Raw genomic sequence first — 557,101 nt, 5'->3', positions numbered from 1 at the left:
AAGTCGATTGCATATGTATTGGTGTGGTGAAAATCTCCATTCCGAGAAATCGGAGCCGAAGGCGGACCTGAGCCGGAGCAGCGAAAACCTACCAGAAAGAGGAATAAGAAAGGGATGACATTTCGCATTTGCGACCAAAAAAAGAACAAGATTTATTTTTTTTTTCACTGAAACTGTTTTATTTTTTATTTTATTTTGGCAAACGAAATTTTCACAATAAATACAATATAAAATACAAAACAATTTTTTTCATTTTATTTCATTTGATGCTGCTGCTGTTGTTGGTGTTTTTTTAGATACCCAATCGCATGTTTCACCTTCTAGATTTTTGTTCATCATTAGAGATTACATCTACAACACAAGAAGAAACAACATTTTAACCCAAACACTTTGAGCGATATATAAAACATACCTTTTTTGTTTTCCATATTGTTTATAATTTAATAAAATTGTTTATAATTAATAAACTAACATTATAAAAACAACGACACGAGACACGACGCGACCAAACACTTCAACAAAAAATAACAAAATGACGCTTTGGCTCTTGTTGGCCTTGCAAGGCAAGACATGTCTTTCTTTTCCTTTTCTCATTTTTCACCACGATTCTCGTTCGACTTTGTGTTCATACACAAAAAGTTGCAAGTGTGTGAGTGCCAGCCCGATTTTCGCGGTCTGAGGTCGGAGTTTATTTGTTGAACTCAGTTTTCTTGCTTGAAGGGAACAGTCATTTAAACGTCAGTTGTCAAAATAAAAAAAAAAAACAAATTGTAAATTATATGAATTTTTTGCTTATCGGTTCTCGTTAGTTTTATCTATTTTTTTGAGTTTTTACTGCGGAAAATATAATTAAAAATTGTTTTTAGTTATAAAAACTACGAGCACCCGAGAAATATTCGCACAATAAAATCAAAACAAAAAAAAAATGACAGCTTTGCTTTTGACACTTCTCACGCATCTGTTCTAACCTGATCTGACTCAAAAGCAAGAACAGAAAATCCTGTCAATGAACAGGAAACTAGAACAGCAAAAAGCTGTACTTTTCTGCCTAGAACAGTCCAGCACAGCGTCAGTGAACAGACTTAATATAAGATACAATACATTTTTTTCATTTTATTTTATTTGTTGTTGCTGCTGCTGTTGTTGGTGTTTCTTTAGATGCCCAATCGCATGTTTTAACTTCTGCCTTTTCCTTCATCATTAGAGATTACATCTACAACACAAGCAGAAACACATCATTTTAATCCAAATATTTTGAGCGATATATACAACATACCTTTTTTTGTTTCCATATTGTTTATAATTTGATATAATTATTTATAATTATACTAATATGTATTATGCTAACAACGACACGACGCGACTATACTCTTCAACAAAAAATAACAAAATGACGCTTTTGCTCTTGTTGGCTATGTCTGTCTTTATTTTTTTTTTCTTTCTCACTTTTCACCACGATTCTCGTTCGACTTTGTGTTCATACACAAAAAGTTGAAAGTGTGTGAGTGCAACCCCGATTTTCACGTTCTGAGGTCGGAGTGTCTTTGTTGAACTCAGTTTTCTTGCTTGAAGGGTATGCTGAATTTTTTGTTTTTTTTTTGTTTTTTGGTTTGTTTTTGCTGGTTTGTTTTGGTTTTCGCCGAGTTTAAAACGTGAAAATGGTAACTGTAAAAAGAAAGAGAAGACAAGGACAAATGTTCGAACTTCCCTATCACTCCTTCTTCGTTTAGTTTTGGAATTTGTTTACGACGAATTAATTGGGAAGTTCGATCATTTGTCCTTGTCTTCTCTCTCATTTTACAGTTACCATTTTGACGTTTTATACTCAGCGAAAACCAAAACAACCCTTCAAGCAAACAAGTCCGACCTCGGTCCGAATCCGCTCCGCCTCAGGTGGAGCTGAGTCCGACTTCGGCTCAGAAACGAGTCCAAAGGCGGCTCAAATTAGTATGGAAATTATAATCACCGCGTAGCCGATTTTATATGTATTGGTTTTTTCACCACGATTTCTCCTTCGACTTTGTGTTCATACACAAAAAGTTGCAAGTGTGTGAGTGCAACCCCGTTTTTCTCGGTCGGAGGTCGGAGTGTCTTTTCTGAACTCCGTTTTCTTGCTTGAAGGGAATCCACATTTGTTAATCACAGCACAGTACACATAAATATTGACTACCTACATTTTGTTTCTCTCTTGCACTATTGCAATATTAGCCGTTGATCCATTTAGATCATTAATTAAAATGTATTACAACAACTACATGAGATCTTGCAAGATCACGATTCATGATCCTGATGAAAAGCAAGATCACGATTCGTGATCCTGATGAAAAGCAAGATCTCATGTAGTTGTTGTAATACATTTTAATTAATGATCGATATGGATCGAGTGATAATAAAAACGGCTATTGCTCAACTATCTAGTTGAAAGAGCGTGCTCTTACCCTAAACTATGTTTCCACCTTCCCTAAATCCGAGATTTAGGTAAGTAGATTTAAAATAAATCTCGAGATTTAGAATAAATCTACTTCGATAAATCATTGATTTGGGTTCACCCACCAAATCCAGGATTTCTACTCAAGATTTATTCTAGATTTAGAATAAATCTCGAGATTTATTCTAAATCTACTTGGCTAAATCTCGGATTTAGGGTAGGTTTAAACGTAGTATTAGAGGATATAATAGTTGTGTTCACTGACGCTGTGCTGGAAAAAATTATATGCCCTAACTGTGACTTGAACTTGGTACCCTCCACTCGCTGACCGACTGCTCTACCTTCGGACTGCCAAGCCTTGAGATATTTATTGTAAAACTATGTCTATATGACTTTTGATGGCCAAAGGTACAAATATTTTCCCTTTTTTTGACAGTTTCCAATAATTCCAATGGAATACAAAATTTCTAGGGTTGCTGCTCACATCGAGATACAGACACAGGTTATTTTTCCAAATAGAGAAACGTATGGAATTTTTGTTTTAAAATTTTTCGATGCGAGAAGTTCTCGACTAAGTTACAGAACGTAGGCACTGGCTGCGAATAAGAAATTGACATTTTTTCAAGTATCGATACTCGATCGGATAATCGGATAAATCAAGAGTCTCGAAGAGGCTATGTTCGCAGAGTGCAATATGCAATCCACTAAGTGCGTTCTTTTATTTTAGTTTGTTTTGAATAAATATTGCAACGCACACATAAAATTATTTCTACATTTCATTTATATATATATTTACCGTTGATTGAAACTTAACATACTCTACTCTTTAATTGCTTTTAAGTGAAATATGTAAAAGTAATTTATTTTATTCTTTCTAGTGCCTTTTATTTTTGAAAAAAAAAAATACAAAAATTGTTTTTGGCATCAAGAAATAAGTTGTCTGCATCATTGCTTTTAATTTTGGGGTGCAAAAACTGTCACAAATTTTCACTTTTTTCGAATTTGTGAATCTGACAGCTAAAAGAGGTGGTAAAGTGAGGAAAAAGTGGAAAATTTCATGATCTATTTGAGACTTGAGATTCAAAAATATGGATTCGAGATTCAAAATCTGAACCTCGATTTTTATCAAGATTCACACATAGGTACAAGCACTTCAAACACACTTCTCTGTTTAACATTTGCTGAACATTTGTTATTGTTTTATTTTAAAAAGTTAAGTTTATATGAACACATTTCGAAAACAATTACAAAACTAGATTTCATCTTCTATTTACTAGGAAAACTCTGGGAGTTTTACAAAAAAATAATTAGAAAACGACATAAGTTAATTATTTTTTAAGTTTTTCTGGTCACAAAATTAAAAGCTTATTTCTTGATGTCAAAAACAATTTTTGTAGTTTTTTTTTCAAATATAAATGGTGCTAGAAAAAACAAAAATTTGTGTACATACCTAAATTTCCCACTTTTTGCCAAAAGTGGCCGTTGTAGTTAAGTCAAAGTTATTTTCACATTTCACATACAAATTTCAACCTTCGATCTTTCGACTCTGCATATAAACGGGACATCAATAAAAACTTCCCAAATCTACGAACATATCCCAATATGCCAAAAACTTATCCGAAAGCAAAACCAAAATAAAAAATCAAACTTTGAACAAATGTAGATGGATGTACAAATTGAAAATCAGGAATAACTATTTTTAGCAATTTAATTTATTTTGTGTAGTGGAGTAACTAAAGCTCAAAAATTGGCAATATTAGGGAACCCGGCCGAACAGCTTAGATTTTGATGATCTTTTTTTTCAAACGTCGGTAATTAAAAATACTTTAAAGTCTATAGATTAAAAATTGCCGGTGTTGCCGTTTTGATTTTTTAAATTTAATTGAAGATTTTTGTGAACAAAAACAAATTTTTTTCAAAAATTTTTCTTAAATTTCATAAATTAATTGATGCCAAAAGATTGTCTAAGAAATTCAAGGAAAAAAAATATATGGGAGTGAGGGACAATCTTCCATAGTTCAAGAGATAGATGCAATTTTCTTATTAATTGACTTCAAACACAAAAAAAAAATATTTGAACACAACGGCAACACCTACAATATTCAAAAATACATTTTTTAAAAGCTAGAAGCTTAGTCATATGTGTAAAATTAAAATTAAGTTAATTGAATAAACGGCTTTTGAAAGAATGGTAATTGAACTTAGATTTTTGAAAAAAAAATTATTGAAAAAATTTTAACATGTCGTTTTTTAAACTTGGTCGTAATATAAAATGCATTTATTTTCAAATTGTTTTGGCCGCATTTATTATGATTTCATATTATAAAAGGAAATGTCAATATGTATTACGGTTTATGAAAAAAATTAAAAAGTATTTCATTTTCGAAGAACTTTTTTTAATAAAAGTTTTGAAAAAAAATGTAACTTATTTTTTTTTTAAAGTTCAACATCTAAACATAAAATAATTTTTTATTCATTTAATAACCCTTACTGTTGAAAGTTAAATAGCAAAAAATTAAAGTTCCTATTTACCACAGTCTTTGAGAAAATTAATTATTTCAATGCAAAAATTCAGTTTTAATAAAAAAAACCATTGAAATTGAAGTAATTTTTCATTTTTTTTTTCAAAAGTGTGATATATTTTACCTTTTTTGCTTCGAAATTCAACTGATAATATTTATGGCCAAAAATTTTTTTTAAATAAATTCATATTTTATTAGAAAAAGTTTGGAAAAAAGTCATTTTAAATTGTTCTAATAACATTTTTTTTTTTTAATTCTGAGTTTGAGGACCATTTTTTCAAAAAGTCTTGATTAAATTTAGTGGATTTAAATTTAAGAGATAAGAATGAGTTTTGGCTTTTTAAAAATGTATTTTAAAATATTGTAGGTGTTGCCGTTGTTTTCAAAATATTTTTTTTGTGTTTGAAGTCAGAATGTTAGAAAATTGCATTTATCGCTTAAACGATGGAAGATTGTCCCTTACTGCCTTTTATATATTTTCCTTAAATTACCTAGAGAATCTTTTGCTATCATTTGTTGTATGAAATTTAAGCAAAAAAAATGGTTTTGTTAATAAAAAATTTAATTTTAATTTTAAAAAACAATACGGCAACACCGGCAATTTTTAATCTATAGACTTTAAAGTATTTTTAATTACCTACGTTAAAAAAAAAAATCGTCAAAATCAGAGCTGTTCGGCCGGGTTCCCTAATAATTTGCTTTAGTTACTCTACTAGTGTTATTTCTAATGTTTCAAAAAATAAATTAATTATGCGTAAAACTACTCAAAAATAATCTTGAACAAAATATGTGTTTTATTGTTGTTGTTTTATTATCTGAAAGCTAGACAGCTGCGGATGGGCAACTGCGCATACGTTTTTTTGGGAAATCGAATTTGGCTGCAGATAGCGATGCCAAAAAACACGCGTATAGTCTACTTCTACACGAAGACGCAAGGCGCAGAAATTATCTTCGAATTTCCTTTTGATTTTCTCTTCGGTGCATCGCTCGCTTCTACACGTTGTATTTTTTGACAGACGCAAATTTCACAGCTATTTTTTTTTGTTTTATTTTGTTCTCGTTTTCGTATGTATTTTTATTCCAAAAAAAAGTACCAAAATATACAAAAAACAACTCTGGCGGGCTCTATGTGCAACGGAAGTATTTGAGTATATTAAAAAAAGATACAATACACGCAAATAATATACAACCGACGAAGCGAACTCTGCGAACGACGAAATCAAATAAAGCAAAACAGCAAAAAAAAGAACAAGATCAAAGAGAAACGTCAAAGTGAATCTCAAAATTTTTGACGACGACTCTCTGGGTAAAAAATCTTCCATCCCTTTTTTTCGAACTTTCTTTCTCCCTTACTCTTCATTGAATCTTGAACTTTGCGTCTTCGTGTAGAAGCAGACATACGATTCAGTACGACAAAAACTAAAAATCTGATTTGGCTCAACCCTTTAGTTTGTGATAAAACACAAATCGTTTAGTTGATCAAACCGACAACCAAATATTTTCTGCATGTGCGCGGGGCCGTGAGGTCCCATACAAGACCGGTGGCCCCCCTTCAAGCAAACAAGTCCGACTTCGGTCCGAATCCACTCCACCTCAGGCGGAGCTGAGTACGACTTCAGCCCAGAAACGGTTCCGAAGGCGGCTCAAATTAGTATGGAAATTATAATCACCGCGGAGCCGATTTTATATATATTGGTTTTTTCACCACGATTTCTCCTTCGACTTTGTGTTCATAAACAAAAAGTTGCAAGTGTGTGAGTGCAACCCCGTTTTTCTCGGTCAGAGGTCGGAGTATCTTTTCTGAACTCCGTTTTCTTGCTTGAAGGGCCGTTCTTTTATTAATGTTAACTTTGGTTGTTGTGTCAAAAAAAAAAATAATCGTTGTATTTGTTTTTTGTTAGATTTTGTTAGAAAATTTCAACTTTGATTTAGGAACGACTAAAGCATGGAATAAACGGTACAATTATCGTACCGATTATCGTACAAATTTTGAATCGCATTCGATAATTGTATTGTGTGTGTGCACCAAAGTATCCGCTGTACCCATATCGCACGGTCGAATGCTGATGATGGAAAACAAGAGGTAGTATGCGATTGATTAGATGAGGGTTGTACCGTGTGTTGGCTTTTAATTCACCTCTGATTCAGTTTTTGAGATTATATAACATCCAAATAATGGATAAATAGAGAAAATTTGTTTGACAGATAATGAAATCGAAAGTGAACCGCATGGTGTATGTGCTTTCTTTCGATATTATTAAAGATATCGGTACAACTCAAATCGCGTACGATGATTAGGGGTATTCACGATCCAATGCAACTGGTCTTGTATCATTGCAAAAGTGCAAAAGTGTGAAATCTTACAACACTACAACAACCACCACTCTACCCACTCGGCCATCCTAGTATATTCATTAATGAAATCAAAAATTTAATCGGTTGAAAAGCAAACAAATGTCTGAGCTAAATTATTGAATGTCAAAACCAAAAAGTGTCCGAGCTAGATTATTTAATATGAAAACCAAAAATCAAATAGAAAACTTGGTAATTTCTGTAAAGCTTCTATAAATTCATTAACCAGGTTTATCCGAAAAAAAAGCTTCCTTCGTTTAAGTTTCTTTAACAGTATTAAAACAACTTATTAGAAGTTTTTAAACAAGTCCAAACTTCTATAAGCAGTTAAATTCTGAAGCAAGCTCAATACAAGCTGTATAAAAAGTATATAATGTGAGATTTCAATTTACAGAAGCTGTTGTGCTAGTTGGGTAGACCTATTGCAAAATAAAAATACAATAGAGTAAAATATTTTTGACAGATGGCAGCTCAACTATTTGACACTTCAACATTATATCCCTTCAAGCAAACGACTGCGACTCTGCAGATAATTAAAAAAAACTCCTTTTTGTGTGATGCAAACTTGAAACATAAGTGTGTTTGTAACCTTCGATGTTTTTCAAGTAAATAATGCTGAAAATTTCTTCGTGACCCTATTTTCGGCCCTTTGCACTTGCTTGCTTTTTGCGTTGAACTTGTTTAATTGATAGAAAAGCATTATTCATCAATGATAATGCCTCATTAAGGCTTAACTACATACACCACTTTTTGAAAAAGTACAAAAGTGAAAAAAATTTTTATCTTGCCAGCGCAGTATTTTTGTGAAAAAAATTATACAAATTGTTTCTTAGACCAAAATATAAGCTTTCTGCATCATTTGTTTTAATTTTCCAGCCCGAAAAAATATACAAAAAAGCGTTTGAAAATTTTCACTTTTGTACTTTTCACTTTTTGAGCCAATCATGCCTATTACCGAAAAAGCAGATGCACTGCGGCGGGAGTGAGAGTCACTTTCACAATATTTCGTATTACCAAAGCCGCCGGTGCGGAAGTGATAGAATGACATTTGACTAAGTAAGTGTCAACAATGACATACGTCGGTAAGCAGTTTAGTGTGTTTTCAAGGATCGATAATACAGTGCGTCCCGGGGAGTTCACAGTTTGAAATTTGATTCGGTTGGGGATCGAGTAGATTCCCGGGGACTGAGTTTCTGCGTCTTCTGTAATAGGCATGAATGTAGTTAAGGCTTTAGTTGAAAATTCTTGTTGTAGGTAACTTTCCGATGAAAGTTCCTACTGATGATATTTAGAAATAGCTAAACAACATTTTTTTTTAATTAAATCATTAAAATAATGGTTCAAATTTTGTTATCAAAAAATAAGTATTTTATAGGAGATTATAGTCCGGTCAATTTAGACATTCGAGGTTACATTAATTCCCAGCAAGCTGAAAATTGGTAGGATTGTTGTAAACACCATCATAAATTAAATCTAAAAAGTCTTCATCGATCCGAGGTCTGGAAAAAAATTTACGGGGGGTCAAAGGTCACAAAAACTGGTTCAGCAAAACTGTAAGTCTTATCAAAAATTTTTCAACGCAAGAATTGTAGACCAGATTATTATATATAAAAAGTGTCATGACACTTTTTTTCCTAAGACCCACCGTTTCTTAGGTATAACGATTCAAAAAGTTGAAGTTGGTTTGTAATCGTCATAATCAGGCCTATTCTAAAAAAAACTCCTAACTGAAAAGTTCCTGAAATTTCATTATTTTTTGAGCTTGATTTTTTTTCTTCAATGGTTAAGAATAAGGGGAAAGCAAAAAAAAATGGAAATTTTCGCCATTTTTTCCGATTGGGGCCCTTCTCCCGAAACCATTTCCCTAGGAATTTTTGTTTAGGTTAGCTGCGTTCCTTTGGAAATATTTATCTACTTTTTAGTACTTAAAGCTGCTTTGAACTACTTTTTCAGTATAGCAAAGTAGATCAAAGTAGTTTTAAGTACTAAAAAGTAGATAAATATTTCTAACGGAACGCAGCTATTATGTCTGAATATATACAGGGTGTGCAATAGAAAATGGACAACCCTAAAACGGCTGATAGCTACACTTATGACTGTTCTAAAAACAGATAGAAAAAAGTTCTATCGCAACCAGTTCATAAAATATTGGCTTTTTTTCGTTCAGTGTATTTTAAATTTTATCATCTTATGTTTTCGTTCACTACAACCACGAATGTATGAATTTTATTTATTTCTTTTTTTTATCATTTTCTACAATAATTGTATGAGTACATAAAAGCTTTAAAAACTGCAAAGCTATTGCACATTTTTGTAAAAAAAATTTGAAATCTGTTTTTTGATGCAAAATGTAAAAAACTTTCAACTTTCTTAAAAATATTCTCGTCTAAGTGGAATATTTTTAAGAAAGTTGGCCACTTAGGTTTCTATAGATTTATTTTACACCACAGGTGTTTAAAATTTTTCATAAAATACTTTTTTTACATTTTGCATCAAAAACAGATTTCAAACATTTTTTTACAAAAATGTGCAATAGCTTTGCAGTTTTTAAAGCTTTTATGTACTCATACAATTATTGTAGAAATTGATAAAAAAAAAGAAATAAGTAAAATTCATACATTCGTGGTTGTAGTGAACGAAAACATAAGATGATAACATTTAAGATACACTGAACGAAAAAAAGCCAATATTTTATGAACTGGTTGCGATAGAACTTTTTTCTATCTCTTTTTAGAACAGTCATAAGTGTAGCTATCAGCCGTTTTAGGGTTGTCCATTCTCTATTGCACACCCTGTATATATTCAGACATATTCTAAACAAAAATTCCCAGGAAAATGGTTTCGGGAAAAGGGCCCCAATCGGAAAAATGGCCAAAATTTCCATTTTTTTTTGCTTTCCCATATTCTTAACCATTGAAGAACGAAATTCAAGCTAAAAAAATAATAAAATTTCAGGAACTTTTCAGTTAGGAGTTTTTTTTAGAATAGGCCTGATTATGACGATTACAAATCAACTTCAACTTTTTGAATCGTTATACCTAAGAAACGGTGGGTCTTAGGAAAAAAAGTGTCATGACACTTTTTATATATAATAATCTGGTCTACAATTCTTGCGTTGAAAAATTTTTGATAAGACTTACCGTTTTGCTGAAAATCGTGAAAAACCAGTTTTTGTGACCTTTGACCCCCCGTAAATTTTTTTCCAGACCTCGGATCGATGAGGACTTTTTAGATTTAATTTATGATGGTGTTTCCAACAATCCTACCAATTTTCAGCTTGCTGGGAATTAATGTAACCTGACCCCCTTATTTTAGTCTAATTTGACCGGACTATTAAACAAATAAAATCTATAAACATTTAAATTTATATTAATCAATGCCGATATTTTGAAATAAAGGAATTAAATTGAAAAATTTCACTGTACCAAATCGGAAGGTTTAGTCCTTCGCAAACGTCGTACTAAGTTTGTCTCGTCGAGAATTTCTAGTATTGTTTTATTAGTATGTTCGACTAACCGTTTTCTATGCTTTTTGGCAAAAGTTTTTATTTCTTCGCGAACCGTGGGGATTCCAAGATCCCTGTGAAAATCTTCGTTTCTTATAAAGCACAGCGCATTTACAAATGATCTTAATAATTTATTTTCAAAAGTTTGTAATCTATTTAAATTTGTATCGCGGGTACAACCCCAGAGTTGAATACCATATGTCCAGACTTGTTCTGGAGTTGTGATGCTCACAAGTCACAATTTTTTGTGAGGTTATTTTTGTGAGGTTTCTTATGAGCTTGTCATAATTTCGTATTCTGCGAAAAATCTCATAAGAAACCTCGCAGAAAATTCACCACAGGAAGTGGTGAGTTTTTATTTTGACAGCCAACAGCCAGCTGATTTGTCAAACAATTCAAATAAAAAAAAAAATTAAGAAATTTTTAATGGGCAGGTTCAGAAACGTTAGGCACTAAATATTTAGGTAATTTCTCGGTCTCCGATTGGTCAGCTGTCAAAAAAAATCTTTCCAATTTAGGTAATTTTATTAGAAAGCTAACTGGAAAGTTAGGCAAAAAAATTTTCCCTACAAATTTAGGAAAGTTTTTTTTGTCAACCTGACAGCAGATTGTTTTGAATTAAAGAATTAATTTAGCAAAATTAAATTTATTTGTGTGAAAAACGAGTTAAAAGTGCATTATCGGTTATAATTAATATTATTTATTCATTAAAGTTAAGTGAAATTTGGTGTCTTCCCCATGCGATCGGTAAAATACTTAAGTAAATTTAAAAATTTGGTTTGTACCTACAAATTGATGAATTCATTCAATAAACTTACCCTGTTTTGTTTTTTTATTTTTTGCAGATGTTTAAAGAACAATAGAAGCGATTGGGATCAAACCAGAGCAAGAAAATCCGTCACCGAATGGAGGAGAATGCCTGGCACTGTGAATTAGTAACTCCTGGCTGGGTTGTGGTTCCCAGGTTTTCAAAATAAAAATCCCCTTTTTTTAACACCAAAACGTTTATTTTTCCCCTTTTTCGTAAAAAAATCCCCTTTTTTCCAGAAAAAAATGCAAGTATTTATTTTTAAATTTTTTTTTTATTTAAATCTTTTTTTAAATAATTAATTTTGTATTTAATTTATTCATAAAAATAAAAACTTTATAATGGACATAAGTAAATAAAAAAAAATTAACAAAAGTGAAGCTCAAAATACATATTTCATTTTCAAACTAAAAACTGTCAAAATAAAATTTATGAAGTATGGGACTACTTCATAAATTTTATTTTGAGGGTAAATCTAAAATATCAGTGCTAATTGAATAAAAAATGGATGTTATTTTCTATATTTAGTGTATTTTTGTAAATCATAGAGTATTTATGCCGATGTATAAGTATTTTTTTTATTTTTATTTTTTTTACTGCCGCGGCTGCTGGCTGAAAATTTCGTTTGATATGCCTACCCAAAAAAGTACAGATTCCCTTAATGAAATATTTTGAGGAGTGAATTAAAAAATGGAAGCACCCTAGTTTTTAGTAGAGCTGTCAAATTAAAAAATCCACTTAGCGTAGAATACTATAGTTTATTTCAAAATTAAGTTTTATTTAAATTGATTCCATTGTTCAAAGATTGTGTCTAACGTTTTTGTAAGTTTAAATTTTTCCCCTTTTAGATATTTTTTCCCCTTTTTTATCCCCGTCCCCTATTTTATCCCTTTCGTCTAAGAAAATCGGCAAAAATGGTGATTTTCCCCTCAACCTGGGAACCCTGGCGCTGTACTTGTACATATCATCATGCAAAAAGAGTTCATATTCTCAATAAGTGTACGAGATGCTTCTCATAATGGATTGGAATTCCGCTTTCCCATTTTAAACATTCCCTGAAAAGCCATTGGCACACGATATGTAGGTATATGCTCAGTTCGCCGCACACAACACGCAAGCTGCACGACTTGACAAGCGGTATTTGAACAATGCTCGTAAGCTTGAAAGACAACATCAATCATTACATCGTAGACCAAATCGTGGAACACTTTCAATTTGCGTTAGAGAGGAAATTTACCAGAAGAACAAAGATGCATTAACATTTTTAAATAAAGCTTCTTGTTCGAACAAAAAAGAATATTTTTAATGGTGTGTTATGTTTTATTCTTTATCTTATCTTTTCCGATCTTTTTATCTTTTGTTTTGTATAAAATCCTTTTAAAAATTGTGGAAGGCTTCATTTTTTAAGGAGACAACAGTGAAATTTTTTTCAAACCCGTATTCTAACAATGAAAACATTAATTACTTTGTAAATGTTTATTTTAATATTGTATATATTGAAAAGTTTGTAATAAAATAAATATAAGTTGTTTTTTTTAATAAATCGTCTTGTTCGAACAAAAAAAAATATTTTTAATGGTGTGTTATGTTTTATTTATCTTTTCCGATGCATTTGGATCTTTTTATCTTTTGTTTTGTATGAAATCCTTTTAAAAATTGTGGAATAACAAACTTAAAGATCAGTTTTGTATTCGTTCCTTATGTGCTTGAAAGTTTGCATATACAGTAAAACCCGGATACCTCACCTTAAATGCCCCGTTTTGTTAGGCACTAAAGCGGGTAAGTTACTTACAAGAACCCGCTTAAGTGCTCATTGGCACTTATCTCTATATTTACTTAAAAATAAAAAAAAAAATTTGGTTTATTAAAAACAGAATCTTCACAAATAAAATAACTTTGAAAGTTTAAAATAACTAACTACTTAGTTTCTACTTTTAGTAGAATTTTTGAATCTTAAAGCGCTTTAGCAAATGAAGTTTTTCTTACTGCTGAAACTTGTTTCAAATGTGTACTTAAAAGAATTTTCTGCAAGTAAATTCAATTATAAGTATTTAAAATAGAAGGTAGTTAAGCGGGAAAGGCAGTTAAGCGAAAGGTACTTAAAAGATGAGTTTATATGAAAAAATCCTTAAAATTTTGGTTCTACAAAACAAAGGCACTTATGCGGGTTAGGCACTTAAGCGAGAGGCACTTATCCGGGTTTTACCAGTAAAACCCGGATAAGTACTTCACCTTAAATGCACTATTTTAGCAGGCACTAAAGCGGGTAAGGTACTTACAAGAACCCGGTTAAGTGCTCATAGGCACTTATCTCTATATTTATTAAATAAAAAAAAAAAATATGTTTGATTACTAAAAACATAATCTTCACAAAACAAAATTACTTTGAAAGTTCAAAATAGCTAACTAGTTAATTTCTACCTTTAGTAGAATTTTTGAATTTAAAGCGGTTTAGGAAACGAAGTTTTTCTTACAGTTCAAACTTGTTTCAAATGTGTACTTAAAAGAATTTTTTGCAAGTAAATTCAACTATAAGTATTTGAAAAGCCAGGAAATTAAGCGGGGAAGGCAGTTAAGCGAAAAGTACTTAAAAGATGAATTTTATATGAAAAAATCCTTAAATTTTTGGTTCTAAAAAAACAAAGGTACTTATGTGGGTTAGGCACTTAAGCGAGAGGCACTTATCCGGGTTTTACTGTAGTCTATTTATTTTCTTATACGTAAAGTCCACGTGGACTTACTTAAATTCGTTAAGCGCTATTCGCCATGTTTGTGTCCATTCATTGACATTATTAAGAGCATTTTGCAATTTACTTGCCGATTCGTTAATTGTTTTGCCTACTGCAAGTATTGCGGTATCGTCAGCAAAAGTTGCTACAATTGTGTTTTCAGTTTGAGGTATATCGCGTGTGAATAGAATAACACTCCAAAAAATAATGAATAAGTAGTTTTAGACCGTAAAAATGCGGAAAAATAAACTTTAACTCTATTTGAAAAACTGCAATAATTATTTTTTTAATTATCAAACCTTCTGACAGAACTTTTTTTTTTCAATAGTTGCAATGGTGATAATTCAATATTAATTGAGATTCTTAACCTTCAAATATAGAGTAATAATAATAAAAAAAAAAATTCGACATCAAAAGCTACGTAGCATTTTTAATCGTCAACCGAACTCATACGAAAATTAAAATACGATTTCATTTTCTATCAACTGTTGAAAAGAACGAACTTTCAAGCCTAATTTTCACGAATCTGAGATAAAGACACAAAAACAACACATGTTTTATTATTACCCATTGTATTGAGAAGCTAAGTCCGGTATTACAGGGCGCGTGTTTAGCCCTTAGAGGATATAATATATGGAGTGCTTGTTCCTATACCTAATACATTGTAACGCCATATGCATGGATAGGGGTCGCTGCCTTCGTTTTTCAATGAGAGTCGGGTTCCGCAGTTGTAAATAAACACGCTTGTTGATGACAGCCATCAAATGAAAATAAAGTGGAGGCATGCACTCATCGAAAAACTTAAAGAAACTAGTGCCCTCTATAAAAGCTTCAAGGAACTAACAGCACAAGCACTCCATATATTATATCCTCTAATGTTTAGCCTCGCGTGAATTAAGTGCAAAAGAGAAAGAAAGAACAAAAGAATGGGACAGAAATAAATCTATCAGAACACGCACGAGTAGAAATTTTCTTGCGTGTTTTTGACGTTTCTCTTTTTACTATTTTTTTATTGTTTGGATTTGCATTATTTCATTTTCGGTGTTGATGAATAAACACTAATTAAAATGGCAAGGGAATTCAAATAGAGCAAAAATTTAACATCTGCGATCATTTTGAATTATGAAATGTACCCTTTCAATCCATTGCTTCCATTTTTACTATCAAAATAAATTTCTTGAGGCTTAACTACGTTGGCTCAAAAAGTGAAAAAGTACAAAAGTGAAAATTTTCAAACGCATTTTTTAATAGTTTTTCAGGCTGGAAAATTAAAACAAATGATGCAGAAAGCTTATTTTTTTGGTCTTAAAAACAATTTGTATACTCTTTTTCACAAAAAAATTGCGCTAGCCAGAAAAAAAATATTTTCACTTTTGTAATTTTTCAAAAAGTGGTGCATGTAGTTAAGCCTTAAGACTATCGAAAAAAGGACAAAATGAAAAATAAAATGTCAAATTAACGCGCTGTACTGAAATGAGAAAAAGGCTTCATGTAATAACGAGCGCGTCACGGAATGAATGTTCAAAAGAAAATAATCAAGAGTTGCGCGTTAAACTCACGCGCCGTGTAATACCGGACTAAACTCATAATTTCAAATCAAAGGGCTAAACTTTTTTTTAAATTTTGTCCAGTTAGATTGGCGATTTACCACACTGTGCGCCGTGGGATCCGTTTCGTAGTCGAGGTCGGACTCAGTCGGAGCGGATTCGGACCGTGGTCGGACTCGTTTGCCTAAAGTGATTTAGGAACGATGTTGTGACGTCACGATGTTACATCCCTTCAAGCTAACGACTCCGACCTCAGTCCGAATCCACTCCACTTGAGTCCGACCTCGACTACGAAACGGGTCCCATGGCGGCTCAAATTAGTATGGAAATTATAATCACCGCGGAGCCGATTCTATACCCTGCAAACCAAACCACAGTAGTTTAGGGGAAAATACAACCACCAACAAGGTGTACTTTTAGGATGTATTTGTTTGCTTATTTGCCAAAATCTCTCCCCTCAAAAAATAGTTGTTTTGTTTGTTTGTTTCTTTGGTTAAAGTGAGGAAAAGAGCGCGATGTATGCAATGCACAAAGTTTTGTCTCTTTTGTAATGGCGGCTCGCGTTTGATTTGACTTTTCCTGCATTTTATATTTTCTACTAGTGAAACCAGTTAAACCTTGATAGCAATAGCAACATATTAGTTAAGCAAAAAAAAAAATGTTTGTGCTCCATTTGGAGAATAAAAATGAAATATAAAACAATTTAATTAAAAAAAATAATAAATAATCATCCCAGTGTTATTTGTGAAAACTATTTTCTCTAATCAATCTACCACACAAATTCTTCGGCACGCCACAAAAATTGATTTCCACCATCAAAATGCGTTGTTATTTATTTTGCTGTTTTCTTGGAAAAGGTTGACACCAATTCACAGCTTCAGCCTTGTGCATGTAGAAAAAAAAAATCAAAAAAAGATATAAAAACCACCACCAAAGTGCAGAGTATTTTTTTCTTTTTCACTCTTCTCAACTGGCCAGGCCACAGACATTATTTATATATTTTGTTTTCAACAAAAAAATTATTTTCCGTTTTTCCAATAAATAAATAAAGTAGATAATTAATCACTATTACTATTACTATATACAATGTACAACGCACATAAATGTACGAAGTACAGACATTTAACAGCACGGGCAACTGAGACCATTTGGCTGAGACAACACAAGACAATGACACAAGAAAGAGACAGATAGACACTAAGAAAGAACATATAACATAGAACTACGTGGCACAGAGGAGGAGACATAGTTGAAAATTGTCTCATATTATCGCACAGGTGGCTTCAGTTAAGCTGGCGATTTAGAAAAAACTTCTGAGCCGACCGTTGGGATTGAACCCACGATGTCTGGCTCTGAAGTCATCTACCTATTCCTCTGTGCCAAGGCCACCTGCAGATAATTAATCATTTTCAGATGAAATGAATACATGGATTTTAGCAGTACGGATATAAACCGGTGAAATAGAACTGCATGTAAGTACTTTTAACGAACAAGTTTCAGTGAACTGACATTGGTCGCCAAATTGTCAAAACATGACAATTTTGCGACCAATGTCAGCTGCCGTAATTCTTAATTGTTTTAAGTTATCGACGAAAAACGCACAAAAACCGAAAAACCACGCACACCACTAATTTTTTAAAGATTATTGAACATTTTCCGCGATGAAACACGAAGAAAATTTGTTATTTTTAATTTATAATTTTTTCAAATGACATTTTATAAATTAAAACAAAAACAAATTTCCTGTTTACTGCGATTGAATATAAAAATTAAAGGCCGACCTGACAGATTGGTACCCATTTTTGACAAACAAATTTTGACAACGTTCGGAAGATATTACCTTATTATGTGTACTTTGCCTACTGGTAAATATACATCAGAAGCAGTTCCAGATGTGCTTCGCTGATGTACTTTTAAAACACAGCAAAATAACAAATTTTCTTCGTGTTTCATGGCGGAAAATGGTAAATAATTGTTTAAAAATTAGTGGTGTGCGTGGTTTATCGGTTTTTGTGCGTTTTTCGTCGGTATTTTAAACAATTAAGAATGCGGTAGCTGACATTGGTCGCCAAAGTGTCATGTTTTGACAATCTGGCGACCAATGTCAGTTCGGAATATATTACCTTTTTATGTGTACTGTGCTTTTAAAATACATTTGTCTGTACTTTTAATGGAGGGGAAATTTATTTCATCTTGCATACAAGAAAGAGATAGCTGCTTCACGTATTCTTATATACAGAAAGTATATACCTAACTGAGTTTTTTCCCGAGTTCCTATCTTTTTTCACGTACATTTCACTTCTTTTACGTACATATTTCACCGGTTTTTTCTGTAGTTCTACGTTTGTTGGGTATGTACTGGTGTTTTCACCACGATTTCTCCTTCGACTTTGTTCATACACAAAAAGTTGCAAGTGTTTGACTGTAATCCCCGTTTTTCTCGTTTTGAGGTCGGAGTGTCTTTTCTGAACTCAGTTTTCTTGCTTGAAGGGATTTCGTAACTTTTTTCTCTTTTAGGAACGATGAGAGTTAACTATTGTTAACAATAGTTAACATCGGCGAATAAAAGACGCACTTCGGGTATTACATTTTTTCAACATCAGTTGAATGTACGCGACTAGCCTATTGTCGTTTTCCAAAATTATGGGAGTGATTCACTCCTTTTTTGTGCAATTTTGGAATTTGTTCACAATGAAATTGACAAGTGCAGTGATTTGATGTTTGCTTTGCATGTGTTTGTAATACTTAATAATAAATAAAATAATAACACAATCTTTTAAATTCACTTTTATTGATTTTTTTCAATATTTTATTGATTATTTTTATAAATAAATATAATTTTCTTCAAAAAAAAAATTAAAACAACCACCCAAGAATTTGACAAATAGTTGATGAAGCAAAGTGTAGAAGAATTGGTAATCATACGGTCACTCCTTAAAAATTTTGGGAGTGAAGAATTCACACCAAAAATTCACTCTCTTTTCAATTTTGGAATTTGAAATTACTCCTTTTGGGAGTGATTATATAGCTAGCAGTGATACTTTTTGAAAACGACATTTATTAATAATAGCCATTTTTTATTATCCCACTTGATCCATATAGATCATTAACTAACACGTAATACAACAACTAAATGAGATCTTGCTTTTCATTAGGATTACAAATCGTGATCTTGTTTTTCATCAGGATCACGAATCGTGATCCTGATGAAGAGCAAGATCTCATGAAGTTGTTGTAATAGGTGTTTATTTAAGGTATAACTACAACGGGCACTTTTTGCAAAAAGTCAAAAAGTAAAAATTTTCAAACTCATGTTGACAGTTTTTCCGACCACAAAATTAAAAATAATGATGCAAAAAGCTCATTTTTTGGTTTAAAAAACAATTTTTGTAGTTTTTTCCAAAAACAAACCCAAGTAACAATTTAGCTTTCATAAGGGTCAATGCAAGCTATTTTTTGGCTTACATAACAAGGACAGGTCTTATGCAAATCATTTTGGCGCATTTTACCGGAATTGCATAGGATTTTCCTTCACAGGTAATTCACAAGCTAATAGCTTGTGACAAACAGCTTAAAAAGGCCTTACGGAGGTCTTCCTGCAGAGGGTTTATCTAATACACAAACCGGATTACTTGCGTAGATGTTATAATAAGGCCTTATAGAAGTTGCTGTAGATGTAGATGTTGTAGAAAATGCATAAAAAAAAAGAATTAATTGAATTTTATTTCATTTTATTTTATTTTCTTCTGATTTTTTCTGTTTTGTATTTTCTTTTCCTTTTTTGGAAATTCCACTGCTTTTTCTGCTGTTCTGAAAGTGCCTGTGATTTTTCAATCGCCTAAGCAGTGAGTTTGTAGGCAAGAGGGATGAAGAGTGAAGGGGGAAGGTGCTCATGAAGGGAACTGAATTTTCTGAGGACAGTACAGTTCCATTTCTCAGTTTTTCCTCTTTTTGACATTTGTTCCTAGAAAATGTAAAAGTGGAACGTGATTGGGCACAACAGTGTGTAGCCACCGCATGTGATTTTTCAATCGATTGAAAAATCACTGTGTAGCCAGGCACAAATGATGAGAATATTATTTTTATTGAAAAAGAACACATTTTTTTATTTTCATCACATGGCCCGGCCAGGAATCGATTCCACGTACCTCTGCATACCAAGCCAGCACGTTACCAGTAGACCAGTCTCGAATATTAAAGATGAGTGGAAAAAAAGTAGCTAATTGAAACCTCACATAAAAATGCATTTTTTTTTCTAATGCGTTACAAACATTGTGTATCTGCAGGATGAAAGCTTTGCATACCTACTGGTGAAAACATTGCATACTTACGAGATGAAAACATTGCATACTTACAAGAAACTCTTAAACAGGTCTTATGACAGCCTTCTGTCACTTGAAAATACAAGGCTTCTTTGGAACGGTTCAAACAGGTCTTATAAAGGTCTTCTTTAACTTATATTTACAAGGCTTCTTCTAAACACTTCCAGATAGCCTTAAGGAGACCTCCTTTTTTTCCAAAATGGATGATTTGCGTAAGTATGCCTTAAACTAAACGTATACAAACTATACTGCCCATAATCTCGTAATGGCCCTAACTACATTTTTCTTAATTCTGAATTATAGAGGGAAATAGTAAATCTAATACCGCAATTTGCATATAAAAATGAAAAAAATCAAAGGTACATTTTGAATTTTCTGACGTATTTGAAGACCTAGTCTAAAAAAATAAATGAGGATAAGTCAGAGACATTGCCCCAACTCCAAATATAGCCTGGTACGCTGCTCGCGCTAAATTTTAGCTCCCATACAAATTATCGAAAAATTTTATCTGAGCTAAAATCGATCCCATACAAATTCTGTGGCCTCAATCAATAACCGCTTAAGTCGAAAAAAAAACAAAATTTAGTTTTACAATAATGCTCCGCATTTTTTAATTTGCCTCAGAAACAACTCAATCTTTTCTTAACTCGATCTAGATAGTTTTAATCTATCGTTTTTAATAGTTAAAAAATTAAAAAGATGTAGATTTAGCATTGGGTAGCATCATAAGACCTCTCAAAAAATTTTATCTTAACTCACTTAAGCGGTTATTGGTTGTGGCCACAGAATTATCGATAACTTGTATGGGAATTTTATCTCGGCTAAAATTTAGCGCGAGCAGCGTACCAGGCTTATGCAAAAAAATCAAAATCGAAAATTTTGTAGGTAGGGCCTTTATGGGCAGTATAGCTTGCCGAATCAAAGAAAATGGAGATTATGCAAGTAAAATTGTTACTTGGGAATAGCGCTAGAAATAAATTAAAAAATTTTACTTTTGTACATTTCCCACTTTTTCACTTTTTGGGTCATTTGTAGATAAGCCCCAATGATATGAGTGTCAACTTAGCGAAACAACATTCACCGATCCAAACGGGACTAGGTGCATAATTTGCCGTTATTTAGTCGTTAATTAGTTGTGGTAATTTTGATTTTGTCGTTCATTGTTTTCACATATATTTTTGATGTTTCGCTAACTTGATATCAACTTAGCGAAACAACAACTCTTAATAAAGGTCTTTTTTAACATTTGAGTATGTCATAATTTGCTATTAATTAGTCGTTAATTAGTTGTGATAATTTCGATTTTACAGCTCCATAATTTCATAAGGAAATGTGTTGTTTCGCTAACTTGATATCAACTTAGCGAAACACCATCTCTAAAAAAGGTTTTTTTTTTGAAAAACTGAGTATGAGGGAATTTGCCGCTAATTTGTCGTTAATTAGTTGTACCAATTTAAATTTTGTCACTCACTGTTTTCATTCAAATTTTTGACATTTTCCAAATTTGACACAAATTTATCAATTTGCCTAAAAAGTGACTTAGACTTAACGTACCAAAGCGTGGCTTATACCAAAATTTGTTGTTCGGGACCCTCGAATTAGTTGTGCCATTTTCAATTTTGTCGCTAACTGTTTTCCTTCAAATTTTCGACATTTTCCAAATTTGACAAAAATTTACCAATTTTCGCTTAAAAAGTGGCTTAAACCTAACGCATCAAAGCGTGGCTTATACCAAAATTTGTTGTTCGAGACCCTCGAATTAGTTGTGCTATTTTCAATTTTGTCGCTCACTGTTTTCAATCAAATTGAGTGTTGTTCCGCTAACTTGACACGAATTTACCAAGTTTCGCTTAAAAGGTGGCTTAGACTTAATGCATCAAAGCCTGACTTACACCTGAATTTAACGTTCGGGACCCTCGATTTAATTGTACCAATTTCAATTTTGTCGCTCACTGTTTTCATTAAAAAGTGTGATGTTTCGCTAACTTGACGTGTCAACTTAGCGAGGCACCCTCCAAAAAGTGGCTTAAACTTAACGCATCAAAGCGTGGCTTATACCTGAATTTGCCGTTCGGGACCCTCGAATTAGATGTGCCATTTTCAATTTTGTCGCTAACTGTTTTCCTTCAAATTTTCGACATTTTCCAAATTTGACAAAAATTTACCAATTTTCGCTTAAAAAGTGGCTTAAACCCAACGCATCAAAGCGTGGCTTATACCAAAATTTGCCGTTTGAGACCCTCGAATTAGTTGTGGCATTTTCAATTTTTTCGCTCACTGTTTTCCTTCAAATTTTTGACGTTTTCCAAATTTGAAGGAAAACAGTGAGCGACAAAATTGAAAATGCCACAACTAATTCGAGGGTCTCAAACGGCAAATTTTGGTATAAGCCACGCTTTGATGCGTTAGGTTTAAGCCACTTTTTAAGCGAAAATTTGTAACTTTTTGTCAAATTTGGAAAATGTCGAAAATTTGAAGGAAAACAGTGAGCGACAAAATTGAAAATGCCACAACTAATTCGAGGGTCGCAAACGGCAAATTTTGGTATAAGCCACGCTTTGATGCGTTAGGTTTAAGCCACTTTTTAAGCGAAAATTTGTAAATTTTTGTCAAATTTGGAAAATGTCGAAAATTTGAAGGAAAACAGTGAGCGACAAAATTGAAAATGCCACAACTAATTCGAGGGTCTCAAACGGCAAATTTTGGTATAAGCCACGCTTTGATGCGTTAGGTTTAAGCCACTTTTTCAGCGAAAATTTGTAAATTTTTGTCAAATTTGGAAAATGTCGAAAATTTGAAGGAAAACAGTGAGCGACAAAATTGAAAATGCCACAACTAATTCGAGGGTCTCAAACGGCAAATTTTGGTATAAGCCACGCTTTGATGCGTTAGGTTTAAGCCACTTTTTAAGCGAAAATTTGTAAATTTTTGTCAAATTTGGAAAATGTCGAAAATTTGAAGGAAAACAGTGAGCGACAAAATTGAAAATGCCACAACTAATTCGAGGGTCTCAAACGGCAAATTTTGGTATAAGCCACGCTTTGATGCGTTAGGTTTAAGCCACTTTTTAAGCGAAAATTGGTAAATTTTTGTCAAATTTGGAAAATGTCGAAAATTTGAAGGAAAACAGTTAGCGACAAAATTGAAAATGGCACAACTAATTCGAGGGTCCCGAACGGCAAATTCAGGTGTAAGTCAGGCTTTGATGCATTAAGTCTAAGCCACCTTTTAAGCGAAACTTGGTAAATTCGTGTCAAGTTAGCGGAACAACACTCAATTTGATTGAAAACAGTGAGCGACAAAATTGAAAATAGCACAACTAATTCGAGGGTCTCGAACAACAAATTTTGGTATAAGCCACGCTTTGATGCGTTAGGTTTAAGCCACTTTTTAAGCGAAAATTGGTAAATTTTTGTCAAATTTGGAAAATGTCGAAAATTTGAAGGAAAACAGTTAGCGACAAAATTGAAAATGGCACAACTAATTCGAGGGTCCCGAACGGCAAATTCAGGTATAAGCCACGCTTTGATGCGTTAAGTTTAAGCCACTTTTTGGAGGGTGCCTCGCTAAGTTGACACGTCAAGTTAGCGAAACATCACACTTTTTAATGAAAACAGTGAGCGACAAAATTGAAATTGGTACAATTAAATCGAGGGTCCCGAACGGCAAATTCAGGTGTAAGCCACGCTTTGATGCATTAAGTCTAAGCCACCTTTTAAGCGAAACTTGGTAAATTCGTGTCAAGTTAGCGGAACAACACTCAATTTGATTGAAAACAGTGAGCGACAAAATTGAAAATGGCACAACTAATTCGAGGGTCTCGAACAACAAATTTTGGTATAAGCCACGCTTTGATGCGTTAAGTTTAAGCCACTTTTTAAGCGAAAATTGATTAATTCTTGTCAAATTTGGAAAATGTCGAAAATTTGAAGGAAAACAGTTAGCGACAAAATTGAAAATGGCACAACTAATTCGAGGGTCCCGAACAACAAATTTTGGTATAAGCCACGCTTTGGTACGTTAAGTCTAAGTCACTTTTTAGGCAAATTGATAAATTTGTGTCAAATTTGGAAAATGTCAAAAATTTGAATGAAAACAGTGAGTGACAAAATTTAAATTGGTACAACTAATTAACGACAAATTAGCGGCAAATTCCCTCATACTCAGTTTTTCAAAAAAAACCTTTTTTAGAGATGGTGTTTCGCTAAGTTGATATCAAGTTAGCGAAACAACACATTTCCTTATGAAATTATGGAGCTGTAAAATCGAAATTATCACAACTAATTAACGACTAATTAATAGCAAATTATGACATACTCAAATGTTCAAAAAGACCTTTATTAAGAGTTGTTGTTTCGCTAAGTTGATATCAAGTTAGCGAAACATCAAAAATATATGTGAAAACAATGAACGACAAAATCAAAATTACCACAACTAATTAACGACTAAATAACGGCAAATTATGCACCTAGTCCCGTTTGGATCGGTGAATGTTGTTTCGCTAAGTTGACACTCATCCCAATGATCTATATGGATCAAGTGGAGTCCGACCTCGTTCCGAATCTGCTCCGCCTAAGTCCGTCCTCGACTACGATACGGGTCCTAAGGCGGCTCAAATTAGTATGGAAATTATAATCACCGCGGAGCCTATTGCATATTTATTGGTATTTTCACCACGTTTTCTCCTTCGACTTTGTGTTCATACACAAAAAGTGGCAAGTGCAACATCGTTTTTCGCGTTTTGAGGTCGTGGTGTCTTTTCTGAGCTTGGTTTTCTTGCTTGAAGGGATGGGTTGTTTTGGTTTTCGCCGAGTTCAAAACGTCCAAATAGTAACTGTAAAAAGAAAGAGAAGACAAGGACAAATGTTCGAACTTCAAAATGTGCGAAATTCGATATTTCGATTTCTTTAAATTTGGTCATATAAACGTAGTGAGAATGAAATGAAAAAAACAAAAAAGTATGTCTGCTTCTACACGAAGACGCAAGGCGCAGAAATTATCTTCGAATTTCCATTTGATTTTCCCTTCGGTGCATCGCGGGCTTCTACACTTAGTATTTGTTATAAGGTGCAAATTTGACAGCTATTTTTTTTGCTTTATTTTGTTCTCGTTTTCGTATTTTTTTTTTATTCAAAAAAAGAGCACCAAAATATATAAAAAAGAACAAGATCAAAGAGAAACGTCAAAATGAGTCTCAAAATTTTCGACCGGAGACCATTGAATTAGAAGTACAGGAAGGGGTGTATATAGGGGGGTTCACATTGACTAACTTACCGGACAGACCAGCCGCCATTTGGTCTGATCTGATGCTGTTTTGATAATGTGAACACCCATCCGACAGCCTGTCCGGTTTGCCGGATGGTTTTCAAAAAATTTTGATTTTCTTGGTGGTCGGACGGACATGTTAGTCAATTAAACGACATGTCTGTCCGCAGACAGTGATAATCCATTCTCTCTTATTTGAGAGCAGAATAGGGTAAAGATACATTAAAAATAAGCTGAAAAATGGGTTTTGATGAAAATTGTCTGATGAGTGTGAACGAAAAATATAATTCGGCCATCAGGCCAAATGACAATCGGTCTGTCCGGTAAGTTGGTCAATGTGAACCCCCCTTATCACACCTATAGAGTTGGCGAGTGAAGCCACAAAAAAATTTAAAAAAAAATAAATTTTATATAAACTGTCAAAAATTTTATATAATCTGTCAAATTTCGAGCTCGTTTTCCATGGGCGAACTTACTCTTATTGGTGATGACAAGGCGATACAATCATTGACCGCCAATGTTTCAGCTAATCTTGATGATTTTAAAACAATTTTCAGTCTGTTTTTAGTTGAGAAAAGAAACAGTTTAAAATTCGTATATAATTATGATAAAAAATAGCACTTATACGAAAGTCTCTCACGAGACTAGTTACATTTCCGTTGGCGCCCCTTGAGTGAACAATATATCTGCACTCCGACCCTTTACCAATACATGTGCATCTGTACAACTCACACTAATAAAAAGCGGCTTCACTTATTTGGATAAACACCCCTTCCTGCACTTTTTATTCAATGCCGTAGACTCACAGGGTAAAAAATCTGTCATCCCTTTTTTCGAACTTTCTTTCTCCCTTACTCTTCATTGAATCTTGAACTTTGCCTCTTCGTGTAGTAGCAGACCATGTATTTATTTATCAATAAAAACAGCTAAAATATGGTTCGCAAATTAAAATACCACGAACAAAAACTTCTGAAAAAAGTTGATTTTATAACTTGGAAAGTCGATAATGGTGGAAAGGAAAATGTGATTTTGCGAAGGTACAACATTCGAAAAAGGGAAGACTATACAAAGTATGTTTTTACTTCGTAAATTATGCAGTATTATAAAATAATTCTTTTAGGTACAACAAACTATCGCGCAATGTTCGGGAACTAGCTGACAAAATAGCAAAACTGGAAAGAAACGACCCGTTCAAAGCAGAAGCAACAGAAATATTGCTAGAAAAATTGAATGCCCTTGGCCTGGCGGCAAATAAATTAGATTTGGAAATGGCAAGTCGAATCTCAGCAAGCAGTTTTTGTCGCCGAAGATTGCCTGTAATCATGGTTAAACGTAAGTTGATAATAGCCATGGTTCCTTTGGAAACATTTATGGGTCAAAATCATGGACGTGGAGGTGGAAAATTTGATATCCAGGCAATTTTTTTAAATCAATATAAGATTTTATTAAAGTTTTTTTCGCATTTACCAATTAAAATAGTAGGCATCTAGGAATATATGTTTCGCTTAGAAAATCGAAAAGTTTCCATTTATTTTGTATTGCATCTAATATACTCGAAAACAGCGTTCCCGGACATGTCCATAACTCAAAAACTGATATTCAAATGACTTAAATACACATTAAAGTAAAAAAAAAAATATATGTTATAAGCTCGTTTTAGTTTTATTTTAAGTAGCGCACATCAATTATCCGTCACTCCGCTTGTTTTGGGGTAAAGGAGAATGGGCATTTTGGACGTTGAGCGGCCATTAATAAAATTGGTATCAAATAAAACGACTATAACATAGGAAAAACTTTTATTAGGGACGTTTCGAAGTATTTCGTTAAAAATGTAAGAAAATGCAGTATTAGTATCGTTAATGCATTATTCAATATATGAACGACAAATTGGTTTATATTTTTATTTGGAACATAAAATATGATGCTCCGTCATTTTCCCTGAGTATGAAGTCATTACTCTTGAAAATCCGACCAATAGAACTCATAATATAAGATTTTTAAGACAACCACTTCAAGATTTTGTTCGAAAGTTTTCAAACAATTCAAACTAACAAAAAATTGAATAACGAAACTCTCAAAATAGTCTTGAAACTGTTGTTTTAAAATGCTTACAGTTTGGGCTCTAGTAGTTGGATATTCAAGATAAAGGTCTTCAGATTTACGGAAAAAGGGGAGAGTATCGTATTTTGCACCTAAAATACACACATAAGATACAACTTTGAGAAAATCTGCATAAAGTGTTATATGCAAAAATGGATTTTATCCGTTTTTGGAGTACGTCACAAGGATAAAACTTCTCCACAATATATGTAAACCTTAATTGCATCAAAAAATAACAAATTCATTAATGGCCGCGCAACGTCCACATTCCATACAAACTTGCCCATTCTCCTTTACACTAAAATTTATTTTTTTTGGCGATACTATGATCAAAAATTGAGGTCAATAATATATAATAGAAATAAATTAAGGTCAAAACGTCATTTCCGGGAACGCTCTCAGAATGTGAATAAATAATGTGGTCTTACACTCATCATTTTTTTTTTTTGGGTATGGCTGCAATATTCACTCTTATCAAAATAGTTACCAAAAAACAAGAAAAAATTTGGTATTGCCTAAGTAGTTCGGGCGTAGAAATTGGTCTGAACCAAGGAATAAAGTTATATTTGATTTATTTAAGATAATACTTCTAGACCTCTTAAGTCGTTTTGAAGAGATCACCATCATTTCGGGGAACGTTTTTCTAGTACTAATTTTTGGGGTTTCGCGGTAAATTGAAAAATATACATTTTTGTGCTCTGCCTGTTCATGACCCGACAGCTAAAGCGATTATTTGAGCATGAAATTTTTATCATAAAATAAAGTTGAATTTCCCACCTCCATGATTTTGACCCTTATCTACTGCTTAGTACTTAAAGCAGCTTTGAACTACCTTTTTAATATAGCAAAAGTATTTCAAAGTAGTTATAAGTACTAAGCAGTAGATAAATGTTTCCAAAGGAACGCAACTAATAAGTTATCGAAAAATGACACTAACTTTTATTATATTTTTGGTAGAAAAACTTTCAGAAAACATAAAAAGTGCTACAGATCTAATAGAACAGGGCCATGTTCGGGTTGGCCCAGAAATGATAAAAGATCCAGCTTTTATTGTGTCAAGAAACTTGGAAGACTTTGTTACTTGGGTTGATGGATCGAAAATTAAAAAGCATATATTGGAATACAATAACATGCGGGATGATTTTGATTTTTAAACTTGTTTTATGAAGACAATAAAAAACACATTTTGGAATTGTTTTTATTAAAATAAATTTAAAGCTGCTGGTTTGCATGTATATATGTAGGTACTTTTGCACCATGCCCCCTATTACCCATCTCACTTTTATACGCCTAGAACTTTATTCCTATACCATAATTTTAGGTTCTCCCGAATGAAGTGCCTGTGAAGTAAAATATAAAAAAAACGCTGTGAAAATTAAAATGATACCATTTTTATCACTTCACAGATCGGGAATTGACCCCCAGGAGTTCTATTTTTTACGAATCCTAAACTTGCCCTATAGTTGCTGCCCCCTGCAAATCCTTTGCTTTCATCCCTATTACGATTGCCAACTATCAATTGAAAGTTAATAAAAATTCCAAAATTTGGTGTTTTAAAATCTAATTTGGGGGAAAACTGGTAATTTGTTAATGGGATTTTTCAATTACATTTCAAATAATAGCGGTTGGCTTCATTCTTTGTTTTCAATTTTTTTTGCAAATTAGATAATAAGAGATCGAAATTTATTTTTTATCAACTATCAATTAATAGTTGACAATAGTAATATACAGCCATGGACAGAGAAATAGCACACTATTGAAAAAAATCATGCGAATCGAATTTTAGATGTTAGGAATACTTTTTTAAATTTGTTTTCTTTTGGTATATTGTCGAAATAAAGTGATGGAGACAAAAATATCTACCGTTATTTTCTATATTTATTTGCACTAGCAATATAATGCTTTTCCTGTCTCTTTCGCTAGTGAACAAAGAAAAAGCACACATTTGTTTTACCGTTAAATTTGTATTCCTCGTTCAAAAGTTGTAAACGAAAATGCATTTATTTTATTGCTAATATTTAATTAACAAGTATTTTTGAAAAAAAAATAGGCAGAAAAAATAATTAAACTGCGAAAAAATAGAGAATTACTTTCGATCTTCATAGTCAAGGGAAAAATCCTTCTCAATTAGCTTAAACTCTAAATTTTTCGAATAAATGATGGACAAAGCCATTTATTTAGAAAGAGCAAATATAATTTTAAACTCAGAAATTAAATTGCGTTAACTTCATCCCCGCAAAACTTTATACGAGGCCTTTTAAGACGTCTCGCACGATTTTGCTCGAAGTAAATATAGAATTCGGTGAAAAAAGTGTGAAGCAGACTTTTAAGAAGGATAATTAATGATGGTGAGTTGTATAGACGGGAAAGCAAGAAAAATCCAATGATATAAAAAGACACATCAAAGATCGCCTAACATTAGCTAAAAAACATCTGAATAAAATCATGCAGTTTTGAATGAGAGTCTTTTGGAGTGATGAAATAAAGGTTAACCGCATTGAAACCGATGACAAAAAATTTGTCCATCGCCCAAATTTTAAAAGGACAAGCCAGAGTATTATTTCAAGTCGATGAAACTAGGAGGATAGGATTTGATGTTCTGGGGCATGGTTCTGGGTTCAACTGGCATGGTAAGGACCCATTGGTTAGGTGGATGGCAGAATTGATAAATTCTTTTATCTTAATATTACATTAGAATACCAAAGAACCATTTTTCTCGCCAGCTAGCTAGATAATCATACATGACAATGACCAAAACATGCATCAAAAATAGTACAAGATAGGTTTTCGGACGAAAAAATCGATGTTTGCACCTAGCCATCTCAAATTTACGATCTTAACCCCATAGAAAATTTATAAATTGATGTCAAGGTTAAGCTTGGGGAAAACAAAATTCGAGAATCCAAAACGATCTTTGGGCCAGAATCAAGGAAGCGTTGTACCGTACTCCACAAAGTGGATACCAGACGTTAGTTGCAAGTTTACCAAAGAGGTACCAAGGAACTTTGAAAAACCGTGGTCTACTTACAAGTTACTAACTTAGTAGTATTAGTCTAAGAGCCCACAGCAAATTTTGGGAGTGGAGGTATAACAAAAATGTGAGTATGCAGTTTTATAGCCTTATGCATTCTAATAACGAATCCAAAAGTCTGGCAGCTTTAAATCGCGGCTTTATATGATTTCCGAGGGGTTAAATATCGCGAGCTTTCCAATTAATGTGAGTTGGCTAAATTAACACAAAATCACATTCTGATTATAAGGACTGATACTCTGTCATGTTCCCTAACCCTGAAGACATCAATCTTGGCGATATGCGATTAATAGAACTCAAGATATGAGCTTTTTTTAAACCTGGAAAATTAGGACTTGCGGACATGAGATTTTTTATAGAATATCCAAACAAAGATAGAAACAAAAAAATTAGCCTATTAGCACTAATTCCAAGATTGTACCAGGATGTTTTTAGTGCGTATCCCAAAACTTCCCCTTTTTCAAAAAATACCAATTTTTCATAGATATGAATGTTTTTTTCATTGCATTTTTTTGATTCTTAATAATAATGCTTATGAAAACCTTCATGCAAAATTTGGTTCCTTTACCATAACTTTTAGGGGTTTTTCGGTTGTAAGTTTGCAACTGTTATAATAATATAGATTGACAGATGAAAAATTGGTATAACTTTTTTCAGAGACGTCAGATTGTCTTGATTTTAGATTTTTTGGCATAAGCATTAAAAAATACCTCGAAGACATGTATCATATGTGTATATAATACCATTGCCTATTATTGCTAATTTTGAAAATCTCCTTTCGCGCTTTGACCTTGAAAATCGCGACTTGCGGACATTAGATTTTTCTAGACTTTTGAGGTATGTTATAGAATGCCAAAACGAAGATATTGAGCAAAAAAATTTCTATTAGCATTCATTCCGAGGTGAAACCCTTATTTGACTGGATTATGTAAAAAATACCTATAACACAATAAATAAACCCAGCAAACGCAGAACTACAGAAAAAACCGGTGAAATATGTACGTAAAAGAAGTACTTCTTTTCCACTGAAAAAAGATAGGAGCTCGGGAAAAAACTCAGTTATATACTTTCTGTATATAAGAATACGTGAAGCAGCTATCTCTTTCTTGCATGCAGAATGAAATAAATTTCCCCTCCATTAATAGTACAGGCAAATGTACTTCAAAGGTGCATCAGCGAAGCACTTCTGGAAGTGGTTCTGATGTACATTTTCCAGTACTTTTTTACCTACAGAAAAAGCAAAGAAACTTGTCTTTTTAAAGTACTTATTTGGACCACTTTCATGGGTTTATATCCGTACTGCTAAAATCCATATTTTAATTTCATCTGAAAATAAAAAAATCTTAAAAAAAAACTAAAAATTCTTTTAAACAACTATTATTTAATATTTTATTGGAAAAACACAAAATAGTTTTTTTTTTGAAACAAAATACATAAAAAAAAGATCCTTGGGCACGCGACTGTGGCCTGGTCAGTTGAGAAAAATGAAAAAGAAAAAAATACTCTGCAGTCTGCACTTTGGTGGTAGTTTTTGTATCTTGTTAGGCTCAAGCTGCTGTAAACTCAGTCAATGATGTCTGGAATTGATCGCCACTAAAAGATAGAAAAATCAACAACTTTATAATTTATAAATTTTATAATCAGCATACCTTTATTTTCCAAATCAATTGGTGGTTGTTTTTTATCATTTTTGTATTACTTTTTTTTCTAAATGCACAAGGCTGAGGCTGTGCATTTTGATGGCGGAAATAAATTTTTGTGGCGTGCCGAAGAATTTGTGTGGTAGATATTTTTTAGAGAAAATAGTTTTTGTTAATTTTATAGAATGAATTGTAAATAAACTCTAATAATTCACTTTGTTCAAAAACACTCTGCTTTTATAAATCACATCTTCATTGTAAATTTGAATTTTATTGAAATTAAAACGTACAGATTTTTCTATCACTTTTCTGTTCGAATATATCGAAGTACACGTGTTTCCTTTTAAATAAGTATTTTCCTTTCGAAAGATTTTCTCTAAGCTTTTCATCAGGTTATGGGCCTAGGTCTCGCAGATTTTGTTTAAACGTTTTAATTGAATTAATTTATATAAAAAAAAACTAGAATATGGCTTCAAATGTTGTATCGTTAGAAAAGCTGAAGGGGCGAGAAAATTACGATGTATGGAAGATTGCGGCCAAATCCTATTTGGTAACTAAAGGACTTTGGAGTTGCTTCGAGGCAAATTTGGAAGCCACAGCAACTGAGGCACAAAAAGCCACCGATCTGAAGGCGAAGTCTGAATTAATTTTGTTGCTTGAATCGCAAAATTATTCATACATAGCGGACTCTTCTACGGCTAAAAGTGCATGGGATAGCCTTACGAATGCATTTGAAGATACTGGTCTCTGTAGGAAGGTGGATTTGCTGAAGCAACTGGTTCAATTAAGACTGAACGAGTGTGAATCCATGGAAGACTACGTGAACAAGATGGTGATGACTTCAATAAAGGTTAGGAAGGCAGGTTTGAATATAGACGATAAGATTGTGGCGTCGTTGATGTTGGCGGGGTTGCCAGAAGATTTCAAGCCACTAGTGATGGCTGTTGAAAATTCAACCAAGTTGTTAACTAGCGATGCTGTGAAGACTCTTCTTCTACAGCAAGTCAAATACGATGCCAAGTCATCTGGAAATGCAATGTACGTCAAACCAAAGTTCAATTTCAAGAAAAACAAGTTACAATCAAAATTCAGGTGTCACAACTGTGGTGAAATCGGTCACTTCGCAAGGCAGTGTCAGAATAAGAAGAAATTTGGCAACACGTCAAACGATATTGCTATGTTTTCATCGTTTTTAGCAAAAAAAGAAGTCTCAGGAGATGCCTGGTACATAGATTCAGGGGCATCGGCACACATGACGAAATCGAAGTCATTGTTGAAGAATTTAAGACCATCAGAGCATAGAGAGATTGTTGTTGCAAATAATGCAAAATTGCCAGTGAACTGTGTGGGTGATGTTAGTTTGACTCTTGTGGATGGTATGAAAAAATCAAGTGCCACGATATATGATGTCCAATACGTTCCAAATTTATGCGCAAATCTGATTTCTGTTAGCCAATTAGTCAAAAATGGGAAAACAGTTCGATTTGAAAAGCAATGCTGTAAAATTTTCAATGAACATAATGAAATGATAGCATCGGCGTCGTTGGTTAACTGTATGTACCGATTAAATTGTATTGTACCTAAACCACTTTTAAATTATTCCATCGCATTGAGTGCTCAGAACGAAACTCAATTATGGCATCGTCGAATGGGGCATATCTGTGAAGACAATTTAATAAAATTGAAGACAGCGGTTCATGGTGTATCGTTTGATGCAAAGATGGATGAAAAGTGTGTTGTATGCATTAAAGGAAAGCAAACAAGAGAACCATTTAAGTCGATTGGTACCCGTGCGAATGCTCCTTTAGAGCTGGTCCATTCAGATGTTTGCGGACCGTTGCCAGTGAAATCCTGTTCTGGGAACAGATACTTTGTAACATTTGTGGATGACTTCTCCCGAAAACTATTTCTTTATCCACTGAAGCAAAAATCTGATGTTTTCGACACGTTTTTAACATTCAAAGCTCTGGTAGAAAACCAATGTGGCAGAAAAATTAAAGTTTTTCGGAGTGATAACGGCACGGAGTACTGCAATTCAAAGTTTGAACGATATTTGTCTGGATGTGGCATTCAACATCAAAAATCGGTCCCGTATACACCGCAACAGAATGGGGTTGCAGAGCGGATAAACCGAACCATTATAGAACGAGTGCGTTGCATGTTGTTTGATGCCAATCTTGATAAACGTTTTTGGGCTGAAGCGGCATCGACAGCAGCATATATATTGAATCGAGTTCCCTGCAGAGGTGAAAAAGAAAAGACTCCCGAAGAATTATGGTCGAACATAAAACCAGATTTGAAAATGTTGCGAGTGTTTGGATGTAAAGCGATGGTGCACATTCCAGGTGAAAAACGGAAGAAGCTTGATTCAAAATCAGCTGAATGTGTATTTTTTGGCTACAGTACCGAATCAAAAGCTTATCGTTTGTACAATATGAAAACACAAAAGATTATTGTGAGTCGTGATGTTGTCTTCTTTGAGAATTGCCGAAATGAAAAATCAACTGATGAAAACCAAAATGTGAACAGCCCTTTTGTTTCGATTTTTGAAGAACATACTGAACATGATTCGAATTCTGAGACTGTTTCCCTGTCTGAACATCAAGAAGTAGAAACGGAGAGTAGTTCTTTTGAAACTGAAGCTCAAATTGTTGAAACCGAGAGTAGTTCTTACGAAACAGACGAAGGCGACGCCAATTCCATAAGCCCAGAGTCAACTAGCATTGAAGATGAAATACAAGCTGAATTGAATCCGGCCGAAAAAGATGAGGTTGTTTTGCGAAGATCCAATCGTGTGCGGAAGCCGAATCCAAGATATGAAACAGGTTTAAGTGCTATATTTGAAAATACTGATCCAGAGACTGTGGAAGATGCTTTGGCACGTCCTGACAGAGCTATGTGGCAAGAAGCAATGAATGTTGAATTTGAAGCTCTTCAGTCTAATAAAACATGGGATTTGATGGATCAGCCGAAAACGAAGCACCCCATTAAATGCAAGTGGATATTCAAAACAAAACGAGGAGTGGATGGTGAAATTTTAAGCTACAAGGCCCGTTTGGTAGTAAAAGGCTGTTCTCAAAAACAAGGCATTGACTATCAAGAAACTTTTTCGCCTGTAGCTAAATATTCATCGATTCGTTTTTTAATTGCTCTCGCATCGAAGTTCGATCTCGACATTCGTCAGATGGATGCTGTAACGGCATTTTTGAATGGGGACCTAAAAGAAGATATTTTCATGGAGCAGCCGACAAATTTCAGTGACGGGTCAAAAAAGGTATGTAAACTGAATAAATCTTTATATGGCTTAAAGCAATCGAGCCGCGTCTGGAACGAGAAGTTGAACGATGTTTTACTGAAGGCTGGTCTTAAGCGTTCCGAGGCTGATCAATGTATTTATTATTCCGTTTTTAACAATAATATGACTTTTGTTGCAGTCTATGTAGATGACGTTTTAATATTTTCTAACGATAAGATTCAAGAACAACTTTTAAGGGAAAGTTTAATGAAGAATTTCAAAATGAAGGACTTGGGCGAAGCTTCATCAGTGTTGGGAATTCGCATAGTTCGAAATAGGCAAGCTGGAACTATTTCAATTGATCAGTCCCAATATATATGCGAAATATTAAAACGATTTAGAATGTTTGATTGCAACCCAGTAAGTGCCGGTTTAAGCACTACCGGCGCCCCTGGGCAAGATTGCAAGTGGCGCCTCTAAAAAAAAATTCATCTAAAAACAATTTTTTAAAATCACGAAAAAAAGCAATAGCAGATTATGTCTTACCTCTCATATACTTGTTAATGCATTTATTAAAAATGTGCAGTGTATTAACTTAAAAAGGTTAACTTAAAAAAAAAATTAATTATTCATGTCATTTAGGCTCATTTGACAAGATTACCTTTATCTCTGACTTTTTTGTTTAAACACATTTAAAGATTAGGTACAGTTGGTCTTATTTGAACAATATTTTTTCAAAAACTTTTTCAACTAGGTACTGAGGTGTTCGATGTAAAATGAAAACCCGAGAAACTCTGATTTTTTCACAGTTAATTGAAATGAGTGCCCTGGAGGGGGGAACAACGAACAGACCTATTTTTTTATTCTCACACACAAACGTAGTTTTTATGAGAAATGGAGAAGCTGTGAATTTTGGCATTTCTGGATTTTGGGTTTTCGGGATTTTGGGATTGTGGGTTTTCGGGATTTTGTGTTTTTGGGTTTTCGGAATTTAGGGTTTTCTGGATTTTGGGCTTTCTGGATTTTTAATTTCGGGATTCTGTCCGTCTCCCTTCTCTTTCCTTATTCATTATTATAGGGGCACCTTTGCAGAAATTAAATTGGTAGGAGGAATATTAGGATTGCTTTAGTCTCTCAAAAGAAATTGGGGCGCCTTGTTCTTCAAAGATGAACCAAGATTTTGGACACCATTGTCCTTCCGGAAGCCAAATAAATTAACCCAAAATTGGGGAGCGCCTTCATTCTTCAAAAAGTTTAGGACAAACAATACGAAAGCCGTTGAAAATGTAAAATAGAAAAAAATTGGGGCGCCTTTGTGAATGTAAAAAAAAATAAAACATCGATTGGAAAGACTTCGTTATTTATATAACTTTTGTAAAAGTTCGGGGCGCCTGCGGCGCCCCTCAATTCTTGCACCTCTGGGCGACGGCCCAGGCTGCCCCCCCCCTAAAACCGGCTCTGGGGACGGATTCAGCAATACACCAAGAAACAAGGGAATAAAACTTTCTTGTGGCTAAATCAATGTTAAGTTCCATCGAAATGAAATCAAAATCAATTTGGCTTAAAAGATCGTTTAGTTTGACAAAATTTGGTTTCCGGAAGTTGTAATAGGACCCTATTGCTTCTTCATAGGTGTTAATATTTTCATAAGAAAAACAAACAGTTATTGGAGGATGAAGCGATCTAAGGTTGAGAGAAGGTGGGAGCTTTCAGAAACAACACAATTATTGGCATCAGAAGAATAAATAAGATCAACAAATCTTCCCATGTAATTTGGAACTCCATTTATTTGGAAAAGACCACAATCAAACAAGCAGTCTGATCGTCCGTCGCCTCAATAAAATAATGTCGTATGTTACATTCGGAAAATGCAATTAAAGTTCAAATTTTTTTTCTCGAAAACTGTATGGTGAAGTTTTTAAAAAATATCATGACATATACAGAAAATATTTGTCTATTGAATTATGTTAAAATTATTTCAATATCCCAATGCAGAAACAAATAATAGTCAATTTTCTCCAATATGCCGATGTCGTATCTAACATTTTCGCAGAAACTATTTGTTAGCCAAACACATACGACAATATTGATGACACATACGACAAAAATAACCAAAGTTTAATTCGACACTTGTTAACGACATACGACAAATAGATGTCAAATTCAATGCGAAAAAACACATAGAGAGGAAGGTTTTTTCTTTTAACACAAATAACGTTAATTTTTTAACGTTTTAAAATCACATTGGCTCTTAGTAATAACCCGAGTTTAGCAAAACTCGATGGTAATAAAACATACATCTTACTTCTTAACTTAGAATTGGTTTAGAAGCATTCACCTATAGGGGAGAGGTGCGGACAGTGAGACACCCTTTTTTTAAATTGGTATATCTTAGAATGTTTTCAAGATAATTTAACGAAACTTTGAAGTCAGTTTAAGACATATTTTATCTTAATGTTGCAAAAAAACTTGTAGTTAAAGAATGAATGAGAGCATCACATTGGACTAAAATGTAGAAAAAGTCAAAACGTCTCACTGTTTGCAAAGGGTGCGATCAGTGAGACATTCTTAGGTGAAAAAAAAATTAACCAAAATGTCAAAAAATTAGGTAATTGACAAGTATATAATTAATTAATTTATGCTACTTTAACCCATTTTTTTCAAAAAATGTAACAAAAAGCCCAAAAAAAACGAAAGAAAAAACACTACGAAATCATATTGAAGTCATGCTAAAATAATAGATTTTTTTTAAAATCTTATGTCTCACTGTTTGCTTTTTTAAAAATCTATGTCTCACTGTTTACTTTTTGTCATTTTTCAGAAAAATATAAAATTACAAAAACCGAGAATTAATTCTAATTACATGATATTTTTTTATGAAAGAACATATAAATATTGTAACGATGAATTACTGAACTACTTTTAAGATAAAAGTCTGAACACACTACCTACTACTGCAAAGGTAGAAATGTGAACGGACCTTTAGTAATTAAGAAAATATTCCACTGAACACATCTCAAAATATCCCATTGAACACATCATCCAATGTAAGCTTGACGCGATCGAGAACAAGTTCGTTGCTATTGATGCTTCCATCAAATGCGTTGAAAAGCAATCTCAAGAAAAGTTCGAGAAAGTTGAAGAAAAACTCGAGAAAGTAGAAGGAAAGTTCGAGAAAGTGGATGACAAATTTGAAAAAATGGAAGTTAAAATGCAAAGTATTACTGAGGAACTTGACAAGGTTCGGTAAATTAAGATCCGAGAAAGTTCTGGTGAGTACCCAAAGAAAAAGGAAATGCATCCACCAACATTTGATGGACAAAGTTCTTGGTCGATCTACAAGAAACAGTTTGAGGCAGCTGCAACAACAAATGGCTGGGATGACGAAGACAAATGTATAGCGCTGACTCTTGCTCTTAGAGGTCCTGCTGCTGAGTTGTTACAAACTTTACCACCAGAAAAGAATGGTAACTTTGACGCTCTTGTCCAGGTCATTGAAAAACGCTTTGGAGATGGCCATATGCAGGAAGTCTTCCGCGTCCAACTCAATACAACTCCAAGCAGATATTGAAAGGTTAGCTCATCTGGCATATCCGACAGCAGGAGACGACATTATCAATCAGTTTGCGACAGAAGCCTTTGTACGTGCTGTATCTGATATAAATCTTCAGCGAGCAATTCGAACAGCTGGAAAACGTTCCCTTCCTGAAGCATTAGCGTTTGCACTGACTATGGAAGCAGCAGAACAGGCTTCTCAAGGCGTTCATCGGGTAAGAGAAGTTGCAGTGGAAGAATGCTCTTGTCAAAAACTCGCATTCCAAAGAAACCAGAGGGACGGAGCTGCTGGAACTGTAACAAGACCGGACATCTCCAGCGGCAGTGCAGATTGCCACCAAGAAGAACTGCTTGCCAACACTGTGGAAACAGGAATATTGCCCAACAACAGGTAAGCGATACAACCGACGCTCATCCTCAACTTGATTCCCATTCGGGAAACGAGTAAGAACCAACTTCGAGGGGCAGAAGCTGGTTTCTGGTATCGATGGCCCCAGAACCACAATTCAAGTCTCACAGACTAAACGAGACAACAAAAGTCTGACAGTGGAGGCGACCATAAACAACAAACAACACGTGGCTACAATTGACACCGGTGCCACCGCCTCCATTGTACGAAGAGACTTGGTGAAGATGACATGGCTACATAACACCAACAGCTACCGTCTGAAGACCGCCACAGGAGAAGCAGCAAGAGTGTACGGAGAAGTTCGTCTTACGATCCGTGTAGCTGAACTAGAGTTTTCACATGTGTTTTTGGTGGCAGATATATGTGACGAGTGCATCATTGGAATCGACTTCATGAAGGAGCATGGAATCATTTTGGATATAGGTAATCAAGTCCTGAAATACAGAAATGTAGAGATTCCAATGGTCTATGGCAACGAAAACTCGACAACAATAATTAGAACTGTCATCAAAGAAGACATGTGCCTGCCTCCTTCTTCAGAAGTTTTTGTGTGGACCAAGTTAAAGGGGAACTTTGGAAGCCATCGATACCTCATGGTTGAACCAGAAGTTGAGCAAAGTTCCGAAAACATCATCATCGGGAAGACTCTTGTGGCACCAAAGAACAACATGGTACCTGTACGGATACTTAACATCAAACCGTACCCAATCAAGCTTAAGAAAGGAGAAGTTGTTGGGCAATGTGAATCTGTGGCCGCAATAACTAAGATCAACGAGGTGGATACACAGATGACTATGAACTCGGAGAAACTAAAGAAACAAATTCTCAATTCAGACAACCTGAGTCAACATCAGCTTAATGTTGCGGGAAGGCTTCTTCATGAATATGCTGATATCTTCTCTTCACCCAGCGGGCAATACGGCCGAACACAACTGGTGCAGCATCGAATAGATACAGGAGATGCTAGGCCGATTCGTCAACCAGCAAGACGTCTCCCCTTGGCCAAACAAGGTGAAGTTGAAGAAATGATAACAACAATGAAGAAAGACGTGCTAATCGAAAATTCCAAAAGCCCTTGGGCATCACCGGTAGTTCTCGTCAAAAAGAAGGATGGAAGCACTCGATTTTGTGTCGACTATCGCAGGCTAAATGATGTGACGAAGAAAGACAGCTACCCACTGCCAAGAATCAGTGATACTCTAGATGCAATGGAAGGAGCACAATGGTTTTCGACTTTGGATTTGAAGAGTGGCTACTGGCAGGTGGAAATCCATCCAGAAGATCGGGAAAAGACGGCTTTCTCCACAGGAAATGGTCTGTGGCAGTTTAATGTCATGCCGTTTGGGCTATGTAATGCCCCAGCTACTTTTGAGCGTTTGATGGAGTGCGTTTTGAATGGATTAACCTGGAAATCTTGCCTAGTCTATTTGGATGATGTCATCGTTTTCGGAAAAACATTTGATGACCATTGTGAAAACCTAAAGGCTGTATTCCAGAGGCTACGAGAAGCACATCTTAAGTTGAATCCAAAGAAATGTGCACTTTTCAAGACCGAGGTTAAATATTTGGGGCATATCATCTCATCCCAAGGAGTGAAGACTGATCCTGAAAAAGTTGACACTGTGAAGAACTGGCCAACCCCTCAGGAGAAGCATCAACTTCGGAGTTTCCTGGGTCTGGCAACGTACTATCGACGATTTGTGAAGGATTTTGCGAGAATCGCCAAAAGCTTGCACCAACTTACGGAGAAGGGTTAACCCTTTAAATGGTCAGGTGAGTGTGAGAAAAGCTTTCAGGAACTAAAGCTGCGGTTATGGGAAGCTCCTGTGCTGGCCTATCCGACTCCAGGCAAACAATTCATCATTGACGCAGATGCAAGTAATGTTGGAGTTGGTGCTGTTTTATCGCAAGTTCATGACGGAGAATAAAAGGTCGTTGCCTATTTCAGCAAGGTACTCTCGAAACAAGAAAGAAATTATTGCGTGACCAGAAGGGAACTTCTAGCTCTAGTATTGGCAACAAAGCACTTCCATAAGTACATCTATGGACAGAAGTTCCTTCTTCGCACAGATCATGGTGCGCTAAATTGGCTTTTGAACTTCAAAAATCCTGAGGGTCAAGTAGCAAGATGGATCGAGATACTTCAGACGTATCAATGTCAGATTCAACATCGAAGAGGAAAGCTGCATTCAAATGCAGACGCATTATCTCGGCGCCCGTGCAAGCAAGACTGCAAGCATTGCATGGAAGGAACATCAAGAGAAACCAGAATGGGCCGACATCTCCGACCGAAGCCCCACTCTAAAAGCATATTGGGCACAATGGGACTCACTTCATGTGCAAGAAGGGCTACTCAGGCGTAAGTGGGAATCCGCAGATGGTAAATCCTATGTAATGCAGCTAGTCGTACCTCAGTCAAAGGTAAATGATGTTCTCCGAGAGATGCACGGTGGAATTTCTGGAGGCCATTTAGGCATCAACAAGACGCTGGAAAAGCTACGACAGCAATTCTACTGTCGTTGAAAAGTGGTGCCGGAAATGTGATACTTGTGCCGCTAGCAAAGGACCAGCTAGAAAAATACAAAGCAAGATGCAGCAGTACAATGTGGGTGCACCTTTTGAGAGAATTGCAATGGACGTAGCAGGTCCTTTTCCCGAAACCAACAACGGAAATCGATACATCCTTGTAGTGATGGATTACTTCAGCAAATGGCCTGAGGCATTTGCCATTCCAAACCAGGAAACCAAAACAGTTGTGGATAAGATTGTCTTTCATTGGGTGAGCAGGTTCGGAGTACCCATGGAACTTCATTCCGACCAAGGAAGGAACTTCGAATCTAAGATTTTTCAAGAGGTTTGCTCACTCCTTGGCATCAAGAAGACGCGAACAACACCGCTTCATCCACAATCTGATGGGATGGTTGAGCGATTTAACAGGACACTTAAGGAACACCTGTCAAAAGTAGTCAATGATAATAATCAACGAGACTGGGACCGACATATTCCATTATTCTTGATGGCCTATAGAAGTGCAACACATAGTTCTACTGGACATACACCATCGGAAGTCCTATTTGGCTCAACAATACGCCTGCCAAATGAAATAAAATTTGGAAGTGTTCCAAACGAGCCACATGAAATGGATGAGTACGTAGATAACCTGAAAGGAACACTGGCTGACATTTACCAACGGACAAGGACATTTATAAAAGCGTCTAGTGACAGGATGAAAACAAGATATGACGCACGAGCGACAGCAACAGGGTTTCAAGAAGGAGAACTTGTGTGGTTTTACAATCCCCACCGACAAAAGGGACTATCACCGAAGCTACAACAAAACTGGGAAGGCCCTTACACAGTAATAACCAGAATTAACGACGTAGTTTACCGTATACAAAGAGGGGTAAGAGGCAAACTAAAGGTAGTTCATTGTGACCGTTTACATCGTTATAATGGGGAAAGAAGCAATGGAGATGTTCGGGGCGAACAATCCTAAGAGGGGGACAATGTAACGATGAATTACTGAACTACTTTTAAGATAAAAGTCTGAACACACTACCTACTACTGCAAAGGTAGAAATGTGAACGGACCTTTAGTAATTAAGAAAATATTCCACTGAACACATCTCAAAATATCCCACTGAACACATCTAAAAATATCCCACTGAACACATCTAAAAATATCCCACTGAACACATCTAAAAATATCCCACTAGACTGGAAGTATGAAGTGCCCCTTCCTGGAAAGGAAGTTTCGAGAGGCAGGGACGAGAGCCTTCGAGGACGTTCTCGAGTCTCGAGATTCCGGTATAAAAGGCAGCGTAGACACCGACCGGGGACAGTTTAATCTTGAAAGTGAAAGAGTACAGTACAAAGTGAAATAAAGTGTTGCGAATTGTTAGTAGTAAATAAAGTGATTTAAAAGTGTGTTTGTTTGAGCGAATAATAAAAGTAAATTGAGTTGAAATAAAAAGTGTTCTTATTTGAACGGAAATATAAGTGGAAATTAAATAAGTTTTATTGTGAACCCGGAATAAAACATTACAATATAATACATTATGTAAAAAAAGTTCTGTCCACTAACCAGATTTTTTTGTGTTATACACTCTTTTTAAAACACTCCAAAAACTACTTTCAGCTGATTTTGTGTGATATTTTACGGTGTAGGAAAATGGACAGCTTTATTTCAGTCGGGACAAAATTAAAAGACGCAGACGGGGCAATAAACGTTTTGACCCAAACTAGCGTTACTGTGCTTATTTTCAGGAAAGAGAAAAATGGATTGTCTCACTGTTTGCACTGTCTCACTGTTCGCACCTTTCCCCTACTATAAAATGATAGCACTTTTTTGATTTCGAATTAAGATGTATTTTTTTTGTTAAATTCGGGTATATTACTATGGGTTATTGGCTTCACAGCAAAATTCTTTCTTAAAGAGAAACTCACATAAATAGAAAAAAAAATAATAGCTACATTATTTTTAAAGCAATTTTAGAATTAAGGAATTTGCACATGAGCTACGAACTACGAACTGCGAACTGTGGATGGTCGCATATTTTGACATATCTTTCACATGAGTTAATATTTCAATTCGCAGACAGCGACGAATTGTCAATTGGGTTCAAGAGTAATTTTGAGGTTAAGTCGGTACAAGTTGGTACAAGAGTAATTTTGAGGTTAAGTCGCGCGCGAACAATTTATTCGTTGTAGTGTGGATGGTATGTGGAACGCGAATAGAGTTTGACAATTCGTAGCAACCAAACTGCAATTCGTAACTACCAAATTGTTTTTACAAATTTTTCTTATTTTAGCAAACAAAATGCAAATTTTAGTATTCTAACATTAGTATCAATTGGTTTCTTATAATTTGAATCATTTTTTGTTTGAAATTGAGTCGTAGAAATGTGTTAAATCTCGTTTGCTCGTCCATTCGTTCATTCGTTGGTCGCTCTCATGTGCAAAGTCCTTTAATGAAATCACAGTTTACTAAAATTAAGTTACTGTTCAAATTGAATTAAAATTAATACAGTTTCATAAGAATTTTGTAGGGCCAAGTTTTCACTAGCCCTGTTCCTTTGGGAGGTGGTAGTCTACAAATAGTAGATGTTTTGGTTAATCTAGTACTATCATCTACTCATGCTCCTATTCCCGAGTAGATACGATTTGTATTGAATTCGTTGAAAGTGCGTTCCATTGAAAATCGCTAGTAAACTACTAGTAGTACTTTGCCACCTCCCAAAGGAACAGGGCTATTGTCACTGGATTCGGAAGATTGGGGAAGAACCTAAAGGATCGGCATCAAGGAATTCATCTTCCAATATTTCGTTATGTAAATAATAAAATCATAAAACAACTATTTTATGCATTTTGTATTCATAAAATAGAGCATAAAGCTCCTCGGATAAACCTGGCGCAGGTAGACGCGTCGGACCTGCTCGACATCTTGATTGCAACTGAAATTACACTCGTCAATGTATTTCCTTATAGGACATACGACAAACGTTTACTGAAATTTCAGTAAAATATTGTTGTATGTGTAGCAAAAACAGCACATAAGACAATATATTTCCCGAACGAAGAAAAACACAGATTTTGTATGAAAAAATTGTAGTACTGCATTCAAATCTCAAAACCTCAATTTTGCACATACGACAATATTTTATTGAGGCGACGCGATAACAGTTCTTCAATGTCTGAGGATACATTTTGGGGCACGAAGTATAACTCATCTTCCGATGTAGTCCAGGTTAAGTTTGGAAGATTAAAATCACCCAAAACTAATATTAAATCATTAGGAAGGGAAGACATTCTCTCTCTGTGTGTTGAGAAGTGCTATCTTGTACTTTTTTTTTTCATTAATAGTTAAACTTACAACAAAAAAGTAACTTTACAAATAATTTTGTATCTCAACTTCATACTTTTGTAATTAATCCGCTGATAAAAATGAAGTGTGTGTTGTGCGATTTAATTATTGATCGAGCTGATGTAAAAATACGATGCAAAATGTGTAATAAATATTCGCATGCTAGATGTGCCAACCTAGAGAAACCTGATGTTGAATACATATTAAAAAAATAAATTAGCCCACAAGTGCGAAATTTGTCTAAAACAAAGGCGGGCTTCCCTATCGGCAGATCCATTGCCATTAAAAAGTCCCCTCTCCGCACAGCCCATTCAAAATGAGCGTCATCTCATGACACCCTGGTTTTAAACTCTCCAACTACTGTTGCTGCTGCCTCTGATTCTTCTGCTGATTCTGCTACCTCTGATCCCTCCACCTGAACGTTTGCTGCTGCTGCTACCGATATAGCTTCTACTACCTCTCCTGCTGCTACCGCTCTTTACGCTGTCAACAAAGATGATAACGATGCATTCATAATACAGCAGTCGTCTGCATTGGACGGTAATACTCTGAAAGAACATATCACTCTCGAGTCTCGACATGCTTTTTCATGAGATTATAAAACTGCAACATCTTAACAATGCTGCTCATGATGACATCAAAAAACTTCAACTTCTAAATAGCGAAGCGATTGCTAAGATTAGCAATTTGGAAGATAGTAATGTTGAACTTACGTCAAAGCTTAGCATCTTACAGTCTAAGCTCAATGTTCTGGAACAGAGAGAAAAACAATTGGCAGTTGACATTGTTGGTGTGCCTAATATGTATAATTCTAATGCCAGAGATAAGGTCATCCACCTCTTCAACAACGGAGTGGGAGCTCATATACAGCAAAACGACGTCGAAACCTGTTTTGTAAAGCATTTAAAGGTAAATCAAAATGATTCATGTATCTCTCTTGCTGCTGCTCATTCTTCGTCTAACATTGTTTGTGTGAAATTTACTTCTCTCAATTGCAAAAATATGTTGATGCAAAATCTGAGAGAAAACAAAATCAAATTACATGCAAATATATTTGGTGACAGTAAAAACAAAGCACGCATATATATTAGGGTGTCCCTTATTTTGCAAATGGCTGAATTTAAATACGCATACGGGCTCAAAAGTTTCGCAATAAATAAAAAAAAATATTCCCAAAGTTTCAAGTCCCTATCTCAATGCTAAGTGGACGCGACTTAATTTTTAATATTTCCATACAAAATATCGATAAATTACAGGTAGTTTTGAAGTGGTTTACTCAAAAATTCGGTAAAACTGTAAAAGTTGATAGAAAATTTTGAAAATTTGCAAATATCTTCAGCACTATAAGGAGTTTACAAAAAAATTGCTGAACCAGTAAAAAGTAGGTAACCGTTAATATCACTGTTCTTATGATATTTGCGGTTATGTTTTACTTACTAAGCATTGTTTACAAAAGAAAAATATTTTTAAATATTTTTTTCGTACACTCCTTATAGTGCTGAAGATATTTGCAAATTTTCAAAATTTTCTATAAACTTTTACAGTTTTACCGAATTTATGAGTAAACCACTTCAAAACTACCTGTAATTTATCGATATTTTGTATGGAAATATTAAAAATTAAGTCGCGTCCACTTAGCATTGAGATAGGGACTTGAAACTTTGGGAATATTTTTTTTTATTTATTGCGAAACTTTTGAGCCCGTATGCGTATTTAAATTCAGCCATTTGCAATATAAGGGACACCCTAATATATATGTCAAGGATTGTCTTACTACGTTCACCAAGACAAGGAAAATGCAAATACGTATGGGTACGGAATTCAACTATACTTATCAAAAATAATGGGATTTTCAAGTGTAATAGCTCTTAAAAGTTGCATTGCTTATCAAAATTAAATCCTGCGTTTACATTTTAATTAATATCTTTGGCTCGCTCAAAATATAGGAAGAAATCTGCACCGATTGGATACAAATCTGCACCGTTTGGATACAAAAAATATATATTTAATATTTTTAGGCTTTCACGTGAAAGATAATTCAAAGAAAAAACTTTTAAGCTTATATTTGTTGGAATTGAACACTTAGTAAAGAAGCTACAAAATAATAAGTCAAGAAAAAAATCATTCTTTCATATAAAATCGTTTTTTTCCTAACAACTTCAACCGATTTGAGCGAGCCAAAGACAAACGATATTATAATTTTTTTTACATACCTATTATAAAATTTCAGACCCTAATACAACTTTTGACCACTATTACATTTGAAAATTAGGGTACTTTTATTTTTCCATACAAAAGTGACATATCCTATTGATCATCCTTTTATGGAATTGAATTCAGATTTATCAGTAGTGCACCAAAATATTCGAAGCTTACGTAAAAACTTTGACACCTTTTTTACTTAACATGCAAGTACTTCTTCTTCCCGATTTTATATTCGTTTCCGAAATTTGGATCTATGAAAATGAAATTTTGCTGCTAATTGCAATGAATCTTACGCAGCAGGTGGTGTGGCGATAGAAACGATATTATGTGTGAAGTTGCAAAACCGAATCTTCAGAGTGCTGATTTGATTTGCCTAAATGTTACTATATCTAAAGTTCATTATTTCTTTGTCGGAGTATACAGATTATATTCTTATGCAATCAAAGCTTTTGTAGATGAATTCTCTGGGTTTTTGAATGCTCACAACGATAAAAATATGCTTCTTGTAGGCGATTTTAATATGGATATTTTGACCAACAATTCTGATGTTGATTATTTTCTTGCTGTTAATTCCTCATTTGGCTTTATCTCTTTATTAGAAAAACCTACAAGAGGCTCATCTTGTTTGGATCATATTTTTTGAAGGCTTCATAAAAATAATGATGTGCGTTAAAAATCGGGAGTTTTTGAATTAGACATAACTGATCACAGCTTAACAAGCATCCAATTTAATTGCAGTCAAAAAAGATTAAAACAAACACATGAAAGTACTTCTATCAAAACAAATTTTCCTTCCCTTAAAATAGCTTTGACTTATGAGTTTTGGGATGAAGTTTATACTGCTAGTGACCCATCTTATGCTTTTGATTTGTTTCTCAAAAAACTTCAACATTTAATTTCTACAGATAGCCAAGTGGTAAATAATAGAAAAAAGTTAAACTGTCTTAAACAATGGATGAATAGTAGTCTTCTCAAAAAAATAAACAAAAAGAATAAACTCTTTGTTTAAGTTAAAAAACATCCAAATAACATAAGACTCAAAAAATATTTTAATTGCCTCTGTAAAGAACTAAACACTGAGATTCCCCCCTGTAGAGATAACTATTTTAAAAATAAACTTCTCGAAAATGTTGGGAACTCTAAAAAGGAATGGGAAGTTGTAAATGAAATTTTAAATAATAATAAAAAACCAAAAGTTGATATTTCTTTAATAAATGGTGACTCTAAAGTAAGCGATTCCATGTTCATTGTTCAATGAATTTTTTTGTAATGTTGCTCAGAACACTGTTTCTTCCACTAATTCTAATAATTGTGAATGTACTGGCCCTACTGTTCAAGAAAATATTTGTTCAGGAACTTTTTTCTTTGAAAATTTTTCAGCTATAGAAGCTCATAAAATTATCATGTCTCTAAAAATGTCTAATTCAACACCGGGTGATTTGGTTTCTGCAAAGCTTTTAAAAAACATTTCTTATTATGTATCAGAGTTATATTTTCAACCAAAGTAGAATCACTGAAATTGGCAACTGTTATTCCGCTGCACAAGAAAGGTCAGAAAACTAATCTAAACAACTACAGACCTATATCGCTCTTGTCGGTGTTTTCAAAAGTGTTTGAAAAAGGTATAAAATCAAGAATGTTGGCATTTCTGGACAAATACAATTTTTTTTGTATTTCGCAATTTTGATTCAGAAAAGGAAAGTCAACTGAAGATGCCATTTTGAAGCTTTGTGATGAAATATATAATACGTTGAATGAATCTGAGACTTCAGCTTCGCTCTTCATTGACATAACAAAAACTTTTGATATGGTAGACCATGCATTATTACTCGACAAACTCTATAAAGTAGGATTTCGGGGTTTTGTCTATGACTGGTTTGTATCTTACCCCAATAACCGGAAACAAAAAGTAAAAATTAAAGATACTTTCAGTGTAGAAAGTACTTTAAATGTAGGTGTCTCACAAGGTTCTATATTGGGCCCAATATTGTTTTTAATTTTTGTTAATTCCCTTTTCGTCCAAAATTTTAAGGGAAATATTACGGCCTTCGCGGACGATACGGCATTAACGTACTCTACAAAAAACAGTTTGAACATGTTTATTAATATTAATAATGATTTGGAAATACTTCGTCATTGGTTTCATTTCCATAAGCTTTCTATAAGCCAAAAAACGAAATATATGATATACAAGCTTTCAGGTCCAATCTGTGATGATTTTACCCTAAGATACCATTCTCCCTGTTGTTCGAAATATATTTTACAAACCTCTTGTCAACACAATCTTCACCCAAATACATTCATTTCCAGCGGAAGTTGTTGTAAGGATTGTTTTGATATTGAACGTGTTGACAATTTTAAGTGCCTTGGTTGGAATGATCACATTAAAAATCTATCTCAATATTTTAATATGGTATTGAGGAATATTTTTCACCTCAGCCTCTATTGTAGTCAATCTCTTTTAAAACTTGTTTATAATAGTCTATTTAAATCAAAACTACAATATGGATTAAACTGTTGGGGTGGTACTCACTGCAGTAAAATTGATCTTTTGCTTATTAAACAAAAACACGCCATTCGTATTTTATGTAGAGTAAATCGTAGAACTCCAAGCTTTATTTTGTTTAAAAGCCTAGGGATTTTACCTATAAAGCATTTATACTTTTATAAAGTCTAAAAACATTTTTCGAAAAGTCTGGATATTCTGTTTCCAGGCAATACAAGCTTTATAATTTACGTGTGAACAACCGTAATGTAGTACCTATACCTAATATCAAAAAAACGCACTTTTCTCTATAAAGTCACTGCAGCTGCGGGCGGAGACCTATCAGGTTTTGTAGAGCTAGTCGCACTGAATACGAAACGGTATTTGAAAATCCTCTAACACCCCCAAAATCTAGAGTTACGGGCAAAAAACGGTTTTTTGGACCTTCACCCATTGAAAAAATTCTAGCTTCGACAATTTTTCACCCATTTTCGATTTTTTTACAGTTTCTGATAGAAGATAAATATACCTTTTCAACAATAGCTGCGTTCCTTTGGAAATATTTATCTACTTCTTAGTACTTAAAGCTGCTTTGAACTACTTTTTCAGTATAGCAAAGTAGATCAAAGTAGTTTTAAGTACTAAAAAGTAGATAAATATTTCCAAAGGAACGCAGCTAATGTATGTACCTCGGTTAAACCACTTAGAATTTATAAGCTGTCAAAGTTCAAAAATTCCATTTTTTTCGTCATTTGCCCAACTTCGGCATCAATTTAAAGTATATGTTTTCAAAACAACATGATATTTAAAAAAATCTATTCTAAAACTATATCTATTTCTCAATCAATCGAGGTATTTTTTATGAAAATCACTTCAAAATTGGCTTAGAAAAAAAAAATGTTCGATTTCAACCCAGATATAGAAATTCGAACTTTTAGGTATAGAACAAAAATGTTGTTTCGGCACGTAGTAGGACAACTTGGGCGCCAGGGTTTGATAACGGGTTTTTGTAAAGCAGCTCAATACAAACATTTTTTTCTTTGGGAGGGGGGGTCTATCTCCACCCGTTTAGGTGGGAGGGGCATTTTTCTAAAAAAAAAATATCAAAATAAAAAAAAATTATTAAAAAACAACGGCAACACTTACAGTAATAAATGATACCATTTCCGAGCGGCAAAATTGTACATTTGATTCTAGCTTTTAAATCAATATAATATAACCAATAGTTTTTGAAATAATCGATTTCAAAGTTAAAAATAGGCAAAAAAAAAATTTTTAAACTCATTTTATACTATTTTTGTCCAGGCTGTGAATTTTAGTAAAAAAATTACTCACACAGAAAACTGCTTCAATTGATTCCTTAAAGAACAGTGAAAACTATATGTTTTTATGTCTTCTAGTTTTATATATACATGAAAAGGTATATTTATCTTCTATCAGAAACTGTAAAAAAATCGAAAATGGGTAAAAAATTGTCGAAGCTAGAATTTTTTCAATGGGTGAAGATCCAAAAAACCGTTTTTTGCCCGTAACTCCAGATTTTGGGGGTGTTAGGGGATTTTCAAATACCGTTTCGTATTCAGTGCGACTAGCTCTACAAAACCTGATAGGTCTCCGTCCGCGTATATTTTGAAACCTCATTTTTGTAACACCGTGTAATTGATCCCCATCAATTTATCATAAAATAATCTAATTTGATGGTGCATTCAACTCTTGTCGTTCGACAACTGAATGTTCCGAACTATTTCATATAAATAAATTTACGCTATTTTTCATATTGTTATTATTTTTATCTGTTAATCAATGTTAGCATTAAGTTTTTTTTATTAAATAAAGAACATATGAAATGAAAAAAAAAATGAAGATTCAAATAGAAAATCGATGGCACTAACTGCAAGTTCGTAGGAGGGTATTTTTTGAGCGGGCCGAATATAACAACAGAGGATGAAAACATTTTTCTTGGATAGGTTGATCTTAATACTACGTTTCCACCTAGCCTAAATCCGAGATTTAGCTAAGTAGATGTAGAACAAATCTGGAGATTTATATAAGTGATTAGGAGATTTATTTATAAGTGATTAGGAGAATCCAATGAAATTTCTAAAATTTAATTTGAAGTTAGTTTGAACGGTTAATTTGAAGGAAAAGTGTCAAAATGCACTTTTTTAGCATTTTAGTCGTATTTTTTAATAAGAATTTAATAAAGTTGTTCATGCAGCCAGTTTGCCAAAAAAAAATGTTTTTTTTATTTACACATTAAAAATTTGATTTTAATAAACCAATATTTGCATTCTGTTTTTTGAGGAAGGGGCAGTCAAAGCATCCACAATTTATTTTTATTATTTTTTTTTTCATTATATTTCAAATCAGTTTCAGAAAAAAAAAAATATATAATTTTGCTCACAGTATTTTTAATATAAATTGTTGAAAAAGTGTCTATTTTAGCTTTTTTACTTTGAAAATTCGCACACATACAAATTTAGTTCAAAAGAATACCACTGCGTAAGCTGGCGCTGATGAATGCTTTCTTTCTGTTCTTTTCTATTTCTTGAAAAAAAAATTTGCTCTTGCGCTCTCATTTTTTCGTTATATTTTCTTTTTTTTTGTGTTTACACAATACTTTTTTTTTTGTTTCCTATTTTCTCACTCCACTCAGACAGGCAGAAATCATTCATGAAATTATGAAGATGCTGCAGAGAGTAGGTAGATAGCTAGTAGATATTTTTTGCAAGATCATTATCTTTGGTTTTCAAAAAGGGTTGTTTTGTTCTTGTTGACTCTTGGAATTTTCCTAACAATTCATTTCGTGTTTATAATATCGCACTCGCGCGTGCGATTTCACATTTTTGTGTTTTTTGTGTCAGCGAAATTCTTTGCATTGTGTAATATTCACAACGCTCGTGCGGGGATATAGGTAAAGGATTAGATATGTGGACACACTTGTTTGTGTGTGAAAATGTGTATTGACATTTGACATGTACACAATGATTGATTTGCATATTTAGGTTGATTTCTGGGTTGTATTGTTTATAATACTACACTCGCGCGTGCGTGCGGGGTTATATAATATAAATATGTCCTTTTGTTTTTCATTGACTTTGTTTATATGTTGCGGATTCGGTTTTGTAGGGTACCACAGAGAATTTTTGCCATTTTAGGTAGGTATAATAGTTATATTTTCGCGGAGGAATGGGTAAAGAGTTATATAAGTGTATTTGTGGTTAGAATGCACTTGATGGTATTTATAGAAATAGTTTTGCAATGGATTTTCAATTCAGTGTCTTCTTTTTTTTTGAATAAAGAAGAAGCTTTTTATGTTTTGATCTAGTTTTCTGAAGTAAAAACTCCAATTGAAAGGAAAAAAGTAGTATGAAGATGCCTATCTGAATTCATAAATAAAATATCAGTTTGAAAAAAACAGATCATTTTTTTCCAAAGTGTTGAGCTCGAAAATTATTTTTGAAAACTTCCCTAAACTTTGATTTTATAATTGCAAAAATTTATTTCAAGGTTTAATAATGTAGGTATATACTATATATATATATATATATATTAGGGCGTTCGTTACTTAGGTTTTTTTCGAGAATCAAGTTCCTAAGTGGAAAAACTGTTTCTAAATAATAAAAAAAAAATCCTCTAATCTTTTCAGATTTTTATTTTGACACTAGATGGCGCCCCAATAGGGTTAAAGTTTTTAACATTTGAAATAGGTATGGTATAGGTATTTTTTTAGATATAGACTCCAATCAAAATCTTTTGATGAGGTCCTTGTTTACGTTAAACAACGTTTTCAAAAAAGTATAGATCATTTTTCTAAGACCAGGGGTTTAGTCAGGGCATGCATGGCTTTGTTGGATTTTATTTTATTTTTCATGCTACTCATATGCTTGTTTAAATAAAACATAAAACATACAAAAAAGCCATGCATGCCCTGACTAAACCCCTGGTCCTAGAAAAATGATCTATACCATTTTGAAAACGTTGTTTAATGTAGACAAGGACCTCATCAAAAAATTTTGATTGGAGTCTATATCTAAAAAAATACCTATACTATACCTATTTCAAATGTTAAAAACTTTAACCCTCTTGGGGCACCATCTAGTGTCAAAATAAAAATCTGAAAAAATTAGAGGATTTTTTTTTTATTATTTAGAAACAGTTTTTCTACTTAGGAACTTGATTCAAAAATAACGAACGCCCTAATATATATATACTATATATATACTATATAGGTAAATAAAAAACAAAATCGATTCAGTTACGAACTGAGTTTATTGCATTGGTTGCTCTAAAAAATCATTATTAAAAAGGTGTTGAGAGTAAATTGGATTGTTATACCTACATATTTGCATAAAAATAATTAGGCTACCTATATTTATTCAAGGCCAATTTTATACACAGTCATAACTATCAAAATTTATTCTCGGCTAAATATTTAGTCTAATCCGCATGCGGCCTAAGTTTCAAAAAATAAGTTCAGGAGACACTTTTTGCGGCATTCTCCATGACCATAATGTCATACAAGATTTATCTCTAGTCCATCCTCAAACAACATACACATAAGAACCTAAATACATGTATGTAAATACATTTTCATGTCAGCCGGCACGCGAGTTAAGTATTGGTCATAAACCATACTTAATTATAAGAAGGTCAGAGCAACGGAAAAGCTCTGCTGAGTTCACATATTTGATTGACTTACTATTTGTTGCTTTCGTCACTTTTATATTGACCTATAAAAGTTACGAAAGTATAAGAAGTAAACAAAGAGTGAAGTAAGTAGAATATGTGGTGGATTCAGCATTGTTGTGCAATACACACTTATTGACATTTCAATAGTGTAGTTATTGCAATTTTCCGGTTGGCTCTGAAATTCATTTTAAAAAAAAGAAACGTTAGTTAGTTAAAACCAACCAACCAACCAAGAAACAAATAATAGTTTAATAAAGTAAAAAATTAAATAAAAATTGTTTCTAAGTGTTATTATTTATTTGGCGCAGTCGATTTAAACGAACCTTTTTGTTTTGTTTCTGTGAAAGTAAAAAAATAAAAAAAAAAATAATAACAAATGGCTCATAATGTAAATGAAGTGCCGGAAGTCTCCAACAGAGACCTGTTGAATAGCATAATGGCTATAGTGTCGAGAATTCCGCCGGCAAGCATCGGTGGGAATGTATTGAGGGAAATCCAATATATACCCGAGTTTGAAGGCGATTCTAAGAAGCTGAATAACTTCGTAATGATGGTAGAAAACCATCTGGATAGTGCAGCAATGAACCAAGAAGCAACATGGACCATTATCCAACAAACAAAAGTTAAAGGAAGGGCAATGGATCTACTATTGGTCAACAACGCTACCACATGGACAGAGGCAAAGGAACTATTCAAACAACATTACCGGCCAATTATCAGCAGCACCGACTTAACAAAGGAAATCCATTCTATGAGAGTAAGTTCTATTTATGAACTAGTAAATAAGCTAGAGTACCTTTTAAGTAAAATTAATACTTATGTGATTTTCGCTACAAATAGAGAAAAAGAAAAAACACTTCTTTATAATATCATCATTAATAAAGTAAGAGAAATAACATTAGGTAACTTAGCTAGAGAAATAAGAGACATATATGATGTGTCGGAAATTAAAAGAATTCTCTTTTCATATATAGGGTATGATAGTGGCAACATAAAAACAATTGAAACAAGTAGGTTCAACCACTATAGTCACAATCACTCTCATGCCAACAATTCCAATCAAGCTAGGAACAATAGAACGAACGACAGACAGATAGTTAGAAATACGGACCGACCGAATGACGTCAGACAAAATAATTATCCAAGGCCACTACCAATGAATAACAATAATATTACAACCGATCAAGAACCCATTAGCCAAGAACTTAATACAGTAGAACCTCCGGTTTTTCTGAACTGAGCCTCGGATCTATAATAATGGTACCAGTTGAAATAGAAAATCAAAGACATTATATATTAATCGATACTGGTAGTACCATGAAAATTATTAACATAAATAAACTTGATATGACGAAATATAATATTGTAATGTTTTATTCCGGGTTCACAATAAAACTTATTTAATTTCCACTTATATTTCCGTTCAAATAAGAACACACTTTATTTCAACTTAATTTACTTTTATTATTCGCTCAAACAAACACACTTTTAAATCACTTTATTTACTACTAACAATTCGCAACACTTTATTTCACTTTGTACTGTACTCTTTCACTTTCAAGATTAAACTGTCCCCGGTCGGTGTCTACGTTGCCCTTTTATACCGGAATCTCGAGACTCGAGAACGTCCTCGAAGGCTCTCGTCCCTGCCTCTCGAAACTTCCTTTCCAGGAAGGGGCACTTCATACTTCAGTCTAGTGGGATATTTTTAGATGTGTTCAGTGAGATATTTTTAGATGTGTTCAGTGGGATATTTTTAGATGTGTTCAGTGAGATATTTTTCTTAATTACTAAAGGTCCGTTCACATTTCTACCTTTGCAGTAGTAGGTAGTGTGTTCAGACTTTTATCTTAAAAGTAGTTCAGTAATTCATCGTTACAATATACTAGATACGAAATTGACTAAAATACAAACTATAAATAGCAGTTCAACGCAGACTACAAATATATACCAGATTCCTCTACCAAAAGAATTTGGCTATACAAATAACACATTTATCAAAGCATATGGTCATAAATTAGAAAATAAAAATTATACCATGTTATTTGGTATGGATGTTTTAAAAAATATTGTTTAAACCATTGATATAGAACAAGGAATCATAACTCTCAGAAATGAAACAATTCTTAAAATTGAAAAACCTCTAGAACACTCTTGTAATTACTTAGAAGAGGACAGTCCTGACTTTGGCAGACTTAATCGCAAAGAACAAACAGCACTGACCTCCCTACTAGAAGAATTCAAAAATATTCAATACAAAGAAGGTGACGTATTAACTCATACTTCAGGAGTAAAACATGAGATTTGTCTCCGAGAAGATAAACCACTTCATGCTAAATTGTATAGATTACCGAAAAAACACGAAGAAGAGGTGGCTCAACAAATTAAAGAAATGGAAAGACAGGGTATAATTAGAAGAAGTATGAGTAGATATGCTTCCCCCATAGTTGTGGCTGCCAAGAAACCCGATAGTGATGGACAAGTAAAATATCGAATTTGTGTTGACTATAGAGCTTTAAACGAGATAACTGAAGATGACAGATTCCTGATACCAAATATTGACTCATTGTTTGATAAACTAGGAAAAGCGGTATATTTTTCGACCCTCGATTTAGCCAAAGGTTACCATCAAATTATGATGCATCCTAACGACATCGCGAAAACAGCATTCATAACTCCACAAGGACTTTACGAATATGTTCGTATGCCTTTTGGACTTAAAAATGCACCTGCAACTTTTCAACGGTTAATGAACCACATTCTAAAGGCTTAACTACATACACCACTTTTTGAAAAAGTACAAAAGTGAAAATATTTTTTTTCTGGCTAGCGCAATTGTTTTGTGAAAAAAAGTTTACAAATTGTTTTTTAGACCATAAAATAAGCTCTTTGCATCATTTGTTTAAATTTTCCAGCCCGAAAAACTCTACAAAAATGCGTTTGAAAATTTTCACTTTTGTACTTTTTCACTTTTTGAGCCAATGTAGTTAAGGCTTAAGAGATTACATAAACAAAACTTGCGTTGTATATTTGGATGACATTTTAATATTTTCTGCTTCTCTGGAAGAACATATGCAAAATTTAAGACAAATTTTCAAAATATTAAAGAACAATAATTTGAAACTACAAGTAGGTAAATGTTCATTCCTTAAAAAAGAAACCGAGTTTCTTGGTCATATCGTGACAGAAGAAGGATTAAAACCTAACCCCAATAAAGTGAGTGCGATAAAAAACCTTCCACTCCCCCATACAGAAAAACAACTTAAAAGTTTTTTAGGCGCTTCAGGATACTATAGGAAATTTATACAAAATTATGCTAAAATCGCATACCCTATGACAAGGTACCTTAAAAAAGATACAAAAATAAATATAAATGACCCCGAATACATTAATGCTTTTGAGACACTCAAACTTAATTTGATAACATACCCAATTTTAAAGTTTCCAGAATTCGAAAAACCTTTTCATATCTATACAGACGCTAGTAACTTCGCAATAGGAGCTGTGCTTACACAAGATAAACAACCAGTTTGTTATATTTCAAGAACTCTTAATGAGCACGAGAGAAACTATTCTGTCACAGATAAGGAATTTTTAGCAATAGTTTGGAGTGTTTCTAAATTAAGACCCTATTTGTGGGGAAAGAGATTCAAAATTACAACCGATCATCTTCCTATAAAATATTTGAACAAGAAATATAAAGGTTCAGAATTTTCTCAACGTAACCAACGATGGTTACTCAAACTACAAGAATTCAAATATGACATTAGGGGTATTCACGATCCGATGCAACTGGTCTAGTATCATTGCAAAAGTGCAAAAGTGTAAAATCTTACAACACTACAACAACAAAATATATGGCTTGAAATTTTACAATGGTCTTGCACTTTTGCTATACCCTAACCCTATTGCAAAATAAAAATACAATGGTGTAAAATTTTTTTGACAGATGGCAGCTTGCCGTCGCTTGTCGCCCATGATGAACAGTTTATCTTTTTTATTCTTATTCTTTTTTATTTTGTTTCTTTTGATGCAATTTGTGAAAATAAATTAACCCGAACAAAACAAAGAATGAAATTATAAAAAAAGAAGAAGCATCGGTGGAAAGACAACTCCGTAAAAAAAAAGAGTGAAGCTGATATAAATCATATCATGGATTCCATTCAATATTTACTATAGATAAGAAGAGGTGCGTTCACGATCTATTGTAAAAAAATAAAATTTTACACTTTTACTACGCCTGTTGCACCAGATCGTGAATACCCTTATTGAATACCTAAAAGGACAAGAAAATAAAGTAGCTGATTTTCTTAGTAGAATTGAAAACCAACACACAGAAATAAACCAAATTTCAGACAGGAACCCAGGAACTGAGGATCAATTAGATCACATACCAGTCAAGGAAGGTATTGTTAATATATACAAACAACAAATTATTCTTAGTTATGATAAAGAACCAAAAATAGAAATACTTCATAAAAAGAAAATTATGTACATTAGAGCATCTGATCCTATTCAGTCGATTACAGAACAGTTGAAAGAAATTGATCAAGGAATAGTCGGAATATATTCTGAAGTAAGAGAGGTAGACTTTAATAAAATTCAACAGATAATAGTAAATTTGCATTCAGGAAATAGAAAAATTAAGTTTGTCAAAATAGCACGAAGAGTAAGAGACTTAAGGACGGAGGACGAAGCTAGAAAACAGATTTCCATGTATCACATTAAAGAGAGCCAACATTCTGGTATAGTTGAAACTTATAACACTTTAAAACAACAAATTTACTTTCCCAAACTTACACGAATCATTACACAAATTATAAATAATTGTGACACATGTCAAACAGCAAAGTATGAACGAAAACCCATTAACGAAAAATTTAAAATAACAGAGATACCAATTTTGAAATCATTAATATTGTAACGATGAATTACTGAACTACTTTTAAGATAAAAGTCTGAACACACTACCTACTACTGCAAAGGTAGAAATGTGAACGGACCTTTAGTAATTAAGAAAAATATCTCACTGAACACATCTAAAAATATCCCACTGAACACATCTAAAAATATCTCACTGAACACATCTAAAAATATCTCACATCTAAAAATATCCCACTAGACTGGAAGTATGAAGTGCCCCTTCCTGGAAAGGAAGTTTCGAGAGACAGGGACGAGAGCCTTCGAGGACGTTCTCGAGTCTCGAGATTCCGGTATAAAAGGCAGCGTAGACACCGACCGGATACAGTTGAATCTTGAAAGTGAAAGAGTACAGTACAAAGTGAAATAAAGTGTTGCGAATTGTTAGTAGTAAATAAAGTGATTTAAAAGTGTGTTTGTTTGAGCGAATAATAAAAGTAAATTGAGTTGAAATAAAGTGTGTTCTTATTTGAACGGAAATATAAGTGGAAATTAAATAAGTTTTATTGTGAACCCGGAATAAAACATTGGTGTCAGAAAAGTGGAATAAAACTTATTTATTTGTGCGAATCAGATAATTTCGCGAATAAAATAAAAAGTGCGCGTGTGTTTTAACAATAAACAAAGTGTAAAACATTTTGAAATAAGTAAAAGTGCTCGCGTTTTGAAAAGTTAAAATGGGTAAAACACTAAATCAGTTAAGTTTGACTGAGTTGAAGGCGGAATTAACTAAGCGAGGTCTTCCTACTGCTGGATCGAAAAATGACCTCATTATTCGCCTGCAGGATTATTTAACCCAGAAGAACGAAAATTTGGATACATTTCAATTCGAAATTGAAATGACAGAAGAACAAGTAAGTAATACTTCCGATATGTCGTCCATGATGGCTGTTCTCCTTGCCAAATTGGAAGAACAACGTAATGAACAGAAGGATGAACAGAAAAATCTTCTCGAAAAATTAGATGAACAGAAAAACATCATCCAAGGTAAGCTTGACGCGATTGAGAACAAGTTCGTTGCTCTTGATGCTTCCATCAAATGCGTTGAAAAGCAATCTCAAGAAAAGTTCGAGAAAGTTGAAGAAAAACTCGAAAAAGTAGAAGGAAAGTTCGAGAAAGTGGATGACAAATTTGAAAAAATGGAAGTTAAAATGCAAAGTATTACTGAAGAACTTGACAAGGTTCGGAAAATTAAGATCCGAGAAAGTTCTGGTGAGTATCCAAAGAAAAAGGAAATGCATCCACCAACCTTTGATGGACAAAGTTCTTGGTCAATCTACAAGAAACAGTTTGAAGCAGCTGCCACAACTAATGGCTGGGATGAAGAAGACAAATGTATAGCGCTGACTCTTGCTCTTAGAGGTCCTGCTGCTGAGTTGTTGCAAACTTTACCACCAGAAAAGAATGGTAACTTTAAAGCTCTTGTCCAGGTCATTGAAAAACGTTTTGGAGATGGGCACATGCAGGAGGTCTTCCGCGTCCAACTCAATACAAGAGTCCAGAAAAGAGGAGAAACTCTGCAACAACTCCAAGCTGATATTGAAAGGTTAGCTCATCTGGCATATCCGACAGCAGGAGACGACATTATAAATCAGTTTGCGACAGAAGCCTTTGTTCGTGCTGTATCTGACATAAATCTTCAGCGAGCGATACGAACAGCTGGAAAACGTTCCCTTCCTGAAGCATTAGCATTTGCACTAACTATGGAAGCAGCAGAACAGGCTTCTCAAGGCGTTCATCGGGTAAGAGAAGTTTCAGTGGAGGAATGCTCTTGTCAAAAACTCGCATTCCAAAGAAACCAGCGAGACGGAGCTGCTCGATGCTGGAACTGTAACAAGACCGGACATCTCCAGCGGCAGTGCAGATTGCCACCAAGAAGAACTGCTTGCCAACACTGTGGAAACAGGAATATTGCCCAACAACAGGTAAGCGATACAACTAACACTCATGCTCATCTTGATTCCCATTCGGGAAAACGAGTAAGAACCAACTTCGAGGGGCAGAAGCTGGTTTCTGGTATCGATGGCCCCAGAACCACAATTCAAGTCTCACAGACTAAACGAGACAACAAAAGTCTGACAGTGGAGGCAACCATAAACAACAAACAACACGTGGCTACAATTGACACCGGTGCCACCGCCTCCATTGTACGAAGAGACTTGGTGAAGATGACATGGCTACATAACACCAACAGCTACCGTCTGAAGACCGCCACAGGAGAAGCAGCAAGAGTGTACGGAGAAGTTCGTCTTACGATCCGTATAGCTGAACTAGAGTTTTCACATGTGTTTTTGGTGGCAGATATATGTGACGAGTGCATCATTGGAATCGACTTCATGAAGGAGCATGGAATCATTTTGGATATAGGTAATCAAGTCCTGAAATACAGAAATGTAGAGATTCCAATGGTCTATGGCAACGAAAACTCGACAACAATTAGAACTGTCATCAAAGAAGACATGTGCCTGCCTCCTTCTTCAGAAGTTTTTGTGTGGACCAAGTTAAAGGGGAACTTTGGAAGCCATCGATACCTCATGGTTGAACCAGAAGTTGAGCAAAGTTCCGAAAACATCATCATCGGGAAGACTCTTGTGGCACCAAAGAACAACATGGTACCTGTACGGATACTTAACATCAAACCGTACCCAATCAAGCTTAAGAAAGGAGAAGTTGTTGGGCAATGTGAATCTGTGGCCGCAATAACTAAGATCAACGAGGTGGATACACAGATGACTATGAACTCGGAGAAACTAAAGAAACAAATTCTCAATTCAGACAACCTGAGTCAACATCAGCTTAATGTTGCGGGAAGGCTTCTTCATGAATATGCTGATATCTTCTCTTCACCCAGCGGGCAATACGGCCGAACACAACTGGTGCAGCATCGAATCGATACAGGAGATGCTAGGCCGATTCGTCAACCAGCAAGACGTCTCCCCTTGGCCAAACAAGGTGAAGTTGAAGAAATGATAACAACAATGAAGAAAGACGGGCTAATCGAAAATTCCAAAAGCCCTTGGGCATCACCGGTAGTTCTCGTCAAAAAGAAGGATGGAAGCACTCGATTTTGTGTCGACTATCGCAGGCTAAATGATGTGACGAAGAAAGACAGCTACCCACTGCCAAGAATCAGTGATACTCTAGATGCAATGGAAGGAGCACAATGGTTTTCGACTTTGGATTTGAAGAGTGGCTACTGGCAGGTGGAAATCCATCCAGAAGATCGGGAAAAGACGGCTTTCTCCACAGGAAATGGTCTGTGGCAGTTTAATGTCATGCCGTTTGGGCTATGTAATGCCCCAGCTACTTTTGAGCGTTTGATGGAGTGCGTTTTGAATGGACTAACCTGGAAATCTTGCCTAGTCTATTTGGATGATGTCATCGTTTACGGAAAAACATTTGATGACCATTGTGAAAACCTAAAGGCTGTATTCCAGAGGCTACGAGAAGCACATCTTAAGTTGAATCCAAAGAAATGTGCACTTTTCAAGACCGAGGTTAAATATTTGGGGCATATCATCTCATCCCAAGGAGTGAAGACTGATCCTGAAAAGGTTGACACTGTGAAGAACTGGCCAACCCCTCAGGACAAGCATCAACTTCGGAGTTTCCTCGGACTGGCAACGTACTATCGACGATTTGTGAAGGATTTTGCGAGAATCGCCAAAAGCTTGCACCAACTTACGGAGAAGGGTAAACCCTTTAAATGGTCAGGTGAGTGTGAGAAAAGCTTTCAGGAACTGAAGCTGCGGTTATGTGAAGCTCCTGTGCTGGCCTATCCGACTCCAGGCAAACAATTCATCATTGACGCAGATGCAAGTAATGTTGGAGTTGGTGCTGTTTTATCGCAAGTTCATGACGGAGAAGAAAAGGTCGTTGCCTATTTCAGCAAGGTACTCTCGAAACAAGAAAGAAATTATTGCGTGACCAGAAGGGAACTTCTAGCTCTAGTATTGGCAACAAAGCACTTCCATAAGTACATCTATGGACAGAAGTTCCTTCTTCGCACAGATCATGGTGCGCTAAATTGGCTTTTGAACTTCAAAAATCCAGAGGGTCAAGTAGCAAGATGGATCGAGATACTTCAGACGTATCAATGTCAGATTCAACATCGAAGAGGAAAGCTGCATTCAAATGCAGACGCATTATCTCGGCGCCCGTGCAAGCAAGACTGCAAGCATTGCACACGACTAGAAGAAAAGGAAGTTGTCGCTGTTAGAAGAACGAGAGCTGATCCCATTTGCGGCTGGAGTAATGAAGAACTCAAGAACATCAAGAGAACATCAAGAGAAACCAGAATGGGCCGACATCTCCGACCGAAGCCCCACTCTAAAAGCATATTGGGCACAATGGGACTCACTTCATGTGCAAGAAGGGCTACTCAGGCGTAAGTGGGAATCCGCAGATGGTAAATCCTATGTAATGCAGCTAGTCGTACCTCAGTCAAAGGTAAATGATGTTCTCCGAGAGATGCACGGTGGAATTTCTGGAGGCCATTTAGGCATCAACAAGACGCTGGAAAAGCTACGACAGCAATTCTACTGGTTACGTATGAGAGAAGACGTTGAAAAGTGGTGCCGGAAATGTGATACTTGTGCCGCTAGCAAAGGACCAGCTAGAAAAATACAAAGCAAGATGCAACAGTACAATGTGGGTGCACCTTTTGAGAGAATTGCAATAGACGTAGCAGGTCCTTTTCCCGAAACCAACAACGGAAATCGATACATCCTTGTAGTGATGGACTACTTCAGCAAATGGCCTGAGGCATTTGCCATTCCAAACCAGGAAACCAAAACAGTTGCGGATAAGATTGTCTTTCATTGGGTGAGCAGGTTCGGAGTACCCATGGAACTTCATTCCGACCAAGGAAGGAACTTCGAATCTAAGATCTTTCAAGAGGTTTGCTCACTCCTTGGCATCAAGAAGACGCGAACAACACCGCTTCATCCACAATCTGATGGGATGGTTGAGCGATTTAACAGGACACTTAAGGAACACCTGTCAAAAGTAGTCAATGATAATCAACGAGACTGGGACCGACATATTCCATTATTCTTGATGGCCTATAGAAGTGCAACACATAGTTCTACTGGACATACACCATCGGAAGTCCTATTTGGCTCAACAATACGCCTGCCAAGTGAAATAAAATTTGGAAGTGTTCCAAACGAGCCACATGAAATGGATGAGTACGTAGAAAACCTGAAAGGAACACTGGCTGACATTCACCAACGGACAAGGACATGTATAAAAGCGTCTAGTGACAGGATGAAAACAAGATATGACGCACGAGCGACAGCAACAGGGTTTCAAGAAGGAGAACTTGTGTGGTTTTACAATCCCCACCGACAAAAGGGACTATCACCGAAGCTACAACAAAACTGGGAAGGCCCTTACACAGTAATAACCAGAATTAACGACGTGGTTTACCGTATACAAAGAGGGGTAAGAGGCAAACTAAAGGTAGTTCATTGTGACCGTTTACATCGTTATAATGGTGATAGAAGCAATGGAGTTGTTCGGGACGAACAATCCTAAGAGGGGGGCAGTGTAACGATGAATTACTGAACTACTTTTAAGATAAAAGTCTGAACACACTACCTACTACTGCAAAGGTAGAAATGTGAACGGACCTTTAGTAATTAAGAAAAATATCTCACTGAACACATCTAAAAATATCCCACTGAACACATCTAAAAATATCTCACTGAACACATCTAAAAATATCTCACATCTAAAAATATCCCACTAGACTGGAAGTATGAAGTGCCCCTTCCTGGAAAGGAAGTTTCGAGAGACAGGGACGAGAGCCTTCGAGGACGTTCTCGAGTCTCGAGATTCCGGTATAAAAGGCAGCGTAGACACCGACCGGATACAGTTGAATCTTGAAAGTGAAAGAGTACAGTACAAAGTGAAATAAAGTGTTGCGAATTGTTAGTAGTAAATAAAGTGATTTAAAAATGTGTTTGTTTGAGCGAATAATAAAAGTAAATTGAGTTGAAATAAAGTGTGTTCTTATTTGAACGGAAATATAAGTGGAAATTAAATAAGTTTTATTGTGAACCCGGAATAAAACATTACAATATTAATCAGAGAACGTTCATTGTAAAAAATTCTGACAAAACAAATGTACAAAATAATTGTGATGCCAGAGAATTAACTCTCACAGGAAATTATATTGTGAATATCCAAAATTGTAATATAAAAATAAATGAGTCAACTTTGAAAAATAAAGAAACAAATTATACTTTTCAATTATATTATGAAGAAATAATAAAACAAAATGTAACAATGAATACTGTTTTCAGTAAAATAGAAAAATGGCAAGAAATAGAAAATAGACACAATATTGAAGTATTAAAATACAATAAAATAAAAACCTATGTTATGTCTGGCACATCCATATTTATAATAATAATTGTAATAACTTGTATAGTATTCGTAATTTGTAGGACTGTCAGAAAAACAGACAAAATCAAAATTAAAATTGATAACTATCCAATTGTAAAAAAAGAAAAAAACAACATTGATGAAAATATTAATTTTAAGGATAAAATTGTAGCTAAGGAAGGAGGAGTTAAGTATTGGTCATAAACCATACTTAATTATAAGAAGGTCAGAGCAACGGAAAAGCTCTGCTGAGTTCACATATTTGATTGACTTACTATTTGTTGCTTTCGTTACTTTTATATTGACCTATAAAAGTTACGAAAGTATAAGAAGTAAACAAAGAGTGAAGTAAGTAGAATATGTGGTGGATTCAGCATTGTTGTGCAATACACACTTATTGACATTTCAATAGTGTAGTTATTGCAATTTTCCGGTTGGCTCTGAAATTCATTTTTAAAAAAAGAAACGTTAGTTAGTTAAAACCAACCAACCAACCAAGAAACAAATAATAGTTTAATAAAGTAAAAAATTAAATAAAAATTGTTTCTAAGTGTTATTATTTATTTCGCGCGAGTGCTAGACAAAAAATTTCTCAACGAAGAGCAACTCAAAAGTGAGCAAGAACCTGAAAATCAATCTTTCTGCGCATCTACTCATATTTTTATACACACTACACACAGGATACTGTCAAGTATATTGCCTGGCTACACCGTGATTTTTCAATCGATTGAAAAATCACATGCGGTGGCTACACATTGTTGTGCTCAATCAGGATCCACTTTTACATTTTCTTGGAACAAACGTCAAAAAGAGGAACAATTTAGAAATGGAAGTGTACTACCCTCAGAAAATTCAGTTCGCTTTGTGAGCATCTTCCCCCTTCCATCCTCATCCCTCTTACCTACAAACTCACTGCTTAGGCGACTGAAAAATCACCGTGTAGCCAGGCACTATCAAAGCACCCACATAAATAACACATCCTCCACCTGCTTCTCCGCTGAACAACTATAATTATTATTATAATGCAAAAAAATTTTCTGGTATACACAAAAACTCAAATGCCATCCACAACAGCCATGGTATAAAAAGAGAAGGTATGATCATCATTGTATATATATTTCTATAGTACTATCATGAAGTAAAACGATCTTAGGAACTCTAGTGGTGACTTGAAAAAGCAGAATTTGTATGAAAAAAACACACTGAGCGCCACCTCAAAAAAGTGGCGACATCAACTAATACTAAATTCGACTTCATGATAGTACTATAGAAATATATATACAATGATGATCATTAGAAAAAAGTCAGTATCGAGAACTGTCAAAACTTATGGCTACTTAAGGTTTTGACAGCCCAGCCCAGTGGCGTAGATAGGGGGGGGGATCAGGGGGATATATCCCCCCCCATTGATTGGGATCGATAATTGTACAACATAACCAGTCATGAACAAATAAGTTAAAGAAACACACTCTGAAAAAAAAAACGCTATGGATTTCGAGTTTTTGATTAGCTTAAAGGTTATAAATATGGTTTACCAACTCTCGTTGCCATGAAGTCGGAGTTTCAAAGAGTGAATTTAGACTTGGTCCAAGCTTTGGATCTCGCCAAAGATTTAAGAGATCAACTAAAAATTAAACGGGCAGAAGGCGACTCATTTTCGAAAGTGTTTGTAGGTTCCAAAAAAAAAATAACTGAAGTCCTTGACATAGGCTTCAAACATAAGAGAATAGTGAAGTGACAAAAGAATCGTTCGAACCCTTCGGTTCAAAGTACAGAAAAGAATATTTTCGTGTTAATGTTTTCAACCTTTTCTCGATTTCTAAATAATGAGCCTTGAAGAAAAATTTAGAAACCATGAAAACATAATAGAAAGGATTTTGGTTCTTTCCAAGAATTCTTCGTCTGAAATAGACAAAGCAGCTAAAGAATTTAATGAAACTGTTGAGTTTTACCAAACATTTGGCTGCAGGACAATCTTCTATTCTTCCACCTAGAAAACAAGACCACGTAAAATAGAACAAAAACAATAAGATTTCCTTATGGTTTTCATCCAAGAAGGAAATATTATTTTAACAATCGGGTTTTCCTTATTGCAAAATTTGAAATAATAAAATTTTTACTAAATTTCAAAAAGATTTTCTCCATGAAAATAATATTTAATAAATTGCTTCATAAAACAGTTCAATAAGAAAATCTGTTAGTTTTTAGGTGGTCCTGGTCATATTTTTCTCTGTGTGAAGAATTAAAAACTCAGAAAAGATATTTTATCAGAAGGAATAATACTTCCTCTATGAACTCATTAAAAGCCCTCGATAGCAGCCCCGAAGAAAGTTTTCCTAGTACCCATATATATTTTATTAAAGATATAAGTTACACTGCTGGTTTCAACGTCAACCACCGAAAGAACTTTCTCCAATTTAAAGAAAATAAAAACAATACGAAGAAACATTATTAAAACTTTAAAAAATATTTGCGAACTAAATCTATCCCCCCCCCTTAGCGAAAAGCTATCTACGCCACTGGCCCAGCCCATTGAAATTGTTGTTGTAAACAAATTTGTCTTGGAAATTGTTGCTTTTGACTTTGCCAAATGCCAAACGCCAAAACCTTATTACCCCATTTTGTAAGATGGCGGCTCTAATGATCATACCTTGTCTTTTTATACCATGCACAACAGCAACATGGAAACAAGTTTCTTTTTCATTTCAAAAATAAATACGTATACACTCCAGAAATTTTTCATGAAAATATTGAATTTCAAACCAGTTTTCGTCCACAAACACCATTTCCATAAAGATCTATGTATGTACATGTACACCTACATCCATTTGCATGTCACCCCGCACGCGTGAGTGCGATGGCAATTTCACAAAGAGACAATGATTAAAAACCATAACCAACATCCTGAGAGTAAAAAACCAGAGAATTCGATGGCGAGAGACCGAAACACATTCACTAATACACACAAATGCTTTTACATGAGATCTGGGGTCGAATTACCGCATTCGATCGTTAACGAATGGTTGCTATGTGTCCCTATCGTTTTCTAATGGCGTTTTTAATTGGCAATCCGGAATTGTACTTCGATTTGGAATCCCAATTGAACAGTTTTTTTTTATTCCGAATTAATAATGGGATAAAGGAGATGAGATATACATTTCTGTTTGAAATTTGACATATTTTTTAGTTCGTTCGCTAGCTTACTATTTTGGTGGCGGTGTTTTTTTTCATGATAGTACTATAGATTTTATATACAAAGTACATGTTGCCGATGCAATGGTGCTTTGCATTGCCTAGCTGTCACAGAACAGACAGTGGGGCAGGTGTTTGCCTAGGGTGACAACGACCATGGACAAAATGTTGGACCCGCTGTTCCGCTTAGTACGTTCCAAGGTTTGAGAGGACGCATATATCAACTAATGCTCCTCAAAAGCATTCAAAAATGTCAGTAAGTGTTATGTCGGTCATGGTGGCAATAATGACATCATGTTCAGGTGATTTCCGCGTCAAGTTTAACTGGATACGCCCACTTTCACATCTTTGTTGGGAGAGGCAGCAGTCAAGAGTTTGGTTAAACTAATAAAATTGAGTGTCGCTGGAAGAACCGAACGGTAATCATGGCAGACCATTGCAGATACTTAAATAGCTTAAGGATCGAAATCATCTGTTATCGAAGAAATGCTTCTTGAAACATGAATAACTAAACTAAAAAGACCTTTGCTTTTCAATACAATGTTTAAGTAAAATTCCGAAACCGGTGATCCAGGAGAGCAGTTATTCATATGAAGACGATTCGTGATCCTGATGAAAACCAAGATCCAAGGGATAGTAAGAAACGGCTAATGTAACGGCTTTCGGTAACGTCAAAATTTCTGGTGCGGAGGTTCGTCGCCTTGAATTTGATTCAAAGAGCCTTACGGAAGAACGCAACGATCCACTTGGTATTATGGACGGATCATGTTGGCTATGTCATATTATACTTTGAACGAACTTTATTCCTATTCAAATTGGAAATGTTGCCTGATTCACAATACTGACGAGACGAGAGCGTTGCGAGAGTAAAATTGATGTCTAGTTTTCAATATTGTGACAAATAATTTCCTACTTTTTACACACATTCCAAAAAATCTCGTCTCGCTCTCGTCTCGTCGTCTCACAATATTGTAAATCAGGCATGTATCTAAATTTCTTATCTTTTACAAATATAGTTGAAACTCGATTAACCGGGATGGTCGGGACCGAGCCCATTACGGATAATCAAAAATCCCGAATAATAGAACTTTTTTTCTAAAAGAAAGATGTATGTGCATTTAAGTTTTTATTAAAAAAATTAAAAAAAAAAAACTAAAACAAACATGAGATTCTCGTTAAAAAAAAACAAACAACAATACATATCCCGTAACTTCTTTTTGCATGGTGCTGAATTGAAGTGAAGGAATATGTTCGGTCTTGTTCTCATTTTACGGATAGTAGAGTTTATAACGGGTAATAGAGTTTAAATAAATACATTGTCTTTGTTGTCGAGAAAAAATGTCAAATATTTTTATCACGGATAATAGAGCGTTCCGGTTAATCGAATCCCGGATAATCGAGTTTCAACTGTAAATAAAAACAAAAAGTTATCTTATTTCCATTTAAAAATAAATACTTTATTTTCAAGAACTTTATATCAAAGCTGTGGAAGAAACTAAAGAATGCTGTCTAAATCGGGGGTCGATCCCATGCCTCAAGGTTTGCAGTCAAGCACTGCATCCACTGCACCATTGGCACCCCTCTTTAAGGCATTCTGTTTTTAGTTTAGCCTCTTCTCTTTAGTTCACTCAACCGCTCTTCCATCTTTATTTTTGAGTTATGCTCCTCAATTTTAATCTTTCGGCAGAGCTCATGTTCCTCACCAAGGAACTTTTCCTGTAACTCGTTCAAAGCATCTTTACCTCCTGCCCAATTTGATAAGTTTTCTTGCAGATTTTTTCTTTTCCGGTTTATGTTTGTGTTTTCTATAAAACACGAGAACCAATTTAAAGTTTTTTTTTATAAGAAAAGATTAAATATATTTAATCGAACCTGTTGCATGCTGAAGTGGCGTTGAAATTTTGGTGCGCAGTAGTGGAGCTGTTTGTCCACCCGAGAAACAGGTGGGATAATTTTCTGTTGTGTTTACGAGGCATGAAATATCATCAATGAAATTAAAAAAAAAAGTACACATGTATACAAACTATCGTTGTAGGTATCATCAAACACTATATAGAAATAAGACAACGTATATTTGTTAAATAAAAAAATAATGTCTATAAAAGATAAATAATTTTATTTTCTCTATCGACAATTTTGACATAATTACAAGAAATTTATTTCTTTAATTTAAACAACCTTTCATCTGAACTGTCAAACAATATCAGATTAAAGTGAGAAAGCAACATTTTTCGCACTAAAAATCACCTGATCCATGGCTGAACCACAGCTAACCCCCCAAAATCGGTGGGTAACTTCTGATCGAGGTTCAGCAGTGGGTTAAGACCTGAACCTCGATTGTACAACACTGCAAATGAGTTGAACCGAGTTCAAACGTTGATCCGAGGATGAACCACGTTTGTACAACTGACCCTTATAGGTTGTAAGAAGGTTGTAAAATTTTGTTTTTATATCCTCCGCGTAAAAGGAAAACTTTCGTCAAAGGTTTTAATGCTTCTCAGAACAAAATGCTCTTCTTTTTTTTTCTTCGGCAAATTCTTTTTCTGTTTCCAGCCTCTTTTCCAACATAAGTAGGATATATTTGTGCTCCCAAATAATTTTATCTTCCATTCTATTAGATAAGAACTATTTTTCAAACATTTCTCTAATGTTTACAAATATTTTACATTATTTACCTATAGACTCCAAGAAATTCGCGAGTGTTTTTGTTATTTTGACTTGAACTTTGAATTTTCAATCAAAACCATAGAGGAAGGAATACCCAGAGACGCGACTTCGGTTGGTTTTTCTCTTCCACCCTACAAGCTGCAATGAGAGGAAAAACTCCACAGTGCTTATATGTGGTAGTTTTCCCGTGCATTTTAAATGGCACCAACACATTCAACTGTGGAGTTGTGCTCAAAACAATTAAAAACAATTTAAGTGCTCAGTAGAGGAATTAATTCATAAAAAAATAATATAATAAATTCAAAACATGAACCTTTTTTTTATTTCTGTACATATTTATTGAAAGGTGGGTGTCTGGAGTGAGCTATTTGAGCTATTCAACATTGTATATATATTCTTATATATATACAATGTATTCAAGTTCATGTACAAACCAAAATCATGTTTAAATTCAAAGTTTGTGAGGACATCTACTGGTGAAAGGAAGGTATTACCTTTCACACGTATTCACAGATAGGAAAACAAGAGAAAAATAAGAGAGATGTATACCAATTATCTGAAATTAAATTTGCGGGTGTTTTAGGCAAGGGGGCATAGAGGAAGGAATACCTAGAGACGCGACTTCGGTTGGTTTTTCTCTTCCACCCTACAAGCTGCAATGAGAGGAAAAACTCCACAGTGCTTATATGTGGTAGTTTTCCCGTGCATTTTAAATGGCACCAACACATTCAACTGTGGAGTTGAGCTCAAAACACTTAAAAACAATTTAAGTGCTCAGTAGGAAATAAATTCATAAAAAAATAATATAATAAATTCAAAACACGAACCTTTTTTTTAATTTCTGTACATATTTATGTGTCTGGAGTGAGCTATTTGAGCTATTCAAGTTCATGTACAAACCAAAATCATGTTTAAATTCAAAATTTGTGAGGACATCTACTGGTGAAAGGAAGGTATTAAACGAATTGTACCTTTCACACGTATTCACAGATACGAAAAAAAGAGAAAAATAAGAGAGATTATCTGAAATTAAATTTGCGGGTGTTTTAGGCAAGGGGGGTACGAGTCGGCTCTCTAGGTATTCCTTCCTCTATGCAAGGGGGTACGAGCAGCGTTAACACTTGCAGAAAAAAAGTCGAAGTAGATTTGAAGAAAAAATGGAAGTAGATTGAGAAAAATCGAAGGAGATATTTTTTAATAAAAATCTATGCTAAAAAAAAAATTATTCTATTAAATTTGTTTAAGTTAAAGAATTTATAATTAGTAAAAACAACCAAACAAAAAATTTTAATTCATTCAAACTCCATATTTTCGGCCAAATTTTAAGCCAAATATTTGGCTTTCTGAAAAAAGAAGTAGATTTGGCTTAAATTCTGGTAATTTGAAGTAGATTGGAACAGAGATTTTAAAATGAAGTAGATTTCGATATTTTTGTGATGGTGCGAAGTAGGAAGTTGATTTTAATTTTTTTTGAAAAAAAGAAGTAGATCTACTTCAATTGAAGTAAAGTGGTACCACTGGGTACGAGTCCCCTTCAAGCAAACAGGTCCGACCTCGGTCCGAATCCGCTCCGCCTGAGGCGGAGCTGAGTCCGACTTCGGATCAGAAACTGGTCCGAAGGCGACTCAAATTAGTATGGAAATTATAATCACCGTGAAGTCGATTGTATATGTATTGGTGTGGTGAAAATCTCCATTCCGAGAAAACGGAGCCGAAGGCGGACCTGAGTCGGAGCAGCGAAAACCTACCAGAAAGAGGAATAAAAAAGGGATGACGTATCGCATTTGCGACCAAAAAAAGAACAAGATTTATTTTTTTTTTCACTGAAACTGTTTTATTTTTTATTTTATTTTGGCAAACGAAATTTTCACAATAAATAAAGTATAAGATACAATACATTTTTTCATTTTATTTTATTTGTTGCTGTTGTTGGTGTTTCTTTAGATGCACAATCGCATGTTTCACCTCCTGCCTTTTTCTTCATCATTAGAGACTACATCTACAACACAAGCAGAAACACATCACTTTAATCCAAACACTTTGAGCGATATATACAACATACCTTGTTTTGTTTCCATATTGTTAATAGTTTGATATAATTGTTTATAATTATACTTATATTTTATTAACAACGACACGAGACACGACGCGACTAAACACTTCAACAAAAATTAACAAAATGACGCTTTTGCTCTTGTTGGCTATGTCTGTCTACTTTTTTTTTTCCTTTTCTCAGTTTTCACCACGATTCTCTTAGACTTTGTGTTTATACACAAAAAGTTGCAAGTGTGTGAGTGAAACCCCGCTTTTCTCGGTCGGAGGTCGGACTGTCTTTTCTGGACTCCGTTTTCTTGCTTGAAGGGTCGGCTCTCTAGGTATTCCTTCCTCTATGATCAAAACTTTGATAGATATGAGAAATAACCTTTCAAGCAAACAGGTCCGAACTCGGTCCGAATCCGCTCCGCCTGAGGAGGAGCTGAGTCCGACTTCGGATCAGAAACTGGTCCGAAGGCGGCTCAAATTAGTATGGAAATTATAATCACCGCGAAGTCGATTGCATATGTATTGGTGTGGTGAAAATATCCATTCCGAGAAAACGGAGCCGAAGGCGGACCTCAGTCGGAGCAGCGAAAACCTACCAGAAAGAGGAATAAAAAAGGGATGACGTTTCGCATTTGCGACCAAAAAAAGAACTAGATTTTTTTTTTCACTGAAACTGTTTTTTTTTTACTTAATTTTGGCAAACGAAATTTTCACAATATATACAATATAAAATAGAATACATTTTTTTCATTTTATTTTATTTGTTGTTGCTGCTGTTGTTGGTGTTTCTTTAGATGCCCAATCGCATGTTTCACCTTCTGCCTTTTTCTTCATCATTAGAGATTACATCTACAACACAAACAGAAACACATCACTTTAATCCAAACACTTTGAGCGATATATACAACATACCTTTTTTTGTTTCCATATTGTTAGTAGTTTGATATAATTGTTTATAATTATACTTATATTTTATTAACAACGACACGAGACACGACGCGACTAAACACTTCAACAAAAAATAACAAAATGACGCTCTTGCTCTTGTTGGCTATGTCTGTCAATTTTTTTTTCCTTTTCTCAGTTTTCACCACGATTCTCTTAGACTTTGTGTTCATACACAAAAAGTTGCAAGTGTGTGAGTGCAACCCCGTTTTTCTCGGTCGGAGGTCGGACTGTCTTTTCTGGACTCCGTTTTCTTGCTTGAAGGGAAAGCAAAGCTGTATCATCTTTCACATCACGTTCTCTCTCTCTTTAAGTTTAATGTCGTTTTCTTTCACTCCAATGAGAGTACCCTTTTAGTACTAATTTTTGCACTTTTGAAGATTTTGTGTTCTTTGACGCCACAAAAGTGTAAAAAAAAATTACTCCGGAGTAATTTTAGTACTACGGAGTACCCCGGATTTACTCCACATTTTTATGTCGTTTTCTTTCACTCTATTAAGGAGTACTCTAAATTTTTACTCTTTTTTCTGGAGTGATAGAACATAATGAGAGTAATTTTTTTTTTTTTTAATTGTGTGTGACAAGGCAAAAATGGATAACTTCATTGAAAAAAATAGTGATAACAGGCCTAGGGACAAATTTTATGAATTTAAAAAAAAAAAAAAAATTAATATTAATAATATATGATGCATGATAAGCGTTCGTTGATAAGTCTGCTTCTACACGAAGACGCAAGGCGCAGAAATTATCTTTGAATTTCCTTTTGAATTCCTTTCGGTGCGTCGCGCGCTTCTACACGTAGTATTTTTTGAAGACGCAAATTTGACAGCTATTTTCTTTGGTTTTATTTTGTTCTTGTTTTCGTATGACGACTTCTACAGGAAGACGTAGAAGCACAAGATGCACATCAGAACAAGGGAGAGAGAAAGATCGATTTCTCCTTTGCTCTGTGCGTCTCGCGCTTTGCGTCTTCGTGTAGAAGCAGACTTAGTTTTACTTTTGGTATATTTTTCATTATACTTTTGATCGGTTTTTTCAGCCTAATTGACACACACCGTTAGTTTGATAGTTGTAAAAGGAAAATATCCCATCATCGCAGAAAAAAAAATTTTTTTTTTTATCTGGCACAGGATTTTTTTTATTGATGAAGAGCACTGGCTGAGAAATTTTTTGATTCGGTTTTCAATTTCATTTTGGAAAAAGTGAAGAATTAACGAAAAAATGGAAGAAATATATCTGGCGGAATATAATACAGTAAAAAATGTATTCATAATGGTTGTTTTTGTTAATAACAAAAGAGTTTGAAAGAAAAACTTTTCGCATTTTTCACTTTTCAAACAAAATTTTAAAATGTCAACTTCAAATTCATAAGTGTGTGTGCATATCGGTGTAAATCTGACTAAAAATGTGGAGTAAATCCGGGGTACTCCGTAGTACTAAAATTACTCCGGAGTAATTTTTTTTTTACACTTTTGTGGCGTCACCTTCAAAAGTGCAAAAATAAGTACTAAAAGGGTACTCTCATTGGAGTGAAAGAAAACGACATTAGTCAGATTTACACCGATTTGCACACACACTTATGAATTTGAAGTTTGACATTTTAAAACTTTGTTTGAAAAGAGAAAAATGCGAAAAGTGTTTCATTAAAATTCTTTTGTTATTAACAAAAACAACCATTATGAATATATTTCCTATTATATTATATTCCGCCATATATAATTCTTCCATTATTTTCGTTAATTCTTCACTTTTTCCTTAATGAAATTGAAAATCGAATAAAAGAGTTTTTCAGCCAGTGTCCTTCATCAATAAAAAAAAATCCTGTTCCATATAAAAAAAATACCATTTTTTTTCTGCGATGATGGGATATTTTTATTTTACAATTATCAAAAATTTGGTTCGTCGAATATGGGCGTTGCTGGCCTTTCTAGCTTGTTTGAACTTATTTCTGTTTTCCTCAGTGGGGTTGGCTTTGAAATATCGAAAGCTTACCTCTTTAACTCTGATAACCTCTCTACAGCTCGAATCAAACCATGTATTCTCTTTCGGTAAGATAGTTTTAACCCTGTTCGGGATAAAATTTCTCATTCCGGAGAGAATTAAATTTGTGATCATATCTGTACAGTGTACACGTACAGGAATCAACGTCACTATAGAGGAAGCATAGCTAACAGTTAAAGTTTTTAAAGAAATCGTTGAGACCCTCCCAGTTGGCTTTCTCGTATTGCCAGACTGTTCTCTTTGGTGCTTTTTCTTTAACTGGGTTTATTTGGTACGAGAAATTTGCGGATATGACACAATGGTCTGATGTGCCTAGAGGCCTAGGGTCAGAAGTAAGAAACAAGTCTAAAGTGTTTTCAGCTTGAGCATTAACGTCCGATATTCGAGTCGGCTCGTCGACAAGCTGAGTGAAATGGTTTAACTCAGCAAAGATCTCGGCATACCTTCCTTCGGGTGGTATCTGGCCAGAAAACGAAGCCACGAAGAATTGTGTACATTGATAAAGGGAAACAATCCTTTGAATGGAGTCGGACAGAGCATTAAGTTCGTTAGAAGTTGAATTACTGTCCAGATTGGGGCTTCTATAAATAAAACACGTATGAATGATGCGCTTATTTACCGTGAATTTAAACCACATGAAATTAAAATTTGTGTTTATAGATGGACCGTATTGTGGTTGAAGTTGGTATGCGACATCGTTTCAATATAAACGAATAATGGCACCAAGTTATACTCAAAAAGGTTAAATTCAGAAAAATCCGTATTTTCACCTATTTGTATTTCGCTCAGTGCCAAAACAGCTGGCCTTTTTTTGTACAGTATAAATGTACACGTCATAGAAATTGGATATTAGCCCACGAACGTTGGCATAATCGACCCTGAATTCATAAACCAATTCAAAACTCAAAAACTATCTAAAACCTATTCGGACAATTAACTATAATGGGTGCATTCATAAATGCATGGTTGCGCAAGTCTGACGAATGCAAAGCTTTCATTAATGCAAATGACAAATGTCAGGTGTTCATAAATGTAAAACGCAAATATTTGCAGCGCAAATGTGCAAATGAAAAAATTCCCATGCGCAATGAATTTAAACTTGAAGAAAGAAGGAAAATGACTTAAAAAATGATACAGCTTTCCTTTATTTCTCAATTCTATCAAAATTTTGAATGGAAATTCAAAATTCAAGTCAAAATAACAAAAATAGCCGAGAATTTCTTGCATATAATAAATTTGTAAACATTTGAAGAAATGTTTAAAAAAAAGATTTTTTTCTTAAAGGATAGAATTGGTTTATTTTGAAGAAGAGGCTGAATTGAAACTTCAAACTTTTGACAAAAGACCCAAATCAGAGAAAGTGTTCATAAATTCAAAGTAAAATACATGCGCAAATAGTTTTTCTGACATTAGTCTGATCGCAAATGACCGCATGTAAACAAAGCAACCATGCAATTATGAAAGCACCCAATGATTTCCCTTTCTAAATCCCAATTGGAACTTCACTAAACAAATTGTCACTAGTGTTATGCATCTTTAACTGATACACCCCTGTATGGCAATTATATATCCGAGTAAGATTTATAACAACTCAGGCAAACTAATTGTGAAAGAAGAAGGGGAGGGAAACAGAAAGGATTACTCACTCATTGCTCATTGCCATTTAACACATCGCGACACAAATGATTTCTTTTTTTTTTTTGTCATGATCACTGGTGGTGGTGGATGATGATGTTTTTGCTGCTTAATTCACGTGCAAAATCTGTTTGTTTTTCGTGTGTATATTAGGGTGTCCGTTATTTCCCAAAGGGATGTTTTCGGGGGAGACACCCCCTAGATCGAAAGCTTAGGGCCTACATAAGGGGAATTTAGCAAAAAAACATTTTTTGGAGGTGCCTCTAGGGTCATACTTTTCCCATACAAATTTGTATGGGAAATTTTTAACTCATACATAAATTTTTTTTTCTCTCGAGTTAAATCATATCTTTTTTTAATGTTTGATAATTCTGGTTGGAAAACAGTTACTTTAAAAGATCATATTAAAAATTTCCCGTTAAAGATTTTTTTTATATTTTATTTCGGTTTTTGAAATTATAAGCTGTTTTCGTAGTTTTTGCTCTCACCTATCACACAATTTTAAATGCAGTTTTATTGGTTTTTAATTCTTTTCAAATATTGCATTCAAAAATTTGTGAATAAATCAAACATTTCAATTTTTGAAATTTTTTTTTGAAATTTTTGCCGTTTTTATACGTTTAAATTTATTTTTCTCGAACTACAAAAGATATGTTTACAATATTTTTATTGAATTTTGTTTAAAAATTATTCACCTAAAAAATTACATCAAAAAAGTTGCAAACAAGAAAGGGTAAAGTATTTAATAATATTTATTTATTATAAAAACGGCAAAAATTTCAAAAAAAAAAAATTTCAAAAAATTCAAATTTTTGATTTATTCACAAAGTTTTGAATGCAATATTTGAAAAGAATTAAAAACCAATAAAACTGCATTTAAAATTGTGTGATAGGTGAAAGCAAAAACTACGAAAACAGCTAATAATTTAAAAAAACCGAAATAAAATATAAAAAAAAATTTTAACGGGAAATTTTGAATGTGATCTTTTAAAGTAACTGTTTTCCAACCAGAATTATCAAACATTAAAAAAAAATATGATTTAACTCGAGAGAAAAAAAATTTTATGTATGAGTGAAAAATTTCCCATACAAATTTGTATGGGGAAAGTATGACCCTAGAGGCACGAATTAATGACCTCCAAAAAATTTTTCTTTGCTAAATTCCCCTTATTTAGGCCCTAAGCTTTCGATCTAGGGGGTGTCTCCCCCGAAAACATCACTTTGGGAAGTAACGGACACCCTAGTGTATATATTTGAAAATACATGTCAGATTCACTTATGCGCCGAGCGACTGAGATCGCTTTTGCTTATGTTTGCTTAAAGGCCCAACATAGGCATATGGGCTTATTCAAAATCGAACGAACTGCTTCGTCCTGTTTCTGAAAACATGAGGAGTAGCCATAATGAACATACGCGCGCATAGCCTTCTGTCACAATTTACATTTTTGTTTTCCATATTTTTTGTAAAAAAAACGCGTTGAATTAGTCAAAAATATTTTTAAAACTAGTTTTATTCAATTCACAATTTGTTTTATCACATTTTTATTGAGTGAAAATTAATTTAATTTTTCCATCCCCCATCCATATTGTTTACATTTTATTCTGAGAAATTTACTCATGCCGTGCGCTTCAGAGCGCACGGCATATGCTTAACGAAAGGTAACGAAGCGCGCATATGCGCATTATGGTTATCCCCATAAGAATTGTGTATGTTCGACAGCTCACTCATGCCATTTTGACATAAGCCCATGCGCGCAGAAGCCTATAATTATAGTTGGGCCTTAACAATGGCGCAAAATTTTAAACGATTGAGTAAATTGTTAAATTCATTTTAGCAAGTTACTAAGTTAAAAAGAATTCTTCTTAATTTTTAACGATTTTAACAACTTACTATATTTTATTAAAGTTAAAATCAGAAAATAGCTGCTTTAACTTTTAGTAACTTGCTAAAATCATATGAAATTTGTCATTTTCCTCGAAAAAAAAATAATTTCCATTTTATTTGAGAGAATTAAGTTGTGTTTTTTAATATTTCGTCTTGAAATAATATATACATAATACATAAATTTTAGATTTGAAAAAAAAATTCATCCTCTTAACCACTCGGCCATCACATCATTCTTTCGCTCGCTGGCAGTTTGTCTTGTTATATATTCTGGTCATTTTTCTGTCAAAATTGATAATTTGGGCCTTAGTAATTTACTAGTTAGTAAAACGATGAAAAAGGATTAAAATGTTCGGCCAGCTAGTAAATTACTAAATATTTAAAAAATTGTTAACTAGTAATATGCTTAACTCTTAACATTAGCTTGTTTAAAATTTTGTGCCTTTGCCTTTATAATTTTAATCTTTTTTTTTCTGAAATCCAAAATTATTAATAATTGTGAGTTTTAACATTGCGTTATTGCAAGTGCAATTTTATAATTTGGAAGTATTTATCAACTACTATCACTTGATCGTTGTAAATCGCAGTTATTTTATGCTCAGGTGAAAAGGTTTGAATATTATTTTCTTTCTAAGATACGTAAATCAGCTGAAAATTCACGATGCTAGATTTTTGCAATGGCAGAAGTTCGAAAATACTTTATTTGAGAATATTACTTGCAACAAGCGTTTCAAACATCCGAAGAAAAGTACATTTTGAAAGTTGTTTTTTTTTTTCACAGTGCTATTGCCTTTCTAGTTTTTGCCTTATCAAAACTTTCTTCAGCATTATTCTGTAAATACAAAAGATAACTTACTGAAATTAAAGAAATATTTTTGATTTATGTAAGCATTGCACCAAATGTATATTCGATAATTTGTTTAACAATTATAATTAATGCATATTTATTATTGTATCAATTTTTTTATGTAACCACCCTTCTCCTTTATCTCAACATCACTCAATAAATTTACCCTATCGAGTTATAATATTCTTTTTTTTTCTGGTTTTAACTATTTTCTTAATCTTTTTCTTTTCATTAATTTTGTATATATATTTTATTAAGATTGAAATATTTGAAATATATATTTTTTTTAAAGTATTTTAGTTAAATTAAATAACTAATACTAGCGTTTGTTTATGTATAATATTTAGTGATTAAAATTATAATTCAAAATAAAACCAATAACTTTTCACATTTATATCCATATAGTTTTCTACGTTTATATGATTTCTAAATATATGTATATATATATATATTTTTTTTCAAATATATCATGAAATAATTATTTTATTGTTGTTTGTTTTAATACATCTACACTTATATACTGTTTTTTTATTTGGTTTACTTTCTTCAAAATAAATTGGGAATTCATATTAGTACATAGTAAAGTAATATTAAAAATTAAAGAAAAAAATCAGCTCTGAGGAAAATACAATCTACAAAAATGTATAAATTAATTTGATAATATAAAAAATCCATAAATAAGTAAATATATCACTGATAAAAATAACAAGCATATTAATAAAAAATAAATAAATAAACATTTTGTTTTATAACTTGTATATATACTATGTACAATATAATTTAAAAATATATTTTGAACTTATTTTTGTTTTAACTATTTATTTAAATGGGAAATGATATAGCTCTATAATTGTTTGAGATTTCAAAGTTAAAAAAGAAAATAAATAGTATGTATGTGTATTGAATATTAATATATAATGTAATGTTTATAAATAATGATTTTTATATCATGTGTATTTTTGATGGAACCCATGAGTGTTTTTATTAGTTTATCCTTTTTATCAATTGATGTTATAGACATTTCTTGAATTTATTTATTCAGATAAGACAGTTAACTGAATGTAATTTTTTCAGTACTTAAGTTTAGTAAACTAATACGGATTCCATCGTTATTGTATCTCATTTGTTCGAATTTTGAGTTACTTGTGTCTGGGATATAGTTTCTAGTGTTCGGCGTGCCAGTCTTGACCTTTAAATGAAACGACATAATTAAAAAAAAATATTTTTTTTATCATAGTAAAATACCTTATTTGTCCAGCTAATAGAGGATTAATAGCATACAACCAATCATGTACCTCTTTGTCACCAAGTGTTTGCAGAAGGTACCCACGATGCTTTGTGACAACACTAAAAAATACAGAAAGATAAATTTATATGTTATGTTATGAAGCCGATTTAATGGCGAGTTAAAAAAATGTATTCTATTCACATCAAAATCAATATTTATGCTTGATAAAATTATGAGCGCACAAATGCTTTGATAGGTTGTAGAATATAATGTTTACGAAGGAAAAATCTTAACAGCTTTACAAAAAACTTACTTCTGTTTGCAGCCTGTATTTTAATACATTTATAATAAAATAAAGGAATAAAGGGAAACAAATGTTCGTTTACCTAAATGTATTTGGAATTTTAACCATAGCTGCTTGGTCTTCACTACATTCTACTTGTGCTGTAGCCAAATTGAGTATTGCTCTCTCAACTGGGTCCTTTTCTGATTTGTAAATAAAAACATAAGGACGACGGACGGTCTGCAAAACAAAATGTCAAATAACTAGCAAAATTATAATGTTTCGAAAGTTCTTACCACCCAGCGTTTCTTCCAGCCAGACCCACCATGCTCTAAGACATTAAGAACACCCTTACGTGCAACAACTGGACTCACTCGAATTTCTTCTAATTCGGGTACATAAAGCCTTAGCGGAAGGGCAGGCTGAGTTGCTGGGGCTGGTGCCTCCCAACCATTTGGGGCGTCTGTTCGTTCTGGAGAGCAAAGTCTGAAAGAAGATTTTAAGTAGTCTATCAAAATTAAATAAGGTTTTCTTACTCAAGAGAGTTTCCTGAAATACAACTAGCAGTCATGTCAGCACATCCTTCATCGCCTGGCGATGCATCAGATGCTGATTGCAAGTTCTCTGTCGATTCAGATTTGTTATTGTAACATCCTTAAGACAAAATAAATTATAATAATTCAATCATTACATTTTCTGTAATATTCTACTACCTTGAATCAGTTTTAAACATTTGAGCATTAATTCTTGTTCTCTTTGGTTATATTCGCGATCTGGTATTATTTGTTGGGGATCTCTAACAGGGGTTTGTGGTGATGGCGGAATCACCATATGAACGGGTGAAGTTCCAGCTCTAGCAGCAAGATTGCACACATCTTTTTCCGTTTTTGTAGTAGGATTTGGATTCGTATCCATGCCCAGACGTTCTCTTAACAACAAATAATGTTTTACGCGGCCTACTTCTTCGAGTCGTGTCAATTTTTCCAGCTCCCATTGATGATCAAATATCAAGGAGTCACCACGTGGTCTCCAACCATGCAGGTTTTCTTCGCCTCTAACATATGTTGAACTTGTATCAAGAACCCTTCGCTGTCGTCGTTGTACACCTTTTTTTGTGTAAAAGATTCAAACATTTATACATTTTAGATCGTTTTAAGTTATTTATTTTGAATAGAATTCAAACAAAGCCAACAAAGCAACAAATTTTTTGTAAATAGACAACTACGCTAGAAATTTCTACCTGGACTACCTGCTTCAGATGCTCTCCGAAGAGAAAGTTCATAAACTCCAGATAATCGGTTGGCTTCCGGATTTCGGTATTGCCCAGAGAAAAGATGTTTCAAGGAACGTGGTCCCGTTCTAGCATCCCGCCCATAAATAACCATACTCAAATCTTTAGTAATTATTGCTGGGCGAGCGCAATTCTCCAACTAAAGCAAACTTAAAATATTACGAATTCTAAATTAAGGTTAAGCTTTCAGTTACCTCTAAGTAAGCACTAAGTGTTATGTAAATAGTTTCACCAGCTTGTGTAACACGGTTCAAAAGAGTAGAATTATGTAAACTAGAATCCCATGCCGCTTCGAATCTATAGAATGATCTGTCGTCTCCAGGTAAGTCTAATAGTTCTCCAGGGAACAAACCGAGAGATAAGACGCACGAATCATCGTCAATATCATCTGAAGATTCGGGAGTGCTTCGAATACGACCAACAACTAGTTCGTTAATTTCCTTCCATTTTACTTCAGCAGTTGGTTCGTGGACAATCGTTATCCGAATACGTCTTTGTATGCCTTGATGCAATAAAAATAAACCTCGACAAGGAAGATCATCACTGTGTTCGACCACCTTATGAAAGTAAAAACAATTTTATGTTATTATTGTACCGTATTTTATGTATTTTATTGTATTATTGCCAAAACCATGTAGACCATTAAGACTCTAAGAGATTGAATGCACGTTAATATTTCTCATTCAACTTCCAAATTACATATTTTCTAGGTATTTATATTTATTATTTCAATTGTGTTAAAATTAAACTTACTGATGGTACATATTCTCCATTTGGTGCCAATTCGCATATCTCAAACCATACAAGGACATCATGTTTTGCCAAAACCGTAGAAGATGGAGGACATGGTAGCGGTCCAAATTTAGGACTCCTAACTGGCTGACTGATGGGAATACTGGGTGGAAGCATCCTTCTTGGTGGGGGTCTTGAAACGAATTCCTGTTTTGCGTCTTTATGCAATGGATGATTTTGATAGTGCCCGAAAATCTTAAACATGATAGGTTGTGTTTTCATGTACTCTATAAAAGATTTGGTAACTGGAACAGTAATCTGCAAAAAATAAGTGTGATTTACTAACAACGAAAAAACAACAACCGAAATTCATACGTTTTGAACATGATAAAATCCAAGTGGTGCACCAGAAGCTGAGTTTTTGACAGGCTCTGTTGAAAAAGCCTCTTCATGACGATGTAGAAAACTGAAAAACATACAATTTACTCTACATCAGTATTAAATTTTAAAAAGATAATTTGTTTAAATTACTTGAATTGACAGAATATGTCTGCATATTCAGAGCTTATTCCAGTTGCTTGCAATACCGTTACGCGGAATGTGAACTCTTTACCTACTTGAAGATGTGCCGCAAGTTCGTCAGTTATCTCCTGACACTCGGATGCCACACTTGAGTCCCCACGCCCGGAATCTGCATCTTCGAGTTCTAATTCTTAATATGATATTTTTTTGGGTCGAAAAGTAATCCAAATTCGATGCAAACTTAGAGATTTTGCATTAACTCACCTTCGATTTTGGTATCCAAACTTGAGTCAATAATGCGTTCGTCTTTCTCAGTCATTGAGCGGTATTTGGGCTTAGCGTTCTCTTCGAAGAGCAGCCGAGCAGACTGCTTTACACCGTTATTAAAGTCTATGCTTTCTTCATCCTTTATTATGAAACTATTTTTGTACTGAAATAGAACAATAATACATATACTTACCAAAACTGGTTGAACTGCAATTCGCAAATAACCACGAACGTCACCTCTTTCGTTGACAATAGCCACTTTATGAACCAATGGAACCGGGTACAAGAGATTACTCAAATACACAAATGATCGGCCAACCATTCGGAACCAAGGAAAACGGTCATAAAACGGATCACCACCAGTGAGGCTTTCAACATTGTAATCTGGAGAAGTTGGGCTAAGTTCGGCTTCATTGTGATACATCTCTCGCATGAGTTCAAGACGTTGCCTGTAAGTATAGGATTTTAGCAATATTAATTTATACAATATTTACATATATATAAAATAAAGTGAAAGTAAAATGATAAACAGACCATGCAAACATATTCAAACATAGTTTGAGAATTGCGATAGCAAGACGAGCAAGACAGCAAAAGCATACAAAAAATATAAGTAATAGTTCAGTCACTTGGTAGTTTTAAATGGAAAGTTTTCCGGGAGTTTTCAAAATTGTTTACTTCAAGATTTAGATGTGCTCTTTCCAAATTTTAAACTTTGCCACCATGTATCTTGTCAGGCCCGTAGCCAGCGGTGGACATTGAGGGGCAATGCCCTACCTTATAATAAAAATGCCCTACCTTAAAATTCCCCAGTTTTAAAAGATGCCCTACCTCCAAAAAGGACCTTATTTGAAAAAATGTCCTATTTTGATAATAAATTATATTTAAATTTATTTTGAAATAAGGTTACTTTTTTAAATTGCGTGAAAAGCCAAAGTTATTGAAGGTAGGGAGGTTTGAAGGTATATTGCATTTTTGAAGGTTAATACGTTTTTGGAGCAACGGCTTTAAGCTAGTTTACTCTTTGAGCGTTAATGCTTTAACTTTAAAATGTCTTACCTTAATGTCCTATCTTCAAAAATGCCCTACTTACTTTCAAAAATATAATTTGATTCATAAAACTAGCAGTAGTTATAAGTAGCTATATTCTGTTTTTATTTCATTTAACTTACTTCCAAAAAGGAGGAGGTTATCAATTCGTTTTTTTTTTTGTAACCTCATACCTTTGGACTGAGTGAACCACTTTTTATAACACAGCCACACAAAAAAATATAAAAGTTCAGACCTGGGGTTGCGACTAGGTTTTTCATATAGTTTTTGGGTCGCTGAAACCGAATCCGAAGTCCGTTTTGCCCCATCACGTCAGGTTTTCGAGATAACCTTAAAAAATGTCACGAAAACAAAAAATTTTTTTCTCTGATCTCGATGTGCGAATATGTTAATCATATAGTTTTTGGATCGCTGAATCCAGATTCGGAGTAAATTTCGCCCTATCATGTCAGGTTTCTGAGATATCCTCAAAAAAATGTCAAAACCAAAAAAAAAGGTTTTATCTGGAGTTGCTACTAAATTTTTCATATAGTTTTTGGGTCTCTAAAACCGAATCCGAAGTTTATTTTGCCGTATCACGTCAGGTTTTTGAAATATCCTCAAAAAATTTCTAAACTCAAAAAATCTGACTTTTTTTGAGGATATCTCAAAAACCTGACGTGATGGGGCGAAAAAGACTTCGGATTCGATTTTAGCAACCCAAAAACTATATGAAAAATCTAGTCGCAACCCCAGAAAAGAAATTTTGTTTTTTTGGTTTTGCCATTTTTTTGAGGATATCTAAGAAACCTGACGTGATAGGGCAAAATTGGCTTCGAATCTGGATTCAGCGACTCAAAAACTCGCACATCCAGATCAGAGAAAAAAAAAAAAATTTTTTTCGTGACATTTTTGGAAGTTATCTCGAAAACTTGACGTGATGGGGCAAGGATTCGGTTTCAGCGATCCAAAAACTATATGAAAAATCTAGTCGCAACCCCAGGTCAGAACTTTTATTTTTTTGTGTGTGGCTGTGTAATTATTTTTGTAGCTGGTGCATGCAGTGCAATTCCATTTGAATTTTGTGCAGTTCTGACTATAGAACCCATGAGAAAACCACAAATCGATAGATCCATAGAAGACGGTTTTATTTGTTTGATAAATATGATTATTGTTGAATAAGGTTCTTCGTGCCGTGGTATATTTACTTTAGCCATGTTTTTCCCTATTTATTTTAATGGAGTTCGCACCGTATGCGAACCATAAAAAATACGTGGGGATAGTACGATAACTAAGGCGGTAAAAATTAGTAAAAGATTCTTGCAGAGGAGTTAAAAGAAATATTTTTTACTATGGGTGGAGGGGGACTGTCTTCCTCCGTTTAGGAGGAAGGGGCAATTTTCTAAAAAAAACGACTCAAAATAAAAAAAATATTTAAAAACGACGGCAACAGCTTCAGTTTTCAAAAGCCAGAATATTACACTTTATTTAAGTTTTTAAATCAAGTTATTTTAATCAATAGTTTTTGAAATAATCGATTTTAAAATAAAATTTGGGAAAAAAAAGTTTTAAAAAATTACATTTAATACAATTTTTTAAGGACTGTGGATTTCAATACAAAATGTTCTAATAAAATAAACTGCCTTAATTAATTTCTAGTTAAATGTTGAAAATCATAGGAAGCAGTCTAGTTTTTGAGAAAATTGAAAAATAAGAAAACTACTTTTTTTTAAGAAGAAATTTTATTGCACGTGTTTTATGATGTTATTGTTAATGGGGGGTTTAGTTTCTTTTCTGGCGAAGGGGACCCAAAAAGTAAAGTTAAAATCCTGAGAATCAGCGAAGCGGGCCAGGCAAAGTACTTTATAAATAATAACAGCTATTGACATTGGCGCCTGTCTGGCGAGGTATCTAGTGTTTTTTTTTGGAGGTACACAAAGCTCTCAACTTACTCTATGTATAAAATATCAAAGACATTTTTAATGGTGGCAATGAAATGCCAAATTTGTTGAAAACAGTTCAAAAAATTAAAATTTGATAAAAAAGTAGTTTTCTTGTTTTTTAATTTTCTCAAAAACTATAAGGCATAAAAACATATGAGGGGTATTCACGATCCTATGGTCTAGTATCATTGCAAAAGTGCAAAAGTGTAAAATCTTACAACACTACAACAACAAAATATATGGATTAAAATTTTACAACAGTCTTGCACTTTTGCTATACCCTAACCCTATTGCAAAATAAAAATACAATGGAGTAAAATTATTTTTGACAGATGGCAGCTCACTGTCGCGTCGCCCATGATAAACAGTTTGTCTTTTTTATTCTGTTTATAATGGTTGTCGCTACTCATGTCCCGTAATTTAGTTTCTTTTGATGTAAAATAATTTGTGAAAATTAATTAACCCGAACAAAACAAAGAATTAAATTTAAAAAAAATGGAAAAAAGAAGAAATAACGGTGGAGCAACAACCCCGTTAAAAAAACATCATGGATTTCATTCATGCTTCAATATTTACTATAGATTAGAAGAGGGGCGTTCACGATCTATTGTAAAAAAATAAAATTTTACATTTTTACTAGGCCTGTTGAACCTGATCGTGAATACCCCTATGGTTTGATCAGGAAATAATTGAGGCAGTTTACTTCATCAATCACTTTTGTTTTGGAGCCACAGTCTTAAGAAAAATAATATTAAGTGCGTTTTTTAAGCTTTTTTTTAACAATTTTTGGCTTTGAGTTCGATTATTTTAAAAACTGTTGACTAAAAAAACTTGGTTTGAAATTTAAAATTAAGTGTAGAATTCTGGTTTTTGAAAAAGGTATCTTTTATAGTTCGCTGGCGTAGAATTATAAGGTTGTATGTTTTATGGAATCCCTTGCAAACATACAACCCTATAATTCTCAGCCAGCGAGTTGTAGGTGTTGCCATTGTTTTTAAATATTTTTTTTTTATTATTTTTATTTTTTTTTAGAAAAATGCCCCTCCCTCCTAAACGAGGGGAGATAGACACACCCCCCCTCCCATGGTAAAAAAATGCTTGTATTTGACTGTTCTACGAAATGCCGTTATTATTTTTCACCGCCTTAGTTATCGTACTCTTGCCCAAAATTGAAATTTCTAGAAATAATACGATTTTGCTTAATAGGAAGTCCTACTTTTCCAATATTAGCAGATATTGTAATGAGAGCTTTACTAGACAATGTTTTTGATAAAATTCCCAATCAACCAAAAATAGTTACAAAATATGTTTATAACATTTTTATTATTTTTAAATTTATTCATGTTGATTCAACTCTAACTGCTTTAAATTAATTTCATCCGAAAATTCAGTTCACAGTTGGAGTTTGAAAATAATGGAAAACTTCCAGATCTTGATGTACTAGAAGTGATAAGAAGAAATAATCGATTAATATTTGATTGGTATAAGAAACCAACATCTTCTTTTTAATTACAATTCTAAATAGCCAGAACAAGTTGTCATCAATACAGCAAAACATTTTGTTAATAGAGTATTGAATATCAGTGACATTGTCTTTCGCGAAAAAAACATTAATAACGGATACGTTACTTTCCAATTCTTTTCCTTTGAATATAATACGAACATTACTGAATCAATTTTTCAATCGTTTGGTTCAAACTAATTTAGTTACAAATGTCACACAATTTACTTACAGAAGGATTCAATAAATTCATCCTCTTTCTAATAGAATTTTAAACGCTCCTATAAGAAATAATGTAAAGCGGCGCTGCACAGAAGGACCAGAGCTGCCAATGAGCTCTACAAGCGGAAAAGAACAGAGGAACATCGGCTTATCAGAAGAAAAAAGAGGAAGAAGCGATCCTGGAAATAGAGGGATGCTATAACAGGAATGAAGTTTGTAAGTTTTACCAGAAAGTAAAAAGAAGACCAACAGGGAAAAATCGTAGTAGAGACCCAAACGATGCTGAGAATATGGAAAGATCACTTCTGCAATCTCTACAATGGCGATGACGAAGCCAACCCCGCCCAAAGACAGATTGCACCATTCAATATCGACGATGAAGGCCAACATTTCCGTCCCCCCGACCTGGAAGAAGTGAAGGCAGTCATATCCAAGCTCAAGTCAAACAAAGCCGCTGGAGCTGACGGCCTTGCTGCCGAGCTATTTAAAGCAGAAGGAGATGACCTGGTTAGGAGTATGCACCAACTCATCTGCAGAATTTGGTCGGAGAAAGGCATGCCCACAGAATGGAATCTCAGCATCGTATGCCCGATCCTTAAGACGGTCTAACCTGCGCCAACTACAGAGGAATTAGCCTCCTTAACATCGCTTATAAGATCCTCTACTATGTGAACGTCTGAAGCCGTTCGTCAACAATCTGATAGGTCCTTATCAGTGTGGCTTTAGACCAGGAAAGTCCACCATCGATCAAATATTCACATTACGGCAGATCTTGAAAAAAACCCAGGAACAACAAATCGATACTCACCACGTTTTCATCGATTTTAAAGCCGCGTATGACAGTATCTATAGAGATGAACTGTATAGAGCTATGTCTAGTTTTGGCATCCCTGCCAAGCTCGTCCGGCTGTGCAGGATGACGATGGAGAATGCACGCTGCTCCGTCAGAGTCGGTAAAGACCTAACCGAAGCATTTGATGTCGAAAAAGGTTTAAGACAACGCGACGCACTGTCATTCGACTTCTTTAACATAGTTCTTGAAAGAATTATACAGAACTCAAACGTCAACACCAGAGGCACCATCTTTCAAAAGCCATCACCAGGGGCGCAAGAATTGAGGGGCGCCGCAGGCGCCCCGAACTTTTACAAGAGCTATATAAATAACGAAGTCTTTCCAATCGATGTTTTATTTATTTTTACTTTCACAAAGGCGCCCAATTTTTTTCTATTTTACATTTTCAACGGCGCTCGTATTGTTTGTCCTAAACTTTTTGATAAATGAAGGCGCCCCCCAATTTTGGTTTAGTTTGTTTGGCTTCCGGAAGGACAATGGTGTCCAAAATCTTCGTTCATCTTTGAAGAACAAGGCGCCCCAATTTCTTTTGAAAGACTAAAGCAATCCTAATATTCCTCCTACCAATTTAATTTTTGCAATGGCGCCACTATATATAAATCACTAAATCATAGCTGGTAATATCCCGAAAAAAAATCCCGAAAACCCAAAATCCAGAAAGGCCAAAAATTGACAGCTTCTCCATTTCTCATAAAAACTACGTTTTTGTGTGAGAATAAAAAAATAGGTCTGTTCGTTGTTCCCCCCTCCAGTGCACTCTAAGTCATGTCAATTAACTGTCAAAAAAATCAAAGTTTCTCGAGTTTTCATTTTACATCGAACACCTCAGAGCTTTTGTTTCATCAGCGAACATCGAACACAGATAGTCCGGTCAATTTAGACATCCGAGGTTACATTAATTCCCAGCAAGCTGAAAATTGGTAGGATTGTTGGAAACACCATCATAAATTGAATCTAAAAAGTCCTCATCGAACCGAGGCCTGGAAAAAAATTTACGGGGGGTCAAAGCTCAAAGGTCAAAAAAACGATTTTCAGCAAAACGGTAGGTCTTATCAAAAAATTTTCAATTGTAGACCAGATTATTATATATAAAAAGTGTTATGACACTTTTTTTCCTAAGACCCACCGTTTCTGAGGTATAACGATTCAAAAAGTTGAAGTTGAGTTGTAATCGTCATAATCAGGCCTATTCTAAAAAAAAAACTCCTCACTGAAAAGTTCCTGAAATTTCATTTTTTTTTAGCTTGAATTTCGTTCCTTAATGGTTAAGAATATGGGGAAAGCAAAACAAAAATGGAAATTTTCGCCATTTTTCCGATTGGGGTCCTTCTCCCGAAACCATTTCCCTGGTATTTTTTGTTTAGAATATGTCCGAATATAATACAGGGTGTCCGATAGAGAATGGACAACCCTAGAACGGCTGATAGCTACACTTATGTTTGTTCTAAAAACAGATAGAAAAAAGTTCTATCGCAACCAGTTCATAAAATATTGGCTTTTTTTCGTTTAGTGTATTTTAAATTTTATCATATGTTTTCGTTCACTATAACCACGAATGAAAACTGCAAAGCTTTAAAAACTGCAAAGCTATTGCACATTTTCGTAAAAAAAATTTTGAAATCTGTTTTTTGATGCAAAATGTAAAAAACTTTCAACTTTCTTAAAAATATTCTCGTCTAAGTGGAATATTTTAAAGACAGTTGGCCACCTAGGTTTCAATAGATTTATTTTATACCACAGATGTTTAAAGATTTTCATAAAATACTTTTTTTACATTTTGCATCAAAAAACAGATTTCAAAATTTTTTTTACGAAAATGTGCAATAGCTTTGCAGTTTTTAAAGCGCTTATGTATTCATACAATTATTGTAGAAAATGATAAAAAAAGAGGATCGATGAGGACTTTTTAGATTGAATTTATGATGGTGTTTCCAACAATCCTACCAATTTTCAGCTTGCTGGGATTTAATGTAACCTCACCCCCTTATTTTAGTCTAATTTAAACGGACTAAGAGGAAATAACTCTGGTTGAAAAAGGAGCTACAAAAAACGCTTGTCAAAGCGACAGCGAATTCTTTTAATACATTAAATTTGCTATATGGATATGTATTCTGTATTTTTATATAATTAAATGCCTCTTCACAAAAAATCCACAAAAAAGAAGGTTCTGGGTGTCATGCCCCCCCCCCCTCCCCAAAATCTCAGGTGAAAAACAGAAAATTATAAGGCAAAAAGGTGGAAACGAAATTTTTAACCATAAGAAGGGTTTTTTTTATTGTTATGACTATTGTTTAGGAAATGATTCATGGGCATATTTAGCAAGAAGTCGTTTTTAGTTGTAAGTATAATGAGGCCATGAAAAAATTTTTTGTTCTCTTGCAAATTTTTTTAATGAAAACTTTTAAAACCTGAAGAATCATATAATTATCCATGATATAATAACTATTACATGATAACATGTATCTCGATCCACGAACGCCCTATCATAACTACATAATCGCTATAACTTAATTTGATATTTTGGTTTAAGAAGATATACGCTTTTGTAACAAACCTGTTTGGAGGAGATTTATTTCATCCTAAACAAACCTATGTATTTTTTAATTTGTACATTTTTTTTTCTTTTTAAAGATAACTTTTGCTTTCAGAGATCACATTTCTTAAAATGCGTATTAAACATATAATTATACTATTTTTACTCGGTACTTTTTTATAGAAAAAAATATTTATGGTTTGATGTTTTCGCAAAAAAATAATGATGCTGAAAATATCGCTCTTGGAAACATCGATGTAATCGAAACTTCAAAGTTTTTTTTTTAAGTGAAAAACATTTCTGAATTATTTTCGTACTTTTAAGAGAGGCCCACCCCTATGAAATATGGAAGATTTAACAAAAATGAACAAAACCATAGCGGCGATATACGCTAAACGGTCGGTAGAAGTCACGGCTGCCGGCTTCGGCTTTGCCTCACGGTCTCAATATCGTGAGGAGAAGTCGCCAGTGACAAAATTTTCTCATATATACTTTCTATTTATTATTTTCCTGCTTATGTATCTAAATCCTTTTCTTTATTCTTTTTCTTTTTTCCTTTTTTGTTTTGTTTTCTTTTTATTTTTTCCAAGATACATCCAAAATAAGCAGCACGAAGAAATTAAAATGAACAAATCAAGCAAACACGAGCTAACCGAAGAGGAAGAGTATAATCTCCTCCAGCCTTTTGCGAAACTCGACATGGAAGATGGAGCAGAATCTCCAACTGCAAAAGGACGATCCATAGGCTGGGCAAACTGGACTGGGGTCAGATGTCCGATAAAGAAAGGATCAGGCTACACAACGCTCGTGCCTTTATGGACATGGAGGGCTTGGGGAAAGCTAGTCTTGCTTCCCCTTCTTCTAAAGGTCCGAGTAAGAAGTCCGAGTAAGAAGTCCTCCAACTCCCCATGTTTCAAAACAAGGGAAGGGGAAAATCCCATCGACGTCGAGTGCTAAGGATTCGGTATTGGCAGACGAGCTATCGTCCAAAGCGGGTCTCATAGTGTGGACACACGTCGTCATGGAATCCAAACCCGAGGACCGCACATTCAGCACTAAGGTTAAGGATAAAGAGGGGTGCGAGGACAACTTGGTAGGCCACTGCCCACAGGTTATCCAAAACACCTCCACTGAATCTGAACCCGTAGACCTAACGAACACCACGGTTAATAGCCTAGCTACAGTCATCAACAAAAGAACCAGACAGCGAAAGGCTAGAGCGATCGACGAAATGGAGTTACGTTGCCGTCAGAATCGCAACGCTGAAAAGATTGTCCGTCGCTTTGCCAAAAGGACTCCAGAGTCCTTTACGGCAAAAGAGTGAGTTACACTGGACAAATCCCAACAGCGATTGCGTGCAGCGGCAGAGCAAGGAATCAAAGACACACCTAGCTCCTCCAAAAGAGCTAGGAATGAGACTAACAAGACGAAGAAGAAATTCAAGACCTCCCGGGCTAGCGCAAAAGGCCACCAAGTCGCTATAGCTGATTATGGTAAGCCCACACGCAAGCTGACTGAGGATGAATGGCATCTCCTTGAACTAAGAATCCTGGAAGAAGTCAATGAGGCTATCGTCAAGAGCTGGACAGTTCCACTCTTCGGAAACCTTAAGACTGTCCATGCTTTCAAGGTGATGGACTGTGAGAACGACGTGACTCTCGAATGGCTCTGGGAGTTCATACAGAAAACGTCAGCTCCATGGCAAGGCGCCGAATTGCGTCTCATTGACGTAAAGGAGATAACAGATACATCCTATCTCTGAATAGTGATCTCCTGAGCAAAGAGTGGGAAGTGGTCAAGAATGAAAGAACGAATGATGGCACCGAAGTGGTAGTGAGATTGAGTCACAAATCTTTACCACTCCTGAGGAAGGCTGACTTCAAGGTACGCGTTGGTATCACTAGGTGCAAACTTAGGTTGATTCGCAACGATAGAAAACAGGTTACTAAAGCGATGAACTTTATTATATAAATGGAATTGAAAATCTTACAAATCAATCTTCATCATAGTAAAGCCGCAACCGCTAACCTTGTCTACCTCATGGAGAGTAGACAATACGACGTAGCCCTGATACAGGAACCCTGGGTTGTAAGAGGGTCTACACTCTAAAGAACTACTGCTGTACAAGTCAAATCTTGACAGTTAAAATAGTAACCCTAGAACATGCATAGTAGCTAAGAAACAGTTTAATCTTTTTCTTCTAACTACTTACAGCAACATTGACCAGACTACGGTAAAATTGGAGCACGATAGGCTCCCAATGCTCATCCTCTCGTCCACTTACATGCCGTATGACAGTACAGAAGGACCACCAGCAGATATCACTGAAACGTTGGTATCTTTTGCAAGTAAGAATAAATTTGATATTATTTTAGGTTGTGATTCTAAATCACACCATGTGCAATGGGGAAGCACTGATACTTATACCAGGGGCGAGTCCCTTTTTGAATTTATTATCGAGAAAAACTTGCTCGTAGCTAATAGAGGCAACACCCCTACTTTTGTTACAAAAACACGGGAAGAAGTTCTTGATATTACTTTGACGAGTAATTCAGATACTTGCCAATTAGAACAATGGAAGGTTTTAGATGAAATCTCTTTTTTCGACCGTCGCCTAATAGAATTCTATGTCTCTGATGCCGCCCTGCACAATAAGCCTTTTACGAATAATAGGCGTACCGATTGGCATGTCTTCAATAGGGAAATAGTAAAAAACATTAGTCACTTAAACATTGACAATAACCTAAACACAAATGGTCTTGATAAACTGACAGAGGAATTCACAGGAATTCTACGCGATGCATTGGACAAAAGCTGTCGTCTCATTACCGCGGCGAAGAAAAACAACAAACCACCCTGGTGGACTGTTGAGCTCACTAACATAAGGAAAGAAACAACAACCTTGCTAAACGCACTAGAGCAGAAAGTGACTGGGAATCTTACAAAACCAGTCAGAGAAAGTTCAAGACAGAAACTCAACGAGCCAAACGTAGCTCTTGGAGAAACTTACGTAGTACTATGGAATGTACTAACCATTCGGCGAGACTAAGGAGAATACTCTCCAAGACGAATACTTCTATAGGGTCCCTAGAAGGGCCTGATAATAATCGATGGACAGAATCCTGTCAAGACAGTCTAAAACTCCTGGTGGAAGCCCACTTCCCAGGTTGTAACTCTGAATTGGAAAATGATTCTACAAACTCTTTGCACTCAATATGTGAAATTCCTAGAGAAATTATTACGAAAGAAAAGTTGATCTGGGCCATCAACTCCTTCTCTCCTTATAAATCTCCAGGCATAGACAGCGTCTTCCCCTTGATGCTGCAAAAAAGTAGTGAATTCATTATTCCATACCTGATCACAATATTCCAAAATAGCCTACAATTGGGATATGTCCCTAAAACATGGCGTGAAGTCAAAGTTGTCATTATACCAAAAGCTGGTAAATCCAGTTACACAGAACCCAAAGATTTCAGACCTATCAGTCTAACTTCTTTTACACTCAAAACACTTGAAAGGTTAATCGATATACATATCCGCAGTTATTTAAGACCGGAGACTATATCACCCTTTCAGCATGCATACACAAAAGGTAGAAGTGTAGAGACAGCTTTACACTGTGCAGTCAGAACAATAGAAAAGTCACTTGTGGTTAAAGAATATACCCTCGCAGCATTTCTAGACATAGAAGGAGCATTCAATAATGTTCATAATAGTGCAATTGAAAAAGCACTCACTGATAGGGCTGTAAAAGTAACGACAAAATGAGTACCCGCATGTATACGTTACTTTTGATACTAGTACCCGCATCAATAATATCGTTACTCGTTACTTTCGTATGCTTCGTATTTTTCGTATATTTCGTATGTTGCGTGTGTTTCGTATGTTTCGCATGTTTCGTATGTTTCGTTACTTTCGTTACTTTCGCATGCTTCGTACGTTTCGTACTTTTTGATATTTCATGTATTTGATACGTTTCGTATGTTTGGTATTTTAAGTATGTTTCGTACGTTGGTATAAGGGTGTAAATTTTTTTTTTTTTTTTTTAAACTTAAAAAAATTGGTATAATCTAAGCTACATTTTAAAGCGATAAACATTAATTTAAGTTGCGGCGTTCTCATGTTATAAGAGTTTGAAGGTAGCTATACTGATTTTTTTTTCGTTTTTTTTTAATCAAACGTGGAAACTTTTTTTATTTTTTTCTATTTTTTCGACAAAACTTTGGTAATTTTTTGTTTATTACCGTTCAGTAATCTTATCACAATTCTTTAGAGACCTTTATTTCAAAAGTACATCGCGCAGATCTCAGAATATTAACACTTTAATACAACCATGTCGAACAATTTTTATTTTTTTTTCTATTGACAGTGATTTTCAAACCTCGTTTTCTCGGCTTTTTTTTTAGTTGAAAATTTTGCACAGAAAATTAACAAACTTTTTCAAAAACCAAAACACTTTTGTACATTCTTAAGCTACATTTCAAGACCATTAACAAAAAGGTCATGAACACATTGGTTGCGGCATGGGTATACATATTTCGGCCACATAGAGAAAATACTAAAACATCTCTTTTGATATTTCTGTATAAATTATTATCGATAACTCAACTATACCTTGGCACTACTGTTTTTATCGAGACAAAAGTAAAATCCAGATAATTATCTGGAGTATACGAGATGCTAAATGCGACAAATTGAGTGTATCACTTCGTTTCGTATCTCATATATCGGATGATTTAGTATTGAAATTGGAATGGGGTCGTTACTCATATGTTTCGTATCTCGTATGTTTCGTTACTTCAGTACCCAGTAACGAAACATACGAGTAACGATACTGTTTAGAAAGTAACGTTTCGTTACTCGTTACTGAAGCAAATACCCGCATTTTAGTAACGAATACATACGATTTGCTACAGCTCTACTCACTGATCTTAAAATAGAAGACACGGTCATAAAATGGATCGTGTGCATGTTGAAAAACAGACAAATAAATATAGTGAATTAGGTGGGGCACATATAAAAATGTACGCAGAGGAACCCGACAAGGCGGTATTCTATCACCTCTTCTATGGATTTTGGTGATGAATGCGATTCTCATCAAATTGGGCACATATAAAAATGTACGCATCTGAGGAACCCGACAAGGCGGTATTCTATCACCTCTTCTTTGGATTTTGGTGATGAATGAGATTCTCATCAAACTGAATAACAGCGGTGTCAAGGTTAAAGCCTATGCAGACGATCTAGCTTTTCTAGCGACAGGTAAATACCTAACCACTGTAAGCGATCAATTAGAAAGCGCATTATCCAAGGTCAATAGATGGACCAGGAGATGCGGTCTTAAAGTAAACCCCTTAAAACAGAACTGGTACTTTTCACAAACAGAAGGAAAATTCCTCCTTTTGCAGTGCCAAAAATTGATGGCACCCCACTTAAGATTTCGGATAAAGCGAAATATCTTGGAGTGATTTTGGATAAGAAACTTAACTGGGGTCCAAACATTCAAGAAAGATATAAGAAAGCCACGTTTGCACTTTACTCATGTAATAGAATTCTTGGCAGAAACTGGGGACCAAATCCTAAAATAATCATGTGGATGAATACCGCCATTGTCAGACCCATTCTGACTTATGGCAGCTTAGTCTGGTGGCAAGCTCTGGAGAAATCCACGAACATGAAGACCCTAACCAAAGCATGCATTAGCACTACGGGGGTGATGAGGTCCACTCCAACTGCAGGTCTGGAAGCAATCCTTAATCTCACTCCCTTAGATCTATTTGTACAAGAATTAGCAGCAAACAGCGCCCTACGACTCAGCAAACCAACATTTGGAATACTAGTCAAAACGGCCATACTACGATCCTTTCTAACTACGTTGGCAACAACGTAAGTACAGATTACATGACCTCTTACTTAGACTTCAACAAGTCTTTTAATGTCAGTTTCCCTAACAGACAAGATTGGGAAAACAGTGTACCTTTCTCAAATGACTCGACTATCGCCATCTTTACTGATGGTTCGAAAATGAACACTGGGGTTGGTGCAGGTTTTTACTCAGAAAACCTCAACCTTGCCAGTTCTTTCAGGCTCCCCGATCACAGCAGTGTCTTCCAAGCTGAGATATTGGCAGTGAAAAATGCAGCTAAACAAATATCCATGATGGCGATATCACCTGCTGACATCACCTTTTTCATTGATAGCCAAGCGGCAATAAAAGCGATTTCTGCCACCTTAATCAAGTCAAAGCTTGTTTCTTGCTGTCGCGAAGAGCTTAGGGTTCTTGGTATGCAGCATAATGTAAAATTCTGCTGGGTTCCCGGCCACAGTGATGTGTTCGGCAGCGAAAAAGCGGATGAGCTTGCAAGGGAGGGTTCAGTTCTTGATCCCTCTCTCATAGACCATAACATCAGAATCCCACAATGTGAAATAAAGCGAAATATCGTCAACAATATTTCATAAAAAAACAATGAAAGATGGAACCTCCTAGAAACCTGCGGTCACACCAGGAAACTATGGCCGAACTTCTACGAGAAAAAATCAAATAAGATCATACTACTTAGTAAACCTTCCTTAAGATCCCTAATAGGCGTCTTAACAGGACAAAAGATAATAGGATACCACAAAAAGAAAATGGGGCTTAGTACGGATGATCTATGCAGAGGCTGCGGCAATGAGGACGAACAGGAAAACACTGTTCACTTCCTCTGTCACTGCCCAGCACTCTGTCGCACTAGGAAAAAATTCTTAGGAAACTACTTCTTTAATGAATTAGAAGAACTATCGGAACTCTCAGGCAATAGCCTACTGAACTTTGTCAAGTCCTCCAAATGGCTCGAACAACCATAGCATTCATAGGTTAACACTTTTTAATGAAGTTACAATACTTCAGGGTATCACAAGGGATCTACATTGATCTAAGTGTGACGGAAACAAAATCAACTGTCAGCCCATATAACCTAACCTAACCTAACCTACAGGTCGTATTTTGATTTTACTTTTTCTTTTCTGTCGACGTCACATTTTTAAATTTTTTTTTGATATTTTATCATCATTTTTTCATATCAATTTCTCATTCCAAATTATTGAAAAATTTTAAATAAAAAATTCTTAATGTGTACTAATTTAAAGGCGCTTTGTGTTTTTTTTTCGAAGTAAAATGTATGATTTACTGAGAAAATTTGATCGGCAATAAGATCTTACTTCACATAGTTTGGGAGAAAATAACAAAACAATTATATCACCTATAATTACGGTGGCCATATTTCTGGAAGCGAAACCCGGGACAGATAAAAAATTGGTTGGATCGTTTTGAAAATATTGATTTTTCAATAAAAAATTTAATTTTTTTAAATGAGTTTTCATAATTTTTTAATTATTTTGATATCAAGATTTCCTAAACGATTTTATGGGAGCGTTTTTGTTGAAATTATTTAAGTCGAAATCAGAAATAAAAAAAAATGGTTTTATGATAATGTCTGTTAATAACTTCTAAGAAAATATTATTTTAATCAAAATCGGGAGAGGTTTTTTTAACATTTTAATTTTATTTTAAATGATTTTGAAATTGTATGATTTTTAACACAACTTTTAACATTTCCTTAAAAGTTTTGAAACTAATCTGGGTTCTTTGCTCTTCCATATGTTGTTGTTTATTCGAAAACATTTAACCTGGTGTAGCAACCTGACAAACAGACGCTGGAACTAAATAATTGACGAACATTAAAAAAAAAACTAATACCTAGTCTAGAGGCGAAACGAAAATTTTCGTACAAAACCAGCACAACAAAATCGCAAACGAAAATTTTGCTGTTCGTTGCACAATACGCAGCTTAGGTAACGAAATTCTTACCTGTGCTGGAATATATGGAGATTTTTCAATCGTTTGTCACTCCCATTTATTTGTCCAGGCAATTTTTCTTGAAGAAAAAGTTTTTTTGACTTTGGAGACTTTAGAAAAATGTTCGTTTTGCTTCAGCAGCGTATTTAATTTTATTTTCCAGCCACTGTTTTCTTTTTTTTTTCCGTACAAAGTATTTAAAATATTGAATACAAAAATCAGAGAATGTTCAAATACGGGACAATCACGGGACAAATTACAAAATACGGGACACTTATACGTCCCGGGTTTCTTAAATAAAAACCCGGGTCAAGCTGTAGAAATACGGGACAGTCCCGGGTAAACCGGTCACCGTACCTATAATAGAAAAAATAATATCACCACTATTTTGTAAAGAATATTCACTTTCAGTTATGTTTTGAAAAAGAAAGAAAATATGTACTTAAAATAATAAAATAATAAAAAAGAAAAAGAAAGAAATAGGTTTCATTATAATACACTAAAACGTAGAATCTAGTCAACATTGATATTTTAATTGTCAAAGTGAAATTATCACTATCCACTTAAACTTAAAAAAAAATGCCAAAGTGATATTTTAACTGTCAAAGTGAAATTTTCACAACCCACCTAAAATTAAAAAATGTCGAAATGATATGATAAAATATCAAAATTAATATTTTAATTTTTGGACGAGTTTTGTCCCTCAAAAATGTTAATTTGATAGCTGTTATCATAATTTTTTTTTTCGGTGTAGTTGTGGCTTGACTTCTTACAGTTTGTTTTCGCTGTTGTTTAAATATTTTAAAATTCAATAAAAAATGTCATTGAAATTTCAAAATATAAAAACTTTTTTATTTGATAAGAAATTCAAAAAATTTAATTTAATTTAACTTTAAGAATTTAAATTGACTTTAAAATTCAACTTAGAAATTCCTTCTAACAAATTTAAGTTCAATTCAATTAAGTTTATTGAACTTGTTATTTACAATTGATTGATACAAAATTTTGTTGGCACAGTGGGGGCCTAATCTTATACAATGACTAAGTTATAAAATATAAATAAATATTATACATGGATAAACTTAATTTAAAAAGTCTGCTGGCTGGGTTGTCCTCGGGGTGTTCAGACCCGGATGTCCAGTTGTGGGGTTGGTTGAGTTGGGTTGGTTTGGTTGGCGTTTAGCCACGATAGTATGCCGACTGGGTATCAGCGTAAAAGTTAACTGCTTCTTCGTTGTCCATTGAAATTATGTGCTCATCCAGTATATCCAAAGCGCAAAATTACCTAGGTTCCGGATGTCGTTGTTGGGCTGTCATTCTTCTCATCATCTGATTTTGGTTGGCGATATTTCCTACAAGTATCACCGCCGATTGCAGTAGATACTTGTCCAGTGGTAGTGTAGTATTTTTGTCGCTGTCAATCGAAGTAAAGTCCGGTGCACATGCTCGGTTTTTCAATTTTTGCATGGATGTACCTACATAAACTGATGGGCAATTGTTTGTTCCATCACCTAAACATTTTATTTTATATACCATATTTGATTTATCATTTTTAGAAAATTCACCTTTTAAATTTGAAAAAAGTGAATTTCTTAAAACATTAACTGATTTAAAAGCTAAACGAACATTATCTTTGTTTCTAATAAGAGCATCTTGAAGTCGATTCGAAAGATTAGGAATATACAAACAACTTCTGTACGAAAACTGTGTTGTATTTGCAACTAAATTTGGTTCAACCAATGGATTAAAATATTGGTTCAATAATGTTTTTATTATTTTATTGGAAAAGAATTTGAAGGCAGAGTATCCATGATTTGTTAATGTTATTCTGACGAAATGCAATATCACTGATATCCAATACTCTGGTAATAAAAGTAAAATCAAAATACGACCTGTAGCCAACGAAGAAGATAACATTCATTAAGAAAAATATATACCTACATATATTTTTTTAATATCATGTACATACTTTTCAAGTCCTAGTTTTAGGCCGTGTGTGAATTAGGTTAAATTTTTAGCCAAGGATAAGTTTTTGACATTTGTATCTATGTCTGTTTAATAAAGAATTTATCTTGGGCTTTATTTAGCTGTGAGAATCGGGATACATTTTTGAATTAGCTAAATACTTTCTTAGTTGCAAAACAAAAGAATTAATGGTGTATAAAACATTTATAAATATTAACAATTTACAAACTTCCACCAAGCGTTGACCTGTGAATTTTATTTTTGCGTTTACATTCACTTAAAATTTTATCATCATCAATAAAAGCTGTGTTTTATTTTTCTCGTGAACCAGATCAGATCATTGTATTTATTTTCGAAACACTTACTAAACAAAATCCTGATTTTATTGTAAGCTATCGTGCGACTAAAATCGACTCGTGAAAAGCCGACATTACTTTCCCAATTTTCTTTCTTTATTTTCAGGTTTTGATTATAAATTAAAAAAATACATTAATCCTTCTGCAAACAATTTATACTCTGCAGATAAAAGTTTAACCGGCTCCCAGAGCAGGGTAAATGTTTGACAGCTGAAAATGTTTTTCTAAAAAAATGTATTGTCAAAAATTTAGCTTCATTTAGCTCCGAAACAAAATCCTCTCGAAAATACATTTGATCTAAGAATTTGGATAGAATTTTGTATGTTAGCTACAATTTAGCATAAATTTTGAGCACTTGACCATTTTTTTGATTATTTTGGAAGTAAGTTTTTTTAATCCTGTGAATTTTCGAGAGAATTTTGTTTCGGAGCTAAATGAAGCTAAATTTTTGACAACACATTTTTTTAGAAAAACATTTTCACCTGTCAAACATTTACCCTGCTCTGGGAGCCGGTTAAACTTTTATCTGCAGAGTATAAATTGTTTGCAGAAGGATTAATGTATTTTTTTAATTTATAATCTTACTAAGTACCTTTTATTAAATTTAAAAAAGAAGAGTTTAAACACACTATAAACGTCGGATTAGAAAATTAAAGCTAAGTAGATAGACCTCAAGCCCACATAGGATTTAATTTTTTTTTTTATTCAATTTGATTATTTGATATTTTTCTCATTTTATATATTTAATACATTGAAATTCATTTGCATTTATTTACTTTGATTTTTTTTTATTTAAATTTAAGTTTCAAGTTTTATAATATTGATTTTGTAATTATTTTTCTTTTTCGATTTCTATTTTTTTACTTCTATTATAGACCGAGAGCCGGCAGCATATTTTGGCAGTTTTGATCTAGATATGTGCACACTCGAATTTCGTGTTTTAATCATATAATTTTCCAAAACTTTTAAATCCTTCCCTCACATTAGCGGGAGACTCTAGTAGTAAATACCTTATTTACCTTATTTATGTATTCCCTGTTCTTCTTGGTTCTCGTGTAGTTGTTGTAATTTTATATTGCGATGATGGTGGGTGAACTACATATATCCTAATGCAACATTTTCCAATAGCGAGCATAACGCCAATGTTACAAAGGTCATTTTTAATGTTTTAAATTCTCAAAATCGAGGTTTTAAAGTTTACCATTTAAATGCACAGAAATTGTTTGGTAAAATTGATGAGTTCCGGGATTTGTTTGAGGGTTCGGAGGTGGATGCTATACTGTTTCAGAAATATAAAATAATGTAAATGATAAAACGCATGCAATGAGAGGATATACATTATATAGAGCGGATAGATTCGATCGAATTGGTAGTGGTGTAGCTCTATATGTTAAGAAGTCAAGAGCAAGGTTAGATCACAGATAATAAATTATACAGATGTCTTATTCATATGGAGAGAAATGATATATGAATCTGAAATTGACAAAAAAAAAAGCTTTTCCAAAAGCTTTAAAAGCTGAAACACAATCACGCTTTAGGGCGTCACTTCGTTGCGTTACGTTGAGAAATCCTCAAAGCGCGCTTCTGTCACTTTGACTTTGAACAGCTGATTGCAACATAAAATCTGCTGTCAAATAAAAAAAACACAGTCACTCACAAAATTATTGGGCCAAGTCTTTATCTTGATTTGATTGTGGAAAAATGAAAAAGGATATTAATGTGTTTAAAAAATGCATAGAAATTTGTTTATTCTTTAATCCTATAGTTATAAAAACAAAACCAATCAAAATAATATATTATATTGTTTTTAACAATAAAACTCAATCTAAAACATCATTAAATTTTTTTTGTGTTTAATACGTAAATTATTTTGATTCAAAATATCTCGATGTCGTTTTTTTGTGCAAAATTTATATAGAGAAATTAAAAAACACACATAGTTTTGCAATAATTTATTTTTTTTTTATTCACATTTGGCGCAATAATAATGTGGGTGACTGTAACTATGTCTGTTAAATGTCAGAAAGCGAGCAAAAGTTCAGTCTAGTTAAACTTTTGCTCGCTTTCTTACGTTTCCTTACGTTTGTCAAAAAAAGCGTACGTAAAAAGCGTCATTGTGTGAGGATACACAGATTTCCTATAGTTGAACTTTTCGCAGTTGTCAAAATCGACTGCAAAGCGTGATTGTGTTTCAGCTTTAACATATTCAGTAAATACACACAAAATCATCTCGCTCATCTTCTTTCTTGAAAAACCTCTTGTTTCCTATGAAAGAAAAGACAAAGAATGAACTAAAGTTTTTTTTTTATTTTCTCTTTCTCTCTCAATACCTACACCACACACTCACACAATGCGCACATGATCATTTTTTAATAAGATACCTATGTCTTTTTATTTTAATAGATAGGTAAATGATTAACATGTTATATCTTTTGATCTAAAGCCTGGTACGCTGCTCGAGCTAAATTTTAGCCAAGATAAGATTCCCATACAAGTTATCGATAATTTGTATGGGACTCATTTTTGGGAAATTTTTCAATAATTTGTATGGGAGCTAATTTAGCGCGAGCAGCGTACCAGGCAATAAAAAGGTAACAATCTAGATTTTTGAAAGTTGCTTCATAGGGATATTGCTTGGACAAACAACATGATATAAAACCTGCTTAAAATTGCCACAGACACTGTGAATCATGAACACACATGCAGATTTAGCAAAATCATCAGACCTTTGGATATTTCCATAATCCACAAAACCTTCAATTTCATCTTTGAATTTATTGTAGGTCAGATTTTTTTGTAAACTCATTTCGTTAAAAATTACAATGACTTCTCCATCTTATGCTGATAGTTTTGATGTTACGTTCCTTATTTCGCTCAAAACATTAATATGAGCCTCAGGAGAAAGGCTTTTTATGTTTATCAATCTATGCAAGGAAGATGGATGTGGCAAGTGCAAACCAAGTTGATCCCGAAGAAAGTTGTAGCCACAGGAAGAACGAAAAAAAAATGCATTGCGAAATCCACTTTTTCTCATTGGAATATTCTCTTGAGGTCTGAGATAAAATCAGCTTAGGCAAAAGTCTTGGTATTTTGATTTAAGCCCGTGTGTGAATTGCGTTAAATAGTTAAATTCGTGTACAATTTTTGACACTATTGAGGTGAATAAAAAATTTTCAGCTGTTAAAAATTTATTGGGCTCCGGGACCTGGTTAAATTTGAGTTAAATTTTGTTTGCAGATGGTTTTGTTTTGTTTTTTTTTTTTATTTAAAAGGAGTATCATGGCAGAAAAAAGGCAGACAAAGTTTTAAACAATAAATTCTTTTTTTGAAATTATTTTGTTCACCTCAATAGTGTCAAAAATTTAACACGGATTTAACTATTTAACGCAATTCACACACGGCCTAAACCTTGCATTAAATCGATTTCCTTTTCAATAGAATTCTTTTCATGCCTTTTTTTATTCAGTCGACTAATTTTTTGAAGCATGTTAATTTTTGATTTTCGGTTCGTTTGTATTTTCATTTTCAAGACACTACTATATGCTTTCTTTAGCTTTTCCATACTTTTTATATAAAAAGACTGCCTTTTTAAATGAGCTTCACCAGGGCCGTCTTTAACTATCCTGGGGCCCTTGGGCACACAAGAATTTGGGCCCCTTTTGGAAAGTAAAATAAGTACAACGGTTGGCTTAAAAGCAATGGTTGGTGAAAAAGGGGTGCCAATATATCGTTCCATATTAGAGCTCTTGATACCCGGATACCCGAGTACTCGCCCGAGTACCCGGGTACCCGAGTATTCACCATAGGTATAAGATTGAAGGCAAAAATTAATTCAAAGCAGTTCTCCAGTCAAAGCAAAGAATCGTCGTCAAAAAGAATTTTAACTTGGTTTCCTACAAAAAATTAAAAGATGCAACATCCGCATCGTCTCCATTCCTCTGGGTGGCCGAAGTATGCCCACCGGAGAAGGGTCCTTGCCGTGTGCAAAGATACCTTTCATTTTGTTTATTCAGATTTTTATAGATTTCCATAAAAAATTTCCAAAATATTAAGTAAAAAAAAGCGGAGAAAATGAGATTTGAAAAAAGCTAGTGTCTTTATTATTGGCAGGGGCGCCAATAATACATGCATTGTGACATCAATCGTTGCCACTGCCAATAATAATCCTGTATCCGTTTTAAGTTTCAGTTCGAAGAATTGGAAAAAAGAGCTCAAAACGGATTGATAGATTTGTTAAAAACTTTGTAGAGACGATTTGTACGGATTTAACGGATCTCCAATATAAAGTTTTCGAGGTATTGCAATCTTCTCAAAAACGGATAACAATTTTGCTTTAAAAAAACATGTAATGCTGCAAATAAGCCGCACTTTTGAAATGAGAAAAATGTTTGTTTGTACGGTACCTACTTGCCATAGAACCGATTTTTTAATGTAAACGACACAATCGATTTTAATGAAAATTTTGACATTAAAATGTTTATACTGATATTAAAATTAAGAAAACTTAAAAAAAAAAAATTATTTTTGGATATAACAAAAAATTATTTTTTTTTTAAAAACAATTTTTTTAAAGTTATTTAATGAATTTTATGTGTCAATCTGTCAATCTTTAAATACGAGAGCAATTCGCAATTCAAATTAAAAAATGTTTGGGGGTGCCAACCATTGTACCATGGCGTTTTCCATTGAACCAAAACATTGATGTACCGTCGACGAGCTGGCAATAATTTTTTCTTAAACGTTTTCCAACGGAAAAAGTATTGATGTTTTTTTGCCGACGAATTGATTCTTTTTTCGTCTTTTAATACGAATCTTCACATATTTTTACACAAGCACTAAAAATTTGACAGTTTTATAAACTTTAAATGAAATTATTATTTAAGGAAAAAGATAATGGAAGAGAATTCGTTGTTTTTATTAATAAATAATCTTACCTACCTACAGTGGAAAAAAAAAGGTATTTTTCTTGTATTTTTTGAAAATATTATTGTCTTATTTTTTGGAAAATTGAATTTGGGTTTGGTCGTTTGAATTTAAAATTTTGTCCGCATAAAACGCCACATAATTTGTTTTCATTTTGAAAACATACATATATTTTCCGTATAGGTGTAGAAAAAACTTTATTTGGTTGTTTGGTTGCCATATAAAAACTATAACTTTTTTGGTAGATGGTCTACCCGACAAAAATGTTTTAAGAATAAATGTGTGAGAGAAATTTTCGTTCCTTGGGGGCCCCCCTGAGAATGGGGGCCCTGGGCACGGGCCCCGTGTGCCCTTATGGTAAAGACGGCATTGAGCTTCACAGTTTGAGCAGGTGAGGCATGAATCATGCGGCATGATTCAATTCTTCAACATTAATTTCATTAATTTTTGTCAAAAAAAAAAAAAATACGAAATTGTAGGTCTGAACAGGGTCTACAAATTTGATTTTAATATTTTTTTGGATATTCATCACCAATCGTAAATTTTTGACTTTTTTTTTGTAAGATTTTCGTATCTCGAAGGATAGCCGAGTTATTGTCAAAAAAGTTATTGCGGAAAAAGCTCATAGGAAATCTTGGTCGAAAACTTCAAGTTAAGCTTTTTTAAGCATCCCCTACAACATATCCAAAATTTAGCTTTCTCAGTCATTTTGCATTTCCAAATGTATATGTGCCCATGATTACGAAAGTGGACTAAGTCACTTTTTGCATTATTTAAAGAAAAACTTACATAATAATTTTCTTATAACGATTTAATTATATTTTTTTTATGAAATCACTAGAGGAGCAATAAAGAAGTTTATTTACTGCAATTTCGCTTTCAAATAAACTTTACCCCTTTAATAATAATTATTTTTAGGCTAGATTTGATGCCTTAGTCCACTTTAATAATTAAGGGCACATACATATAATGACTGGACTAATCTCAATATCGCGACTTTAAGAATTTGAATATGAATCCTATTGAGTCTGACATCGGATCTATAAGTTTGCACAATGTATATTGTGTCTCCATGCGAACAAATAAATTGATCTCCATGTTCCTGTAAAGACAAAGACTGTTAAATATACCTACAATCCCTGGTTCACTATCGAAATTCGAAATTGTATAAACCAAAAAAATTAACTTGTTTTTCTGTGTAGGCTATAGGTCGTTTTTGATAACTAATTATTTTTCGTCGACGTTTCAAGTGTGAATACACTCTTCTTCACGACTAAAAAATAAAATTATTCTAAAAAATTATAATATATTTATAAAAGATACTTATCTTAAACTTTTCTTTTCTTAAATTCTTTGTTATGGTTCTCAATAAGTTGCTTTTAGATTTCTTAAATCGCTCAAATATTTTAAAAATTCAATAAAAATGTCTTGAAAAAGACGTTTGTAGCATTTTTAAAATATTTGAGCGATTTAAGAAATCTAAAAGCAACTTATTGAGAACCATAACAAAGAATTTAAGAAAAGAAAAGTTTAAGATAAGTATCTATTATAAATATATTATAATTTTTTAGAATAATTTTATTTTTTAGTCCTGAAGAAGAGTGTATTCACACTTGAAACGTCGACGAAAAATAACACTGTGATAGTACGATTTTGCAACAGACCGGAGGCACATCGATTCTAGTTAATTCGAGTGTGCTGAATTCAGTGGTGGCAAACGTTTTAAAAACTTGGCTCAGGTTTTCGAGATATTTTGAAAATAAAATCTTAGGTCGGGACTATTAAAATACTGATAATTTCGAATAATTAAGTTTTTTTAAGCAGTTTTTAGCTTAGAGAAAAGCTATTTATGTATATAGCTAGCTATATGTTGAACACTATTCCAACCTAGATTGTTATGTTTCGGTCGCTTACAAAGCATTTTTTAAACAAAAACTTCACTTTTTCATTTTTGACTTTCAAAGCCTTTAATATGGATGCAATCTGAGTTTAATATTGATTCGGGATATTTTATATTATTGGCATAGCATATAGTTCCAATAATATACTGCAAATTTCAAAAAGTTCAGTAGTGAAAATCATTCACTAAGCTACGGAAATGTATCAAAACTTGAACTTAAGATTAAGTTAAGATAGTTTTTGGATTTTTAGCTTAAGCTTAAGATATATCAGATAATAAATGAATTAAACAGTTTTTGGAAGAACAAAAAACGTTCTTTTATACGTACATCATGTAGGGATAAAAGCAGTCAAAATAACGTTTTTTTACTTTAATAGCTGTAATATTTAAAAAAGGAAGCCAAATAAATATTTATGGCTTCGGATTCGAGTTCAGCACCCCTTTCACCTTCAGAAAAGTATATTTTGGTTCTTGTGGCAGAAAAAAAAAACAAGTTTAATTTTGCTTACCAGTGTTATTTAATACATTTCCGTAGCTTAATAGACCGATTTTCAGCAGTGAACTTTTTCAGGTTTGCAGTATTTTATTCATTTTTGGAGTTATATGCTATGTAAATAATATATATGTAAATAAAATTAAAAAAATAACATGAAAAAGTGAAGTTTTTGTTTAAAAAATGCTTTGTAAGCGACCGAAACATAACAACCTAGGTTGGAATAGTGTTCAGCATATATCTATATACATAAATAGCTTTTCTCTAAGCTAAAAACTGCTTAAAAAAACTTAATTATTCGAAATCATCAGTATTTTAATAGTCCCGACCTAAGATTTTATTTTCAAAATATCTCGAAAACCTGAGCCAAGTTTTTGAAACTTGAATTCAGCACACTCAAATTAACTAGAATCGATGTGTCTTCGCTCCAATGCCGTCTTTACCATAAGGGCACACGGGGCCCGTGCCCAGGGCCCCCATTCTCAGGGGGGGCCCCGAAGCAACGAAAATTTCTCTCACACATTTATTCTAAAAACATTTTTGTCGGGCAGACCATCTACCAAAAAATTTTAGTTGTTTCTACACCTATACGAAAAATATATGTTTTCGAACTGAAAACAAATTATGTGGCGCTGTATGCATACAAAATTTTAAATCCAAACGACCAAACCCAAATTCAATTTTCCAAAAAATAAGACATTATAATTATTTATTATTTATTAATAAAAAATAACGAATTCTCTTCCATTATCTTTTTCCTTACCTAAATAATAATTTCGTTTGAAGTTTGCAAAACTGTAAAATTTGTAGTGCGTGCTAAAATCAGTGTAAGAATATGTGTAGATTCGTATTAAAAAACAAAAAAAGAATCAATTCGTCGGAAAAAAACATCAATACTTTTTCCGTTGGAAAACGTTTAAGAAAAAACTGTTGTCGGCTCGTCGAAGGTACATATATCAATGTTTTGGTTCAATGGAAAACGCCATGGTACAATGGTTGGCACCCCCAAACATTTTTTTTAATTGCGAATTGCTCTTGTATTTAAATATTGACACATAAAATTCATTCAATAACTTTAAACAAAAAAAAAATAATTTTTTTTAAATCCAAAAGTAATTTTTTTTAAATTTTTTTTAATTTTAATATATAATCCTTTTTATGTCAAAATTTTCATTAAAATCGGTTTTGTCGATTACATTAAGAAATCGGTTCTATGGCAAGTACCGTTAATAACGGTCCAAAATATATTTTTCTTATTACAAAAGTGCGGCCTTATTTGCAGCATTACATGTTTTTTTTTTTTTTTCAAATCAAAATCGTTATCCGTTTTTGAGAAAAATGCAATATCTCAAAAACTTTATATTGGAGATATCCATTAAAAAGGAGACATTAAAATAAATAAAAAAAAACGGCTCTTGGAAATCACGTACAAATCGTCTGTACCGAGTTTTTAGCAAATCTATCAATCCGTTCAACCTCTTTTTTTCCAATTCTTCAAATTGAAACTTATATCTAACGGATACAGGGTATAATTATTGGCAGTAAAAAAGTACAATTATTGGCTGTGGCAACGATTGATGTCTCAATGCACGTATTATTGGCACCCCCTGCCAATTATAAAGACACTAGGTACTTTATATGGAACGAGATATTGGCACCCCTTTTTAACCAACCATTGTACTTACATATTTTACTTTCCAAAAGGGCCCCAAATTCTTGTGTGCCCAAGGGCCCCTGTATAGTTAAAGACGGCCCTGCTTCGCTCTGTTGCAAAAAAAAAGTTCTGAAAACTACCACAGTGTAATTAGTTATCAAAAACGACCTATAGCCTACACAGAAAAACAAGTTAAGTTATTTAACAAAGGTCACGAAAAAAGGAATAATAGTTTAAACCGAAAAATTGCGTTTACGAAAAATGGAAACTTTTTGGACTGTGGAGGATCGCCAACAATACCGTCAGCTGCGTAACCAATGTGTTAAACTCATAAATCTGGCAAAAATTAAGTGGTATTCAAATCATATCAAACTTTCACAAAATGGCGAGGTTGGAATTGGCAAACAGAGATCATTGGTTCTAAAGGTTGATTGTAATGAATTGAACAAACTATTTATATCATCCGTTCCTCTACCCACATCTTCGCATGGACCATGTGTCCTGTTAAAGTCCTCTTGCTAGTTTTAACTTCGTAAGTGTTTCTCTTGAGGACGTTGTAGAAAGTTTAATTTCAATCAAAACTAACTCTATTGGGTTTGATCGTCTCCATCCCACATTTGTGAAAGCAGTAATGCCATTGATTCAACCATTTTTTACTTTTGCTATCAATACTATCTTTACCAAGAGCACTTTTCCTTATCAATGAAAATTTTCCAAAATTATCCCAGTACCTAAAAATCGAAGTGGAATATCGAAGTCCAATATCGATTCTACCATTTTTATCAAAAATGGCTGAGAGATTAATACATAACCAAATAAACCGACAGTTTGTTGTCATCTAAGCAATCTGGATTTCATGCCCAGCGGTTAAGGAGGGCCTTGGATGATGATAAAGGCTCTTCTTGATTACTCTTCTAAGGCATTTGATACGATCGACCGTAACATCTTGTGTCAAAAATTATATTCTCGTTTTGGAGTTAGTCATGAAGCAGTTAATCTCATATCATAAAAACACTTACACAAACGCAATTTCAGTCTTTCCATTTGCAGGAAAAGCTGCCCAAACCATTACGCTACCACCACCGAAGTTGCGACTCATTCTCACTTCAGTTTGAAGACGTTTGTCATGCCAATACGACTGAAATCCATCCGGACCATCCAAATTGAACTTTTTTTCGTCACTAAACACATTTGTTCCACTCTTCGGTCCAGCTTATGTGACTTTCAGCGAAATGCAGCCTCGCTGACTTATGGGCTGCATCTAAAGGTGAACCCAGGCGTTGGTGCCTGGAAGGATAAACTCAGAAATGTATGCTGAGTTGTTAGAAGAAGTTATGGTTGAGAGAACTGAAGAGTTTTGCGGATCTGACTTTATATTCCAGCAGGATAACGCTCCTATCCACGCCTCTCGAAGAATCAGAGACTGGTTTGAGGATAAACAAATAACATTTCTCGACTGGCCGTCTCGAAGTCCCGACTTAAATCCCATAGAGAATCTCTGGGGAATACTAGCCAGGCGTGTTTATGACAACGGGCGCCAATTTAACAACGTTCAAGAGCTTCGAGACGCAATCATTGAACAATGGGCAGCAATTACAACCGCGGAACTAGAAAGGCTTGTGAAATCCATGCAAAGGCGAATGATATCGATTGTAAGAGCAAGTGGTGGCTCTACAAAATATTGATTTTATCAAAAACATTTTTCTTATCACCAATTAACCGTTATTTTTTAATAAAAATGTAAGTGTTTTTATGGGAATTTCCTCCTTTTTTTTTGATTAATTTTTGTTTTTTGTTAATAATTTTTATTTAATTTAGTTAAAAGTGAATAAATTTATATTTTTCTTAACAACTTTGAGTACATTTTCATATTTCATAAAAATGAATGGCTAACTTGCACTAAGCAAACAAAAAATGCCTTAAAACCATGTGTTTTTATGGGAATTTCCTCTACTGTAGTTCCAATCTTGACTTATCGATGTGAAGTTTAGTGCAGTTTAGACTCCGTGTAAGTAAGTAAGCTGAACGCTGTGTTTAACAATATTGTTCGTTACGTCTTTGGACTGCAACTACAGTAAAAGCTTGTATGGCATGAATGTCACCGATCTTTTGAAATTTAAAACACTGACCATTTTGTTTAAAATCATTCATTACAAGCAACCTCTTGGGCTCTTTAACAATATTCAGTTTTTGTCAGCAAATAGAACCAACCTTATCTCTGTTTCTCGATTTACCTGTCTTACATCTGAGCCAGAGATACCCAAAGGAGATGGGAAACTTTCGTACGTTTTACCCCCCAAAACCCATTTGTTTATTTCGTGTTGTTGTAATCTCTTTTGTATTCGTGAATAAATGTGAAAAACACGCATAGTGTAGCCACGGTGTTTTTACGCATACCTAAGCAAAAATGTACGATTTTTCACGCATACTTAGCCAAAAATGTATACAGTACGTTCTCGATTAACGCAACTCTCGATTCACGCAACTCCTCGATTTTCGCAACACCCCAATTTTTATCATTGTTGACGCAGTAATCGCAACTCTTGTACAAAAATTGACTCGATAAGTGCAACTTTCAATACAAAAATACAATGAACTGACCAAAATTTTACCCTTATTGAAAAAATGTTGATTGTTCAATTTTTAAAATCTAACAAACTAAAAAATCCAAACAAAAATATCCCATTTTTTCGAAATAAAATAATTAAATTTGGATAAAGAACTAAACATTCATAATTACGTACTTATCGTAATGAATTAACTTCCATTTGTTTCGTTTCATATCAATTATATTTTATTGGACAGAAATTTGTTGCATTAAATATATTTGTTAGTGTTGCGTTTCTGATATTTTCGCTTTTCATCTCATATTGAACCTAAAAATTATTTACTCGGTCATTGCAACAACCTCGGTCATTGCAACCACCCTTGTTTTAATTAGTTGCGTTAATCGAGAATGTACTCTATTTTTTCACGCATACTTATCCAAAAATGTCTAAAGCAGCTTGTAGGCAAACCCGTATGACGTCAGAAGTTTCTCATCTCTTTTGGGTATCTCTGATCTGAGCGACAGTTCTTTATTGGCGCGAACAATTCATTATTGGTTCCGAACTATTTAATGCTCAATCTAGCTTAGCTTTGGTACTTGCGCGGATAATATTTTTGCGATTTTTTTTTAACTTAAAAGTGATTTTGGGACATTCAAGGTATTTATGGTATTCTAAAAAAAAATTTAATTGTATATGCGCAACTCTACTTTTTCATACGGAGGGGTTGAAGAACACACCTAAAAAATTTGCACTTTTTTCGTAGTTTTTTTTTAATTAGTGTTTTTAAAATAGCACAACACGCCGCAACATGGTGTTGCATTTCAAGAGTTTGCCCCCTGCCCTCCAAAAAAAAACCCTTGAAAAAAAACTCCTCAAAACCGACCCTTACTAATAGATTTTTATATTATTCCATTGAATTGAGAACATTTTCCCAGAGATACAGAAATAGTGTACAAATTTCAAAAAAATCAGTGCAGTAGTTCTGAAGTTATGAGGCTTTGAAAACGTTAGTTGTGGGAAGAACGAATTCAAATTTTGAACTCTGGAATAAAACGTTAGTAAGTGAAGTATTAAAATACTCATAACATGGTCAATTTGTCTCCAATCGCCCTAAAATGTTGACACAATATTCTTCAGATGTATGTATTCAGTATACAAAATCTTAATGCAAATAAAAAAAAACAGGGGGGTCATTCCGTAACTTTGGAAATGATCATCGAATAGACGGTAATCGTTTTACAGTTTGAGAATCTTAAAAGCTATTTTAAGGGGTTATATCTAGTTGTAAGTGCAAAAAAAAAACCTTTTTTGTGGATTTTTTGTGAAAAGGCATTTAATTATATAAACATAAAGAATACATGTAGGTACATATAGCAGATTTGATGTATTAAAAGAATTCGCTGTGTATTTAAAAAAATATTGGGTTCCGTTATTCTTGTAGTAGATCTCCTAGACGACCTCCAAAAAAAAGTTGTCTGGCGGTGAGCTAAATTTCTCCGAAACGGCAGAAGTAATCGGCTTAAAATTTTTACACAATTTACTTAGATACTTTTGTCAGGTAATGAACGAAGGAAAAAGGTTTTTGACAATATCCATATCGATTTTTTGAGCCACTTTAAAGTGTAAGTTTTCGTGAAAAACAACGATTTTTTTCTTTGGGAAGCCGCCATTTTGTCAAACATAAAAAATTTTGACTATTCCTTCGTTCATTATCTGCAATCGTCTATCATGAAAATGAATCTTTTGGTTTTTTTAATTTTAAGTGACTTGGATCAGAGATATCTTGCTCACCGCCAGACACCTCTTTTTTGGAGGTCGTTTAGGAGATCTACTTCAAAAATAACGGAACCCAATATTTTTTTAAATACACAGTGAATTATTTTAATACATTAAATCTGCTATATGGGTATGTATTCCTTATGTTTATATAATTAAATGCCTCTACACAAAAAATCCACAAAAAAGAAGGTTTTTTTGCAATTACAACTAGATATAGCCCCTTAAATCATGCCTGATTAGTACAAGCAAAATAAGCATTAAAAAAAATTGTTACACTCATGAAACTTGGCAAAAAGTTTGCTTTTGGGATAAGAACCAAGGACAAAAAAGTCTAAAAAAAGTTGGGTGGACAGGTGTTTTTTCGCGGGCAAGAGGGAGGTGGTGAAGGTCAAAAATACACAGAAGGTATTTTTTGATGCTGAATCTAATGACATAAAAATAAAGTCAATACGATTGCTCTAAGGAAAGTTATTGCCGATTAAAAACAAGGGTGCTTGTTTGTTGGCTTTACCAGGTAAAATATAACCGAAACCCATGTGAAACATGCTACACTGACAAAATTCGGGATAAAGGTTTAAGATAAAGCAGGGGCAAAGGATTGATAAAGTTTTTAAAAATATTTTTGGTGAAAGGGTGGTTTGGTGGGTTGAGTTGTGTGTAAGGAAGGTGTCATAACAGCTGACTTATATTTTATTAATTTTTAAACCTTGGTGAAAAAGTTTTGTTTGGTAAAAGAATTAAGAATCTATAAAGTGTACAAAATTATCTTGAGTGAAATTGTGTTTTTTTTAAAGATAGGTATCATCATAGCCGTAGCTAGGATTTCATTTCGGGGGGGGGTTAGCTCAGACCAAACAAAATTTTTTTTAGAAATCACATCGATTCGAATCGAATCGATTCTAAATCCCGCTCAATCAAATAGTCATTTGAACTGTGTAGAAGCGAAAAATCTGCCAATATCCTTTTTAAGTATTTTTAGGAGAGGAATTCGTAGTTAAAAGTTTAAAAAAGCCCTGCTTACGGTAAACGTAATTTAAAAATGGCCGAATATTCAGCGGCATCTCTAGTTTTGTTGGTACAAAGAGTGACAAGTTGATTGATATAAATTGCGAGCGTTAGCGAGCAAGAAATTTTTTTTTAAGAAACAAATTTTAACCAATCTAAGGCTTTATAAAAAAAATTATTTTGTACAATTTAATATATAAAACATTGAAAAATGTACTTTTTCTTGCACTGAAATTTTGTAGCAGAAAATTGACAGGTACATTCTATCTATTGAGTTCTAAATGAAATTAGCAATACTTAAAAACCAAAATTTTAAATAATCCAAGTTGTTTGACATGAGCTTATTACACTGGTCAACAAGGTTTTTGTTACAGAAACCAGGGTATACTTTTCTATAGGCTGAGCTCGAATCCGAAGTCAGAAAAATTCTATCACATCACGTTTTGGAGATATTCCCGTTAGAAAATTGAAAATGCCGATTTTTACCAGTTTTCAAAGTTATTTTTTAGCGTTTACCTATTTTTTTTTAAAATAAATTTGTAACAGTTTCTAAAAGAATTGTGTCAAAGTTTGAAAGCGATTGGTACAGAACTTTTCGATATTTGCTATTAAAAGCAAATAAATATGAGATGCCCCAAGCACTTTGATTTCCAGTTATGATTTCTCGAGGAAGAAAATAGATATTTAAAAGATTTAAACGGATTTAGAGAGACAAAACTTAATTCTTTTAGAAACTGTTATTCAATTTAAAAAAAAATAAGTAAACGCTAAAAAATAACCCTGAAAACTGGTAAAAAGCGGCGTTTTCGATTTTCTAACGGGAATATCTCAAAAACTTGATGTGATCGAATTTTTCTGACTTCGGTTTCGAGCTCAGCACACAAAAAACTTATAGAAGAGTATACCCTGGTTTCTGTAACAAAAAAGAAGTTTAATTTTGTTGACCAGTGTTATACTTCACTTTGAAATTTAACAATAAACTGAAATTGTTTAATATATATAATTTGAAAAAAAATAATAACGAAATGTTGTAAATACAGTGCTTTGCAAAAGTATAATCGCACCATATAAAAATGCTATTTATATAAAACCGAGTATTGCAGCGACACCCTACTATTATTTTTATTAAAGGGGATCAAAAAACAAGAATATTGAGAAGAACAAAATGTCCCGTTACTTTCTCTTATAATTTTTAGAAATAAAAACAAGTTTTTCTTCCATTGCAAAAGTATAATTGCATTTTTTTTATGTTGAGTATGGCCAACAAGGTTTTTGTTACAGAAACCAAGATATACTTTTCTAAAGGTTTTTTATGTGCTGAGCTCGAATCCGAACTCAGAAAAATTCTATCACATCGCGTTTTTGAGATAGTCCCGTTAGAAAATCGAAAATCCCGCTTTTTACCAGTTTTCGAGGTTATTTCCTGGCGTTGGTAGGTACTACAGTCTCTGAAAAAATCGATACATTTATTCTCGCTTACATACTGGATTTAAGGTTAACATAGAACAAAAGTGGGTAATAAGCAACTGAAGATATCTCGGACAGTTGAAAAGATGTCTCAAAGATTTAAATAGATTTAAGGGTAATATTTCAAAAACGAGATGTGATCGAATAAGTCCGTCTTTGGATTCGAGTTCGGCCACCGAAACCCTTTGAAAAAGCATAGTTTAGTCTCGGCACCAAAAACCCTGCATAAGTACTTGTGGTATTTAAAGGGTTCTTAAAAGAGCATTTTAAGGTGTTAACATAGTGCTTAAGAAAATGGTCAAAGAGATAAAAACTCTTTGTAATGGACCAAACAATTTTTGTTTTCCTTTATACAAACTTCATCGATAGCTTCTGCAACGATGCAAAATTGGTAGTGATTTTAAGGGAGATTTTCATATAGGTAATCAAATCACTAAAATACAAAAACAAATCATTTAGTGCTGCACATATTAGACTTGTATATGTTTATAATACACTCACCGAAATAATTATAAAGGCAGTCGATTTTATTCGTTTTTAAACCATATAAAGGATATTTAATTTTTACTCCTTGCACGAATAAGATGACAAGTATATACTGGATTGTTTGCCACCCTTTATTTTTATTCAATTCGTTAAACTTAATTTTAAAAATTATTTTTTGAATTTCTGGTGCGAAATAATTATAAAGGCACAGCTGATTTTCACATTAAAAGTGTGGTTTAGCGAGATCAAATGTAACCAAAAGTAAGCAAAACAGTTGGAAAATGAATTTAAACCATTATGAACATTTTATAAGTAAAATTGTTCGGTTATTTTTAAATAAGGCGTGAAAAACCCTTGACGCAGGCAAAAATGGGCAAAATTAAGGCTTACCATGAAAATTGATTGTCCGACCGCGAAAAATCTGGAGGAGTAGAAAGGTCCGATTGTGTAATTGATAATTTAATTTACAAAGATGACAAGTATGGTTACCTAAAACGATCAGGAAGGAAGCCTTTGGTCGAAGAAAGAGCCAAAAGTGACAAAAAATGAAGTAATTTTCCTGAGAATTTGACAGCAAGAGAAGTTTTCGAGAAAATAAACTTGGTAGTGGAAGTACGACAAGTGCTGCAAATAATTAAGGTGGAATTAAGTCATTCCTACGAAAGAAAATGTGGAAATCGGCGCTCTTGTCAAGGCATAAACTTGCCCGCCTTCACCTCCGTGAAAATCATAGATTGTGGGATGAAGGCGGGCAAGTTTATGCCTTGACAAGAGCGCCGGTTTTCCACATTTTCTTTCGTAGGAATGACTTAATTCCACCTTAATTATTTGCAGCACTTGTCGTACTTCCACTACCAAGTTTATTTTCTCGAAAACTTCTCTTGCTGTCAAATTCTCAGGAAAATTACTTCATTTTTTGTCACTTTTGGCTCTTTCTTCGACCAAAGGCTTCCTTCCTGATCGTTTTAGGTAACCATACTTGTCATCTTTGTAAATTAAATTATCAATTACACAATCGGACCTTTCTACTCCTCCAGATTTTTCGCGGTCGGACAATCAATTTTCATGGTAAGCCTTAATTTTGCCCATTTTTGCCTGCGTCAAGGGTTTTTCACGCCTTATTTAAAAATAACCGAACAATTTTACTTATAAAATGTTCATAATGGTTTAAATTCATTTTCCAACTGTTTTGCTTACTTTTGGTTACATTTGATCTCGCTAAACCACACTTTTAATGTGAAAATCAGCTGTGCCTTTATAATTATTTCGCACCAGAAATTCAAAAAATAATTTTTAAAATTAAGTTTAACGAATTGAATAAAAATAAAGGGTGGCAAACAATCCAGTATATACTTGTCATCTTATTCGTGCAAGGAGTAAAAATTAAATATCCTTTATATGGTTTAAAAACGAATAAAATCGACTGCCTTTATAATTATTTCGGTGAGTGTATAGGTATCTTTTGATTTTATGAAAAAAAATTTCGGGGGGGGGTTAAACACCCAAACCCCCCCCCCCCCCTAAATACGGCTATGGGTATCATAAATTCGGAATTAGTACCACAAAAACTGGGAAAAAATTGTTACACCAATGAAAATCGGTACAAATGTTTGATTTATATAAGAAACCAAGAATCTAAGTAGTAAGTAAAAATGTTTTAGGCGAAAGGGAGTTTTTTTTGGGAAATAAGGGAAATCCTTATGAAAAGTTGAATTTGGGATAGAAAGCAAGTATAAAGAGTTATCATAAAAAAAAATTTAGGAGAAAGGGTGTTTTTTCGAAGAGACAGTAAAATCTGTAATTGGTCCCAAAAAGCCAATACTAGGTAGGCGAACATTTTGAACAAATCTGTGAGAATTATAATATAATTTTTAATATTATTCATAAACGTTAATATGAGATCAAAATGTTCATGTGCACTTACATAGCTATGTATGCGCTGGAAGAGACAAAGCATTTGATTTCTCTTAGTTGCCTTCTTATGCGTATCTTAAGTAATTTTTGAAAATTTTCATTTTCCAAAATTAGTGCGTCGAAACATTTTGCTATAGCTAAACTGATACGAATTTTTTTAAAGACTCAAAAGTCAAAACTTACTTATGTATACTGGTAGTTAAACATTTTTAAAAATGTCAATTAAAAAGTTCAAGTGACCTCAACTCCATGTGAAACGAATAGCTTTTCACTTGTTCACTCATTTGATTCTCGTTCTGTGAAAAAATGAAAGCAAATATCAAAAATATTCATATGAATATATTTCTTTCACTAAATTATTCATGATACCATAGGACGAGAATGGTTTTTTGTTTCAAATGAATCGAAAAAGTGAAAAGAATGTTTGAAAGCGAAAATGAAAAAGTTTGTTTTTCGATTCACAATTTCACAGAACCAGAATTGGCTCCCTGGTATGACAGTGGGCCCACTTTAATAAAACCCAATATTGCACCCAAAAACAAATAATTCTCCGAAAACGAGAATAAACTATCGTTTATTTATTGACGATTATTGACTTACGAAAAAAAAAACGATTTCATTTTCCGGAGCCGAACCTCGGCCACCCGATTAAGAACAGACAAAACGACTTCTTAGGATATGAAAACTTTTATTTATGTAAACTGTTTTGGAAATATTGAATAAGGCATGATATAAAATAGCTTTGAAGATTCTCAGACTGTGAAACGATTATCTTCTGTTCGATTATAATCGAATAAATATCAAAGTTCCTTAGAAATAAAAAAAAAACTTTTATTTCTAAGGAACTTTGATATTTGTTAGTATAAAGTTTTATTTGACTAAAAACTACCAGGTCATTAAATAACGATAAAAAAGGTCCATAATATTGCAATTTTTTTTTTTAATATCTCAAAAACTACTTAATGAAACAACTTGAGTCAGAAAACAAAATAAAGAATAAATTACTAGCTTTATAATCCAGTCAAATAAGGGTTTAACCTCGGAATGAATGTTAGTAGAAATTTTTTTTGCTCAATATCTTCCTTTTGCCATTCTATAACATATCTCAAAAGTCTAGAAAAATCTCATGTCCGCTTGTCGCGATTTCAAGGTCAAATCGCGAAATGGAGATTTTCAAAATTAGCAAAAATAGGCTATGATATTATATACACATATGATACATGATTTCAAGGTATTTTTTAATGCTTATTCCAAAAAATCTAAAATTAAGACAATCTGACGTCTCTGAAAAAAGTTATACCTGTTTTTCATCTTTCAACTCATATTATTATAACAGTTGCAAACTTACTGCCGAAAAACTCTTAAAAGTTATGGTAGATGAGCCGAATTTTGCATGAAGATTTTAAAATCCATCATTATTAAAAATCAAAACAATCCATTACAAAAAATATATATACCTACGAAATAATGGTATTTTTTGATGGATGGGCAAATTTTAGGATATGCACTAAAGAAGATTCTTGTTCATCTTAGGAATAAAGTGCTAATAGGCTAATTTTTTCATTTTAATCTTTGTTTGGATATTCTTTAACTACCCTCAAAAATCTTAAAAAAATCTCATGTCCGCAAGTCCTAATTTTCTTGGTTTGAAGATAAGGTACAGATTTGAAAAAATTGAAAAACTACTCTTCAGATATTTGTGTCAGATCAACATGAATAAGGTACATTACTTTTCAGGGATGATCATATTGATTTGTTTGCGGATTTTGTTGGAATCAGCGTTAAAAAATACCTTGAAATGATATGGGTTATGTTGGTATACATATAAGAATCTAAAGTTTTCTTATTATTTTTTTTAAATCTGCACCTAACTTAGTTTAACCTCCAAAATTAGAACTTGCGGACATGAGATTTTTTTAGATTTTTGACATAAGTTATAGAATATCCAAACAAAGATAGAAACAAAAAAATTAGCCTACTAGCACTAATTCCAAGATTGTACCAGGATGTTTTTTAGTGCACATCCCAAAATTTCCCCTTTTCTCAAAAAATACCATTTTGTCATAGATATAAATGTTTTTTTGCATTGCATTGTTTTGATTCTTAATGATAATGGATATGAAAACCCTCATGCAAAATATGATTCCGCTACCATTACTTTTAAGGGTTTTTCGGTAGTAAGTTAGCAACTATTATAATAATATGGGTTGAAAGATGAAAAACAGGTATAACTTATTTCAGAGACGTCAGATTGTCTTGATTTTAGATTTTTTGGAATAAGCATTAAAAAATACCTTAAAATCATGTATCATATGTGTATATAATACCATAGCCTATTTTTGCTAATTTTGAAAATCTCCATTTCGCGATTTGACCTTGAAATCGCGACAAGCGGACATGAGATTTTTCTAGACTTTTGAGATATGTTATAGAATGGCAAAAGGAAGATATTGAGCAAAAAAAATTTCTACTAACATTCATTCCGAGATTTACCCCTTTTTTCTCCTTATTTGACTGTATTATTAATAAAAGTTATAGTACAGCAGTGTTTTTCAAACGTTTTGAGTTCGTGACCCTCTTGAGACGAAAAATATTTTGGCGACCCCCTCACACTTTAATGTGTTAGTAGGTAATTTTAAATAGCTGCATACAATGTACCCCTTCAAAACTCTCTCTAGTTACTTGCAGTTCATTTTTTTAATTCAGGTCTTGAAGAAATTTCCATTTCCTGAATTCTTAAATGCAAGTCACAATTAAGGAGTGTTTTTCAAACGATTTAATAATAATTAAAGTATCTCAACATTAATTAAAAAACATACAAACACATTTGTCGCACTCAGAAATTTTCTGTTTTCTATTTTTATTTAGCATTATTTATTTTTTTGTATCAATATTTGGCTTGCCGCCGCGACCCCCTAAGGAAACCCACACTTGAAAAACACTGTAGTAGAGGACTGTACGTGAATTTTTTTAAAATTATTTCACGGCTAATCGGGAGGTAAGCACTTAAGTGGGTTTTACTGTACCAAGAAAATGAAAAATTTTCCTTCCAAATAATTTTTTAGTCATTTGGTATCAATAGGTACTACCTATTTGATGTGAAAAATGTGCCCAAATATTTTTGCCAGGTTTAAGACCAAAATACCGCACTGTGCGTTGGGTTAAATCGCTTCCTTATTCCCGAGATCTTATAAATTTATAATTTTGTTTTTAGGTACATTCCATATTTAGAACAGAAAATATAAATTATAACCTTCAGGCTGGTACGCAGATCGAGATAAATTTTAGCATATTTCAAATTTTAATTGGTCAAAACAAACTCATAATAAGATGTATTTTAGGTCTCATACAAACTGTGGAAAAAATGTAGCTGAGCTTAAATTTATCTGAGCATCTTATCGATAATTTGTATGGAACCTAAAATTTAGCACGGATCTGTGTACAAGGCCTTAAGCTAAAAATTATCAAAAATGCCGAGGGCTGAAACGTTTTTCTGATTAATTTTATTCAAAAGCATAAAGGACCCCGCCCATTTTGTATGGGAAGTGGCCCTCGGTAAAATTGTCTGAAATATGGTCGATATGGGCAATAAGTCGAAAAAATGGACACTTTTTAATATAACGGATTTTTTGCGATGACTATCTCAAACCTTTCATTACACATTAAAATAGAACAAAAACAATAAGATTTCTCTATGGTTTTCATCCAAGAAGGAAACCTTATTAAAACAATCGGGGTTTCCTTATTGTTTTAAAATCTGCACTTGTAGGGTTTTGAAAAGAAAAGAAAAAAAAAACGACGACCAAGTCGGGAATCGAACTGGAGACTTCAAATCATTAGTCGCCCACCTTACCACCTGAACCAACCCGCTATGATCGCGAATTTTGTTCTAGCGCCAAGTTGCAAAAAAAATGAGCTTTTCACTCAAATTTTAATAAGATTTTCTCTATAAAAATAATAAGAAATCCTTATAAAAAAACCTTATTAATCGTTGCTTTTAATAAGATTTCCTCATAAAACATATGGGCAGTAAAACAATATGGCAATCTGTTAGTCAGGTGGTCATATTTTTCTCTGTGTAGGGATAGTAAGTGTCTATATTGTGTTTTGCGCTATTTTTTAGTGGAATCCATATGTTTTTAGTGTCCATTTTGCCCCATCACCTCAGGTTTTCAAGATAACCTCAAACCTCTTCCCATACAAAATAAGCGGGGTCCTTTACAATGATTAACTATTATATGTACTTGGAACTACAAGAGCAAGAACGTTGCAGTCAAGTCGTGCTTTTTTTAAATCTGAGATCAAATTTTCCAAATCTCGATTTTTAGCAAGATTTAATCCTAAGGAAAACAAGTTGCGCCTAAAGGAAGGTCGAGTTGAATGATTGCGAACAATAATAAAATTAAGTAAAAATGTCCAGCTCTAATTCTGTAAAATTAATTTTATGCATATTAGTATTTCGTAAAAAAAAAATCATGCTATCAGCTCCTCAAAGGCACCAAAATATTAAAAGTGAAACTTAAGGAAAGAACTTGTCTAACCATTTATTTGCTAATACAATGCAGGAATATTCGTTTAGTACATATTAAAGCTTATTGCTAGATGCAGCAAACGAAAAGTGTAAAAAAAAAACAAAATTCAAACACAATCACAGAAAAAATGAAACGTGAAGAGTATGATAACTTAGGCCGCCCGCCGTAGTAATGGATTTTATTATTGTAGAAGAACCAAATACATACATTTTGTACTAAGAGGCAGGTAACTTCATCAGTTAATTTCGTGTGGAAATTCGCATTCTCGGAAAAAAAAAATATAATTTTTTAAACTTTTTTCTTCTAAATTAGAATAACTTGATTTCTTCTTCCTTTTATTCAACGCTGTTATGATCTCGATGTCGATGGGATCAGAACTCTTTCAAGTTACTGCTTCACATAAGTTATCAGCTAGTCGCCTTGCCGCCTCAGAGATCGGGGCCGATTTTTTATTGTTCCATTGTTGTACCGGAAGTTCTTAGGTCTACCTTTATTTTTACTCCGCGGTCGTATCCTTATTCTGTATTTGTATATTGCCTTTTTGACGGGTTTATCAGGGTCCATTAATGCCAAATGTACAAACGTGGATCAGCCGTGGTTCAGGAATTTAACTCGACGACTTCGGCAGATTAGCTGCGGGTCAACTTCGCTTCAAGTATGGATGTGGCTATTTAAACATAATATGAACCTTCAACGAATGATAAACCTCAGCTTTACTACCGATTTCAGAAGATAAAAGTCGCTGATCCACGGATTAAATATTTGTACAAATGGCCCTTCCTTATTGGAACATTGCACTACCAGCTAACTCGGTCTTGTTGTATTTCTTGGGAGATGGTATTTTTAACGTGTAGGCTTCCTAGAATCTTCGTATTTCTAATTACCTACTCCTACTGTAATAGGAAGCATCTTTAGCTGCCGTTTATGAACTCTTATACTTTCTGAACAATGTTCAACATTGTTAACCGTATGTGAGTGCTGGACGCACTTGATTTAGAAATTTAAAAATAAGGTAAAATTTTGACACTATTGAGGTGAATAAAAATTTTTCAGCTGTTAAAAATTTAATGGGACCTGGTTAAATTTAGGTTAAATTTTTTTTGCAGCTGGTTTTGTTTTTTTTTCTTTTTATTAAAAAGGAGTATCATGGCAGTAAAGAGACAGAGAAAAATATGAAGCAATAAGCCATACAGCTGAATTTTTTTTATTCACCTCAATAGCGTCAAAAATTTTACACTTCTCCCTCCTAAACGGTGGAGAGATAGATTCCCCTCTTCCAAAGTAAAAAAGACTAGTATTTGGATCCTCTACTGTTTCTCGCAGTCGAAGTTACCATTCTATTCCCAGAGACACAAAACAAAATAACAGAAATAAAAGAACCATATCATTCAAAAATACATCTCAATATCTCTCATACAATATTATATATTTTTAGTACTATAAAATGAATTAAAAAGTTGCAGTTATAAAATAAATGTAGCGTTTGGAATGAGAAAGTGAATTTCTGTTTGTATTCAAATACATCCAACATTAACTAAGCGAGTACACAAATGTTTTATAATCAAATGTATAATTTCCATCTTTTTCTATAACTGACTTGGCAAAATTATTAAATTTTAGTTTTCTTTTAAATAGGCAAACGAAATTCCAACAAATTTCACTTAACTCTCTTCTCATTCTAAACGCTTCAATTTAAAATCCAATTAAAATAAGCACAATAGTAAGAGACAAATGCTAACCTAGATGGCAGCAAATTTACAAGTGATAATCTGTTGGCTGTTGATCCATTAGGACACGGAGGAATGCACTGCAACAAATCATTTTGTTGATAACGCCTACAATCGTTTTTGTTTTCATAGCCACTTGACAAAATGTTGACATCATAAGACATAATATTATCAAACTCTGATTTTGGTAATAAAAATGCTGGTTGGTCATTTTGTTCAGATAGATTGTATAAGGATAATACGGATGGTGTTGGCTCTGCCAATGGCGATAAATCGAAAATCATTGACGATGGCGGACTCTCAACATTATAAATCTGTCGCATCATTTCGAGGCGATAACTGATAAATTTTAATGGATAATTTTTTTTGTATACGAATGATGCCCAAATAAAATAAGAAAATAAGTGTAAGTGAAATGTAATGTATTGGGATTTAAGTGAAATAGAAGGACGCAATGGTGGTGAAACTTGTGAAAATACCACTGACTGATTATTAGAAAATTTTTGTTAAAGCAAATTATATCTCTAAGATTTTGAAAATGTTGATGTACATGTTTTTCTTCAAACAATTGATTAAAAAACAACGCAAACCACCATGCACGTCCAAAGCTTTCAATGCCTTTGAGGAAATAATAAACTTTTTTTTTAATATGTACAATACCAAAAACAAACTGATACATGTTGAAATTTTCTTCATTATTACCTCAATCTACCTTCACAGTATATCAAAACAAATTAAAAAAAAGTGCTGTTTCGCTAGTTAACAACTTACCGTAATTTTTCCAAAGACCAGTAATGAGTTGCACCGTTTTTGGTATCAGTTACTTCGACGGCAACAATTGTTTTTGAAATGGGTGGTGCACCGAATTCGTCTTCACCTTGGATGGGGGTTAGAGCATTTGGTATTAATTCCGGTGGAAGGGGTGAGTAGAGAGTATCCGTGAGAAGTGTAAACTGGAATTGAACCTGAAAGAATATACAGTAAGTGTCGAATATTGGTGAAATGATTCGCGAAAAAAGTGAGGAAGACGTTTTTTTCACACCAAAATTAATTGGTCTACATTTTTTTTAAATACAAAAGTGAAGTGCGAAAGGAAGTGAAACCAGTTTAAGTTTAAAAACAACTATGAATATTACCCATAGAGTTCTCTGCAAGTATTTCGCTTAAGTATTTAGTGGCAGTCAGATATGAAGTATTGTAATATAACGGGGTGAGTACGGTAGTGAACTCACTTAACATATTTTTATATTTGACGCGGCTTAAGCCTATTACGCTACTGATGCGAAACGAAATTTTCGGTCGGTCGCCACCAGGATATCAAAATATTTATTAGAGCACACAAATTGCTAAGGGCTCAATTATAGCTATCAGTAAAAATTCTGTTCTGCTATTCTAATTTATGCTAAATATTGATGAAATAAATTAAAAACACATTTTCACTAACTTTTTAAAAAAGAGAAGCAATACATTTGGTGTTATATTTTAGTCATTTTACTGAACAGTAAAATTAATAAAATGGATTTGTGATTAAAATTTAACACCAAATGCATTGCTTCTTTTTGAAAAAAAATAGTTAAAATAAGCTCCCAACTTATTTCATCAATATTTCGCTCAAAATAAAAGTTTAAAGTATTCAAAATAGCTAAACAAAATTTTTACTGATGGATTTAACTGATAGCTATAACGGAGCTCTAGTTAAAAATAATGATATAAATCCAAACACAAATCTCAGAATAACATGCAATGACAAAATGAATCCCAAATTAAAGAAAAAATACACAATAATTGTCATTTTCCCGCACCCAATAAATTAATTTCCTCGAAAATTGTTTGTGTGTAGAGGTGTAGACACTTCTCCAGATAATCTTGTAACAGTTTTCAATTTCGCTGGTCCAACAGCTTACTGCAGAACGAAAATCATACTGATTTTTTTCAATTACGTTGTGCTACTTTTGTATGGGATTTTTCGTTTGGCATCAGCAGAGTACTAGGCTTTATCCGAAAATTTCAAGTGGTGTAAATATTTTTTTTGTCAGTAATTTAGTTAATTTTATCAAACTGATAATATATTCTTATATTTTGCTTTGGATTAATATGACCCAAATTTGAAAGAAACAAAATTAATTTACAATTATCTGTTGAATTTGACCAATTTTTTAGTGTTAATATTCCACTGTTATTAGGCTGTTTTGGTCTACATTTTACATTTTAGTTAATCGCCATATTTGTTAGACCATTTTTAATTTCGTTAAAAAAACTCAATCAAAAACAGCTCGTTTGATTGGAATGCTATTTGTACAACAGACGTGTTTTATTGGTAACTCAGTACTTAGCTCAGTAAAATTTTGCACGGAAAACAACAACAAATGATTGCTAAGGATAAACCAAAGTTTTTAATTTGTTGGTTTACAGAGAAAATCTTTTTCTAAACTTATACATTTTTGTCTCTTCAACACTAAAGGATTATTAATAATAAATAAAAGTAGTCGTTTGTTGTTGTTTACAGCATTAAATGTTTACTCAGTAAAATACTGAGTACCAATAAAACACAGCTAACATAAAAATGTGCTCGATCGAAGGATTTGGTTTTTGTATTATAACTTCCGTTTTTTATAAATAGTAACTGTTGGATTTTTCCTTAAAAATTCAGATATTAACTGTCAGAGTTTGTTTATTTTTCAAGAAACACAAAATGCTTCGATCAATGACAAGATTAAAGGCCCAACTATAACACTGGTCCAAAATGGAATTCAATCCCATTTTTTTCGCAAATAACTGGAAAAAAAAATACGATGAATACGTTTTCAAGATATAATTTTTCAAAGTTGTTTGTCGTTGTTTTTCCCAGCATAAATAGTTTTCGGGCTATATCTTGAGTTATAAACGATTAATCTGAACAGAAAAACCGTCAGCTGAAACTTGAATAAATAAGCAAGAAACACTGGAATGTTTTTTTCTGTGTCACTCTAGATGTTTAAGTGTATCAAAACATTAAAAAAAATGTATTTTTTAATGGAAATTTTTGCCAAAACCAATTTCTTACTGAAAGAAAAAAATCAAAATCTTTCGAGTCCTCATAGTTTTAAATTTTGCATATGTAGTACACTTTCTGGTTTTTACTAAATAGTCTATCTTTATCCCTTGAGCGCTTATAGATATTGAACATGTAAGGGAGCAAAGAAGATACTTTATTTTTCAACATAATGGTCACAAAATTTTCCAAAAATCTCTTCATTCAATTTACGACGTTTGGGAAGGACTAAACCTTCCGATTTGGTACAGTGACATTTTTCAATTTAATTCCTTTATTTCAAAATATCGGCATTGATTAATATAAATTTAAATGTTTATAGATTTTATTTGTTTAATCTTATATATAAAAAAGAGTTCGTTAACTGTGTGTGGCCGATAAACTCGCGTTTGGCTGGTCCGATTTTGGTAATTTTTTTTTTGTTTGAAAGTTTTAATGTGTAGATGGTTTGTATAAAAAAAAATTAATACCTTTTCTCCCATCTTTACATAGCTGTCAATTTGTACGAGTGATGAAACACTCTCGCTTTTTAAAAAAATTAACTTAGCTTAATTTGTAAACAAATTAATTCAGACAGGATTTCAAAATTATTATAATTATTATCGTTTAAAGCTATTATTAATAAAAATAATATATTATTTATAATAAAAATTTAACCTGTGTGAAAATATTTTAAAACCGAAAAGTGAATTTATATTTAATGGTGCCGTGAAATAACGCCGAGCGAAATAACGCCGAATTCCAAAATTCGGTGTTATTTCACTTTCAAAAGCGAAATAAGGCCGAATTTCAACATTCGGGCTTATTTCACAATGACAAAGTGAAATAACGCCGATTCGGCATTATTTCACTTTTTCGGTGAGGCAAATCCTGCTAAGTGGAGCTTAGGAAAAATTGCAATGCAACCACCTGTAGTCAGTTTGGTATTGAAATGCCATATTCTTGGCAAAGGGACATAAGGCCCATGGACATAACAGCCACTTTATATTTGTGGACTTAAGTCCCAATTGAGTGAGACATAAGTTCCAAATTAATTGTCAAACTCAGGTTGGACATAAGACCCACAAATAAAAGATGGACGTTATGTCTCACTAACGAAGAATTCACAAATTATAAAATTATTTCCCAACTGGATTTGGGATAGTTACAAAATTCGATTTTGCACTTATGTCCCACCCTATTGGCACATACGCCTATCCAATAGTGTATCCAAAGCAGGACAGCATGTCCCCAGCCTACAAACATACTTCACTATTTATACGCCTAAGTCCTGTTTGTGTTATAACTTAGCAAACGCGAAGCGGAAAAAAATTTGCTTACATGAGAATATATTTGATTTTCGGAACCCAAACGCGAAGCGGAAAAAAATTTTGCCCACGGGAGAATCAGTTTTGAGGTGTGAAAATAAAAATTCGCGCGAATTTTTATTTTCACACCTCAAAATTGATTCTCCCGTGGGCAAAATTTTTTTCCGCTTCGCGTTTGGGTTCCGAAAATCAAATATATTCTCATGTAAGCAAATTTTTTTCCGCTTTGCCTTCCACCAATTAAAACAGGTGGGATTTATTCGTTTCTTATCTTTGTATTGTAATGACCGCCCTATTTGCGAGATAATTTTCAAAATGACCCGCGCTTATCATGCGAGGTTGGTTGTATTCAAAGTTTCTTTTTCATTTAAAGAATCTGAAACAAAACGCGAATAAAATAGAACAAAAGTTATTCGACATTATTATTTTATATTTCGAAAAGTGTGGGGCTTATGTCCCAGTTAAATAAAAAATATGTTGGGCTAATGTCTCACTCAAGTGGGATATAATTCTTAAATTAAATGTCGTCCCACTCAAGTGGAACATAACTCCCAAAAATAAAGAGTGGGCGTTATGTCCTTGGGTATTATGTCCCTGCGCCACATTTTTATCACATCTTGAAACTTATCTAGGTTAATGAATAATTAAGAGGCATATAAGAGCCAAAACTTTTTTGGAACCTATACCTCGATGGGATGGACATAAGTCCCAAATTGGTATGGGAGCCATTGTGCTCAAATAAATTTGGGACTTATATGCCTTTGAAAATAAGAAAAAGGGTAACATACCGGTTAACTTGCGTCTGCTCTTATGCTGACTTTTCTAACATTCGGCCTTATTTCTCAGTTGGGACTCGGCGTTATTTCACTTTGACAAAGTGCAATAAGGCCGAATGTTGAAATTCGGCGTTATTTCGCTTTTGTAAAGTGAAATAACGCCGAATGTTGGAATTCGGCGTTATTTCGCTCGGCGTTATTTCACGGCACCATATTTAATGCAGTGAACATATCTCAATTTATTCTAATGTTTTTTGGTTAGATCAATACCTCATATTTTCAACAATGGGCTTTGCGCTTTATTTATGGTTAAAGCGAACGTAAGATGAACACAAAATCAAAAAAGCAAGTCTGACAGAATCATTTAAATTCGATGAAGCAAAACATCTTTGTCTTTGAATTTTCCACAAAAAATGGTAGGTTCAATCACAGCTGCCATTAAATTCCTTACGGGAAAACTGGTATTATTACAAAGTTTTAGGTAGGTTGATATTTCGGAGCAATATAATTGGTGCTCCTATTGCGGAGTTCCTGGTTAATCGAAGGAATTCAATAACTCCGTCGGGTAATTAACTACATCGTTTTCACTTCTAATTGTGTCAACTGATTTGTGAAGGCTGATATATAGGTAGATCAAGGGGCACGGTAGTGCCCAGCCAAGTTCTCTAGCAACTTTGGCACTACACCCTTATTTACAGGAAACAACTCAGGCCATTTTCGACCCCCCTCTAACTTCCACACCAAAGATGCCAGAAATTTCAAACTCGCTACAACCGAAATTTCTAAAGTTTGGGTTCAAATTCGTATCAATAAAATTTTGATTGTTTAATGTTTACTTGGCAAATTTTTGAAATAACTTTAAAAATCGGTATTTAAAAGAAAAATTGTCAAGTAAACAATCAAAATTTTATTGATACGAATTTGAACCCAAACTTTAGAACTTGGTACACTTTTATATCTCAATACTTTTTGTGCCAGCATAATTTCAACATAGGAGAACTTGGCTCTTTTTTTAACAGTAATGTTTTTGTTGTAATACATTATACCAGAAGAAGCACGATCCAGTGCTTTTTATTTTTAAGATGTTTTCCCAGTGCCAAAAGTTAAGAATTAAAGAAGGTATGGTCATTCAGTGTTTAGGTTTGTGTTTTTCATATGCACCTGGTTTCTGATGGTACGGGGAAAAGGTCTTAAAAATAAAAAGCACTGGATCTGGCTTCTTCTGGTATAAAGTATCTATATATCAGCGGCAGAATTTTCTAAGTAGGGTTATTGGACAACACAATAGTGCCACTTGATTCTGAAGGCCAAACTACAATACGAACGAATTTTTTTTGAAATGCAAGTTCGAGAAATGATTTGATTCAAACTGAGTGTCCAAACATTAAAATTACAAAAATCACGGTTCGTTAAATGAATAAGCAATAAAAGCAAAAAGTTTCTAAAAATCATAGTAAACTTTAGCACGATGCGATAGCCCAGTAATTTTAGGCATTTTTAACCCCAATCTGCGGAAAAATTCCTACTGGGCTGAATTTGGGTATACACCTTCGTTACGACGTTGTAATGAAGATGTGAAAAATCGACATTGATATCGTGCCGGCGTTAGAAGTTATAGAGGTCAAAAGGTCACGAAAATCAGTTTTTCGCATATATCTCGCGACGTGTTGCTCAAAGGTCAATAGGGGTCTGTAGTAAAATTATTTGTCATAAAATTATCTACAAATATTGCCTTATGCATTTTTCTGTAAAATCAACCGTTTTCGAAATAGACGCTACCATTTTTTGTGGAAAATTCAAAGACAAAGATGTTAAATGATTCCGTCAGACTTGCTTTTTTGATTTTGTGTTCATCTTATGTTCGCTTAAACCATAAATAAAGCGCAAAGTCCATTGTTGAAAATATGAGGTATTGATGATCTAACCAAAAAACATTAGAATAAATTGAGAAATGTTCACTGCAATGAATATAAATTCACTTTTCGGTTTGAATATATTTTCACACAGGTTAAATTTTTTTTATAAATGAATCATTATTTTCAAAAAATGATAAGTCCATGATTTTAAATTTTGCAGGAGAAGAAAAAAACGTTCTATTTTCTTTTGATGTGTGTAGCAAAATTTATAAAAAATATATTTTGTAGAGCTTTTGCCTAGGTACAAAATACCGTTTCGTTTTTAATTTTTGGAGCGATAGTTCAAAAGATAAAAAATAAAAACGCTTTTGGACTTATCATACTTTGAAAATATACGGATGTGAAATTACTTTTAAAATGGGTACACAATTTTGCTTTCATCTCCAGTCTATCACAAAATTGTATTTGAGATTAAAATATAATGTATATATAATATCCGGAGTGCTTCTTTAACTTTAAAGAAGCTTTAAACTTAAGATTTTCAGCCAGTAGCTTAATATAGCATTAACACATAAAAAAGCTGTTGTTTATTTTCAAAAGATGATAAGTCCGGGACTTATCCTGTTTTTGATACTAAAAAAATATTTCGCTTAGCTGTAAAATCGGATATAGATGGAGTAGATACTACATTATTTTGAAGATAGACGTGGTTATCTGATTATCCCTAGAGTAACAATTTAGTCAAAAAAACGAATTTTGAAAAAGAGTGGACTTATCATGTTTTGAAAATAAATGATTCAAATGCACTCAGCGAAGCGGGTGGGGTTAGCTAGTTTCCTATAAAATACTTTTTTTTGATAACAAAATTTGAACCATTATTTTAATGATTTAATTTTAAAAAAATGTTATTTAGGTATATTTCTAAATATCACCAGTAGGAACTTTCACCGGAAAGTTACCTACAACACGTAACTTAACTTCGAGAAAGATAAATTGCTAGATAAGTTCCATCTGAACTTAGTTGCATATCTATGAGCACGCGTTTTCCGGTCCTCATAGAATCTTTTGCAGATCTCAACACCTACCCACGGACAAAAAAAAAATTTACGAATGAAGAGCTTTTGAAAAACTGTTTAATGATCCATTTTTTGAACAAAAACTATTTAATTGAAATAAATAGCACGACTGGGGTCGCACGTACTTGCTCTTATGTTTAAAGTAACTATAATGTTAAAGCTTTTTATTCAAGAAATTTAAAATTTGATATTTTGAAGAAATTTCATAAGTAGTATAAAAAAATTAAATCTGTTTTTATAATTAATTAAACTCCGTTATAAATTATCTTAAAAAAAAAATTAAATATGCCATTTTATTTCTTGTATAAAAAGGTATTTTTAGAAAAAAAATTTCGAAAATTGTAGGAGCCGTTTTTTAAAAAAATAATTTTTTATATATTAAAATTTTTTAACATTTTTCAAAAAAAAAGTTGGTATGCCATTTTGAAGAAATAATTAATTTACACATAAAACTAAATTTCAAAATTTTTCATTGATCCGTTTTCAAAAAATTGATTTTTCAAAAAAAAATTTTGAAATATTTTTTAAAAAACCAAAAATGCGTTTTTTGAAAATTTTCTAAAATTTTAATATTATCTTTACTTACACACTTTTGTATAAAAATTTTCATTTAGATGGGGTTAATGTTGTACGAGATATTCAGAAACGAAAAAACCGTTCTATGACAGGTACCGTTAATAACGGTACAAAAAATATTTTTTTTATTTCAAAAGTTGGCTCTTATGTGTAGTACTACACACAAAAATTTTAATCAAAATCGTTAGAGCCGTTTTTGAAAAAAATTAACTTTTCTATTTTCGTTATATGGCAGGTACCGTTAGTTTTGGTCATAAAAAAAAATTTCAATTTCCCCTCTAGGGAATCACCAAAAACTGCTAACTACCAAGTTTGAAGAAAATCACTTCACTCGTTTAGGCTGCAGCTCCAGATAGAGACAGACAGACAGACAGACAGACAGACAGAATTGCCGGACCCACTTTTTTGGCATTCTCCATCATCGTAATGTCATGTAAAATTGTTATCTCGAGTTCGATTTTTTTTACGAATCCTAAACTTGCCCTATAGTACCTATATCGTAAGTAAAAATTTGCAAGTTCGTTCCAAACACAATTGCTGTCAATCTAAGAACTTTGCAAATTACACACCTGACAAATTACATAGTTTAGGCTGTTTATATGGTCGAATAATGCATACAAATATTTTTGTTATATTTTTGGAACCCTCCATTTTTTTTCAAAATGTTTAAACAAATAAAGTTTATACCATAAATCTCAAAAAAAGTGATTTTTTCTTCAATTTTTTCAACTTTACCCATTTGCTATCGGACAAATTCATACTTACCTATTTCATAGTTGTGTAGTAAATTAGTTGTAAACTTCAACTTACTTAAGAAAAAATACTCAAGTAAATAAATAAAAAACTAGTTAATTATAAAACTATGAATTTTTTGGCATTAAACGTGTAAAAAGCGATTTTTTGAAAAAAGTCTCAAAAAATGATTTTTTTTTACCAAGTTAAATCTCCAAAATTATAACAATTAAAAATCTGAAAAATGTTCACATGATAGCTTCTTCTATAAAGTTTGAGTCCGCAAAGTTTTAAATTTTTTGAACGAATGGTTTGGCTGGAATTTAAAATTGATCGAACAAGGTCCAAAAAACCCCATGTTATTCCCATTAGAAACTTCAACCGCTTGGAGGCGCGGCACATAGGAGTATTTGCAGTAAAAACCTGGTCATAAGTCGATTTTCTGAAAATCAAAATTGACACCAAAAAGTTTGGCAAAGTGGGTGCAAAATAAACCTGTGTCAATATGCTGCACTCATTTTTTTGTTTTTTTTATCGTGTCTTGTTAAAAAATGAGTTCAAAGATAACTGTTACTTCTACCTCATTTTTATTTGAATTCGAAGTATTTTGGTAAGTGTTATTCTATATGCGATATCGAAGTGTTGTGATAGAAATCTAAAAAAATTTAAATGGAGAATTCTTTTTCGGTTATTTATTAACGATATCAATAAAGTTTTGAAAATGTTAGATGGTTTTTTCTATTTCAATTCAGGCTTAGAACTAGTATCTAAAAACTTGATATTTTTGGGAAGTTATTATTTGAACTTTAATGATTTTGTTTTAGTATACCCCGTTATTCTGCGATGAATTGAAACTTATGAGTTAGTTTATATATTCTTTAACACAATGCAACAAAAATTGGGTGCTCTTATGTGCTCTTTAGAGAATCGAGGGTCAATTAGTTTTTCACTTTCTGATAGAAAATACTCCTTACTTTATGCAACGTTTTTTATTTGTAAATTAAATTTACTGATGTTATTAGTGTATTTTATTTTGGGTGATCTTAATTAAGGTTGGGGAAGAGAGAAAAGAAACTGAGAATTGCGTATTAAGGATGAGGAAAAAATTTTGAGGAAAATAATGTCGACAGGCGGAGTACAGGCCATTAATCAATTTTTTTAGTTTCTGGTTAAAAAAATAAAAATAACAAAAACTAGGTTTATATTGTATTTTTTTGTAGGAATACTCATTTTAAACAGAAATAATAACAAAAACCACGAAAAATAATTATGGCCAGGTTTTTGATGACAATACTCCTATGTGCGCGGGTTAGAATTATGTTAGAGACTTGAAATTTGGGGAATATATTTTTTAATTTATTTCAAACCATATTAGGTCTTAGGAGCATACAAATTTAAATTATTTAAAAATAACGAGCACCTTATTGTGCACCTTGCAAAACACATTACACATCATGATATGCCATATTTTCTAGTTACGAAAAAGTAGCATAGATTCCGCAGTCTTGGTCAAATTCAATAAAACAATACACCAATTTGAGCGTAAAAAAATATTCTTTCAGAATATTACATAATAGGGTGGGTCAAAAAAATCGAAAATTTTTTTTTTGATTTGGTACTCCGAAAAATCGATTGCTAGACCCCTCTAGAATATACACACCAAATATGAGCTCTTTATATTAATGGGAAGGTCCTCCGCTTTGCAATTTTCCATTTTTACATCAAGCTTCTACTAAAAAAAATAATTTTTTTATTAATTGACTTTTTAGCAAATTTCTTTTCATATTCTTGTAGGAAATTGAACGCTCTACAAAAAAGGCCTTATACACTTTTTTCGTTTATCTAACCGTTGAATAGATGAGGTCCAAAAATCGAGAAAATCTTTAAAAATACGTTTTTTGTTCTTCATTTTGTAACAAATTGAAAAATTATAATGATCTTGTTGAAAATTGATTGCTCCACAAAAAAGGTCTTATTAACTTTTTTCATTAATCTAACCATTCTAAAGATATTCGAGGTCAAAGTAAAAAAAAAATATAAAAACATTTTATATTTTTAAAAAATTTCTAATTTACTGAAACTTCATTATTTTCAAATTAGCAAGATATATTCTTGTAGGGGCTTAAACGTTCTACAAAAAATTCCTTGGAATGAAATTGATTGCTTTAACCGTTTAGAAGATATTTGTATCCAAACCAATGCTCACTGATTTCAATAGTTTTCTTATGACCCGTATGCATTTATTTTTTTCTTTGTTTTATTATGCAATAAAAAGTGGGTAAAGCTGAAAAAATCACTTTTTCAAGATTTATGGGATAAAAACCTGCACATTAGACTTATATACATCATTCACTTCACATCAAAAGGCCTGAGAACGCTTTTTCCAAAAACATGTTATAATATTGAGAATTGTTAAAAAAATGACTGAGATATTCATAGATTACCTCGCAAAGTCTGTAAAAATGTTTTTTTGTAAATAAAAAAAAATGGAGGGTTTCAAAAATATAACAAAAAAATTTGTATGCATTATTCGACCATATTAACAGCCTACATTATATTACTTGTCGGGCGAATTTATTTTTTTTTATTTTGTAGCAGTGTTATTTATGATAAATTTGAATCAAAACCACAACGCATCTATTATCTGTTAGTTGTCAGGCAGCTAAAAAAGCGCCATGACATCATCCAAATTAGTTCAGCAGTGCATTGAGACACTCTCAATGCTGAGCCTCACAATCACTCTTATTTCCATCCCAGGTGACAGTGGTTTTGAAGGCAACGCAAAGGCGGATGAACTTGCTAGCAAGGATGGGCCCTTCATGATGCGCTAGCGGAAGTAGTTAACATTCCCATAGCACTTGTTTTTTAGAACCACATTAATTTTTTTTCTTGAGTTTTGTATTAAAACGGGGCATTCTGCGAGAATTGGGTCAACAAGCTAGGTTGCTTACGACCGCCATCTCTACATACCTACCTACCTGAAAAAACTTAAACATGTATTTAAAAAATTTTTTTTTAATAAAATATAAATTTATTTTTCAAAATTTTTACCCATAATTATTGTTAGTTGAATTCAGAAGAGAAAAAGGTAATATGTTTTAGAGTTTTGAAAAAAAAAATTAAAAACGACTTCAATTTTATTGAATTCTCTTAAAACAAACTGATTTTTTATACATTTTTAAATATTTGATTTTCTTCTATGAAAAATTAGACCTTCAAACCTTTTCTTTTTAACCTTCAAAAATAAAGGGTATCGAATGAAGAACAAATATTTGTATATTTAAATGTTGAACTTTTTTTGGAAAATGAAATATGTGCTTTAATTTTTTTTTAAATTTAATACATATTGCTATTTCCTTTTCTGAATTCAAATAAAAATATGGCCAACAAAATTTGAAAAACAAAATCATATTTTATTATGAAATTTTTTGAAAAAAAGACTTATTAACATTTCTTCATTAAATTTTTGTTTTCAAAGTTCTGAGTTTGAGGTCAAGTTTTTCCAATATAATGTACGTATGTATATATTTTAATATTGTAGGTGTTGCCGTTCTGATCAAATATTATTTTATGTTTGAAGTCAATTTGTGAGAAATTGCATCTACCGCTTAAACGATGAAAGATTTTTTTTTTCTTAAATAACTTATTTAATTTTTGATATCATTTAAATTATGAAATTTAAACAAAATTTTTGAAACAAAAACTTTCATTTAAATGAAAATAAAACAATACTTTAACACATAGAGGTTAAAATATTTTTAATAAAGTTTATTTAATAAAAGAAGCAAAATTCGTATGAAATCGGAGAATTTTCCGCTCCGACGGATACCTCGCTAGGCATGGTATAAAAAGACAAGGAATGATCATTAGAGCCGCCATCTTACAAAATGGGGTGTTAAGGTTTTGACGTTTAATATTTGTTTACAACAACAATTTCAATGGGCAGCTGTCAAAACCTTAAGTAGCCATTTTTAAGTTTTGACAGTTCTCGATACAGAGTTTTTTCTAATGATCATACCTTCTCTTTTTATACCACGCTCGCTAGGGCCGATTAGCTGTATTTTATTAGCATTGCTATCCGTATCCGCAATTGGAATTAACATGCATTTCAAACATGCACAACACGCAGCTGCCGATACGAATAGAAGCTAAATCCATCTGCGGATAGATTTTTTACAAAGTTCATTAGTTTATTTTATCCTACATCTTGGTGCTTGGATATTGTTCAATATTTTTATGTGGGGTAATTCCATGAAAAAGTGAACACGAATTTTGAACAAATTATGCAGACTTATTCACTTTTTTAAATAGCAAATTACTAAGTGTATTCACGCAACGAGATAATTTTCTACTTTGCAGAAAAATAGAAAATTCCGCAAAAGGTTTAAATGAACGCCCCAGCAGAAAATAATTGCGTAAACAAGGGAAACAAAAAGCTGTTTGTTAAACTATTTACAAGCTGCAACTCTTTATGCAAGTTCAAGAATAGATTCTTTGTCCCCTTATGACTAGAAATTATGTTCAAGGAGTATAAATAATCTAGAAGCATTTTTAAAGCATAAGCTTGCCAAGTGTAGAAGATTTTCAAATAAACGTGGCGGAATAAAAAGCCAACAGAAAACAAGATGAATCCAATAATGACGATGATAATATCCCCTGATTGATTGAAGTGATTGCTAAAATAAATAACCATTAAGCAAGCTTCGTTACACAATATCCGATTTTAGAATTATTTTAATCAAAATAAATTTATTCTTCGCATGTAACATTAGTTACCAATTTAATGTAACGTGAGTTACCTAAATATTTTAAAAATTTTCATCGAAATATTGTCACTAATTCCAAAATTGATTTTGTATGTATAGAACCTTCATTAAAAACAAATAAAGATTCTAAATTTCACAGAAAAACTTCATACTGTCGGACTCTTAAAACTCTTGTCCGATTTTTGTAAGGTGAGTTACCAAGAGACTTTTATTTTTCACAAGCATTTTTCACTTAATTATGAAAGTAATAGTTATGCTAAATTCATGGACAGTATTTTCGTATCAATTTATCACGGCTGTTCTAATATTCGTTCGAATTTGAAAACGGAAACGAAAATTGAATCCGTACGGATTGAAAACGGTTGTTCTGATTTCCATTCGACATTTTTGTTGGGGAATATTGTTTCCGGAAGCTAATTGTTACCCGTATTGAAAACGGTAAAAAATTGTCGGATTGTAGGTCCGTTCGTTTTTCGAAACACCTATGAATTCGCAAAATAAGTCCGAATACGAAATTCGGAACAGCTAAAATTTGAAAACGGGAGAAAACAGAATTCGATGGGTAATCAGAACAGCCGTGTATATTAAAACTGACGAAAAAAATCTATTTATGTATTGGAAATTTTTGTGAATGTAACGTTAGTTACAATGGAACTGCCCTATGAGAAATTCTACTACGGATAGCACAAAACAAAACACAGCTATTATCGTGAACATGACTCCAACCATAGGAAGCGTTTTCATAAATCATCGCTTAGTAAAATCAACTTTGGAGATAGAGCCTAACAGTAGAACAATTTTTTCTTAGAATATACTCAAGAATCACCCCCTAAATTATCCTTAAATACTTAAAACCTGTATCTTTAATTTATATTTTTTACCAATTTGGGTCAAAACAATGTATTAATTTACGTCTGTTAGTTTGATAAAATATATTTAATTAATATAAAAAAGTACCTTAAAAACCTACTTTTTTTCAAATATAATTCATGCTAGGAGAACTCAATACTTAATTTTTTTATTGGGGATGGACGTGATAATTTTTGTGGAAAGAATACAAAAATGTAAGTAAAGGACAGGACTGATAACTGTCCGGACAAAAATTTCAAAGAAAATGCCCTTGGGAGCTTCATAAGCGAAAAGGTTGCAGAAAACCCTATAACAACCAATATTGAACTGGTAAAATAGGTGGATTCTGAGTGGCAGTATATTAGCATTTATCAAAACTATCAATTGGCCATAATTTAAAAAAAATGCCAAGTAAAACATACAAAATATAAAAAAAATGGTTCATCTTACTGCATGTTCTTTTCTATTAAAACTTATATATGTAGCTTCATATAATTAATCCGGATTCAAATGATCAGTTTAAGCAAATGAAAAAAATATTAATTACATTAATAAAAAAAAGGAAAATTTATACTTTATACACAAAAAAGTTGTAATTGTTCGCCTTGGTCTAACAATATGTACATACATAAGTAAATTTTATGGCATATAATGTTTTATATTATAGTAATGAATAAGTTAATTGGTATGTTTGTTATAAGCAAGCAATTATATAGAAGGAAAACCTTAAGCCTAAGGAACGTGCGTTTATAGTTTAGAAATTTCTTTGAAATGCGAATATTAAAACTAGTAAAAAATTATGTTGGATTTATACTTATTTATACATAGAACTAAAAAAGTGACTTGCCTTTTTCTTCAACTCCACAGAAATTGCATTCGCTTCTTTTAAAAATATAGCGTTTCCCCATAAATCATCACGTAAAGAAGTAAATTGGTGATAACGCCACTTACGGAATGCCCATGCAGCTAGACCTGCCTCTCTTGCATTCCAACAAGAATCGTATAGTGGATTTTCTAAAAAAAAAATTGTAAAAAATGTGACAAGATAAAAAACATAAAAAGTAGACTTTTTTCATTAACTAAAGCTCATCTGAATCATTCCTCAATATATTCTGGGATAGAACCGAACGAAGGCATCATTGATCTTTAATATTATTTTGTTTACTTTTACAAATACGCTTCCATTTTAAGCCTTTGAAGAATGAAGGCGCCCATAATGTTTGCTTTATTTTGTTATCATTAAAGGCACCCCAATTTTTATCCATACTTTTTCTGAAGTACGAAATCAACTCCAATCTTTGTTCACTTAAAAATGGCGTCCCTATTTTGATTTTGATTTTGATTTTTTTTAATGAAATAGCCCCATTTAAGTTTGTCGGATTCAAGTGTTTTCCATAAGAAAGCACAGCACATCTTTGCTTTAGAGTTAAAAGAGCATTACATTACTGAAGATAATATGTTGATGGTGATGACCTTTTTGTTGATAATTATATGTTTTTAAACTGGGCTTTAGGTCAATTGACCTAAAGCCCGGTTAAAAACATATAATTACTGAAGATAGGAATCTACACCTCCTTATTTTCCCACAATTAAATTCACTGACTATAGCAAAGGGTAGCTTTAATATAGGTCACAACAAGTCAGAAGTCAAAATTTATAAAAATTCTGTTTGAGAAACATACAAACGGATGTAGCATGTACACAAAACTGAGAGGTAGAAGTTACATTATTTACATTACGCGTTTTAGGACTTTCGTTGAATTAAATGCATTGGCTACCATTGTAGGGGAGCAACCTAACAAACCTTGAATTTCCAAGTAGGTTTCCCTTCTTCACGAAGCTTTCGTATGATTTCCCGTTTTTCCGCACTCCTGTGTTTGGGTTTCCCACTTTAAATTGATTTAAGCCGAACAAATGGTTTTTTTTTGAAAAATTGTTAAAATTATATGAATACTTACTTTTAAACCAAAAATAAATATTCTAAGTTTGGAACCGCTTTTGAATTCTTCAAAAATAACTTAAACTACTATTATTTTGAACAGGTCTAATTAGAAAGAACAACCAAAGGACAATGACAAATTATTTGGCACATTCCTTTTCTTTTTAAGACTATGAAAGCTGAAACACAATCACGCTTTGCCGTCGATTTTGACAACTGCGAAAAGTTCAACTATAGGAAATCTGTGTATCCTCACACAATGACGCTTTTCTTACGTACGTTTTTTTTGACAAACGTAAGGAAACGTAAGAAAGCGAGCAAAAGTTCAACCAGACTGAACTGTTGCTCGATTTCTGACATTTAACAGACATAAGCTGTGTTTTATTGGTACTAAGTATTTTACTGAGTAAACATTTAATGCTGTAAACAACAACAAAAGACTACTTTTATTTATTATTAATAATCCTTTAGTGTTGAAGAGACAAAAATGTTTAAGTTTAGAAAAAGATTTTCTCTGTAAACCAACAAATTAAAAACTTTTGTTTATCCTTAGCAATCATTTGTTGTTGTTTTCCGTGCAAAATTTTACTGAGCTAAATACTGAGTTACCAATAAAACACGTCTATAGTTACAGTCACCCATATTATTATTATGCCAAATGTAAATAAAAAAAAAAAAATTATTGCAAAACTATGTGTGTTTTTTAATTTCTCTATACAGATTTTGCACAAAAAAACGACATCGAGATATTTTAAATCAAAACAATTTACGTATTAAAAACAAAAAAAATGTAATGATGTTTTAGACTGAGTTTTATTGTTAAAAACAATATATTTTTTTTTTATTGGTTTTGTTTTTATAACTATAGGATTAAAGAATAAACAAATTTCTATGGATTTTTTAAACACAATTAATATCCTTTTTCATTTTTCCACAATTAAATCAAGATAAAGACTTGGCCCAATAATTTTGACAGCAGATTTTATGTTGCAATCAGCTGTTCAAAGTCAAAGTGACAGAAGCGCGCTTTGAGGATTTCTCAACGTAACGCAACGAAGCGACGCCCTAAAGCGTGATTGTGTTTCAGCTTTGATACATTTATTTATTTATGACTTTGACATCAAAGAAATTAAATTTTTAACCGTAGAAGCACCGTAAATATAACAAATGTTATTTTCTTGCAGGCACTACTATTATTTTGAACACAGCTGTATATTTACATGAGAGGCTAACACCTACCAAAAATTAATTAATGAAACAAAATACATTTTGAACTTTTCTAAGATACAGTTAGCGTAAAATGAAAGATTGTGGTTTAATTTTTCTATTCCTATAAGAAAAAAACTATGGGAGTTAAAAGTTGCAGTCAAAAGCAAAAATAGAAGAGAAGCACTTACAAAAAATATTATAAACTGATTAAATTTTACCAAGTAATATAAGCTTAAAATCGTTCGTGCTCTGCAAGTAAAAAAGACGGACTATCACACGTTTTCGTCGATGGTCTACGAGCTCGAAAGAAAAGGATTTTTTTGCGTGATATCCACAAATTCTTTAGATATAGGAAACAATTCCAGGCAGTGGGGTCCAGCAAACTTTGAATACATTTGTTAATTTTTTCTTGATAAAAATATGTGTTTTCCTACTAGAAAACAGCAGATTTAAGCTTATAAACCATAAGCTAATGGTATAACATCTAAAAACAGAGCGTGAATGCATTCGATACGTATAGGTACTGTGTCTTTTTACGTTATTTTGACTGTACCTTTATCCTTCTATAGTATTTTTGTATTCAGTTACATGAAAAATGAGCCCTTATGTAACGGACTATTTTGAACTATGCAAAAAAGTTTGGTTTTTGAAACCTACATATATATTTTCTCATTAAACAACAAAAACGATTCGTGTACTTTTTTCTTCGAACGATTTAGAATAGGCTTATTAAACAAAGCTTAAATCAAACCCAACAAAAAAGGCTAATATAACATTATTTTTACCAAATATGTTGTCTTGTTGGTAGTCTTCAGGACTGCAACTGCTATATATCGACATTGTCATGCTCTGTTCCATTACTTGTTTCTGAAGGGCATCGATGCGGGCCTCGTAAGTCTTGAAAATAAATTTTATTTTGTTAAAAATATATTAAACAATTAAGCACCTTAATACAACTTACTTTTCTTTGTTCTTCAAATTCTTGATCAGCTTGCATTTTTTCTTTCTTATATTGTTCTTCTAATGTATCTAATCGCTTTTTCATTTCTGCTTTCAAGTCAATGCCTTGTTTCTCCAATAGTTCACATTGGGCGAAGTTCCAATCAACTTGTTGATTGGTTTCCTCAGTAACTGCCTTTTCAGTTTCTGCTTCGTTTGTAGATAATATCTTTTCCCTGATTTCTCTGGCTTGTTCAGGATGAGTATATCTGAAAACGTGATTTTTTCCTAATATAACCCGCGAGCCAGTTACCAGAACCTCAGGTTCGACCAGTTTTCGACCATTCAAATACACTAAAGCATCTTTGTGTGGAATTAGAGTAACATTGTCATTCCGGTTTTCAAAAGTACAATGTTCTTTGAGAATGTGTGAACCAGATAGTTGTATATCTTGTGGAACATTTGCTTCATGAGTTCCAAGCCTTGTAATGCCTTAAGATTAAAAGTCATTATGAGCATAGTAAAATAGGTATATTAATAAGTTTCAAAAGCGAAAAAATATAATATCTGTTAATCAAGACCCATAATGTGTTTCTTTGTGCCCTTTTTGAACAAGGTTGTATTGCATTGTATTGTATTGTATTAGGGGTATTCACGATCTGGTGCAACAGGCCTAGTAAAAGTGTAAAATTTTATTTTTTTACAATAGATCGTGAACGCACCTCTTCTTATCTATAGTAAATATTGAATGGAATCCATGATATGATTTATATCAGCTTCACTCTTTTTTTTACGGAGTTGTCTTTCCACTGATGCTTCTTCTTTTTTTTCAATTTTTTTATAATTTCATTCTTTGTTGTGTTCGGGTTAATTTATTTTCACAAATTACATCAAAAGAAACAAAATAAAAAAGAATAAGAATAAAAAAGACAAACTGTTTATCATGGGCGACGCGACACGGTGAGCTGCCATCTGTCAAAAATAATTTTACTCCATTGTATTTTTATTTTGCAATAGGGTTAGGGTATAGCAAAAGTGCAAGACCCATGGTATAAAAAGACAAGGTATGATCATTAGAGCCGCCATCTTACAAAATGGGGTAATAGTGTTTTGACGTTTGGCATTTGGCAAAGTCAAAAGCAACAACAATTTCCAAGACAAATTTGTTTACAACAACAATTTCAATGGGCTGGGCTGTCAAAACCTTAAGTAGCCATCTTTTTTTCTTTCATTTGACAGTTCTCGATACTGAGTTTTTTCTAATGATCATACCTTCTCTTCTTATACCATGTGCAAGACCATTGTATTGTATTGTATTGTATTGTATTGTATTGTATTGTATTGTTTTGTATTGTATTGTATTGTATTGTATTGTATTGTATTGTATTGTATTGTATTGTATTGTATTGTATTGTATTGTATTGTATTGTATTGTATTGTATTGTATTGTATTGTATTGTATTGTATTGTATTGTATTGTATTGTATTGTATTGTATTGTATTGTATTGTATTGTATTGTATTGTATTGTATTGTATTGTATTGTATTGTATTGTATTGTATTGTATTGTATTGTATTGTATTGTATTGTATTGTATTGTATTGTATTGTATTGTATTGTATTGTATTGTATTGTATTGTATTGTATTGTATTGTATTGTATTGTATTGTATTGTATTGTATTGTATTGTATTGTATTGTATTGTATTGTATTGTATTGTATTGTATTGTATTGTATTGTATTGTATTGTATTGTATTGTATTGTATTGTATTGTATTGTATTGTATTGTATTGTATTGTATTGTATTGTATTGTATTGTATTGTATTGTATTGTATTGTATTGTATTGTATTGTATTGTATTGTATTGTATTGTATTGTATTGTATTGTATTGTATTGTATTGTATTGTATGGTATGGTATTGTATTGTATTGTATTGTATTGTATTGTATTGTATTGTATTGTATTGTATTGTATTGTATTGTATTGTATTGTATTGTATTGTATTGTATTGTATTAGTGATAGTATCTATTAAATGTTAATTTTCAGTTAAAAGGCGCGTCCCACCAATAAGAGATCTCTGATCTCACACAACTGCAACTTTTCTTCAAATATTAAATTTTAATAAAAAAATTATTTCAAAATACCCATAAACAAAAAATACCAAGGCTGGAAACTTTCGTACTTCTTTCCCCCCAAAACCCTTTTGTGTACAGTGTTGTCTGTGAATATATGTGAAAGCCACCACGTTGGTAAATGACGTTAACACGCACACATTTATAGATTCACGACATTCACCACACATGGGACACGAACACAACGATAGGTTCACGACATTCACCACACCTCGCAGCTTGTAGGCAAACGTCAGTTGACCGCCGAGTTTCCAGTCTTGGTATTTTTTTTTTAAGAAAATACCTAAGTTATTTCGTGAAGCAAGCTCAAAATAATAACATTTTCTTCAAAATTTCATTAAATTTTTCATGTTTTGAGCATTTTTATAACTGCACACAAAAAAAAATCAAAACAATAACAAAAAAAAAAAAAAAAAACTAAAGAAAAAGAAAGAAAACTGAGAAATTGAATCCAAAAAATTTTCGTCTTAGAAATCTCAGAAAAAAAAGTTAGCACTCAGCTGAGATTTTTTGTCTTTCTTAAAAAATCTCTGAGATCTCCCTTGGTGGGAATGTCTGATTTGTTTTTTTTTTTTCACGGCATTCAAGGTAACGAGAGCTTATTTTTACGTTATGAATACACGAACTTATCTCTGTTACAGGCCGCCTCCACAGGATATATTTTTCTTTAACTCATTGTCTAACATCTACAACATAACAATTTTCATTTTCTTGGCTGAGCAAATTATGTTCGGAGATTTCATTTCATATGCCTCGTTCGCCAGAGGATGATGTATGATTTTTTGCGGACAAAATTTATTTTATATGCCATCAATTTACTATGAATATTTCTTTTCGTAAATTGTTTTCACTTTATAAATGTACCTATTGCTTGCTTTGTTTTTTTTCCTTCTAAGAAATAAACAAGTTTTTTTTTTACAAAATCAATTATAATAACTGTTAAATAAATTCAAAATAAATAAATAAATTCAAAAAGTATAATATATATACTATTATATACTATTTGATAGAACAAGATAAAGGCTATTTAAATAAAACCATTTTTGTTCATAAAAGATTTATTTAATTTTTGAGTAGATAAATTAAACATATAAGCAATTATAATGTTGACTTCTTTTCTGTTTTGATCAACGAAGAAGATCTAATTAAGCCACTTCCAATGAAACAAAAACTATTAGTCAATGTTTTCATGCTACCAAATAAACAAATATCTTAAAAGTTTGAATACATGACCAAAAGCGTCTACAATATGATGACTCTTTAGTTTTTGTCACAAAAAATTAAGAATAGTATGTAAAAAAAATTGGCGGATTTTTTTAAATTATTTCCAATTTTCAAACAAGGCTTAGACCTTAGAGGAACAAACCCTCAAAATTTCATCGAAATTCTTAAAGCAGTTACCGTCTTATTTTTCGAAACAAATTGTTTACCTTTAGAGAAAATAAAATAAACAAGGATCACAGTTTACTCTAAAAGTATAAGCAATTCAAATAACTCTTCTTACAATTTCAAAAATTTCCACCGTTTTTAACATGGGTGCTTCCAAATTGTTAAACAACCTAATCTTGGGTTTTATATTATGCCTCATTTACACGACTGGCAAAATGCCATTTTATCTGTCAAATTAATGCCTTTTTTCCTTTCATCGTATAAACGCTTTCAATACTGGCAATATTTTTGCCAAAAAAAATGGCATAAAATGTTGCCATTAATATGGCTATGTGTAAACACTGTCAAACACGTCAAATCTAAACGAAACAACTGCAATATTTATCTTGTCTGTGGACTGAATTTGTGTACTTAAAAAATTAAATGATGGCAATATAATGCCAACATTAAAATCTGCCATAAATTGAACTCGTGTAAATGCATGAACATAAAAAATTATTTCTTCTATTATGTTGCCATTTTGTTTGCCGAAATACTGGCAATCGTGCCAGTCGTGTAAATCCGCCATTTTTTTTTAATATACCCCTGTCAGTAAATTTAAGTATTTAGGCCGTGTGTGAATTGCGTTAAATAGTTAAATCCGCGTGTTAAATTTTTGACACTATTGAGGTGAATAAAAAATTTTCAGCTGTTAAAAATTTATTGGGCTCTGGGACCTGGTTAAATTTGAGTTAATTTTTTTTTGCAGGTGGTTTTCTTTTTTTTTATTAAAAAGAAGTATCATGGCAGAAAAAAATTTAAACAATAATCCATACAGCGAAAATTTAACACGGATATTTAACGCAATTCACAATCGGCATTAGAAATATTAATCAGTGGATGCTTTATTTACCTACATTTTTTAATCTCTTAGACCTTTGAGGACCAACCCCTCAAAATTTTATTGAAATCGGCGAATCCGCTTCTGCCGAAAAAATACTTCCAAAATTTTGTATTAGCCTAGCCTGAAAGAAAAAAAAACCCTCAAAATGTCATCGAAATCCTTAAAGCCCTTACCGAAAAAGCTAATTTATAAAAAAGTGGGCGTCGCAGTTGGCGTATTTTTCTAAAAATAATTCCAAAATATTTAATTCCCCTAGAGAAACAAACTTCGAAAATTTCATCGAAATCTTTACCTATATTCTTACCGAATAAAAAACTAGTAAATGACAAAAGTGGTCGTGGCAGTGGGCGGATTATTAGCTGCGTTCCTTTGGAAAACTACTTTTTAGTATTTAAAGCTGCTTTGAACTACTTTTTCAGTATAGCAAAAGTAGTTCAAAGTATTTAAGTACTAAAAAGTAGATAAATATTTCCAAAGGAACGCAGCAATTCTTAAAGTACTTTCAAAACATTTAACTTGCCTATAGAGAAACAAATCCGTTTAAAGTTATAAGATAAGATGGATAGATAGATTAGATTAGAATCGAAAGTTAAAACGAACAACAAAATAAAAAACAAAGGTTGTCTGTGAAATCGGTTTACTGACGATTATTTTACGTGATAACGTCATAAGAAAACAGGTTGTGTAAACAAAAAAAGTAAACAAAAAGTATTGAGCGGTCTTAGGCCGTGTGTGAATTGCGTTATTCACCTCAATAGTGTCAAAAATTTTACACGGTATTAACTATTTAACGCATTTCACACACGGCCTTAGAATTCGAACCCCAGAACTCTGGTGCAAAGACAAATCATTCAACCGTTTTACAATCTGCACATGTACAATATGTATGGGGCTGTCTTAAGTTGGATTTGGCTTCATGTTACTTGGCCTTTAAAATGAAATTGTAATCTATAGCACACTTTTAACTGGTATTGGAACGGGAGAATGGTTCATATTTTTCGTGTATGCAGCCGGAGTTGAACGATTTATAAGACGGTATTATGTCACAAAAAACACCAAAATCAATTTTGATTGCGCACTTCATCAGTTTTATTAAAAAGTAAATATACACAACACATTGTTAAAATTTTTAAAGGTCCGTATTTTTAAAGTGCCGCGGCATGCCTTAAATAGCCAAAAAGTATCGAAATTTAGTAGCGATTGCAAGTTATTGAAAGGAGTTCGACGTATGATTTTGTTTTTAAAAACAATTTTTATAGTATTTGCAGAAATAACTTGTGCCAACTTTTGCATTTTTCGCAAACAATGGCGTACATACTAGAGTTGGGCACTTTAGTTCACTTGAGTGATTGTTCAATTTAGATCAAACCACGCTACTGAACTAGTTCATTTTAGTACAATTTACTAAACTAAACTAGTTTGTGCTCAAAAGTAAGAGCAGAAGTGCTTGAAGATGAAATGCTGGTACTGACACAAACGATTTTGGCACTTTTGCATCTAAATCTTGAGGTAGAGCAGAAGAACCGTTTTTGCTCCTCAAAAACTTGGAGTTTCATATGCACTTTGGTTTCTGAACGCTCTATTCTTAAAACGTGGGTCTTGGATGATGCTTTTATATATATATATACTATACAAAATATATATATTATACAAAATTCTTCTCCAAATCCAGATATATGCAGAAAACTCAAACTCTATCGGCCATATTATTCACTAATTTAAAAAATACATCTGGATGTAAAGAAATTGAAATATCAAAAATAAATCCAAATCCATAATATTCACTATCACACAGAGAAAAAAATAGTAATTTTTTACTATTTTTTAACTATTTTCATAGTCAAAATCGGGATAGGGTCAATGTGGGTAAATATAAACAGGGGTAAATGAAAACATGGCTCATAACAAGCTTCATAGTTAAACCTCTTTGACGCATACTTAAGTACAAATCGCGGACGCATGTATCTTTTTAACTTATACCGCAAACAGTTTTAATGTTTGGTGTGGTAAAAATGGCCTTTCACTTAACCCAGCTAAATGCCAAACAATTACATTCTCGAGAAAACGAGTCATTAATATTTTTGATTACTACATCTTGCAACATAAGCTATGTCGAGTATTTAGCTTCAAAGACTTGGGTGTCCAATTTAGTTCAAATTTAGGATTAACTGAACACATCAATTTTATAGTAAATAAAGCGAGCTCAATGCTTGGTTTTATTAAACGTTGGGCAAAGGAATTTGATGATCCATTTGTTACTCTATCTTTGTACAAATGCTACGTTCGACCCCATCTTGAGTACGCTTCCCAAGTATGGAGTCCTTTTTATGAAGTTCATAAAAACCGAATCGAATCTATTCAACACAATTTTGTACGCTTCGCTCTAAAAGGTCTTCCTTGGACCGACCCTTTCAACTTGCCACCTTATGAACATCGCATTCAACTTCTTCAGATACACACTTTAGCACAGAGACGTGTAAATAATGATTTAATCTTTCTTCATCAGCTTATTAATTCCCAAATTGACGCCCCTGATCTATTAGCTTGTATTGGTATAAATTATCCGGGTGGATCTCACCTCCTACGAAGATTTGAACCTATCGACTTTCATAGAACAAACTATGGTATTAATGAGCCTCTTAGTCGCATGAGTAAATTTTTTAACTTGAACCATTCATCCTTAGACTTTAATTTGACGAAAATGGGTTTAAAAACATTGTTTCGAACCAGTGCTCCACAATCGTGACTGTTAATCAATGTTTTAAATAAATTATACATGTTGGATTGTGGGAGGTTGTATTTTTTGTCTACTAACCACTAACATGCACTTATGATGAGCCTCTGATTGTAGTTAAAAGCTTGTTCTAAGCTTACTACATCAAAGAATCTGAAGTGAAAAAAAAATAAAATGCACGACTGGGTCGCACGTACTTGCTCTTGTAGTTCAAAGTATTGTTATCTTAAATATCTATTGGAAATTTAAGATATTGTTAAGTGTCGAGAAAAAATACAAAAAAAAAATGAAAGTTAAAAAAATTACATTTAAATTTATTTTTTTCAAAAACCTTTTAAAACATTTTTTTCAAAAAGTTCTTTTTAATTTTTTTTTACATTCGCCAGCTCAAAATTATGTCTATAAATTTTGAATAAAATTGACTTATGCTTTGATGAAATATATGAACTTTAAAAATATGTCAATTTTTGAAAAACGGCAACGCCATATTTCCGTTCTCCGCATTTTTTGAGAAAAATTAAAAACGCAGTTTTGTTAGAATCAATAGGAGTAATACTTATGTCAAATTTAATCGAAATCGTTAGAGCCGTTTTCGAGAAAATTGCAATACCTCGAAAACGTTATATGGGAGCTATGCGTTAAAACGCAGATATTAAAAAAATAAAAAAAATGGACCTAGGGAATTACGTAAAAGTCATCTGTACCAAGTTTCAAGCAAATCCATCCATCCGTTTAGGCCCTAGCTCGATGTACAGATGGACGTACAGACGCACAGACGCACAGACAGACGGACGGCATGACGAAAACCACTTTTTTGATCTTCTCCATTATCGTAATGTTGGTTTTGATTAAAACCTTAATTTTTTTTTTCTACACGAAACCAATACTTGCCCTATAGAGCAAGTAAAAAAAACTCATTGCTGTCAAGAGAGAATTCATTCGACGAGCGTATTTTCCGTGAAAGATAATTTTTTAAAGTGCCAAACAAGTCGTTAGTCTTTCAGAAAAATTAAATATTTTTGCAGAATCAATTAAGTCAGTATAATTTGCAAATACTCTTTCGTTTTGAATTTTGTAGATTCTATGTGAAACAAAAATATTTTAAAATACAGGGCATTTATGTCGAATTGCATGAGTTAACATTTACCCCAGAATACTCATATTCAGTGTATGATGTCTTTGACGTAAAAAAATGTATGACGTTCAGATCTGCTGAGGGAGGTCATTCCGTAATTTTGAAAATGATAATCGAATAGACGATAATCGTTTCACAGTTTAAGAATCCCTAAAGCTATTTGAAATCATGCCTGATTCAATATCAGTTTATATAAATAAAAGTTTTAATAGCCTTAGAAGTCGTATTAGTCTAGGCGAGCTAGTAGTTGCCTCTTAACCGGGTGGTCGAGGTTCTCCTCCCGAAAATGAATTTTTTTTTTTTTCTGTAAGTCAATAATCGTCAGTAAATAAACGATAGCTAAATAGGTCTGTTTAGAAAATGTTGAATCAGGCATGATTTCTAATACATAGCTTTAAAGATTCTCAAACTGTGAAACGATTATCGTCTATTCGATTATCATTTTCAAAATTACGGAATGACCCCCTGAGCAGCTCTGAACGTCATAAAAAATAAAAAAGCTCATAAAAAGTAAAGGAAAAATAATATTTGGTTGCTCAAAGTTTTAATTTTTTTTTTCATAAAAAATTGTTTAATATAAAACTACACTTAGGAGCAAAAAACGGAATCAAATAAATTATTTTTATTAAAAATCAAAAATGCAATGGATAAAATAATGTTTCTTCAAGTTTCATGGTTTCATCTAAAAGCTTGAATTTTTTACTTTTGAATTGTTGGTAAAACATAAAAATGCGTACGATAGTATCATCGCTATCTGTCAATCAATTGCACTTAATTTTTGTCTAAATGTTGAATTTTCATGATACTCTCTACTTCAAATTCAGTTTTTTTTTCATTACGTTACTATTGACGTTATCTGTCAATAAATTGCACTTCATTTTTTTAAAATGGTAAATTTTTCAGATACTCTCTGTTTCAATTTCAGTTTATTTTTCCTTACATGCTTCATTTATGTTGATTGGATCTTTATAAAGTGAACGGTTTTTTTAATTCCTAGCATTGATTTAAAGCTTTTGTTTTAAGCTTTTTAATGGTGCAATTAACATTCATGTGTGTCAATTGCATCCTCACCAATTTATCGTTCTTACAGAACTCATTTTTTGATTCCATTTTTTTGCTCCTAAGTGTATATGAAAAAAATTTAAAATTTGTTCTTCAACAATAAACAACATCTTTAGTGAATTTTACCACCACAAAAGAATGATGCAAAAAAATAATTTTTTGTTTTGTGGACAGTTTGAAATAAATTCAATTTGATTGGTTTTTACTTCAAAATAATGAGTTTCGCTTAGGAACAACAGTTGGCCTCATCAGTCAGATGATGTGGTACACTTTTATAATACGCAAAATTTTAGTTAACACTCCACGAATAAAAACAAATTTTTTTTACAATACTGTAATTTTCAATTAATACCGAAAACCAAGATTTCAAAAGAAAGCAAATGCATAGTATAAATTTCAGATAACGTAAATTATATGTATGTATTTCCAATCCAAAAATTTCAAATCTTCTTAGAAAGCTCACTTTAACGTACATAAAGAGAAAAACCTAGTATGAGAGTTTTTTCTCAAAGTATTAGCAATTCAAAAAACTATCTTAATATTTCAGAAATTCCCGTTTTTAACTGGAAGCCTCCAAACTTTGTCACAAAGTAATTCGAAATATGTAAGATATCCAGTCAAAATTTTGCAATTTATCTCTCCTAAGAATAAGGTAAAGCATATAATATCCTAAGTTTTCAAGTGCATAAATTTAATTTTATTTAAACTAAAAAGAAACAAATATAGGAATGAAGAGAATAGTATGTTTTTATTACTACGTTATTTCTAAGCCGCCGATAGACTTTTTTTTGCAACAAGTTTATTACTGAGTCGATACAATTTAAATTTGAAGAATTTAATATTACGAAATACCTTGTCTCCCTCAATATTAAATGGATATAAATATTTTGATTGAGACTCTGTATGAAATAAATTAGCAATTGAATTTGCCCAAAGTACCTAACCCCATGAATTTGCGGCTTTCTAAAAATAAGCTCATAAAAAGTAAAGGAAAAATATTTTTTGGATCCCTGCTTAATATAAACTATTTTGAATTTTGTCATTTTATATTAATTCTGTTCCCAAAGAAATGATTGGAAAAGCATCCCAGCACAATTCCACATTTAAAGAAATTCCATGTTTAAGTAAAATTATTGTTAAAATGGAATTAAAGGTAAAAAAAACAGGGCTGGTACAAAACCACATTTGAGTCACAAAATCATACCGTTTTATGGTTATTATCTTCTATCTTATACATATATCTTATATATATAATTCTCCTGTGCGTTTGTTTGTGACCCTACTCCTTCTAAACGACTTGATAGATTTTTCTGAAATTTGGTGGGTGTGATAAGTCTTATATATATAATTCTCCTGTGCGTTTATTTGTGACCCTACTCCTTCTAAACGACTTGATAGATTTTTCTGAAATTTGGTGGGTTTGATAAGGTCCATCCGATACAGGTTTTGTTTTATAATTGGACCCGGTAGGTGGCGCTGTTGTCAATTTATATGCAAATTCCGTATTTTGGGTCGAATGAGTGAACAGATTTTTGTGAAATTTTGTGTGTGCGATAAGGTCCATCCGAGACAGATATTGTGTTATAATTGGACCCGGTAGGTGGCGCTGTTGTCAAGTTTAATTCAAAATCCTTATTTGGGGTCGAATGACTGGATATTTTTTGTGAAATTTTGTGTGTGTGATAAGGTTTGCCCCAGACAGGTTTTGTGTTATAATTGGACCCAGTAGATTGCGCTGTTGTTAAGTTATAGGAAAATTGCATATTTTGAACGATCGACTTGTGAAATTGTGTGTGTGTGATAAGGTTCATTGGACACATGTTTTGTTTCATAATTGGACCCTGTAGGCTGCGCTGTTGTCAAATCTTAAGAAAATTGCATATTTTCAACGAACGACTTGACAGATTTTTTTTAAATTTTATGTGTGTGATATGGACCCGGTAAGTATCGCTGTTGTCAAGTTATATTGAAATTCCATATTTGGAGTTTGAAAGACTGTATAGATTTTTGTGAATTTTTGTGTGTGTGATAAGGTTCATTCGAAACAATTTTTTTTTATAAATGGACCCGAAAGGTGACGCTGATGTCAAGATATAAGCGGGTTTTCAAGATACCGGGCTTCAAGAGAACAACATACTAAAATTTCAGACAATTTCACCGAGGGCCACTTCCCATACAAAATGTGCGGGGTCCTTTGTAAAGAGTCGTATTTTTTAAGTGTATGGAGTCGTTTAATTAAATAAAAAGATTCGAACTTTCATTTCAAAATAATCCAACGAGGCGTAGATGATTATGAAGAAAAACGATTTGGGGTTTAGCCTTCTATTTATACATTTTACATTTTGATAGATAAAGGAAATAAAAGAAATTAGAAGAAATAAATGAAATTTGAAAAAATGTGTGACGTAACGTAATGTCAAACAAATTGAAAATTCAGAAAATTCGTATTTTCTAAAAGCCCAATTATTGAAGTGCCGAATTTTTCGAAGGCCATTTTGAAATATTTATGGAAAAAAGTTTGAAGGAGTTGAAAACTAAATGTGCTCCTTTTTGCGGTGCACTACCGAAGTGAGCATTTTACAATCTTACTTACATAAGTTCTAAAGTGAAAGTAAACTTATTTTTCTAACTAAAATACCACTGAAAACTTACAAAAATGTGTTAAGAACCTTATTTCGAATTCCAAACAACCAAAAATTCAATCTGCAGTCGAATCAATCTGCATTGAAAAAAATTTGCTATTTTTCTGGAAGATTCCGGAAGACTCGATCTGAAACTCTTTTTGAGACGGATTCACATACATTTCCACACACACTACAATATACAATTGCAAAACGTCAAACCAAACTATAATTTGGGACAAAACAAAATTTAATAAACCAGAGCCTTTAAGCCTAAACTACATAGAAACACAAAGTGGAAAAAGTACAAAAAAGTTTCTAATTTTTCAAATAATTTCAATTTTTAAATGTCACATCAATAAAATGGTTTTTGTTATTTTGTACTTTAATTTACTTTTTATAATTATTTTTTATACTTTGTTTGACTTTGTGTTTCGATGCAGTTCTAGCTTTATTGGATAAAAATAAAGAAATTTATTTTCAAAATAGTAAAAAATATTTTGTTTGATCTGTCATTTCCTAAATAGCCAAAATATTTGTGCTCTACATATCAACCGAACCGAGTGAACCGGAAAAAGTTTTACACATAACAGGGCTAAAATTTGAAAACAAATAGGTACTTGGAAAGGCGGAACGAAGTCAGCCGGGTCAACTAGTTCCCTATAAATTTAAAACTATCAAAAATAATCTTAATTTTATTTTGGAAATAAGTTAGCTAGAGGGGGACCCCCCTTTTTTGCAGCCCCCGGGCCACCACAGCTTTAAATCCGGCCCTGGTGGTAGGAATTGAAAGCTTTTTACAAAGAAGCAATTGATAAAATTACAATGGTTCGTTGTTAAGTGTAATTCAGTGAAAACAACAACTCTTTTTGTTGGTGAAATGACATTAGAAGAAATTCCCAATACATTAGATACAAAAAAAACTTCTTCTTCACTAATCGCGAACTAAATTGTTCAACAGAATGAACTAGTTCATAGAACTAGTTCGTTCGCGAACGACACAAGTCAAGTACATACATATCGACTGGGAAAGCAAAATTGTTTTAACGCTTGTTCCCGGAGTAACTTTTTTTTTTATTTTTTTAAAGAAAAAATTACAAAAATCTTGAGAAAAAGCTTTGATATTTTCTAATTACACACCAAAACGAAAAAGTAATGATTGAACAGGTAATAACATTGCATGAGGAATTTTTTGAATGTTTGAGAGTACAAAAGTTGAAGCCCATTTTTTTAGTAAATAACTTAAGGATAAAAATGCTCTTAGAAACCAATGTGTTTTGCCAAAAAGACTTATAAAACTAGTATTTAGATTGGAAAAGCAAATTTTCTGATTAAAAACATGTTTACGTATTCCATAGATTGGAGAATCATTATAATCATTCTCTTTCAGTATTACCATTATTTAATTTTGTAGCTCAGAGCTTAGGGATACTTACAAAATTGAGAAAGCCCTCACAAATACTGCATTTCTTTAACTAAATATTAACTTTTATACAGATATAAAATTTTGTATGGGTTTTGGTATAGCCCGTTACTGTAAGTGTAACCGTGGATTTTTAATAATTTTATTTCCAAAATAAGTCAATTTTGTTTTAAATTGCCCCTCCCCGCTAAATGAGGGGGAATAGCCCCCCCCCCCCCCTCCCATACGATGTTTTTCTTGTCTCGACCCAACCTACACGCTCTTGCTTTTTGGCACATTACTCCTGAGTCCTGAATCACCCTGTATATGTATTAAGTTTTCAGAGCTAAGAAAAAATAATAGCTTTTTTCTGCAAACAGTTTTGTATCTATAAAAATGAAAGTAGATGCACTTTAATGTATGTATTTATTTTCAAAATTGGATAAAAGTTTTTTAGATACGTTATGGTTTATCTTGATTGTAGATATTGAAACAATTGTCAATAAAACGAAATTCAAAACTTACCGTCTTTTATGTAATATAAGAGACATTCAGACAAATTAGGGTCTTCATTAAGGTTCACTAAATGCGGTGTCTTCTTTGGTGAAAAAACTCCAACCGTTATACCATCTTCTTTTACAGCAACTCCCATTTCAGCAAAGACAGCTTCTCGCTGGATACGTATAGCCTCTGTTCGTTTTAATTTTTCCTCCCAAGTTTCGTTTAGCTCTACAAATAAAAATTTTAAATAAAACATTTCAATAAAATTAAAAAAAAAATATTTAAAGAGACTATATTGATTATAACCCTTGTATATAGCTGCGTTCCTTTGGAAATATTTATCTACTTTTTAGTATTTAAAACTACTTTGAACTACTTTTGCTATACTGAAAAAGTAGTTCAAAGCAGCTTTAAGTACTAAAAAGTAGATAAATATTTACAAAGGAACGCAGCTTATATAAACTATAGTACTATCATGAACGTGAATTTATTAGGTCCGCTTCCCTTAACTAGGGTGCGCTGCGGTATAATAAAATACGTGTGTAAGAGGGAGAAAAATACTTTCATCTTTTTAAAACGATAAAGAGAAAAAACCGAAATCATATGTTTGAATTTCGACTGCCTGGAAATAGGGAAGCAGAAATGTAAACAAAATATTTTTTGTTTACAACGCTTTGTTTATTTCTTGTTTCCTAGGTGATAGTAATTTGAGTATTTTAGACTCAAAGAATTTATTTTTGCGAATTTGAATAGATTTTTGTTTTGGGACTTTTATTTGATATAAATTCTAAGGCAATTTTGCAACATTTAACTTATCTTGTATTGCTTATTATTTATTACATTAGGTATAGTTTTAGGAAGGTTATTAGTTTTTGACATAACAAAATGTTAAATGTTTTCTAAAGTTTTATGATTTTTGTCAAGTCTTAAACCTTTTGTATTAATTATTAATAAAAAGCTCAAACATTGAACAAAAATCTTAAAATAAAAAAATGTCAAAACTACGTTTTATGTGTTAATGTATCCACATGTACATACCTACATATTTTTAACTAAAACAATCCACTTTTCTAGAATAACCAGTTGTAGAGCGCCCTGTATTAAGAAAGCAAAAGCTTTTGTTTTTAAGTTTTAAAGTACATAATATAATAATATAGCATTATTTCATTATTAAAATAAATTAGAGTCAAGTAAATGTTGCAACATTGCGTAAGAAAATATCAAACAAAAATTCCAAAACAAAAATGAATTCAAGTTTTCAAAACAAAATAAATATTCTATTCGACAGCAATCACCTAGGAAACAAGAAAAAAAATATTTAAAAAAGAAGATTACAAAAAAAAAAATATATTTCCAAAGAAGAATACAATTTTAAATTTTATTTCAAACGTGATTGCCACATTTATCAAATTTAACTAAAATATCTAAGCAGATTATTATAAACCCGAAATACATACACTTAAATACAATCATCTTATGCCACATTCACTGCAAGTATTGACGAAATGTTTCGAGACCATGTTTGAAATTGAATGTTTCATTATTTTCTAAGAAGTAAAAATGCTTCTCACTTATTAAGGAGAGAAGCAGAAATTCAAAAATATTAAAAGCAGAAACACAATCACGCTTTGCCGTCGATTTTGACAACTGCCAAAAGTTCAACCATACGAAATCTGTGTAACCTCCCACAATGACGCTTTTCCTACGCTTTTTTTGACAAACGTATGGAAACGTAAGAAAGCGAGCAAAAGTTCAACCAGAGTGAACTTTTGCTCGCTTTCTGACATTTAACAGACATAGTTACAGTCACCCACATAATTATTGCTCCAAATGTGAATAAAAAAAATAAATTATTGCAAAACTAGGTGTGTTTTTTAATTTCTCTTTATAGATGTTGCACATAAAGACGACATCGAGATATTTTAAATAAAAACAATTTACTTATTAAAAACAAAAATAATTTAATGATGTTGTAGAATGAGTTTTACTGGTAAAAAACAATTTATTTTGATTGCTTTTGTTTTTATAATTATAGGATTAAAGAATAAACAAATTTCTATGCATTTTTTAAACACATTAATATCCTTTTTCATTTTGCCACAATTAAATCAAGATAAAGACTTAGCCCAATAATTTTGTGAGTGACTGTGTTTCTTTTTATTTGACAGCAGATTTTATGTTTCAATCAGCTGTTCGAAGTCAAAGTGACAAAGCGCGCTTTGAGGATTTCTCAACGTCGATTGAATTCATGATAGTACTATAGTTTATATATATCTACAAGGCTATAGCAAAAAATTGAATGAAGTTGAAATAAAGGCTAGCTGGAAAATTAAACATTAAAGAGAAAAATAATTTATATTATTAGCTGTTATTGCAGCTTCTTTTCATATTTTAATTGGCCTAATGAGTTTCTTGACGGTGTCTTGGAAGATGCCTTCCCTTTTTTTAGCACACGCATTTTAAGTTCATACACAGGCGATGGAGTTGCATCTTGGGCTCTTACCCTTCGCTTAAGCTAATCCTATAAATGCCCGATGGGGTTTAAGTCTAGGTAGTAGCAATATCAATTTTCCTAAGAAATTCCCCACGTAGCGTAGTGTGGAGAGTTATCGTATGTATATCGAATTTTTGTCCGGCACACCGTGAACGTCCAGTTTTTGCCTTCGAATACACTCTTCAGTTTTCCTGCACAATCAATTATGGCTTAAATTGGAGCCGCAGGGTCACTGCACTGCACATTCGTTTATTCCTTTATCCAAAAATATGACAACTTCAGCTGCTTACTGGCGTGGTATCCATTTCTTTATGATAAGTAGACCTGGGGTCGAATCACGACATACGTTCGTTAACGTATGATTGCTATGTGTCCCTACTGATTAGAAAGAGACAGCAATAGTCAAAATGACAACGTATGATCGTAATCGTGGCCGTGATTCGACCCCTGACTACGATTGCCACTCTCCGAAAAAAAATTCTACCATGAAATTTTCCAAAATCTACCAACTCAAAGAAAAACCTATCACATTTCAGTTTTCTAAAACATCACATTTATTAAACACAGAAAAATGTATTTTCAATTTTTGCAGTGAACTCAAATATTAAGTGAAAAATTTATTTGGGCTCAATATTCAATACAAATTAATGCAATTAGACAATTGAAAATTGGATAGACTTAATCCCAATTTTCAATTTTCAACTGCACTTATTTATAATGAACATTGATCCCAAATAATTTTCTACAAAAAAAAGCTCAAATTGTGTTTTAGAAAATCTATTGTATTTCAATTGCTTTTGGATCACATTCAATTAAACGTGGAAAAGCAGGCACCAACATCAAGGATTGCAACTTCAACACTGGATAAAACTTTTTGTGGTGTAACTAAAGACAATTTTTTAGACTAATATTAATATCATCTTAATAAAATTTTGACAGAATTTGCTTTACTAATTCAATATACAAATTTGCATCAGAAGCCATGTTACATATTATTCATTGTTTTTTTTTAAGCAAAAATGGAATGATTCCACACCGTAAATGTAAATTAGATGAAATACATCAAATCCAACTAAACTTATACAGGGTGTCCCACAGTCACCGCCCCAAACAAAAACCATGGATTCCTGAGGTCATTTTACGTCGAAAAACTTAAGAGGTAATTTTCTCGTTTTCGCCCCGTTTTCGAGTTACCACGGTTTTTATGATTTTTGTTCTCTTTTCCCTTATCTGGCTTTATCTTTGCCAAATTACGTTTGATTTGAAACATTTTTTTACAACCAATCTAGAATTTAGTACAGTTTTAGTTTGTCACAAAACTTTTTTGCGGACAACCGTTTCTCCACAATTTTGCATCAAACACAATTTTCTTTGTTTTTTAAGTTGTTTTTTACACTTTCATATCATTTAAGTAAAAAAAACACGTTTATGAGTATTAATTTTTTGTGCTTTTTATTAAAGCCCAGTTTATTTTCATAAAAAATAAGTTTTATTTCATAGTAAAGGCTACTGAAAGTAATTAAAAAAAATAAATTCACTCAGTTTGTTTATGTTTTTTAATTACTTTTAGTAGCCTTTTTTAAGAAATAAAACTTATTTTTTTTATGAAAATAAACTGGGCTTTAATAAAAAGCACAAAAAATTAATACTCATTAACGTGTTTTTTTGACTTAAATGATATGAAAGTGTAAAAAACAACTTAAAAAACGAAGAAAATTGTGTTTGATGCAAAATTGTGGAAAAACGGTTGTCCGTAGAAAAAAAAGTTTTGATACAAACTAAAACTGTAATAAATTCTTGATTGGTTGTAAAAAAATTATTTCGAATAAAACGTAATTTGGCACAGATAAGGCCAGTTAAAAGACAAGAGAGCAAAAATGATAAAAACCGTGGTAACTCGAAAACGGGACGAAAACGAGAAAATTACCTCTTAAGTTTTTCGACTTAAAATGACATCAGGAATCCATGGTTTTCATTTGGGGCGGTGACTGTGGGACACCCTGTATATTACAAGTGGTGTCCTTAATAACAAAAAAAAAACATACCTGCGATCAATTTTTCACTAGCTTGGAGCTGATCAACAGCCATGTCTGTTGTTGAACCATTTCGATTACGTCCTTTAATGGGAGACTTGTTTTCCGATGTCGGGTTTCCATTTTTATTGAATTCGTCTTCTATAATAATTAAATGAAAGTGAAATTAGAAAAAAAGTATTTTTATTAGACTAATTATATAAAATCTGACGTGCCATATACAATTTTAAGCTTATAATAGAATCTATAGGGGAAAATAAAATTACAATGGAACATTTTAGACTACATTTACTTCATTGAACATGTATAACATTTTAGCTCATATGCGAAAATAATTTGGAGTTACACAATTGCGTATTTTTTAAGGATTAAAATCAAATTCTTTCGGGATCAATGTTATTTCTTATAAAATTTTGTTTCAAAATTCTGTTTATCAATATTTTGTTTTCCGAATTCTGCAAATATTATAAAAGTATTGTTCAATATTTTCCTAAACTTTTACAGGAAATTTACAGAAAACATTCCTTCCGAGTGTGAATGTGGCTAAAAACTTTTAGGCATTTATATGAGATGGTGGATTTATATCATCTCATCTGATTCTCATTTCTCAATTCACTGTACCAACAAAAAACTTTCTTATCTTTCTATTTCTTCTAACTGGTGCCCTGCAATTTGCATTTAAAAAACCTCATATACTTAAAATTATTTAAAAAAAAGGCAAAAGGAGTTGGCGATTTCACTGTGTTGGCTATAGGGGGCTGGTTATAGCGATCAGGGAAACTTATCAGAACAAAATTTTAATCCATAGTTTAAAGGATATCACTAAAAGTGGACATTGTTTTTATCAAAGAAAAACTCTTTTTATTTAATAAACTAAATGCTAAAATTATAAATGACATAAATACTAACAATAGAAATTATTAAACTTAAACTTATTATATTACAATAAAAATAATTACATTAAAATCAAAATATGTGCTAATAAAAATCTTAATTGAATAACTTTTCTCACTTAAAAGTATATGATTTTTTTTTGAATCTTGGTGGGTCTTAAGGGCTCATGATAAAGTTTTGACAAATTTAAATATTTAAACAAATGTTATAGGTACAAACAATTCAAATAAAGTAAAAAAGCTAATAGGTACACTTCATAAAGGTAATTGTTAGTAGTTTCCATTAATAATCAAATTATGTAATTTTTTACCATATAATCCTTTTTATCAGTTTTGAAATTACAAGTAAATTCCTCATGTTTTATGATTTGATTTACTTCATGGACTTGTATTTAAAATTTTTCAAATTTTAGAGTTTTTAAATCATCAAAGTTGAAAGAATGTCCATTTTGTTTGACATGTTCAGCTAATGCGGCAAAATTCTTTTATTTGATCCTTCGATTACTTTCTTAAGCGGCCCATACACACCACACTTGTGTGCACACCCGAGCGACAAAATCAAAACTTTTTGATTTTTTTGTGTCGGTGTCATGATCGGTCTGCCATCTGTGGTGCGGTGTACACACAAATGTGCGCACAAGTGTGAACACAAGTGTCTTGTCTAGTGACCACTTTACATTCTTTTTGTGTTGTTCATTTTTGTGTTGTCCATGAAGTAAATCAAATCAAAAAACATGTATGTATTGTATGAAATATATATTTGATAAAATTAAAAATACACTAAACAAAAAAAGATAATGTTTTATAAACTGTTTCGGATACAATTTTAATATTTTTTGTAACGGTCATAAGTTTTATTATTAAAACAATTAAAAAGGGGCAAGTATTGGTTTCGTGTCAAAAAAAAATTTCGAGGTTTTAATCAAAACTAACATTACGATAATCGAGAAGTCCAAAAAAGTGGGTTTCGTCATGACGTCCGTCGGTCTGTGCGTCGGTGCGTCCATCTGTACAAGCAGCTGCAGCCTAAACGGCTCGGCAGATTTTCATGTAATTTCCAAGGTTGGTTTTTTTTTGTTTTTTAATATCTCGCCTAGAACGTACCTATACCTCCCATACAAACTTTTCGAGGTATTGCAATTGTATCGAAAACAGCTTTAACGATTTTGATTAAATTTGATACAAGTAATGCTGTACGTATATCTAATATAACTGCGTTTTTAGTTCTCAAAAAATACGTATAGTGGAAATATGACAATTTATTTTTTTTATCGCTAATGTCGGCTCTTTCTCTCAATTTTGTCGGCTCTTTCAATTTTCTCGAAAACTACTCTAACGATTTCGATTAAATTTGGTGTTCGTTATAGTCTTTATGATTCTAACAAAACAGCGTTTTTAGTTTCTCAGAAAAATTTCGGAGATCGGTATGGCGCACATAGGAGTATTCTGGTCGAAAAGCTGGACAAAAGTCGATTTTCTAAAAATCAAAATTTTCAATTAAATTTTTTACAAAGTGGATGGTAAATATAAGGGGGCTCATATGATGTACTTCTATTTTTTGTGGTAAATTGTGTGGAGTGACAAAACAAGTTCAAAGTCAGTTGTTTATTTTCTGGATTTTTGTGTAATTCATGGTTATTTGGTGAGTATTGTTAGGAGATTGATTGTGAGCGAGTGTGCTTTTGAACATAAAATTTTCAAATGAAAAATACAATTGCAGGTATTGAATTATAATTAAAAAATAGTTATGGAAATATTAAATATTTTTTGTTCAATTAAATGACAGTGGGAAAAGAGTCTGCCACATATAGATATTTGTATTGCTTTTTTTTTTTAAGTCTAATTGCTTTCTAATAGTATACCCTACTATTCTGCTTCGATACATAGATTTATGATAACTTTGACTTTTCTTTTAATTTAATATCAAAAGTTTGGGTGCGAATTTTTGCGATTAACAAAATAATTTGCGAATGAAATTTTCACTTTTAGTAAAAATCACTCATACGCCCTACGTGTTTTTCTCCTGGTTGTTAACATTTTTCAGAAATTTTTTTATTTGAATTAATGCATTTGGATTCACTAAGCCTAAGAATCACAATGGTTCCTTTCTATATTATAATTTTTCACATTTTGGGTGTATGAAATTTCATACTATTTTTTGTAGTTTTTCTTATCACAGGCGTTTTCTAAGTTTTTCAACTTATTTACATAAAACCGCCTTTCATTGCATAAATAATAGTTTCTAGCAACAACAAATTGTTTTACTTAAAAAAATTGTTTCTAGCAATAATAAATTGTTTTACTTAAAAAAATAATTTTGTTCAGGTTTTTGATCGAAATACTACTATGTGTGGCGTTGCCGTTTTCTGCCAAATTGATGTATTTTTTAGATAATGTCGTATATTTCATCAAAGGATAAGCCAATTTTATTCAATATTTTGAGGGAGATATTTCTTGTCATTTTGAAGTGTAAAATGTAAAAAAAATCAAATAAGTTTTTGAAAAAAAAAAATTAAATGGATTTTTTTTTATTTAACGAAAATCTTTAATTTCCAATAGTTATTTAAGATATAGATACTTTGAACTACAAGAGCAAGTACGTGCGGCCCCAGTCGTGCATTAATTTTTTTTGGTAAATGCCATAGCTTACTAGAGTAAAATATAAACGTTTTGGGTGATGTCGTTTTATAGAATTACATATACGCCGTTTTTTTAAGTGGTATAATCTCATTTTTGGACTTATAACACTTTACTTATAATTTTTTTAAACCTACATTAGAAATACATTTGTCATTGAATTCATTTTATTCACAAACCTAAGCACGCGATACCCATTTTATTTTTATTTTACTTACTGAATCGAAATACATTTCAATTGTAATTATATTTTAACTGTAACTAATTGTTAAATTATATCATATTTCTTTTTTGTGTTATTATTTATGTTTATTTGCCCATTTTATGTTATTTATTACTTGTTATTTATTTAAACATATCTTATAATATATATACTTCTTTATTTGTTATTTATTAATTCATATCTATTTATTTATTTACTAGTTTATTTGTTTACTTATTTATTTATTTATTTGTTATTTATTTATTCATACCTATTTGTTAATTATTTATTTAATACAGAGTTATTTATTATTTATTAATCATTTATTTATTTTCTTACTAACAAGTACTAACGACCCTTATTATATATATTTATTTAATATTCTTCACTAACAAAACTCTACTAATCTAACTGCTTCAAATCATTATCTTACGTTTTGAAGCAAATTTTTAGTTCTAGTCACAATGTACCTGCTCTTTCATTTCAAATTGAAGGTTTTTGTTGTATTTTCCTTCAAATATTTATTTAAAAACAAATCCTTAAATCAGAAATATTTAAATACTGATTCAGTAGAAAGATAAAATGTAAACATTATCAAATCTCTGTATGTAAACTGTGCGGTAGCTTACCAAATGTAAATCAAATAACTAAAATAAAGATCTATCTATCTACCTATCTATCATTTCAAGTTTTATGTTTTATTTGGGCTTTGATGATCTTTATTTTTGGATGCAATTAATGGAACAATAATTCATCTTTTTGTGACCCTACGTTTAGCCGGTGCACATAGGGGTATTTAGTCAATTTAGGCGGACAATACACGAAATTTTAAACTGATTGAAATGTAAAAAATCAACATCCTATTGAAAGTATATAACTTGCTTAGAATTTTAAAATTGATTATCACTCCAGGTGACTAACAGCAGCGGTCTAGAGTTCAAAGTTTTCAGCCCAAAAATAAAACTATTTTTTTTTTTATAACTAAGCGACAGTGCCTAAGTGAGTACTTTTTTTTTTAAGTGGTTATAGAAAAAAAATGTTATGGCATATTGATAAAGAGATACGAAACTGTCTACTAGATGCTGTATCTAAATGTTATATTACTTTATAAATAAAAAATGATAAGTTGAATCTTAATATAAATTAAACGTAAAAAAAATTGTTTTTGTGTTGGTAAGGAGATACGTTATACAATTTCACATTATTGTGCTATAAAATCAAATGTTTTCTAAAGGTTAAACTCTTATCTAATTTAATCTGTAAAAAAAATTGCAACTAAGTGCAACTTCGACACATTTGCCCCTTTTAAACTTTTTAGGTTTTGAAAAATGATTACCTTGTTTTCATGCATCCATATTTTAAGTTTTTTAAACTTACAACTTCATTAATTACAAAACCAGATTCATTATAATTTTTCCTAAATTTAAAGACCTTTATCTTGGTGATACCAATAATAAAACTCCATTTACAAGATTTTAACAAACCATTTGGGTCCATTCTTGACACTTTTTTGTTTGATAAAAAATTGGTTTTGGAAGAAAAATGTGGAAGAAAAATTTAATTAAGTACTAAATACAAGCTTTTGCCTTGTCGATGAAGATAAACCGGAAAAATAATTTTGTCCGCGTAAAACTTGCAAATACTCCTATGTGCGGTGTGATAATAAATTGTGATAATAGCTTTAAGTTTTTGCTGTAGTGTTTTGTTTAGTTTTTCATGTTAATTTCTTAAATTCTTTATTTAAAATTTTAAATTCAACTAACAACAATAAAAATGTACTAAAATTTAATTTTCACCAATTAAATCAAATAAAAATCCCCTGAGGAAGCTGGAAAGAAACTGGCGAAACGTAGAGTAGCAAAAACATGAATTAGTGTTCAGTGGCGTATTGAGGGGGGGGCTCAGGGGGCTCAAGCCCCCCCCAGCCTCCAAAATAATGTTACTATTTAGCTGATTTCATCATAATCTACATGATTAACTGAAACTTCTTCGTAAATCGTAGAGATTTAGAGGCAGCTCAAATGATCGAGCCCCCCCCAAATTATAAAATGGTTGTTTGTGTTGTAAGTGCCTTAGTTGACGTTGAGGTTTGGGATTTTCAGGATTTTAGTCCAATTCAGAATTCTTCAAATAATTTGTTTGTTGTTTTGACGTCGAATTACATCACCGTTAAATTTAGCAAAGCTTCTTATGCCATCACGTTGTATTTTATTGTCTTGAGTATATTACTTTTTTTCAAAAATAATATTTTTCTCAAAGATATTGGAAATACAAATTGTTTATATCTCAATATCTTAGTGGTCAACAAACTAATAGTTTATTTAAGCAAATTCCAGTTTGTGCTTCTGATTTATATTAAAAAAGGAACATATTATTAAAAAATATATCGCATTAAACATCAAACGAATTTAATTGAAAATTAGTTTTTGAGACTTTTACGTTCTGCATTTCCTTTTTGAGCATTCACTTGCGTTGCCGATAGTGAAATTAGGAGTTCTACATTTTTTCGCTCATTTCGATTTTCTGATCGAATTCAATTCGCTTTGTTTCTGCTTGTGAACTTGGTATCTTTTTCAATGAATCTCCAATTTTTGGACAAAATATTATCAAAACTTATATTTTTATTGTTTTGTAATGTTTATTTGTTGTTAATTTAATACAAAATACATAAAACACATAAGGCATGAATATCATGCCTCTGTGTTGGCAACCTCATTCGCTTTACACTTTATCTAATTCATTTTTCTTTGAAAATTTGCAATAATATCGCCCATGTTCTGCATTTCACTTACCTACAAGTCTCGCAAAATGTGACTTCTTATTTTTTCTTTTAAATTCTGCTTTTTTTCAGTAAAGTTGCCAATAAAATTGTATCCATTTTCAAAGTAGCAGTAATTTAACTTTAGAAACAAAATAAAAATGGATGATCCTTCAGTTTTGACAGTTCGAAGCATTTTCGAAGTTTTCGAAATCGATCGAAGATCAATTTCACGTGAAATTGAAAAGTGATGCCAGTTCACTTTCGGTCGAATTGCGGAAATATGGGCATTTATACCGAAAAAAGTGATGAGTATTAAGGTGAAGCGATTTTATTTTAATTTTTTATTTTCGAATTGGCATAGTAATAAAAAGTTGCGCCATTTATAAACGAACAAAACTGTATACTTAAAATTTTTAAATAATTTCATTTTGAGGTGCCCCAAGTCCTCTGAATGCTTAAAAAGGGGACTTTTTGACCTTTAATAATAAAGTTCAATTTATTTTCTTTTTAATTCATGTTTCACTGAGTGTGAAACTTGAAAAAAATAAGTTACTTGACTTTTTTAATATATTTTTTAGAAAAAAGTCTTACGAAAAGTATGAACAAATGAACATCGAAATTTAAGAATTCTAGATTTTCAACTAACCGCACCTTTGTTAAGATTTTTGATTGAAATCTCAATTAAAAGTGAAGTAAAACATATTTTTTAGATGATTCAAACTCAGTTAAATACGAATTTAAAAGAAAATCTATACTGAACTTTATTTTTTCCCATTTAATTTAAAGGTCAAAAAGTTGCCTTTTTAAGCATTCAGAGGGCTTGGGGCACCTCAAAATGAAATTATTTAAAAATTTTAAATATACAGTTTTGTTCGTTTATAAATGGCGCAACTTTTTATCACTATGCCGAATCGAAAATAAAAAAAAAAAATAAAATCACTCCACCTTAATGAGTATAGCTCAAAAACTAGACGTGATAGGAGTAAATCTATAAACAGTTTTGAATTCAGCACATGAAACAGTTCGAACGAAAAAGTGTTTTTTTTTTTTTTTAAAGATTACACCTTGCTGTTTGTGTAAAATGTTTGGGATACAAAAACTTGGAAAAATAGCTACTTTGAATGTGAAAGGAGACAATAGTACGAAGTTGTCGGGAGCAGTAAAATGCTACTATACGACTTTCAGTACCGCAGCACAGCGCTTTTCTCTCGATCAAAGATGAATAAAAAAAGAGACAAATTTGTAGTACATTTACCTTATCAAAAATTTTTGAAAAATTTTTCAGCCCCCCCCAAATTTTTTTCTGGATACGCCACTGTTAGTGTTTCAATAATTGCATCCAAAAATGAAGATCATTAAAGCCCAAATGATACATTTCACAACAAATCGTTCCAACAAAACTTTAAAAACGCTTGTAATAATAAAATCTGAAAAAAATAATATGAAATTGGCCCAAAAATGTGAAAAATTAAAATATCTAAAAAATAGAGCTCATCAACCAGTGTGATTTTTAGGCTTATTGAACCCAAATGCATTAGTTTCGATAAGAAAATTTCTGGAAAATGATAACAAACAGTTAAAATAAGCATAACTTTAAAATAAGAACGAAATTACCCCCAAAATGTGGAAAACTAAAATATTTCAAAAAATAGAGCTCCTTGAAAAAAATGAATGTTATTTTTAGGCTAACTGACCTCAAATACATTGAGTTTAATATAATTTTTTCGGGAAAATTTTAATAAACGCTCAAAATAAGAAAAACTCAAAAATTAGTATGAATATATGAAAAATTAAATATTTCAAAAACTAGAGCTGCTAGAAAAAAAAAAACTATAATATTTGATAATATAAATTTAAAATTTGATATACCTAAATCTTTCTGGAAAATTTAAAAAAGTTGAAAATTGTTGGCCAGTGTAATTTAGAAAATTGAACAAAAAATCAAATTATTAAACAAAATACAAAATTTAACAAATATTTAACAGCACTATAGCTACCCCAACAATATAACAAATTAATATAACTTTGTTTATAGAACTAGAAAGACTAGAAATAGACCCAAAAATGTTCCACCATTTTATACAAATGTACTATAAGTAAGTAAATCAATTATACATATTCAAATTAATGTAGTTAAAACTATTGCATTTTTCTACACAAACTAATCTTGTGCATTTTCTTAATTGCGTACAAAAAAAGCTAAGCTTTCGAATTCATCAGAGTCTTGTTAAACAAGGAATCCAAAAATGAGAAATATTTTGTTTTTAACTTATTCAAGGATACTCGCACACACATACATATGTGAACGTTTGGAGTTTTTCCCTTAACAATTCTAAGCAATACATTTGAAGGGTTCAGATGAAAAACGGTACATGTCCACTTTTTGTCAAAATTAAATTAATGATGAGTATTTACTGAGCACTATCTGATGGCATCCTTACTTTTAGAAAAAAAATTTAAGCCTTGCTAAGAAAATAAATAAGTGACGTACCTTTAGTAGGTACTAGCTTGTATGAAGAACAAAATTTTAAAATGCGTTCTTCTCGGAATGAGTTTTGCCTCTGGACCCTTACTATACAGGTCTTTCACATAACAGAATAAAAAATGTATTATGTACTTTTCTTGCAGCTTTACTAACAATTATGTGGAACAGTGAATCGGTGGATGCGAAAGATTCAGTCGCAGCACGTGCGTCGCTTGTTTGTAAGACTGCCCCTAAGAATGAGAAGTACTTCTTATTCTTACCCATACTATAGACAATTTACATGTATGAATCACGTATATTTAAAATTTTCGTTAAAATTTCGCTAAACAAAATGCGTTGCTTGTCGCGTCGTTCAGTGACAAAACTAACAAAAATAACGCTACAGGTTATCAAATTGAATATACAAAATTTTGCTTCCTATGTATGGAGTCACCGCCGCGCCGCCCATGGATTCTTGCTGTAAGAGCTTTAAGTCAATAAAACCGCAATTTTTATAAAAAAAAAAAATGAACAGCAATTAAGAATGTACATTGCAAAGATAAATCAATGACAAGAAGAGGCAAGTACGAAGGAAAAGAATTCAAATGGTACCTACCTAGGGAAAAATAATTCTTTGGAAAACTTTAAAAATCAAAGAAAATGATTTAAAATGTCCTTTATTTATTATAAACTGCTTGCAAAAATATTATTTTATTGTTTTTTATTCAAATTAAATAATATTGTTGCCTATAGGCCCTTTCACCTAGAATCCTTGTGCGGCGGGCACTCCATACATCGGAAGAAAAATTCTCAGGTAAGACAATAAATAGGTACTGTGTCACTTTGTTGTATCCTCATGTAAGTCTGAATGTTCAAAAAGTAATAGACGAATGTTTAATGTTTTATAAATTAATTTATCAACAAGTCCAGCCACGTTAAAACAAAAAATAAAGAGGTTTCTTAGAAAAAAGGAGTTTTAGTTTTTTCTTGATTTCTCGAAAATAACAAGATATTTTGGATCCACTTTTCTATTTTTGTTTCAAAGCAAATAAGAGCATCGAATTTTAAAAACTAAATTAGTACTTAAATTACATACAATTTTGAAAAAAAATTAGTTTGAACATTTTTTTTTCAATATTTTTTTCAAAAATTTGATTTTGAAAATTAATTTTTTTTTTAAAAACTATTCTACAAAATGGCTTACTTCAAATTTTTTGTAAGAGACGAGGTTTTTGGCTTTACAAAAAAGTATATCACGTTATTGTAGGTGTAACCGTTGATTTTTAATAATTTATTTGCCAAATTAAGTCAATTTTTTTTAAATTGCCCCTCCCCGCTAAACGAGGGGGACTTGACCCCCCCTCCTGTACGATATTTTTCTTGTCTCGACCCAACCTTCACTCTCCAGCTTTGAATCACCCTGTATACACTCTTTTGATCCTAGTTTTTTATTCCAAAAGCAAACTTTTTGCCAAGTTACATGAGGGTAGGTAACAGTCTATTTTTCCTTTAGATACTATCTTTAAATTTGCAACCTTCACTGAAATACCGTAGGTTAGGTACCTACCAAGAGTTTGAAACGTTAATTGATGTAGGTACAAACAGGCGGAAACCACTTTTTTAGATATCTTACCAAATTATTGTGAGTGTGTGTATAGATAAAACCTAAATTTTAGAATAATTTCACAACTCATGTTTCTAGCTCAAATGAACAGGCTTGTATAGATATACCTTTGTCATAATATTTTTGACTCGAGAGAACGCACATCATACTTACCTACGAAGAGGTCTGAAACCGACTGAAAAAAAGAAACATATAAAACCTAGTACATACTCTTGTGAAGCAAGTCGTGAAGTGAATTCATACAATTTTTGTTTGTTTTCAATTTTCAAATATGTTTGTTTTTTTATTTGGTATAGATACATACATTTTTATTTTGTTTGTTTAAAAAAAAAGTAAGTAGCGACCTGATGGGATGAAGAGCGTTGAGGTTTTTAGAAATGGAAGTGTGGTAGTTAACGAAATTAAATGAATGTGAAATGTATCTCTCCAAAACTAAGGCTATATAGAGACAGACTGTGATGTTTAAATTACCCGAAACAACTTCAAAATGTTAGGATATCAATACACTATACACAATTTGTACAAGTTCTTAAAGGTTCTTATAGGCTAGGAGATTGAAGAAATTGTAACCATAATAGCCGTGTTCCTTTGGGAGGTGGCAAAGTACTGCTAGTAGTTTACTAGCGGTTTTCAATGGAACGCACCTTCAACGAATTTAATAATCGTATCTACTCGGGAAGAAGAGCATGAGTAGATGATAGTACTAGATTAACCAAAACATCTACTATTAACTATTAGGAGACTATCACCTCCAATGGAAAAGGGCTAATGCTTGTTGTTATATGTTATCATATTCCTATGTTTTAAAAAACTGAGTGCTTGATTTTTAAAATTCAATTTCAATTTTGAAAACGTTCGCCAATATAAGGGGGGTCAAATGTGGGATTGAGGCCTTTACACTTAGGAGAATAAAGTTGTTGCATAAGTAGGTACCTACCAACTTGTGCGAAATTTTGAGTTTTATCTTATCTACACTTTCTTGAATGAAGTGAAATAGGTTATCAAAAATGTTATTAAGGCTTGTTAAGGTAAAAAGATACGATGAGATATCTACTTGAAAGGTAGTTTTTTGAAGAGCATCAATCTGAGTTTCGAACTATAATTAAATAACATAAATTAGATATCAAATTTCCATTGAAGTTATAAAGTAACAGTATCAATATCTGTATAGGCAGGTACTCAGATTTTGAAATTTATGTTGTGGAGGTGATATATTTTTGTTAGTTAGGTACGTAGTGGAAAAATTTAGTATAAAATGAGCACCAAATTCCTGCATTCTCAGATATTGCAATCTAATTTGTTTTTGTTGAAGTGCTTACTTTTTTTTTTCGAAGTGAAGTCATCAAAGACTAGTTTTTAGCCTTTTAAGACCGGAATGGATTGCGATTTAAAGTTTTTATGTACCTTTTTGCAGAGTGTCACATCATATTTATTATTTGGCATTTTTAGTTTTTTTGAAAAAGATTATACCTAGCTCCAACCTGCATCTGTTGCAGCTAATTTTATGGTCAAATCATGGAGCAACAAATTTAAGATTAGAGCAACTTATTAACAACAAATTACTGCATACTCAGACTTTGGAAATTTTGGGGGTGTGGGTGCTATCGTGACGGACCTGATTGATTCACAGTTGCTGACATTTAAAAAAAAATTAAATTGGTGCTTATTTTAAAAATTTTAACAACTTTGATTCAAGTAAATTATCGTCTTTCTACTTTGATTTTCAAATGTCCTTCTTCAACGCAAAATTATTACTAAAAATAGTTTAATTAAAGTGGTTATCGTTGATTTTAAGTTTTTTTTCCTCAATGTACATAGGTACTTCTAACTTTAAATTTCATTACAAAAAAAAAATTAAAAATAATTTAAACCAAAGAACAACTCTCTGTTTAAGTTATTTCGGGAGTAAAAATAAAACCTTGAAACCCTAATTATATCATGGTGAAATTTTTTGTAGGTACAACAATTTAAACAGTTGAATTACAAAAATTAAAATTTTTTCGTTTTTCATTTTGAATCGAACAGTTCCGAAAAGATCTAAGATTTTCCAAACAATAACGGTATTTGATTTGTTTGATTTAGTTTAGCGTTTATCTTTAAGTCTTAACTTGACCAATTAAGACCTTCCTATTCTAAAAAAATGTACTGTGCTTCGATTGGATAATTTGCCTAAGAGCAACTATATGTATTTTTTCCCGCTAACCCAAAGTAATTTTAAAAGTTACAACAAAAATTAAATCTTATTTTATTTAATAACAGTGGTAACTTTTGAATTAAAAGTCTTCTTAACCTCAGGCAAACGAATCACATTTGAAAAAAGTTTTTTTTTTAATTTTGTTTTAAAATTGAATGAAAAAATTTAGTTTGGAGTTTGATACAGTAAATCAAGTTTCTTCTTTGTTTTATACATTTTGTTTTATGACACTCGATTTCGTTTCTACACGAAGCTATTACCCCTTAAAGATAATTTTTGATTTAATTATCTCTGTCAAAATAGTACAGACAAAACTAAAAATTAAAAATATTTTTGGCTAGCTGAAACATAAAAAAAAATATGCTTGTTTTAGACATTCACTGTCTAATTTTTTTTTAAATAACATTGGTCAACAAGGTTTTTGTTACAGAAACCAGGGTATACTTTTCTATGGGTTTTTTGTGTGCTAAGCTCGAATCCGAAGTCAGAAAAGTTCTATCACATCACGTTTTTGAGATATTACCGTTAGAAAAACGAAAATGCCGGTTTTTACCAGTTTTCGAGGTATCTGTTACGGTTTCTAAAAGAACTAAGTTTTGTCTTTCTAAATCCGTTTCAGCGTTACCGCTGTGCCACTTTAGTGGCACAATGCCACATTTTTTCAGCCTGTGCTACCGAGCCACTACCTATTAGTCTGTGCCACTTTTTTAGAATTCCATCCAATTAACCCATTTACTACCACTGTACTCGCTTGGGTACAAAAAATGCATGGAATATATCGCTTTACTCCCTGAATACAATGGTGTAGCTGCGGCTGTATGCTTGTAGCGCAAGTTGAAGAATTCTCAACTTTTTGCTCAGCTGCCGACAACTTTTGTTGTTGTTTCCCTCAGTAAAATTTTGACAGTACTACAAGCTGCAGCCACAGCTACACCATTGTATTCCGCCAGTTACCGTTGACCCATATGCCATATCTCATTTGTTTTGATCAAATATTATTTTTATTGGTCTCTGGACATGTTGACAACATGTTGCAGTTCAGTTTATTAGAATAAAATGTAAAATGTATTTTTTTTTTATTACCCGGCGTGAGGTACGATTTGCGTTTTGGGACATTCTGCAAATTGTTTTTATTTTTAGAACGAATTTCAAATCAATATCGAAAGCCTCATTTTATGTCTGTTCTTCTAAATGTTAGCGAAGAAAATATCCAAAATGCCGTCCTTGACCTTGCAGCATATTACAGTAGAGTAAAGACTATGACGATGTTAATATGTAGGTAGATGTAGGTTAAAAATTTGAACAATGATTCGTTCGCCAGCGACTTCTCAGGTAACAATGAACTAGTTTTTACAGATGTTGCTTACGAGATCGATGTTGATTTGTGAGTGATCAAAGTCTCAATCTTCAGATAATATCAACCAAGCCCGTGTATAAATGTGAGTGATTTGACAATAAATGCTCGCAATAACTTTGAAGTAAGCAATGTAAATATGAGAACCAAATGAGACGATCGAAGAAAAAATGGCTAAAATTAGACCTTTTTGACCATTTCATACCAAAAACATAGAGGGTATGCAGACAAAAATTTACAATTGATCAAAAAATTGTCATCAATACTCAAAACAGTTCATATGAGGAAAGCCTTACAAACCTGATTCCAGGACTGAATGTTGACTACTATACCTAAGTTAATAAGGAGAAATATTTCAAAAAGAGTAAAGGTTACATTTCAACGAAAGCATAGAATTATATGCAAAAGCGGATAATAAGGGTATGGAGTGTAGAACTACACCACCAGTTTGTCAATCCGCTTTTTACGTCAGTGATTATTTTTACAATGGCAAACGATTGGAGCTATTAAAAAGTCGCAGCCAAATTCCAAAAAGATTTTAGTGCAATGTTGTTCCACATATCTTAAGATACACAAAATTGAACCCTCAAACGTAGGTCCTTACATTTCAGAATGTGTTTCTTTTCTTTAAATCTACAGGGTGGCTGATGAATATCGCTACATTAAAAAATTCAAATAACTTTTTTTTCAGTGTATGGAATTTATTTTTCTCTTTTTCATGTTAAAGTGCATTCAATTTTATTAAATATAGCTTAATTAGTTTTAAAGATAATGGATTTTAAATGCCTTCTCTGGTCGTTAATGCATGTGAGGTGCCTTAAAAAAAAGTTGTTTTTTGAAGATTTGAGACAGGAATAACCGCAAATATTTCGCGAATGGATTGTTTTATTTTATTCAAATTTGTTGGTTTTGCTTTGCGGCCTTCCTGTTTACAATAAACTCGAAAAAAAAAGTCGGATGCAGTAAGTGCAAGCGATTTGGGGTTTCAACGGAATGGTAAAATCATGCATATGAGCTTATCGGAAAATTTTCGTAGGAATTCTGCGAAAACATTATCCATTTTCTATTATGCATTTTTGTTAAATCTAAAAACCAATCTGTAAAATAAAAAAAAATTAACCAGATTCACTAAGTAGAAAAAAAGTTATTAAAGTTTTTTTTGGTAGCGGCTTTAATCAGCCACCCTGTACTAAGATTTAAACTTCTAGCATTCAAAAAGTTTGCTTTAAAACAATTTCATACAAAAAATTAGAACCCGCATCCTCCCATTGTACCTGCTTGGGTACAGCTTAATAAACATATAAGTTACTTTTTTAAAAATATTAAAAATATCTTTTTGTATTGCTATGATCATATTTAATAAAGTTATGTTACCAAAAATTTGAGTTTTTAGTTTAAAACGACTTTGGGAATAAATGGGTTAAAACAAAAACATAAAATTCACTATGATACAAATTCGTAACTTTTGTACCTTGTAATTAAGTATAGAGAACTTGGCTGGGCACTACCGTGCCCCTTGATTATTTATTTATTTATTTTATGGTATTGCCATTGTCAATTTCCTCCTTTGAAACATCTATTGGATACCTGGTACCTATTATTTTTTATTTATATATGTAAGTGAACACGATCTCCTAGGTCGTCACCGGACGCGACGATCGCACATGTCGTCGGTCGTCGTCATCACGTCGTAAATATCATCGTCGACACATAACATGATATGCTGACACGACGACTTCTATAAACGAAGTCGTTCACACCGTCGTCAGCTACAAGCAACAGGTAGGCAATGAAATATCTTGCACACGCTGCAAAATATTATCATTGCAATAGCAGGGTAGAATAGCATTAAGTTAGAATGTAAGTCTTCAGTCTTTAAAGAGATTCGAATAAAATATCATATACCAAATACAAACGTATTATTATTACTGGCGCCCAACTTATAAAGAAGCTGAACCCACCAAGAAGCTGAACCAAGATTATTTGGAAATAATTAAATATTTTATTGAAGCTGCATCATATTTTATTAAATAAATTCGGAAATGTAAGAAAAAATTATTATTTTATCAAATTAAGTATTACATCATCAAATTAATTTATTATCTTAACATAACAGTGTAAGCAAGTGTTATTTTGTGCTTATGAAATTTCATGGGAGATTCTAGTAAAAGCTTAGATGAAGCTTTAGAAAGACTAGGATATTTAAGAATTAGTGGTCATATAGTAACTAAAGAACAGAAAGAAGCAATGAACGCGGCAGAATTAAAAATTGTGATTGAGGCTGCCGTTCGTGGTGCTTTAACTACACAAAAGGAGGAGTTCGAAAAAAAACTTAATGAAACTATTGAGTTTTTAAGTGTTAGTAATAATAGTGAAAATAAAATAGAAGTTTTTAAGGATATTGAAATTAGAGAGGGTGTTAAATGTGAGGAAACCCTAGACATAGTCAAATCGTTGCCCGAATTCGAGGGAAAACAGGGCACTTATGTTTCTTGGCGTCAAGCCGTACACGCCGCCTATAAAGTATTTGAGAAATACGATGGTAGTTCCAGGCACTATCAAGCGGTTGGGATAATTAGAAACAAAATAAGAGGTCCGGCCGATGCCGCTCTAGCTTCATTCAATACAGTTTTAAATTTTAAAGCTATTATAGCTAGGCTAGATTTTACGTACGCCGATGTTCGTCCGATTTATTTAATTGAGCAAGAACTCAGTACATTGCGGCAAGGGAACTTTACCGTTCTAGAATATTATGACGAGATTGAAAAAAAGCTTACCCTCCTTACAAACAAAACTAATATGTCATATGACAGTGCATTAGCCACTGCTTTCAACGAAAAATATAGATCTGACGCTCTGCGAGTGTTTATATCAGGTTTGAGGAAACCATTGAGTGACGTTTTATTTTCGGCTCGTCCAACTGACTTGCCCAAAGCACTAGCATTGGCTCAAGAAATAGAGTCGAACAACGAAAGGTACTTATTTGCAACAAATTTTGCACGTAATTTTGAAGAAAAACGCTCACAGAATAAATATCAAAATAAAAATTACTACGGTAATAACTTTGACAATCAGGCTAATAACTCTAAAAAGAATCCTTATTTCAGTCAAGATAGATCGAAGAACAGTCAATTTCTTTCAAATAATAATAATAATAATCATCAATATAAAATTAGTAATGAGCCTGTTGAGGAAATGGATGTTGACCCAACATCTTCGCGATTTAGACAGCCTACAAGCTTTGAACAAAACAAAAGTGGTATCAATTCATACAACAAAAGCCAAGTGTTCAAAAGACCAAATAGTGTTCAGAGACAATCTGGACAAAGACGTCAGAGGTTAAATCACATCTGGCAGGATAATCCTTCTCAGAGGGAAGAGTTTGACTATCAGTCCTTGGCAGAATCACAATCAAATGAATTTGAAAGTGAAATACCAAATTCTGACTACGTCCATTTTTTAGGGGAAGATCCCTCCTTCCATTCATCCAGCGAAAAGTAGGAGGGATATTAATGAAGTTTTTAATTGACACTGGAGCTTCGAAAAACTATATTAAGCCGCTACGCCAAATAAAAAATGTTGTTCCAGTAGATACTCCGTTCCTAGTTAAGTCCATACATGGATTCAATAGTGTTGAATCCAAATGTTTTTTTGAAATTTTCGGGGTAACAAGTACTTTCTTTATACTACCACACCTCGAAAAATTTGATGGGATAATTGGCTTCGATCTGCTAACGCAAATCAATGCCACAATTTCTTTAAAGGAAAGCTTAATCATTTTCGATTCTGGTTCTGAAAAAATTAGTTTTCATAGTTGTCAGAATGTTAACTTTACAAGAGTAGAGGATATAGATGTGCCAAAATCTATAGAAAACGACTTTAAAAAAATGATTAACAATAGAATTAAAACATTTGCAGATCCAAATGAGGCATTGCCTTACAACACAAATATAGTTGCCACAATTCGTACTGAATGTGAAGATCCTATTTACTCCAAATTTTACCCCTATCCTATGGGTGTAACAGATTTTGTTAACAATGAAATAAAAGATCTTCTACGGAATGGCATAATTAGACCATCAAGGTCACCTTACAACAATCCTATTTGGGTTGTTGATAAAAAGGGCACTGACGAAATAGGAAATAAAAAGAAACGTCTAGTAATAGACTTTCGAAAGCTAAATCAGAGAACCATAGATGATAAGTATCCCATCCCAAATGTCACAACAATTCTGTCAAATTTAGGCAAGGCACGATTTTTTACAACCTTGGACTTAAAATCAGGGTTTCATCAAATCGAATTAGCCGAGCGAGATCGGGAAAAGACAGCCTTTTCCGTTAATGGAGGGAAATATGAATTTTGTCGCCTCCCGTTCGGGTTAAAAAATGGCCCCAGCATGTTCCAAAGGGCCATAGATGATGTTCTACGTGAACATATTGGGAAAATTTGCTATGTTTACGTCGATGACGTAATAGTTTTTTCTGAAACTGAAGAAGAACATGTAGAGGATATCAGTATTGTTTTAAAAAAATTGTATGATGCAAATATGAGGGTTTCACGTGAAAAATCAAATTTTTTCAAAACAAACGTTGAATACTTAGGATTTATGGTATCTAAAGATGGTATAAAAACATGTCCCAATAAAGTGGAAGCAATAAAAAATTTCACTCAACCTTCAACACTTTTTGGACTCAGATCTTTTTTGGGACTAGCGAGTTATTATAGATGTTTTATAAAAGACTTTTCCTCAATAGCTAGACCACTGACTGATATATTAGGAGGTGAAAATGGTAAAATAAGTGCTAATCAGTCAAAAAAAGTTAAGATAGAATTGAGTCCCAAACAATTTGATGCATTTAAAAAACTAAGAGACATTTTGGCGTCAGAAGACGTAACATTATTATACCCAGACTTCACGAAGCCTTTCGATCTAACGACGGATGCTTCATCGTACGGTCTCGGAGCGGTTTTGTCGCAAAACGGGAAACCGATAACAATGATTTCAAGAACTCTCAAGGGCAAAGAGTTAGAATTTGCAACCAACGAGAGAGAGCTTTTGGCCATAGTATGGTCATTAAAAAACCTACGTAATTATCTTTACGGAGTAAAGAGTCTAAATATCTTTACAGATCATCAGCCTCTTTCATTTTCAGTTTCAGACAAAAACACAAACGCAAAAATTAAGCGCTGGAAAGCTTTTGTAGACGAGCATAATCCTCGTATATTTTACAAACCAGGAAAAGAGAATTATGTCGCTGATGCGCTTTCAAGACAAAACATTCATGCATTGGATAATGAATCATCTTCTAATGCCGCTACAATGCATAGTGAAATATCTCTAACTTATACAATCGAAACAACAGATAAGCCATTAAACTGCTTCAGAAATCAAATTATTATAGAGGAAGCTCCAAGCGCTTCAACTCGTACATTTATAATATTTGGTAAGAAAACTAGACATTTCATAAACTTTTCCGATAGAAATACTTTAATTGACACTTTAAAAAACGTAATTAAAACAGATGTAGTCAACGTTATTCATTGTGAGTTACCAATTCTGGCTTTTATTCAAAACAATTTAGTCGAGTTATTTCCATCAACTAAGTTTTGGCATACGAATAAATTTGTATTAGATATATTTGACCCCAATGAGCAAAAAGAAATTGTAATTACGGAACATAACCGAGCTCATAGAGCAGCTCAAGAAAACGTTAAGCAAATTCTATGCGACTACTTCTTTCCAAAAATGACCAAACAAGCAAATGAGGTTGTGACAAATTGTAAAATATGCTCAAAGTCAAAGTACGATAGACATCCTAAAAAACAGTTGATTGGTGAAACACCGGTACCCTCGTATGCTGGAGAAATGCTTCATGTTGACATATTCTCCACGGATAAAAAATATTTTTTAACATGTATCGACAAGTTTTCTAAATTTGCGGTTGTAAAACCAATACAATCACGTACAATTACAGACGTAAAAATTCCAATTATAGAGATAATAAATATATTTCCCAATACAAAACAAATTTTCTGTGACAACGAAGCTTCTTTAAAATCAGAGACAATAAGGTCAATGTTGCTCAATCATTTCAATGCTGATATTGTAAATGCTCCACCTTTACACAGCACATCCAATGGCCAAGTGGAAAGGTTCCACAGCACTCTGTTAGAAATCGCAAGATGTCTTAAACTTGACAGAAAAGTCGAAGACACAATCGAACTACTGCTATTAGCAACAGTAGAATACAATAGAACCGTCCATTCCGTAACAAAAATGAAACCTATTGATATAATACACTCGTCTGCGGCAGATTTAAGAGAAAAGGTAAAAAATAAAATTCAAAAGGCTCAAGAATTACAATTACATAGAGAAAATAAAACAAGGAAAAATAGAATTTTCAATGTTGGAGAAAGAGTCCTAGTGAAGACGAACAGAAGATTAGGAAACAAGCTAACTCCACTTTATGTAGAAGAAAAAGTAGAAGCTGATTTAGGGACCACAGTTTTAATTAAAGGAAGAGTAGTCCATAAGGACAATCTCAAATAGATGATTTATTAAAATTTTTTTACATTTTACAATCAAAACTAAAAAAAAAAAACGATTTTATTAAAGAAACCGACATCTTTCAGGATTATCCTATTTTTATTGATGACGACTGCGACAGGAAAATTAATAAATTATTCCAATTCGAACTATATACCAATAGTTGACGGTGATGTAATCCTCTGGCAAGTCTACGGCTATTTAAGCCACTCAGCGAATCTAACAGCCTACAGACAAGTGGTAGATGAGTCAAAGAACATGACTAATCTTTTTCCGCAGTCGCCTATGCGTAAAATCCTGGAAATAGATATAAGCCATTTAGAAACACTTATCGAAAGTATAAACATTCATCATAGAAACGCTAGGAGTCTTAATTTTTTGGGAACTGGTCTCAAAATTGTGGCCGGTACTCCTGATTTTGATGATTTCGAGAAAATTAAATTTAATCAGGATCAATTAGTTAATTCGAATAATAGACAGGTTATTATCAACACAAGGTACCGGGAACAAATTAACAGGCTTTCAGACACAGTCAATAGTATTTTAGCAAACTCAAAAAAACAACAAATTGACACCTTCCATCTTTATGAAACCTTGTTAGCAAGGAACAGAATTATAATTAACGAAATACAAAATCTTATAACCTCAATAACACTTGCAAAGCAAAAAATTGTAAACCCAGTAATTTTGAAAGATGTTGATTTAAATTCAATAAACGAACAATTTGTAAACATAAGCATTGTAGAACTAATGGAAGCCTCTAGTGTTAAGATTTTACAAAATGAAAATGTATTGCATTTTATAATTAAGTATCCTAAGCCTAAGATAGTTTGTAAGAAGGTAATTATCTTCCCTGTTGCGCATAAAGGTAAAATTATATACTTCAACGGCAATAATGTGGTTGCAGAATGCGGAAAACATGTACTGGCAGTAGAAAATTGTGTGGAAACAACAGCATCTACATTCTGTAAGGAAGTTTCTATCAAGACATGTGCTCAACAACTGCACTTTGGTGGAACAGCGCATTGCAATACAGAACCAGATCATAGGGATGCAGTGTTTGTAATCGATGAGGGTATTATTGTTATAAATAACAACCATGTTATTATAAAGGAGGCCAACAATACTGAAATAGCTATCAACGGGACATACTTGCTCACTTTTGATGATGAAGTTTCAATAAATGGAACAAAATTTGTTAATTACAACAGCATTCAGAAGAAACATCCGATTGGTGCAACATCATCGATTGTTAATATTACCGGTCATATGGAAATACTGAGCTTACCGTTTTTGCATAAATTAAATGAAGAAAACTTACGGTACATTGGTGAAATGAAAACCAAGTTGACGACTCACCCATTTATAGCCTCCTGCGTTACTCTCTCAATCATTGGAGTAATTTACATTTGTGCTAAACTGAAACAATGTCAAAACGAACGACGTCGAAAAGTCGACCTACAAAACATGATCAAGGCTTTGAAGAAGACCGAGGACGGCCTTCATTTAAGTGAGGGAGGAGTGAACACGATCTCCTAGGTCGTCACCGGACGCGACGATCGCACATGTCGTCGGTCGTCGTCATCACGTCGTAAATATCATCGTCGACACATAACATGATATGCTGACACGACGACTTCTATAAACGAAGTCGTTCACACCGTCGTCAGCTACAAGCAACAGGTAGGCAATGAAATATCTTGCACACGCTGCAAAATATTATCATTGCAATAGCAGGGTAGAATAGCATTAAGTTAGAATGTAAGTCTTCAGTCTTTAAAGAGATTCGAATAAAATATCATATACCAAATACAAACGTATTATTATTACTTGTATGTATAATATAAAATATAAAATGAAGTGTTAAGTTTTAAGTTTTTAAGTTTGCGTTTCTTATTCGAGAAATCTTAAGTTGAAATCAACGTGCTTGGGATATATCATAAAATGAATATGATATATCCCAAGCACGTTGATTTCAACTTCAGATTTTGGGAATGCGTGCAGTCTTCGCATTCTTTGGCAGTCTTTGCATTCCTTGGCAGTCTTTTTGCATTCTTATGCATTCATTTGCATTTCTTGTAAGTTTTTTGCAGTCTTTTGCATTCTTTTGCAATTTCGGCCATATAAAAACTTACGGGATTGTAAATGGAACGTTGTGTCAAATTTTGAAAGAAATGGTGAAGAAATTGAGATTTGCTATTAAAACCAAATGAATATGAGATATCCCAAGCACATTGATTTCAACTTAAGATTTCTCTAAGAAGAAAAATATTAAAAAGATTAAAACCCAGTTCTTTTAGAAACCGTAAAATTTAATTAAAGCAAATAACCAAACGTTAAGAAATAACCTCGAAATCTGTTAAAAAGCGTTATTTTTGATTTTCTCAAAAACGGGATGTGATAGCATTTTTCTGATTATGGATTCAAGCTCAGCACATAAAAAAACCTATAGAAAAGTATACCCCGGTTTCTGTAACAAAAAAAAAAAGTTTGATTTTGTTGACCAGTGTAATTTTTTTTTATTGTTTTCGTATTAGAACTGACATAAAAATGTAAAACTTTCGCAGATGATCGTGAATTTTTTCTCGTTAAAACTTAAACAGTTTTGGGCGTGCAAAAAAAATTAATATACTGAAATCTAGCTAGTAAATTTAGATTTGTACAAAATTTATGATAAGAATTTTTTCGGTTAGATGAGCCTTAATCGAGAAAAAAATGTAGGTAATATTCACCGCCATCTCCGAAAATTTTACATTTTTTCGTTTAATAATATTTCAACTTAAGGAAATATTACAGAAAAAAGATTCTATAATAAAAAAAAATAGAGAGTTAGTTTTTCTACGAAATAAGACAAAATAATCTTTTCTACAATAAACGGAAGCCGAGAAAATCACAAAAACGCATTTTTCAAAATGGCGGCCAAAATTTTGTTTGCAAAACTTTTGTGTTAATGTGGGTCATTATTTATGAAATATCTATTATTATTATATTATTATATTCTTGGTTCAAACTGAGATTTTTACCAAAAATTGAACAAACCTCAAAAACTTCAGTTCTGCAAGAGGTAGAAGTTCGAAAACTGATATTAAGATTCACTAATTACCAGAAACTACCCGCAAAATTACAGCCTGTCCCTATTTTTTTTTTTTTTTTTCATTTGCTCCATATTAAAATGTCTCAATTTACTGGACTCAAATTATAGTTTGCCAGAAAACGCCATTGAAGTTTGAGTAATGTATGAAAATGGATTAATCCGTTTATTTTTATAGGAAAGAGTTTCTCTAATGATGATGTTTTTACCTACCCACTTCAATTTCTTTTTAAAAGCTTTAAATATAGTTGTTCGGATTTTAAATCTATACAAAACTCTGCAGCAGAACTCAACTTGGTGTCCGTCAATGTCTAATATTATCGAACGAATCAAAATAATCCAGCATAGCATTGGCTAAAAATATGACCGCATCCCCAAAACATGGTAAAATAGGTTGTTTGAATACCAAACATTTTTTTCACTTTCCATTTTATTCATGTTCTAAAACTACAATATTTTGAAAATGATCTACTTATAGGCTATTGATTATGTCGAAAAAAACAGGGTAATAAGGAACTAAGACGTTCACGGGTTTTTATTGCAGGAATCGTTCAAAGAAGACAATTGATTAAAATACTTTCATTTTAAAATTAATATTAAGTTTATAATTCTAGCTTTTGAAAAAAGTATCAATCAAAACTGTTGATTAAGTGTTGCCGTTGTTTTTTAATAATTTTTTTTTTTTATTTTAAGTATTTTTTTTAGAAAATTTCCCCTCCTGCCAAAACGGGGGACATTGACCCCCTTCCCATAGTAAACAATGATTGTATTTTACCCCTCTACAAAATCTCATTATCAGTTCTTGGTGCTTAAGTTATCGTACTTTCCCCTCAAATGTTTCTGTTTTACTTGAGTAAAACTAAAAATGCGAAAAAAAAGCTAGATTAAAATGGCCATACTTCTGTTAATTTTCAATGAAAAAATTTAGTGAGTACAGCATTTTGAAGGAAATTTAATCTTCTTTTTTTCTTTGGAGCAACGTTTATGGCTAATCCAACCCAAAAAAAATGTACAAGTAAAAAAGCAAAAAAACTCAAAAAATCGATTTTTTTGATATTTTTTTTATGATTGTTTCGACTATTTTGGTATGGAAATTTTTTTTTTTCAATTTTTAAAAAAACATTATTCCAATAGGAAATTTAATTCTCTACAAAAAGTTTTATATGCAATATATCAAAATTTAGCTTGGTTTACGAGGTATATTGAAAAAACCAAAAAGGGGGCTTTTGCACCCCTATCTTCAGTTTCCACCCTCTTATTTAATAGCACTCCGCGGTTTTATCTTCTTTTATAACCCATTGAACGATTCCTGCAATAAAAACCCGTGAACGTCTTAGTTCCTTTCTTAACTACATAATCAATAGCCTATTAAAGGAATTGAATATAACATATCAATTTCTTTTTTAAGTTTTGAGTTCTTCGGGGGGTCATGACCTCGTGACCCTCCTTTGTATACGCCGTTGTGATTAAGCGTGATGACCATCACAAATCAACATAACGTGGACGCAGCTTTATATTGATATCAATATTTCAGCCTTTGGCCTACTACGGTATCACTGTACACTGTTATAGGTGGTAGTATCCTTGAAAAGGTTGAAGTAAAATTTATTTTAAAATTTTCTCACATTAATTGGATTACTTTAACTTTTTCCTTTACAAAGACTCTATACTGAGATTTTAAACAATAATACAAATAAATTAAAAGGATGGATTATTTTATTTATAACGTATTATTATACGTAACTTTCAAACATCAATATTATTAAAGCATTTTAGACAGCGTAAATCAGCAAAAGTAGAGACAACGCCAAACAGAATTTTTATAAGCCAATTTGGAAAGTAATGTTGTTTTAAGTTCAAAAACAAAATACATTTTAAGGCCAATTTTCTTTTAAGATTTTAAGTCGTTACATTTGTATTTATTTTGTGTGGTCTCTACACGCAGATACATTTAGAAAAATAATTGCAAAATAGAAGAAAAATAAACACCGAATGAGGTGAATACTTTTTATGTGAAACACAAAGAAGCTTAGCTGTGGTTTTGATTTATTTTAAAGACACAACGATTAAACGAATATCTATACAAAATATGCCAGCATATTCTTAATGCGTTTTTTTTGCATTCATTAATTGACTGCGCTTTAAGCATTTGCTACTGCAAAGAAAATAAAATACCAACAAAAATGATCCAAATTGCCGACACAAGAAAGGATGAAGTGCATTATGGCCACATTCTTTGTACTCAATTTTAATAAGTATGTTTCCTATTGCAATTTACTTACTATTTGGATCTCGCTTCTCACAAACCACTTTACCATCTGGCCCTAAATGAAAATATTGTTTGTGTTTCATATCTATTTGATTGTTAATGATTTTTTTTAATTTTATTTGTATGCTATGGCTTACGATTTAATATAAAACAAACAATTAAACATAAAAAAAAAAGTTTGAAAAATTTCAACATTTACAAAAAACCAAAATAAAATATATACAGGGTGTCCCACAGTTACCGCCCCAAATGAAAACCATAGATTCCTGAGGTAATTTTAAGTCGAAAAACTTAAGAGGCAATTTTCTCGTTTTCGTCCCGTTTTCGAGTTACCACGGTTTTTATGATTTTTGCTCTCTTGTCCTTTAACTGGCCTTATCTTTGCCAAACTACGTTTGATTTGAAAGATTTTTTTTACAACCAATCAAGAATTCAGTACAGTTTAAGTTTGTCTCATAACTTTTTTTTCTGCGGATAACCGTTTCTCCGCCATTTTGCATCAAACACAATTTTCTTCGTTTTTTAAGTTGTTGTTTACACTTTCATATCAATTAAGTTAAAAAAACACGTTAATAAGCATTAATTTTTTGTGCTTTTTATTAAAGCCCAGTTTATTTCCATAAAAAAAAATAAGTTTCATTTCATAAAAAAGGCTACTGAAAGTAATTAAAAAAAAATAAACAAACTGAGTGAATAAAAAAAAAATAATTTTTAAATAAAAAATTAATTTAAATGAATTAAAAACTTTTTCTGAGCTATTGTGGTTAAGAAAAGAACAAATAGACAAAGCTCAGAAAAAGTTTTAATTCGTTTAAATTATTTTTTTATTTAAAAATAATTTTTTTTTATTCACTCAGTTTGTTTATTTTTTTTTTTTATGACTTTCAGTAGCCTTTTTTATGAAATAAAACTTATTTTTTTTTATGGAAATAAACTGGGCTTTAATAAAAAGCACAAAAAATTAATACTTATTAACGTGTTTTTTTTACTTAATTGATATGAAAGTGTAAACAACAACTTAAAAAACGAAGAAAATTGTGTTTGGTGCAAAATGGCGGAGAAACGGTTATCCGCAGAAAAAAAAGTTTTGAGACAAACTTAAACTGTTATGAATTCTTGATTGGTTGTAAAAAAAATCTTTCAAATCAAACGTAGTTTGGCAAAGATAAGGCCAGTTAAAGGACAAGAGAGCAAAAATCATAAAAACCGTGGTAACTCGAAAACGGGACGAAAACGAGAAAATTGCCTCTTAAGTTTTTCGACTTAAAATGACCTCAGGAATCTATGGTTTTCATTTGGGGCGGTGACTGTGGGACACCCTGTATATATTTTTTTTTTCTTTTTGCAAAAACTTACCTTCTTGTACTTCAATGCCCTCGGCTTTAAGGAGATCGCGTAGTTTTTGGATTTCTTCTTTAAGTTCACGTATAAGTTTGGCATTGGCATCCTCGTTGACAATAGCTTTGCAAACAATCTGCTTGGCCCGGTCGGCATATCTGTAACATAAAAAAGTGGCATAAAGAAAAGACTATTTGATAAAAACTCTTTTATTTCTTGTGATATTATAATTATATTCAAAATCGTTGTATATATCAATTTATACCATGGTTTTTAAAACGTGTTGATTTCTATTAGAGCCCCCGCACACTACAAACTTTCTATCGGCCGACAGTTTAGTCGGTCTCTTAATCAGAATGAAAATCTATGAGAGTGCGCACACTACAACGATTAAGTATCGGCCGATCAAAAAGTTTGTTTGATCGAAAAAAAAGTTTGTTTTGCTACACAATTGCCTTCAAACTAAAATGTTTCCTAGCGACCCGACTGTTTAGTCGGCTGCCTGTGCGCACACTAGGAGCCTTACCCGCTAACTAACGGCCGATAGAAAGTCTGTAGTGTGCGGGGATTCTTAGCTTCACTTGTAACGGACAAAATCAATACTGTATCGAACTGATCTTCGTACGTCAGGCTCGGCAAATATCTCACAGACTTCTAAAAAGATTTTTAGAATAGGCAAAGCGCTGTGCAACTTCTATAACTTTGTTCTTGAAAGAATAATACAGAGCTCTAGTGGCAACACCAGAAGCACAATCTTTTAAAGGTTCGTCCAACTGCTCGAATATGCCGACGATATTTACATAATCGGAAGAACACAGCGTGATGTCACTGGCACTTCTATGAGCATTGAGGATGAATCGGCAAAAATGGCCAAAATTGGCAAAACTAAGGAACACTGACAAAACGTCACCTTGACAGATAACTGAAATTCAGATTCAGAAGCTAAGTTGCAAATAAAAATCTGACCACTTGACAGTTAAACAATTAATTTAAAAACAATGTTGTGACGTCATAATGTTATATCGAATACCTTTCAATGAAAAAATCGAATTTTCGGCGGTCTCAAAGCGAATTTTTTCTAAAAATAACGTTCCATAGAAAAAAAAAATTCGCCTCAAACGCAGCAGAATTCGAATTTTTTTGAATCCCTCTTTTTTGAGAGATTTACACGGATTTGCACACACACTTGGAAAATTCGACATTTCTCAAACGTCAAGTCGAATGATTTTTTCGTGTTGTTTTTTTTTTAGAACACCAACTTCAAATTAAGATTAAATTATAATAGGGTTTCCAGAACATCTCTTTTAAAGAGAACATGTTCTCTTTTTCAACTCTGATCTTTTTTACACTCTCTTTTTTCATAAAATTCTTTTTTTGTTCTCTATTTTTCAAAAGTCCTCTTTTAAGAGGTGACAAACACAAAAAAAAAAAGTACAGACGAATTGAATAACTCCTCCTTTTTGGAAGTCGGTAAAACAATTAGGAAATCCCGATTGTTTAAATAATATTTCCTTCTTGGATGAAAACTATAAGGAAATCTTATTGTTTTTGTTCTATTTTATGTGGTCTAGTTTTTGGTAAAACTCAACAGTTTCATTAAATTTTTTAGCTGCTTTGTCTATTTCAGACGAAGAATCCTTAGAAAGAACCGGAAACCCTTCTAGTGTGTTTTCATGGTTTGTACATTTTTCTCCAAGGCCCATTACATAGAAATCGAGAAAAAGATTGAAAACAGTAACACGAAAATATTCTTTACTGTACTTTGAACCGAAGGGTTCGAAAGATTCTTTTGTCGCTTCACTATTCTCTTATGTTTAACGCCTATGTCAAGGATTTCAGCTAATTTTTCCCATATACAAAAAACTTTCGAAAATGAGTCGTCTTCTGCCCGTTTAATTTTTAGTTGATCCCTTAAATCTTTAGCGAGCTCCATTGCTTGGACCAAGTCTAAATTCACTCTTTGAAACACCGACTTAATGGCAACGAAAGTTGGTAAAAGTTGGGGGATATATCCCCCTGACCCCCCCCCCCCCCCTATCTACGCCACTGGTTAATAGTACTCAATATAAGAGTTATTTTGAGATATTGGACCACCTCGTATTCCATCCGGAAGGGTAGATATAAGAGTTTTTCTGTATTGCACTCGATGTGTTGCATATCATAGTATAGGCAATGAAACATTTTTATTAATATGAAATATAATACATGATTTCGAGGTATTTTTTAACGCCCGATCGAATTAAACCAATACCAAAATATAAGAATGTTACCAAGTACTCCTTGAAAAAGTTGTATTCTGATAAAAAATGGTGTGGACGTTTCATATTCCATAGAAGAAACAGTTAGCAGGTCAGGATATTGAGGTTGTGAACGAATATAATTTCCTAGGAATGGTTATTACCAGAAATTTAAACATGAGAAAACATAATGCTTTAAAGCTAGCTAAATCGAAAAATGCCTTAAACGCAACCTGGAGGAGTGTTATGATATATTCTAATGTGAATCCGGTTGTGAAATATAGAGTTTTTCAAGCAATCTCACAAGCAATTATGTTTTACTCAGCCCAAATATGGGGCTATAAAGAGTATGATGAGGCCGAACAACTTTTGAAAAGGACCTTTAAGCTACCAAACACAACTCAAAACCACATAGTAAGGTAAAATAGGCATTTAAAAAAAAAATTGTTACACTCATGAAACTTGGCAAAAAGTTTGCTTTTGGGATAAGAACCAAGGATAGAAAAAGTTTATAAAAAAAAGTTGGGTGGAAGGTTGTTTTTTCGCGGGCCAGAGGGAGGGGGTGAATTTCAAAAATAAAGTGAAAAAATTGTTTGTCGAATATCATCATACGACACATGTTTTCAAGGTATTCTTGATCTAATGACATAAAAATAAAGTCAATACGATTGTTATTGCCGATTAAAAACAAGGGTGCTTGTTTTTTTTTACTTCAACATGTAAAATATAACCGAAACCCATGTGAAAAACATGCTACACTTATGAAATTCGGGATGAAGGTTTAAGATAAAGCAGGGACAAAGGATTGATAAAGTTTTTAAAAATATTTTTGGTGAAAGGGTGTTTTTTTGATGGGTTAAGTTGTGTGTGAGAAAGGTATCATAACAGCTGACTTACATTTTATTAATTTTTAAAACTTGGTGTAAAAGTTTTGGTTGGTATAAAAATTAAGAATCTATAAAGTGTACAAAATTATCTTGAGTGAAAGGGTGTTTTTTTTTTTAAGAAATGATGAAATTCGGAAATATGACAAAAAAAACTGGGAAAAAATTGTTACACCAATGAAAATTGGTAAATATGTTTCGTTTATAACAGAAACCAAGAATCTAAGCAGTCTATACAAATATTTAAGTTAAAGGGTGTTTTTTTTTTGAGAAATAGTGAAAATCCGCGATAAGTCCGATATCAAATATCAAAAACCAGTGGTATAAATTTGTTCCCTTACGAAATTTATTAAAAATGTTGTCTTTCCCATAGGAATTACGAATAAAAGTATATAAGTGTATAAATTTTGTTCATGTAAAAGCGTGTTTTTTTTAGGTGGAGAAAAAATATGGGTATATTTGAAGAAATGAGTAACACAAGAGTAGTATTAGTAATACCCTATTGAAATTCAGAATTTATGTTACTTTTGAGATTAGAAACAAGAGTCTAAAGTGTCTATAAGAATATCGTGGTTAAAAGGGTGTTTTTTTGAGTGTAAATAAAAATGATGGGCCACCCTAATGAAATTTAGTAAAAACATTGGTTTTTGGATAGAAAGCAAGAATAAAAAGTTTTCATTAAAAAAATCTAGGTGAAGAGTGATTCCATTATCACAAACTGCACAATTATTTTTCATACTTTTACTTACTTCACTTCACTACTTGAAAACATTAATTTTTATGCAGTTTAAAATATGCATACATTTTGCCTGTTGTGCAATAGTACCGTTTCAAAAGTTTTCTTTCTCACTAAAAAAAAACACCCTTTAACCCGAAATATTTTGATGCGCATATTTTACTATTTTTACTTCCTCTATAGGTAGGGTTGCCATGCGTCCAATTTGTCCCGGACATGTACCTACTCTTTTTTGCACTGAAAATAATAAATTTCGTAAAATTACGAAAATCGTTTCATACACTACATTTTCGTTGGCCCAACGAAACTTTCGTTGGCTCAACGAAAATATGTAATTTTTCGTAATATGAAAACGTTTCATACACTTTTTCTCGCTATCTAGTGCCAAAAAATCAAATTTAATGAAAAGATTCATCACTTAACGAAAAATTTCATACTCATTTTAAAAAATAAAAATAAGAATTTTTAGCTTACTTTATCAAAGTTTTAATTAAGTAACGAAAAAATTCATTAACTTATGAAATTCAACATTAACTAACGAAAATCTTCATAAGTTTATGAAAATAAATAATTGTCTTATGAGAATTCTTCATCGGCTTACGAAAAAATACATCAGTTAACGAAAAAAAATCGTTGCCTTACAAAAAAAAAAAACCAAGACTTGGGTGCATTTCTGTTTTAATGTTGAAAAACTTAATCTTGCTGGATATAGTTCACATTAGGTTTTTGTTTAAAAATCTATGTAAGTTGAGCTGAATATTAACAATATTTACGTATTGACAAGGTGTCTCAACTGATGAGTCCAAGTGAGTTCCACCGGGACAAACGCCAATTTTTTGTTTGGACTAAGGCCATAAAAAGCTATATTAAATCAATGATTTAACAAGTCCAATTAAATATACGAAGAAAAATTAATGAAAAAATTCGTAGGTTAACGAAAAAATTCGTAATTCTACGAAAAGAATGTAAGTATAATCTACTGACAAAATAATTAATACAACGAAAAGTTTCGTTAGCTACGAAAGTTTTAATTAAATTTTACGTTAATTGATGAAAAAATTTCGTAAAGTGATGTATAAATTAATTAATTCTCGATCAAAAATTTTTATGAAAAATTTCATTAAAATGCGAAAGTTTTCGTTAATTGATGAAGTTCTTCATTAACGTATGAAAGCCATTTCGTTGAGCCAATTAAATTTTTCATCGGCTGAAAATTACTTAAATTTTCGTTGGCACAACGAATTTTTTCAATGTATTTACGTAAGGATTTGGTTCAGTGTGGCTGTGTGGGGGACGTTCGGGATAGTTTTTAAAAATTGTCCGGGATTGTACTCTTTTCAATCCTTTAAGTATCTCACTACTTGTATGCTACTCTTAATATATTCCACATTCAAAAAACCGAATCGAGTTCATTAAGAGCGAGGCGTTTTTATTTTGGGTAATTATCTGCTCAATTCTTTTTTATATTCTGTTCCAAATTAATCAAAACTCAAAAATTAGGATATGAGCTACTGCTTAGTGAATTCTCTATTTAAAATTACAGTATTTCTGGGGGTCTTCCGATTTTTGTATGTAACTTTAAGCTTAGAGCTACAAAATTAACACTGAAAGAAAACGATTGTAATGGTTCTAATCTATTGAAGATTTTTGTGAGAAGATTTTCCAGTTTTATTAGTAATTTAATAAACCCTTATTGTAAGAAACAAGGCCCAAAATTTTTAACGATTAACGAAAATCTAGTAAGACACTTTAGTAAGTTGCTAAGTCAATAAAGACCATTTCTTAACTTAGTTACTTACTAAAAAGGCTGGTAGCATTTCACTTACGGCCATATTATTCACCAGTTTAAAAAATACATCTGGATGTAAGATTTTCAAATGTCAAAAATAAATCCAAATCCAAAATAGTTATCCCGATTTTAACTATGAAAATAGTTAAAAAATAGTTAAAAATGACTATTTTTTTCTCTGTGTGATAGTGATATCATAGATTTGGATTTATTTTTGATTTTTCAATTTCTTTGCATCCAGATGTATTTTTTAAACTAATGAATAATATGGCCGTAAATCGTTTAAAATTTTGTGCAATTGGTTTTTAATGGAAATTTTTAAATTTTTTTATCAGGAACAAGGGTTTAAAATCTGATATTTACTTCAATCTTAATAAGATTGTTCCGTTTTTTAGTATAATTATGAATTCTTTTTGTCCTAGTTTTGTACTCTTTTTTTGTCCTTATATGTCCGAGATTTTGCATCTCGATTACTAGTTTCGTCTAAATATATCTGGCAACCCTATCTATAGGGCAAGTATTGGTTTCGTGTAGAAAAAAATCGAGGTTTTAATCAAAACCAACATTACGATGATGGAGAAGATCAAAAAGTGGTTTTCGTCATGCCGACGTCCGTCGATCTGTGCATCTGTGCGTCATCTGTACATCGAGCCTAAACGGATAGATGGATTTGCTTGAAACTTGGCACAGATAATTTTTGCGTAGTTTCCTAGATCCGTTTTTTTTTTTTTTATATCTACTTTTTAACGCATATCTCTCATATACCGTTTTCGAAGTATTGCAATTTTCCCGAAAACGGCTCTAACGATTTCGATGCACGTCTTAATGGTTCTAACTAAACTGCGTTTTTAGTTTTTTCTTAAACAAATCGGAGAACGGAAAGATGGCAGGCGTTGTCGTTTTTTGTAAAAATTGATATATTTTTGGGTTCATATAGGTATTTCATTAAAGAATAAGCTAATTGTATTCAAAATTTATAGACAGGTATTTCTTATCATTTGGAATCATAAAATGTAATAAAACTTAAAAAACATTTTGAAAAAAAAAGAAAAATTTAATTTTTTTAACTTTCGATTAAAAAATTTTTTTTTCTAAACTTATCAAAATCTTAAATTGCCAATAGATATTTAAGATAAAGATACTTTGACCTAAAAGAGCAAGAACATAAAAGAATAAAAAGCCAACATGACAACAAAAAGCAAGTTACTTACCGTAATGTACTAAGTGTTTCATCGTAATTTATATCAGCTGGCGATATAGCAGCAATCATAGCGGTTTTTGAGTTTCCACCTAAATTTTCACGGAGAAGCCAGGTTAATACCGAGTCACGATACGGAATGAAGTCAGCTTTTTTTGACTTCTTACTCTTCGAAGCCTGAAATGTGTTCATTCAAAATATAAAAAAATTAAATCAATTTTGTTTTATAAGCACTAATGTACGAGTACAATAGTATTATACATGGTGTCCCTTAAGTAGCTAACGAACATTTAAGGGCTGATTCTTGGGTATGTTCAAAGAAAAAAAATATGTACTACAGTAAAGTTCTTTCATCTATCTGCAATGTTGATATTACTAGAAAATGCTTACTTTGACTCATATTAATGATAATTTCTCTGTTAATATTAATGGTAGAAATACTAATGGTGGAAATGGTTATACACTGCGCGTCACTTGAATAGAAACAACAATTTTTCTTTGGAAAATAGCGATTGGCGGTTCGGTGAGGTAACTTAGTAGATTTTTGGTTTTGCATTTTCAAAGAGGAATTTTTAACAAATAATGTTGTAAAAACGAAAAACCCAAAACAGAAACCGTATGGCTACTAGTTGCGTTTTTTCACATTACTTCATAAAAAACAGTGTTTTTATGCGTCACTTGAACAGAAACAAGCTCTTAAATTAGATAAAAATGATGAAAAATCATAAACAACACTAATTTTAGTAAAACAATATTAAACTTTGACATTATTTGCAAATTATAACCAATTATGGGCTACAAGCTACCCTTAGCTAACATTGAAAATGCACTTGCACTGTACACAATCGTGGACCTAATTGGAGAAAGTGATTATAGTGTTTGGTAACTTCTTACAAAATAAAAAAATGACATTTTCTACAATTTAAGGATTGAATAATTGAAATAAACTTTCGTTTTCATCCGGAATACATCTGTTTTGTTTCTATTGCGTTGTTTTTTCTGGAACTATCCTTGCGCAATCTCTATGTCGGTTGTTCTTCCACGTTCCTAAACTTGCCAAGAGCTTCTACCATTATTTCTTTGTAAAAGTTTGCATCTTTTTTCGAAGCGTGAAACTTCAATTTTGCTATTGTGCTATTGCATTTGGTGGCGATGCGATAAAAGTTATTCTTTCTTAAACCAATGATATAGGACTAATATTAATATGGTCCATCTGAGGTGGTATGTTTACTTTTTAAAAAACCACTCTTTACCTCATTTCTTTTCAGTTCGAATGCAACTATAAAATAGTTAACTTTTTTATTTTCTTAGAGGAACTTAAAATGCTGTTATTTTGCATTTCGAGGCTTTTTAAATGATGCGGACATTTTATAACTTCCGTGATGGAATAAACCAACACATTACCATCGCACTAAAACCACGTTTTTGACCGATTTTAGCGGCAAAGTGAAGGAAATTGCAGCTAGTTGTTAAATTATTTTTTTCTCTGCTCTTGATTTGAGTCTCACCTGTCTTATTTTTTTATTTAGTCACTAGTTAACGATATTTTTAAAATATTCTCATCCAAATTTGGCAAATTTTTCCATATCTTTCGCGATTTTGCATAGTGCATTTCCAATGTTAGCTTCTAGTTATACATTTTCTGTGATGCCTAAGGGTAGCTCGTAGCCCATAATTGGTTATAATGTGCAAATAATGTCAAAGTTTAATATTGCTTTACTAAAATTAGTGTTGTCCATGATTTTTCATCATTTTTATCTAATTTAAGAGCTTGTTTCTATTCAAGTGACGCAAAAAGCACTGTTTTTTGTGAAGTAATGCGAAAAAACGCAACTATAAGCCATATGGTTTCTGTTTTGGGTTTTTCGTTTTTACAACATTGTTTGTTAAAAGCTCCTCTTTGAAAATGCAGAACCAAAATTCTACTAAGTTACCTCACCAAAGTGCCAATCGCTTTTTTCTAAAGAAAAATTGTTGTTTCTACTCAAGTGACGCGCAGTGTACTAAAATAATTGTTTTGGTAGGTCATACTCGTATATTTAATATTTATACGTATGGCATTAACTATTAATACTTCTCGGGGGTTTGAAATGCAAGGTAGGTATATGGGAAATAAAATACCACCAACAAAAACTGCTATGTGAAGGAACACAGATAAAAAAAACAAGTATGGAGAATTGGAGACTGAAGTAGAGAGAGAAATTTTACGGTGCAGTACCTCAGTACCGGCGCACACACGGTAAAAGTAACGATTAAGGTGGACAGAAATAATTAACATATTAAGTTTTTTGTTCGAGCAGAGATAATATTAATTTTAAAATTGAGCAAGATCTTAAAAAAAAACTATTTTTTCGGAATTTTTGAAATTTTTTCTGAAAACTGGCCAATGATTTTGACTTTTTGAGTGCATTAAAATTCCCTTTAATGGCATACCAAAATCTTTTTTGAAAAAAATTTGAAAGTTTTTATAGGGTAAGTCGTCGAATATGGTCACAAATGCGACAAAAGACCACATAAAATTAAGCGGATTTCTGCATGGATGACATGGTGACAAATCACACAATAAGATGATCTCCCACTTAATTTGGTTTCAAGAAATACTGTGGGGTAGGATTTAAAAATAGGGCAGGAGCTGACGAAATGGAAGGTGTTCTCACTGTTCTCAGTTGCATCAAGATTGCACAACGTGCATAAACCAACAGTGTCACGCTGAAATGCCCTAGCATTCAAATTTAGAAGCCCACATCGTGTTCTTAACATCAGACTTATCATTTCTCCTGAGTTCGAGTCAACAAAATAGTTTGGTACATCTGTGAAGGATAGATTGCAGTATTCGTCGTAGAATTGCGATTGTTATACTATGTTTCCACCTACGCTAAATCCGAGATTTAGCTAAGTAGATTTAGAATAAATCTCGAGATTTATTTTAAATCTACTTCGCTTAATCTCAGATTTGGGTTCAGCTACCCTAAATCTAAGATTTTCACCTACTTTCAATCCGAGATTTAAAATAAAACTCGAGATTTATTCTAAATCTACTTAGCTAAATCTCGGATTTAGGGTAGGTGGAAACGTAGTATAAGGCCCGTTCGGTAAATGCATTCTACTGTTGTTCCTTTAGCTTAGCTAAGGTCAAGTTGTGAAACTTTGCCCAAAATAATGTTGAAAAAATTTGTTTTTTAAACTACTAAAATAAGTATCATCACAAAGAAAAAAAAAAGTCGATCAGATTCCTGCGCCTTCGAACACTCTTGCAAAAGTTATATAGAATGGCTGCGTTCAGTATCCGATATGTTTGTGAACACGAATCAGCTGTTCATCAAATCTCCCATAAGATACCCGATAATCCAGACATTTTTAGGATATCTTTGGATTTTTACTTGCTCTATAGGGCAAGTATTGGTTTCGTGTCAAAAAAATAATTCGAGGTTTTAATCAAAACTAACATTACGATAATGGAGAAGTCTGAAAAAGTGGTTTTCGTCATGACGTCCGTCGGTCTGTGCGTCGGTGCGTCTGTGCGTCTGTGCGTCTGTGCGTCGTCAAAAAAAGGTGTACAAGAAGCTGCAGCCTAAACAGGTGGACGAATTTTCTTGAAATTTGGTACAGATGATTATTTCATAATTTCCAAGGTTGGTTTTTTTTTGTTTTTTAATATCTCGCCTAGAACGTATACCTCCCATACAAACTTTTCGAGGTATTGCAATTTTCTCGAAAACGGCTCTAACGATTTTGATTAAATTTGACACAAGTAATGCTGTACGTATATCTAATATAACTGCGTTTTTAGTTTTTCTCAAAAAATACGGATATTGGAAATATGACAATTTCTTTTTTTTTTATCGCTAATGTCGGCTCTTCCCGTGTATCTTTAATGAGTTATTGCAATTTTCTCGAAAACGACTCTAACGATTTCGATTAAATTTGGTATTCGTTATAGTCTTAATGAGTTTAACAAAACTGCGTTTTTAGTTTTTCACAAAAATTTCCTAGAACGGTATGGCGCTGCCGTTTTCTGCCAAATTGATGCATTTTTTAGTTAATGTCGTATATTTCATCAAAGGCTAAGCCAATTTTATTCAAAATTTGCAGACAGATATTTCTTATCATTTAGAAGTGTAAAATGTAAAAAAAAATCTAAAATGTTTTGAAAAAAAAAGTTTAAATGGAATTTTTTTACTTTTATTTTTTTTTTCAAAATTTAACGAAAATCTTTAATTTCCAATAGTTATCTAAGATATAGATACTTTGAACTACAAGAGCAAGTACGTGCGGCCCCAGTCGTGCATTTTATTTTGATTGTCAACACATGTTTACGATCAGCTGAGATTTTATATGGGATTACATTAACACAAAGGTATCCGGATACCCTAAGATCGGTACGTGAACGCACCCAATATCAATTGATGTAGGCACATAGATGCGCAGAAAGATAGAAAAATTCAACACTGAATATCATACCATTTATTCTTCATATTATACCTTCCATGACTCTTGCACATAGAGTAAAACCAACGGAAAAAGGAAAACGAAAACACAAGTGAATTCGGTTGCGCAATGCAAAACCGCAAAAGGATTCTACAATCTATATATGTACACTTGCAACCCTAGAGCATACACTTTCATTTTATGTCTTTGGTTCTCTAGAAAGGGAAAGAGAATGCAAATAAAGACACCAAGAGAGAACTGAGTTGAGATGACGTTGAACGTGAGAGATGTGTGGCCAATGTTGCCAGAATATTTTAGAGGCAAGGAGCAGATTTTGAAAAATCTTGAAGCAAAAAATAGCTTTCAAAAATAGTCAAAAAAACGTAAATCAATTTTTTGTGGTATGAGATTTTTGATTTTTTCTTAATTTTCAGATAACTTTTGTTTATCAGTCTTCAAGTATAACTATTTGTTTTTCATTTTGTTGATATATTCTGATTTTTATGCTCATTAACGGGTGTTAAATTAAATTTGTAATACATAAAAATGGAAAATGTATACAAATTGGTTGTCTCTGTTCACATCTTTGGTGGATTTTTGTTGTAAAATCCTTTGATTTCAAAGTAGCCTTAAAACATTTTAGTTCAATCAAGTTCTGTTCTGTTGCTAAAAGGTTTTAAGTTCAAAGTTAAACGGTGAGTCCTTTCGAAAAGCTGTTTTTAAAAACTGGTAGATAACACTGATCAACAAGGTTTTTGTTAAAGACACCAAGATATAATTTAGGTTTTTTGGGTGCTGAGCTCGAATCCGAGGTCAGAACAATTCCATCACATCACGTTTTTGAGATAATCCCGTTAGAAAATCGAAAATGCCTCTTGTTGGCAGTTTTCGAGATTATTTCTTAGCTTTTGGTTATTTGTTTTAAATAAATTTGTAATGGTTATAAAAGAACTTAATCTTGTTTAAATCTCTTAATTACCTATCTCTTTTCTTCTTCGAGAAATCTTAAGTTGAAATATCAAAGTGTTTGGTATATCTAATGTTTATTTGCTTTTTATGGGAAATCTCGAAAAGTTCTTTGCCAATCGCTTTCATATTTTGACACAAGGTTCCATTTAGAATCTCGCAAGTTTTTATATTTGCGAAGGTGGTGAATCCCGGTGAGATACATCAAAGCGTGACCGTGTCAGATAGTTATACTAAATAATTACTAGTGAGAAAAATATAACTTTTTTCTTGTTATAAAAACAATATAAGAACTTACAGGAATGTAAATGAAACGTTCTGTCAAAATTTGAAAGCGATTGGCAAAGAACTTATCGAGATTTAGAAAGATTTAGTTCTTTTATAGAAACCATTATAAACCATTTATAATAAATAACCAAACGCTGAGAAATAACCTCGAAAACTGACAAAAAGCGGCATTTTCGATTTTTTAACGGGATTATCTCAAAAAACTGATGTGATAGAATTTTTTTTGACTTCGGATTCGAGCTCAGCACACCAAAATACTATAGAAAATTAAACATTGGTTTGTGTAACAAAAAAAAAAGTTTAATTTTGTTGACCAGTGTAATGTGCTCCTCTATATAAAAAAAATTGTTTTTTTAGTAATAGTAGTAGTAGTTAAAAAAAAAAAACAAACATTATTATTTGGTCAAAACCTAGATTCTAAAATATGAGTTTTTTTTAATATATTTTTGAATGTGTATGTTATGCTCTTTTACATAATTTAATTCAGTTTTTAATTTTTTATTTCTCAGAGCTGTTATTAAATTAAAAAAAAAAAAACTTTTTAATTTGGACAAAAATCAAAAATAATAATTTTTCGTACTTAACTCTTCTAAAATGCAGTTTTTGAAGTATATTTTAGATTTATTTTATTGTCCATGATGTTTTCTATAAAAAAGGTTAAGATGAGCATTTTAGTAGCATCGTTTAGAAGATAATATAATTTCAGAGAGAGGACTATACGTTTTGTCATTTATTAAACTAACATTTGCTATATTTAAATTTGAATAACGTTTTTTGCAAACATGGGAATTTTGGGGACTTTTAGTCCGGTCAATTTAGACATCCGAGGTTACAATAATTTCCAGCAAGCTGAAAGTTGGTAGGATTGTTGATCATCAATTCAATCTAAAAAGTCCTCATCAATCCGAGACCTGGAAAAAAATTTACTTGGGGTCAAAGGTCACAAAAACTGGTTTTTCACGATTTTCAGCAAAACGGTAAATTTTATCAAAAAAATTTCAATGCGAGAATTGTAGACCAGATTATTATATATAAAAAGTGTCATGAAACTTTTTTTCCTAATACCCACCGTTTCATAGGTATAACGATTCAAAAAGTTGAAGTTGAGTTGTAATCGTCATAATCAGGCCTATTCTAAATAAAAACTCCTCACTGAAAAGTTCCTGAAATTTCATTTTTTTTTTTTAGCTTGAATTTCGTTCTTCAATGATTCAGAAGATGGGGAAAGCAAAAAAAAAATGGAAATTTCCACCATTTTTCCGATTGGGGCCCTTCTCCCGAAATCACTTCCCTGGGAATTTTTGTTTAGAATAGAAAACTTTCGAATATAATACAGGGAGAATGGACAAACCTTAAACGGCTGATAGCTAGACTTATGACTGTTCTAAAAACAGATAGAAAAAAGTTCTTGCAACCAGTTCATAAATTTATTGGCTTTTTTTAGTTCAGTGTATTTTAAATTTTATCATCTTATGTTTTCGTTCACTACAACCACGAATCAATGAATTTTATTAAGCTATTGCATAGATTTTAACGCAGGCCTGGCATGGGGAGCTAACCAAGAAAAAACGTAACGAAAAATTAGTACATTTATGATGGTATGTGTGTATATGCATATGATACGATTGTACGAAGCTTGCATGGATGTGTGAATGGTTTTGGTTCAGCCAGAGAGGGTTATATAAATTGTGTTAGACAACAAAAAGAAGAGTAAGGAAGACGACCATAAATGCTGTGTCTGCAGAATAAATCACCCTTCAAGCAAGAAAACGGAGTCCAGAAAAGACAGTCCGACCTCCGACCGAGAAAAGCGGGGTTGCACTCACACACTTGCAACTTTTTGTGTATGAACACAAAGTCTAAGAGAACCGTGGTGAAAACTGAGAAAAGGAAAAAAAAGTAGACAGACATAGCCAACAAGAGCAAAAGCGTCATTTTGTTATGTTTCGTTGAAGTGTATAGTCGCGTCGCGTCGTGTCTCGTGTCGTTGTTATTATAATATTAGTATAATTATAAACAATTATATCAAATTATAAACAATATGGAAACAAAAAAAGGTATGTTGTATATATCGCTCAAAGTGTTTGGATTAAAGTGATGTGTTTCTGTTTGTGTTGTAGATGATGAAGAAAAAGGCAGAAGGTGAAACATGCGATTGGGCATCTAAAGAAACACCAACAACAGCAGCAGCATCAAATGAAATAAAATGAAAAATGTATTGTATTTTATATTGTATTTATTGTGAAAATTTCGTTTGCCAAAATAAAATAAAAAATAAAACAGTTTCAGTGAAAAAAAAATAAATCTTGTTCTTTTTTTGGTCGCAAATGCGAAATGTCATCCCTTTCTTATTCCTCTTTCTGGTAGGTTTTCGCTGCTCCGGCTCAGGTCCGCCTTCGGCTCCGTTTTCTCGGAATGGAGATTTTCACCACACCAATACATATGCAATCGACTTCGCGGTGATTATAATTTCCATACTAATTTGAGCCGCCTTCGGACCAGTTTCTGATCCGAAGTCGGACTCAGCTCCGCCTCAGGCGGAGCGGATTCGGACCGAGGTCGGACCTGTTTGCTTGAAGGGCAGAAGCAAAAAAATTATCTGTATTTTCTTTTCTCTTCCCATTCTTCTGTTTCTTGTTCAACTTCTTGTGATTTGTGAACGAGTAAAGCGTTGCATTGCGCTTGCGATATTAAATCAGAAGAGAAAAAGTATTCTTGTGATTTCTTATTTTTTTTTGTCTGGAGAAGTTTATGACATGAGATTGTGTGTATGCATGTTTTCAAATGTGACCTTGTTGTTGTATATGAATTGATAGGTAGATAAAAAAAAACATAATCATTGGTTTTGTGTAGTGTAGGTAAATAAATAACACTGTGCTAGTTCAAAAAACCGACAGATGGCGCTCCTATCTACTAAAGATAATTCGAGTATGCTGAACACGATGGCGTCCTTAGTTTTTCAAAGTTGGCTCAGTTAAGAAAGATTTTGGCCTTTGAAATTGTCTGTTTTAAGCCCAAAATCATCAAAAAGCCCCATAACACTGGTCAACAAAATTTAACTTTTTTTTTGCCACAAAAACCAAAATATACTTTTCTAGTAGTTTTTGGGGTGCTGAATCCGAATCTGCAATCAGAAAAATTCTATTAGCCTTCGTTCTTGAAATATTACCGTTATAAAATGCAAAAAAGAGGTTTTTTTATAAAGGTTATATTTCAAGAACAAAGGCTAATAGAATTTTTCTGATTGCAGATTCGAGTTCAGCAATTAAAAAACCTTCAGAAAAGTATATTTTGCTTCTTGTGGAAAAAATTCTGTGACCAGTGACCAGTGACTTAAACTTTAGATTAAATTTAGTTTCTCTTTGGCTTATTAACTGAAACTTAAGATATCTCGAGCAATAAAAGAGATATCGGAAAAATTTAAACAGTTTTTGAAAGAAGAATATCTGTTCTTATAATCACCTTTACAAATTGGTTTGTAATGAATTACCCCACATAAAAACAGAACCTCGAAAACAGCCAACATGACGTTTTTTAGCATTTTATAATGGTAATATTTCAGAAACAGAGGCCAATCAAATTTTTCTGACTTCAGATTCGGATTCAGCACCCCAAAAACTACTAGAAAAGTATATTTTGGTTCTTGTGGCAAAAAAAAGTTAAATTTTGTTGACCAGTGTTATGGGGCTTTTCGATGATTTTGGGCTTAAAACAGACAATTTCAAAGGCCAAAATCTTTCTGAATTGAGCCAACTTTGAAAAAAAATTAAATTAAAACAACATAACCTCAAAACTATTGCCCGCTCAGAAAAATAATGTAGGACAAAGAAAAAGATAATTAATTTTCCAAGAACTTTGGTCAGCTAACCATTTCTCTAGGACAAATAGTTTTGGAGATATAGAGCGATTCGCGTTTTCCAAAATGGCGGATTTTGCCAGGGGGTGGCGTCCCGAAAGCCAGGACTTAAGCTTTTCTAATACCACTCTTTCAGATTTGAAAAATTCAGCCGTCCTATATTTCGTTCCACAATATGCCTGTTTTTTTACTAACTTTCCTGTACTACTTTCTATCCGGTCAAAAAAATTAAGTGTTCATGGAGAACAATTATTTAGTAGAGCGGGATTAGTTTACCAACATCTCCGTAGTATACCTATTTATCAAGGGGCGACTTTCCATTAAGAGAGCACAGCTAGAGTTTTGATTTTATTTTTTATAGTGAGCTTAGGGTCTCAATAGAATAGCTTTAAAATATTAAGGTGAGGAAACACCCATAAATATGATTTTAAAAAAATATTTAAATTTGTTCAAACAAAATGTAGGTATGCAAATACCATAACAAAGAAATTTATTTTTATTTTAAGTTTCAAAACTGACAGACAAAAGTCAACCCCTTAAAATAGGAAGGTGTACTTTCTTGATCTTTTTTGCTCTGACAGTTTTCAAGAATTTGTGTTGTTCTGATCTGTTCTGTTCTAGATTTTCTCCATTAAGCAGACCTAGTGAGTGAAAATTGTCAATTGTCAGCTGTTTGTTTGATTGTGATAAAAATAAGAGAAAATGGACATGTTCAATTCAAACACCTATCGGATAGGCTATCTGGGATACCCGTATCTGGAATATCTTTTTGAACGAAGAGCTATCCAGATAGCTGGATCAAAAAAAAAAAAAGTGTTTAATGAATCTGATCCGCACAGAAAAGATCCGAAAAGTACAGGTTTGTGTGTTTCATAAGGAAACACCTTGCCCTAAAATGTTCTACAAACTGTCATTTTGTGTTCCATGAGGTTTTCCAGCACAGATTAGTTCAAGTTTTTCTGCTCCTACTTTTGAGGTAGAGCAAACGAGTGAGAAGTGTCAAACAGCAACTGATTTGTTTTATTTTTACAAAAATATATTTAAATAAATTCAAAATAATGAAAATTTGTTTAGAATATTTTTAATATGAAGAAAAATTAAAAATGTGAACATATATTCTGATTAATTATAATTTATTTGAATGAAAAGTCATAACAAAAAAAAATTATTTTAATTTTAAGTTTCAAAACTGATAGGCAAAAGTCAACCCTATAAAATAGGAAGGTGTACTTTTCTGATCTTTTTTGTTTTGACAGTTTTCAAGAATTTGTGCTGTTCTGATCTTTTCTGTTCCAGTTTTTCTTCATTAAACAGACCTAATATGTAAATATTGAGAAGAGGAAACTGTTTCTTTTGAGCAAATTCCTTTTGTTTTTATTGTTGCATAGTACTTGCACAATGGCTTTGACTTTATTTCTTGCCAATTTGTATTTTTTATTAAGCTGAATAATCGCCCGAAAAGTAATCAAAATAAAAAAAAGCTAAATGTTTATCAGCTAATCACTCGGATACCTGAGGTATACCAGAAATTCTCGGATACCTTCAGATTATTTTTTGACAGAAAATGGTTCGTTTTATTACAACAACAAAAAGCTATCCGATAGCTTTATGTTAGCTCTTTGAATAAGATTTTAAGAAGTGAATTTCTTAAGAGTTTTTAATAAATAGCAACAAAAAAAATGATCTGAATATCTTTTGATATTCTAGTAAATCATTTATTTTAGTAAAAAATCATTTAAAGAAATGATCTTTTAATTTAAAATTTTGCAACTGATATAGACAACTTTCAATCTTGTTAAATACGGAGTTGAACTTTTCTGTCCTTTTTTGTTCTGACAGCATTTACAAACTTGTACTGCGCTGATCTGTTCTGTCCTAGATTTTTTTCACTAAACAGACCTACTGGTACACGATAAACATAATACTGTTTATCATAATACTGGTACATATCATAGATTCCATATCGTCGCTTCCAATGCAGAGTGGCATAAGTCGAAATTTGCTAATTTTCAGGAGATACATTTAAAGTTTTTTGAATCATTAAACAATGATTTTCGTTGTCAATAAAAAACAAAACTCAAAAGTTATATCCTACTCAGAAAAATTGCATTTTTTTTTGCTATAAGCTGGTATAGAAAATGCAATATTAAAAAAAAATATTTTGGAGTTATGTCGTTTTTAAAAAAACAAGAACTATTTTTGACCTTGGTTTTTTCTGCCAATATCGAAAAAGTGCCGTTTTGCACGTTATAAAGTGACAAAACTAAAAATATAGAAATATAATATTATTTTAACTCAATTTTGTTTATTTAATAACGACAAAGATACAAAAAATACGATTTTCTAGCATATACGAAAAGCATAAACAAAAACTTATTTAAATAAATAATTTAACTCAGTTACAGAACCGGACTTACGAACAGTTTAATACGAAAAAAATGCCGAAATGATGAAAAAATCTTACCGGGTTGCTCTTTTTTTATGGGGCATTTTCTTAGTTGTGCCGTTTTCTTCGAAAACATAAAACCAATCCTATCTTCGATATCGGCATAACTAAAGAAATGCCATTAATGTATAGAAAATGACAGGGATATTTTTGAAAATTAACAGGGGCACTTTTTCATAACGTGGAAACTAGAAGAAGTAGAAAAGCGCTGATAACACAGAAAAATTGCGTTTTTTTTGTAATCAGTTCTGTGCTCTAAAATCAAAAATGACAAATTTTGACTTATGCCACTCTGCCTTGAAAGCGACGATATGTCAAAAGTGATGACTTTTTTTTAATTTCGAATATCCATTTTCAACATTTATGCCGTTTTTGATTGTTCGTCTGGAATGCTTCTGGATGCTTCTGAAATTTTTTAATTGGTGTCGGAAGACAGTTCTTCTTCTGAAAAGAAGAGAAATTCTCTTTTGATTTTGAAATCACAATACAGAGTCAGAAGCAAAAGAAGAAGAAGAAAAATAATTCTAGAATAAATAGGGGGAAGTGGTCACCCTTCGTACAGTTTTTACTTATTTATTTTTATGTCGTTTTCGATTGGACGTCCAGAACAGTGGCGTAGATAGCTTTTTGCTAAGGGGGGGGATAGATCTAGTTCGCAAATTTTTTTTAAGTTTTAATAATGCTTCTTTGTATTGTTTTTATTCTCTTTAAATTGGAGAAAGTTCTTTCGGTAGTTAACGTAGAAACCAGCAGTGTAGCTAATATCTTTAATAAAATAAAATACCAGGAGAACTTTTTTCGGTGCAGCTTTCGAGCGCTTTCAATGAGTTCATAGAGGAAGTACTTTTACTTCTGATCATATATCTTTTCTGAGTTTTTAATTCTTCACACAGAGAAAAATATGACCAGGACCACCTAAATACCAACAGATTTCCTTATTGAACTGTTTTATGCTGCTTTGTCTATTTCAGACGAAGAATCCTTAGAAAGAACCGGAAACCCTTCTAGTGTGTTTTCATGGTTTGTACATTTTTCTCCAAGGCCCATTACAGAGAAATCGAGAAAAAGATTGAAAACAGTAACACGAAAATATTCTTTACTGTACTTTGAACCGAAGGGTTCGAACGATTCTTTTGTCGCTTCACCATTCTCTTATGTTTAACGCCTATGTCAAGGATTTCAGCTAATTTTTCCCATATACAAAAAACTTTCGAAAATGAGTCGTCTTCTGCCCGTTTAATTTTTAGTTGATCCCTTAAATCTTTAGCGAGCTCCATTGCTTGGACCAAGTCTAAATTCACTCTTTGAAACACCGACTTAATGGCAACGAAAGTTGGTAAACCATATTTATAACCTTTAAGCTAATCAAGAACTCGAAATCCATAGCTTTTTTTTCAAAGTGCGCTTCTTCAACTTATTTATTCATGACTTTATTTATTTTATTTATACTGCACAATTATCGATCCCAATGGGGGGGGATATATCCCCCTGATCCCCCCCCCCTATCTACGCCACTGGTCCAGAAGCGTTCGGGAGCATTTGGAAGTCTTCTAAAACCGTTTTATTGACTTGAAAATGACAGCAAGAACGCTTCTCAGAAGAGAAATTCTCTTCTCGATTTAAAATCAGAATCAAATAAAGAAGCACTAATACATGTTTACTCAAAAGTCAAAATAATCACTCAATCACTATTTTTTTGGTTTTTCATTCAAAATGTTATTTTTTTTTTCTGTAATTAAACTAATAAACGCTTTATATACACACTTAAAATATTCTTCAAACCAACTATCCCATTTATTTGTTGAATATTACCGTTTTTGAAAATAAATTTATAATATTTCGTTTGAAAGAAAAAATTAATTTATATTTGACATTTGAAATTTCGCGGAATAACTACTCACACAAACACAAAAAAACAGAATTGAGTGGAAGCGATTTGAACTGTTTCATTCGATTTCAGAATGAGTGAATCCTTGAGTGAAACCAATCGAAAACGACATTAGTTATTTATTTACTCACTCCAGCTTCGAGAAAATGGACTTTATTTGTAATATGTATATTATTACACTTTACAAAAAAATTTGACACTTCTAAGTCAAAGGCTTAAATAGTTATAGCCATTTTACTGGGATTAGATTTTTGTACGAATCCTCCCCACCCGTGGGGTACCTTCGTACAGCCCATGTGTACATTCGTACAGGATATTTAAAACGTTAATTTGACTAACTTTTGATTTGTCAAATGTCAAATTTGAGTTTTAAAACATTTAATTACTTATTAATTTATTAATTAATTGAACTTGTCTCAGAAAAAAAAAACAAAAACAAATAAAAAACTCAATTTTTCGCGATTCGACGATTCTGAAACATATTATTATTTACATATATAAAAATACCAACCTTAATTTACTATAGAATGCGAAAAACTTATTATAGAGGTTTAAATTTCATTTCAATAAAACTGTAACTCCGTGTTTTGATTGTTATCTGCTCAAGAAAATTTACTGGCGGGCATACGTATGCGTACGAATGTGCCCCATGTTTGACTGTACGAATGCTCCCCAAGCTGTACATAATGCAGAAAAATCGATTTTTGAAAAAATGTACTGAGATTTTGCAATATTTATAATTAAAACGCAAATTTGCTTTTCTTTTTTTCTCTCGCTTAAATATTTCGAAATTCAATAAAAAAATGTCTTGAAAAAGACGTTTTTAATTATCAAAATTTCAAAATATAAATTTTTTTTATTATATTATATTATATTATATCAGCTGGTTAGCAGCAGCCGTGTGGGAATTGCGTTAAAATGTTGGTTAAAATTTGACGTTTGGTTAAATTTTGACACTAGCGTGGTGAACAAAATGGGTTAAAATTTACCCAGCTGCGGAGCAGGGTAAAATTTGACACTAGTGGTTAAAATTTGACGTTTCTCAAGATGGAAAGCTCAAGATAGATTTGAAATTATTTTTGTTATAATGCGTTGATATTTTGAGAAATGTAAAAGTATTAATACAAAGTGCTTTTTAAATTATTATTCATCTTGAGAAATTGAAAATGTACGAATTGGTTGTTTGTTTTTTTATTTCTATTTTGTTAGCAGCAGCTGGTGAACTATGAATGAGTGTTCGAAGACTGAATTAAAAAATTTCTTTTTCATCGTAATGAAGTGGAAATTTTTCGATAAAAGTAAAATAAAGTATGTAAAGTTGAGAATTACTTAGGTCGTTTTCTTTCACTCCAATGAGAGTACCCTTTTAGTACTTATTTTTGCACTTTTGAAGGTTTTGTGTTCTTTGACGCCACAAAAGTGTAAAAAAAAATTATTCCGGAGTAATTTTAGTACTACGGAGTACCCAGAATTTACTCCACATTTTTAGTCAGATCTACACCGATTTGCACACATACTTATGAATTTGAAGTTTGACATTTTAAAATTTTGTTTGAAAACAGAAAAATGCGAAAAGTGTTTCTTTAAAATTCTTTTGTTATTAACAAAAAACAACCATTATGAATATATTTCCTATTATATTATATTCCGCCATATATATTGCTTCCATTATTTTCGTTAATTCTTCACTTTTTCCAAAATGACATTGAAAACCGAATAAAAGAGTTTTTCAGCCAGTGTTCTCCATCAATAAAAAAAAATCCTGTGCCAGATAAAAAAAATCCCATTTTTTTCTGCGATTATGGGATATTTTTATTTTACAATTATCAAACTAAGGGTGTGTATCAATTAGGCTGAACAAAAACGATCAGAAGTATAATGAAAAATATACCAAAAGTAAAACTAAAGGCTTAACTACATTGGCTCAAAAAGTGAAAAAGTACAAAAGTGAAAATTTTCAAACGCATTTTTGTATGTTTTTTAGGACTAGAAAATTAAAACAAATGATGCAGAAAGCTTATTTTTTCGTCCAAAAATCAATTTATAAACTCTTTTTTACAAAAAAAAATTCCGGTAGCGAGAAAAAAAATATTTTCACTTTTGTACTTTTTCAAAAAGTGGTGAATGTAGTTAAGCCTTAAGTCCGCTACTACACAAAGACGTAAAGTGCGAGACGCACAAAAGAGCAAGGGAGAAAGAAAGTTCCAAAAAAAGGGAAGGAAGATTTTCTAACGTGAGTCTCCGGTAAAAAGTTTTGTGACTCTTTTTGACGTTTCTCTTTGATCTTGTTCTTTTTTTTTTGCTGTTCTGCTTTATTTTATTTCGTCGGTTGCAGAGTCTGCTTCGTCGGTTGTGTATTATTTGCGTTTATAGTAATGTTTTTAATTTATTCAAGAGTTTTCCTTGCACATAGACCCCACTGGGGTTGTTTTTTTGTATATTTTGGTGTTTTTTTTCGAATTAAAATACATAGTCTGCTTCTACACGAAGACGTAGACACAATATGGATATAAAGAGCAAAGGATAAATCGATCTTTCTCACTCCCTTTTTCTTATGTGCATCTGGTGGGTCTACGTCTTCCTGTAGAAGTTGTCATACGAAAACAAGAACAAAATAAAACCAAAGAAAATAGCTGTCAAATTTGCGTCTTCGAAAAATACTACGTGTAGAAGCGCGCTACGCACCGAAACGAAAATCAAAAGGAAATTCGAAGATAATTTCTACGCCTTGCGTCTTCGTGTTGAAGCAGACTTATCAACGAACGCTTATTATGCTTCATTATGTTATTAATACCTATTATTTTTTTTTTCAATTCATAAAAATTTGTCCTAGGACTGTTATCACTATTTTTTTCAAGGAAATTATCCATTTTTGCTTGTCACACACACAATTACAAAAAAAAATTATTCTAATTATGTTCTTTAACTCCAGAAAAAGGAGTAAAAATTTAGAGTACTCCTTAATAGAGTGAAAGAAAACGACATACCATTTTTGAGGGTAATTTTGTTTTATCTTGAGGGAATTTTAATCAAAGTAGTGCCAAGAAAAAAGTGCCATTTAACACATTTTAACCATTTCGCACAGCAAAAAAATTAATTTGATCACTTTTTTAACCAAACGTCAAAATTTAATCGTGGTAGAAAATTTAACTAACATTTTAACGCAATTCGCACACGGCCTAAGAAATTCAATTATATTTTTTTATCAAATTCAGTTGATAATTCCAATTAAAAAAATCCTTTCAACAAACTGACTTTAAATACTGATAAGTCCTTCACAATGCGATCTCCTATTAACAGTGTTGTCTGTATTTAAAATGTGTAACATTTCTAATATCATTCTCTTATTATAATGCTTTTTTGACTGTAAATAACTACAGTGTTATAACCTGGTCTTTGTCCCTCACCTATGTAATGCAAAGCTAGACTAGTTTTTTGATTTGTCCGTTATTGACCATCATCAGCTATACGATTTTTTTGCTTCTGCATGGAAGTACCTATCTAAACTGATGGACAATAGTTTGCTCCATCACCTAAACCTTTGATTTTACATACTATATTTGATTTATCGTTTTTAGAAAATTCACCTTTTAAATTTGAAAAGAGTGAATTTCTCAAAACATTTACCGATTTAAAAGCTTAACGAACACTATAAAAAATAAGTATTTATTTTATTCGTTTTAGCATTTTTTTTTCTTGAAACGTCGACACAGAAGATATGATACAATCAAAATAAGACCTTTAGCCAACTAGCCAACGAAGAAGATAACATTTTTTTATTAAAAATACGATTATGAATATTCCTACAATCAGAAACTGTTTGCAATTAACCTCATCGTCGACAAGTGATGAAGGTTATTTTATTGCAGTTAATTTTTTATTAAGGGAGAATATGAAAAAAAAAAAACACATATACAAAGACATGCAACTTCAAACTGAAAAGAACTGTGTTTGACTGTTTTTTTTTTTTGGCTTTCGGGATCGGAGAGCTCTTCCTGTTTTTGAAATTTATCTGATCACTTCTTTTTGTAAATTATGTTGACAAATTTTGAATTACTGAGAACACACAATAGGGAATCACCCGAGTCTTTCAAAGTCAAAAGTGACAACCCATACTTGATGAGCCTGGCAAATTGTATATATTGCAATCTTAAAAAAAAAAAATTGTTATGAATTCATTAACTAAGAGATACCAACTATTTCAAGAAGTGTTACATTCATTTCTTTTAACAGCAGTTACATGCATGGAAATGTTCTTTAACATATGACATATGATTAAACATTAAGATAGTTTGAATTTTGTACACCTTGAAGACTGTAAGTGGTATTACTTTAAATATTAAGCAAACACCTTCAAACTTTAGGTCGCTTTCGCTGGCTCTTGGTCTTTAGGGTATGTGAATACTTGTGTATAATTTTAGACTGCGGGGCTTGAGTCAACGTGTAATAGGAAACTTACTAAAAACCATATTGCAAAACTAGCCACTTAACACGACCAGAACTTTTTACTGTAAATTACTATTTGATTGGACTATTTCTTTTTTTTAGTTTATAAAAAAATATCTTTCTGAAAAGAATTCGATCTGTTTCGGTTCAAGGAATTACATGATACTTTTTACATTGTGAAAATTTAATGTGTAAGATGAATAACATAATTATTGTTATAATTTATTATAAAAAAAAATTAAAAACTTCAACATCTTGGAATAAATTATACTTACAGACTTTTTGTTTTTTTTTTTTGTATTGAATTTTATAACGATTTATTAAATGATATAATGATGAATCCGTATTTCAAAATATTTTGCAGTGAATGAAAAATTAAAATTTTTTTAGTTTAAAAAGTTAGTTAAATTGTTGTTTTTTTTTTGTATTTATTATTAAAAGGACTGTATGATAGGTGATATATAAGCTGGAATTAATAAAATTAAAAATTGCTTACAATTTCGGCCAATGCAGAAATGACTTTTCCTAAAGTCGTCAATGATTTGTTTATGTTAGCACCTTCCTTTAGACGTGTACCCTTGGCGCCGGTAGAATCAGCTCGCTCTGATCCGGCTAAATCGACCAAACTTATTTTTGAGACTTTTTCAGTAGTCAAATCAGTCATTTCATCATGTCGTCTTTGGGTAAAAAATATCGTGAATACAGCATGAGATCTAGAACTTGTTTCGTTCATATTAGTAGCAGCAACAGTTCTTGAAAAAAAAGTTGTTTCCAAATTTTGAAAGACCAAATTAATAATTTCAAATTTACTAACCTTGCCTTGTTACCTTCGTCGATTAGATCGTGAATATCCTGATAGTCAGTTACAGCTAATTTAGAAAGATCTTCTACATAAGGTCCAAGTAAAGGATGTTCACGCACCCGAAGATTTCCCTTGTTTTTTGGATTTAATAAATCACGTACCCGCTCACAATAAATTTCCATATAGGAAACTTCAACCTTTATCACAAATTACAAACAAAAACAGATTAGTTCTTAGAAAATAAGCAAAAATTATTTAAAAACAAACCGAGTATTTCAACTCAACGGTCTCTGTATCATGAATCCTTTGGAACAAATCTTTACAAATCATAGGGATGATACCTTCTTGACTTTCTTCTTGTTTGCCCATCATAGTGTAGGACTTTCCTGCGCCAGTTTGCCCATATGCAAATATACATACATTGTACCCATCGAATGAATGTTGTAGCATTTCTTCACCAATATCCTTGTAAACCATTTCTTGAGTGGAAAACTCCGGATCTCTGGGCTGTTAATTTGAATTTTGAAGTCTTTAAACAACTTAACAATTTGCAACCTATGTTACTTACGTTGTGGGACCAATATGAGTAGTCAAAGTTAAATTGTTTATTGGCTTCATTTGAGTTTGGTGGAACCTTTGGATTTCGAATGCCTGTAATTATCATTATAATTAAGCTATCGTTTTGATGAGACAGTTATAAAAGTTAATTACATGTGGTAGCACCACTCATTTCAATAATGCATTTTGACTCTCGAGAAATTTCGCGTGAATTGAAGGGTCGCACTCGAACCGCCACTTTGACAGACGACATGACGGCGAGAGGCCCCTGGCCTTTTTTTCACTTTCTGAGAAGAGATTAAAAAAAAGAAAAAAATTATAAAATAGTCGATTTTATAAAGTATGGAATTTTTAAAATTATTGAATTATTAAAAATTGTACATTTTGCACAAATTTTTGTATCTCCCGTTCCTAGGTAATTCTTCCACAAACAGAGTCATTTCGGCTGTTAATTTTTCTTTTTGGCCTCAATGTTTATAACCACAAAGTAATGTGTTATTAAAATAAAAATAAAACTATTGATTGGAGCTATCGAATAAAAATTGTCGGATTATTCGATAGTAACAAATATTCATTTTTCGATTAAATATTTTCATTTGATAGTTTTTTCATTGGAAGTTTTTTTTCATCAAATAACTTCTTTCAATCATTCTATACGAATGATTTTTTCATGATTCAGTTATAATTTTCTTTCTTTGCTATTTTCTGTTCTCTTTAAATTTCATATTTGTATTGTAAATGCTTTTATCTACAGTTCTTTTTTTGTGATAGTTCATTCGATAGGAAGGCGGTGATGACATGGAAAAAAAAAAAAGTTTTGGTAGGTTTCTGTCGGCCAGCTTGGCGAACATATTCGACCAGTACTTATCTTATGATCTAAAATGGCAAGTCAGTGCACAGTGGGTCCCGCCATAGGTCAAAAATAAAAAAAGTAAATGTCAATTTTTTAAAATCCAATGATTAAACAACGTTCTACAATCTCCCTTCGAACCAAAACCAAAAAAAATTTGACGGTTACCCTTTTTTTCATTTCTTAATAGCCATTCAAAGTCGGTATATAAAAAAAGGTACAATTTTTTAATCGCTGCAGTTATAAGGTGTGAACTTGCGATAGTGATAGCGGGTGTTAAAAATTGTGAACAGTATTAAATTGTTATGGATATTAAACGAGAAGGTTAATACTTTCTAAAAACATAAATTATATTGTTAAATAACATTAAGGCTAATTGTAATGGGGCTCGTTAGCGAAGCAATTTTAACCATTTTTATTTAGCTCAATTTTCATTAAATTAGAGATTTAGTTGGTTTGCCTTCGAGAGCCCTCTTCAATTTAAGTTCTCAAATGAAGAATACCGTCCTACCTTTCGAAATAATAGCGCCGTTTTTTCCCCTTTTTTCCCCTTTTCGAGTAATACGAGTTTAAATGACGATACACGGAGAAAAAAAAATTACAACGTAAAACTAAAAAAATTCCTTTTTGGCACTATTATTTTTATAAAAGACTGAACTAGAGGGTAAGGGTAAAGTGCTCGACTGACAGGCAGGTCCATTTCCGGCATTAACCATTTTTTTTATATTTTCAAAAAAAAAAAAATTTTTTTACCTTTTTTTATTTTTCTTGAAAATAACCAAAATTTTAAAAAACTGACTTGATGCATTTTTTTGCAATAATAAATCATATAAAATGATAATACAGGTGTTTCATTAAAAAAAAATGGTCATTATATTTTTGACAGCACTTTGTATGGGAGGTGACCCACTGTGCAGTGGAAGAAAAATTAGCGAAAACCATTTACGTGAAAAATTTCAAGGACCAAATTATTAAAAAAATATAGAATATTTCAATATTTGTAGCAGAGGAGCCCTGGAAGGGATTTTGTCGGTTACTCGGGCGCATCAGAAAATCATATGGGAAGAAAGTTTGCACTCTGTAATATACTCCTACCAAATATAGTGGGGTGCGGGCAGAGTTTCCGCTGTGCGACTTTAGTCGCATTTTGACCCCTTTTTTTAACTCGTGCGACCATGATACGAGCTTTTGAAACTGGCTATTTTGACCCTTTTTGAAAAATACTGCGACTTTTTTGATTCCGTCTCTTAAAGAATGAATGGAAAAAATTAGTTTCCTTTTTAATGAAAACCTTTCAACCATCCATTGAAATTTTTTTTCACTTCAGATTCTTTGATGTAATCAGCTTAAAGCAAGCTGTACCTATAGTACAATCAGAGGGTTCATCAAATAATAATTTTGTCTAGTTGTCATAGGGACAGACAAAAATTGAAAAATTTTAAAGTATTATTTTCACAGAAAAAATGTACCTATATGTACACAAGAAAAAATATTTAATATTACCTACAGTTTTGAACAAATAACTTATTCGGTCAAACCAATAGTCTGCGAGATATATGTAGATCAGTTCCTGTTTTCCAAAATGGTGGAAATCGCCATTAATTTGGTGAAAACTAGGAACTAGGTTTTTCTTTTAATCTCCTTGAGCATAATAAAAAAATAAATTCGAAAAGAACAAGTACTCCCCTGTTTAGAACTGTAAAAAAATCTGAAATTGACCGAAAAATGGCTGAATAAAAAATCGTTGAAATCTGAAAACATTGAAAAACGGTTTTTTGACAATAACTTGAAATTTTGAGGGTCTACGAAAAATTTCAAGTAATATGATGTACTCAGTAATACCTACAACCTCTGCTAGGTCATTTCTAAAGTAATTGACATGATTTTTATTTTGTAACACAGTGTTATTATTATATACATTTGTAGCAGGATGCTTTGTCGGTTGAGAAGTCGTGGGGTCTTTCCAAGTAAAAACGCTTACACCAAAGGATATTTTAAAAATGTGTTTTATATAACAAATCAAAAGTTTAACAATAATTCTGGAACTACGAGTACTTCAATTGAATGGTATTACTATGCTGTTCCTTCCCTTTGCTATTATGCGGTTGGTGTTCCGCAGTTATTACAGAAAGCGTAAGGAAACACCGTTATAATACTTTCAGAAAAGTAGCCAAGGATAAGAAGCGGAAAGGGTTACCTCTGTAGTAACTTGGCTCTTTCCTGGTCAAATCGAAAGTGATTAAAATCTAATTTTGGCTCTCGTTTTATAGCAAGAAAATATTCAAAATTTAATAAGAAATAAGGAGGCTTTGAAATTTAGAAAAAAATATAAATAAATAAACAATATGGTTAAATGTGACATCAGTGAAGCCAAACCGGCTCCTTCAAGTTTTCTCCGGCTCCTTCACATTCTGATTTCCGATTTATCAAAATTTGGCTTTTATAATAAAAGAACTTGATTATTATGATCACGCCTTATAAGTCTTCGAAGTAGAACTAAACTTCTTCGAAGTAGAATCTGATGTCTTGCTGAAAAGCGCAATTGTGAATGTACCTACTTCCATTTTCATTCATATATGAGGCGTTCAGAATTATAATGGGTCAAATCCACTTTCTTTAGGTTGGATGTTTTAAGGTCTTAAAAATTAAGGGTTCCGTTTTATATCAAATAAAAGAAAGACATTTTGGAGATATAGATACGGTGACCATATTTCTAGGAGCAAAACCCGGGACAATTAAAAATTTTTTAAAATGACTTCATATTTTTTCCTTTTTTGAGGTCTAGATTTCTTTAACGATTTGTATGGAAATTTTTCGTTGAAATCATTTAAACGTTCACAAGGAAGTCAGAAATGAAGAAAACGGTTTTATAATAGGTTCTGTTAATAACTTCTAAAAAATATTTTTAATGCTTTAATCCGGAAAATAAGAAAAACTTTTATTTTCCAACCACTGTTTTCTTGTTTACCTTAAAAAGTAATTAAAATTTTGAATAAAAAATCAGGGAACTTGCAAAAACGGACAATCACGGGACAAATTTCAAAATACGGGACACTTTACGTCCCGGGTTTCTTAAATAAAAACCCGGGACAAGCTATAGAAATACGGGACAGTCCCGGGTAAACCAGGACGGATGGTCACCGTAGATATAGAGCTATCGATCTGTGAAACATTTATTTCAAAAGTTCCTTTAGTTTCAGAGAAAAAGCTTCTCACAGTTCAGAATAATGCACAAATTTCAAATGGGCTTGACCCAATATTATTCTGAAAGCCACATGCTTTGTTTCCACTTTTCCACAACGTATACGTGTTTTGTTATTTATTACTAAAATAAAAATTAAAGAATCTAACTTGAAGTCTGATAAATTGAATACAGAGTATTATTTATTTTTTGTTTATGTTATCATATTTCTAAGTTAATTTGAAGTTGGAAAAAATGATGAAAAAAATGGTACAAAATACATTATTATGAGTTTTTATGAACAATTTTTGAAATTGGCGATTTTTGGCTCCAAAACTTCTTAAATTCGGCTCCTTGCCTCTAAAATTCTCTGGCAACACTGGGTAACATTGAATTCAAATTTTTATAAAAATAGAATATAAAAACAATGTGTTGTTACACATTTATTTTTGTAACAAATTTACATTCAGGTTCAGTCAAAGAGAGGTGGTAAAAACACTTTTTATTGACATGGTACTGTTACCATTTTCACTATTATTATGATTTAAGATGGTTAAATTGAAATGCTAACACATTTTGTCTTCCTAAAATGATGTTGCGCTAGTTGTGTTGTGCGCGCCCAATTTTTGAATTTATGTTATGATTTAAATACAACTAAATTCTACATACACAACAATAACCAATTCAATAGTCAGTTTAAAGGTTAACGCTTGGAAATTTTTTTATAGTTGAGTTTCCCAACTATTAAATTTAATGTATGATGAAATATATATTATGTATGTAGAATTCAGATAAATATAAATGTGAGCTTTAAATTTGATTATTGGTAGGGCCCAGTGTCTTCCTTAAGCTGTTACATATTATAGTTTTTTTTTCTTGATTCGGTCAGAAACCCAGTTTTTTATTTATGGGTTTTTATAATTTTTGTTTTATGACAGGATGCATTCGTACAAAAAAAAAGTTGAGATAACATATTTCCATGACATTACGATAAGAGAATGCCAAAGAAGTGGGTCCCGGTAGTCCGTCTGTCAGTCTTTCAGTCTGTAAACGAAGCTACAGCCTAAACGGATGGACCGATTGATGTCGAACTTTAGATTTATGTTGCGTTATTTAGAGACTCTCCAGACTAGTAAAGTTAAAATTTCTCGAAAACGGCTTCAACAATTTTGTTGGAAAAATTCAAACTAAGTTTTAAGACAAGGTCTATCTATAAATAAAAAAAAAAATTTGAAAATTATTATTAAGACTGGGTGTCCCCGAATGACGAACTCAGACTTCATTGAAATGAGCTTGAGTGTATTAGGCCCAGTTGTACAAACGTGGGTCAGCCTCGGTTCAGGAATCAGCTTTTGTTCAAGCATCAGTTTCAAACAGACATTCAAAGCAGATAGACGTGCAGCGGATAGTTTTAAACACTTAACAAAAACAACCACCAAATCTACCAGCGAAGGGTTTTACCTGCGACGATTTTCATAAGTTTTATTACCCTGTGGTAATAAAAACCGAAATCATTAGCAGAGTTAAGCTACCTAAGCCACCCCTTAATTAATGTGCGCATGAAAGTTTTTCTTAAAATATTATGCGAGGATTAAACTAAGTGGTGCCATATAATAATTAAAGTAAAAACAATTAGCAGCAATTAAAAATGGGTGAGCCTTTTAATCTTGAAAGTGCGCTTATTGCCCTGGAAGAACTAATTAAGAGGATCATAAACGACCTGGGTCCTGAACACGGACCGCGAATCAATAAAACCCTAGGAATTTTTATCACAAGGGATGACCAATTGCAGAAGAACAAAGAAGACAAAGCCGAAGACGAAATGGAAACCGAAAGTGAAGAAAGCTCATCGACACACGACAACGATGAATTGCAAACCAGCCAAGATGAGCCAACCAGCGAAGAAGAGGATACTTGTGATTCTGCTTCCAGTTCGGAAATTGATGGTGAATCTCCCCAGCCAGGGCAGAAGAGGCCTAAGAAATCCGGAAAAGGAGCATTTGCAGCCAAAAAATTAATAATCACGGATTTCTACAAGCCATCAACAGCAACAGCCCAGCAATCTCCGAATAAGCACCCAACATTAGCCAGTCCAAACAAGCCGCCAACAGCACAACAGTCACAAGCTGCAACTCAGCCACCAACAGCTAAACAACCAGCCACAGCAAGTACAACTGCCGCCCAGCCAACGCCACCAATCACCACCACCAAGACAACAGGAATGCCACCAATCTTCTAACATCGCGGAAATCAGCAGATTCTGCAAAAATAAAAACCTCAAGGTGACATTTAAAAACCGGAGCACAAAGACAACCATCATTTCAACTGGGAACCGCCAATCTGTTGAGGACATTAAAATTTCCTAAAAGCGAGGAAGACCCTATTTAATACCTTTACATCCCGAGAAAATAGGAAGAACCTACTGATTCTGAAAGGACTTCACTTCACACTCGCAGCCGATAGAAGATGAACTTAGGATCGAGGGTCTCCCAGTCATCAAAGTCACTGAATTCAAGTCCAAAAATGCACAGGGCAAAGAATTCAACAACTTCGTCGTAGAACTAAGTAAGAGCTGTGACAACGCCGAGGTCTATTCAAAGACCTTGATAATGAACCACCAGGTTCATTGGGTGAGTCTTAGGACCAACGACATCGTGCAATGCCAAAACTGCCAACGTGTTGGTCACGTTGCTACAAACTGCGGCTGCCAATATGTTTGCGTTAAGTGCAAAGAAGACCATGAACCAGGACAATGTACAAGGAAGGAAAACACCGTATCGGATGTATGGTGCGCCAACTGTAAGAAGGAAGGACATCCAGCTAGCTTCAAATGATGCCTGATACTGAAAGCTAAGTTTACCGAAAGGAATAAGGTGCTGGCGGAGAAAAAGTCTCACCAGGAATTTGCTGCTAAGTCAGCATGTACCATTACCCGGCCAGCAGTGAGCTACACAGCAATGGCTCTTAAAGCACAACCACCAAAGGCAGCAACACCCAAGCCAATAGCACCAATGAAGAACCAAACACAACAATAGCAAACCAGGACTCCAGCAAAGAGCATCCCAGTTAAGACAGGGCCAACAGAGCCGACCAGACCAGCATCTACATCAGCACCACCACCGATGAATCTCAACAACGAAGTTGAGCGACTCTTCGGAAGTGACCTCTTGTCAGTGATGCAGAAAGCCTAGAGTGCCGTTCCATCTAACTATGGGCTTCTGAGTAATAAAGATAAGTCCGCGGCCTTAGCCACCTTCATCTACACACTATGTCATTAAAGAAGTTCCGCATACTGGCGTACAATGTCAATTCATTGTACAGCCTGGAGAAGAGGACATCATTCAACTTGTTCTTGAAGAACAACAGCCCACACATCGCCCTCATCAACGAGACCAACGTGACACGGAAAAATAACATTGACATCGTTAGATTTAACACCTTCCGACAGGACAAAGCCAAGAACCGCAGAGGGACTGCAATTTTTGTAAAGAAACCATCATCAAAGGACTCTTGACAAGTGAAGCTACTGTCGTAATCTTAAACCTAGGAAGAGATAAGACACTCACCATAATAAGCGTGTACTTCAAATACAATTCCACGGCCAAAAACATCCAGAGCGACTTACAGACCCTCAAGAGGGTCTCGAGAAGAACTCATGGACTCATCGGCGGTGATTTCAATGCTATCCAACCGACCGGTTGGATTTCAACAGTGCCCAACACTCGTTAGTTGTAATTTCTCAACCGAAACCAACCTACCCAAGAACACCTGCAACATTGGATTTCTTCTTAGTAACATTAAATTTTGTCCATATTCATCCTGATTTCTGCAACTTTATCTGTTCAACAGTATCCAGCGACTCGGACCATGAAGCAGTTCAGCTCAGTATTAAGCTTCATCAGCGCATCAACTTAGTGACACAACCAGCGGAATACTTCATCAACTATAGGAGATTGGATATAGACAGGCTGCAGAGAGAGATTGAACAATCCGACACTTTCCCACCACACAACAGAAATCGCCAGAATGTTGAAATTGCTGCTATTGATTCTCTGGCAAGTGCACTGGACAATCAAAAACAGCCGAAGACATCAAAGGACCGCTACCAGCATCTTCCAGTACACGTGCCAAATTTATACGCACACAGACAGCGGTTAAGGAAACGCCTCCAAAGGATCCACCAGCGGAACTTGAACACATCAAATTCTAACTACCGGACAGTATGGAGTGAGCTGCAGTGCACCAACATCATGCTCTGTAACTCCATTCAACACTTCAACAACACACAGTTCCAGAAGAGACTGCAGTCAATAAAGCCCGGACCTGATGCCTTCAAGAATATCAACCGAATTGTTGAACAGAAGTCACCAATGCCAGAAGTTATTAACACCAACAATGGATAAGCAACAACATCTTAGGAAAAAGCAGATACATTTGCAGCCCACTTCGAAGGTAACTTCACACCGAGCCCTTCCGCAGACCCAGTCTTCTTACAGGAAATGGAAGCATCCATCCAATGGACCTTAGTACCTAACATCGATGTAGCAACATTCAGCAACACTAATCCCGCAAGTGATCCAATTGACAGCTTAAACCTGAGCACCCCAGAAGAGATTGCCGAAATAATTAGCCTATCCAAACCTAAGAAATCAGCCGGACCGGATGTCATTTCCAACTTCGTCATTAAGAGGCTCCCGCAGACAATATTAATCTTCTTAACCATTATCCTCAACAACTGCATCAACAACAGCTACTTCCCGCAGAAATAGAAAACTGCAAGAATCGTGGCAATTCCTAAGAAAGGTGCGAGGAACATTATATCTAATTACAGGTCAATTTCTCTTCTCAACAACCTAAGTAAGCTCTTGGAAGAGCTGACACTGAGGAAGCTAAAGAAGTTTTGCAGCGATTTCAACATTATCCCAGACATGCAGTTCGGTTTTCGGGAGAAGCATTCCACACTGCATCCACTCATGAAGTTCCACCAAGACATCACCTCAGCTTTGAACAACCATCAAGTTACCGTCGCATGCTTTCTGGATGTCGAGAAAGCATTTGACAGCGTATGGATAGAAGCCCTTATCCATAAACTCCATTTACTTGGCTTTCCTGTAGCACTAATAAAAATCATTTGTTCTTTTCTTTCTTCTAGGAACTTCTTCGTACAAGTGGAGTATAGAAAATCAGCAATGAAGTGCATTAGAGCTGGAGTTGCCCAAGGATCAAAACTTGTACCCTTCCTCTATAGTATCCTGACGTCAAAATAGCCGCTTGCAAGTAAGTGCGAGAACCTGCTTTACGCTGACGATTCACTCACATACTACAAGTCCGTCTCGCCAACGATAGCTGCCAGAAAAGTTGAAGCTCACATGCGAAATCTGTATGAGCTCTACAGTAAATGGGGTATCCGGATCAACTCATCAAAATCGGAATTACTGTGCTTTAGACGAACTAGGACGAAGCATTCGGTCAGCTGCAAACTGTAGGAGCATCACACTAACACTACCTGATGGTACTAAATTGGCAGCCAAATGCAAAGCGAAGTATTTAGGAATCAACTTTAACGAGCTCCTGAGGTTCAACCTTCACTCTAGATATGTCCTGAAAAAAAGCCAACGGACTTTACTTCGATCGACAGCGACAAAAATACTACAGCAACGAGCGACTCTACGAGGAAGCAAACATCATGACGTTGGAAAAGTATCTGCTGCAATCTGCAAAGAAACCCAGCAACGACATCCTGAACCCAGATACCTTAGTGCTTTGGATATTCTGGATGAGCACATAATCCCAACCGACAACGAGGAAGTAGTTTACTTTTACGCCGATACGCAATCGGCCTACTACCGCGGCTAAATGCCAAATACCATAATCAATACCACAACTGGACAACCGGGGCGGAACACCCCGCGGATAACCTAGTCAGCAGACTTGTAAAATTAAGCCTATTCATGTACTATATTTATTAATATTTTATCTTTTATCCATTGTATAAGGTTAGGCCCACAACAAATGTGCCAACAAATTTTATATCAATCAATGTATCTTATTAGAAATAAGTTAAGCTTAAGTCAATTGTATATAGTAGATTAGATTAGATTAGATTAGATTAGATTAGATTAGATTAGATTAGATTAGATTAGATTAGATTAGATTAGATTAGATTAGATTAGATTAGATTAGATTAGATTAGATTAGATTAGATTAGATTAGATTAGATTAGATTAGATTAGATTAGATTAGATTAGATTAGATTAGATTAGATTAGATTAGAGTAGATTAGATTAGATTAGATTAGATTAGATTAGATTAGATTAGATTAGATTAGATTAGATTAGATTAGAAAAGATTTTATTTAATTTTCATTTTACAATTAATTAATTAAAAAAAAAAATCTTAATAATGTAATGATACAATATTTTGACATAACATATATTTGTTGTCTGTCAGATTGGCGTTATAATTTCAAATATAAATAAACTATAGATAACGTAAGTTGCTAATAATTTCCTTTAACTTATACATTTTTAGATAATATATATTTTAATAAATTTAAAGTTATACCTTTTTATAATATTTATATTAACAATACAATAATAAAATGGAAATATAATATAATAGTTAAACTTATTATCACAAATCTTACATCAGTTCTTACTTAAAGTTTTAATAATGTTTTCCGACACTTTAAGCAAATTCATTTATTAACAAAGATCTATATTTTAGAGAATAAGATAAAAAGTTGTAAAGGGAAGAGAAGTTGTTACCATTTAACACATTATAAAATTCTTCAGTAGACAAAGACTCTTTTCCAAAACAGACAAGTCTCGAACTCTTATAAATTGGGCATCTACCAATAAGGTGATATGTATTTTCTACTTCATCCATGTTACATATTGAACAAATACCAAGTGTATCTTTTTTAAATGCTCTAGCATTAATATTTAATAATCCACCTCTAGCTCTAAAAATTAAGCTCACCAGGTAGGGAGAGTTTTCATCTATAAAGTAAGGTGTAATACAGTAAAACCCGGATAAGTACCTCACCTTAAATGCCTCATTTTGATGGGCACTAAAGCGGGTAAGGTACTTACAAGAACCCGCTTAAGTGCTCATAGGCAGTTATCTCTATATTTATTTAATAATAAAAAAAAAATGTTTGATTACTAAAAACATAATCTTCACAAAACACAATTACTTTGAATGTTTAAAATAGCTTACTAACTAATTTCTACCTATGGTAGAATTTTAGAATTTTAGAATTTTAAAGCGTTTTAGGAAACGAAGTTTTTCTTACAGTTCAAATTTGTTTCAAATGTGTACTTAAAAGAATTTTTTGCAAGTAAATTCAATTATAAAATTTGAAAAGCCAGGCAATTAAGCGGGGAAGGTAGTTAAGCGAAAGGTACTTAAAAGATCAATTTTATGTGAAAAAATGCTTAAAATTTTGGTTCTAAGAAAACAAAGGTACTTATGTGGGTTAGGCACTTAAGCGAGAGGCACTTATCCGGGTTTTACTTATAGTTCAAATGCGGATAAACGTCATGAAACTGAGAGCCCTTAGCATCCGAAATGTGATTTTCATGTTCTCTAGCTTCTAGTGCTATCAATAAAATCCTATGAAGGTTATTGAAAGATGTGGTAGAAAGGTCTATTTCAATGTTAAGCATTTCACCTAGGTTTAACGAGTCTGAAACCCAAAACGTTTTTTGTACAATTGTTTCTTGTGCAAGGATCCGAGGTATTCTTCTACTAGGGTATTCAAGTACTTTATTGACATAGTCGAAATGTAGAGAAAGCGTTCGGATAAATTGCCCCTTGGGGCAAGCGGGGCGGCGCCCAGGGGCCCCCGACCGACTACAGGGCCCCAACTGGAGACAATGCAGAGAAGGAAACTTTTAGAATAAATTGAGTTATATTAGTAAATTAAAATGTATTTGAATCACTTCGGATACAAGGGAGACAAATTATGTAATGTATAATGCATTGGTAGCCGCACAATATATATTGATTTAATAAAAAGGTTACCCCAAGGGCCCCAAAAAAATAAACTGCATTTTTAAAAGAAAAAATTTTAATTTTATCTTAGGGCCCCAAAAAATATTACTTGAAAAATCTTTGCAACCACAAATAATACATTAGGGGCCCCAAAAAAGCAAAAAAAACAACTTCAGGCCACAGGCCCCAAAAGCCTTTACTTCGGGGCATCAAAAAAAAATTAAATTAAAAAAAAATGTTTTTTTAAATTAAATTACATTTGTTGATGGATTACTAAATATTACTTTAGGAGCCAAAAAAAATATGACTTCGGGGCTCCAAAAATATTATATGAAGGGTCCCAAAAAATAATTTTTCAGGAACCCCGTTAGTTGAGAGCCAATCAAATATTAATTTGGGGGCCCCAAATCTATTACTAAGGAGCCCAAAAATATTCATTAAATTTTCTGATGGCATGACAAATATTATATGAGGATCCTCAAAAGCTTTTACTTCAGTGGTTCAAAACAATCAAATGGAAAATTCAATATCAATTCAGGGGCCCCAACATAAATACATCAGAGCCCAAAATAAAAACATTATTTTATAGTTGGCATTTCGAATATTACTTCAGAACAGAGGCCCCAATACCTATTAATTCATAGCTCCAAAAAAATTATATTATATTTTAGGAGCCTCTAAGCACTCACTTTTGAGGCCCCAAAAATAGTTTTTCAGGGACCCCAAAATAAAAAAAATTATGTCTGGTGACGGAAAATCAAATACCTAACCTATAGTATGTATTTATTACTTCAGAACAGAGGCCCCAAGAACTATCAATTCTAAGCTTCAAAATTTTTTTATTAGGGGCCAAAATTCGCTTTTGGACATATTAAGCTTTAAGTCTAAGTGTTTATTGAACGATAGGTTATAATTCAGGGTTACCCCCAGGTACTTGTAATCATTCACGATTTTAATCTGATCAGTACCATATTTCCGGCTGAGATTGCTAGAAATTCTAGTACCTGTTCTAAACACCAAAATTTTAGATTTGTTGATGTTCATTTTTAAACCCCACAACGTACAGTAACTGAATAAAGAATCAATCATATTTTGAAGTTCGAAAGGGGAATCAGAGATAATCACGAGGTCATCGGCGTATAATAGTACTTTCACTACAATAACAGCGACACGTATACCTCCTGGTAAATGTAAATGCAAGTTATTCAAGTAGAGACTAAATAACATTGGACTGAGTAAACATCCTTGCTTTACACCGACTTTAACTTCAAAGAAGTCAGAAAGAGAGATTCCATCCCAAACCTGGCAAATTGTCTCTTTATAAAGTAATTGTAGAATGCTTATTATTTTAGTTGACAAACCTAAACAGGACAGCTTATAAAAAAGCGAATTACGTGGAATCAGATCGAATGCACATGAAAAATCAACAAAAAAAGCATATGTATTTTTCTCTCTTTTTTTATTTAAATGGACGATGCTTGTTAAATTAAAAATGTTGTCGATCGTTGAGTAACCAGATCGAAAGCCAGCTTGGTACTCACCATAAACAAAAAATACCAAGACTGGAAACACGGCGGTCAACTGACGTTTGCCTACAACGAGGTATGGTGAATGCGTGAACCTATCGTTGTGTTCGTGTCCGATGTGGTGAATGTCTTGAATCTATAAATGTGTGCGTGTTAACGTCATTTACCAACGTGGTGGCTTTCACATATGTGCCCATGATTATGAAAGTGGACTAAGTCACTTTTTCCATTGTTTAAAGAAAAACTTACATAATAATTTTCTTATAACGATTTAATTATATTTCTTTTATGAAATCACTAGAGTAGCAATGAAGAAGTTTATTAACTGCAATTTCGCTTTCAAATAAACTTTACCCCTTAAATAATAATTTTTTTTAGGCTAGATTTGATGGCATTTTTAGGAGTGACTTAGTCCACTTTCAGAATTAAGGGCACATATATTCACAGACAACGCTGTACACAAAAGGGTTTTGGGGGGTAAGACGTACGAAAGTTTCCAGTCTTGGTATTTTTTGTTTATGGTACTCATAAAGAATATCATTATCATCTATCCAGCCGTTAATTCTATTTAAGATAAGCCCCGTGAAAATTTTGTATAATGTGTCCAAAAGGGAAAGCCCTCTATAATTTTCGCAATTATTAGGATCACCTTCCTTGAATAAACGCGTAATTATTGAACTGCGAAAAGAGATTGGTATATTACCGGTAAGCAAGGTAAGTACTTCTTCTAGAAAACAGGATGGCGCATTTTTGTAAAACTCATAACTGATTCTGTCCTTGCCTGGTGCCTTCTTAGGTTTAGCTTTTTGCAGTACATATGAAAGCTCCCACATCTCAAAGGGTGAGGCAAGGAAAGGGTCTGACATCTCCGGCATAGCCCAAGAAACTTGTTCACATTCAGGAGGTGATAACAAGGTCTTAAAATGATTATAAAAATCAACAATCTGAAGAGTGCTTCTCTTTTTAGGCAAGGTGCTTTTCAGATTATTTACCAATTTCCACCAATCACTCGAATTTCTAACACTGTTCAATTTTTGCATGCTGGTGAAGTAACTTTTTACTTTTGCAAATTTGTAAGTATTGAAATCTGTATCGAACATATTGCTTTTTATAAATGCCTAAATTATACAAACGAAAGAGACGAACCGTTTTTAACATCTTTTTTCTTGAACGCAAACATTGAAAGTCAAACCACTTCTGTTTAGATACAATTTTGGTTCTTTTATTAAAAGCAACAGCAGCTGTCTTTATTTTATTAGTTAGTTTACTGACTTTCACTTCAATGAATTCATTTGCTTGAATGTATTCACAGTTAGCTAGACGAATTAATTCTTCAGTGTACTTGGAAGTCATATTGGGGAACCAAATTAACTTTTTTTCAAGAGCTAAGTGATCTACTTTAGCAGTTAATGGTAGGGGTGGAGAAAAACTCAATGTTAAAGGCATATGAGATATGATCCGAATATGGCTTACTCTGGACCGAAAAATTGTATATAGTTGTTCAATAAAACAAAATTGAATGAATACAAATTTTGTTCAAGCAGGGATTTTGCTATTTTAACAAATATGAACCTTGATCCAATACTAAACCTCAACTTTACCACCGATTTCAGAAGGTAAAAGTACCTGAACCACGGATTAAATATTTGTACAACTGGTCATTAGTGACCTTTCTTCGCCATACATCTCTCACTCTCACGTTCAACGTCATCTCAACTCAGTTCTCTCTCGGTGTCTTTATTTGCATTCTCCTTCCCTTTCTAGAGAACCAAAGCCATAAAATTGTAAAAAAAACAACATCAAGGAAATAGCCAAGAAAGGGTTGCAAGTGTATATGCATATGTAGATTGGAGAATCATTTTGCACTGCGTATAATACGAAAACATTACAAACCACCTCCGCCTGTCTCTCCAAATTTTTTGTTCATAGAAAAATAAATATCCACATACAGTAGGTGGCCACATGATTATGACCGATGAAAATTTTCACAAATTTTTTACGCTAAAAACTAATTTTATTTTATTTTTTGTGTACAGTAATTAGTATTACGGCTTTCTACTATAACGCTAGAGTGTCACGTACTTCCTAAGTAAGAAAAATTAAAGAATAAACAGACTTGGTAATTTGCCAAGGATGAATTCCACAAATAACGCCCTTTGGGGATTCTTAGCGAAATGCTGCAGAAAACCTTATACCAACTGGTGGAAAAGCTTAGAGGTGAGTGGCTCAATCATTACAAGCACGGAACAACAACTCATTCAGGTAAAAATAGAGTTCCCGAAAGAATATAGGCAGTTTTGCAACAAAGGGAAAACACACGAAATATTGAAAAAATGTTGGTCTCCTCTATCGTCATCAACATTTTTGACTTTGCCTCTTTAAACAAAAATTAGTATTGGCATAATGTTTTATACAACCGTACAGTATGCTAATACTAATTTTTTGTTTAAAAAGGCAAAGTAAAAAAAATTGATGGCGATAGAGGAGACACTCCACTCTCTTGGCTAGGTATGCGTCCTTGTACAACTCATAAAGCTCGTTGTTGTATCTTCTCCTCCAATCACCATCATTGCACATGGGACCAAAAATCGCACGAAGAACTTCTCTCGAAACAATCCAGGATGTTTTCATCCGCATTCGTTAAAGTCCTTTGTTCTGCACCATATAGCATATATACTACCTCGAAGTTATGGTTGTCGATGGTGACGTTTTGTCCAATACGTCGGTGTTGAGTGTCCTTTTTTGACGACAGCATATAGTACTTGCTGCTTCCGTTTCAATGCTTACAAAAGCGCCATTGACATCACGCTGAGTTCTTCCGATTATGTCAATATCGTCGGCAATATGCAAGCAGGTGGACGGACTTTTGAAAGATAGTGCCTCTGGTGGTTACGTTTGAGTTCTGTATAATTTTTTCAAGGACGATGTTAAAGAAGTCGCATGACAGTGCGTCGCCTTGTCTAAAACCTTTTTCGACATCAAATGCTTCGGTTAGGTCTTTACCGACTCTGACGGAGCAGCCGAACGAGCTTTGCCAAAACTAGACATAGCTCTATACAATTCATCTTTGTAGATACTGTCATACGCGGCTTTAAAATCGATGAACAGGTGGTGGGTATCGATTTGTTGTTCCTGGGTTTTTTCCAAGATCTGCCGTAATGTGAATATTTTTATTTTATTTTATTTTTTTATTTTTATTTTTATTTTAATATGTAGCTAACAGTTCAAAAAACCAATTACAAGCTACAGTCAACATTAGATTAATAATATAACATAATTCTATCTGTTCAAATTATAATTTAAATTCATGACAAAAATCTGAAAAGTATCAAAAACAAAAAAAAGCAAAAAAATTTTTGAAGTTAAAAATTAAAAAAAATTCATCAAAAGTAAAAGCAAAGTTTATGTAGTAAAGTAAAGAAGAAAGGCAAAGGCAAACTAGAATTAATAAGATGGTTATGACTTCATGAGGAAGAGTGCGAAGAAACAACTCTCAATAACAGTAATTTAACATTTCTTTCACTGAGTTCAAAATTTAGGATATCAAACGAGAGGAAGTAATTATTATGGTTAACTTGCATCCGGATTATAGGTGATTTCATGAATATATTAGTTCGTGAGCGAGGTGGTTGAAATATTTGCAATGCGTGGCGGTTAGGTCGAGATGGACATCGTATGTATACTTCAGACAATAATAAAGACGAATGTACTTTACCTATAATTATTTTCCTCAAGTAGGTTTCTGTTAACATTAACCTACGTTGAGATAATGAAAGCATTTTAAAAAGTATTAATCTATCATCGTATTCGCTATGATTGGCGTATAGTTTAAACTGAAGGTATCTGGTAAATTTACGTTGAACTCTTTCTATTGTGTCACTGTGAGTTTTATAGATTGGTGACCATACAACAGCTCCATACTCAAGAATACTTCTACACAGCATATTAAATAACTGTAGGAAAGACTCAGAATTTTTAAAAAACTTGCCAATTCGGAAAATGAAACCCATCACCTTCGAAGATTTTTTAATAATATCGTCATAATGAGGTGTGAATGAGAATTTGGAATCAAATTTAATTCCAAGGTCTCTATGCTCCGTTTCCCTCTTTAACGTATTTTTATTTATCTCATATTCAAAGTTAATGGGTTTAAGTTTCCTGAAGTACGACACTATTGAACATTTCTTTATATTCAGATCTAAATTATTAAGTTGAGGTCTTTTTGAAGACCAATGCAATCCCTAACATTATTTATAACTTTGAATATTTTCAAGTCATCTGCGTAAGCAAGAGACATGGAAGACATATTGTGAGTAACATCATTAACGTAAATATTAAAAAGTAATGGGCCCAAAATTGAGCCTTGTGGTACACCTGATGAAGGGTAGAAAGGTCTGGAATGTACATTATTTAGAACGACATTATATTGTCTATCTGAGAGATAGGTCTCAAACCATTTAACGAGGTTTTCCTGAAATCCAAATTCTCGCAATTTCAGTACCAAAGTTGAATGGCTTATCCTGTCAAAGGCTTTTGTAAAATCCGTGTACACAACATCGACTTGTGTGGATTTATCTAATGCTTTTGCCACAAAATGTGAAAAAGAAACAAGATTAGACACCGTCGATCGACCTCGCACAAAACCGTGCTGGCCATCGCTTAAATATGGAAGGATGTCAGGTATTATTGAGGTGTACACACACTTTTCAAAAATTAAGGACATGGCGTTCAAAATTGATACTGGACGGTAATTCTTAACATCAGAAGGATTCCCATTTTTTAGAATCGGAGTAACAAATGAATGTTTGAGACATGATGGAAATGTTTTGTCACGCAAAGATTTGTTGAATAGCATACATAAAGGTACAACAATAGATTCTTGACAGTTTTTATAAAATAAGTTTGGAACACCATCAGGACCTGCATTTTTTGTTGTATCAAGACTATTCAAAACACAAGCCACGCTACCTGTTGTCATCATAGGAACAAGTATATCTGTTAAATGTAGATTTGAATTGTTATTCAAGCTTCTGATAGATAATGCATTTGTATGGCTGTAGTTAAGTTGAAAATGCGAAGAAAAAGCTTCTGTTATACTTTGATTTGTGGAATGAATTTCATCATCGAGAGTCATTGTGTTGGGAATCTTATTGGATTTCCGTAGCTCCTTAGAGTATGACCAAAAGAACTTGACATTTGTTTTAATATTATTTTCAACTTCCTTAAGATACTTAGCATAACATTCATTGATCTGCTTTTTGACTACCGTACGCAAATACTTAAAAGTAATTACATCATCTGGCCTGTTAAATTTTCTTACCTTACGCAGCATTTTGTTTTTTTCTTTTATTGAATTGATAAGGTTGATAGAATACCATTTGGGATAATTTGCATTGCGCACTTTTTTAAGTGGCACATATAAATTAATTCCATTAAGTATGACATCAAAAAAACTTTGGAATGCTAAGTCTGTGCCTAAAGTATTGAGATAAGACCAGTTCACATCCATTAAGAATAAATTTAAACTTTGAAAATTAGCCCTATGAAAATTTCTTTGTTGAATAACAGATTCTGACAAAAATCTTTCCACATGAAATTTACATGTTATTAACAGTGGTGGGTGATATGTGTCAATTTTGGAAAGAACTTCATTTGTTGCAGAGACCGTAATGTTTGGAGAGCGCATTGTTGAAAAAACCAAGTCAAGTAATTTGTCATCGCAATTTCTAATTGGGTTATATTGCGAGAAATTGCAAAAGGATGTAGACATCAATAGCGATTCGGCTTTGCGAGACGTATAGTAACTTGGTATTAAGCTTTTAGAGATTGAATCGAAAGTCCATATGATAGTCGGGACATTAAAGTCACCTAAATAGATTACTTCTGCATTATTTGAAAGCGATTGAAAAACTGAACAAAGATTATTGCAAAATTGATCATATACGTCAGCAGTAGTTTGAGGTCTAATATAGTTGCAACAAATAAAAATTTTTCTCATGTTAGTTGGATTTGTTAAACATATCCATAAATCCTCAAAACATGTCTCCAATTTTGAAAATCTAATCGCTGGTATATGATTTTTTACGGCAATCAAACAACCACCTCCCCCGCATGACTCAAATATTTCATTATTTCTATCTTTCCGGAATACATTATAGTTCAAAGGAAACGCTTCATTAGATTGAATACTATCATTAAAATTAGTTTCGGTAAAACATATGACATCAAAATCATTACATAATATTGCTTTCTTGATATCGTGTAATTTGGTTACAGCTCTATTAATGTTTTGGTAGTAAATATTTAAATTATTCATTATATGTTTATCTATGTTATTGTGATTTGTACTTGCTTGTTTTTAAAGTTTTACTCTATCAAACGAAAATCAGTAAGTGATGAAAGTTTAAAAATTTTGCTCTCGTCATCCTTCCTCATGAAAATATTGCCATTTTTTTTCCATAAATACTTAAAATTGTGCTCAATCTTGTGTGCCTTTGCTTTCTTGTACAAAATAAGATCTGAAATAGGAATGTATTCATTGATATAAATAAGTTGATCATTAATTGAATTAGATATAGAAAATGAAAGAGAATTTTGATTTTGTGATACATTAATACGGTGTAGTTTAGCTGCAGTCAAGAATCGTTTGCAAACGTGAGTGTTCTTCATTTCAATCAGTAACGGTCCCGGTTTAGCTGTTTTGCTAGGAAGCCGTCTTATATCAACGACGTCATCATCTTTTAATGGAACATTGGACAGAACTGCTTGAACCTGCGTAAAGACAGCTCTTAAGTCGATGTTCGGTTCATGATTTGGAATACATATTATATATCATAATTTGCTTCTGAGCTTCTTTTTGCTCCAGCTGGTGTATGCGTTGATGTTGCGAGACGATTTGGTGCTTAAGCTGTGTATTTTCAGACTCGAGGTCATCGATTCTCTTCTTGTTGTCTGAAATTGCGATAGCCATGCTCTCGATCTCTGAGAGTTGTTTGCTCACTTTACAAACTGAGTTCGTGAACGCCAATTGAGTGGCCTTGATTTTTTCGAGCTCCATGTGTATTTTTTTAATTGATTGATGAAAATCAATATCTGATTCGGAGTCTGTTTCCCCCATATTTAAGCTGGTGTTATTGAGGTTATGAGTTGTTAATTGAATGCGACAAGATTCGCACTTCCATACTGATATTTCACCAGATGCTAGTTTATGGAATAGCTCCTTATCTATTTTACCACACTTGGCATGGAAATGTTTATCACAGCCATTGCACAAAATTCCTGGATTATTTCTTGACACATTTTGCTTACAAGATATGCATTTAGCCACCATGATCACAATCACGTGAATTTGCAAATGTTTGTAACTAATTCTTTTTACGAGTATATTCAAAGAATTATATTAATGTTTGTAAACCAATGAAAGTATTACTTTTATCACAATTAGTAAATAAATGTTTTTTAATATTTTGCGTTTATTTTATTGTTTAAAATAATTTTTATCAAGAGCTTTGTTAAAATGCGTGTTCTCAGTTTGACAGATAGATAAAAATATGAATATTTGATCGATGGTGGACTTTCCTGGTCTAAAGCCACACTGATAAGGACCTATCAGATTGTTGACGAACGGCTTCAGACGTTCACATAGTAGAGGATCTTTTAAGCGATGTTAAGGAGGCTAATTCCTCTGTAGTTGGCGCAGGTTAGAGGGTCTCCTTTCTTAAGGATCGGGCACATGATGCTGAGATTCCATTCTGTGGGCATGCTTTCCTCCGACCATATTCGGCAGATGAGCTATTGCATACTCCTAACCAGGTCATTATTTATTATCTAAATTATTATCTAAATTATAAAATTTATTTCATTCAATTATCTTTACAAATGTGCAAGTTATCCACCGATTTGTAAACGATAACCCGATTTTTATCTGTACCACTCAGCCTTAACGGTACCTGCCATATAACCGTTTTTTTTTTTAATCCGATTCCCCCCGAAACTACTAATTCGATTTCATGAAAATTTTTCGTTAAACAGCAATAATTTTAATACAAACCAAAATTTAAAAAAAAATTAATTTTGGGTTTAAAAAAAAAACCAAATTTTCGAAAACCGGAAATTGATTTTTTTTGAAATTTTGGTTTTAGATTTTTTTAGATTTTGATTAGTGATTTCTACAAAATGGCATACCCATTTTATTTCAAAACTTTTTTTCAAAAAAAAAAATAAATCATTTATAAAAAATTAGTCTTTTTAAAAAAACGGCTGTAACGATTTTCATTTTTTTTTTGTAAAAATACATCTTAATAAAACAAATGAAATTGCATACTTGTTTTTTAGGGCAAGGGCAATTTGATTTCAGATGTTGTTTTATTATTTTTAAAAACGATTTTTATATATTTTGTTTTATTTTTTTTTTTTTTTGTTTTTATATACCTACAATAATTACATTTACTTTATTTCTGTATAAAAAGTCCTACAAATTCTAGCAACTTGAACCCTAAGAGCAAGTTCGTGCGGCCAGTCGTGCATTTTATTTTGTTAGGTGCTAGAAATTGAAGGAACCGTATCTTTTTATTTTACAGTTGAGAAACTTATAAAAAAACCTTACAAAATTTCTCACATCAAAGAATAGCTTTCAGACCAAACAAAAAACTAGCTCATGCCACTGCTTATTGTCACAAACACGACTAAGGCCATGTGTGAATTGGGTTAAATATTTAGCCGAGGATACATTTTTGGCACTATTGAGATAAAAGGATGAATTTTCAGTTGTAGAAACTTTATCCTGCTCTGGGAGCGGGTTAATTTTTTATCGTCAGTAGATAAATTTTTGACAGAAGGTTTCGTGTGTGTTTTTTTAATAAAAAGTCAAAAACTCAAAAAAAAAGGAAAGAAATTTAAGAAAACAATACAATATTATCAGTTTTTATTAAGGAAACATTAATATTTTTTACTATAGGTTTTTATTTTACTTTGATGATGAACAAAATTGGAAGTGAATGTTAAACAAAAATAAGATTCACATTTCGCAAAATAACGCGTGTGGGAAGTATGTTAATTATTAAGATTTGTCATCATTAACTCTATGTTTTGTAGCTTAAAAAATTCTTTTGTCATACATAAATTCATAGCATTAAACTAACAACGTGTTTGCAAAACTGAACTAAAAAAAAAACAACAAAAGTCCAATACTTCAGAAAACAATAATGAATGATCTTTTTTTTGTCTGTGCTTTTATTGTTGTTTCTTCTATCAACTGTATAGTACAGTCAAGTGAGGTGAAAAAAGAGGTAAATCTCGGAATGAATGCTAATAGAAATTTATTTTGTTCAATATCTTCGTTTTGGAATTCTATAATTTACCTCAAAAGTCTAGAAAAATCCCATGTCTGCAAGTCACGATTTTCAAGGTCAAACCGCGAAAAAGAAAGAAATTTGAGAAAGCAATACAACATTATCAGTTTTTATTAAGGAAATATCAATATTTTTGAAGTGAAAACTTTTTTAGTATCGTAGTGATTTGAAACAAGATGAAACGAAAACGCGACACGACTGCAACTTGTTATAACTTTTTTGTTTTAATAGATAGATGAATGAAATTTGTACTGTAGATAGGTAATTAAATAAATTATAATTGTACAAAATTTCAATTAATTTCATATTCAAAATTCGGAGATAACGGTAAAAAGATGTTCTTTTCCAACACACGTTATATCTTTTGATCTAGTGCACATACAAATTTGATTTAACTTTAATGCATGCTGATAACATAACTTTTTATTTGATATATCACACATAACGTTACGTGCTCTACAAGTTACACAATCTTAAATTGAAAAAAATACCTCAAAACGCCTGTGGAGATCTGTTGCCGATGACCAGCCACCAGTGTAGGAAGTACCGTAATCTCAGTTTGAAATTTCGACATGGTTGGCTTTAAAAAATTCTTACTTTTTTTGTAGGCATGGCAGAAATATGACTGAAGCGTCATATAAAAGGTGAAATAATAAGCTTTCAATTGATATAAGTTGTCGTTTAAAAAAATTGATTTAAAGATGATGAAAGAAAAAAAAATTTGATTTTTTGGATTTTTTTTTCGAGAAAAATGATTTTTAAGGTTTCACTTCTACCAAGTGTGAATTGCACACATGATTTTTTTTTATTTTGTTTTATTAGGCTCTTTTGGTCTTTTTGGTTTTGGAATGCGAATAAATAAAAGACTTTATTACACTCTTTTACCCAACGTTTCGTAAGAATTCCTTACTTCTTCAGGGGATTTTGTTCTTTACTGCTGGAACACAATGCAAAATCGGAGCCGGAGCCTTAACTGGAATCGGAAAAGCTGTAAAAATTTGTCCTACGTTTCACAAAAAGTACGCACACAATGTGTCGTACGGCTTTTTGATGTTATTTGGTATATTTGTAGTTAACAACCACATCAAATTTCACAAAACAATTTTTTTTGTTCACTTTTAATTCTTAAATACATATTTATCCACTTTTTTATTGACATACTATTAAAAAAAATATAATCACCAAGTTATTCACGTCAAAAATGCAAACGTCACATGTGTCGTACGTAAAAGTTAAAAGTTGGTCAACTCTTCCGACTCCGACTGCGGCTCCGATTCCAGTTGCGTCGCGTTGTGTTCGTACATTTGCATTTGCGTACATTGAATATTTTGACAGCTATTCCAGTTACGACTCCGACTCCGGCTCCGACACCATTGTGTTCCGGCAGTTATTCAATACTTGTACTAAATCATCATACTTAAGTTACTACCCCAGTATTGCATCATCCCGACGGCATGCACTGACACAAAATGAAAATAAATAACAAATAATAATAATGAAATAAAACAAGCAAAAAATAATTATTTAACTAGACAAGAAAAGACATTTATGTCACATTCAAGTACCTGAATGATTCCAAAACATCTAAAATCAAGGCAATCTGACGTCTCTGAAAAAAGTTATACCTCTTTTTCATCTGTAAACCCATATTTTTATAACTGTTGCAAACTTACTACCGAAAAATCTTTAAAAGTTATTGTAGAGAAACCAAAGATTGCAAGAAGGTTTTCTTATCCAATATCATTATGAATCATGAACAATGCCAACGGCGGATCCAAGGCACGTGCCCCCCCCCCCCCCAGAACTTGGTTCATGCTTAAAGCCAATCAAATTATGAGAGTTGTTAAAATATATGAATAATAACAGAAAGAACTTGAGTGAAACTCTTGTCTATTTCTGGCTGAAAATGGGAATTTTATTGTTTGTTCCATCCCTTTTCCATGAAAAGCTCCAACTCACAAATAAATAAACGACTATTTGTTGGGTAAACACGAATTTTTTTTCGATTTAAAAAAAGTGAATTTTTGAAGTGTTTTTTTTTTAACTTCAAAGTGATTTTGGTGAAAAATTTTGATATGGACATCGACAATCAAGGTATGAATGGTATTCTAAAAAAATGTATTTGTATATGCAACTCTATTTTTCATTCGGAGGGGTTGAAGTACACACTCAAAAAATTTGCACTTTTTTCGTTGTTTTTTTTTTTTTTAACATTGTGTTTTTAAAATAGCGCAACACACCACAACATTACATAACCTATGTATTATTGAACTGCTGGATATGTAGAACAATCTTGCATTTCAAGAGTTTGACCAAGTTTGCACACTCGAAAATAAACCCCTTGACAAAAAAACTCCTCAAAAACGACCCTTACTTATAGATTTTTATAAATATTATGTTTTTGAGAAAATGACAATTATGAATGACAATTATTATTTTAAATATTTATTTAACAGTTAGTTAAACTTTTTTTTTCAAAAACACCTAGTGTTCCAAATTTCAAAAAAATCGGTGCAGTAGTTTTGAAGTTATGAGGTGAACCGGCTTTGAAAACATTAGTTGTGGGGAGAACGATTTAAAGTTTTGAACTCTGGACTGAAATGTTCGTAATCGAAATATATAAATACTCATAACTTGGTCAATTTGGCTCCAATAGACCTAAATTGTAGGTCCTAAATTGAACACAATATTTTTGAGATATAAAAAAAATTTAATGCAACTAAAAAAAAACTGGGTTTCCCGGGAAAAAGTATGTTTCAGTTTTTTGTATACTTAGGAACTTTAATATTTATTAGAATGTAGTCTTTAGCATTTGAATAAAAACCACCAAGTCATTAAGGGCCATTTGCTGAATCGAAACTGAAATAATAATTTATGTTGAACATAAACTCTTATTCCCTACTTTTTCCTCTGCGTAAACTGTCACATAGGGATTTATATAGAATTTAAATGCTTAGGTTTCGATTCATCGAACGGGTCTAAATAATGGTATAAATATGCCCGCATAATATTGCAAAATTTTATACAAAATCAAGAAACGTTTATTTTTAAAACATTTTGAGTCCATTTCATCATAAAAAGTTTCAGACGACATATTCTTTGTATTTATCAAGTTTGATCTTCACTTTAAATGCAAATATTGTCCTTATATATCAAAGTAACTATTAAATAAGATTTTAATTCATAAGAACAAATAAAATCATCCTTTTTTGTGGGTTTAGAAAAAATTTCAAAATGGACTTATCATGTTTTGAAAATAAATGATTCAATTAAAAAACGAAAACATTTTTTTTCTAAATTTCATCTTTAAAACTTAATTTCTCAAAAAACTATTTAATGAATCAACTTGAGTCCCCGGCTAATGGGGAGGTAAGTAGGTAAGCACTTAAGTTGCTTTTACTGTACCAAGAAAATGAAAATTTTTCCTTCCGAATAACTTTTCTGTCATTTGGTGCTTATTTGATGTGGAAAATGTGCGTCGTTAAAATTCGCTGCTTGTCAGTCAGTTGTATGATACATACTTCACTTTATTTCTAACTGTTATTGCTGATTTTTTGACAATCCGTACCTTGTGCCCCCCCCCAGAAAAAAATCCTGGAATCGCCCTTGAACAATGCAATGAAAAAAACTTGTATATCTATGAAAAAATGGAATTTTTTTTAAAAAAGGGGGATATTTTAGGGTATGTACCACTGATCTCTATAATACACTGGATAGTGAATATTGTATGGAGTATAACAGTTTGGGTGAGGCAAATTGATGATTTTTAGTTATGTACCAGCCAACATCCGACATCTCGCTCTACCATTGAAGAAGGAAAGAGAGATGAGATGTTTCCCGTAATATATTTGACATCTAGGTTTTGTGAATTTTGCTTGTCAAAACATAAAAAAAAGAGTTTATTTAATTGCAGAAATTGTTGAAAGAATTTAATGTTTCCAAGGACAAACTTAAATAACGTAACAAAAAAATATTATATAATATTCTTTTCATTCTTTTGTTCCAAGTATTCTAAATAAAATTTATATTTTTTAGATTGGTAAACAATTAAAAAAATAGATGTTCCTATGCGATTCACATTTCACATAAGGTGTAACAATAAACAAAAATATTTGCAATTTGTTAAAATTAAATCTAGCCAACATCTTCAAAAAATGTTTGGCTTTGTTGCTCTTATTATTTTATATTATATTTTTCTCCTAAAAAAAGACTATTTCACAAAAACCGAAAATCAATTCACAAATAAAGTGAAGTTGGTTATGTATGTCAAATGAAATGACAAGTTGTTATAATATTAGTTGTTATAAAGTTGGCCGGTACATGTTTAATACTTCCTTCAATTTGCCTCAAAAAATGTCTATGAATACACTATCCAGTGAATTATAGAGATCAGGGGTATGCACTAAAAAACATCCTTGCACAACCTCGGAATTTGTGCTAATAGGATAATTTTTTGTTTTCTCATGTCCGCAAGTCCTAATTTTACAGGTTAAAGTAAGTTAGGTGCAGATTAAAAAAATTAATAAGAAAATTTTGTATCTTTGTATACCAAGTAACTTTTTTTCACTAAAAAATTACAAAAATCTTGAGAAAAAGTTTTGATATTTCCTGATAACACGTCAAAACGAAAATATAATGATTGTACTAGTAATAAAATTGGATTAGGAATATTTTAAGCTGAGAGTACAAAAGCTGAAGTCCATTTTTTCAGTAAAAGATAAAAAAGTTGGTTTTTACCAATGTGTTTTACCAAAAAGGCTTATTAAACTATTATTTAGATTGGAAAATCAAATTTTATTACTAAAAACATGTTTACATATTCTATAGATTGCAGATTTATCATAATCATTATCTTTCAGTGTTACCATTATTTAATTTTGTAGCTCTAAGATTAAAGCTACTTGAAAAATTGAGAAAACCCTCACAAATACTGCAATTTTTAACTAAATATTAAATTTTTTTTTGGTCGGAGTAGGTATTCATGATATACCTAATATGAATGAATGTTGTGTGGGGGAAGTTGCACTGCCACCTTAAAGGTCTATTGTGTCCCCAATTTTGGTTGCAATTTACTACTTGATTAGCTGGTGTATTTCTATGGACGCGAAGGTAGATCTTTCGTTGTCTTTGGTGTATCAGTGCTTCACAGTTGCCCAGTATGTGTTCTGGTGTCTCTTCATTATTGTTGCAGAATCTGCAGGTGGCACTGTCTGCCAGGCCATGATTGTTGAGGTGTTTTCTCAATTTGCAGTGGCCTGTAAGGATCTGTGTTTTTATTCTTAGGTTATTTCTATTCAGATTAATGCAGGTTTTAAATCTTTTTTGATTGTTATCCCCAAGTTGTGATTTTGCCTGTCTGAGTTTCTTTCCAAATTTTTGTTCGTTTGGCCTCCTCATCGGTTTTTATCATTTTTTTCATTAGGCTGTCTCAAATTCCGCAATATGGTTCTTGGCCCATAAGAGGTGCGGTTGCATCTGCTTTTGCTAAGGAGTCTGCAACTTCGTTCCATTGTACTCGAACATGTCCGGGAACCCAGTAGAGAGTTATTTTATTTGCCTAGCCAACCTCGTTCAGCTTCTTCACACATTCCCATACGAGTTTGGAGTTGATGGCGCATGAGTTTATAGCTTTAAGTGCGGCTTGGCTATCTGACATGATGGCAATGTTTTGGTTTTTGTATTTTCTTTCGAGATTTCCTTCTGCGCATTTTTTATAGAGTTGATTTCTTGAAAAATGCTAGGAAACTGTCCCATTGGAATGGAAATTTTGGTTCTAGGCCCAAATATTCTTGTTCCAGTTCCATCAGCTGTTCTCGATCCATCAGTGTACCACTTGATGGCGTTTGCATTGAAAGTGTAGTTCGTGGATTCACTTACCCACTCTGCCTAGCTACTTAACTTTGTTTGAAAGTTTTTCTCGAAATTGTTTTTCTTGATAATGCAATCTCTTGGGATGTCAAGGAGGTTTTTAACTGTGGTGTTCGATATTGAGTCCCTTTCTTTGAGACCTATACTCTTGCCCGTACCAGTTCCCTCCTTTGCAAATTTCAAGATTGTTCCGTTAGCAGTATTACTTATTACTTCATGAAGTGGCGTTAAGTGGAGAATGACCTCCATTGCTGCCGTAGGGCAAGTTCTCATTGAGCCAGTAATGCATGAGCAGGTTAATCTTTGAACTTTGTTTAATGTCTTTAGTTGTAACCAGTTCGGTTCTTTTGTGCCAAACTACCGCCCCGTAGGTAATAATGGGTCTCACCATCATGGTATACATCCACCTTAGGATATTTGGTTTACACCCCCATGATTTATTTGCCAGTCTACGGCATATCATAAGGGCTTTTGTGGCTTTCCCGACTGTTATTTCTAAGTGTTTATTCCAGAGGAGTTTACTGTCTAGTGTGATACCTAGATATTTTACCTCTCTCTTTAGTTCAATGACATTACCAGCTAGCTGGATAGGTCTGATATGAGGCAAAAGCCGTTTCCTTGTGAATGGCACAATTGTAGTTTTTGCTGGGTTGATATTTATCTCCACCGTTAAACATCATTTACTTGTGACTGAAAGTCCTCTTTGGATGATATTGCAAATGGTCTCCTCGAACTTCCCGTAGGCGGTTAATAATATATCGTCGGCAAAACCAAGACATCGAATACCCGGGGATGTTAGATGTTCCAGTAATTCATCTACTACAAGGCTCCACAGCAAGGGTGATAGTACCCCTCCCTTTGGACAGCGTCTTGTTGTGATGATTTTCTATGTTGTTACACCAGTAGTTGCCTCTGCCGTTCTTGTGCTCAACATATTCTCAATCCATTTTATAATGATAAGCGGAACACTCATACGTTAGTTTTAAAGCTTGGATTATTGCAAAAAAAAAATAAAAAATAAATAATAGGTGGTTTCATGCTGAAACCACTAGGAAGCAAAGGGTTAACCCGAAAATTTGTGTGTGGTACAAATATGATAACTGCATTCATTAAATGACTACGTCTATGATACTTTTTGACTATATGAGTAGGGACAATTCAAGAACTCAAACTCGACTAATAATAATTTTTACATGTTGGCTGTTGGGGTTATAATTTGCCGAGGCGCAGTTCATGACTTTTTCCTCTAAAGGGTACTATATTTGTTTGCCACAAAGCCAATAACCAACAAATTAACAAAAAGCTCTCAGCGCTACTGTAACAATATATACTTATTTTTATTACATTTCAAAACAACCTCTTACCTTTTTCTTATTATTTTCACATGATATTTGCATTGCATTGAGTGTAATTTTTAATTTTTATTATTTATTTTTATTTTCAAAATTTCAAAACCTCCTTATTAATTTTAAACTTAATAAAATTTCAATTTCAATGTTTTCTGGCTATGAAGGAGAGCCAAAATTAGTTTTAAATCACTTTCGACTTAACCAGGAAAATGTCAAGATATCACAGAGGTGATTCTAGGCTTTTTTTTTGTGAGAGTATTATTTAAGTGAACTCTTATAACCCAGTAAAAATAGATTCTTTCAAGGAAAATATTTATAACAGTCAGATTTTTGGTATACAGGTTGATATTGGGCTGATTTACAATCTGTGAAAAGTCCTGAAGTTTCCTCCGTTCGCTAGTCCCGTTTTAAGGAGTCAAAGGTCACATCCATTTTTATTTTAAAAACGTTAGGTTTGAAAGCTTATGCATTTGAGTGAGGTAAAATATCAGCCCAAGGAAGCCCTTAATAAAACCTTAATAATCCCAGTTTTTTACTTGCGATATAGGTACTATAGGGCAAGTTTAGGATTCGTAAAAAAAATCGAACTCGAGATAACAATTTTACATGACATTACGATGATGGAGAATGCCAAAAAAGTGGGTCCGGCAATTCTGTCTGTCTGTCTGTCGGTCTGTCTGTCTGTCTGTCTGTCTGTCTGTCTGTCTGTCTGTCTGTCTGTCTGTGTGTCTGTCTCTATATGGAACTGCAGCCTAAACGAGTGAAGTGATTTTCTTCAAACTTGGTAGTTAGCAGTTTTTGGTGATTCCCTAGAGGGGAAATTGAAATTTTTTTTTTATGACCAAAACTAACGGTACCTGCCATATAACGGAAATCGAAAAGTTAATTTTTTTCAAAAACGGCTCTAACGATTTTGATTAAAATTTTTGTGTGTAGTACTACACATAAGACCCAACTTTTGAAATAAAAAAAATATTTTTTGTACCGTTATTAACGGTACCTGTCATAGAACGGTTTTTTCGTTTCTGAATATCTCATACAACATTAACCCGATTTCAATGAAAATTTTTATACAAAAGTGTTTAATTAAAGGTAATATTAAAATGTTAGAAAATTTTCAAAAAACGCATTTTTGGTTTTTTAAAAAATATTTCAAAATTTTTTTTTGAAAAATCAATTTTTTGAAAACGGATCAATGAAAAATTTTGAAATTTAGTTTTTATGTGTAAATTAATTATTTCTTCAAAATGGCATACCAACTTTTTTTTTGAAAAATGTCAAACATTTTTTATATATAAAAAATTATTTTTTTAAAAAACGGCTCCTACAATTTTCGAAAATTTTTTTCTAAAAATACCTTTTTATACAAGAAATAAAATGGCATTTTTTTTTTTTTTAAGATAATTTAAAACGGTCTTTTAATTAATTATAAAAACAGATTTAATTTTTTTATACTACTTATGAAATTTCGTAAAATATCAAATTTTAAACATTATAGTTACTTTAAGCATAAGAGCAAGTACGTGCGACCCCAGTCGTGCAATTTATTCTGTATGGGACGAATGAATTAGCATTGACAAGTGCGGATGAAAACCTTCTGGGTTGCTTTGAGAGGAATGGACAAAGCCTCCAAGAGTGTCACTGTCCTGAAAAAGTGCAACTCTCCTGTTCGGCTGTTCTTACTAAGCGGTTAGTTTAGATCTCTTTCAATCTTGCAAATTAGTTACACGCACACATAAAAGTGGAGTTATTAGTCACTAGGCTTTGGTCCTTTCACATGTATGTATGTATTTAACATTTCGTGCCACAAAGTGTATTTATTTATTTAAAAAGCTATTGGCGTTTAGAAGGATCCGATTACCCACCACAGTAAGCATTTCAATAAATCCTCAACAAAAATGCCCATATTGGAGATCTTCCTTACTTTACTAAGTTTTTTTCTTAAAACATACATACCCAATAATTTATCCAAAGTATTGAAGTATCCTAAATAAGTTATAGTTATGCGGCTTAGCATTAAAAAACAGCTCAAACGTGCACTTTGTGATAAAAGCATGAAATTTACATCATTGGTAGTACTCAATATAGAAGCGGGAAATAACACTTTTGAAATGGTACCATTGCACCACATGGAAAATGTATGCATTTTTTTTAACTGCATACTATTATTATACATACTATAAAAATCTAAAATAAAAAACAAACTAATTATACCTATATATTATGGAATATTTAATTTTAATGACAAACTCAAAGAGCTTTCTTTTATTTTTCATTGAATTTTCATACAAATTAATGTCTTGAAGGAGTGAGGTGCATAAGTAAAAGTATGAAAAATAATTGTGCAGTTTGTGATAAAAGGATCAAATTAAAAGATTGTTAATACAATCTCATTTTAAGATATTGGGCCACTGATCCTTTTATCACAAACTGCACAATTATTTTTCATACTTTTACATATGCACCTCACTCCTTCAAAACATTAATTTGTATGAAAATTCAACGAAAAATTAAAGCAAGCTCTTTGAGTTTGTCATTGAAATGAAATATTCCATGGTAAATATAATAATTTTGTTTTCTTATTTTTGAATAAAAGCAAGCTCTTTGAGTTTGCCATTAAAATTAAATATTCCATGGTAAATATAATAAGTTTGTTTTTTTATTTTTGATCTTACTATAAAAATCAAAAATAAAAAACAAACTAATTATAACATAATAATTATAAGTATAACATTTGTATGCAGTTCAAAAAAATGCATAAATTTTCCATGTGGTGCAATGGTACCATTTTAAAAGTGTTCTTTCCCGCTAAAAAAAATACACCCTTTAAACCGAAGTATTTTGGTGGACATAATTTATTATTTTTGTCTATAGAATATGAAACGTCCTTGCAAAATTTTATCAGCCTACCAATTTTTTTTCAAAGGGCAATTTGTAATATTCTGATTCTTGCTCTTTAAGTAAAAGACTATTCATAAAGAGTCCAATAACATTTTACATGATGGTCGAGACATTTTGGTATTTATTTTATTCGAACGGGCGTTAAGAAATACCTCGAAATCATGTACCACGTTAATAAAGTTGTTTTATTACTTATACTGTGATATGCAATTAAGTAAGTGCAACACAGAAAACACTTGTATCTACCCTTCCAGATGGAATACAAGGTGGTCCAATATCTCAAAATAACTCTTATATTGAGTACTACCAATGATGTAAATTTCATGTTTCTCTCACAAAGTGCACGATTTTGTTGCTAAGTCGCCCACTATTATTTCTTTTAATGAATTGAAGTTATTGAAGGAATTAAAACAACTGATTTAATAGTCCTTTAACTTTTTTTAAACTATATGTCACATAAAAAAAGTTAATTGATTATTAAAGTTGATAAGATCCAATCGAGAATTTTATTACCCACCTAAAACTGATCGAAAGACTTGTTTATATTTGTTTATTTTTTTTTTATCTAACTTTTGTTTCATCTTTTTTTAATAAATTCCTTTTATACCAAACCACCATGACTTATTAAAGCTTTGCAATAAGCTTAACCTTTGTAAGGAAAAAATCGAATCTATAAATTTGGAACTATGAACCATCATGCTTTATAGGAAGGTAGGTTTATTGTGTTAAAGTTTAATGTTTCAATATTTTAAAAACTACATACATATACACAATAATTGGAAAAAGAAAATATAAACGAGAGAAAATTTAAGTATCTCTATAATTTGAACTTAAATATGAGAAATGAATTTCACATTTACCCTGTATACACAGAACATAAAATTGTGTATGTGTAGAATGAGTCATCTAAGGCAGTTTTTGTGCTTTTATATATCGAAGCTTTTTTTCATTATATACACATCCTAGCGTTTTATTATAGTATTTTTTTATGAAAACCAGACTAAATATGTATATATATATATTTTATTATAGATTTTGTAAGTATATATAAAGAGAATCTTACATAATATACATACATATCTATGCATTTGGAATGATAAAAAAGCTTCTTTACACGGTTTTATATGAGCCCAGTTTAAATATAATTTTAGACATTTTAGAAAATAATATGAAGATATTTGCAGAATATCAGAAGGGCAGTGATTTTAGATTTAAATTAAAATAAAACTGTTATGCAAAACTTGTCGCATCTTTATGGACTTTTTTAACCCCTGCATGGAGCTTTCAAGATTTTCGCTCCAGTCATTTTGCTATGACTCATTGCAAGGATTGTTGTCGTTGTTTTGTTCTCGAAATGGGTGTATAGTAAAGAAAGTATTGAAAAAAAAAAAAACAAAGAAAACTAAAAAAACGTATGTGTATAACATACATCGTTTTTTTCCATAATTACCTCAAATGTGAAAAAATAAAGTTGTTATCCTTTTGCTATCCACTCGATATACAGAGAGAAATTATTAATTTTTCCGAACACAGCGAAATTTAATCCAATTTTTCTCTAACAAAGAACAGATTTTTAAACTTGGCACTTTTTATTAATATAATGTTAAACACAAGGTTTTTTCTTCTTTTTACCAATTTTTTTGATTTTTAGCAAAACAATACATCAGTAAATACAAAACTGTAAAAAACTGAAATAATTATTTTTTTTAGAAATCAAAATTTAAGGATTTCGGACAGTTATTAATCTCACACCACGTAGCACTGTATTTCGTTTGAACACTCCATGTATTGAAAACAAAAGCTTTTCTTTCCTTTCCACAACAGTTTTTCACAAGTTTGTTATTATTTTTTTTAGTATGAGAGTGAATTATACTTTTCACCTAAAGCGCATGTCTGCGCTCAGTGTTTCTTTCCGTGATACATGTATAAAAGTACTCATGCATACGGCTGTAAAGAGGGATTCAAAATCAAATAATATAGGGATTATTTTTGCTCTCCTTTTAAAATTTCGATATACCTACTCGCAGGGATACTTTGTGAAAAACTTTTTAAAGAAAGAAAAGAATATAAAACATACAAGTTTTTTCATGACCTTTATCAATATACATGTTTTTTCATTAAATTTAAAATCAATATATATTTTTTCTTAAGATAATGGAACATCCATAATTTTTTGATTAGCTTTTTACCAATTCTGTTTAAAACCATAACGAAAAATTTCGATACAAAAATTCAAAGTTTTCAATTAGTGGCCTTTGGGTTGTCGCAAAAAATAAAATTATTATTAATATTGTAATAAGGAAAGTAGAAATAATGAGTAACCATCCAAAGATACACATTAGTTATGGTTTTTCAAAACTTTTTTTTAGGTATATGTAGAATATAATCGTTGTAGATAAATGGGACTGAATTTTCTTTGTTATCCAATATTTTTTTCCTCACATTTAAATCTTTGTTTTGCTTTATTGGTATAACAAAATCACTGATTTTCTTTATTTAAGTGAATTAATTTACAAAAAAAAAAGTTAGATGTGCTTAAACTAACTTAAACTTGTTAAATTTAAATTAAATATAATATTCTGCAAGAATATTGCAACTAATCGATTTTTAGATATAACAAACGTTTCTATAACAGAAGTGAACCCATTCAGGGTTAACTACGTATTAAAATTCCTCTCAAAGTTTTTGGTCTATCCGTGAAATTTAGAAGAATTCAGTGAGTAAAAGTCTTGCGCATTGAAGAAGTTAATCTTTTTACATATAACAGTAGAGGCAATGCAATTCTGCTCTGAGTTAGTTTTACAAATATAATAAAGAATAAAAACCTTTAGTATCTGTTTTTAACACTTCTGTTTGGATAAATCCAAAAACACCAAGGAAGAACATATTTCATCAACTTTCAATTTGGATTAGTTTGCACCCAATACACCTATCATTTTATTTTGTTTGTATTGTGTTTAATTTTTCTGAAATTCTGAATTTTAGTTTTATAAATTTTTTCTCTAGAGGTGTCAATATTACTTGTTCATGAAATTCATTTGGGGGATTAGCTACATATCATTTCTAATCAAATTATTTTTTTCTCGATTAAAAACAAATTTCATTAATATTTACATAATTTTAGTAAATAAAGTACAGGGTGTCCCAAAAGTCAACTTCGAAACGAAAAGGGGTGATATGGAAGGTGTTGACAGTTATCAGAAAAATAATAAAAGCAATTTCGTAGGAATGTATTTTGTGAGTTATAGGCACTCGAAAAAAAATTGAAAAAAATGGTCACCCTTTGATGGTCTCTCAAGTGCCGTGATTACAAATCTTAATTTTTCTCATTTTTTTTTGTTATGGAACCTTGAATCACCCTGGTATAAGAAAAGAAGGTAATATCATAACCGGATTCTGTATCGAGAACTGTCAGATGAAAGAAAAAAGATGGCTTCCTAATGTCGAATTCCTTTCAATGCAAAAATCGAATTTTCGGCGATCTCGAAGCGAATTTTTTCTGAAAATCATGTTCCATAGAAAAAAAAATCGCCTCAAACGAAGCAGAATTCGAATTTTTTTAAACCCTCTTTTTTGAGAGATTTACACGGATTTGCACACACACTTGGAACATTTGACATTTCTCAAACGTCAAGCTGAAAAATTCCTTCGTGTTGTTTGTTTATTTGAGAATACCAACTTCAAATAAAGAGTAAATTATAATGGAATATCGTGTTTTTATTGCGGAAAAATATGAAATAAATAAAAAAACAATGTGCGATCAAAATATAATTTTTCTTGGCATAGTTCTTGTGAAAGAGTCAAATTACTGTGACTTTTCTTCTCGTGATTATCTTCAGGAAATTTTGTTCTCTGTAAAACCACAGCATATGGCCATATAATTAACCTTTTACTTCATCTTCACTCAGATCTTAATAATAACTGCAATTTCTGTTTGAGTCTGATTAAAATAAATTTATATTACCGAAGAAATTAAACAAAATTATTGATCAAAAGAGTCTATGATTTTATTTTGCAGAAATTGTTTTGGTTACAGCTTGACGTTCGTGTAAAAATTGTTGTCAAATGACACACATAAAATCGCAAAATAAATTTGGTCTGTTTTCATGTTCCTTTTTAACACCAAAAATTCGATTTTTTTGAGGCGATTCAAAAAATTGAAAGGAATTCGACATAAGTTTTTGTATTGAAATTGTTGTTGTTTGTCTTGGGAATTGTTGTTGCTTTTAAATTTGACAAACCAAACGTCATAAACTTATGACGCCATCTTGCAAATGAAAACGTTAATGATACTACTCTCATTATACCATGGCTAACAATTACTTTAAAAAATGTTAACACAGTCATCAATTTTAAAGAAAACAGCACTTATTTGACCAACCAGATACTCAAAATTTGTATAGACCCTTCTATCAGCGTTATAGTGAATGCATAACGCTATGCACTCTTTATAATGCGTCTCAACATGAAAACCTTATTCATAGAACTTATGTAGAAACATTATAAACCAAACGCTTAGTGTAAGTTTACTATTGTTTTTTTTAATGTTTGTAACAAATTTGTAACCAATTTATCAATGTTAATAAAGATTCTTTTGCCATCACCTGATGATATTCATAGACATGAACTGAACGTCGCACGGTTGTCCAAAATGACTTATCTCGTTGCAAAAATCATAACTTTTGAACGGATTGAGATAGCGGTACAATTTTTTTTTTTATTTGAAGGACATTTCTAGGGCTGTTATACCAATGAATTTCAATAAAATTATTTCACAGGGTGTTTCGGAATCATCGGCCAAAAACAGATTTTCTTTAAAAAAAAAGTTTTAGTTAAAATTGGTATGCCATTTTGTAGAAATCACTAATCCACATTTAAAAACAAAATTTCAAAAAAATACAATGTCCCGTTTTCGAAAATTTTAATTTTCAAAAAAAAATTTCAAAATTTTTTTAAAAATCCAAAATTTATTTTTTTTTAAATTTTATTTTTGGCTTATATTTGAGTTATATAAGTGCTTCTTCACAAAAATTTTCGTTGAAATCGAATAAGCCGTTTCGGAGAATATCGGATTTGAAAAAAAACGGTTTTATGGCAGGTACCGTAAAAAATCCATTCGGTTCCATGCATTAAGCCGAATAGGGTATGTGTACCAATCAATTGTTGATCCAAAATAAAAATATTTAGCTGCGCATGCTTGCGCACTGCCGAGATTTTGTACTTTGAAAAAAAATGAAGGCAGAAGGAACAGATTTTCTTTAAAAAAAATGTTTAAATTAAAATTGGTATGCCATTTTGTAGAAATCACTAATCCACATCTAAAAACAAAATTTCAAAAAAATACAATGTCCCGTTTTCGAAAATTTTATTTTTCAAAAAAAAATTTCAAAATTTTTTTAAAAATCCAAAAATTATTTTTTTTGAAATTTTATTTTTGGCCTATATTTGAGTTATATAAGTGCTTCTTCAAAAAAAGTTTCGTTGAAATCGAATAAGCCGTTTCGGAGAATATCGGATTTAAAAAAAACCGTTCTATGGCAGGTACCGTTAATAATGATTTTCCAAAAAAATTTTTTTCATTAGAAGATAGACCTTGTTTTCAAACTTACATTTGAATTTTTTAAACAAAATCGTTGGAGCCGTTTTTGAGCAATTACAGCTTTACTGAAATTGGTGTATGACAAGTACCGTTATTTTTGGCCCAAAAAAATTAATTCCAAAAACCCCTCTGGAGGGTCTCCAAAAAATGCTACATACCAAATTTGAAGTCAATCGGTCCATCCGTTTAGGCTGTAGATCCTTATACAGACAGACAGACAGACGGACTTCCGGGACCAACTTTGTTGGCATTCTCTATAATCGTAATATCATGAAAAAGTGTAATCTGAACTTTTTTTAGATGTGAATTAGTGATTTCTACAAAATGGCATACCAATTTTAATTTAAATATTTTTTTTTAAAGAAAATCGGTTTTCGGCCGATGATTCCTAAACACCCTGTAAAACAATTTTCTTGAAATTCATTGGTGTAACAGCCCTGGAAATTTCCTTCAAATTAAAAAAAAAACTGTACCGCTACCTCAATCCGTTCAAAAGTTATGATTTTTGCAACGAGATAAGTCATTTTGGACAACAGTGCGTCGTGACAAAGATATATTTGTTCTCATTGACCTAAGGCCGGGTTTTAAAACATATAATTAAAAGTTTTTGGGGGTTGAATAATGAAAGTTTTGAATCAAAATTATTATTTTGACATTACATTAAAAGGTTATAGTTTCGAAAAAAAGTGTTCATATTTATTTAATTTTGTTTTGCTACAATTTTCAAAAGAAAAAAAAAAAGTAAAAAATGTCATGTCCAATCAGGACTTGAACTGGGCACTCTTTTACTCACTGACCGAGTGCCAACATATCATGTTCTTATGTCTTAATGTAAAAAATTCCCCTTTTGTGTAATTTTTAAGATAAAGTCGTTATAACTATAATGAATCGATCATTTATTTATGCAAAGTTGTAAAGAGACTAAATAAATCCTTATGCAGTGCATAACTATTCACCCGTTTAGTGCATTCTAATGAATAAGACTGGAAGCTTACAGATATAAGGAGATTTCACGATGTATTTGGTGTATTTTCGAGAGAGTAATTGTCCCTTTTCTCATCGGGTTTCTTGATTGCAAATGTATTTTCCTTTCCTTCTGCATTTTCTTTAACCGGACAAAATTCGGTGACTATGAGTGTTTACTTATTAGAGCTTTCACTTTATTTCGAAAACAGTAAGTAAATGAAATACCTTGATTTAAAAATGACAATAAAGTGGGAGATACTGACTTTATTTGAAAAAGTTAAGTGTTGTCTTTTTAATTAGTAAATAATAAATATAAAAATAAATATTATTTCCGTTATTAACGAAAAACATTACAGTTGAAAAGAAAGAAAATAATAGAATCACGTTTTAAGTCCAGTCAAAGCGTCATTTGACCTTGCGCGCAGAGGCACTGTCAGTTTTTATTTCATGGATCGATAGGGGGATATTTAAAAGAAACTAAGAAACAAACCGATATCTTTCAGGTCGTTCTAAAATTCTAAAAAAATTTTATCATGTTTTGCTCTCTCTTAATTACAAGTGCACAAATTTGGAAATTGTGGGGATATTGATATTTAGGCCCATTTCACACATAACTGAGACCGGCTATACGGCCCGGATACACGGTTTTGTCAAAAAATGAGTATGCTTTCACACACACCCGGCAGCCGGTCGTTTCACTTCGACTTGATCTTGCTATACCTAAACAGAAAAAAAAACAACCCCTATCTTACGTCCCACTACCTCACAATATAAAAACATTAAACAACCCCTTTCTTGACTACAGCACGAGAAGAAAACCAGAACGGCAACTAAGTTGAAGAGAGGACAAGAGAAATATATATTTCTTCTGTCTCTGGTTGTAGTAAGCGCAGTTGGTTTCATTCCGGCAGCCGAACCGTGTACACGGTTTCGGTTTCGGTTTGTACGTGTGAAGGCGCCCATAAGAACGTGTACCTAGCAACCGGCTATCCGGGCCGTTTATCCGATACTCGGCAACGTGTGAAATGAGCCTTAGTCTTGTTTATTATCTAAATACTAAAATTTATTTGATTCAATTATCTTTAAAAATGTGAAAGTTATGCACCGATTTGTAAACGATAACCCGATTTTTTTTTTAGCGGATTTATTCACAAAAATGTATTTTTTGGGATATTTTACTTCTAAGCGATTATCTTTGCTCCAGTATGTCGTAGACCAAAAAATGAACATACATTCTCTTTCTTATAATATTTTCTATCGTTTGAATGTAACTTTATTGTATTAAAAAGAGTAACTAAAAAATGGCAGCCAGTTTAAGTCAAAATCTAGTTGTTAAAAAGCACATTTTCGTGTTTATTTCGAAAAAAGCTTATATTATGATCAACATTTTTCTAACCTTTTTTTGTAGCCCTTTTAATTTCCTGCATTTTAAAGAAAACATCAACTCTTTAGGCGTGTTTTTTTGGCGCAGCTATCCTTATCTGTAGTGGGAGCTTCCATGTATTACAAAAACAACACCCAGCTGCGGATGTTTCTACAGAAAAATCTTTATATTCTTTTGACTTATTGGAGACAATTTGGTGTGAATGAATATATTGAAAAATTGTTGATTACATTAACACAAAAAAAGTTATTTATCTTATTAGTTCTTAGTGTTGGAAAAATACAATTGAATATTGTCCATAATTCAAAATTCAATTTGGCGCTTACTATTATTCTGCGGGAAAGGGTCGATATAATTATCATGAGGTATATTTATTCGCAAAAATTAATTTTTTTTTTAATTTCAGATGTTACGTATTTGAATTTTAAATATGTTTGTTTTTATTTTTGATGAGGGTTACTTTTTATTGAAAAAAATCATCGATAGTATCGATACTATCAGTTTTTTTTTAAACTATCGATACTATCGAAACAGCAGACTACTGATGTTTAAGCCACCCTATGACAGCTTTGGCTTCATTTTTAACAGTTTTTATGCCACCCTCTCCTACACTATAAATGTGATATACACCCATGGTATGAGAAGACAAGGTATGATCATCAATGTATATAGATTTCTATATTACTATCATGAAGTCGAATTTAGTATTAGTTCATGTGGCCATTTTTTTTAGGTGGCGCTCAGTGTGTTTTTTTCATACAAATTCTGCTTTTTCAAGTCACCACTAGAGTTCCTAAGATCGTTTCACTTCATGATAGTACTTTAGATATATATATACAATGATGATCATTAGAGTCGCCATTTTACAAAATGGAGTAATAAGTTTTTGACGTTTAAAGCCTGGTACGCTGTTCGAGCTAAATTTTAGCGGAGATAAAATTCCCATACAAGTTATTGATAATTTGTATTGGAATCATTTTCGGCTAAAAATTTTCGATAATTTGTATGGGAGCTAAAATTTAGCGCGAACTGCGTACCAGGCTTAATTTGGCAAAGTCAAAAGCAACAACAATTTCCAAGACAAATTTGTTTACAACAAAAATTTCAATGGGCAGATGTCGAAAACTTAAGAAGCCATTCTTAAGTTTTGACTGTGTTCCTGTACTTCTTAGTCTTAGTTCTTGGGTATTGAAGACGGAGTAAACTCATGAGTTCAAACAATTTGTATGAATTCTGACTATTTTTGTTTATGGATAAGATGATTTACGAGTATAGAGAGATAACGAACGATCACTAACGAAATTGAAATTGTTCGAACAGGTTAGACATACCTACTCATTTGGATCTCTGATCGCTACCCATATATTCAAAAAGAGGAGATTGAGACGCAAATTTTTGATATGCTTCGTCAAGCAATAATTCGCAATACCAACTTATTCTCCTTGCTCAGCTCCTATATGGATAGTTCCAAAAAATGTGGACAGTATGGGAAATAGAAAGTGGCGGTTAGTCATATTAGATAAATGTGCCCATGATTATGAAAGTGGACTAAGTCACTTATTGCATTGTTTAAAGAAAAACTTACATAACAATTTTCTTATAACGATTTTATTATATTTCTTTTATATAAATAAATTTTATCCTTCAAATAATAATAATTATTTTTAGGCTGGATTTGATTGTATTTTTAGGAGTGACTTAGTCCAGTCATAATTAAGAGCATAAATATCCCTTGCATAATATAAATGAAATACTGGTCTGGGTGAAATACTTGGCACTCAAAAGGAAAATAAAATTTGGCCTATCAAATTTGGATTTCTATCGTATAGAACCAAAAGCCATATAATGGATGAAAAAACAAAGCTAAAAGAGTTCAACATAAAAAATAGCTCAAAAATATCATAATGATGACCTTCCAAAAGAAATGGTTAAAAAAAAAGAAGATTTTATTGGAAAAGCAAACACCCTGAGGAATACTCAAAGTGGTCAAAAAAAAAAATAACGATTTACTTGTAGATGGGAAAATATTAACGACTGAAGAACTAACAAACATCAAAATACACCCAAATATTTACAAAAGAAAACTTTCTTATGAAGACTCTGATTCAGATAAACCGATGAGCACACACACAGACGCGATCAAAAAAGTTTCGAAACTACCATCAAAAACAAAATCCTCTTCGGCATCATCATCTCCTTTGATGAAATATGTTTTGAAAAATACCATTACCAACAATCGTGATGCAGGCTCCAACAAAGTTCATCAATCCATTATTGAAAACCCTGATGGTAGCCAATAACAAATAACACAAAAAACACTCACAAACACAAAATGTCAATAGACCAGTCATTATATACATTTGGAAATGCAAAATGACCGAGAAAGCTAAATTTTGGATATGTTGTAGAGGATGCTTAAAAAAGCTTAACTTGAAGTTTTCGACCAAGATTTCCTATGAGCTTTTTCCGCCAGTTTGAAAAAAAGGTTTTTTGACAATAACTCGGCTATCTGACGAGATGCGAAAATTTTACAAGGAGCTTTTTTGTAGCTTTTAACTAGTTCTACAATTCATGCATACACATTTTTTGTGTATCATGAACCGTTTTCGAGATATCGACTAAAAAATTCAAAAATTTAGGACATGCAATTTGTTTTTTGACATAATCTATTTTTGGGTGATGAATATCGAAAAAATTATTAACATAAAAATTGTAGCCCACATTCAGACCTACTATGGCGTATTCTTATATTTTTTTTTGGACAAAAATTACGACTTCCAGCCGGCCGCAAAGTCGTTTAGTCCGCTCCCACCGCCAAGCAAGCCGCCCGTTCCGTTGTAAAAAAAACAATCATTCATGTTTTTTTTTAATGTTTATATCATTATATCAGTAACACATACATACAAATGTATGTATTTATTTAATAAATAATGAGAAGAAGATGGTAATGGTTTTTTTGTTACCCCAATTTTATTAACCCAAATTTTGTAAATACAGTATACCGGCTTTTTGTGCATTTTGTAATTTGCTTCAATCTCAATATTATTTAGTTCATCAAAATTGCAATTAGATCAGTGCCAATAATTTTTGAAAATAAAAAAATTATTAGCAGCATATAGGTGGTTGTAAAATTTAGGATAAATGGTATATGAAAGCGGAAAAATAAATTGCCCACAAACTAATTGGTGGAAAAGGGTGGGTGGGCGAAAAAGTGTTGGTGTCGAAAATCTTGGTTTTTTACGATTTCTGTCAAAAGTAGACCTCCTATCAACAAAAGTTAAATGCAAACGTTGTGGGTAATAAAATGTCATAACTTTTACTAAAACCATTTTATTTATATAATCTCAAAAATATTGAAAAAATGCAAAAAATACGATTTTTTATTTTTTATTTTTATCTTTTACCAAAATGGTTTGATTGTAACAAATCTTGGTTAAAAATTACTTTGTTATGTTTTCTATGTATTTTAAATGTTTTTTGAGCAAAAAGTTAATTTTTTGATTTTTGCGAATTTAATTTGATAAAATAGCCTATTTGTCAATCCAAAAAGTTTTTGATTTTTGAAAAGCTTGGAATGTAGTTACTTATATTAAAACCTTTTATTTAAGATTGTATGGAAAAACTATACTTTTGATTTAGAAAATATTGAGAAAAATTGAAATAAAAAACGATTTTTAAGATCGATTTAAGATAGAAACCAAATTATACATTTCTAATGGCCTTTGACCTTCTTAAATTCAATCTAGCATTAGAATAGCTCTAACGTGCAAAGTTGTTGAGATATTGAATTTTGAACGTTCAAAACACTATTTTTGTGATGTATACTTTGATTTCTATAAAAAAAAAACTTTTTGACTAGTGAAATCGAACAAGGCATTCACCCGCCCCCTTTCCACCAATTAGTTTGTGGGCAATTTATTTTTCCGCTTTCATATACCATTTATCCTAAATGCTGCTAATAATTTTTTTATTTTCAAAAATTATTGGCACTGATCTAATTGCAATTTTGATGAACTAAATAATATTGAGATTGAAGCAAATTACAAAATGCACAAAAAGCCGGTATACTGTATTTACAAAATTTGGGTTAATAAAATTGGGGTAACAAAAAAACCATTACCATCTTCTTCTCATTATTTATTAAATAAATACATACATTTGTATGTATGTGTTACTGATATAATGATATAAACATTAAAAAAAAACATGAATGATTGTTTTTTTTACAACCGAACGGGCGGCTTGCTTGGCGGTGGGAGCGGACTAAACGACTTTGCGGCCGGCTGGAAGTCGTAATTTTTGTCCAAAAAAAAAATATAAAAATACGACATAGTAGGTCTGAATGTGGGCTACAATTTTTATGTTAATAATTTTTTCGATATTCATCACCCAAAAATAGATTATGTCAAAAAACAAATTGCATGTCCTAAATTTTTGAATTTTTTAATCGATATCTCGAAAACGGTTCATGATACACAAAAAATGTGCATGCATGAATTGTAGAACTCGTTAAAAGCTACAAAAAAGCTCCTTGTAAAATTTTCGCATCTCGTCATATAGCCGAGTTATTGTCAAAAAACCAATTTTATCCTTTTTTTCAAAATGGCGGAAAAAGCTCATTGGAAATCTTGGTCGAAAACTTCAAGTTAAGCTTTTTTAAGCATCCTCTACAACATATCCAAAATTTAGCTTTCTCGGTCATTTTGCATTTCTAAGCCGTTTTTTCCGACATAATGACTGGCCTACAAATGATTAAGAAAAATGAGAAAAATAATTTTTACGAAAATAATCATCTAAAAGATAATCCTCTAACACGGACGGCTACCGCGGAGGATTTTGGCCAAAACCCCCATACGAATAACTTTGTGGAATGCAAATTAAATATTAAATTAACAAATAAAAACAAAATCTTAAATAAAAATCATCTCTATGGGTTACACTTAACACGAGAAAACTTCGAACAGAAGAGAGATTTTTGGAGCTTGAAAACGCCCTTGATAAAATAAAATGGGATATAATCGGATTAGCGAAAGTAAGGCGACAGGGCGAAAGCATTCAAGAACTCGATAACGGTAACTGATTCACCTACTTTGGAACAGAAAAAGGTCTCTATGGTGTCGACTTTCTAATTAGAAAAGAATTTAAGGAGCATGTTAAAGAAATCAAAGGATTTATTCTAGGTATGAGATTAAAACAAGGAAAATGCAACGTATCCATTGTACAAGTCTATGCACCAACAATTAAAGCATCTTTAAAAAAAAAATTTTTTTTAATTCCCACGCCTCTTTCCCCCCAGATACGCACGCGCTGGGGTCCATTTTCACGAAGTCATTTGCGGATGGTTGTCGTATCCGCACTTTTAAGTGTTTTTTGAACAAATTCAGAACTTCTACAATCAACTTGAAGCAGCTATGACCCATTTTAAAGTAGAGGTCGTTCTAACTATAGGTGATTTCAATGCTAAACTTGGTTTTAGAAAAAATGGAGAAGAATGCATTATGGGCGAGTACAGGTATGGTACGCGAAATTAAATCGCCTCATACAACATATTTGCCAACATAAATTATTTTTCGGAAACTCCTTATTTAAAAAGAAGCCACAAAATCATTGGACCTGGATATCACCAGATAAAAAGTACAAAAACCAATACGACCTCATTTTGGTTAACAAAAAATCAGTTGTTCAAGATGTTTCCGTACTAAACAACTTCCAAATGGACTCGGACCACCGATTAGTACGTGCGAAAATTTTGATCAACCACAAAACGAGACAGCTCCACAAAAGCACACGAAAAGTTTTATCGAAATCATAAAATGCTAATGATATTAACAGGTATTATACTAACCTTCAACAAAGATATAATATTATATCTACATTCATGGGCGTAGCTATGGATTTCATCTAGGGTGGGCCAGATGTTTTCATCGACCTGAAGCCATAACCATGAGTGTGCAATTTTTTTTTACTAGGTCTATATAAGGCAAGTATTGGTTTCGTGTCGAGGTGTTAATCAAAACCAACATTACGATGGTGGAGAATTAAGAAAAAGTGGATCTAGGAATTCTGTCCGTGGGTCTGTACGTCCATCTGTACACATTTCCACAGCCATAAACCAGTGGACTGATTTTCTTCAAATTTGGTACAGATGATTTTTATAGAATTCTGAAAGTTGTTTTTTTTTGTTCTTTTTCTACCTTAATTACCCCCATACAAATTCTTCAAGTTATACCAAATAACTTGAACTTGAAACGGCTCCAACGATTTTGATTAAACTGCAGGCGTAAAACTGCATTTTTAGTTTTTCTCAAAAAAGTCTAATAACAAAAAAAATTATTTAACAAAACTTTACCCTGAATGTCGGCTCTTCCCCAACATCAACAAAATTTCTTTGAAATTTAAATCTGTAAACTAACATAAGTGTTAGTTTACAGCAACTACGTGACACAGTCGTGCATTGTATTTAATTTTCGCCTTTAATTGGCAAATAATTTGCCACTCTGTTGTTTTTAATAACTTAAAATTTGCCAAAAGTTTATTTTTAATAATATATTCGATCGGTAAATGGGTTTTTTTTTAATGTGTGTTTTTTGCTCATAGGTATCGTATTTTGTTAATATCTTTCAATATAAAAAGTTACTGGTTTTTCTTTTTATATTGTGTAGTGTAATATAGTATTCCGTTTTTTAAAAGCTTGATATATCGAAATGCAATTGGATGGAGTTACATCACTTTTATTTTGAGCTACACAAAAGTTGAATTCAGTCGCAATTTATGACAAGGATTGGCTTTAAAAACTTAAGTTTTCAATTTTATTTGCTTTATTTTTTTGTTTAAGGTGCTCTTGAAACTTAAGCCAGAAGTGTATGTACATATAAAAATAAAAATTTGTAAATAAAAGTTGTTGTATGCGGGTGACTATGTGACTATGTTAAATATTTAGCAGAGGATACATTTTTGACATTTGAATGTATGGTGAATAAAACATTATCTTTGGCTCAATTTAGCTGTGTGAATTTGGATACATTTTTAACGTAGATAAATATTTTTTTTCTGCAAATCGAAAGAAATAATGATTTAAAAAAAAGTATAAATATTAACAATTTACAAACTTCCAACACGCGTTGTAATGTGAATTTTATTTTTGAGTTGCCATTAATGGGTAACTAACAATTTCATCATCAATAAAATGAAATATATTGAAAAATATAAATTTTTCCTAATATACACTCATAATTTTGTACTACTTTTTCAATTTTCTTTCTTTATTTTCAGTTTTTGATTAGTTATTGAAAAAATACTCCAAAAATTCTGCAAAAAATGTATTCTCTGAAAATAAAAATTAAACCGGCTCCTAGAGCAGGATAAATTTTTGACAACTGAAATTATCCTTTCACCTCAAAAGTATCAAAAATATATTCTCGGCTTAGTATTTAACCCGATTCACACACGGTCTAAGGCCGTGTGTGAATTGCGTTAAATAGTTAACACCGTGTAAAATTTTTGACACTATTGAGGTTAATAAAAAAAATTTCAGCTTTATGGATTATTTTTAGAATTTTGTCTGCCTTTTTTCTGCCATGATACTCCTTTTAAATAAAGAAAAAAAAAAAGCATCAGCAAAAAAAATTTAACTCAAATTTAACCCAATAAATTTTTAACAGCTGAAAATTTTTTATTAAAATCAATAGTGTCAAGAATTGTACATGCTGTTTACTATTTAACGCAATTCACACACGGCCTAAATTGAAAAAGCTAATTTTTGAATCCGACCTTTTAGACTGCTCATATAAACGGGGTATTTATACATATCGCTGACTAAGAAAAATATACAAAAACACAATACTGGTTCAAAAAAATCGAATTTTTTTTTTTTGATTTTATACTCCGATAGATTGCCAGACATCTCTAGAATATACTCACCAAATATGAAATCTTTGTATTAATGGAAATGTCCTTCGCTTTGCAAATTTCCATTTTTTATATTATCCTTCTACTAAAAAAAATCATGTTTTTATAAATCGGCTTTTTAGCAGGTTTCTTTACATATTCTTGTATGAAATTGAACGCTCTACAAAAAAGGCCTTGGACACCATTTTCGTTTATCTAACCGTTTAAAAGATATTTGACGCCCAAAAATCTTAATTTTGTAAAAAATTTAATTTAATTGAAAAATTAATTTTAATTTAAAAATTAATTAAATTATTAAACATACATACAGCCCTATAATTCTCAGCAAGCGATATTAAAAAAAAATGTTATTGTGAGCTAATACCAGACTAAAGGTTCCGTAGAACTTTCGGTTTTTTTAGGGTGGGCCATTGATTTTCTAGGGTGGGCCTGGCCCACCCAGGACCCCTCCTTCCTACGCGCATGTCTACATTAAACGAAACAACACAAACTGCATATAACAAAATGGAAAAAACCATCAAAGACTCAGCAGATAGATATATTCTTACAGCTTCGTCACATAAACCATGTCTTAAACAAAGAAAAACTAAATGAAACAGAAAAGCAAAATTTGAAATGCATATAGAAAACGATTAAGAAAAAATCACAAGATATCAAAATATTCAATGAAAACCTATTGAAATCAGTAATAAAGGAAACAAAATCTATTAAAAAAGCAAAAGTTGCAATATTGAATTATAAAGAGTGGGTAACTGCCATGTCCGATTTTTTTTTTTTTTTTTTTTTTTTGACGGGTGGAAGTCTTCAAAAGACACTTGGCAATATTCGACACCAAGTAGTGTGGGACTCTTAACCACTAAAACCACCTCTTTATCAGGACCAATCTTGAGAGATCGACATCAGATTTTTCTTTCTTAACTTTGTAAAATCACTTTGGGGGAAGTTTAAACTTTTAATACTTTCCCATGTTTTTTTAGACCATAAGCTCATGAGGCTTGGTTCTTCTTAATCTCCGAACATGGTTTCTGGTATTCAAGACGAACACCATTTCAGAATTGGTATGACTTTGCAGTCTCTGATTATGGGATACAGCGTATTTTTTAACAACTTCTGTAACCGTTTCTATTTCTAAGTCACGATGTAGATCGCTATTTCTTATGTACCAAGGTGCATTAGCTATTCCACGAACACGAAGGACTTTGTTTTGGAATTTTTGGATGATTTCGGTATTTGTTTTTTTTTGTACAGCCCCATAATTGGATACCATAGGTCCAAACAGGCTTTAGTACTTGATTATACAGCATTATTTTGTTTTGGGTTGATAAATCAGAGTTGTTACCAAGTAACCAGTACATTTTTCTATATTTCAAGTTTAGTTCTTCTCTTTTCTTTTTGATGTGCTTTTTCCACTTTAGCTTTGCATCCAAAGTCATTCCAAGGTATTTGGCCGTATTGGCGTAAGGTACAGATTGATTATTTATTAATGAATATTGGAAAATTGTTTATCTTTTTATTTGTAAAGTTTATATGTGAAGATTTTGTTTCATTGAGTTTGATACGCCATTTTTCGGTCCAATCTCTGACTGTGTCGACGGCATTTTGCAGTTTTACTGCTGCCTTAGAGACACATTTGTCGGGTACCAAAATTGCGGTATCATCTGCAAAAGTAGCCATTATGGTGTGATTCCCAACTGGGATATCCCTTGTGTATAGTAAATACCTAGGACAGTTCCTTGTGGTACACCGGCTTCTATTTTCTTCAATTCCGAATATTCTTGATCGTACCTTACTCTGAACAATCGGTCTGAGATGTACGATTTTAATATTTCATAGTACTGTCTGGGAAGATCCTTTTGCAGTTTGTACTCAAGTCCCTCATGCCAAATTTTGTCAAAGGCTTGAGCCACATCTAAGAAAATAGCTGAACATACTTGTTTTTCTTCTAATGCTTTTTCTATTACATCCGTTATTCTATGAACTTGGTCTATCGTGGAATGTTTATTTCTTAAGCCAAACTGATGGTTTAGGATTAACCTTCTTTCTTCTATAATTTTGCTAAGTCTCTTCAGAAGCAGTTTTTCAAAAACTTTTGCCATAATTGGTATAAGCGATATTGGTCTGTAAGACGTCACTTCTGTAGGTGGCTTACCTTGCTTGGGTATGACAATAACTTCAGCAATTTTCCAATGGTGTGGGACATACCGTTGCTTAAGGCATGCATTTATTATATATTGGAGTTTTATGAAGGCTTTCAAAGGCATTTCTTTCATAACCTGAGCAGTAATAAGATCGTAACCTGGTGATTTTTTATTTGATAGTTGATGTAAACACATACTTTTTATTTCTTTTAATCTTACAATTGGTATTTCACTTTCATCTATCTTATCAACAAACTGTAAGCTATTTTCAGCCGCGTTTGTTGGGTATGGCTTAAAAACATTCGCAAGATGCTCCGCGAAAAGGTTAGCTTTTTCTTTTGGGTTACCGATCCATTTCCCATCTTGAGATTTCAAGGGAGAGTTTAGTAACTGCGGTCTTTTCAGGCGCTTGGCTGCTTTCCATAGCGAAAAATCGGTTGAAGCATCAGTCGTTAAATTCTTTAGGAATGTACTGAGTGAATCATTTTTGAATTTATAAATTTGTTTTTTAAGATTGTTGCTTATACGGTTAAACGTTGTTTTATCGTCTGGAAATCTAGTATTTTGCCATTTTCTTCGAGCTCTTCTTTTCTCTATTATCAACTCTCTTATCTCTAAAGGATATTTTATTTCATTTTGTCTTCTATTAGAAAATGTTGGAGTACTTTCTTCAGCGGCCTGTTGCACATCAGCAATAAATTGTTCCACTTCATGGTCAATTTGCTCGATTGTATCCATGGGAGATCTTAAATTTATAAAACTTAAAAGCCTTTCTCTAAAATCACTCCAGTTTGTTTTCTTATTTACAAGCTTTGGATTACTTTTTTCTATTACTTCCGATTCACTTAGTGTTAGAATCACTGGAGTATGATCTGATGACAATTCATAATTACCTTCGACACTAATGTGATTTCGTTTGATTCCTTTAGCTACGAAAAAGTCAATAAGCTCTGGTATTTTGTTAGTATCGGAAGGCCAGTAAGTAGGCGACCTGGAGGAATAGAATTCGCAATTGTATTTACGGCCTGCTTGGAAAAGTCTTTTGCCTTTTGTTGATATAAGTCTTGAACCCCAATGGTTGTGTTTCGCATTGAAGTCTCCACCAACAAGAAAGTTATGCCCAAGAAGATTTAATAGATCTGTATAGTCATCTTCTATCGGGGAGCGCCTTGGTGGGCAGTATATAGCTGCTATCTTAAACTCTTTCTTTTTCATACCAATACTAATAGTTGTTACTTGCATATTTTCATTAGTAAGCTTGGTTTCTTCATAATGTTTTAAGCTTTCTTTTATAAGAATCGCCGATCCACCTCTTGCCTTGTCAGCTGGATGTGGAGCGTGGTAACATGAATAGTTTTCTATTACATTAACTAGACTTTGCCCATTGGAGAAGTGAGTTTCGGACACCAGGCAAATATCTATATGTTCTAGATCTAAAAAGATTTTTAATTCGGATAAGTGTTGTAAAAGACCGTTTGCTTTCCATGTAGCGATTTTAAGTGTTCTGTCCATCATTGTTTTTTAAGAGCGACTTTTTCGCTTAACTGTTTGATATTCAAATCCTGTTTATCAATTCTTTGAAGAATGAGGTGTAGCATTTCTTTTATGGAAGTCTCTTCATTCTTCTGCACATTTTTTAGAATCTGAGAATAGGCTTTATTTTCATCGCTTTTACTTTGAACAGCTTTTTTAGGCGGTTCATTCTTAGTATTGTTTTCAGCAGTTAAATCGGTATTTACTGTGTTTCTGGGTTTGTCTCTAGCAGATGTATTTTTGCTTCTGAACTCTTGGAATTTTTTGGCAACTGGGCAGCCTCTATAGCTTGCCAGGTGATTACCCTGGCAGTTCACACATTTTGCTTTTTGATCTTTGCTCATCGGACAATTTTTAGTTGCATGTTTTCCTTTGCACTTTACACAAGCAAACTCGCGGTTGCAGTATTTTTGGGTATGACCAAAAGCTTGGCAATGTTTGCACTGCGGAACAACTTTAGATTTTCGGAGTGGTTCAATTTTAACAGCTATGCCCAAGATTGATCTTACTTTATAAATCTCCTCGACACTTTGTTTACTGTCAAAAGTTAGCATGAATAAAGGTAGTAACCTCTTACTTGTCGTCGATTCTGCAGAGGAGTTTTTAATTGTCTCATTCTTAAATAGATTGACTGCATCAAGGGCTTGGTAGCCTTTTTGTACAAGATCTTCCACTACTTCCTCGGGAGAGCACGAGGAATGAAGACCTCTGGCTACTACTTTTATTGGCCTTGTAGCTTTGTTCTCATATGAGTGCCATTGAATTTGGTGTTTGCTCAATTCTTCAGTGACAGATCTATACTCGTCGGCTTCTTCGACTGTGACTTTCCAGATGTCTTTGTTGTACGATGTGTATTTGCAAGCTTTTTTAGTACATTTTTCTATTATTTTCTTAAGATCTCCAAAAATTGGAAATCCTGAGATCATAATTGGTGGTGGTGTAATTTTTTTGCTGCCTTTAGCGTGAGAATTTGATTTAACAACAGCTACCACATTGTTCGGTTCTTTAGTTTCTGTAAACAATTCGTTATTACTTTCGTTTTTAGAGTTTTTCTGATTTCTTAAACAAATCTCAGGACTCCCGTTTGGTTTACGTTTCTTTGTGATACGCTTATTTTTCTTTTTCTCAGTTTCAAACAAGAGCTCTTCTTCATCAGTTTGATATTCACGCTCAATATATTTTGGACTTAACTGAAGCGTGGACTCTGAATCTTTCTTGTCAAGTAAGGAAACTTTCTCTTCGAGTTTTTTCACTTGAAGACTTTGAACTAGAACTTCAAGTTGTTTTCTTGCTGCTATTTCAATTTGCCATTCTTCAAAGTAATGGGAAAATAAATCATCTCAGATTGAATATAAACCAAATAAATCATCTCAGATTGAATATAAACCAAATAGCTACAAACTTTTATGAGAAATTTTACTCAAATCCATCTTCAAGTTCTGATGATTTACTGCTCCAAACACATACAAATCGAGAAGATGACTTCCCACCCTTTCTTAAAAGCAAAATTGAAAAGGCAATAGAAAGCTTAAAAAACGAAAAAAGCAAAGGAAATGACGGAATAGCTGCGGAGTACCTTAAAATGGGTAAAGTTTCATTGGCCAACTGGTTGAATGACATTTTCACAGAGGAAGTTCCAGAACAATGGACAAAATCCGAAATAATCCTCATAAATAAAAAGGGTAATAAAGACGAAATGAACAACTATAATATCATGAATCTACAAATAGTACAGGTAAAATATTACATTAAATCAACACATAAAAAAAAATTGGCAAAAAGTTTGCTTTTGGGATAAGAACCAAGGATACAAAAGTCTATAAAAAAAGTTGGATGGAAGGGTGTTTTTTCGCGGACAAGAGGGAGGGGGTGAATGTCAAAAATATAGTGAACAAAATTTTTTGTCGAATATTATCATATGACACATGTTTTTAAGGTATTTTTTGATGCTGAATCTAATGACATAAAAAAAAAGTCAATACGATTGCTCTAAGAAAAGTTATAGCAACGGTGCTCGTTTTTCGACTTCAACAAGTAAAATATAACTGAAACCCATGTTAAAAACATGCTACACTGATGGAATTCGGGATGAAGGTTTTAGATAAAGCAGGGACAAAGAATTCATCTTCTTCTTCCTATGCTCGGCGCTGTTATGATCTCGATGTCGAGGGGATCATAACTATCCCACGTATCTGCTTCACACTAGTGATCCGCCTGTGCGGTTCGCCGAGGGATAAAGAATTCATAAAGTTCTTAAAAATATTTTTGGTGAAAGGGTGTTTTTTTATGGGTTGAGTTATGTGTGAGAAAGGTATCATAACAGCTGACTTACATTTTATTAATTTTTAAAACTTGGTGAAAAAGTTTTGTTTGTAATAAGAATTAACAATCTATAAAGTGTACAAAATTTTGAGTGAAAGGGTGTTTTTTTTAAAGTAATGATGAAATTCGGAAATATGACCACAAAAACTGGGAAAAAATTGTTTTACCAATGAAAATTGGTAAAACGTTTCATTTATGACAGAAACCAAGAATCTAAGCAGGGGTTTTTTTTAGGTGCAGAGAAAAATGAGTAATACAAGAGTAGTATTAGTGGTACCCTAATGAAATTCAGCAATTATGTTACTTTTGAGATTAGAAACAAGAGTCTAAAGTGTCTATAAGAATATCGGGGTTAAAAGAATGTTTTTTTGAGTGTCAACAAAAATGATGAACCACCCTAATGAAATTTGGTAAAAACATTGATTTTGGGATAGAAGGCAAGAATAAAGAGTTTTCATAAAATCTGTAATTGGTCCCAAAGAGCCAACGATTCGTGTAAAACGTCACATGGGTTTCAGTTATATTTTACCTGTTGAGGTAAAAGAACAAGCACCCTTGTTTTCAATCGGCAATAACTCATTAGATTCAGCATCAAAAAATACCTTAAAAACATGTGTCCCACAAACAATTTTGTTCACTATATTTTTGACCTCTAACCCCTCCCTCTTGTCCGCAAAAAAACACCCTTCCACCAACTTTTATTTATAGACTTTTTTTTCCTTGGTTTGGTTCTTTTTCTTTTTTAAATGCTTACATATTTTACTTGTACTAAAAGTTTTTGCAAAATGTTTATCCGAGCGAATGAAGTCTATTCTTGATTTCAATCAACCTATTGAGCAAGCTGGCTTTAGATCGGGCTTTTCGACAATTGATCATTTACAGATTGTATGTCAAATTATAGACAACATGTAAAAAATACAATATTACAATTTATTTTGCTTTCATCGACTTTGCAAAAGCCTTCAATATTGTCGAACAGAATTTCATTTGGAAAGCTCTACTTAATCAAGGCATAAACGAAAAAATTGTGAGGATTTTAAAAAATATATACGACAAGAACACAGCTCATATCAAAACTGATTGCTTAGGTCCTGAATTCAAAGTATCAAGAGGTGTCAGACAGGGAGATCCTCTATCACCAGCACTCTTTTCGGCCGCCCTTGAAGAAATTTTCAGAAATCTAAAGTGGAAAGATAAGGGCTTGAGAATAAATGGGAAACATCTCTAAAATGTAAGATTTGCTGATGATATTATTCTTATTGCAAAAATCGGTGAAGAGTTGCAATCAATGATTGTTGAGTTATGTCTTGCAAGAACATTGTTCTATTACCAAATCAAAATAAACAAAATATGTCTAATGAAATACGAATGGGCACTTCAACTCTCGAATAAGTTGACAATTATACATACCTTGGAACGTAAAGCATCTAATCAATTTAAATATTTCAAAAACAACGAGAAAATACATAATCGACTCAATCATACTAACAGTTCTAACATATGGGTGCCAAACATGCCAAATTTCAAACGATAAAGAACACTTTTCAAATGGTACCATTGCACCACATGGAAAATGTATGCATTTTTTGGACTGCATATATATTCTATGAGAATCAAAAATAAAAAAAAGGCGTTCACGGGTGAACGAAAAATACAAATTTGTATGGCTTCACGATTTACTTCACTAGTATGTACTAGGCTTAAGGAATTGAATCAAAGTTGCGAAAAATGTAGAATTTAGTCTTTTTTTTGTTGCTATTTACGCATTTCTTGTTTTAACTTTTTGACAATTTTCAAATATCTTACTTTTTAAATTTTATGCGTCATATTAACCTTTTTATTATTTAAGTCTTATAAATAAAATGCACGACTGGGTCGCAAGAACTTACTCTTAGAGTTCAAGTTGCCTAAATTTTTAAGAGTTTTTATAAAGAAAATTGGAAAATGTAGGTACCTACTATATGGGTACAAAAAAAAAAATAAAAAAAAATAAAATTCGTTTTATGAAAATATAAAATAAAATCTGAAATCAAATTGCCCTCCAAAACAAGTATGCAGTTTTAATTGATATATTAAGATGCATTTTTAGAAAAAAAAATTTCAAAATCGTTTTAAAAAACTAATTTTTTATAAATAATTTTTTGGAAAAAAAGTTTTAAAATAAAATTGGTATGCCGTTTTGTAGAAATTACTAATCAATATATAAAAACAAAATTTAAAAAAAATTCAATGTCCCGTTTTCGAAAATTTGATTTTTCAAACAAAAATTTTCAAATTTTTTTTTTTAAACCCAACAATTATTTTTTTAGAAATTTTTTTATTTTATTTTTATTTTTATTTTTATTTTTATTTTTATTTTTATTTTTATTTTTATTTTTATTTTTATTTTTTATTTTATTTTTGGTTTATATTTAAATCATATCATATATAAATCATGCTTCTGTACAAACAGTTTCGTTGAAATCGAATAAGCAGTTTCGGAGATAATCGGATTTGAAAAAAACGGTACTACGGCAGGTACCGTTAATAATGATTTTCAAAAAAAAAAAAACAATTTTCATTCAAAGATAGACCTTGACTTAAAACTAACATTTGAATTTTTTAAACAAAATCGTTAGAGCCGTTTTCGAGCTATTTTAACTTTATTAAAATCGGTATATGACAAGTACCGTTATTTTTGGTTCAAAAAAATTAATTCCAAAAACCCCTCTGGAGAGTCGCCAGATAACGCTACATACCAAGTTTGACATCAATCGGTCCATCCGTTAAGGCTGTAGCTTCGTATACAGACAGACAGACTGACATACTGACAGACTGACAGACTGACAGACTGACAGACTGAAAGACTGACAGACTGACAGACTGACAGACTGACAGACTGACAGACTGACAGACTGACAGACTGACAGACTGACAGACTGACAGACTGACAGACTGACAGACTGACAGACTGACAGACTGACAGACTGACAGACTGACAGACTGACCGACTGACCGACTGACCGACTGACAGACTGACAGACTGACAGACTGACAGACTGACAGACTGACAGACTGACAGACTGACAGACTGACAGACTGAGACTGACAGACTGACAAACTGACAGACTGACAGACTGACAGACTGACAGACTGACAGACTGACAGACTGACAGACTGACAGACTGACAGACTGACAGACTGACAGACTGACAGACTGACAGACTGACAGACTGACAGACTGACAGACTGACAGACTGACAGACTGACAGACTGACAGACTGACAGACAGACAGACAGACAGACGGACTTCCAGGACCCACTTTTTTGGCATTCTCTACCATCGTAATGACATGGAAAAATGTTATCTCAACTTTTTTTTTGTACGAATGCATAACTTGATATATAGTACCTATATCGCAAGTAAAAATGTGACTTTTTCCTAGATTTACTCAAGAAAATTTGAATTTTGACTGTTGACTGACAAAAGAAGATTGTGAAGCTCGTAGACATCATTAAACAACAAATTATATACCACAGTATTAACCCTCTACTGCATGAATTATGAACGAAATGAAATAAATTTTTTTTTAACAATTTTTTAGCTTTATTAGGGATTGAAAAAAGGTATTACATAAAATTTTTTATTTTTTTACATATATATAAATTTTTAGAAACATAAACCACATATGTATGCAGCAAGTCAATTTTCAGCAAACAATTAATAACCCATATATGGTTTAGTATGCATTCAAGGTATGTTTTGTAAAATATGTTTTTATTACATTGGACTTTCCTTATTCATGGAATTTATTCAAACTCTTTCTTTTATCATTGTTGCAGAAGAACCCCTTCATTTTCTACATGTACACAATACGTTTTCAGTCCCGAAATTTGATATATTGGTGTTTTTGTTTGCCATTCAGGGATATGGTCTATGTTTTCAGTTAGTACTGAATTCAACGGCTTTTGCCCTTGTTTGTTGTGAATGAATTGGAGTGACTTGTATATAACTCCCTCAGCTCTGTTTTGTTCCATCTCTGCTTTGATCACATGCCAAAGCTGAAGGGCATCATCTTTTTCGTGACATTTTAGGTGTTACAGATTTGAAAAAGTGCTCGGAGATGGCTTGTTTGATGTTAAAAAGGGACAGAATCTGAAGCTAGATCGTCATCACTTCGAAAGCCATCACCAGTTTTAGCATTAATACACTCTTTTTTTTTCCATACAAAGTCTTCCAATTCATTTTACAAAAAAAAAAATTCAGTAATGTAATAATGTAAGTCGCCAACGCATGATAACCCATATATGGTGTTTTGGAAAAAACTCAAAAAAAAAGACAAAAATTATTAAAAAAACAAAAAACAAACTTCTTAAACATATAAAAGTATAATAAATTCATACGAAACTTATTTTTAATTGGATGCAACTTACTTATGTATTTCTTATAAAAAAAGACTTGAAAAGTTCACACTTTTATTCACTGATTTGCACTTTAGACATGCTCTTGAAACAATGAGTTTATTTCAGAATCACGACTCTCTTAATGATAATAAAAACCGGTTAATTATAAAAAAATAGACATAGTTTTATTACAGTTTTTTCTTTTTGACATTTGGTGCAATATAACAAGAATAAATCGATATGAAATCGATAAACCATATATGGGTTAGTATGCGGTAGAGGGTTAAATGACATTCCGAGCATATTTTTTTTTATTAAAACGAAAATATTTCATGCAACTAGTCGAAAAAGTGACGTCTGCGTCAAAATGACCGAAAATAATAATAAATAATTAGATAATAAATCTCGGAAATATGCCTTATGGTGGGCTAAATTAAAAAAAAAAAAAAAAACAATCTCAAAATGAAATCAAATCCATTGAACAAACCGTGTTGAATGTGTATAAACTGTAAATAAAATAATAATAATACCTAACAAATATTTTTAAAACTATTTATTCTTTTGCTTCTCAGATTAAACAAAATACCTATGTAGAAACTCGTTGTGACATAAAAAATGTAACCGAATTAAATCAGCTAAATTTTAGCAAAGATACATTTTAGACAACACACATAACCAACTTACTTTATTTTAACAATTCGCTGGCTGAGAATTATAAGGGTGTATTTCATACAAAATACAAAAAATGAGTTTTATACACCAAAATTTTCGTAATTTCAACGGCTTTCAGATAAAATAAAAAAAAATTGAAAAAAATGAATGGCGATGGTACAGGTAAAAAAGACATACAACTTTCATGATTTCACATACCTAAATGTATTAATATAATAGGGTTCTATGTTATTCAAATTGCAACTGATTTTTTTTTTTTTCAAACAATAAAAAATACATTGATTTAAGTTACATAGAACTTTTGATGTTTTTGCTGGTATTGAACAACAGGGGTGGAATCGGCTAACTTGATAGTCGATAGTTGACAGTCAAAAACGACGATTTTGCTCCATAATTCGTTTTTGACCATCAACTATCGACTATCAAGTGAGCGGATTTCACTCCAGGGCTTTTGCTAAACAGCGAAAAATTTTTGTATCTTGTTCTGTACTCTTTAAACCAAAATATGTACTATCCTTAACTTTTGCAATAATTCAATCGGGTTACCTAACCCAGATATTCTTACATCATAATTAAATTAGAGTAATGATTTTTTGAAACCTTTTTTTTCATAATCGAGGTTGGGAATTTCATAGTTCGTATTAATAAACCAAAAGTTAAAGAAACACTTAGATTCCTTAACTTAAAACAAAAGAAGTCAAAACTCAAAAAGTACCAAAAAGGTACATTCGGACAAACCTAAATCCGATGGCAAGATATACTAGGACAGGGATCGCGAACCTTTTTAGAGCCTCGTGCCATTTAAAAAAAAATATTTATTTGAGGTGCCTTTGGCGTGCCATACAGTTTTGATCTAGTTTTTTTTGTGACCACTAGAAGCAAAAATAATTAATTTTAAACTACTAGCGTTTTATTTGTAAGCACACCTACTAATCTAAATTTGAAAATAACAGATTTATTCATGTAGTTCGTTTTAATAAAACAAAAAACAAAATTTCAGATTAAAGGTACCTATAACTAAATGGCCACTTTTTGGGAGATTTACAAAATTATTATTTCTTTATAGCGCTGTTTGTTTTTGGAAAAAAAACTACAAAAATTGTTTTTCGGACAAAAAATAAGCTTGCTGTTTGAAAAAAAATGAATTTGAAATTTTTCACCTTTCAATTTTTAGATGTACCTCAACAAAATAAAACAAAGAAACAAAAAATAAAAAGTGAAAGAAATATTGTAGTATGACTTCTCTTGTTGTGAACTCGATGCCAAGTAGTTTTGTCACTTTAAGCAAAATGCAGGCTGAACTAAAAGATACAGTTGGAATTATCTGACATTCTGCTTCTAAGCGAATCTTTAATGTTATTCATTTGGACAAATTATGACTCACAGGCGTTAGTAGGTGAAAATATTGTTATGATCTCAACTTTTCCAATTTCATGTTTCCATTAATTTGAATTTGTTCGTCGTATTGCCCTCCACCCTCTCTAGTTCCATTGATTCCAACTCTTTCTTCGTTTCGACTAATTTTTGAGTCGATATCGGACAAGTTTGAAATTCGTTCAGCTACATTTCAATTTCTTTAATTTCCAAGCAGTAAAATATAGACATGTTAAGTTTATCAAAGGATGTCGTATCAGGGTCCATAGTAGACCTAGCATTTCCGATAATTCTTTAATTTGTGAAAACCTAATTACCTATCGATTAAAACTGTTATTTCATCTGGTTTTTCATGTAAATTTAATCCGTTCTTCAGAACGTGAGTATCTTCTTCTGAGAAGAAGAGATTTTTACAGTTTTACAAGATCTGAAGAAAAATTTTAATGGAGAAATCGTTGAATGTCGCTCAAATGGCAATTGGATTACTTAATTGGTGACGTGCCGGAATTATTTTATGGCGTGCCACCAATGGCACGCGTGCCATTGGTTCGCCATCCCTGTACTAGGATAAAGCAACTGCAAACGAGATTCAGCTTTCACCTTAGTACCCAAAAAACAAAAATATTAAACAAAAAATTAACTAATTTTTAGTTGTATTTAGTTGGAAAATTGAGTATTTTTTTTTCAAAGGTCAAGATTTTACTCTACTATTGTTATTCATCTTTACAATTAAATTAGTTTATTTTCTATTAATAGTTTCATCGAATAAAACTTTTTTTTTAACTTGAAGCAAATTCACGTTATACATTGAGACAAATAAAGCACTTAGAATCAAGGTGATACTCCTCTAAAATCCAATCGTCTAGTAAAAATAAGTAAAATTTGTTTAAACTTTGTTAAAATCAAACTGAACTTCATTTTAACAAGAATTTTCTTCTTAAGAAAATTTAAGTGTAGATACTTGCTAAGATTGAAATGTTTTTTCCCTAATTTTATGTGCATTCTAATTAAAATTAAAAGATTAAAAAAACTTTAAATTTTTTTTTGCATACATGTTGCACCGTAGAAGATGATTGTTTTAAGACGACTGTCTTTTTGGCAAAAAAGCATGCAAAAATCCGATTGATTTAGGCCGTGTGTGAATTGCGTTAAATAGTTAACACCGTGTAAAATTTTTGACACTATTGGGGTGCATAAAAAAATTTCAAATTGTTTAATATTTTTCTCTGCCTCTTTTCTGTCATGAGTTAAAAAAAAAAAAACAAAACCATCTGCAAATAAAAATTTAACTCAAATTTTACCAGGTCCCAGAGCCCAATAAATTTTTAACAGCTGAAAATTTTTTATTCACCTCAATAGTGTCAAAAATTTTACACGGTGTTAACTATTTAACGCAATTCACACACGGCCTTAATACAAATTCTTATTGTTTTTAGCATGTCTTTTTTCTGTATACCTAATTCAACAAAAGCAGGAATTGTGATTTGTGGTATTTTGTTCTGTTATTTAAAATAGAATTTGACTGTTTTGTGCAAAACTTGAAAAAAATTAAATTAAATCAAAGCCTATTTCACGATGAAGTCACTTTTTTACTTGCGATATAGGTACTATAGGGCAAGTTTAGGATTCGTAAAAAAAATCGAACTCGAGATAACAATTTTACATGACATTACGATGATGGAGAATGCCAAAAAAGTGGGTCCGGCAATTCTGTCTGTCTGTCTGTCTGTCTGTGTGTCTGTCTCTATCTGGAGCTGCAACCTAAACGAGTGAAGTGGTTTTCTTCAAACTTGGTAGTTAGCAGTTTTTGGTGATTCCCTAGAGGGGAAATTGAATTTTTTTTTTATGACCAAAACTAACGGTACCTGCCATATAACGGAAATAGAAAAGTTAATTTTTTTCAAAAACGGCTCTAACGATTTTGATTAAAATTTTTGTGTGTAGTACTACACATAAGAGCCAACTTTTTAAATAAAAAAAATATTTTTTGTAACGTTATTAACGGTACCTGTCATAGAACGTTTTTTTTCGTTTCTGAATATCTCGTACAACATTAACCCGATTTAAATGAAAATTTTTATACAAACGTGTGTAGTTAAGGATAATATTAAAATTTTAGAAAATTTTCAAAAAACGCATTTTTGGATTTTTAAAAAATATTTCAAATTTTTTTTTTGAAAAATCAATTTTTTGAAAACGGATCAATGAAAAATTTTGAAATTTAGTTTTTATGTGTAAATTAATTATTTCTTCAAAATGGCATACCAACTTTTTTTTTGAAAAATGTTAAAAAATTTTTATACATAAAAAATTATTTTTTAAAAAAACGGCTCCTAGAATTTTCGAAAATTTTTTTCTAAAAATACCTTTTTATACAAGAAATAAAATGGCATATTTGTTTTTTTTTTAAGATAATTTAAAACGGAGTTTAATTAATTATAAAAACAGATTTAATTTTTTTATACTGCTTATGAAATTTCTTCAAAATATCAAATTTTAAATTTCTTGAATGAAAAGCTTTAAGCATAAGAGCAAGTACGCGCGACCCCAGTCGTGCAATTTATTTCATATAAAATCCTTTTTCAAATTTTTTTACAAACATTTTCATAAAAAGGTTCTATGTCATTTTTTTAAAATGTTCATAGAATCCTTTTTTGTGGTGAAATTAATGTTTTTTTCATGGTTTTATGTTTTTTTTAGGGTCCTTTATAAGATTGCATCAATACTTTACTGCTATGTAACTATTTTATCCAAAAACCAGCCTTAAAAAACTTTGAGATCGATTTTCTCAAAACTTAGGTGAGTTGATATACAACCCTATAATTCTCAGCCAACGAATTGTGAACGATAAAGAGGTGGCTCTTATCAGAGTAGCATTTTTTTTATATTTAAGAAATCTTCTATCAAAATAATTTTTTTTAAATAAATAAAGTAAAAGTATGAGCATTCCCCGCGTTCAACGCAGGTCACCTGAACTTAAGATCTGAATTTTCAGAGGTTCTGATTGGTTAGATTTCATAAAAAGTTAGGTGGCATTTAGTTACGTTTTTTGACATTTAGTTACGATTTTCAGGTGGAAATTTTTATCTGAAAATTCAGATGAGTCTGTTTGTGCTGGTGAAGTTGGTAAACGTACCAAATGTGCTAAACACCAAATTGAACTTTGTGATTTTAATACAAGTTATAAATGGATTTGTTTATATTTCTTTTGTGTTTGGACATTTGTTGTGGTGTTATTGTTATTTGTTGATATGATATTACAATGCATATGTAATTAACATATTTTTGTATTCTTCCTTCACATGTTTATGTGCAGAAATGGAAAAATGAAAATAAATGAGTAAATAAAAAAAACTTAATGAAGCTGGGGGCCAAAGCAAAATTAAACATACATATAAGTGGATAACAGAAAGGGATTTTATGAATCCAACGTAATAATTTTTACAAATACTGAAGTGATCTCAGTGAAAATATTAATAAAATGTAACTCTTTTTTTACAATCACTTGAATTTTTTTTATTATCCTAGAAAATGTTCTTTTTTTTAAAGTCAATCCAAGTAAAGAAAAAAAGTAGATTCTTCGGTAATGTCACCTGAAATTCAGATGATTTTTTGCGTTCAACGTCAAAAAAAATCTGAACTTAAGTTCAGATGCTGCGTTGAATCCGGCCATTTTCTACTATTTTCATCAGAAATCCAAACGCCAAAACAATGTGTACAGTGCAAGTAGGCGTACAATTCGTATAAAAAACAAGTTTTTTTTATTCAACTGTCTCGCAAATAAAACTGGTACCTACTGTATTTTTTTTTCTTTGAAAACAGCTATGACTTTAGCTTGAACTGCGCTTGCTTAAAAATCCATACTCTCAAGTTCGACGTAAAACTTTTTATCGATTTTCACAAAACAGACACTTTTTTATTCAACCAGAACTCCCTTAAATATGAACATTAATACTTTGTGGACCTTTTTAAGTTAAAAAAAGACATTATCAGCCAAAAAAAAACACCTGCTTTCTTTTAAAATGGCTTTTTCTCTAAGAGCAAGTCAAGATATTTTGTTTTTTCAACGAAGGAAAAAATGAGACACATAGAGTAGGTGCTCTCAACACAGTATCAATACCTTCCTACTTAACTCTCTTCATTAGATATACAAAAACAAAAAAGCTTTCAACATACAAGTGCAACGAAATTGAAAGAAAAAAATATCAGACATCAGCTTTCCCCTTGTTTAGTGAGCAACACAAACTAAGTTATATTGGGGATGGTCCTGCTCCTGACATGACATTGCAGCCATCCACTCATCGCTGCCACCCGTTCCATAGTTGTTTTTATTTCATTATTTGTTAAAGTTAAAGAATAATTTAGGTAGGTAAGGTGCGTTTATTACCAAACTACGCAAAATAATATTATTTGTATGTCCGATGAGGAACGTGGAAGATGTTATTGCGTCGCAAAATTTCTGAATTAGGACGAATTTATATGTTAACTACCTTTTTTTACTCAAGTAAACAGGAACAAATTTATTTGTGCGTTTAATAGTAGAGTAACTAAAGCTCAAAAAATGGCAATATTAAGGAACCCGGCCGAACATCTCTGATTTGATAATTTTTTTTTTTTCAAACGTCGTAAATTAAAAATACTTTAAAGTCTATAGATAAAAAATTACCGCTGATGTCGTTTTGATTTTTTAAATTTAATTGAAGATTTTTGTGAATTGAAGATTTTTGTTTCAAAAATGTTGCTTAAATTGCTAGGCAATTAAAGAAAAACAACTATATGGGAGTGAAGGACAATCTTCCATCGTTTAAGCCTGGTACGCAGATCGAGCTAAATTTTAGCCAAGATAAAATTCCCATACAAGTTATCGATAATTTGTATGGGATCCATTTTAGCTTGGCTAAAATTTTTCGATAATTTGTATGGCAGCTAAAATTTATCTCGAACTGCGTACCAGGCTTTAGGCGACCCATAATGTAAGACTGGAATCAATACAACGTAATTTCATTCGTTTCGCCTTAAAAGGACTCCATGGTCTGATCCTTATAATCGTCCTTCTTATGAACGTCGGATTAATCTCCTTCAGATTCAAACTTTGGCTCAAAGGAGGGTTAACAACGACATAATCTTCATTCACCAGTTAAGCACAGGCGTAATTGATGCACCAAATTTACTTAATTCTGTTGGTTTTAACTATCGAGGGGGTGCTTATAGCCTCCGATGCTTGGATTTAATGAATATTCCACCACACCGAACAAATTATGGCTTGCATGAACCTTTAACACGCATGTGTAAACTTCTAAATTTAAATTCAAACCCTTTTGATTTAAACTTTAATAAAAATAGATTTAAAACTATCTTAAAAACCAGTGTACCACGCTCATAAATGTTTGTGTTTATTTGTATGTCTTTTTTGATGCTCAAGTAATTATTTTGTTTGTATTTCCTTAATGTGTGTTCTATCTAATATTGAATTCAATGTTTTTTTCTTAGTGTACGTTTTTTGTAGTTATTATTTGCTTACTAACAACTAACACTGCACTAAGTGATGAGCCGGATAACACAGTTTTGTGGTCGCAAGACGGTGCTTGCTATAAGCGCTCTTCGGCTATGAACTGACAGTGTAAAAAAAAAAATGCAATTTTCTCACAAATTGATGTCAAAAAAAAAAATTTAACACAACGGCAACACCTACAATATTTAAACATACATTTTTAAAAAGCTAGAAGCTTATTCATATTTTTAAAATTTAATAAATTGAGGAAAGGGTTTTTTGAAAAAAATTGGTAATTAAACTCAGATTTTTGAAAAAAAATTTTAACATGTCCTTTTTAAAACTGTTTCGTAATATAAAATGCATTTATTTTTCAAATTTGTTTGGCCAAATTTATTATGATTTGAAATTATAAAAGGAAATGTCAATATGTATTATAGTGAGGCGGCTTAGCATAATCGTGCACATATCAAAAGCATGAAATTAATATCACTGGTAGTACTCAATATAAGAGTTGTTTTGAGATATTGGGCCACCTTGTATTCCATCCAGGAGGGTAGATACAAGTGATTTCCTGTGTTGCACGCGCATTATTGCATATCAGTGGCGAAGGGCTCATATAAGTCGATTATTTCCGTCTTACCTTTTGAAATTCTCAAACTCAACATTTCAACAACATAAACTTCTGGCAACATGAATATAATTTCAATCAACACCTGCATACGCTGTCAACATTATTTCAAATACTCTTCTTTCAGTTCTACTCTACACACCTATCTGCTTTTCAACTCACTCCATAAACAAACACAAAACTAGAGCAAAAAAAGGTAACCCGAAAAATGTCGTCTTATAAACAATAGAACAAATTTGTTTTCTTTCCTCTTTTTTCATTTACTTATTACTGCCCTTGTGACCTCTCTGTTTAATACACGCTTTCTTATGGAAGAAAATAAGACAATATTCTTCGTCTTACTTTTTGGTGAATTTTTATGTATCTCTCATAATTTTCGCTCTGAGTTAATGAATGCGCAGTGCGCATGTAAGTGTCTGCTTGAGGTAGGTTTCATTTTTCATAGGAAGAAAAAAAAGGTGGAATAAGACGGTTTCCTCCGACTTATTTGGGGAATTTGTGTGTATCGCGCAATCGCTGAGCTGGATGAGTCAAAAATTATGCGGCGCAGGTTGTGGGTGAGGTAAGTTTTATTTGAAGAAAATCAGTTAGGAAAATATAATAGCCCAGGGAAATTAGTAATTTAAATCGCATTTTTCGCGGGACAAAATTTTTTTCATGGAATGTGTTCGGGTGGTTGTCCTTATCATAAAAGTCAATTTGTTGGGAAAATTGGAGTTTGGGAACAGCCGCCATCTTGGAAAAGAGATTGGTATCGTTTTTATTGAATAGCTCTATTGTTATTCATTTTAACAGAAAATGACAAAGGTAGGACTTATTAACAATAAAATTATCTAAACAATGATATACAAAACAATTCCGTGAGTTGATTAAATAAAATTTTATAGTTGGTCAAAGTGCGGGTTTGTATCGCAAGGTTGGGACAAAATGACATTTTTTTATATATCTGACGAACTTTTGATTTGTTTGGATAATTCTTCAAGAATGAATTGTAGTACTTATAATTACCTATAAAATGAGCCCACAATCGTTATTGTCACCATCGTATTGTAGAAGTAATCTAACTCCGAAACTCTCCATGTACTAGTCAAAAGTAAGAAAAAAGCTGTTTTTTTGCTCATAGGCCGAGAAAATTTTGGGAGTAGAGGTATAACCAAAAATTAAGTACGCAGTTTTGCAGCCATACGCATGTTAATGTCGATTTTAAAGGTCTGACAACTCTAATTTTGAGCTTTATACGGTTTTTGGGGGGTTAAATAACGTAAGTTTTCCAGTTAACGTGAATGGGCTAAATTTATACTATTTGAAATTATAAATATACAAGCTGATGCTCTATTATTTTTTCTAAATCTGAACACCCCAATCTTGAGGATGTGACCTATAGAACTCAAGATATAAGCCGTTTATACGATTATGTTTTAGAGGCTTTTTTGTTTCGATTTTTGTTTGTTTATTCGAATTGAAAAGCCTGATATGGTTAGTTAAAAAAGCTTATATCGTGAGTTCTATTAACCCCATAGCCGAGATTGAGGTGTCCAGATTTAGGAAAAATAATAGAGCATCAGCTTGTATATTTATAATTTCAAATAGTATAAATTTATCCCATTCACGTTAACTGGAAAACTTACGTTATTTAACCCCCCAAAAACCGTATAAAGCCCAAAATTAGAGTTGTCAGACCTTTGAAATCGACATTAACACGAGTATGGCAGCAAAACTGCGTACTTATATTTTGGTTATACCTCTACTCCCAAAATTTTCTCGGCCTACTAGCAAAAAACTAGCTTTTTTCTCACTTTTGACTAGTACATGGAGAGTTTCGGAGTTAGATTACTTCTACAATACGATGGTTACAATAACGATTGTGAGCTCATTTTATAGGTAATTATAAGTACTATAATTCATTCTTGAAGAATTATCCAAACAAATCAAAAGTTCGTCAGATATATGAAAAAATGTCATTTTGTCCCAACCTTGCGATACAAACCCGCACTTTGACCAACTATAAAATTTTATTTAATCAACTCACGGAATTGTTTTGTATATCATTGTTTAGATAATTTTATTGTTAATAAGTCCTACCTTTGTCATTTTCTGTTAAAATGAATAACAATAGAGCTATTCAATAAAAACGATACCAATCTCTTTTCCAAGATGGCGGCTGTTCCCAACCTCCAATTTTCCCAACAAATTGACTTTTATGATAAGGACAACCACCCGAACACATTCCATGAAAAAAATTTTGTCCCGCGAAAAATGCGATTTCATGCCCATATTTTGACTAATTTCCCTGAGCTATAAAAGGTATAGAACAAGAAAATAACACGCTCCTTTCCGACTTATTATCTGAATTTGTATGTATCTCTCCACTGGGCGACTGTGTCAAAGGTTTCCACTATGATAAGAAATATGCGTGGATGTTATATTTAATGTCATAAGGCATTTTTGTTGGCAGAAAGTGCAATTTCCATAAAGTGGCACAACTGCCCCAACTGAATTCAGGAGGTTCCAATTCCCAAGCAGGACGCAGTGCAATTTTGAAAATAATAAAAATTTAGATGATGCAAACATTGTGAAAAGTTTTTAGATAGTAAGATTTTTAGTGTTTTGATTATGACTTTAATATCATTTTTCTACAAACAAAAAAGTCGAGAGCAAGAACTTTGCTTTGTGATTTTTTTTTATTTTAGTGTTCTGAATTCAGAAGGCACAAATTGTCATTTGCTAACCTATAAGATTTTGAAATATAAATTTCTCTTTGCAATAATCTTTGAAAACAAATAATTTTGAAAAGAAATAAATATATTTTATACAATAAAATACGAGTATGACTTTTTGACATTCAAAAATTAGTTTTCTAAAAAATTCGGTAGAATTCCACTTCAAAAGTACCGAAAAATAACGTTTTCTACCAGTTATTTCAAAAACGTGACGTTCCAATCCAATTTTCACTTCGGGAATTTTTTTTAGAAAAGTATGGTTTTGTTCAGGCTCTATTTTGTAACTTTATAGGTATTATTTTCTCTTAGAAGATTCAAATAATTTTAATCAGTTTAGTTTTATGAAGAAAACAAAATTGTAGTTTAAGGACGCTCTTACTTAAAGTTTTGTATACACCTAGATAACTGTTGCTTCTGTCGGCGTCAAGAGATCTTTTAGTTCTAAGGCGATTTCATGCATAGAAAATAGACTTTCTGATCAAGCACTTATGTATATCTATAGGTAGAAAAACACTTCTTCTAAATTCTAATTACTAAGAGTAAACTTGACTTTTAAGAAAAAGTTCTTGCTGAGTTTTATGAAAGAAAACGGTAGAACTTTGCACAGTTTTTAATGGAAACTTTATTAAAAAAATATATATGTGGGTATATATCTTATGTTTTTGACAATTGGTTTGAATTGCTTAATGTCATGGCTTGAAACGCAGAAATGCATTAAAAATTTGGAATTGGATCTCTTGGTGACTAATTTTTCTTCGACTTACCATTTGAAATCATTCACGCCTCGCCACTGTTGCATATCATAGTATAGCTAATTGGCGTGGCAAAATCGCATCGTCACCTCCTCGCGGTGCCCGCTGGATATCCAACTAACGACGAGCGTTGGATCCATTGGATCCATGAGCTGAGTCACCTGAGTTATCTTTTCAGGAACTAGGAGCAAAAGAACAGAAATATCGCTCTGAATGCACCAGCTCACGATTAAATCCAAGAGCGTCTGACACATATTGTGCGGCACACTGGTCAGCGTCTGTATCCTGTGGGTCGGCTGAATATAAACTATGGATAGAAGTAACTGACCTATTTATGGTACGAAAACTAAGTTAGAAAAATTATGGCAATGAACAAAACGAATAGATTTAATACCCCAGGTGGCACTCCAGTGAAGCTGGTAAATCCACTCTCTTTAGAAGTCGGTCCTATGGATTCTGGGGAGGACCAATTATTGCTTGAAAATATTGAGAGACGGAGTTCAAAGATGCAAAGAACTCCCCCAAACAAATTTACTTCAGGGGTTACATCATCGATAACCTCAAACAATACTAAAGATGTTAAACACATCAGCGAAAAAGGAACCAAGACCAATGAAAAGATCGACATCACAGATCAACAGAGTTCCATCGAAGACAAAGAGATAGACCAATCAAAATCAAAAAACTACTTTGATGAATGGCAAATTGAAATAGCGGCAAGAAAACAACTTGAAGTTCTAGTTCAAAGTCTTCAGCTGCAAGTGAAAAAACTCGAAGAGAAAGTTTCCTTGCTGGACAAGAAAAATTCAGAGCCCACGCTTCAGTTAAGTCCAAAATATATTGAACCTGAATATCAAACTGATGAAGAAGAACTCTTGTTTGAAACTGAGAAAAAGCAAAATAAGCGTATCACAAAGAAACGTAAACCAAACGGGAGTCCTGAGATTTGTCCAAGAAATCAGAAAAGCTCTAAAGTCGGAAATGATAAAAAGTTGACTACAGAAACTAAAGAAGCGAACAATATGGTAGCTGATACAAAATCAAAATCTCACGCTAAAGGCAGCAAAAAAATTACACCACCACCAATTATGATCTCAGGATTTTCAATTTTTGGAGATCTTAAGAAAATAATAGAAAAATGTACTAAAAAAGCTTGCAAATACACATCGTATAACAAAGACAACTGGAAAGTCACAGTTGAAGAAGCCGACGAGTATAGATCTGTCACCGAAGAACTGAGCAAACACCAAATACAATGGCACTCATATGAGAACAAAGCTACAAGGCCAATAAAAGTAGTAGCCAGAGGTCTTCATTTCTCGTGCTCTCCCGAGGAAGTAGTGGAAGATCTAGTACAAAAAGGCTTCCAAGCTCTTGATGCAGTCAATCTATTTAAGAATGAGACAATTAAAAACTCCTCTGGAGAATCGACAACAAGTAAGAGGTTACTACCTTTATTCATGCTAACTTTTGACAGTAAACAAAGTGTCGAGGAGATTTATAAAGTAAGATCTATCTTGGGCATAGCTGTTAAAATTGAACCACTCCGAAAATCTAAAGTTGTTCCGCAGTGCAAACGTTGCCAAGCTTTCCCGAATAGCACAGATGGGTTTTAATTTAGCAGATGTAACTCCAGTTAAACAATCTAATTGTTTTCCATTAATTTCAGAAACATATTCTTATACAATATTGTAACCCGAACAGCCGCATTTCCCCTCTTGATTTGCAACAAATTTGTGGCAATTCTGTTTTATAAAGGTTAAATTTTGTTATTTCTTGGTCTTATTTGTGTTTTCTGAACTAAAAACTGTTTCATGAAAGTTAACCTAATAAGTGTGCAACTAAGAATGAAGTCGAACATCAGCTTTACTTATGTTGTAGAAATGTTAAAGAAAGTAGTGACTTTTATGATTTTTGTTAGGATTTGTTATAATTAAATGAAGTGTTTGTTTTCGAAAACATCTAAAAAGTTTCCCAAAAGTTATTATTCTAATTCTCATCAAATGTTTATTTCTTATGATGTTATAAAAAAGATAAAAGTCTAAAGTACTAAATCAATATAATACGTATAATAATTATGATTGAAAATGAAAGTTTTAGTCGTTTATGAACGGAAATTGTAATGCGATTACTATTTTTATCATAAAGATTAATGTGACTCAGTGACAACTTTTTATAAATGACCGAAGTCAAAAAAAAAAAAAAAACTTAAGTTAAATCGACCCACCCTAACGCTCAATAAGGAAGTTCAAGTATATTTGTTTAATAAAGACATCGAATAAAATGTAGATTTGTAATGTCTTTTACCAACTACTTGAACCATTCCAATGTTATTTAAATATTTTGTTCCATCCTTAAATATTCTAATTAGTATCATAGTTTGAGTGATGTTGTTAAATCGTTTTTTATGTATTTAAAATTATTCAAAACTAAAGATTTTAATTGAGTTACTCACTTGTTATAAGAGAATGCTGCATAAAGGTTTTATCAACATTTTAGTTGAAAGAAACCAAAATCGAAATTGAATAAGAGTAAATATAACTTTTTACCAACTTTTAACTTGGAGACTTGTTTATGATATCTAAACAACATCTGATTTTTTAAAGAAACAAGTTTGAACTTAATTAAAACCTATAAACAGCATTTCGAATAAAAAAGTTTCAAACAATTTTTTGGGTACAAAAATAAAACTGAGTTACAACGGCATTCGTTTCAGATAACCTCAGTATGATACAAATGCAACAAAAATCTTGTTGCAAATCGTATTTTGTGCTATTCGGGTTTGGTCATACCCAAAAATATTGCAACCGCGAGTTTGCTTGTGTAAAGTGCAAAGGAAAACATGCAACTAAAAATTGTCCGATGAGCAAAGATCAGAAAGCAAAATGTGTGAACTGCCAGGGTAATCACCTGGCAAGCTATAGAGGCTGCCCAGTTGCCAAAAAATTCCAAGAGTTCAAAAGCAAAAATACATCTGCTAGAGACAAACCCAGAAACACAGTAAATACCGATTTAACTGCTGAAAACAATACTAAGAATGAACCGCCTAAAAAAGCTGTTCAAAGTAAAAGCGATGAAAATAAAGCCTATCCTCAGATTCTAAAAAATGTGCGGAAGAATGAAGAGACTTCCATAAAAGAAATGCTACACCTCATTCTTCAAAGAATTGATAAACAGGATTTGAATATCAAACAGTTAAGCGAAAAAGTCGCTCTTAAAAAACAATGATGGACAGAACACTTAAAATCGCTACATGGAATGCAAACGGTCTTTTACAACACTTATCCGAATTAAAAATCTTTTTAGATCTAGAACATATAGATATTTGCCTGGTGTCCGAAACTCACTTCTCCAATGGGCAAAGTCTAGATAATGTAATAGAACACTATTCATGTTACAACGCTCCACATCCAGCTGACAAGGCAAGAGGTGGATCGGCGATTCTTATAAAAGAAAGCTTAAAACATTATGAAGAAACCAAGCTTACTAATGAAAATATGCAAGTAACAACTATTAGTATTGGTATGAAAAAGAAAGAGTTTAAGATAGCAGCTATATACTGCCCACCAAGTAACTCCCCGACAGAAGATGACTATACAGATCTATTAAATCTTCTTGGGCATAACTTTCTTGTTGGTGGAGACTTCAATGCGAAACACACCCATTGGGGTTCAAGACTTATATCAACTAAAGGCAAAAGACTTTTCCAAGCAGGCCGTAAATACCATTGCGAATTCTATTCCTCCAGGTCGCCTACTTACTGGCCTTCCGATACTAACAAAATACCAGACCTTATTGACTTTTTCGTAGCTAAAGGAATCAAACGAAATCACATTAGTGTCGAAGGTAATTATGACTTGTCATCAGATCATACTCCAGTGATTCTATCACTAAGTGAATCGGAAGTAATAGAAAAAAGTAATCCAAAGCTTGTAAATAAGAAAACAAACTGGAGTGATTTTAGAGAAAGGCTTTTAAGTTTTATAAATTTAAGATCTCCCATGGATACAATCGAGCAAATTGACCATGAAGTGGAACAATTTATTGCTGATGTGCAACAGGTCGCTGAAGAAAGTACTCCAACATTTTCTAATAGAAGACAAAATGAAATAAAATATCCTTTAGAGATAAGAGAGTTGATAATAGAGAAAAGAAGAGCTCGAAGAAAATGGCAAAATACTAGATTTCCAGACGATAAAACAACGTTTAACCGTATAAGCAACAATCTTAAAAAACAAATTTATAAATTCAAAAATGATTCACTCAGTACATTCCTAAAGAATTTAACGACTGATGCTTCAACCGATTTTTCACTATGGGAAGCAGCCAAGCGCCTGAAAAGACCGCAGTTACTAAACTCTCCCTTGAAATCTCAAGATGGGAAATGGATCGGTAACCCAAAAGAAAAAGCTAACCTTTTCGCGGAGCATCTTGCGAATGTTTTTAAGCCATACCCAACAAACGCGGCTGAAAATAGCTTACAGTTTGTTGAAAAGATAGATGAAAGTGAAATACCAATTGTAAGATTAAAAGAAATAAAAAGTATGTGTTTACATCAACTATCAAATAAAAAATCACCAGGTTACGATCTTATTACTGCTCAGGTTATGAAAGAAATGCCTTTGAAAGCCTTCATAAAACTCCAATATATAATAAATGCGTGCCTTAAGCAACGGTATGTCCCACACCATTGGAAAATTGCTGAAGTTATTGTCATACCCAAGCAAGGTAAGCCACCTAAAGAAGTGACGTCTTACAGACCAATATCGCTTATCGCAAAAGTTTTTGAAAAACTGCTTCTGAAGAGACTTAGCAAAATTATAGAAGAAAGAAGGTTAATCCCAAATCATCAGTTTGGCTTAAGAAATAAACATTCCACGATAGACCAAGTTCATAGAATAACGGATGTAATAGAAAAAGCATTAGAAGAAAAACAAGTATGTTCAGCTATTTTCTTAGATGTTGCTCAAGCCTTTGACAAGGTTTGGCATGAGGGACTTGAGTACAAACTGCAAAGGGATCTTCCCAGACAGTACTATGAAATATTAAAATCGTACATCTCAGACCGATTGTTTAGAGTAAGGTACGATCAAGAATATTCGGAATTGAAGAAAATAGAAGCCGGTGTACCACAAGGAAGTGTCCTAGGTCCTACCCTGTATTTACTATACACAAGGGATATCCCAGTTGGGAATCACACCATAATGGCTACTTTTGCAGATGATACCGCAATTTTGGTAACCGACAAATGTGTCTCTAGGGGAGCAGTAAAGCTGCAATATGCCGTCGACACAGTCAGAGATTGGACCGAAAAATGGCGTATCAAACTCAATGAAACAAAATCTTCACATATAAACTTTACAAATAAAAAGATAAACAATATTCCAATATTCATTAATAATCAAGCTGTACCTTACGCCAAAACGGCCAAATACCTTGGAATGACTTTGGATGCAAAGCTAAAGTGGAAAGAGCACATCAAAAAGAAAAGAGAAGAACTAAACTTGAAATATAGAAAAATGTACTGGTTACTTGGTAACAACTCTGATTTATCAACCCAAAACAAAATAATGCTGTATAATCAAGTACTAAAGCCTGTTTGGACCTATGGTATCCAATTATGGGGCTGTACAAAGAAAACAAATACCGAAATCATCCAAAAATTCCAAAACAAAGTCCTTCGTGGAATAGTTAATGCACCTTGGTACATAAGAAATAGCGATCTACATCGTGACTTACAAATAGAAACGGTTACAGAAGTTGTTAAAAAATACGCTGTATCCCATAATCAGAGACTGCAAAGTCATACCAATTCTGAATTGGTGCCCGTCTTGAATACCAGAAACCATGTTCGGAGATTAAGAAGAACCAAGCCTCATGAGCTTATGGTCTAAAAAAACATGGGAAAGTATTAAAAGTTTAAACTTCCCCCAAAGTGATTTTACAAAGTTAAGAAAGAAAAATCTGATGTCGATCTCTCAAGATTGGTCCTGATAAAGAGGTGGTTTTAGTGGTTAAGAGTCCCACACTACTTGGTGTTGAATACTGCCAAGTGTCTTTTGAAGATTTCCTCCCGTCAAAAAAAAAAAAAAAAAAAAAAAAATAGTATAGCTAATGAAACATTTTTATTAATATAATACATGATTTCGAGGTAATTTTTAATAAATTATGCTCATCAAAATATTTCGGGTTAAAGGGTGTTTTTTTTTAGTGAGTAAAAACACATTTAAAATGGTACTATTGCACCAAATGGAATTTTTTTTTATTTTTTATTAAATTTTCATACAAATTAATATTTTGAAGGAGTGAGGTGCAAAATTAAGAGTATGAAAAATAATTATGCAGTTTGTGATAAAAGGATCAATTTAATAGGATTGTTAGTACAATATGTAACCCTCATTTTAAGATATCGGGCCACTTTATATTTTACCTATGAAGGATGCACATCAGCCATCTAATAATCACAAATTTCACAAAACTTCATTTAAATTGCTTTCTGTGCATCGTTATAAACATCCTCATAGGTGAAATATTAAGTGGCCTAATATCTTACAATGAGGGTTACATATTGTACTAACAATCCTTTTAATTTGATACTTTTATCACAAACTGCACAATTATTTTTCATACTTTTCTTTTGCACATCACTCCTTCAAAATAATTAAAAAAAATAAAAGCGAGCAATTTAAGTTTTGCATGAAAATTCAATATTCCATGGTAAATATAATTCATTTTTGATTCTCATAGGATGTATAAAGTTTATTTGCTGTTCAAAAAAATGCAAAAAATTTCCATGTGCTGCATGTTACCATTTCAAAAGTGTTCATTCTCGCTAAAAAAAAAACACCCTTTGACCTGAAATTTTTTGATGGACATATGTTATTATTTTTTTCTATAGTATATTAAACGTCCACACGAAATTTTATCAACCTACCACTTTTTTCAAGTAGTACTTGATAATATTCTGACTCTTGCTCTTTGAGTAAAAGACAATTCATAAAGAGTCCAATAACATTTTACATGACGGTCGAGACATTTTGGTATTTTATTTTATTCGATCGGGCGTTAGAAAATACCTCGAAATCATGTATCATATCAATACAAATGTTTTATTGCCTACACTATGATATGCAACAAATCGAGTGCAACACAGAAAAGGTCTTTTATCTACCCTTCCGGATGGACTTTAAGGTGGCCCAATATCTCAAAATAACTCTTATATTGAGTATTACCAACGATGTTAATTTCATGTTTTTATCACAAAGTGCACGATTGAACTCTTGTTTAATGCTAAGCCGCCTCACTATTACAGTGAGTATTCATTTCATTTCGAAGAACTTTTTTAATAGAAGTTTTCAAAACAAAAATTAACTTATTTTTTTTTTAAGTTCAACATTTAAGTAAAACGTTGTTTTTTCTTCATTCAATAACCCTTATTGTTGAAAGTTCAATAGCAAAAGTTTAAAGTTCTTATATGCCAAAGTCATTAAGAAAATCAATTATTTCAATGCAAAAATTCAGTTTTTATCAAAAACTGTAATAACTTTTCCTCTTCAGAATTCATCTGATAATATTTATGGACAAAAATTTTTGTACTTGTAGATTTTAAGAGCTGCCTCTATATGAATTTTAAAGAAATTTTGTTGAAGAAAAGCCGAAATTTAGGGCAAAATTTTGTTATATGCAAAAGTTTTTTTTTGACATTTGACTTTTTTGAGAAAAAACAAAAATGCAGTGTTATTGCAATTGCTCTGAATATTCCGCCTGTAAAGTTTGATCAAATCATTAAAGCGCGAAAGCGAGATTAAAAAAAAAAAAATTTCAGAATTTTATAAAAATCATCTGTACCAAATTTAAAGAAAATCGGCAACCCGTTTAGGCTGTGAAAATGTGTACAGATGAGCGCACAGCCGAACAGACGGAATGGCAAAACCCACTTTTTCGGACTTCTCCATATTCGAAAAGTTGATTTTTACTAAAACCTCAAATTTTTTTTCGACACGAAACCAATACTTGAGCATTGAGCTAGACAGCTTTTCTAACAAAAAAAAATATTAAATGAAAGGGTGTTAGTTAATATTTTTCCAGATTTAAGTTGATTAGAAAGCTTTAGATCTCAGTAAAAAAAATTCAAAACATAACGCAAGTTTCAGCATAACTATTTGGTTCAATGTACTGAATGTTAATGTTTCATAAAAGCCGTATTTAAATTTAGTTAAACATTTGGCCGAGGATAAAATTTTGATATAATGTGTGTTGAATGTAAAATATGTGTATCATTCATGAAATTTAGATCTGTGAATTGGGATACAATTAGTTATTTTCAGCTGCAAAACAAGAGAACTAATGTCATCATCAACAAAATGAAAAATATATCTATATACTATTAAGATGGTCCTTATAATTTTTCCCGAAATTCCACGGTCGACGGACATCAATTAGTTCTAAATAGCGAACAAAAAACTGTGTAATTTTTGCGGATTTTCATTTCAATTGCTTAATCTCCCGATACAATCCACGAATCTAAAAAAAAACACCCCATATACAATCATCTATAAAAATCAAAAGAAATTTTTGACATACAAAATTTCACGTTAAGTCCAGAAGAGCCCATCCATGGGGGTAAGCCTTGTCGTGGCGGATGGGCTTACGGTGACTACTACTATGAAGCTTAGAGCTATGCGATCGCGAAACTTGGTTTTGCAGAAGGGCCTCCCATGGTCGAAAGGTCGAAGCGGAGTAGGCTGTTGCTACTAATTACCCCCCCAACGAAGGAGTGTTCCCACCAAGGCACTTCCAACAATTGACGGTAGCGGAAGAATTCATTTTAAGAATCAACGGTAGCGTCACCAGTTCCAGTAAGGCCGAACTACTTGGTGAACACCTTATACGAGCTACTCAGACATATTCAGAGCAAAGGTCTATAAGGAGCGGCTTAGCCAACCTCTCGTCCTTGGAGTCATCAAAGGGCCTGGCCCTCCAGGTTGGGGGCTTCTGCCGCCGGGGTAACTGCCCGACCAGAAGTAGGATGTAGTTTTGGAACGACGACAAGCCTCGGATACGGACGGATTTACTGATGACGACCCTAGCAAACGAAATAAGGACAATGAATTTCGGATCTGCACGTGGAATGTTAGGTCCCTTAACAGACCACGTGCAGCCGAACAATTAGCGGAGGCCCTCGACTGCTATAAGGCAGATATAACTGCCATCCAAGAAATAAGATGGCAAGGGCCGGGCAAGAGAAAATTGAAGACCCATGACATCTACTACGGCGACTGCAACCGGCAACAGGGCACATTTGGATGTGGATTTGTCATCGGAGGCAGACTCAGGCAGAACGTCCTGAGTTTTAACTGCGTCAACGAGCGCCTCACCACAATCCGCATAAAGGCTAAATTCACCAACATAAGCCTGATATGTGCACACGCCCCCACGGAAGAGAAAGACGATACCACCAAAGATAATTTCTACGAGCTCCTCGAAAAAACCTACGAGCAAATCCCAAGCTACGACATTAAAATTGTCCTGGGTGATTTTAATGCAAAGCTAGGAAGAGAAGATATCTTTGGAAGCACAGTCGGAAAGCATAGCCTGCACGACAACACATCCGATAACGGATTCAGGCTAGTCGACTTTGCTGCGGGGCAAAATGTTGTCATAGCAAGTACGCGTTTCCCGCATCTCAAGATTCATAAAGGGACATGGAAATCTCCAGATCAATCAACCGTCAACCAGATTGACCACATTGCGATCGACGCTAGACATTCCTCCAGTATTATGGACGTCCGAACGTTCCGAGGAGCCAACATTGACTCTGACCACTACCTGGTTGTAGCCAATGTACGGATGCGGATTTCCAGACCATCGCCAACACAAGGAAATACTGTGAGGAAGTTTAACGTCGGGCGACTACAATCGCAAGAGATTGCCAGGTCCTATTCCGATCGCGTCTCGAATAACCTCTTAAGAAGTCCTACGCCGCCAGCAGCAAGTATAGATAACCAGTGGCAGCACTGCCAAGAAGCCATTAGAGATGCCGCCTCTGAAGTGCTGGGTTTCACAAGGCCACCACGACGAAACCCCTGGTTTGATGATGAATGCCGGCAAGCACATGCAGCTAAACAGAAAGCATACAAAGCGGCGCTGCACAGAAGGACCAGAGCTGCCAATGAGCTCTACAAGCGGAAAAGAACAGAGGAACATCGGCTTCTCAGGAGAAAAAAGAGGCAACACGAGAAAGAAGCGATCGTGGAAATAGAGGGATGCTATAACAGGAATGAAGTTCGTAAGTTTTACCAGAAGGTAAAAAGAACATCTCAGGGGTATAAACCTAGAACTGAAGCCTGCAAAGACCAACAGGGAAACATCGTAGTAGAGACGCAAGCGATGCTGAGAATATGGAAAGATCACTTCTGCAATCTCTACAATGGCGATGACGAAGCCAACCCCGCCCAAAGACAGATTGCACCATTCAATATCGACGATGAAGGCCAACATTTCCGTCCCCCCGACCTGGAAGAAGTGAAGGCAGTCATATCCAAGCTTAAGTCAAACAAAGCCGCTGGAGCTGACGGCCTTGCTGCCGAGCTATTTAAAGCAGCAGGAGATGACCTGGTCAGGAGTATGCACCAGCTCATCTGCCGAATATGGTCGGAGGAAAGCATGCCCACAGAATGGAACCTCAGCATCGTATGCCCGATCCTTAAAAAAGGAGACCCTCTAACCTGCGCCAACTACAGAGGAATCAGCCTCCTTAACATCGCCTATAAGATCCTCTCTGCCGTACTATGTGAGCGTCTGAAGCCGTTCGTCAACAATCTGATAGGTCCTTATCAGTGTGGCTTTAGACCAGGAAAGTCCACCATCGATCAAATATTCACATTACGGCAGATCTTGGAAAAAACCCAGGAACAACAAATCGATACCCACCACCTGTTCATCGATTTTAAAGCCGCGTATGACAGTATCTACAGAGATGAATTGTATAGAGCTATGTCTAGTTTTGGCATCCCTGCAAAGCTCGTCCGGCTGTGCAGGATGACGATGGAGAATGCACGCTGCTCCGTCAGAGTCGGTAAAGACCTAACCGAAGCATTTGATGTCGAAAAAGGTTTTAGACAAGGAGACGCACTGTCATGCGATTTTTTTAACATCGTTCTTGAAAGAATTATACAGAACTCAAACGTCAACACCAGAGGCACCATCTTTCAAAAGTCCGTCCAGCTGCTTGCATATGCCGACGATATTGACATAATCGGAAGAACTCAGCGTGATGTCAATGGCGCTTTTGTAAGCATCGAAGCGGAAGCGGCAAAAATGGGTTTAAAGGTCAATGAGGGCAAAACCAAGTATATGCTGTCGTCAAAAAAGGACACTCAACATCGACGCATTGGACAAAACGTCACTATCGACAGCCATAACTTCGAGGTAGTAAAGGACTTCGTCTACCTGGGCTCCGCTATAAACACAGACAACAACATCAGCGCTGAAATCAAACGGAGAATTACTCTTGCCAACCGCTGCTACTTTGGTTTGAGAAGGCAACTGACCAGCAAAGCCCTCTCTCGAGCAACTAAGGTGTCCCTGTATAAGACCCTTATCATCCCAGTCCTGCTATATGGTGCAGAAGCATGGACTTTAACGAAGGCGGATGAAAACATCTTGGATTGCTTCGAGAGAAAAGTTCTTCGTGCGATTTTTGGTCCCGTATGTATTAATGGTGATTGGAGAAGAAGATACAACAACGAGCTTTACGGGTTGTACAAGGACGCTAACCTAGCCAAGAGAGTGAAGGTGCAGCGCCTGAGATGGCTAGGTCACGTGGAGCGCATGGACAACAATGCTCCGGCCCGGAAAGTTTTCGACTCCAACCCAGAGGGACGGCGCAGTAGAGGAAGACCTCGTCTGAGGTGGCGCAACCAAGTGGAAGGGGACCTCAATCAACTTGGCGTGCGCAACTGGAAGCAGCGAGCTAAGGATAGAGCTGGCTGGCGAAGCTTGTTGGTTGAGGCCCAAATCCACAGCGGATTGTAGCCGCCTTACGGCGCTGGTCACCCTAAGTAAGTAAGTAAGTAAGTCCAGAAGAGTCAACTATTGACCACTTATTAAAAAAATACAAGATCTTTTGTCCGAAATTTATTCTCTGAAGATAAGAACAAACCAGGATACATTTTTGATACTAAAATTCATTATCTGTAAAACAAATTTATGAACTACCTGAATCGTATAGGGAAGTGTGCTCATGATGACAAACCTTTGCTTTAAAGCTAATGTTATCTGAAATAATATGCAACATTTCTAGCAACATTCTCTTACCATAGTGTCGTCTGTAAAATGTCTACGTTATTGACGGAAAAACACTATAGTAAGAGAATGTTGCTAAAAATGTTCCATATTTTAGATACAGATAATACTATTAACAGGAGATCAGATCGTGAGGGACTTAGTTATTTGTATGTTTGTTATTAGTATGTTGTTTGAACAAAAATCGCTGTAGTTTAAAAAGAATATCTCCTTCTGATAATGTTGCAAGTGATGGCTTTGTATAACGCACCATTCGTTCGGCTTGGCCATTACTCGAAGGGTGATAAGGGGCTGTTGTATTGAATGTTATTCCATTGTTTCTATAAAACGCTTTCAACTCTTAAGAGACAAATGCGGAACCGTTATCCGTTATAACTCTCTTGGGAAGCCCGTGGATCGCAAAAATTTCTCGCACCTTCCTTATAACTTCTATACTTGACTGATTTGCAACAATCTTCACCTCAAGCCATTTGGACATCGCATCAACGACAATTAAAAATGTGTGGCCTTTATAAGGTCATGCAAAATCTAGATGTAGAGTTGACCAGGGATTTGTTTCTTTTTGAATATACTGTCGAGGAGGATTTGGTTGATTCAATTGGCATTGACTTCAAACTCGTACCGCCTGCTCAATATGTTCTTTGTGCCAAAGATTTCATTAGACTCATTCCCGGGTGATTGGCATGTAGTAAATTTAAAATATTTGCCTGTAGTGTGACTGGTATAACCACAAGATACAACCTTTAGGTGTGGATAATTCAGTTCTTCTTTGGAAAAAAATTTTAAATTCCTTATCTATTTTTAATGGTCATCCATCGCATAACTTTGTTATATTCCGGATCTCGAGTAGTTTCGCGGCCACATCTTCAACTCGAATTGATGCATCCTTTAATTTTTCGAGCAAGAAAACATCAGACAGTTCACTTGGCCCATCTAGCATTAAAACATCAGACAATTCAATTTACAATTTACTCGGTCGATGTTCTAGCTCATAATCGTAAGCTGATAAAAGAATACACCATCTTAACATTTGTGGTGATACCATAACCGGGATAGGTTTATGGTATCACCACTTATACCTAATAATGGTATGTGATCGGTTATTATCAGGACTTGTCTACCCTATATACTGGTGAAAATGTTTAAAATCAAAAATAATTGCCAAGCCTTCTTTATCGATCTGGGCATAGTTGTGTTCACTTGAGCCCAAAGTACGCGAAGCAAATGCAATAGGAAGTTCATTATTATCTACGTCTCGATGTGCCAACACTGCTTCCAAACCATATGGTGAAGCATCACATGACAGAATTAAAAGTTTATTTTCATCGTAGTGCGTTAGAACTGTGTCGGACTTCAAAAAGTCTTTTAGTTCGGTGAAAACCAACATGTGCTCTTTGGTCCAGCACCATTTAACGTCTTTGTTCAACAATCGATGAATCGGCCATAGTAGCCTTGTTGGTAAAATTTTATTGTAAAAATTAAGCTTTCCTAAAAAAGATTGCAACATTTCTTTATTCTGAGGGAGTGGTGCACTCTGAATAGCATCTACTTTTGATTTATTTGGTCGTATGCCATCACCTGATATATTATAACCAAGAGAATCAACTTCTGATTTACCGAAAATGCATTTAGATTTACGAACAGTGATATTTGCTTTAGCTAATTTATTAAATACGAGTTCTAAATAGTTGTTATGTTAAGCTTCATCTTCCCCCGATATTATTATATCATCAATAAAAGTTTTTTACATCCTTTATTCCCTGGAGTAAATTATCCAAGAATTTTTAGGAAAATGACTGGTGAAGCAGCCACCCCAAAAGGAAGTCTTCTTACTTTAAATAACCTTCGGTGGGTATTGAGGGTCAGTGCATCGGCAAAGTTGACAAACTCTCGAGTTGAAAATCCGAAAGTTGAAAACGTCAACTTTCAATGAACAAAAGCAAATCCTCAAGTTATATTCAACTTCTAGTGAACAAAATGGCCATAAATCCTCTCGAAACACCTGTGAATATTTGTTTAAAATCTTGTTTCAACTTCCACCTGCTTCCATCACATGTACTCCTTTCATCGATATCCTCAGTGGTTTAAGCCAATCCCGACCCAACAAACTCCTTCCGCCACCTGAAACAACAACAACAACGAGCAAATTAAATTCTTTTTGTTTTTTGTTAAATATTAACCCGAGATGATCCCAAAACCTGAAGTTTTTCTTTTGACCAGGTTTGAATAATAAAAGATGATGTGTTCAATTCTTGATTTGGTGTTTTAATACGGTTCCAGGTGATATCTGATAAAATTGTACAAAATGCTCCAGAGTCAACTTCAAACTCTTCGGTAGCTCCATTTATAATTAATAAAATGGAATTGTTTTAATTTGCAAAAAACCGGTGTTCCATTAATTTCTGCATTAACGTTTGCTATTCTGCTATGGTTCATTTTTTTTACCTCGTCACCAGTAATGTAAATCGATTTTAAATAAAATACTTTTTAATATAATTCAATTTTTATTAATTCTCGATTTGAGGTTTAAATCGTTAACACGTTTTGTAATTGTGGTTATCAAATAACACTAGGGCTGTCAGATAAAATTTTATTAATGTCGGGACAAAGGTCTCAAATGTCGGGACAAATCGGGACAGAAAAAAATACATGAAATCGAAAATAAAAAATAGTAAAATACAAACTTTTCCATGCATAGGCCTTACTCCTAAATTTTTGTGGACTTCTTGCACCATAGAGTTGGTTAAAATACCATTTTTTGAAAATTATTGTTTGAAAAAAAAACAAATATAGTCTTCATCCATACAATAAAATCACATTTATCGTAGATATGCATTAGGTACTCGTTTAGTAACTTGTTGTCTACTGATGGATCTTTTAGTTAATGTACTAAACCCCAATTTAAGTATGTTTTCAACAGTTTTCTTATTTTGGAGAATGAATGAATTCGACGTAAAAGTTTTTCTCATGTATAATTTGAGTGACTTTTCTTATATTTAAAACCATTAACTTTTAATGCAGACTTAAAAGTCATTTTTACCGACTTCCAAAAAGGAGGAGGTATTCAATTCGTCTGTATTTTTTTTTTTTTTTTTTTTTTTTTATGTTTGTTACCGCATAACTTTGGACTGAGTGAACCAATTTTGGTAATTCTTTTTGTATTGGAAAGCTGGTGGCTGCAGTGTGGTCCCATTTCAATTTCGTTAACTTTAAGCCATAGTAACTATTTTAAAAACCATAAAACCCAGTTTTGATCCATGGAAGTCGGTTTTGTTTTTTGCTAAAAATGATTATTATTTTATTTTTTTATTTTTTACTTTAAGGCTGAGTGGAGAACGTAAAAACCGGGTTATCGTTTACAAATCGGTGCATAACTTTCACATTTTTAAAGATAATTGAATGAAATAAATTTTATTATTTAGATAATAAACAAGGCTAAATATCTTCATCCCCACAATTTCCAAATTTGTGCACTTGTAATTAAGAGAGAACAAAACATGATAAAATTTTTGTTGTTTTAGAACGACCTGAAAGACATCGGTTTGTTTCTTAGTTGGACTAAAATTTTTATTTTTTTTTATTTCTATTTGGGATTGAGATTGACGGGGTAAAGCTATTTTGAAAAACTAAAAATGTATTTTTCATAGAAAAAAATTAATCGAAACTGAAGCTATTTCTCCTTATGTTGCAATGTTTGAACATGTGTAACTTCTGCAATTATTAATAAAATTCATAGAAATAAAAAGATATAAGTACCTCAACTCAAATACTAACACATAGATTAGTTTAAGAAATTTATATTAAGTTTTAAGGTCTTAAACAACAAAAAAATATTAAAGTCATTTTTTCTTAACTTTTCAAAGTATAATTTTGATTTTTATTTTATTTAAAAGCTTAGTTTATTGACTATGGAGTAAAGCTATATTTTGTTGGAAAATATTATTTTGTCAGTCCCCAGTCGCTTTTTAAGTAGTCCCAAAAACAATAAACTGTACTAAGAAACCAGAATTTTTAGATTTTTTGTTATATTTTTTTTTTCATTATTTTTTCTATCAATATAAGTTAGAAAACAAGAATTGCTATAATAGTTTTCTTACAATTAATTTTTGAAAAAGAGTCTACTTTCCATTTTTTTCTTCAGAAATTCATGGAATGCGTATTTATTGGAATTTGTACTTCAAACAAATTCCGCTGGCGCTAGTTGTATCTCTCTCTTTATTATCTTCTATTTTGTTTCTACATGATCTCTCGCACTCGCTCTGTCGAGTGTTGTTTGGTGGTATAAAGAATAAGATGAAGTTAGGTATCTACATTCTACATACTGTTTGTACATAGGTTTTTCCATAATCATTTTTAACAAAAAAAACAAAACCGACTTCCATGGATCAAAACTGGGTTTTATGGTTTTTAAAATAGTTCCTATGGCTAAAAGTGAACGAAATTGAAATGGGACCACACTGCAGCCACCAGCTTTCCAATGCAAAAAGAATTATCAAAATTGGTTCACTCAGTCCAAAGTTATGAGGTAACAAACATAAAAAAAAAAAAAAAAAAAAAAAATACAGACGAATTGAATACCTCCTCCTTTTTGGAAGTCGGTAATAAAAAAGGATTGGCGCCAGGCAAGCTCATCGCGCATGCAAAGTGTTGTTGTATTTGTTTCGCGAAAATGAGAGGATACAGGAAATGGATCTCTCGCACGTTCGCAATGTATTGTATCTTATCTGGTGTTGCGTGGTAAGTCTGCTTTTACATGAAGACGCAAGAGTCAAGATTCAATGAAGAGTAAGGGAGAAAGAAAGTTCGAAAAAGAGGGATGGAAGATTTTTTACCCTGTGAGTCCCCGGTCGAAAATTTTGAGACTCATTTTGACGTCTCTCTTTGATCTTGTTCTTTTTTTTGCTGTTTTGCTTTAATTGATTTCGTCAGTGGCAGAGTTCGCTTCGTCGGATGTATATTATTTGGGTGTATACTAACTTTTGTTAATTTATTTAAATGTTTTCGTTGCACATAGAGCCCCCTGATGTTGTTTTTTGTATATTTTGGTGCTTTTTTTTAATTAAAAATAGATACGAAAACAAGAACAAGATAAAATAAAAAAAATAGCTGTCAAATTTGCGTCTTATAAAAATTACTACGTGTAGAAGCGCGCGACGCACCGAAGGGAAAATCAAAAGGAAATTCGAAGATAATTTCTGCGCCTTGCGTCTTCATGTAAAAGCAGACATAGTCTGCTTCTACACGAAGACGTAAAAGTCAAGATTCAATGAAGAGTAAGGGAGAAAGAAAGTTCGAAAAAGAGGGATGGAAGATTTTTTACCCTGTGAGTATCCGGTCGAAAATTTTGAGACTCACTTTGACGTTTCTCTTTGATCTTGTTCTTTTTTTTTTGCTGTTTTGCTTTAATTGATTTCGTCGGTGGCAGAGTTCGCTTCGTCGGATGTATACTATTTGGGTGTATAGTAACTTTTATAAATTTATTTAAATGTTTTCGTTGCACATAGAGTCCCCTGATGTTGTGTTTTGTATATTTTGGTGCTTTTTTTTCAAATAAAAACATATACGAAAACGAGAACAAGATAAAATAAAAAAAATAGCTGTCAAATTTGCGTCTTATAAAAAATACTACGTGTAGAAGCGCGCGACGCACCGAAGGGAAAATCAAAAGGAAATTCGAAGAAAATTTCTGCGCCTTGCGTCTTCATGTAAAAGAAGACTAAGCATAAACAAAAAATACCAAGACTGGAAACTCGGCGGTCAACTGACGTTTGCCTACAAGCTGCGAGGTGTGGTGAATGTCGTGAACCTATCGTTGTGTTCATGTCCGATGTGTGGTGAATGTCGTGAATCTATAAATGTGTGCGTGTTAACCTCATTTACCAACGTGGTGGCTTTCACATATATTCACAGACAGCACTGTACACAAAAGGGTTTCGGGGGGAAAGACGTACGAAAGTTTCCAGTCTTGGTATTTTTTGTTTATGACTAAGTATATGTCTGCTTCTACACGAAGACGCAAAGTTCAAGATTCAATGAAGAGTAAGGGAGAAAGAAAGTTCGAAAAAAAGGGATGGAAGATTTTTTACCCTGTGAGTCGCCGGTCGGAAATTTGGAGACTCACTTTGACGTTTCTCTTTGATCTTGTTCTTTTTTTTGCTGTGTTGCATTATTTGATTTCGTCATTCGCAGAGTTCGCTTCGTCGGTTGTATATTATTTGCGTGTATTGTATTTTTTTTTAATATACTCAAATATTTCCGTTGCACATAGAGTCCGCCGGAGTTGTTTTTTTTATATATTTTGGTGCTTATTTTGGAATAAAAATACATACGAAAACGAGAACAAAATAAAACAAAAAAAATAGCTGTCAAATTTGCGTCTGATAAAAAATACTACGTGTAGAAGCGCGCGATGCACCGAAGGGAAAATCAAAAGAAAATTTGAAGATAGTTTCTGCGCCTTGCGTCTTCGTGTAGAAGCAGACTATGAAATAGGATAAACTTTTTTTTTTGTATTCTTGTTTTTTTTTTTTAACTGGTTTATTTATCTCATAAATTTATGATGTTGCATGTTAGGTATTCTTTTGAGCAACTGTATGGATATATTTTTTTCTATGAACAAAAAAATTTTAAAGACAGGTAGGCGGTCTGTAATGTTATTCGTATTATAATACAAAAATCTAAATTTTCGAATTTGATTTTATAGATGAAATTGTCTTTTTCTGTGAAATCGCGCACAACTATTCTGCTTCTCAATTACTTCATTTGTATAATTTTTCAAAACAAAGTTATGAGAAATATGACCAGTAAAAAACTTTAAAATGCTTTTTTTTAATATACTATATCTAGTTGTTTTGTTTTTGTGTGCCAAATGTAAATTATTTTAGTACATAACTACATAGGTAGTTACTATAAACAAACATTTTCGTATCAAAAATTCTTCAAGGAAAAGAGAAATTGAAGTTGAAACGCGTATTATGCAAAATATGCAAAGTAAAAAGTGTAGCCAGCTACCACAATATTATTAAGCATATTTTGTACACTTCCGTATCAAACTGCAACATGTTATGGGGCCTTCAAAAGGAGAAAAAAGCAATCCAAAAACTAGAAGAAGCGATAAATTGCATTAAAAGTGGTGAAATTTTAGAAAACCTAAGCTTTTGGCATTAACAGTTATCGTGCTTATTAATTTCAACACATAACAAAATATCTTAAAACATGTTTCTTTTGAATGTCAGGACGGTTAAAATTCCTTGAAAAAATAAAAAAATATAAGAATATATTTTAATTGTGAATGTTCCACATCTCACTTACATAAGTAACTTATAAATTCTCTTATGTGAGTTTAAACAGAAAAAAATAGCCTGTTTTCACTACAGCCCAAATTTAATAGTTTTACAAATTAGATCAGTTAGAATTCCAAATTCTAAAAATTTCCTATACGATTTGAAATTCGAAATGATAAAAATCTAAAAAAAATTAGGGTAACTTTGTCTCAACATTTCGAACCACCTTAATGTACATGAACTGGTACAGTCCGTAACACTTGGATAGCCTCACCCATAGTACTCTTGAAAATTATCTTTTTTTTACTTTTTAGATGCGAACATATTTTTATTTTAACTGAGCAGCAAGTACACACTTCTGTGTCAGGGATGTAGATAAGTTTTACTTGATTTCTTGCAGTTAACAGTGTTTTCTTAGAACTTTTTGTTGAATATCAATAAAAAAGACTTTTTTTTAACATCAGGATAACCTCACCCCATTTATTTTAGCGAAAACGAAAGTTTTTTGATAATTTTTTTAACGAAAACAATTTTTTATTATTTTACAAAGTTATACAAATAATTTTAAAGTTTCTAGCGTCCCCTATTTACATCGAATTTTGTCAAAAATACGACTTTTCAAAGAATAGTCAAGAAATGTCATCACATCTGATGAAACGTTATCTAATATAATTAGAGATATCTTTCTATATGCTTAGAAATTAGGAAATTTTATTAAATATATTTCAACGACTTAAAGTATGATGAATAGATTAACAATTCTAGTTTTTTTATATGGGACAAAAATGCGCAGGAAATAAATCTCTACTTCGAGCCAAGAATATTTGACAATTATTATATAAGATAGTATTAACATATTTTGACATATTGGTATTAATTGAATTTGCATGTATTATTATTGTGATGTAAAGTACAGGGTACAACAATTACCCCTTCGTTTAAGTTGGAACGAAACGTTCATCTGATGCATAAAAATGCTCAAATTTGCAATTTTCGACTTTGAGCTTTATTGTTGGTTGAATGAAAATTTGTATTTCAAAATTAATAATGCAATTAGAATCCTTATTAAAAATACTATAAGATTGCATTATTAAAATATTAAATTTCGCATTTTTAAAATACAGGTTTCTCCACTACGGCTCCACCGGTGGAGCCGTAGTGGAAAAAACCTCTATTTAAAAATGCATCAGATGAATGTGAAGGACCGACTCACGGTGGAGCCGTAGTGGAAAAAACCTCTATTTTAAAAAATGCGAAATTTAATATTTTAATAATGCAATCCTATAGTATTTTTAATGAGGAATCTAATTGCATTATTAGTTTTGAGATACAAATTTTCATTCAACCAATAATAAAGCTCAAAGTCGAGAATTGCAAATTTGAGCATTTTTATGTCACTCTTTAAATAATTCTCCTGGCTCGCAGCTCACGTGTATAAAAAAAACTGTTGACGTTAACTTTAAGTACATATGTCAAAGTAAATTATAAAAATAAATTTAAGCGTATTGTTTTCATAAAAATACCCAAATAAAGCCAACTATCTTTGTAAAGGCTTATATCAGATTCGGAGAGTCGAACAAAACAGCTTTAGCGACCTAAGGTCGAATTCGAGCATGTAAAGTATACATTCTTAACTTGAGAGCTTCTTCGTTTGATGATTTTAAGCCCAATTGTGTCAAATCATTCAGTTTTCATGGCTTTGCTCCACAAATAGTGCAATTTCTCGCAGAAGCCGTATTGGAAACAACTTGACCAACTCATATCATCATAGTAAAATAAAGTTGACGGTGAACACTAACTGTTATTTCAAACTAAGTCACTATTGTATCTTCCAAATCACGAATTTCATTGTCAATTCTTTCCATTTCCATTTTTATGATTTCAGGAGCTTCCTTTTGGTTTTGAAAATTCAATACCCTGGAAAAATTTCGAGGAACGAATGAGAATCTGAAAGTCCAAATCATATCAAACATATGTTCAATAACCAATAAATGATAAAATGACGTTGATGACGTACAGTGACTTTATTTAAAAATGCAGGGCCGGTTTTAGGGGGGGCAGCCTGGGCAGTCGCCCAGAGGCGCAAGCACTGAGGGGCACCGCAGGCGCCCCGAACTTTTACAAAAGTTTTATAAATAACGAAGTCTATCCAATCGATGTTTTATTTATTTTTACTTTCACAAAGGCGCCCCAATTTTTTTCTATTTTACTTTTTCAACGGCGGTCGTATTGTTTGTTTTAAACTTTTTGAAGAATGAAGGCGCCCCCAAGTTTTGAGTTAATTTGTTTGGCTTCCGGAAGGACAATAGTTTCCAAAATCTTCGTTCATCTTTGAAGAACAAGGCGCCCCAATTTCTTTTGAAAGACTAAAGCAATCTTAATATTCCTCCAACCAATTTAATTTTTGCAAAGGCGCCCTTATATATAAAACACTAAATCATAGCTGGTAATATCCAGGCTATAATAATGAATAAAGAAACAGAAAGGAGACAGACAGAATCCCGAAATTAAAAGTCCAGGAAGCCCAAAATCCAGAATACCCTAAATTCCGAAAACCCGAAACACCAAAATCCCGAAAACCTAGAATCCGAAAATCCCGAAAAACCAAAATCCCGAAAAACCAAAATCCCGAAAACCCAAAATCCAGAAAGGCCAAAAATTGACAGCTTCTCCATTTCTCATAAAAAACTACGTTTGTGTGTGAGAATAAAAAAATAGATCTGTTCGTTGTTCCCTCCTCCAGGGCACTCAAGTCATGTCAATTAACTGTCGTTTTCTATTGGCCGTCCGGAAGTGTCCGGAATCATTCAGAAGCCTGCTACAAGTTTTTTATTCTCCTACTGAAAAAAAAAACAAAAAAATTATTTGATTTATCACCAATACAGATATTAAGATTCAGAATTGGGTGGAAGTGATTCAAACTTTTTTATTGGATTTCAGAATGAGTGAATCATTGAGTGATTCCAATCGAAAACGACATTAATGTACCTAGTTGAAAAAGTTTTTGAAAAAATATTGTTCAAATAAAACCAACTGTACCTACTCTTTAAATGTGTTTAAACAAAAAAGTCAGAAATAAAGGTAAACTTGTCAATTGAGCCTAAATGACATGAATATTTAATTTTTTTTAAAGTTAACCTTATGTACTTTAATAAACTGCACATTGTCAATAAATGCATTAACAAGTATATGAGAGGTAAGACATAATGTGCTATTGCTTTTTTCGTGATTTTAAAAATTGTTTTAAAATTATTTTTTTTTTGAGAGGCGCCACTTGCAATCTTGCCCAGGGGCGCCGTTAGTGCTTAAACCGGCACTGTAAAAATGTTTAATTACTGAAAATTTATATATCTTTAAACTAGTTTCTTTTTTTCTGTTTGAATGCATTCAGGAATTTTTTTTTGTTGGTTTTATCTGATAGTTTGAAGCTTTTTATTTTATTATTTCAAAAAACAATGTCAAATGAACAATTGTTATGAAAACATAAGTCAAAGCGTCGGAAAAAAGGGCCTAACCTTGCGTACAGAGGCACTGTCAGTTTTTATTTCATGGATCGATAGGGGTACATTTGAAAGCTTAATCCCAATTTCTCACCACCTGATCATTCTTTTTAGCGGAGTTATTCACAAAAATGCAATTTTTGGGATATTTTCTTTTAAGCTAATATCTTTGCTCCACTTTGTCGTAGACCAAAAAATAAACATACATTCTCTTCCTTATAATATTTTTTATTGTTGTATGTAATTTCATTGTATTTGAGTGAGTTACTACAAAATGGCAGCCAGTTGAAGTCAAATTCTAGTAGTTAAAAAACACATTTTCGTTTTTATTTCGAAAAAAGTTTATATTATGGTTAACATTTTGTTAACCTATTTTGTAGCCCTATTCATGTCCTGCATTTTAAAGAAAAAATCAGCCCTTTATCACCAAAGATGGCCGAGTAATTGATAAATGAATGCATGCAAAACCGGTGCGAAAACACCCAAAAATATCGTTTTTTGGGAATAACTCGGCTTCAGGATGTCCTACAGCGAAAAATAAAGCTATTAATTGTTTGTCACAACATTTTCTATCGATTTAGTGCACATTGTTTTTGTTGAAACAAATAAAAAATAAGTAATATTAAATCAACGTCGTTTTTTTGTTTAGTAAACTCTTGCCTCATTATTTTGTAAACGGTGCAAGTATTGGCTAACAAATTAAAATACTATTGTTGTCCTTCAAATTATCAACAATTTAAAAAAAAAATTAGCTCTCTACGTTTAGATAATTTGAAGGACAACAATAGTATTTTAATTTGTATAATATAAACTTTTTTCGAAATAAAAACGAAAAAGTTTTTTTTAACTACTAGAATTTGACTTCAACTAGATGCCATTTTTCAGTTACTCACTCAAATACAATGAAATTACATACAACAATAGAAAATATTATAAGGAAGAATGTATGTTTATTTTTTGGTCTACGACAAAGTGGAGCAAAGATATTGGCTTAAAAGTAAAATATCCCAAAAATTGCATTTTTGTGAATAACTCCGCTAAAAAGAATGATCAGGTGGTGAGAAATTGGGGTTAAGCCTTTCAAATGTACCCCTATCGATCCATGAAATAAAAACTGACAGTGCCTCTGTGCGCAAGGTCAAATGACGCTTTGACGTGAGTAATATGCTTATTCAGTGCATACAAATTTCATATCTATAAAAAAATACCGTTAACCACCCAAACAGTTTTAAATGCAACTTAATTAACAATGAGTCAGTCTTGTAAGCATTAAAATGGCTCAAACTTTTTACGTATGGCTTTTACAATAAAATAAATGGTGCCATTTGATTTAGTTGATATTAATCAATCGAAATTGATACCAAATTTTCAATAATTCGAGCTCTAGAAGGTTATTTCCCAAAATCGGGTATATGGCCCCACTGTGCGACTTTCGGTTCGTTTGAACTAAAAGTTGTGTCAGGTGCGTCTAAAGATTCAGGGTATTGATCTCCTGACAAGTCAACCATTGGGGGACAGGAATCCGGATTATTTAAAAAATCGTCATCATAAGTGCTGTCTTGTTGTTGATTTTGTCTTGGAAAAGAAATATTATTAGAAGGTAAATTATTAGAATTTGCCTGTCGTAGATTCATAGACTCTTGTTGGCGAACAGAAAAGTCGATTTCGCTATCTGCTTGCACATTGCATCTTAATTGGTTTTGGTGGCGTCTGCAGATCCCTTGATCTGTTTTTATATGGTACATCCTTCTTCCGAGAATTTTTTCGATTCATCCAGTAATCCAATTTGTTTCTCTTAGGTTCTGTCGAAAATATACGAATTGGCCCTTATGGAACTTTGGTTGATTCGGCTCGATGACTCTTTTTGGTTCGGGAATCATGGCAGAAAGTAAAGTTCGATGTGGACGACCGTGAAATTTTTCTGCTGGAGATATTCCTATTTCGTCTGGTGTGGTTCGAAAAGTGGATAATGTGGCGGGTGCATCATCGCCTTTCGTATCTCAAGCCATGATTTTTTGAAAAGCTGTTTCGAAGGTTCTTACCAGTTACCACTCTCTCGGCCAACCCGTTTGACTCGGGTTTGAATGGAGCTGAAGTCATATGCCGTATTAAATGATCTTGATAAAACTGCTGGAACTCCTTGGAGGTAAATTGTGTTCCATTGTCGGACACGATGACCTTTGATAAACCATCTAAAGCGAATATGGAACGTAAAGCGTGAATTTTTGCTTAGGAAGTTGTTGAAGACATTCGAATGACAAATGGGAATTTCGAATTCTAATCTACAATAAAACCCATAGACTTTTGAAAGGGGCCAGCAAAATCTTTGTGAATGCGTTCCCCTACATTCTCTGATGCATTTGGGGAGCGGCTGGCATTTGATTGACAAGCATTGCATTTTGCTACTGTTGACTCAATGATGTCATCAATCTTGGGCCAAAAACAGTACCGGCGGGCCATTTGTTTCATCCGAGTTAATCCCTAATGACCTTGATGTAGTAGTGTTAGCACTTTAGGTTGTAGTGCTGCAGGAATAACAACCCTTAGACTTTGGCTCTGAAATAGAATAATGTTAGTAGACACACTTAGACAAAACCTTCTACGAAAATAAGGAAGTAAACTATTTAACATCGTCTAGGTACGAGACGCAGAAATCCAAATTTGCAGTTAATGAATCCATATAACGCTGAAAGATACTTGTTGAGCTGGAAGTACCAAGAGGTAGCCTTTGGTACTCAAACAATCCAAATTCGGTACTAATTACACAGACTTTCTTCGATTCTTCGTCCACTGGATGGCGATCTATTTCTAAGTGTGGGTTGATCGTGATCTTGAAATCTCCACATATGCGTAAGGTGCCATTTGACTTTTTAACCAAAACAATGGGTGCGGCCCATTGGCTTGTTTCGATGGGACGTAGAATGTCCAACTTACGCAAACGTTCCAACTCCATATGGAAAGCTTTTTTTTTGAGCGAACTGTACCGGATGGTATTGAAAGTATTTTGGTTGGCAATTGGGTTTCATTGTTAGATGTGCTTTATAAAACTTACTGCAACCTAATTCAGGTTTGAAAACAACTTCATGTTGTTTGCAGAGTGACATTGTATCCGTCAAAAGCTGGTCTTTAGAATCAGACCCAATTTTCAAAACTGAATCCGAATTTGCACAATGAATATATAAACCAAATTCTTGGAACCAATCCATACCCATTATGTCTGCGGCTTGATTTTTAATTAGTTTTAAGTCATAGCTTGTACTAAGCTTAAATAAATATAAGTAGTAAGGTTTTTGTTTTTGTATTCCACTGTACACTGACGTTAAGAACACCTTTAACCGGCAGCGGAATATTTCCATAGGCTTTAAGTGATCGTGACGAAGGCTCACAAGGTGGGCTGTTAAGTCTGTACTACCCCTCAAGACCAATGAGTGAGCATGTAGCACCGGTATCAAGCTGCAAGGCTGAAGGCCACTGATTAATATGAAGCTAGACGAATATATTGTTTTTCTTGACATCGGTCTCTAATTGTGTAGAGGAAACAATTTCAACTTCACTATCGTGCATTACGTTTTGGTCTTCTATTTCGTTGATAGAATGTGCAGATTCTGTCTGCTTCTGTTGTTGACTACTCTGATCTGATCGACTACAGTCACGTCGATTGGCACCCATGCTTCGTGAACGTCGATTGCGGTTTTTTTATTGGTAAGAATGATAACGTGGTTGTGATTTCGATGAGTGGGGACCTCCTGATTGTTTTGCAGATAAACAAACATTACATATGTGACCACATCGTTGACGAAAATCACAAATTGAATCAATATGCTTGCTCTGATCTCTAGGGCGCTGAGCGAAACAATTTGGGCACGATTTTCTTATGCTAAAATTATTATCATGAGACTTACTTGTGGATTTACTACAATACATTTGAGCCTTTAATGAGATTAACTTCTATAGTCGTTGATGGATTGGAAGTACTGCTTACAATATTTGTAGCTTGTTGTGTTGATTCGTAAGCTGTGGTGAGTTCTTCTATTTCTTCCAATGTCGGGTTTTTCTTTTGCGTCACAGCAATACGAACAATACGTCGTGAGGTGTATAAAAGTCTATCATGTCTCTTGTCATGTTATCAGCAAATGATGCGTTGCATTCAGCTTTGGGACAGATAAAGGAGCAGTCTCTTGCAAGACCTCTCAAATCGGCAATAAAATCTGTTTCAAAAATTTACATCTCGAAGCAAGGACGTGGAGTTTGGATTCGGAATGTTTGGTTAGTTTCGTAGAAAGGTCTTTGAATGTGAGTCAACTTACATCTTCCGTTCCTACCAACTCCGTGAGCAAGTCCTCGGTTTGGGTCCCACATGTTGATAGAAAGAGTGCTTTCTTTAAGTTGTCATCTTCCAAAGAATTTGCGATAAAGTGCTGCTGGAGTTGGAAAAGGTAATTTTCCCAAGATTCTTTTTCGTGGTTTAATGAATGAATTTGGGGTATTGTGGGCTTACTGCCAGATGGGAAATTGTTCAACAAACGGTCCAACGAAGCTTGGTGTTTTTTTAACATTTGTTCCATCCACGTTTTTTCACCGTCAAGAATCTCTCTGAACGCTTACTCCATTTTAAAATCCTCGGCGCCACTTGATATAATTAGAGATATCTTTTTATATGCTTAGAAATTCGGGAACTTAAATATATATAATTCAATGACTTAAAGTATAAAGAATAGGTTAACAATTCTAATTTTCTTAACTAGGAAAAAAATGCGCGGGAAATTAATCTCTTTTTCGCGCCATGAGTATTTGACAATTATTAGGGCAAGCGGGGGCAAGACCGTTTTTGTACTATGTTGTATGAAAAAAAGTGAAATTGACAACACTTGCAATATAAAATATGTGCCTTTTCTTATGACCGATCACGTCTGTAAGTTTTAGCAAGTTCAGTTGACACGCCGAAGAGTTACGGTAAATTTTGTGGTTTTTCATCACATTGTTATCGTTCATGCGAAAAATCAGTTATATTTTTAACATTGAAAATATTTAAATTTTTAACTTTTTCTTTAATAATAGTAAGTGAATCACCCTTATTATAATAGGCGTTTCACTTGAACGACACTCGTCACTTTTCTGTCGAGTCACTTTTGAGGCGTTTTACAGTCGGTATTACGATTCTTAAACGCCAGGCGTTTTGAACCAACATACGTTCCACAAAAATTCTGTTTACATAATTGTTTGACAAATTTCACCTCGCTCTCTCCTATGTGAGGATGGCCGAGCAATCTAAGGCGCCTGACTCAAGGAGCAATGTTGCCTGTATAAAAGATATGGGAGCGTTAATGACGTGGGTTCGAGTCCCACTTGTGGCATGGTTTTTTTTTAATTTTGTATATACATTTAATAATTTTTACGTTTAATGCTAGAGCAAATGAATAGCATTGTGATGTTTTGTGTCAATAAATAATTCGGAAAAAGAGAATAAGCGAGAACAACAACAAAGGAATAAATTTGAATAGATAAAAATGTTTTTTGCACTTTGAACTGGTGGTCCTAGTGAATTTAGTTCCGAGGAGATTAATTCCAATTTTTTTTTCTACAGTTTGTGAGACTTTTCTTTTAAACTTTGTCGTCAACAACGAATTTTGCTCCATCAAATCGGCGAGACGCTTTTTCTGTTATGGGTTATATTATTTTACACTTAAATAAATCAAATATAATTAAAATTACAAATTACGTGCTAAATTGTATGTTCAACTGACATCTCTATCCAATTTCGCGAATGAGTCGTTTGAAAATTTTGTGTTCAACAAAAAATAGCGTTCTGAGAGTCAAAGCAGACGGGTAAAACGACATTTATAATACAGATGAGTGACATTTCTCATTTTCTCATACAATAACTCACGTTCCACACAGAGTAAAGCGTTACGACTCGAAATAACGATAAACGACTCTAAAACGCCTACCATAATACAAATTTTTGAAAATGACATTTTGTCGTTCAGGTGAAACGCCTATTGTAATAAGGGTGAATATTCAGAAGTATTTTCTGCGAAAGAAGGAACCATAAAGATAAATTAAAATAAAAAATAATCCAGAACATAAGATATGATATGACTGGGGCAAGACCGCCCATGGGCGAAATTGGAAGCTCTGGTAGCTTAAAAAAAAAGTGAAAAAAGAAGTTCACCGCTAAATCTTCCAAAAAGGTAAGCGACAGGCACCAAATAATATTAATTGATGATTCTGAGAAAGAGGACTTTGCAGATTGTATTTGTACCTTCAGACTGCAACTTTTTTCTAGATCCAATCCAAAATATTGTTGGATTAAGTGCAAAATATGTACCAAGTGGTACCAAAAAGCTTGTGCTGGAGTGAGAACTACTGAAAATATAGCATAATTGTATTACTATTGCAAAAAGGCTGCATTTAAAACAAACGAAACGGTCCCCCCATGTGGGGGCAAGACCGTTTTTTTTGTTAGATGTTTTTTCAAAACTTATTATCTTTTGTTCAATATTCTTAATTTTTTTTTATAATATTTTTGGATTCAGTTTTCTGTTTTTGTTTAAAAACAAATAGGAGCATCGAATTTTAAAAACTAAATTATTACTTATAATGAGGTGGCTGAGCATTAAAAAAGAGTTCAATCGTGGACTTTGTGATAAAAGCATGAAATTAACATCGTTGGTAATACTCAATATAAGAGTTATTTTGAGATATTGGGCCACCTTGTATTCCATCCGGAAGGATAGATACAAGACTTTTTCTGTGTTGCACTCGATTTGTCTTATATTGAGTACTACCAATGATATAAATTTCATGCTTTCATCACAAAGTGCACGACTTAGATGCTAAGAGACATTAAATTTTGAAAAAAAAATAGTTGGAAATTTGTTTTCCAATTTTTTTTTTTTTTCAAAATTTTGATTTTGATAATTAATTTTTCAAAAACTGTGGTATAAAATGGCTTAACTTAATTTTTTTGTAAAAGATTAGGTTTTTAGCTTTACAAAAAGGTATAACACGTTATTGTAGGTACAACCGTTGATTTTTAATATTTTTTTTCCAAATCAAGTCAATTTTTTTTAAATTGCCCCTCCCCGCTAAACGAGAGGGAATAGACCCCCCCTCACTCGATTTTTTTCTTGTCTGGACCCAACCTATACGCTCTAGCTTTTTTGGCACATTACTCCTGAATCACCTTGTATAAGATAGTATTTTATTTATTTGAATTTGCATGTGCAATTATAGTATGATGTTAAGTACAGGGTACAACATTAACATATAAGGCTTTGATGACACTTTACAGCTGTAAAAAACAGAAAGTACTGAGTCCACCTTACAAAACCATATTAATATCTTCTTAACAAATAAGGATATCGCCACAATTTTTTTATCTTGAAGGAAATTCACAAGGCTATGTGAGTTTCAAAAGAAAAACTTTACAGGGTGTTTCAGAATTTGGTGTTAAAGTAAGAAGTTTTAGATAAGGTGATAAACATAATGGTGTTTTGATATACAATGGTCAAAAATCAATTTCTGACGTAATCTGAGTTAAGTGACACATTGGGGAAAAAGTCAAACAGTGGAAAAAGATAAAAGTAACAAACTAACATATAAACAACACTAGATTTCTTGAAAACTGTCATCTAAGTCCGGGGTAATTTGTAATAAACTCATAATTTTTGGAGAGTATTGTTCTTTCAGATTCTTTTAGTTTCTTACATGCCTTAAGGAAGAAATAAGTGTATCCGATCAGGTTGCAAGCATGTTAAATAGGTCTTCATTCTGCCGAATCCTTGAAACTTTACATGTATTTTGATATTTGTACTTCTTGTAGTCTGTATTTTTGCACTCCTGGGCTTCTTTTGTCAGTTCTCCAAGTGAAAGCGATTGTTATTCGATGATATTTTGAAATTGCCTTTTTTTGCTTTTGCTATGTTTTTTTTTATCTTTTTAGCGTCTTTAAAGTAATGCCTACACACAAAACACTCCAATATACAAATAAAAAGCTAACTTACTCAATTTATAACTTACTCAATATATCTATATTAAGGATTCTCTAATTATTCCACACAAACAAAATATCTACCTATGCAACTTGTTTGTCTGCTATTGCTAACATTTGTTGCCTTCTACGTTCTATTGCGCGACCGGCAACCGACACGTTCAAAAGCTAATTTACTCAACTCAATTTATAATATTCATGTATGCATATCGTCGCCTCAGTATTGAAATGCCATATACGCCATTTTTACATTTTTGGAAATCGCATTTAAATATTCAGAAGATTATTGCGAAAGAACTAACCGCTGGCATTTTTTCATTTATAGTATGATATATGTATATGTAGTTAAAATTTATCTTTTATATATTATTGGACATCTGAAATTCGTTTAGTTTTCAAAATATTTAAATTTTTGTCCAAAATGAGTTTGCCGTATACGCCATCAGAAGTTTCATTTATTCATACACGTACGTCAAAAAAAAAAACATTGCATCAAGACGTACGTCAAAACAATTCTCAAAATTTTCATAAACTGCATTAAAAATTTTACGTAAATGCCAAAATTTGGTGTTTATGTCAAACAATGAATATCTCAGCAACGAAAAAAGATAGAAAAAAAAGATAACAGTTTTGAAAAGAGCACCCTCGAAAACATAAGACTGCATACCTAGTTCAAAAAATGCAATTTGGTGTATACGGCACTCCAATACTAGGGCGACGATATGCATATGAAAGGGGCAGTATCAAAATATGTTGTTGAGAAGTATACAAATCAGTTTTTTTTGTCAAATAATGGCCTTGAGAGAGTTGAAAAAATAAATTGCGTAACAAATCAAGAGCTCCCGGCAAATGTTGAAGTGGGTGATCTTGAGTGCTTTAATTGGGCTCCACTCAATTCTACAGATGTAAAGAGATCTTTTAGCTCTTTTAAAATACTCTTAAGGGACAATCGCAGGCGCTTGTTATCTGAAATTAAAAAAAAATCATGATTGTTCAAATTAATTTTTATATTACATTCTTTCTCTCAATAAATGCCTTTTTTGTGAGTTTTATTTTGTCTTTTTTTAAGTTTTTAGGTCAACAAGATCAATTAAAGTATCTGAATGGAGTTTAATGATACCTACCCAAAACAAATGCATAATTAATTAAAAGTTTTATTAGAGGTTTAAAAGAAATTAGCTATAAAACCCTTTCAAAAAACTTAGGTAGTAAATAAACATAAAATATGTTTTTCCTTTTAAATAAAAAATCATGTTATTGAAATCCACCACACACAAAACAAAGAAATCTAATTTTCCAAGATTTTATTTTTACACATGAAAAAAAATCAATTCAAATCGCTCTAGCTCAGTTCGATGCAAAATGACGCAGCTGAGCTTTTCGATTTTAACAAATCTCGTTTTCTTTCACTCTATTAAGGAGTAGATACTAGATACTCTAAATTTGTACTCTCTTTTCTGGAATGATAGAACATAATGAGAGTAATTTTTTTTGTAATTGTGTGTGCGACAAGGCAAAAATGGATAATTTCCTTGAAAAAAATAGTGATAACAGGCCTAGGGAAACAATGGGTGCGTTCACGTACGCACAGATACCCTATCCAAGATACCTAAGTATCCGCTACGTTTGTGAACACGAATCAGCTGTTCTTCAAATCTCTCATAAGATACACGAGAATCCAGAAATTTTTAGGATACCTTTGGATTTTTTTGCTTGTCAACACATGTTTACGATCAGCTGAGATTTTATATGGGATTACAACAACACAAAGGTATCCAGATACCCTTGGATCGGTACGTGAACGCACCCAATTTTATGAATTGAAAAAAAAAAATAATATTAATAACATATGAAGCATAATAAGCGTGCGTTGATAAGCCTGCTTCTACACGAAGACGCAAGGCGCAGAAATTATCTTCGAATTTCCTTTTGATTTTCGTTTCGGTGCTTCGCACGCATCTACTTATTTTTTTTTTTTTTTGAAGACGCAAATTTGACAACTATTTTCTTTGGTTTTATTTTGTTTTGGTTTTCGTATGACGACTTCTACAGGAAAGGGAGAAAGATCGATTTCTCCTTTGTTCTTATGTGCATCTTGTGCGTCTACGTCTTCGTGTAGAAGCAGACTATGTATTTTAATTCAAAAACAAAACACCAAAATATACAAAAAAATATACTTTTGAATAAATTAACTATACCTACACGCAAATATTAAACAACCGACAAAACAGACTCCGCGACCGACGAACTAAAATATAGCAGAACAGCAAAAAAAAGAGCAAGATCAAAGAGAAACGTCAAAAAGAGTCACATAATTTTTTACCGGAAACTCACGGTAGAAAATCTTCCTTCCCTTTTTTTCTAACTTTATTTTTTCCTTGCTCTTATGTGCGTCTCGCGCTTTGCGTCTTCGTGTAGAAGCGGACTTAGTTTTACTTTTGGTATATTTTTCATTATACTTCTGATCGGTTTTTTTTTCAGCCTAATTAACACACACCCTTAGGCCGTTTGTGAATTGCGTTAAATAGTTAACACCGTGTAAAATTTTTGACACTATTGAGGTGAACAAAAAATTTCAGCTGTATGGTTTATTGTTTAATATTTTTCTCTGCTCGTTTTCTGCCATGAAACTCTTTTTAATAAAAAAAAAAAAAAAAACAAAACCATGTGCAAAAAAAATTTAACTCAAATTTAACCAGGTCCCAGAGCCCAATAAATTTTTAACAGCTGAAAATTTTTTATTCACCTCAATAGTGTCAAAAATTTTACACGGTGTTAACTATTTAACGCAATTCACACACGGCCTTAGTTTGATAATTGTAAAATAAAATTATCCCATCATCGCAGAAAAAAAATGGGATTTTTTTTATCTGCCACAGGATTTTTTTTTATTGATGAAGAACACTGGCTGAAAAACTCTTTTATTTGGTTTGTCAGCTATTACATGAAGCCTCAAGATGCACGCCTCTTTTGAAATGTAATGAGTGCAAAAGAGAAAAAAGATGAAACAAAAAATTATCCGACCAGAGAGTCGTGGGCTTTGTATATAAAATCTATAGTACTATCATGAAAAAAAGCAGCGCCACCAAAAAAGTAAGCGAGCGAACGAACTAAAAACTATGTCAAATTTCAAAGAGAAATGTATATCTCATCTCCTTACTCTCATTATTAAATTCGATCTTAGCGCCCTCGCGACCACTCAGGTAGCGAACAAACTAAAAAATTTCACTTCATGATAGTACTATAGATTTTATATACAAAGGTCGTGGGTCGGAGTTCTGAGACTCTTTTTTGACGTTTCTTTTTCCACTTTTTCTTTTTTCAACATTCCCTCTCATTTCTTTTTGCTTCTTGGTGCAATACAACAACAACAAATTTTCAATCAAAAGAGAACTGTCAAATTTGAGTCCTGGACTCAAGAGGCATCGTGTATAGTACGCGCCTCACAGCATGATTATCGAAAGAAAATTAGAAAAACGAGTCAAGCCTCTTGAGGCTTCGTGTAATAGCTGACTTTTCAATTTCATTTTTGAAAAAGTGAAGAATTAACGAAAATAATGGAAGAAATGGCAGAAGATAATATAATAGGAAATATATTCATAATGGTTGTTGTTAATAACAAAAGAATTTTAATGAATTACTTTTCGCATTTTTCTCTTTTCAAACAAAATTTTAAAATGTCAAACTTCAAATTCATAAGTGTGTGTGCAAATCGGTGTAAGTGCCTGGCTACACAGTGATTTTTCAATCGATTGAAAAATCACATGCGGTGGCTACACACTGTTGTGCCCAATCACGTTCCACTTTTACATTTTCTAGGAACAAACGTCAAAAAGAGGAAAAATTTAGTAATGGAACTGTACTACCCTCAGAAAATTCAGTTCCCTTCGTGAGCATCTTCCCCCTTTACTCCTCATCCCTCTTGCCTACAAACTCACTGCTTAGGCGATTGAAAAATCACCGTGTAGCCAGGCACTAAATCTGACTAAAAATTTGGAGTAAATCCGGGGTACTCCGTAGTACTAAAATTACTCCGGAGAAATTTTTTTTACTAACTTTGGCCTGCTCTATAAGGCACAACAATAACCCAAATTGAAAATTTTTTAGTCGACCTCCAAACATTTGTGAATCCAGTGAACTAAAAAGTTTTTTTATTATAGATTCACCCGAAAAATGAATATTGCAAGCACTACTGCCTAAACGCGCCACTGTAGGTTAAAAAAAGTTATCAAAAAACTTTCGTTTTGGCTAAAATAAATGGGGTGAGGCTATCCTGATGTTAAAAAAAAAAGTCTATTTTATTGACATTCAACAAAAAGTTCTGAGAAAACACCGTTAACTGCAAGAAATCATGTAAAACTTATCTACATCCCTGACACAGAAGTGTGTACTTGCTGCTCAGTTAAAATTAAAATATGTTCGCATCTAAAAAGTAAAAAAAAATAATTTTTAAGAGTACTATGTGTGAGGCTATCCATGTGTTACGGACTGTATATGGAATGATAGGCCCTACCAATTTTTTAACAAACAGGAAAAGGGGCTAGTAAAACTACCGAGCCCAAAGACGGAGTCGCCTCATAAATATCTACTACCCAAAAAACTTCACCTCCACAGACATCTTCAACTACACAGCCAAAAAAGCTAGCTGCAGCACGTAATACAACATCAAAAATTGGAAAAGAAAGTAAAAATAAGTCATCGCCAATGGTCATAGAATCCGAATCTTCTTCTGCATCCTCCGAATCTGCCGAGCCCAAAGACGGAGTCGCCTCCTCCATATCTACTACCCAAAAAACTTCACCTCCACAGACATCTTCAACTACACAGCCAAAAAAGCTAGCTGTAGCACGTAATACAACATCAAAAATTGGAAAAGAAAGTAAAAATAAGTCATCGCCAATGGTCATAGAATCCGAATCTTCTTCTGCATCCTCCGAATCCGAATCTTCGTCCTCATCGTCATCATCAACTTCACCTTCTTCGTCGTCGCCTTCTTCTTCACGCTGCCCGTCGCACTGTGGGGCAGAAATACCCTATGAACGGCGATAATTATAAATGTTTTTGTTAATTAAAATAAAATATATTTTTCGAAAGGTTTTTGATGTGTTGAGTTCAAATTCAAGAAAAACATTCATTTAAAACATTTCTACATAATTTTTTAGTCAATTATTCATAAAGAGTTAAAGTTTTTCAAGGATCATTTTGATTGAATACAAAGCAGATTTAATAATTTAAACAAAACGGTTAAGAAAAATGGTTTGCATGTATATACATATGTTATTGTGTATATATATATATATACATATATACATAGATGTGTATAGGAATGTATTCAAACACATTTTTGTATATGTATATAAGGGTGGGTCAAAAAAATAAAATATCTTTTTTTAAATTATACTTCGAAATCGAAATCAATTCCTAGACACCTCTAGAATGTACTTACCAAATATGAGCTCTAAATATTAATGGGAAGATCCTCCGCTTCACAGCATTCCATTTTTACAACAGTCTTATATTTGAAAAAATCAATTTTTTAACAATCGATTTCTAAACGGTTAAATCAATCGATTTCTACTAAAAACCCTTTTTGTGGACCTCGAATATCTTTTAAACGGTTAGATAAACAAATAGTGTGTAGGTCCGTTTTGGTAGAGCGTTCAATTTCCTACAAGAATATGTAAAGAAATTTTCTAAAAAGTCGATTGAAAAAAAAAAAATGGAAAATTGCGAGGCGGAGGATATTTTAGAGGTGTCTAGCAATCGATTTTTCAAAATATTTCTATTAAAAATGTCTCAACATCTTCCAAATTGTTGTCAATACTTTTAAATTTACTATTGAAAACGATTTCGCAGAGTTCCTGCCTTTGGCAGAAGAAAAATTCCATGTTGAGACCTTAAATACGATGAAACTAAATAAATCGAACCATACTTAGGAACACAAAAAAATAAAAAAAAAAATATTTTAGGCAAACATTCCGTACTTTTTTACTCAGTTTCGGGAAAAGAAGATATTAAACTAAGAAAAACACCTTAAATTCGGTCGGAATGTTTGCCTAATCAAAAAGTACCGTTGTTTAAAAAAAAATTGACCCTCTGTCTTTGAACTATTTTTTTTATTTTACTTAATAATCGAGTAAAAACTAATGCTATTTACAAAACATACCTGGTTTAAGAAAATCTGTGCAATAAATTTGATTATAAATTGATTTTCACTTTAATATTGGACGAAACGTAAATTAATGAATTTAGCACAGACCACAATTTTAGCAAAACTTTCAACTTTGATGCCGAACTGTAAAGTGATAGAAACAATAATTTAAGAAAAAGCTACTGAATCATATGAAGCATATTATCAGCTTATCAGAACAGTTATTTTTTTGCAGTTTGTCACATATAAAAAAAATGACTTCTCGCCGCTCTTGCCTATGGAGCTGCCCCACAGTGCGTCGCCTGCTCCAAGATTAACCCCAAATACACCTCCGAGAAAGACTATAAAAAGAACGAAAAACCGACAATACTCCCGAGAATGGGAATCAAAATACCCATGGCTACGAAAAGACGAAGAAACGAACCGTCCAATGTGTGTCGTCTGCAAACAGTTACTTTTATGCGAGAATTTTCACCTAAAAAGGCATCAATTGACAAAAAAACATAAAGACAAATTCCATGAAGCCGTGCAATCTAAAAAAATGCAACTCAAAAATTGCATATACTCAAACAACGATGAAGCTAAAGTAAAAGTGGCTATAGCAGAAATAAAATTGGTGCTGAGAACGATTGCCCAGAACCAGTCGTTCCGGTCCATGGAAATTATTTCGAAGTTCAACAAATCTATTTTCCCAGATTCGAAAATAGCAAGTTCGGTAAGTGCACCCTTTGGAATATTTTATCATTTCAAAATGAATTTAATACGTAATTATTAGTATGTTACTAATTAGTAACATACTTGCAAAATTCATATTCATTTACATATTTATGATGAAAAAAAAATTTGATTGAAATTGTTCTGATGATGATCCGTCTAGATCTTTCACTTGAATTGAAAATGATGGATTCACTTTTCTAGTACATGCTATAACCATTCTAAAAAAGTATAAATCATCTTCAGAAAGCTTCTAATTTATTCAGGGCAGGTGTCAACAAATTCCATTTTTGATGGAAAATTCAAAAAATAGGAATTTGTTCAATCCTGTACCTGCTAAACTAAAATCTTCATAGCTATAATTTATACCTTTATAGAATGGCTATAGCATCCCCTTTAAATATGTATCAATAGTTTTCTATTCCAAGAAAAATATCTAGTCGGACCTATCTGAGTTAGTATGTTAGTATTTTCATATTCCTTTACATATTTATTATGAAAAAAAAAAGTTTATTGAAATTGTTCTGATGACGATTCGTCTAGATCTTTCACTTGAATTGAAAATGATGGATTCACTTTTCTAGTACATGCTATAACCATTCTAAAAAAGTATAAATCATCTTCAGAAAGCCTCTAATTTATTCAGGGCAGGTGTCAACAAATTCCATTTTTGATGGAAAATTCAAAAAATAGGAATTTGTTCAATCCTGTACCTGCTAAACTAAAATCTTCATAGCTATAATTTATACCTTTATAGAATGGCTAAAGCATCCATTTTAAATATGTATCAATAGTTTTCTATTCCAAGAAAAATATCTAGTCGGACCTATCTGAGTTAGTATGTTAGTATTTTCATATTCCTTTACATATTTATTATGAAAAAAAAAAAGTTAATTGAAATTGTTCTGATGACGATTCGTCTAGATCTTTCACTTGAATTGAAAATGATGGATTCACTTTTCTAGTACATGCTATAACCATTCTAAAAAAGTATAAATCATCTTCAGAAAGCCTCTAATTTATTCAGGGCAGGTGTCAACAAATTCCATTTTTGATGGAAAATTCAAAAAATAGGAATTTGTTCAATACTGTACCTGCTAAACTAAAATCTTCATAGCTATAATTTATACCTTTATAGAATGGCTAAAGCATCCATTTTAAATATGTATCAATAGTTTTCTATTCCAAGAAAAATATCTAGTCGGATCTACCTGAGAGTAAAACTTTTGAAAGTAAAATAGCAATTGTATACCATAGTATTGTATACTCTCAAAACAAATTATATAAATTGTTCAAACCGGAAACTTGAATGTTACACAGAAAAATATGTTTTTGTAGGTTACCTGTGGAAGAACTAAATCAAAGCAAGTTGCAGAGTTCTTGGGAAATGAAGCTCATTCCAAAATAATTACCAAAATGAAGTCAAATACATTTAGCCTGTTTATAGATGAGACCACAGATATTTCCACAGAAAAATGTCTCTTAATCGTAGTAAGACAATTCAATTTAGAGATTGGACGGACTTTTGATAGTTGCTTTCGGCTAATACGACCGGATAATGGACAAGGCGAAACAATTTATAAGCGAACAACATTCCACTCGCCAATTTTATTGGGTTTGCTTCTGACAACGCTTCAACGATGACTGGAAAAAAGAGTGATGTTGCAGCATTTCAAAAAAAAAAAATTCCAAATATCTTTCACCTTGGATGCGTTTACCATTCGGTGGACCTAATGAACCACGCTGCAGCTTCATGTTTACCTGAAAAATGTTGAAAAGCTTTGCCGAGATTTGTATAACTATTTTAGAAGTGCAAGAAGATTAAGTGATTTCAAAATTCTGCAAATTACCTATGACGTTCCCGAACACAAGCTTTTAAGATTAAGTGAAACAAGGTGGTTGTCATTTGAAAGCGTTGCACGTTGGACTGTGGAGCAGTGGACGGTTTTTCAACATTTTTTCATACGAGCAGAATTTGAAGAGAAGTTAGAAAAAAACTTGAAAAAATTGATGAAATTATTGACAATTTAACGTCAGTTAACTTGATATATTTAAAATTCTTAGTTTATATATTAGGTATAATGAATAATCTAAATACCAATTTTCAAAGCGAATCATCGCAAATTATTTATTTAGTGACATCGACTAAAGAAATTTTGTGGAAAATAATGAATAATTTTATAAAAAAAGAATATCTTAATAACAAACAAATAGATGTTAATATTGATTATGAAAATGAGCTTTTCATTAAAAATATTAAAGATATTTATATCGGCCATGAAGCCGAAACTTGTTTGAAAAACGAAAATATTTCTGAAGATGATTTTATTTCTATAAAACAAAATATTTTATTATATTATCAGACAATATGCGATGAAATCATTTTCAGAATTGATTTAAAAGACAAGAGATTGTCGGTTTTGAGATTTTTGGACCCACATAGTATCAAATCTGATGAAGACATTAACTATTTTGATTTGGTTTCAGAGTTTGGTAATTTAATTAAATATCCCGAGAAAGTTATTAATGAACTTAAACTCTTACAGCCCTATTTATAAATTCATCATAGAGAGTACATAGCATTATGTACTCTTTATAATGTATTTAAACAAAAAATTGTGATTTATAATATTTATGCAACGTTGAATAAAGGTTGTATAAGCTAAACGAGTTTTTAGGTTGTTTAGAGCCTGAATAAGAATTTATTTAGCTTAAATGTCATTTGAACATCAAATAATTTTCAGAGAAAGAAAAAAATATCAATATTTGTATATATTTTTGTTTTTTCATTGAAGAATTTATTTTTTTTGATTACATTTTCAAATAAAATTAAATTATCAACTAAATCAAAAAATAAGAAATTTGGAGATTTGTTCCTGATATAATTTACGAAATATAAATTCATGTGTGTAGGGTATTCATCTTTTTCTTATGTGCCTACATTTTCATACATGTGAACAATTTGTTATCAAATGAAATGTGTTTTTTTTAGAGATTTTCTTCTACATATGACATTGAGAACTTTCGCTCACGTTTTTGTTTATTTTTTTTTGTTTATTTTTGAATCAAATGGAGTTATTTTATCGACAGATGGAGTTGTTTGTCGAACTAATTTTCCATTTTTAGTACTTATTTGGACACAAACCTAGCATAATTATAATGGCTAAGAAAATGTTTTAAAAATAGAAATTTATGTAACGTTGCATAAAGGCTACATAAAACTTTATGTATTGTATAACTATGCAGCCGTTTAGAGCTGTTTAGTGAAATCTAATAAATAAGGCTGTTAGAATATAAATCAAAAGAAAAAAATTATCGTAGTATTTTCGAAATAACAGACATTGAAGAGTTTAAACTGTATGAGGTATTTCGAGTGACTTTCGTGTTATTTTTATTATATTTTGACACTTTTTGATTGGGGCCTCTTTTTTTTTTTATTAAAATCCTCTTTTTGAAAATTTAAGAAGGTAGCCCTGGTAGTAAGTGTGATTTTTATTTACATTTATAAGAAGTAATTCCATAGTTTGGTATAAAATTTTTCACAAAAGAGCATTGGCATGTGCCGTCAGCCGAAAAAGAGAGCTTTTAAAATTTCTTAATACAAAGTATGAATTGGTTTTACGTAAAGTTTACATTAATAACAAGTAGATAAACTAATACAAAAAATATAAAAAAGGAATTATATGAATATAAAATTAAAGGAAGGATCAAAAAGCTTCATTTATGATTTGATTTCGATATTTATAGGCAGTTTTGATGTAGCAGTAAAGAAGTGTCCAATTATCGCCATTAAGTATACCCTGAATTTCATCTCCAGTAAGAGTATTCTTTCTCCAGATTGATCTTCTGATTGAGTTGAAGATAGGACAGATGCCTATGAAATTACATATGCATGTCTTCTCTAGTTCTCATATTGCACAAGGTACATTCCGTATTTTGCTCCCTTATGTAGGGTACGTAATTTAGTCTGAGGAGTTCGCCTCTCGCTTTAAAGATAGTACTGATAACATCTAGACTATTCTGGTCATTAAAGTAGTTGTTTTCTCCCAGGAAATGGTTTAAAAACTTATAGGAGCTTCTTGTTTGACTTTGTTGACATCATGCTCGAGGCTCAGTCTTCTCCATTCCGAAAAAAAATGTTCATTTCTGTTTTTAAGATGCAAAGCGATTTTATTTGTGAGGCGATGATTAGGGTGATTTAAAGTCTTTATTATGTATGAGAAGTGTAACTCAAGAGTGTTTGTATAACTTTACGGAGAATTCCAATTTTCTTTGGTATTTTTTTACACAGATAGTCTGTATGATATTTTTTGGATTTATTGATACCTTTGTGTAGTACCATGACATAATAAAGCTGGTATATTATAAACATAAGCCTAGACAGTTCTAAAATGGAACCTTGTGGTATACGACGAAATATTGGAATAAAAACATAAAGCATATAAAACAAAGCTGAGAGCTCGAGTTGAAGAGACACTTAAAAAAAGGTTGTTGAACGAAGCCTGTCGAAATTGTAAGAAATTATGATTTACCTTAAAAATAATGGAACATGCAAAATAAATATAGTCATACAAAATACATGTGTCCAAAACAAGTTTTTGGGGTTTTTCATTACTGTGAATTTTATTCTACGTTTTATTTTGTTACAACCCAAATAGGTACTAAATGAAACATTAAATGAACGTTTCTTTGATCATGAAAAAGTGTTTGTTTCCTGAAAAATTAATACTACAGTAGATGACGGATATAAGAAAGTCTCATATAAGAAAAACACGCATATAAGACAGACATTTCAAAACACCATGCACATTCTCATAAAATTGTGTGTTAAATTTACCTCATATAAGAAAAACGTTTATAAGAAAAACACTGATATAAGAAACCTATTCTGATATAAAATCTCATTCACTACATAGAAATTTAAACGTCTAAAAGAAAGTCTCCAGTATATAAACATGCAAATAATGCAAAGTGTAACTTCCACAAAATTTCTAAATCCAGCCTCATTGAGCTGCCAAAAAATTGAGAAACTGAGTATGAGCAAGAAAGAAAAAACGCCCACACATTGTTTGTGTTCGTTTGTTGTGGTTCAAAAATGTCATCTAAGAAAAGAAATATATTTTCTATAAAAACGAAACAAATATGCTATGACTTATAATAGAAATTTTATTTCTTATATGCAATTTGTATTTACATAAGAAAATTTCTTTCCTATATATATTTTATTTATATAAGAAATTTTCTTTCTTATTTACACTTTTTTTCTATAAGAAAACACGGATATAAGAAAGGAATTCTCTGGTTTTTTGGACATTCTTATATCCGTCATCTACTGTATTTGGTTTAAGTGGTTATTTATTTAATTCGTTAAATACTAACTAAGTGGTTTTTCAATTTCAATTTTAAAGTCATTCAAAATAAAATAAGGGGTTGTAACTACAAAAGTAAAAAAAGGTGTGTTAATTTAGAACATGAGAGTTATATTTTTTATTTTGTTTTGCTGAAATTACAATAATATTTTTGGCAAATTAAAAATAAATGGCGTTTTTATTTGAATATTAAAGGAAGTAACCACAAAATATTAACATGACAGTTGTTAGTTTAATTGCAATAGCTCTACAGAGGATCTAAAGGTGCGTTAAAATCCTGAGAACCTAAGCGGCCCAGACAAGGTACGTACTGTAACTCATTGTATGTATATATATTTCTATAGTACTATCATGAAGTCGAATTTTGTATTAGTTCATGTCGCCACTTTTTTGAGGTGGCGCTCAGTGTGTTTTTTTCATACAAATTCTGCTTTTTCAAGTCACCACTAGAGTTCCTAAGATCGTTTCACTTCATGATAGTACCTTAGAGGATATAATATATGGAGTGCTTGTGCTGTTAGTTCCGTGAAGCTTTTATAGAGGGATCTAGTTTCTTTAAGTTTTTCGTTGAGTACATGCCTCCATTTTATTTTCAATTGATGGCTGTCATCAACAAGCGTGTTTATTTACAGCTGCGGAACCGGACTCGCACTGAAAAATGAAGGCAGCGACCCCTATCCATGTATATGGCGTTACAATGTATTAGGTATAAGAACAAGCACTCCATATATTATATCCTCTAAGGATAGTACATACTATGCAAATATATATACAATGCTGTAACTGTTTAATGAGAACAAATTTGTTCTCTCCACTGCTGAGCGTTCTTCGGATACCACTAGCTCACTCTAAAAAAATAAAATTGTACCCCTATATGACTCTCCGTCGCCCCTAAGAACATAGATTTCAAAATGAAATTGAGATAACATACATATATTACTAAAAAATAAAATAAATAACAAATTATTTCTTGTCCGATGGAAAGCGATACATGCAAGTGAACCGCACTGTAAAATCAACCCTGCAAACCAAACCTCAGTAGTTTAGGGGAAAATACAACTACCAACAAAGCTTATTTTGAGGATGTATGTGTTTCCTTATTTACCAAAATCTCTCCCCTCCAAAAATAGAAGTTTTGTTTCTCCTGAAAAAAATAAATTCTTCTTTGATAAATGGGAGGAAAAGAGCGCGATGTATGCAATGCACAAAGTTTTGTCTCTTTTGTAATGGCGGCTCGCGTTTGATTTGACTTTTCCTACATTTTATATTCTCTAGTGAAACCAGTAAACCCTTGATAGCCACAGCCACAGCAACATCAAAAAAATTTTTCGCTGCTCCATTTGAAGAATAAAAATAAAAACAATTTAATTTAAAAAATATATAATCTTCTCAGTGTTGAGTGTTACTTGTGAAAACTATTTTCTCTAAACAATATCTACCACCCAAATTCTTCGGCACGCCACAAAAATTTATTTCCACCATCAAAATGCACAGCCTCAGCCTTGTGCATTTAGAAAAAAAGTAATACAAAAATGATACAAAAACAACCACCAATTGATTTGGTAAAATAAAGGTATGCTGATTATAAAATTGATAAATTATAAAGTTGTTGATTTTTCTGTCTTTTAGTGGCGATCAATTCCAGACATCATTGACTGAGTTTACAGCAGCTTCAGCCTTGAGCATTTAGAAAAAAAAAGTCAAAACAAGATACAAAAACTACCACCAAAGTGCAGACTGCAGAGTATTTTTTTCTTTTTCATTTTTCTCAACTGGTCAGGCCACAGTCGCGTGCCCAAGGATCTTTTTTTTTATGTAATTTGTTTTCAAAAAAAAACTATTTTGTGTTTTTCCAAAAAAAAATATTAAATAATAGTTGTTTAAAAGAATTGTTTGTTTGTTTTGAAGATTTTTTTATTTTCAGATGAAATTAAAATATGGATTTTAGCAATACGGATATAAACCCATGAAAGTCCTCCAAATAAGTACTTTAAAAGTACAAGTTTCAGTGCTTTTTCTGTAGGTAAAAAAGTACTGGAAAATGTACATCAGAACCACTTCCAGAAGTGCTTCGCTGATGCACTTTTGAAGAACATTTGTCTGTACTATTAATTGAGGGGAAATTTATTTCATCTTGCATGCAAGAAAGAGATAGCTGCTTCACGTATTCTTATATACAGAAAGTATATAACTGAGTTTTTTCCCGAGCTCCTATCTTTTTTCAGTGGAAAAGAAGTACTTATTTTACGTACATATTTCACCGGTTTTTTCTGTAGTTCTACGTTTGCTGGGAAGGCTCAACTTTCCTTTAGGGTCGCACGAATTTTAATACGCGAATAATTTTATGTGAAAGATTAATGACTAAAAGTAATAAAACTAACAATTTTAAAGTTAGGAAACGTGTATTTATATTTTTAATTAATTTTTTAAAGTTCATTTTTTCATACAAATGCATGCAAATGACGACCGCGAAGAAAAAAAATTTTTTTTGAAGTTCTTTTTACATACCCAAACTTGTCTCCACCTCAAATCCTATAGTGAGCCCATGCAGGGGGGGCAGTATGCCCCCCCATACGCATCTCAACTTTTATACGCCTCAAACTTCAAATTCTTTTTGGTCGTCATTTGCATACATTTTGTATGAAAAATTTAAATATTTATTTTTTAATCATACTTAGGGGTGTTTCCTAACCTTAATATTTTAAAGGTATTCTATTGAGACCCTAAGCTCACTGTAAAAAATAAAATCACAACTCTTTGCGTGCGACCCTAATGGAAAGTCGCCCCAAAATCAATTCTATATGTGCAAAAGACTGAACAAAGTTTTTGTATAAAATTCATGTTTTCAAAAGAACCTATTAACATTTTAATCCAGTCAAATAAGGGTTTAACCTCGGAATGAATGTTAGTAGAAATTTTTTTTGCTCAATATCTTCCTTTTGCCATTCTATAACATATCTCAAAAGTCTAGAAAAATCTCATGTCCGCTTGTCGCGATTTCAAGGTCAAATCGCGAAATGCAGATTTTCAAAATTAGCAAAAATAGGCTATGGTATTATATACACATATGATACATGATTTCAAGCTATTTTTTAATGCTGATTCCAAAAAATCAAAAATCAAGACAATCTGACGTCTCTGGAAAAAGTTATACCTGTTTTTCATCTGTCAACTCATATTATTATAACAGTTGCAAACTTACTGCCGACAAACCCTTAAAAGTTATGGTAGATGAACCAAATTTTGCATGAAGATTTTAGAATCCATCATTATTAAAAATCAAAACAATCCATTACAAAAAATATATATACCTACGAAATAATGGTATTTTTTTATGGAGCGGCAAATTTTAGGATATGCACTAAAGAAGATTCTTGTTCATCTAAGGAATAAGTGCTAATAGGCTAATTTTTTCATTTTTATCTTTGTTTGGATATTCTTTAACTTCCCTCAAAAATCTAAAAAAATCTCATGTCCGCAAGTCCTAATTTTCTTGGTTTGAAAATAAGGTGCATATTTTAAAAAATTAATAAGAAAAGTTTAAATTTGTATATGTATACCAACATAAGCGACATGATTTAAAGATATTTTTTAACACTTATTCCAACAAAACTCACAAACAAGTCAACCTGACCATCCCTGAAAAGTAATGCACCTTATTCATGTTGATCTGACACAAATATCTGAAGTGAAGTTTTTCAATCTTTTAAAATCTGCACCTTATTTTCAAACCAAGAAAATTAGGACTTGCGGACATGAGATTTTTTTTAGATTTTTGAGGGTAGTTAAAGAATATCCAAACAAAGATTAAAATGAAAAAAATAGCCTATTAGCACTTATTCCTAAGATGAACAAGAATCTTCTTTAGTGCATATCCTAAAATTTGCCGCTCCATAAAAAAATACCATTATTTCGTAGGTATATATATTTTTTGTAATGGATTGTTTTGATTTTTAATAATGATGGATTCTAAAATCTTCATGCAAAATTTGGTTCATCTACCATAACTTTTAAGGGTTTGTCGGCAGTAAGTTTGCAACTGTTATAATAATATGAGTTGACAGATGAAAAACAGGTATAACTTTTTCCAGAGACGTCAGATTGTCTTGATTTTTGGAATCAGCATTAAAAAATAGCTTGAAATCATGTATCATATGTGTATATAATACCATAGCCTATTTTTGCTAATTTTGAAAATCTGCATTTCGCGATTTGACCTTGAAATCGCGACAAGCGGACATGAGATTTTTCTAGACTTTTGAGATATGTTATAGAATGGCAAAAGGAAGATATTGAGCAAAAAAAATTTCTACTAACATTCATTCCGAGATTTACCCCTTTTTTCTCCTTATTTTACTGTATTATTTCTCATATTTATTTCATCTTTCTAATTATTTATATACAGGGTGTCCCAAAAGTTAACGTCGAAACGAAAACGGTAGATAGGGTAGGTGGTGACAGTTATCAGAAAAATAATAAAAAAAATCGCAGCCATATATTTTGGGAGTTATGGGCATTTGAAAAAAAGTCGAAAAAATGGCCACCCTGTGACGGTTTTTCATGTGCCGTGACTACAAATCTTAATTTTTCTCATTTTTTTCTTTTGTTACGGAACCTTGAATAACCCTGCTATCAAATGCATTCAAAAATTTTAACTCAGCTGTATCAGTTTTAAAGAAAATATTACTTTTTTACCCAACTTAGTACTAAAAAATTTTACATGGCTCTAATTCAATGAGCAGCCGTAGTGTAAAAAAAATGCACTACAATGTTTCGGCAAGTTGCCTTAAAAGTTGGTGTGTTCAATTCTCTTTTCAAAATGGTATAACATTGTTGGGAATACTTCATAAATAACCGAGATAAAATTTTTTTTCTTAAAAAATCCAACTTTTTTTTATGTAAATTTTCCATATTATTTAAGTTTTTGTATTCTGAAAGGTTCTGAAAGGGTACAAAACTTGAATAATATGGAAAAGTTACCTCATAAAAAAGTCGGATTTCTTAAGAAAAAAAAATTATCTCGGTTATTTATGGAATATTCCCAACAATGTTATACCATTTTGAAAAGAGAATTGAACACACCAACTTTTAAGGCAACTTGCCGAAACATTGTAGTGCATTTTTTTTACACTACGGCTCATTGAATTAGAGTCATGTAAAATGTTTTAGTACTTAGTTGGGTAAAAAAGTAATATTTTCTTTAAAACTGATACAGCCGAGTTAAAATTTTTGAATGCATTTGATAGCAGGGTTATTCAAGGTTCCGTAACAAAAGAAAAAAATGAGAAAAATTAAGATTTGTAGTCACGGCACATGAAAAACCGTCACAGGGTGACCGTTTTTTCGACTTTTTTTCAAATGCCCATAACTCCCAAAATATATGGCTGCGATTTTTTTTATTATTTTTCTCATAACTGTCACCACCTACCCTATCTACCGTTTTCGTTTCGACGTTAACTTTTGGGACCCCCTGTATATGGTTTCAATATTCTTTCCTTAAAACAACAAAAATACAAATCCAGACTTACCTCTTGCAATGATAACAAATACTATCAACACAGTGAAAACTACTTTAATTTTTACCAAACAAAATTTGTTGTCCTTTGTACGATATTTTACAGTACTTATTTTATTTTAATTTAGTCGGTATAGATAATTTTCTTTTAGTTTTTCTTTGCTAGTTTATTTCACTAACGGACAACATAGGGATCTAGGAATAAAGGCGATTTTTTAGTCTCTCCTTCAAAAATCGAATTGGATTACTTCCCGAATATGCGCACAAAGCTACATGCCTTTTTTTCAAAACATTATTTTTAAGGTTCCCAAAATTACAAACACAATAGTAAAAGAAAGTTTTTTTTTTATTTGCGGGTGGTAATGGTGCAGTGGATGAAGTGCTTGACTAATAGCCTGGAGGTATGGATTCGACCCCTACGTCAGGCAGCATTCTTTTCTTTATCCCCCAGCTTGGAAGCCACCCGTGGGATTATGAGATACTAATCATCTTATTCTCAATTCAATGTACCAACAAAAAATTCTTTCTATTCCTTCTAACTAGTGCCGTGCAGTATGCATTTAAAAAGACCTTAGATCTTACAGGCATATAGTTAAAATTATAAAATATAAAAAATTATTATAAATTTTAACGCTGCGGGTCACGGCCGATAGACCTTAACAAAAAATTAAAACCTAAACAAATGCAAAGTAGAAACTATAGACCATCGACAAACTATACCAAGACTGGAAACTTTCGTGCGTCTCTCCTCTCTCCACCCAAAAACCATTTGTTTAGACTGTTGTCGGTGAATATATTACCCCGTTTGTATGGCGATTTGAATCCGAATTGAATCAGGATTTAGGTCTATATATACCTAGATCGAATTGAATCCAGATTTGTCGATCCGATCCGACTCGGGGAGCTGAATTGAATCGAAAATATGCATATATACCTAACGAATTGAATGCTCGAGATATAATTTATGGTGGAAATTGTGTGTGATTGTCTTATTTGCAAATTCACTGTATGTATGTATTGTGATATTTAGTTTACTTGCACGTTGTTTTTGGTTAGATTTTTCTATTTTACTGTCAATATATTTAAAAGAAAAATTGTGTTTTCGATTCTATTTCAATTCGATTCCTCGATCTGGTATAGTCATATACCTGGATCGAAATTTCAATTCAGATTCAATTCGATCTTTAAATCGGTCATACAAACGGGGTATATGTCCCATTGACTTTAACCATAAACAAAAAATACCAAGACTGGAAACTCGGCGTTCAACTGACGTTTGCCTACAAGCTGCGAGGTGTGGTAAATGTCGTGAACTTATCGTTGTGTTCGTGTCTGATGTGTGGTGAATGTCGTGAATCTATAAATGTGTGCGTGTTTACGTCATTAACCATCGTGGTGGCTTTTACATGAAGCCTCAAGAGGCTTGACTCTTTTTTCTAATTTTCTTTTGATAATCATTCTGTGAGGCGCGTACTATTACACGATGCCTCTTGAGTCCAGGACTCAAATTTGACATTTCTCTTTTGATTTAAAATTTGTTGTTGTAATGCAACAAGAAGCAAAAAGAAATGAAAGAGAATGTTGAAAAAAGGAAAAGTGGAAAAAGAAACGTCAAAAAAGAATCTCAGAATTCCGGCCCACGACTCTCTGGTCGGATAATTTTTTGTTTCATCTTTTTTCTCTTTTGCACTCATTACATTTAAAAAGAGGCGCGCCTCTTGAGGCTTCATGTAATAGCTGACTAACATCTACAACATAACAATTTTCATTTTCTTGGCTTTGCAAATTATGTTCGGACATTTCATTTCAAAAGCCTCGTTCGCCAGAGGATGATGTATGATTTTTTGCGGACAAAATTGATTTTATATGCCGTCAATTTTGTATGAATACTTCTTTTTGTTAAATTGTTTCAATTTATACATGTACCTATCCTTTGGTTTGTTTTTATTTTTTCTTCTAAGAAATAAACAAGCTTTTTTAAAAAATAAACCTGTTAAATAAATTCAAAATAAATAAATTCAAAAAGTATATATCATTTCATGAAATCTTATTCATTTCAACATAAAACATGCAAAAATTCGCAAAACAAACAGATATATTTTGTCGTCCGTTACTACGGAAACAACCTTCTACATGAGGACAAAAAATATATGACCGTTAGTAGAATCCCGCCAACTTCAGCCGAGTGTGCTAGTTGGGAGTGGCATATTGTGCGGATAAAATCGACTTCTGAAAAGTCGGCTTCGCTAAGTTAATAGGGGTATACACGATCCGATGCAACTGGTCTAGTATCATTGCAAAAGTGTAAAATCTTACAACACTACAACAACAAAATATATGGATTGAAATTTTACAATGGTCTTGCACTTTTGCTATACCCTAACCCTATTGCAAAATAAAAATACAATGATGTAAAATTTTTTTGACAGATGGCAGCTCGCCTTCGCGTGTCGCACATGATGAACAGTTTATTTTTTTTATTCTTATTCTTTTTTTATTTTGCTTCTTTTGATGTAATTTGTGAAAATAAATTAACCCGAACACAACAAAGAATGAAATTATAAAAAAATTGAAAAAAAAGAAGAAGCATCGGTGGAAAGATAACTCCGTAAAAAAAAAGAGTGAAGCTGATATAAATCATATCATGGATTCCATTCAATATTTACTATAGAAAAGAAGAGGTGCGTTCACTATCTATTATAAAAAAAATAAAATTTTACACTTTTACTAGGCCTGTTGCACCAGATCGTGAATACTCCTAATGAAAAAACTGCAGTTCCAAAAGAAAAAAAACACATGTCAAATTAGATGTTAGACAATCGTGTTCAGACAAAATCGAAGACACGGTTGTCTAACATTGAATCATAACAAGAAATGGCGATCCACAAGACATTTCCCTTCAAGCAAGAAAACTGAGTTCAATAAAGAAACTCCGACCTCAGACCGCGAAAATCGGGGTTGCACTCACACACTTGCAACTTTTTGTATATGAACACAAAGTCGAAGAAGAAATCGTGGTGAAAAAAGCAATACATATAAAATCGGCTCCGCAGTGATTCTAATTTCCATACTAATTTGAGCCGCCTTCGGACCAGTTTCTTCCTCGAAGTCGGACTCAGCTCCGCCTGAGGCGGAGCGGATTCGGACCGAGGTCGGACCTGCTTGCTTGAAGGGTTCTTGTTAAGACACGTCAACATGACAAAAATGTTCTCCTGTGGAGACGGCCTGTAATATTTTTTTTTTTTTTTATAATTAACGCGCACTAAAGGGAGTTAAATACCCTTACGGCCATATTATTCACTAGTTTAAAAAATACATCTGGATGTAAAGAATGTCAAATGTCAAAAATAAATCCAAGTCCATAATCAGCCCTATGATGGTAGCCGATCGGAAAAATATCCGATCGGAGAAAAGTTCCGATCGGAAGATTTTTGTATTCACGGTACCCGAATTTGAGGAGAAAAAATTGACATCAAACAACGCACTCACTTCACATCTACCAGTTTGCAAAAATATTTTTGTTATCGTGAAAATAACGTTTAACAAAACACTAGAAACACAAAAACATACAAAAATAGAAATTACTTGCTCATTACTGTTTTGTGCACTCATTTGTGTGTTTTTGAACAATTTATTTGTTTATTATTCCAATTTTTTTGGTTTTTATATTTTTCGGATAGTATTTCACGTTTGATTTTCTATCGGAAGGAATCGGAAAGAAAAAAAAGCACAAAGCACTACCCGTCGCAAATATTTTGACAGTTCACTGCATAGCATCGCATGTATTTTGAATTTTCAACGCACCTAAGATTTTTTTCGTAAATCTGTCCGATTTTACAGTCGGAAGGGTTAAAATCATATGAAAACTGAAAAAATCGTACAAATCGGATACAAATCTCTTCCGATCGGCTACCATCATAGGGCTGAATATTCACTACTTAAATTCAATCTTAAATCCAATTTTTTAAATCCAATCTCGTTAAATCCAAACAAATTTAAACGGCTCTCTGGAGGTCTGTTTAACTTTATAAATCCAGATGTAAAATTCATTTTCACAGTTTTCAGTTGTTTTGTCAAGTATTTTGTGAAGGAATAATAGAGATAAATGCAAATTATACAAAAATTATTGAATAATCACATAATTTTTTGTGAGTGAATAATATGAACAAAAAATTAAATCCTTCGATTTATAAAATTCAGATTTAACGGCCATATTATTCACTCTGGATTTAGTTTGGATTAAAGTTAATTTTAAATCCAATCCATTAAATCTGAATTTCATAAATCCAAGGATTTAATTTTTTGTTCATATTATTCACTCAAAAAAAATTATGTGATTATTCAATAAATTTTATATAATTTGCATTTATCTTTATTTTTCCTTCACAAAATACTTTACAAAACAACTGAACACTGTAAACATGAATTTTACATCTGGATTTATAAAGTTAAACGGACCTCCAGAGAGCAGTTTAAATTTGTTTGGATTTAACGAAAATGGATTTAAAAAATTGGATTTAAGATTGGATTTAAGTAGTGAATATTATGGAGTTGGATTTATTTTTGACATTTGACATTGTTTACATCCAGATGTATTTTTTAAACTAGTGAATAATATGGCCGTAAGTGATTGGATTTAAAGTTAACTTCAATCCAAACTAAATCCAGAGTGAATAATATGGCCGTTAATATGTTAAACATAGTGCGAGCTTCAGGAAAATAGGGAGGGATTTAAAAGGAGAAACAGATGCACATTAGTTTTAAAGCTCTGGACATTAAAATGGCAGGGAAAAACAGAGGCGGGTAATATATTCCACATTCGTGTGGTACGGCTAAAGAAAGAATCTCTGTATTTGACGGTACGTCCGAAGTTGGGCTCAAGGGTAAACTGATGAGCATTCCTAGAAGCGCGAGTATTACGGTTAAATTTTTTCAGGAGAGGAATGCAACTAGCTATTTCATCTGAACATTGTTTATATAAATAGCGATAAAACAAGGAGAGACATGACACATTACGTCGGTGGTCTAGGGACGCAATTGTCTCATTTATCGATCTATCATCTATCATTTTGAAAGCACGTTTTTGTATTCTGTCCAAGAAACTCAAATAAGTTATCGGAGCACCAGCCCAGATGTGACAATTGTATTCAAGTTTTGGTCGAATGTAAGCTTTATAGATTACAGCTAGATCAGAAGATGAGAAGAATTTCTTGCATCTTCGGAGAAAACCTAAACATTTCGCAGCGTTTTTGGCGACTTCGAATATGTGTTCGTTCCACAGAAGGTGGTTTGTTACACTCATACCGAGAATGGAAAGTTTCTCAGTTTCCTCGATGCAAGTGCCACTCATTGATAGTGGCATGGGTGGAAGGTTCCGTTTTAATGATAGTAAGCAGCATTGTGTTTTTGATGCATTAAATTCTACACGATTTCTTATTCCCCATTGAACAATGCTGTCAAGGTCAGAATTTAATGAGCTTATCATATTTTGTCATTGAAGTTCCACATCCGAAGGACATGGGTGTGAATCTTCAAACGAATATGAAAAGCTGAGGGTACTATCATCTGCGAAACAATTTAATGGATTAGAAGTTTCAGAGAGCAAATCATTAATGAAAATGAGAAAGAGAGTCGGAGACAAAACGGAGCCCTGGGGCACACCAGCGTTTATTTTGTGGGTTTCAGACTTGAAACCATCCAATACGACTTGTATTGAACGGCCCGAAAGGTTATTTCTAATCCAATGAAGAAGAGAATCATCGATACCGAATGCATGCATTTTCGATAAGAGAGCTTGATGCCAAACTCTATCAAATGCCTTTGAAATATCAAGCGCAATAATCTTGCTTTCTCCAAAACGATGCAAAGATTTGTTCCACTGTTCGGTGAGATATACCATCAGATCACCAGTGGACCTATTGCTACGAAAGCTGTACTGCCGGTCATTAAGAAGCTTCCGTTCTTCAAGATATTTCTTAAGCTGGAAATTAATCAGCGTTTCCATGACCTTGGAAAGAAGGGACGTGAGTGCAATTGGTCGATAGTTGGAGGGTGAGGAGGATTCGCCTTTTTTAGGGACAGGCTGGACAAATGCGGAACTCGGAACGAGTCCAGTAGAGTAGGACAGATGAAAAAGCTTACGCAGTGGTTTTGCCAGCGAGGAAGAACACCTCTTCAGAACGATGGGAGGGATACTATCCGGGCCAGCGGATTTGTGTATGTCAAGGTCTTTCAGGACTCTTGCCACTGTACGAGTGCGAAAGAAGATTCGTCCCATGGAACCGTTTACACACTCAAGTACTGGAGGAGTCATGACACTATCTGGCAGTGTAGAGTTGGCAGCGAACTGCTTTGCAAGGAGATTAGCTTTCTCAACAGAGCTTACAAAGGGAGTGTCATTGAAGACAAGCGTTGGAACCGCAGATGACGAAGAGTTTTTAATGTTTTTAGCAAATGACCAAAAATTTTTACTCCCTGTGGGACATTGAAGTATTTTTTGTCTTAATTTTTGATCATGCAGGAATTTGGTTCGTCGGATATGGGTGTTGCTGACCTTTCTAGCCTGTTTGAACTTTTTCCGGTTTTCCTCAGTGGGATTGGCTTTATAACAACGGAAGCTTACCTTTTTATTCCTGATAACCTCTTTACAGCTCGAGTCAAACCATGCATTCTCTTTCGGTTTGATTGTTTTAACCCTATTCGGGATAAAATTTCTCATTCCGGAGAGAATTAAATTTGTGATCATATCTGCACTGGAATCAACGTCACTATCGAGGAAGCATAGCGACCAGTTAAAGTTTTTAAAGAAACCGTTGAGTCCCTCCCAGTTGGCTTTTTCGTATTGCCAAACAGTTCTCTTTGCTGATTTTTCTTTAACTGGATTTTTGAGACATGAGAAATTTGCAGATATGACACAATGATCTGACTTGCCTAGAGGCGATAATACACTAACAGTGTATTTATCTGGGTCCGAGGTAAGAAACAGGTCTAGAGTGTTTTCAGCTTGGCCCACAACGTCCGAAATTCGAGTTGGCTCGTCGACAAGCTGAGTTAGATGGTTTAACTCAGCGAAGATCTCAACATACCTTCCTTCGGGTGTTGTCTGGCTAGAATAGCGAAGCCACGAAGAATTGTGTACATTGAAATCGCCCGTAATGACGATTTCAGTGCGAGGATACAGGGAAACAATCCTTTGGATGGAGTCGGACAGGGCATCAAATTCGTTAGAAGTTGAATTACTGTCCAGGTTGGGGCTTCGATAAATGAAACATGTATGAATGATGCGCTTATTAACCGTGAATTTTAACCACATGAAATTAAAATTTGTGTTTACACACCGGCCGTATTGTGGTTGAAGTTGATAAGCTACATCATTTCTAATATAAATGGCGAGACCGTGGTGAGAAAAGAATAATGGCACCAAGCAATACCCATTTAGATTAAATTCAGAACAATCTGAATTTTCACTTATTTGAGTCTCACCTAATGCCAAAACAGCTGGCCTGTTTTGTACAGTATAAATGTACACATCGCAGAAGTTCGATCTAAGCCCACGAATGTTGGCATAATCGACCCTGAATGTACCTACCATTTAAATATACCAAAACTTTTAAAAACCTTATCCGACAATTAACTATATTGAATATGTTATATAAATTCCAATTTGGGCTTCAACAAAACAAATTATCACTAGTGTTATGCCTTAGTGACAATTTGTATCGATCCGCCCCTGGTTTATTAACACACACAATAATTTATCTGGAATCGAACTGATAACGATTGCGGCATTTTGAGAAGAGGTTCCACTCACAATACCACAATCGTTAAGCAAGTAAGACTGCAGAAAGATGGGGGGAAGGAAAAGAAAGGATTACTCATATGCACTGAACACTATTTGAGCGGCGCGAGAATTTGTTTTTTTTTTATATGCCGTTGTATTATGTGGTTGATTTGATGCTGCAGTGGTTTTTTTTTTTTTCTTTGTCTATTGTTTTTGCACTTGATGGGTATTATATTTTTTTGTTATTGTAACACTATTATTGCAAAGCGAACGTTTGTTGGTTTTTTTTTTTTTGGAGAGGTACTATGGTGTTGTTGTTGCACATTGCATTTATGTTGGATTTTATTTATTTTTTTTTGATTTTTGTTTTTTTTTGTAATTTAAATTATTTATGATTTGTATTTATTTAGTTATTTACTTTTTTTTTCTTATTTAAATTGGGCTATTGCTTTTTTTTTATATTATTAATTTGGGGTAATATAGGAAAAAAAAAAAACTATAAAGACAAACGAGAAAGCTTTCTTTTCGGTTGGGATAAGACTTAAACGCGTGCGTTGCCGATGGGAGGCAAATCGGAATATATACCCTTCAAGCAAACAAGTCCGACCTCGGTCCGAATCCGCTCCGCCTCAGGCGGATCTGAGTCCGACTTCGCCTCAGTAACGGGTCCGAAGGCGGCTCAAATTAGTATGGAAATTATAATCACCGCGAAGTCGATTGCATATGTATTGGTGAGGTGAAAACCTCCATTCCGAGAAAACGGAGCCGAAGTCGGAATGAATGACGTCCGGCATTGGAATGGAAAAAATGGCGCTTGAGCTTGACATTTGGAAGCATTTGCCCTTCAAGCAAACAAGTCCGACCTCGGTCCGAATGCGCTCCGCCTCAGGCGAAGCTGAGTCCAACTTCGGCTCAGAAACGGGTCCGAAGGCGGCTCAAATTAGTATGGAAATTATAATCACCGCGGAGCCGATTTTATATGTGTTGGCTTTTCACCACGATTTCTCCTTCGACTTTGTGTTCATATACAAAAAGTTGCAAGTGTGTGAGTGCAACCTCGTTTTTCTCGGTCGGAGGTTGGAGTGTCTTTTATGAACTCCGTTTTCTTGCTTGAAGGGTGCAAACAAAACAAAACACGAATTATTTTCTTTTTCTTAAATTTTTTTATTGTTTTTTTTTTAACACAAAATTTTATTTTATTGTATTCGTTGATAAAGCTGTGGAGAATTTGCATCATTGAAGAATATTGTAGCTGTTGTGCGTTGTGGAAAGTTTAGGTTAGGGTGAAAATTCTCAGCTAGCGTATCATTATTGAACTCCTTGAAAAACAATAAAATGATAAATTATTTATTATAAAATCGCAGAAGCACGTTAAGCAATTCATACCATTTTTTGAAATAAAATTTTCCATATTAATAAAACAATGTATTTAGTTTAAGAACGAGCACGACGCACGACCCGACCACCGACGAGATACTGCAACAAACGACAAATCGTCGCCCTAGTATTGGAGTGCCGTATACGCCAAATTGCATTTTTTGAACTAATTATGCAAACGTATGTTTTCGAAGTTGCTCTTTTCAAATCTGCTATCCGTTTTTTTCTATCTTTTTTCGTTGCCGAGATATTCACTATTGTTTTGACAAAAACAAGAAATATTGGCATTAACGTCAAATTTTTCATGCAATGCAAGAAAATTTTGAGAATTGTTTTGACGTACGTTATGTTTTTTTTTGACGTACGTGTATATGAATAAAAGAAACTTCTGATTTTCATGGCGTATACGGCAAACTCATTTTGGACAAAAATTTAAATATTTTGAAAACTAAATGAATTGCAGATGTCCAATAATATGTATATAAAAGACACATTTTAATTATATATCATACTAAAATATCAAAAAATACCAGCAGTAAGTTCTTTCTCAATTATCTTCCGAACATTTAAATGCGATTTTCCGAAAATGTAAAAATGGCGTATACGGCACTTCAATACTAGGGCGACGAAATAATAACAAAATGACGCATTATACCTTGTCTTGTTGTCTTTGTCTTTCCTACTTTCGTTTTCCTTTTCTCACTTTTTCACCACGATTCTCCTTTGACTTTGTGTTCATACACAAAAAGTTGCAAGTGTGTGAGTGCAACCCCGTTTTTCTCGGTCGGAGGTCGGACAGTCTTTTCTGAACTCCGTTTTCTTGCTTGAAGGGTATGGACTGCTAGAAGTCAGCTAAGGTTGGTTCCACTTGTTTCTTGCCGATACTAGCACCCTAACCAAAAGCGGAGAATAAGTGCAACATTTTTGACAATCGATATTGGTGCTTAAAAATTAAAAAAAAAAATAACAAACGAAAAATATAAAAACAATTTAATATTTGTTTCCAAACACTTTTGTTTATTATTTATTATTCAAATATTTTTATATTTATATATTTTAAGCACTTAACCGCTAAAACGAAATAATTTAAACTAAAACACACAAAAAAAAGCCACACCGCCATGTTTGTAGTTTGTTTTGTTCATCAAAAAATGTAAACACAAATTGAAAAATAGCAAATCAAGAAACGAAAAATATAAAAATTACTTTGTTTTGTTTTTGAAACACTTTTTTTCATTATGTTGTTCATAAAATATTAATTTATTTAAAGTATTACACCACTAAAACGATATAAATAAAAAAAAAAAAACAGAAGAAAAAAGCCACACCGCCATGTTTGTTTACGTTTTGCGAAGTGCGAAAGTCTACTTGTCTGCTTCTACACGAAGACGCAAGGCGCAGAAACTATCATCAAATTTTCTTTTGATTTTCCCTTCGGTGCATCGCGCGCTTCTACAAGTAGTGTTTTTTATCAGACGCAAATTTGACAGCTATTTTTTTTTTGTTTTTTCTTGTTCTCGTTTTCGTATGTATTTATATTCCAAAATAAGCACCAAAATATATAAAAAAAAAACAACTCCGGCGGGCTCTATGTGCAACGGAAATATTTGAGTATATTAAAAAAAAATACAATACACGCAAATAATATACAACCGAAGCGAACTCTGCGAACGACGAAATCAAATAAAGCAAAACAGCAAAAAAAAGAACAAGATCAAAGAGAAATGTCAAAGTGAGTCTCAAAATTTCCGACCGGCGCGGCGACTAAGTCAGCTATTACATGAAGCCTCAAGAGGCTTGACTCTTTTTTCTAATTTTCTTTTGATAATCATTCTGTGAGGCGCGTACTATTACACGATGCCTCTTGAGTCCAGGACTCAAATTTGACATTTCTCTTTTGATTTAAAATTTGTTGTTGTATTGCACCAAGAAGCAAAAAGAAATGAAAGAGAATGTTGAAAAAAGGAAAAGTGGAAAAAGAAACGTCAAAAAAGAGTCTCAGAATTCCGACCCACGACTCTCTGGTCGGATAATTTTTTGTTTCATCTTTTTTCTCTTTTGCACTTATTACGTTTGAAAAGAGGCGCGCCTCTTGAGGCTTCATGTAATAGCTGACTAACAGGGTAAAAAATCTTCGTGTTGAAGCAGACCTTCTACACGAAGACGCAAAGTTCAAGATTCAATGAAGAGTAAGGGAGAAAGAAAGTTCGAAAAAAAGGGATGGAAGATTTTTTACCCTGTGAGTCCCCGGTCGGAAATTTGGAGATTCACTTTGACGTTTCTCTTTGATCTTGTTCTTTTTTTTTGCTGTTTTGCTTTATTTGATTTCGTCGTTCGCAGAGTTCGCTTCGGTTGTATATTATTTGCGTGTATTGTATTTTTTTTTAATATACTCAAATACATATTTCCGTTGCACATAGAGCCCGCCGGAGTTGTTTTTTTTTTTATATATTTTGGTGCTTATTTTGGAATATAAATACATACGAAAACGAGAACAAGATAAAACAAAAAAAATAGCTGTCAAATTTGCGTCTGATAAAAAACACTACGTGTATTGTATTTTTTTTAAATATACTCAAATATTTCCGTTGCACATATAGAGCCCGCCGGAGTTGTTTTTATATATTTTGGTGCTTATTTTGGAATAAAAATACATACGAAAACGAGAACAAGATAAAACAAAAAAATAGCTGTCAAATTTGCGTCTGATAAAAAATACTACGTGTGGGAGCGCGCGATGCACCGAAGGGAAAATCAAAATTAAATTCGAAGATAATTTCTGCGCCTTGCGTCTTCGTGTAGAAGCAGACAAAGGAAAAAAAAAAAATTTTGAAAGAGCCATAAAAGTTAGAATGTTGAGCTATCTTAAAAAGATGCAATTTTTCAACGATATTCAGTTTGGTTTTAGGGAGGGTATCTCTACTGAAGATGCTTTTTTAGCATTCACTTCCAGTATTTACAAGGGACTAGATGACAAGAAATTCTGTGCAGGACTCTTCGTCGATATTACAAAGGCTTTTGACATGGTGGACCATGACATTCTTATTGATAAATTATACCTTGCTGGTTTTCGTGGATTTCTTTTAAGCTGGTTTTCTTCTTATCTCACTAATAGATCTCAAAAAGTAAAGATAAATGAAATTATTAGCCATTCTGTGTTTATTAATAAAGGAGTTCCCCAAGGATCTGTCCTTGGACCCATTTTTTTCCTTATTTTTGTTAATTCACTATTCTCCCAACGGTTTAGAGGTAAACCTACAGCTTTTGCAGATGACCTTGGGATTGCGTACGGCTCTTCCAGCGCCTTGAATTTGGTTGCCGATATTAATCATGACGTTCGATTATTGAGTGTTTGGTTGATAACTCATAGGTTAGTTATCAGCAACAAAACGAAATTATTGTTTTTTAATCTGCGTCAGGTGGAATCCCCTGACACTGATTTATGTTTCCACTCTTGGAGTTGTAACAAATTCATGTTTGATTATAACTGTAATTGTGGTAGACACAACAATAATTATAGCTTCAATGAAAATTTAAGTTGTGGTTCAGATTGTTTTACAATTGAAGTAGTTGATAAGTTCAAATACTTAGGAGTATGGATTGATGGAAATTTGAATTGGTTAGATCACATATATTATTTAAAACAAAATTTTCGTGTTTCTCTTCGCCACCTCTTTCTTTTAAAAAGATATTTGAGTGATAATGCTTTAAGGTCGGTATATCATGCAACTTTTCATTCTAGGCTACAATATGGGGTTTCTTGTTGGGGTGGCACATATACCTCTTATCTACAAAATTTACTTTTAATACAGAAAAAAGCTATTCGTTTACTAACTGGTGCAAGTCGCTTAAGTCCATCTATGTCGCTCTTTAAGAACTTGAGAATTCTTCCAGTAAAACATCTTTACTACTATAAAGTTTTAAAAATATTTTTAATTCAGAGTGGTTATTTTCGGAGTCCTATAACTGACACTCGTAGTTTACGAAGCAATTCAGCATTTTTGGTTAATATACCTTCTTTTCGAACAACCCATTTTCGAAACTTCTACACTGTTGACGCATGCAAATTATATAATTCTCTGCCATTAAATCTGAGGCTCTAAAGAAATCAATGTTCTTTCTTAAAGCATGTAAAGCTTTGGCTTCTAAATTTCAGCCATGATGAAATTTTTAATGCTCTGACTTATATGTCGTAAATTTTGTAAAAAATCTAGTATCTCAAAAAATGTTGTGTAATTTTAATAAAAATGATGTCTTATTATGAAATTCATTAAGAGTTGTCAATTACAAATTTTTTTTTAATAAATAATTGTTCACCCCACATCAATAATACAAAAAAAAAAATACATATGTTTACAGCTAATTTGAACTTGAACTTAGTTATAATTATATTTTGATGTGATATTCACACTAATTTATATTGAATTAATTATATCACTACTTATTCTAAATACCTACATATTGTTATATTAGTCTTATTCTATAATGTTACTTTCTAATTTTGTATATATGTATTTTTGAATACTGAAATAAATAAAAAAAAAAAAAAGGAACAAATAAAGAAAAACAGAGAAAGCACTACCTTTCGACAACCGATGTCACTCGTTAAAAATTTCCTTTTTTCGCCGTCTAAAGTTATACCGCTTATAGAGCTGGAAAGAAGTGGAATCAATTTTTTTCAATTTGTGTATGGAAAAGTCGAACGACTAGCAGTCCATATATAGTAGCTCAATGATATGTGCCCTTAATATGAAAGTGGACTAAGTCACTCTTAAAAATATAATTAAATCGTTATAACAAAATTATTATGTGAGTTTTTCTTTAAACAATGCAAAAAGTGACTTAGTCCACTGTCATAATAATGGGCACATTATGTGGAAGCCACCGCTGCAGCGGTAAATGACGTTACGCACACATGATAGGGGATGGGACTTTTTAAAAAAAATGTCGAAGTAGATTTTAACAAATTACGCAGTAGATTTATTTTTATTGCAGTAGGTATACAATTTCATAAAAAAACCAAAACCTAAACATTCATTTCTTTTTAAGAAAAAAATAACAAAAAGTGAACAAAACAAAAATGTATGCATTTATGTATATTCAATCAATATTCAAATATATACGTTAAGTATTAAGGTATAACTACAACGGCCACTTTTTGCAAAAAGTCAAAAAATGAAAATTTTCAAACTCATTTTGTGACATTTTCCGACCACAAAATTAAAAATAATGTTGCAGAAAGCTTATTTTTTTGTTCTAGAAAACAATTTTTGTAGTTTTTCCCTAAAACAAATAGCGCTAAAATGAAATAAAAAAATTTGACTTTTGTAAATTTCCCACTTTTTCACTTTTTAGGTCATTGTAGTTATACCTTTAAGGTCCCAACCCATAGAATCCGTTGCGTCCGTTCCGTCAATCGATTCGTTGAAGTTGACGGATCGGACAGAATGGGGTGACCCCTTAGAGGATATAATATATGGAGTGCTTGTTCATATACCTAATACATTAGCTGCGTTCCTTTGGAAATATTTATCTACTTTTTAGTACTTAAAACTACATTGATCTACTTTGCTATACTGAAAAAGTAGTTCAAAGCAGCTTTAAGTACTAAAAAGTAGATAAATATTTCCAAAGGAACGCAGCTATTGTAACACCATATACATAGATAGTGGTCGCTGCCTTCGTTTTTCAGTGCGAGACCGGTTCCGCAGATGTAAATAAACACGCTTGTTGATGACAGCCATGTAATGAAAATAAAATGGAGGCATGCACTCATCGAAAAACTTAAAGAAACTAGAGCCCTCTATAAAAGCTTCACGGAACTAACAGCACAAGCACTCCATATATTATATCCCATAGAATACGTCGTACGACGGATTGCTTTTTGACAGCTCACATCAAATTCCAAGGTGTGTTCGACATTTTATCGCTGAATGTGCACTAAAGGACCCAAACCATAGAATCCGTTGCGTCCGTTCCGTCGAAGTTTTCAACTGACAGCTCGATAAAATAAACACGTTCTTATGGGAAGTGACCCATAAGCGACGGATCGGACGGAGACGGACGGATTCGACGGAAGAAGTAGCCCAACTTTCTACTTTTTCATCCGTCGTATCCTTTGACATTGGTTGTCAACAATAGACCAGTTCGATTTTCTGTTTCTGAGTGCACACCGGGGATTTTCAGAACTAAGAACTGTGTTCTTTTCTTCTCCGAATTTATGAATTGTGAACTATAATTGTATATTTGTGAAGAAAATGTAATAAAAGTAACATTTAATGATATATCTAATAAATTATATCAATTAAATACTCAAATTCTGTTGTAGAGTTCAATTTTACTATGCCAAAGTCATACCTGCAACTCATTATTTGTTAAAAAAAATTGTTTTTAACTGAAGAGCAAGTACCTACATGAAATCTAGTCGAGCATTTTATTTTATTAAAAAAAAGAACAACAATAATAGTTAAAAATTTCTTCCATCAGAACTTCCTTAGTGCACATTCAGCGATAAAATATCGAACACACCTTGGAATTTGATGTGAGCTGTCAAAAAGAAATCCGTCGTACGACGTATTCTATGGGTCACCCCTTTCTTTCCCATCCTTCAACTTCAACGGATAGATTGACGGAACGGACGCAACGGATTCTGTCACGACAAACAATTTTGGTTCTATAAAGCTTTATAGATGCAATTGTTGCTTCTGTAAAGCATTATAGAAGCAAAATTGTTAGTAGGGATGGGTTGGGGCCTTAAGGAAGTTCTGATGCAAGAAATTGTTAACTATTATTGTTGTTAACAAAATAAAATGCGCGACTAGATTTCATGTAGGTACTTGTTCCTTAGTTAAAAACAATTTTTTATACCAAAACAAAAACACTAATGACGAATCATGCATGATATTGGATGAATCTCTTAGCAAGCTGAGTGACCGCATAATTTCTCAATTATTGGCGAGAATGGATGAACTCGAAAAGAGGATTACCGACAAAATTGATAACGAGATAGTAGCCTTGAAAACTGTAATTAGTGAAGTAGAAAACCGTATGACGAATCTCGAACCAAAACAAAATGAAATCGATGAACTCAAACTACAAACCAGATGCTTAATGAAACTATTACACAACAACAAAACTCTATTGATCTCATCACCACTCGCTTAAATCAAAACGAAGAAAAACAGCAAACCACCGAAATCATGAGTGATGCCTTACTGCACGGCATTCCAATGTTACCAAACGAATGTCTTCGAACAATATTTAACACAATGTACACTAATTTGGGATTAATGCCACCAAGTCTCAAACACATATCACGTCTTCGAAAGCAATCATCTGCTCATCCGCCAATTTTAATTAAATTTTTTACACCGCACGACAAGAGTTCAATTTTGCGGTCTATTGCACTTCACCGAAAAACTACGAATGGCCCACTTTTATTGCGTAGCTTTGACAGTGGACAGCTTTACAAAGACTATGAAAATTCTCCTGTGTTCTTACATGAATGTCTAACCGTAAAAAATCGCTCTCTTTTAAATCATGCACTCAAACTGAAACGTGAGAAGAAATTACTTTCTGTTTTCACTATTCGAGGGCTTGTTTATGTTAAGAAGTACCGCTTGGGAGATGCCGTTTTAATCAATGATACTCTGGAATTGGAAAATATTGCCACAACAACGCAAACGATAACATACGAACAGAATAAGGAGAAACAAGATGTCGAGCTATAATTATTGTTTGTTTACCTTTTTTTTAATTTTCTTTATTTATGAATTTTAATATTTTTTATTTTGAGTTAAATATTATTTATCTTATTTTTCATATTTTTGTATTATTTAAACTTCAATTATTATTATTTAATTTCATCACAGTGTCTTTGAAGAGGGAAGTTTGGTTCTATACAAGTATTATATTTCGGTTGTGCAGTATGAGAATTCTATGGTTGGGGGTTATCTCATTAGATAATATTTTCTTTACTGATGATTGATTCTAGCGAGTTAAATTTGGATTCCGTAGTTCTTGAAAGTAAAAGTACTACGCGTTCTATGTTAAATGTTTTGGCAAATCGGTTTTCGGGACTGCAAGTGTGTCATATTAATGCACAGAACCTTTTTTGTAAGCTGAATGAGTTTCGATATCTTTTTGAAAATTCTGAAGTTGATGTTATATGCATCTCTGAATCATGGTTTTCCGAGCAAATCAACGATTCTATGTATTCTGTAAATGGGTTTAATCTTTTTAGAGCTGATAGAATAGGCCGAGTTGGAGGAGGGGTGGCTATTTATGTTCGTGATAGTATCAAATGTAAAATTGTAGAAAGATCACCTATCGGCTCTCCTATCGATTACCTTTTTATAGAAATAAAATGCTCTTCTCAAAAAGTTCTTTTAGGAGCGGTTTATCGTCCTAATAAAAGCATTGACATAACGCCGCTGACTTCAAAACTTGATGAACTGTCATTTGTATCGTCACTCGTTATTTTAGTGGGTGATTTCAATTGTAACGTTCTGAAAGATTCAAGTCTTGTTGAATTTATGAGAAGCTTCAACCTTTTCCCAGTAAATACATTAATTCCTACTCATTTTTCCAAAAGTAGCAGCACATTGCTAGATTTATTCTTTGTAAGTCATCCAGAAAAGGTTCTTAACTTTGACCAACTTTCCGCTTCATGTTTCTCCCTTCATGATTTAATTTATATCACTTTCGATGTATTACCTAATTGCTCACAACCAGTCTATGGGTACAGAGATTTCAGAAATGTAAACAGTTCACTTTTAGAGTCTGAACTTAAAAAAATCGAATGGTTGGAATGGATGAGCAAATATCTTTTTTGAACAACAATATATTAAAACTATTTAATGACTTCGTACCTCTAAAAAATAAAATACTGTAACGATGAATTACTGAACTACTTTTAAGATAAAAGTCTGAACACACTACATACTACTGCAAAGGTAGAAATGTGAACGGACCTTTAGTAATTAAGAAAAATATCTCACTGAACACATCTAAAAATATCTCACTGAACACATCTCAAAATATCCCACACTGAACACATCTAGACTGGAAGTATGAAGTGCCCTTCCTGGAAAGGAAGTTTCGAGAGACAGGGACGAGAGCCTTCGAGGACGTTCTCGAGTCTCGAGATTCCGGTATAAAAGGCGGCGTAGACACCGACCGGAGACAGTTTAATCTTGAAAGTGAAAGAGTACAGTACAAAGTGAAATAAAGTGTTGCGAATTGTTAGTAGTAAATAAAGTGATTTAAAAGTGTGTTTGTTTGAGCGAATAATAAAAGTAAATTGAGTTGAAATAAAGTGTGTTCTTATTTGAACGGAAATATAAGTGGAAATTAAATAAGTTTTATTGTGAACCCGAAATAAAACATTACATTGGTGTCAGAAAAGTGGAATAAAACTTATTTATTTGTGCGAATCAGATAATTTCGCGAATAAAATAAAAAGTGCGCGTGTGTTTTAACAATAAACAAAGTGTAAAACATTTTGAAATAAGTAAAAGTGCTCGCGTTTTGAAAAGTTAAAATGGGTAAAACACTAAATCAGTTAAGTTTGACTGAGTTGAAGGCGGAATTGACTAAGCGAAGTCTTCCTACTGCTGGATCGAAAAATGATCTCATTATTCGTCTACAGGATTATTTAACCCAGAAAAACGAAGATTTGGATACATTTCAATTCGAGGTTGAAATGATAGAAGAACGAGTAAGTACTAGTTCCGATATGTCATCCATGATGGCTGTTCTCCTTGCAAAATTTGAGGAACAGAAAGAACAAATTGAGACACAACGCAAGGAACAGAGAGAACAATTAGAAAAACAACAGAGTAGTGTTCTCGAAAAAATGGAACAACAACGCACAGAGCAAAAGAACCTTCTAGATGAACAGAAAAACCTCATCGAAGGTAAGCTTGATGCTATCGAGAACAAGTTCATTGCTCTTGATGCTTCCATCAAAGGTGTTGAAAAACAATCTCAAGAAAAGTTCGAGAAAGTTGAAGAAAAACTCGAAAAAGTAGAAATAAAATTCGATGACAAATTGAAAGGAATGGAAGTGAAAATGCAAAGTTTTACCGAAGAACTTGACAAGGTTCGAAAAATTAAGGTGCGAGAAAGTTCTGGTGAGTATTTAAAGAAGAAGGAAATGCATCCACCAACCTTTGATGGACAAAGTTCTTGGTCGATCTACAAGAAACAGTTTGAGGCAGCTGCAACAACAAATGGCTGGGATGACGAAGACAAATGTATAGCGCTGACTCTTGCTCTTAGAGGTCCTGCTGCTGAGTTGTTACAAACTTTACCACCAGAAAAGAATGGTAACTTTGACGCTCTTGTCCAGGTCATTGAAAAACGCTTTGGAGATGGCCATATGCAGGAAGTCTTCCGCGTCCAACTCAATACAAGAGTCCAGAAAAGAAGAGAAACTCTGCAACAACTCCAAGCAGATATTGAAAGGTTAGCTCATCTGGCATATCCGACAGCAGGAGACGACATTATCAATCAGTTTGCGACAGAAGCCTTTGTACGTGCTTTATCTGATATAAATCTTCAGCGAGCAATTCGAACAGCTGGAAAACGTTCCCTTCCTGAAGCATTAGCGTTTGCACTGACTATGGAAGCAGCAGAACAGGCTTCTCAAGGCGTTCATCGGGTAAGAGAAGTTGCAGTGGAGGCCATTTAGGCATCAACAAGACGCTGGAAAAGCTACGACAGCAATTCTACTGGTTACGTATGAGAGAAGACGTTGAAAAGTGGTGCCGAAAATGTGATACTTGTGCCGCTAGCAAAGGACCAGCTAGAAAAATCCAAAGCAAGATGCAGCAGTACAATGTGGGTGCACCTTTTGAGAGAATTGCAATAGACGTAGCAGGTCCTTTTCCCGAAACCAACAACGGAAATCGATACATCCTTGTAGTGATGGACTACTTCAGCAAATGGCCTGAGGCATTTGCCATTCCAAACCAGGAAACCAAAACAGTTGTGGATAAGATTGTCTTTCATTGGGTGAGCAGGTTCGGAGTACCCATGGAACTTCATTCCGACCAAGGAAGGAACTTCGAATCTAAGATTTTTCAAGAGGTTTGCTCACTCCTTGGCATCAAGAAGACGCGAACAACACCGCTTCATCCACAATCTGATGGGATGGTTGAGCGATTTAACAGGACACTTAAGGAACACCTGTCAAAAGTAGTCAATGATAATCAACGAGACTGGGACCGACATATTCCATTATTCTTGATGGCTTATAGAAGTGCAACACATAGTTCTACTGGACATACACCATCGGAAGTCCTATTTGGCTCAACAATACGTCTGCCAAGTGAGATAAAATTTGGAAGTGTTCCAAACGAGCCACATGAAATGGATGAGTACGTAGATAACCTGAAAGGAACACTGGCTGACATTCACCAACGGACAAGGACAAATATAAAAGCGTCTAGTGACAGGATGAAAACAAGATATGACGCACGAGCGACAGCAACAGGGTTTCAAGAAGGAGAACTTGTGTGGTTTTACAATCCCCACCGACAAAAGGGACTATCACCGAAGCTACAACAAAACTGGGAAGGCCCTTACACAGTAATAACCAGAATTAACGACGTGGTTTACCGTATACAAAGAGGGGTAAGAGGCAAACTAAAGGTAGTTCATTGTGACCGTTTACATCGTTATAATGGTGATAGAAGCAATGGAGTTGTTCGGGACGAACAATCCTAAGAGGGGGGCAATGTAACGATGAATTACTGAACTACTTTTAAGATAAAAGTCTGAACACACTACCTACTACTGCAAAGGTAGAAATGTGAACGGACCTTTAGTAATTAAGAAAAATATCTCACTGAACACATCTAAAAATATCTCACTGAACACATCTAAAAATATCTCACTGAACACATCTCAAAATATCCCACACTGAACACATCTAGACTGGAAGTATGAAGTGCCCTTCCTGGAAAGGAAGTTTCGAGAGACAGGGACGAGAGCCTTCGAGGACGTTCTCGAGTCTCGAGATTCCGGTATAAAAGGCAGCGTAGACACCGACCGGAGACAGTTTAATCTTGAAAGTGAAAGAGTACAGTACAAAGTGAAATAAAGTGTTGCGAATTGTTAGTAGTAAATAAAGTGATTTAAAAGTGTGTTTGTTTGAGCGAATAATAAAAGTAAATTGAGTTGAAATAAAGTGTGTTCTTATTTGAACGGAAATATAAGTGGAAATTAAATAAGTTTTATTGTGAACCCGAAATAAAACATTACAATACATAAGAAAAATGACTCGTCGTGGTTTAATAACAACATTATGCAGCTTATACGTCGTCGTAATGCAGCATATAAAAGATGGAAAAGATTCAAACTTGAAGCTCTACTGAGCAGTTATAAGGTATTACGAAACAAAGTGACATCAGAAATACGCGAAGCAAAGTGAACAGTTTTTGCTCCAAGACTTGACCCTTCACTAGATACTAAAACACTTTGGAAAAATATAAAAGAACTGGGAATAGGAAACAAGAACTACAAGACCCCCAAAGATATTGACTGCAATGAGTTAAATAAAAGTTTTGTTTCTCAATCATTCTCAGACTCTTATAAAAATTCAAATTATCTGAACGACTCAGTCTCCCAGACTTCTAGTACCAATACTCATACTGGTTTTAGCTTTAGGGCTATTGATGAAACTGACATCGTAAAAGCCTTAATGGCTATAAAGTCCAATTCAGTTGGCTTTGATGAAATGCATCCTTTATTTATTTAGGCAATACTTCCATACATTTTAAAAGCTCTCACTCATGTTTTTAATAGAATTCTTATGACAGGAGTATTCCTAATGGAATGGAAAAAGGCAAAAATTATCCCTGTGCCCAAAAATAAAGATGCAAATGATTTTAGACCTATTACAATATTGTCATACTTATCCAAGGCACTTGAAAAAATAATGAATGCTCAAATACGAGAATATCTTAACATGAAAAGGTAAATTGCAATCAGTCTGGGTTTCGACCCAAGCACAGTTGCACGACTGCGTTGATTAAGATATCTGAAGACATTCGTAAATCATTAGAAAACGACAAAGCCACCATACTAACTCTTTTAGATTTTTCTAAAGCGTTCGACACAGTTGATCACCATGTTTTGTGTTGCAAGCTCGAGAGCCAGTTTAATTTTTCTTTTTCAGCTACCAAACTTATATGCTCCTATCTCAGTGAAAGGGTTCGAGCCGTTGTTGTAGGTGAGTCGAAATCTTCGTTTATTCCCGTAACGAGGGGCGTACCGCAAGGATCTATTTTGGGCCCATTGTTATTTTGCCTTTACATTAACGATCTTTCTCTTAGCTCCATAAATTCATCCATAGATATGTATGCGGACGATGTCCAACTGCAATACAGTTGTCCTTTGAAGAATATTATAAGTGGTATAAATGCGGTTAATGAGGATCTTAAAAAAGTCCTTGCCTGGTCACGGAGAAATGCTCTTTGTTTGAATGCAAAAAAGTCACAGTGTCTTATAATATGTAGAAAGGTTATTGATAGCACAAATCTGCCAAAAGTAAGGCTTGATGACAGAGTTATCGATTTTGTTTCATCAGCCAGAAATCTTGGTATTACCTTTAATAACACACTAACCTGGAAAAATCACATAAATTTGACTCTGGGAAAAGTTTATGGTAGCCTTCGCACCATATGGCCTTCTCACCACTTAACACCAGTCAACACCAGGAAAATGTTAGCAAAAACTTTACTTATACCAATTATTACGTTTGGCTGTGAGATTTTTTCAAATTGTGACTGTGAAGATCGACGGCGTCTTAATGTTGCATACAATAGTATAGCTCGTTACGTATACGGTTTAAAAAGGTATGACCATATTTCCTCATTTGCCTTATCACTACATGGACTCACTCTTGAAAGCATATTTAAATATAAGAAAATTACTTTACTTCATAACATATTGCTATCCCGGGAACCATTGTACCTCTATGATAGCATTCGTTTTCCTTTATCAGAAAGATCTATGGACTTAATTCCAATACGTTATAAATATTTAATATCAGATCTCAATTTTTCCCAGATGTAATAAGACTATGGAACTCCATACCTCGTTCCATGAGAATGATCAACTCTACAACTCAGTTCAAAATTCATATCAGACGTTATTTAGAGACACTTTGATGAAATATTGCATTTTTTTCTTTTAGTATTTTTTTAATTATTTTGTTTTTTTAGTATTTGCTTTTTATAAAAATCTATCTAATATTGTTTAATCAATACAATCATGTCACATTAATTTGCTGTTATCATTCATGAATTTTGTTTCAGTAACTTTATTAACTTATTAAGCTTTCGTAAACTGAAAAGATATTGTATCTTACTATGTAAGCTATTCATGAAATTAATAAATGAAATGAAAAATGAAATGAAATTATCAGCTGTAGGTATGACTTTGGCATAGTAAAATTGAACTCTACAACAGAATTTAAGTATTTAAGCCTAGTACGCAGATCGGGAAAAAAACAAATTTTATCTCTACAATTTTAATGTCTACAAAACAATTTTTAAACCTGCTCAAATTTTGAAGTTGGAGAAATTACATAGGGTAAATTGCCCAATCATTGGCATCTTAAGCGAATGTCGCACCAACTTTAGTTCGCAGTTTTGTCCGTAGCATAAAACTAGTATTAATACTTTTTTTGTAATTATCAATATCTCGTTTGCTAAAGCCCAGTACGCAGATCGCGCTAAACTAAATTTTATCTCGACAATTTTTATCTCTACACGTGTTCGCTAAAAGCCAAGATAAATTTAAATGTAAAAATAACGGCTGAATCACAGTTTCATTAACTTATACCAGCTTACATTCAATATAACATTCCATATTTTTTTTACCTGCAGAATACCTTTTTTACGCTCTCATTTTGTTTTATTCCTCTTCTTTTATATATTCCAAGGTTTTTTTTGCCTCTTATTCCTTGCAGCAACAACAACAACCACAAAAATGTCTAAATTTGTCTGTGAAAAAATGCGCTGAGCATTATTTCGCGAGCTAAATTGAGTTGAGACTTTTTGCAAAAGTAGTAGATGACAATTCGAATTTAGCGCGTGAACTGCGTACTATCTGGCTAAAAATCCTCGCTAAAATTTATCTTTGGAGGAAATTTGTATGAAAGATAAATTTTAGCGCGATCTGCGTACTAGGCTTAAGAATATGCCAAAAAAGGCGGGAAGAGTGAATATTTAAACAAAAAAATAAAAATTCTACCTAGCTGTAAATGGTTTTTAAACTCAGGGTACCAATCACATAGGGAGTGTCAACAATAGGGCAGTTTACCTTAAGTTTTTTCTTCTTTTTTTTGTTTTTGATTTCATTCTGAGTTGTATTTGCTTCGTCTTCATTTTCCAAGTATTTTATTAAAGAGTCCACCTTAATTTTGTTTAATTTTTTTCAATTTTGTTTTATTTTTCTTCCTTGTCACAATTTTTGTCGGCAGAATAATGCTTCGAACATTATTTGTCCGCGCAAAATTAAGTGGAGACTTTTTCTTTACAGCGGCTCCAAATATTGAAATTTTGCGAGTGAACTTGGAAAAATATTCAAGACAAAATTTGTCCCAAGAAAAAATTTGTATGAGGAATAAAATTTTTCCCGATCTGTTTACTAGGCTTTAATTGATGTAATTTATTAGGTATATCATTAAATGTTACTTTTATAACATCCATAGTTCAGAAGTGTTAACGCATCGACAAACTGTACCAAAACTGGAAACTGAGCGGTCTAATGACGTTGGTCTACAGTCTGTGAGGTGTGGTGAATGTCGTGAATCTATCGTTGTGTTCGTGTTCGATGTGTGGTGAATGTATATATCTATCTATAAATATGTGCGTGTTAACGTCTTTTACAAACGTGGTGGCTTTCACATAAGCTGCGTTTCTTTGGAAATATTTATCTACTGCTTAGTACTTAAAACTACTTTGATCTACTTTTGCTATACTGAAAAGGTAGTTCAAAGCAGCTTTAAGAACTAAGCAGTAGATAAATATTTCCAAAGGAATATATTCACAGACTACACTGTTCACAAAGGGGTTTTGGGGGATACTAAAGTTTCCAGTCTTGGTATAGTTTTTCGGTGGACAAACGTCATTTTAGACCGCTCAATTTCCAGTCTTGGTATAGTTTGTTTATGGCGAACTTCCAACCCTTGTTACCCTTCAAGCAAACGAATCCGACCTCGGTCCGAATCTACTCCGCCTGAGTCCGACCTCAACTACGAAACGGGTCCCTCGGCGGCTCAAATTAGTATTGAGATTATAATCGCCGCGGAGCCGATTTTATATGTATTGGTTTTTTCACCACGGTTTCTCCTTCGACTTTGTGTTCATACACAAAAAGTTGTAAGTGTATGAGTGAGTTACATATGTACAAATGTACATATCCACAGAACAAGACTGGAATTATTTAAAGCCAATATAATAAATATGTTAAACTTAACTTTGTTCCTATAATTATGTTTTAAACTTAATTTTATATTAGTATACTTTTTTAAAAATGTCTATGAAAATTTATTAACAAATATTAATTACTTGAGAATAGACTCAATTTAAAATTTTATAAAAATAAATTAAAATTTGAAAAAATTAAAATTGAATTAAATACTTATTTTGTAAATTTAACAAAATAAATAAACCGTTGCTAACGTAACATCTATAACTGGCGCAGTCGGACTGGGAATATTGCATCCAGAAGACCTAATAGTGAAAATCCTTAAGTAGCTAAACAAGGACTGGATACAAGTTGGAGCACACCTCAACGGAATATTGAAGTGGTGGTTTTCAAATCTTAAGCTCCGTGGACCCGAAAATAAAAAAAAAAGGAAGCTATAAAACAAAATAAGCACCGTGATCAAACAAATAAGAAAAGAGAAAAAAGAAACCATACAATAACACAAAAATAGAAAAACGAAAGAAAGGATACTAAACATTTATAACTCGAAGCAACAACAACAAGGAAACTATAAATTACATAAAGGAAGATTAGTGGGTAAGTCAATTTTGTGCATTTTTATCGGTTTTTCTATGCCACCTATCCCAAAATCAAAATCTCAAAACAATAAAGTTAGAAGTCGCCTTTTTTGTCCCAGTTGGATTAAAAGAGATCTAACATTAAATAAAAAAGTTTTGCAATATAATCTTTCATTGAGCCAATCTGTTGAATCACTAACGAATCAAGATTCAAAGTCGATCATGTTTTCCAATACAGCAGTTGATATCTTTAATTCCCTCCGAATTCCGGATGCAATTAAAGATGTTCCAACTTTTGATGGAAATAAACGGTTATTGTTTGACTTCATCAGTAATGTAGAGGAAATTTTAGAACTTATGCCTCAATTGAATTCAAATCCTGCATATAAAAAAGTTGTTTTAAGAGCCATACGAAATAAGGTTGTTGGCCCAGCTAACGAAGCTCTTAATATGTATGGAACTGATGTGAATTGGGAAGATATTAAAAATAATTTGCTTATTCATTACGCGGATAAAAGAAACGAAACTAGCTTGATAAGGGATTTGCACCAGCTCCGACAGAATCAATTATCGGTAGAAACCTATTATTCAAGGGTAATTGAAACACTTTCTGCGATGATCAATCACATAAAGGTTCATGAAACAAATTTGAGTGTTGTCGAAGCAAAGCAAAACCTTTATCAAGAAATGGGTCTTAACATCTTTTTGTCCGGTCTAAGAGAGCCTTTAGGTTCAACTGTTAGGTCAATGCGACCCACAAAACTAATTGATGCCTTTAACTTTTGTCAACATGAAGAAAATTACTATTATTTCCAAAACTCTCAATATAGGTCACAGATTCCACAAGCACCCAGATTTCAAAACAGACGAACCTTTTTTGCAAATACTAATACTTACACTCAAAGATTCCAACAACCATACAATCAATACCAATCTAGTCAAAACATAACAAGAGAAAACCATAACAATGACCTTTCACAAAATAATTTCAGACAAAATACAAACTATAGGCAAGAAAACATTCCACATTATTCAAGACAAAATTCAGATAATAGACAAGACCAAAGATTTAGACAAGAAAATAACTCCAGACAGATCAATAATTTTAGACCTAACAATAGTAGTTCAGTTCAAAGCCGTCAATCTAATTTAAGCAGAAGTACACCACCAGAGCCAATGGACACATATAGTGGAACTACAAGCAGAAGAACTAATAGGAATGGACAAACTTTTAATATTGAAAGTCAAGTTGACGAAAACTATGAAAAAGACAATTTTCCTTCATCGGATGTAAATGTAGTCGATGACAGAAATTTTCGTCTACCAGCCTCGGACAATCAGTTGGGTATTTAGATTTAAACAATCATAATACAAACCTTCTACCTTACATAATTATTAAGAGTTTATACAAAAAACAATTAAAATTTTTAATAGATACAGGAAGTAACAAATCCTTTATAAATCCAGAAGTTATCGAAAATGAAAAAATAAAGTGCATTAAACCAATACAAATCAAAACTATCTTTGATAAAGTACAAGTAAATAAACAAATAAATGTACAGAACTTATTAGAATTTAAAACAGATGAAACTCTAAATTTTTTGCTTTTTAAGTTCCACAATTATTTCGATGGGCTCATTGGAACCGATATAATGAAAAAACTTGCTATGAAAATAGATTTAAAAAATTCATTCTTAGAAACAGAAAAAGTAAAAATTCCATTAAGTTTTAAACCCAATTTGATTTCCAAAATATTCGTTGTCCCAGAACATAGTAAATTAGTTTGCACTCTTCCAGTTGATGTAAAATCTGGAAACATTTATCTGCTGCCAACAACTATAAAGGAAAATCTCAACATATCTGAAGGTCTATACAAAGCTATAGATTGGTATTCGAATGTTGAAGTAGTTAATACTTCTGATTCTTCACAAACTTTTTCGATAGAACAGCCAATAAAAGTTGAAGATTTTTCCCATAACGAATACGTAGAAGTTCATAATTATTCTTTCAAAACCGAAATGAATTTAGAAAAAACAAGCGTTTTAAAAAATTTAGAAACGAGTAACTTAAATAATGAAGAAGAAAAAGCCATTTATAGATTATGTACTAAGTATGAGGACATATTCTTTAAAGAAGGTCAGAATCTAAGCTCATCTAACGTGACGAAACATGCAATTCATACTAAAGATAACATACCAATTCATTCTAAAACATATCGCTACCCATATATTCACAAAGAAGAGATTCAGACGCAAATTTCTGATATGCTTCGTCAAGGAATAATTCGCAATAGTTATTCTCCTTGGTCTGCTCCTATATGGATAGTTCCAAAAAAAGCGGATAGCATGGGAAATAGAAAGTGGCGGTTAGTCATTGATTACCGCAAATTAAATGAAAAAACAATCGCGGATAAATATCCCTTGCCTAATATAAATGAAATACTGGATAAACTGGGAAGATGTATGTATTTTTCAACTCTTGATCTAGCTTCCGGCTTTCATCAAATTGAGATTGAAGAAAAAGATATACAGAAAACTGCGTTTTCATTTGACAACGGACATTTCGAGTTTCTTCGCATGCCATTTGGCTTAAAAAACGCTCCGTCCACATTTCAAAGAGCATTAGACAATGTACTTCAAGGACTTATAGGGAAGAATTGCCTTGTGTACATGGATGATATAATAATATTTTCCACTTCCCTCCAACAGCATATCGAAAACTTGAAATCCGTATTTGAAAGATTAAAGTCAGCAAATTTAAAAGTTCGATTAGAAAAGTCTTCTTTTCTTCAAAAAGAAGTTGCTTTCTTAGGACACTTAGTTACATCAGATGGTGTTAGACCCAACCCTGATAAAATTAGTGCTATTACTAAATTTCCTATACCCAAAACAAGAAAACAAATAAAATCCTTCTTAGGCCTCTTGGGATATTATAGAAAATTTATAAAAGATTTTGCCAACCTTACCAAACCTATGACTGAGTGCTTACGTAAGAATAACAGTATTAAACTGAACTCAAGATATATAAATTGCTTTGAAACCTGTAAAGCTCTTCTATGTAACGACCCCATACTGCAATACCCAGATTTTAATAAGCCTTTCATACTAACAACCGACGCGAGTAACGTTGCACTAGGCGCAGTGTTATCTCAGGGTTCTATAGGCTCAGATAAGCCTATTTGTTTCGCAAGTCGAACATTATCTAAAAGTGAAGAAAGTTATAGCACCATAGAAAAGGAACTTTTAGCTGTAGTCTGGGCTACAAAGTACTTCCGTCCCTATTTATACGGGAGAAGGTTTGAAATAGTAACGGATCATAAGCCTCTTACTTGGCTTTTCTCGCTGAAAGAACCTAATTCCAAGTTAATACGATGGAGACTAAGACTTGAAGAGTTCGACTTCTTCATAACATATAAGAAAGGAAAACAAAACTCTAATGCTGACGCTCTATCAAGAATAGAAATAAATATTAACCAAGGGAACAATATTGAAAATTTGGAATTAATATCTGTTCAAAACAATTATGATGAACAAGACAAAACATCTACTGTACATTCTGCACAAGAGAACTTAAACGACGGGATACCTATATCGGAGCGCCCTCTAAATGAGTTTTCTAATCAAATAATTTTAAAATATAATGAGAAAAAGACCAAAATAAACCCAAAATTAACCATTTTATTTAAAAGAAAGAAAAGAATTATAATCGAACATAGTAAAATAAATGACGAAAATGTCATCGTTAATATTTTTAAAGATTTTCTTAGTACAAAAAGAGTATCAGCCATACTTACTGATGATACCACATTTAAAACCGTACAATCAGTCTATTCAAGTTATTTTAGCAGTAACAAACATTTAAAATTAGTTAGATGTAACATTTTTCTAGAAGATGTTACTGAAAAGGACACACAAGAAAAGATTATAAGGGACTATCACAAATATTCGAATCATAGAGGTATAATTGAGACCTTTAATCATTTGAAAAGGAAATACTATTTTCCTAATATGAAACACACAATAACTTCCACAATAAACAGTTGTGAAATATGTCAAAAACAGAAATATGATCGCAAAAGGGAACCTTTAAAATTCGAAGTAACTCAAACACCGTCTATGCCATTAGAAATTGTTCACGTTGATATCTACTCCGTTTGTAAACAAAATTTCTTCACCATTATAGATAAATTTAGTAAATTTGCATGTGTTTATTTAATTTCGGCTCGAAACAGTATTAACATTATAAAATCGTTGAAACACTTCTTTTCTCATCATGGTATACCCAAATTGTTGGTCTCAGATAATGGCAGTGAGTTCATCTCTTCTACCTTCAAAGAGTTTTTGGATATTCATATGATTAACCATCATACAATATCCGCCAAAAGCTCTAATGGTAATTCTCCTATAGAAAGATTTCACTCTACCCTAACCGAAATTATCAGAATTATCAAATCACAAAACAACAACAAACCAATTGGTGAAGTTATTGACGAGGCAGTAATTACATATAACAACAGTGTACACTCTGCTACAAAATTGACACCTTTTGAATTACTCAACGGTCATATAAGTAAAAGAAACCCTTTATTTACGAAAGAAAATTCCAAAACAGAGCAGGAATACTTAGTTCAGCATGTAGAAGACTATAAAAAATTGACGAAACTTATTCATGGTCTTAGCTTAAGAAACAAACAAAAGAATATTGAAAAACGAAATGAAAATCGAACTGATCCACCAGATTTTGTAGAAAACGAGACAATATACGAGTTAGATGATAGAAGGAACAAATTGGCTCCTAGATTTAACGAGCATAAGGTTGTTAAGAACCATAAAATAACAATAACTTCAAATAAACGCAAAGTCCATAAACAAAAAATAAGAAAGAAACCAAAAAGAAAAGTTTCAGCTTGTTCAAATAAATACTAATAAAACAACAACAAAAATATCTCTCAAATTATTTTAGTTTCATATCGCGGCGATCCGTCTCCATTGCAACAAACAATTATGATCATTCATTTTTGATTAACAGATTATGTTCTTGATTTAAAAGTTTAATTTTTTTTTTCTCTCTTATTTTTAAAACTTTTTATGAACTTCAAACTTTATTGAATTTGAATAAAAATCCAATCCTTATCCCTTATACCGATAAATGTGTTCATTTTGACAAACTCTGCTAATCAACTTTTATATAATAACATATCATCAACGAAGAAGCTGCTTTAATGAAATAATATTATGAACTTTATTCATTTATTCATTAAGTTCATACTCGCAAGGGAGGAGTTACATATGTACAAATGTACATATCCACAGAACAAGACTGGAATTATTTAAAGCCAATATAATAAATATGTTAAACTTAACTTTGTTCCTATAATTATGTTTTAAACTTAATTTTATATTAGTATACTTTTTTAAAAATGTCTATGAAAATTTATTAACAAATATTAATTACTTGAGAATAGACTCAATTTAAAATTTTATAAAAATAAATTAAAATTTGAAAAAATTAAAATTGAATTAAATACTTATTTTGTAAATTTAACAAAATAAATAAACCGTTGCTAACGTAACATCTATAACTAGTGCAACCCCGTTTTTCTCGTTTTGAGGTCGGAGTGTCTTTTCTGAACTCAGTTTTCTTGCTTGAAGGGGAGTAGCCCTCTATACAAGCTTCACGGAACTAACAGCACAAGCACTCCATATATTATATCCTCTAAGTTGGCATCACGGCACCTGGTGGATAGCGACGGAAACCCGAAAGTTTTTTGTCGCTCAATGTAATTTCCATAAGAAAAAAATAAAAAAGACCTCGAAAATCATTTATTTTACGAATTAATTTTATATGTACGAGCATTGACTTAATATATATGGACTGCTAGAAGCATATTCAGGTTGGTTCCACTTGTTTCTTCGCGATACTAGCGCCCTAAAAAAAAGTGCAACATATTTGACGAAGTTCGAAAGGAACATATATAGAAAAACAGAGAAAGCACTACCTTTTAACGACAGATGTCATTCACTAAAAGTTTCCTCTTTTCGCCGTCTAAGGTTATACCGCTAGTAGAGCTAGAAAGATGTGGAATCATTTTTTTTCAATTTTTGTATGGAAAAGTCAAACGACTAGCAGTCCATATATAGTAGGTCAATGTGTACGAGTATCAATGTTATGATTGTAAAATGATAATAATATGTGTTTATATCTAAATCAGGTTTAAAATATATCAAAAAGTATAATAATACCTGTGTAATTTTTATTTAAAAAGTGCAAGCGAATCGCCTGAAAACAACAAAAAATACTATAAAAAATATAGAAATTATTAAATTATTATTTTATTTGTTTTGCTTTTTCACAAATAATAGTAGGTAAGCATTTTTTTTTATTTTCAACAATTTTGAAAGAAAATTAAACCAAAATAGTTTCTATATTTTTTGTAGTATTTGTTGTTTTTTTCCTGCGATTTGCTTCTCTTTTTGGAGACAAATTAAATAGGAATTATTATTCTTTTTGATATATTTTAAACCTGATTTAGATATAAACACATATTATTATCATTTTACAATCATAAAATTGATACTCTTTCATATAAAATTAATTCGTAAAATAAATGTCTTTCGAGGTCTTTTTTGTTTTTTTCTTATGGAAACTACATTGAACTGCAAATCGAAAAAAAATCTATATCATTTTCGGATTGTCGCTACAAGTGGTAGATGGCGTGGAAAGCTATTTCCCAAGTCACAATAAGAAAATAGTCAAAAGAAAACAAAACAAAAAAATTTAGAGATATAGCTGGGCTGGTGAAGACATAAGCAATGTTCCATTGGAGGCCCTACAAACAATTTTGGTTCTATAAAGCTTTTCAGATGCAATTGTTGCTTCTGTAAAGCATTATAGAAGCAAAATTGTTAGTAGGGGGTGGTAGTTAACTCATGAGTAGAAATCTAGTACAACAACTACACATTCGTATCTCCTCGAGTAGAAGATCATGTGTTAATTCTAGTACTAGATCTACTCATGAGTAAACTAACACCTCCAATGGAACGGGGCTATAAACAAACAATAGAAGGCTCAAATTGTTATTGAGTTTTAATTTGTGATTTTGGTTCGTGTTTTCCAAAATAAATATGTAAAATTAATGATTTTGTTCGATATATCGGAAATAACAACTTAAAATTTGAAGACAATCGCGAAATATACAAGTTTTTGTAGTTAAATGATTTCGAACACATACAGTGTTTGTTGTAAATGTGTGTGACCATATGTTTTTTGTTTACCTTTTCCCGTTCAAGCAAGAAAGCCGAGCTCAGAAAAGACACTCCGACCTCAAAGGTGAAAAACGAGGTTACACTCACACACTTGCAACTTTTTGTGTATGAACACAAAGTCGAAGGAGAAATCGTGGTGAAAATACCAATACATATGCAATCGGCTCCACGGTCATTATAATTTCCATACTAATTTGAGCCGCCGTGGGACCCGTTTCGTAGTAGAGGTCGGACTAACGTCGGAGCCGATTCGGACCGAAGTCGGACTCGTTTGCTTGAAGGGTCCCAGCAGAGAAATGTCAAATTAGAAAAGGAAAAGACAAAGATAGTTTTTGGATTTTTCCTTAGAGGATATAATAGGTGTGTTTTTTACTACCACCGGTCTTAACTGGACAAAAAAAACGCCTCGGGGCTTAACCTGAAATCTTGGCAGCACTGTATATTGAATGTTCCGAAAACAGCAGACACAACAAAAATTTAGAGTTGTCATATTTTTCGCTTTAGTCATTTTCTTGTATTTTTCTTGTATGTTTTACAAAGAGATACAAAAATGTATGCTAGCAAAACTATTTTAATATATTTTGTCCTTCCAAACGTCAGTTTTCACGTTTTTAAAGAAATTCTAAACAATTTATGAAAAAATAGTTTGGTAGCACAGATTTAAAACTCTTCAAAAAGTTAAGCCCAGAGAAATCTCCGGGCTAAACAACTAAGCCCAAGAGGATAAGGTGTTGTTGTATTTAACATGTAAGTTGCTTAGCCCAGACTGCGTTTTTTTTGTCCAGTTAAGACCGGTTGTAATAAAAAACACACCTAATATACGGAGTGCTTGTGCTGTTATTTCCTTGAAGCTTTTATAGATGGCTCTAGTTTCTTTAAGTTTTTCGATGAGTGCATGCCTCCATTTGATGGCTGTCATCAACAAGCGTGTTTATTTACAGCTGCGGAACCGGACTCTCATTGAAAAACGAAGGCAGCGAACCCTATCCATGCATATGGCGTTACATTAGCCGTTTTTAAGAAAAAAAACAACTCTTTCTAGAAAACTCAGCTTTAAGTCTGATTAAAAGCAAGGATCCTAGAGTATTTTGGAAAAACGTGCGCATTTTAGGCGACCACAATAAGGCAGCTATGTCCTCTATTAGTGTTGACGTAATGGCATCATATTTTGAAAAACTTTTACTTCCGGACCCATCCCAAATGTCTGTAAGTTTCGCATTACCATTCGTATATATTGATGAATTGGATGCTCCATTCTCAATGATGGAACTGCTTGTCGCACTTAAGAAAATGAAAGATAATAAGGCTTCAGGCTTAGACGGTATCCCAGCCGAGTTCTACAAAAATGCGACTCCAATGTTATTGGAATATATTCTAGTATTGTTTAATGAAATGTTTGATAAAGAGGATATCCCAGTTTGTTTCCGGTCTTCGTCTATCTTTGCAATTTTTAAAAAAGGTGACCCAAATCTTCCTGAAAACTATAGAGGAATTTCCATTCTCAGTTCTCTGAGGAAACTATTCACTCAAGTATTGTATTTAAGACTTACGAATTGGGTTGAATGTAATAACAAAATAAGCTGCTTTCAAGCAGGTCTTAGAGCTAATCTTTCAACAATCGACCAAATCTTTGCGCTCACAAGTGTTGCTAGACGTTTTATAGAGAAAAAAACAAATCTTTATGCATTTTTTGTTGACTTTAAAGCGGCTTTTGACACAATCAACAGACGCTCGCTATTATTCAAACTCGCAGGTATTGGGTTATCGACCAAATTTATAAAAGTATATGAGCAACTTCTCTTTAATATGACTGCTGTGGTTTCGAACGGCAGGAACAAGTCCAAAGAATTTAGGTCCGAAACGGGAGTTCCACAGGGCTGTATTTTGAGTCCGTTAATTTTTTCTCTGTTTATTAACGATGTTGAGGATCATTTACCTGGTGGCGTTGTTTTTGGTGATCTTTTTATTAAAGTGCTGCTTTATGCGGATGATCTCGTGATTTTGACGGATAACCCTGTGACACTTCAACTTCAAATTAATAAGTTGAAACAATATTGTGATCTGTGGGACTTAAAGATCAATACTTCGAAGTCTAAAATTATGATTTTTCGTCCCCAGAACCGTGGTGCAGGGAACGATCGCACTTGGAATCTCAATGGTTCTATCATAGAAGTAGTTCAAGATTTCAAATATTTAGGCTTCACAATTTCACACAATTTGAATTTTCGAATTCACATAAAAGACAAATTGTCCGCAGCTAAAACAGCTATCAACTGCATGTGGTCAAACTTTTTCAAAAACAAAAGTATTGATCCGGCCTCAAAATTTAAAGTGTTCGATGCAACCATTAAGAGCTGTTTTTGTTACGGTAATGAAGTTTACGGGTACAAAGAAACAGAAGAGATGGAAACGATTCAGAGATATTTTTTCAAACGTATCTTTAGACTCCCACCGAATACACCGAATTATGCCATTCACATTGAATCTGGGCTACCTCCAATTTTCATAAGGAATCTTAAAGCAAATGCAGACTATATGATCAAAGTCATGCAAAGATCAAACAATAATTTGCAGAAAAGGATTCTTCGAGTGGCGTTACACTGTAGGTATTCCCCCTTCAAAGATTGGTATGAGTTGGCTTCGGAACACAATTTAACATTGGCTTTGGATCTGGACGGCTTAGATTCGTGGAGAACTTCCCTTTACGACTGTATTTCTGCGGTAGATGATCAAATGTTTCAGTCATTTCTCGATCGAGCGAGGGTGTCGGTATCAAGGTCAATTTACAGTAAACTTAATCTTTGTTTAGGTTCATCAAATTACTTTCGAAACGAGTTCACTGTTAACGAGATGAGTTTGATATTCAAGCTGCGCACGGAAATGCTAGAACTAAACTACAGACCTCACAGAAATGATATTTACCCCAATTGCACATTATGTAATCTAAATGAAGCCGAAACCGTTTTTCATCTAATAGCATCGTATCCTATTTTACAGGAAATACGACGTGTTTATTTTATACTATGTTTCCACCTACGCTAAATCCGAGATTTAGCTAAGTAGATTTAGATTAAATCTCGAGATTTATTTTAAATCTACTTCGCTAAATCTTAGATTTGGGTTCAGCAACCCTAAATCTATGATTGTCGCCTACTTTCAATCCGAGATTCAGAATAAAACTCGAGATTTGTGCTAAATCTACTTAGCTAAATCTCGGATTTAGGATAGGTGGAAACGTAGTATTAATAAGAGTTTCCTTTCATTAGAAGATTGCCTTGCGGTTCTTAATGGAGAGTGTGGTTGGAAATTGCTTATCCGGTTTTCTTCAGAAGCGTTTTCATATAGAAATACATACGTTAACCTAACCAATCTTATATAATTTTGTTTTAGCTAAACTAAAAGCCCGATTTACACAGGATGTTGCAAGTCTTATATTCTTTTTTTTTTTTTTTTATATTTAAGGTTGTATTTTGTATAAATATTTAACATTAAACATCAATTTTTAATCTTGATATTTCAAAGAATTAAGTTCACAATCTGTGATTAATATGTAGTTACCATTAATTTTGTTTTAGCTAAACTAAAAGCCCGGATTTATTCCATTATAATAACACTTTTCAATAAAAAATGTATTTAAATTTTTAATGTCATCATTAAATTATATTTTTGTTTAAGCTAAACTAAAAGCCCGGATTTATTAAAAAAAAAAAATATTGAAATATTGTTTAACAACCATTTTGTATTTTTTCTTTAATTTGAATTTTAAAATTCATGAATTGTAGCATATCATTCTGGCATGTCTTTATTTTCATTTATTTTTATCTAATTATAAATATTAATTATTTTGTACTTCTTTTTTTTTTAAATTTGCTTTATAAAAATAATAATTCTCTCTCAAATTGAAATAACTTTGAAATAACCGGCAGACGGCTTATAAGCCATGCTTGTATATCTTTTATTTAATTATAGGTTTGTATCTTTTCTTTGAAAAAATAAAGATTAATAATAATAATAATAATAATAATTAGCCGTTTTTTATTATCACTTGATAAATATAGATCATTAATTAACACGTATTACAACAACTACATGAGATCTTGCAAGGTCACGATTCGTGATCCTGATGAAAAGCAAGATCACGATTCGTGATCCTGATGAAAAGCAAGATCTCATGTAGTTGTTGTAATACGTTTTAATTAATGATCTATATGGATCAAGTGATAATAAAAAACGGCTATTGTATTATATTATATAGGAACAAGCACTCCATATATTAGGCGTGTTTTATTGGTAACTCAGTAGTTAGCTCAGTAAAATTTTGCACGGAAAACAACAACAAATGATTGCTAAGAATAAACAAAAGTTTTTAATTTGTCGGTTTACAGAGAAATTTTGTTTCTAAACTTATACATTTTTGACTCTTCAACTGTAAGGGATTACACAGCCACACAAAAAAATATAAAAGTTCTGGTCTGGGGTTGCGACCAGGTTTTTCATATAGTTTTGAGGTCGCTGAAACCGAATCCGAAGTCCGTTTTGCCCCATCACGTCAGGTTTTCGAGATAACCTCAAAAAATGTCACGAAAACAAAATTTTTTTTCTCTGATCTGGATGTGCGAATATGTTAATCATATAGTTTTTGGATCGCTGAATCCAGATTCGAAGTCAATTTTGCCCTATCACGTCAGGTTTCTGAGATATCCTCAAAAAAATGTCAAAACCAACAAAACAAAATTTCTTATCTGGAGTTGCGACTAGGTTTTTCATATAGTTTTTGGGTTGCTAAAACCGAATCCGAAGTCTATTTTGCCATATCACGTCAGGTTTTTGAGATATCCTCAAAAAATGTCAGATAAGAACTTTTTTTTTGAGTTTAGACATTTTTTGAGGATATTTCAAAAACCTGACGTGATACGGCAAAATAGACTTCGGAAAAAAAATGAAAAATGTTCATGTCCTAACCGTGACTTGAACTCGGTACCCTCCACTCTCCGACGGAATGCTCTTCCTTCGGACTACCGAGCCTTGGGATATTTAATGTTAAACTATGTCCATATGACCTTTTATGGCCAAAGGTAAAAATATTTTCCCTTTTTTTGACAGTTTCCAATATATTCCAATGGAATAAAAAATATCAGGGTTGCTTCTCACATCGAGATACAGACACAGGTTATTTTTCCAAATAGAGAAACGTTTGGAATTTTTGTTTCAAAATTTTTCGATGCGAGAAGTTCTCGACTGAGTTATAGAACGTAGGCACTGGAAGGTCAGCATTCCCCTTCAAGCAAACAAGTCCGACCTCGGTCCGAATTCGCTCCGCCTCAGGCGGAGCTGAGTCCGACTTTGGCTCAGAAACGGGTCCGAAGGCGGCTCAAATTAGTATGGAAATTATAAACACCGCGAAGTCGATTGCATATGTATTGGTGTGGTGAAAATCTCCATTCCGAGAAAACGGAGCCGAAGGCGGACCTGAGTCGGAGCAGCGAAAACCTACCAGAAAGAGGAATAAAAAAGGGATGACGTTTCGCATTTGCGACCAAAAAAAGAATAAGATTTATTTTTTTTTTCACTGAAACTGTTTTTTTTTTATTTAATTTTGGCAAACGAAATTTTCACAATATATACAATATAAAATACAATACATTTTTTTCATTTTATTTTATTTGTTGTTGCTGCTGTTGTTGGTGTTTCTTTAGATGCCCAATCGCATGTTTCACCTTCTGCCTTTTTCATCATCATTAGAGATTACATCTACAACACAAACAGAAACATATCACTTTAATCCAAACACTTTGAGTGATTATACAACATACCTTTTTTTGTTTCCATATTGTTAATAGTTTGATATACCTAATTGTTTATAATTATACTTATGTTTTATTAACAACGACACGAGACACGACGCGACTAAACACTTCAACAAAAAATAAAAAAATGACGCTTTTGCTCTTGTTGGCTATGTCTGTCTACTTTTTTTTCCTTTTCTCAGTTTTCACCACGATTCTCTTAGACTTTGTGTTCATACACAAAAAGTTGCAAGTGTGTGAGTGCAACCCCGCTTTTCTCGGTCGGAGGTCGGACTGTCTTTTCTGGACTCCGTTTTCTTGCTTGAAGGGTCGATTTTTCGGTCTGTCATATAATTTGATCGAAATTTCGATTCAGATTGAATCCGGTCATATAAACAATATAAATTTTATCTTGTTTTCTTTTTTATTCGTGTTTGTTTGGCATTCCAAATACAGTACCGAAATTTTGATTCACTTAATGTTAATAAAAGGATTTATTTAATATAAAATATAAATTTTCGGAAAAGAGATATGGTCGGCAAAACTGGCGGGGATGAAGATCCACTAAATGAAGAACGGTTAGGCGCTGTGCGAGAAGTTGGTTCACAAGCGGTTTGGAGCTTATCGTCATGCAAACCTGGTATGGCTGTCCCAAATTGTTATTAAAAAATAAATTTAAGATCAATAGTTTTTTAAAGGATTTGGTGTTGAAAGACTACGTGACAACATAATGGACACGTATTGGCAATCAGACGGCCAGCTTCCTCATCTCGTTAACATACAGTTTCAGAGGAAAACGAGCATTAGTCAAATATACATTTATACTGACTATAAGTTGGATGAAAGTTACACCCCCAGCAGAATATCCATACGTTCAGGAACACATTTTAATGATTTACAAGAACTGGAAATTGTAGAATTGTCTGAACCAACTGGTAAAACTTAAAAAAAAATCAATGGATTATGCATAAATTTCTTCATTTTTAAAAGGTTGGGTAAGTGTTCCAATCAAAGATGGTGGAGGTAGGTCCATTCGAACGTTTATGGTACAAATTGCAGTTATTTCGAATCATCAAAATGGTAGAGATACACATATGCGCCAAATTCGAATTCATTCTCCCGTCGAAGGAAAGGATTACCCATTAGAGTCATTTGGAAAATTCAATACTGTTGGATTTCAAAAATTTTCAACATTGCGATAGCTATCAAATAATAATTTCTTTACCTATTTTTAAATCGCTGAATGTTTTTTTTTATCAAATTAATAGAAGCTTTTAACATGATTAAGGGCCAAGGGGATAGTACGATCACTAAGGCTGTGAAAATTAGTAACGGATTCTTGTAGAGGGATTAAATACAAGCATTTTTTACTATGGGAGGGGGTCTATCTCCCCCGTTTAGGAGGGAGGGGCAATTTTCAAAAAAATGACTCAAAATAAAAAAAAAAATATTTAAAAACGAGGGCAACACCTACAGTTATGAATAGCTGTGTTTTATTTTCCTCGTGATCCAGATCAGATCATTGTTTTTATTAGCTTTACAACAAAAGCAGGATTTTGTTTTGTTATTGCTTCGCAAATAAATATATGATCTGATCTGGATCACGAGGAAAATAAAACACAGCTAATGATACATTTTTCAAAAGCTAGAATATTACACTTTGTTTAAGTTTTTAAATAAAGTTATTTTAATCGTTTTTGAAATAATCGATTTCAAAGTTAAAATTTGGGAAAAAAGTGAAAAAAAATTAAATAAAATTTTTGTTAAGGACTATGGATTTCAATACAAAATTTTCTAATAAAATGCCTTGATTGATTTCTAATTAAATGCTGAAAACCATTTGTTCTATGCCGTCCAGTTTTTGAGAAAATTGAAAAATAAGAAACTACTATTTTTTTTAAGAAGAAATTTTATTGCACGTGTTTTAATGATGTTATTGTTAATGGGGGGTTTAGTTTCATTTGTGGCGAAGGGGACCAGGCAAAATACTTCTAATTAAAACGATGTTGACATTGGCGTCTGCCTGGCAACTTTGCGTGAGCGGGAATGAGGACCCAAAACGTAAAGTTAAAATCCTGAGAACCCGCAAAGCGGGCCAGGTTAGGTACTGCTTACCTAAAAAAATGTTGACATTGGCGCTCGCCAAACGACTTTCAATACCCAAAGCGGGTATGTGACAGAGGACCCAAAGGTAAAGTTTAAATCCTGAGAACCCGCGAGAGGTCCAGGCAAAGTATTTTATAGATAATAAAAGCTATTGACATTGGCGCCTGTCTGGCGAGGTATCTAGTGTTTTTCTTGGAGGTACACAAAGCTCTCAACTTACTCTATGTATATAATATCAAAGACCTTTTTAATGGTGGCAATGTAATGCCAAATTTATTGAAAACAGTTAAAAAAATTAAATCTGATAAAAAAGTAGTTTTCTTGTTTTTCAATTTTCTCAAAAACTATAAGGCATAAAAACATATGTTTTTCAGTGTTTCATCAGGAATTAATTGAGGCAGTTTATAGAATACCCCCCTCTCCCATAGTAAAAAATGCTTGTATTTGACTGTTCTACAAAATTCCGTTATTATTTTTCGACGCCTAAGTTATCGTACTCTTGCCAGGGCCAATTTTTCAATAGTCAGTTAAGCCGTCAGTTAGTACTTAACCCCATATAGAGACAAAATCAATTTTTTAACAGTCAGATATAGCTTATTGCTAGGAATAAGACATTTATTAGAGGAATAAAACTATCTGCTTCTTTCAGAGATGAATAAAAATTATTCTATGGAATAATCTCAACAAAAATAGTGCTAATTTTCAACGCTGTTTTGAAGAGAATACTAATAAAATGGATTTATTTGAGATTATAAACTATAAAGACACTTTTTTCACAAATTTAAAGACCAATGAGTTTAAAAAATACAAGGGAACACAAGAAAATAAAAATAATTATGAATAAAAATGACGTTTAATTTTGAATATTTGTTGTTATTCTGTAGAATAAATTTTTCTTGATTGAAAAATTCAATATTGTTATCTGATTGTTTATGAGCCTAATAACTTTATTCGCCGAACAGTTAACTGACTGTTTATTAAAAGATTGAAAAATCGGCTCTGAATTAAAATCAGTAAATTTTTAAAGTGAAAAAAATTACTGTTAGTTGTTAAAGATGATGTTGACTCAAATACAACACAAATTGTGAAAATTAATAAATAGTAGGCATCGACTGTGTGGCTACACATACCAAAAAATGAAGGTCCGTCAAGATATCACCCACACCCCCAAATTTCCAAAATCTGAGTATGCAGTAATTTGTTGCTAATTAGTTGCTCTAATCTCGAATTTGTTGCTCCACTCCTTCCCCCTCAACATTGATGGAATCTTGACGTCAAGATAGCACCCACACCCATTAAAAACCCAACATTTCAAAACACTGAGTATGCAGTAATTTGTTGCTAATTAGTTGCTCCAATCTTGAATTTGTTGCCCCAAGATTTGACCTTGAAATGCACTTCAACAGTTTTCTCAAAAAAGCTAAATTCCCCAAAAAGGTCTCATTCAACTTTTAAATCCATCTCCTTCATGTCCAAAATGCATTGTGGAACTTGTGGAACATATCAAAACGTCAAGATAGCACCCACACCAAGAAAAACCTAAAAATTAAAAAAAATAAGTATGCAATAATTTGTTGCTAATTAGTTGCTCTAATCTTGAATTTGTTGCTCCACCCCTTCCCCCTCAAAAGTGATAGAAAGGGTGTGGGTGCTATCTTGACGTCAAGATAGCACCTACACCCCCTTGTTTCCAAAATCTGAGTATGCAGGATTTTAGTGATAATTTGTTGCTAATTAGTTGCTCTAATCTTGAATTTGTTGCTCCATGATTTTACCATAAAATCGGCTGCAACAGATGCATTTTTTTGGCGACTTTTTATCTATAATTTTTTTCAAAAAACTAAAAATGCCAAATTAAAAACATGATTTCATGCTCTGCAAAAAGTAACATACAAATTTTCCATCACTTTCCATTCCAGTCTTATAGTCCAAAAACTAGTCAACTCTCGCCCCTAAAAAAGGTGTGGGTGCTATCTTGACGTCAAGATAGCACCCACACCCCCTAATTTCCAAAATCTGAGTATGCATGATTTTAGTGATAATTTGTTGCTAATTAGTTGCTCTAATATTGAATTTGTTGCTCCACGATTTGACCTTCAAATCGACTGCAACAGATGCAATATTTTGGAGACTTTTTATCCATACGCTTTTTCAAAAAACTAAAAACGCCAAATAGTAGACAGAATTTGTTGCTCTGCAAAAGGCTATTTTTAAATTTTCTATAACTACCCAATCCTCTCTTACAGGAGAAAAACTAATTTTGCGATGACGTCATCCATCAAGCTGGGTACGCCACAACGAAAATTTGAAAATTTAAGTACGCAGGAATTTGAAGATATTTTGTTGACAATTTATTATCCTAATCTAGAATTTGTTGCTCCACGGTTTAACTTTTAAATCGGCTGCAACAGTTGCAATATATATATATAGCTTTATATAGGTATATTTTCAAAAATGAATGCTTTTTAAAAAGCTACATTTCCAATCAAAGTCAAGTATTCTTGCCCTTTCATAAGCCCTTAAAACAAGTACCTACCTATAGATACGGAAGACGTTAAGTAAAACTCAACAGCAAAAACAAAGTTTACAAAGGTACCTACTACTGCCCATTTAATTTCTCTATCTTCTCTAATATATAAAAATCTCATGTCGCAGTGTTAGTTATCAAACTCCTCCGAAACGGCTGGACTGATTTTTATGAAATTTTGTACACATATCAGGTAGGTCTGAGAATCGGCCAACATCTATTTTTCATACCTCTAAATTGTTAGGGTGGTCCAGCCAAATTTTTTTACATCTTCTTTTAACGATCTTTTCGAATTTTTTTGTATATGTCGGGAAGTCTGAGAATCGGCCATTCAACCAACATGAATTTTCATATGATAAATGGTTAGGGTGGTCCTAAATGATTTTTATGGAATTTTGTAGGTACCTATATCGGGTAAGTCTAAAATCGGCCAACATCTATTTTTATACCACTAAATAGTCAGGGTGGTCCAACCAAAAATTTTTCTTTATATATTTTTGGAATAATTTTAATGAAATTTTGTAGGTATATCGGGTAAGGCTAAGAATCGGCCAACAACTATTTTCATACTATAAATGGTTAGCGTGGTCCATTCCAATTTTTTTTTTTAACGATTTTTTCAAGTATTGTTTTCAAGGGGTTCAAAAAAGTTAGGTTTTCCAATTCATATGAATAGCCTCAATTTATAAAGACCTAGGGTCGAACTACGGCATAGTTCGTTAACGTTTTGACTATTGCTCTCTCTCTATTTAATCAGAAGAAAATGATAGAGACATTAGGCGTCAATACTTTAACGAACGTATGCCGTAGTTCGACCCCTGTATTGCTGTATTTGATGTTATGACCCGACTTTTTTTTTGAAAATATTGATACACTCCAAAATTGGAAGTAAATAGCAGAAGAGGCGTAACGAAGTCCGCCGGGTCAGCTAGTATTATATAGATGACTTTTCCGTTCCTATTTTACCATTAGGTACCTATATCAATTTCAAAAATTAATTTGATTTAACGTATAAACATCTACCTACCTTTTTCAAACATATCTTACAACAACAAACATCTATTGTTATAAAATGTCTCCCATGTCCTAGCCTAGAAGAAGCCTAGACATCGCTTGAAAAAGATACCTACCCCCAACATTTTTTTGTAATTCTTTTCATCGCTTTTTATACTTTAAGTATATCACTCTAGTTTTGGAGAAATGCATTTTATTAACTACCACTAAAGCAACCGAAAAACACAACTCAATGCTATTCAACCAATCAGGTTGCGATGCGACTATTTTTTATAAAAACAAACCAAATACATAAATGTGTTCATAGTTAATAGGAATAATCGAGTGTGTATGCGTTGATTTAAATTTTGACTCCGCCCCCCGCAGTCTGCTTTGATGAAAATAATACAAAAGCACACCTTGAAATGTTTTTTTCTCAGTCGGTTTTAGACCTCTACAGTGGTAATTTTTAACATGATTAGTAAAATAATTTTGGTCTGGCAGGCCTCAGCGGTGCATATCATATATTAATAGTATATATATGCCTTTGAAATCAAAAAATATTGATTAATTTAACTTGATTTAAAAATTAAAATAAAGTTTAATATTCTGACTTTTGATAAATGTATCGTTCATAACTGATTTCAGTGGTTTTGAATTTAAAATTTTCCCCTAAAAATATGCAACATTTTTCATAAGACCCATAGCGACGTAGGTACCATAAAACAAAAAATTGCACAACGAACCTATTTCGAAATTTTAAATCCAGATAAACTGGAAGGCCCTACAAACATACATACCTACCTTACCTTGGTGTGTGTAAATTATGTAGGTACCTAAGTCATAAAATTTTTAAATCGAGCGAGAGACCGTACATCATACCTTCATAGAGGTCTGAAACCGACTGAGGAAAAAACATTTCAAGGTGTGCTTTTGTATTATTTTCATCAAAGCAGACTGTGGGGGCGGAGTCAAAATTTAAATCAACGCATCCACACTCGAATATTCCTATTAACTATGAACACATTTATGTATTTGGTTTATTTTTTTTATAATAAAAATAGTCGCATCGCAACCTGATTGGATGAATAGCATTGAGTTGTGTTTTTCGGTTGCTTTTGGACCAAGTTTATTTATGAAGACTAAATGGATCTAAAGTGTTAAGTCAACACAATTTTTTTAAGGACGGTCATTTTCTGGTCAACAGCATATGGATATTAAAAAAGATCTTATAGACAATGTTTCTGCATCATTAATTTTTCAAAATAATAATATTCAGATTTACAAACAAAAATTGAAACTTCAATTTCGTTTTCCTCAAAATTACCTTTTCTGACTTAACACCTTTGTTCCCGGCGCCAAAGATTTTTAAGTTCAATTTCAATTTTGAAAACGTTCGGTAATGTGGGATTGAGGCCTTCACCCTTAGGGGAATGAAGTTATTGCATAAGAAGTGTTGCGGACACCCTAGTCCAAGTAGTCAACCAACATCCAAGAGGGATTTGGAGCTACTGGGACCGACAGTGGTCATTGCTTCCATTCAAAGAAGCCAGCATCTAGGAAGAGATAGGTTGGGACTGGGAAGGAGACTTCTGAGACTGCGAACGAGAAGTACCTTCCCGGTCATATGATCAGAAACAAATCTGAGAGGACGCAGCTGTGCCAGTTCCGTGGTAGGGTACCTGAAAAAAAAAAGAAAAATATTAGAGGAGTTCTAGTTTGGAGTAGGGACATCCTAGGAACGTCGACCAACTCCCATCAAGAGTACGATCGACAATCCTAGTTTGTAATTTAAGAAAATACTTATCTGTGAACATAGTTGAATATCCAAAGGTCCATAAAATATATTTTTGTTGGCACAGCTCCGTCCATGGTTCCTTGGGAACGCCGAATTGGTGAGCGCTTGTACGGAGCGATGGGGTAGGGTATATTAGAGCACAGCTCAAATAAAATAAACCCCGAAAACCACAAAGGGTTAGTTTTATGGGAGGTTTATTTTAAGTTATTTTTATTGCTTCGGTATTTTGCGAATTTCAATTAAGCAAAATAAATATTTTGAGGGACAATTATTGTGCTTGCCTCGAGCGTGTTTTTTTTTTTTTTGACGTTAAAATCGAAGGAACAAACTAGTTTTTTTTATTAGATAGAGATAGATATATATAACGTAATAGAGATGGTTATATGTAAAATTAAGAAAAAGCTTTAGGTCCAGTGCTTCTCAAACTGATTATGAGAAAGTAGGTCAAGATTGATATGAAGATGTAGCATGATACTTTTTGGTTTCATAGGTACTAATACAGACAACCGAATCACCATCTGGTTTGAGTAGGTCGTTGACCCGAGGGATTCCCTTAACAGTTGGGTGATAATGAAATAAAAAAAGATGGCCGGAATTTTTCTGATAGGATGGGATGACGTCAACCTCAACGGTTTACGTCATCTGAAAAGAAAGCATTGTCAATCCATCTGCGCAAGTAGACACATCGTCTTTTACTAAGATTGGGAGATTCCCAAAGTTATAAGCGCGAGTGTCACGAACATTAAATAAAAAGAGAGTTTTCTTAAAATTAATTATACGTACAAAATACGTTTTTTGAGTGTGAAGTAAATATTTTTTTTGATGGTGATTAGAATATATTACGAGGTACAAAATATTTAAGGGTGAGAAATATAAAAATAAATAATTAGTGATATCGTTAGTTATAGTGGTTTACCTAATAATTTTAGTGAGGGTGAGTTTGGCGGTTCGCGGCTGCAACAAGGGAGAGGTAGCCACTGCCTAGAGACAGCAAGGTCCATTCCGAAGAATAAAAGATCTGAGAACGGATTATATCCGCCTGATACCGACCGAGCCAAAAAGGAGTCTAGAAGAGATAGATTTCTATAAATCCGAGGTGATTGGATCATAAAAGTCCGTGAAAGACCCGGACTGAACCAAGTAACAAAAAAAAACATTTATTTTTGATAGAAAAGGCGTACTTGCCTCACGTTGTGCGCATGCACGAGTACAGTGCCGCGAATGAAATCTCACCCTCACCAGAGATATAAATTTTAAGTATAAGTTTTGAGTCCAAATTAAGTACAAAATCAGCAGAATTGTAATCTTTGATCTGGCGAGAAGAAGTCTTGGTGCGAATAACTGACTTAGTTCCAAGGAAGTCAGCGCCTCAGACAAGGAGTGTGCCAGAGTTTCACATCACATTTTTTTTTTTAGTTTATATTGGCGTGATAATTTTTGTATTGATATATATGTTTTAACGTAGTTTTTTTTTGTAATTTTGAGTGTTGTTAAACGATAGCAGGAAAAAGGTGAGGGTGCTAATAACGGTAAAATTTGTCAGCTATTTCTGACGTGCCGTGGTTTTGGGTTCTTCGAACCATCCGTTTTATTTTTGCCGCAACATTTTGCAAAACCGTTAAGGTACTTATACAGAGCTCTATATAGGTAGATAATACGAGTTGAAAATCGCCTTCGCGGAAAAGTAAGCGAGGTGTAGTAAAGGGGAGCGGAAATTTAGGAACCTACAGCCAAAGAAGTCGTTAATTTGGGAAATTGTTTTAACTAGACATTGATCTAGATAAACCTCACACCTTTGACTTTGCTACGAACTACTTTTGTTTGATTTTTCTAGATTTTAAAGATTGTTTTTATCGTTTTTTTTTTAAGATCATAATTCATCATAATTTTTATATCAAAAATCTGAACAATTTTCATGAAAATTTATAATACCGTTAGTTATGAGCCTAAATATGTATAGCGTTACTTTTTATTATTTTTCTTTTACCTTTTTTGTTTGTTCTAAATAAATTTATGTAAATCACGTCAATGTGTCAGAAAACAAATTGTCTTTTTCTGAGCTTACAATAAGCTCAATGGCTTTTTAAGAAATTTTCAGGGGGTGCGGTACGGCCGGTGAAAGTTCGGGTAATGTAAGTATGGTTCGATCGCGATAGTAAGGTGTTCTTGTTTCCAGGTCAGGGGGATTCGAAATCCAGGTCGACTGAATCCCAGGTCGGGTGGGTCTAGACCAGACTGTACCATCAGCAGCAGTCATCCTAAGGTGCTATGGATGTATTCTTTTATATTTTGAGTTTTTATTTAGTGTATGGTGGTACAAGAGTGAGGCATGTTAAAATATTTGTTGAAATAAGTGAGGTCTGACTACGGGGGCAAGATCCCCCCCATATCCGTCGAGCTAAGTCGAGCGTAGCGAGCATGTCCTCGCCTCCGTAGCAGATATTCCTCCTTCCCAACTTCCTTCCTATCCCGATTCCTATCCCAGGTTCCTAATATATCCTATCCTGGTCCCTTATTCTCATTATCCAGCGAAAAGCGTAGGTAGTGGACAAGATAGCTCTTAAGAACGCTGGTACACTTGCGACGCAACTAGTGGATGGTGCCAAGGCAACAGTCAGAACATAGTACACAAAACTGTCTGAGTTTTTTTTTGATGGGAAGTTTCGTAGGTCTTCTGTAGTAAGGTAGTGTCGTGCCTTAAGAATTGCGACGAGACCCACCTGATGGAACAACATATGAAGAAACCAACACCATTTCAATACAATGAAAACGACTGCTCTGTGTCGTGTCTAAAACTGAACTATTTTATTTAAGTAAAACTAAACTACAATACAGCTATTTCTTATATCTAATACAAATATTTCTTAACCTATCTTATCTCTATTTGAATAGGGATATCGACTGTATGACGCGCCGCATCCCTTGTAGACACAACATGCTGCTTCCAGATGTGAGTCATAAACCCAATCTATGCATTCTTTTATTGTGGTATACAAAGGATCAGCACGGCACACATAGTCTATCTATCCCTACTCAATGAAAGCTACCTGCGCATATGAATAATCTTAACTAGATAATTCAACATACTCCCGCCATTGACATCATTGCAAATGTGTCGATTTAAGTGATGAGTGCAGGCCTGTAGCAATATCGTTGTGGGGACTCGGCAGTGGTGTTTTGGTAGGATTCGAATTATTTTGATGATGTTGGATGTTGCTTCATTACTTTCTCAAAGGTATCTCAGCGTGTGAAATTCAAAACAATTAAACCTCCAAACAATCTTGTTTTGTCAAGCGTTTACCAGTATCTTCAAGCTGCATATGAGACGTTCTGCTATTCCATTATAATTTAATTTCAAGAGGGCATTTTGACGTCTTCAGATGCTGTCTTACGAGAAATTTAGACTCCGTGTGTCTCAGCAGTTTCTCTTTCTGACTTCACTTAACTAGTAAACAGCTAACTAATGAACTCCAGGTTGCTTGCTTCATGTTGAAGATTTTGTTGTAGGATTTAAACATTCGATTAGAGCTTCGTCAAAACCTTGATATATACCGAATACGGTTGTTCAAGAATAGTTTTATGGTGCAAGATCGAAGGTCATGAATTACTTGAGTGGTTATTCTTCCTTTCCTTGTAATCGCAGGTATCTTCCAGTTTCCCATCATGCACAAAATTAATCGAATCGACCACGAACCATTTTTTTTGTCCAAGTCCGTTGTCCTTGTAGATGCCTTCTGAATACGCCATTGCCTTTGGTTTTGAATATGCTTATGAGGTAGGTACTCGAAAAACTTACAATTATTTACATACAAGAATACATTTATATTGTTATAATAATGGTTAAAGAAGTAAAACAAAACTAATACGAATTATTTGAAGTTTAAGAATAATTATGTAACCAATCTGTTTTCTTTTTAAATATTTAAAACCAATTTACTGAAGGTTAAAGTGAATTAATCTGAATTCTTACATTAATTTTTGTTACGACATAGGTACATATTGAAAAATTAATAGATTTAAATTTAAATTGTATGACTCAATAAATGAACATTACAATGTGAGAATGTACTTATGATATAAAAGGTTTGATTACCTACTCTTGTCATTGATATGCTTTTCTTTATAAACTTACAAAAAAAGTAGATTTTGCATAATTAATTTGTTCAATAGTTACAAAATATTTTAATTAACGATTTCTACAATTAATAGGAAGTATTCTCTAGGAAAAGGACGAACAACGTAAATCGAATTTGTCGAAATCCCATTGCTTGTCCTTGCTACTTCTAGATAACGGCCAATTTTGCCAAAGATCTTTTTTGATACCCTGCCACTTTCCCAGCGCATAGGTATATATTTTCCTTTTTGGAATTTGTGAATTTTTATAAAAAATAAACAACAAAGTGCAGTTTATTCTGGATGAAATGCTCTTTTTAAGACAATTGAATTTTGTTCTTTTAAATTTTAAATAAGTTTGGAAATATCTGTTTCTTTTAAATTTCGAAACAAATTCCAAATGTCTGCTTTGATTCATTAGATTCATAGGACCTGGAAAGAGAAATTTATTAAAATATCTTTTTAAATAGAGATTAATTTTTGTTAAATTTGATTTCTCCAATTGTTTCGATTCATGAAGGATTCCTTGCTTATTGTTAAGAAATTTGCAGTTTAGAACATATTCGAAGAATTCTGAACCACTCAGGATCTTTCTTTGTTCTAATTTAGAACTTGTCATATTTAAATGTAATGCCGTTTCAGAATCACTACGAATTGATTTTAGTCCTTTGTTTGAACTAGTATTGAAGCTCGGTTCATCTTCTACTACCGCAGAATCACCACGTGTTTCATTAAATTCTCTGCTTCTTATGTCAGGTTCAAAAACTACTGGACCACTTACTATCCTATCATTTTCTAAATTGGAATGTAAAGGAATAGAATTCATGTCAAGTTCTGTTTTACCAGAACTTAATTCATTGCGAAGTGTTAAGTTTTGTACCCTTTGATCACTCAGGATCACATCGCGTGTCTCTTCATGAGAATCAATTTTTTTTATACAATATTGAGTTTTCTATAACTCTAGAGCTGCTAAGAACCCCACTTCCACTTTCTTCTTTGATAATTGTATTGTCATCCACCATTGAACCACCATGGATCACATCATAAACCTTTTTGTCAGATAATTTGTTGTGAGTTGGATCTTTTGTAACTGCTAGTCCACTCACGTCAAGTTCTCCTTCATAAGAACTTACCTCATCCAAATATAATGCTTTTTCTTTCACCGTATGATCACTCAGGATCACATCAACTTTAGTGTTTACAGAAATCAGCTTATTTTTATGGAGTAAGGTGCTGTGATTGCCGAGACAAATTTCACAGCCACGCTCGTGACAATCCTTACTTGAATGTTTACCTTTTAAACATTTAAAGCACAATTTGTAAATCACAATTGTTCTCCATTTTTCCCTCATACTCAAATTATTAAATTTAGGGCATTGATGTGCGGAATGAAAGGATTTACATTACATCCCATAATGCAATTCAAAATTGAATTTACAGATGCCTTTATAATAGGCTTCTTAAAATTATGACCTGTTATAACTGGCCTTTTGATTGGAGTTTCCTCTAAGGGAATCCGTTTTGTGTGCTCTTCTACAATATGTAGACTATTAGCACATGGAGTTTCGAATGAAAATCTCCTGTTTTCTGCTTCATTTTGAAGCTTATTACATCTTCTCAGGTTAAAGTCATTATCACTAATAGAATTCGTTATGGTAGATTCCTCTCGAACTTCTTCCGATAGGCTAACTTTTGGATTACCAAACGTAAAGTTTACATACCACGAATCTTTAGTAGAACTAATGTCAATGGAAGAGTTTTTTATTAAAGGAGTCTTTTCCTTTTCAAATTTAAATTTACGATTCCCCAAGTCATAGTCAGAAGCGTATGAACTTTGAGTGAAACATTTTTCAGTCCGGTTCCAAGAGGAGCCTTCCTCTCGAACATTCGAAAGGTTCACCTCTGGTGTACCAAAACAAAATTTAGGCGGAGAAGTGACGGAAGGTTTTTCAAATGAAAATTTCTCATCAATTCTTCCAATTCTAAAATTTTTAAATGAACAGCAGCTTTGAATGACTGAAGTCTTGATTGTAAACTTCTAATTTCATCCATCTCTGCCTCAGTTGGATTTCAAATGAAGGGTAAGTAAATAATTTTAAATTTTTAACTGTCTGGAACTTACCAATTGAATATTCCTTATGAATATCCTCCCATATAAATTCCACACTACAGCAACTAAAAAGAATTTACTTTAGCACGATACACGTATTCAAATTAATCACGTCGGGGTCACCATGAAGAAACCAACACCATTTCAATACAATGAAAACGACTGCTCTGTGTCGTGTCTAAAACTGAACTATTTTATTTAAGTAAAACTAAACTACAATACAGCTATTTCTTATATCTAATACAAATATTTCTTAACCTATCTTATCTCTATTTGAATAGGGATATCGACTGTATGACGCGCCGCATCCCTTGTAGACACAACATGCTGCTTCCAGATGTGAGTCATAAACCCAATCTATGCATTCTTTTATTGTGGTATACAAAGGATCAGCACGGCACACATAGTCTATCTATCCCTACTCAATGAAAGCTACCTGCGCATATGAATAATCTTAACTAGATAATTCAACAACATAAGACAGAACATCAGTAGTTTTTTTTTATTTATCAAGGTTGGTAGGATTGATTCGTAAGTCGTGGAAAGGATAGCTCTTCAGAAAGCCAAACCAATTGCGACGAACAATACTCACCTAACTTTGAATTTAGTAGTTTTTTTTTGTACCCGTGTTTAATTCTAGATGTATTATGTTAGCACCTTGGGAAACAACAACAAATAGTTTTTCGAGAATAAGACTCGTGGTCGAACCATACCGATAAGAAAAAACCAGTAGTTACCTTCGAAAGCCGCCCGAAACACCCCCGTATGTTTATGAAAATAATAAAAAAAAAAAAAAAAATATATAAAAATCTTCGTAATCCTTCATTCGAATATAACCCCAGCGGAGTAGAATTGTAAGGAAAATTTGAATACTTAAGTAATTAGTTTTTTTTTGTAAATCGTATTGAATAGAATCTTGATTCCATTCAAAATTTTATGTTTATTTATTATTATATTTTTTTTTGAAATCTTTTGCATTGAGTCATCATTAGTGAGATAAAAAAATAAAAAAAAAAAAAATATATACGTACTTAAATATTTAAGATTTATTGGTGGTCAACTTGTGAATACATTGTGTCATCTATATAACTCATTGGAGTGTTGTTTTTTTTTACTAGTAGCCTTTCAAGTGGCCATACATATATATATACATAGTTTTAAGGTTTAAAGTAGTCGAAAAAAAAGGGGTTTTAGTTTGCGAATAAGTGCTAGCACCTATATAAGTACTTCAAGGCTATTAACAGTGTTCATTCGATGAAACGTCAGAAAGCCGAACAGCTTGAGGCAGACATAAATAGAATTCAAGAATTCGCGCAAAGCCGTATACTAACCAGAGCACTTCGTGAAAAGCTATCCAAAACTATTCCAGAAATAATGTTCAGAGGACGTTCTCCAGTACAGAAAGGGGGTACACATCCGGCTGGTGCACAAGGGGCGGGCACCTCAGTTGGGGGCGTGAGTGGGCCAGAAGGACAAGGTATATCCCCAAGTCATACATTCCGTAGATCACCTTAGAACGGCATGCAAGGAGGCCGAGTACGCCTTTTCCGGCAAAGACCGAGAAGGAGTGAGACCTTCTCGCCCACAGGCGCGGTTTGCGGCCAACGAATTAGATAGGGATACAGATAGGGTCAGGGATAGGGAACCATCCAAACAGACACGGTCTCAGTCTTCAGGTCAATATGCAGTTCATGAGCTCGAAGGGGAGGTGGAGAAGAGTCCATACTCCGAGGAGCAGTTGGAAGCGTTCCAGCACATGGGTGCCCGGCCAAAGACTCAGGCTAGGGAAAACGGGGGTACGAAAACATTTCTTTGCTGGAATTGTCAGAAGACGGGGCACACATGGGTTCATTGTCCATTTCCACGTATTATCTTCTGCTATGGGTGCGGGAAAGAAGGTGTTATTTCCACTAAATGTACTCAATGCAAGCCGGAAAACCAGGTACGGAACGCGAAGTCGGTGGGGGACTCGCGTTCGACGCAGCCTCCACAGGATTCAACCGAAATCCTTTAAACCCCCAGAACGATGAAGAAAAACCAAAGATCAAAATTTTAACTAAAGAACAAAATACAGAAATTAATACTAAAATCCCAAAAATGTCGGTGGTGAAACCGCTTCATATCAGAATAAAAGAGTACAATGAGACAGGAGAGAAAATTTTTCAAGGAAAAGTAGGGGCATTATCAAAACGAATAGAGAAGACAAGAGAAAGATTCAGAGTTAGGAAGCAGACTAGAAAAAGTATTTTGTCTTCAGTAATAGGAACTAGTGCTGATCCCAGGCCATACGCAAAGGTGGAAATAGCACACAAAAATTTACTAGGATTATTGGATAGTGGGGCCAGTATCAGTATACTGGGGAAAAATTGCATGGATTTTGTAAATGATTTAGGAATGAAATATCAGAATTATAGGTCCGATGTCAAGACAGCGGATGGTCAAAAGCAAGCCATCATAGGAAAAGTAAAGACCTTAGTAAAGTATAAAAACATGGAACATTGGATCACTTTTTACCTGGTGCCTAATCTGGACCAAGAATTGTACCTAGGTGTGGACTTCTGGAAGGCATTCCAGATAGCTCCAAATCTAATAAGTGCCGTATCAGTACTAGAAGAAGACGCAGAACTGAAAAACGCACACGAAATTTCTAATGAACAGCGGTCCCGATTGGAAGCAGTCAAACTTAAGTTTTTGGATTATGATAGACATGGCCTCGGAAAAACGCCGCTGATGGAGCACGTTATCGATACGGGTGACGCGATACCGGTCAAGCAGAAACACTATCCTGTTTCTCCAGCGGTACAATCCTTATTGTACAAAGAATTGGACCGAATGTTGGAGCTTGGAGTTATTGAGGTAAGTGAGAGTCCATGGTGCTCACCAGTCATTGTTATAAAAAAACCCGGTGAGAACGGAACGATTAAACATCTTTTTTGCCTTGATTCGCGGAAGGTTAATGCAGTTACCAAAAAGGACGCGAATCCACTACCTCATATTGAAGGGCTCCTCAGTCGGCTTCCAGATACCCACTACATCAGTAGTGTGGATTTAAAAGAAGCTTTTTGGCAAATACCGCTGGAGAAGGAAAGCAGGGAGAAAACTGCGTTTGCGGTACCGGGGAGACCCTTGAACCATTTTACGGTCATGCCCTTTGGGTTATGCAATGCTGCGCAAAGGTTATGCCGTCTTATGGACAAGGTGATCCCTGCACGACTCCGAGATCGCGTATTCGTGTATTTAGATGATTTGCTCATTATAGCGCCAGACTTCGAAACACATCTCACTCTGCTGGACGAAGTAGCCGAATGTCTCAAGAAAGCCAATCTGACCATCAACGTAAAGAAATCAAAATTTTGCTTTAAAGAACTTAAGTATCTGGGTTTTATCGTTGGTGGTGGTAAATTGAAGCCTGACCCAGCCAAAGTAGAAGCAGTGGTGGACTTTCCAATGCCAAAGAATTCAAGACAGGTTCGCCGGCTGCTTGGTCTAGCGGGGTGGTATAGGAGATTTATTAAGGATTTCTCAAGTTTGACTGCTCCCCTGACGGATACGCTAAGGAAAAAAAACACTAAGTTCGTAATGACGGAAGAAGCGATTACAGCTTTTGAGGATCTGAAAAAAGCCTTGACGACGGCCCCGGTGCTAACGCACCCAGATTTTTCGAAGCGGTTCTATGTGCAATGTGATGCGTCTGATTCTGGAATTGGTGCGGTACTTTTTCAGAGGAATGAAGCGCAAGAAGAGAGTCCGATTTCTTACTTTTCCCAAAAATTAAATTCTTGCCAAAGAAACTATAGTGTGACCGAGAAGGAATGTATGGCCGTAGTGATGGCAGTGAAAAAGTTCCGGCCCTATATCGAAGGTATGGATTTTACGATAATTACCGACCACTCCAGTCTGAAATGGCTGATGACAATGAAAGACTTAAGTGGCCGACTGGCGAGATGGTCATTAGAGTTACAATCCTATGCCTTCGATATAGAGCATAGAAAAGGATCACTAAATGTCGTGCCAGACACACTTTCTCGGGCACACTTAGATAGCTTGGTGATGGAAGAAGTAGCGCCGCTAATAGACCTAGATTCCGAAGAGTTTCACTCCGAAGAGTACAAAGACCTAATAGGCTCGATTCGAAAGAATCAAGATCAATTACCCGATCTGAAAATTGAAGATTCTTTTGTTTACAAAAGAGCACTCCCTCTAAATAGCGACGAAATCTTTTTAGAAAACACCTGGCGGCTGTGGGTTCCATCCGGTTTAACCGAAGATTTAATTGCTAAGGCTCACAACCCTCCACAGGCCGCTCATGGAGGAATAGCTAGGACCCTATACAGAATACGCCAAAATTTTTACTGGCCTAATTTGACCATACAGGTCAGACAATTTGTACTCAATTGTGATATTTGTAAACAATCGAAGTCTTCAAGTCAAGTACAACGTCCCCCCATAAGTAGTAGTTTTGTTTCCGATCGTCCGTTTCAAAAAATTTATGTAGATTTTCTTGGACCCTACCCAAGGTCCAAGTCTGGAAATTCATTTGTTTTCGTGGTGTTGGATCATTTTTCAAAGTTTGTCTTTCTCAAACCCTTGCGCGCAGCGCGCAGCGCGCAGCTAATTCTAGTAGCATAATAAACTTTCTGGGTAAAGAAATTTTTAATGCATATGGAGTACCTCAGATATTGCATTCTGATAATGGAAAGCAGTTTGTATCAAAAGAGTTCCAAAGTTTTTTACTAAAATATGGGGTACGTCATTTTAGGACCGCAAACTATGCGCCCCAGTCAAATGCTTCAGAGCGAGTTAACCGAATGTTACTAGCCGCAATACGTTCATACCTAAAAGAGGATCAACGCGACTGGGATGTACACCTAAGTGACATCGCAGGCGCGCTGAGGAGCTCCGTACATGCTGCCATCGGTGTGTCACCATATTTTGCTCTATACGGGACGAATATGATGACACATGGAAGCGGCTATGTTCTGGCTCAGAAATTAGGTATGGTGGAGGATGGTGAACTGGTAAATCTGCCAAGAAACGAGCGTTTACGGTTGATACGAGCCAAAATAAAGGAAAATATAGTTAAAGCAAATGAGAAAAGTGAGAAAATTTATAATACTCGATCACGAAATGTCCGATACAACCCGGGTCAAGAGATTTTTAAAAGGAACTTTACTCTTAGTGACTCGTCAAAAAGATTAAGCGCTAAACTGTGTCCAAAATACACAAAATGTAGGATCATAAAAGCCATAGGTAGAAACATGTATGAGCTTGAGACATAAGTTAAATTTAAGATTATTTATTATACCTCAGTGATTTTTTTTTGCCTCATAACGTGAAGAATACCAAATTTTTACCAACTGTGATAATACCAACTACTCCTATATAAAACTGTGATCTGCCGTCTTTAGACAATGCCCTATCTGTGATAACACTCACAACCGCAATAAACATCTGTGATATTAGATTTCTACCTACTTTTAAGGATACCCATATATATGTACGATCTACTAATCTACCCTGTTATACACCTGTGATATTTTTTTTGTTTGTTGTTTTCCGTAATTATAAAGATTTTATTTATTTATTTTATTCCACCCGTGCAGGTATAATGTCGATGCATCCTCAGAATGCATTGAAAAATCCAAATTGGATGATAAGAAAAAAATAAATAAGATAAGAAGTAACTTATGAAAAATATCCTAATCGATTACTTCAAGATATTTAAGGTACATTCGGTACCTTCGGTAGAGCAATTTACAGTACTAGCATAACCACTCAAGATGAAGATATATATTCCATATCATAGAAGCGTATTTTCCCCCACAGATAATATAAACGGGAGATATTCAGAATAAAAAGTGTTTCATTTATTGTGTTAAGCAATAATTTCTTAAGTGTATTTAAATACTCATCACTTAATACTAAACCAAAACATTTTATGATGTATCTCTTTCACAGATACATACTCGACAAAAAATAATCATGACTAAAGAATAACATAAACCAAAACTTAAAGAGTTACAACTTACCGCCGGTGTGGAATTATACTAAGAGGTTTACATATACTTATATGTGTAGTGTAGAGGAAACAGGAATGTTGAGCAATAAATATCCAGGTGACATGACGATGAGATACAAAAAAATTAAGATGCAATAATTATATGCCCGGCTGGTATGTAATGGGTTCTTCCCCACTTGGTAGACGTCCAGTAGACAAATTAAGAGCAACGACATATAATGTAGATGTGATTTTCGGATTTCAGAATCCCCCACATTACAATAATATTATTAAAAGGGTATCCGTTAGTGGTTTCCACCGTCCTCCTGGCACTGAAGAGTACTGCTGAGTCCGGAGTTTTGTTGCGGACACCCTAGTCCAAGTAGTCAACCAACATCCAAGAGGGATTTGGAGCTACTGGGACCGACAGTGGTCATTGCTTCCATTCAAAGAAGCCAGCATCTAGGAAGAGATAGGTTGGGACTGGGAAGGAGACTTCTGAGACTGCGAACGAGAAGTACCTTCCCGGTCATATGATCAGAAACAAATCTGAGAGGACGCAGCTGTGCCAGTTCCGTGGTAGGGTACCTGAAAAAAAAAAGAAAAATATTAGAGGAGTTCTAGTTTGGAGTAGGGACATCCTAGGAACGTCGACCAACTCCCATCAAGAGTACGATCGACAATCCTAGTTTGTAATTTAAAAAAATACTTATCTGTGAACATAGTTGAATATCCAAAGGTCCATAAAATATATTTTTGTTGGCACAGCTCCGTCCATGGTTCCTTGGGAACGCCGAATTGGTGAGCGCTTGTACGGAGCGATGGGGTAGGGTATATTAGAGCACAGCTCAAATAAAATAAACCCCGAAAACCACAAAGGGTTAGTTTTATGGGAGGTTTATTTTAAGTTATTTTTATTGCTTCGGTATTTTGCGAATTTCAATTAAGCAAAATAAATTTTTTGAGGGACAATTATTGTGCTTGCCTCGAGCGTGTTTTTTTTTTTTTTTTTTGACGTTAAAATCGAAGGAACAAACTAGTTTTTTTTATTAGATAGAGATAGATATATATAACGTAATAGAGATGGTTATATGTAAAATTAAGAAAAAGCTTTAGGTCCAGTGCTTCTCAAACTGATTATGAGAAAGTAGGTCAAGATTGATATGAAGATGTAGCATGATACTTTTTGGTTTCATAGGTACTAATACAGACAACCGAATCACCATCTGGTTTGAGTAGGTCGTTGACCCGAGGGATTCCCTTAACAGTTGGGTGATAATGAAATAAAAAAAGATGGCCGGAATTTTTCTGATAGGATGGGATGACGTCAACCTCAACGGTGTACGTCATCTGAAAAGAAAGCATTGTCAATCCATCTGCGCAAGTAGACACATCGTCTTTTACTAAGATTGGGAGATTCCCAAAGTTATAAGCGCGAGTGTCACGAACATTAAATAAAAAGAGAGTTTTCTTAAAATTAATTATACGTACAAAATACGTTTTTTGAGTGTGAAGTAAATATTTTTTTTGATGGTGATTAGAATATATTACGAGATACAAAATATTTAAGGGTGAGAAATATAAAAATAAATAATTAGTGATATCGTTAGTTATAGTGGTTTACCTAATAATTTTAGTGAGGGTGAGTTTGGCGGTTCGCGGCTGCAACAAGGGAGAGGTAGCCACTGCCTAGAGACAGCAAGGTCCATTCCGAAGAATAAAAGATCTGAGAACGGATTATATCCGCCTGATACCGACCGAGCCAAAAAGGAGTCTAGAAGAGATAGATTTCTATAAATCCGAGGTGATTGGATCATAAAAGTCCGTGAAAGACCCGGACTGAACCAAGTAACAAAAAAAAACATTTATTTTTGATAGAAAAGGCGTACTTGCCTCACGTTGTGCGCATGCACGAGTACAGTGCCGCGAATGAAATCTCACCCTCACCAGAGATATAAATTTTAAGTATAAGTTTTGAGTCCAAATTAAGTACAAAATCAGCAGAATTGTAATCTTTGATCTGGCGAGAAGAAGTCTTGGTGCGAATAACTGACTTAGTTCCAAGGAAGTCAGCGCCTCAGACAAGGAGTGTGCCAGAGTTTCACATCACATTTTTTTTTTTAGTTTAAATTGGCGTGATAATTTTTGTATTGATATATATGTTTTAACGTAGTTTTTTTTGTAATTTTGAGTGTTGTTAAACGATAGCAGGAAAAAGGTGAGGGTGTTAATAACGGTAAAATTTGTCAGCTATTTCTGACGTGCCGTGGTTTTGGGTTCTTCGAACCATCCGTTTTATTTTTGCCGCAACATTTTGCAAAACCGTTAAGGTACTTATACAGAGCTCTATATAGGTAGATAATACGAGTTGAAAATCGCCTTCGCGGAAAAGTAAGCGAGGTGTAGTAAAGGGGAGCGGAAATTTAGGAACCTACAGCCAAAGAAGTCGTTAATTTGGGAAATTGTTTTAACTAGACATTGATCTAGATAAACCTCACACCTTTGACTTTGCTACGAACTACTTTTGTTTGATTTTTCTAGATTTTAAAGATTGTTTTTATCGTATTTTTTTTAAGATCATAATTCATCATAATTTTTATATCAAAAATCTGAACAATTTTCATGAAAATTTATAATACCGTTAGTTATGACCCTAAATATGTATAGCGTTACTTTTTATTATTTTTCTTTTACCTTTTTTGTTTGTTCTAAATAAATTTATGTAAATCACGTCAATGTGTCAGAAAACAAATTGTCTTTTTCTGAGCTTACAATAAGCTCAATGGCTTTTTAAGAAATTTTCAGGGGGTGCGGTACGGCCGGTGAAAGTTCGGGTAATGTAAGTATGGTTCGATCGCGATAGTTAGGTGTTCTTGTTTCCAGGTCAGGGGGATTCGAAATCCAGGTCGACTGAATCCCAGGTCGGGTGGGTCTAGACCAGACTGTACCATCAGCAGCAGTCATCCTAAGGTGCTATGGATGTATTCTTTTATATTTTGAGTTTTTATTTAGTGTATGGTGGTACAAGAGTGAGGCATGTTAAAATATTTGTTGAAATAAGTGAGGTCTGACTACGGGGGCAAGATCCCCCCCATATCCGTCGAGCTAAGCCGAGCGTAGCGAGCATGCCCTCGCCTCCGTAGCAGATATTCCTCCTTCCCAACTTCCTTCCTATCCCGATTCCTATCCCAGGTTCCTAATATATCCTATCCTGGTCCCTTATTCTCATTATCCAGCCCTCCCTTTTGCTTATTTCAGAAGGAAGGTGCTAACTATCAATTCAATTCATGTCTATAATTTGGCATTTTTAGTTTTTTTTTGAAAAAAATAGGTAGGTATAGATAAAAAGTCTTTAAAAAAACCTAATGCATCTGTTGGAGCAATTAATTATCAACAAATTCCTGCATACCTGCTTACATATTTTGTTAAATTTTAAAGTTTTTCCTTTTAGGCAATTATATTAGCTTTTTTGTAGTGTTGAAGTGCATTTAATGTTCAAATTGTGAAGCAACAAATTCAAACAATTTTCAATTCGGGTTTTCAGTGGTTTTGAATTTAAAGTTTTCCCCTAAGAATATGCAACATTTATTATAAGACCCATAACGACATAGGTACCATAAAACAAAAAATTGTATAACGAACCTATTTCGAAATTTTAAACTTTTAAATCCAGATGAACTGGAAGGCCCTACAAACATAAATACCTACCTTTTCTTGGTTTGTCTATAATATATAATAATTTTAAATCGATCGAGAGACCGTACATCATACCTTTATAGAGGTCTGAAACCGACTAAGGAAAAAACATTTCAAGCTGTGCGTTTGTATTATTTTCATCAAAGCAGACTGTGGGGGGCGGAGTCAAAATTTAAATCAACGCGAATATTCCTATTAACTATGAACACATTTATGTATTTGGTTTGTTTTTATAATAAAAATATTCGCATCGCAACCTGATTGGATGAATAGCATTGGGTTGTGTTTTTCGGTTGCTTTTGTGGTAGTTAATAAAATGCATCTCTCCAAAACTAGAGTGATAGACTTAAAGTATAAAAAAGCGATGAAAAGAATTACAAACAAATGTTGGGGGTAAGTATCTTTTTCAAGAGATGTCTAGACTTCTTCTAGGCTAGGACATGGGAGAAATTTTATAACAATAGATGTTTGTTGTTGTAAGATTTTTTTGAAAAAGGTAGGTAGATGTTTATACGTTGAATCAAATTAATAATTGAAATTGAGGTAGGTACCTAATGGTAAAATAGGAACGGAAAAGCTGTCTATATAATATAGAGAAATTAAATGGGCAGTAGCAGGTACCTTTGTAAACTTTGTTTTTGCTGTTGAGTTTTACTTAACGTCTTCCGTACCAATAGGTAGGTACTTGTTTTAGAGGCTTATAAAAGGGCAAGAATACTTGACTATTGGAAATGTAGCTTTTTAAAAAGCATTCATTTTTGAAAATATACCTATATAAAGCTATATATATATATTGCAACTGTTGCAGCCGATTTAAAGGCCAAACCGTGGAGCAACAAATTCTAGATTAGGGTAATAAATTAGCAACAAAATATCTTCAAATTCCTGCGTACTTAAATTTTCAAATTTTCGTTGTGGCGTACCCAGCTTGATGGATGACGTCATTGCAAAATTAGTTTTTCTCCTGTAAGAGAGGATTGGGTAGTGATAGAAAATTTAAAAATAGCTTTTTGCAGAGCAACAAATTCTGTCTACTATTTGGCGTTTTTAGTTTTTTGAAAAAGCGTATGGATAAAAAGTCTCCAAAATATTGCATCTGTTGCAGTCGATTTGAAGGTCAAATCGTGGAGCATCAAATTCAAGATTAGAGCAACAAATTATCACTAAAATCCTGCATACTCAGGATTTTGGAAATTAGGGGGTGTGGGTGCTATCTTGACGTCAAGATAGCACCCACACCGTTTTTTATAGTTTTTAGGGGCGAGAGTTGACTAGTTCTTGGACTATAAGACTGGAATGGAAAGTGATGGAAAATTTGTATGTTACTTTTTGCAGAGCATGAAATCATGTTCTTAATTTGGCATTTTTAGTTTTTTGAAAAAAAATATAGATAAAAAGTCTCCAAAAAAATGCATCTATTGCAGTCAATTTGAAGGTCAAATCATGGAGCAACAAATTCAAGATTAGAGCAACTAATTAGCAACAAATTATCCCTAAAATCCTGCATACTCAAATTTTGGAAATAAGGGGGTGTGGGTGCTATCTTGACGTCAAGATAGCACCCACACCCTTTCTATCAATTTTGAGGGGGAAGGGGTGGAGCAACAAATTCAAGATTAGAGCAACTAATTAGCAACAAATTATTGCATACTTATTTTTTTTAATTTTTAGGTTTTTCTTGGTGTGGGTGCTATCTTGACGTTTTGATATGTTCCACAAGTTCCACAATGCATTTTGGACATGAAGGAGATGGATTTAAAAGTTGAATGAGACCTTTTTGAAAAGGTGTTGAGAGGCCCTTTAATTTGATACCATTTGTTGTTGTGCGTTAAATTTTGGGAAATTAAGCTTTTTTAAGAAAACTGTTGAAGTGCATTTCAAGGTCAAATCTTGGAGAAACAAATTCAAGATTGGAGCAACTAATTAGCAACAAATTAGCAACAAATTACTGCGTACTCAGTTTTTTGAAATGCTGGGTTTTTAATGGGAGTGGGTGCTATCTTGACGTCAAGATAGCACCCACACCCTTTCCATCAATTTTGAGGGGGAAGGAGTGGAGCAACAAATTCGAGATTAGAGCAACTAATTAGCAACAAATTATTGCATACTCAGATTTTGGAAATTTGGGGGTGTGGGTGCTATCTTGACGGACCTAAAGTTTTCATTATTTGTTTTTAGTCAGACGAATTCAAATAATTTTGCTTCTAAAAAACTACAAGTGTAACTTAGGGTAACGAAAATAAACAAATATCCGAATTTTCTCTAGCAGCAGCGACAAACAAAATAAAGTGAGGAAAATTTGCGAAAAATAATAAACATTTTTGGGTTGCCAGCTAAAAGCTTGAGTTTTTGAACCAGCATCAGGCTTTTATAGATTTATCTCTGTCTATTTTTTGAGAAAATTTAGAAACAATAATTTGAAATTGTGTTTAAAAGATGAATTAGTTTTTTTTTTTGTTTTATTTTAATGTTTAGAAAATTTAAATTCGAGACCAAATTATTATTATGAAAATTTGTGGAAGATAAAAATTCCCTTGGAAGATATTAATGGTCCTAGCATTTAGTTAATCAATCGCACCCAAAAAATGGTTGTCTTTGAATTGTATGTAGAGATGACCAAGTTTTGTAGTCTGTATTTTGTATACAAAGCTCATAATGGAAATCTAAAGGCTTAACTTCATACACCACATTTTGAAAAAGTACAAAAGTGAAAATATTTGTTTTCTGGCTAGCGCAATTGTTTTTAAAAAAGAGTATACAAACTGTTTATTAAACAAAAAAATAAGCTTTCTGCATCATTTGATTTAATTTTTCAGCCCGAAAAAACTATACAAAAATGCGTTTAAAAATGTTCATATTTGTAATTTTTCACTTTTTGAGCCAATGTAGTTAAGGCTTAAGTCTATTTTTTTTTTAAGTAATTGAAATACCATAAAAATGCGTGGCACCAAAATAAAAATGAATAACTTCTCTGAATGCATATTTCAGGAAGATGAATATATAAAGATTTCAAAGCCAAAACTTTTGGCTCTAACCAAAGAACAATGGTTTTAGTGGCAACAATATTTTTTGGCACCAGACTAATTAAAAAAAACTGTATTGTTATTGCAATTTAACTACAAAATAACTCTCAAGTCCCCCATAAAGGGACAACCAAAATGTTCATTTTTTTCAACCACTCACACCCCAAACTTTCTGTGGATTCTTGATTATACAGTGCTTGGTCATTTACAGTTGTGTTCATAATAATAGCAGTGCTCCCCAAATAAAACAAAAAGGCTAATATTTTCAACGTCATAATATTTTTCACAAAACTTCAAATAGCAAATTAAAGTATTTTATTAATATTACCAGAAAAAATTAAAATTGATTTTTTACCGTTGCTTTTGTCACGGATACATCAATTTTAAAAATTTGTGGTTGTTCACAAAAATAGCAGTGTATAGCATTTTATTGCATCTATAAGGCAAAAAGTAAGAAAACTATTAAAAGTTGTATGAAAGTTTGTTAATTATTAAAGATTGCCATTAATACTTTGTGGAGTAACCATTATTTTAATTACTGGAATGCATCTTCGAGGTGAGTCCATTTAAATTTGACACTTCTCGACTGGTATTGAAATCCACGAATCTCGCACTACCTGCCTCAAATCTTTCTAATTTTTTGGTTTCACCTCATCTTTTACATTCCCCCATAAGTTTTCAAAGGGGTTAGGGTCGGGGGATTGTGCGGGCAACTTTCTAGCGCATACCTTTTTCTTCTGAAACCATCATTTTGCCGCTTTCGAAGTACGCTTTGGGCCATTATCTTGTCGTATACCCAAACCAAAGGCATTTCCTCTTTAGCATAGGGTAACATAACCTCTTCGAGAATTTTTACGTACTCCAGAATACCCTTAATGGGCCCTGATGGGATTAATAGGCCCAACACCGTTGTATGAAAAGCATCAGTTTCGCTCTGACATACTTCACCGTTTTCACGGTGTATCGTGGATCGTTTGATGCATTTTTTGGTCTTCTCACATACTCCTCTTGGGATCCAAGAGGTCGTCGGGAGTATGTGAGCAACGGTAAAAAATCAATTTTAATTTTTTCTGGTAATATTAATAAAATACTTTAATTTACTATTTGAAGTTTTGTGAAAAATATTATAACGTTGAAAATATTAGCTTTTTTGTTTTATTTGGGGAGAACTGCTATTATTATGAACACAACTGTAAGTGCTATTTCGTTATCCATGCAATAAATTCGAACCTCAAATGACCCAAATATAGATACCATATTTTTCTTTATTAGTCTGTCTACTATTGTTCTATTCTACGCTTGTAGTCTATCACTAATAAATTTGTAGGAAAATACTTTTATGAAACAGAAACATTCGCCACAATTGTATTATTTGCGTGTAGTTACAAGTCTACGATACTTGTAGTTATTAGTTTATTCCAATTCTTTATGAAACAGAAATTTGCTGATAATTTACAAGCTACAAGTAAATTCACAAATAATTATTAGTACACAGGATTTTCGTTTATTGCTGCTTGGCTTGTCAGATACTCTGGACACATATTGTAATGTTCTTATGCTAGTGATCGCGCCTTAACAGTATACGTATTGCTTTATTGTGTAATATTTGCAATCTTTTGAGACATATTATAAAAATATAGTTTTGTAAAGGGCAATACTCAAAATGGGGTTTAATTATCACATTTTATACTTTTATTGCACTGTTCATTGTGAGGCTATTTTTAATTTTGCGCAATACACCTAGTTTTTTCGACATTTTATTGTAAATATAGTTTATGTGTTCATTCCCACACATATGGAAATATGAGACGGTATTATTGGTACATTGAAGAGCATACATTTAGATTTTTCCATATTTAACAAAAGATTCATTAGGTGTGTTTTTTATTACAACCGGTCTTAACCGGAAAAACGTAGTCTGGGCTAAGCAATTTACATGTTAAATACAACAACACCTTAGCCCCTTGGGCTTAGTTGTTTAGCCCGGAGATTTCTCTGGGCTTAACTTTTTGAAGAGTTTTAAATCTGTGCTACCAAACTATTTTTTTCATAAATTGTTTAGAATTTCTTTAAAAACGTGAAAACTGACGTTTGGAAGGACAAAATATATTAAAATAGTTTTGCTAGCATACATTTTTGTATCTCTTTGTAAAACATACATGAAAAATACAAGAAAAAGACGAAAGCAAAAAATATGACAACTCTAAATTTTTGTTGTGTCTGCTGTTTTCGGAACATTCAATATACAGTGCTGCCAAGATTTCAGGTTAAGCCCCGAGGCGTTTTTTTTGTCCAGTTAAGACCGGTGGTAATAAAAAACACACCTTTTATCAACCAATCATTAGGTGTGTTTTTTATTACCACCGGGCTTAACTGGTTAAAAAAAAAAGCCTCGAGGCTTAGCGAGAAAAATTGGCAGCACTGCATACTAAATGTTCCAAAATCAGCTGACACAAAAAAATATAAAGTTGTCATATATTTCGATTTTGGGGTTTCTTGTGTGTTTTTGAAAAAAAAAAGTTCAACTAACTATTAAATAAATATTTAAAATAATAATTGTCCTTCCAAACATCAGTTTTGATGTTTTAAAACAAATTCTAAACAATTTACGAACAAGTTTATATGGTAGCACAGATTTAAATCTTTTGAAAAATCTAAGCCCAGAGAATTCTCCGGGCTTAACAGCTAAGCCCAAGAGGCTAAAGTCTTGTTGCATTTAACATGTAAATTCCTTAGCCCCGACTGCGTTTTTTTTGTCCAGTTAAGACCGGTGGTTATAAAAAACACCTATTAATCGCGCAAAGATCTTCATTAAGGTTGGAAACACAATGTGTCAGATCACTTCCCGAGATACATAGCAGAGCAGGCCATCATCAGCGAATAGTTTGTGTTTCAGCACTTTTTCCATATCATTTTTATATGTATATTAAAAACAGTAGCACACCTATTAGGGTCCCCTGTGGAATCCCTATGTTAACGGACACAGTGTCTGAAGTTTTTCCATTAACAATTGTTCTTTGAGTTCTACCTTCAAGGTTCCGTATTTCTTACACCTAGTTTAGACAAGACAGCGAATAGTTTGTGTTTCAGCACTTTTTCCATATCATTTTTATATGTTTATTAAAAACAGTAGCACACCTATTAGGGTCCCCTTTGGAATCCCTATGTTAACGGACACAGTGTCTGAAGTTTTTCCATTAACAATTGTTCTTTGAGTTCTACCTTCAAGGTTCCATATTTCTTACATCTATTTTAGACAAGTTTTGCAACAGAATACATATGTTAACAGTTTCAAATGCACGTTTTAGGTCAATAAACACAGCTATGATCACGTTTTTCTTATCGATTTCAGATTTCCATTTATTTACAACAAAGTTTATACACGTTTCACAAGAATGTTTAGCACGAAAACCGCCCTGCAAACCAAACCTCAGTAGTTCAGGGGAAAAAACAACCACCAACAAAGTTTACTTTGAGGATGTAAGTGTTTTCTTATTTACCAAAATCTCTCCCCTAAAAAATTAGCAGTTTTGTTTCTCCTGAAAAAATAAACTCTTCTTTGGTAAATGGGAGTAAAAGAGTGCGATGTATGCAATGCATAAAGTTTTGTCTCTTTTGTAATGGCGGCTCGCGTTTGATTTGACTTTTCCTGCATTGTATATTTTCTAGTGAAACAAGTGAAACCTTGATACCCACTGCAACATATTAGTTAACTCTTTCGAACCCAAGCTATGAAAATCAATATAAAAAAATGTTTTTTCAGTATGTATTGTCGTGTCAAAAACATTGTGATCACAACTAAGAAATATGAATAGCAAAAAGTTATGTTCCAAAATAATAAATAGCAAAACTAATGTGTTATTCTCATGTTACATGTAAGAAACATACACTGCCTATGACCCCCAAAAAAAGTCGGACAACTGAGAAAATAACTTTTATAGAACAATAATGTATGCTACTCCTTTTAAGCTAAAACACAAAACACTTTCTGGATTAACATTTTTTATATCTTTTTTTTTTTCAAATTATGACCATATTGTAACGATGAATTACTGAACTACTTTAAGATAAAAGTCTGAACACACTACCTACTACTGCAAAGGTAGAAATGTGAACGGACCTTTAGTAATTAAGAAAATATCCCACTGAACACATCTCAAAATATCCCACTAGACTGGAAGTATGAAGTGCCCTTCCTGGAAAGGAAGTTTCGAGAGACAGGGACGAGAGCCTTCGAGGACGTTCTCGAGTCTCGAGATTCCGGTATAAAAAGGCAGCGTACACGGAGAAAAAATAAGGTATGAACCACCTTATTTCTGGTATATTTAACTTTAATGTAAAGTTTAAATAGGGATGACTCCCCAATAAAATGGAATTTACCTTACTTTTCTAGTAAATTTATAGTTTATGATTAACTTTACAGTAAAGTCTTTTTTTGTATGAATTTCTAATAGAAATTACTAGAAAGTTAGGTACATATTTAACCTTACTATAATGCTGAAAATACTGATTTTTAAAGTAAATTGAACTTCTCTATGGAAGGTATATAATTTAGTTACAGATTGGATCAAATAAAGTCAATTTCTTTTTTATTGATGACATTTTTCTAAATAAAATTGTATGCATTTATCTTACAAAAATTAAAATAAAAAAGTTGATTTTTGTAGTTATTGAAAAGCATAACTAGGTAACACGTACTTAATCCTCAAAGCTATTTAGAAGTAAGTAACGTATGACCCTGTTATGTTTTTCAATAATTACCTTTTTTTATTTTAATTAATTTTTGTAAGATAAATGCATACAATTTTTTAGGCAAATATCATCAATAAAAATTAAATTGACTTTATTTGATCCAATTGTTTGCTAATTCTTTATGAATTAATGTATAATTATCCCGCACTCGTCACCTAAAAGCTTTGACAAAAAATAAAAATCAAACACAAATGGAGAACAAATGGCGCACTTTTCAATGACAGCTTTAAGAGTTTTTTCTATGTATCGAGGGCACTGATCTCTATTGGGGAAAATTCCTAGAATTCAGTATTATTATTACTTTAGTGTAAGGTAAAACTTATTCATAGAATAGTTAAATTTGTAAAATATGTTTTACTAGAATCTTAAAGTGAAAAGATTCATACACTTTTTTGGTTGAAGGTATATTTGACTCTACGTGAAGAAAATATTGCTACTCGTAAGGTATATACTACTATAATTTGTTCACCATAATTTTCTTGTAAAAATTACTTTACGGATCCAAGAAATCTTCAATACGTAAGGTAAATTTTACTTAAAATCTAGGGCTTTTTACTTTAATTACCTTACTAGTCATATGGAGTATAAAATACTAGATTCATTTTTCTCCGTGTAGACACCGACCGGATACAGTTTAATCTTGAAATGAGTACAGTACAAAGTAAAATAAAGTGTTGCGAATTGTTAGTAGTAAATAAAGTGATTTAAAAGTGTGTTTGTTTGAGCGAATAATAAAAGTAAATTGAGTTGAAATAAAGTGTGTTCTTATTTGAACGGAAATATAAGTGGAAATTAAATAAGTTTTACTGTGAACCCGGAATAAAACATTACATTGGTGTCAGAAAAGTGGAATAAAACTTATTTATTTGTGCGAATCAGATAATTTCGCGAATAAAATAAAAAGTGCGCGTGTGTTTTAACAATAAACAAAGTGTAAAACATTTTGAAATAAGTAAAAGTGCTCGCGTTTTGAAAAGTTAAAATGGGTAAAACACTAAATCAGTTAAGTTTGACTGAGTTGAAGGCGGAATTAACTAAGCGAGGTCTTCCTACTGCTGGATCGAAAAATGATCTCATTATTCGTCTACAGGATTGTTTAACCCAGAAAAACGAAGATTTGGATACATTTCAATTCGAAGTTGAATGGTAATGAAAAACGCTTTGGAGATGGCCATATGCAGGAAGTCTTCCGCGTCCAACTCAATACAAGAGTCCAGAAAAGAGGAGAAACTCTGCAACAACTTCAAGCAGATATTGAAAGGTTGGCTCATCTGGCATATCCGACAGCAGGAGACGACATTATTAATCAGTTTGCGACAGAAGCCTTTGTACGTGCTGTATCTGATATAAATCTTCAGCGAGCAATCCGAACAGCTGAAAAACGTTCCCTTCCTGAAGGATTAGTGTTTGCACTGACTATGGAAGCAGCAGAACAGGCTTCTCAAGGCGTTCATCGGGTAAGAGAAGTTGCAGTGGAGGAATGCTCTTGTCAAAAACTCGCATTCCAAAGAAACCAGCGAGACGGAGCTGCTCGCTGCTGGAACTGTAACAAGACAGGACATCTCCAGCGGCAGTGCAGATTGCCACCAAGAAGAACTGCTTGCGAACACTGTGGAAACAGGAATATTGCTCAACAACAGGTAAGCGATACAACTAACACTCATGCTCATCTTGATTCCCATTCGGGAAACGAGTAAGAACCAACTTCGAGGGGCAGAAGCTGGTTTCTGGTATCGATGGCCCCAGAACCACAATTTAAGTCTCACAGAGTAAACGAGACAACAAATGTCTGACAGTGGAGGCGACCATAAACAACAAACAACACGTGGCTACAATTGACACCGGTGGTGTCACCGCCTCTATTGTACGAAGAGACTTGGTGAAGATGACATGGCTACATAACACCAACAGCTACCGTCTGAAGACCGCCACAGGAGAAGCAGCAAGGGTGTACGGTGAAGTTCGTCTTACGATCCGTATGGCAGAACTAGAGTTTTCGCATGTGTTTTTGGTGGCAGATATATGTGACGAGTGCTTCATTGGAATCGACTTCATGAAGGACCATGAAATCATTTTGGATATAGGTAATCAAGTCCTGAAATACAGAAATGTGGAGATCCCAATGGTCTATGGCAACGAAAATTCAACAACAATTAGAACTGTCATCAAAGAAGACATGTGCCTGCCTCCTTCTTCAGAAGTTTTTGTGTGGACGAAACTAAAGGGGAATATTGGAAGCCATCGAAACCTCATGGTTGAGCCATAAGTTGAACAAAGTTCCCAAAACATCATCATCGGGAAGACTCTTGTGGCACCAAAGAACAACATGGTACCTGTACGGATACTTAACATCAAACCGTACCCAATCAAGCTTAAGAAAGGAGAAGTTGTTGGGCAATGTGAATCTGTGGCCGCAATAACTAAGACCAACGAGGTGGATACACAGATGACTATGAACTCGGAGAAACTAAAGAAACAAATTCTCAAATCAGACAACTTGAATCAACATCAGCTTAATGTTGCGGGAAGTCTTCTTCATGAATATGCTGATATTTTCTCTTCATCCAGCGGGCAATACGGCCGGACACAACTGGTGCAGCATCGAATCGATACAGGAGATGCTAGGCCGATTCGTCAACCAGCAAGACGTTTCCCGTTGGCCAAACAAGGTGAAGTTGAAGAAATGATAACAACAATGAAGAAAGACGGGCTAATCGAAAATTCCAAAAGCCCTTGGGCATCACCGGTAGTTCTCGTCAAAAAGAAGGATGGAAGCACTCGATTTTGTGTCGACTACCGCAGGCTGAATGATGTGACGAAGAAAGACAGCTACCCACTGCCAAGAATCAGCGATACTCTAGATGCAATGGAAGGAGCACAATGGTTTTCGACTTTGGATTTGAAGAGTGGCTACTGGCAGGTAGAAATCCATCCAGAGGATCGGGAGAAGACGGCTTTCTCCACAGGGAATGGTCTGTGGCAGTTTAATGTCATGCCGTTTGGGCTATGCAATGCCCCAGCTACTTTTGAGCGCTTAATGGAGTGCGTTTTAAATGGATTAACCTGGAAATCTTGCCTAGTCTATTTGGATGATCGTTTACGGGAAAACATTTGATGACCATTGTAAAAACCTGAAGGCTGTATTCCAAAGACCGAGGTTAAATATTTGGGGCATATCATCTCATCCCAAGGAGTGAAGACTGATCCTGAAAAAGTTGACACTGTGAAGAACTGTCCAACCCCTCTGGACAAGCATCAACTTCGGAGTTTCCTCGGTCTGGCAACGTACTATCGACGATTTGTGAAGGATTTTGCGAGAATCGCCAAAAGCTTGCACCAACTTACGGAGAAGGGTAAACCCTTTAAATGGTCAGGTGAGTGTGAGAAAAGCTTTCAGGAACTGAAGCTGCGGTTATGTGACGCTCCTGTGCTGGCCTATCCGACTCCAGGCAAACAATTCATCATTGACGCAGATGCAAGTAATGTTGGAATTGGTGCTGTTTTATCGCAAGTTCATGACGGAGAAGAAAAGGTCGTTGCCTATTTCAGCAAGGTACTCTCGAAACAAGAAAGAAACTATTGCGTGACCAGAAGGGAACTTCTAGCTCTAGTATTGGGAACAAAGCACTTCCATAAGTACATCTATGGACAGAAGTTCCTTCTTCGCACAGATCATGGTGCACTAAATTGGCTTTTGAACTTCAAAAATCCAGAGGGTCAAGTAGCAAGATGGATCGAGATACTTCAGACGTATCAATGTCAGATTCAACATCGAAGAGGAAAACTACATTCAAATGCAGACGCATTATCTCGGCGCCCGTGCAATCAAGACTGCAAGCATTGCACACGACTAGAAGAAAAGGAAGTTGTCGCTGTTAGAAGAACGAGAGCTGATCCCATTTGCGGCTGGAGTAATGAAGAACTCAGAATGGCCCAACAGGAAGCTTCGGACATCGAACCCATCCTTGCATGGAAGGAACATCAAGAGAAACCAGAATGGGCCGACATCTCCGACCGAAGCCCCACTCTAAAAGCATATTGGGCACAATGGGACTCACTTCATGTGCAAGAAGGGCTACTCAGGTGTAAGTGGGAATCCGCAGATGGTAAATCCTATGTAATGCAGCTAGTCGTACCTCAGTCAAAGGTAAATGATGTTCTCCGAGAGATGCACGGTGGAACTTCTGGAGGCCATTTAGGCATCAACAAGACGCTGGAAAAACTACGACAGCAATTCTACTGGTTACGTATGAGAGAAGACGTTGAAAAGTGGTGCCGAAACCAAAACAGTTGTGGATAAGATTGTCTTTCATTGTGTGAGCAGGTTCGGAGTACCCATGGAACTTCATTCCGACCAAGGAAGGAACTTCGAATCTAAGATTTTTCAAGAGGTTTGCTCACTCCTTGGCATCAAGAAGACGCGAACAACACCGCTTCATCCACAATCTGATGGGATGGTTGAGCGATTTAACAGGACACTTAAGGAACACCTGTCAAAAGTAGTCAATGATAATCAACGAGACTGGGACCGACATATTCCATTATTCTTGATGGCTTATAGAAGTGCAACACATAGTTCTACTGGACATACACCATCGGAAGTCCTATTTGGCTCAACAATACGCCTGCCAAGTGAGATAAAATTTGGAAGTGTTCCAAACGAGCCACATGAAATGGATGAGTACGTAGATAACCTGAAAGGAACACTGGCTGACATTCACCAACGGACAAGAACAAATATAAAAACGTCTAGTGACAGGATGAAAACAAGATATGACGCACGAGCGACAGCAACAGGGTTTCAAGAAGGAAAACTTGTGTGGTTTTACAATCCCCACCGATAAAAGGGACTATCACCGAAGCTACAACAAAACTGGGAAGGCCCTTACACAGTAATAACCAGAATTAACGACGTGGTTTACCGTATACAAAGAGGGGTAAGAGGCAAACTAAAGGTAGTTCATTGTGACCGTTTGAATCGTTATAATGGTGAAAGAAGCAATGGAGTTGTTCGGGACGAACAATCCTAAGAGGGGGGCAATGTAACGATAAATTACTGAACTACTTTAAGATAAAAGTCTGAACACACTACCTACTACTGCAAAGGTAGAAATGTGAACGGACCTTTAGTAATTAAGAAAATATCCCACTGAACACATCTCAAAATATCCCACTAGACTGGAAGTATGAAGTGCCCTTCCTGGAAAGGAAGTTTCGAGAGACAGGGACGAGAGCCTTCGAGGACGTTCTCGAGTCTCGAGATTCCGGTATAAAAGGGCAGCGTAGACACCGACCGGATACAGTTTAATCTTGAAAGTGAATGAGTACAGTAGGTACAAAGTAAAATAAAGTGTTGCGAATTTTTAGTAGTAAATAAAGTGATTTAAAAGTGTGTTTGTTTGAGCGGATAATAAAAGTAAATTGAGTTGAAATAAAGTGTGTTCTTATTTGAACGGAAATATAAGTGGAAATTAAATAAGTTTTATTGTGAACCCGGAATAAAACATTACAATATATAAAAAAAAATTGTTTGCAAAAAAAAAAATATATGGATTTCAGTCCCTTTTTCGATAAAAAAAATTAAAAATATTATATTTGACTAATTTTGTGTACTAATCCAGTAACTAGGCATTATTATCTTTCAATTAAGCCATCGAAACCTAAAAAATTTTTTGATTGAATATTTTTTACGAATTTTTAAATATATGTTACCTGGGAGTAACGGTGGTACCGAAAGGGTTAAGAAAAAAAAATTTTTTTTGTGCTCCATTTGGAGAACAAAAATAAAAAATAAAATAATTTAATTTAAAAAAATAAATAATCTTCCCAGTGTTATTTGTGAAAACTTTTAAGCTATTGCATAGATTTTAACTCAGGCCTGGCTTGGGGTATAAACCAAAAAATATAGTAACGAAATCTAGTAACGAAAATAGTAACGAAAAATTATTACGCCGCACACATGGATGGTTCACTAAACGTGTATGGTATGTGTATACATGGTACGAATGTACAATTGTATGAAGCTTGCACGTATCGAAACGATCGAGAGCAAGCAAACGCTGTTTGTGTGAATGTTTTTTGATTCAGACAGAGAGGGTTATATAAATTGTGTTAGACAACAAAAAGTCTGTTCACTGACGATGTGCTGGACTGTTCTAGGCAGAAAAGTACCGCTTTTTGCTGTTCATTGAGATTTTTTCTGTGCTGAACTGTTCTAGTTTCCTGTTCATTGACAAAACTAGAACAGTTTAGAACAGGATTTTCTGTTCTTGGTTTTGAGTCAGATCAGGTTAGAACAGACTCGTGAGAAATGTCAAAAGCAAAGCTGTCATTTTTTTCTTTTTGTTTTGATTTAATTGTGCGAATATTTCTCGGGTGCTCGTGGTTTTTCTAACTAAAAACAGTTTTTAATTATATTTTCCGCAGTAAAAACTCAAAAAATAAATAAAACTAACGAGAACCGATAAGCAAAAAATTCATATAATTTACAATTTGTTTTTTTTTTTTTTTTTATTTTGACAACTGACGTTTAAATGACTGTTCTAACTTGATCTGACGTTTCTCACGAAACTGTGCTGTCCTGTCCTGTTCTGATCTAGAAAAATCCTCGTTGAACAGACTTAAAGAAAGGAGTAAAGAAGAATAACATAAATACTGTGTATGCGTAATAAATCAGAAGAAAAAAAAATTATGTGTATTTTCTTTTCTTTTGTTTTCTCTTCCCATTCTTCTGTTTCTTGTTCAACGATCATTCAATGAGATTCTGTGTATGCATATTTTCAAATGTGACCTTGTTCCTTTTTTTTTTGTTTATATGTTTTTTTTCTTTTTTTTTAGGTAGGTATATTATGGATTGAAAGGTAGATACATAAATAACATAATTATTGGTTTTGTGTAGTGTAAGTAAACAAATAAGTTGATAAAAAATGCAATGCAATAGCTTAACCGCGGTAGTCTTCGAGTGCCACAAGTCTTTTTTTTCTCTAAACAATCTACAACACAAATTCCACCATCAAAATTCGTTGAAAATTATTTTGCTGTTTACTCGGGAAAGTTTGACACCACTTCACAGCTTCAGCCTTGTGCATTTAGAAAAAAAAATCATAAAAAAATGATACAAAAACCACCACCAATTGATTTGATATAGGTATGCTGATTTTAAAACTGATAAATTTTATATTTCCTCGCCCTAGTATTGGAGTGCCGTATACGCCAAATTGCATTTTTTGAACTAGGTATGCAGTCGTATGTTTTCGAAGTTGCTCTTTTCAAATCTGCTATCCGTTTTTTTCCATCTTTTTTCGTTGCCGAGATATTCACTATTGTTTTGACAAATACAAGAAATTTTGGCATTTACGTCAAATTTTTCATGCAATGCAAGAAAATTTTGAGAATTGTTTTGGCGTACGTTATGTTTTTTTTTTTTGACGTACGTGTATATGAATAAAAGAAACTTCTGATTTTCATGGAGTATACGGCAAACTCATTTTGGACAAAAATTTAAATATTTGGAAAACTAAACGAATTCTTGAATACGGATGTATAGTGTGGGCACCTTACTATATGATTCATATAAACAGAATTGAAAGTGTTCAGAGAAGGTTCATGAGATTTTCGTTGCGTTTTCTTTCATGGTCCGATAGAATTGTCCTACCTCCATACTCGGATAGATTTAAACTTATTAATTTACCATCACTTTCAGTTCACAGAGAGTATTTGCAATCATGTTTTATAATTGGGATAATAAGAGGCTCAATATCTTCTTCAGTGTTGGATCGACTGAATTTTAATGTTGGGCGTGCTGGTTTAAGAAATAGGTTACCAATTTGTGTAGTTTTAATTAGATCTAACTATGGCGTCAATAGCTCTATGAATCAACTAATTAATATTTTTAACAAAAACTTTCATATAATCGATTCTACTAATGATAATGTTAAATCCCATAAATTCAAAAATAGCTTCTTTAATCAATTTAATTAATTTTACAGAATGTTGTTTTTTCTGTTGTTCTTTATATTAGTACATTTAGTTTCAATGTTAATATATGTATATTTTATTGTGATTAATTGACAATTATTACTAATATATCGAGTTTAAGTTTAATGATTCCATTGTTAGTATTTAAGCTTATTTCTAATGTTAGCATTTAACATATTAAATAAATAAATGAATTGCAGATGTCCAATAACAGGTATATAAAAGACACATTTTAATTATATATCATACTAAAATATCAAAAAATACCAGCGGTTAGTTCTTTCGCAATTATCTTCCGAACATTTAAATGCGATTTGTTGATTTTTCTGTCTTCTAGTGGAGATCAATTCCAGACATCAATGACTGAAGGCCTGAAGGACTGAAGGTATTTTTTGTTTATGCCCCAACCCATAGAATCCGTTGCGTCCGTTCCGTCAATCCATCCGTTGAAGTTGAAGGATGGGACAGAAAGGGGTGACCCATAGAATACGTCGTATGACGGATTTCTTTTTGACAGCTCTTTTCAAATTCCAAGGTGTGTTCGATATTTTATCGCTGAATGTGCACTAAGGAAGTTCTGATGGAAGAAATTTTTAACTATTATTGTTGTTCTTTTTTTAATAAAATAAAATGCTCGACTAGATTTCATGTAGGTACTTGCTCTTCAGTTAAAAACAATTTTTTATAACAAATTATGAGTTGTAGGTATGGCTTTGGCATAGTAAAATTGAACTCTACAACAGAATTTGAGTATTTAATTGATATAATTTATTAGATATATCATTAAATGTTACTTTTATTAAATTTTCTTCAAAAATATACAATTAAAGTTCACAATTCATAAAATCAGAGAAGAAAAGAACACAGTTCTTAGTTCTGAAACAGAAAATCGAACTGATCTATTGTTGCCAACCAATGTCAAAGGATACGACGGATGAAAAAGTAGAAAGTTTGGCTACTTCTTCCGTCGAATCCGTCCGTCTCCGTCCGATCCGTCGCTTATGGGTCACTTCCCATAAGAACGTGTTTATTTTATCGAGCTGTCAGTTGAAAACTTCGACGGAACGGACGCAACGGATTCTATGGGTTGGGCCCTTGAGTTTATAGTTCAAAAGGTTACTTCACGCCACCCAGAACTAGTGAAACGAATCTTATGTTTAATAGAGAGTACAATACTTGAACGTGATCCAGAGACTTATAGTGGGTGCGTTCACGTACCGATCCAAGGGTATTCGGATACCTTTGTGTTGTTGTAATCATATATAAAATCTGAGCTGATCGCAAACATGTGTTGACAAGCAAAAAGATCCAAAGGTATCCAACAAATTTCTGGATTCTCGTGTATCTTATGGGAGATTTGAAGAACAGCTGGGCCCTATTTCATAAAACTACAAGACTAATAATTATTTGTGAATTTACTTGTAGCTTGTAAATTATCAGCTAATTTCTGTTTCATAAAGAATTCGAATAGACTAATAACTACAAGTATCGTAGACTTGTAACTACAAGCAAATAATACAAGTGTGGCGAATGTTTCTGTTTCATAAAAGTATATTTTCCTAAAAATTTATTAGTGATAGACTTGTAATTACAAGCGAATTTTTACAAGAGTGAAAAGACTAATAAAGAAAAATATGGTGTCTATATTTGGATCATTTGAGGTTCGAAATTATTGTATGGATAACGTATTAGCACTTAAATGACCAAGCACTGTATAATTAAGAATCCACAGAAAGTTTAGGGTGTGAGTGGTTGAAAAAAATGAACATGAACAATGAAATGAACAGTTAAATTGCAATAACAATGTAATTTTTTTTTAACTAGTCTGGTGATAAAAAATATTGTTGCCACTAAAGTCATTGTTCTTTGGTTAGAGACAAAAGTTTTGGCTTTGAAATATTTATATATTCATCTTTCTGAAATATGATTTCAAAGAAGTTATTCATTTTTATTTTGGTGGCACGCATTTTTATGGTATCTCAACAACTTAAAAAAATAGACTTAGATTTCCCTTATGAGCTTTGTATACAGAATACAGAATACAAAACTTGGTCATCTCATACATACAATTCAAAGACAACATTTTTTGGGTGCGAACGATTAACTAAATGCTAAGACCATTAATATCTTTCAAGGGAATTTTTATCTTCCACAAATTTTCATAATAATAACACGGTGTTACAAAAATGAGGTTTTAAAATATACGCGGGCGGAGACCTATCAGGTTTTGTAGAGTTAGTCGCACTGAATACGAAACGGTATTTGAAAATCCCCTAACACCCCCAAAATCTGGAGTTACGGGCAAAAAACGGTTTTTTGGACCTTCACCCATTGAAAAAATTCTAGCTTCGACAATTTTTTACCCATTTTCGATTTTTGTATAGTCTGATAGAAGATAAATATACCTTTTTAACAATGTATAAAACATGTAACTCGGTTAAACCACTTAGAATTTATAAGATGTCAAAGTTCAAAAATTAAATTTTTTTTGTCATTTGCCCAACTTCGGCATCAATTTAAAGTATATGTTTTAAAAACAACATGCTATTTAAAAAATATATTCTAAAACAATATCTATGTCCCAATTGATCGATGTATTTTTTATGAAAACCACTTCAAAATTGGCTTAGAAAAAAAATTTTTCGATTTCAACCCAGATACAGAAATTCGAACTTTTAGGTATAGAACAAAAATGTTGTTTCGGCACGTAGAAGGATAAGTTGGACGCCAGGATTTGATGAAGGGTTTTTGTAGAGGAGCTCAATACAAACATTTTTTTTCTTTAAGAGGGGGGTCTATCTCCCCCCGTTTAGGTGGGAGGGGCATTTTTCTAAAAAAAATTATCAAAATAAAAAAAAATTATTAAAAAACAACGGCAACACTTAAAGTAATAAATGATACCATTTCCAAAAGGCAAAATTGTGCATTTGATTCTAGTTTTTAAATCAATATAATATTACCAATAGTTTTTGAAATAATCGATTTCAAAGATAAAAATAGGGGAAAAAAAATGTTTGAAAACTCATTTTATACTATTTTTGTCCAGACTGTAAATTTTAGTAAATAAATTACTTAGACAGAAAACTGCCTCAATTAATTCCTTATCGAACAGTGAAAACTATATGTTTCTATGCCTTCTAGTTTTTGAGAAAATTGAAAAATAAAAACAAATAAAAATAAAAAATATTTTGAAAAAAGAAAAATCTGATAAAATAATTTTTCAATTTTCCCAAAAACTAGAAAACATAGAAACATATAGTTTTCACGGTTTGATAAGGAATCAATTGAGGCAGTTTTCTTTGTGAGTAATTTTTTTTACTAAAATTCGCAGTCTGGACAAAAATAGTATAAAATGAGTTTTAAAAAATTTTTTTCCCCTATTTTTAACTTTGAAATCGATTATTTCAAAAACTATTGGTAATATTATATTGATTTAAAAATTAGAATCAAATGCACAATTTTGCCTTTTGGAAATGGTATCATTTATTACTGTAAGTGTTGCCGTTGTTTTTTAATAATTTTTTTTTATTTTGATAATTTTTTTTAGAAAAATGCCCCTACCACCTAAACGGGGGGAGATAGACCCCCCTCTTAAAGAAAAAAAATGTTTGTATTGAGCTCCTCTACAAAAACCCTTCATCAAATCCTGGCGCCACTTATCCTACTACGTGCCGAAACAACATTTTTGTTCTATACCTAAAAGTTCGAATTTCTGTATCTGGGTTGAAATCGAAAAATTTTTTTTTCAAAGCCAATTTTGAAGTGATTTTCATAAAAAATACATCGATCAATTGGGAAATAGATATAGTCTTAGAATATATTTTTTAAATAGCATGTTGTTTTGAAAACATATACTTTAAATTGATGCCGAAGTTGGGCAAATGACAAAAAAAATTGAATTTTTGAACTTTGACATCTTATAAATTCTAAGTGGTTTAACCGAGTTACATGTTTTATACATTGTTAAAAAGGTATATTTATCTTCTATCAGAAACTTTACAAAAATCGAAAATGGGTAAAAAATTGTCGAAGCTAGAATTTTTTCAATGGGTGAAGGTCCAAAAAACCGTTTTTTGCCCGTAACTCCAGATTTTGGGGGTGTTAGGGGATTTTCAAATACCGTTTCGTATTCAGTGCGACTAGCTCTACAAAACCTGATAGGTCTCCGCCCGCGTATATTTTGAGTGTTACACCGTGTAATTTGGTCACGGAACTAAATTTTCTTAACATTAAAATAAAACAAAAAAAACTAATTCATCTTTTAAACACAATTTTAAATCATTGCATCTAAATTTTCTCAAAAAACAGACACAGATAAACCTAAAAAAGCCTGATGCTGATTCAAAAACTCAAGCTGGCAACCCAAAAATGTTTATTATTATTTTTCACAAATTTTCCTCACAATATTTTGTTTGTCGCTGCTGCTAGAGAAAATTTGTATATTTTCGTTACCCTTAGTTACACTTGTAGTTTTTTAGAAGCAAAATTATTTGAATTCGCCTGACTACAAATAAATGAAAACTTTTATGAGACAGAAAACTACAACTCCATACTTTATTTGTACTTGTAACAAGTCTACAAGTACAACACTAATAGTTTTATGAAATAGGCCCCTGATTCGCACAGTACACATAAAAAGGTAATATATTCCGAACTGACATTGGTCGCCAGATTGTCAAAACATGACACTTTGGCGACCTATGTCAGCTACCGAATTCTTAATTGTTTAAAATACCGACGAAAAACGCACAAAAACCGATAAACCACGCACACCACTAATTATTAAACAATTATTCACCATTTTCCGCGATGAAACACGAAGAAAATTTGTTATTTTTCAATTTATAATATTTTTCAATGACATTTTATAAATTAAAACAAAAACAAATTTCCTGTTTACAGCGATTGAAAAATAAAAATTAAGGGCCGACCTGATAGATTGGTGCCCATTTTTGACAAACAAATTTTGACAACGTTCGGAATATATTACCTTATTATGTGTACTGTGCCTGATTCGTATTCACAAACGTATCGGATACTTAGGTATCATGGATAGGGTATCTGTGCGTACGTGAACGCACCCAGTGTAAGTTAATAGGATTCCCTTCTGGGCTATGTGAAGCTGATGGTATTTTTTTTTTCTCAGGTCTGCACCCTCCGACCACTTGGTGATGTGTTCGCTCTAATCCGAGACAAAGACAACATTCAACAATTCTGTATCGAGTATAAAAATGGCGTTGTCCGCAAGTATATTATCACAAACGACAGAGACTCCTTAGGTTAGGTGAGGTTCGTAGTACAAACACATTGCGAGGCAAGCGTTTTATTCCCCTCAACAGTTGTGTGGATGAAGAGACTGAAGCGAATCTCCTTCGGTTAGTGTTAAAAAACTTCCAAGATTCCTCACGATATAAGATTTAAGAGAAATTCAACGAAAACATTTCTCGTAGTGGTCTGAAGTAAAATGTCACACAAGACGTATGTTTTTATATTATATAATTCGAGTGAATAAATCTAAATCTCTAACCAAGGTTTAAACTTCAGAGTTTATTTGTAATTTCATGTGTAATTTCAAAAGGTTTAGATTCACTAGGAACAAACTACTTCTTTTACGTACAAACTTCACCACTTAATAACGTACTTCTAGATTCGAGGAGCCATGGATTGTAGCAGTACGGATATAACCGGTGAAATATGGATATACTCCTCATAAGTACATTTAAAGAACAAGTTTCAGTGGTTTTTCTGTATCTAAAAAAGGACTGGCAAATATACATCAGAAGCACTTCCCGATCTGCCCATAATCTCGTAAAGGCCCTAACTACAAAATTTTCGATTTTTGGAGTTAGGGCATTGTCTCTGATTTGTTCTCATTTATATTTTCAGCCTAGGTCTTTAAATAGGCCAGAAAATTCCAAATATTTTTGATTTTTTTAAAATTTTTATATGCAAATAGCGGTTTTTGATTTTGTGTTTTCCTCTATAACTCAGAAGTATGAAAAATGTAGTAAGGGCCTTTACGAGATTATGGGCAGAGATGTGCTTCGCTGATGTACTTTTAAAGTACATTTGTCTGTACTTTAAATGGAGGGGAAATTTATTTCATCTTGCATGCAAGAAAGAGTTAGCTGCTTCACGTATTCTTATATACAGAAAGTATATAACTCTGTTTTTTCCCGAGCTCCTATCTTTTTTCAGTGGAAAAGAAGTACTAGTTTTACGTACATATTTCACCGGTTTTTTCTGTAGTTCTAGTTTGCTGAGCAGACTGGTTAACAGAAAATATATTTTCACTGGTAATATGTTCTTGAAGTTGTCGCATTACTATTTTTTCTAACACCTTCTCGTATACTGGAACCATATTTATTGGGCGAAAATCCTTACAACTTCTTGCGTCCCTGTTGGAACAGGGATTCCTTCCACGTAATTTGGAATATGCCCGACCCCGGCGCAAGAGATGCATTAATGATTCGCAAAACTACTCGTCCCACTGCATTTATTGAGTTTTGTTCAGCATTTATGCATTCATAAAGTTGAAATCATTTTTTTGACTAATTTCATTTATTGCATTTAAAGTATCATCAATGTTCACTTCAGAAAACTTAAAGTCTATATTGCACTCTACAATCAAACATATGTAAACAGGGTATGAGACAGAACAAGTTAAATTTACTACCCTGCAAACCAAACCTCAGTAGTTTAGAGGAAATTACAACCACCAACAAAGTCTACACTTTGTAGGTGTATGTGTTTCCTTATTTACCAAAATCTCTTCCCTCAAAATATTATAGTTTTGTTTCTCCTGAAAAAAATAAACTCTTTGGTAAATGGGAGGAAAAGAGCGCGATGTAAGCAATGCACAAAGTTTTGTCTCTTTTGTAATGGCTGGCGGCGCGCCATTGATTTGACTTTTCCTGCATTTTATATTTTCTAGTGAAACCTTGATAGCCACAGCAACATATTAGTGGTATTAATAGAGACTACAATACTTAATTAAACATAAGATTCATTTCACTCGTTCTGGATAGCGTGGAGGAACCTTTTGAACTGTAAACTCAGTCATTGATGTCTGGAATTGATCTCCACTAGAAGACAGAAAAAATCAACAATTATATAATTTATCAATTTTAAAATAAACATACCTTTATTTTCCAAATCAATTGTTGGTGGTTTTTGTGTCATTTTTTTATGATTTTTTTCTAAATGCACAAGGCTGAGGCTGTGCATTTTGATGGTGGAAATGGTAGTGTAATTTATGTGGCGTGCCGAAGAATTTGTGCGGTAGATTGTTTTTTTTTTTTAAATAGTTTTAACAAATAACACTGAGAAGATTATTTATTTTTTTAAGTTAAATTGTTCTATTTATCTATCAAATGGAGCACAGAAATATTTTTTTTTCTTAACTAATATGTTGCTGTGGCTATCAAGGTTTCACTAGAAAATATAAAATGCAGGAAAAGTCAAATCAATGGCACGCCGCCAGCCATTACAAAAGAGACAAAACTTTGTGCATTGCATACATCGCGCTCTTTTCCTCCCATTTACCAAAGAGTTTATTTTATCAGGAGATACAAAACTACAATATTTTGAGGGGAGAGATTTTGGTAAATAATGAAACACATACACCTACAAAGTATAGACTTTTTATTTATTTATTTAATATGTTAAATGCTAACATTAGAAATAAGCTTAAATACTAACAATGGAATCATTAAACTTAAACTCAATATATTAGTAATAATTGTCAATTAATCACAATAAAATATACATTTATTAACATTGAAATTAAATGTACTAATATAAATAACAACAGAAAAAACTACATTCTGCTAAATTAATTAAATTGATTAAAGAAGCTATTTTTGAATTTATGGGATTTAACATTATCATTAATAGAATCGATTATATGAAAGTTTTTGTTAAAAATATTAATTAGTTGATTCATAGAGCTATTGACGCCATAGTTAGATCTAATTAAAACTACACAAATTGGTAACCTATTTCTTAAACCAGCACGCCTAACATTAAAATTCAGTCGATCCAACACTGAAGAAGATATTGAGCCTCCCAATTATAAAACATAATTGCAAATACTCTGTGAACTGAAAGTGATGGTAAATTAATAAGTTTAAATCTATCCGAGTATGGAGGTAGGACAATTCTATCGGACCATGAAAGAAAACGCAACGAAAATCTCATGAACCTTCTCTGAACACTTTCAATTCTGTTTATATGAATCATATAGTAAGGTGCCCACACTATACATCCGTATTCAAGAATTGGCCTTACAAATGAAATATATAGAAACTTCAAAACATATGGATCCTCGAACTCCCGCGAAAATCTTTTGATGAAGCCAAGTGTTACATTGGCTCTTTTAATAATGTGGTTATAATGATCAGTAAAAGTTAGTTTCGGATCTAAATTGATTCATAGGTCAGAAAAATTTGATAATTTACATAATTGTGACGAATTTATCTCATAGCTGTAAGCAATTCAATTTTGTTTTCGTGTAAAGCTCATTAGACCAGGGTCGATAATTTTTAAAACCAAAAAACAAATCATAGTAGAATGAAACCCATTGGAAAAGGAGGTGAACGTAAGATTTCATGTAACATTGATAAATCTTACGTTTTTTGAGTAATTAAAGTGTAAATTTGAATAAATAGGCCAAAATTGTAAACAATGATAAAAAAATTTTTCGAATTCAAGCTTTTTTCATTTTTTGAGTTTTACTAGAACATGTTCTATAGTATACTAATGTAAATTTTTTTTACACCATCAGAAAATAGACATTTTAACGGACGAAATGCACACCGACTTTTTGAAAAAAGCTGATATTTTGACACGTGAATTTTCGATTGAAAATTAGGGTGTTTTTTTGGTATTAAGTCAAAATAAGGTGAACAAATTAATATTTTAAATCAAATAAATTAAAGTGTATTTGGGACATAATAAGGTAAGTTTTCACCAAATTTCGTAGAAAAATTTTTGTTTTTGAAAAAGATAAAAATAAAAAACCAAAAACTCGGTTTTTTGAATTTTTCACATAAATTTTGAGGTTATGTGAAAAAATTGTTGATATAAAAGTTGTAGATCTTTTTATAACCTACAACTTTGCCATACAATTTTTTTCTATAGGATTTGTAGTTTTGCCGGAAATCGAGATATACCACTTTTTACCATTAAAAACTCAACCCACCCACTTCCCGAACTTGGTTCGCCCGTAATTTATTTTTCCTTTCATTTTTATCATATTCACCTCCTTTTCCAATGAGTTTCATCCTACTATGATTTTTTTGTACTTTTAAATGTTTTTGAAGGCATCGGCTATGGTCTACATTGATTTACACTTGTCAATATTTAATATTATATAAGGCGATTTGTGCAACACCATTCCCAAAATCTTTTTAAGTCTTCTTGCAAGAGCTTACAATCGGATAGGGAATTTATTGTTCGAAATATTTTCACGTCGTCAGCATAAAATAAAGTTTTTAAGTTTTGGAAAACAGAAGGAAGGTCATTTATGAATAACACAAAGAGCAATGGGCCTAGGTGACTTCCTTGAGGTACACCAGAATTTACTCTAAAGTTCTCAGAACAGTCATTTTTAAACATTACGCAGTAATACCTGTCTACAAGGTATGAAGATATCCATGAAAGAAAGTTCTCATTTAGTCCATTTAGTTCATTTAGTTAGCTTTTTCAAAAGTACTTCATGGCTTTGGCTTAGTTTGTGGAATGACTTACTGAAATCAGTAAATATACAATCAACTTGTTGCTTTTTCTCAAAGGCATCAACGCAAAATGTTATAAACTCTAGTAAGTTTGTTATCGTCGATTTTTTCTTCACAAATCCATGTTGATTTTCACATAAAACAGAGGAACAATTAAAGGAAAGAGTGTCACATACTAAGGATTCAAAAAGTTTTGGAATAACGGACAGTTTGGCTATGTGACGATAATTAGTGACCAATTTCTTAGGGCCCTTTTTATGAACCGGTCTGAGGTAAGCATATTTCCATAGAATAGGAAATTTTGAACACTTTAAGGATTCATTGAACAAGAGATATAATGGGTAAGACAAATAAGATGAACATTTTTTTAACATAAAAGCAGGTAAGCCAACTGGACCAGGATTTATATTATCTTCTAGTTTTAATATTTTATTTATGATTGAGTCTTCAGAGATTGAAAAATTAATTAACGCCAGATGAGAATACTCTTCCGTTGAAGAATTATCTGTTGCATCAGACGACAAAGAATCGGCGAAGGCACTTTTAAAATAGTTGGCAAACATTTTAGATATAACTTCTGGAATATGACTGTTTGCATTTTCATAGCTCATATTTAATGGATGACCGTCGAATTTTCTTTTAGTATCAACATATTTCCAGAAATTTCTTGGACTAGATTTAAGTTCACTTTGAGTTTTTGCAATAAATTCTGAATAGATAAAATTAGTCTAGTTTTCAAATTCATTTTTATGCTCCATGTATACATTGTATTCTTCATCAGTCCTAGACTTACTAAACTTTACCCAGGCTTTGTTTCTCTTGTTTTTTAAAGTTTTTACATGCATATCGAACCATGGCGGATTAGTTTTTTTTTCTCTTATTTTTCGTAAAGGAATAGCTTCGATAAAACAATCAAATAAAACATTATAAAATTTTATAGTCATGTCGTCTAAGTTTGAGTTTAAAAATATGGTATTCCAATTTATACTATCAAGTAAGTTAAAAAGTTGATTGAAATTACATTCTTCAAAGTTAAATTCTAATTTATCATTAAAATTACTAGGTAGATTATAAACACTCAAGCTCAGAGAAATTGATAATGCGGGGTGGTGTCGGTCCTCTTCAGTAAGTTTTGAGTCACAAAGTTCAACATAGCTGTCCGATGTTAAACATCCAGAAAAGTAAACAAGGTCCAGAATTTTATTAAATTGATTGCTGACTCCATTCAATTGTTTTAAACCTAATGATGCCATATTATCCATTATGCTGAATTCGTTTGCAGTCGAAGCATTGACAGGAAGTAGCTCTTGAAATTCATCTATCCAAGACCAATGTAAATTTTCTAAGTTTTAGTCTCCAATTACTATAATTTCATCATTTGATTCAGTTTTCTCTGAAATGCTATCTATTGCATAGTCCTTCGTATGTCTCGGATTTGGAATTAGGTGGTACATAGATAGCTACTACATATAAGTAAACAGATGACATCTTTAATTTAATGCAGAGAATTTCAATTGTAGACTCTAGGAAATCATCAACTAGAGTGCTAACGAGAGAGTTTTTGACAGCTATCAGCAATCCTCCACCAACTTTAGCAGATTCATTAAGAGAATGACGATCACAGCGATAAATTTGAAAACTTGTGTCCAATAGCTCGGTATCAGCGATAGATGAGTTTAACCAGGTTTCAGTTAAGACAATAACTTCGTGCGAAACGTTATTTGCATTTTTGTAGACCTTATTGGTCTTCGTCCGTAATCCATTCACATTTTGATAGTATATTAGTACTTGTTGAAGTTGCTGCAGTTGGATGTTTGCATTGTCAGGCGTTTGTGAAAATGGTTTGGGTGCTTTTTCAATGTTCTATTTACAAACTCGTGCATAACAATTCCAGAAGGCCAAAAAGATTCATTATTTAAAAGATAAAAAACTGAATCTGAGCACCTTATTTTGAAAGATGAGCACTTCGAATAATTCCGTTGAAGCATTTTTTCTACAATAATGCTTTGTAGCGTACCAATCTTGTTTTTTATGAAATTTTTTATGTCTAAGGCATTAGTAGATGGGTCAAGCTTAGAAATGAAAAGAATTTTTTGTCCTTCAAAAATTTTTAAATTCAAAAGGCATTTTTGAGTTGTTCTGCTCTTGAACATGACAAGCTTGAAGTGGAAAGTTACTTGTATCAATATTATTTACGCCCATTGAGTGAAAGTTTGGTAACGTCGTAACTGATAAAATTATTGGTTTAGAGGACATTTGGCATTCATCAGTTCCGGTTATTAGTGTTGGAGTTGTTGGTTTTATTGTTGTTGTTGGTTCAGTAACTTTGGGTGAGGTGTGAGCAGATGTAGGTGATTTTTCAGTTGGAGTTTTAAGCAATGGTATAGATGACGACGGAAGAAGGGTCGGGGGGTTTGGTGCATCATAATTGAAGTTGAAGTTTTGTAGTGGACGAGAAGGTGTAACAGAATCAAATATTGATGTTGCTGTTTTTTTAACTAATGGATTTTGAAGAGAGTTCTCTGCGTCGAGTTCATTGCTTTTGCGTTTAGATGAGCTTTTAGGTCTAGAGATAATATTTTTTAATTTTGTCTTCTCGTTTGACGTTTTTCGGTATTGGGTACAGTATCACATGATGAGGGATTATTTTTATTTGAAATATGCGAGCGGCTAGCAGCGATATTATTTGTAACTTGCGTGTTAAGTTGGAGCAATTAGTTATGTAGATTTTCGATATGCAGCTTATTTTGTAATACATCACGAACAATATTAGGTGTGTTTTTTACTACCACCGGTCTTAACTGAAATCTTGGCAGCACTGTATATTGAATGTTCCGAAAACAGCAGACACAACAAAAATTTAGAATTGTCATATTTTTCGCTTTCGTCCTTTTCTTGTATTTTTCATGTATGTTTTACAAAGAGATACAAAAATGTATGCTAGCAAAACTATTTTAATACATTTTGTCCTTCCAAACGTGAGTTTTCACGTTTTTAAACAAATTCTAAACAATTAATGAAAAAATTAGTTTGGCATCACAGATTTAAAACTCTTCAAAAAGTTAAGCCCAGAGAAATCTCCGGGCTAAACAACTAAGCCCAAGGGGCTAAGGTGTTGTTGTATTTAACATGTAAATTGCTTAGCCCAGACTGCGTTTTTTTTTGTCTAGTTAAGACCGGTTGTAATAAAAAACACACCTATTGTTGTAAGCAAATGGATCGCAGTCGTCACAAAAGAAATAAAAAGATTTCCTTTCTTTAAAAAGTTTGATGTTGCTGAACGGAGCATTAATACATCTAATATGTAATAATTTACGACAGTTACCATGACAAATAATTGCGTCAATAAGGTAATCCGCAATATTATCACATACAGCGCATGCAGACATATTTTTGATTTTGGTTTATTTTTTAAATTTTGGATTTATGAAAAAATCAATATTTTTAATTTTTACTTGCCAAAAAAAAGTTTTGATACACAGTACCATTCAATTTATTTCCTACTTAGTTCATGCACGAACCATGAATTTGAGGTTGAAATGTTGGTTACGGTATGAGATGATAGGTGGCACATTGTATATATATTTCTATATATATATATATATATATATATATATACAATGTTCAAAGTTTCAGTAATTATTCTGTAGCTAAAAAAGTACTGGCAAATGTACATCAGAAGCACTTCCACATGTGCTTCTGTACTTTTAATAGAGGGGAAATTTATTTCATCTTGCATGCGAGAAAGAGATAACTGCTTCACATATTCTTATATACAGAAAGTATATAACTGAGTTTTTCCCGAGCTCCTATCTTTTTTCAGTGGAGAAGAAGTACTTCTTTTACGTACATATTTCACCGGTTTTTTCTGTAGTTCTGCGTTTGCGTTTTGAAACAAAACTTCTATTTTTGGAGGGGAGAGATTTTGGTAAATAAGGAAACACATACATTTTCAAAATAAACTTTGTTGGTGGTTGTATTTTCCCCTAAACTACTGAGGTTTGGTTTGCAGGGTAGTTCTTGTTAATTTAACACGTGTATAGTCAGAATGAATGTCAGTTTTGATTCGAAGTAAGGAATAATTTATCTTTAGCTTCTGTTCGATTGTTAGTTTACATTATGTTCATACACGACATGACATATGACATGACATGACATAACACGCCCCTTTTATAATAAATTGATTAAAAATACATTTTTAGTCAATACTAAAATCATAATCCTTAAATTTAATTCGTGGTTTTATTACCCTCTTCGCTCGACAAACAATTTTGGTTTTATAAAGCTTTACAGATGCAATTGTTGCTTCTGTAAAGCATTATAGAAGCAAAATTGTTAGTAGGGTCGAACAGCTTGGTTGTTCAGGAACGTCTGGTATAGGTTGAGAATTTGAATTTCCTAGCATATCAGGTACGCCTTTCGATGTTTTCATATCTGGAAATAGTAAGCTAATATTCATTATAGAATCTGAATTATCAATTATTGCTTTAGATGAAATCGCTTGATTAATACTTTTATCAATACAGCAAAACCCGGATAAGTGCCATTCGCTTAAGTGCCTAACATTGTTTTTTTAGAACCAAAATTTTAAGGATTTTTTCATATAAAATTCATCTTTTAAGTACCTTTTCGCTTAACTGCCTTCCCCGCTTAATAGCCTGGCATCGCAAATACTTATAATTGAATTTACTTGCAAAAAATTCTTTTAAGTACACATTTGAAACAAGTTTGAACAGTAAGAAAAACTTCGTTTCCTAAACCGCTTTAAAATTCAAAAATTCTACAAAAGGTAGAAATTAACTAGTTAGCTATTTTAAACTTTCAAAGTAATTTTGTTTTGTGAAGATTATGTTTTTAGTAGTCAAACATGTTTTTTTTTTTTCATAATAAAAAAATATAGAGATAAGTTCCTTTGAGCACTTAAGCGGGTTCTTGTAAGAACCTTACCCGCTTTAGTGCCTATCAAAACGGGGCATTTAAGGTGAGGTACTTATCCGGGTTTTACTGTAGTTAATGAATTTTTTTTAAAAGGAAAACTGTTTCGCTGAAGAACAAGGAGTCTGAATCATAGCGTTCGGTTCTTCTTCTGAAAATTGAACTCCAGGTGAAGCGATGGTGTAATAGTCTTCAGGGGCCCTATTTTGTATTACGAAACGAAAGGCAAAACATCGATACCCAGGACAACGATAGTCACGACATAGAGTGATTAAATAAAACGATAATGCATGGTTGAAAATATTACCAGATAAAAATGAAAAAACATTTTTTTTTCAAGCGCATCCAACTTCACGCTTATTAATAGCTGTCAAAAAATTGATAAAAAAACAACATCTTGAGTGGGAAAACATTTATTTTTTACTTTTCTTGTGCCATTTAATAATATTTTCTATTCAAAAACCTAATAAAATTGAAGTTATGGACATATTTTGTGACTTCGACTATTTATTTTATGAGTTTAAAGAAGAAAATCAACTTTCCGAGAACTTTATCTCTGCCATTTCCAATTGACCATGAAGATTAAGATCAATTGTTTGTTTTATTCTTTTGTTCTGTTGTGGTGCTTTAATAATAATAAAAAATTAGCTTGTTCGTTTTAATACTTGAGTATGTTTAAATTTTTGTATGTTCATTGCAATCAGTGGAAAAAAAATTGGCTTCGAAGTTAGGCAAATTTTTTTTCTAAGCAAGCGAAACGAGAACGAAAGTCAAACGATAGGCAAATGATAGTCAGCATTAACGAGTATCGTTGAAATAAAACGATTATCGTAATACCTAATCGCATTTTTACAAGAACGAAGTAGTTTCAACGATAATACGATAATCGTTTTACAAAATAGGCCCCAGGAGATGCAAAACTTTTGTTGTAATCTTTATCAACGTTTTTTTTTCTGGAAATTTGTTGGGACTAATGTACAGACTATTTCTTTTGAAAAACTTGTCATCAATTGTTTTAATAAACAATTTTTTTGCGAAACCATACTGTGTCCTTAATACAATATTCCTTATGAGGTTTTTTTTTGAGGTTAGCGTATTTTTTCTGATGAGATGTTTGGTTCTTTTTTATCTGAATTTGTGCTTGTTGAGTAGAAAATTCTGTCTTAATTTTATCAGGATGGATAAGAAGTTTAGTTTTGAGTTTTCTTCCTATCAATAACTCAGCTGGAGATTTAAGGACATTAGTTGCGGTGGTTCGATAGTCTAATTTCTTTCTCACTGGTTCACGCAAGGAAATTGGAATTCGTCTTACTGCAGCAATATGTGGAACCGCTTTCTCCTTTAGGTGTTTTTTAACTGGTTTTAATGAACCACGGCCTTCAAACACGTCTGCAAACTCAGCGATAATGGATTCTGGAGTTTCTTTTATTTGATGGTTGTTGAACACAAATATTTTTTTCATTAATGCGCTTAAAATATCTGCATGCCTCAAGTGCAAGAATAGTTTTTACATCAAGATAAGTGACTAAAAATCGTTACTTACATTTAGTTCCATTGAATTCAACTTGCAAATAACATTGGCCAACCAATTCTATTACTGAACCTCCAAATGTTTTCAAAATATCCTTGGTTGTATGCACATTTGGTTTATTTTTTAAATTGCTGCAAACAATTAACAGAAATAACATTTGACTGAGCTCCTGTGTCAAGTTTACAATTAATCAGATTTCCATTAATAAATGCATTCACCCACCAGTCTTTCGAAGAACATTCGGATTTGCCAGCTAATGTGGAGATTGAAAAAACTTCACCCTCATCATGATTGTCATTGCCAGTCTGAATCTCATGGACGTGGTTGTAGTTATTTTTATTTTGTAGATGGTTTTTTTTAGATTTTGGGCGAGCTTCTGCATTTCTTTGCCCAGTGATTCAATTTGCCACAATTATTACACTTATCACTAATCACCATAGGCTGGACAACGCCGGGGATCGTGCAGCCGTCCACACTTGTAACATGTCTGATTTTGGTTTGTATTCTTTATTTGAAATCTTCTTTTTTTATGACATCTATAGAAACCTTCTTGATTTCTTACACTGGCAGATGACATGCAATTTGACTGGCTATGAGATAACTCACTTATTCGGCACTGCTCTACAACAATTTTTTCGGATTGAGTTTTTTCACGCATAAGGCGCTCGCGTAAGGTAGAATTTGAGATACCAATAAGCAATTTATCCCGAATGTTTCTTGATAGCGAATTGCCAAAATTGTAGTCGAAAGCATGTTGTTTTACTTTGTTATAGAACACATCAAATTTTTCTTCTGGAAGTTGTCTAAAATAAATAATTAGAAAAGATTTCATTAGAAAATGATTTAAAGAAGTCATCAAATTTAGCTAGGACTTGTTCAAACTTAACTTCAGTGGCGGGAGGAACAGGTTCAACTTCGAGTTGTGCAAATTTGCACTTCAGATCTTCACCGCAAGTCATGAGGAAAATTACAATTTTTCGTTTATCAGATTTATCATCTAATTCATTTGCAATTGAAGCGTTTGGATGAAGAAGGGGGTAAGTGACATTTGCAACATTTCGAGATATAAGGACTTAAAGTTTTTTGTTGAGAACTTTTTTCGTATTCCAATCTTAATGAAATTGAATAAACTAATAAAACAAGAAAAATAATAGCTTTTTAGCAATGTTACTTTTATTTCAAAACAGTAGCTCGGTATATTTAAAAAAAACAATTTTTTTCAGAAAAAGAGCAGTTAACTCTTTCTTGCACAAAAAGCTTAGATATAAGTGTTTTGAATTTTTAAGAATACAAAGGGGTTAAGTAACAAAATTCATTTTTTTTCTTTTTATTTTGAATAGTTGTTTTCTGTTCGCATGGTTCCGATAAAGCTTTTTCATAAAACCAGTGGTGTTCCCTTCGTATGAACATCATTTGTTCCTTTAATTTTTTTTCACCCAAAAAGGAGTTAAGTGCTGGTACCCCATTCTTCCACTCATATTATGCGATTTTTTTTCTCGGACGAAAAAGTCTTGGTTTTTTTATTTCACCGAAAAAGGAGTTAAGTGCTGTTACCCCATTCTTCCACTCATATTATACGATTTTTAGTTGTAAGCAACCCCTTTATACCAAAAATGAAAGCTCTAAATTAGAAAATACTAATCGTAGCGTGACGTAGATTAGACGGAAATTAAAGTTTTCGCAAGGCATCTTTATTTTTCAGAAAAAACCGAAAATCGAAAAAATGTCACTTACCCCCTTCTTCATCCAAACGCTTCAATTAGATAGTTGGAAAAATCTGACTTCCATCGTCGCCAATTTTCTGCAACATTTCCATTCATCATGTTTTCTTAATAAGATCCCGATTCTGTCAGCATTTTATGTAGTTGAGTACATAATTAAAAAACTCTTAAATACTTATTTAAAGTTAATATTTCGTCGCCCTAGTATTGAAGTGCCGTATACGCCATTTTTACATTTTTGGGAAATCGCATTTAAATGTTAGGAAGATAATTGCGAAAGAACTAACCTCTGGTATTTTTTGATATTTTAGTATGATATATAATTAAAATGTGTCTTTTATATACATATTATTGGACATCTGCAATTCGTTTAGTTTTCAAAATATTTAAATTTTTGTTCAAAATGAGTTTGCCGTATACGCCATGAAAATCAGAAGTTTCTTTTATTCATATACACGTACGTCAAAAAAAAAACATAACGTACGTCAAAACAATTCTCAAAATTTTCTTGCATTGCATGAAAAATTTGACGTAAATGCCAAAATTTCTTGTTTGTGTCAAAACAATAGTGAATAGGTATCTCGGCAACGAAAAAAGATAGAAAAAAACGGATAGCAGATTTGAAAAGAGCAACTTCGAAAACATACGACTGCATAATTAGTTCAAAAAATGCAATTTGGCGTATACGGCACTCCAATACTAGGGCGACGATTTATTGAAATATAAAATAATACGAATATTATAACATTGAAAGTTTTAGCTCTTAGTTCTTGTTAGTTTAACACGTGCCGTGTAGTCAGAATGAATGTCAGTTTTGATTCGAGGTCTTACATGAAATCTTATCTTCTGTGCGATTGTTAGTTTACATTATGTTCATACACGACATGACATGACAAGAACAAGCTCTGTTCAGAGGCTATTCAGAGCGTGCTTATAATGTTCTGGCTGCTGGCTCTGTTCATAGCTCTAGGCCGTGTGTGAATTGCGTTAAATAGTTAACACCGTTAAAAATTTTTGACACTATTGGGGTGAATAAAAAATTTCAAATTGTTTAACATTTTTCTCTGCCTATTTTCTGCCTCTTTGCTGCCATGAAACTCCTTTTTATTAGAAAAAAAAAAAAAACAAAACGAAACCATCTGCAAAAAAATTTAACTCAAATTTAACCAGGTCCCAGAGCCCAATAAATTTTTAACAGCTGAAAATTTTTTATTCACCTCAATAGTGTCAAAAATTTAACACGAATTTAACTATTTAACGCGATTCAAACACGGCCTTATTCTGAGTTAAAAAAGAAAAACGCTTACCCATAAACTCATCCATTTCCATACCCACAACCATAAACAAAAAATACCAAGACTGGAAACTCGGCGGTCAACTGACGTTTGCCTACAAGTTGCAAGGTGTGGTGAATGTCGTGAACATATCGTTGTGTTCGTGTCCGATGTGTGGTGAATGTCGTGAATCTATAAATGTGTGCGTGTTAACGTCATATACCAACGTGGTGGCTTTCACATATATTCACAGACAACACTGTACACAAAAGGGTTTTGGGGGGAAAGACGTACGAAAGTTTCCAGTCTTGGTATTTTTTGTTTATGGGTGTATATCACACCTATAGAGTTGGCGATGGTCCGTTCTTTTACTAAATATAGTTAACTTTGGTTGTTGTGTCAAAAAAATCGTTGTATTTGTTTTTGTTAGATTTTGTCAGAAAATTTCAACTTTGATTTAGGAACGACTAATGTTACATTTTGTTGATCTGTCAAAAGAAAAATTTTTGAGATTAATTTTATGAATGAATAAACAAGAAAAAATTAATTTGGCACTGAAATAATTCTTTTTAATTGAATTCTAAGCAAATTGAAACAAAAGCCGTTTTTTATTATCACTTGATCCATATAGATCATTAATTAAAATGTATTACAACAACTACATGAGATCTTGCATTTCATCAGGATCACGAATCGTGATCTTGCTTTTCATCAGGATCATGAATCGTGATCTTGCAAGATCTCATGTAGTTGTTGTAATACATTTTAATTAATGATCTAAATGGATCAAGTGATAATAAAAAACGGCTAAAAATATGCATTCAATAATTTCAAATATGGAAACAAACAAGAAATTCTCTTCTCACATCATTCCCTCTCCTCCCCATTTAGTTGTGTTTGACAGATTGACATTGAAACTCAAGTCCAGGAGCTGAGTTGAAAAGAGTAACAAAATGTAAGTATTTGACACTTCAACATTGGATTTAGGAACGATGTTGTGACGTCACGATGTTACACTTTGTAACTTTTTTCTCATTTAGGAACGATGAAAGTTAACTATTGTTAACAAGTTAACATCGTCGAATAAAAGAACACACCACGAGTGAAGCCACAAAAAAATAAAAAAAAAAAAAACAAATTTATATAAACTGTCAAAAATTTTATATAATCTGTCAAATTTCGAGCTCGTTTTCCAGGGGCGATCTCACTTTTATTGGTGATGACAAGGCGATGCAATCATTGACCGCCAATGTTTCAGCTACTCTTGATGATTTTAGAACAATTTTCAGTCTGTTTTTAGTTTACGAAAAAAAAACAGTTTAAAATTCGTATATAATTATGATGAAAAATAGCATTTATACGGAAGTCTCTCACGAGACCAGTTACATTTCTGTTGGCACCCCTTGAGTGAACAATATATCTGCACTCTGACCCTGTAGCAATACATGTGCATCTGTACAACTCACATTAATAAAAAGCGGCTTCACTTATTTGGATAAACACCCCTTCCTGTACTTCTTAAGGACTTTGCACATGAGCTACGAACTACGAACTGCGAACTGTGGATGGTCGCATATTTTGACATATCTTTCACATGACCCTTCAAGCAAGAAAACTGAGTTCAACAAAGAAACTCCGACCTCAGACCGCGAAAATCGGGCTTGCACTCACACACTTGCAACTTTTTATGTATGAACACAAAGTCGAACGAGAATCGTGGTGAAAAATGAGAAAAGGAAAAGAAAGACAAGGCCAACAAGGGCCAAAGCGTCATTTTGTTATTTTTTGTTGAAGTGTTTGGTCTCGTCGTGTCTCGTGTCGTTGTTTGTATAATGTTAGTTTATTAATTATAAACAATTTTAATAAATTATAAACAATATGGAAAACAAAAAAGGTATGTTTTATATATCGCTCAAAGTGTTTGGGTTAACCCTTTGCTTCCTAGTGGTTTCGCAGTGAAACCACACTCTTAATGTTTTGTATCTTTTTTTCTAGTTGTTTTACGATAAAACCAAATGGATTTGTATACACCGTAATTAATTTCTTAACGTTAAAAAATAGTTTTTGTTGTTTAAAGTGCGTTGTAATTGCTAATTGGAGCATTTAGTTTGATCATTCGTGTCATGTGGAGTGATTTTTTCAGGCTGCGAATAAATATCATTAATTTGATGGTTTTTGAGAAAAACAAGTAAGTAAAGTGCATTATATACAAATATTGTTGTTCTTTTTTTGTTATAAAAAATAAAGTTTGTGGAAATACATGTTATGTAAACCATTTATCAAACTTTTTCTATGTGGTTTAGCTGTGAAACCAGTAGGAAACAACCATTTTTTTGTTGTTTGTTTTTAGACAAAGAACAATATTGACATCTTCATCTAGAGGCCATGGATTCGGATAAAATGCAGTTACTCTTTGAAGAAATACCATCGGATAGCGAATCTGAGAGTTTTGGGGAAGAAGAAAGAGATCCAGAAGCAAATATTGTAGAGGTTCTCATGTTAAAGTTAGTCATTTCAAGACTAAAGTGCCATACGAAAAAAGGTTTGACAAATGTGATCATATGCCGAAACATAGCTCTGATTGTAGCCTCTGATTGTAGATAGTAAGTAGCTTGCTCTAAGCTCACTACATCGGAAATTTCTGAAGTGTAAAATAGCTCATCACGACGTTGTGCACATTGCCAGTCCGGCATCTGAGCCTCACAGTACGAGGTGGTCCTGTTCCAGCTGTGAGGTGGGATTATGCTTGAATGATAAAAAAAAATGTTTGCAGCATACCACAACTTTTAGACTTAAAACTATATTGTATTTTGTTTCCTACTGGTTTCGTCCTGAGACCACTTTTTAAAACAACAATAAAAGATTTAAAGAAATCTATACATTTTTTTTTATTTAAATCCGTTATTAAAAATGTACATTCTATCTGAAATTCTAGTTTTTATACAGATATTCGAAAAACTTAGTACCTCCGGGAACAAAGGGTTAAAATGTTGTTTCTTCTTGTGTTGTAGATGTAATCTCTAATGATGAAGAAAAATCTAGAAGGTGAAACATGCGATTGGGTATCTAAAAAAACACCAACAACAGCAGCAGCATCAAATGAAATAAAATGAAAAAAAATGTATTTTATTTTATATTGTATTTATTGTGAAAATTTCGTTTGCCAAAATAAAATAAAAAATAAAACAGTTTCAGTGAAAAAAAAATAAATCTTGTTCTTTTTTTGGTCGCAAATGCGAAATGTCATCCCTTTCTTATTCCTCTTTCTGGTAGGTTTTTTTCCGTTTTCTCGGAATGGAGATTTTCACCACACCAATACATATGCAATCGACTTCGCGGTGATTATAATTTCCATACTAATTTGAGCCGCCTTCGGACCAGTTTCTGATCCGAAGTCGGACTCAGCTCCGCCTCAGGCGGAGCGGATTCGGACCGAGGTCGGACCTGTTTGCTTGAAGGGGAGTTAATATTTCAATTCGCAGACAGCGACGAATTGTCAATTGGGTTCCATCGTTCCTTGCATAGTTTCACTGAATTGAAAGTAAGATTTGTTGAATGCAAAAAAATAAATTTTTTTTTTAAGCATTATAAGATAACAATTTTAGAAGAAGAAACAAAAAAAAAAAAAAGAGAAAATTCATTTTCAACGGTTTTTATTAACTTTTTAAAAGTAGATGTGGGTCCCCTGGACCCACCACTATAGTTAAGGGTTAAGTCATATGAATATTCATGATATTTAAAAAATTATTTGTGTTTTTATTTAATTTGTAATTACCCTTTTCTCCATGTTCTCCGCAGCCATGACCAGAATAGAAAACAAAAACACAAGTAATTTTGAGGTTAAGTCGCGCGCGAACAATTTATTCGTTGTAGTGTGGATGGTATGTGGAACGCGAAAAGAGTTTGACAATTCGTAGCAACCAAACTGCAATTCGTAACTACCAAATTGTTTTTACAAATTTTTCTTATTTTAGCAAACAAAATGCAAATTTTAGTATTCTTACATTAGTATCAATTGGTTTCTTATAATTTGAATCATTTTTTGTTTGAAATTGAGTCGTAGAAATGTGTTAAATCTCGTTTGTTCGTCCATTCAATGTTCACCACACTTCGCGTCGCAGCTTGTAGGCAAACGTCAGTTGAAAAAATACCAAGACTGGAAACTCGGCGGTCAAGACTGAAGGATCATTCATTTTAATTTTGTTTCTAAAGTGAAATTACTGCTGCTTTGAACATGGATGCAATTTTAATGGAAAAAGCGGAATTTTAAAGACAAAATAAGAAGACATATTTTGCGAGACAGATCAAATATGCAAGTGACATGAAAAACATGCAAATTTTAAAAGAAAAATAATTTAGATAAAGTGTGAAGCGAATGAGATTGCAAGCACAGAGGCAGTGCGCAATTCCCCAGGGTGTTTGGAGGATTGTGAACTGCAAGCACAGAGTCTGTGATAAATTATGATATTTCGGGAAGGGTATAGCCTGACTCAGGACAACACGACTTTGTACACCCCGACCCACGACAGCCCGATTCAACCCATACCCCGACTCAAGATAGCCCGACTCATCGCAACTCGACTCAGGTCGAGTTCTTACCTGAGTCGAGTTGCGATGAGTCGGGCTATCTTGAGTCGGGGTATGGGTTGATAATTATTAAAACTTACACTTTTATTGTTTTGAATTTTTGAACAAAATATTATAATATTTTGTTCAAAAATTTCAGATTCATTGAAAAAAGCACCAAATTCATGAACAAAACAAAGTGAAATCAATTCTATCTGAAAATCTACATGAGTGTGTGAAAAAATGCATTACACTTAATTTCACTTTTGGGAAATGAATGCGCAAAAAGTGAAATGCAGAACATGAAAGTCTCAAAAGCTAATTTTCAATGAAATGAAAAAAAAAAAAAATATATTTTTTCATCCTATATTGCTTTTTTAATCCAAATCAGAAGCGCAAAATGGAAATTGCTCAAAGAAACCATTAGGTATGTTGACCATGCTTGAGCCCCCCCCCTTACGCCACTGCGTGTGGAGTTTTTTCTCATTGCAGCTTTTAGGGTGGAAGAGAAAAACCAACCGACCGAAGTCGCGTCTCTAGGTATTCCTTTCTCAACAGCAGCACCAATCCAAAACCAAACTATAGTTTTTTAGTATAGTTTGTCGACGCACCATTCCCTTTAGATGTCGAAGCTTTCAAATTGCAATCAGTATTATTAGCAATATCGTCCCTCTGGTAAGAAGAGCTCGATTTGCTTGTTGTAGTTGCCACACGCTTAAACGACGAAACCGGTTTTTTCTGAGATTTATTTGTGCCATTGTTTAGAGCAGGAGATGATGTGCGGGAGTTTTTGGATAGAGGAGAACAAATTTGCCGCACTCGAGGAGCAGATGAGAGAAGAGCTTTCTCTGTAAACAGTTGCAATTGTTTGTTTTTTTCTCTTTCCGTACCCGTTGACGAAACCTTGGAGCGAGTTACTCGAGGGCTTTAAAAGATCATCGAATTCAAAGAAACGATACAGATCTCTTATTTTCGGCAAACAACTTAAAAAAGAAATGTTTTTGCATATACCGCACTTCCAGAATATTTCATCATTTGATTCAAGCGTAGTCCGGTCAGTTTTACTTATTTTAGTGCATTTGAAATGAAAACTTGATTGACAAACTCCGCAAGAAATTAGATCACTTTTAGAAGTAAGAAAATTACACTGAGAACATTGAATGTCCATAGTCAGCTATTATATGAAGCCTCAAGAGGCTTGACTCTTTTTTCGAATTTTCTTTTGATAATCATTCTGTGAGGCGCGTACTATTACACGATGCCTCTTGAGTCAAAGACTCAAATTTGGCATTTCTTTTTTGATTTAAGTATTGTTGTTGTTGTATTCCACCAAGAAGCAAAAAGAAATGAAAGGGAATGTTGAAAAAAGAAAGAGTGGAAAAAGAAACGTCAAAAAAGAGTCTCGGAATTTTGGCCCACGACTCTCCGGTCGGATAATTTTTTGTTTTATCTTCTTTCTCTTTGCACTCATTGGTTATGAAAAGAGGCGCGCCTCTTGAGGCTTCATGTAATAGCTGACATAGTGAAAAAAGCAATTTGTGTATACACTTTTTGTGATGAGAACAAGACTGTCTGTAATGAGAGCAGAACTAACACTTTTAAAAGACCTAGGCCATAAGTTAATTGTCCATGTCCAGGTCATTTTTCTTGTTCCAAAATTTTTTTTCGTTTTGGAGAGTAAAGCCTTAACCACATTCACCACTTTTTGAAAAAGTATAAAAGTGAAAATATTTTTTTTTTCGCTAGCGGGATTTTTTTGTAAAAAAGAGTTTACAAATTGATTTTTGGACGGAAAAATAAGCATTCTGCATCATTTATTTTAATTTTCTAGCCCGAAAAACCATACAAAAATGCGTTTGAAAATGTTCACTTTTGTACTTTTTCACTTTTTGAGCCAATGTAGTTAAGGCTTAAAGCCTTAACTACATTGGCCACTTTTTGCAAAAGTACAAAAGTAAAAATATTTTTTTCCCTAATTTTATATGGGATTTTTTTTCGTTTCGCATCAGCAGCGTACTAGGCTTTAAGAGTAAATTTTCAAACACGAAATGAATAACTGCAATCGCAGTGCCGTTGTTATTTTATTTTTATTTTCACTAAATAAAACGAAAACGACATCGATAATTTTTAAATAACATTATATCACAAAGAGCAGCTATCAAACTTTACTTTGCAACAGCAAATCTGTTTGAAACATCCTTCCAATTAACGATCTCGAAAATTGCTTCAACATAAGAGGGCCTTACGTTTTTATACTGTAGATAATAAGCGTGCTCCCACACATCAATACCGAGCAATGGTACAAGACCTTTAAATAAATTGATAAAACCTTTCCAACCAACAAAAACATAATTCTAATTAAAATATTGAAAACTGTCATACCTGTGCTGGCTTCAAGAGGATCTTGGTTTGGTAAAGCAGCAAGTTGCAATTTTCCAGTCTTTTTATTGTATCCCAACCATCCCCAACCAGATCCTTGGATTGCAACAGTTAAAGTAGTCAATTCCTTTTTGAAATTGTCGAAACTGGAAAACTGTTGTTCCAGAGCAGCTTTAAGCTCTTTTGATGGTTCCGTACGATCTGGGGTAAGATTTTGCCAGAAAATTGAATGGTTAATATGACCACCCCCATTAAAGCGTAAAGCGCCACCCAGGGATATGATTTTTGAGACATCATTCTTTGACTGTGCATCTTTTAATTGTTCTTCGGCTGCATTGAGATTAGTGACATAAGTTTGATGGTGTTTCGTATGATGAATCTATAACGATAGTTTCAATTATATTTATTATGAGGATTTATGTTTGCAGATTTCCTCATAAATGTATTACTTCCATTATCTCCTTACAAATAATAGGTTCAAGAGCACCATAATCGAAAGGCAATGATGGTAAGGTATGTTTAAATCTTATAGCAGACCTGGAAGTATAATTTATAAATAAAACATGGAAAATATTTTTTGTTCATTTGCCGGATCTTTTTTTATGTAATCAGATTTTCATTGTCATTGAAAGCAAATGCAAGCTTACTTAAATGTGCTAGGCAAGTTCCGGGCCAAAGAAAACATCATTGCGATAGCTACAAAGAAATAAAGTTTATTTGATATAAAAAAAATTATTTAATAAAGCAATTACTTACAATTTTCCTTATAGTTGACCTCCGCTGTCCGCTCAGAATATAAAGTATTTTGAAGATACAAAAGCTAAATTAAAAGCTTGTCAGACAATAGCCAAAGATACACATAATAAGGATAAGTCAAAGCTGCACGTCAATTCAGAATTTCCCACAGCTGAAGTGCGTTCTTTTATTCGCAGATGTTAACTAATGTGGTTTTCCAAAATTCAAGGAGTGACACTCCTAGCTATAATCACTCCAAAAGGAGTGATTTCAGATTCCAAAATTAAAAAAGAAGTGAATTTTTGGAGTGAATTCTTCACTCCCAAAATTTTGAGGGAGTGACGGAGTGATTACCAATACTTCTACATTTGACTGCTTGTACTGCTTGTCAAATTGTTGGGTGGTTGTTTTAACTTTTTTTTGTGAAGGAAATTATATTTACAAAAAAATTCAATAAAATATTGTAAAAAATCACTAAAAGTGAATTTAAAAGATTGTGTTATTATTTTATTCATTATTTCGTATTACAAACACATGCAAAGCAAACGTCAAATCACTCCACTTGTCAAATTCTTCGTGAACAAATTCCAAAATTGCACGAAAAAGGAGTGATTCACTCCCGTAATTTTGGAAAACGACATAACACAATACACATAAAAAAGTAATATATTCCGAAATGACATTGGCCGCCAAATTGTCAAAACATGATAATAGGGGTATTCACGATCCGATGCAACTGGTCTAGTATCATTGCAAAAGTGTAAAATCTTACAACACTACAACAACAAAATATATGGATTGAAATTTTACAATGGTCTTGCACTTTTGCTATACTCTAACCCTATTGCAAAATAAACATACAATGGAGTAAAATTATTTTTGACAGATGGCAGCTCACCGTCGCGTCGACCATCATAAACAGTTTGTCTTTTTTATTCTGTTTATAATGGTTGTCGCTACTCATGTCCCGTAATTTAGTTTCTTTTGATGTAAAATAATTTGTGAAAATTAATTAACCCGAACAAAACAAAGAATTAAATTATAAAAAATGGAAAAAAAGAAGAAGCAACGGTGGAGGAAAAAAAACATCATTCATGCTTCAATATTTACTATAGATAAGAAGAGGGGCGTTCACGATCTATTGTAAAAAAATAAAATTTTACATTTTTACTAGGCCTGTTGCACCAGATCGTGAATACCCCTAATGTTTATGTGTACTGTGGTTAACTAAGGGGGAACTTCCAAAGCTTGTCAATAGCCCTGTTCCATTGGAGGTGGTAGTTTACTCGTGAGTAGAAATCTAGTACAACAACTACACATTCTTATCTCCTCGAGTAGAAGATCATGTGTTAGTTCTAGTACTAGATCTACTCATGAGTAAACCTTAGAAGATATAATATATGGAGTGCTAGTTCCTATACCTAATACATTGTAACGCCATATGCATGTATAGGGGTCGCTGCCTTCGTTTTTCAGTGCAAGTCCGGTTCCGCAGCTGTAAATAAACACGCTTGTTGATGACAGCCATCAATGAAAATAAAATGGAGGCTTGCACTCATCGAAAAACTTAAAGAAACTAGAGCCCTCTATAAAAGCTTCACGGAACTAACAGCACAAGCACTCCATATATTATATCCTCTAAGGAGTAAACTACCACCTCCAATGGAACGGGGCTAGTGAAAGAAAATAGTCAAAAGAAAACAGAAAAAAAAATATAGTTATAGCTGGGCTGGTGAAGACATAAACAAACAAAAGGAGGCGCGAATTGAGATTGAATTTTAATTTGTGAATTTGGTTCGTGTTTTCCAAAATAAATATGAAAAGTTTTTGTGGTTAAATGATTTCGAACACTGTTCGTACAGTGTTTGTTGTAAGTGTGTGTAACCATATGTTTTTGTTTACCTTTTCCCTGCCCACAAAATGTCAAATTAGAAAAGGAAAAGACAAAGATAGTTTTTGGAATTTTCCTATAGCCCTGTTCCATTGGAGTAGTTTACTACTATAGTAGATGTTTTGGTCAATCTAGTACTATCATCTACTCATGCTCTTCTTCCCGAGTAGATACGATTTGTATTGAATTCGATGAAAGTGCGTTCCATTGAAAATCGCTACTAAACTACTAGTAGTACTTTGCCACCTCCCAAAGGAACAGGGCCTTTTTTATATGAAATCTATACTGCCCATAATCTCGTAAAGGCCCTAACTACAAAATTTTCGATTTTGAGTTTTTTGCATATTTGGAATTAGGGCATTGTCTCTGATTTATCCTCATTTATTTTTTTAGCCTAGGTCTTCAAATACGTCAGAAAATTCAAAATGAACTTTTAATTTTTTTCATTTTTATATGCAAATTGCGATATTAGATTTACTGTTTCCCTCTATAACTCAGAAGTAAGAAAAGTGTAGTTAGAGCCTTTACGAGATTATGGGCAGTATAGTTCTATCATGAAGTGAAATTTTTTAGTTTGTTCGTTACCTGAGTGGTCACGAGGGCGCTTAGATCGAATTCAATAATGCGAGTAAGGAGATGAGATATACATTTCTGTTTGAAATTTGACATGTTTTTTAGTTCGTTCGTTAACTTACTATTTTGGTGGCACTGTTTTTTTCATGATTTATATATTTTATAAACCATTGACTTAATATATATGGACTGCTAGAATTATATTCAGGTTGGTTCCACTTGTTTCTTCGCGACACTAGCGCCCTAAAAAAAAGCGGAGAATAAGTGCAACATTTTTGACGAAGTGCGAAAGGAACAAATATAGAAAAACAGAGAAAGCACTACCTTTTGACAGCGAATATCATTCATTAAAACTTTCCTCTTTTCGCCGTTTAAGTTTATACCGCTAGTGGAGCTAGAAAGAACTAGAATTATTTTTTTTTCAATTTTTGTATGGAAAAGTCAAACGACTAGCAGTCCATATATAGTAGGTCAATGTTATAAACAAAGAACAGAGCTAATGCTAACAATGGGTGTGTTCACAGTTCACATAAAAAGGTAATATCTTCCAAACTAATTTTCGAAAATACCTTTCTGCTATTCATATTTCTTAGTTGTGATGTTTTTGATACGATAATACTGAAAAACATTTTTTAATATTGATTTTCATAGCTTGGGTTCGAAAGGGTTAAAAAAGTGCGTCCGAATTCTGTTTTTAATTAAAAATACTTATGTTTATCATTTTGTTCTTCTTGATATTTAACTTAATTACTTCTATTCAAACCACAGTACACATAAAAAGGTAATATCTTCCAAATTGACATCGGTCGCCAAATTGTCAAAACATAACAATTTGGCGACCAATGTCTGCTACCGTAATTCTTTATTGTTTTTAAATTACCGACGAAAAACACAAAAAAACCGAAAAACTTTGACTAGGTTCGGAATATATTACCTTATTATGTGTACTGTGGGGTGTGTTTACGTACGCATTGGATAGGCTATCCAAAATACCTTAGTATCCGATACGTTTGTGAAAGCGAATCAGCTGTTCTTCAAATTTCCCAAAAAAAAAAAAAATAAGTGGTGAAGAAACGAAATTTTTTCTTGAAAAAAAAATATCCGTGGTAAACAGATGACTGTTGTTATTTTTTTCCCTTCAAGCAAGTAAACCGAACTCAGAAAGCACACCCACCTCAAAACGCGAAAAACGAGGTTGCACTCACACACTTGCAACTTTTTGTGTATGAACACAAAGTCGAAGGAGAAATCGTGGTGAAAATGCCAATAAATATGCAATCGGCTTAGCGCCAGCGGTGATTATAATGCCATACTAATTTGGGCCGCCGCCGTGGGACCCGTTTCGTAGTCGAGGTCGGACTTAAGTCGGAGCCGATTCGGACCGAGGTCGGACTCGTTTGCTTGAAGGGTCATTCAAACGAAATGTCAAAATAAATACACCCATGATTTAAAAAGAGAAGGTATGATCGTTAGAAAAAAATTAGTATCGAGAACTGTCAAAACTTAAAAATGGCTACTTAAGGTTTTGACTGCTGCCCATTGAAATTGTTGTTGTAAACAAATTTGTCTGGGAAATTGTTGTTGCTTTTTACTTTGCCAAATATCAAACGTCAAAACCTTACTACCCCATTTTGTAAGATGGCGGCTCTAATGATCATACCTTGTCTTTTTATACCATGAAATACATCAACTACAACCAAATAGATTTTATACATTACTTCCAATGAAATCTATGAAAGTCTGCTTCTACACGAAAACGCAAGGCGCAAAAATTATCTTCAAATTTCCATTTGATTTTCCCTTCGGTGCATCGCGCGCTTCTACACGTAGTATTTTTTATCAGACGCAAATTTGACAGCTATTTTTTTTTTCTTCTCGTTTTCGTATGTATTTTTATTCCAAAATAAGCACCAAACTATACTTTTGTATATTTCCGGCGGGCTCTATGTGCAACGGAAATATTTGAGTATAAAGTGAAACAGCAAAAAAAAAAAGAACAAGATCAAAAAGAAACGTCATAGTGAGTCTCAAAATTTTTGACAGGCAACTCACTGGGTAGAAAATCTTCCATCCCTTTTTTTCGAACGTTCTTTCTCCCTTACTCTTCATTGAATCTTGAACTTAACGTCTTCGTGTAGAAGCAGACCTAAGAATAAGAAGTACCACAGTACACATAATAGGTCTGTTTGGGTACTGTCTAAAACAGAAATATTTCTACTTTTGTCAAAAATAATGTACAAAACTATACCATTCCAGAGTACCCAAACAGGAATTGGGCTGAAAATGTTGAAAAAAGTAGAAATATTTCTGTTTTAGGTAGTACTGTGAAGCAGGGTTCAAAAATCGTCTTTGAGCATTGTATCGAAAGTGAAATAAAACGTGTATCGAATTTAACTTTTTGAATCTTTCAAATTTTATTAAAGAAGAATTCGAAAAATGTATTTTGAATGAACGAAAAACTTTAAGATAAACCAAAAACTAAATTAATTTTTTTTTTCAAAGAAATCGGAAAAACTTTGGAGGTCATTTTTGATTTTGTTCTTTGTTACTGTGATCCTATTTACAGTTTACAACTGCAAAACACTGATGTTTCATTACAACTCAAAACTTTGGTCTTTCGTGATAATGTAAATATGCAGTGAAATATGTAAATATGCAGAATTACTGCAGGTGTATAATCTTCAAAATATAGGCTTTAATTTTATCGTCAATGGCTATGAAAATTGAGGTGAATTTTCCAACAAAAAAAAATAAATTAAAAAACCTAACCTGTGCCAATTTTTTTTTTTAATAAATCTCAAGGCTTAACTACATACACCACTTTTTGAAAACTACAAAAGTGAAAATATTTTTTTTCTGGCTAGCGCAATTGTTTTGTGAAAAAAGTATAAAAATTGTTTTTTACACCATAAAATAAGCTTTCTGCATCATTTGTTTTAATTTTTCAGCCTGAAAAACTATCCAAAAATGCGTTTGAAAATTTTCACTTTTGTACTTTTTCACTTTTTGAGCCAATGTAGTTATAGCTTCACATGTAAACAAAAAAGTAATGTCCTGAAAAGAAAATTTTATTTCTTTGAAGAAAATTAAATAAAGACTTTAAATAAATCCTTGACCGTTTCAAATCAAACGTGTATTTGACTAATATTGCAGTTTTGACAATATCTTGGAAGAATTGAAAAGAAAAAATTGATCCAGAATACCTTTTACATTGAAATAAGCGGAAGGACAAAACTGCATCGAATTTAGTAATAGTGTATTTGTGTACTTTAGCCAAGCCAAGTGTATCGAAAAAAGTACAATCGTATCGACTTTTGCTTAATTGTTTAAAATACCGACGAAAAACGCACAAAAACCGATAAACCACGCACACCACTAATTTTTAAACAATTATTTACCATTTTCCGCGATGAAACACGACGAAAATTTGTTATTTTTCAATTTATAATATTTTTAAATGACATTTTATAAATTAAAACAAAAACAAATTTCCTGTTTACAGCGATTGAAAAATAAAAATTAAGGGCCGACCTGACAGATTGGTGCCCATTTTTGAATGGGTGTTTGAAGAAAAAAGTGTGACATTTTTTTCACTTTTACAAAGAAGTATTATGTCGTTTTCCAAAATTATGGGAGTGAATCACTCCTTTTTCGTGCAATTTTGGAATTTGTTCACGAAGAATTTGACAAGTGGAGTGATTTGACGTTTGCTTTGCATGTGTTTGTAATACGAAATAATGAATAAAATAATAACACAATCTTTTAAATTCACTTTTAGTGATTTTTTACAATACTTTATTGAATTTTCTTGTAAATAAATATAATTTCCTTCACAAAAAAAAGTTAAAACAACCACCCAACAATTTGACAAGCAGTCCATGAAGTCAAATGTAGAAGTATTGGTAATCACTCCGTCACTCCTTCAAAATTTTGGGAGTGAAGAATTCACTCCAAAAATTCACTCCTTTTTCAATTTTGGAATTTGAAATCACTCCTTTTGGAGTGATTATATAGCTAGGAGTGTCACTCCTTGAATTTTGGAAAACGACATTAGTTACACAAACGCATTTGCATTGAATCAGGGACGGAGTGCAGTAAGATGGTTGTTCGCAAGGCGCAACGTTTTATCTACTTGAAAATTTATATTTTTTATGAAACACGTTATTTATGGTTTTTTTTAAATAATAAATATAAAATATTGGCATCTAAGCATTAACTACATTGGCTTAAAAGTGTAAAAGCACTTAAGTGAAAATTTTCAAACATATTTCTGAATGGAAAACTTAAAAAAAGCTTAATTTTTTTCCTAATAATTTATATACTCTTTTTCACATTAAACTTGCACTAGTGAGAAAAAAAAAATAACAAATGGAAAGAGTAATTTCACATTCTACCAGAAAACAATTCGAAATTATTCTACGATAATCTATTTATATGAATAAATTCACTTTACATACTTTTATGTTGCAAATAAAGTGTATTCACATGTGAAAGGATAGGGTCTCTGAATAGTTATAAAAATATCTTTTGCACAATTTTACACAGCAATACATTATTAGGGGTATTCACGAACCATGCAACTGGTCTTGTATCATTGCAAAAGTGCAAAAGTGTAAAATCTTACAATACTACAACAACAAAATATACGGATTAAAATTTTACAACAGTCTTGCACTTTTGCTATACCCTAGTTCTATTGCAAAATAAAAATACAATAGAGTAAAATTATTTTTGACAGATGGCAGCTCACCGTCGCGTCGCCCATGATAAACAGTTTGTCTTTTTTATTCTGTTTATTATGGTTGTCGGCTTGTCGGTACTCATGTCCCGTAATTTAGTTACTTTTGATGTAAAATAATTTGTGAAAATTAATTAACCCGAACAAAACAAAGAATTAAATTATAAGAAATGAAAAAAAAAGAAGAAGCAACAGTGGAGGAACAACCCTGTTAAAAAAAAAACATCATGGATTTCATTCATGCTTCAATATTTACTATAGATAAGAAAAGGGGCGTTCACGATCTATTGTACAAAAATAAAATTTTACATTTTTACAAGGCCTGTTGCACCAGATCGTGAATACCCCTATTGTTTTTATTGTTTTATTTGTTTTTTTATTAACTAAGACTTATTTTCTCACTATTTAATTCTATAAAAGTTTTTGCAATTGTGTTTAAGAATGATTTTAAAGGGTTTTTGAATTTGAATTACACTTTGGTTTTAATTCTATCACACACCAGAATGGTTCGAAAGACAGCGTTGGATTTATTTTTGACAGTTTTTTCCACGCTATCCTACACTATAAAAGAGATATACACTCATTTAGGTACTTCTTATTCGTAGAAGCAGGACAAACAGAGAATTGTATATAATGTATGAAAAAAATTTAATGTATGATGTATTCAATTGTATGTGATGTATCACCTATGAAATAGGGCCCGCATTCGGAATTTCGCTCATCTGTCAGTACCAAAAGAACAAAAGAAAATAGAAAAAAATATCTCCTAAACTGGGTGAAGATCAAAACAAACCAAATTTTTCAAGGACGCGCGCAATTTTAAAGAACTGTTGTTTGTAAAAAAAAACTCATACAAATCGATTTCAAGTGTTTTTTTGGTAGTAACGTTCTACTATAACTTAATTTAGTGTCTAAAAATCGAAAAAATTACGGAATTTAAAATAAATATTTCTATGCTGTATTTTTTGCTTTTTTGTTTTGTTGGTTTGTTTTTGCTGGTTTGTTTTGATTTTCGCCGAGTTTAAAACGTCAAAATAGTAACTGTAAATAGAAAGAGAAGACAAGGACAAATGTTCGAACTTCCCTATCGACAAATCAGGATTCAATTCGATCCAGGTATGTATAGACCTTAATCCTGATTCAATTCGGATTCAAAACGCTTTATTAACGGGGTAAAATTTCGAAGATACTCGATTTGTTTAGTAAAATGGGACTGATAGTTTAAAAATATAAAACCAATTTTCAAAATGGATTCAGAAATAATTGGTGACTTTGTCATTGAAGTTCTTGACAGTGCAGAAGTGCCGGAAAGTGAGCTTTCTGAATTTCAAGAAACTCGGCCACTTGAATTTATTGACATTATCCCAGACTCACCCAAAAAAATTACACCCAACACGGGAAGCAACGAAGAAACTGAAGAAACACTTATCCAAAAATTTGTTAGTGGTGAGGTTGATTTTCCTGATGTTTATACCCGCCTTGACGCGGAGGAGGACGATGACAAACCACCTCCCGATACCAGGCCATCTACTCACCAAGAAGAAAGAAATTTTGCAGCTTTTTCTAACCAGAATCAAACCAACCAAGTAGACACTTCAATGGATGAATTTTCGAACACAATGCACGGAAGCGCACGAAGAATGCGCAGCACTTTTCGCAAGCGACCTGTTCTTAATGCAACATTATTGGGTTTAATGGGCGAAGCAAACCTTAGTTTCGCACGCGGAAATATTGAAATGGCTGAAAAAATCTGCTTAGAAATCATTCGGCAGAACCCACTAGCTCCAGAACCATTCTTCACATTAGCCGAGATTAACGAAACGCGAGACAAGGAAAAATATATGAATTTTTTAACTATTGCTGCTCATTTGGATCCACACAACAGGGACCAATGGATAAGAATAGCCGAGCTTTATATTGAGCAAAAAAACTACTCTAGAGCTCGAATATATTACTCTAAAGCCATAAAATGCCTAAACAAAGATTATGACCTAAGACTCAGAAAAGCTAAACTTCTTGAATTAATGAATGAACGCAATAATGCTATGTACACATATTTAAAAATGATACCTTTGGTGCCAGTAGAGCGTGGAGAACTTTGTTTGGTAACTGCAAAAAATGTTGCCACCTATTTTTATGCACACAAAAAAATGGGGTTTGCTTTAGAAGCATTGGAAGGAGCATATGGAGTTGCTAGGCATATTTTCTCCGCGGAAGAATTAAATCTTTATTTAGAGATGCTTTTGATCAATAAAAAATATAGGCGAATTCTTCAGGTGCTTCAGGAGCAAGCTGATTTGGAATTGATTACAGAAAAGCAGGCAAATAGTGATGAATTGGTAATATTTTGCGTTATACCTGATCAGATGGTTGCCGATCTGCGTGCTAAGCTATGCATAAGTTTAATTCAGCTCAAGGCATTCCATTTACTGGAATTCTTGATATCTAATGTCCATAAATATATATCATTGAGCAAGAGAGTAGATTTGTACATTGACATAGCCGAAGCAATGATGAGAGAGTCCAAATTTGAAGAAGCGTCTCAGTTATTGCTGCCAATAGTGACTGGAGATCACATTGATCCTCCGGCATTCGTATGGTTAAAATACGCTGAATGTCTCAGAGAGCTCCATCAATTTGAACGTGCTATAGAATGTTATTATAAAGTTGTTGAACTGGCTCCATATTGCTATGAGGCTAAATTTACATTGTCGGCTCTTTTAAAACAGCAAGGTCGTCCAAGAGAAGCACTAAAAGCTCTCGAACAAGATCTTGATGGGGAAAAGATAAATCCAAGATTATTGTATGAAAGATGTCTTATGCTCAAAGGTGTTGGCGAAATAGATCAGTATGTTGATGTTGGATATGTTTTGTTAGCGAGAAACTCCCTCAAATTAAATAGTCGCGAAGAGATGCTAGCGGCATCTAATGGATCTAGTTTTGTTAACATAGGTGGAGTTAAGACAATCCTAGAAACAAGACTTATAAAACAGGACGAACATAGAGAGGTGCCTGATTTTGGAAATATAGAATCTAACTCTGATTTAGCAATCGCAGACGAATATGAATTGTTCTTGGATCTTGTCAGCACTTGCTTTAAAATAAAAAAGTATGCGATAATGGAGAAACTATGTTTTGCTATGGTAACGACTAAGAGATTTATGCAATACACATCTGAGTTGGAGTGCATTGGTATTCTAGCTTGCTATTACAATAATGACACCGTCTTTTCATTCGCCTATTTCCGTGAAATGTTCTCGAAAAACTTTTGCAGAATGGCTGTATGGAACTTTTATACAACTCTTATTCAAAAAGGGGAAGATCTTCGTTACCATCGTTTTTTAAGACGTGCTTTGGCTCGTGGAGGAAGTCCATCCTTCATGAGAATTTTTCTCGCTCATTATCATTTGTATTGTTGCTCATATAAGTATGCACTCAATATATATGTTCCAATGCTGAAAGAACACCCAGAGCCAATTGTATATTTGTGCATATCGGTGGTTTTTAGTCAGATAGCTTTACAAAAAAAAGTTCTTAGAAAGACAGCGGCAATTGGACAGGCTTTGGTTTTTATGAAAAAATATGCTGAATCCCGTATGTGTGGCATTTCTACTCAACAAGAAATTTTTTATAATCTTGGACGATTATATCATCAGTCTTGTATGACCCACTTGGCACTGCACTATTACGAAAAAGCTTTAGCTTTTAACGACGATTTACTTGAGAGACATGAAAATCTTTTGAGTTTGAAAAACCAAATAGCTTTTAATATACACTTAATTTACAGAGCAAGTGGAAATAAAGAAATGGCAAGGCAATATTTGTATAAGTATATTATTATTTGATCACAAAAACATGCCTTTTTATTATTGCATATTGCATATTATTGTTTTTTTTTTCTAAAAATTATTTTCAGATATAATCAAAATTAAATGACATTTCAATGTAAATCGTCTTTTATTTCTTTACAAAAACTTTATTAGGTCTGTTTAATGAAGAAAAACTAGAACAGAAAAGATTAGAACAGCACAAATTCGTGAAAACTGTCAGAACAAAAAAGATCAGAAAAGTACAACATCCGTTTTGACAGTTTTGAAACTAAAAAAAAATAAATTCATTTGTTATGACTTTTAATTCAAATAAATTATAATTAATTAGAATATTTGTTTTCATTTTGAATTTTTCTTCATATTCAAAAAATTAGAATATTTGTTTTCATTTTGAATTTTTCTTCATATTAATAAGATTCTAAAGAAATTTTCAGTATTTTAAATTAATTTTATTATATTTTTGTCAGAATAAAACAAATCAGCTGCTGTTTGACACTTTTCACTCATTTGCTCTACCTCAAAAGTAGGAGCAGAAAAACTTGAACTAAACTGTGCTGGACAACTTCATGAAACATAAAATGACAGTTTGTAGAACAGTTTAAGGCAAGGTTTTCCTTCATGGAACATACAAACTTGTACTTTTCGTATCTTTTCTGTTCTTTTCTGAACGGATCAGATTCATTAAACAGACCTATTATTTCTTATTTTCCGTGGAGCATTTTATGTCCACAAAGTGATAACTAAGTGTCACTAGTTGTTATAACCTTTAGCATTTAAAATAAAAAACCGATATTTAACAATTTCGCTTTAGTTTATTTAAATAACTTTTCTTACTTTTACGGCCATATTATTCACTCTGGATTTAGTTTGGATTTAAGTTAATTTAAAATCCAATCCCTTAAATCTGAATTTCATAAATCCAAGGATTTAATTTTTTGGTCACATTATTCACTCAAAAAAAATTTTATGTTTATTCAATAAATTTTGTATAATTTGCATTTATCTTTATTTTTCCTTCACAAAATACGTGAAAAAACAACTGAACACTGTGAAAATTAATGTTACATCTGGATTTATAAAGTTAAACAGACCTCCAGAGAGCAGTTTAAATTTGTTTGGATTTAACGAGAATGGATTTAAAAAATTGGATTTAACCCTCTACTGCATACGAAGCCAAATATGGTTTTGTCTGTTTGTACGCACTTTTCTCTTTTCTGTTACAAAAAAATGGTAAAGATTAAATACAATCCTCTTCTTTGTGTTTCTGAAAACCCATAGAGATAGTTTTTTTCGTGTGTCCGACCCAAAATAAAGGTGTATTTTATGATCACAGGTGAGTCGATCAGTCGTGTACATTGAAATCGAAAGTGTAGAATATATTCATACTTTAAGTGTTAATTACTGCGTTTGTTTGAAAAGTAAAGTGGAATTAAAAATTTATTTCTGATCGATTGTCTAATTGTGTATGCTATGAATCAATTTTTATTGTAAAAAAATTATTGGCCTGTTCTTGGGAGGGTAAAAAGTATATTTTTTTTAATATAGGTATTTATGTATTTTTGTAGTTTTTAATAAGATACATTTTTTTTTTTTTTTTTTTTTAATAATTGATTTTTAAAGCAATGGTTTAAATAATTTATTGATCTTCGATTAGTTTTTATACTTTCGTAGTTGTCAATCAGTTATTTATTTAAATGTAGTTTGTATGTATATATTTATTATTTAATTAGTGCAACTTTAAATATTTTAGGTTTTAAACAAAGAAAAGAATTGGAATAATGAATTGAGAAGAAAGTGGAATATAATGAATTGAGGTATTAAGGAAAGGAAAATATATGAAAAGATTATGGTTAAAGGGTTTTTGACATCTTAATGTTATCTGAAAATAGAAAAAAAAAATAGATTAAATGCTCAAAAACAAAGATAAATAATAAATTACTGAAATTTTGAATAAAATAAGTTTGTAGTACTATCTAGTTTAAAACTCAAGACAGGATTTACAGGATTTAGTTTAAGTGGTTATGCTTTGCGTACCCACGGACATAAGCCTCTTGATTGATTTAATGATCGCAATTTTTGATTGTCGTTGTTCACAGAACTTCTTATATTTTTCACTAAGAGGATGTGACTTCGATCAAAAGAGTCGTCTTTTTCTCGTTTATATTTTTTAGAAAATATGTTAGAGATTAAGTTTAGGACATTATCCACTGAAAACATTTTTTTAGGGGAAGAAACCCTCGTTTCACTTAATTTGTGACTCCTGTTTTTTATTTGTCTTGAAGAGGTTCTTGGAAATTCGGTACTTTTTCTATTTGAAGTAAACGGATATATAAGGGGAAACTGTGATACCAGCTTTCTGTTGTTATCCAAAAATTTTAATGTGTTGGTAACAGAGTCAATTATAGCATGGTTCCCAAAAATATCCCTGCCTATTATACCATCGGCGGGTATGTTATTTAGGCCATCTATTATATTCCAATTTAATTTTATTTTTCCCTTCAAACTCGACCGAATTGAACCTAAAGTTTCGCCAATCCCTTCAGAAGCTAATTTTATTTTACATTTTTCTTTTGTTCGTATTTTTACATTATTTTTTAATGCACTACTTACTAAAAAGCTTGCTTTTTCATTTTCGTCTATTAAAACAAAAATTTTACCTCTCTTAGCATTTGGAAATGGCAGTTTTATATACATTTTTTTCTTGGATTCTTTATTGTTAAATTTACTTTTAACTTCGATGATGATTTTATGAATTTTTGAATAAAATTCATAAATCATATCGAAACATTTAGTGAATAGGGGAGAGTGGGGCTAAATGTAACAGGGGTAAGAATTAACACCTAAAAAAAGCGATGTTCCTTTCAATATTAAGAAACGCGTAAAGGAGAAAAATGCTCAATTTTTGCATATCTACCGGCACATTTTCTTCAGATGAAGATTAGACGACAGGGTGAGAAGTTACACTAGTGGTGCCCAAAAAATGCATGTTTGTAACTTTTTTTTTTAATTTTATTTTTGGTCTACCTCTTTACCCGAAAAAGATAGAGTGCTAAGTGTTTTTTTGTTATATGCAACTGTGTTTTGGCTCAAATTGCGTGTATATGTTATGTCTATATCAGTTTCGCTTTTTTTTTAAATTGATTTTATGTGCCAAATTTCATGCTGGGGCTAGTTGTAACATTTTTCCGGGGCAAGTTGTACCATGTAAAAACCTACCTATACTGAAAAATTGTTTACCTAATATAATTAACAACCCTGAATATGAATGCTTGTAATTGAATTTGTATTTATTTTGAAATTGGAAACACATTTTTAAACCACCACTTGAATTCATAACGCTTATAAAACAATTTATGAATTCGAATAACTTTTATTTAAGACTACTGTCAAATTTTCTCTGGAAATCTTGGATTTGCTCCACTTTTTACAAAATTGCACCAAAATTTCATGACTGAGGTTTGTTTTTATTGTTATTAATTAAAAATAAATAAATATAAACAAATAAAGGTATTTTTCTCTTATTTTTAGTTCTTGGTACAACCTACCCCGGTATGTGTTACACTTTGCCCCGTATGTGGGGTAAGTTGAAACAACACGATTTTTTTTTTGGAAGCTTTATTTTTCAACATTACCGTTATGTTTTGCTAAATTTTTATGATGGATCTTGGAGCTAAAACATGGGTCTTTAATTTAAAAAAGGTCTGGTTGACCCACATTCAAATTTGTAGGAGAACCATCGATTTTAGAAAAAAGTGTTACATTTGGCCCCACTCTCCCCTACTAACAATTGTAAAATGAAAAAATTGTAGTTAAAAACTGAAGGTATTTGAAAATCATAAATTTTGTTTGTTTTAACAACGGGGATTGGCGTTTTGGCAGATTTGGTAATTTGAGTGGATGGATAAGGGACGATCTGTTTGTTTTTTGGTAAAGTTGGGTTTTTGACCCAATCATATTTTACAAAATATCGTCTTTTACATCTACACTCATTCTCAGAGTGTCCAACCCTAGAACACCAATCGCATCGTACCCTAGTCTTTTGCGGGTTTGCCGCTTCTAATTGACCTTTGGGTAACGAAAGTGTTCTTTGAGGTTGTCCATGTGCCTTACAGGTATTGTGGAAAGAAGTATTTCTCTTAAACCTGCAATAAGCACTTTTGTGGTTTGTTTTCTTACAGAATTTACCAACCACTTTCTCTGAGAAATTTTTTACATTAATCTCCTTTCGAGGAAGAAATGTCTGCCAATCTTTGGTTACACATGCTGTAACCTTTTCACTTTTTGTCGTGTGACACATAATTATGTTAATTATAAAAAAAAACTAGTCACTTGGAGTCAAACAATATAACGTAGGTATTTATTTAATTTGCTTATCCCGAACTCGAAGTTTTAAACTGACCTACATTAACTAAAATTAACGTATACTGGCCGTAATAATAAAACAATTCAAGCAAAAAAAAATTTAAAAAAATAAGTAGATCGTTTTTCAAAAAGTGAAAAAAACGAAAACGATTCAAAACAAAAATAAAAACGAAATATACTTACCTGCTTATTGACATACGTACATACATAAATATAGTGTAGTCGTTGTCAACTGTGGTTTCGTATTCCAATTGATGTTGCACTTTGAATTTAATTAATTATTTTATTTATTTATTTATTGATTTTTTTTTTTTTTTTTTTATTATTGCGATTTAAAGGTTCGCGGACCGGCTGCGCCAATGTTATAACAATCGAAAGATGTTATATTATGGGAATTCGCAGGGATTAATATTTAAACAACTCTACTGGTTTACGTATTGAATGAGACTCCACTTGTCTTGTCATTCCGATAGTCGCGAGCCCAACTTCCTCAGTGGATAATCGTCGGCACGTTTAAAGAGTCAGCACAATTCAATTATTGTCTTATTGCACTTTGATTGACCCAAAACAATATCCGAATGGACAATCCAAGTGAACATTACAATTGAAGTGTGCTGAGTTCAACGCACGACGATTTCCTCTGGTAGGTATGGAAGAGGGCACAACACCATATTTGGCTAGCCTGGTACGCTGCTCGCGCTAAATTTTAGCTGAGATAAAATTCCCATACAAGTTATCGATAACTTGTATGGGATCCATTTTATCTCGGCTAAAAATTTTCGATATTTTGTATGGAAGCTAAAATTTAACGCGAGCAGCGTACCAGGCTTTACATTGTTATTTTGCTTGGAAGCTATGTTTTACTTCAGAAATGAAGCCCCTTCGCTTTTAGAGACATTTTTCTCATGTTAACCCCATTTCCAGCGGCGCAACCACAAAAATTTTAGGGGGAGGGGGGCTCACCTATAATATTTTTCAATCATTTTATTACTTTTTAGCTTTTGTAAGATCTGGGAGTTTGTGAAAATGTTTGAGCAAGACTTACTTCGACAGTGGAAAGAATTTGAACAAGAAAAAATATATATAACGGACAAAAACAAATTTCTTTCCTCGGTTCATTGTCTTAAAATGAGCAAAATTTGAATCAATTCGTAACCTTTTGTAATGCAATGTATTTATTTTACTTTATTTTGTTTTTAAATGATAAATATTTATATTTTGATATTTTTAATTGTATTCTTTTCATAATCTGAATAAATTAAATTAGTAAAATTTCTTACCCCTTAATGCATACGAGGCCAAATTTGGCTTATAAACAAATTTTTTAAACAAATTAATTTAAACAAATTTTTTTAATGAAAACCGTTTTGAAACAACCCAATGAACCCATGTAAAGCATTTTTAAATTTTTTCGTCCGCTAATATTAATTCATGCAGTAGAGGGTTAAGATTGGATTTAAGTAGTGAATATTATGGAATTGGAATAATTTTTGACATTTGACATTGTTTACATCCAGATGTATTTTTTAAACTAGTGAATAATATAGTTATTACAAGCGCTTTATCAAATAAGGGCCTGAATACAATGGTGTAGCTGTGGCTGTAGCTTGTAGCACAAGTTAAAGAATTCTCAACTTTTTGCTCAGCTGCCGCCAACTTTTGTTATTGTTTCCCTCAGTAAAATTTTGACAGTACTACAAGTTACAGCCACAGCTACATCATTGTATTCAGTCAGTTAAAGTTGCAGTGTTTTACTTAAAAAAATCAATCCCGTTTTAAAATTAATGTTCCAAATATATAGATAAAAAAAACCAAAGAACGATCTTCGAAGACGAAGATCGTTCAATGAGAAAAATGATAAAAAGTTTTGTTTGGTTAAAAGGCAGTAGCTAGACCGATGAGTTGAACAGATGAGTTTAGATTATATAGGATGTACCTATGTTAGTTAGCTGGTTTTCTGACATTCTCCTCGTTTAACAGCTGGTAGATTATAAACATGGTATAAAAAGAGAAGCTATGATCTTTAGAAAAAACTCTGTATCGAGAACTGTCAAAACTTAAAAATGGCTACTTAAGGTTTTGACAGCTGCCCTTTGAAATTGTTGTTGTAAACAAATTCGTCTAGGAAATTGTTGTTGCTTTTGACTTTGCCAAATATTAAACGTCAAAACCTTATCACCCCATTTTGTAAGATGGCGGCTCTAATGTCCTTGTCTTTTTATACCATGGATTATAAATTCCATCTCCAGTTTTGACTGCAGCGCTTCTTGATCATCTTTAGACATATCGTCGCCCGAGAATTGTTTTGAAGTAAACGCCAAAATGCACTTTTTTAAATTGGATAGGTATGTAGTAATAGGTTTTAGAACGTTTTCTTTTCATTTCTGTTATCAGATTTGTACTAGGTATCATTTACCGTTACTGAGATAATTAGTATGCATTTTGTCGTATATCCACAAAATAACTATAGGATTACGTTTGGTTTGTCGTAAGCGCCAACTTTTGGTGTTTACGAAAAAAATTCTATGTATTTTTCAGCTTTTTATTCTTCAGTATTGGTTTGTCGTAAGTCGTACAAAACAGATACGGTAGAAAATTTCGACCGAAATTTTAAAATTATTTTGTCTATGTAGGTTTATGTCCCAAATAGAATATAAACAAATATAATATAGATACTAGAAAAGTATTTATTGAAAATAATTAAATAAGGACTTCATGTGCTATTAGGATAACGAATTTAAAAACTATGGACTGCATCATAAACAAAAAATACCAAGACTGGAAACTCGGCGGTCAACTGACGTTTGCCTACAAGCTGCAAGGTGTGGTGAATGTCGTGAACCTATCGTTGTGTTCGTGTCCGATGTGTGGTGAATGTCGTGAATCTATAAATGTGTGCGTGTTAACGTCATATACCAACGTGGTGGCTTTCACATATATTCACAGACAACACTGTACACAAAAGGGTTTTGGGGGGAAAGACGTACGAAAGTTTCCAGTCTTGGTATTTTTTGTTTATGGACTGCATTAAGCTCTGCGCTACTTGAGGTTATGCTCTATTCTTAGAGGTGCAGTTTATAAGAAAGGAAGAAAAAAGTGCATTTCAGAGACATCTCAAATGTCGTATTTACTTTTGTCATGGTTCTTGTTGTTTGTTCCTGCAGCTATAAATACTTGACCTCATCCTCGGTCGCAAGTACCGATTTGACACAATATCGAAGTGGGTGTGCCCTATAAATATGTACACTTGTTGATCTTCTATCGAATTAAAGGCGTTTGTGACCATAATAGCAAGCTTTCCTCGCACTATTGCAGGGCTAGTACAGAAGTAGGAAGTATTTAGAAAGCCACTTAAATATAAGTTAATAAAATATATAGCTTTACAAGGAATCTTCAAGTAATCCCGTCAACCAACATGTTTACTGACGGGAATTTAATTACAATTTTAACTTGTCGTTTTATAAGCCAAAAAGGACCAGTGCGACCGCCGTTAGATTTTCAAGGCAAACAAAAACCCAAGTATTGCTCAAATGAGTGATTTCAACAATCACAAAATTGAAAAGGCATCGATAAAGGCAGAGAGAGATCTTGATCGCTATATCATTGACCCTAACCATGACATTGTTTATTTTGATCTGCAAAGTGTCTTTGCTCTGCGTCTTCATTTTTTAACAAACGAAAATTAAAGGCTTGGCCACACCGGAGGGTACGCGGTAGAGGTACAGGTAACGGTACGGGTATTTGTATGGAAAAAATTCCAAACTGGCACATCAACGTTCGGGTGTGGAATTTTTTTAATACAAATATCGTTGCCGCTACCCGTACCGCTGCCGCGTACCCTCCGGTGTGGCCAAGCCTTAAATGTATATAATATGACAGCAACATTTTGTTCATCAGGAATGAGTTACACAACGGTCGTAGTGGTGACGATATTGCTAGCTCCATTTTTTAAATTTTGGTTCAAATAATCTCAGACAACCCTTTCATTAAAACTTTGAATCTTTGGAGTGATTCCTGTGTCCCCCGGAACAAAAACAAGGTGATGTCTACTGCTTTGATTTCTTTTTTGCAAGATAAACCGTCTCTAAAAACAATAACACACAAATTTTCGGAACCTGGACATTCCTTGATTCAAGAAATAGACTGCGTCTATAGCTACATCGACAAGTACCTTCGGCACTTAGAAGTATTTAGTCAACTTTCTCTCTTGAGACCCCACAAAAATATGAATTTTAAAAACGTTAAATTAAAATTAATTTAAATGCTGCCTAGAGACTTCAAAACATTCTCTGCTAAAGCTGGTCAGTTAAACTTCTCTTCTATTCCATTCAGTAAAATTAAATAAAATATATTAGAGATGATACTTTTACAGTATTTTATAAAACGAGCGGTAGAGAAGTGGAATATAAAAGCGCATCAATATTTAAAAGATACAAAAAGTCTACCATAGCAACTCCTGTAAATTTGTTCAACCAATGTCTTCAAATTACTAAAAAATATAACTCGATAACTAAGGATAAGATTAGTGATATTAAAACCCTTTTCATATTTATGCCTAAATCAGACCAAGAATATTATGAAGCGTTATTTATATCAAAAAATTAGAATAAATTCTTTACTTTGATATTTATTTACGATCATATATTAATTTATTAATTTAACCAAACTTTGTTTATTTTTTTTTTTATTTTTTTCATGTTTCATAGTCATAGGATGCTTTTTATTTTTTGCTAACCCTTTGGGACTCAGCGTTACTTTCATGTAACATATTTTTAAAAATTCGTAAAAAATATTCCATTAAATATCTTTTTAGGTTTCAAAGGCTTACTTGAAAGATAATAATGCCTAGTTACTGAATTATCTGTGGCCACAAGCCTTAACCGCCTAAGTCGAGATAGGATTTTTTAGAGATCGTCTCACTAAAATGCTTGCCATTTATTAATTTGTTGCAATTTCAGCTGAATTTTTTCTTAACTCGACTTAGGTTGTTTTGCCCTAATATTTTTTCGTATCAAATAAATTATGCGAGCGCAGGTTTACCCTAGGGAAGCAATATAAAATCGTTAATTCTTCGTTTTCCTATCTCGACTTAGGCGGTTAAGGCTTGTGGACACAGTTATTACAAAAAGTTAGTCAAATATCGTACTTTTAGTTTTTTTTTATCGAAAAAGGGACTGAAATTCAAAATATTATTTTTATATAAGGCCATAATTTTGAAAAAAAAAAAGATATAAAAAATGTTAATCCAGAAAGTGTTTTGTTTTTTTTTGGCTTAGTAGAGGTAGCATACATTATTGTTCCATAAAAAGTTATTTTCTCAGTTGTCCGACTTTTTTTGGTGGTCATAGGCAGTCATGTTAATTACATGTAACATGAGAGTAACACATTAGTTTTGCTATTTATTATTTTCGAAAATACCTTTTTGTTATTCATATTTTTTAGTTGTGGTGTTTTTGACACGATAATACTGAAAAAAACAATTTTTAATATGGATTTTCATAGCTTGGGTTCGAAAGGGTTAAAAAAATATTTGTTTTTTATTTTTTTCATGACCGATTTTTTTTCTTTAGGGGTATTCACGTAAACGCGGAAAACCCATAGAAACCGTAGAATTTTCTATCGGTAGAAATGAGCTGTCAAAATTTGTATTGGAAAAATATTCTGCAAATCATAGAATTTTATGTCACAAATTTGAAGCAGAAACCGTAGAAAAAAAATCTGATAAACTTTAGATGTGTTCAATCACTTGTCGGATAGCCTATATGGGATACCCGTATCTGGAATATCTTTCTGAACGCTATTTACCTATGTCTTATTATTCAGATAACCACAAATAAAATATGTTAATATTGAAAAGAGAATATTATTTTATTTGAGCAAATTACATTTTTTTTATTGTTGAATATAGTATTTGCAAAATTAGCTTGACTTTATTTGTTTAATTGAAAAAATTGTATAAGTTCAATTTGACGTTTAACAAACAGCTGTTTGTTTCCCTTGTTTACGCAATTATTTACTGCTGGGGTGTTCATTTAAACCATCGTGAATACCCTTTTTGTTTTTAATCTATTTATTTTAATAATTAAGCCTCTTAGTCAAACCAATACCACTTCTATGTTATAAGAAACTTTTTTTTTAATGCTTCTTATACTCATACAAGAATATTAATAATGAACGTTTTCGAGAATTACAATTCTCATCTTCAGATTATTAGCAAAATCTAAAATTATTTTAAAACGAACTTTAAAAATTGAAAATTTACTTTTTTCATTGTGTCTTAGTATTGGAATGTCGTACGTCCGTCTACTTTGTCGTACGTGTATGGGATGGAAAAAAAGTTTATTTTGGTGGCGTTTACAACAAACTGGTTTTTGGGTAAAAACTAGAGATGCCGCGAACCATAAACAAAAAATACCAAGACTGGAAACTTTCGTACGTTTTTCCCCCCACAACCCTTTTGTGTACAATGTTGTCTATGAATATATGTGAAAGCCACCACGTTAGTAAATGACGTTAACACGCACACATTTATAGATTCACGACATTCACCACACATCGGACACGAACACAACGATAGGTTCACGACATTCACCACACCTCGCAGCTTGTAGGCAAACGTCAGTTGACCGCCGAGTTTCCAGTCTTGGTATTTTTTGTTTATGCCGCGAACATTGATTTGGCCGAATACCGACAGTTTAAAACTGCCATGTATAAAATCGTTTGCAAATTTCACGGAACCTTCCGATGCCAACAGATATTTTTATTGTTAAGAGAAAAAGATCCAGCCTAACTACACCTTGGTCTGTTGAAAAAAAAAAGACTTGTGTCACTCGAGGACTGCCGCGGTAAAGCTATTGCACTGCATTTTTTATCGACTTATGCAATTATAATTTATTTACCTACACTACACTGTAATGATGCATCCTGCAATGCATTACATTTATAGCCCTATTCTAGCAAACCTCACAAGTTATGAGGACCTCACAAGGTCAGGTGAACTTGATTTTGTGAAGTTTTCGAGTCACAAAAACTTTCGAATTTGTGATCTGCTCTGAAGGAGGTCACAACTCATAAGTTGGATTTTTGCTTGTTAGAAGTTTGTGAGAAATAAATCCTCACAAAATTGAGTTATGATCACCTTGTGAGGTTTTTGTGACTTGTGAGGTTTGCCAGAATAGGGCTGTTAACCTCTACAACAACAAACTACTCCCAAAACAAATCATCACCAGCCAACTAAGCAATTACCTACCTCCCAGCATCAGCATCACCAGCCGCCGGCGGATAGCAAATTATGATAACACCCACGCAATCGTTCAATGTGCAGTGTGGTGAATTCAAAAGAGAATCAACAAAAAGAATTGTGGTGAATTCAAAAACACGAAGAAGACGCAAAAAGGGAAACTACAAAAATCTAATGTTCTTCGTGTGGTAAACTGGTACATCACGCACTGATGGCAGAACGAATACCGCACAAAGAAGAAAAGGTAAAAATATGAAATTATCATGTGTGGTGAAAAACACATGGCACGATAAGCCTGTGGTCAAGTGTTTATACTAAAGCCAAATATGCGTAGCCCGCTACCCGTAACCCCGCCGTGTACCATAAAACACTAAATACACATATTCTATGAGCACCTGATAAAATAGAAACATTATGTGCAATACAGGGTGCCCTACATACATATAAAACATGTTATAAATTTACATAACAGTTTATATTTTTTTATAAAGTTGGTACGGTAAATATTAACATATAAGACTATTTCAAAATGGAATTCATATGATATTTTATCGTTTGTGTGCTTATAATTCACACCCACTTTTTACCAGATATATTAATAAGAAGGCACCCAAGGGCCAGCAAAAAGCAGGTTGAGAGTGTTTAACTTAAAGCCTAAATACCATACGGATACCGAAGATTTCCCCCCACCAGTGGTAAGGGATCTAAAGTTTATGTATAGCCGGTACCATACCGTAGATAAACCGATTAACAGTCGTTGAAATCCAGAGGAAACTCTGTGAACAACCGGTTAAAAACCGTTGAAAAGCTAAGGGAAACCTTAAAGCTAAACCGATTAAAAATCGTTGAAATCCAGAGGAAACTCTGTGAGCAACCGGTTCAAAACCGTTGAAAAGCTAAGGGAAACCTTAAAGCTAAACCGATTAAAAATCGTTGAAAACCAGAGGAAACTCTGTGAGCAACCGGTTTACAACCGTTGAAAAGCTAAGGGAAACCTTACAGCTAAACCGATTAAGAGTCGTTGAAGAACCGGTTAGAAACCGTTGAACAACCAGAGGTCACTCTGTTGAAAACTGGTTAGAACCCAGCATTGCGTAACGCGCAAAACCAGAGAAAAAGGACCGCCCATAGCAGAGACCAGAGTTGCCGCTACCAGCGAAACACCAGAGATACCGCCGTTAAAGTAAAATAGTGTTTTATTATTAAGTTTTATGAATAAATAAAGGATTAAAAATAATAAATGATCTTTTAATATGTCAAGGTTCAGTACCTCCATTGGTTGACCCTGGACCCGACGAGCATACCTCAGCTATAAAATCCAAGGTACATCACAACACAAAACCAATGATTATGTTTTTTTTATCTACCTATCAATTCATATACAACAACAAGGTCACATTTGAAAACATGCATACACACAATCTCATTTCATAAACTTCTCCATAAACTTTGGGTATCTCTGCTTTTTCTCTTCTGATTTAATATCGCAAGCGCAATGCAACGCTTTACTCGTTCACAAATCACAAGAAGTTGAACAAGAAACAGAAGAATAGGAAGAGAAAAGTAAATAGAGATAATTTTTTTTGCTTCTGTTTTATTCCGCAGACACAGCATTTATGGTCTTCTTCCTTACTCCTCTCTTTGTTGTCTAACACAATTTTTATAACCCTCTCTGCCTGACTCAAGGAAGTTGAACAAGAATCAGAAAAAAATAATAAAATACATACACACCATACCATACACGTATAGCGAATTATCTATGTGTGGGGTGTACTAATTTTTCGTTACGAAATTTCTTGGTTAGCTCCCCATGCCAAGCCTGCGTTAAAATCTATGCAATAACTTAAAAACCATAGTAAAGAAGAGATTCTACAGGTATCAGAAAGAAATAATAACCATTGAGTTTGACATGCCTGGTCTACGAAAATAAACGTAATCGTTTACTACCAACAAATGCGGAACAAATAGTTTTCATTTACCACAACTTGCCTTTAGTAGATTATAAGTTCTAAAATTACAATTTTTTTTATAAAACACACATTTTGGTATAAGTTTTTTTTATAGAAGCTCAAACCTTAAAATGCGATTTCCCAAAAAATCCAAAATTGGCGTTTACGACAAAACAATTCTCGCGCGACGATATGAACTTTGTGTACTCTACCCTTAGGCCATGATTTACGGGAATTTCTCTCATCGATAACCAAAACTATATCTCCTTCTTGAAGATGTTCAGCACGCTTAGTCCACTTTCCTCTTCTGGTCAATGTTGGCAAATATTCCAGAATCCATCTTTTCCAATAGTACTTCGCGTACAGTTGAGATACTAGTGCATTTGTTTTATACAGCTTTGAGTTCTAATTTATGTCTTCAAAGGGAATTGGTGACGAGCCTGCAGTTAACTGCCGCAGGAAATGGTTAGAAATCAGAGATTCGGATTCTTTACTGTCAAAAGGTAAGTAGGTTAAGGGTCTTGAGTTAATCATATTCTCGACTTCCATTAAGTAACTAGGATTGTAAGTGGTGATGTCGCTAACAGCATACAAAGCAATTTTGACTGAATTAATTATACTTTCGACGCACCCGTTCATGTGTGGTGACCCTGGAGGATGGAAATTCTATTCGAGACCGGCGCTTACAAAGTTAGAGGCTATTGTTTTTGAGTCGATTTGCTTTAAGTCTTTTTGTAGAATTTTTTCGGCCCCTACAAAATTCCTTCCCCCATCACTGAATATTTTTTTTTTACAGGTCCTCTGCATCTTTCGATAATACAAAATAAACGATTCGGTGCTGCAACTATAGGGTAAATTCACAAACGTCAAATTTTTTAGTAGTGATTACGCATCACTGCTTTTTTGCGATGCTGATCGTTGCTCAGCTGATTACGATGCGATGCTGATTGAAAAAAAATTTTTCGTTTAAAAACAATTTTTGCTTAATGATGGACGTGATACTAATAAAAACTCTTTGTTGTAGTTACAATCTGGAGCCACACATTTTATCTCCTCCAGAACTTTCCTCCACAATACTGACTTCGATTTTCTGCCTGCTATAAATTTACCTTCATATTTTAATCTTGGGTCAAATCGTCGCATACGTTAACGAGTAACTCATGAACGAAATCTGTTCATTTGGGATGATGTCATACGTACAGCAAACGACTTCGTATTCAACTGAACGGAATGTCATTCGTTTGGTGGTATATAAGAAACGAAGATCTACACATGGATTTTGGAATCCCCACGGTTCGCGAAGAAATTAAAACTTTTGCCCATAAGCATAGAAAACGGTTAGTCGAACATAAAAATAGAACAATACTAGAAATTCTCGTCGAGACAAACTTAGAACGACGTTTCCGAAGGACTAAACCTTCCGATTTGGTACATTGAACATTTTCAATTTAATTCATTCATTTCAAAATATCGGCATTGATTAATATAAATTTAAATGTTTATAGATTTTATTTGTTTAAATTCCAATAAAGTACTTTCTTTGACAACAAACCATTACTTTAATGATTTAATTAAAAAAAAATGTTATTTAGCTACTTCTAAATATCATCAGTAGGAACTTTCACCGGAAAGTTACCTACAACACGTAACTTAACTATTAACTTCGAGAAAGATAAGTTGCTTGATAAGTTCCATCTGAACTTAGCTGCAATCGGGAGGAGGAGATGGTTTTAGTGGTTAAGAGCCGCACATATCTATGAGCACGCGTTTTCCGGTCCTCATAGAATCTTTTGAAGATTTCAACACCTACCCACGGACAGAAAAAAAAAAACTTTTTTTAAATTATTTACTTCGAATATTATATTTTGAGCACTATAGTGCCACTCTAAAACGCAATAAATTAAAATTAAAACACAAGAAAAAACCACACCGCATGTTTATAGTTTGTTTTGTTTATGTTGTGCGACAAGACCGAATATGTAAAACAGAAAAAGCACTACCTACATTTTGACAGATTTCAGATTTTTGTCCGAAGAAATTTTTGGGACAGAAAATCGCAAGAAGGGGAAATTATTTTCTCTCTCGCAGCCATTTTTTTGTGATAAATGCACAATTTCAGAGTACCCAAACAGGAATTGGGTTAAAAAAGTTGAAAAAAGTACAAACACTTCTGTTTAGGCAGTACCCAAACAGACCTATTATCGCACTCGCGGGTGCGAGTTGACAATTTTGTTTTTTTTTTTTTGTGTCAGCGAAATTCTTTGCAATGTGTGATATTCACATCGCTCGTGCGGGGATATAGGTAAAGTATTAGATATGTGGGTACATTGGTAAGTATGCACTTGTTTGTGTGTAAAAATGTGTATTGACATTTGATATGTACACAATGATTGATTTGCATATTTATAAATATTTAATTAATATTTTAACATTACGTCCTTGATTTCACTGCCAGAAGAATCGAATTATTAAAAATTCTTCTGGCTAACAATATTTCTGTGGTGTTTATTCAAGAGACGCTTTTAAATCAAAATAACAAAGTTTTTTTAGATTTATATAATACGCTCATTTTTTTGTTTTCCAAACTAAAATATCAAAGTTCTTGTTATCAGATATAACAAGAACTTTGATATTTTTACACTCCATTCTTTAACTGAGCACTTTCTTGTACTCCTGGATTTATCCTTGATTGACCTGGATATTTCAATCCTGTTTACCCAAAGCGGGAAATCTTTTAAAAATACAGATTGGGGTTCTTTTAGAGAATCGTTAGACTCCGGACTTCAAAGGAATTTTCCATCTGTTTCCCATTGCCTCTCCAACGAGAATATTGAAGGTTTTATTTCATCCTTCAATCAGATTCTTCTCAGTTGTCTTGATAACACTGTGCAAGTTTTTTGAAAAACAATTTTGAGACAGGTGCGCGATTAACTGTTTCGCCCTATTTCGGACCCGAGAAATCGAATGGCATCATAAGTTTTTCGATTTATCGGTACGACTTCGAACAAAATTTTTTTTGAAAGTTTTTTTCTATTATTTTGAGAATTTTCCACTGTTTTTAGTCATTTTTCAACCAAAAACAATATTTATATTGCTAATTATTCTGATCAAACGTTATTTGCTACCAGTAGAAAGACATTATAAACAATTTTGAACAATTTATTTGGAAATTTAGTGATTTTTTTTTTGAAAAAATTTTTAAAAAATCGAAATTTTTTTCATTGTTTATCGTTTTTTCGCTGTTTTTGTTCTCTTTTGCACAAACATTGCATGTTTTCCATTAAAAATTAATTTAACTGTTAATTTAGTGTTGGTTAAACTTCGACAGTCTATCGATAGGATCGATAACAAAAAAAATATCGAGCATATCGATACTTCACAAAACTATCGATAGTTTCAATACTTCCAAATTATTTTACCACACGGCTACCGATATTATCGATAGTTTTTTCTTAAAACACATGCCAAGTAGAAAGAAAATATCTCCTGAAATTGATGATATATATGAAAAATATTTCAATTTAAAAGTTAGAGACGTTGAATGAGCACCAAGCATTATTTGTTCAAATTCTTATAATAAGCTTATCAAATGGTCAAAACGAATATGTGCAAGTCTGGATTTTGGAGTCCCAATGATATGGTCAGATCCAAAAGATCACAGTGAAGACAGCAAAAAGTATTAAAACCAATCGTACAATTTCTCATAAAAAAAAAAAAATAGCTTTGAAATTAATTTAACACAATTTGAACTACAAGTTTAGTTAACATATCGATAATATCGGTAGCCTTGTGGTAAAATACTTTGGAAGTATTGAAACTATCGATAGTTTTGTGAAGTATCGATATGCTCGATATTTTTTTTGTTATCGATGCTATCGATAGACTGCCGAAGTTTAACCAACACTAAATCAACAGTTAAATTAATTTTAAATGGAAAAAATGCAATGTATTTGTGCAAAAGAGAACAAAAACAGCGAAAAAACGCTAAAAAATGTAAAAAATTTCGATTCTTTTAAAATTTTTCAAAAAAAATCGCTAAACTTTCAAATAAATTGTTCAAAATTGTTTATAATGTCTTTCTACTGGTAGCAAAAAACGTTTGAGCAGAATTATTAGCAATATAAATATTGTTTTTGGTTAAAAAATGACTAAAAACATTGGGAAACTCTCAAAATAATTGAAAAAACTTAAAAAAAAATTTTGTTCGAAGTCGTACCGATAAATCGAAAAACTAATGATGCCATTCGATTTCTCGGGTCCAAAATAGGGCGAAAAAGTTATTCGCACGCCTGTCAAGAATTTCGACTTGCACAGTATAATCATTCGACTAGCATTTCAGTCTCCTCCCAAAAGTATAACAATTTACCTCATGATATAGAAACGCTCTTCAAAACCAAGCATTCTTGGCAAAGGCGACTCAAGCATATTTATCATAATATTTTCAATAGAACTTGCTCACAATATAAAGACTTATCTAACAGAATATCTCTTCTTAACAAAATAATTCATGAAAAAATTTCGCTGTGGTTTAACAAGCAACTCAGCAATAGTTTAGGGAAAATTAAACCAGGTCCCCAGGCCTTCAAGGAATTATCATTTCAAAACTATATACACGGAATGTACCCCTTCACACAATCCCAGTGTAACTCAAGACGCGATAAAGACGGTCAATAACATCAGAAGATCCAGGCCCGAAAGAATCTTTATTTTCAATGAAGTGAACACTTCCATACGCCCCTCTGAGACACATATTTTCACGGATGTGGATGAGATATCGTGTATTATCAAACAAATTAAGCCTAAAAAGTCAACTGGCCCTGACGAGATTTCTAATTTTGTCAGAAAAAAAAATTTCTCCCCTTGCGGTGGAATTTCTCATTATCATAATAAACAACTGTATAAATAATGGATTTTTCCCAACCTCCCGGAAAATTTATAAGATCTTGCCTATTCAAAAGAAAAAAAATGTCTTCGAAATCAACAACTTCCGACCCATATCTCTTCTTTCTAACACAGGCAAGAACTTGGAAAGAATAATCCTCAAGAACTTGGAGTCTCCAGTAGAAAACCCTGTTGAACCACTCACGGACTACCAATTTGGTTTTTGTAGTGGACATTCCACTGTTCAAGCTCTTTTAAAATTACACAATGATGTAACACTTAAACCAAGACAAAAACACTGCACGGTCGCCTGCTCTCTCGACCTGGAAAAAGCGTTTCTTCTTCGGTCTTCTTTCTAAGATCTCTAACTTGAACTTCCCGCTCCACATAGTCCATCTCCTTAAAAGTTTTCTACAGGATAGGAATTTTTTTATACAAATACAAGGCACTAAGTCCAATACCTGCGCAAGTGATAGGGGGGTACCGCAAGGGTCAATTTTGGGTCCTCACCTCTACAACCTATTTTTACATGATTTACCGCACACACTTTCAGAATTTAACCATCAGTCCACCAGACTTCGTTATGCAGATGACACCATTGCATACTCCAGTAGCAGTTCTCCTTTTGCAGCCGCTCACTTCCTTCAAAAACATCTCAACATTATTAATGAGTACTATAAAACTTGGGGTATTTCTATCAATATTCTTAAATCAGAAATGATTTGTTTTAGGAATGCGAGGGGGAAAGGGCCTGCTAGCACGATACTGGAAAGTAAAAATATCATGCTTAGAATCAATGGCCATAACCTTAAAACTAGCAACAACATAAAATACCTTGGGGTTAACTTCAGCAAGCTATTAAAATTTAATTTACTTGCCAGAATAACACTCAGTAAAGCTCGCAAAGTCTCGAATGCACTAACTCCTTTTCTAAGACATAATTCACTTAGTAAAAGTTCTAAAATGCTGTTTTACAAAACCTTGATTCGACCCATAATAACATATGCTTTCCCAGTATGGTTTTTCATCTCTCCCTCAGTTGCCCTAGAAATCGAAAGATTTGAAAGGAAAATACTACGATGGTGTGCGGGAAAAAATTTTCAAAGTCACCAACCCTGCAAATATTTTTGTGAATGTTCACTAAACGTCCAGTTTATGTGAAGAATATTTATTCGAAAAACATTCACTTTTCTGGATCAAATATGAATTTCTAAACAAAGGTTCAATTTTCCTTCACATAATGTGAATGCGCACAAGTAAAACCTCAAAAAAGTTATATCTTGGGTGTGTTCACGTCCTATTTATGTTCACTTAAGTGGAGAATTCCCTCATCACTTATGAACCTTAAAAATGATTCGAATGTGTTGCCACGCTACTCAGGAGGAAGGACTCAAAAAGGTTCAAAATTGAATTCATAAATGAAGGTTTTGTTCAATTATGTGAACCAATTATGATTCAGTTCTGAAGGGAAATTTTTGCTGGGTATCTGGTCAAAATCGTGGCTGAACTATGTTTTCTTCTTAGAGGATATAATAGGTGTGTTTTTTTGTTTATCTATATAGATTTTGTGCAAAAAAACGACATCGAGATTTTTGGAATCCGTGTTAAAGTTTGGCAGCACTGGACATTAACTTTGACAACTGTCTGTCAAAAAGTTTGCTTTTGCTTTTTTTTTTTTAAATTAAAATTTAATAAAACAAAGCTCTAAACAAAATGAGAGAAAAAAAAAACAAACAAAAAAAATCGTAGAATTGTTCCTGTTTTACCTATGCTTACTTATGATGCCCAAGGAGATGACGAACAGAGATCGCTGCCACACATCGACAATGGTTTCCATTCCAAACTACCACCAGGAATTCTACCACATGGTTTGCCCACTATGAAGGAAGTTGCATCAGCCATAACACCACTTGAATACAAAAAAGAACCTGAAGAGAAAAATAAAGTAAGTGAATTTTTTCTCTCTCTTTACATTAATTTAACATTTGTGCTTTCAGTTAAGGAACTATCGGAAGAACAAAAACAGATGATCATCTTGTCGGCGGACTTTCAAAGGTTTGTTTTACCCGCTGGTCGTGTCATCGAAAGGGCTCTATCTGAGAATGTCGACATCTACACCGAATACATTGGAGGTGGTGATAGGAGTCAAACGATGAGAGGACACATGCTAGGTTGTCATTGAATCGAGATTTCCACGAAGACCGACAACAACACATTTTCCTGAACTGGTTGTTGTTTCATATCACAATAATGAGGTTTGCATTTGTATTTTTTTCTACGATTCTATCTAAAACCCAATAACTTTTTTAAGGAGAGTCACAATGAACCAGATGGTGTTGTAATGGTCTGGAACACAAAATATAAAAAACAAGCACCCGAAGATGTATTCCATTGTCAAAGTGCCGTTATGTCAACATGCTTTGCTAAATTCAATCAAAACCTTATACTCTGTGGAACGTATTCCGGTCATATTGTATTATGGAATAATCGAGTGGAAAAGCGCACACCCATCCAGAGGACCAGAGGACACCTCTAAGTGCAACTGCACATACGCATCCAGTGTATTGTTTGCAAATGGTTGGCACACAGAATGCAGACAATGTGTTATCGATCTCATCCGATGGCAAGCTTTGCTCATGGAGTTTAGATATGTTGTCGATGCCGCAAGATACACTGGAAATGCAGCCACGGCAATCGAACCCAATTGCTATCAGTTGCATGTGAAGATGGCAATGTTTATTATGGTAAAAGTTTGTTGTGATTTTCCATTTGCTTATAAATAAATTGTTGTTTCTACTCAAGCTTATCGACATAGAATACGTTCGGGTGTGTCTGAAGTCTATGAGAAACATTTGGGTCCAGTGACGGGAATATCAACTCATCCAAATCAATCTACAACAGATTTTGGTGATTTGTTTCTTACATCGTCCATTGATTGGACAATTAAGTTATGGAGTCTTAAGGTGAAATTTAATATCTACTATAACGACCAATATGTATTACATTTTTTGTATTTACTTGTAGGACACTAAACCATTATATTCATTTGAAGAAAATTCAAATTATATTATGGTCTCCAATTCATCCCGCCTTGTTCGCTTCTGTCGACGGCAGTGGTCGCCTTGATTTATGGAATACCGAAGTGCCCTCGGCATCGGTGATTGTTTTTTTTTTTTTGTTTTGTGTATGTATGATAATGAAAATTAGTAAAAGAGTATTTACTGAGTAGGTACCTACTTATGAAAAAAAAAAAAAAAACATGAAACAAAAATGTTAAATGTTAAATAAATATATAGGTAAATTTTGTCAAAAGCTGAGTAATTCTTTCTTTGAGTATGTTATTTATTTCTTAAAACTAATACAAAGTTATGTGTTGAATTTTGTATGGAAACATTTTGTAAGTCTGATGTAAAAGTGCAGTTCCGAGATTATGCAGTGAGGCGCGCACAAATTTGTTCATTTAATTTTCATATCGCATTGGAAACTTGTCAGATAAATCTTAATGAGAAAAAGCAAAACGGATTACGTTTTAATTTTGCAATTTGCAATTTAATAATAAAATAACTTATTTCTAAGATACATTAAAAATTTTGATGGCACAAAGGGGGTCTAACGTTAAATAATAATGACAAAGTTATAAAATATAAACAAATATAATACATGGATAAACTTAGTTTAAAAAGTCTGCTGTACTCGAGTTGTTCAGACCCGGATGTCCAGTTGTAGGGTTGGTTAAGTTGGGTTGGGAATCCATGTGTTTTGCCTCAATTCCTCCCTCTGCATAACTGTTTAGGAGGGGAAAGCAATTGCGAAGAAGATTCATGCAGATTTTCTCGGGATCTCGATGGGGGCTTTAGACCCATTTGTAGAAGACATGTCCTACAGAAACAAAACGACATCAATGCAGGCAGAGTACATAAGGAATATATCGAACCAAAAAAGGAGAATCAATAAAAATATTACCTGCAACCAATTGGGGAGCTAAATGATGCTCTGAAACAATTACCACTTTCAACATGCCATTTGTTTCCACACTTCACTTATCATGCACATGTCGTCCAAGTTTGAACGCAGTGAAGCGATCTCTTATAAAATGGTTTTTCATCAACGGGAGCTGAAGGATTTTTGGGTGTTGAATGAGCTGCATAATGCAATGTTAGGATTGTCTTGCTTGTTGCTGTCTGCTGTTTGGGCTGAAAAGTGTTTTCTGGGGGAATATTTTTCGGGAGGTATGTTTGTATTTGCTTTTCTTCGCAGCGCACATACATGACGTGTATCATTTTAAAAATGTAAGAGACTGTTTTTGTGGTGGGCATTCTAATGAGGCAATTTACTAACAACAAGAGCTTTGTTATCATTTATTCATGTTGATCGTCTAAGAATAGACGTTTTCGCAAACGAGCGGGCATTCCAAGAGCATTTTACATTACATTTTGGCTGTGAGGGTTGAAGGTACCGACACGATAAGACCCAAGCGCACAGTACACAGAATTCTTCTTTTGTGAAATAATTCCTAGAAAAAAAGATAAATACGCTAGCTCATTTTAAGAATAAATTGATTTACTTTCCATCTCCTTTTCAGGTTTTTCTCTTTAATTTTGGGGAAGATATCGCACTCTTGCAAACACGTGAATCCTAAAATTATTAAATTAAAAAAAAAAACCAAAGTTTATCGTACAATTTTCATCTTTTTCCAAAAAATATGCTTATACTTACATTGATTTGTGTTGTTTGTTATTCCTAATTGAATTCAATTTAAAATATTAAATATTTTTTGTCATATATCTGTCAACTGCAGCTGTCGTTTATTGGAATCTGACATTTAATAAGTGTAATGAACCTTGGCAGTACTGTTTTCTATCGAGAGAAAGTAAAATCTGGATAATTATCTGGATTTTTCAAAAATCTATACAGATAAAGTTTTTGTTGTAATTAACACGTAAATTGTTTTCATTTCAAAAATCTCGATGTCGTTTTTTTGCACAAAATCTATATAGATAAACAAAAAAACACACCTAATATATGGAGTGCTTGTGCTGTTAGTTCCGTGAAGCTTTTATAGAGGGCTCTAGTTTCTTTAAGTTTTTCGATGAGTGCATGCCTCCATTTTATTTTCATTAGATGGCTGTCCTCAACAAGCGTGTTTATTTACAGCTGCGGAACCGGACTCGCACTGAAAAACGAAGGCACCGACCCCTATCCATGTGTATGGCGTTACAATGTTTTAAGTATAGGAACAAGCACTCCATATATTATATCCTCTAAGGTTTTCTTACAGCCATATTGCACCGGCAGGTAGGCCTTCGATATACAAGCTTGTAGTTACCGTTTCTTTATTACGTAAATTCGTTTTTTTTTCATCATCAAAAGCTGGACAGAACTTGCTCATTAATTATTTAATATTCTTTTATTCTATGCTAGCAATATTATATTTTCGGGCTTCTTTTTAGTGATTTTATACTTATGTTTAATTACCAAAACGGATAAGATATACATCTTTTTTAAACATTAATAAATTGATCTCAAAATAACTAAAAAATAAAAAAAATTTACAATACCATCGATTATTATCTCAAAAACAAGTAAATACAAATTTATAAATCAATATAAATGTAAACAGTGGTAAATGAAAACATGGCTCATAACAAGCTTCAGTTATATCTCTTTGACGCATACATAAGTACAAATCGCGAACGCATGTATCTTTTAACTTATACGTCAAACTCATTGCTGTCAAGAAAGAATTCATTCGACGAGCGTATTTTCCGTGAAAGATAATTTTTTAAAGTGCCAAACAAGTCGTTGGTCTTTCAGAAAAATTAAATATTAATTAAGTCAGTATAATTTGGAAATACTTTTTAGTTTTTGACGAATTTTTATGTAGATTCTATGTGAAATAAACAAATTTAAAAATACAGGACATTTATGTCGATTTGCATGTGTTTACATTTACCCCAGAATATTTTTCATAGTGGGTAAATTTGAACGACGTATTCTGGGGGTAAATGTTAACATATATTTTTGCTGAAATTATTGGTTTTAATAAAAATAAAGTATTTTTGGTCAATTACTATTGCTAAAGTGCCGCGTAATCACATTTTAAAGCAGCCAACGCCATCATTTTCAGTGGATGATGTTGCAAAATTGGTCCTTTGACATAAAAAAAAAATATGACGTTCAGAGCTGCTCAGGATGCATATTGGGTGCATATTTAAAGAATCAAAGGAAGAAAACAAAATCTTTTATTGGAATTTGAAAAAGTTTTTGTCAAATGCCATCTTGAACGTTTTTCAAGTCGTTAGTCAGCTATTACATGAAGCCTCAAGAGGCGCGACTCTTTTTTCGAATTTCTCTTTTGATTTAAGTATTGTTGTTGTTGTATTCCACCAAGAAGCAAAAAGAAATGAAAGGGAATGTTGAAAAAAGAAAGAGCAGAAAAAGAAACGTCAAAAAAGAGTCTCAGAATTTTGGCCCACGACTCTCCGGTCGGATAATTTTTTGTTTTATCTTCTTTCTCTTTTGCACTCATTGGTTTTGAAAAGAGGCGCGCCTCTTGAGGCTTCATGTAATAGCTGACTTACCCATATGATAAAGAGGAGATTCTAAATTTTAAACCACTGTTTACATTTACCCCGAATTAGTAAAAAAACCCAAACATGGTGGGGTATTTGTAAACATGCCAAATGCCATATTTGACAGTAATTTAAACTATTTGGGAAATATTTGTTTATATTTATAAAAAAGAATTGCCATCATTTCATATTTGCATTTGAAAATACCTGTCAAGTTGTTTCGTGAAAACATATTACAATCTAAAGTCAAAAGAAAAAAAAGACATGAAATTGTTTACATTTACCCACCCTACTGTTAATTACACTTTAATGTACAGATTCAAAAATCTTAAATTCTTTGATACAACTTTATAAATAAAAACAAAACTACCTAAAAGGTATTCGCAAATAAAAAAAAAGAAAAAAAAAAACAAAACGATACAAAAAATGAGATGTCATACTCTGGTGTATTCGTACCTGAGAACTTGTATTGGCGTTTACTGCGTATACCCATCTCTAGTTCTATAGTTATCCAAAGATTAATTTGCTTATAGGTAAGCTTAAACTTAAGATATCTCGGTCAATAAAAGAGATACCAGAAAGATTTAAACAGTTTTTGGAAGGAGCAAGGTAGTTTTTATAGACACCATTACAAATTATTCTCAAATCAATTGCTACACACTACAACTCAACCTCAAAAACAATAAAAATAACGTTTTTTGCGTTTAATATTTCAAAATCTAAGGCCAATAAATTTTTTCTGACTTCGGATTCAAAATCAGCACCCCAAAAAAATTCAGAAAAGTATATTTTGGTTCTTCTGCAAAAAAAAAGTAAAATTTTTTTGAGCAGTCGGGGCTAAGCAATTTACATGTTAAATGCAACAACACTTTAGCCCCTTGGAATTAGTTGTTTAGCCCGGAGAATTCTCTAGGCTTAACTTTTTCAACAGATTTAAATCTGTGCTACCAAATTAACTTGTTCGTAAATTGTTTAGAATTTGTTTAAAAACATCAAAACTGATGTTTAGAATGACAATTATTATTTTAAATATTTATTTAATAGTTAGTTAAACTTTTTTTTTCTCAAAAACACACAAGAAAACCCAAAAGCGAAATACATGGCAACTCTATATTTTTTTGTGTCAGCTGATTTCGGAACATTTAATATGCAGTGCTGCCAATTTTTCTCGGTAAGCCCCGAGGCGTTTTTTTTATCCAGTTAAGACCGGTGGTAATAAGAAACACACCTATTATCATTCCAACCTAAATATTTAGTTCGCCACGTTATAACTGAAATAATTTTGGAGGTACAAGAAAACTTAATATACCAAAATATAGGGAATTTAGAGTTGTATCAATGTTATAATAAGAACTTTTTCGCTCAGATGAACCTACACTGAAAAAAATGTAAAACTCACAATCATCTCCAAAAAATTTACATGTTTTCGACAATTACTTTTTAAAGAGCAACATTACAAAAAATATTATTTTATAAAAAAATTTTAGAATACGTTTTTCTACAAAACAAGACAAAATTATCTGTTCTACGATAAACAGAAGTCGAGAAAATCACAAAAACGCATTTTTCAAAATGGCGGCCAAACCACACGTTTTTGGGACAAAAAAAATATTTTTTTGTGTTCGTCTCAATTTTTATATGAAACATCAAATTCAAATCCTTTCCAAAAATTCTCAGATGATTCCCTAATGCCTGTAGTATTAGAGCAATGTATAACAGAAAATAAAATCTTTTAAAAAAATGTACGTACGAGGTTCAAGCAGAACAGTGTTACCGAATGAAAAAATAAAAAATCATGATTTTTAATCATAATTTGAGAAAAAATCATGATTTGACTAAATTTGGGAAAAATAAAACAACAACAACGTGTTTCGAATTTAACATTAAGTCAAAATTTAAAAAATATTTTTTTAGTTTGTACTTTTCAGTTTTTATGTTTACGTAAATGTACTTGGTACTGTATACAATATAGATAACGGTAATGGGCCATGTGGCGACCTGTTCATTAAATACTTTAAAAAATAATATTTACTTTAGCAATATTTGTATAATTAATTTTAGATTTATTAAAAAATATGTTTTTGTTTTTATCTGAAAGCTGATTGAAGCAAATCAATAAATTATTAAAAATAAAATAAAATATTTTAATTTGAAGAATTTGGAGATTATTACATTGGCGACGAGGTAAAAATGACCTTATGTAATTGTACATATGAAAAATATAAGAGGTGGTGATTCAATTCGCCCAAATTTGTTAAAAAAAAAAAAAAAATTGTACAAAGATAAAAAATAATTAAATAATATTCCCTACAGAAAGAGGATAACGAAGTTTGAAGCGTTCCTTGTAAAAAAGTTTATACAAGAGTAAAAAAAGAATTGGGAAGTTCCTTGTAAAAAAGGTGATACAAGAGGAAATAAGATTTGGGCTTAAAAATATATAAGAGTATATATATATTGGTAAATAATAAAAAAAATTGGTATGATTTTTTTTTAAGCTCGATATTTACAGCTTATTAATAAAAAAGCTAAAGAAATAAAAGAAGGAAAGAAATTAAATTAACAAATAATAAAAAATGGGAGAAACGGGTATAAAGCCATTCCTTTGCGACACGATTGACAAGTCTTTAGTTCGCATTGAATGGGAAAAATGGTTTAGGTCTTTCTCTTTGTACCTAGAATCGGAAGAAATAAAGAACGTCAACAAAAAGAAAAACAAACTTCTTCATCTAGGAGGACCACAACTGCAAGAGGTAATTTATAACATTCCTGGTGCGCTTGATTGTCCAACTGGTGGAGACGTGTTTGGCGTTTTGGTGTCGAAATTGAACGAATATTTTTCGCCAAGAAGAAATTCTACTTTTGAACGGCATTTATTTAGAACAATTAAACCAGAAGAAGGTGAAAGCCTAAACAAATTTTTAATTAGAATTAGACATCAAGCCGCCAAATGCTCATTCGGTGCGACAAAGCAGGAGATATTAGATATAAATGTTAAGGATAAACTCATCGATGTGTGGGCTCCTGGTGAACTAAGAAAACGACTACTTGAAAAAGAATATTCACTGGATAACATTGTTGAGATGTGTCAAATTCATGAACAAATTAAATTCCAGACCGAAATTATGATTCCTTCAACTTCAGCTAGTGCTATAAATAAGATTTCTTCTACAATTGACAAAAATAGCGAAAAGAAAAGAGAGTGTTTTAGATGTGGTAGAACAGATCATTTAGCGGATAGCAAAAATTGCCCAGCAAAGAACTCGAAATGCAATAGATGTGGGGCTCTAGGTCATTTTGCCAGGAAATGTCAAACGAAAATAGAAAAAAGAAAGAATACTTTTGTAGAAAACTCAACCTTTAAGCGCCGCCGATTTGAACCATCAAAAATTAGATTTGTAGAAGAAAACTTGAATTGCAAAGACCTTAATGAACAAAAATCCTTACACTCCGATTGTTTCCAAGTCACAAACAAGGAACATGAAGATATGAGTGAATTCATTGATTGCTTTATAGGTGGTGTAAAGATATCCATGCTCATTGATTCAGGGTCAAGATATAATTTGATTGGGGAATCAGATTGGAAGGTTCTTTGTCAAACAGCAATTATACTGGGAAACGTGCGAACGGAAACTGAAAATCAATTTCGAACATACGCTGGAAATACAAACTTGCAAGTTAAATTTGTATTTGAGGCTCCTATACATGTGAGTAACCAAAAAGAACTTATTGCATCCTTTTATGTAATCGCAAATGGAAGACAATCTTTGCTTGGTCGTGAAACTGCTCTACGATTGCAAGTTCTAAAATTAGGACTAACAATTAATCAACTTGAAGATTCACAACCGTTTCCGAAAATTAAAGACATTAAAGTTCATTTATCTATTGACAAATCGGTTAAACCAGTACAACAACCTTTACGCCGTATACCATCAGCATTAGAAGAAAAAGTTGAGTTAAAATTAAATGAGGCGGCTAGGCAAGATATAATTGAACCTGTAAATGGACCAAGTTCTTGGATATCACCCATTGTGATTGTTTCTAAGCAATGTGGGGATATTCGATTATGCATTGATATGCGAAGAGCAAACACTGCCATTTTAAGAGAAAACTTCCCACTACCAACTTTTGATTCATTTTTGACTAAGTTAAAAGGTGCTAAGTATTTTTCCAGACTGGATTTAAAAAATGCCTATCATCAGTTAGAATTAGATGAAGATAGTCGTGATGACATTATCATATTTGGATGAACAGAATTAGAACATGATAAAGAACTAGAAAAAGTTCTTAATATATTCCGTACCATGAACGTTACACTAAATAAAGACAAATGTAGTTGGAAAGTGCCGAAGCTTAAATTTTTAGGTCACATTCTAACAACTACTGGTATCTTGGCAGATCCGGATAAAATTAAAACTGTTCTAGAGTTTCGACCCCCGAACACAAAGGAAGAAATAAGAAGTTTCTTGGGATTAGTGACCTACTTAGGAAAATTTATTCCCGATCTGTCAGATGTGACTGAGCCACTGTGGAGCATTGTAAAAAAAGATGTGAAGTTTTTATGGGAAAAAGAACAAGAACAAGCATTTCAGAAACTAAAAACTTCGCTTGCTAAAATTCCAAAATTGTCCTATTTTAACCATACAAAACGCACTCGTCTCGTAGCTGATGCAAGCCCAGTAGCTTTAGGGGCAGTTCTTCTACAGTTCGAGAATGAAAACCCACAAGTTATTTCCTTCGCAAGCAAGAGTCTTTCTCCAGTTGAAAGAAGATACTCTCAAACAGAAAAAGAAAGTCTTGCTTTAGTTTGGGCTGCAGAACGTTTTTTCTACTACCTGGCTGGCATAGAATTTGAGCTAGTAACTGATCACAAACCATTGGAAGCAATATTCAAGCCAACATCAAAGCCACCAGCAAGAATTGAGAGATGGGTTCTTCGGTTACAATCGTTCAAATTTAAAGTAATTTACCAAGCGGGTAAACTAAATATAGCAGATTCTCTATCAAGGCTATGCAAGATTAATAATGATAATGCTTTCGATACCCATTGTGAACCAACGGTTTGTGCAATAATCGAGCAAATGATTCCTTGCGCCCTTACGATAAGTGAAATTGCCAAAAATAGCAACCTTGATGAAGAACTAATGGAAGCGATTGAAAACACTAAAAATAGTAATTGGAATCCAATAAGCAAAAATAAATTTTTTCCATATAGGATGGAACTTTGTACTATGGGTACTATATTATTGCGTGGTAACAGGATAGTTATTCCCGTTGGTTTGCGACCCAAAGTTTTAGCATTGGCACATGAGGGTCACCCAGGTGAAACTGTAATGAAAAGAAGACTTCGTGTAAAAGTTTGGTGGCCATCAATGGACAGAGAGATTGAGAGTTTTGTGAAGAAATGTCGACAGTGTCTATTGGTTTCACAACCTGAACGGCCGGTACCAATTAAACGGCATATGTTTCCAGATGGACCTTGGCAATGCCTAGCTATTGATTTACTAGGTCCATTGCCAAATCATGATTTTGTATTTGTCGTAATAGATTATTATTCTCGATATCAGGAAACAAAGTTCATCAGAAAAATAACATCATCAGAAATAATTAAAATTTTGAAAGAAATATTTTGTTGATTTGGGTATCCTAAATCAATAAAGGCTGATAACGGCCGCCAATTTGTCAGCGCAGAGTTCAAGGAATATTGCAAAGATAAAAATATTAAACTCATAACATCACCACCGTATTGGCCTCAAGCGAATGGTGAAGTGGAGAATATGAACCGGTCAATCTTGAAGCGCTTACAAATAGCAAATACAAGTAATGAAGATTATAAACAAGCTATTCAAAAATTCACACTTATGTATAACGTAACACCCCATGGGACCACAGGAAAATCACCATCTGAACTGTTACTCAACAGAATGATCCGGGATAAAATACCATCTATTCAAGATATAAGTGAAGATTTCCTCGATTCAGAAGCACGAGATCTAGATATAGCAAACAAAGAAAAAGGGAAACAGATAGCCGACAGAAGACGATGTGCAAAAGTTAGTGACATTAAAATTGGAGACAAGGTTCTGGTTCGCAATGAAGTTCCCCAAAATAAACTTTCGACAGCATTTGACCTAACAGAATACGAAGTTGTGGACCGTACATCCAATGAAGTGGTAGTACGAGATGCAAATGGAAAAGTGTGTAGAAGAAACATCAATCACGTTAAGAAAATACCTGAAGAACTTCATGAGTTACAGAAAGAAAAAGAAGATACTAATGAATCATATTCCGTTCCAGAAACATCTTCCTACGTAGAAAATGATAGACAAAGAGATCCAGAAAATTCAAAGTTAATATTGAAACTTAAAAATATAGAAGGAATGTGGCGACCTGTTCATTAAATACTTTAAAAAATAATATTTACTTTAGCAATATTTGTATAATTAATTTTAGATTTATTAAAAAATATGTTTTTGTTTTTATCTGAAAGCTGATTGAAGCAAATCAATAAATTATTAAAAATAAAATAAAATATTTTAATTTGAAGAATTTGGAGATTATTACAGGCCATATTCATAGTCATATTTTAAAGCGATTCTAACTTAGTCTGGAGTCTAAAGTTACTACCCAGGTTAGAAGCAACTAAATTGTGGGTCTAAATTGTCTATAAATAAGATAAATCTCAGTCTATCTTATAAGCAAGAAAATAACAGCTTATGAAAGAACTATGAATATGGCCGAATACATTTTATAATTTTGTATACATACTTTAAAAACTAAGCAATTGTGATTTTTGATAATTTCTTTCGTGTGTAAAAGACCAATTGGTGATTCAGCATCGAATCTATTTCTAATTTTAGTTTTGAAAAGTTAAGAAAGACTGGAGTTTATCCTATTCAAATTACATTGGATAAACCCCAGTCTAGTCTAAGATAAACGGGGGTCTAAATAAGGCCACTGGGCCATATTAATAGATCTTTCATAAGCTGTGACTTTGTCCCTTCTAAGAAAACCTGGGGTTTATCATCTTCATAGACAACGTAGAAGAGCTGGAAGGGCAATAGATGTGCATTTTCTGAAGTTTATTGCTTAAGCCTGGTACGCTGCTCGCGCTAAATTTTAGCTCCCATACAAATTATCGAAAATTTTTAGCCGAGATAAAATGGATCCCATACAAGTTATCGATAACTTGTATGGGAATTTTATCTCAGCTAAAATTTAGCGCGAGCAGCGTACCAGTCATTAGGATATAAAATTTTTTTAAAAAAATCATGATATGAGAAAAAAAATCATGATTTCATGATTTGAGTTCAAAATTCATGAAAAATATGATAAATCATAGTTTTTGGCAACACTGAAGCAGAAACGGGACGAAATGGTTTGGCTGGAATATAAAATTGATCGAACTAGGTCCAAGAAACCCCATGTTATTCCCATAAGAAACTTCAACCACTTGGCGGCTCGGGTTAGAATAAAGTTAGAGACTTGAAACTTGGGGAATATTATTTTTAGTTTATTTCTAACCATAAAAGATCTTAGGAGAATACAAATTCTAATTATTTTTTGCAATTCACATCATGATATGTTGTTTTCTAGTTACGGAAAAGTACCATAGATTCCGCAGTTTAAATAGATATTCCTTCAGAATATAAACTAACTTAATTTTTTTGTTTGTTTTATTTTGCAAAAAAAATTGGGTAAAGTTGAAAAAAATTGAGAAAAAAATCACTTTTTCAAGATTTATGGGATAAAAACCTACACTTAATATGTTTAAACAATACTTTTATATATCATTTAAAAGGTCTGGAAATCCTCTTTCCAAAAAAATATTGAGAATTGTTAAAAAAATGACTGAGATATTCATAGATTACATCTTAGTCCGTAAAAATGTTTTTTTGTAAATAAAAAAAAAATGGAGGGTTGAAAAAATATAACAAAAATATTTGTATGCATTATTCGACCATACGAACAGCCTACACTATGTAATTTCTCGGGTGTATTTTTTTTTTTATTTTGTAGCACAGTGTAATCGATGGACAGAATCCTGTCAAGACAGTCTAAAACTCCTGGTGCAAGCCCACTTTCCAGGTTGTAACTCTGAATTGGAAAATGATTCTACAAACTCTTTGCACTCAATATGTGAAATTCCTAGAGAAATTACTACGAAAGAAACTATTTCTACTACGGCCATCAACTATTTCTATCCTTATAAATCTCCAGCCCTAGACGGTGCGGCGCACAGTGTGAAATTTTGCATATCTAGCGGTACTTTATTCAAAATTCAAAGTCGTCCCAACAAAAATATTTTGATGTTGAATCAAAGCTAAAACTTCATACAATTAAATGTTAACAAAGAAAAAAAAAGAAAATTGTACTTGCCGTTCTACATCGTCTTGAACATTAGCTTAAATTTAGCAAAAAAAAAAAAATTAAATCGAGTTGAATTTTTCGGGTGAAACTAATCGTTGCATTTTTCGTTACTATAGAAGTTAGCTGACAATTTATATTTTTTAAATTATTTTTTGGTATTCTATCATAGTGTAAGGATAAGAAAAAATGTGTTGTTAGTTCTAAAATGGAAGAAAACTTCGTTTTTTTAAGACCTTAGGCCCATTATTCTATTTGTGTTTTTTGACTTTATGAATAATAATATAAAAATGTATCCTCCTGTACCCATCGTGTTATTGGGCCTAAGAACTCCGTTGGTATATTCTGTGTTAAAATTCGTTAACTTTTCTTGCGTCTGGTTTGCGAAACCATAAAATTTGTTTTTATTTGTTCAGGTTCCTAGGACCAAAACCAATTTTTTGATCTTTGAAAAATTGTATATCACATTTTTACAAATTAAAAATGACTTTTTTAGATTCTTGTTAGCAAAATAAGACGAAAAGATTAAATAAAATTTTTCGATATTTTGCTTCGTTTTCGAGATAAAGACAGTTTAAGAAGCAACTCCCAAAATCGTTTGCTCGATGTCGGCTCTTCCAAACCCATTGTGGTACGTTTTGTACCTACTTGTATACTAGATATTGGACATATAGTTAGATATATAATTTTGAAAATCAATAAAACCCTTGTAGAAATACATATTTAACATAATTAAGCTGGTTTTCATCAAAAAAATTAAGTGTACTTGGAATCACGAATTAAGTACCGCTAGATTGGCAAAATTGCACACTGTGCGGCGTCTTCCCCTTGATGCTGCAAAAAAGTAGTGAACTCATTATTCCATACCTGATCACTATATTCCAAAATAGCCTACAATTGGGATATGTCCCTAAAACATGGCGTGAAGTCAAAGTTGTCTTTATACCAAAAGCTGGTGAATCCGGTTACACAGAACCCAAAGATTTCAGAAATATCAGTCTAACTTCTTTTACACTCAAAACACTTGAAAGGTTAATCGATATACATATCCGCAGTTACTTAAGACCGGAGGCTATATCACCCTTTCAGCATGCATACAAAAAGCCAGAAGTGTAGAGACAGCTTTACACTGTGCAGTCAGAACAATCACGTGTGGTTAAAGAATATACCCTCGCAGCATTTCTAGACATAGAAAGAGCATTCAATAATAGGTGTGTTTTTTATTACCACCGGTCTTAAGTGGACAAAAAAAACGCCTCGGGGCTTAACCTGAAATCTTGGCAGCACTGTATATTGAATGTTCCGAAAACAGCAGACGCAACAAAAATTTAGAGTTGTAATATTTTTCGCTTTCGTCCTTTTCTTGTAATTTTCATGTATGTTTTACAAAGAGATACAATAATGTATGCTAGCAAAATTATTTTAATACATTTTGTCCTTCCAAACGTCAGTTTTCACGTTTTTAAACAAATTCTAAACAATTTATAAAAAAGTTTGTTTGGTAGCACAGATTTAAAACTCTTCAAAAAGTTAAGCCCAGAGAAATCTCCGGGCTAAACAACTAAGCCCAAGGGGCTAAGGTGTTGTTGTATTTAACATGTAAATTGCTTAGCCCAGACTGCGTTTTTTTTGTCTAGTTAAGACCGGTGGTAATAAAAAACACACCTAATGTTCATAATAGTGCAATAGAAGCAACTGACCTTAAAATAGAAGACACGGTCATAAAATGGATTGTGTGTATGTTGAAAAACAGACAAATCAATAGTGAATTAGATGGGTCACATAAAAAATGTACGCATCTTGAGGAACCCATAAACAAAAAATACCAAGACTGGAAACTGAGCGTTCTAATGACGTTTGCCTACAAGCTGCGAGGTGTGGTGAATGTCGTCAATCTATCGTTGTGTTCGTGTTGGATGTGTGGTGAATGTCGTGAATCTATAAGTGTGTGCGTGTTAACGTCATTTACCAACGTGGTGGCTTTCACATATATTCACACACAACACTGTACACAAAAGGGTTTTGGGGGGTAAGACGTACGAAAGTTTCCAGTCTTGGTATAGTTTGTCGATGGAGGAACCCCACAAGGTGGTATTCTCTCACCTCTTCTTTGGGTTTTGGTGATGAATGAGATTCTCATCAAACTGAATAAGCGGTGTCAAGGTTATAGCACAGATAATTATATACAGATATCTCATCTTCATAGAAAAAAGTGACATATGAAACTGAAAATCACCGCTTTGAACAGCTTTTAAAAAAGCTCTTTTCAATGAAAAATTTGAGAGATTTTAAAATGCTTTTATTTCTCTTTGGAATTTTGATTATTTATTTTTTGATTCTCTTTTACGTGGTATTTGAGAGTGAGTAACATGTGTTTTCACGGCTCTGCCTCAGACAGAGCGAGAAGATCTTTTTGTATGGATAGAAAAGAAAAAAAAAAAAATCATGGGCATAACGGTCTTGACTCTTGAGTTGGAATCGTTATTTTTCTGTATCTCTGAAATTTGTTCTTGTATTCTTGTTGTGTTTTTGCATTGCAAAATCGCACTTTAACTGTTTCTTTTTTAAGGCGGGATTTTTGGAAGAAAAATAGAGCTGTGTGTGTGCAGATGGATTGTGGACGTATTTAAAAATAAAAACCTGAGCAATAAATGCATTTTTTTCTAGGCTCAGGTTGAGATGAGGAATAAAAATATGAGGTGATCTGTGGTGTTGCAATATTGTTTGTCAATTAAAAAAATGGAAAGGCAAACAGAAAATCGTCGTATTTGAAGTATAAGAGCACAAAAGAAAATAGTACTCAGATACTATTACAACTAAAGACCGTTGTGCACATATGTGTTTTTTTTTCTGTCCATAGAAGTAGACCTTGTAGCTGGAGTATCGAGTCGTCCTGGCGCACGTTTTTTGTTTCTTTCTATCAAAAGAATATACTGTAATGTTTTATTCCGGGTTCACAATAAAACTTATTTAATTTCCACTTATATTTCCGTTCAAATAAGAACACACTTTATTTCAACTCAATTTACTTTTATTATTCGCTCAAACAAACACACTTTTAAATCACTTTATTTACTACTAACAATTCGCAACACTTTATTTCACTTTGTACTGTACTCTTTCACTTTCAAGATTAAACTGTATCCGGTCGGTGTCTACGCTGCCTTTTATACCGGAATCTCGAGACTCGAGAACGTCCTCGAAGGCTCTCGTCCCTGTCTCTCGAAACTTCCTTTCCAGGAAGGGCACTTCATACTTCCAGTCTAGTGGGATATTTTGAGATGTGTTCAGTGTGGGATATTTTGAGATGTGTTCAGTGAGATATTTTTAGATGTGTTCAGTGGGATATTTTTAGATGTGTTCAGTGAGATATTTTTCTTAATTACTAAAGGTCCGTTCACATTTCTACCTTTGCAGTAGTAGGTAGTGTGTTCAGACTTTTATCTTAAAAGTAGTTCAGTAATTCATCGTTACATTGCCCCCCTCTTAGGATTGTTCGTCCCGAACAACTCCATTGCTTCTATCACCATTATAACGATGTAAACGGTCACAATGAACTACCTTTAGTTTGCCTCTTACCCCTCTTTGTATACGGTAAACCACATCGTTAATTCTGGTTATTACTGTGTAAGGGCCTTCCCAGTTTTGTTGTAGCTTCGGTGATAGTCCCTTTTGTCGGTGGGGATTGTAAAACCACACAAGTTCTCCTTCTTGAAACCCTGTTGCTGTCGCTCGTGCGTCATATCTTGTTTTCATCCTGTCACTAGACGCTTTTATATTTGTCCTTGTCCGTTGGTGAATGTCAGCCAGTGTTCCTTTCAGGTTATCTACGTACTCATCCATTTCATGTGGCTCGTTTGGAACACTTCCAAATTTTATCTCACTTGGCAGACGTATTGTTGAGCCAAATAGGACTTCCGATGGTGTATGTCCAGTAGAACTATGTGTTGCACTTCTATAAGCCATCAAGAATAATGGAATATGTCGGTCCCAGTCTCGTTGATTATCATTGACTACTTTTGACAGGTGTTCCTTAAGTGTCCTGTTAAATCGCTCAACCATCCCATCAGATTGTGGATGAAGCGGTGTTGTTCGCGTCTTCTTGATGCCAAGGAGTGAGCAAACCTCTTGAAAAATCTTAGATTCGAAGTTCCTTCCTTGGTCGGAATGAAGTTCCATGGGTACTCCGAACCTGCTCACCCAATGAAAGACAATCTTATCCACAACTTTTTTGGTTTCCTGGTTTGGAATGGCAAATGCCTCAGGCCATTTGCTGAAGTAGTCCATCACTACAAGGATGTATCGATTTCCGTTGTTGGTTTCGGGAAAAGGACCTGCTACGTCTATTGCAATTCTCTCAAAAGGTGCACCCACATTGTACTGCTGCATCTTGCTTTGGATTTTTCTAGCTGGTCCTTTGCTAGCGGCACAAGTATCACATTTTCGGCACCACTTTTCAACGTCTTCTCTCATACGTAACCAGTAGAATTGCTGTCGTAGCTTTTCCAGCGTCTTGTTGATGCCTAAATGGCCTCCAGAAGTTCCACCGTGCATCTCTCGGAGAACATCATTTACCTTTGACTGAGGTACGACTAGCTGCATTACATAGGATTTACCATCTGCGGATTCCCACTTACGCCTGAGTAGCCCTTCTTGCACATGAAGTGAGTCCCATTGTGCCCAATATGCTTTTAGAGTGGGGCTTCGGTCGGAGATGTTGGCCCATTCTGGTTTCTCTTGATGTTCCTTCCATGCAAGGATGGGTTCGATGTCCGAATCTTCTTGTTGGGCCATTCTGAGTTCTTCATTACTCCAGCCGCAAATGGGATCAGCTCTCGTTCTTCTAACAGCGACAACTTCCTTTTCTTCTACTCGTGTGCAATGCTTGCAGTCTTGCTTGCACGGGCGCCGAGATAATGCGTCTGCATTTGAATGCAGCTTTCCTCTTCGATGTTGAATCTGACATTGATACGTCTGAAGTATCTCGATCCATCTTGCTACTTGACCCTCTGGATTTTTGAAGTTCAAAAGCCAATTTAGCGCACCATGATCTGTGCGAAGAAGGAACTTCTGTCCATAGATGTACTTATGGAAGTGCTTTGTTGCCAATACTAGAGCTAGAAGTTCCCTTCTGGTCACGCAATAATTTCTTTCTTGTTTTGAGAGTACCTTGCTGAAATAGGCAACGACCTTTTCTTCTCCGTCATGAACTTGCGATAAAACAGCACCAACTCCAACATTACTTGCATCTGCGTCAATGATGAATTGTTTGCCTGGAGTCGGATAGGCCAGCACAGGAGCTTCACATAACCGCAGCTTTAGTTCCTGAAAGCTTTTCTCACACTCACCTGACCATTTAAAGGGTTTACCCTTCTCCGTAAGTTGGTGCAAGCTTTTGGCGATTCTCGCAAAATCCTTCACAAATCGTCGATAGTACGTTGCCAGACCGAGGAAACTCCGAAGTTGATGCTTGTCCAGAGGGGTTGGCCAGTTCTTCACAGTGTCAACTTTTTCAGGATCAGTCTTCACTCCTTGAGATGAGATGATATGTCCCAAATATTTAACCTTGGTCTTGAAAAGTGCACATTTCTTTGGATTCAACTTAAGATGTGCTTCTCGTAGCCTCTGGAATACAGCCTTTAGGTTTTCACAATGGTCATCAAATGTTTTTCCGTAAACGATGACATCATCCAAATAGACTAGGCAAGATTTCCAGGTTAATCCATTCAAAACGCACTCCATCAAACGCTCAAAAGTAGCTGGGGCATTACATAGCCCAAACGGCATGACATTAAACTGCCACAGACCATTTCCTGTGGAGAAAGCCGTCTTTTCCCGATCTTCTGGATGGATTTCCACCTGCCAGTAGCCACTCTTCAAATCCAAAGTCGAAAACCATTGTGCTCCTTCCATTGCATCTAGAGTATCACTGATTCTTGGCAGTGGGTAGCTGTCTTTCTTCGTCACATCATTCAGCCTGCGATAGTCGACACAAAATCGAGTGCTTCCATTCTTCTTTTTGACGAGAACTACCGGTGATGCCCAAGGGCTTTTGGAATTTTCGATTAGCCCGTCTTTCTTCATTGTTGTTATCATTTCTTCAACTTCACCTTGTTTGGCCAAGGGGAGACGTCTTGCTGGTTGACGAATCGGCCTAGCATCTCCTGTATCGATTCGATGCTGCACCAGTTGTGTTCGGCCGTATTGCCCGCTGGGTGAAGAGAAGATATCAGCATATTCATGAAGAAGTCTTCCCGCAACATTAAGCTGATGTTGACTCAGGTTGTCTGAATTGAGAATTTGTTTCTTTAGTTTCTCCGAGTTCATAGTCATCTGTGTATCCACCTCGTTGATCTTAGTTATTGCGGCCACAGATTCACATTGCCCAACAACTTCTCCTTTCCTAAGCTTGATTGGGTACGGTTTGATGTTAAGTATCCGTACAGGTACCATGTTGTTCTTTGGTGCCACAAGAGTCTTCCCGATGATGATGTTTTCGGAACTTTGCTCAACTTCTGGTTCAACCATGAGGTATCGATGGCTTCCAAAGTTCCCCTTTAACTTGGTCCACACAAAAACTTCTGAAGAAGGAGGCAGGCACATGTCTTCTTTGATGACAGTTCTAATTGTTGTCGAGTTTTCAGTGCCATAGACCATTGGAATCTCTACATTTCTGTATTTCAGGACTTGATTACCTATATCCAAAATGATTCCATGCTCCTTCATGAAGTCGATTCCAATGATGCACTCGTCACATATATCTGCCACCAAAAACACATGTGAAAACTCTAGTTCAGCTACACGGATCGTAAGACGAACTTCTCCGTACACTCTTGCTGCTTCTCCTGTGGCGGTCTTCAGACGGTAGCTGTTGGTGTTATGTAGCCATGTCATCTTCACCAAGTCTCTTCGTACAATGGAGGCGGTGGCACCGGTGTCAATTGTAGCCACGTGTTGTTTGTTGTTTATGGTCGCCTCCACTGTCAGACTTTTGTTGTCTCGTTTAGTCTGTGAGACTTGAATTGTGGTTCTGGGGCCATCGATACCAGAAACCAGCTTCTGCCCCTCGAAGTTGGTTCTTACTCGTTTCCCGAATGGGAATCAAGTTGAGGATGAGCGTTGGTTGTATCGCTTACCTGTTGTTGGGCAATATTCCTGTTTCCACAGTGTTGGCAAGCAGTTCTTCTTGGTGGCAATCTGCACTGCCGCTGGAGATGTCCGGTCTTGTTACAGTTCCAGCATCGAGCAGCTCCGTCCCTCTGGTTTCTTTGGAATGCGAGTTTTTGACAAGAGCATTCTTCCACTGCAACTTCTCTTACCCGATGAACGCCTTGAGAAGCCTGTTCTGCTGCTTCCATAGTCAGTGCAAAAGCTAATGCTTCAGGAAGGGAACGTTTTCCAGCTGTTCGAATAGCTCGCTGAAGATTTATATCAGATACAGCACGTACAAAGGCTTCTGTCGCAAACTGATTGATAATGTAGTCTCCTGCTGTCGGATATGCCAGATGAGCTAACCTTTCAATATCTGCTTGGAGTTGTTGCAGAGTTTCTCCTCTTTTCTGGACTCTTGTATTGAGTTGGACGCGGAAGACTCCCTGCATAGGGCCATCTCCAAAGCGTTTTTCAATGACCTGGACAAGAGCGTCAAAGTTACCATTCTTTTCTGGTGGTAAAGTTTGTAACAACTCAGCAGCAGGACCTCTAAGAGCAAGAGTCAGCGCTATACATTTGTCTTCGTCATCCCAGCCATTTGTTGTTGCAGCTGCTGCTGTTTCTTGTAGATCGACCAAGAACTTTGTCCATCAAATGTTGGTGGATGCATTTCCTTCTTCTTTGGGTACTCACCAGAACTTTCTCGGATCTTAATTTTCCGAACCTTGTCAAGTTCCTCAGTAATACTTTGCATTTTAACTTCCATTTTTTCAAATTTGTCATCCACTTTTTCGAACTTTCCTTCTACTTTCTCGAGTTTTTCTTCAACTTTCTCGAACTTTTCTTGAGATTGCTTTTCAACGCATTTGATGGAAGCATCAATTGCAACGAACTTGTTCTCGATCGCGTCAAGCTTACCTTGGATGATGTTTTTCTGTTCATCTAATTTTTCGAGAAGATTCTGTTGTTCACTCTTTTGCTCGGTGCGTTGTTTCTCTAATTGTTCTCTCTGTTCCTTGCGTTGTGTCTCAATTTGTTCTTTCTGTTCTTCAAATTTTGCAAGGAGAACAGCCATCATGGATGACATATCGGAACTAGTACTTACTCGTTCTTCTATCATTTCAACCTCGAATTGAAATGTATCGAAATCTTCGTTTTTCTGGGTTAAATAATCCTGTAGACGAATAATGAGATCATTTTTCGATCCAGCAGTAGGAAGACTTCGCTTAGTCAATTCCACCTTCAACTCAGTCAAACTTAACTGATTTAGTGTTTTACCCATTTTAACTTTTCAAAACGCGAGCACTTTTACTTATTTCAAAATGTTTTACACTTTGTTTATTGTTAAAACACACGCGCACTTTTTATTTTATTCGCGAAATTATCTGATTCGCACAAATAAATAAGTTTTATTCCACTTTTCTGACACCAATGTAATGTTTTATTCCGGGTTCACAATAAAACTTATTTAATTTCCACTTATATTTCCGTTCAAATAAGAACACACTTTATTTCAACTCAATTTACTTTTATTATTCGCTCAAACAAACACACTTTTAAATCACTTTATTTACTACTAACAATTCGCAACACTTTATTTCACTTTGTACTGTACTCTTTCACTTTCAAGATTAAACTGTATCCGGTCGGTGTCTACGCTGCCTTTTATACCGGAATCTCGAGACTCGAGAACGTCCTCGAAGGCTCTCGTCCCTGTCTCTCGAAACTTCCTTTCCAGGAAGGGCACTTCATACTTCCAGTCTAGTGGGATATTTTGAGATGTGTTCAGTGTGGGATATTTTGAGATGTGTTCAGTGAGATATTTTTAGATGTGTTCAGTGGGATATTTTTAGATGTGTTCAGTGAGATATTTTTCTTAATTACTAAAGGTCCGTTCACATTTCTACCTTTGCAGTAGTAGGTAGTGTGTTCAGACTTTTATCTTAAAAGTAGTTCAGTAATTCATCGTTACAATACGGTTGACGCTGGTCAGTCTGCCTCAACGAGAACGATTCATTAAAAAAACAACACAAAAAACTTACTCAGTAGTTCAGTACCTACTCACAAAAGATCTATTAGAAGACAGAAGAGAAAGAAAGAATAAAGGGCCCAACCCATAGAATCCGTTGCGTCCGTTCCGTCGAAGTTTTAATTGTTTATTTGTGAGAAATGTAATAAAAGTAACATTTAATAATATATCTAATCAATTATATCAATTAAATACTCAAATTCTGTTGTAGAGTTCAATTTTACTACGCCAAAGTCATACCTACAACTCATAATTTGTTATAAAAAATTGTTTTTAACTGAAGAGCAAGTACCTACAGGAAATCTAGTCGTGCATTTTATTTTATTAAAAAAAAAAGAACAACAATAATAGTTAAAAATTTCTTGCATCAGAACTTCCTTAGTACACATTAGAGTGACCGCAACTCCCATAGAAAAAATTTTTTGTCGAATTTTTTTTCGTGGGAACCCCATAAAATGTTCCGCCTTTGCAATGTTTCTTTTAACAATCCGTTGCGTCCGTTCCGTCAATTCATCCGTTGAAGTTGAAGGATGGGACAGAAAGGGGTGACCCATAGAATACGTCATATGACGGATTGCTTTTTGACAGCTCACTTCAAATTCCAAGGTGTGTTCGATATTTTATCCCTGAATGTGCACTAGAGTGACCGCAAGAAATCGATTTTCGAAATTTGGTCGGGGGAACCCCATAAAATGTTCCGCCTTTGTCTGCTTTTACATGAAGACGCAAGGCGCAGAAATTATCTTCGAATTTCCTTTTGATTTTCCCTTCGGTGCGTCGCGCGCTTCTACACGTAGTAATTTTTATAAGACGCAAATTTGACAGCTATTTTGAATTTGACAGCTATTTTGATTCTACCCCTACAGGTAGAATCCATGGGCAGCGAGCATCCCAGACATAGTAAGAAAAATTCTCAGGTAAGTTTTCAGGTGTTATCAATGAACAAAGTTGATCAATTCAGGGTTAATCCAATACGGTATCACTTTATTGTATCCTTTATTAAGTCTAAATGTTTAAAAAATAGTTGACGAATGGTTAATGTTTCATAAATTTATTTATCAACAAGTCCAGCCATGTAAAAACAACAAATAAAATTTTTCGAAAATCACAAAATATTTTTCAATTTGTTTTTTTTTTGTTTTTGTTTAAAAATGATTCGGATTCTTCTAAATTAGTACTTAATTACATGAAATTTTGAAAAAAATTAGTTTGAATTTTTTTTTTTCAAAATTTTTATTTTAAAAATTAATTTTTCAAAAACTGTGCCATAAAATGGCTTTCTTTAAAATGTTTGTAAAAGACTAGGGTTTTGGCTTTACAAAAAGGTGTAACACGTTATTGTGTTACACCATTGTTTACACGTTTTTGTTACACGTTTATTGCAACTGAAAAAAATTGCATCAATAAAAAAAATTTTATAAGGTACAACAGAAAAATATTTTCATTAAAGAAAATAATTATTGCAACTAAAATTGTAAGAAGTTCGACGAATATTAAAAATGAACTATTTATTGCCCACACCCCCACACTTTGCATTGATTTGTTTTTTCTATGGAGAATTTTTTTTTATTTGCAATAGGTACAATTTTTTTTAAGGCAAAATATTGTTTTTGTCAATAAAGATGGTGCAATAGTATTTTTTTAATGCGAGACAATATCAAGTTGCAGTAAATATTTGTTTTAAAAAAGATTTTTTACAACCCTGCTTTTTTTTCTTGCTTCCATCAAAAAAATAAAGTTCATCTAAGAACTTGCTTACCTACCTATCCATCTACCAAAATTTTCACAGATTTAAGCGACGCATACACACCAGACACCACACTTGTGTGCACAACGGAGCGAACACACAAGTATCTTGTCTATGGGCCGGCCGCCTTATGCACGCAGACGTCATGTCGCCCAACGACATCGGCTTAATGTATAAGCAGATATGCACACTATGCTCATGTTCATATTTCACCAACACTCTCCACCTCATATGTATGTCTATATGTCTACACACAATTGAAATATCTGATCGGTGCCCAGTGCCCATGAAATCTCAAAATCAGCCGACAATCTCTTATAAAATATTTTCAATTACATACAGTTTATGTACATATCGTCGGCGTAAAGCAAAATTGTTCTTAGTCCTTAAGGAATCCTATGTACTTAGAACAATTTTGCTTTACGCCGACGATATAATATATCTATTTTAAATATTTCACAGCAGCTGATTGCTTAGAAAGTCAAAGACGAATTGAAATCACGTCTATCTACCCACTTGCACTCCCTTTTTTATTTTCGCGGGGTCATGGTCGTAAGAGATGCTTTTTATTGTTCTCTTTTTAAATTAAAAAAAAAGCTTTTTTATCGGCTGAAAAATTCTCTTCTCCTTTTTGATTCCAATTTAAAAAAAAGCTCTTGTCGGCTGAAATGTGTCGGCTTGAAAAAAATTTTGATGACAATTTTTTTCTATGGGATGCGATATCTGTATATAATTGTCTGTGGTAACAGTCTTTTTATGTAACGTAACAGTCCGAACATTTTCCACTCAATAGGTTTTAAAAACACATTTTTTGCTGTAATACAAATTTTGATAAATAGTTCCATTCTTAATCTCAAGAATGGTGTATCATACGATTAAAACAGTTCACTAGAAGAGAATTTTTCAATAAAGTAGGGCTACCTCAAAATCTACTTCCAAAATTATGTAACGTAACAATCCATGTAAAAACTGTTCTAACGGTTAAGTTACAAGGATCACCATCTTTTTACTTTAATCAGAATTGTTGATTAGGAATCAAACATTCAGCTTAAAGTATAAAATATATGAAAATTATTCAATTTATTGGATTTTCTGATAATTTTGTGATAAAATATGAGTATGAATGTAACGTAACAGTCCGCGTTTTGGTCCATACGTAATTTCGCAAGTGATATGTATTTCTGCAAGTAATTTTTAACAAACACATTTAAATGTCCATGCTGTACCATTAGAAGAAATAATAAAATTTTATAAATGTTGTTAAATGCGCGCTTTTATTTTTCAAATCTTTTCAATGATTTTTTTTACAATTTCGTTTCATTACCAAAATGTTATGTTTTAATTGGATGACAAATGGCGGTGCACCAAAACATTGGCATAGTTGGCTGACGTTAAATAAAATGATTAATATTTTTTACGTATTTAATACGAGACTAATGTGTTCAATGAAATGCTCTCAGCATCATGAGCAAACACTAACGACAATAATCAAAAAATATATTAAAAAATGTCAATTTAAAATTCATATTTTCTATTTAAAATGAGCCAACAAAGTCGTTTTGTTAAAAAGTGTAATATGCACCGCAGTTCTTAACAAACCATAAAAACAAAATAAATATGTTTGTATTTCACGCGCTTGGGAAACACGATGATATTGTTTCTTCGTTTTTCTCTTTTCCGCCTAGGTTTTTATGATTTTTTTTTTTTCATTTTTTACAATATTTCTTAATATAACAGAGAAAAAATTTCAATTGTTTTTATAAATACCATTTTTACATGTACATCTATAATAATAAATCTTATCACAAAAAAAAATTAATAATTATTTTTAAATATAATAACAATGAAAAACATAGGACTGGTTGTTTTTTTTTTTTTTGTTGTTCGTTTAGTTTTTTTTTTTGTAATAACAAACTGTATTGTTCACTTTTTACAAAATTAAACTACTAATTTAAGGAAATAATATTAAAGAACGATAAAAAAATTGGACAAAAAGTGTATTTAAAAATTTACACGTTATTAATTTATCTTTATCTGGCATTTAGGAAGTACACATTTATTTGTAGCACATGCATTGTATTTACATTCCATCCAAAATTCTAGTAAGAAGGACCTTATAAACTTTAAACTTAACATTTCTTTTCCAGAAAATACTAAGTTCTTCTCTCTTAAAGGTTATTTAGAAACATAGCACTGATAGTTTAACATGATTTTATTTTTCAGCGCTATATTGGTGGACCTTAATGTGTTTCCCCTTTATGTGTGTTTTACTGTTGTAGTTGTGTGAATTATGAGGATAATGTTTGATTTAAGTGACGATGAAAAAAAAAATGTTTTGAAATCGGATATAGTAAGGGCCATTTTTGTGTTTTGATCCTTACTTGTGTTATATATGTATATATTTTTTTTTAATAATTTTCAAAACTAAATTATTATTATAATCAATTATAATATTTGTATTATTATTATGCGGGTGTTTTTATTAATTGGGCTATTTATTTTGTGTACAGGTAAATGGCCACAATAAGTCCGTACAGACCCAATACTTCAGCGAAGATAAGAATCAAAATCATACCGACGAATAAACGCGGTTGTTGTGCTGTACCTCTGACACCGGCATCACCAACAATACCGATCGCAAAACCAGCTGCTAGACCAGAGAATCCTACAGCTAAACCAGCACCCAGATGAATAAATCCCCTTTTAAAAGATAAAAAATTATTAATAAATAGTTTTTGTATATTACTTAGTAATCTTACTTGTAAAGGGTATATTTTGAGGGTTCATCCAAATTACCAGCGATAAGGACGGCGACGACCAAACCGTAAATGGCAATGATACCAGCCATGACAACGGGAATAATCGATTTCATGATAAGTTCTGGTCGCATCACCGACATAGCGGCGATACCAGTTCCTGACTTGGCTGTACCATACGCGGCTCCGAATGCTAAAAACACAAAAAAAAATAGTTTGACAATACAAATAAATACATATTCAAATATCTAATATACAACTTTTAATTTATATTTTTTAATGCATATTATATTATATATTCTAGTCAAACAATTCCCTAGATAACAATTCGAAAATATCGATTTTTCGTATACATATACACTGCAGGCCAAGAGTCCAACCCTAAAAAGATGCTGATGCTGAACTGCAAAAGATTTGCGATGCAAACGCCCACCACACTCCATATGTAAGTACAAACATAAATGATAACGGTGTGTAACTTTCTGATTCTATTCTCCGTACTAACTTCATAGTAGACTTTTAAACCAGAAGCCGAAAAAAGGTTTAAATAGATATTTCCCTTGTTCTAGCTAGATCCATCGAAAAATTATAAACTGAAGAGTATCTGGAAACAGGGTTGCAAAAAGCTCACATTTCAGCTCAGCTCAAATTTGAGCTAGCTCACTTTTGAGCTAGTTCACTTTTGAGCTAGGTACCAAAGCTCAGCTCATTTGAGCTGAGCTGAAAGTGAGTTGAGCTGATGGTTTAGCTGAGCTGTCGGTGAGCTGAGCTGTTGGGTGAGCTTAGCTGTCGGTGAGCTGAGCTGTTGGGTGAGCTAAGCTAAAGTGAGCTGAGCTGTGATTCGTGAGAGGTTAAATTGATTTTTATTTGGAAAGTATTATGAAATATGAAGATATTTTAAACATTTATATAACACCATATCTTTAGATGTTTGGTTCTAGTTATTTACGGAATTATTTTAACACATGCATATTTTTAGAAATAAAACAGATAATTTTTCTTGATCTTTTCTCTTGGTTTTTTGAATAGTAAAAATATTTCTTTTTTTATCATAAAATGAAACGGAATGGATATTAAAACAAATATATCTTTGGTATTGGGTCATTTGTTTAATTAGGGTTGAAATATTTACACAATTATTATGGTGCAACGGTATGTGATATAGATTTGTTCTGGGGACATATGTTTATGACGCGTTTGGTCCATGAATGGATTTGAACTTATTTTTATCAAAGGTCAATGAAAAAGATATACAATGTGTAGGTATGTCGTGCAATATGGAGAGGATGGGATATGAAAGGGTATGTATTTATTTTTTTTTTTATTACTGTCCGGTAGGAAAAAGATCGAAAAATATCGTTTTTTGTTAATAACTCGGCTACGGCAAAAAATAAAGCTATTAATTGTTCGTTACAACACTTTCTATCGATTTGGTGCATATTTTTTTGTTAAATCACCGGTTTGACTTGAGTTTATCAATTGCTCGGCCATCTTTCGTGATAAAGAGTTGATTTTTTCTTTAAAATGCAGGAAATAAAAAGGGCTACAATTTTTTTTCGAAAAATGTTAATCATAATCTAAGCTTTTTTTCGAAATAAAAACAAAAATGTATTTTTTAACAACTACATTTTGACCTCAACTGGCTGCCATTTTTAAGTAACTCACTTCAATACAATGAAATTACATTTAAACGATAGAAAATATAATAAGGAAAAGAATGTATGTTCGTTTTTGGTCTACGACATACTGGAGCTAAGATATTCGCTTAGAAGTAAAATATCCCAAAAAATACATTTTTGTGAATAACTCCGCTTAAAAGAATGATCAGGTGGTAAGAAATTGGGTTTAAGCTTTTTAAATATACCCCTACCGATCCATGAAATAAAAACTGACAGTGTCTCTACGCGCAAGATCAAATGACGCTTTGACTGGACTATAGTTCATATGCACGTAAGACAAAGTGTACTGCTCAGATGGACCTCGTAAAATTTGGAGAAAGATAAAAAAGTATCAAAATCCTATCAAAAAGCTGGTACTGGTAAAAACGGCAGTGATTCGTTTATGGTATGGGGGTTTTTGCTAACTTTTGGTGTGGGTAACTTGGTCTCCTTGAGGAAACAATGGATAGGTATTCTTTTTTAGGTATTTTATAGACAAACCTGAACCAGAGTGTCGAATAAACTGGCTAAGATGGATTGTTTATATTTAATAAAGGTAACGACCCTAAGCAAAACTCGGTCTTTTTGAGTAAGTTTTGCTCAAAAACTTTCAAAACCAGATCCAAACGGAAGCATTCAAAGGATTAGCTGAAACGAGTCTGTCTTATAGGAAGAGTGGATAAGATTGGGCCCAAATGTTGCAAAAAATCTAGTAAAATCAATGCCTTCAAGTGAGTTTGGCCTCGTCAAGTCTAGGGGGTAGCCTAAAATGTATTAATTCCCAAAAAAATTTAGGTATTTATACTTTTAACATCGATTTTCATAGTTTTTTCTTCTCTGTATAGTTACTTTTGTAATGCGAAATTTTGTACTGTGTTTAGTTTTTTGTCAGTTTTTCATTTAGTATTGTTTATTTGACAATTTTTTTTTGTAAATATGTAGGCAATGATTAATGAAATAAAACCACATTTAAATTTTTCTCGAAAATGTGTTAGATTTTTTACTTGCAATATATGTAGGTACTATATATCAAGTTATGCATTCGTACAAAAAAAAAAGGTGAGATAACATTTTTCCATGACATTACGATGATAGAGAATGCCAAAAAAGTGGGTCCCGGAAGTCCTTCTGTGTGTCTGTCTGTATAAGGAGCTACAGCCTAAACGGATGGACCGATTGACTTCAAATTTGGTATGTAACATTTTTTGGAGACTCTCCATAGGGGTTTTTGGAATTAATTTTTTTTGACCAAAAATAACGGTACTTGTCATATACCGATTTTAGTTAAGTTGAAATTGTTCAAAAACGGCTACAACGATTTTGTTTAAAAAATTCAAATGTAAGTTTTTAGACAAGGTCTATCTTTTAATGAAAAAAAAATTTTTGCGTCACATAAGGTCTGTTTAATGAAAAAAATCTAGGACAGAACAGATCAGAGCAGCACAAGTTTGTAAATACTGTCAGAACAAGAAAGAATAGAAAAGTTCAACTTCTTATTTAACAAGATTGACAGTTATCTAAATCCGTTGCAAAATTTTAAATTGAAAAATGATTTCTTGAAATGATTTTTTAATAAAATAAATGATTTACTAGCACTTTTGATATTCCCGCATTTTTTTTTTTATTAACTCTCTCTTTTAAGTCTTATTTTTTCTTATTTTTATCACAATCAAACAAATAGCTGACAATTGACACATTTCACTCACTTGCTCTACCTTAATTCTTAATATTAGGAGTAGAAAAACTTGAACTTTTCTGTGCTGAAAAACTTCATGAAACATAAAATAACAGATTGTAGAACAAGTTCGGGCGAGTTTTTTTTTCATGAAACACAAAAACTTGTACTTTTCTAATCTTTTCTATTCTTTTCTGTGCGAATCAGACTCATTAAACAGACCTATATTCTGTTCATCGTTTCTACATTTTGAGCGATTTTATTTGACATCTTGTACCACGGCGTTATTCTTTGCTACAAGCGAATTTGTAATCTGTTCAACCAGTCAAAAATATAAACGCCTTATGTCGTCAACGTCGAGCAGATTGCGCAGCCAAAATTTGATGGGTGCAGAATTCACGAAGAAATTTATTTGGCTGTTGATTTAATATTTTTATTGTTAACAAATGTAAATATTGTAAAAAAAAAAAAAAAAATGGGAAGCAAACATATTAATTAGGGTGGTGCAAAAAATGTTTCTTTTTTCGAAAAAAATTGGATTTTAATGACACAGAATATTTCTAAATCGTGTTTTTTGAGGTAATGAGTTTAAATTGATTTTTTTTTTTATTAGGGTGGCTCTAAAAAATGTTATCTTCTACAATTGATTCCAATTCCAAAAAAATCAACGTGGATATTACTTTGACCAACTTATCGCAGAAAAACAATGTTGCTATTAAGGTGGTTCAAAATTGTATTCTTTTAATTAATTGAAAAAAAAAAAACCAAATTTGTAGGTAATATAAATATCTTTTCTCGTTTTATTTTTTTTTAGGTTATTTTAATTTTTCTCAGTCACTTTGATAGTAACATAACTTTTTAGCATCATAAAAGTTGGATGCTTTAGTTAAAACAAAATATGTATACCACAATGTCGTAAACTTTACCATTATTTTTTGTTTTTTTTTTTTTTAATTTTAAACTAATATTTAGAAGAAAATGGCCCGACTGACCTTAATAATGGGAAACACACTCCCTCTCATACCATATTTTTCTTGTTTTTACATGACGTTAACGATTTAGCATTTTCTTGATACCTTATTCATACATAATATTAGTATGTTGTTTGAAAATATTGAGAGAGATTGCACTTTAAAGTTCCGTATCTTAGGTTTGAAAAGTCATTTAATCTTCAAAAGTATACCAAATTAATGAAATTTTGATGCTCTACAACTACAACTTGATGCTAAGAGATTATGTTTCTATGATAGAGACTGAGAAAAATTAAAAAAAAAAAAAAAAAAAAACGAAAAAATAAACTGACATAACCTCAAAAGTGTTGTCCTTGCTGAAAAACAGTGAATGCACAATAAAAGATATTTATATTTCCTACAATTTTGGTTAAGTAACTTATTCGGTCAAGCCAATAGTTTGGCAGATACATATAAACAAATTCCCGTTTTTCAAAATGGCGGATTTCGCCAGGGGGTTAGAGTGCCGAAAACCAGGACTTAAGCTTTTCTAATACTCTTCTTTCAGATTTGAATAAAAATCAACCTTCCTGTATTTCGTTCCACGAAAAAGTCTATATTTCCTGTGCTAAAGATTGATGAATGTGAATTTTACTTTTTGTTTTTTGTTCTTGATTTTCATAGAAAAATCTTATTTTCTTTTAAATTAATAAATAGGTATAAACCTTTTTTAGTTTTTTAGTTTTAATACTTTTTATTGAGCTATATTGGGTATTGTTCCAAATCAGAATCAAGACCAACATTCATAAGGTGTTATAGTTACATAGGTATCTAGGTTATTATATTTTGTACGACTTAAATCATGGGATCTTTTTAAAATGTCACATGAGTATTTAACATTCACATTTTGTTAAGTCTCGATTTAACTTAATCAAGCATGTGACGTTTATCTCCCCTTTTTGCTTTAAAAGTGCTGCCATACAACAAAAAGTTTATCTTATCATTCTATTCCAATCATGTGAATTTGATTTTAGTATCTATGAACAAAATATAGTCATAATATGGGCATTATAAAACTGATTGGGCGTATGACTTCTTTGTCAAAAAAAAAAATCATTTGTGTACAAAAAGTCGCAATGTATCATGTACCTAAAACATTAAAAAGTTGTTCAAGCATAAAGATGAAATATTTAAGCTGGCATTGGACATAAGAAACAGTTCACCAAGAAAATTTGTTAATAGGGGGGTTCACATTGACCAACTTACCGGACAGACCGATTGTCATTTGGCCTGATGGCTGAATTATATTTTTCGTTCACACTCATCAGACAATTTTCATCAAAACCCATTTTTCATCTTATTTTTAATGTATCTTTCACCTATTCTGCTCTCAAATTCAGGAGAATGGATTATCACTGTCTGCCGGACAGACATGTCGTTCAATTGACTAACATGTCCGTCCGACCACCAAAAAATCAAAATTTTTTGAAAACCATCCGGCAAACCGGACAGGTCGTCGGATGGGTGTTCACACTATCAAAACAGCATCAGATCAGACCAAACGGCGGCTGGTCTGTCCGGTAAGTTAGTCAATGTGAACCCCCCTAATGGATTCTCTATTATGAAAAAGAGATATAAACTGGAATAATTCGAATTCCATTTTGTTCCATTCATTTTATCATGAACGGCGAACGTCGTCACGTGATAAGTGAAAATGTTGTACACGTAGAATGTTTTTTTTTCAAGACAATTTCCTTATCGATCAAGTATTCTTCATTAATGTTAGATTCAACCTTTTTTATACATATAGCTAGTCATACTATGATTTTATCAATTTCTTTGTGCAATAATGACCACTGAATGGGTGTGTACCTACAAACCTGCAAAGTTGGTAATCTTTCAAAATGCATCTTTTTACATTTTTTAGCAAAAAATTTTAAATGGCGTCAGTCCGATGACGCATCTATTGCGTGTTTTATTTACTAAGCCCTGATTTTTCAAACGTCAGTAAGACTATCAGAAGAATTAATGTCAATTAAAAAAAAAACTTTTATTCATAGGAATAAGCCTTAACTGGGATTTATCTGGCTATTGAAACATAGGCTCTTAGTAAAACAAAATCCCTGAGCAAAAAAAAAACATTGATGGGTTACATTATCAAGTATATGTGTATATAGGTGATAATTCTGTTTTATTCCACATACAATCTATAAAAAAGAAGATATCCTTGGACCATTAATCGATAAGACAAAAGGAGTAGGTGAATATACGGACGATTTAAAAAAATATATGACGGAGTTACAGCCCAAACTGTTGTGATTCTAATTATGACCAAGCATTGTGAACAAAATTGTGGAAATCACATTTGAATTCTAATCATAATTTTCTTTTCAGTTACCTGCCTAAAATTAAGAAAAAATGCTATTTCTCACTTTTTTTTTGTTCAGTATATTGCTTGAAAAGCGATTCTGCGTCTTGTCACGTTCATATACATACATATTAAAATACATTAACTTATTATCTGGTTTTCCATCCACCTCAAAAATCCGTTCCATTGAATATTGCTTCCGAAAGCCACTTTTACTTCAATAATGCAATATGTTTTCCTTGTCATATTATTTATCTTTTCATAAAAAAAAAAATAATTTTATTTTCTTACCGCTGAAAATGATAGCAGAGGCAGCTCCCATGACACCGAAGAAGGGTCCGTAAATTGGGTTATCTGATGGGTTCGACATATTTGACTAAGTTTCAATTTGTTTTGCAAACGAGAATCTGTGCTTTTTATTTTTTTGAAAATTTAACAATTTTCTATTCTTAATTTTCTTTTTTGTTGCACGCAAGACACACAAATTCACGAATTCAGGAGTATTTACAGGTTGAATTAAACTGCAAATAACTGAACTTAATCCACACACTCACTGAACTAAACTAAACTGAATTTAAAAGTGTTCCACAATGTCAAAATGTTCGCTGTGAGAACGACAACTTGGAAGTGCGGTCATATGACATGCGGCCAAGTGCCAACGAATAAAAAGAATTTTTTGATTGGTTGTTTTGGCGGCAATCTGCCAAAATCGACCAATTAACGAAGAGCTTTAAATTATTTTACTGTGACGTCTATAGAACTCCGAAAATTCAGAATTATTTTCTACCAGCTAGTCAAGCTAGGCTAAAAGTTTGTAGAATACAATTAAATATCACCATATATTTTTGAGAATTCTAAAAAAACCTAGTTCAGCTAATAAATAAATAGAATTAAGGTAAGTAGAAAGCAAGAAAAAAGAGAAAATTGTAAAATATTATACTGAAATGATTCCGAAAGCTAAGGTAGACACCACACTTCAGTATAGTGTTTAACAACAGCCAGTTTACATTCAACGATTTTTGAAATGACGGTATTTATTCTGAACGTGACAGCCACTGATCACTATAAAGCCAGAACCATAATTGACGGATGGAGTTGGAAGCTATTGGGCTTTTAAGCAATCTGTCTTCAGCCAGAACTATAATTGGCGGATGGAGTCGGAAGCTACTGTCAATTGTTGTTGTTTTCCATAAGTTTTCATCCGACGAGTGCGCTCGCAACCGCACTCGACGGATGAAAACTTATGGAAAACAACAACAATTGGCATTAGCATCCGACTCCATCCGCCAATTATAGTTCTGGCTTTTGTCTTTTTCCTTTCTAATTTGACAGTTCATTAAACAAGAACAAGACAAAACCAACCAATCAAATCGAAGCAATTCTGAGGAAAACAAAATAAATGCGATTTTCATTGCAAAAAGGCGGCCGAGTAAATTTCTCTTATAAAAATAATGAAATTAATAGTTTTCCGTGCTGTGACGTGTTAAACAACATAAATAAAATGTTTTAACCAATTCGATCGTGTCTGGGTTTTGATTTTCCAAAACTTCACAACTTTCTTTTACATTCGAAATTCGATCAAATCAAATTGCGCCTCAGAATTGAACTGTCAAATTTTTTTTTTCATTTTTGAAACTGGCGTCATTGAATAAGAAGTACAGGAAGGGGTGTATATCACACCTATAGAGTTGGCGAGTGAAGCCACAAAAAAATTTAAAAAAAAATCAAATTTATATAAACTGTCAAAAATTTTATATAATCTGTCAAATTTCGAGCTCGTTTTCCAGGGGCGAACTCACTCTTATTGGTGATGACAAGGCGATGCAATCATTGACCGCCAATGTTTCAGCTACTCTTGATGATTTTAAAACAATTTTCAGTGTGATTTTAGTTGAGGAAAAAAAACAGTTTAAAATTCGTATATAATTATGATGAAAAATAGCATTTATACGGAAGTCTATGACGAGACCAGTTACATTTCTGTTGGCGCCCCTTGAGTGAACAATATATCTGCACTCCGACCCTTTACCAATACATGTGCATCTGTACAACTCACACTAATAAAAAGCGGCTTCACTTATTTGAATAAACACCCCTTCCTGTACTTCTTATTCAATGACTGGCGTCTGGCTTAAAAGCCCAATTGTCAATTGTTGTTGTTTTCTTCGTATTTTCGATAAGTTTCCATCCATCGAGTCTCGAATGCGGTTGCGAGTGCTGTTCCCCTCCGTTTCATCCTCTTCCCTACAAACTCACTGCTTAGGCGATTGAAAAATCACCAGGCACTATGACTTCTAGTTTTTGAGAAAAATGAAAATTAAAAAACTACCTATAAGTGCCATTTTCCGTCAAAAAGAGGAAAAATTTAGTAATGGAACTGTACTGTCCTCAGAAAATTCAGTTCTCTTCATGAGCATCTTCCCCCTTCAATCCTCATCCCTCTTGCCTACAAACTCACTGCTTAGGCGATTGAAAAATCACCGTGTAGCCAGGCACTATTATCATCAGATTTGTATTTTTGTGCCTGGCTACACAGTGATTTTTCAATCGATTGAAAAATCACATGCGGGGGCTCCACACACTGTTGTGCCCAATTACGTTCCACTTTTACATTTTCTGGGAACAAACGTCAAAAGAGGAACAATTTTAGCAAGAGAGCTGTACTACCCTCAGAAAATTCAATTCCCATCGTGAGCATCTTCCTCTTCAATCCTCATCCCTCTTACCAACAAACTCACTGCTTAGGGGATTGAAAAATCACCGTGTAGCCAGGCACTTTAGCTGTTTTCGTGTTTACATCTTAGAGGATATAATATATGGAGTGCTTGTGCTGTTAGTTCCGTGAAGCTTTTATAGAGGGCTCTAGTTTCTTTAAGTTTTTCGATGAGTGCAAGCCTCCATTTTATTTTTATTAGATGGCTGTCATCAACAAGCGTGTTTATATACAGCTGCGGAACCGGACTCGCACTGAAAAAGGAAGGCAGCGACCCCTATCCACGTGTATGGCGTTACAATGTATTAGGTATAGAAACAAGCACTCCATATATTATATCCTCTAAGGTTTACATAAACACAATGCTTGCAAGCAGTACCTATGCCCCTAGCAACCCCCTCACTATTATAGTCATGCCTATTACCGAAGACGCAGTGATTCAATCCCCGGGAATCTACTCGATCCGCAACCGCATCAAATTTCAATCCGTGAACTCCCCGGGATAAACTGTATTACCGATCCACGAAACCACCCTAAACTGGCTTACCTAAATATGTCAAATGTCATTCTATCACTTCCGCACCGGCGGTGTAGGCAAATTTTCTTTAAAATTTAAGTTGCAGGCGGTAGCATGAGGGACAGAAAGCGACCCAAAAGCGAAAATAGCCAAGAAAATGAAAATCTGATAAAAAGGTTACTTTCTTATTTTCAACTATCTCTGAAACTAGAAGGCATAGTAACATATGTTTCTGAGTATTTGAAAACAAATTCATTGAGGCAGTTTATTTCATCGTATTCAATGTGTTTTTTTCAATTTTTTTTTCACAAATATTGACTTTGAAATCAATTACTTCAAAAAAAATTGATTCAAATAATTTGATTTTAAAACTAAAATTAAGTTTACAATTCCTGCTTTTCAGATTTGAGCTCATTTTTACTATTTTACATAACTATTAAACACAAAAAGTCACTTTAGACTCTTCAAAATAATTTATCGCACAAAACCACTATTTTTGCCCCACTGTGCGACGGCCCTTGGATAGAATGTCTCTTTGCTGGGAATTCGTTGTCAGTTTGTAGGTAGAGCAGTCTTTCGAGGTACATCACCACATACCTAAAACCTTTTCGGTTGTTAGTTCAACCTCAACGTTCAAGTTTTTACTTTTGGTGAACTCAGACTTTAGAGCACAGAGTACCGTGGATGATTTCGGATATAAAAGCCGCCTTCTGTCCGAGGATATTGTTCGGCAAAATCATAAGCATTTCTGTTTTTTTTTATACTGAGCAGCAGATTGCCATGGCACAGAGGAATAGGTAGATGACTGCAGAGCATAGCCGTATGTAGAGGGCTATTTTTTTTAGAAAATCATATGATGAGAATTTGAACAAATGCAACCCTAACCCTAATACATACTTGTGCATATATATGCCGAACTTGATGGATTGCTTTTATATTTTAGTGATAAATCGAAAATCTCCAATTTTGTCGCGGTTAAGTTTCAAAAAACTTTGAACAAAATAAAATATATATTGTAACGATGAATTACCGAACTACTTTTAAGATAAAAGTCTGAACACACTACCTGCTACAGTAAAGGTAGAAATGTGAACGGACCTTTAGTAATTAAGAAACTACCCTCTGAACGCATCCAAAGAAATTCCCTCGACTGCTGAATATCCCAAAATATCCCACTGGACTGGAAGTATGAAGCGCCCCCTCTTGGAAAGGAAGCTTCGAGAAGCAAAGACGAGAACCTTCGAAGACATTCTCGAATTCCGAATTTCAGGTATAAAAGGGCAGCGTGGACACCGACCGGGGACAGTTTAATCTTGAATGTGAAAGAGTACAGTACAAAGTGAAATAAAGTGTTGGAAATTGTTAGTAGTAAATAAAGTGATTGAAAAGTGTGTTTGTTTGAGCGAATAATAAAAGTAAATTGATTTGAAATAAAGTGTGTTCTTATTTGAACGGAAAGATAAGTGGAAGTTAAAATAAACGAAATAAGTTTTATTGTGAACCCGGAATAAAACATTACATTGGTGTCAGAAGTGGGATAAAACTTATTTATTTGTGCGAATCAGATAATTTCGCGAATAAAATAAAAAGTGCGCGTGTGTTTTAACAATAAACAAAGTGTAAAACATTTTGAAATAAGTAAAAGTGCTCGCGTTTTGAAAAGTTAAAATGGGTAAGACATTGAATCAGTTAAGTTTGACTGAGCTGAAGGCGGAATTAACTAAACGAGGTCTTCCTACTGCTGGATCGAAAAATGACCTCATTATTCGCCTGCAGGATTATTTAACCCAGAAAAACGAAGATTTGGATACATTTCAATTCGAAGTTGAAATGGTAGAAGAACGAGTAAGTACTAGTTCCGATATGTCATCCATGATGGCTGTTCTCCTTGCAAAATTTGAAGAACAGAAAGATCAAATGGAACAGCAACGTAAAGAACAAAAGGATGAACAGAAAAATCTTCTTGAACAAATTGAGACACAACGCAATGAACAAAGAGAACAAATGGAACAACAACGAACAGAGCAAAAGAGTGAACAACAGAATCTTCTCGAAAAAATTGAGAAACAACGTACCGAGCAAAAGAGTGAACAACAGAATCTTCTCGAAAAAATGGAGAAACATCTAGAAGAACATCGCGATGAGCAAAAGAATCTTCTAGAAGAACAGAAAAATCTTTTAGAGGGAAAGCTTGGTGATTTCGAGAAGAAGTTCACTGCTCTTGACGAGCGTGTTGAAGAAAACAAAGAAAAGCTGTTGGCAATGCACACAAAGTTCGAAGAGAAATTCCAAGACATTACTAAAGAGTTGGACAAGGTTCGAAAAATTAAGGCCCGAGAAAGTTCTGGTGAGTATTCAAAGAAGAAGGAAATGCATCCACCAACCTTTGATGGACAAAGTTCTTGGTCGATCTACAAGAAACAGTTTGAGGCAGCTGCCACAACAAATGGCTGGGATGACGAAGACAAATGTATAGCGCTGACTCTTGCTCTTAGAGGTCCTGCTGCTGAGTTGTTACAAACTTTACCACCAGAAAAGAATGGTAACTTTAACGCTCTTGTCCAGGTCATTGAAAAACGCTTTGGAGATGGCCATATGCAGGAAGTCTTCCGCGTCCAACTCAATACAAGAGTCCAGAAAAGAGGAGAAACTCTGCAACAACTCCAAGCAGATATTGAAAGGTTAGCTCATCTGGCATATCCGACAGCAGGAGACGACATTATCAATCAGTTTGCGACAGAAGCCTTTGTACGTGCTGTATCTGATATAAATCTTCAGCGAGCAATTCGAACAGCGGGAAAACGTTCCCTTCCTGAAGCATTAGCGTTTGCACTCACTATGGAAGCAGCAGAACAGGCTTCTCAAGGCGTTCATCGGGTAAGAGAAGTTACAGTGGAGGAATGCTCTTGTCAAAAACTCGCATTCCAAAGAAACCAGCGAGACGGAGCTGCTCGATGCTGGAACTGTAACAAGACAGGACATCTCCAGCGGCAGTGCAGATTGCCACCAAGAAGAAGTGCTTGCCAGCACTGTGGAAACAGGAATATTGCCCAACAACAGGTAAGCGATACAACCAACTTCGAGGGGCAGAAGCTGGTTTCTGGTATCGATGGCCCCAGAACCACAATTCAAGTCTCACAAACTAAACGAGACAACAAAAGTCTGACAGTAGAGGCAACCATAAACAATAACCAACACGTGGCTACAATTGACACCGGTGCCACCGCCTCTATTGTACGAAGAGACTTGGTAAAGATGACGTGGCTACATAACATCAACAGCTATCGTCTGAAGACCGCCACAGGAGAAGCAGCAAGAGTGTACGGAGAAGTTCGTCTTGAGATCCGTATAGCAGAACTAAAGTTTTTACATGTGTTTTTGGTGGCAGATATATGTGACGAGTGCATCATTGGAATCGACTTTATGAAGGAGCATGGAATCATTTTGGATATCGGTAATCAAGTCCTGAAATACAGAAATGTAGAGATTCCAATGGTCTATGGCAGCGAAAACTCAACAACAATTAGAACTGTCATCAAAGAAGACATGTGCCTGCCTCCTTCTTCAGAAGTTTTTGTGTGGACGAAGTTAAAGGGGAACTGTGGAAACCATCGATACCTCATGGTCGAACCAGAAGTTGAGCAAAGTTCCGAAAACATCATCATCGGGAAGACTCTTGTGGCACCAAAGAACAACATGGTACCTGTACGGATACTTAACATCAAACCGTACCCAATCAAGCTTAAGAAAGGAGAAGTTGTTGGGCAATGTGAATCTGTGTCCGCAATAACTAAGATCAACGAGATGGACACACAGATGACTATGAACTCTGAGAAACTAAAGACTCAAATTCTCAAATCAGACAACTTGAGTCAACATCAGCTTAATGTTGCTGGAAGGCTTCTTCATGAATATGCTGATATCTTCTCTTCACCCAGCGGGCAATACGGCCGAACACAACTGGTGCAGCATCAAATCGATACAGGAGACGCTAGGCCGATTCGTCAACCAGCAAGACGTCTCCCCTTGGCCAAACAAAGTGAAGTTGAAGAAATGATATCGACAATGAAGAAAGACGGGCTGATCGAAAATTCCAAAAGCCCTTGGGCATCACCGGTAGTTCTCGTCAAAAAGAAGGATGGAAGCACTCGATTTTGTGTCGACTACCGCAGGCTGAATGATGTGACGAAGAAAGACAGCTACCCACTGCCAAGAATCAGCGATACTCTAGATGCAATGGAAGGAGCACAATGGTTTTCGACTTTGGATTTGAAGAGTGGCTACTGGCAGGTAGAAATCCATCCAGAAGATCGAGAAAAGACGGCTTTCTCCACAGGAAATGGTCTGTGGCAGTTCAATGTCATGCCGTTTGGGCTATGTAATGCCCCAGCTACTTTTGAGCGCTTAATGGAGTGCGTTTTAAATGGATTAACCTGGAAATCTTGCCTAGTCTATTTGGATGATGTCATCGTTTACGGGAAAACATTTGATGACCATTGTGAAAACCTAAAGGCTGTATTCCAGAGGCTACGAGAAGCACATCTTAAGTTAAATCCAAAGAAATGTGCACTTTTCAAGACCGAGGTTAAATATTTGGGGCATATCATCTCATCCCAAGGAGTAATGACTGATCCAGAAAAAGTTGACACTGTGAAGAATTGGCCAACCCCTCAGGACAAGCATCAACTTCGGAGTTTCCTCGGTCTGGCAACGTACTATCGACGGTTCGTGAAGGATTTTGCGAGAATCGCCAAAAGCTTGCACCAGCTTACGGAGAAGGGTAAACCCTTTAAATGGTCAGGTGAGTGTGAGAAAAGCTTTCAGGAACTGAAGCTACGGTTATGTGAAGCTCCTGTGTTGGCCTATCCGACTCCAGGCAAACAATTCATCATTGACGCAGATGCAAGTAATGTTGGAGTTGGTGCTGTTTTATCGCAAGTTCATGACGGAGAAGAAAAGGTCGTTGCCTATTTCAGCAAGGTACTCTCGAAACAAGAAAGAAACTATTGCGTGACCAGAAGGGAACTTCTAGCTCTGGTATTGGCAACAAAGCACTTCCATAAGTACATCTATGGACAGAAGTTCCTTCTTCGCACAGATCATGGTGCACTAAATTGGCTTTTGAACTTCAAAAATCCAGAGGGTCAAGTAGCAAGATGGATCGAGATACTCCAGACGTATCAATGTCAGATTCAACATCGAAGAGGAAAGCTACATTCAAATGCAGACGCATTATCTCGGCGCCCGTGCAAGCAAGACTGCAAGCATTGCACACGGCTAGAGGAAAAGGAAGTTGTCGCTGTAAGAAGAACGAGAGCTGATCCCATTTGCGGCTGGAGTAATGAAGAACTCAGGATGGCCCAACAGGAAGATTCGGACATCGAACCCATCCTTGCATGGAAGGAACATGAAGAGAAACCAGAATGGGCCGACATCTCCGACCGAAGCCCCAATCTCAAAGCATATTGGGCACAATGGGACTCACTTCATGTGCAAGAAGGGTTACTCAGGCGTAAGTGGGAATCCGCAGATGGTAAATCTTATGTAATGCAACTAATCGTACCTCAGTCAAAGGTTAATGATGTTCTCCGAGAGATGCACGAGGGAACTTCTGGAGGCCATTTAGGCATCAACAAGACGCTGGAAAAGGTACGCCAGCAATTCTACTGGTTACGTATGAGAGAAGACGTTGAAAAGTGGTGCCGAAAATGTGATACTTGTGCAGCTAGCAAAGGACCAGCTAGAAAAATGCAAAGCAAGATGCATCAGTACAATGTGGGCACACCTTTTGAGAGGATTGCAATAGACGTGGCAGGTCCTTTTCCCGAAACCAACAAAGGAAACCGGTATATCCTCGTAGTGATGGATTACTTCAGCAAGTGGCCTGAGGCATTTGCCATCCCAAACCAGGAAACCAAAACAGTTGTGGATAAGATTGTCTTTCATTGGGTGAGCAGGTTCGGAGTACCCATGGAACTTCATTCCGACCAAGGAAGGAACTTCGAATCTAAGATTTTTCAAGAGGTTTGCTCACTCCTTGGCATCAAGAAGACGCGAACAACACCGCTTCATCCACAATCTGATGGGATGGTTGAGCGATTTAACAGGACACTTAAAGAACACCTGTCAAAAGTAGTCAACGATAATCAACGAGACTGGGATCGACATATTCCATTATTCTTGATGGCTTATAGAAGTGCAACACATAGTTCCACTGGACATACACCATCGGAAGTCCTTTTTGGTTCTACAATACGGCTGCCAAGTGAGATAAAATTCGGATGTGTTCCAAATGAGCCACAGGAAATAGATGAGTATGTTGATAACCTGAAAGAAACACTGGCTGACATTCACCAACGGACAAGGACAAATATAAAAGCGTCTAGTGACAGGATGAAAACAAGATATGACGCGCGAGCAACAGCAACAGGGTTTCAAGAAGGAGAACTTGTGTGGTTTTACAATCCCCACCGACAAAAGGGACTATCACCAAAGCTACAACAAAACTGGGAAGGCCCTTACACAGTAATAACCAGAATCAACGACGTGGTTTACCGTATACAGAGAGGGGTAAGAGGCAAATTAAAGGTAGTTCATTGTGACCGTTTACATCGTTATAATGGTGAAAGTAGCAATGGAGTTGTTCGGGACGAACAATCCTAAGAGGGGGGCAATGTAACGATGAATTACCGAACTACTTTTAAGATAAAAGTCTGAACACACTACCTGCTACAGTAAAGGTAGAAATGTGAACGGACCTTTAGTAATTAAGAAACTACCCTCTGAACGCATCCAAAGAAATTCCCTCGACTGCTGAATATCCCAAAATATCCCACTGGACTGGAAGTATGAAGCGCCCCCTCTTGGAAAGGAAGCTTCGAGAAGCAAAGACGAGAACCTTCGAAGACATTCTCGAATTCCGAATTTCAGGTATAAAAGGGCAGCGTGGACACCGACCGGGGACAGTTTAATCTTGAATGTGAAAGAGTACAGTACAAAGTGAAATAAAGTGTTGGAAATTGTTAGTAGTAAATAAAGTGATTGAAAAGTGTGTTTGTTTGAGCGAATAATAAAAGTAAATTGATTTGAAATAAAGTGTGTTCTTATTTGAACGGAAAGATAAGTGGAAGTTAAAATAAACGAAATAAGTTTTATTGTGAACCCGGAATAAAACATTACAATATAAAAAAAGTATTTTTTTTTTTTGTAGAAGTATCTACCTACTGATTTGTATGAAATTTTCAACCCTCTTATAAGTGGGAACCATAAGTCGTACACAAAAATTGATAATTATAAATGGATTGTCTCTTTATACAATTTGTTTTTGCTAAAAGAGATCACTTTTGAAATAATACGACATAAACACAAAAACTAAGCATTTTTTGTGTTTTTTCTTGGGAATGCAATACTTATAGTTGTATGGTAAATAATTTTTTTGGTCAAATTCAGATTACTGACTTGTTAAAGCTTGTGGTAACACAGCAAACTAGGCTGAATATGAACAAGAAACGAGAATGCAAGAAAATTTTTCTTTCAGCCTAAATATTGGAAATTTTCATTTTTAAACGATATTATATTATGACGTTTTGGTCGCATTTTTTCTGAAGATACTTATCACAAATACTGATTATTTTTGTACTTTCTAGACCTATCTATTTGAATCTTAACTAGCGTGAAAGTAAAAAACATTTTTGAAATATTTTGCTGAACTTCGGAACTAGGGGTTAAAAACTCGATTTTTCAAATCCAGGCGTGATATACAATTTATTTTACATTGACATTTAATAAAAAATAATTATTTGAGGTGAATTGAGTTAAATATTTAGCCAAGGATATGGACACTATAGAGGTGAAAAGACAAAATTTCAGCCGCTAAAGATTTATCCTGTTTTGGGTGCAGTTAAATTTGTATACTGAGGGAAAAAATAATTTGAAGTTGAAACATCGTTGTTTCAAAGATGAACTGCTTTGATTTATGTGACTTTAAGATACGAAACCATCAAAAATTAAACTTTTTTCCACGTTGATTTTAAAATGTTCATCTTTAATGCAAAATCATTCCGAATAGTAGTTAAATTCTAGGCTTTATAAAAATGTATTCTCTAAAGATATACTGAGGGAAAAGCCACCATAAAACTACGTAAAATCGACAACGAAAATGCTAACGAAAAAATATCATCGAGTATTCTGTCAAAGTCAAATAAAAAAATCCAAATTAATTAAAAATCAAGAAAAAACAACAAAAAATAATTTTTAACACAAGAAATAAATAAGTTAAAAGTGAAAAAAACACTGCTCTTGGAATCAGGAAAAATGCACAGGACAATAAAAAGTTATTGACAAATGAGTGAATACTTTCCATTTTTTCCCTAGAGCTGCGTAGTTACTAAAGCCTAATACGCTGCTGATGCCAAACGAAAAATTTTCAAGTCTCCAAAGTCGACAAAGAAAAAATCGAATTTTAACACTTTGTTTATTTTTATAACACACCCGCACTTTCTTTTTATTCGCGAAATTATCTAAATCGCACAATTAAAAAAGTTTTATTCCACTTTTCTGACACCAATGTAATGTTTTATTCCGGGTTCACAATAAAACATATTTAATTTCCACTTATATTTCCGTTCAAATAAGAACACACTTTATTTCAACTCAATTTACTTTTATTATTCGCTAAAACAAACACACTTTTAAATCACTTTATTTACTACTAACAATTCGCAACACTTTATTTCACTTTGTACTGTACTCTTTCACTTTCAAGATTAAACTGTCCCGGTCGGTGTCTACGCTGCCCTTTTATACCGGAATTTCGAGATTCGAGAATGTCTTCGAAGGTTCTCGTCTTTGCTTCTCGAAACTTCCTTTCCAGGAGGGGCGCTTCATACTTCCAGTCTAATGGGATATTTTGGGATGTGTTCAGAGGGTAGTTTCTTAATTACTAAAGGTCCGTTCACATTTCTACCTTTGCAGTAGTAGGTAGTGTGTTCAGACTTTTATCTTAAAAGAAGTTCAGTAATTCATCGTTACAATATGATATTTACGAATTTTTTTTTTGTATAAGGTTTAGGAGGGCTTCTACAAAATTTTGTTGCTCGCTTACGCTCGCACTTAACAATATATCTGAGCTAACCCCTCCCGAAATGAAATCCTAGCTACGGCTATGCTTCACAGCCAGGCATCGTGGGTTCGAGCCTAACGGCTCGCGTACACCAAATCCGTCATCGGCCGAAGTATGCTCGGGCGTTGTCGGCCGAACTCGGCCGATAGAACCAAGCACATAGAAAGAAAAGAGAGTGCGTACACCACTGAAAGCGACATCGTCCGTTGACGTACGATGATGCCCGATAATAACCGATCAACCAGCATAATCCGAACTTGTTTGGATTTTTGTCCGTTGTCGGGTCGATTTATACAGACATTTTGCTTAAAGCCTTTTCTTTGCAAAAATTGGCGGTATGAACTTTCAAAAATATAAATTTCTTCAAAATATTCCATTGAAAATAATTATTATATGCACTTCCAGTTTCACAAAGTCAAACTACTGACCGGCAGCGCCGTCCTAGATCGGAAGCAGTGTATGCAGACGATCGCCCGAGAAAGTCGTCCGAGTAGTTCCGACCCGATGTCGGCCGATAATTCGGTTTTAGTGTACGCGAACGGTAACGGTCGGCTCTGAAGTTTTTTCTAAATCGCCAGCTTAACTGAAGCCACCTGCGCGATAATATGAGACAATTTTCAACTATGTCTCCTCCTCTGTGCAAAGTAGTTCTATGTTATATGTTCTTTCTTTTTTATCTGTCTCTTTCTTGTGTCATTGTCTTGTGTTGTCTCAGCCAAATGGTCTCAGTTGCCCGTGCTGTTAAGTGTCTGTACTTGGTACATTTATGTGCGTTGTGCAGTGTATATAGTAATAATAATACTATATTTCCACCTACGCTAAATCCCAGATTTAGCTAAGTAGATTTAGAATAAATCTCGAGATTTATTTTAAATGTACTTCGCTAAATCTCAGATTTTGGTTCAGCTACCCTAAATCTAAGATTTTCACCTACTTTCAACCTGAAATTTAGAATAAAACTCGAGACATATGCTAAATCTCAATGCCGTCTTTACCATAAGGGCACACGGGGCACGTGCCCAGGGCCCCCATTCTCAAGGGGGCCCCGAAGGAACGAAAATTTCTCTCACTCATTTATTCTCAAAACATTTTTGTCGCGCAAATTATGTGGCGTTGTATGCGGACAAAATTTTAAATCCAAATGACCAAAGCCAAATTCAATTTTCCAAAAAATAAGACAATAATATTTTCAAAAAAACAAGAAAAATATCTTTTTTTTCCACTGTAGGTAAGATTATTTATTATTTATTAATAAAAACAACGAATTCTCTTCCACTATCTTTATCCTTAAATAATAATTTCGTTTGAAGTTTGCAAAACTGTCAAATTTGTAGTGTGTGTTAAAATCAGTGTAAAAATATGTGTAGATTCGTATTAAAAGACGAAAATAGAATTAATTCGTAGGCAAAAAAACATCAATACTTTTGACGTTGGAAAACGTTTAAGAAAAACTATTGCCGGCATCAATGTTTTGGTTCAATGGAAAACGCCATGGTACAATGGTTGGCACCCCCAAACTTTTTTTTAATTTGAATTGCGGATTGCTCTCGTATTTAAAGATTGACACATAAAATTAAATGGGTAACTTTAAAAAAAAAATAATTTTTTTTTTAAATCCAAAAATAATTTTTTTTAAGTTATCTTAATTTTAATATCAGTATAAACCTTTTTATGTAAAAATATTCATTAAAATCGGTTGTGTCGTTTACGTTAAGAAACCGGTTCTATGGCAAGTAGGTACCGTTAATAACGGTCCAAAAAAAACCATTGTACAGTACGGAGAACAGCTAGCACCGAAAGCCATAACCGTCATGACGTAGACAACGGGCGGTTCTTCAGCGCTGCGACTCCACAAAAATCGTTGACTGGATTGATCTTCTTTTCTTATACATATTTGGTGGAATATTTCCTATATGTCTCCGCAGATGACAATCCGCTCTTTAACTTGAACATAACGGACACAAGTGACGAAAGTTTGTCTGAACCCTTGAGTAGAAACGAATTTAGACTCGAACCTTTAACTGTTGCTGCTGCGTCCCAAACGATTCTCATCTTGTCCGGTTTGTTTGGGTTGAAAACAGGAAATATTGGCAAATGCCAGGGCAATATTGCACCAACCACTTTGCACTTTGCATTTTGCAAATTTGCACTTTAACTTTGCAAATTCTGTTGCACCAAACTCCAATTTGCAATGAGGAAATTATTTTTTTGAAAAGTAAAACAAAAATTCCTTCTTTGCAAATTTTGTTGCACCAACCACAAATTTGCAAAGCACAAAGTACTTTTCTGAAAAGTGAAAAGTTTTGCCAATTTGCAGAGAATTCTTCGGTTTCGTCGCGCCAACCAAAAAAACTTTGCACTTTCCATATCAAATTCTGCAAAGTTCTGCAATAATATGCAAAGACAAAATTTCATTTGCGGAAGGCCATTTCTCGTGTAAAGTTCGGGTATATTAATTGATAATTTAAAATGAACCGCTTTGAATGACTTTTTGAAAATAAAAAGTATAGTAATAGGTACGTGAGTGATGTAAATTAAGAATGAATTTTTAAATTAGGAATAATTAACTATTGGGATATTTAACTATGGTTACTATGTGAAAAGAAGTTGAAGTGGCATTATTAGAATTTGTTGTGTTCTTTTTAAAAAATCATTTAGGAACGATTTGTTGTTAGATAATGATGTCAAACGAATTTTTTTTTAGGAATAATTCCAATTCCTTTAATATAACCGAAAATCATGTTTTTATTCAAAATAAATTTTCTCCCCTCATTTCCAAAATTCCATTTTAACTTAATTTTTCCGCTGATTAATAAAAGTAATACAAATGTTTGAGTTGTCTTGAAAACCAAACATCTTATTTCTTAGATCAACAACTCACTAAACTCGTATCATGGAAGTGAGTTGGAAAAAGTTACCAATCGTGACTATTTGACACTTCAAAAGGAGTTTAGGAACCATTTCAAATAGTAAGAAATTGTAACTAAACAATAGACCATTTAGTTCGATAAATATAGACATAAGTAAACTATGGTAAAATAAAGAACACACCTCTGCCCTCTGCTTCATGGCCACATAGCCTCCTCTAGAATTGCCAACCACCTTATTCAAAATTATCCGTCATTCAAATAAAATGATTGCAATTTAAAGTTAAAATAATGAAATTATATTGATATTAAAAATTCTATTATTTTCTTCTCTAAACAAATTACAGCAAAGCAATAGTCTAAGTAACTATAACCAACAAAATAACAAATGATAGAGTAAAATACAACAAAATTTCAAAAGATATCTTTGTTTAACCTTCCGATGACAACAGGGGTGCTATACCACCCCAGGCTTGATTTTTCTTTCTTTGTTTTTTTTTTAGATACAATTATTATTATTGTTTTTTTTTTTTGTGAATTATCTTTTTTCTGATTCTGTTATTCCTATGAAGAATTATGATTAAATATATAATTTTAATTATACCTCAAAGTATTTTTTTTAAATTTAATTTTAGTACAACCAAAAAGTTGTTATCGGAAAGTTAAGTAAAAAAAGATGATTTCAACCTTTTTAAACAACGAAAAAAAGTTGAAACTATTTATTGCTTTACTTTGCAAATTTTCATATTACGCAAAGTTCCATTTTTAGTTGGTGCAACGCCCGCACTTTTTGCTTTGCAAAAAAAACATAAAAAATTGCAAAGTGGGGAACTTTTAATTATAAGCTATTAATTTACTAGAAAAGTAAGCTAAATTTCATTTTATGTACCAGAAATAAGGTGGTTCACACCTTATTTTTACTCCGTGCATACACATCCCCACCGACCCGGAGTGTACCAAAACTACATAATGTGTACCACATCCACCGATCCGGAGTGTAACACCAAACAACCAAAGTCAGCAGTAAGGATCGCGGTTGTTAGTACCGAAAACCGATTTTCGGTTTTTCCGTTTTTTTTTTGCCGTTCGGTTAAACCGGCCGGTTTTAAACCAGACCAAAAAAAAAACGGTGTAAGGAAAAACCGGATTTCATCAAACGCGAATAGAGCCTCCCTTCGAATAGCAAGACTACACATATCAATGAGCCTTAGTGCCAGTTGTACAAACGTGGATCAGCCTTGGTTCAGGAATTTAACCCACCGATTTCGGCGGATTAGCTGCGGGTCAACTTCGGTTCAAGCATGAATGTGGCTATTTCTACATATATAAACCTTGAACCAGTGCTAAACTTCAACCTTGCAACCGATTTCAGAAGATAAAAGTTGCTGATCCACGGATTAAATATTTGTACAACTGGCCCTTAGACGATGAGAGTATCGAGGTAGCACATACGACTCAGTGCTCCACCTAAGACCTCCTAATGCAAACAGCAAAATTTGCTTTGACAGATTCAATTTTTTTTTAACATCATAAGGAAATCCATCCACCAACCTTTGATGGACAAAGTTTTTGGTCGATCTACAAGAAACAGTTTGAGGCAGCTGCATGATGTGGGTTGTATTCGGGGGAGAAACGAAGTGCACTTTTTTTATGAAACAAGAATAATTATTTATTTTGTTTTAATATTTATAAATTTTTATAAATATTAAAAAAAAATAATATATAAAGGAAATTTGTAGCGGTTGCCTAGTTTCAAACAGTAGTGTTTGGGGAAAGGAATCTCATAAAAATTAGCTTCCTATTACCGAACAGCTTAAAATAGGAATAAATAAAAACAATTTAAAAAAAAAAAAAACAATCAAAATAAATTACTTATTGTCTAAACCAGTGTTTTTCAAACTTTTTGGGTTCGCGATCCCTTTGAGAGGAAAAATATTTGGCTACCCCCTCATACTTTAATGCGCCAGCATTTTCAAAAAACTGTATTAGGACTTATTTGAATTTTGTTCCCGTTTGGCTTGAATTAAAAAAATTTGTAGAGTGCCTAGAAGTTTTTTCTTATGTTCTAAATTCATAACTGGTCATGGGAAATGTCATTGAAAAATTGCAGTAGGCCTTGCATAAATGTTCATTTTCTGAATTCTTAAATGCAAATCACTATTTTTTTTTCAAATTCAGTAGGTAAATGCCAAAAATGCATATTTTTGGTATGACCCGGCACACATGACGGTGATATATAAATCCTAAAAAATACCTGTTTTTATTAATTTTTTTACTCAAAAAAAAAAAAAAATACTGGGAATCTCATTTTAACAGTAGGCAGATAAGAAGAATTCCAATTTCTCACAACACAATCAAGAAAGAAATAAGTGACATGGCCGTTGATATTCGTGAATAATTACATAGTTGAAAAATTAAACCAAAGTCCAAATTTCGCATTGCCACTAGATAAGTTTAAAGATGCTTCAGACTGAGACCAATTTGTGGTATTTGTATGTTTTGAAGCAGATGAAAATTAAAAACATTAATGAAAACATTTTATTTTGTAAAGTCTTTTTTTCATACACTACTGACCAATATTAGTACGACACGTTTTTAGAAAGCAATATTTGTTAGCTCTCATATTCCTCTCATGGAAAAAGTTTATTAAATTTGAGGATGAAACTATTGAGTTACTTTCCAGAAATGGATTCTAAAAGTGAAAATGAAACAAAGTGAAACAAAGATGGATTTTAAATCCTGCTATGAATAATTCATTTGAACTGGCTCACCTACTGCCTGTAAAACTGAAAAATAGATTCAGCTGCAGATGGCATGCTTATAATGAATTTAATTTAAAATTTTATTTAAAAATAATTGAAAATTTCTGGATTTAGAGAAGAGAAGAGGAGAGCTTTTTCGGTTGTTATTGTCTTTCCCCACTTCATGTGTTGGGCATTAAAACTATGAAGAGAATTAGACTTAACTTCAAAAACGATTTAATCGTCAAAGTATCAAAGATCAATCCAAAATTTTACATAAATATGTAAAGTAAATCAGAACTAGAAATTCTTTTGGCGTTGACCAATTCTTTTAGCAGTTTATTATCGTTATATATAATAATATGTTTATGGAATTCTATGAATTATTATTTTAGTTTTAACTATTTAACTATAAATAATTTACCACTTTTTATAACTTTTTAAAAAACTTAACTTTGCAACTTGTAAATTTGCAGTTTTTTTTCGAATGAAATATGAATTGAAAATGAAAACCCAGGCGACGAAGTTTTTTTCAACGAAACTAAGCTGAAATTGAACAACAGTTTATTGGATTGTTTCACTTTCCCGGTTTAGCTCACCTAAGAACAGATTACACTTATTTTTTTGGTCTTTTTGTAAAGGTTTAACTACACTTTACCGAAAAAGTGAAAAAGTACAAAAACTACAATTTGCAAATGTTTTTTTTTATGTTTTATTGATTTTCTTGGTGGGGACTGAAAAAAAAAGGATGCACAAAGTTTAGTTTTGTGTCTAAAATCAATTTGTGTAGGTACTCTTTTTCACAAAAATTTCGCGATATTAGTAAGGTGTGTTTTATTTTGAAAGTCGAAAAAAATTGTGTGAACAAAAACGACAACAAATAAAAATCTGTACAGACCAATAAAAACTTCAGATAATTATCCAGAGTTTACATTTGTCTCCATAAAAACAGTACATCAGAATTCTATAATTCGTCGCCCGAGAGTTGTTTTGTCGAGCGCCAACTTTTGGCGTTTACGACAAAAATTCTATGTATTTTTCAGCTTTTTTTTCTTCAGTACTATGAAAGTATTTATTGAAATAAAGGACTCTCTGTTCTATAAGGACAACGAATTTTAAAACTTTGGGCTGCATTTAGCTCTGCGCTCCTTGCGGTTTTACTCTATTCTTAGACGTACATTTTATAAGAAAGGAAAAAAAGCGCATTTCAGAGACATATTAACATTTTATAAATGAAAGGAACCTAGGTTCCTGATCGTAGTATCAAGGAATCTTCACCTAATCCCGTAGAAAAACGTATTTATAGATGGGAATTTAATTACAGTTTTTACTTGTGGTCTTATAAGCCAAAAAAGAATCAGGAAGACGGCTGTAAGGAAACCCAAAAATAACATAATGTACAATTAGGAACGAGTTACACAGCACCGGTCGTAGTGGCGACGATATTGCTAGTCTGGTACCTTCGGCACTCATAAATGTTTAATCACATTTTCCTGTTGCTACACTTCAAAAATATGAATTTTAAAAACGTTAAATTAAAATTAATTAAAATGCTGCCTAAAGACTTTAAAGCTGAAACACAATCACGCTTTGCCAGACGCGTCATCGCGTTACGTTGAGAAATCCTCAAAGCGCGCTTCTGTCACTTTGACTTCGAACAGCTGATTGAAACATAAAATCTGCTGTCAAATAAAAAAAAAACACAGTCACTCACAAAATTATTGGGCCAAGTTTTTATCTTGATTTAATTGTGGAAAAATGAAAAAGGATATTAATGTGTTTAAAAAATGCATAGAAATTTGTTTATTCTTTAATCCTATAGTTATATAAACAAAACCAATCAAAATAAATTGTTTTTACCAGTAAAACTCAGTGTACAACATTATTAAATTATTTTTGTTTTTAATAAGTAAATTGTTTTGATTAAAAATATCTCGATGTCGTTTTTATGTGCAACATCTATAAAGAGAAATTAAAAAACACACCTAGTTTTGCAATAATTTATTTTTTTTTATTCACATTTGGCGCAATAATTATGTGGGTGAGGGTGACTGTAACTATGCCTGATAAATGTCAGAAAGCGAGCAAAAGTTCAATCTGGTTGAACTTTTGCTCTTTTTCTTACGTTTCCTTACGTTTGTCAAAAAAAGCGTACGAAAGAAAAGCGTCATTGTGCGAGGATACACAGATTTCCTATAGTTGAACTTTTCGCAGTTGTCAAAATCGACGGCAAAGCGTGATTGTGTTTCAGCTTTAATTCAAAGAATCTACTAAAGCTGGGGGTCTATTCCCGATCTGTGAAACTGTGAAGTGATAAGTTTTATCACGTTTTCATAATAAATTCGATTCTGGATTTATAAAAAAATTAAAACAAACTTCAAAAATTAAATAAAAACAATTAAACAACTAAAACAAACTTCAAAAATTTTTCATATGAAAACTAAAATGATAAATTTTTTATCAATTCACAGTTTCACGGATGGGGAATTATCGGGTCAATTAAACTTTTCTTCTATTCCATTCAGTAAAATTAAATTTCTGAATATAATAAAGACGATATTTGTACACTACTTTGTAAAACGAACGGTAGAGAAGTGGAATATAAAAGCGCATCAATATTTAAAAGAATAAATTCCCTAGTTTAATATTTATTTAATTCGCTTTTATTTATGGTCATACAGTCCGTAAAACTTAGATACCCTCTCCCCATTTATTACAAACGATTTTTTTTTTTTTTAATATTCCCACTCCTCTTTCCCCCCAGATACCGCACACGCTGGGGTTCATTTTCACCGAGTACGAAGTCATTTGCGGATGATTATCGTATGGGCACTTTTAGTGTTTTTTGAAGGTAAAAACAAATTAAAAAGAACTAAATAAAGAAAGAAAATGGTGATACGAATATCAAAGGAATGTCAAAAATTGGGACTGCTTAGTACAAGCATTGTTATATCTATACAAAATAAAAAAAAATCTAAAATGAACAAAAAATAAATTTAATATTTCATGTTTAATTTTCAGAAAGTGTCAAAATTTTAAAACAAAACTGTTTTAATAGTCAAGAGTGTTGAGAAAAAAATAATTAAACATACATACATAAAATGAGAAAAGAATCAGTATACATTAAACATAAATACAAAAAAAAAGTTTATGAGCGTGGTACACTGGTTTTTAGTATTTTTTTCAGACTAGTTTTATTAGTATTAAAATCAAACAGATTTATTATTCAAAACAAGCTTACACATGCGACTTAAGGGTACATGCATACCATAATTAGTACAGTGTTGAGGTAATTTTATTAAATCTAAGCTACGAAAGTTATAAGCACCTCTCCGGTAATTAAAATTAATAGAATTAAGCAGATCAGGCTCATCAATTACACCCGTTATAAGTTGATGAATAAATACAAGGTCGTTATTAACTCTCCTTTGAGACAAGGTTTAGATCTGCAGTAGGTTGATTCGATGCTCATAGGAAAGAAGGTTAAAAGGGTCCGTCCATGGTAAGCCTTTTAAGGCAAAACGAATAAAATTACGTTGGACTGATTCTATTCTTTCTATATGGATGCTGTAAAAAGGTGTCCAAACTTGAGATGCGTATTCTAAGTTGGGGCGAACTAAGCAGTTGTAAAGAGCTAATGTAACGTAGGGGTCCCTAAACTCTTTCGACCAACGCTTGACAAAACCTAACATAGAATTGGCCTTGTTTACAATCGGGTTTATGTGCTCTGTGAAATCGAGGTTGGAGTTAAAGTTAACACCAAGGTCTTTAAAGCTATGCACACGAAGCAAAGTGTGATGACATATCTTATAATTATACAGACTAGGAGTTTTTTTTCTTTGAGATGGTCGTCGTCTGACACTTAGTCGGGTTGAGATTTAAACCGTTCTTTGTACACCAAATAGCAAATCTATCAAGATCATCTTGCAAGGATATGCGGTCATTCACAGAGCTTATGCTTTTGTAAATTTTCATATCATCTGCGAAAATAAGAATTTCACTCTTACTTAAACATAACGGTAAGTCATTAATAGCTAAAATAAAAAGAAGAGGTCCCAGGTGACTACCTTGCGGGACGCCCGATTTGGCAATGAAGGATTTTGAGAAGGTCCCTCTGAATTTCACCTGATATAACCTATTTTTAAGGTAAGAAGAAATCCAAGTGATAAAACTTATAGGGAAACCAAACATTTTTAATTTAAACTTTATGATGTCATGAGAAAGTTGATCAAAAACCTTAGAATAATCTGTATAAATCCAGTCGAGTTCCTGTACACTTTCTAAAGCGAAGGAGCAATTTTGCAAAAATGAAAGTAGATTCGTAACCGTTGATCTTTTTTGCATGAAACCATGATGTTGATTACAAATAATATTTCTACAGTAGAACGTTAAACTATCACAAATAACTTCCTCAAAAAGCTTTGGAATACATGAAAGTTTAGATATTGGCCTATAGTTAGTTATATGGGCTTTATCACCCTTTTTAAAAACAGGAGTAATATATGCGCTTTTCCATATGTTTGGAAATATACCCGATTTAAGAGATAATGCGAAAATATGTTAAAGAGGGAGAGCTAAAACGGATCTACAGTTTTTCAAAACTATCGGAGGGATTCCATCAGGTCCCAGAGAGCAATCATCATGAAGAAGTGAAAGACAGTGTGAGATCTTATCGAGCTCAACTGGAATACTGTTAAATGTAACTTGGGGGTATCCACGTACATAATGGAAGTAATCTATATCTATATCGATGGGGGTATCAATAAAAGATTGACTAAAGTTATTTGCAAACGCGTCAGAGATCTCAATAGTACTTTTTAAGATATTATTGTTATAATTAAAGTTGACTGGATAGCCGTCAGACTTCTTTTTGGAATTGACGAATTTCCAAAAACTTTTAGGGTCTTGTTTGATAGAAATCTCCATCGACTCAAGATATTCTGCATAAACATTATTGGAGAGAGTCTTAAACTCATCAAAAAGAGAGATGTATAAATAATGAATTTCGGGGGACATATTTTTCAAATAATTTTTCCATGCTTTATTTCTTTTGTTTCGGAGAATTTTAAGTTCTTTGGTATACCATGGATGGCATATGCTTGTGTATTAAGATCTTTTCTTTTATTTGATAACTTTTTTTACAAAAACAATTTTTTGTTATTTAACGAGGAAACTAATTTTTAAAGGTGTTAGCGCCCCTGTTTACTTACAATTTTGTCAGAAATACGATTATTTAAAAAGTAGTTAAGAAATTTCAACACATCTAATGAGACGTTATCTCTGGGGGCCATCATTTGACATTTCTTTCTTCAAATACAGCTTTCTATCTTCATAAACTGCCCATCTCAGTCAATCCCACACATTTACCATTACATTTTTTGAAACTGTAGAAACAAGATTGCCAACATAGTTTTTTAAACTTTGAATTTCTTTAATCGTTCTTTTCCATAATTTGCGAGAAATGGGGCAGTGTCCTTCTAAAAAATTATCTCTAAGGGGTAATAACACCTTGTAAACCATGAAATCGAGCGTCATTTTCATCGGCGTATAAAACAAAGAAGAAATATTATTTTCTTTTGGTGTTTGTTTAGTTTAATTAAGTATATTAATAGGTAACAGAATAGGCTAATGTTAAATTTTTTAATGATGTGAAATTTTTTAAATGGCTGCGTAATTCAGGATGATAGTAAAATCCTGTGCTCCTATCGGGCGACCAACTAACTCCTACAGTTTTTAACCGATTGGGCTGAAATTTTGTGTGGAGCTTAAAAATACTATTCTCTAGTGAAGTACGTAGGATTTTTTTTTTAAAGAAATGGCATTAGTTTGAAAAAATTATTTCATTCCAAAAACAAAATTCGTTGAAAAAAAGACTATAAAATCGTTAAATTTCAAAATTTCAGCCCAATCGGTTAAAAACTGTAGGAGTTAGTTGGTCGCCCGATGGGAGCACAGGATTTTACTATCATCCTGAACTACACCGCCATTTAAAAAATTTCACATCATTAAAAAATTTAACATTAGCCTATTCTGTTACCTATTAATATATTTAATTAAACTAAACAAACAACAAAAGAAAATAATATTTCTTCTTTGTTTTATACGCTGATGAAAATGACTCTCGATTTCGTGGTTTACAAGGTGTTATTACCCCTTAAGACTTAACATTTTCCTGGCATTAATCTTAAGTCCACTTTAATATGGTTTTGTATGGTGGGGCCATTACTTTACAGCTGGCGAAAACACAAAGTCTTATTATTGGAGAGTCGTACGTGCGCTTACTTTGTCGTACGTGTAAAAAGTGAAAGTGGTGGCGTTTACGAGAAACTGATTTTGGGTAAAAACCTTTATAATTTGAAAACCAAACCCGATTAGACAGTTTTAACAACATAAATAAGAAGAAGATATCGCACAAAATATTCTATTAAAAATTGAAAAAATTCTATCGGCCGGTTTTTTTTTATAGAAGCTCAAACCTTAAAATGCGATTTCCCAAAATTGGCGTATACGACAAAACAATTCTCGGGCGACGAATTGTTGTGATTCGATATCACGGAGAAAATTAGATTTGAAAAAAGCTCTCAAAGAAAAAATAACAGCCACACAAAAAAAAAGTTCTGACCTCTGGGGTTGCGACTATGTTTTTCATAAATTTTTTGGGTCGCTGAAACCGAATCCGCTTTGCCTTATCACGTCAGGTTTTCGAGATAGCCTCAAAAATGTCACGAAAAAAAATTTGTTTTTCTCTGATCTTGATGTGCGAATATGTTAATCATGTACAGGCATATTTATTAGAATTTGTCTACTTGTGTTTAAGTAGAAAAAATTCTTAGCTTTTTTCAAATTGTAGGAAATATGTTAGTCGTATGTTTTTTGAGTCGCTAAAACCAGAAGTGTTGGTTTTACAAACGTGGCTTAGCCTTGGTTTAGGAATTTAACTTGCCGATTTTGGCGGATTATATGTGGTTCAACTTTAGTTCAAAGATGTATTTGACCACTTAAACCCCAGCTAAATCCCAGTGCTAACCCAGCTAAACCCCGTGGTGTAGATAATTTTTAATCCATTATTCACCACGCAAATCTCGCAAATGAAACCAAGGTGAAATTGTTTTGCTTTGGAAAAAGGTGATTTTAGAGTAAATGGGTGACATTTACCAAAATATACATTTTATCTCAAAATATAGTTCATCCCCCATCTGTCAAATTGTTGAAGAATCCTTTATCCTTTGTCTATTTATGTAGGCAATAATGTTTTTTTCTTGCTAGCGCAATTAGAGTATGCAAATTTTCTGCATTCTGCACATTTTTTGTTAGTTTTCCACACAAACAAACAAAAGTCTGTCTTTATATAATAGTAATATATTTGTTTGCAGTTCCATTGGGTGTATTGTTGGATATTATTGCTTTAATGAAAAGTTGTAAATTTTGATCTTGTTTTGCTTCTTGTTGTATTGTTCGTAGGGATATCGCTTTCGGTAGTGAAATAATTACACGGTGTAACACTCAAAATATACGCGGGCGGAGACCTATCAGGTTTTGTAGAGCTAGTCGCACTGAATAAGAAACGGTATTTGAAAATCCCCTAACACCCCCTAAATCTGGAGTTACGGGCAAAAAACGGTTTTTTGGACCTTCACCCATTGAAAAAATTCTAGCTTCGACAATTTTTTACCCATTTTCGATTTTTTTACCTTTTTAACAATTGAAAAATTATTTTATCAGATTTTTCTTTTTCCAAAATAATTTTTGTTTTTATTTGTTTTTATTTTTCAATTTTCTCAAAAACTAGAAGACATAAAAACATATAGTTTTCACTGTTCTTTAAGGAATCAATTGAGGCAGTTTTCTGTGTGAGTAATTTTTTTACTAAAATTCACAGTCTGGACAAAAATAGTATAAAATGAGTTTTAAAAATTTTTTTTTCGCCTATTTTTAACTTTGAAATCGATTATTTCAAAAACAATTGGTATTATTATAATGATTTAAAAATTAGAATCAAATGTACAATTTTTCCTTTCGGATATGGTATCATTTATTACTGTAAGTGTTGCCGTTGTTTTTTAATAATTTTTTTTTTATTTTGATAACTTTTTTTTATAAAAATGCCCCTCCCACCTCACGGGGGGAGATAGACCCCCCTCCCAAAGAAAAAAATGTTTGTATTGAGCTCCTCTACAAAAACCCGTTATCAAATCCTGGCGCCCAAGTTATCCTACTACGTGCCGAAACAACATTTTTGTTCTATACCTAATCGAAAATTTTTTTTTTCTAACCCAATTTTGAGGTGATTTTCATAAAAAATACCTCGATTGATTAAGAAATAGATATAGTTTTAGAATATATTTTTTAAATAGCATGTTGTTTTGAAAACATATACTTAAAATTGATGCCGAAGTTGGGCAAATGACGAAAAATATGGAATTTTTGAACTTTGACAGCTTATAAATTCTAAGTGATTTAACCGAGTTACATGTTTCATACATTGTTAAAAATTTATCTTCTATCAGAAACTGGGTAAAAAATTGTCGAAGCTAGAATTTTTTCAATGGGTGAAGGTCCAAAAAACCGTTTTTTGCCCGTAACTCCAGATTTAGGGGGTGTTAGGGGATTTTCAAATACCGTTTCGTAATCAGTGCGACTAGCTCTACAAAACCTGATAGGTCTCCGCCCGCGTATATTTTGAAACCTCATTTTTGTAACACCGTGTTATTGGTGATACAATTTACGTACTGCTCTATTATGTTGTTCTTGTTGTAACTGTTGCTGTTGTTGTTGTTTGGGTGTCGGGAAAAGTAGTTTTAAGAGAACAGAAGCCAGAAGCTTACTCTCTGAGTATTTTGAAAATGCAACCCAAACAGGTTTTATAAATATTGGTGTAAATGGTGGTTAACACCTATCCATATACAAAACAATTGTTGGACAGGCGGTGCGATAAATAAATACATAATAATATTGGGACAGGCGGTCCCATAAATAAACATACAATAATATTTGGACGGGCGCGGCGGACCAATAAATACACAAATAACGTTAATTGGAGTTTGTGTGAGAGAAGAGCCACACAGGATTAAAAAGGCATGAAGTATCTACCCATGTTCAATAAAGGTGTGAATTATAATACACCCAACCTAAATTTAGTATAGCTGAGAGCCCACCGTAATGTGTCGTCAACATAAAAAGAAAATCACTCGGTTGATGAATTTCCCATCCCCTGTTTATCTGCGCGAAGGTCCACGGGCTTAGAGTAGAATAATTTTAGTACTTTGCGAGATTTTATAAAATAGTTTTTTGCTAACTTTTTTTTTATATTGGAGTTGACGGAAAAGGGTTGAATGCGTCCACTGAGCTATTGGTGATCATGTTCACCAATGCATAGGATGGTTTTATGCCGTAACCTCATGGATGAGCTTCACCAGCCATTTTTATGGTCACTTTTTAAGAGCCCACCAAATGAGTTGGAATAGAAAAAAAAAGTTAGCCAAAAATTTTTTTTGCCAGTGAGTTTTTTTCACGAATCTTTTAGATGTTTGGAAAAAAAGAGGTGTTTAAGAAAAAGCCCAGTTGGGAATTTTTTAAATTGAAAAAGGAGTGAGCTGATTACTGTCCAGAGGGGAAAAAAAGCTCAGGCAATTAAAAAAGCTAAGTATAATTTTGATATTGTTTCTTTCAAATTGTTTTAGATTAAGGGCCTGCTTCACAATGTACGAGTAAAGTTCTGAGTAGTTACCCACCAGTTAAATTACCTTCCAGTTAAATCCTCTCGTTAGCGAACAATGCGTTTCAGTCATCTTTCTGATAAATTTATGTATTGGGGAACTAACTGAGAGCTATTCCAGTTTTCCAGTAAACAAATTTTTGACAAATGGAAATCAAGATAAAAACTGTAAAAAATCAAAGTGCAAATAAAAAAATTTTAAAGTGAAATTAAATGGCAAACAAAAGAGAACGAAGCTAAAACTTTTCAAAAGATGAAAGCGAACTCTTGGTTAAACTCGTGGCAGAAAGAAAAAACATAATTGAAAACAAAACGAGTGACTCGATGACATGGCATAAAAAGGAAAAGTGCTGGGGAGAGGTTGAAGCCGCCTGCAACAGCAAAAGCGATGGAACCTTCAGAAATGCCAAAATGCTCAAGAAAAAATATGAGGAAATGAAAAGGGATACAGGAAAAAAATTTGCAAAGCTAAGTGCTGAGACTTGTCGGACTGGAGGGGGATCAAAGACTGTTGTGAAATTTCAAAATAAAAAAAAATTCCTGAAAATTAAAGATTTTTGTTTTGTTTTAAATCAAAAACAAACAAGAACAAAAAAAATCCGAGCGAGACAAAAAACTGAAAATCCTCAAAACTTTCATTCCCTCTATCAACTAACCAAACTTTTCATTCATATTTATTTAGGTATTGTTCTTTGGTCCGCCCTTTGTTAGATTATTGTAATGTTATTTGGTCTCCCTTTTATGATATCGATGTTAAAAAAAATTGAATCTGTCAAAGCAAATTTTGCTGTTTGCATTAAGAGGTCTTGGGTGGAGCACTGAAGGCCCCAACCCATAGAATCCGTTGCGTCCGTTCCGTCAATCCATCCGTTGAAGTTGAAGGATGGGACAAAAAGAGGTGACCCATAGAATACGTCGTATGACGGATTGCTTTTTGACAGCTCACTTCAAATTCCAAAGTGTGTTCGATATTTTATCGCTGAATGTGCACCAAGGAAGTTCTGAGCAAGAAATTTTTAACTATTATTGTTGTTCTTTTTTTTAATAAAATAAAATGCTCTATTAGATTTCATGTAGGTACTTGCTCTTCAGTTCTAAACCAATGACGGAGTGGGTGGCGGGGTTTACTCCGATAGACTTAATGTTAGTCTCTCCTTCCGTCTCCCTAATCACTGCAGCGTGTTCCAAGCGGAAATAATGGCGATTAAAGAAGTACTGACTTGGCTCAAAGAAAACGTGATATCTACATCGGATATCCGCATCTTCTCTGATAGCCAGGCCGCCCTTAAATCGTTAGCTTCGGTTTCCACAAACTCCGTTACTGCCCGCGACTGTCGATCATCTCTCATGGAGATGTCAGAACAGTTTAACATTCACCTTTTCTGGGTGCCGGGTCACAGAGATATTCTGGGAAACTGTGAAGCAGACGAACTCGCCAGAAATGGAACTCTAATACCAATTTTACCCAATAAGGCAAATATTGGTATACCAATCGCAACGTGCAAACTCATGCTGAAGCAAGAAGCTATAGAGGCAACAAACATACGATGGTCAAACATTATAACTTGCCAAACGACCAAGCAGATCTGGCCTAGGCTAGATCCAAAACGTTCAAAAAATTTGTTGTCTCTAAGCAGATTGCATATCAGCTCTGTAATAGGTGTCTTAACAGGACACTGTCTCATAGGTAGACACGCCATAAGACTTGGCGTAATCTCTAACGACTTCTGTAGAAGTTGCCTTGATGAGGAAGAAGAAGAAACAATCCAACATCTTCTCTGCTCATGTCCTGCCCTTTCCAGTAGACGTAAAAAATACCTGGAAAAATATTTCTTAGAAGATACCAGTGAGCTAATCAATACTGACATCTTCAACCTTCACCGCTTTATTAAAAGCTCCAACTGGTTTAATTAGTGAGGAATTTCCTCACAAAATCATGGTATCACAACGGACCAATAAATGGTCTAAGTGTGTCAGTTGTTTTCCTGACAGCCATTTCTACCTAACCTAACCTAACCTTGCTCTTCAGTTAAAAACAATTTCTTATAACAAATTATGAGTTGTAGGTATGATTTTGGCAAAGTAAAATTGAACTCTACAACAGAATTTGAGTATTTAATTGATATAATTTATTAGATATATCATTAAATGTTACTTTTATTACATTTTCTTCACTAATAAACAATTAAAGTTCACAATTCATAAAATCGGAAAAGAATACAGTTCTTAGTTCTGAAATTCCCCGGCGTGCACTCAGAAACAGAAAATCGAACTGGTCTATTGTTGACAACCAATGTCAAAGGATACGACGGATGAAAAAGTAGAAAGTTGGGCTACTTCTTCCGTCGAATCCGTCCGTCTCCGTCCGATCCGTCGCTTATGGGTCGCTTCCCATAAGAACGTGTGTATTTTATCGAGCTGTCAGTTGAAAACTTCGACGGAACGGACGCAACGGATTCTATGGGTTGGGGCCTTGAGTCGCATGTGCTACCTCGATACTCTAATCGTTTAAGGCTCATTGATACGAGGGGCTCTATTCGCATTTGATGAAATCCGGTTTTTCCTTAAACCGGTTTTTTTGGTCTGGTTTAAAACCGGCCGGTTTAACCGAACGGCAAAAAAACGGAAAAACCGAAAACCGGTTTTTGGTACTAACAACCGCGATCCCTGCTGCTGACTTTGGTTGTTTTTTGTTACACTCCGGATCGGTGGATTTGTTACACATTATATAGTTTTGGTACACTCCGGGTCGGTGGGGATGTGTACGCATCCGGGGATGTGTATGGAAGTGTAACGCTTCGTTACAACTTCTTTGTATGCATTAACGGGATGATTAATACGAAAATATACATACATATGTTGATGTTACATAAAAACTAGATCTCCAATCGAAGTGAACAAAAGCCTCTTAGAGAAATCGCACATGTTCTCATTCAACTCCTTGCTCATCTATAGGGGTGACTTCAATATACCAGAGATTACATGGGAATATGATAGTAACTTGAAAGATGTGAGACCGTCTCAGTACATTGGTTTTCGATTTGATTTGATTTATTGAGTAGGTTAAAATCCTAACGTTGCAGGTAATTGTAAATAATTATAATAATAAAAATAAATGTATGTATAAAGAAAAGACAACAAAATTTCAATTTCTAATTTACAAAATTAATGAAAAATCTAATTTAGAACTGTTTTGATTTAATATTAACGTTAACTGAGTAAATTAATTTATTTTTATTGAAAATATTAATCAACTGATTAATCGGACTGTTAGAAGCTCGGCAAAAATCCTTGTATCAAACCCTCCTAGTGGGTGCCGGGCGGTAATGATCACCACAGTTTTTATCTTGTGCGTTTTTGGCAAGATGGCTATCAGCTAAGGTCAGGTTACATAGCTGTGTTGTTCTTTAACTCCTCAATAGTTAAACAACCAGAAATGCAATTTTACCATCGATACAAGATTCCCAATTTTCAGTGGTGGGGTGAGCGCTGTCATAATCCGTGCCGAAGAAATGAAAGGCTGGGGAATGAGCCAGTCGAGAACGAGCTCTTTCGGATGCCTTGGCAGGATCCGTCATAATTTTTGCCTTGCCCCGGTAATCGGTTCTGCCGGGGTTGACCTTTCCTTTCCGACCTACTCGTGGAACTTCAATTTATAACTCAAATTTAAAAATGGACAAAAATGACAAAACAGACTATACGACATCCGAGATGGAAGATGAACTTCTGGCCTCGAGCCAAGAACGGCACCAACAAGCAAGCACCATCTCAGGGAGCGGCGCAATCGCGCACTTAAAGTGAGATTGTCAGAGACGATCTTCAAGTGGCGGTTGTAGATGAGCTCTCCACTGACAGCACAGCTCTGATGTCAGTGTGGAACTCCATCGAGGCTAAGCTTTCTGAGATGGTGTTTTTATATACCTTATCTGCAACTGAGGGACCTTTCCCAAGTTTCAACTCTGGTGAGATGCTTAGGGGATACAGGGTAATCAAGTGTGAGGATAGGTTTTCTAGGGATTTCCTTAGTAAAAGTGTAGCTGAGGTCAGCAACAAATGGGATGGCTTGAAGCTCAAGCTTATCCCAGCTAAGGAAATTCCAAGACAACCACTGGCTCGCATTTGGCTGCCCCTCATGAGCATCAAGCCAAGCGGACCGGAGAGCCGCAGAAGAACAAAGCGTCTTACCTTCTGAGGATCTGCGAGGTCAGTCGTGGGGCTCTCGAAAAAGCCGATTTCAAGCTACGTTTTGGCATTAGGAATGCCAAGATAAAGATTCTGCAGAGTCAGGAAACGGACCATAACCTAGTTGAGGATATTGTCGAGGATGACGATGTCCCCAAAGAGGCAGGGTTCTCCGGCGAGGAGCTGGTAACTGACTGTGTAGAATCTAATCCAAATTAAAAAACAAGCTGCGCGTCATTCAGGTTAATCTGAAGCACTCTAAATGCGCTTCAGATAACCTGAGAGTTTTCCTGAGGGAGGAAAACTTTGATGTGGGCATTATTCAAGAGCCCTGGTTTAATGGCCTCCGAGTGAGGGGTCTCGAAGACAGCCAATATGACCTTTTTTACAAGCCCGTCAGTTCGAACCAAGGTAAGCCAAGAACATGTATTTTAGCTAAAAAGCACTTAAAAGCTTTTCTGTGTCCTAATCTTAGCACCTCTGATTTGACCATTGTCAAATTAGAGGGTTCAAATACTGAAGGTTTACTCTTGGCCTCTGCGTACATGGCGCACGACCAGAATTCTGCGCCAGAGGAAGTACGTAGGCTGACAACAGAAACCAGTACCATGAAGACAAGCCTACTCATCTGGTGTGACGCAAAGTCACGTCAAACTCTGTGGGGTAGTTCTGAGATCAATGAACGAGGTGAGTCTTTATTTGATTATATCGTTGAAAATAACCTTTCTACTGCAATAGAGGTACTACTCCAACCTTCACTTTCCTGAGTTCAAGAAATTATGAAGGATGGGAGGATGTACTACACGGAGAAAAATGAATCTAGTATTTCATACTCCATATATGTAAAAAGCCCTAGATTTTAAGAAAAATTTACATTACGTATTGAACATTTCTTGGCTCCGTAAAGTAATTTTTACAAGAAAGTTATGGTGAACAAAATGAAGTAGTATATACCTTACGAGTAGCAATATTTTCTTTACGTAGAGTTAAATAAACCTTCATCCAAAAAAGTGTATGACTCTTTTCACTTTAAGATTCTAGTAAAACATATTTTACAAATTAAACTATTCTATGAATACGTTTTACCTTACACTAAGGTAATAATATTACCTAATTCTAGGAATTTTCCCCTATACATAGTAATAACTCTTAATTGCTGTCATTGGAAAGTCTGCCATTTTGTTTTCCATTTGTTTTGGATATTTTTTTTTTTGTCAAATCTTTTAGGTGTCCGCGTGCGGAATAATTAATAAAGAAATAAGATCTAAAAAATTCTTTTCCCATTTGTGGTTTTCTTTTGAAAGTGAAATGTTTTCATCACTTTTTGTGTTCATTTATGCGTTGTTATTGGCTCCGTAATAACGGATAGCAAATTTTGTTCTTTGTTCAAATCCATATATGCATTGACATCATTCAATCTAATTAATTCATGAAGAATTAGAAAAAAATTGGATCAAATAAATTCAATTCCATTTTTATTGATGATATTTTCCTAAATAAAATTGTTTGGTGCACCTTACAAAAATTATAATAAACTAGGTAATTTATGTTGTTATTGAACAACATAACAGGGTCATACTTTACTTACTTCTAAATAGCTTTGAGGATTAAGTACGTGTTACCTAGTTATGCATTTCAATAATTACAAAAATCACCTTTTTTATTTTAATTTTTGTAAGATAAATGCATACAATTTTATTTAGAAAAATGTCATCAATAAAAATGAAATTGACTTTATTTGATCCAATCTGTAACTAAATTATATACCTTCCATAGAGAAGTTCCATAGAGAAGTTAAAAATCAGTATTTTCAGCCTTATAGTAAGGTAAAATATGTACCTAACTTTCTAGTAATTTCTATTAGAAATTCATACAAAAAAAGGCTTTACTGTAAAGTTAATTATAAGCTATAAATTTACTAGAAAAGTAAGGTGAATTCCATTTTATTGGGGAGTCATCCCTATTTAAACCTTACATTAAAGTTAAATATACCCCCTTTAAGAAATCCCAAAAGAATTTACTGGAAGAATTTTGGTCAAATTTTTAGTGCAAAACTACGCAGTATACCCAATCTGAGTACAGATACGGTTGAAGATATTGAATCAAAGGTTATAACCTTTGAAAGATCGATGATCACTGCCTTTTAAGTCTCGTGTCCGGTGAGAAATAGCAGCAAAACATTTCCTCTTTGGTGGAATGAAGACTTGTCTAATCTGAGGAAAATGACTAGAACAATCTTCAACATCTGCCACAAATACAAATTTTATCAATCCTACAAAGATTGCTTAAAAGTCTGTAAGCGTACTATAGCCTTAGCCAAAAAAAGAAAGCTGGGAGAAATACTGCCGTTCCATAGAAGATATTAAGGATTCCGCCAGGTTAAGCAAGGTTTTATCGAAAGAACACTCTAATCCCTCGTTTCTTAAAAAGCCCGACGGATCCTGGACAATATCTCCAGCTGAATCCTTGGAACTTCTAATGACTACTCACTTTCCAGGGTGCGTGGATAGCACCTCTGAAGTGAACATAAATCCCTCCTTGAACAAGAGAAAATATAGCTTGGGATATTAACACTTTCTTTCCGTATAAATCCCCTGGCTATAATGCTGCACAATCAGCAAGAGATAGAAGTTCCATGGCTTGAAAAAATCTTTAAAGGCTGCCTTCTTCTTAATCATGTGCCCAAGTCTTGGAGACAAGTTAGCGTGGTTTTCATACCCAAAGTGGGCAAAAGAGGACATGAATCCGCGAAGGATTTCCGGCCAATAAGTTTAACATCTTTCTTACTTAAAACCTTAGAGCGAATCTTGGAAACTCATATTAGAGACATTTTCAAAAGATGTCCCTTAGCTAGTTCGCAGCACGCTTATATAAGGGGCAAATCTACGGAAACAGCCATCCATGAAGTCGTTAGAACAATTGAGAACTCGATCCACTTTAAAGAATATACCCTAGCTACCTTCTTAGATGTAGAAGGAGCTTTTAACAATGTTCTAACCGTATCTATTCTCGAGGCCCTAGTGACTTTTGAAGTAGAAGACTACATCAGAAGTTGGATTATTTCAATTCTAACGGCCATATTATTCACTCTGGATTAAGTTTGGATTAAAGTTAATTTTAAATCCAATCCATTAAATCTGAATTTCATAAATCCAAGGATTTAATTTTTAGTTCATATTATTCACTCAAAAAAAAATTATGTGATTATTCAATAAATTTTGTATAATTTGCATTTATCTTTATTTTTCCTTCACAAAATACTTTACAAAATAACTGAACACTGTGAAAATGAATTTTACATCTGGATTTATAAATTTAAACGGACCTCCAGAGAGCAGTTTAAATTTGTTTGGATTTAACAAGAATGGATTTAAAAAATTGGATTTAAGATTGGATTTAAGTAGTGAATATTATGGAATTGGATTTACTTTTGACATTTGACATTGTTTACATCCAGATGTATTTTTTAAACTAGTGAATAATATGGCCGTAAAAGAGAGAAGAATTCAAGCAAGTTTAGGAAATTCAAACTGTTTTAAGTGCGTCAACAGGGGTACGCCTCAGGGTGGCGTTCTTTCCCCCTTTTATGCCTCCTTGTCACGAACAATATCCTCGTGAAGCTTGAGAGAAGTGGATTGAAGCCAGTGGCATATGCGGATGATCTGGTCGTACTTGTATCAGGAAAATTTTTATCCGTGATCAGCGAGACTGACACGGCTTTGAGAAAAGTTAGCAACTGGGCTACAAGCTGTGGCCTAGGAGTTAATCAAAGTAAAACGGAACTGATGCTTTTTACAACTAAAACCAAAATCCCTGCCTTCCCTCTACCTCAGCTTAACGGCCAAATCTTATCACTTTCTTCTAGCGCAAAATATTTAGGTGTAATTTTGGACACTAAACTGAGCTGGAAGAATATAGAAGAGTGGGTTATGAAGGCGAGCATTGCTTTCTATACCTGCAGTAAAACCTATGGGAAAAATGGGGTCTTAAATCAAAAATGATTCTATGGACTTACAAAGCGGTGGTACGACCCATTCTTACTTACGGCGCAATTGTTTGGTGGCCTGCACTGAGTAAAGCATATAACATCAACAAAGTTAAGAAAATCCAAAGAACAGCAAGCGTAGGGACGACTGGAGCCCTCCGGTCATGTCCTACTGAGGCTCTAAACGTTCTTTTGCACCTTTTACCCATAGACCTTCACAGTGACACAGCAAATTTAATACCATCGGATTTGCTTCTGACACCCACGGACTACTGCACTCCTATTTTGAATACTGTAATTAATTGCAAGGTCAGCTTCCCGTCGAGATCAGACTGGGAAGAGGGCATTGTGACGAGAGACTTCGACCCCTGCATTTTCACTGATGGCTCAAAAATGGATTGTGGGGTCGGTGCGGGTGTCTACTATAAATCCCTCAATATCTCAAAATCCTTTCGACTACCAAACTTTGCTAGTATATTCCAAGCGGAACTGCTGGCAATTAAAAAAGCTTGCAAACTACTTAGCCTATCCAAATCAAAACCAAAGCATAACTATACTAACAGATAGTCAGGCAGCTATAAAAGCAATTAATTCGGTGACGACATCCTCCAAATTAGTTCAGCAGTGCAGAGAAGAACTCTCATTGCTGAGTGGAAGCCTCACAATCACTCTCATCTGGATCCCAGGTCACAGTGGTTTTGAAGGCAATGAAAAGGTGGATGAACTGGCCAGGCAAGGATCGGCCCTTCATGAGTCACTAGCAGAAATAGTTAACATTCCCTTAGGAGTCATGAAGGGCGATATCTTCTTGAAGTACCTAACAAAAGCCAACAATAGGTGGCACAACTTGACTAGCTGCGTCATATCCAGAAAAATCTGGCCCACCTATAATAAATCCAAAACATATGATCTAATCTCTAGACCCAGAAAAGAAATTAGCAGGATCGTTGCGGTATGTACGGGACATTGGCCGATAGGAGAACACGCAGCAAAGCTAGGTATTCCTTTCAACACCTTTTGTCGCAGTTGTTTGAATCAGCAGGAAAAAGACGGTATTTCCCTTCCTATGCCAATGCCCTGCCCTTGCTAGAAGTAGAGTGCTCTCTCTGGGCAGTGAATTTTTCAACGATATAAATAACATCTCAGAATTAAATATCAAAGACTTGATCTCATTCCTCAATGCAACGAAGTGGTTTTAGGCCAGCCTAAACACTCGTTTGTATTGAAATCACATTATTTCAATTAATCCATTTATAACTCATAGGTTTCACAAGTTTTGGTATCAAAACGGCGGATTCTGCGCTAATTGGGCCATCAAGCTAGGCTGCTTATGACCACCAGCTCTACCTACCTACCTCCCGGACTGTTAAAATAATTTGTTCTGCTAAATCATTAATTTTAGCAGCTTCTATGTGTAATCTTACAACTTAAATTTTTTTCGGTTGAAGGGTTTTAAAATCCGCTCTCTAAAGTTGATCGGTATCATCTACCACGGCTGGTTCAATGTACCATGTATGTTATAAGTTTTTTACCTGAAACAAATGTTGTAAAAAGAAATTTTTACAAATGAGCTCAATTTTCAATAAAGCGTTACCAATGGGGTTTTCGTTTGGTACAAAAACCAATTTATTTTTTGATTTACATCGGTCAAAAAACAGATATTGACAAGTTCTGCCTTTTAAGCCTAGTAGTGCTGTTGCGAAACGAAAAATTTTTAAGTCTCCAAAGTCGACAACGAAAATGCTAACGAAAAATTATCATCGAGTATTCTGTCAAAGTCAAAACAAAAAAATTCAAAATTAATTTAAAATCAAAAAAATAAACAGAAAATAATTTTTAAAGCAAGAAATAAATGAACTAAGAGTGAAAAAACCGTCAACACTACTATTGGAGTCAAGAAAAATGCACAGGACAGTAAAAAGTAAGCGACAAATGAGTGAAAACTCTCCAATTTTTCGCTAAAGCTGCGTACTTAAAAACGAAAAGAAAAACGAAATTTTTGTTCAAGATTTCCTTAACGAAATTTTGTATGGAAAATTTAGTTTCGCTTCAGCTGCGTAATAGGTTTTAGCTTCGATCTGCGTACCAGCCTTTAGCGCTCAAAAGCCCAACTGGGCATGGTATAAGAAGAGAAGGTGTATGATCATTAGAGTCGCCATTTTACAAAATGGAGTAATAAGTTTTTGAGGTTTAATTTGGCAAAGTCAAAAGCATTAAAAATTTCGAAGACAAATTCGTTAACAACAACAATTTCAATGGGACAGCTGTCAAAAACTTAGGAAGCCATCTTTTTTTTCTTTCATTTGACATTTCTCGATACAGACTTTCTTCGCGTGATCATACCTTCTTTTCTTATAACAATGCAATTGGGAAGGTTCAGAAACGTAAGGGACTAAATATTTAGGTAATTTCTCGGTCTCTGGTCAACTGTCAAAGAAAATCCTTCCAATTCAGGTAATTTTATTGGAAAGTTGACTGAAAAGTTAGGAAAGAAAATTTTCCCTAAAAATTTAGGAAAGTTTCTTTTGTCAACATGACAGCTGATTGTTTCTAATTATAGAATAACGGTAACAGAATAAAGCAAAAAGAAATACAACTTTTTGGTTCATGTTGCTCAATTTTTAAAGTTTTTGTCGAAATATCTAAACAAATTTTTTATCTCATTTACTTACACTTATCAAGTAGATACTGATTGACTTAAAACAGTTAGATAATTCATAGATTTCGATAAAAATAAAGTGTAAAAAGGATTAAGTTTTTAAAGACGTTTCCTATGGAATTCATGACCAGAGAATTTCCAGACCGGTCCAATACTTTAATTTTTGCATCGAGGATAACGTGACATTCTTAACTTTATGGAAAGGACCCCATTATGCACAAATAGGGAATCTTTGAGCCTCGAGCATATTCCGAAATCGTTGAATCAAAACGAAAACGTCTTTAAGAGAGTAATCCCTTTTGCACAATATTTTTTTATCAAAATTTATTAATTCTCTAACTTTTTTTTAAGTCAATCCGTATCTACATGATAAGTGTAAGTAAATGAGAAAAACAGAAATGTAAGAAGAGGTTTGTGTATAGCTTTCATACTTGTAGGGCAGCTGCTTGTGTAATCAATTTATATTGAAGGTTTTGAATGAACAACAACAACTTGTGTGTGTTACCACCAAGTTCATAGGCTGGAGTTATAGCTATTTCACGGGGACTAACCCGATCATCAGACTCCTTTCAGTGGTGCTAAGTCGCTTATGTTCAATTAATTTTGAAAATTGCCCGAGAGATAATAAAAATGCTAGTCGGTTCAAGTAAACTTGATAACTGGAAAACCTGTTCGGGGTTACGAATTCACAAGTAGTGGCAGCGGTGGTGCAATGCGTAGTCCGTCGGCCACTTTTCAATGACCTCATACTGTCATTGAAAAGTGCGCCATTTTGCGTTCCCTTTATTTTTTTTTATCATATGTCGTTTTCTTTCACTCCAATGAGAGTACCCTTTTAGTACTTATTTTTGCACTTTTGAAGGTTTTGTGTTCTTTGACGCCACAAAAGTGTAAAAAAAAAATTACTCCGGATAATTTTAGTACTACGGAGTACCCCGGATTTACTCCACATTTTTAGTCAGATCTACACCGATTTGCACACACACTTGTGAATTTGAAGTTTGACATTTTAAAATTTTGTTTGAAAATTGAAAAATTCGAAAATTTTTTCTTTCAAACTCTTTTGTTATTAACAGAAAACAACCATTATGAATATATTTTCTACTGTTTTATATTCCGCCAGATATATTTCTTCCATTTTTGCGTTAATTCTTCACTTTTTCCAAAATAAAATTGAAAACCGAATAAAAAAAATTTTCCGCCAGTGTTCTTCATCAATAAAAAAAAAATCCTGTGCCATATAACAAAAAATTCCCATTTTTTTCTGCGTTGATGGGATATTTTTATTTTACAATTATAAAATCAAACTAAGGGTGTGTGTCAATTAGGCTGAAAAAACCGATCAGAAGCATAATGAAAAACATACCAAAAGTAAAACTAATGTCGTTTTCTATTGACTTTTGAGATTTTTGTGTAAAAATTTCAGATTTTCCACTGCAAATAGAATATGAAATCTAGTTTTGTAAATAGGTGTGCTTTTTATTACCACCGGTCTTAAGGCTTGGCCACACCGGAGGGTATGCGGTAGCGGTACGGGTAGCGGCAACGATATTTGTATGAAAAAAATTCCACATCTGAACGTTGATATGTCAGTTTGGAATATTTTTCATACAAGTACCGTTACCTCTACCCATACCGCTACCGTATACCCTCCGGTGTGGCCAAGCCTTTAAGTGGACAAAAAAAACGCCTCGGGGCTTAACCTGAAATCTTGGCAGCACTGTATATTGAATGTTCCGAAAACAGCTGACACAACAAAAATTTAGAGTTGTCATATTTTTTGCTTTCGTCCTTTTCTTGTAATTTTCATGTATGTTTTAAAAAGAGATACAATAATGTATGCTAGCAAAACTATTTTCATACATTTTGTCCTTCCAAACGTCAGTTTTCACGTTTTTAAACAAATTCTAAACAATTTATAAAAAAGTTTGTTTGGTAGCACAGATTTAAAACTCTTCAAAAAGTTAAGCCCAGAGAAATCTCCGGGCTAAACAACTAAGCCCAAGGGGCTAAGGTGTTGTTGTATTTAACATGTAAATTGCTTAGCCCAGACTGCGTTTTTTTTTGTCTAGTTAAGACCGGTGGTAATAAAAAACACACCTATTGTGTACGAAATCTGTGTGTATAAAAAAAATAAAACAACAACAAATGTTCAGACAAATGTCAAACAGAGGAGTGTGTGTCTTTGTATATCAATTCCATAGTACTATTACCACTCAAGATTTTGTGTTCCTTGTCTGAACCACCGGGAGCGCTCTAGTCGCGCTGTATTTTCTTGCAGTTTTTTGTCAAATGCTGTGTGCAGAATAAGGGAGGAGTAAAAAAAAAATCTGTATTTTATTCTCTTTTGTTTTGTTCCCATTCTTTTGTAGAGGGGTATTTTTTTTCATACATTTTCTTGCTTCTTGGGAATGAGAGAACTGTAAAAATATTAAATAGAGAGCAAAAAATGTATTCATGTGTTTTCTTTTCGTTTTCATTTGTATGTATTGTATATGAATTCATATACAATGATCTTGATGTAGGTTATTTTGATTTTTCTGTTTTGAAACTTTTTTTGATCTTCTTAAATTTTTAAAGAAGTAAAGGATTGCAACATTTCATATCAATTTCGGAATTGATATACAATAATTACATTTTTTGTTCATGTTTGGCATTATTGTATTCAAATTTCATTTTTTGAATTATTTTTAATTTTTTTGGTTAGGTATTTTGATTTTTGTTTTTTGAAACTTTTTTAGCTTTTCTTAAATTATTAAGGAAGTAAAGGATTAAGGTGATTTGGGTTTAGCCGAGGATAAATTTTAAACTGAGGTTCGGTGGTTGGGCGTTGGAAAACTATCTCCACAGGTATTTTGTGGACATTTTGCACTTTTTAAATTTAAGATTGTGAAGCTTGTGGTGCATGTACCGTTATGTGTGATATATCAAATGAAAGGTTATATTATCTATATGCAAAATAAAGTTAAATCAATTTTTAAATGCTCTGGTAAAAAGATATTTTTGACTAAGTAAATAACATTGTATTTGAATTTTCATAATTGATATAGCTAGGTAGGGCAGAAGGGGAGGATTTGCCAGGATTTAGGAAAATTGACTTAACGCAAAGTTTTTACGTTTGTTTTAATTTTTTTATAGGTATCTGATATATTATTGACTTTATTATCTTCACTTATATGTATATTAGGGTGGGTCAAAAAATCGAAAATTTTTTTTTTGATTTGGTACTCCAAAAAATCGATTGCTAGACCCCTCTAGAATATACACACCAAATATGAGCTCTTTATATTAATGGGAAGGTCCTCCGCTTTGCAATTTTCCATTTTTACATCAAGCTTCTACTAAAAAAAAATAATTTTTTTATTAATTGACTTTTTAGTAAATTTCTTTTCATATTCTTGTAGGAAATTGAACGCTCTACAAAAAAGGCCTTATACACTTTTTTCGTTTATCTAACCGTTGAATAGATATTTGAGGTCCAAAAATCGAGAAAATCTTTAAAAATTCGTTTTTTGTTCTTAATTTTGTAACAAATTGAAAAATTATAATGATCAAACGCGCAAGACATATTCTTGCTGGAAATTAATTGCTCCACAAAAAAGGTCTTATTAACTTTTTTCATTAATCTAACCATTCTAAAGATATTCGAGGTCAAAGTTAAAAAAAAATATAAAAACATTTTATATTTTTAAAAAATTTCTAATTCACTGAAACTTCATTATTTTCAAATTAGCAAGATATATTCTTGTAGGGGCTTAAACGTTCTACAAAAAATTCCTTGGAATGAAATTGATTGCTTTAACCGTTTAGAAGATATTCGTATCCAAACCAATGCTCACTGATTTCAATAGTTTTCTTATGACCCGTATGCATTGCATTGTATATCTATATTCAGCAAAACAAAATAAAAAAAAATTATATAACTAATGTATATCTATCCTATAAATTTCATTTATATTTAAAGAAGATTGAAAAAGGTAAGTTTAAAATTTTGTGTATAGTACACTTTCTGGCAAAGATAAAAAGATAATATTCTTCAAAATCTATGCATAAATTATAAAGATATGACCATTTTTGCAACGATCAGTATTTTCGACTTTTTCTGTTACTTTTTGAGTTTTTGTTTATAACTTGAAAAGCAAGCCGAGTTTGAAAATTTTTATTAAGTAATTTTTTGTTGGTAATTGAATTATCTATCGATGTTTATGCTTAAAAAAATGAAAATTGACATATTGTTAAAAAACTAAAGAAAAACGAAATTTTTGATATTTTTACTAAATGGTCTATTTTTATCATTTGAGCATTTATAGATATTGAACATGTAAAGGAGAAAAGAAGATACTTTATCTTTCAACATAATGGTCACAAAAATTGTATACGGTTAAAATTGGATAAAATATGAACTTTCAAAATCTACTGAAGTTTGAAGATTTTTGCCTACAGATGGAAAACGGTCTGTCTAACCGAAAAACCGGTAGTGTAAAAAATGAAGGTAATAAATAGATTTACTACTTTTACTTCGAACAAATTGTCAAAAAAAGCTCAAATAAAAGAGATACCTAACATTGTATATGAATGTTTATAACTAATATACAATGGATTTATGACTAAAATAAAAAATCACCCTTTGACGTGTTTAAAAAAAAACACCCTAACTCTTAAACCAAAGAAATAATCAAAAAAAGTTATTTAACTAGGTATATTGTAGCAAATTAAATTATCTTCAAGTTTGCCGAACATTTTGTTTCTGTAGATTCAAAAACACACGAGTTATGAGAAAAAGTAAAATTTTTATAGAAACTTTTTCGATACTTTTTCGAGTCCTGAAGTCAAAATGCATTTACTAATTTTTCCGAGACCCCATTTAATAAAATCTATGTAACTTTCCCGTACTTTAGTGCCATTACTCTACACCCTTTTTGCTTAGCATACCTACCTATAAAAAGAAACAAAATCATCAACAAACTAAAGCTTACGATCAGAATTTAAATCAAATACCAAATCCTGAAAATCAAAACATCAAAACAAAAAAATCCTACATACCTACACAAGCAAACAACAAGGTCACAAACTCACAAATGAAAATACACACAACACACCCAAAATCTCATGAACATTAAAATTCATATACAAAGACCACACGACAAAAAAATATTCATAAACACACATTACCTGCTAGCAAGAGACAGTATTTTTTATTTTTTCTTCTTCCTTCTACTTCTTATAAAAAAAACCTTTGCAGCAACTACCTAGTAAGAAACAGTTTACTATCTTTATTTTCTTCCACCTACTACTACTGTCATTTTATTATTCTGTATTTTCTTATTCTCTATTTTCTCTTTCTTTATCGATTCCTTCTCCTTCCCCGTTTTTGCTTCTCGTTCCAACTTGGCTTCTTCTTTCTGTGCAGATTTCAACAAAGCTGCTAGAAAAAATGATTCGTTTCCAGACATTGGGATGGCGCTAGTAAATTCTGGGTTCGTGAGAGTACTATGAAAACTTATATACAATGTGTGTGTGAAAGTGAGTGTGTTTGTATGCGTGAATCTTGCTAAAAATCCAGATTCAGATTCTTGAATCTCAGATTCATTTTTTTGTCATTTTTTTGAATCTCAAGACGCAAATAGATCATGGAATCTGAGATTCTTCCGCTATTTTCCCTCTTCACCCCCCCTTTCAGCTGTCAGATTCACAAATTTCATTCTGAGATTCGTCAATAGAAAACGACATAAGTCCGCTTCTACACGAAGACGCAAAGCGCGAGACGCACATAAGAGCAAAGGAGAAATCGATCTTTCTCTCTCTCTTGTTATTATGTGCATCTCGTGCGTCTACGTCTTTCTGTAGAATAGAAGTCGTCATACGAAAACAAGACAAAACAAAATACACACAACACACCCAAAATCTCATGAACATTAAAATTCATATACAAAGACCACACGACAAAAAAATATTCATAAACACACATTACCTGCTAGCAAGAGACAGTATTTTTTATTTTTTCTTCTTCCTTCTACTTCTTATAAAAAAAACCTTTGCAGCAACTACCTAGTAAGAAACAGTTTACTATCTTTATTTTCTTCCACCTACTACTACTGTCATTTTATTATTCTGTATTTTCTTATTCTCTATTTTCTCTTTCTTTATCGATTCCTTCTCCTTCCCCGTTTTTGCTTCTCGTTCCAACTTGGCTTCTTCTTTCTGTGCAGATTTCAACAAAGCTGCTAGAAAAAATGATTCGTTTCCAGACATTGGGATGGCGCTAGTAAATTCTGGGTTCGTGAGAGTACTATGAAAACTTATATACAATGTGTGTGTGAAAGTGAGTGTGTTTGTATGCGTGAATCTTGCTAAAAATCCAGATTCAGATTCTTGAATCTCAGATTCATTTTTTTGTCATTTTTTTGAATCTCAAGACGCAAATAGATCATGGAATCTGAGATTCTTCCGCTATTTTCCCTCTTCACCCCCCCTTTCAGCTGTCAGATTCACAAATTTCATTCTGAGATTCGTCAATAGAAAACGACATAAGTCCGCTTCTACACGAAGACGCAAAGCGCGAGACGCACATAAGAGCAAAGGAGAAATCGATCTTTCTCTCTCTCTTGTTATTATGTGCATCTCGTGCGTCTACGTCTTTCTGTAGAATAGAAGTCGTCATACGAAAACAAGAACAAAATAAAACCAAAGAAAATAACTGTTAAATTTGCGTCTTCAAAAAAATAACACGTGTAGAAGCGCGTGACGCACCGAAACGAAAATCAAAAGGAAATTGAAAGATGATTTCTGTGCCTTCCGTCTTCATGTATTATCCTTCATATGTTATTAATATTAATTTTTCTTTTCAATTCATAAAATGTTTTCCCTAGGCCTGTTATCACTATTTTTTTCAAGGAAATTATCCATTTTTGCCTTGTCACACACACAATTACATACAAAAAAATTACTCTCATTATGTTCTTTCACTCTAGAAAAAGGAGTAAAAATTTAGAGTACTCCCTTTGTATATCAATATATCAAAATATGAAAATTTATATACAATGGTACTCCTTAATAGAGTGAAAGAAAACGACAATCCCTTCAAGCAAGAAAACGGAGTCCAGAAAAGACAGTCCGACCTCCGACCGAGAAAAGCGGGGTTGCACTCACACACTTGCAACTTTTTGTGTATGAACACAAAGTCTAAGAGAATCGTGGTGAAAACTGAGAAAAAGAAAAAAAAGTAGACAGACATAGCCAACAAGAGCAAAAGCGTCATTTTTTTTATTTTTTGTTGAAGTGTTTAGTCGCGTCGTGTCCTCGTGTCGTTGTTAATAAAATATAAGTATAATTATAAACAATTATATCAAACTATTAACAATATGGAAACAAAAAAAGGTATGTTGTATAATCACTCAAAGTGTTTGGATTAAAGTGATGTGTTTCTGTTTGTGTTGTAGATGTAATCTCTAATGATGAAGAGAAAAGGCAGAAGGTGAAACATGCAATTGGGCATCTAAAGAAACACCAACAACAGCAGCAACAACAAATAAAATAAAATGAAAAAAATGTATTGTATTTTATATTGAATATATTGTGAAAATTTCGTATGCCAAAATTAAATAAAAAATAAAACAGTTTCAGTGAAAAAAAAAATAAATCTTGTTCTTTTTTTGGTCGCAAATGCGAAACGTCATCCCTCTTTTATTCCTCTTTCTGGTAGGTTTTCGCTGCTCCGACTCAGGTCCGCCTTCGGCTCCGTTTTCTCGGAATGGAGTTTTTCACCACACCAATACATATGCAATCGACTTCGCGGTGATTATAATTTCCATACTAATTTGAGCCGCCTTCGGACCAGTTTCTGATCCGAAGTCGGACTCAGCTCCGCCTCAGGCGGAGCGGATTCGGACCGAGGTCGGACCTGTTTGCTTGAAGGGATAGTTGAGTGCGGAATAATTGTAAAAAGTAAGTGGAAATGTCGTTTCCAATTTGTTTTTATAATTTGTAATTGTGTGAAATTTTTTTAATAATTAAACCATTAACAAAAACAAACTATAATTATTTTCTTTGAAGCCTCCAATGGAAATGATTCTTTGCATTTCGACAAGTCTGAACATGTACCTAATGTCTAATAGAGGCGCACTATTTCATGTAAGAAGACAAAAATAGAGGATCCTTGATTTTCTGGACATGAAGTCTAACACAGGAATTTGAGATCATAATGTGTTTTTTTTTTTAAATACAGTCGTCGGCATAATTATTTTGACTAATTTCTAACGGTTAAACTTTTTATAGGTAAAGTTGATGGTTATTTATTAAGTATGTTATGGTGAATCTCATGGTGGTCAAAGTAAGTCATAGGACTGAAATTTGGCGTTCAGGCAGCTTTTTTCGTATTAGAAGTGCTATTTTTTGAGTGGCAAAAGTATTTTGACCAGAATTCATTTTCAATTTTGGTATGTTGAAGTAATACATTTTGCTTATTTTAAGCATGTATCCAACTGTTGAACATGTTAAGGCTCAGGTTCATAAAAAAATTGGAAACTTTTCGCAAATAAATATTGAAATTGTTACAAGTTAAAATTACCGTTAGCCAAAGCTGTCATTCTGGTATGTAGTAGAATTAAAACCAAAGTGCAATTCAAATTCAAAAAACCTTTAAAATCATTCTTTAACACAATTGCAAAAACTTTTATAGTATTAAATAGTGAGAAAATTAGTCTTAGTTATTAAAAAACAAATAAAATAATAAAAACAATAATGTATTGCTGTGTAAAATTGTGCAAAAGCAATTTTTATATCCATTCAGAGACCCTTTCCTTTCACAGGTGGGTGAGTACACTTTATTTGCAACATAAATGTATGTAAAGTGAATTTATTCACATAAATAGTTAATCGAAGAATAATTTAGAATTGTTTTCTGGTAGAATTAAGTCAAAATAATAATAAAATTTGTTAAAACAAAAGTGTCCTACTTTCTTGGATATTTTCAAACCAGTACTGTCAAATTGAAAATCTCACAAACAGGGGTGTATTTATTTTTCTTTGGTGATTGTAAGGCGCAACTGCTGGGCGCTCTTATGTGAAATTATTCTTTACATTTATTTAGAATGCGTAAGTTTTTTGTGAAAAAGAGTATATAAATTGTTTTTTTTTTTAACAAAAAATAAAGCTTTCTGCATCATTTTATTAAGTTTTCCATCCAGAAATACGTTTGAAAATTTAAACTTTTGTACTTTTACACTTTTAAGCCAATGTAGTTAATGCTTAAATGTCAATATTTTATTTTTGTTTTTGTTTTTAAGAAACCATAAATAACGTTTTTCATAAAAAATATAAATTTTCACGTAGATAAAACGTTGTGCAATGCGAACAATCATCTTCCTGAGCTTCGTCCCTGGTTGTGTG

General features: G+C 33.2%; 8 protein-coding genes and 3 long non-coding RNA genes across 24 annotated transcripts; 6 read left to right on the top strand and 5 right to left on the bottom strand.

Moving 5' to 3' along the window:
- Positions 1-26,321: 26,321 nt before the first annotated feature.
- LOC129918462 (U3 small nucleolar ribonucleoprotein protein IMP3) lies at positions 26,322-28,770 on the top strand. Its single transcript, XM_055999047.1, has 3 exons — positions 26,322-26,548; positions 26,599-26,810; positions 28,536-28,770. Exons 1-3 carry the CDS (start codon positions 26,412-26,414, stop codon positions 28,730-28,732), a joined length of 546 nt encoding a protein of 181 aa, XP_055855022.1. The 5' UTR covers positions 26,322-26,411; the 3' UTR covers positions 28,733-28,770.
- A 41,869-nt stretch (positions 28,771-70,639) lies between these two features.
- On the bottom strand, positions 70,640-72,258 carry LOC129905936 (uncharacterized). The gene is made up of 3 exons (XR_008770676.1): positions 71,871-72,258; positions 71,068-71,806; positions 70,640-71,000 (listed from the first exon to the last, which is right to left on the bottom strand). It is a non-coding gene; the product is annotated as an uncharacterized LOC129905936 (long non-coding RNA).
- Positions 72,259-80,482: 8,224 nt separating this feature from the next.
- On the bottom strand, positions 80,483-339,945 carry LOC129914859 (kinesin-like protein unc-104). 14 transcript variants are annotated; one of them, XM_055994297.1, is made up of 31 exons: positions 330,246-330,447; positions 330,099-330,194; positions 329,808-330,039; positions 219,706-219,839; positions 219,563-219,645; positions 219,262-219,501; positions 219,007-219,191; positions 218,689-218,944; positions 199,888-200,051; positions 193,049-193,188; positions 191,706-191,747; positions 165,668-165,796; positions 161,153-161,356; positions 147,288-147,757; positions 147,112-147,223; positions 144,026-144,192; positions 128,981-129,174; positions 128,222-128,548; positions 85,735-85,990; positions 85,539-85,680; positions 85,284-85,464; positions 85,128-85,218; positions 84,774-85,070; positions 84,215-84,577; positions 83,970-84,159; positions 83,443-83,835; positions 83,266-83,383; positions 83,026-83,215; positions 82,833-82,969; positions 82,464-82,565; positions 80,483-82,407 (listed from the first exon to the last, which is right to left on the bottom strand). In XM_055994297.1, the coding sequence occupies exons 4-31, from the start codon at positions 219,803-219,805 to the stop codon at positions 82,338-82,340; spliced, it is 5,343 nt and encodes a 1,780-aa protein (XP_055850272.1). In that variant the 5' UTR covers positions 219,806-219,839; positions 329,808-330,039; positions 330,099-330,194; positions 330,246-330,447; the 3' UTR covers positions 80,483-82,337. The 14 variants fall into 14 exon arrangements, with proteins under 14 accessions (XP_055850272.1, XP_055850293.1, XP_055850264.1 ...); XM_055994318.1 differs by having other exon boundaries at positions 330,099-330,174; XM_055994289.1 differs by lacking the exons at positions 329,808-330,039; positions 330,099-330,194; positions 330,246-330,447 and adding an exon at positions 339,293-339,945.
- Positions 325,991-326,579, top strand: LOC129909120 (osteocalcin 2-like). Its single transcript, XM_055986094.1, has 2 exons — positions 325,991-326,020; positions 326,145-326,579. The coding sequence occupies exons 1-2, from the start codon at positions 325,991-325,993 to the stop codon at positions 326,577-326,579; spliced, it is 465 nt and encodes a 154-aa protein (XP_055842069.1).
- Positions 339,946-378,914: 38,969 nt separating the features above from the next.
- LOC129906647 (anaphase-promoting complex subunit 10) lies at positions 378,915-379,744 on the top strand. Its single transcript, XM_055982482.1, has 3 exons — positions 378,915-379,148; positions 379,207-379,443; positions 379,499-379,744. The coding sequence occupies exons 1-3, from the start codon at positions 379,040-379,042 to the stop codon at positions 379,708-379,710; spliced, it is 558 nt and encodes a 185-aa protein (XP_055838457.1). The 5' UTR covers positions 378,915-379,039; the 3' UTR covers positions 379,711-379,744.
- Positions 379,745-443,418: 63,674 nt separating this feature from the next.
- Positions 443,419-444,634, bottom strand: LOC129906646 (superoxide dismutase [Mn], mitochondrial). Its single transcript, XM_055982481.1, has 5 exons — positions 444,501-444,634; positions 444,392-444,440; positions 444,194-444,281; positions 443,748-444,123; positions 443,419-443,673 (listed from the first exon to the last, which is right to left on the bottom strand). Exons 2-5 carry the CDS (start codon positions 444,430-444,432, stop codon positions 443,531-443,533), a joined length of 648 nt encoding a protein of 215 aa, XP_055838456.1. The 5' UTR covers positions 444,433-444,440; positions 444,501-444,634; the 3' UTR covers positions 443,419-443,530.
- An 8,175-nt stretch (positions 444,635-452,809) lies between these two features.
- On the top strand, positions 452,810-455,631 carry LOC129906643 (general transcription factor 3C polypeptide 3). Its single transcript, XM_055982473.1, has one exon. It carries the CDS (start codon positions 452,929-452,931, stop codon positions 455,524-455,526), a length of 2,598 nt encoding a protein of 865 aa, XP_055838448.1. The 5' UTR covers positions 452,810-452,928; the 3' UTR covers positions 455,527-455,631.
- A 20,125-nt stretch (positions 455,632-475,756) lies between these two features.
- On the top strand, positions 475,757-477,094 carry LOC129906651 (uncharacterized). Its single transcript, XR_008770838.1, has 5 exons — positions 475,757-475,888; positions 475,941-476,198; positions 476,255-476,687; positions 476,746-476,906; positions 476,968-477,094. It is a non-coding gene; the product is annotated as an uncharacterized LOC129906651 (long non-coding RNA).
- Positions 477,095-477,465: 371 nt separating this feature from the next.
- Positions 477,466-478,841, bottom strand: LOC129906650 (uncharacterized). The gene is made up of 4 exons (XR_008770837.1): positions 478,660-478,841; positions 478,508-478,578; positions 477,907-478,456; positions 477,466-477,822 (listed from the first exon to the last, which is right to left on the bottom strand). It is a non-coding gene; the product is annotated as an uncharacterized LOC129906650 (long non-coding RNA).
- Positions 478,842-482,557: 3,716 nt separating this feature from the next.
- On the top strand, positions 482,558-484,762 carry LOC129909106 (uncharacterized protein K02A2.6-like). The gene is made up of 2 exons (XM_055986069.1): positions 482,558-482,972; positions 483,025-484,762. The coding sequence occupies exon 2, from the start codon at positions 483,089-483,091 to the stop codon at positions 484,760-484,762; it is 1,674 nt and encodes a 557-aa protein (XP_055842044.1). The 5' UTR covers positions 482,558-482,972; positions 483,025-483,088.
- Positions 484,763-501,062: 16,300 nt separating this feature from the next.
- LOC129906648 (V-type proton ATPase 16 kDa proteolipid subunit c) lies at positions 501,063-509,790 on the bottom strand. The gene is made up of 3 exons (XM_055982483.1): positions 509,506-509,790; positions 502,567-502,756; positions 501,063-502,507 (listed from the first exon to the last, which is right to left on the bottom strand). The coding sequence occupies exons 1-3, from the start codon at positions 509,582-509,584 to the stop codon at positions 502,303-502,305; spliced, it is 474 nt and encodes a 157-aa protein (XP_055838458.1). The 5' UTR covers positions 509,585-509,790; the 3' UTR covers positions 501,063-502,302.
- Positions 509,791-557,101: the final 47,311 nt, after the last annotated feature.

Source organism: Episyrphus balteatus, chromosome 1, assembly GCF_945859705.1.
Source record: "Episyrphus balteatus chromosome 1, idEpiBalt1.1, whole genome shotgun sequence".
Classification (NCBI taxonomy): domain Eukaryota; kingdom Metazoa; phylum Arthropoda; class Insecta; order Diptera; family Syrphidae; genus Episyrphus; species Episyrphus balteatus.
This window is presented reverse-complemented; position numbering and strand designations above follow the sequence as displayed.

Bases quoted from the DNA above. Each gene is read 5' to 3' on its own strand.
- LOC129918462 (XM_055999047.1), top strand. From the start codon at position 26,412: ATGGTTCGCAAATTAAAATACCACGAACAAAAACTTCTGAAAAAAGTT. The intron at 26,549-26,598 runs GTATGTTTTTAC...TAATTCTTTTAG, and splicing joins AAAAGGGAAGACTATACAAA to GTACAACAAACTATCGCGCA. The intron at 26,811-28,535 runs GTAAGTTGATAA...TATTTTTGGTAG, and splicing joins GCCTGTAATCATGGTTAAAC to AAAAACTTTCAGAAAACATA.
- LOC129914859 (XM_055994289.1), bottom strand. From the start codon at position 219,805: ATGTCGTCTGTCAAAGTGGCGGTTCGAGTGCGACCCTTCAATTCACGC. The intron at 219,192-219,261 runs GTTTGTTTTTAA...TTTGTGATAAAG, and splicing joins CCGTTGAGTTGAAATACTCG to GTTGAAGTTTCCTATATGGA. The intron at 85,071-85,127 runs GTATGAATTTCG...TATTTTTTGCAG, and splicing joins GATTTTATCATGTTCAAAAC to ATTACTGTTCCAGTTACCAA.
- LOC129909120 (XM_055986094.1), top strand. From the start codon at position 325,991: ATGTGTGAGGCTATCCATGTGTTACGGACT. The intron at 326,021-326,144 runs GTATATGGAATG...TCACCTCCACAG, and splicing joins CTATCCATGTGTTACGGACT to ACATCTTCAACTACACAGCC.
- LOC129906647 (XM_055982482.1), top strand. From the start codon at position 379,040: ATGGTCGGCAAAACTGGCGGGGATGAAGATCCACTAAATGAAGAACGG. The intron at 379,149-379,206 runs GTATGGCTGTCC...AGTTTTTTAAAG, and splicing joins CTTATCGTCATGCAAACCTG to GATTTGGTGTTGAAAGACTA. The intron at 379,444-379,498 runs GTAAAACTTAAA...CATTTTTAAAAG, and splicing joins AGAATTGTCTGAACCAACTG to GTTGGGTAAGTGTTCCAATC.
- LOC129906646 (XM_055982481.1), bottom strand. From the start codon at position 444,432: ATGATGTTTTCTTTGGCCCGGAACTTGCCTAGCACATTTAA. The intron at 444,282-444,391 runs GTAAGCTTGCAT...TTATACTTCCAG, and splicing joins AACTTGCCTAGCACATTTAA to GTCTGCTATAAGATTTAAAC. The intron at 443,674-443,747 runs GTATGACAGTTT...ATTTATTTAAAG, and splicing joins TCCTCTTGAAGCCAGCACAG to GTCTTGTACCATTGCTCGGT.
- LOC129906643 (XM_055982473.1), top strand. From the start codon at position 452,929: ATGGATTCAGAAATAATTGGTGACTTTGTCATTGAAGTTCTTGACAGT.
- LOC129909106 (XM_055986069.1), top strand. From the start codon at position 483,089: ATGGGAGAAACGGGTATAAAGCCATTCCTTTGCGACACGATTGACAAG.
- LOC129906648 (XM_055982483.1), bottom strand. From the start codon at position 509,584: ATGTCGAACCCATCAGATAACCCAATTTACGGACCCTTCTTCGGTGTC. The intron at 502,757-509,505 runs GTAAGAAAATAA...TTGTGTTTTTAG, and splicing joins CTCTGCTATCATTTTCAGCG to CATTCGGAGCCGCGTATGGT. The intron at 502,508-502,566 runs GTAAGATTACTA...ATCTTTTAAAAG, and splicing joins TCAAAATATACCCTTTACAA to GGGATTTATTCATCTGGGTG.